The sequence below is a fragment of the Lampetra fluviatilis genome, chromosome 5 (genome assembly GCF_964198595.1).
Source record: "Lampetra fluviatilis chromosome 5, kcLamFluv1.1, whole genome shotgun sequence".
Taxonomy (NCBI): domain Eukaryota; kingdom Metazoa; phylum Chordata; class Hyperoartia; order Petromyzontiformes; family Petromyzontidae; genus Lampetra; species Lampetra fluviatilis.
This window is the reverse complement of record NC_136279.1, coordinates 20,821,383-21,321,653: the sequence shown is the minus strand read 5'-3', so window position 1 is coordinate 21,321,653 and position 500,271 is coordinate 20,821,383. Positions and strand designations below refer to the sequence as shown.

The 500,271-nt window shown below is 46.1% G+C and overlaps 3 protein-coding genes across 10 annotated transcripts; all 3 read right to left on the bottom strand.

Moving 5' to 3' along the window:
• Nucleotides 1-14,899: 14,899 nt before the first annotated feature.
• On the bottom strand, nt 14,900-319,367 carry LOC144932752 (RNA binding protein fox-1 homolog 3-like). Of its 7 annotated transcripts, none has more exons than XM_078857162.1 (14): nt 318,948-319,367; nt 237,452-237,502; nt 168,061-168,159; nt 47,484-47,753; nt 29,958-30,098; nt 28,944-28,997; nt 27,224-27,316; nt 25,075-25,135; nt 23,477-23,530; nt 22,693-22,825; nt 20,259-20,298; nt 18,133-18,203; nt 16,963-17,044; nt 14,900-16,508 (listed from the first exon to the last, which is right to left on the bottom strand). In XM_078857162.1, exons 1-14 carry the CDS (start codon nt 319,146-319,148, stop codon nt 16,464-16,466), a joined length of 1,395 nt encoding a protein of 464 aa, XP_078713288.1. In that variant the 5' UTR covers nt 319,149-319,367; the 3' UTR covers nt 14,900-16,463. The 7 variants fall into 7 exon arrangements, with proteins under 7 accessions (XP_078713288.1, XP_078713286.1, XP_078713287.1 ...); XM_078857160.1 differs by having other exon boundaries at nt 14,900-16,503; XM_078857161.1 differs by having other exon boundaries at nt 14,900-16,503; nt 29,958-30,095.
• Nucleotides 319,368-354,817: 35,450 nt separating this feature from the next.
• On the bottom strand, nt 354,818-368,808 carry LOC144932286 (somatotropin-like). The gene is made up of 5 exons (XM_078856228.1): nt 368,660-368,808; nt 366,922-367,079; nt 363,696-363,821; nt 358,435-358,566; nt 354,818-355,003 (listed from the first exon to the last, which is right to left on the bottom strand). The coding sequence occupies exons 1-5, from the start codon at nt 368,667-368,669 to the stop codon at nt 354,818-354,820; spliced, it is 612 nt and encodes a 203-aa protein (XP_078712354.1). The 5' UTR covers nt 368,670-368,808.
• Nucleotides 368,809-390,673: 21,865 nt separating this feature from the next.
• LOC144932751 (kin of IRRE-like protein 1) lies at nt 390,674-498,219 on the bottom strand. Of its 2 annotated transcripts, none has more exons than XM_078857158.1 (16): nt 497,585-498,219; nt 440,496-440,648; nt 430,100-430,249; nt 420,476-420,633; nt 408,343-408,493; nt 405,486-405,591; nt 404,639-404,787; nt 401,965-402,092; nt 400,342-400,468; nt 399,795-399,895; nt 397,943-398,141; nt 396,890-396,997; nt 395,065-395,237; nt 394,627-394,713; nt 393,118-393,844; nt 390,674-393,083 (listed from the first exon to the last, which is right to left on the bottom strand). In XM_078857158.1, the coding sequence occupies exons 1-15, from the start codon at nt 497,640-497,642 to the stop codon at nt 393,254-393,256; spliced, it is 2,439 nt and encodes an 812-aa protein (XP_078713284.1). In that variant the 5' UTR covers nt 497,643-498,219; the 3' UTR covers nt 390,674-393,083; nt 393,118-393,253. The 2 variants fall into 2 exon arrangements, with proteins under 2 accessions (XP_078713284.1, XP_078713285.1); XM_078857159.1 differs by having other exon boundaries at nt 395,065-395,207.
• Nucleotides 498,220-500,271: the final 2,052 nt, after the last annotated feature.

The window sequence follows — 500,271 nt, the reverse complement described above, 5'->3', positions numbered from 1 at the left end:
AGCGTGTCCATCATTATCGCTCCTCCCTGGAGGTGGGTTGGCGGGGGGTGGGGGTGGACAGAGGAGGAGACGGAGCAAGCCACTTGCTGGTGGCACAACGTATACAGAGCTCCCTTGCTCCTCGAAGCTGCGACTCTCAAGGGACAGACGGGGGTGGTGTGGGGGGGGCTTTCCAGCCGTCTCACCTACAACGCGGGGAATGACATTGAAGGCGCAGACACTATATATATTTATTCCCTTGCCGTCAAAAAGTGAAATGGGGAAATTTCATTTGTTGGGATCGCCGCGGTATTCGGTGATTAAACGGCGGTGGTTTGACACGTGGCGGTGATGGTGATGGATGTGTGGGCGGCAGTTTATTAAACGCGTTACACGAGGTGGACCGCACGCCTGTGGATGTGTTCGTATTTATGATATCTGCGTGACGGTTAATGCGTATTTAATTCTAGATTTGAAGTTTTCGTGACTGCAAGGATCTTTGGTTCTTTCGGTAAAGTCACGTAGGTGAAAATAAAAATAATGATAAAAATAATAATTTAAAAAATATTACCGAAAGAACCAAAGAGTATGATCATGCGTATTCCTGCGCTAAATTGCACGCCATGCATATTGGAGATCGATAACGATGTCGTTGCCACGACCTCTTATGTTTGTCACATTGTTGTGTTTTCTTTTTTCTTTTAAACGATTGAGGATGCGCTTGATTTAACCGGATAGCTACAAAGGACCAACAACATTTCTCGTGAGTTGTCCTGCATTGGGATGTTGTGCCAATACTTTTTTTTTGTATTGTGGAAGAAAACCCACGCCTATGTGTGGGCAGCAGGCAAAAGCTCCCTACAAATGGATTTAATAATTCATTAGCTTAACACCTTGCACGCCAAGCTAACAACACCCGATATTCTCAGGAAGCCTCCCATCCACGTACTCACCAAAGCTAAACTCTGCTTAGCTTTTGAGGTGATACAGCAAAAGGGCACAATGAGGCTGATTTGATACAATATGAGACGTAGTTGCACGTTTTATGTTCGGATGGGTGTTGTGTGTGGTGCATTTGGCTCGCTCTGCCTCACGTGCGTGAGGCGTTCACATTGTTGATTGATTTCCTATGGAAGGTCCATAATTAAGAAATGAGGGGAATGAACGTACACTGTCTTTATGCTGTTCGCCTTCTGGCGTTCTGTGGTCTAACACTGGCGACTAAAGGCCATAACAAAGGCTGTCTCTGGTGTAGGCCAGTTCGTTTCAAAGACAATGCAATTATTATCAAATAATTCTTGCATGCATGTTTTTGCCAAAAAGTACGTGTGGTTAATTTCAGACTTGACGCATTGCAAAAGGTATCTGTGTGTGTTTGAACATCTTAACAACCTCCTGTTTTATTGCCAGAAAGGGAACAAAAAAAACCCCCCCCACCTATTCTTATTGTTTCATCAAAATTAACAAGATCGCCACACCAGTGCTGCGCGCATGTCGAGGCCACGGCAACGGCGTGGATAACAGAGTTCACGGGGCTTCTGTAAATTGCCGTGCCTCGACAAACGTGGAGACATTACGGGAGGGAGGAAGGAAGCCTCCATCTAGAAGCACGGGGTGGGACTTGCAAGGAAGGAGGCGTGAAACGGAGCGTCGAAGTAGCGGGAAGCAAACGATGATCATGAGTTGCAGGACTCATCACGAGGATCTCCAGATAGGGCAGAACCGCTGCTGGCAGGCGACACGAAACGCGGAACCGCTGCCAATGCCGGGCGCCCATCGCCCCTGGCCAGAGATGACACGCAAAGCGCCACCGGTTGATGTCGCCAATCGCTTCGTCACACCTAGACTCCCTGCCCTTCGGGATGATTCTATCCGCTGAATCTCAAAGGTGTACACTTTAATTCTAGATTTGAAGCTTTCGTGACTGCAAGGATTCATACTCTTAGGTTTTTTCGGTAAAGTCACGTAGGTAAAAATAAAATAAATAATAAAAGTTATGGAAATTATAATATTATTTCTTTTGGTTTTTATTTTTTATATAATTAAAATTAATAATGAAAATAATAGAAATAATATTATTTCTATTTTTTATTTTATTTTTTTACCTACGTGACTTTACCGAAAAAACATAAGAGTGTGTACTCTTTACTCGACGTCTGTGTTTGTACTTTCAAAGCTTTTGACGAAAACCGACGTTGTTACGGGGGAGAAACGCTTTCATTTGCCGTTGGCCAATCTGTGGTCACGACTGGATCGACACTTGCTAAGACTTGCTGTTTCACAAGAACCCGTTGATTAGAATTAATCGTCACCACCCTGTGGCTTGAGACCCCCAAGTCTACCGATGTGGATTAGGACACCGGCTACTACTATTATTATTATTCGCTCACAGGGAAGCCCATCCGCCACACACTGTCGTTGGGTAATTGGGTGCCCATTTTTTAAAACTACGTTTGGTTTTTTTAAGCTACGTTTTTTTTTTTAAACTACGTTTGTTGGTGTAGACAGGGTGACAGCATCTCAAGGACTCAGAGGGCACACTGACCCATGTGGACACCTTGAAAAGTGCCTGCCGTGCAAAGTTATTTCTGGGCGGGGAAAGAAAAAAAAACACTTTAAAAAGAAAAAGTTTACACGTCACATCGCCGTATTCTCCGGATCATAAGACGCTCCGGAAAGTAAGACGCACTCCACAACTCGTCTCCGTGTCGATAATGTTTTCTACAAATACGGGCTCACACATGAACACATACCGGATTATTATTTGAACCCACCAATTTTGGCTTGAAGATACAGACGGGAATATGAACGCGGAAAAAAAATCCGCATTGTTATTTGGTTCTTTCGGTTAAGTCACGTCTAAAGATAAAATAATAAATTAAATTAAATAATAGAATACGACGTTTCGATTGCAACACAAGCAATCATCATCAGGTATAATGAAATAGCGACATAAAATCTAACCAGAAAACTATAAACAGACATATTAGCAGACATATATCACCAAGATACATAGAGAGAGCAACACAGGTAACAGAGAGAGGTGATCGTCTCTGTGGGGTGGCCTTAAATAGACAGAGGAGGGCGGACGCAGAGAGAGGGAGGGGGGTTAGAGAAAAAATTAGCATATCAATGAGTGGACAACAAAACGTGGTGCTGCAAGTGCGATGACACGGCAAGCAAGCCTGAAAATCAGGAGAAGGACACACTAAAATTAAATAACCTAGCAAAATATCGAAATGTAATGTAATACAACACAGAGGGTCGGTCAACACACAATTAACGCATAGCCTGGTTGATTACGTATTTCAAAGATTGCTAAGTTAGAATTTAAGTGTGAACATTCCAAAGAGAGGACACAGGCAGAGAAAACAAGTAGTCAGAGAGAGAGAAAAAAGAAGATAAGTTTAAAACTTCCCCGTAGAAGTGGTTCAATCTTAATTTTAGAACTTTCGTGACTGCAGGAATTATTATTTGGTTCTTTCGGTTAAGTCACGTCTAAAGATAAAATAATAAATTAAATTAAATAATAGAATACGACGTTTCGATTGCAACACAAGCAATCATCATCAGGTATAATGAAATAGCGACATAAAATCTAACCAGAAAACTATAAACAGACATATTAGCAGACAGATATCACCAAGATACATAGAGAGAGCAACACAGGTAACAGAGAGAGGTGATCGTCCTGTGTTGCTCTCTCTATGTATCTTGGTGATATCTGTCTGCTAATATGTCTGTTTATAGTTTTCTGGTTAGATTTTATGTCGCTATTTCATTATACCTGATGATGATTGCTTGTGTTGCAATCGAAACGTCGTATTCTATTATTTAATTTAATTTATTATTTTATCTTTAGACGTGACTTAACCGAAAGAACCAAATAATAATTCCTGCAGTCACGAAAGTTCTAAAATTAAGATTAAATCCGCATTGCTTTAATCTGAACGTTAATTCTAGATTTGAAGCTTTCGTGACTGCAAGGATTCATTCTTAGGTTTTTTCGGTAAAGTCACGTAGGTAAAAAAAATAATTAAATTAATAAAAGTAAAATAGAAAAAAAAAATCACGACGTTTCGGAAGCAACACAAGCTTCCGTCTTCAGGTGGAACCGTCACAGCACGATATCTGTATCAAGTAAATGAGAGATTGCAAGAGAAACTACCCCGTATATATACTGGTTAAGGGGGGGTGGGATGGGCCAGGAACGGCCCACTCTTTATTATTATGGTAAGGTGCGGCTTGAGACTACGGCTAGACTACATAACCTACGTGACTTTACCGAAAAAACCTAAGAATTAATCTGAACGGCTGAGGCCACGGTTTCAACCCATGCGAGCTGAAGGTGCATCTCTGGCGGGACTCGGTTCGGACTGCGTTACAACTCCGATTCACCCATCAGCCGCACGCCGACACGGTCACCAAAACCAGCCACGCAGGTCGTTTTTGGTCGCGCTCGACGGACCGGTGTGTGGCCATGGGTGTCTTGGCACCCCCCCCCCGTTGCCCCCCCCCCCCCCCAGAGAGGCTGGCGGGGCGCGGAGTTGGAAATGTCTCGAGCGGCATTGCCGTTAAACGATTTCGCTGGGGATAAAAAAAAAACCGGTCCCACCACATTTTCCCCGAGGGCGACAAATGTACAGAGCAACTCGAAAGCAGACGGCACAAAGCGCCAACAACCCAGCGGCTCGAATTGTTTCCAGGCTGCAGAGGTGAAGCCGCGCGCGCGTTTGCCGCACATCGTTTTCTTGCGGCTTGACTCAAACAAATGGAATGGCATCGTGATGATAAACTGAAGCGGTATCATCACCTCGTTTGTCATTCGTAGGTCGATTCGGCATCTCCGAATTTGTAATTTGGGAGTTAAAGGGTGGCAAGCTCCAGCAAGAGGTACGATAAGATGCCCCCGACGTAGGAGGCTGTTAAAAATGTACCCAATCATCCTGAGCATGAAGCGAGAAACACTCACAATTTCAACGGACGGAACATTTCCAACGACGCCACGACAGCCCTCTATCTTGCGAGATAAACGCACGAGATTATGTAATTTACAGTGGACCTCCCGTTTGACCTCAACGTCTGATTTATGGAAGGTTATTGGGAATGAAATAAAAGATCCCCCAAATTGCGCCTACGCTTGACGACATCTATAGCACGAATGGCTTGTGAATATTGCATTACGATGCTGTATAAATCAATGTGAAATACATAAGCCCGCTGAGTGAGAATTGTGCAGGTGGCCCAGTTGCAACGATTCATCATTATTTCATCGCCTACGCTTGAGGGTTTTAAGACATCCAAATCGCATTCAACAAGCAAACATTGTCTTAGTCCCATCTCATTGCACTTGTTAAAAGTTGTCAATAGCATAATCACATTTATAAGCTCGGTCGATCTGCTGCTAGATGACAGATTGGCTAGGCAGCCGTGGTCATGGGGGATATTTGACCAGATTTCACAATGGTGGTTGGTTGGTCGGTGAGCGTAAGAGGGAAGAGCTGCCAAGACCGGTCCAAAATATAACTCACCACTGATGTACAGGAATGCCAAAGCTGAGATTCACACTCAGGCTTCAGAGCACAGTGTGCAATCCAGTGCATTGCGGCTCCCCACTATTAATAGTTGATACACACGTAAAATAAAACACTCCTGCTGATTCTCATGGGAAATACAAAAAACAGCAACTTTCTTTTTTTTTACCACAGGATATTCATTTACGCAACGTGTAAGCAATATCTGAAATACATGGTATTTACTCTCGCGTGGCACTGGGGCTGCGATTGTACAATGCATACGTACCTCCTCCGCCCCAATTTAACATTTTAGACAATTGCAGCGAATATAAACGCTCAACGGTGAATACTGTCGAGAAACAGCACAGCAAAACGAAGCCGCGTTGCAGCTGCGGGAGCGGCCGCATCATTGACGGGCTCGGATGATATCGGAGTCCCTGGGGATGCGTTATGATAAACTAATGGCCTGGAGTGGGGAGCCCGGACAACCGTGCCCCCACCCTCCAACACCCCCCCCCCGTCACAAGGGAACAGGAGCCGCCAATCCGGGCCACGGCAGGTCGGACTGATGTAGAGGTCTGCAGCAATCACTGTCAGTCACATGATTTAAGTCCAGAATTAAGGAACCTCGCAAACTTAAGTGGCACGCGTAGGTAATAAACTTCGGCACATTTTTTTTTTGAAAGCAAATTGAGTAATGAGCGCGGACGTGAATTAGTATCGCAATTAATAAGGCACGCCGAGCACACGGGCGGGCGCTCCCCATCGCGGCCTGCCGTGTCCTCTCCGTCAACAAGCACTCGATTCGGCGTTCGAAGGCGGTGAGAGAGGCGGAGTCCTTCCCTCGATCACCCATTAAAAACCCAACCGGCTCCGTCCGCTCCCCTCCTCCGCCTACTCCTCCTCCTCATTCCTCCCCATCGGATCTGCAGTAGCTGACGGCTCAATTTTAACCGATAGGTGACGAACACGTTTTTTGTATTCTTGGTTCTTTCGGTAAAGTCACGTAGAAGGGAAGTAATAAAATAATAAAAATAAAACATAACAAAATAATTCTCACGACGTTTCGGCCACAACGCAAGCAGTCGTCTTCAGGTGGAGAACAGGTCTGTCGAGAATGCAGAGTCTGAATGGCACGCCCAGGCTTGGAGCGACTATTTATGCTGGGATGGAGGGGGGAGAGCGCCTTGACAAAATAATTTGCATATCAAGAGGAATTTAGCATATTTATGGAAAATGCAGATATGCGATTAGTACTACTTGTGAAATGCGTAGGAGGTTTGGGCGAGGGGTTTAAAGTCATTATGCCCGTGCATTATGCAGGATTAGCAGTATCAAAAGGAGGGAGTAAGGTTTTTTGTAGTTATTTAACGTGAACCTCTGCATCGTCGCCCAAGAAAAGTACCAGCGAGTCTCAACTGAGTCTCACGCCACCTGATTTTCAGTCGGCTCCTTGCATTGAGACGTTTGGCCAATGTTATCAGAATCTTTAGATAGACTGCAGTAATCCAATGAGCCATGAAGCTCATTTTTTTTTTAATAGATGTCCAGTAGTGTTCACAGATGTCCTGTAGAGGACAAAGACTGGTTCATGTTATGTCCTGTAGGGGACATCTGTATTTGGCTTCATGACAGAAGTAATCCAGAGTTCCCAGAGAGATGTTGTATACATAGTAGGCAAACCTCTGCACAGATTGATTCAAGAAACCATTACTGTATCAGCTGCCACATCCTGGCCACCTTGCACCGCAAGCCTACAACACCTGGTATTCCCAGACAGCCTCCCGTCCTCAACTCTGCCTATGAAAAATAAAACACCAAGAGATATGAGCGTCGATCTTTAGTCACTCAGGGAGCAGGGAGTACGGGCGATGGGTAACCAGAATTATTTTTAAACGTTGGCCTTAATTGTTGACACATTTTTCACTTTCCAGTATATTTACTGATCATTCACTACACCTGTGCCAGACAAAACACACGAGAGCAAAAGGGGGTTAAATCGTGTGTCACAAAGGGGAGTGATATCGATAGCTTTTCTTATTGAGAGCCGTGCAATGAGCCAGCTGAGATTAACATATCACCGTTGTAAGGAGAGTGTTGCATGTTTGAAATATTAAAGAAGATTTAATGCACACCCATAACAATACATGTAGCAAATCGCAGCAAATAAAACAAAGCAGCCACAGAGAGAGACAGTTTTCTGACAAAGACCGGTTCATGTTATAACTTTCTTTATTCAAGGGTTCACCTATTAAAGGACAACGCATTTTACACAAATCTGCCATGACTACAATTTGTTCCATTACTACAATTGTTTTCTATTGAAAAAAATCGTACGCAATGGTTAGGAAACAGATGAATATTGTCCAAGCAAAAGTTGTTTGTTAGCAGCTCACATTTTTTGAGAGAGAGAAAAAAAACCCGATGCGTGTGTTTATGTGTGTGTGTGAGCTCAAAAAATATTTTAATTGCATCCATATGATGAATTACCAGCCATGGTGTGTGAGTGGAAAGGTGGACATTTGAGATTTCATTTCTTCATGTAATACGAACCGTAGTAACAGAATCACAATGACGGCTGCAATTTTGTCTTTCTACAACTTGGCATGCGGTTTACTTGCTCTTAGATTAATACATACAGGTTTAATATAGCCCATGTTCTGATATGTTCGATATACTTTGCAGGTTAACAATTCTACGTACACTTGAACGTTTTTAATTGTTAGAAAAATGGTTGCAGTGTGCACGATACAGAATTTAAATATTATACATGCTCGTGGCTTGGTTTTGGTGGCAACGGTGGCACAATTTTAGTTGGCGCACCACACCAATGAACCCGGCCACTTTGAGTTTGATTCCCAGACACGGCCACCGTCAGTGGCGAGCGATGCTTGAACTCAGTCCTTGGGTGGCGTCTCCTTGAACAATCCGCACTGACGAACGTAGTGAAGTATGGTTAAACAACTCCATGGTCAACACTGTGTTGTGGGTGGATTCACTATATATATAATTATACATTTTTGTATACAAATCATTTGCTTTGTTTCCCTTGCTATATGTATAGATATATTTTCCCAGGTTTTTTTAAAAATTATTTTCCGGAGCATGTCTTCGTTTCAAACGATAATAGGTATCCGAATGTAAATTGTACCTGGGCTATGCATACTACCGCACGAATGGCTAAACGAATGCCTGTGACAGGAACAACTGCGGGATATGGCACAGATTGAAGACACGGGCAAAGCAACACAAAAGCAACTGAAACATTTTTCCCCAACTGTACGAAACTGTGCAGCTTCAGATGCTATACTGGGGAGGTGGGTGGGGGGGATACCCTAAACACGTCTTTCTCAGCCACAGCAGGAGGAGGAGCAGGAGACAGACGAGGTTGTTGAAGAAAGAAGAGACATTTGTAACTTATAAAACAGCACGTGGGGCACCTTAAAAAGCACCAGCAGTTTCTAAATGAAGGCGTGATCCGCTACACGTGTGGAAAGGCTTGGGGGAGGGGGGGCTATCAACGCACGTTGGGGGGGGGTGGGGGCGAAAATTCGTTTCGTGACTTCACTATTTTGTACGACAAAGCGGCCGCAACCATCACTGTCTTGCAATGCAGCTCGACGAAGATTAAATCATTACCGAAATAAACAACCCCCCCCCCAACAGCCCACATCTATACAAATAAATAACACCTTTCTTGTTGGCTGAACAAGGGAGGGAAAGAACCGGCTTCCGTGGCTTGGGCTGAAGATCAAAACGAACGCAAGCGCCGCAGAGCGATCATGCGCCGGAGTCCTCCGCTGTGTTTACAGCCCAAAGATCAAGCTGAGAGGCCAACCCTTTCATCACGCAACTCACGCGCGCTAGCGGTGGCGATTACCGCTTCCCACGTTCAACGCCGCGATTTGAAGGATAATTGGGGGGGGAGAGGGGGCGGGGGAGGTGCGATTCATTACTAGCGATTAACATAAAGTGGGTGAGTGAAATCGTAAGCAATCAACAATTTGACGCCATTTAGAGGGGGGGCAGGGGAGGGCGGAGAGGGAGAAGGGATTGCACATAGATTTTACATCAAAATAACACACCTGTCAGATGTTTAAATCGTTTGACGCGTGTTTCCGCGTCACGATGTGCGATAGGTGGAATTCCTACGGCGACGTCGCATTACATAGGCCATTAGCTGCCGAGAAAGATGACCGTTTCGTGTTCATTGCGCGCCGTCGCCGCATTCGGGACGGGACGGGATTATTTCTTTCCAGCGGGTGGATTGAAAGGGAAGGGGAGGCAAGGCGAGGAGAGCTAGGTTAGGTACGACGCTTGAGAACGTCGGGGAACCGTTGGGTAGGAGTTAAAGAGTCGCGGCGAGCGACGCAAATTACCCTAAACCACACTTTCGGGTGCTCTGCATGAACGACACGCGGATTTTTTATTCGCTCGCTCGATCTGAGCAGCAAGCCCCCCCCCGCCCCGATTAACGATCTCCACCTTCTAAACACCAAGCGCTACCCCCCGCATCCATCCAGTCGTGTCTGCTGCAGATGCCACGTCGCAGTGTGGTGATTGCTACCGGTGGAAAATGAAGACCGCGCGGGGTTTGTCCAAACCGTCAAATCGCCGCTTTCAACGCAGCTCTGTTTGGTTGATCATGGTCTCGCTCCGGCGTGGGAGGTTTGAGAGCAACGCGTTACTTTGGATTACGGTGCAGGTGTGTACGTTGAACTTCTTTCGCACCGTACGCAGCCACAGCCGTGCTAATCGGAGGTGCGGGGGGAAGGACTACGAAGAAGTTTGTGTTTCGAGTGCCGGAGGGTTTGACCCTCCACCCCCCACCCCCTCCCCCAACAAAGCATCGGGAATTGATCAATTGCGGGGAGCCATTCTCGAAAACCAGGACATCCTCCTTTCGGATCACATTAGTCGGTGTCCCGTATTTTAATTAGGAGTGCTCTTGCCAATGACATGCATGCTAATCCGGCAGTATGTTTTTTAACAGGCCTGACTGCTGACGAGACCCAGTAGGTTGAAGCTAGTCAAACACAGTTTGCTTGCTTAAAACAAAAGTGACGCTGCATGTATGTTGAACTGTATGTTGAACTTCTTTCGCACCGTACGTAGGCAACCGTGCTAATCGCGGGATAACACTGTGTCTAGGAGAGCGCCAATAGGCTGACGAGGTCAAACACATTTGCTGATTTATTTATACGTGGAGACACAAAAAGATGGTTCTGCATATTTCGTTTTCTACTCTCATTGGATCACTTTGGTCTGCCCTGAAAATTGACCACGCCTAGTTTACGGTACAAATCGCGAGCAATTCACACATTTGGGTACAGAGCATAACTCCCGTTTTTGGTGGGCGCAGGAATAAAATACAACAATCTGAATGGCTCCGAAAAGTCATCCACATCAACATGTAAGAGCCGCACATGTGAAAGAGACCGGTAAAAGACTCGAAACAGAGGGAGGGCAATGTAAGGATACGTGTGATTTGGGGAAAATAACAACATTGTTAGGTGGGTATCGATAACTGAGAGATATCCCACGCCAGTGGATGTGGTGCAGAAGTGGGCAGCTTGAGTCCAGAGATATTGATCTGAACATTCAACATCATCAGCATCAGCCATGACCAATCCACTGCTGGATTAAGATCTCCCCAAGCCGTCGCCATCTATCGCATTAGCGATTAAAATAGATTTTAAAACAAGCCGTAATGCACCGTAAGATAACTTTATTTTTCTTTTGTTTCCTTAAAACAATAATTCTTCTGATTTCAACTTGTGCCTGATCGTTTGCATTTCACACAACACAAGCCGCCGTAACGTATCGCATTGGACTTAAAGGAAGATTCAATCCAAAAAACAAATAGCCCTTATTTTGTAGATTTATTACGTAGCACACCCCCCCCCCCCCATGCGTCCGCGGGTTGTCAAAACGCGATTGTGGAAGCTTCGTTAATGAGAAAATAGACTCTAAAGTTACGGTCGAGCGTGTCGTTAAGTCACCGCTGTAACGTCACTCCCAGCACACTTTGACGCGCCGATAGACGAGCTGACATCGTTAGAATGCCGGAGTGGCGCACGACTGCAATTTCAGTCTCGGGGTTTTTTTTTTGTCACTAACGAAGATTCAAGCTTGTGTCAGGCAGCCCGGGAAGCAAAGGGCTTGGATATGTAACGACAAAAAGCCATTGGTTTGTTGGGTTGTGCATTCCTTTAAAAAAGTAAGTAGGCTGTAACCTCTCATAAAACATTCGTCAGCACAGACATCATCAACAACATACGAATGAAACATGTTTTTTTTGTACCTGTTATTTCACGTTCTGCCAAAAGCTTCGAACAAGACGAATTTATCAATCGGCTCAAAGTTCCGAGAATGCTCCGTCCGTCTCATCTCGCCGCAAGCTGCTGCACAGTTAGTTAAAGCTTTTCGTGTATAGCTGGGTGTGGATATCAACGTTGATGCGCAGAGAAGATAGATGGGCCAAAGCAAAACATTCATTGAGAAGGGGAGGTAAAGAGTGTGTGATGTGCAGCCGCCCCCAGATCGGTGCAAACACCGCTCAAGTCAGCAGAATGAGAGCCAGTCAAAAAGCGTTAACTTACGTTACGTGAGAATGCACGAGGTGAGCGTTTAAGCATTCCTGTTTGGCGGTGGGCAGAAATGTGTTGCCGCTCGCAGTGACTGTAACACAAACACGTAACTTTTGCACCAAAATTCGAAAAAAAAACCCCGCAAATTACTAAATTGGGACTATCAATAGAAATCACTGCCCACCTACTGGCAGACTAACGCCCCAGGCCACTTTTGCAAATGAGATTGTCCTGGTCTCGTGAGTTCTCAGCTGGTTCAGCAAAATAAACTTGAACGTTCAAAATGGTGGTTCTAGGTAAACCTGGATATTTTTTGTTCGTTTCAAGATAAACGCAAAATAATTAGTCAGATTGATGCTCAAAGTTTGTTCAGTGGTCGTGGCAATATCTGGCAACTCCTGTCGCGAAGGGACATCACAGCCAGGCAAAGCAGTCTGGGTAATTTCCATAATGGCAATTAACATTGGAGTCACGTGCTGTGGGACAGCAGCAATGGACTTTCTGGTGAAGGATAATTTGAAACCAGCTCAGATTTGCAGGTCACCTGTACAGTTTGGTGATTTGTGTCCCTCGTAGAGAAGTCCGTTGGAGCGGCCGCAGAGGTTTAAAAAACAAACGAGGGTAATTTCAAAAAAGTTACGAGAATGTGAAAGCAGATGTCCTGAAAGAGCTGCGTGCATGCGCCTAAATAATTATGCACATCTGGTGTTAAGGCGTCAACAACTCCAATTGGACAAATGCGTACGTGTGGCAGGAGGGCACATTAAAAAAATACTGTTTTGGTCAGTTTCCTTTAGTTTCAAATGATCTCAAAAGTGCAGGTTTAAACTTAGAACCACCCTCAGTATTTTTCGGTATAACGGTACCTACATGCGCAGCTTACATGGATCGACCTATAACTCTGGCCTGAGAGCCCAACTATGTCTACAGCTGAGGACCTGCTACACACACAGTTAAAAGCGTTTTCTTATACTGCCACCATTGATCTCTGTTCAAACTATTTTAAATCCTCTCAAAAAAGTAAAAGCTGAAAACCCATCTTCTGCTTATGAAAAGATGTCCATAGATCTCACAGTATATCACAAGTAAAAATGAAAGTCCACATTCTTTTCCCCATTCACAATAAAACATAAAATGGTTTAAATCAGTGGTTTGCATGTTTTACCTATGGGGATGTTCCCATTCAAGTGGAGAATGATGATGTCTATCAATCTAGAGCAGGCGTATAAACAAGGGATGACTTACATAGGAGTTGTGAGCAAAGTCTCCAAATGTGGGACCTTGACTGCAATGGTGTAATGCCGACGACATATTCTGTATACAGGATATGCAAAATGCCCATTATCTTTAGTAATCTCGCGAATTGAACAAAAAATATTAAAAACAATTCACAAAAAATACTCTTTCTCATAAGGGTGAAATAAATATAGTATGGACGTCTATTTATGAGAACGCACATCACGGCCGACGCATTTCCTCATTAGTGCCCCACGTATTAATTGGCTCACTACAGTTGCATGTCTTGCTCAACGCACAGCGCTCATGAAATAAATAATCTTGGGAATTGCAGCTTTCTCCTTGTGTGCAAACAAATCACATTTGGATCACCCCTCAGTCAAGGCCCCTTCCTTCTCCCCGTGGTATTGGCTCAACGCGCCTCCTCTCTTAGTGGTTTCCATTGTATGACAAGAAAGCATTCCCTCCAGTGACAGCCAATGATCAATTTCTGGAGCGGATGGATTTGCGGCAAGATCTGTTGCTTGGGACCCATTCAGCCGCCCACCACCACCACCCTTCTTCCCCACCCCAACCCCCTACCCCTCATCCCCATACATTAAATGATTGGCGGCCGAAAAAGAAGTGAGTGGTGTGTGTTTGTTAATCCACGAATCACCAGGATGCATGCAAGCTCATCCCCAGAGAAATACCTTTATTGATAATAAATTGGTTAATTGATCATAGTACATGCATACAGAATAACAAAATAAAAATAAAGGGAAGAAAGCAGAGACCCGGCTATATATTATATTTGTTATCATGGTTATTATTACTATTAACAATATTAACTTGACAAAAGCTCCTCTGGGTTTGGTGCAGCCTGTAAACAATGGCACGTTATTGTTACGGCACTGGGCGTGTGAGAACAATTACTATACACAGGAAAGGTAAACATAGAGGATATTACACTTCTCCCCGATTCCCCCCCCCCACCCCGCGACCTCCCTACCCTCCAAACCCAACCTCTCTCCCAGTAGAAACAAAATAAAACAACACCAACAAACCTAATCAAAAACAACAAAAAAAACCCCACAAGGCTGGCTGGGCTTTGCATGGGGCAGCCGCTGGCTAGGAGCCAACAGTTGCTCATTAGAGGCTAAAAAACGGACTTTTTTTTACACACCAGGCAGTTGGTGCGAGATCATGAAAAGAAAAAAAATCTATAAAGAGCAATAAGAAAGCAAAAACCCTTGTCCATATATATACCCACACTTAACCCCCCCCCCCCCCCCCACCACGACACTCAAAAAATTCTGGAAGAGGGAACGATAGCACAGCATATCGGAGGCAGCGATGAATTCGAGTGCGCGGCAACGTGGTCTGGGACACACCGCACCTCCGCACCTGGGAACGCCAGGAGTAATACTGAGGGCCTTTTTTTGTCTGGCCTGGCGTCACCTTCTCGTCTTCTCCCAACCCCCAACGCCTTAGTTCCAAACTCAGCCCCTCCCCCATACCGGCACCCCCCCCCCCAGCCCTTACCCCCCCCCCCCCTGTCCCAGCCCTGACACCCCACCCCAACCCAAAAATACGACACTCAACAAGTTGTAAAATACTATAGTGTAAAATTTTGCATACAATTGCATGGATCATATAATTAAAAAGGTACAGTACTTTTTATTTTTATAATCGTTATAGAGCTATTCTACAGAGACACTCTACGCCACGTCGTTCGCTCTTTAACTGATCGCGTATTTTCAGTTCCTCGACAAAGATCACGCTTTATATTTCCCAACCATTTTTTTTTAATTATTTACTATCGAGGTTTTGCAGAAGAAGGAATTCTCCGACAGGATAATTTCCCCCCTCTTTTCTCTCTTCATCCATGGCTCTGTTATTATATCATTTAAAAAATAAAATAAAAATAACAGCAGCGGCTTGAATAATTTACGACATAAGACAATTTTTTAAAAGCACTGTGTAGGAGTACGGCCTAGTATCTACTAGATTTGCGCAAATTCTAGGGATATTATTTTAGCTTTTGACCCCATTTAATCCTACGCCACTCGGATGTTTTGCTAGACATTACAGTTAGAGTACATATATAAACAAGTTAACTGCCTGCACAATATGTACAAGACAAATAAGCTTTGGTGTGTGAATAAACAATTGTGAACGATGTAAAAAATAAAATTAAAATGACGGGAGAAAAATGATTTCGAAGCTTTACACAGGCTTAAATACTTGAAACTGAATTGTTGTATGCATGATTGTTGCCAGCATTAGGACTTAAATATAATATGCTTTTAAAACGATTATCGTCGTTGTGGATTTATTTTCCTCGGCAGTTAGGCCATATCATGGATGGCTTCACCCCCGACAACACACTCTCCCCCTGACCACGCCAAAACTAAACTGTACAACATATAACGCTTAAGCTAGCCAAACTGCACAATTTCTTTGGAAAATCAAGTTGACGCGCACACGCGCACGCGCACACACAAAAAAAGAAAAATGAAAAAAAGATTACAAAAGAATGGAGCAAACATTCTTTAAGTTTGAGTAAACCTCCTGAGGTATAAACAAAAAAAAATCAATAATAATACAGGGTGTCCGTTGAAGGTATCGCTCATAGTTAAGGAATCATAATCAGACGGTAGTTTGATCGAGGCCAGTATAAATTAACACACGCGCACGCCTGGAAGAATTAAGATTATTATCGGACGAGTCTCGTCTCCCTGAAACCTTTGTGTGTCTGCCGTGTGGCGTTTGCGACGAGCGCGCACACACACACACATCGAGTCCAGAACTTGAGAAGAGTCTCGTCCATTTGCAAAAAAAAACATCTCGGCGGTGATTATTTAAAATCCGACTCATTATTATTATTCTGCACCGTTGAAGATCACTCGAGCTTTTACGGTAAAAAAAAGCCAACAACCCATGAGCTTATAATGAATGAATACATTGTTTCAACCGCGCAGTTCAAACTGCTGTCTGAATTATATTTATTTAATGATGCACGATACATTTTGAGGACACCCAGAATAAAAATAATAATAATAGTCAAAAGTACAACACATTACTGCTTGTCTTGAAAAAATACTCAGATGGCAGGGAGGCCTTTAACCATCTCCTCACTGGAAGGGCATCTCTCTTGCATTCAGTAAGGCGTGAAGCGGTTGTAGCCTCCCCTGTAAAGACTGGCCTGAAAAAATACAAGGTGCGTGGGCCGCAGGAGAAAAGCCAGTCAACGTTTTTAGAAAAGGACAACGGTGTTAAAAAGAAAATACAACATTCCCCACGAACATTCCTCATTTCCTTGAGCGAACATTAAAAAAAAAAAGCATGCGCTGGGAAAACCACTTGTGGTTGGATTTAATTATGAAAAGCTGGCAATTATCTTAATTAAGTAACACGTTTGGCTTCAGGAGGCTCGGGAGATTTGACATATAATAACATGCATAAAATCTGGCTCGCTGGGATGTGGACATTAATCAAGTGGCTGGGTAATTGTTTGGCGAGCATTGGCTGGCTGGTCGGCTGTCGCGTCGCCACGGCAAGATGTACGATGATCTAAGTGTGGCCCGAGCGGGGCGCCCCGAGTGTGCGGCAAAAAACAGGAGTCAGGTATTTCACGTTTAAGTGAAGGGGGAGCTGACCATAGTGCTGACTCCATAGGTGGCTGCAGGGCCAATGGCGTGGTGATACGGGTCTGCGGCGGCTGCATAGACTCGTCCGTAGCTGCGGGAGGTGACAAAAAGGGGGGCGAGATTGCACGCAGATGGAAGAATGGACGAGGCACGGTGAGCAAGGCAATGGGACCCTAATCCTATCTGACCCCGGGTCAACTCAGCATGGGGTGCACCAATCAATGCGCGCTGCCCGGACAAATGCTCGCGAGCAGACAAACAGTTTGACGCGAGTAGATAATGCTGCGTGCTATCTCTGGCTCCCCACCCCCTCTCCATTTTCCTCTTCCCTCTTATCTCTCTCTCCCCTCTTTTCTCTCCCTCTTTCTCAGATGCGCTCAGTGCATTTAATTGGGCAGAGGCTGGCGTTTCTGTATGAATCACTGTCAGCGGGCCAAGCCAGTGCCTCACGTTACTCGGCGCATTAACGACATACGCTGCTGCCGCCGCCGCCATGTGTAACGCGGACTACAAATTCACTCCACGCTGGAACCCTTCATCACTGTCCCCATGCATCCCGCCAGCAACAAAAATTACACACGAGGCTTGCTCATAACGTTATCCAGCTTGCAGTAGCGCGATTCGTAGCGTGCAGTCTGTGACCTGAAAATGCCTGTGGCGCGTTTAATGCCATCGTCGTAAAAAAAAATATCGTATCTCTGAAAGCATTCTTCAGTTGAAACTTCTGTTTCACACGCAGCGCTTCCAATTCACATATCCAGTGCAAGATTGCATGACATTTTTTGTGTTGCATTGTTATCTAAACCGTCACGCTCTTAATATCTTTCCTACTAAAATGAAGCAATGCCCGTATATTTTCCTTAAAGTAAAAAAAAAATGTTTTTTTATCTTTAAAACACTAATATGCATCTCAGCAAGAAACAGCCTAATGAGCAATTATTGTTCTTAATATTGCTCACAGAAGACATAATTTCCATTATCACACTCTGTAGTAAAAAATCACTCATTTGAGCATCAGAGTCTCGAACAAAGTGTCGCCTATTAGCACCGATTTTTGGCTGAGACCGAGGGGGGTTAACGCGGTAATTGCTAAGCGAGCGCCGTGAAAGTGGTTGGCTGCTGTGACGGCCGTCATCGCCGCCGCTATTGGGAATGGAACCGTGAGGAATGGCAACGTACCTGTCGCTGTAGGCGGCCGCGGCTGCGGCTGCGGCGGCCGGCTGGGCATACCGGTAAGCAGTGTAACCACCCTGCCGTCGCATGAAAAAAAACACAACGGTAGAATACGTCAACACGTTTCAGTCGCATCGAGACACGCGCCGTGCCTCTTTGTGAATCGTAGTGTGTGTGCGATGGGCAAATGCACGCTCGCTCTCTCGCAAAGTGCTTGGTTAGACGGACAAAACCGGCGTGCCAGCCCATTCCAGAATGGAGTGCATTTCCGCAAAAGTTGCGCCACCCATTCGGGTGCGATGATCGTGAAGCGATGGAGGGAATCGCCGGCCAAGGCCCGTGCATGCGTGCCGACGGTGTCGCGGCGTCATCGGCCGAGAGGCATTTGGACGCCGTGCCACGAGCATTCACCTTGATGTTGCTCATTGCCCACTCTTGCGCCACCCAGCAACGCGCGCACAGTCACGCTCGTACGGATGCGCTTTCCGACCACACATGTACTCTCGCGCGGATGCACGCAAACTGAAACCCGCCCTCCAAATTTTTGTGTGAGAAGACGTTCCAGCTGAAACTGTAGGGCAATCGTGGGCCATCACCCCAAGCTGGTCCAACCCCATTGCGAGTGCTGTCACTCGTGATAGCCACGGGGTCGTAATATCTGCGCACCGCTCGGATGGCTGGTGGACCCAGCTCTCGCTTGCACTGTTCAGAATCGGTGTCGCCGCTCGGCCATTGTCATGCGGAGGATTAATAACGCCGTCGATTTCATTCTGTTGGAAGTTTAAATATTTTTTTTACAATGTTAGCGAAATTTCACGTCGCCAATGTTTGCTGCGCGGCGTAGGAATTTAACATAATTTTAACATATTGCGAGGAAATCAAAGTTGTCGTTCGGCTTCGGCTGTTGTATAAATCAAATCGCGTTTTAATAACGCAAATGCTGGCAGGTGATTTATAATCAACAACAAAATAAAGGTATGATTTTTTTTCCCCTTGTCGCCATCGAAATCGTGGAAACAAGCGTGCTGTCCTAACCTTGGAAGAGTCAGCTTTATTTAATTAATGCCTAACGCATCCTGATCACGGGCATTATAATCATTCCCGCACACTAAAGTAAATGGACTGTCAAATGATCGTCTGCTTGTTTTCTAGCCCGCCTCGTACCCCCGCCTGCAGTTTTGCTGACGGGGGCATTTTTTGGGTGCGGGAGAAACGGCGAGACAAAGGACGCGAGTGCACGCATGGAGGTCTGATTAGAGGACCATCACAGGCCCACTCTTGACTCTGCCAAGGTTAATCACTTCCAATCTTGTTTCCCATTCCAGGTGCCAGGTAGTATTTACGCAGAGGACAGATGCAATTTGTAGCCTCCAGACTCAATTCCCACGTGAGGATCAATTAATAAACCCCAAAGTGTTATTAAGCACGACCAACTGACAGGAAGCCGCTCCGGCCATTTCAGATAACCGGAGGCCCTTTAAGCCGTATTTACAGCCACGCTGTCCAAACCCACTGATGGGCACCCCCGATTGGGAGGATTTGTGTCGGAACGTCATTGCAGAAAACACACCGGAACCGGCACGAATTCGCCGCACCCCGTTTTGCACAAATCAGAACAGCATCCTCGTCCAGTCGATCGCCCACAAAGCCGAAGAGGTTAGTACGTTGGTGCTGCGTGGTTTTGCTCACGAAGAAAATCACACCGAGAGGGTTTGAGAGGAAAGTCAAGTACGATGCAAGAAGACCATCATACTCTACCTGGGGCAATCTATTGCCAAACACAGGATCAGGGTACACTATTCTATAATGAAACAGAGAACACATTGAATGTAGTATGAACATTGTGGGAACATTCAAGCCAGAAGGCGATCGCGTCTCTTCCAGGCGTGTTGATGTGCGCAAAAGCTGTTGCCAACTTAAAAAAAAATGTCCCATACGTCTGAGCTGCAATCAAGTTTTTTTTTTCCTTCCTTCAGAAAACCGAAAGAGATAAACTGTATTTACGGCCATGGCATAACAGTCTCGAACATTAAATTAACAATTAGCGGTTTTCAGACACATCTGGAAGTGAACGATGCACCTCCCTCCAGCCACAGTGAAAAACAATAACAATTTTGTCTTCTAATACTTACATAAATATCAGCACCATAAAAGCCATCCTGGTAAACAACACTGCAAATGTTTCGCACAAAAGACACACACGTACCCATTAGCGTAACAAACCATATGCTCGCAGTGAAATCACGGACAGATGTTTGTTAATTAAACCTGTGTTTGTTCTTCATTGAATTTGTCTACGGCCTGCAGATGTTGGCTCGGCTGATCTTTGTAAGGCCATGGAAAGCTTTGTGTAAAGGGGGGGGGGGGGGGAGCTTGGAGGGGGGGGGGGGGTCACACAGAAACTATTTAAATATTTTTATTTTACCAGGTAAGGTCCACTGAGCTATATAACTGTTTTAATATGCGACCTGGCCACAAATGATAGCTCAACAAAGTGCCTTATCACGCAAATTCGAAATATACACGTGTCAGGATCAGGATCAAATCCACGACCTCCTGCATACCAGGCGAGGTAGTTAACATCTCACCACCACCGTGGAAATATAATTTGACTCAGAAGTTTTGGTCGGAGCTTTACCTGTCCCTCTGTATTCCGTACAAGATGTCTGCAGCCACCCCCACGTTGATTAAGATAAATTGTACGCTCGTTGCCCTGAGTTAGGGGGTTTTCTCTAACTGCATGCTTACACAAGCACATATTGGCGCGTGCAGGTAATGTGCGACCAGGACGGGAGTGGTTGAACAAACTTGTGCATTTTCCGCTATATTTGCTTAGCTAAGGTCCTGCTGTTACTTATTGGGATCTATTGCCGATGGTGCATCACTTTAAGTGGACAAATATTGTTCGAACAGTACAATTAATTACAGGGTAACGCACACAATTAGACAATATCCTGTCTTGGCTTCATAGTTATTGCACAGCTATCGCCGGTAATTAAGGATAAGGATTTGCATTTATTGTGGGCTTAAATGTCACGGCGTCTGAAAGCGCCCGAAAAAAAACAAGGAAGGGGATGCAACACATCGCCGGACAAAAAAAAACGTGGAAAAATCTGCTACATTTATAGCATGTATCAACACGCTAGTTGAAATGTAACTTTACTCCCTTAATTTGTTTTCTATCTGCTGGACAGTGGCATTCTTACTTATTAGTTTATTAACTCAAGCAAATAAAACGTGCACAAATTAAACGGCAACGCATGTCCCTTGATAGTGCTAATTAAGAGTTGCAAATATTTGCGCGTGTAGAAAAATGCAGTCGTGAACATTTATCATCTGATGTGATTATGGATGCTGTAAAATAACGGCGTTGAATACATTTAGTAATTCACATCGCAACGTATTAATTTATCCTTCAAAGGACACCAGGAAAAGTTGTCGTGATGGTGGGGTTATTACTAACATCTTATAAGGTTGTCAACAATTAATAATTTGGGATCTGGCTGCACCCTTGTTCTAGAATTCCCTTCCCCCAGCTGCCCGTGCCGTCAATTCCCTGCTGCCCATTTTGGTCCAGGCTCAAAACATTCCTCATCCTCTCTACCGATGACCGACAGTGTTCTAAAAATACACAGTATATATGTACAGCTTCTTTTTCCCCGTGACGCACATGTACCTGTTTCCGTAGAGTGTATTAAGGTGTGGTTGCGATTTAGACAGTATATAAATCCACATGACAATGCATTGGCATGTAATGACCCGTCCTTGAAAATGCTGGCATGAAGTCTGCCTATGTTGATGATGCAATTTGGTTGTTTTCTACAAAAAATAATGGTTGGCTGTGGATATCAAACTTAATAAGGAGTGCACTGACCACAGGCACATTCTGTGTAATTTCTAATGGTATTTTAAGTTTTTTTTAGCTCTCTCACAGTCAAAACCCTATGTTCAGAAAGTGATCTTCTGATGAATTTGTTTGTAGATCAAAGAAAACACCCAACAGGCATTAAAGCTACCGACGGCCATCGTTAGAAAATTGTATAAAAATGTATAAGAAAGAAAAAAATTCAAAGCCAGAACTGGGAATCAAAAAGAGGCGTTATATTCGGAGAATATGAAGAAGTTGCTGCTAAAATCCATTGGTTTAAAAGCACAGCAATTGGCGGCGACACCAATGCCGTCCTGCATGTAAGCGCGATTGTCCGTGCCACAGCAGCTGCGCGCGCACTCACGCACAGGCCCCGTTGAGTCAGATTCCCCCGTATCGGGTTTAACGAACGGCCCTGCCACCGCGGTCGACTTGGCGCCGCGTTGCTTTGTGCGACACCCCGACTGCACGCGCCCAACTGCCGAGCTGCCCGACAAAGGGGCGCCTACATCGCCTCTCGCGGCGACAGGAGCTCTCGCTGGATTAAACAAACAAAGCTTGGGACTTGTCTGGGAGGTGGACTTAGAAAAATGGACGACTGGAACCCCGGAAGAAGTGGCGATCAGGCTTTTTTGAGCGATCTGGACATCGATGGGCGACAGCAAACGCAAGCGGCAGCAGCAGCTTATAATTATTACCCTCCATATGCAGGGATGGTGGGGGGCGGGGGGGCTGGGCGTAGCGCGTTGTAGACGGCCCGGCCCCGGCCTCGCAGGTGGGCCCCCCGGTACGCGGCCACCGCCCCCACCGCAGGGTACGGAAAGCCCGCCACTGTCGCACGCAACGCAACAACGCACGTGCACACACACGCAACGCAACAACGCACGTACACGCACACAACGCAACAATGCACGTGCACGCACACGCACGCAACGCAACAACGCACGTGCACGCACACGCACGCAACGCGCGCAGCACAATGCACGTAACACACATGCCCAACGTACGCATGCAACACGCACACGCACGCAGCACACACACGTACGCGCAACACACACACGCAGGCAACGCACACATTAGAATAGTTGTCTATTGGTAAGATTGCACCAAATATCATCCGGAACTCAAATCCTAATTTATGTTTTCAATCGCATCATTCTAACACCACTACAGTATTACGAATAACTATAATTGGCTGAGTACCTTAACCATTTTGTGCAGCTGTCACAAGATTGAGCTAAGTAGCTTGCCCAGCATTATGATGTTTGTAGTCAAGTGATGGATACCAGAAAAATATTTTTTTTCAGGGGGGGGGGGGAGGGGTCCCTGGTGGGCTGGAATCACCACTATGCCACCTTATGCTTAGGGCTTCAGTATTCCTCTGGATGAAATCACCCAGAGTTTGGCGCAGTGTAATTATGAGCGGTGCGCCACTGGGATGAGCGGGGACAACCATTGACGTTTATTTTTGGGGAGACCCACCTGCATATATCTCAGGCCCGTAGACTGCTCCAACCACCGGATTCAGTTTCCAGCCTGTAGAGTAAAGAAATAATCATCCGAACGAATTAGAATCTCGATTTATCCCGGAGGAATCCGATGAGCTCCAACGCTCTTTTTCTTTACAGCATGTCCAGAAGGGGCGGGTCAGAAAGTTGCAACAACAAACGATACAAAAAAACGATAGGAATGAAAAGAATATAGAAAAGGTAAACAAATCACAAAAAATAAATACGTTAATTAAAACTAAATTTTTTATTTGAAAAGGTAAAGCCCACTGAGCTATTAGCTATTTTTCAGAAGTGACTTGGATACAAATGATAGCTCAACGAAGTGGCTTATCATGTTGAAATGTATAGCAGCCAAATAATCTAAAGGAAGTTAATGGAAATGTAGCTAATCTCTTGGACACATGCGAGAGTCATTCTATTAAGTCAACAGAGGCTTCTTTAGAATTGTTAAGACTGAGCAAGCATCCTTAATCCAAGAACAGGTTCGTGTTAACTCGTAACAAGCTTAAATTTCCCCACCAACTACCTCCAAAAGTGTATTTCCAGGTTAAAGCACCTCCTATACACAGAAGATAGCAATTCCAGTGCATTAAAAATCAGAACCATATTTATCAACCACCTGGCATTGGAAATGCAGCACTAACGGCCTCCGAGTGCCAAAACGCTGAAGGCTGAGTTCACGCAGTGTTGCCAAAAGCTGTTCTCTTTCAGTAAGGACCATCAAAGACCCAGTGATCGATATGTATGATAAGCGAAAAAGGGAACGTGGAGGTGGGAGACACCGGGACGATGGATTTGCCGAACTAGGTTCCCCTTTTGTGCCTGTGCATCACAGCTGGCAACGAGGGTGTGCGGCGCATTGAAGAAGACACACGTGGCAGACACTTGCACAAAGCCAGCAGGGATTTCTTACGGGAGGAAAGAGTGATCCGAATATTAAACATTGTCGTAAAGGTTTTGCCCGCAACCTGTGCCTGCACCCCGTGCCACCTCGCAATTGAGGACACCGCCGCTTTTTCTGCAGGCATAACGCAATTTAATTGTTGTGCTTTTCGGGAGGCTTATTTAGAGCGCCGACCCCCTGCAGCCAAGCTACTGCCGACAAACTCGGATGCAGTCATTGATCTACGCAGCGCAGGGCCCTAGCCTAGTTTCATGTTTTGTGTCTAACCCCCCCCCCCCCCACCACTTGCAACACGCAGCTTCCCCACCTGCCGCTAAAATGAATGCACCTATTCACTATTCGCGGGTCCCAATTCATCTCAGTCTTGTGCGCGGGCACCAATTAAAGCTCCCCGGACGCCTCGGGGTCCGTGTTGGGGGTGTTTTGTATAATGTTAACCCCCCACCACCACCCCTCGCGCCGTCAGCCATGCTCCTGACTGCTTTCGCTCGGATGCAACCCACAGCAATCCCAACCTTCTTTCGTAATGGTTTTATTTTTTTCGGGAAAATAAAAATAATAATAAAAAAGCACTCAGCAGGGCCTTCTCACGTCGCCAGCCACGCTCCGCCTGCACTCCGGCAGAACGCACGCTCATCCGCGGCCGAGCGGTGCCCATTGCTCACCGTTGGCGTACGGGTTGACCGCTTTCTTGTTTGTCATGACTCGTGCCGTTGCATTGTTAACCTGCGAGCCGGAGAGCGACAGGGAGGCGAGGTCAACCGAGGCCCAGGCGCCGTCGCAAGAGAGGCATGCAAATTGATTCGTTCGGCAATTACTTGCTTATTTTTTTTCATCTTTAACATTTTAGCGTTTTATAATAAAAATATGTATAGATAGGTATAAAAACGAAATAAGTGAAAGCGAGTGCATTGTGTGCATGCGTGACATTTTGCACTCTCCACGCAGAAGTGTACACACGAATGAAGCTGCGAGGTTATTCCTTTTTATTGAAGCGTAGACAAAATGTGCGGTGCGATTACTTTGGTTTGCCAATAAAATTCGACAAAGACACAGCACACAAAAGAGAGTTATGCAGCAAGACCAATTTCTGCTCATGCTTGTACTGCCACGAGAGTAAAGAGTGCACCCAATCGTACAAGTGAAACAAAATCAACGTGCATGATTTTTACTGAAAAAAACAAGGCAGCCTTTTTTTTTTTAAATTAACAACGGAAGGCATGGGATAAAAACAAAATCATGGTCGGGTTGGAAGAAATAACCAATGTGGCAAGGAATCCGTGTGTGAAAGAGCCGCACACATTTTGTCTGGTCCAGTGTCTAAGCCATGACTAGCGTTCAACGCATCACGGGAAACAGAACCAAATTCAGTAGTAACCAGTCCATTCAAGCCGCACCACAATTTCAAATTTGCTAAATTAAAAATTGACAAAATGATTTTAAAAAAAGGGAGCTGAAGGGGAAAAAAAGGGGTCGGTGGTTGGGTGGGTGGAGGGGGGAAGGAAATGGGTATGGATTCTGGGGGCGTGCGCATTGATCTGAAAAAGATGAAGTTAACCGTCTGAAGGTGTGCACAGAGAAGCCATCATTCCCATCATTCGCTACAAACAAAACAGGTGATGAGGAAAGAGTGCGTGGCGGGTGAATGGGTGGCGGGGGAGGGGGCAGGGTGGGAAGGAAGCATTGCTAAGCACATAGTACAGGCGGACCAGATCATAAAGTAGCATTCTATAGAGAGGAAAAAAAATGGGAAAAAAAAATTCACGTAGAATATTCAATTAAAATAATAATTAAGACACTGCCGTGTCTGAGCATTACACATGAGGGCTGAGGCGGTCATATCTACTTACCCCTCGGGGGCTGCGGGCGGCCAGCCTGATAGGCTTACGGTTACCACATGGTTACTGAGACATTGTTTGGAAGGGTTTCTAAAACGTGAGCGCACTCTGTCTCTATACCGCCAAAGAGGAGGGGAGAATGGAAAATGAAAAAAAACACGCAACATCTTACTCAGGGGAGCTACTCATGAAAACACCCACGCATTCCAGTCACATGACAGGGCTGAGTTTTCCATTGCACACATTTTAGATCGACTTTGCATTTACCGCAGCCAGTGTTACGTTAGGGCAGGTGCGCAGAACTAAAATAATCACGAACAAATTTCAGCAAAAAAAAATCCCAGCATCATACTTGGGGAGTTTTGATTTTTCATTCACCCTGCCAGTTGTCTGAACGCGTGTATCATATGTATGCCGTTGAAACGAACTTTTCAAGCTATGCTCAGCCCTGCATGTAAAAATGTTGTAAAAAAAGATGGACAATTTCTTGTTATTATCTTTGGCGTCTTTTGGCGGAATTTTCTACGCATATATATGTAGACCCTGTGTGCGTATAAAATAGTCGTATCGACATTCTATTCACAGTGACGCGATCCCTTTCGTAAGTCCTACGTACATGCGTCAGTTGCTTTAGTGAAACCCACCACGTAAATTCAGTGTCAGAAAGGAGTGCAAAGGGGTTAGAGAGTGAGAGGGGCGTGGGGGGGGGGAGTCCGTGGCTCGGTGTCACAGACAGTTGTATGAGCGTCGGGTGGCGTGAAATAACAAAAAAAGTAAAAATGTGAACAAAAAAAAAGACGACAACAAACAACGAAGAAACCAACCAAAGAGTTAAACAGCATCTCGTAAAGCTGTAGCGGCAGCAGCGGCAGCAGCAGCAGCAGCAGCAACAGCAGCATAAGCAGAACACTTTGTCCAGGGAAATCATAATAATAAATAATAAGAAGAAGAAGAATAATATAATGTGAACATGCACCTCTATTTTACGGCCCTCTACCATCGTGCCATGTAATTTCTCCCGCGCCCTGTCCGCATCAGCACTACTCTCGAAAGTTACGAAACCAAATCCCTGCATGCAGGCGGGAAAAGAAGGGGGGAAAACAACATGCGCAACCGTTACATACACAGAGAATCCATCACAGTTCCTTTGCTCCGTCATTCATTTGTTCTCGCATGCAAAATTTAGCGTGGCTCGTCAACGCCCAGGGTAAAATGAACGCACACGAAGAACAAAAGAAAAAAAAAAGATGAGAAATCGACGTGAGAAAAAATTAAAAGGGACACGAAAAAAAGGAGATTTTTCGATGTGTCGTGAAAAAAACAATCGGGGGCTTGAAAGTAAACGATACACGATGGGAAGCACATAAATGCGGTTAACGTGAGGCGGGGAGTGGACTGCGCTACCGCATTTAGGCGGAACAGAAGTGGGGGCGAGAGAAACAGAGATAGGTGATTTATTTTAAATTATTTATCAAGCATTTGATCCATAAATAATGAGTTGCATTGTAAGGGGACCTCAATTACAGATAAGGAACATTCATTATATCTGCATGACTTTAAATAATATAGCGTAAACAATAAAAAAACAAAAAAATATCCATATTATTTAGTTTTTTAGGGCATGTGGTAAAAAATAAAAATAGCGAGAGTAAAAAAGTAGAAGATGTGCGTTTACAAAATTTCATTTAAAAACGAAACAAAGTGTAATAATAAGTGTGCTCTATCATTGCTGTATTAGTCTCTTTAACATTGAATCGTAATCGCTGTCATTTACTGGGTTTTGTTTCCCAAAGAGATTGAAGGAGCCACACACTGACACTGGAAAAGTGGACTGGCTGAACATGCCACCGGGACCATTTCTAAGTACATGCAGCAGAGCATTATTCAATGGCGCCCACCAGCACCGTTACGAACACAGCCATAGCTCGCCAGTGTAGAGTGATCTACGGCAATTCTAGCCGGCGTTCTGGACAGAGAGACAATTTGGCATCGGTTCATTGCTGTGACATTCAGAAAGCAAACCTACCGCACACCCCACCCTGCCCCGCCCCGCCCAGCCCCCAGGCCCCAAGCCGTTAAATTCCAGTCTCACCCTGCATCGGATAAACTATGGCAAATGTGGTCCAAAACCCCCTCTATACACGACTCTGTGCAAAACGATTGCGCTTTTCGCGGAATTTTCTGCAATACACGAGCAAATTCTGTTAAAAAAATGTATTTTTTACACATTCATTTAAAATGTAGGATAAAAACACCCGCGCACGTAATGCAAAATTTAACGATTGCCTAACGACATTTATACAAAAGTACATTTCGCACACTATGACGTAGCTATGCACAATGTTCTGTAATATTACGTGGGCTAGACACATTATGAACGTACAAAATTAAACAGCGAGCAGGTAAAAATATCAACAGTACGCATTAACATTGTCTTTCTGCCTTTCAAAACATTAAAGGTAGACATTAGTAAGGCATTTGCTATACTACAAACATAAGTCATACATTCCTATGGATTAAGGGCTGCCATCAAGTAAATCAGCATAAGGTCAAATAATTTGCATCTCAGCTTCTTTAATCAAAATAAACTTTTTCCAATAAATGCTTAGAAATATTCAAAGAACCATTAGCAGCAATTCAATATTTATGCTTTGAATTATTTATAACGTGCATTAAAAAAAGGGGGGACATCATACCTTTGATCCTCTTTCGTTGAAAATGATTTCCACATCTAAAATTTTACCAAATTGCTGGGGAGGAAAAGGAAAAGACAATTTATAATGACAAACATCTCTGACCGGGTCAGATTCGAACAACACTCTTGAGGGATGTGTGCGAGTGCTATTGTGCATTTGCATACTGCTGGCGGCTGCTTTCAGGATGCTCTCGTCAGCGGGAGTAGGGGGGGGGGGGGACCTCAAGTTTGTATGTACCAAGCGTCGTCTTCATGACAAATAAGGCCCGTCGCTTGATATCGGGTCATCTACCGTGATGGTGGTTCACACTCGTGCACGTGTCCGTTACTGGCTGGCTGTTTGTATTTAAATGCCACCCCATCCCCCCCCCACCCCAAGGTCCCCAGCGTTGACAACGCGGCTCCCAATCCCCCATGACTTCACCACAACTCAGCTGTTGTGCAAATTGGGTAAAGGCAGTAAAAACGTTTCCAAATTTTTGTTTTATTTTAATTTTAGAACAGCTCCAGGTGTGGGTTGTGCACATCTATAACCCGACAGCTCAGGGCCTTGGGATCGGTGATTTATTGAGTTAACATACAGCATCAGAGGCCAGCGCAGCTAAATCCATTGTTGTTCTGTGCTGCCTTTTCCTCCCACGCACGTCTATGCTCCCCGCCTTCTCCCGCCAATCCGTGTTGACCGGCATGTTGAAGTATGGTCGGGTAATCCCAACAGCCCGCATGATGTGGCGATACCCTAAACCAGTGGTGGATTGACCATAGGACTGTACAGCACATGGGTGAAACAATTAATAAGATATCCAACCCAATCTCCAATCAATCAGAATCCTGTTCTTGATCATAGCATGGGCATGTATTGTCCATAACAGCAGCAAACCCAAACCGTTTGAAGTTCAACCAAAGACGACGCAAATAAAAACAAATTTTAATGAAGAAAAATCGTTTCAGCCATCGGCAAAGACGACCTCCGAGAACAGGTAGGGCAGGAGGGTTTGCGTTTTTGCCGCCTCACCCCAAATAGCTGCCGGAGGTCGGGGTCCCGAAAACGGAACGGGATGTTGGAGACGTGCAGACGCTTGGGCTGCTGCTTCCCATCCGGACTCTCGGCTGGGACCACCTGGGTGCAGTCTGTCTGGATGATGTCGTCAGTCTGCTGCGAACAATGAACATGGGGGGGGGGGGGGGATACGTCGATACAGAACACAGAATAAGAATCTTTATTTTTACTCGAGAAATCCGATGACTTATAAAGCTCTTTTTTTACAGATGTCCAGTAGGGGGTAGTTACAACAGGAAGTACAAAAACACCATAGGAAAGGTAAGAAAATCACGAAAAAGTAAGGATCACTGAGCTCTCAGCTTCTTTTACAGAAGAGACCTGGCCACAAATGACAACTCAACGAAGTGGCTTATCACGTGGAAATTTCACAGCAACCAAATACTCTGAACAATGCGAACGCACGTTTCTACGGACGAGGGGCGCACGCGGGCGCACGCAGACGCTCGCAAAGGCGGAAGACATGCGCAAGTATTGCACACGCGTGCGCACGCACGTACGCTGGGGTGGACGTGCTCTCGGCAGCAATCCCGGTGTTACCGCTAAAGCGCACTCCTCACCGTTCGGCGCGGTGGGTTTGCGTTGCGTTTTAGATTACAATTTTAGGGGCGTGCCAGATGAAATGATAACGGACGTCTGTTAATGCATTGAAACGTCGCGCTCCCATAATTCTGAAAACCACGAATAAAAGTTAATTTATTATGGAGGCAGATTATTGTGACAGTCTTGTGTGTTTTTTTCATATTTGTTCAGAAAACTGACAAGCCCTTCCCAGCCCATCCTAGGGTGGGATTATTGCAACTGATTTGCAAACGAAACTAAAATCCCACGCAAAAAAAAACCAGACCCGCCGAGGAACATTCTGTTGAAAAACTCACATCGTTGACAGCTGGCGTGCCTGAAATAAAAAAAACAACTGCAGCTTTCAGTGAGGTTTGCCCAACATAATTACTGCCATGACTCATCTCCGCGGCACTGGAGGAGCAGGACACGCGGTGTCGTGTGATTGAGAGAATTCCCACACAGGTGAACTGCAACTGGCAGCTTCAACGGCAGCCCAGGTGATGGTGCCAAATACATTTTTTCTCTCTCGCATTTCAGATCCGATTCAAATCAAACGATACGACAAACTCATTACCATTATTATAGCACGCACGTGTTTTAAATAATTTCACATTTACCCGTAATTTTTATTCGATTTCCCCCCCCCAACCCCGTCTCCCCCCCCCCGCCCAATAAAGCCCACGTGCCGTGTCTCAATAAGTGGCGCTATAATTACTGCGGGGACGCGCAGGCATCTGCGCGGCGCGTGATAAACGGTAAGGGTTTGCGATTTTTTTTTTGGCGAGACGGTGTCACGTCGGCGAGAGACCGTCAGGGACGCAGGCGGTGAAGACGACGGCGGCGGCGGAAGGAGACGCTCTGGGGGCTGGGGGCGCTGCCTGTCGAACATAAATCACTGTCCCTCCACCTGCGCCTGACCACGCCAGTCAGGGCAATCATCGTCTTGAGCCTCGGCACTCAACTCCCCCGACGCCAAAGAGAACAAGAAGAAGAAGATTTTTTTTTTAGATATGTAATAATAAAAAAATTCAAATCACTCTTCATCCATCTGGAAAGCGCTCAGTCTTCCTTCCTGTTCCACCCTCCCCACCCCAGACGCAATAATTTATTTATTTAAAGCCTGCGAGGATGACCGCCCCTCCCTTTGTCATGTTCGCGTTTGTCCTTCCTCCGGCTGAGTTCATTAATTAAGGCACCTGGCGGCCCCTTACGTATTTTGCCTCCCCCATCCATCTCACCCTTCCTTTTGGTCTTCCTCAAGTAATACGGAGTGAAACGGGAGAGCGTTTTGCCCAATGTGATACTTTTTTTGATTCACCACAAACGCATGAATCATGCGCTACATCCCAGAAGAGTATACTTGTAGCTATCCAGCGTAGCTATCTCAGACCCGTGGTGTGTTTTCTCCTGCTTTTGCGTGGCTTTTGGCATATGTTGATAGGCGGAGTTGTAGAGGCAATGGGCAATCGACGGGTGTGAGACAGAGAGAGAGAAGGCCCTACCTGGCAAAGTGTATCAGGCACGGTTGGCAGAGGAGGCGAGAGTTGGGGGTCTGTGCCTTCAGCAGGGCGCTGACAGGCATGCGATAATTATAGCAAGCCTCCCGCAATGGAGGTCGTGTGTTGTACTTGCCTCACGAGTTAACGGGAACGTGGTGTTTATTCTAATTTGCCTCAACTAAATTCTTGAGATTTTGTTTTAATTGGTTGCTCTCATAGACGAACGTCCGACGTCATATCTGTTTGGCAGACTGAGTGAGCTGCCTCCGTGCAGATCATTTCACTCCACCGATTTCACTTAATGCCTAAGACCAACACCAATTGTGATTGCAATATCTGGTCATGTTTAAATACGCGGTCATATTTAACACCTGCCTTTTTGCCGTTCGGGAACTTTCATTGGCATAGTCCAAAATACGTTACATATGGCTACAATCGTAAAGTGTAATCATTTTCGAGTTTAGGCCAATAGCATGAAAAAACCCATTGCCAACCTAAACGGAAATATATTACCATTGGCATAGAGCAAAATTTTCCAATTAACTAAATTTTGTTCTCATTGTTCAAATTAACATTTATCACAATTTTCAGAAACAGTAATAGTTTTTGGCTGGGATTACTCCCCCAATCAAAAGAGATCTGACAATGATATAATTATTCTAGCCCACACCAGCTGAATTCGTAATTAACGTGCAACTGTAGCAAGCCCGCTGACAATGAACACAAGGCAACAACAACAAAAAACACAAACACACAAAAATTCAACTTTTCATCTGCTAAAAATAACCCAACATCTGCCAAATAACTTTCCAAAAAATTAGAAATGCGTGAAAAATCCCAAGCATGCGAACAAACCAACACCCACGCACACATCAGTGCTTGTGGCATTTAGTTACGGCTCACAGTTGATCTGTTTTGAGGAAAACCCACGGCCGCAAACTTAAACGAGGACCCCCATTACCAAACGATCACACGCATCGTTTCAATAAACGGTGAAATGCATCCACACTCCGGCATTTTTTCTACCGAGTGGTAGATTAATTTTACTGCGGGTGCATTCAGCGTTTGCCCGGCTCTATGAGTAAAGTTCTCCGCGTGACATCTGGTGCATTGACCAATTTTATCACTTTCTGAAAACAGGCTGTTCAGGAGAATGGAAATCAATTAAACATGGGGAACATTGAATAAATGCCAGACAATAAACGTGCACTAATAATTCGAATATCCTCCACGGGCTTCCATTTCTGCTCTAATATGCCACTTCAACACAGTTAATGTGCAAATACTGCTGAGGGCTAAACCAGACTTCCCAAAGCCGCAACGCAATAACAATTCGCAAGGCGGCTTCGACAGGCCCGAATCGGACTGCACTTCAAAGCCATTAACGTAGCTGCCTCGGTCCATTCGACCACTGAGATTTTTTCCTGCGTTGGCTTGGCTCGTTGAGCAGCATCAAGGATTCTTCGACTTCTGCTCGTCCTCACGAACGTGGACGCCGATCTGTCGGTGCGTGGCACGTGAAAGACGAGCCAAGCCCTCCTCCTCCTCTCGCGCACACCCCGAGATCATTCCAGCAATCCCCAAGACTTCGCTTACAGAATTGGCCGCCCCTACATGGCCGGGAACTGGCCTCCGAACGCGTTCTCGAATTTCCCGTGCGCCGCCGTTTCGAGTCACACGACGTGGACAGGTGGGAGGGGTAAGTGTCTTTCGTAAAAAAAGAAAGAAAAAAGCTCAAGCTATCACGCGGCAGATGGGCCCAATGGTTCTTGCGCGCGCGAGCTCTCTCCTGTCCTCATCACTTTTATACGTAACTCGAGTGGCGCTATCTTGGCGCGGGGGTGGGTGAGTGGGGGGGGGGTGTTGCTATTTTCGTGTTGTCTCAGAAATGACACTCGGCAAATCCAAAAAGAGGTCCGTGCTGTCACAGCAACGGCGACTCTGTTTACCGCCGACGCATCTTCTGGACTGGCCGTTTAGCACAACGAGAATCCCGTCTCTGTGTTCACCGAGGGGCGGCGGGGGGGGGGGGGCTCCGTGGTCTGACATGGTGGCCCGTTTACCCGGCTTACTGCAAGTCATCGCCGGCAGCGTTTTATCTCTCGGCTGCTGGTTACCCACTAGAATGGGAATTCTCATAATTTAAAGAGAATGCTGCATCGCCTACACTTGACTATGTGTGGCCCCCATCCCACATGAGATGCGATAAGCATCTTATCTGGATAAAATGTAAAGTGTGAAAAAATGTTGTTGCTTGACACACACAAATAGTACAACTTGTTTATGCCTTCCTGTGATCTTTATCTTTACCCAACCACAGCAGCACTGTTTTTAGAAAACCTGGTAAAAACAAAATTTTTGCTTAAAATACCCGATTAATAATATCTCGCGAGACGTCCCCTGTTTGTTACGGGAGCTGTGCCACAGCTGGCGATTGAATCGCTGCTACTGACCACCGTGCGAGGGCCTACGCCCCCACATGGCCATCACGGACCTGACCAGGCTGCTATGATGTGAAACGGCATGATGATCAGCGAGAAGTTAAAAGTCTGTGTGGACGCATCCAGTAGGGGTGTAACTCCCGACGATTCAATGAATTGCCACGACTCAGAATCGCCAATTCGATTTCCGAATTATTATTTTTTAGGCTGTAGCGACTTCCAGCTGCTGCAGGGGTTATATGACACACGTGACGTTACATAGATACATTCAAACATACTTGAGTTGAAAATATATATTCCTATGCACATGATTCTGTACATGTATTATGAACTCAAAATGGGATTAAACCAAGTCCTCAAGCATAGAAAGTTGATGGTCTCAGCCTGGTCACAAATGACTGCACGCACACGCACCAAAAAAACCCATCACATTAAATTTGGTATTTCACTTAATTTGGACAAATTCCAGCTCTGAAAATTAATATGTCGGTTTGACTGTCATGCAAAAAAACCTCACTCTCATTTGCACAATGGGTGGGAAGTGCTGGCCTCTGCTGTGACCAGACCACATGTCACTTGAAGAGATCTCCAGAGGTAGCTCTGGGATATTCACTTCCTTGGGGCCGGGGTTGCACTCGTTGCATGACGCCAATAGCACAATCAAAGAGTCATTTTGCGAAACTTGACATAAAAAAATATCGAAATATATCAATGAATAGATGCATTGGAAATGCCTAATATCACGTGGCTGAACACGGAGGAGCCACTACAGCTCGTAAAAAAAGATAAACTATTATTATTTTTTACCTGGTAAGGCCCACTGAGTATATAGCTATTTTTCACAAGCGACCTGGCCACAGATGAAAGCTTAACGAAGTGGCTTATCACGTGGAAATTGATAGCAGCCAAATACTCTGAGCGCGTGTTGATTATACATGTGGAGTGAAAAACTGGAGGGCCTGGAGAAAAAATCCACACGACCACGGGGAGAACATGCAAATTCCAAATATACAGCAGCAGGCGTCAGGGTCTAGGCTTGAACCCACGACCTCCTGTATACCAGGCGAGGGAGTTAACATCTCACCACCACGGCGCCTCCTGCATTTGACACCAAAGTGCTAAACGTCCCTAGGCCAGGTGAGAATGCAGACTATGTTCAACCCCTCCTACAGTCAATACTTTCTGGCAGCAGATGATGTTCACCTCTCAGATTTACATCTATACCAACCTAAAATACGGGTGCCCTAAAAATTAATAACAAGCCGGCAATCCAATTCATTAAGTGAGAATCCACTTTGAATTTTGATGCTATAAAAAAACCAATTAAATTATACGGCATCATGTTATGCGTAAATCAAGGTCGGTGGGAGTGAAATGTTCCACTTCAGTGGCCATGTGCATGACCTACAGAGTATGTAAAACTCACACACTGCCTCACAGTAGGCCTCAGCCATGCTTTATGGCTTCAGATTCCTTATCATGAATGAGCGGCATGTCCTCCTCGGACCAATCAGGAGCGCTCATTCAGAATAAATGTTGTGCTCATGCATAACACATGCATGCATGATGGTAAGGCCAAACACAATTTATAAACGAAGGATTTTATCAGTTTTTTTCTCTTTTCTTCTTTTTCCACATTCAAGTCAAAGCATCTACCCGTTCAAGTGAGTAACCGGGCAGTGCTCATGTCCGACTGCGGCTCTGAGGCCATGAAGGAAATTATACATGACTATGACAGGGGAGGGAGGTCGGTCACGTAATCATAAAAATCGCCGTTGACTTCCCACAAAGTGGCACTAATTTTATTAAACCCGGCCGGATGGAAATAACAACACGCAATGGTGTGATGCTGCTCAGAAAGAGCAGGAAGGCATGACTCCCATCATCATCATCATCAAGCCTTGCTCTCAGCCTTATCTAAACCACCCACTTCACAGGGATGATAGGTGTGGTGACTCCTCAACCGAAATTTGAACTCACAACCTTCGAATTGCTAGGTGAAGCGCTCTAACCAGAGAACCAGCTACGTCAAATCATTGCGCAAACATTCCGTAAAGGAATCCTGGCCTTATAGAGTACACAAATATACATAGCCCAGTCGGGACATAGGCTCTATTGCATTTAATCAAATGGTTTTCATTTTACCGAGGAACAGATTGATAAAAATAAATATAAAACACAGTAAAAATTATCATAATGGAGACATAAAGGACACTTGCTGAAGAAAATCAAGCAGAATACTCTGTACTCAAAAGTAATTTCATTTGTGTCTTTAAATAAGGACACAGAATTAAATTTAATTTAGAGAACTTGCGATTAACGCACACGCACCACAATGCAGTATGCGCAACACCCAATGTGCATTGAGATCAAATTGCGCGCTCGCGTTTGCTGCGTTCGAGCAGAAATCAAGACAGGTGGAAGTAAATTGGCTAACACCAGAGGCGAACACCCGTGATTTCAGCACATGGCGAAAGACGCATAGAGGAAAGGTTGGACGATGCAGAATTGCAGGCCCTGTGCACTGTGCAGCAAGGAACATCTTCCATGAATCCACCTGGTCAGCCCTGAGTTAACCCTTTTCTCATTTCGATGATGTACGTGTTCGTGTAAGTCATCAGTTTTTCTTCAGATTCCGTTCCAATAACGTACAAGTAATAAAGTCATCGGTACGTCTTCCCAACTGAAGACGTACCGATGTCATCATCATATTTGAGAGGTTCCCACAAGGCAATGCGGGAGGGCGTGTGCCAGTTTGGCGCCAGCTATCATCGAGTGCGGTCGTGACGCTACAGTTCTCTGCGGTGAGTACAATGTCTTTAAAAACTACCAACGCTACGCCTCTCTAAATAAAGTGAACACCGAGCCAATTGTGTGTTTCGAGATTCAGCGGCGAACGGGACACCCACCCTGCAACTTGCAGACGTTTTGGAACGGGAAAGCGTTAAGAAGGAATTGATGATCTCAAAAAGGCCCTGACCTCAACCTCCCTCATTCACATTAGAAGGATGCTTATATCCGAGTGAATGGATTTCAAAGAGCCACGTTCAGCAATTTAGGATGTACGGGACATGTACGAGCTCTAATCGTCGTCTTCTTCTGCACGTTTGGCTCCGAGAGCAAAGAGATTTCATTTTGTTTTTCTTTAATTTATCAGCTGCCCCAGAATTAAAAATGTATGATGGTGCCAAAGAGGAGGGGAACAGTGTGTGACCAACATAACCTTCGGCATTCACTTACGCACACACAAGCGCACACAAGCGCGCACACGTGCGCACACACACATACACACAAAAAGACAAAGATTCTCCGTATAGCCTTAAAAGACTATTGGGGCAAGTGCTGTTTGCGAGCACCTATGAAGGCCGGCACAGTACAGGAGTGGGTGGGTGGTCAGCACCACGCCCGGCTGCATTTGTTTTCCCAGTGGCAGTGATTTTACACACCGCACCAGGTACTCATTTGAGGCTGAGTCGACTTGAGAGAGGCCGAGGACTGGTTCAGATAATCGTCACTGGTGTTGGCCGTGAGCGGGAATCGAACTCTGATCCCCGGGTTTGTAGCGCATTGCGCTAACCGCTACACTACCGCTCCCCACACACAAAGACCCCCCCTATAGCCTTAACAAACTGTCAGGGTAAGAGATGTTAGTGAGCACCTATAAAGGCTGGTACGGCACACGAGGGGGTGGGGGGCCAGCATCACACCCGGCCACCTTTGTCTCCCCAGTGGCGATGTTTACACACTGCAACAGGTACTTATTTGAGGCTGAGTCGACCAAGGGGAGGCCCAGGACCGGTTCAGATAATCGTCACTGGTGTTAGCCATGATTGGGAATCGAACCCAGGTCGCAAGGTTCGTAGCACAACATGCTGACTGCTACACTACTGCTCCCCAAATGCACACACACGCACAAACACACGCGCTTGCAGGTACATACGCACATGTGAAAAATAAATCTCTATAAAGGAAAATCAAATTGCGCAAAGTTTTGTGCACAATTTAGTACTTCAATGAAATATTACCAAGCCATAATTGCGTAGATTGCAATATGTATAAGTCAATTCCTGTGTTTGTGTATTTGCCATTTATACCGGTTAGCGTTTTGCAAGCCTCACATTAAGAGATTGGCTGTGTCGAAATAGAAAAGTAAAATTTATATATTTTTTGCTTCTGGTTACAGGCGTTGTCAGTCAACGTGGCGCACTGCTAACATGGCGTGGCGAAAAAAATAAAAAATGATATTGATTATTTTCTTGTTCTGCGTCAGGATTTATTGTGCGTGTCCTGGCGGACGCGGGTCGATACATCGCTGTGCTGACAAACAAAAATGATCCATAAGCTCCTGTTATCCCCTCGCATTGCTTGCAGGGTACAGGTGACATTGGTGAGAGTGAAACTCTGAGCTTCCTTCTAGACTTATTGAAACGCTTTGTGCATTTCAAACGCGAGGCAATGACTGCATGCAGGGCGTTCGTATCAATACGAAATAAAAACAATGTGCAATACTGTATGTTGAGCCGTGCCCGTTGTACAATGGCAAAACATGTTCACGTTACTTACTTTAGCAGTGGTGCAAAAGCACAAACAACAAAAACTGAACACATTGATTAATAACACTGAATGTTATCATTATATTATTATTCTGCAGAGGCTCTCCTTCGTAGCATACTTCCATTATGGAGGGCTAATGCGTTACCTGTTATATATAATTTATATAATACCCCTCGAAGGGCAGTGTTGGCGACGGTCGTGTTGAAGGACTTGGCAACAAAGAGCTTTTGGTGCAGGGATAAAGTAAACGCACCTCGTCTGGCTACGTACGGTGCGAGAGAAGTTCAATATACGTACACACATACAAACGAGAACCCATTGGTTGTGGGTGCCGAGATCGATGAGCGAAAACACTTGCATCCATTTCGCCGGCATTACGGTGGCCAGGGAGTTTCGTCCCAGGCCACCCGGCTGTGGACACACCTTGGTGATGAGAGCCGGCGGCCGCGCATCTCAAGAAGCTCACAGATTTCCTCCACTACGAACTCTCCCACACATGGCCCTTTACATCCGTACGTACAGCATTCCCTCATTATTCGCGAGGTTGCGATCCGCGATTTTTGGCTATCCCTGAACCGCGTCCGGAAACTCTACGCGGCCACATCGAGAGAGAAGGAAAGTGATGAGATAAAGTGATGACATGATAGCTACAGATACAGAGAGAGAGAGAGAGATGACTTCTCAAAGCTTTAGAAGCATCTGCAGATGTTGCGTGTACGATATTGGTAGGCCAATATCATCATCCGTAAAAATGTGCTATTCATGAGCTCCTCCGGAACGTATCCCTCGTCGCGAATAACGAGGCGATCATGTACATTCACTGATACACGACACCGCAGAGTAACGCGAGCTTCACAAGCGATCCGAACAAGGCAAGAGTTTCGCGGCGCCACTCCCCGAGTACTCGAGTGCGTGGCATCATCTGTAGGCGGTCCTCCTCCTCCGGAGAGAGAGAGAGAGATCAGAAACGAAGACGGAAATGGAACGTTTAAAACTCGCGCGCCTTTCTCTTTCTCGTGAGCTCACGCAATTCCTGGCAGGTTTGATAACGCGGTGAATAATAAACAAAAAAAATACGTGAGCAAAAAACACCTCGCGCGAAAAGGGGGAATCTTCCGGGCCAAGAAAGATCAATCAAATTCACAGACCTCCCCTTGTGGAACTCAAAACAGGGCTCCCAGTGGAGTGAGGAAGAATACCTAATGCAGCGATGTGAGGGGAGGGCCGTGCGTGGGGAGGATGTCCCAAAACGCCTCGCACATCCGCTAGCTGGCTTAATGCCACGTGACGTCAACACCAATAAATCATAGCAATTGTGCCTTTTTTAACCGCCCCCCCCGCCAACCCTCAAACATACGTGAAATATACAGTACAGATGATAGAGCTTGCTATATGCATAACACCACATGCCGTTTGGAAAATATCATTTCAGTTATATTCTTAAATAACAAGTGCAGAAAAAAGAGATAACCAATATCAGCAGCGGCAGCAGGGTTGATTGTGAGAATCGGAGGATTTTTTTTTTTAAATAATAACACATTCTAGGGGAGTAGGGAAGGCGTGGAAACATCGTTTTTGTGCGCCGCGCAATGAACCCGGAGGCCTCGGTTTGAATTCCGGCCACGGTTAATGTCAGTGGTGATACTCTTTGGTTCTTTCGGTAAAGTCACGTGGGTATAAAATACAATAAATTAAATCACGACGTTTCGGGCGCAGCACAAGCGTCCGTCAACAGGTGTGACAACCACAGTAAGAAACAATTGCTGAAGTGGGTAGTGGTGATGTTTGTGAGATCTAATTTTGGTCTCAGGCACACCTCCTTTATTGACCCACACCGACCAGCATCGTGATGTATGGTCAAACAATGGTAAGGTCTTCATCCAGCAATGAATTGAGAAAAAGCTGACAACTATTATTCTATTAGAGTCTCGAAAATAATTTTTTTATTAAGAAATATTCACCCTTATTTGTATTTTTCACATTTATTTTTAGTCCAACTTGGTAAAGTTTTTCTATAATATTCTATAGTTCATTTCCATTAGTTGCGATGATGACTTTGTCATCATCATATTTCAGATGGTTAATCCTTTCTCAATTTATCTCTATGCCTTTTAAATTCGCAATCCAATTTTCATAAACATCATAGAACGTCGTTGTGTGGGTGATTCTCGGTGCCTGACCCTACTTCTAATTTGTAATGTTATTTTCTTGACGCAAACTCAGTGTGGGTTGTACCATCTCTTGAAATAATAATTGGGTCAATAGTTTATTTTAAAAATAATGTTAAGCTGTGGTTTGTGCCAGAGTGGATGACTGTCCGGGATTACACTGAATAATCTGCCTTTCCATAGTCTATAAAAACCAGACAATAATGGCATTTGATAATCATTTGTTTCTTCCAGAATTCGATTGATGGTATGTAATATGGTCGATGGTATAAAAATCACTCCCATATTCAGCCTCCGTGAGCAACGTGTTTTTGCTTAACAAAATTTAGATATTTGTTGGAGGGACACACCTGGAAAACACAAGCGAGAGACAGAAGGTCTATCTATGGAAATTATTGAAGGTAAACCAGGATGAAATTTATGAAAATAAAATGTGAGTGAGAGCAGGGTGGGTGGGACGTGATTTCAGAAAACTGATTTAGAAATTTGAAAATCAACAGATTAACATACCTAATAAATAAAAGTGTTCAGTTCATATTCCCTGCTCTACCGTATGGATCGGAACCATGAAACATATAAACTAAATTATAAACTAAAACAATTTGTTTATTTTAGCAGGTAAGGCCCACTGAGCTATATAGCTCTTCTTCTTCTTAGGTTTTTTCGGTAAAGTCACGTAGAAAGTAAAATAAAATAAAAACAAAAATCACGACGTTTCGGAGGCAACACAAGTCTCCGTCATCAGGTGGGACCGTCACAGCCAGATTAGCTGTATCAAGTGAGGCAATGATTATCTGTTTGGAGTTCGGTGAGGACACAGCAGCGGATGTGAGTGTGAAAGCGATGGGTATTACCTTGTTATCTCGGCATCTCTTGAGGAAGGCCAGCGTCTCGAGAAGCTGTGACTTCTTGTCTCTTTGTCTGTTAAAAACTCTAACAGATAGGTGGAATTCCTCCTTGATACAGCTAATCTGGCTGTGACGGTCCCACCTGATGACGGAGACTTGTGTTGCCTCCGAAACGTCGTGATTTTTGTTTTTATTTTATTTTACTTTCTACGTGACTTTACCGAAAAAACCTAAGAAGATGATTCCTTGCAGTCACGAAAGCTTCAAATCTAGAATTAATGCCCTCTACGGGGAGGAATTCCACCTATCTGTTAGAGTTTTTAACAGACAAAGAGACAAGAAGTCACAGCTTCTCGAGACGCTGGCCTTCCTCAAGAGATGCCGAGATAACAAGGTAATACCCATCGCTTTCACACTCACATCCGCTGCTGTGTCCTCACCGAACTCCAAACAGATAATCATTGCCTCACTTGATACAGCTAATCTGGCTGTGACGGTCCCACCTGATGACGGAGACTTGTGTTGCCTCCGAAACGTCGTGATTTTTGTTTTTATTTTATTTTACTTTCTACGTGACTTTACCGAAAACACCTAAGAAGATGATTCCTTGCAGTCACGAAAGCTTCAAATCTAGAATATATAGCTCTTTTCAGAAGCAACCGGGCCACAAATGATAGCCCAACAAAGTAGCTTATCACGCGGAAATTGATAGCAGCCAAACATGTTTCTAAATGATGGAGGGAAAACCGGGAGGCCCCGGAGAAAAATCCATGCAGCCACGGCGAGCGAGCGAGAGAGAGAGAGAGACATGCAAACCCACGACCTTCTGTATACCTGGCGAGGTATTGAACATCATGCCACCGCGGTGCCGATACATGGGTTAGAGAACGAACACGATTAGGGAGAACATATCGACCGGTAAAATTAGCGAGTGGGCTTTGGGCAGGACACATTGCCAGCGGAGACGATGGTCAATGGAGGAGACTGGTGGTGAAATGGCAGCTAAAGGAATGCACGTGCCTGAGAGGGTGGAGTCGTTCTACCAATGAAGTGTCTTCTGCACCATGCAAGTTAACTCTGTTACACTCAAAACGAAAACAGAGTTGACAGGTAACTTACGTAACAAAGTTTGGCCTTAATTTCCCAAGTGGTAAAGAGCATGGGGGCACACGGTGTGCTTCTGTTGAAGGCTTTTTATGATGAAACTAATAATACGTTTTAGCAATTTCTTTTTTTTCCAATTTAACTTCATGCAACATAGTTGACATTTATGAAGTACGATATGTTCCCCAAGAACAAGATAGTTTTAAAAAGAAAGATGTGACAAACTGCTTAGATACACATCTGAAGTAGTTTACGTTATCGTCCTCGTTTATGGTAAGGTCACGTGCTGCTGAACATCACTTGACCTCTGTGAATAAACCAAAATTCTGCAGGGGGATTTCTTTCCGGTAGCAGGGTTGACAGTATATTTGGGGAATGGAGCAGATATTTTTTTTGATTTTTTTATTCATATTCATAAATGTACATTGATTGTAAGAAATGCATATGTGATAAAGAAGTTGTGTTTAATGATAATCGTGAGATTTCAAAGATACGTTCGGACTGAGCAAGTTATTTTGTAAATGGCCTCAGTAAAAAAGATGCGTAGGGATACATTTTCCTTAAAAAGTATGGTGAGTTTTTTTCCAACTTTAAATGGTATCGAGTGTATTTTTTACTCACACAGTATGTACGGCAATGACAAAATACTTTGTGATGCATTAATTCCGTTGAGTAGAATAAATTACTTCATCCAAAATTGTGGCATTCGGACGTAAAAGGAAAACTATTGGTAGCATGAGCCGACAGCCATGGGAGATATGGAGCAATGGGACCAGTTCGTGTGCAGGAGTGAAAAGGATTGTGATATGACAGGATCGTTCATGGATAGAGCACGGCAAATGATGATTATTATTAACATTGATAGGAAAATAATACGAAAATATGTTGCTTCACGAAGAACAATGATATTTCATGTACCGTACAAGAAAAAGGCAGACGCTGAAGATTACCATGTAATTACTATCATACTTCAGGCAGGATTATTATTGATATCGATGAATAAAATACTAATCATCATCACAATAACAATTTGCAGTAAAGGATTGCAGACTGCACTTTGGTAACATCAATTTGTTACCACCGGGAAGCTGTCCCTCCTTAGAAGTATACCGAGGCGGACCGATGTCTTGGAGAGAAATGGTCTGGTGATCTATCTTGCCGAGCGTTTACCTGATTTCTGCATTGGCGAGTGTAGGTCTCGGCTGTTTCACGGGGGACATTACGGAACAGAGCCTTGGCCGCAACCAGACAAACGCGGTCGTTTTTCTGCGCATGTTTAAGATGCACGCTCAGATTCCATCCCCCCCAAATTGTCCATTACGATCTTCCGTTATTAAATCGAGAGTGATCTATCCATTTTGTGGCCCTAACGTTAATAAATCAGGCTCCACAATTCGCCTGCAAGTACGAGAGCCAAACATGAGCAAAAAAACATCTCAAACAAAAAGGTTAATCAAAGAAAGTAACGGTGGAAAGAAAACTAAATATTTACTGAGTATTTCTTGAGAGGCAATACCAAAGTGGATTTCCTGCTCAAATGAGCATTGAGGTGGTGGTCACCTTCTGTTTGCAAACATGAGCCAGTGGTGGAAACTACACATTCTTATGGTTGGAGCGAGTACATCCACAGGACAACTACTGTTGACTTCCCCCACGAAGCGATACCTATTTTATCAGTGCCAGAAAGATGATGGGATGACTTTATCTTTTTAGCGAATGGAAACAAAATATATTTGTTGTTTTCTCTCTCTCCTTCCTCTTGTTGTTTTTACATCCTTCCAACAGCAAACAGTCACTGAGCTGTCCTCCTTAAATTCTACGCTCGCCTGTCGCCAAAAAAATCCCGTCGTAAGCAGCGCTAAATCGGGTGCCGCGGTGTGACGGGCGGCGCCAACTGCCGCGCTTTCTGAAATTACAAAGTCGGATTTCGCCAGGGAGGGGAACCGCTCCCGCACGCGGGCGCACGCCGAGGCTCCAAATAAACCACGGAGGAAAAAACGCACGCCCGGCACGGGGCTGCTGCCCTCACACGCTCCGCTCCGAAGCGCGGCCGTCAGAAGCGGCAAATCGTTTCCCCCTTCCCGCATTAAAAGCCCGATTACACGTTGGCCAGCTCCTGGCGGGTTGCCAGCTAATGGGGATGAGATACCCTTCGGAACACACCCAAGCGTACTTTTGTTTTTAATGTCGCCTCCCCCCCCACCCCCGCCGCACACTTTATCATCATCCTCCTGCTTCGTGCCTTTTTAAGGACGAACTCAGGGATTTTTCTTATTGGGGGGCGGCGGGGGGGGGGCAGGTGAAATAGAGGAGGGGGGGCGGACACCGCACACCTCGGACGGCCCCAGCCAACTCCGCTCCCACCTCCCTCCTCGTGCGCAGTGCATCGAGGTAGCTGCAAGCAATAAGTCGTGATCTCAGAACAACACGGATAATGCCAAGATATCTTTGAACAGGTTAATTGTATCCAAACAATACACTGATTGATAAGCTGGCGTAGTTTGCCAAGAGCTAACATCTTAAAAGATCAATCCTCGTGAATAGATGGAGGCATACAAGTCGCATAGATTCAGGGGAGGGCAACGAAGGAAAAAATGGCAATTCTGTTGCAGGGCCTCACCGAAAGCTGGCCTAACAAAACGCCGGCCCTCTGATAACATTTCAACTACAAAACGGTCTTACAAAAGAGCACAAACGAAGTAATTTCGGTCAATCGGCTGCAAGGGCCAAAGCTGTCAGCATTCCCCTGCTGCTTAATCTATTATTCATTTCGTTGCATTTTCCTAAAACATCAATCTTCCCAAGGGCACCAAAAAAACGCACACACAAAACAGCTCCGGCACACTCACTCTAATCCCAATATTTTCAAAGCTCATAACCTCTGCAGCAGACAATTTCAAAACACAATATAACATATTTGAGAAACTGGCAGTCGTGGCAAGTGCACTATATTTGAAAACTTGATATCATCTCCGGGTGCCGAAATGCGGTTTCATTGCGTTGAGGCCCTCGTCCAGTTTATAGCCGTAAAAGTGAGCCACACACGGAAGAACAAATAATTAATCAACTTAACATCCACACATTGCTGAGGGCTTTCTCCCAGCAGAGTGTTTAAACACCGAGGTCCAAGGAGAGAAGTATGGATGGTAATTTCAGTTCCCTGGGGATAATAAGTTACTGTGTGTGTACAGAGTGGTGGGGAGCGGTGGCGCGAGTGGTAAGTGCTACGCTAGGAAAGTGGCGACCGCTCTACTGCATGGACCAGAGGTCAGCTGAGGGAATCTCAGAGGTAGTTCTGTGATATCCGCTTCCGTGGAGCGTCCTCTCGCAGAACGGGTTGCACTGCTCTGCGAGAGATCCAAAGAGGCTACGCGGGAGAATCCTTGCCGTGTGTGTGTGTGTGTGCTTGTGGGTGCACACGAATAGGGGCAATAAAACAGAGCACTCCAGTGGCCGGCATTCACTTCACGGCCGCGGCCAACATGACTGACAGGTAGCATCCGAAAATGGCAATGGGCCATGCCGAGGTCAAATCAGTCTCGGCACGGTGCGGTAAAAATCAGCAATGAGAAGACAGAGGTGGCGTGCGCGGTGGCGGCCCTACCACGACCTCATACGCCACGGTCTTCGCCAACAGCACCTATGCCTGCTGGAATGTAAGACCCACAGCAAGTGACATCATCACTTGTTTCTGTATACCCGTATCCAGCACGTGTGCATGTGCTCAAGCACCGATGTTATTCACACTCATGGTCCCGACGATGGTGGGGTGGTGGCATGGTGGTTGGCGCCTGTTGTGCTATGGACCCAGCAACCCGAGTTAGATTCCCGACCGCAGCTAATCTCAGTAACGGGAGTGATATTTATAACGAAACAAAACTATTTTTTATTTTACCAGGAAAGGCTCACTGAGCTATATTGCCTTTTTTCAGAAGCGACCTGTCCACAAATGATAGCCCAACGAAGTGGCTTATCACGTGGACATTTATAGAAGGCAAATACTCTCAACGCACGTTTCTAAGTTGGAGGGGAAAACCGGAGGACCGGGAGAAAAATGCACACAACCATGGGGAGAGACAGGCAAACCCCAAATATACAGGCGTCAGGGTCAGCATCGAACCCACGACCTCTTGTATACCGGTTCTCCCACCTCCCGGGGGGCATTCCGGTATCACGAGACATCCTTCTTCTTCATCATCATCTTTTTCCCATGACATGCCCCCACACCCCCCCCCCCCCCCCCGGGTCGTATTTACCGCCCCTCGCTCAAGCAAGGCGACAACAACACCGGCCGTGGGCTCACCGTGGAGGTAGCTGACACGGGCTGACACGGCGGCTCGCCGGTGCCTCCCTGGTCGCCGTGCGGCTGCGCGGCCGGGTAGATGGACATGGCGTGCTCGGGCAGCGACGGCTGGGCGCCATAGTCCTGCACGGGGTGGGCGTGGGGGTGCGCGTGCGGCGGCGGCGGCGCGTACTCCGCGGGGAGGCCGTTCTGCGGCGGTGCGTACTGCCCTGCCGTGGCACCGTATGGCTGGGCCATGGCTTCCGGAGGGGCCGTGGGTTCCTGGTTGCCCTAGGCGAAGGGAGACAGATAAGCAAGCACACACGCACGCACAAACAAGCACCTTTATTCACGGTTCTTTTTTTTCCCAATTGCCAACAAATGTGCGAGGGGATTACAACAGTTTGCGAGCTTCTTGAGAGATAGAAAGAAAATGCAGAGCGGGCAATGTTTAGGCAAACTGGCCTCCGTTGGGATGAACGCTGTACATTTTTCCGTGCTTCATTGAGGTTTAAATAAGAAATAAAGGAGAAAATAACTTCTCCAAAGCAAAACAAACAAATAAAACAAACGAAAATTGTTTCCGAAATAAATTTCGGTCGATATGTTTCACTGAGAGAGGGAGATTTTTTTTTTTCAATTTGTCTGTGTGAAGTTGCCCGAGAGATCAAGGAGATGATATGAATCCCACCGATGCTTGCAACATGATTGGTGGAGCTTCTGCTATTTATTAAACGTTCTTGGGGACAACAAAGTGACAATTTAAGCAAACATCGGAGAGATTCTGCCGTCAACCTCAAAGGGAAATGACACCCGACATTCGGCAAATTGAGCGCGGGAGATGACTGTGGGGTTACTGAGCCCTCTGTGAACCCACGCTGGGGAATTTTTTTGTAGTTGTTCTTATATGTGGGGGGCGGGGGGGGGAGATGTGTTATTCATGCACAGGTAGCCCTCATCAACACAACGCGCCTTCCCGGGAAGATGAATGAATTCATAAGAAGGAGCCACCCCGAGCCGCACGGTGCGAGAGCCACGTGCCTCCGTTGTCAACACGACGTCGCGTGGCCAGAGCTGCGGGGATTCATTTTGTACGCTGTCCGGCATTCAATCATTTCCACCAGCTTGGGCTGTCCCTCCCACGAGAGTGCAAGAGGGGTCAAATTACCGCGGCGGTGCGCAACGCTGTGACTTGCAACGTTCATTTCCACGGGGCCTGAGCTATGATCGATACAATGCGGTTTAATAAATATCACAGCAATGGTAGCTTCCTCCTCTCACTTTGCAAGCTAGACCACACGCGCGCGCGCGGTGTTGACCCGTCTCCGGTCAATGCCACATTGCAGCGCTGTGACGTTGTGCAATGGCCAGGTCAATAAGCATGGACAATGTTCCTTTGAAGGAGTACTAATGCATTTTCGAAGAGCGGTCTAAAAGGATTTTTTTTTCTTTCTCACAAACAGATGAAAACCAATTGATCATTCGTTGCCAACAAAAAGTTTACGATGTACCATTGTGACCTGTCTTTTTTACGAAATTATGTAAATCGTAGAGTTAATTTTAGTATAGCAATAGCATGGTGGGGATTGCTCAATATCAAAGTTGCTCTCAATTAGACGTACCGATTTTTACAAAAGCTACGTGCCTTCATCAATAAACGTGGCACAAGAAACATTTGGAAAGACAAAAATTAATCGCTCACAACAAAGGAATTAATCAACACCTCTCGCTAAATTAGCTGTCCGGTGCAAGATTCTCACAGAGAAAAATAAAATATATATATCCAGGTGACCTACTTTGTCAGCATTGTGCTCGCTATGTACTTTTGTACAACTCCACACGTGTTAACCCGGGTCTTCGAGAGAAACCGGCGCACGGGTAGCGCAACGTACGCTGTTAGATTGAGCGAGTGGAGTGAGAGCGTGTTGGCAAAATGTATCATTCCTCTGGACAATTACGAGTCATCAGTCAATGCGGAAGAGTGATCGTGCCACTGGCTCATGATTAAACATGAGCATCATCATCACCCTCATCGTCGTCATCTCATTTCTATGCCTCGAGGCAGGGCAGGGCAAACAAGAGCCACCCATAGGTCGTGGTGTTCGTGTAGACACACACACACATTTAGAAACATATTCAAACAAATCAAAACGATTCGTTTTCTCTTTTTAATTGATGAAGGTTATTTTGAAGAAAAAAAGCACCACCAATGATGCACTTGCGGGAAGACCTTTGCCTTATAACAGTGAGTGCATTACTGGAACAAATAAAAAAAACTGTGCATTACTGTATATCCTTCCCTACCGCTGCTATGCGACTCACTAATGTTTCCAAATTAGTGCGCGATCACGCCATTAAACGGAATTAATACTCCATCGCTCAGTTTATTATCCATGTGTTTCTTAACCATAGCCATTCATCCTTGCGTGTGTTCATTTATTCACTGTTTTCATTTACATTTGCAGCATAGAACGCGCGAGGAAAAATATTGAATAACTCCAGTGACTCGTTACGATGTCGTATACACGACGTGCGCGCACGCACACGCGCGCACACACACACACACGAGTATACTTATCAACAAAGGCAAATAGCGACTGTGTCACCATGCTGGCTGTTTGGGGCGGCAAGAGTTGTTAGCGAGCAACCCGTTAAGGCAGGGGAATGGCACACGAGGGGCTTCGAGTTGCCAGCGGCACAACCCAGCTGCCTCTGTCTCCCAAGTGCTGATCTTAGCGCACCACGCGAGAGAATCATTGAGGCCGAGTGCGGCAAGGGGAAGCCGAGAACGCGGTTCAAGTAATTGCCACAGATATTTACCTACGGTGTCAACCGGGAATGGCTAACACACACTCTTTGTACACATGTGTAGGTGTCAACGATATGATCAACTACACATGCGTACAAACCATACGTGCATACAAATACAAAACAAGCCTTAACAGACTGTTGAGGCAAGTGCTGTTAGCGAGCACCTATGAAGGCCGGAATGGTACACGATGGGGTGGGTGGCCAGCACCACACCCGACCGCCTTTGTCTCCCCAGTGGCGATGTTTACACACCGCACCATGTATTCATTTGAGGGCTGAGTCGACCTAGGGGAGTCCCAAGACCAGTTCAGATAATCGTCACTGGTGTTGGCTGTGAGCGGGAATCGAACCCGGGTCGCCGGGTTCGTAGCGCTAATCGCTACACCACCGCTCCCCACTACACACAGTCACAAAGATAAAGACGAAGTTCCCCCGTATAGCTTTAACAGACTGTAGGGGCAAGTGCTGTTAGCGAGCACCTAAACACACCCACACGCACACACGCTCACTCACACACACTACATTTCACTCCTACCCCCCCTTATATTACCACCCCACAGCACTAGAGAGGCCGCCGCCGCCACACCACCACGCTTCTTCTGCTCGCCGAGTCTGGGCCCCGCCGTCGACAGCTGACAGACGCAGCTGCTGCCGCCGCGTCTCGGGCACAAACAAACCGGGGCCATCCCCTCTCCCACGCACGCCAACTTAATCACCGTCCGGCCCACACGCGCCACCGGCGTATGCTAATGCAGAACAAGCCGGCGCGTCAACTCCCATCTGCCGTGACACGGACACGCGCGCTCCCTTCCGAACGCTCTCACAGCGCTCGCGCTCTCACCCACCCACCAAAGACACACAAAAGACAAAGAACCCCCGTGTAGTCTGAACAGGCTGTTGGGGCAAGTGCTGTTAGCGAGCACCTATTAAGGCCGGCGCGGTACACGAGGGGGTGGGCCAGCACCACGCCCGGCCGCCTTTGTCTTCCCCCAGTGGCGATGTTTACACGGCGCACCAGGTAGTAATTTCAGGCTGAGTCAACCTAGGGTAGGCCAAAACTATAATCGTCTCTGGCGTTGGCCGTGAGCGGGAATGGAACCCGGGTCGCCGGGTTCGAAGCGCAGCGCGCTAACCGCTACACTACCGCTCCCCCACCACACATACACACTTATACACACGTGCGAAAAAAACATTATCTCCCTTCTGGCCGACACAGGCTTGTTGGGGACAAGTGTTGTCAGCGAGCACCTATGAAGGCCGGCACGGCACACGAGGGGGGGTGGTGGGGTGGCCAACGCAACGCCCGGCCGCCTTTGTCTCCCTTAGTGGCGATGATTACTGCACACCGCGCCAGGTGCTCACTTGAGGCAGAGTAGACCTAGGGGAGGCCCAGGACCGGTTCAGATAATAATCGTCACTTGGTGTTAACTGTGAGCACGATTCGAGCACGACTCGAACCCTGGGTTTGCCGGCGTTCGGAGCGCAGCGTAGCGCTAACCGCTGCACCACCGTGCCCCACAGACACGCGCATATACACACACACATACAAGAACACAACACACATGTACAAATAAACACGAGCATGAACAGTAAAAGATAAAGATCCCCCATTTCAGTTAACACGGTTGTCTGAACCACATGCGTTACGGATTGTAGCCTCCTGCCATAGGCGTGTTTGGGGGGGGGGGGCATCAGCGAGCCCCTATGAAGTAAGGCCCGGCAAGGCGCACAGCGATGTGGCGTGGCCAGAAAACCGATTCCCCGACCCACTTTGTCTCCCTGTTGCTGATGTTTATGCAACTGCACGATGGTACTCTTGATTTGAGGCTGAGATTCAGATATCACTTGCCCACGCTGACGTTAGTAACCATGAACCGGTAGAATCGAATGCACGTGGCGGGCTTTGTAGTGCAGTGCGCGAACCACTGCACCCCTAATCACAACACAAAAACGCCCCGTGTAGCCTTAACAGATTGTTGGGGCCAAGTGCTGTTAGCGAGCGCCTATGAAGGCCGGCGTGGCACACGAGGGGGTGGAGTGGCCAGCACCGCGCCCGGCCGCCTTTGTCTCCCCTAGTGGCGATGTTTACTACACACCGCACCAGGTAATCATTTGAGGCTGAGTTGACCTAGGGGAGGCACAGGACCGGTTCAGATATTTCCTGCTAGCACGGCGCGTTAACCGCTCCACCACCGCTCATACTTCCACAACAGCAATGCTTATAATTAGATGGGGGGGCGGGGGGTGTTTGAATATTGTATATATTACTCATTATCGCAGCTACCGCTTCAGAATTAACATCTTAAATAAATGTATTCCCAGTCACGTGCTTTTTGATGTATGTACACTATCGGTAATATTCCCTTCCTTTCAACCTAAGTGCTTTCGGGGGGGTGGGGGGGGCGTGTGCGCATTACATATGCTACGTGCGTATAAAGCCGACTGTTACGATTGCCTTTATTGAAAACATCAAACACAACTGAAATCTGCAAGCTCGTGAAAATTACTCGACGCTCACGAGCTTGGCAATCGTTCATAAATATGTGCTGTCACGATTCTTTGCTGCCCCCCCACCCCAACACACACACACACAACCAACCACCCAACCCTCTCTCTCAGGTGTCTCCGAAGCGCCGATTTTGTCCCGACGTTCGCGTTCGCCGCCTGCTCTCTTCCCGGAGTTGTCGAAGGTGTTCTGGCTACAGCCCCCGTCCGGTTCGCTCGCTCGCTCATCACCCGTCGTCGTCCGAACCACGTAATAACCTATCTACCTGACTTTACCGAAATACGCAAAGAATATAGTTTTAGTTTAGTTTGCATGTATGTTGACCTTCTTTCGCACCGTACGTAGCCAACCGTGTTAATCGGAGGTGCGGGGGAAATACAAACTAAACACAAAAAGCAGTTCTGAAAAAATTAGTGTTCAATCGATATTTAAAAGTGCAAAGCTCTCAGCGGCTTCCTAATATCGGAAGGAAGAGCGTTCCAGACAGCCGCAAAAGTGCATCTGAAAAGCGCGCAATGTGATGACCATCTTTGTCCGGTGGCTAAGCCAAAAGCCGCTGCTGCAAAGATGACCGGAGTTCGCGTGATGGTTTATGCTCTTTGACAGTTTAAATAATTGTGCAAGTTGTTTTTATTCCAACCCCCCCCCCACTCGCCTCCCATCTCCCATGACCTCCATTCAGCCAGAAGCATAAATGGATACGACCCCAGTAAATCGAGCTGCAGTCTCGCGGGGTGTGGCGGGGTTAAACCGTGGGCACTCACCCCTCTTCCAAGACGTTTTAAGTAGCATGGAAGAGTAGGCCAAAATACCCATCTGGTGGAAGCCCTCCCGCCAACAGTCCGCACCTTCATTTACCCTCGCGAGAAGTGTCCCAGCCCGAGCCTCAGGTTAAGGGCGCTACGCTTCCTCCTTCTCCTCCTCCCTTTAACATCTGCCACCAGCGTGCGGTGAGCCGCTCATCTGGAGAACTGCTCAAGTTACGGGGCAAACAAACACACACAAACAAACAAGCCAGCCCCCTATACGCACACGCACCTACGTACACTGATCTCCGTGGCAGGGATTAGCCTTGCGGTCAGCGTGCCCGCCCGCCCGCCAGCGAGGCACTGAGCCGATAGCGAGGATCCAGTGTTGTGCAGCCCATATTCTTCACAGGCATATTTATATGTATATAGATTGCGCATATGAAACCCAATAGGTAAGGTTGAATTGTCGTGTAATTATGATGATGATGATGATTTACAGAACTTTGTCAATCCACTGCTGGACGAAGGGCTCTTCTTGTTGCTATGTTGGTTAGTCATGGTTTTTTTGTAGTTTTGACCATACTTCACCGTGCTCGTCAGCACTGCCTCTTGGTTAAGGTCGTAGGAGGAGACAGGGGGTGTTGGGGATCCCAAGACCAGTTCAGTTATAACTTGCCGCTGATGTTAGTCGTGGCTGGGAATTGAACTCAAGAGAGCAAAGCCCTCACCACTGCGCGGCCATTCCCCCCAATATACAGTAAATATTTAATAGTTCTTGGGATTATCCTCGTGCAACCGTGGTCACCGGTATTTCTAATGGGAAATAAATAATGGATATCTATGGGATTTGGCCTGGTTAAGCTAAGTAAATAATTAATACACAAGGTAATTGTAAACAATAACTCATCTTAACTACCCACAGACCTCCTAGGTACAGAGTGATAAAAGATGGAGTGTTTCAATGGCTTCCCATCTGCCTGAATTATAAAAAAAAAACCTCCACAGTGAACACAAAGAATGAGCATGATGTGATACGGTCAAGAGCACACTTGTACATCGTATCATCTTGTGTCCATTCTCTAATCCATCTATATATGTTAACTACCCCGCCTGGTATACAGGGGGTCGTGGGTTCGATTCCGACCCTGATGCCTGTTGTATATTTGTAGTTTGTAAGTCTCTCCCCGTGGTCGTGTGGATTTTTATCCGGGTTCTCCAGTTTTTGCCTACACATTTAGAATCAGCATGCAATTAGAGTATTTGGCTGCTATACATTTCTACATGGGAAGCCATTTCGCTCAGTTATCATTTGTGATATCCAGGTCGCTTCTAAAAAAGAGCTACATCACTCAGTGGGCCTGTAAAATAAAACAGTTTAGTTTTAGTTTATCTTCATCTGGGATAAATCCAATGCTGGAATGAAGACCTCCACCGCCGCCCCGAATCCATCGCCGCCTCTCACGGTCACACGTGTTTACACGCACACATAGACAACGAGGCCCGCGTATAGCCGTAACAGACTGTTGGGGCAAGTGCTGTTGGCGAGCACCTATGAAGGCCAGCAGAGCACACAAGGAGGTGGGTGGCCAGCACGACGCCCGGCCGCCTTTGTCTCCCAGTGGCGATGTTTACACACCACACTGGGTACTCGTTTGAGGCTGAGTCGACCTCTGGGAGGCCCAGGACCGGTTTTGATCATCATGACCTGTGTACGCTGTGAGCGGGAATCGAACTCGGCTGGCCGGGATTGTAGTGCAGCGCGCGAACCGCTACACGACTGCTCCCACACACATACATACACCCGCGCGTAAACAGATAATTTTACACGCGTCTTTAAGAGCGACATTGCCAGATTTGTATTTTTATTTTAAGCGACTTGGTTCCGTACGGACCGGGGCACCGCAGCACAACTTCCCCCTTAAGCTCAGCTTGCTCAGCCCTCGCAGGGGATAGAAGAACCCCTTTTTTTCAACAAAATAATTGCTGCCAATTATGAAACTATTTTTTTTTTTAACAAAAATAACGGACTACGACACTCACGTACAACACAAGAGGCCTAGCCTTGCGCATGGTGTCAGCGGAGTAACACCGCCGGGGCAACAGAATCACCTGGCAAGCTGTGGGAATTGACCATTAAATATTTCCCATCTCAACTGAATCAGAACCCACGTTCGAATTTAAATGTACTCTGGTCGCACTACAAAGACCCCGTTTGTAATTCGCAACACATTATACGTGAGCTTGTAAACGCTGGGATAGCTGTCGGCCATCCCGGTGAGTGTCAAGCCGCACCCAGCAAGCCGCAACGCTTCACCGGGGAAGCGTTGCGGCTTGCTCACCGTGGCGGCGTTGCCGGGAATATTTCACATCTTGCGCGCGCAAACAGGAGCACAAGACCGCGGCGGACTCGAAAGGGTCGCGCATTCTGCACATCAGCGCTTCGCCGCGGCTGTCTTAACGCATACACGTGACGTACCCCCCCCCACCGCGCCGCAACCACCCGCGCCCTCCCCCCACTGCCACCCTCTGACACAGCTTGACACAACACCTCAAGCCGTCTGTGGCACGCGTTGACCCTGCGTTATCGTTAGTGGCTGCTTCTGTCACTCTCGGCTTCGGACGCACATGCAGGAGTCACTCAAAACTCCACGAAGCGGGGGGGGGGGGTAGGCGGACGAAACTGGCCTCCCTCCCATCTTTTATTTTCCTCCCGCGAAGGAGCCCGGGGCGAGCCCGGCGGTCCGGCGCGGTGGCGGCGCACGGCAACCGATGCGTGCGACGCGTGGAGCCTAAATTATGATTGCGCCCAAGAGCGGGGCCGCTTCGACGGTGGATGATGCTGCGAGGTCCGGTGCAGCAGCGGTGCACAACGGCGAGCAAAGCCGTTGTGAATTCTAAGCAGAAAAATACGTGGCACCAACACCCCACACGCCAACACTGCCCCCCCCACCACCTCATGCAGTCTTCCATGCAGTAGTAATCCACTTTCCTCCTATACACGAAGTCAGCACAGTCTGCTGAGATCTCGGTATAACCAGTGAGTCGTCTGGGCTATACAATATTTAGTTTTACTTTCTTCTAGACACCAGCCTGTGTTTTTTTTTTATAACTTCTTCCATCGCAAAAAAAATAATAAACGTTTAAATTTCCAGCAAAGGACCGTTAATTTATTTTCATTTCATAAATGAGGCAGAATAAGAGTCTGCAAAAGACTAATGAGCATAAAACATCATCGCGACGAGCTGTTTCTCGCGGGCTATGAAAATGAATTTGACTCATCGGAAATTGACGTCATTATCCAAGCTCTCGCAAAAACCGAAAAGGCTAAAATAAAGAAAACATTATTCGGACGGAAACCATTTCACAGGGATATAATCACTGCATGGACAACTGCACATAACAAAGTAACACAATGCATGTGGGGGAAGGCTAGTCAGCCAAGGAGAAACGCCATCGCCAAAGTTATTCATTCAAACATGTTTTCTGGAAATTGTTTTGGAGAAATTGAGGCATGAACATAACCGGAGGAAAATTTGAACCAAATCAGATTTGCTGTTGTCACGGTCAGCATCACGACCGATTTCAATTGATGAGAGAAAATGGGAGATCAACGTCATCACAAACTCTGTAAAGCTGAGCTCGTGGCAAATACCAGGATTGCGAAAGAAAGAAAGATATTCTTTTTGAAGGGCACAACAGGAATGCACGTTCGGGTATATATACACTTTGGGCAATTACTGAAGGTGGACCATGATCGAAATGTCTAAACAAAGAGGTGAACGCAAGTTTGGAAAACCGAATTATAGAAGCAACGCCTCAATGTGCCTTAGAACGGAATATTATCAATCAGTATGGAATGGAAACATGAATACTGGCAAACAAAAATCTGGAACAAAATCCGAAAAGTGCGCAAAGAAGCGTCGAGAGCGGTTGCGCACGTTTGGAATGACACCCAGGGACGGAAGGATCGCAAAGACACCATATCGACCATTGAGGAGAACAAGTGGGGTTTGGGAAGGACATGTAAGCGAAGCGAGATGATACGATGGTGACTATGGAGCGGCCGTAAAAAGAAAGAGAGGAGGGAACACTACCCAAGAGGTGGACTGCCGTGGAGATGGAGCGATGAGGTCAGCTCGTACGCATGAACAAGATGGATCGTTGCATCGCAGGACCATGAGGGATGGTGACAGTGCCGAGCTGGGGGATGGGGGCTGGGGGCAGGGGGGGGGTGCTCAGTGCTGACTATGGGAGACCTTCAGCGTCTGGCGATGATGAAGATGAAACAAGGTGGGAAACCGTGCACCTCAAATCGTGCCATCATTGCAGAGGATCCTCGACTCATTAAGTAATAAGGCTCTCTGTTCACAAGACACGTCACCTCAAACCAGACCTTACAATTAAATGCTGCTGCAGGATCAGCGTAACGATGGCCATATTTGGACGTCACTAAAAAGGAAACCTTAAGTGAATTCTATTCTTGCCTATGGCAGCAATATGTCCGGGAGATGAATGCCGATGCCGAGGTCTGGCTCGCCACGACCAAGAGGGGCGTCGGGAGAGAGGAGCTGGCATCGTTTTACTGCTGCCACTGCTCCTCCTCCTCCTACGTTAAAGGAACACAGCGCTGCAGTGGGTTTACTGCACGATACAAAGCTGACGTTGTCGCCTTACGGCGGCAGACTGACGTTGCGGACGGCACGCCGATGGGCAAGTCACAGGACACCCGAAGTCAAAAGCCACACACGCAAGACAACAAAACCTTTCGCGAGCAAACACCTCGGATAATACTCACAGTTACAGAGTTACAGGAGAACAACAGGTCTTTCTTCCGAGGCGCGGCCGCACGCCACCACCACGCCTGCACGAGGCGAACGCGCTAGCACTACCCAGAAAGCCACTCGGACTCTCTCGTTACACGACGCAAATACTAACCAGCCACCGCCGCCGCCACCACCGGCTGCAACTCGAGTCCATTTACAATGTATCTGTCAACAAGTGTTGCTCAAAACGGCGTTCACAAACGGGTATTAATTTTCCGACTGCACCACCGTCTGCGGCTCAAACCACGTCGAATTTGCAAAGCAAACACCGAGACCGACGAAACATTTTGCTCCGTAGAGAGCGATACGAGCATACACCCACACCTGAAATTATTACATTTACTGTACCAAGGCATTCCACAGGTCTGCTCGGCGCTTGCAACAAAAAAACCGCCCATACAGCGCACACACACACACGTGCCCGAAACGTGCACGTTTTGCTTTAACACACACACACAAAAAAAGGTTTTCTCAGGTTATAGACCACTCGAGGCTCTTTCAGACAGGCAAGACGAGTCTTGCTGGAACAGCCACAACCACCACACCCCGGCGGGCAGTCTAGTCGGTCCCACCTGCAGCATGGGTAGAGGCATCCCTATGCAGTGGATTCGATACATCCTGAAGGTGTGGAGCCAATCCTCATGGACTCGCGGCTACCGCCTGCGACGAAGAATATGGTCACTCGGTCACTCGCGGCTCCGCAGTTTCGGCGCTCCGAACCGTCGTGCCGTCTCTCCGTGGCCTCGACCGCCGATGTGTGCCAAGGCTCAGCCGTGCCGGGACGTCAACTGGAGACGTCAAGACGCCATATGGCCCGAGGGTTGTACCCAGCCTGCCGTGCATCCTGAGAAGGGCTTCGCTTGCCATGCCAGGGAGCGTGGAGGGGCGGGGCTGCCGATGGGGCACGCCAGCGGCTCATTCACTCACTCGGGTGACAGAGACCGCTTATTCAAAAAGCAGGAGGGGGTGAGAGGTGGTGGTGGCGGCGGCGGGGAGGGGGGTGTCGATAAGACTTCAGCTGTCAGAAACGGGAATCGCCACGTAATCCAAAGTAACGTGCTCTCGTGTTGTCGAACGGTGCCAGACGTCAAATTGCAAAGTTTGCGATTGGGGGAAAAAAAAGTATTATGAATGGGGCAGAGCGACGCTCGCTCCGTTACCACGAATGTTGTCATAATCACCGGGATTTTCACCCCTTCACCCATAACCCTGACCCTCCCCCACCCCCCAGAAGGCTCCACACAACCCTCCCACGCACACGAAGCCCTTTCACCGTAAATAAGCCCCCAAAGGCCCTGCCCCCTTCGCCATACCAGCCGCTTAAATGTCAGGCGGCAAAACAGGTGCATAGGGGCCCTTCTGAAACGTCAAAAGGAACGGCCTGCGTGTGTGTGTGTGCGGGTGGGCTGTAAGCAGGAGGGGGGTGCAGGGTTGGTGGGTGGGTGCACGAGCAGAGAGAGTGCTGTGCAAGTATTCCAGACGAGCTCTCCGTGTGAACGCATCCTTTAGGAAAACACCGCATCTTGGTAATTCCGCAACCTGACGCGTGGTCCCTTAGAGCGGACGCACGCGCACACGCGCGCGCACTCACACGCGCGTGCAACAAGCTCTTCCGTCATTACTTTGCCGCTCTGAAACGCCAAAGCGCCGGGCAATTCAGAGGAAGCACAATGCCGCAGTGGCAAACCTCGGGCCGCTCCGCTAAATACTGGTGCACCCCCCCACCCCCCACCCCCCCCATCTGTTTACGCTCGCATCCCCCGCATTTTCACTTTGCACAAGCGGCCCTTCGGACACGGACCACGCAATCAAATAAAAATGAAAAACCTCATCGCTCACGCGCGATTGTTGACGATTTTCGGTGTACAAAGTAATATTTTGTGTGCATATTGGTTTGCAGCCTTCGCAAGAGGTGATAGTTCCCAAAGGAGAGGCAATAGCGGCCGATATCAAGCGAAGAGCAACGCGAGCCACGGAACGCACTCAATCATCCCGCGTTATAATTGCTCACGCGTGTAGGAACGCAATTCCAAAATCTCAGGTGCATACGTGGGGGGCCAAGCGAGCACCCTGGCTCTCAACGTCCCTGGCATACGGAACGCGGGGAGGTTCGGATTCTATCTGGACTTCCTGCCATAAAGTCGAGCCGTTTGAATAATTTATTTTGCACTTAATTTATTATGCTGCAGTCTTCCTCTGGAATTAAAGAGTCTTTCAAAGTAATATACTCCATCATTTTGTTTTTATTTCTCGGCTGGTGCCAAGGGTTTATGTTATCTGTTTATTGTACGTCAATGCCTGGTCAATGTCGTTCTCTCTTTCATTATTCTTTCACATTAGCCATGCATTTGCTGCCGTGCAGTACTTACGAGCCAATTGCTTTGAGAAACGCAGCGATATAAATCCATTTACAGAAGAAGAAAAAGTGACAAATAAAAATATAGAAATCCCACAACTATTACTTTTTGAGCTCGCGAGTGGAATGTGACCACTGCGTCATTTTCAAATACAGCAAAAGTGAAGGAGAGTTGGACCTCACCAAACCTCCAAGAGGGCAATAACGGAGGGAACAAACCCCATCATCGGCACAAACACACAACTCACACTCGCCCGACGCCCAAACTGGCTTTGCAGAAACCATTTGCGGATAGACACTGCTCCATTTTGTGGGGTTGAGAAGCTGGATGTCACCTTCTTTATTTCTATAACTGCCAGTATTGGCCGGAGCAGAGGCAACCATGCGTGACTCTATTGGCTCCTCCCGTGCCTTGGGATCAACATCCTTTCCAACTCCACAAGCGCGTGGGGATAGTAAATGTCCGTCTCTTCCTGTGAAAGGTTAAACTTTCTGCATTGCCTCTCTTCTGCTGTAATTTGAGTAAGTGTCCATCTGACCTTTAGATTCCCAATGTCTCTCAACAGCATTGCTCTCAGCAGGTGAAGTGTTTTTTTTTTAAGTATGAACGTTTTTTTTCCATTCAGGCTGCCGAATTCCTCGGTGGGTTCCACTTATTAAGTAAAGCGAACCCAAACTTTTCTCTTGAAACAAAATACGTATATTGTAAATTAAATTTCTAACAGTTTTTATATTTGAAATGTCAAAATGTCAGCCAAGAGAAAACCCTAAAAATATTAAGGCTCCTTAATTGTATCTGTCCATCCTTTTTCCTGTCCACATCCGTTGAAATGCAATCACACATCCGCCTCCCCCATGCTCCCTCCCCTAGTGTCATACCCCCCCTCCCACCACCACACCCCCTCCCTCCGCCTCCTCCCCCCTCAAAAAAAGGTATCCTGAATGTGACTGCTTATAAATAATTCATTCCAAGGTTACCCTTGCATCTTCCCCAACACACTGCGCAGACGAGGCCTAACTTTGCGTGATTACACCTCGACGCTGGCGTCAAACACGCCACTGTTCACAAAAGGCTGTCGTGCAAACAGCTCGCGGGGCTCACCGCTTGCCCGTGCTCCAAAGCAAACGCAGGTAAACACCAAATAAATAGCGCCCGCCGCCGACACACACGACAACCACCTGCCCGGCCAACAAACAGTAGCTGGGGCATCATCGCATGCATCGCACGCGGAGGATGTGCGTTGCACGATGGTCAGTCGCGAGGGATGAGATGCGATTTTGTCGAATCCGGTTGTGTGATACTGGAGTGAGTGCGATTAGCCCTTTGTGAAACCCTGTTGTGATACAGGGCATAGACTATATATATAAATAAAAAGCAAAAACTTAATTATTACACTCATGTTAAGTTTGTTGTCCTTCCCCCGCATCTCCGATTCGCACGATTGGCTACGTACGGTGCGAAAGAAGTTCAACGTACATACATACATTGTACCAGCCATTACCACAATTATGCACATGGTTATTGGACCTCCACCTTCAGGATATCTGTACAGCATGGAAGATCAGGTTAACTCCCTCGCCTAGTATAACAGGAGGTCGTGGGTTCGATCCCGACCCTGACGCCTGTACATTTGGAGTTTACATGTTCTCCCCATGGTCGCGTGGATGTTTTCTCTGGGTCCTCCGGTTTTTCAATCCACATTCAGAATCAACATGCGTTTAAGAGTATTTGGCTATACATTTCCACATGATAAGCCACTTCATTGGGCTATCATTTGGTGACCAGGTCGCTTGTGACAAAGAACTATATAGCTCAAGAGGGCCTTACCTGGTCAAATAAAAAATAGTTTAGTTTTAAAATACACTCTAGAGAGACTCTCTAGAGCTCCGTATAGTGGAGGCCCTCATTCCGTACTTTACCCTACGGTTCTTTTTAACGGCATTTAACGTGGCCGCGTTACCGATTTCCTACCCTCGAAGGTCCTGTAAGGGCCAACACTTCCAACGGTCTGGGGCTGTGCTCGTCTTTTTGCAAAAGAGTTGCCGAGCTCAATGGGCCTCATCAGCTGAAATAAAGCCTTGGTCTGAGTTTTCATCGTATAGGGTGGTTCCAGATGTCCTGTGACCTCCGTTCAGTCCCCTAAAACTGAATATATTTTTCAAGAAAGGTTGATTTAAAACAGAAATGAATATGTAAAGTTAAAGCAAGTTAGGGGTCAATTAATTAGGTATCTGGACTACCCTGTACAGCACTTTGTAATAATATTGCATGCAAATGTCAGTTTCGGGAATGTATCGTTTTCTTATCTCAATTGTTTCTGTTCCACACTAACTACACCGTGAAAATTGTTTCCCCCTCCGTGAATGTGCAGCTGGTGCTCCTTCAAAGAGAAACTGGCTTTCTCAAATAGCTCGTAGCTGGTTACGAAGGAAAACGACACCAACATAATTATGGTAACGAGATTATGTTTGAGATGAGAACTGAATACGTTACACAATCCTGACAATATTGTGACGAGAAGCGGTAACGCTGTAGAATGTGTGCAGGAACTGTGAACGTCGTTTTCAAACAACACGTTTATTTTGATTAAGTAATTATATTACTGTTCACAAGCAGTTGTTGTGACTGATGACCGCATGCATTTTTCATGTTTTTTGCGCACGAAACAATTATATGCGTGGCTAAAGTGAATGCAGTCAAATGTATGCCTCTTGGTTATGGTTACATTGATCATTTGTATGTTTTTGGATACGATAAATGTTACATTTTAAATGATAAATGATCAAGGAGGCAAAATCATCGTACATTTTTTATATTTCCATATAAGTTGAAGGCCCCCTTATCTGATTTGATGCTGAAGGCACTATTGGCTGATCCCTGTTAATCTCACTTTAGGGGGCTCGGTATATATCCGTGCAGCTAAGCTATCTGCAGTTAAATGCAACGGAATATTGTGAATTTGGTTGGCTCCCCTTAACGGTGGAAAGGGAGCGAGTGAACATTTCGTGAATTTAGAACTTTGTCAAGGGCATTTCTGGGTGACATCTGCGGATGGTAGGGTGAAATCGGTGGCACTTCTGCCCACCTCCTCCTATCCACAAATAATACATAGGAAGAATCCATCTACGGATGAGAGGAGTTTCCGCAGACCATTTGAGCATGTGGATAAAATAAAATATAAAAGGTAAAGGTGCAGCCCTGCATTTGCTTGCTAATGCCACAATAGCTGGTGGGCGGGCCTCCATGAGAGAGAGGGTTCCAGAGAGGCCCCTCTAAAGGATATTTGGCCTACGTTTCCACGAAGGCCAGACATCTTCAAAGAGTTTCGATTTAAAGCTTTCGTGACTGCAGGGATTCATCTTCTTGGTTATTTCGGTAAAGTCACGTATTATATTATTTTATTTTATTATGTTTTATTTTTATTATTTTATTACTTCCCTTCTACGTGACTTTACCGAAAGAACCAAGAAGATCTTCAAAGAGGTGGGAGTAACATTCTACCCCACCACACACAACCTGCCGATCTACTAATGGTGGGTGCACCCATTTATACTGCTGAGAAATCGAACTGGCGACATCTGGATGAAAACTCCAGTGACATTACCGTTGACCGTAGCTACGCAGCGGATGATACAAGTGGGAAATTTGGCCACGATAAGAACTGTGTAATTAAATGTAAAACTAGCTTTGTGCAATGATTTTTATGTTACATTTCTGGCATTTCTATGCTTAATTTCCCACCACTGCCTTCTAATATGGAGACTTGGAAGGCCTAATATGAGTAGCAAATGCAGGCAGAAGTCTTTCTGAAATCGTGTAAGAAGCATATGCATACTCTTTGGTTCTTTCGGCATATGCATCTTCTCGCAAAGCCACGGGTGCACAGATATAGCATCCGTTCAATTATGGAGGTGCAGTGTAACATTTTCTTCTCCTAAAATTGTGTTTTATTAATAAGACACGGCTTCTAGCCTAGTTATGTTTTTTTTCCCCAGGCCTTGAGCACACATTCAGAGCGATAGACACATGAGAGGGCCCTATGCAGCAAGATTCACTAAGAGGATAAATAAATACGCATCCCACACTTTTTAAGTGCAGTGGAAACTGACAATTGTAATCATAGTATCGTACAGCCATGTGTCACTCCACTGCTGGACGAATACCTCTCCGCACCTGGTCAGCACCTACCGGACATCTGTGAAACCTATTGGACATCCGTGAAAAAGAGCTTTATAGTGCATCTGATTCCTCCAGTATAAATAAATATTCTGAATCTGAATCCTGGGTGGTGGTGTTGTTCAACAACATTTTGGCTACGCTCATCAGTGCGGGGTTGTTGTACTGGAGTGGGCGGAGGGGGCAGGACCGGCTCGAATATCACTCGTCGCTCAGTTTAGCTATGGCCAGGAATCAAACTCATGTTATCGGAATCAAGAGCACAGTTCGCCAACTAGGTGAGTGCACTTCAGGTATTGTTGATATGAACACGTGGATCAGTTCCGAGTACAAATACAATCCTAAACGGATCTGATCCACCTATCAGTTTTTTTATCTGATCCTGAGAAAATTGGATCAGATTTGCACAATTGCATAATAATGTATCACACTCGTCAAAGTGTTTAAAGCGTGAGGAAACAGCAGTGTCTGGAGAAACCCCACTCGTACAAGGGGATAACGCTGAAATATTGGCAAAGGTAAATACAAATTAAAATATATTTATTAGAATCATCTTATTTATAGCAAAAACAAGTTTTCATACAATTTACACACTTCATAAATCGATGTTTTGAGTGCATAATTAAATGTGCATATGTTGAACATTAAATGGATGCATTGCACATATACAATATAGGGCGTAGTGTACATGTTCAATAACAGTAATTATTACTGTCATTGGTAAATTAGCTCTACATTTAGGTGAAAACACAAAGGTTAGAACATGGACTGATCCAGGGCGATGCTTTCCCACAGCTTTAGCGGCACGATGCTCACTGCTCAAAAGTTAACTTGAACACTCGCAGAGTTTGTGTTATGGCTATTTCGTAGATATCATGGCCATTCATGTAAGTTCATTCGCATTGGTTTGCATGAGAACCAGTTTGACAAAAATTGGCGTGGCACAATCTTAATTCCGATCTCACACGCGATGACGCTATTTCCGTGCGTCCGATCATCCGCACCGATCCGCTCGCTGCGCAAACAATCGGAGTAGATTTCCGATTGGGAGCACAACTGGTGATAAACTCCCACCACTCCCTGCCGAGTCATCAACCCTGCACTTTTGAAACACTATAATATTTAGGTTAGGTGGAGCAACATTTTATAGATTTAAAAAAAATAATAATGCAGATCCACAAAAATTATACTAATTGTATTTACGTAGCATGTGAATGCGACCGTTTCTCAGGACGCTGTGCAGAAACAGTGGACATCTGTGACAAAGAGCTTCATCGCTCATCAGATCCCTCCGGTAAAAATACATATTCTCATTCTGTATTTATACTTAAGAGATAGGATGCAAAAGTAGAGTTGTCTTCAAAATGCTGCAAAGGTCAGGTTGCAGAGAGTCAATGAATTACCGGTAAATTTTGTAGGATTTTTCAAGAACGACAAATAAAATAAAACACAATCTCAAAATCATGGGACCTCCCTTGCCGGTATCAAAATATAAGAACAGGTTTTACCCTTTCTGGCAATAAAACATGTGTTAAGAATCATCAGGGAGAGATGCATGCTTGGAATTCCCCCGAGAGTTAAGCAGAGAAAGAACACGGGGAAAACAGGGAACAAATGCAAATGAAAGTCATCGTATCGACCGTTAAGGGAAGTAAGTGGGTTTGGGCAGGACGCGTCACGGCTCGAAGTGATGGTGGCGAGCGGATGAGACTGGTGCCAGAATCGTCGCTCAGCGACAGCGCGCCTGAGAGAGAGAGGATGATCACCGCGGATATGGAACAACGAGAAGAGCTTCTGTGTAGAACAGCGAGAAGGATCTTCGCTTCACAAGACTATAACACGCGGCGGTGGTGTGGGAAGGCCTTCAGTGGTGGATTGACCAAGGTCCGCTGATGATTTTCCAAATGATCCTTTGAGAGTAGGCAGTATTGTTCACTTTAAAGCGAACGTCCAAGAACGTTCATGTCCTGTAATATAATGTACCAGGGAAGATGTGTCTATGTCAATTATTTGAGCTCGTGGCGATTAATGCGCATCATTCATAGTCAATCCACGGCTGAAGGCTTCGCCAAACGGCCAACACCCTTCGTGATTCTGCGGTGCAATAATCCACCCAGCACCTGCAAAATAACTGATTTCATCGCTCCATATATTTGGTGGATCTGCTCTCAGATGCGTTCCATTCTTTGGTCGCCACTCCGTGATGATTATTGACCTTCGGTGCACTAACACCTTCAGTTACAGAGTTGACATCCTGGGCTGGCTGGAGAGTTTGTAACTTTTGATATGTTTACGGCAAATGCGTAGGTCAAGAGATGATGATGGATGAAGACGAAAATAAAAATTGCTTGGATTTTCAACTCATCACGTGGCTATACAGCCCCATCGAAAAAAAAGCCACGTAATCTTATAACAGCCCACTTAAATGTTTTATTGAAAGCCAGGAAACCAAAAATTAAATGTCTAAAGTGCAATAGTAAAGGTAATCTACTATAACATGTTTAAAGGAAACAAACAAATCAATATCAAGTTCTTGACAGAGGACAAATGGAGACTGTAGTTATGTTTACAAATGCATGTGCCACCATTTTGGCTTGGGCTCCCTCTGATCAGGTGACCGCGCGGAAGCCAATCGTGAGACCGCTGCCCTGCGGCACAGAGTCATTAGCAACCTATACTTTTATATTCCAGTACAGCAGTTTGGTTTTTATATACGTAACACCCTCTTCCCGTCTCCGTGCCAAATTTGCTGCCAGAAAAGCGGCGCTTCTGCTTCCAGGAAGCATTCGTGGACCGTTTGCTACTCAATGTCCCGAAGCTTTAACGAAGCTGGAACGCATGGGCTTGGTGGGGGGGGGGTGTGGGAGGAATGAGGTGGGCAGCGGGTGGTTGTGGGTGGAGGTGGTGGGGGGGGGGCGCGTATGACCCAACGTGCAACAAACGGCATGCTCTAATGACAGCGGTGGCCAGAAGAGGCCCATAAATAACATTCATCAGCCGTTCTAATGGACTCTTCCCAAGCAGCCTCATTAATCGCATGTCAGCATGCAGGCCTTCCACGGGCGGCTGCTGCCACATTTTCCGCATGCATTCGACAAGGTCCAGTAACCTTCCCCACACGTGAAAGATGAACTTTTTCACGGGTTTTTTTTGGTTTTGTGAGGAGGCTAAAATTGGTATAGTTAGGGGCTGCAGAATGTTTGCGGCGGGAGATGGCATGAGGGAAGGGGATCGGGGGTGGGGGGGAGAGGCCGGGAGTGGGGTTATATTTACATAAGATTTAGACGAAAATGCGGAAACGTGCCATCATTTAAAAAAGAAAACATATTGTTTGATTACATGCAAGAGGAAGCAGGCTCAATTTTAACTAGACAGCATGTCTTGTAAGACATCAGTCTTCTCATCGTTTTTTTTTATACACGTGTGTGTAAAACCCATGCCTCCGAGCTGTGTTCTCTCATCAGATATTGTTTATACACTGCAACTTTCAAGCGGACGCAAGAGAAAAAAAATCTCTCAAATCCTTCTCGCACGCTCGCCACGACTCAGCCGTCACGCGCGCGCGCACGCACGTGGAGGCGGGCGGGACGGGTGGGGATGCAATGAATAAAGCAACGCAAATGTAGAGTGCGTTTTAAAGAAGCTCCAATGAATTTCAAGAGCATCTCACCACGTAGCGGTGTGACCCCCCCCCCCACCACCACCAAAAAAAAAGGCTCCGACTGTGAACATTACCTTCTGACTAAATTATACAAAAAATAATGATGGTTATTACGCATCCATTGTTCCTGATGTGTTAATTTGGCAAAGAAATCATGCATCTCAATTAGCTCTCACCTGGCTAAGTAAAGGACGTTAAATTGAATTAGCGAGTATTTAACAACTTTTTTTAAGCAAAGCAAGCCCTTGAGCAAATCACGGGAACAACAATAATACAAATCCGTATGGCCAGGCTTACATTTGTATGAAACATCACACAAGAGGAGCTGCGCTTAATCACAAGCACCGTAATTACTGTTAAACGTGCATGTGTTTACACACTTTGCATATCGTAAATGCTCTTGCATGCTAATTTCGCATGCGTATAGGCACACCGCTCCACGCGAATGAGTGCAGGGGTACATTTGAACAAACGTACACGCACGCACTCTCCACATATCCTGAATGAAGCTGCTGCATAAGCAAATGCCGAGCTGATGACAATAAACGATCTATCTATCTATATATAAAATACCGTGGATAGCTTTACCGTGCAATTAACGTCGGGACCCGAGTGTGATTCCCCACCACAGCTGATGTCCGAACCGGTCGTGCTCTTGTCTCTCGCCCCACGTGTCCTTAAATCACAACTGTGTTGATACATTATGTGCTTATGCCTAGCTTCTCGCGCGTTACGGGAATATACGCGCACTACGATGACGACGACAGAAACAACTGCTGAGACCTCTTGCACTGACACTCCCGACTGACAAAGTGTGAAAAAAAAGCTTCCTCCAGTCGAAATAAAAATTCTGATTCTGATCAGAGAGAGTGGTGAGAATCACAAAATGTAAAATCCACACCTGAACAGAGCGCTTGCTAAACGACAGAGCAGCCCTGTTTCCACAATCGGTATCGTGAGCTTTGGCCGATGAGCATTTGACTGCCGAGGCAGGTTTAATCCCATAATAACCACCAAAGTGGCCCATTAGCAGAGAGACTTTAATTAGCAGAGCACCCGGGGTGAACGACAACAAAACAAGAGTCGGTGGCGTTTGAAAATTAAGGTCACGTCTCCTTTGTGCCTTGGGATCGGACCGCCGACTGCGATAAACCAGTCTTTTTTTTTTACATTTTTAAATAAAACTCTTTTAATGAATCCCCAGCGCTGCGAGGAGCATGCCCCTTTGGAAGCACGCCGTGATATTGGGAGAAGCCAAATGCGCCGTAGCGTTACGGACCCCGGCGAGAAGGGCCGTGAGCACGGAGGCATTACTCATTGGCGCTGCCGCGTCGGCAATGAGCACAGCGAAGAATGTTTAAGAATTAAAGCAAAGCAAAAAAAAAAAGATTCAATTACCGGGCAGCGTTAAAAGTAATTGATTGCGAACGGAGAATATTTTTTGGAGTGTTCAGTGCTGTGTGTCTCTACGAAATGAGGCATAGGATTGGTGCTTTAGCTGGTGTCGCAGTCCAGTAATGAACACAATTTTTGTGGGCGTTATCCACACCGCACTTTCATTTTCAGGGTGGTTGCACGTTTGATGGCTCGGGGAACATGCGCTTAAGCTCCCAACTTCCCAACCCGAGCCAGATATGCGCGTCGGCCAAGATTAAGCGCAGACGAAGTTAGCGCAGCCACTGCGTCACGCTGCTAATGGAGCATAAGCGTGCCTCAAATTGGCCTCTGCTCACGGATTGCTGTACCAACAGGACTTGAGAGTAGGTGCAGAGGACAAAACACCGAAAAACACACGGGTTAGCTTTTTTTTACACGCCGAAGAAACATCAAATCATCTTCTTTTTTGGCAGGCAGGCGGGGAAGGCGACCGCCATACGAGTGCCAGCGGAACTGGCAACGTCAGAAGTCGTGAAACTTTCGACGAATTTGAGGATTTTTATTTATTTAATTGATTTATCCTCGGGTTGGGGGGGGGGTTGCATTAAAGGGAACAAAAAATGAATTTGCCAAAGATAGCAGCAGCTGCTCGCAGGCACCAAAGGGGCGCATGCAATTGTGTACAAATCTGCTCAGTCAGCAAGTGGAACAACTTGAAACGAGCAGGTGGGCTGGGAGCGCTTGAAGGTGGCCGCCTGCCTATGGGCACGGCCATTTCTGTTTGCCGTCGGATTTCCGAGAGAAAGTGCGGTGGGCCGGCGAGCAGCGGTCGGTCGTGCCAACATCACAATCGCAATTAGTTGAACAAACAAAACGCGAGTTCGAGCGGGCGAACAAAATGAACGTCTGTGCAAATAAATAAAAATACCGCTATGCGAATAAAATACTACTACTACTGCTGGTATAAGTAGTAGTAATAATAAATAAATACACAGAGCTTTGTGGCGGCTTAGAAAAAAATCCCATCAAAACACGGTGGCATGGAGTAATAGCCACGCACGGCGCGTCATTCGCTGGCGGCCAAGTCAGTAATCAAAGTGACGATTTTGGCTTTACTGCGAGTAATGAGGTAGGACAGGCGCATGGGCCGCATGCAAATCGCAGTGTTTACGGGCGGGCCCTGTGGGTTTCTGGGGAACGGTGGCGGCCACGGACACACGATTCCTCCTTCTCTCTGACGAACGCGCTTCACGCCACGCCGTGCAAAGTGCACTCACACGCAGAAAGCGTCGGTGGGGAATCATTTTAAAGTGTTCAAACCGCTTAGCAAAAAAAAAGGACATTTTTTTTTTTGCAATGCCAGACAAATTTTTCGCGATTATAAAACAGCTTCATATTTCTGCATTAGGCGAAGGTGGCAACGTCAGTTAGGATTATATAAAAATGAATGGCCAGGTCCGAGTGGGCTTTTTTTCTAGTGAGCAATTTTGCAGCTTATGCATGAAATCTTATGCAAGAGTAAAAGGGCAGTCAGTCATGAACCAGCCAGGAGAAAAATAGCAGGATCTGCACTCTCTCTCTCAACGCAAATCTCGCCACACTCCTCCACCAATAAAAAACCACTGGCCACCAGTGCAGAACAGAGCTGCTGTAATGCCCACAGCAGATAATGCCACAGCTGGAGGACATGGTTTCTTTCCTAGCATAGCTGTACACTCCAAACATGCCTTTGGATACAATTTCTACGTAAAGCATTTGCGTAATGTATCAACATTGCTCAATTCTAGCGAATAATCTTGGCGGGTGCTGACCATAACTGCTGCGAGTGAATTATGTTTTGAGCTGCAGATTTTTTTTCCTGCCAAAAAATGTTCCATCTGGAACGTCATTAAGCGCATGTCCATTGATCACCTAAGCACAGGGACCAAGTGTTGACGTAAGGACATTAAGACGTGCTCCTCCCCGGTCGCTGTGCAGCTGTTTCACAAACCACAGTTGTGGCATCGTTGTGTGCATATTCACCTGTGACCGCTCTGGAGATAATAAAAAAAGAAATCGCAAGGAAAAAATATCACGAAAACATGAAGCGCAAATGCAAACGCTTGCATTCTTCTCACTGCTTCTTTCATTATTGCTCTTCATATGAATACTAATGCCATTTGTTTATTCGACAAAGTCTCACTGAGTCTCGACACTCTTTACCATGAGGGTTTTGGCATTGGGATTATTGGTCGGTTTTATTTGGTGCCGTGGTGACGAGATGTTAACTCCCTCGCCTGGTATACAGGAGGTCGTGGCTTCGATCCGGACCCTAACTCCTGCTGTTTATTTGGAGTTTGCATGTTCTCCCGCGTGGATTTTCCTCCAGGTCCATCGATTTTTTTCCTCCACATTTAGAATTGACATCACGCGTTCAGAGTATTTGGCTGCTATGCATGATGAGCCACTTCGTTGAGCTATCATCCGTGGCCCAGTTGCTTGTGAAAAAACAAAACTGCATATCTCAATGTGCCTTACCTAATATAATAATGAAAAAAAAGTTCCTAACGAGTGTTTGTTATGTAGGAAGAAATGGGAGTATGTGGGGAAATCCCTACCTTACGGCTGTACGAGGGGATCGCACTCAAAGCTCTGCACAGATGAATTCAACCCAAATTGTTGCACTACCATTACCTGGTCACCGAGCAGCTCAGCTTGTTTGGGAGTGTCGCAAGTTGCGTGCGATCGTTCCGCGACGACTCCGAATACAGGTTGTGCATCAGCATACCCCGGGTGGGGTGAACTTGGGCGTTGTCGGTGGCATTTGAAATGAAAGGGAGGACTGCGGTTGACGAGCAGGAGGCCGGAGATAAGTTTAACGGTGCACTCCCACTCATGTCGCTAAGGGAGCCACCGCATTACCGGATGCTGTGGGCCTACCCGGCGTTATGGCGCGTGAGTCAGGTCAGCCACACCACACGCTTGCTCAGGCCGGAGCTGGGCCCAATTAGGCGGGCAGTTGTGGAAAGTGTGGGGCAGTGGTGGGATCTAACGTGGCCACAAATTTGACGCTTTTTGAGTCTGCGGTCTAAAAACAAGGCTGTGCGCGTGATATACAACACGCGATATGGCGAGGTCAGGTGACATGCAAGGCATGAGGTGGAAGGGCCGATCTTGTGGCCACGATGGCATCTTATGGTGTCTACAGGTAACCTTTAGTCGGCATTATTACAGTTATTGGTGGAAGCTGGTTACTGACAAGGACACTTTCACTTTACTTTGAATTCCGATTTCTTTTGAACTTATTTGTTCTGTTTAGAGTTGTTGTGCCCCCCCCACCTCCGCTTAACACGGTCGGCTACATACGGCGCGAAAGAAGTTAAACGAACACGCGCACACACATGCTTGGACACGTATCCCTCATTAATATTGGTCGAGCGAAGCAGAATCGCACACGCCGGTGTCGAGGCATCGCGGGTCGAAGTGAACGAGAGATTTTTTTTGCGTGACCGCACAAGTCCCAGGAGATTCCCCCAGGAGATCGCCCATCGCTAAGCGGCGTCGCGTTTGATATGCTTCACCAACGCGTGCTGACACTGCAACCTGCACCCCCCCCCACCTTAAATTTTTTCGTGCTTTGACTTAAAAATAACGCTTTTTTTTAAACCCAGCGACACTTCATTTGACGACGAGTTCACGCGCGTGACACAAACCTCTCGCTTGTGGATGGAAAATAAAAACAATCCTCGTAATTTCATAAACGGTCATTCCGAAGCAAGGGAGCGTGTTTTACGCGTGGCGTTTCCAGCACGCTGGCCCGTGTATTAAGGTCGTTTCTCTCCGTTTTTTTGTTTGCAGGTGACAAGGCGAATCGAGTGTTTTGTGCCCCGGTAGACTGATCACCCAATTTGAGCGAATTTTATTTGCAATTTGGTAAAGCATAGCCCTGGGAAATTCACGGCAGAGCGGTGGCACAAGGGCTGTTGGTGTGGCTTTTGGCTGTCTGTCCTTGTTCCCTTACAAGCCTCGCTCTGAGCCAACGTGTGCTTACACGGACACACACGCACACTGCATATCAACCCACAAACAAGCGCGCATTATCTTGCCGCCCTTGTTGCAGACAAAGCAAAATTCGAGCACCGAAGCAAGAAACCAGCTTTTGGCTCAATTCGGGAAGTCAGCATTACTCGTGTGTGGCATGGAAGTGTTTTGGGAAGAGTAGCATTTGCCTACAGGAATTTGTTCAGCGCAGGCTGGTAAATAACATTTCGGGTTTGACGCTAAGCATGCAAGTACAGCAACAGGGGATTGTGGGAAGTAAACCCGATTTGTTCGCTGCCCTTACAGAGGAAGAGAGTGCATCACATTGGCATTTAAGACCGCTGAAATTCAATTTCTAGTGGCCTTATTGCAGATTAACTTTTTGCTTGTTGGCGTGTGTTGCTCAGCGTGGGCCAGACATGGTTCACAACTCAGGCCTAGGCTTGCACCACACGGCAACCAACTTTTGCTTTTGCACCCCGACAACACAAAATGTATAGTACAGAACGGACAAACAGGGAAATAAAGAAATTCCTGGACAGTGTGCTTGCAAGCCATGTTAAGAGCGATTTTCTAAAACCAACAAAAAAAACGAGCATGAATTGTTGGGTTTTTAAATAATATGCCCCTTTAGTATATCAATATATTAATTCATACAATCACCCGTCTCGTTCATTCAGTTGTTTACATGTTCATATGTAAATTAAATGATGAAACTGTATTTTCTGTGAATTGTCAATGAGCATAAGTCAGTGCCGAGTTCAAAGCATTGGTTCCATGAGACTCAGCACTGAAACAAACCCAATTATTGGCAGCATCCGTTTCCAGACTGAGGAGGTGGTGGGCTTAAAATAACGATGACATAAACGAATTTCTGCGGCTGAGTCAGGGACCTGTGATACTCTTCACTTGCTGCTAACATCTTTGGCAGGTCTAATAGAAGCGGTGAGGAAGAAAAATACACACACACACACGCGATCAAAACGCACCTGCTTCGTGTCTGAACGGAGAGGGCACAATTGCGGCGTGTCAAAAAAGTGATGCGCGTTGCAAGATTACCAGAACTGCGTTATTTTAGCAATACACGTCATTACATTTTACTCCCGTCATTTTGCAGAACAACACAAACGGTGCTTCGTTTGGCACTGAGCAGAGAGCAGCCTTCTGAAGAGTGCAGCGAAAAGCCGCCAACCCTGAAAGGGCCACGGGTAGATTTACCAGCGAGAATCCCATTATTGTCTTCGTCTCACTGCAGCGATTGGCCGCATTAATATTTCAGCAAGTTTTGTCAATACCCTTATCATGGGGGTCAGGGGTGCCTTGCTGGCTTGCAGGCCTTTCCACGTGGCCAGACAAATTGGTAATTTAGGGGGGGGGGGGGGTCCTCCACTGCAGCTGTCACTTCCGCACTGGAGCGACCAATAAAGAAATTTCCACGGGTCATCAATTTCCCAAGAAATGAACTGCATCAATCAATTTCTTTTTCATCAGCTGTTCCCCACTGCTTAGCGCAGCCGTATGCCCTACTTTGCGCATAAATCAGCTTGAGGGGCCATCCGTGCATGGAGGGTGGTGCGTGTGGTTATACAGTAGCGCAAACTATGTCTATGTGTGTTCTACGGTGAACATAAATCTCCAGAGGAGATGTCAGACATTTATCCAGCGCAAGATAGGGTGAGCTTCCCAACAGTGCTTGCACACTTGTACACAATTCGGAATTCAATTTTTTTTTGTCATCTACCAATCCCTCCTCAAAAATAAAACAACATTAAAAGACAACCACTTGCTTATTCCTTTGACCTCTCCATTCCTCACACACACACACACTGCTGACACAAGCGTAAAAAGGCTAGCGGCTGTGACAGAAAGAAAAGTTGCATCGAGCTTATAATGTAAAATAAAAAGGCCCCTTTAAACATTTATGTCGTTGACATAGCCTTCATTTCCAGAGAATGTCATGCATTTTGCATACACTATTCAGTGAGGCCAGCAACTTCCTTGTTTTCCAGTTTTTTTCAATGTCTGCATTCACTTTACCACGCCCAGACACTAAGAAAATTGCCATCTCCCTAATTGAATAAAAAGCTCTCCCGGTGCCAAAGCACACTGCGCCATCTCCCCAGGGCGCCCGTCTCAGACCGGCCCACCATTGAGATAAATGCACGTCGATGTTAAATAGTACGGGCTGCAATTCCAACGTGTGCGTATACATTCCGCAGACATGCCACCGCGTGCAATGGCTCGGCTCAGAAAATGGTATGCTCCAGAGATGTACGCTCCCTTAATTGTAGGTCCAAGGCAGACACTTGTGCAATAAAACACAGTGGTGGGGTTGTACACCCCTTGCCAATGCTCTCTCGCTCCAATGTACAAAGGGGTCAAGCGCGCAAGGGGCACTAATATGAAATGGTAAAGAAAAAAAATGCCACGGCAATGTCAACATGAGCACCTGAACGGCTTTCCGTGAGAGAGAGAGGAGAGAGAGGAGAGAGAGAGGAGTGCGGGCGGGCGTCGTGTGATGGAACGGTCTGGGGCACCGGAGAGTGATCGATGTGAAATTGAGTCACTGCCGGCAGACCGACAGACGGACAGCCATGCGGACGGAAAGCAACACCAGCCTACGAGCTTGGCCAGCGATCGGGCTGCGACAAAATCACTTAAGCACACTCCACGTCGGTGGTTCGCGGTGCCGGCCTAACATTTGCAGAAGCCAGCCACAAACAGACCTTCTTAAAACGAAAGCGCCGAGCCGCGTCCGAGGCAAAGGCTGTTAACGCGTATGCGTTTCTCCCCCCGCAAAGCAAAACAAATTAAGCGTTTACGAATATTTGGTGGAAAGTGCGACTTTCACCGATGGCAACTCATACGGAGCCGGATGCGCACATTTCGCCTCGCAAATGGATCATCGTGTTTTGATCTCGTTCCAAAAACGGTTAGCACATTTCAGAACCTTGGAGAGCTCCCAGCACCAGACGCATGGGGATAGAGAGAGAAATATGCGATCCTTTTTAAACACTGAGCTATATGGATGGCGCAAGCCCCAGTGTTTGCACGGGGCCTGAGCATGCGTGCATTTGTCCAGGCCAGTTATGTGAAGAAAGCCAATATATCCAAAGACGGCTCTGCTCCCCCCCCCCCTACTCACGAAACTGTGCTGACTTACATCTCAACAATATCGGTTCTCATGTGGCAATATTTACGGAGCAAATACGGTCCAGAATAAAGGCACTCTACGTTCGGGCCAGCATTTCTCTGCAGTTGTTGCGTAGCCGATCGATGGCGCTGTTGAAAGAAAGTTTGTTAAATTGCTGATTAAAATACTTTTTTCCCCTCCTAGTTGTGTTCAGACCTCACGTAGTGCACAATGCCTATAGCAGACAAAGCCATACTGTCCAATTAAGGAAATTGATCAAGCCAGCAACATTGCATTTGTTGTGATAGGGCTTTATACTATTTTTATCTTACAATGCCCCCCCCCCTCAACCCTCTCCCACCACTCGCTTGTCAGTACGAGGCACCTCCTGCTAATTGAAGTGATGTACATAATTATTTTCGACTCTCAAACACATTCTATGGCCACAAGGTGCAGATAAACATCGAGCAAAATATCTGATCTGTAATTACACAGGTGTCTTGCGTCTGACATTTCTATTTGTGTGCATCTGGCTGTGCGGCGGTTCTATTCAACCCGTATTTATTTAGCAGCAGTAGCCTGAAGGTAAGGTAACCGGCAACACGGGTTACACATAAACCAGAAATGACATACGGAAAAATATCAACCAGAAAAGAATGACATTAGCTAAGTAGATTTCTGGTTCTATAGAGTATTAACGATATATATCATCTCAAGCAAACATGTTATTGATCAAATATAGAAGGGGCACGGTCACAAGTAGTGTTTCGTTCTACATTATTTGCGCAGTATCTAAATATTTATTATTGTAAATTTGTATGTGTAGTCATTCCAAAACTTATATTAAGGCAGCAAGGTGCCTGGTACAAAGAATGAGCGAACACCATAAACCTTAGAAATTTCCATAAACACAAACACAGAAGCACCTTCAAAATGTCATGACACAAATGTGTATATGGGATCATAAATGTGTGCACCAATATACAGGGGAATCCAAAAGTTTTGAGAATGAAATTAAGCGGGAACTTTTCCCGCAAAAAATAAAAAACAGGACAAATCTGAAATTCATTTTGAAGCTACAAAATTAGATACTGATCGAAACCAGTAACGCATAGGGCAATGCATTACACATTGTTCAATGGCCCAATCTCAAATATGACTGAGCACCCTTCAGACACACAAACTCACACAATACACTGCGCAGCATGCGCCGTGACAATTAAGTCCCAACAACACGTGACACTTTGGACATCTAGCCGAGTTCAAGTCTGCCCACCTAATCCGCGGCTCCCATGGCGCACAGAAATAGCCAGTGTGCGTCGGCCACTCTCCCTCTGTGAGCGAAGCACACCAGCAGCAGCTGTCACGCACTGAAAGCTACACCAGGGCTGCATGATTGGCGGGGGGCGGAGGAGAGGGGGAGGAGGAGGAGGAGGTGGCGGTGGAAGAGAACCGGTCCGGGCAGGAGGGAATGAGTGAGTTAGGCGTCGGCGAACCGCTGCGGGGCAAAGCCTGCGTGGCCTACCCGAAGAGAAGGGGAGACGCAGGCTCGGGGTAAACAACGAGTCAGCGCTTCTGACAGAGGGACGCGCGGCAGTGACCACGCCGTGTCCCACGGTCACGCAGGCCTCGCGATGGGGGGGAGGGGGGCAGCTGGCGGGGGGGAACATCTCTGTATAAAATGTAGAAACATGCGTGTGGACTATTTAAATGATTTTGCTGATGCGATAAATGTGCAATTGATGGGCCACTTTGTTGAGCTATCGTTTGTGGCCAGGTCGCTTCTGGAAAAATAAGTTAATATCTCCGTGGCCTTTGCTTGGTAGGATAGGGATGGTTTAGTTTTATTTGGGTGATTTGTTTACCTTTCTTGTACTTTGAACGACTACCATGCTTTTGTACTGTTTGTTGTAACGTTCTTACCCGCCCTACTGGAAATTAATGAAAAAGAGCTTTATTGCTCATCGGATTCCTCTGGTATAAAGACAAATTCTGAAATCAACGATGCCGTTTCTTTTATCTCTCTGCGGGCACCCGAATCCAATGCCGCACAATGCTAATGGTTGGCGTTTGTCACACGTCGGGAATTTTACAACCGGGACGTAACATTAAAGTTAAGTTTTTTTTTCTTTCTCTCAGTGGCTGCGGTGAACTTTCGACAAAGCCTGTGAATGGCTATGAATAATCAAGCTTCAGACTGTAAATTGAATAGCCTCCGCTGGGGTTTAAATTTCATTTTTAACTAAGTTATGCTATTTTCTTAATTTACTTTTACTGCGGCACATTTCCTAGTGATTAGGCAACAGAATTTAAAAGGCACGGCCGGCCATAAAAATCAGTATGCACAATAAATATCATTATTTTATGTGCTTGTTAATGGAATTTAAATTTATAGGCTTAAATTTCCGACCCGGTGAAGGCATTTTTTTCGTGTCATGATTATTCATGTTAAAAACGGGACTGTTTCCACAGCTGTCAAGATTATTCTTATTACCAATGGCAACTGCAGTAGTTTCCTTTTTTTTTATTCTTCATCATTTACCTTCTCGCCAAACAAATAATGGCGGGTGGGGTGGGGAGGGGAGTGAACCGACCTTGCTGAAAACCAAAAGTCAACGTTTCAACATCGCAGCGGATGTGGCGGAGATGAGAGCGTTGAGGTTTTTCACGGTGCGGTCTTGCGGCCGTGGTAGCGGCTGTTAAGTGGGCATTAACAACAGCAAAAACCAAACCCCACCTGAGGTCAGCGAAGGAGCAGTTCTGTGGCTCTCGTTTTTTTTTGGAACATCCGGAGATAAAACATTCATTCTCTGCGGCTGTGCGCCATGCGCGGACGCCGCGTAGCCCGCTTTCCCAAATCCAACCGACCGTTCTCCCACTACGAAGGCGAGCGCGCTCCAGCAACGGACATACAATTTTATTCGCTGCTTTCCTCTCTCTCTGCCAGTCCTTCAGCTGCAAAGTTAGTAAGCATACTTATTTATTTGTTTTGTTTTTATACGAGTCCGTGTTTCAAATTAACCGATCTGACTAATTATTTTTTTCATTTACTTCCCCCTCCGCCACCCCCGCTCGAAGCAGCATAGAACTTTCGCGAAATGTAATTCCACCAAACTGTCAAGCCCACACACCTCCCCATTGCACTCATAAGGGGCGCGTTACGCGGCTACCGCGGAAACGAGACGCGATGGGGGGTTAAATGATCTTATTCTCGACCACCGTTTATATTTCTTTACGGTGTGCACGTGTGTGCTGTGTGTACGGGCGGGGAGCAGCGGTTAGGTGGTTCACACCACTGTGCCGTGAACGTGCCCGGACTCAGGTTTGATTCCCAGTAATGGACAACCTTGGTGGCATCTGAACCTGTTTTGAGCCTCCCCCTCATGCCACTTAAGAGTACAGCTGTGTGTGTGTGTAAGCACCAGCACGGAATCAGACAACAGTGTCCAGATGTAGCCCTGGCCACATCAATCCGCTGTGTGACGCACTCGCCTGAATAGGTTCTCTCTAACAGCACTTGTCCCAACAGTCTGTGTGTGAGATCTTTGTCTTTTGCATGTGTGTATCAATATATGTGTGTGTGTAATCTACATCGACTCAGCCTCAAATAAGTACCTGGTGTGGTGTGTAAACATCGCCACAAGGGAAACAAAGGTGGCCGGGCGTGGTGTTGGCCACCCACCCCCTCGTGTGCCGTGCCTGATTTCATAGGTGCTCGCTAACAGCACTTGCCCCAGCAGTCTGTTTAGACTATACGGGCGATCTGCGTGTGTGTGTGTGTGTGTGACGTTACGTTGAGAGTGGCGGTGTAGTGTTTAGCGTAACACGCGGCAAACTCGGTGGATCCGCGTGCGATTTCCGCTCACGGCCAACAACAGTGACGAATATCTGAACCGGTGCTGGGCCTCCCCTAAGTAGACTTGGCCTTAAATGAGTACCTGTGGTGATGTGCAAACATCAGAACTGGCCAACCACGCACTTCGTGTGCCATGCGCACGTTAATATGTGTCCGCTGCAGCACCTGCCCCGAAAAGTCTGTTAAATGCTATATGGGGAGCGTTATATGTGTGTGTGCATGATGCACACGCGCATTGGAACGATTCGTAGATAAATGTGCGTGTGCATCGTGTACGCACACATCTGTATGTGCGTGCACAGACACATGCGTGTGATTCCACACAAAAAACACGTGTGTGCTTGCGTCATGTAGATATGCACACCAATCCGCCCACTTCCACCGTGATTTACAGTGGAGTAAGATAACAGGAAAATTGGCACAGATTACATACAATATTAAGACTACATTTCACGGCTGTATTAAATTACGTCATTAACACTTCATACATTCTGCATGCAATTTTAAATATTTCCCCATCGTTAAAGGGATTGCACAGAAATTGTAGTCATTTCCAAAATGGTGCACAGGCAAACCTCTCGACTCTGGCCCTTTAACAAAAAAATGCGTGCCTTTTAAAACAATATTGCTTTGACCGGGACAGTGAGGAGCCCTCTCATTTGATGGCAGCTAGATGCAAGAAGTGTTTAAGCAATTGGGGAGAAAGGCAAAGCAAGACGCGACCACTGAAGAAGCTAGTGTTACACACCCTGGGCTCCGAACGTCTTGCATGGCAATAATACAATGAATGGGTGGCATCGGTCGGGCTTTGTAATGGATCAATTGGTGATAGCATTTGTCTCGCGAGAAACAACATCGCTGGTCTCACACAAACACACACGCGCGCGCGTGTCCTCACACGCGAGCTGTTGTGGATGGAATTCACGTAACCTCGTTTTAAATTTCAAACTATTCGTGGATGAGACTGCGTTCATTACGAATTAATATTCATGACGAGCATGGATTTATTGCCGTAACTTTGTTTAGTTATAAACCAACAGATCGATAGTCGTGAATTGCGCTTCAAATATTTGCGCTGCATCGTAAGTGAAATGACCCTTGACATTTGCTCCCCCCTCATTCCGCTGACCAATTAATGCTCTTTTCATTTATCACGCCGTAGGACCCACGGAGGCAAAGTGAGATGCACATCTCTGTAGACTGGAAAGGAAGACCATAATCAGCAAACTGACCCGTTTTCCCTGCTCCGAATCAATAACAAAGTATTCCGACTGTGTAGCAACATTCATCATACATGCGCTCATTTCCATACGGGCATCGTTGCTATTTGTCTTATTGATTTGCAACATCCCCAAACACAGACCCTTGTCCACAACAAACTCCGCCGCACGCACGCCCGCACGCCCGCCCCACCACGCACACTCTCCGGCACGCTGCGCCGTGTAGAATTTTACACAACGCGAAAGATACCGATGTACGCGCTGAAGACTAACACATTTTAATTGTCGGCGGCGACGAAAGGGGGATGATGCGTAGCGGTGTGCACGGAAAGGGAAAGCACTTTGCTGCGTACACAGAGACGGAGAACGGAAAGAGATGGGGCATGACGCAGACTCGGCACGAGATGAAAGAAAAAAACGTAGCAGAGAACAACAACGAGAGAGAGAGAGAAAGCTGTGTAAAAGACAGAGTTGGATATTAAGAGAGGGAGACGGACATCCAGAGCAAAAGAGCACAGAGACAGGCAAGCAGGCAAAGAAAATCCCATGGGTTGGGGGTGGTGTTGGGGGGGGGGAAGAAATAAATATTTCAATGAGAAAACCAAGGAAAGAGGATACATGTGAGTGGGTCACGGTACCTGAATCACCCCGGCTGCGGCATAGCACTGCGCGGACTGAGCGAACACGGGTATGCCGTAGTGATGGAGCACCACAGCCGGTGAGGATAACATGGCCCGTGGCTTGGGGGTCTCGTCAGGTCGGGGTCGGTTATGCTCTGAATAGAGGGGTTCGGCACAGCTGGTCTTCTTGGTGCACCGGCGGGCGACGAGCGCACGGCCGGAGTGGCGCTGGGCAGGGGGGGGGGGGGACGACGGCTGCGACAGTTCTCGAGAGGCGGGCGGGCGGGGGGTGTCGCGCTGGTGCGGTGAATTTGGGCGCTTTCTCGGAAGCCAACGAAAATGAAGGAGTTACTTTTTTGTTTTTGTTACGGAAGACGGGCCCAGCTCAAGCCGGCGTGAAACCAACGGCAGGTTTCGAGGTGATGGTGGAGAAAAATAAAAAAAACGGTCGGTAATAAAAAATAATATATATTAAAAACTACCCCGCTTATATCTGGGTGGGGCAAGCTTCTGGCGTTCCCAACACTCTCATGACACTATGCCGTGGGGGGGGGGGTAAGCACCGTTGTGCTCCGAGTCTCAGCTTGACGCGAAATCCTTTGCTCGGATGTTTTGCTTCTTCCACTGCTGCTGATGCTGGCTGCTGGCTGCTGCTGCTGCTGCTTCGAGCTTAGTGCACGCAAGCAGCCACCGGTAAAGGAAGTGCGTTAGAAATATTACAGCGGGGGGGGGGGATACCCCAAGTTGGGCTCAGAACGACGGTGGGGTGGGGGGGGTGGCAGAGCAGCAGCGTAGACGCACGCCACAATTGGCTTCCAGATTCGGCAGCTGGGATTGGGCGAAGGCCGTTAAGGAGGGAGGGAGGGAGGAAGGGAGTGGTGGTGGTGGTGGTGGGGGGGGGAGAGGAATAAAAACGAAGTGGTCGGCGGGGCTGATCCAATCACGTGTCCGCGGCCCGTAGCGATGTAATGTACATCTCAGCAGTTCAGCTTGGCGGTTGCGTTCGCTCGCTCCCCCTCTCTCTGTGTGACAGGGATCAGGGGGGGTGGGAGGGGAGAAGGGGAGGGGAGGGGGGTGCCATGTCATGGGTACCCACGCGGAGGAGCGCCGGGAAGGGGGGGGGGTGTAGGGGGGGATAGGGGGGGGGGGCTGTAGGGGTGGGGTGGGCGGTGGGGGAGCCGTCGTTGCACGACCACCCGCCCACAGTTCGTCGCGACGCAAAAGCGTTTGTTGTCAAAAAATTAATTAATATACGTGTAAAACTGGTGAGTAAAATGAATCGATACGAGTGCGCAAGGCATTGTAGGACGAACGCTCGCTCGCTCTATAGATTGTGTTAACCTTCTAAAACGTGTGTATTTGTTTAAGCGTATATCGAATGTATGAGGTGGTGGGCGGAGGGGGAGATGTACATTGTCGTCACACCGCAAGAGATCAGCGAGCCACGAGATGCCACATATTGCCCGTTCTCCTCCTTCCCTCTCCTAATTAGCGATGAAGACAGCCGTGCGGCTTGCACCACGTCACCCCCAACTCTGCTCCCGTCTCACCTCGGGGGAAACTAATGAGTCTGCTGTAGGGGGGGGGGGCTGACACCGGTGACATTCTTCATCCGGTTTAGAATTTTTACAATAATCGTTGCAAGGGGGGGAGGAAGTCATCGTGGAACGCTAAACACTTAACATATTAACAGCAGCAGCAACAACAAAACGAGCACGGCGAGCGGCGAAAGAGAATACTGTCGAGCGAAAGCAACACTTTCGCTGGGCGTCGACAAGAGCGCCGTAATGAAACTCAAAAGAAAAAAAATTGAAGCGGTTCACCAATTTTAGGCACGACGGCAGCTACCACCCCCCCCCCCCCCCCGTTATTGGCACAGGGAACATCGAACGCCACGTGGGTATTTTGGGCCGCGGCATGCACGAGGGGCCAGATCTAATTGCGCTGCACTATGTTAACACCGTGCGTGCGTGTCAGCCCCTCGACGTGAATGTCTCTTTGCAGGAATGGAGGAGCGCGGCGGCCCCTCGCTTCGTGGCCCGCGCGGCTCCAGAGGGCCCCCGTTGGTTGCGGGTGGCGCTGGCGGCGGAGGGGGCGGTGAAGCGGTAGCCGTAGACGGTTGGGGCCCAATTATCTACAGCTGCCTCTCGGCGTGGTGTAATTTGTAGGAGGCGTGGGGATAGTGGGGAGTGAACCGGGACGGACATTGTTGTTGTTGTACACTCGATAAAGCTACCCATTTGATGGCGGGCTTTTTTTGTCTTCCCGATCTCGGTCAATGTTTAAGCCGCAAGTTGTCAGAGGAGTGCGTAACGTGCGATAATGTGGTTCCATGTCATCTTCCTGGTGTGCTGATTTATAACAATCTACGAGCATTGGGGGTTTTGGGTAATTCCAATTGCGTTAACTGGAGTTCCGTTCCAAATACGTCAAATAAGAAATGCAGCACAGTAACATGCTCAATGATGTGGCCTTAAAAAAATTTCTCCCTTACAACTTGGAAATATTAAAAGACGTTTTAATAATGCACCCGTAATATCAAGCAACGCAGAGAAAAAAATCATAAATTCCACATGGAAATGTATGGCAATAAAAATTGCGAGCGATGATTAAGGAAAAACTATAATTTTGATGTGGAGCAAATGAAACATTTTACATTGAAGTGCTGACACTGGAAATTGTGTGTGGAATTAAGGAAAGAACAGAAACAAAAAACCCAAGTTGCTTCCATAAATTAACAATAATAGAACGCTTACTTTTTGACTCGGCGAGTTAATTATTTTTTTACATCTAGGGTAGGGGGGGAGGTTCAACAAAAAAGTTAATATTTTAGATCATACCCAATGATTTATTCAGGCACTGCTAATCCCGCATTGAAAGGAACCACGCCGCACTTGGCAATGCAGTGCTGACGACGACGAGGCACGCAACCGAGCCAATGTCGCCTTGCGCTAGCAACAAACCGCCGCTCCCTTCCATCTGAGACGTGGCCAAAGCGTCAGTAAAATGGCAAGCGGCTCCGTCAACCGAAGAGCAATTCGTGAAGGCAGGGGAGACACTCAGCGGGGGGGGGGGAGGGGGGATGGAAGAGCCTCGTCGGATAGCTCACGGTCCCCGCGCTCAGAGAAGTTGCGCGGAATCCAAGAAGTCTGATGGTAACGCGGAGAAAAATCGAGGCCGACTCCTACTGTAGCCGGCGCTTTGTCTTTACTTTAGTTTTTCTCTCTCGCGCTCGCTCTCTCGGGCTGAAGCCAATGAAGGTTTGAACAAAAATAAAAAAAAAAGAGGGCCGCTAGCGTGCTGCTGCGATCATGTCTATTTGTGTTCGGCAGCGTCCGTGCCTGCGTTCGTCGTGCAAGAGGCTGCCCTTCCCCGCCCCCCATCATCCGCGTCCCTTAATGCGATCCACTGCTCCGATCATTTTCGTTCGGTAGTAACACGTTGCACACGCGGCCACGGGCGACAAGAAAACCCAAAAAGATTGTGGCACGCTCTGGGCAAACACGCTACGGGGGAGAGAGAAATGCCACGAGAAAGATTTGTGAATGCAAGAGCCCATTGGCGGCTATTTGCGACGGTATCACCCCCAACCGCCCCCCCCCCACACACCACAGCCCGCACGGGTCTCACACCCTCTACGCCACCCAACCCCCAAGATCATTCCGTCTTCCCCTAGGCGTGCCTATATTAAATCCTAAAACATTATAACGGTGCCTTTCAGACTCACACACTGCTTGCAAATAAATACATTCATGCCAGTGTGTGAGGGCCTGCCTTCTGTACAATGACGCATACATCAGCGAAGCCCATGCATTTTTAAGCGGCGCGATCTTCTGAATAAAAACATCGCTACGTGTTCAACTTAACCCCTTTGCTTTCTTGTTTTGTTTTTTAACCACTGACCGAGAGACCCGCACTCACGTCGATCCGGACCTGCTGCCAGTGACCGTGACTCCTGACCCTACGCCCTCTGCCCTGAGCTCCCCCACCGCCACCCCCCTCCTCCCCGTGCCACCACCCCCCACCCGACACACTCCCCGAGCCAGGCCCCCCTCCCTCACCGCTCGCATCATTTCAATTCCCCCCTCTGATCGCGGTGCAGCTTTATCGAGGCAGCCAAGCGCACGCTGAAATATATGCTCCAATGTTGCAAGTGTAATCAAGGGAAGGCATAATCGCCTACGCCGCAATTTTTCCTTCAGGCCTCGACATAATTAACGGTTTTAATGTTCTTATGCACCCACAATTTGTTTTATTCCATTGCCCCCCCCCCCATCTCAACCCAACCCACCCCCTGCTCAATGTTTAGATAATGGTACTATTACACACGGTGGCGCAAACACGCATTGCACTCAGAAGAAAAAGAGCCAATTCGCACACACGACCTGAGCACACTGCATTCGTAGCGGAATGCATTTTGCGGAGTGCTCGAAGGATCCGCTGACACTTCTGTCGAAACATCGCGGACGGATTGAAGGGGGGGGGGGCGGCAGATGAAACTGCTTGCGGAGTGGCAGACTCCACGGGGCAAGCGCGCTCTGCCAGAGGTCATCGCAAATACAAAACCCGCAGGTGTAACTTTCTGCTTCGATTGAACTACAAAATGAGCAAACAAAAGAAATGACATGAAAACAAATGTTACAACCCTAAGCATGTCTAAACTTTAGATACCATAAATGATGAGCTAAAAAAAAAACACGAGGCCAGGAAATATTTCACCGAAGCTTTGTTAACAAATCATGGCCCGGTGCTTCCATAAACCCAAACTAATGACTGCAGCTGCTTTGGAGAGACGGTAAATAGGGAATTGAGAACATATATTTTTTTAAACCGCACATAATTCTGAGCAGGCCCACCTTTTATGATGCTTGGGGGCCTCAGGCACCGAGGCCTGGGCTGCAATCGATATATTCGCTGTGGCCATTTGATGAATTATTTTACACCTTTACAACAGGCTCACACCTTTTCGCATTCACACACCCACTAATTCCTACTCAAAGCAGTTTTCCCGAAAAGCCATTAAAGCCACGTTGCGTGAAAATAAAATGCGAGAAATTAAAAGAACAGAACTGAGTCTGCATTCAGATTAGTGGTCGTTTGTTTGTGTTTGTCGAAAAGGTGTGACGCGAGACTGGTTATTGTTTACTTGTTGTTTAGAAAAATATATTTCACACCCATGTGCGCTTTCCGCAATGGTCCGGGTGTATGAGCAGGCGGCGCTAATGGTTTGCCTTGGGCCTGCATACATATGTGGAAGAATGTCATCTGAGTTAGGGTACAAGTACTTACTTCTATTGCGGAGCTTACAACTGCATGGAAACAAACCAGCAGACAACGAACATAGAAACGGGCAAATTCATCTCTCCCTGGTAATTGTGCTTAAAGCTTGACAGTAGAAAACTGAAAGTCAATCGCTCGGCAAATGCATGATCACATACATATATTGCCGATCGCTTCCAGCTTTAAATTCGACACGAATCACAAACACACAATTGCGCACGATGAAACATTTATGCGTTATATTCCACATTTGTTTCATCACTTTCGGACACCACACTATTACATTACTTGGGTACAGGCCCTTTTTAACTGAACTGCAGCGATCCTCACACACAAAGGATTCTCGGGCCCATTTGATGTGCATTTAATTAATTTCCTTTGGCCCAAATTGCAGTGCAGGGCGATCGATCTAACCAATGTACAGAAAATTATTTCAATATTTTTTTTCGTGTTTCGTGCCGAAAGTCCTCACTGATAGGAGGCCATTAGCAATGAAACAGTGAAATAAAAAAGTGGTATTAATAAGATCCACAGCAAGCTAATAAATAGAGTTACTATGTCTACCTCATCTTTGACAATAACGCTAAACAGCGCGTTAACGCCTCGCTGTGATTTAACGCATGGCCCTGCCACACTGCATTTTACAGCAATGGTATGGCCCGGCATGTAAATTTTGGTCTCAGCTGTAATTCAGTCAGCATCGCAACGTTACGTAGGCAATGCATCTAATGCTGCTGAAGTCAAACTCCAATTTGATGAACGGCCACATTCAGTTTCTTTCTGTGCATCCTATTAACAAAAAGGGGGTAGCAATGAGAAATCAAGTCTCATGGCAAGGGTACATTTAAAAAAAATCGGTTTGGGTAACCTGCTATCCAAAGTTTGGTGCATCTGACCACGCATTGTTTAATAAACCAAGACGTGCACTTTTCTGATCATGCAGTTTTTATTTTGCACCCAGCAGAAGTCCTCTCCGTTTCATTACGTGATATATTTCGACGTGTCTTTTTCTGCGTTCTTGTTTTTTTGTTTTGTCTCCTCTTTCCTGGATTCAGCACATCTTGGAAGTGTGGAATTTTTTTTCTCTCATATATATACTGATGATCTGTCCACACAGAGACTGCAGGCTTCACATTTCTTTCAGATTTGGTTCGGTTACGAAGTTGGTGTAACAAGCGGCAGCAGCAGCCGTGGCACAAACACGACTGTGTACACCCATGACAACAAATGCAATAGAATAACAAGAGACAGGAGGAGTTTTCCTTTTTGAAAGTCTCATGTCTTCTATAAAACAGGTACATTACGTTCACTTTACTGCTCATAAAAAAAACACACACTTACGCATCCAAACTTTAATTACACTTTGAAGCAAGATATTTTTGGAGAAGTTAAAACGGAACACTAATGCTCATTAAAAATATATATGAAGTGAATACTCAACTGAGTAGCGCCCTCCCCCCCCCCCTAAAAAAACTATAAAGTGTGCATACAAAAGTAGGGCATTTGCATTACAGCAGCACTACGGACTAATAAAGAAAACAAATCAAAGCAAAATTACTCAACTGGGACTATTCAAAGCAATCATCGCCACCTCCTGGCTTGTGTCTCCTAAGTAATCACCTGGCTAGAACAAAACTAAAATAGTAAAACGAGATAATATGCTTACTATCCACAGGTCAGGGTCACCCACCAATTGGCACATAGGGCAAAGAATTTCTGGATGCTCGTAAAAATAAGAGTGCTGCACGCGAACTCAGCAACATTCCCATGTCCATTTCATAGTAGATAAAAACAATTAAACCTTTATGACTCAGCTGTAGTTGTGTGTGTGTGTGTGTATAGTTGGTGATGGTGTGTCACGATCAGGGAAAGGGTCACACACGTTAGATACGGTGAGCGAATCATGATTACAGATGGCACGGGAGAGGGTACACAAGTGCTGGTGACATTCCCACCAGCCTGTCAAAAGGGACATTCCGTGTTTGTGCAGGCGACGCAGTGTATGGCAATTACCCACCGCCACCCCTTTGCAATTTAAGAAAACAAAAGGCCCACACATCCCACGCCGATCCAGCCGTTTCCGTATGCCTACTGCCCTCGGTATACCCAGCAGTGCGTTTTTTTCCCAGCGACGAGAATTATTCAGTGAAGAATGCATCGTTGCTCATCGTTAGTAGGTGGACATTCTTGTTTCCAGAAGGCGTTTCCATCGCAGGTGCAGTCCAATGAATTTACCCAACAGGACGGGTGCTTGCGAGAGGTAATTGGCTGTGCTGAAGGCAGTGACAGGTTTGACGTTATTGCATTAAACTTTGGGTGCAGGGGCTAATATGGGCTCCCATACGCTCGCCTCCTCCGCGTCAAATCACCACCCCTTCAACTCCCACATCACCTGCCTTCCCCCATCCCAAGTGCCGCTCTGACCCTGGCCCCTTACTCGCCCACCCTATATTCACCAACGGTCCCCAGACTCAATCCCCCCAGGGCAGAGTTTGCTACACATTTGCCAGTAATGACAGGCCTGCCTTGCCGATTTTCCGAGGCGGACACACAGCCAATTATAACCGTCGGAAGTGCAGTGCACGGTCCACGCAGGGGCGCCCCCACTGCGCACTGGCCAACGTGATGCCGGAGGGAAGGAGGAGGGGGGGGGGTTGTGGGAGCGGCGGCGGCGGGGGATTGGCTAGGTGCTCGCAAATTCCATCGCACGCGCGCGTACGCGTGCACGTGCGTACGCGCACGCGCACGGAATGCGGGAGCGATCCCTCGTGCCGCGCGCGTGCGCCGGGGGAGGTTGGGCGGTGGGGGGGGTGTGCCGGGTCCGATGGTGAGATCCTCCGCAGCCTGGCAGGTGGCTGCTGTGCACGCTTCACCGTGACACGCCGACGCTACGGCCGCATCAGTATGCAGGCCGGCGCCGTTGCCACCGCCGCGGCATCAGCAGCAGCGGCGGCAGCAGCAGCAGGTCCCGGTGCGCGCGGCGAGGAGCGGAGCCCGCGCGCGGACGGACGGGCGGGCGGGCGTCGTAACGAGCGCGCCCCTGCGAGCCGACGGCGTCGCGTTGCCTCGCGGTCAATCGCAAACGAACGCACGCACGCGCCATCCCCGCCTGCCCGCTGCTGGGCGAGAGCTGGTGGGAATGTTTTTTTTCTCGTCGGGGCCGGGGGCGAGTCATCGAAATTGTTTTAATCCCGGTCGTCAGGGCACCTGTGCAAGAGCGAGGGCGTAAAAGAAAGGTTGGCGTTTTTTTGGCACGGCCGTTTGATCTAACGTGCATCAAATCCCATTGTGTTTGATGCAGATCCATACCTCGTTCTACAACAGCAGAGCTGCAATTTGCCGTGCGTTTAACTCAGACCAAAATCAATTGAATGTCCACAGTCAGCTTTTTTCCGCTAATGACATCAAACGGAGTGAATGTCCAACAGAGCCATTTAATATACGCTGTGAATACGACTCGGCCCACCTGCTGTGAGTGATTGCGAACATAATGCCAATAGAAACATTACAAGATGTGTGAGAGCCCAGAGCCAAACGAACGTGGAATTTGTGCTCCGATATGGCACGCGCACGCTCCCGCGCGAGCAGCCAGTGCCCCCGCATGCAGACGCACCGCAGCCGGAGCGGGCTTTCCATTTGTTCGCAATGGACGGCTTCGAGTGCATGCGCAAAGTGATGCGCGCATATGCATATGCGCGCGTGTAATTGAGCCTCGTTGTATCGCCGTTCTTTAATTGTCTTTTCCCCGGCATATTCCCTCCCCACCCCCCGCGTGTAATTTTATGCGTGCGTCCGCGCATGTGTCTTGTGCCTCGTTTCTCCGTCGCCTGCCGCGCGCGCCGCGTTGACTCTCAAAAGACGTGAAACCCTCTGCGACGGGACGCGCCTCAAGTTTGCCGCGCAGCCTCCGATGTCAATTAGCTTAACGAGCGGCATGCGCGCACAGTTAATGAGGACTTCTCCTCCGCGCGCGCGGGGAAGCGGCGGTGTAGCGGTTAGCGCACCACCGGAGACGATTATCTGAACCGGTGCCGGGCCTCGCCCAGGTCGACTCAGCCTCAAAAGAGTACCCTGTGCGGTGTGTAGTTAACATCGCCACTGGGGTAGACAGAGGCGGCCGGGCGTGGTGCTGGCCACCCCACACCCCCTCGTGTGCCGTCCCGGCATTCATAGGTGCTGCTCGCTAACGGCACTTGCCCCAACAGTCTGTTAAGGCTACACGAGGGCGGGAAGGGGGGTCTTAGTTTTGTCTTTGTAGTTTCTCGTCGGCGCCGTTGCGTCACCGGGCCCTTGTCAATTGCTTTTGTTTTTTTAAATTGAGCGGAAGAGCAAGCGAGAGAAGTCGGAGCGTGTCGCGATGGCCATCGTGGACTCTCCACGCGATGCCACTAATTGGCCCGAGTTTCGCTGAATCATTGTTATCAACAGCTCCCTGAGAAAATTGTGGGGTTGGGGGGGGGAAATCAGGTAAGAGCCGATCGCAGACGCCGCGCGACTTAAAGTGTACGATGACAAATGCACCCGAGTAACGCTTCCAATTAAGCATCGCACTTCCATGACGGAACAGAATTCCTCAGGCCTGCCGTGAGCTTTAACAACGCGAGGCATTTCTGAGCTAAAGTCGTTAGCTTTCATGTTTTGTTGTTGTTGTCGTCTCGATTGGTACATATTCATATTTTAAATATAATAAGCCACTCGGTGCGTTCAATACACTACAAACGCGGGCGAATTAAACAGTTATTCATTTGTAAAATCACGCATTCATGACACATTGCATCCATCATTATTATTGCCTGTTGTTGCGAACAACCGCAGTAACATCTGTGGGATTCCGCCCGCAGTAATGCGACTGCTCGCAATTTCGCGCGCCCCACCTCGGCACTCACAGGAGTGGCCTCTGCCATTGCCTTTTGCGGCGCTGCCCATTTCACCATACCCCCACAAAGCAACAGAGGTGCTTTGTGGGTGGTTGTGGATGGTGTGCCTCAAACAACACCGGGAGTGTGACCCACGCAACGCCACGACGTCTGAACCCACCGCCCCCGGGGGATGGGCAGCCGTGGTCGCCTCGTGCCACGCAGGTTTTTGCCTCCCTCTACGCGGTAGACGAAGTAGCAGCAGCAGCTTGTAGTAGTAGATGCGTTCCAAAAAAAACTAAAAAGGGCGCACAAAGCGAAACCGCGCGAGGACACAGCTGTCTGTCGAGTAGCGCGCGCAGCACACACAGCACACACGCAGCACACACAGCACACACAGCACACACGCAGCACACACAGCACACGCGCAGCACACACAGCACACGCGCAGCACACACAGCACGCGCGCAGCACACACAGCACGCGCGCAGCACACACAGCACACGCGCAGCACACACAGCACACGCGCAGCACACACAGCACACGCGCAGCACACACAGCACACGCGCAGCACACAGCACACGCGCAGCACACACAGCACGCGCGCAGCACACACAGCACACGCGCAGCACACACAGCACACGCGCAGTACACACAGCACACACGCAGTACACACAGCACACGCGCAGCACACACAGCACACGCGCAGCACACACAGCACATGCGCAGCACACACAGCACACGCGCATCACACACAGCACACGCGCAGCACACACAGCACACGCGCAGTACACACAGCACACACGCAGTACACACAGCACACGCGCAGCACACACAGCACACGCGCAGCACACACAGCACATGCGCAGCACACACAGCACACGCGCAGCACACACAGCACACGCGCAGCACACACAGCACACGCGCAGCACACACAGCACACACGCAGTACACACAGCACACACGCAGCACACACAGCACACACGCAGTACACACAGCACACACGCAGCACACACAGCACACACGCAGTACACACAGCACACACGCAGCACACACAGCACATGCGCAGCACACACAGCACATGCGCAGCACACACAGCACACACGCAGTACACACAGCACACGCGCAGCACACACAGTACACACGCAGTACACACAGCACACACGCAGCACACACAGCACACACGCAGTACACACAGCACACGCGCAGCACACACAATACACGCGCAGCGCACACAGCACACGTGCAGCACACACAACACACACGCAACACACACAGCACACACGCAGCACACACAACACACACGCAGCCCACACAGCACACACGCAGTACACACAGCACACACGCAGCCCACACAGCACACACGCAGCACACACAGCACACACGCAGCACACACAACACACACGCAGTGCACACAGCACACACGCAGTACACGCAGCACACACGCAGCGCACACAGCACACGCGCAGCGCACACAGCACACGTGCAGCACACACAGCACACACGCAGCACACACGCAGCACACACAGCACACGCGCAGCACACACAGCACACACGCAGCACACACAGCACATGCGCAGCACACACAGCACACACGCAGCGTACACAGCACACACACAGCACACACGCAGCACACACAGCACACGCGCAGCACACACAGCACACGCGCAGCACACACAGCACGCGCGCAGCACACACAGCACGCGCGCAGCACACACAGCACGCGCGCAGCACACACAGCACGTGCGCAGCACACACAGCACGCGCGCAGCACACACAGCACGCGCGCAGCACACACAGCACGCGCGCAGCACACACAGCACACGCGCAGCACACACAGCACACGCGCAGCACACACAGCACACGCGCAGCACACACAGCACACGCGCAGCACACACAGCACTCGCGCAGCACACACAGCACGCGCGCAGCACACACAGCACATGCGCAGCACACACAGCACACACGCAGCACACGCGCAGCACACACAGCACACACGCAGCACACACGCAGCACGCGCGCAGCACACACAGCACACGCGCAGCACACACAGCACACACGCAGCACACACAGCACATGCGCAGCACACACAGCACATGCGCAGCACACACAGCACACACGCAGCACACACAGCACACACGCAACACACACAGCACACACGCAGTACACACAGCACACACGCAGTACACACAGCACACACGCAGTACACACGCAGTACACACAGTACACACGCAGTACACACAGCACATACACAGCACACGCGCAGTACACACAGCACACACGCAGTACACACAGTACACACAGCACACACGCAGTACACACAGCACACACGCAGCACACACCGCACACACGCAACACACACAGCACACACGCAGTACACACGCAGTACACACAGCACACACGCAGTACACACAGTACACACAGCACACACGCAGTACACACAGCACACACGCAGTACACACGCAGTACACACAGCACACACGCAGTACACACAGCACACACGCAGTACACACGCAGTACACACAGTACACACAGCACACACGCAGTACACACGCAGTACACACAGTGCGCACTGTGCACAAAGTCGTCCCACCTCCGATCGCATAGCCCCATGCGGGGCCTTTCAAACCGTATAATATAGTGAATTTAGTGTAGAGAAAGGATAACTGCGTATGCAGTTAATCGCACAGACCGAACCCGCAGAAGACGAGGGGTACACAGTACTGTACTTGTATTCTGAAGGGACAGCTGTTTTAGGTCGCGAGCCGGTACTCGACTGGGTCTTCCCCCCCCCCCGTCCTAGCTGGAGCCGGCGTGTCCTCTCACGATGTAGCTCCGCCCGTTACGAGGGGAAATCGGGTTCTCCTGCAGGCCCTATAAACGTAGAGGGGCCCGGTCACACATTGGCAATGCCTTGGCGAGGGAGGCTGCCTCATCAGCCGAGCGCATGACTCTGGAGTTGTGATTCCTGGCCGGAGAAGGTAATTTTCTTTGGGGGGCACTGGTGAGGCCGCATTTAGAAGAGGTTGTGGCCTTTTGCTCTGCGTGTGTACATAGCGTTGGACTTCTTTCGCACCGTACGAAGCCAACTACGCTAATCGGCAGTGCTGGTGAAGGACAACAAATTAAACAACACAAAAGGCAGTTCGGTGCGCTGACCGTACCAGAGCAGTTAACTCTGGTGAATAGTACGTATCTTCTCCTTTCATCCAATACATAAAGAACAATGCTTTGTTGAAAAACAACGTTAATTACTCTACTGCGGCTAAGAGGAAGGTTCTGCCATTAATCATCGTTTTTTGTTTGGGTCTCATTTCTGCCACACCTGGACTACAGTATGAGCATCACTCCCATTCATCATCACCGTCAAACAACGAAACCCCATCTCCTCCCCTCGCAGACACTCACATCTCACCGTCGACCTCACACGCGTAATGTTCCAAGGCCACGGACATGTTTTTCCCCCCGCCCTTTATGGTTCAAAGGTGGAGTTTGCGTGTCCACCAGAGAAAGAGCCTCTGTGTCACCCCCGCCCTGATCCTGACAACTCTGGCACTCGTCTTGATCTTCAGCGGGTCTGCGGCTCTCTCTCTCTCTCTGCCTTCCTCCGCTAGAGTCAATTGGTGTGATTACCGCTCACACGGTGTTTAAAATCACTCCAAACCCTTCTCGAATATTACTCCTCCGACTGAACTTGTATATCAGCAACATCCGAGCGCTGAGATCATTCTCCTTCGTGACATAAATGTCCACGCTTCACATGAAGTGGCCCGTGAAGATTAATTCTTTGTAACTCAGAACAACATTGAACAATTGGCTAGTTGTGCTTATTGCAGGACCAGAGTCTGTCTCAGACCAGCCCCCGTACCTTAGATCAGTTTCTAACTTGTTACCCATCTCCTTCGAAGTGATTTGCTTCTAACAGTCAGGTCCTTTGAGTCCCAGAAACTCACTCGACTGGCAGTCAATCGCCTCCTGCTCGCCACACTGTGCTCAACCATCACACTCAGTTTAGCACGGAGGCATTCGGGCCCAATTTTATACATAACTAGCTGTACTACAGTACCCGGCTTCGCCCGATACTTGGATTCACCAAACCCGGCCGCCTTTGTCTCCCCAGTGGCGATGTTCACACACCACACCAGTTACTCGTTTGAGGCTGAGTCGACCTAGGGGAGGCTCAGGACTTTTTAAAGAATCGTCACCGGTGGTGGCCGTGAGCGGGAATCGAACTCGGGTCGCCGGGTTCGTAGCGCGGCGCGCGAACCACGACACGACAATGCGTTACGCTTCCACGTGCGTGGGTCACGTGACAGATTTGACGTCACAGCTCACTTGCCGTGCAAAAAATATGTGCATTATTGAGCTCCCCCCCCCAAAAAAAACACAAAAGTGTATTTTAATAATGTTTGCATGGTGTACAGTCTGGAAAGTACCCACATGGCAAATTTCAAGTTTGTTGTATGTCGGAAAGTACGCTAAACATTTTGAACAGACACACATAATAACGACTTTGCCTTTTATATAAATGGAGATAGAGGCTTATGTTTTACTAATTTGATGTATCGGGTGGTGGCGTGTTTAACGACACATTTATAACCATCACACTGCAGATCACAACACTGCTTCCTGTCATTGGGAATTCCCTCCCAATCGCTTCCTTTCCCAAGCCCGTATAGCAAGGTATCCTTATTCAAGAAAAGTGTTAACATTCGATCTATCACTACTTTGATGGCGCTGTTGGTTGCTGCCCGCCCAGACGGTTTGAAACCTTTGGGGCCTTACCGTGCTGAACCAACAGAAATTGAACACATCTTTTTTGTTTCAACAAAAGCAGGACCTCGGAGCGAGCGGAGCGGCGCCCTTTCTTGAGCATTTGCAGTCGCGAGCGCGGTACTCGTGTTTACCGTGACCGCGGAAATCAGCGGCACGGAGAGCGCGCACGGCGCTAAGACGGCTAAGTGCGCTACGAACGTGGCGCGCGCCAGCTAGCAAGTGATCGCCACTCAGAGACGGGATTGTTCTGACACGAGTCACGCCGCACGGCACACCTCTCCTTACACCCCTCCTCGCGACGGCTGCTTCCGCGCAAGCCGAGGGGAGACGGCGGGCCATGTGAGCATCCCCCACCGAACAAGCTCATTCGTACTCTTAGGTTTTTTTCGGTAAAGTCACGTAGGGAAAAAAATAAGTAAATAATAAAATAATGGGAATAATAATAGAAATAAAATAATAAATCACGACGTTTCGGAGGCAACACAAGTCTCCGTCATCAGGTGGGACCGTCACAGCTAGATTTACTGTATCAATTTAGCTGTGACGGTCCCACCTGATGACGGAGACTGTCCCACCTGATGACGAAGACTTGTGTTGCCTCCGAAACGTCGTGATTCATTATTTTATTTCTATAATTATTTCCAAAATTTTATTATTTAATTAGTTTTTACCTACGTGACTTTACCGAAAAAACCTTGCAGTCACGAAAGCTTCAAATCTAGAAGCTCATTTGTGTCCAGAGGAGGGCCATTGTTGTTGTTGTTGTTGCCCTTATTCAACGCTCGCCACTCGCCACCACGCGCTCGTTGACAAACGCCCAGCGCCGGGTGCGCGCGCACGCCCGCGCGTATGCGCCCGGAGATGGAGGGAAGGAGGGGGGTGGAAAAAAGTTAAAAACCATTGACCCGTAAACAGTGACAGTGACAGATACCTCTCCCTGCGCCCAGGCGCCAGGGTCTCCCTGCAGCCTCTTCCCTAACCCTGGGCTGTGCCATGCCGGGGGGGGTGGGGGGGTGCGGAGACTGAGAGCTCGATGGACCAGAAAATGCTGCGTTACAGTGAATGCCTCCAACACCCCACCCACCGCCCAGCCAACCTGGAAGCCAAAAAGTCGTTGACCCAAGCAGGTTGACTGTACAGGGTAGTGCGCGATGGATGTTTGTTCACATGTAACACTGCCCTGGGAAAATGTACTGCTTTAATCGGTGCTCATGTCTTTTCTCGCCCCCCTTTCTCAATAAACCCACTTCCAAATGTCTCGCGCACTCTCTTGCTCACTTCTCTCCTTCCCATTTTCCTCCATCCTGCTGGACTTCCACCCCCCCCCCCCTTGCTTCCTTCTTTTCCCTCTCTCTCCGTCTCTCTCTCTCTCTCTTCACTTTGTTATCTCCCTGGTTGTTACTGCAGCAACATTTCAGATCTTGCCCTATGGGCAAAGTGCACCCACTGTGTTTTGCCTTTCCTAATTCATAGTCCATAGCCGTCTCGTTCGCTAGCCGTGGGCGACAAGCTGGCATATGTGTAGCGGAAGCCTCGCAGCCAATTTCAACAAGCAAATCAAAAATATAAAAAGAAACATTAAGGAGAAAAAAAATTAAATGAATTAAAAAAAATATGTCTCCTTCATAAAACCCGATGGCGAGAGTAACAGCCGACGCAATGGGAGGTCCAATAAGCACCAATATACACTCTTATTTTCTTTTCTTTTTTAAAAGATACTCTTCAGCCTGGGGGCAAGCACCGTGGTGCAAATTATAGGCTCCATGAAGCGGTCTGTGGTGGGAACATTTCACCTTTAATATGGGCCGCGTCTTTCTCTCAGACCCTTAAATCAGGGCCCAAGCCAAAGCCCAGGCCGTTAACGGCGAGCGAGGAGAGAGAGAGGAGAGAGAGAGAGGAGAGAGAGAGGAGCGCGATCCTCCAGGGCTCGGGGCATTGCCTCCCTCACGGCGTCCTCCTTTACACAGCCCCCGTGCTCCGTCTTCAGAACCTCATGGCGCTGCTCACCTCTGATTTCCGCCCCCCTGATTCCACCCCCCGGCTCTCGCTCCCTGATTCCACCCCCCGGCTCTCGCTCCCTGATTCCACCCCCACCCCGTGATTCCACCCCTACCTCCTGATTCCACCCCCGCCCCCCCTGATGCCACCCCCGCCCCCCTGATGCCACCCCCGCACCCCTCCCCCTGATTCCACTCTCACCCCCCCAACCTCTGATTTCACCCCGCCCCCTCCCCCTGATTCCACCCCACCCACCCCCCCTCGTGTAAAGACGGAAGAGAAATCCATTTAGGAGAGGAGAGACAGTCTCTGAGCTGGCTTTGCGTGTGACCCTTTCACTTTTAATGAAGGTTGTAGGGGCCAAATACGAACTAAATGAATGTATGGAATACATGCATATTCATTGGAGAAATAAATGTAAGCATGTCACGCTTTTTTTTTTTAAATTGATGAGGATTGTGATGTTATGGTTTGAACGATACGCCAGTTAATTCATGTACGCTGCGTCGGTTATTCATCTCGCGATACGCGCATTGAGTCACGCGTGCAAGGTTCTGGATTCTGGGCTGGGCCGCACGATGCTAAGGCCAAGTGCTGCGAGCTTTTTAGGGCTGAGGCCAGGTAGGTGTCAATGACAGCCAAGACCGGATCGTGTGCGCTGCGGTCAGTGTCAAGACGAGGGGGCCTCAGTCAAGTCCTCGGACTAAGGCCACACACCTGAGGCCAAGGCCAAGGACTGGTCTCAAGGACCCAAGAATCATTTTATTTTCGTTCCTCGATTGATGTTGTACACGTAATGGGTTCACGCCACCCCTACAGCCACGAGGGATGCAACTCTTGATCCCGATTCTTGAAGGGGAATTGTGACGTTGAAATCGTGAGGCTTCATCGTCGAATCAGCGTGGGGATGAATCGCTCCACCTACGGATGATGTCGCTGATGATGGTAACGACGATGACGATGATGATTGACAACATGCTGAGGATGTCTAATGGCTAGTAGAGTCCGACAACGAATGCAACAATGACGGCGGTGTCACGGGTCACGCTCACACGACATCAATTTCAGGGTCACGGAGAAAGTGACCCTTGACAGCCCGGTTCAGTGGCAGCTGGAATAAGGTATACATATATATTTATTTGTGTGTGTGTGTGTAAAAAAAAAATCACCACCCCCTTTGTTAATACACATATTTTTAGTCCCCGGTTGAGAAAGCATGACAGAGAACACGATGGGATTCGGCAGGGAGCATCCCCATCGCACTGACACGTGCATCTATCAGCCGTCACGCAGCGCTCTCCTGCAGAGAGGGGGTGGCTGGGGAGAGGAGGGAGGGGGGGGAGCAGCCTGGTTATGGTGGCGGGGATGTTGGAAAGGGTTGCAAGCATGAGATTGTGGGGGAGGTGGGGGTGGGAGGAGTGAGGTGTCTGAGGGGCGCGGGAGACTGGGTAGCCGCTGACAAAAGGCCGTGTTTGTGGGGCGGGGGGAAGGCCACTTCAGGGTAATGGAATTATCGTGAGCAATCATCAGTTGCACGGGCCGTGCCCATGCCCCGAGCACTCACGAGGGGTGTGTGCGCCCGCGGGTAAAAAAAAAAGTCCTTGGAACGACGAGCCTCACCTGACGCTGATTGGGACGGATTTAGACTGCGTGCAAGTGTGTTGCGTGTGTGTGGGGGGGCTGGTGGATGGGAGGTGGTGGGGGTGGCGGGTATGAGGGGACGGTATTATCGCAGCACAGGTGCAGATAACATGTTACCGAACGTAAAAGACTCATTTGTAATAAACTGTTTAGCAGCTCCTGCTGAGTGCTTTTGAGCCGCCGTAATGCCACGCGTACACAAGGCAGTTAGAGTGGATGGGTGCCGTCTGTGCCTCACCGCTCGTCTAGAATCATTAAGGCTACGCTACTCACTGACATGTCTTGGATTGCCACGGCTTACACCGGGAGAGCAATGAGACGATTACTATTTTTTTTTACGATGACATCAACCATTTTAACTGTACATTTTAACTATGCATTATGACGGGCGAACATTTAACGCAAAGGAGTCCAATGTTACGGACGAGCCCCAAAGCGCGGCGTGGCCTCGTGTAACAAAACATGCGCGATGATGCACCGATTCCTGTCGGATCCCACTCTCATTCAAGCCCTGTGTGTGTGTGTGTGTGCGCGCGCAGTACGATTTTCGAGTTAATTGCGCCCGTCTCCGTTAAAATACACGGCTGACAATCAGAGGTCACCCTCCCAAAAAACATTCGTGACCTAATTGATGCGCATAACCCGGGAACAAACAGTCGGACGCGTACAAATCCATACGCTAAACAATACCCCAGAGAGAGAGAGAGTGAGAGCGGGTGGCGAAAGATTCTCGCGAAATCATTGTAAGGATGCTTCACGTTTCATCCGAGATGAACTCTGTCTAACCACGTCGTTTGCTCACGAGGCAGGAGGAGGAAGAGGAGGGGGGTGGGGGGAGGTTTCTTCCGCACGGCGCGTTATTTGCGATGTTCAATTCGTCCAACCGGGGTGTCCACGCGTTTCTCCGAGTCCAGAGACTGCAGCGTGCAAGCCAGGAATAAGCTCTACAATGGTGACTATTCATTTACCACAATAAGCCCCCCCCCCCCCCCGTGGTGTGCGGCGTCTCTCGGAGAACGAAATAAATAAATAACGGCGAGATGAGCCCGGCGTTATTTCCCATGGCTTGCAGCCGGAGCGCGCGCGAGATGAAGGCTCGAGGACACTGTCTGCCCCCCACCACCCCCACCACCCATTCCAGAGCTCGGAGCTCGCAAATAATTCAAGAGCCCCCCCCCTCCTCCTCCTCCTCTCTCTATCCTCCTTCTCCGCCATGACGGCACCCCGTAGCAGCACAACGAGATTCACCACCGCCGCCGCCACGTGTGTGTGTGTGTGTGGGCCACGTGCGTGCATTCGGAAATGGGCCGCTGCCAATCGGACGAGGAGGAGGAGGAGGGGGGCACACAGACGGCAGGGCGCCCTCAAGACGCCGGCCGGCGCTTGAAATCGCTACCCGGGGCCAGAGGCATAATGAGATAACGCCATCAATCGGCCGCCCCCCCCCATACACACCAACCACCACCCCCATTGCCCCTTTGGCCCTCCCCGTGCTCATCCTTACTCGATTACAGTCACCCTTATATATTTATTTACCCGCTTATTTATTCATGCCGAAGCCACCGGCGGTCGTAGTCAAAACAATTAATGTCCTGGGGGGGGGCGGGAGGGGGGGGCGTGGGGTCCCCTGCCAGCGGAACGGTGGCGATGGTGAGTGGCGTGCCCAGATGATACGTGGTCTTATCCTCGCGCGACTCATTAAAGCCACGAACAAGAAACTCGTGGTCCACATGAGGTCCAGGCCCCCGCACTGATTCTTTTGTAATGGAGGTCAAAGGCAGGGCAAGTGCAGTTGCGTAATGGCTTTGCATTACTTCAAGCGCGGCTATTTTCCCTTTCTTTTCCTTAATTATCCTTGCCTGCATTGTCAGCTCGTTGGGAGCCATCCCCGATCAATCCAACAGAGGTTTGTTTTCCAAAGCGCCACCCCCCCACCCCCCTCAACGATACCGTCAGCAGGTGCCGCTCTGCCCACGTCTGTCAAACTTATAAAGAGGAGTTGAATTGACACGACGTGAGTTAACAAGTCTTAACGGTGTTTTTTTTTGGTTGTTGTTTGCCTGCGGGTTAGTTATTCGTAATTTTCGTTGCCGTTGTCGAAGCACGTCGTGTCCTGGGCGCTCTCCCCACGGCAACCAGGTTGAGCCATCTGTCACTCGTGACGAGCATCACCTGGTCGCCCACGCTCATGGCGATAGCCAATGACACAAATATTACACGCGCAGCGTTCTTGAACTGTCTTCGAGGGTGACTTCATAAGGGGCGCCACAAGATGGAAATAGTTCCAGGCATATGAGCTGTTTCTTTTTAAATCCTATATCTTAAGTTCACTTGCTTGCTTGCTTGCGCGCTTAGGACCGTGCAAATCTTTCGGTCGTTTTTTAACCCACTTCCCGTGATCCAATCGAGCTGACATTTTGCACACAGACTCGTTGTGCGTGACAATTTATTTTCGTGAAAACATTTTTCCCAAATTTTCCACTTTTTAGGAATTTTTTTTTTCATATTTAATTTAAAATACCAATGTGATAAAAATGAAACTCTTACTCAAGAAAAACAGAAATGAATAATAAAATAAAACCGATGCCACGCATATCAAGGAATTATAGTGAAAAACTTTGTTTTTATGGGTTAATTTTTTAACATCATTAAAGCGGGGCCAATCGCGTTGGAGCGAGTCTACGCACGCCACGGACATTTGTGTACGGTATAAAGGTGTCAGTTTTGTACCAGTTTAAAAGGGTAAAAACCTACCACTATATTTTGCCACTGGTAAAAGAGATCTCATAGGGTATTTCCCAGTTTAACAAACGCCCTCTGAATATCATAGCCGGAATACTGTTTGGCGTTTGCAAGTCTCTTACGTGCTATGCCCGCGTATTGAAAGAGCATACTAATGAGCCACGGACATCTCGAGTTTGGGCGTTTTGAAAGTGAGCTTAAATCAATTGGAGAAAATTCACTAATGAGCTCTTCATTAGAGCCGTTTGATAAATAATGCGACGACGCAGATGATTTGTTGATCAGCGATTGGTAATGCCGTTGCAAATCTTCCCCTCATCACTTATGATCTAATGTTTGTGCCTTTGTGCGGATCAAGACGCACTTTTTAGGCGATCTCATATTCCCACGTTGCATCTTTGGGACGCTGTATCGCCTACAATGTTGCCCGTTCTCTATTTAAGGCCTCGACACAGAGGCATTGGGTCTCTGTGTGTCTATGTTGTGTCTCTCTCTGTGTGTCTATGTTGTGGGGAGCGGTGGTGTAGCGGTTAGCGCGCTGCGCTATGAACCTGGCGACCCGGGTTCGATTCCCGCTCACTGGCCAACACCGGTGACGATTATCTGAACCGGTCCTGGGCCTCCCCTAGGTCGACTCGGCCTTAAATGGGTACTTGGTGCGATGTGTAAACATCGCCACTGGGGAGACAAAGGCGGTCGGGCGTGGTGCTGGCCACCCACCCCCTCGTGTACCGTTGCGGCCTTCATAAGTGATCGCTAACAGCACTTGTCCCTACAGTCTGCTCAGGCTATATGGGGGATCTTTGTCTATGTTGTGTGCCTCTCTCTGTGGCTCTATATTGTCTCTCTCTGCTTGTGTGTCTGTCTGTGTGACGTCTCTCTCTCAAATTTAGTTCCACCTGATGGTTGCTTGTGTTGCAATCGAAACGGCGTATTCAATTATTTTATTAATTTTCTTTTTATGTGACTTTACCGAAAGAACCAAAGAGTAATTCCTGCAGTCACGAAAGCTTCAAATCAGAGTAATAAAGAAAAACTAAACCAATACGACAACGTGCGTCTGTGCGCGCACACACAATCACATTATGTAAATACAAAAAAAAACTTTGAGTGCACTACTACTCTACTCGTGAGCACACATCGAAGCCGTATTGCTCATCAGGTAAATATCGGGAATCCAACCTTCCCAAATCACCACAACAGAAAGTCATATCGAGGAAAACAGGAAATGCTTACATTCTTCCAATAACAAATACACCGTAATTATAACTTTTCGAGGTGTAAAATTTTGTAGTCTAACACATTAACGGAAGCAGTTGTTTTTTTACCATACGAGGGTTTCTCTAAATGCTCCGTTTTCCTCTCAACGTTCTCTCTCTCTCTGCCTCTCCGAGAGACAGCGAATGCTGTGCGTTGGCGGCGGTGGCGCATTGCAAGTTCAAATCACCATCGTTATTTTGAGTCCCTTACGAGAGGGTGTGTACCTCGGAGGGAGCCGCCATGCTGTGATGGTCAGCAGCACCAGACAGAGTCGCCGGTTTGACTCCATCTCCCTGCTCTGCAGCTGAAATTAACTAAACTAAACTATTTGTGTTTTACCAGCTAAGGCCCACTGAGCTATATAGCTCTTTTTCAGAAGCGACCTGGCCACAAATGATAGCTCAATGAAGTGGCTTATCGCGTGGAAATGTATTGCAGCCAAAGACTCGACAGGCATGTTTTCTAAACGTGGATGGGAAAAAACCGGAGGACCCGAATCAAAATCCACGCGACCACGGGGAGAACATGCAAAATCAAAATATACCGGTCTCAGGGTTGGGATGGGACACACGACCACCTATATAACCAGGTGAGAGGCAGTTAACATCTCGCCACCGTGGCAGTAACACGCGGGGGGGGGGACGAGTTCTTATAACCCACTGCCACTGATCACACAGCAGTGTCAAATGGACACAACTGCAGTCAGCTGATTGGCAGGACGCTTGCAGTGGGGTCAAACAGTGGGTACGCGCCTCTTCAGACGTCCGGCTCGGCATCGAAGAGTACGCCAAACAAACCGCTAAAATCTACGCTCTGGTGAAGGTCCTTCTCGACTGCAGTGGCACGAGTGAGAAAGCGAAGAGTTGCAGGGCTGCTCCATTTTACCTCGGGGAGAGAGACGGGACTTTGGGGGTAAATTCAAGTTGAACTAAATATTTCACGACACCCTCTGCGTTACCTCTCGCGTGCGGCAACAAAAGCACCGAGGCCTCCAAGCCTGCGACGCTCACTCCAAATATTCGCGCTCCGAATGCAGTAATAGGAATGTTTTAGTGCTTCCATCTTTAATTAATTATCGACTTCTGTGTTAATACACCGATAACTTAGTAAGGCTGTTAAATAAATTAATGGTAACTTTAAGGATCGAATCAATTTGGATGTGTCTTCAAGTATAAATAAGAAGAGAATTGGATTTTGTTGTTTGTTGTTGTTGTGCAAATAAGTGCCGTGCTTTACATTCCAAATGAGGCAGCTTATTTTTTTTAATAACTGCGCTTTGATTCGCCTGACGTGGAGCTCGTGTCAGCCTCACCTGAGGCAAACATGATGGGATGTTAAAGAGACCAATTTCTCGACACCCTGACATATTTATGTAAAGGGACGCGGTAAATTTCACCGTTTGCTTGCATACATGAATTAATACTAAGCACTTTGGGGAAGCATTCTGGACACAATAATCTGTAGCTGGAGGCTAGAGAGGCCCTGATGAAGTACAAATCCTTCCTTAGTTAAAACAGGCCATAGCGGAAGGCCCCCTGCTGTGCTCTGTAATTGTGAAGATCTGTCTAAGTGACAGATAATTAAAAAGGAAATAAGCAAACTCAATGAGGAAAAATAGATTTGCATGAATCACGTTTGATTACAAGCGAGGCAAAGTGGATTTTTATAAATTTTCTGTCTTACTCCGAGTGCCATGGGAATCCCGCTGCCATGTCAACACCATCATGGGTGCGCTTTAAAAAATAATATTTATTGCACACTGCCCCTTCGAAAGGCAACGTGGTCATTCTTTACCAAGTAATATTATTTATTGTGTACTGCCCTATCAATAAGCAACCAGGGTATGCTTAAAATACACGTTATTTATTGCTTGCTGCCCTATCTATAACCGACACAGGCACACCTTTAAAAGTAATGTTATGTATTGCTTGCTTTGCTGTCCATCACCAACTTGGGTATACTTGGGTATAATTTTTTTCCTTGTTATTTATTGAGAGCTGTAGGCTGCACTATCGAGAGCTAAGACCTTCGCAGAATGGATTAGTGGATGTCTCCAGCTAAATATCTAAATATTGAGCAGGATACGTAACTCACAAAGCTGATGCATTTAATGGTAAGGCTTTCAAAACAGATATTGGTGATTTCTTGTGTTCCCTTCGACTGTATTGCTCCAGAACAATCCAATGATTCCTTTTGAAGACTGAAAAAAGTACAAATTCTTCCCCCTTTTTTTGGTATCTGCTAGTATTTCTCCGTGTGATTTCAGATGCTCTCACCCAAAGTGACTGGGCGCATCTAATTTTGGAGGAAGCCGCCACTGCAAGCGGAGTGATGTCACCACCGATCTGCTCATCCAACTGCGAGAAGAGCCGTGGTGTGCGAGGTCGTCTACACGGTGCCGTGCTCACCGCCAGCCAGTACGCCACCACGCTCGGTTGCTATTCATCACCACGCTGGGTAAACCATTGGAAAAAAAATCGCATCTTAATTTTAAACTGCCTCAACGTTTGAATTCTAATGAACACCCCCCCCCCCCCTGCAATCGACGCTTCATTAAGCATCAGTTTGCAAACAATCCGTCCTTGAGGCGGTGACATGCCCAGGCCACAATCCACACTATGGCCATGCCTGCACTTGTAACCGCTCACCCACACGCCCGTCCACCCGTCCACGCGACCACCCGCTTCTCACATTATGGGATGCCACACACTTGAATGGACATTGTGTACCTCCGGACAGCACCGCATCATCGCGAGGATTTGTCTCCCGCGCACCCGGCCTCGTGATGTCGGGAATAATCACGTCTGCAAGATCACATTGTAATGTGTGAAGCGCAAAAGCCGCTACGCGAAAGTAACAAAAAGTTCACGAGTCCCCGTTCTGCGCCACTCGCATAGGTCCGACGAAAATGTGCGTGTGTCCGTGTCACAATTGCCAACGACTGCCGCACGAGCGTGCATAATGATTTACCGTCGGGTCAAAGCAGTGCACGTGTTTTTGTTCGTAGATTGGCTGGCGAGAAAGCGCGATTAAATATGACCACTTCACAGCGTAAGTGCTCCGGCAAGACAGCTTGCGACGCAGTGAACTGCCGTTGGCCGCAAGCTCAACATAGCGTGCGTGAACTTTGCATGCATAGCCCCCTCTTATCGATTGGATAGCAGACGAGGGCCTTCTCCACGCCCTCGCGCGCTGTGGAGGTTGTTTGATCATACTGCACCAGGCTGGTGAGTGCCGGTTTGGCGAGATCAGGGAGCACAGACGTGGGAGCATAGTACATCACAACAAGTGATTGTTTTTTTTTCCCGCACTGCCCTCTGCTGTCCACAATGTAGGCCTATGACAACCTGTTTGCGCATGGCGGTCACAAATCCAAACGCTACCCAGCGTCTGAGATGTGCAATAAGATCGGGCGTATTCGGGGGGGGGGGGGGGGTGTTTTTGTTAAAGGCAAAGACAAAAACACGTACACCACGCAGCAATATACACAGTATACACAGGACCACGGCTTGTGGGAAATCTTTTTGTATAACATTTGTTGTAGTAACACGTCTAATATCATACACCTTGAAGGCCGTGAATTTAATTAGGACAGGCTAACCTAATATTTGCTTTTCATAAAGCAACCTTTAACTTAGAGCTTTTAAAATAACTCGCTGTGTGCTTGGGAGACACGTGGCAGCCGAGGCACTCACCACATTTGACTCCACATTTTTTTAGTGACAGAATTTTGAAAAATAATTTATTTTCAGTCGACTACGACTGCGATAGTCAAATGAATAAATGAAAACTAATAGACACGACACGTTCACCGTCGAATTTAAGACGGGTTCACATCAACGTGCTTTCATGACACGGGTGGGGGGTGGGGGTAAAAACTATTGCAAACTAACTTTGGCGAAGAAACACATTTCGAATTTCACTTTCGAACGTAAATATCCGCATTTGCAACGGCGCACATGCACGTGGATTGTTGCTGTTGTAGAATAAAAACCACAGCGAACGGCCGACCCCGCTGCTCGTTATTAGGAAGCTGCAATTCTACAGGGCCCCTTAAAGCTCGGATTTCTTGATATTGGAAATGCAGTATCACGGTAAATAAAAGAGAGACTGCACAAGTTGTATCTGCAGCGACATTAAACATACGCGCGCAGTCGCACACACGTGTGTGTGCGACTCCCCACCCACAAGGCACTCGTAAAAAGCCAGGGAAACTGATATAAACAAATCAATGCGTCACTCGTCTGTGCGCATCCTACAGTCAAGGCGTCCAAATGTAGGTGTCCAAGTTTTGGGGTCACACGACCTACATAGGTGCATTACTGCCCCGGCGAGAAGAAAAATTGTATTAATAAAGTGTGCACGGCCAAGGAATGCCTAACGCCTACATTCTATTCTGTTAGATTACGACTGGAGTGCCGGACAAATTAGAATATAAGATTAAATTTACTTGCACTAAAATACAGTCGCTCTGCAGCTCCACGCGGCACTTGCAATGCCGCGCTCCCATCTTTATGCGACGCGGGAGTCAAATAAATCAGAAGTATCTTTGCATGGCAAAGTAAAATGTACAGTTATTAGGCTCTCATATAATCAGCTCTTTCAGCTCAAACATTTCACGGTGTCACCGGTGACTAAAGCACATGCGGACGGGTTGTAAAGTTTGTTCACGACTCTCTCGTTCGCTCGCTCGCTCGTTCGTTCGCGCACGCGAAGCGCGCCAGCGCGCCAGCGCGCCACCACGGACGAGGCGACGCGTGCACGATGGTGCGATATACACCGGGGGCCTCCACAGCCCCCCACTGCAGATTTAAGCATCGTACCTTCACGTGCATTTTTACGCCCCCCCCCCCGCGCCGCCGCCGCCGCCAGCCCGTCACCTTTACGAGCCTGGGCGTAAATTTGAGCGACGCAGTGTCCTTAACCCCTCGTCGTTTGCTACCGAACCAGCAGCGGAGCGTAAAACCTCCACGGCACCGCATTTGCTCGGGGATTCTCTGCGGCTGGCGATCCCCATGTCCCACGCGCACGCAACACGCCCCGGCACAATCGAGCGCACGCGCGCGCGCGCAGACGCGTCGCGTCGCCCGTCCGCACGGCCGTAAACCAAAGCAGGCAACAACGAAGTGAACGAGATCAGGTACCTACCCAAACATACATCATCATCCTGAAGACGCGTTTCACTCACGGGCGGGCAGAGGAATCTGAGTGCAGATGGGATATAATTACGGACAAATGAAAATAAAATAAAAACAGCTCTGGCTTCGAAGCTCTGTTGCTAAATTACTCCCGCTTCTCTGTTGCCTCAACTTGGCTCTGGTCTGAATGGACTTGCAAATTCTTGTCGCTGCAGTGCCTGCTTTGCCGGCTTGCCCAAACGGCGCGTGCACTGCCTTGCTGCAGGCTGTTACAACTCTGCCGAGCCTGTTTGTGCGGAATCCTTAGTCACACGCTCCCTCGCCAGCCTCCTGCGCATGCAAGGGGCTGCTGTACAGTGCAAGTCGTGTGGGCGCGCGTGTGCGCGCGCGTTGCCACGATGTCCGCGACGATTCTGAGCCATCCACGGAAAGAGTTGCGTACAATTAACTCAGAGGTCGTTCACACGGTGCCAAACGCGCTCCGGGACCCGAGTAAAATAACTCGCAGGCAAGGTGCATTTTTTTTTTAACCGCGCCGCCCGTCAAACGATACCCTTTCCAAAAAACAAAATGTTTTACTCGCATTTATTGTATTTTGTTATTTAATAGCGAAAGCAAGAATCGACTTGCATGATTGTGAGTGGAGCAAAATGATGCAGAGGTTGAACGGGGGGGAAGGGTGGCGGTGGCAGGCCGGGTGGCGGGGGTGATGGAACTTAATGACTCCAGAAAGGGTCCAAAATATTAGCAGAGCGGTTTGGCGCAGCAGCAGCAGCAATAAAACCCTGCGTTCGTTCGCTGGCTGGCTGGCTGGCCAGGGGGATGCAAGGAGCCCCTGGGGATGCGGACCGGGTGCACGGCGGCCAGGGAGGGGCCGCAGCGCGCTCTCCCTGCCCTGCTCAGGGATGCCGTGCGGGTGCCGTGGGGTCGGAGGGCCTGGCCGACGACAGTGGCAAGGGGCAGTTTTTTTTTTTGGCGACGTTTGGTTTTTTGGGGGGGCGAGATTCGATTGGGGAAGAGTGGATAGGCTGGGAGCGGAGTTGGTGTGTGTGGGGGGAGGGGTGATATCTGCATTTGTTGCAAACGAGCTGCAACGTGCAAACGCCAACCGCGTTGCCAAACAAATGAACGTTCGGAGAGCAGAGAAATGCGTAATGGAATTCGTGGAACTGACGTCAATGGGACACTTGAGGTAAACTCTAATTATCTGCATTCTCCGGGCTGATTTATGTCGCTGCGAACGATATATCGACGCGATACGATGCTTGTCTGGAGCTTCGGAGCAACGTGGGCCTCGTGAAGGTGCGATGACTTCAGCGATATATGCTCAGCGGGGTGTATTCTGTACTCAGATGTGTGAGCGCCACAGATATGGGAGAGTGTGTGCCTGATTCGAGGTGTTAAACCTGCACAGATAGGAACACAGTCGCCCACGGAGATGGGAGTCACACAGACGCGCGCAAGCTCGACTTGTGACAAAGTACCGAGTGCAATTCGTCAACACGCAAGCCCTGTGCACACGGAGAGCCCTGCAGCCTTGAGTCAGTTGGTCCGGGGGAGAGGAATTCCCAGTTGTATAATGGTAAAAAGCATGAGTGGGCTTCCACGGAACGCCCTATGTTGTGGCTTGCGGTATAGCGTTTACTAGACACGTGTGGGTGTTGTTGTTGCTGCTGCGATCGTTGTAGGTAGTGCCCAGAGCGAGCTAAGCGGTGCAACGCGGGGCCAAGCAGCCGTACACACACACACAGAGAGTCCGAGATTAGACTTAAGCAGCCCACATTGCACACAGCAAGAGGGGGAGGAGATGGGGGGGGGGGAGAACACCAACAATATAATTACATTTTCAGACTTTTGCTGAAATGCACATTCTTGCACAGAAGTAATGTCTTAACTTATATATATACAAACACACACACAGCAAGTTTGACATACAAAGCTTTTGGAAATAAAATAAAAAGTAGAATCTTGTTTCCTTTATATTTGAAATCTATAAGAAATGTTAAAACGTCCCTTTTTTCCAGTCTAGTCCACACGCTCCAGGCACAGTGCGAATACGAAGCTCACTCTATTGATTCAATATTATCGCGCATGGCGATAATTAACATGGGCGGCACGGAGCAAGCTGCTGCTCCACCTGAACTGACAAGGAACATTTATTTAATTGATTACACTCCGGATACTTAATGCCAGCAAGTTTGGCTTGGGGTGAGCGTGCGGGGGGTTACTGGCTATGCGCTGACGGGACAGGGACAGCTGATCGCACAAGGATGCTCAGTGGGCGATTGTACCCCGCCGTCACCACAAAGGGCATCAGCGTTACCCTAAACTCCTCTTCACTTTCGCTGCCGAAAACGAAATGAACACGGCCTGTCTTCCGAGCGCAGACACCAAGCAGAGGAGGGGCGGGGGGGGGAGGTTCGTTAACTCCTTCCCGGTTCCAGTAGCGAGCGTGCATATAGTACAGGGTGTCGCTGATTCGTCCACGGGCTAACACAATGGCAGTGCCACGCTTGTCCTGCTTCCGTCAAGGACCATTTGTTCCGCTGCGTTAGTATGCACGGCATTGTTTCGGCGAAAACAAGTAAAGCTTGCCACTTCTAAGAATCTACAACGACAAACAAACCCGCAAGGAATCCGAAACCGCTCTGCCCTTCCGCGGGCGCTCACCACCCAAAGCACTCGGCCGTTTGCAAGCGCTGTTTCCACATCTCGGGTGTGCGGTTTAAATCCGGCACCAAATAACATTAATTGTTTTGTTGGTCCGCTTCTTCTTTTCATTATTCTGCTTCTTCTGCCCGTGGCGAGACAGGGCGTTTTACAAAATATCTTCCCCAGTCTAGCCGTGGCTCAGAAGAAGAAATGTCCCATTCACAACCCAATCACTCCCTCGGCTGTGTCCTATTTCTCAATCAATAAAAGGCGTCCTTGATTTTACTACTCGTCTACAAGCAAATAAATAAAGAAAACGGTCCTTCAAGATAGTGGAAAATTAATCAGAAAGTGTATTTCCTTGGTTTCGGACCAGTTTCTAACTGCATCAGATCTATAAAAATGATCTTCCATATGCAGTATTTGAAAATTGCAATTCTACGTGATCTATGGCTCGACTTCAAGCTGCAGTATATAATTCTTTATTTGAGGAAAATACAACAGAGCGTTAGATGTCTGCATGGCACATGGGAATGATCTATAAGTACTTGGCTGCTTCGGGTAGAATATGGAATAAATTCTTCATCTGCAAGAAAGACATTTCAATATGGGTTTTTTTTTTTGCAAATATCTTTGGCCCATAATGTTCAATATATCAAAGTCACTGTGGATTTAACCGCACCTTGCCTTTGATGCTCTCTACTTCACAGGGTGCCAACGAAGCACCGGTGGTGGGTCGTCGTCTTCTTCTTCTTATCATAATTAACGCATAACCTCACGGACGCAATATCTTTCTTGTTGTTTTTTAATAAGGAAGACAAAAAATACACGCGGCGTTTTTTCATCCCTCCCAGAACGTCCTTTTTTTCGTCGGAGTGAGTGGCTGTGTGGAGGGGGGGGGTATAAGGTGTGGGGAAACAGCACCACTGTGTGACTAACGAAACGTCACCATCACCGTTGGACTAACGAAACGGTACCACAACGGGACTAATGGAACGGCGCCAGTGTGGGACTAACGAAACGCCGACGAGCCTGCTCTTCCAGGGAATACTAAATCATGCCTTTAACAAATATAACGCTGAAGATGTCAGCAAGCTATAAATGTACAGTTCCGTACATCATTACTTTATAGACTCAGCTGGACAATCGGGTCCCTCCCTCACCACCACCACCATCAACCACCCCCTGATACCCCACCCACGAGCCATCCTTCTCAGAGACAGCCACCCCTGCTCTCTCTCGCCCTCTCCCTCCCTGCACCTCTCCCATCTCTCCCTTTTTTTTGCTTCCCATGCAAAAAGATCACCCCCAAGCCTACCTTCTCATTTAGCAGCGGGCAGGTGCAGACATTTATCTGGGACTAAATTATCACAGCCGGCTGCTCTGCTCACTCCACGGGGCGAAAGCAGAAGCCAAGCAGTTAATCCTGTGCCATTGGGCCAGGAGGCGTCAAAATCCACCGTTCAGCACTTACGCATGCCACTCTCCCTCAGGGCAGTGCTATTGGTGAGGAGCAGGGGCTGGAGGTGGGGGCTAAGGGAGAGGAGGAGGAGGAGGGGGAGCGAGGGAACGGGGGGGAGCAGGCACCTCGTGTCGGCTCGAATGCCCAACTTTGCAAGGGCCGACAAGAATTTGGACTATAATTCACGTCAGCCACCGAGAGTAGTGCTGCGAGCTTGGGAAAATAATATCTCTATATGCAGTGGCAGCCTTAGGGTTTGTGGAGGCCCCCAGTAGGACACTACCATTGGGCTTCCTGGCCACGGCGTATATATTTATGCTACAAGTGCTGCTTCAGCAACTCTAGTAAATTAAAAATTGGTAAATGAATTGCCTATTGGTTAATGCATGTCTATAAATTACTTGCTGCGTTCCCAACCCCCATCTCAGCCATTGGGTCCCCTATGGGCACACGTTTTTTTCTCGTTGTTTAGACCGTCCCTGTTTATAATATAATCCAGCGTGGTGGTGTGCTGTAGAGGGAGCAGATTAACATTGTTTTACATAATACTACGAAGCGTGTTATTAAGTAAAACCTCAACGGGTGTCATTTTAACCATCAGTTGCAAAGACTATCACAGCTGCCAGATGAACCCCAGGTGATACTACCGATATATAATCTTCAGAGACCACAATCTCTGAGTCACATCAAAAGGAACGCTATTATTTAAACCAAAAATCGCATTGCATAGTCTCGCTGGAATTTCGAATTAAATGCTTTCCGTAGCAGTGGTGGGCAATGTTAAGGAAGAGCTCTGCTCTCACCGCATGAACATATAAAGGTTCATCCTGCTCCAATTAACACGGGTGTTGTGTTATTTGAATTACGTCGTGCGAGCCCACCCCCCCCCCCCCCCTGGAAAAAATATGTAATTTTTTCCCACAGAGCCGAACAGTGTTTCCCCTTGTAAACGTAGTTATTCCCAAATGAATACCACCACACTAATAGCGTCACTATCACGTGCGATGTACACTTTGTTGTTTTTTTTTTGCTGCGCTAAAATCGAGAGAGGAAAAGGTTTTACGCTCCACGCGTAAAAAAAAAAGAATCCTTTAAAGTGGCCCTGGGCTCACAGTGATTTCGCTGTCAGAAAAGCGAGCGCTGGGTGTTTGGAGAAGCTGCAGACCTAGCAGAGTTCATGACCCCAATATCGGAGTGTTCTATTTCCCCCCCCCCCTTTTTTCAGTGCCTGCCCCAGGATGCTCCACCAGTGGCACTTTCTCACCCGGCTGGCCCTTTACCTCGTGCGCGCATTCCTAATTTCTGCTGATCCCATCTCTTTGGGGGTCCCTGTCGCACCCCCTTAACGAAAACCTTGTCATGTACGTTTGTTCTGCCGCTAACCCCGCCGTGTCCCCCCCCCCTCATCCCCCAACACCGACCCCAGCATTTGCCTGGCGATGGCTTCCGATTCGCAAAAAACAGCATGGGGGAGGCCAATTTCAAAGTCATGAAACAAAATCAAATAACGCCAAATTAAATATATTAAAGGATTTGCGCCTCCGAGCACAGAAGCGCACCACGAAAGTGGAGGTCCCCACGGATGGCTGTTTTGCATTCACGTGCGGCGCCTCTACAGATGTGCAGCAACATGCTAATCAATGGTGCAGAAAATAAACATTAACCAAAAAGCCTTCTGGAGAAACCAGGCGTTAAAAGAGCGCTGTAACAAAGCTTCAATTACGAGTGATTTCCTTCACAGCTTGCCTCCTCGCCCAGACGCAGAAGAGAAGCATTAACCCTTCAACTTAATTATTCAGACATCGTTCGCAGACGGGGATTAAGGTCGCCGTGGGCCCTAAGCCAGGGACATTTCTTGGGCCCTCCCTCCCACGGCCTCGGTTTGTGCAGTCACCCACCCGTTCTGCGCCCCGTACAATCGTGAGCAACAACCTCGCTCTGACTGCTGAATTTTCTGGCCCTTGCGGTCACTGGGGTGTGTGTTCAAAGCCTGAACTCATAATTTGCGTCATCATCGTCGTCGTCATCATCGTCGTCGTCATCATCGACGTGAAGAGTGAAGGTGTTGCTGCGGAAGAACTAATAGTCCGGCGGTGATGGCTGTGCCGAACGTGGCCTGTGAGCCCGCACTGTGGAGGCAGCAGCCAGGATTGGCAGATGGCACAACAATATTGTGAAACTCCCTTCCCGTGAATGTCGATGAAGTGCCGTACCCTGACTTGCTAGGAGGAAACTTTTCCGTCTGTATGGGATAGTGTTTCCCCCTCACCACACATGTGGGTTTTATCCGAGTACTCCAGTTTCCTCCCACCTCTAAACACTCACGAATTGGCCGATAACACCTTAATATATAGAAAGGACTGCAGAGCTTGAGTTACTGTTGGCACGGGCTCATAGCGTGGCTGCTCTCCCGCTTGTCTGTGGTTCCTCGCACCTCTGAGTCGTTCTCTCTCTGTTCAATGGAGAGCGAATACTGTGCGGCCAATTACAAATTGAAATTATTATTATTATTACTACTACTACTACCTTAGCATGCCGGGTGAAAAATATATTCTAAGGACTCATACACCTCTCGTAGAAACACCAGCCAAGAACATGAGATCATAGCTTTGCCAGTGAGCTTCATCAGGATATGATCTCATCCGCTCTCACACGTTGTGGGTTACTAGTGGGGGATTTCATGCTGCATACATCCCAAAATGAAAACAGCTGATCTCGCTCGCTTGCACCACGTGTTGACATCTGACGTACTCAAAAGATTGCTTAAAATACTTTGCATAGCTCACTGGCAAACTGGTAACAAGCGGCAAAACAACTAAGTTTGGTGGTCTCGTAGTAGGAACCGGATGCAAGAGTTCATGAAGACATTCCGATTGAAACTGGCCTTGGAGGTGCGAAAGGTGATTTAATGGTGATCCCGGCACTGTGGGCTACACACACAAACAATCTTCTACGCGAAACAAGGCCAGGTAGAGTTTAACGCGAATGCAGCAGTGTAAATGAAATGCCATCATTTCCTATGTTTGATAATGTGAACTGCGATTCTTGCAAGGTTGGTTTTTTTTTGCATCCTTGATCATCTGCTTCTGAACTCTTTTTTTGTTACAGGTCATCATGCAAATATCACAGCTCATACTAAACTTAAGCATGACAATATTTAATTAAATTCCCATCATAATTCAAAAATAATACATCACCATCATCATCCTTGTACAACCAACACAGGGATGCATATCGCATCTGCAGGTCGAAAAAACTTAAAATCCCAACTCCGATGTAGGTTCCCATGCCGAACCCTAACCCCGTTGCAGGTTTCCATGCCGAACAGGAAGCTGCCATTTTGCAGAAGCTTTCGTTATTACAAGAGCTACCATCTTCTTGGTTATTTCGGTAAAGTCACGTAGAAGGGAAGTAATAAAATAATAAAAATAAATAAAAAAAATTATCACGACGTTTCGGCTACAACGCAAGGCTGCTTGCGTTGTAGCCGAAACGTCGTGAGAATTATTTTATTTTATTATGTTTTATTTTTATTATATTATTACTTCCCTTCTACGTGACTTTACCGAAAGAACCAAGAAGATGAATCCCTGCAGTCACGAAAGCTTTAAATCGAAAAGAGCTACCATCCTGGGCTGCACCTTACTGGGTATGCCATGCACCCTGGGAGCGTTATTTACAGCACTGCAATGCTGCAACGGATAAAACAACCAGCACCGCATTTCTCTTTCAATTAAAAACAAAAACAGTATCAAAATAGCGAGCACTTAAAAAAAAACACTCAAACCCCCCGTTGAGTGCGGTATTATGATTGGTGGCATTTAGCCAAATGCTCACCTTCCTCTTGACATTTATAAGCCGGTGGCGATCGCTAGACTCAGGAAGTGCACATTCTTGAAATTAAGAAATATCTGTTTTTTTAACTGCTGCGCCGGGTTTTAAAATTAAAACACTGCAAAATCTATAATACACTCAAGCTGTTTATTGCTCAAAATTAATACAGCGGGCGTAATTAATAAACCTAAAGTTTTTGATCTTACGAGTGCGTTCATGAACCCGCACACATGCGCTTGATATTTAATCTCCCATAATCTCCGAATGTTCAGTTGTCCAATTAACTGGGCCCTCAAGCGGAGCCAAGCACTCGCGGTTTTTTTACGATATTAAAAGAGTCGCGTGATTAATCGTTTTTTAACATGCTGGCGGGGAAGATTTCACACACTGAGATCCTATCAAAACAAAGAGCGAGTCAAGGAGCAGCGACGGAATCTGCGATCTGCGTGCATGAATTAATTAACTGCGGCATATTACACGGCAAATAGAGCTTTTTTTGACTTTGATGAAAATGATATATCGAAATAGAAATCAAACATTTATTATTAAAAATTCACAAATTTCACAGTTTGCGTATATGAACATGTTATTAACCTGTGAGGAATTAAACAATAAAGGATGATGGGTTTTTACTTGTATTATGAATACTTTATAGGATAGACTTAAATAGCAGTGCACTTCAATTCCCTCGGATGGATTGTCCTAATAGCAGGCACGCAACATGCAGATTCTACAATACCAATATCAGAGAGGTTGAATTTGCGATGTTTATCAATGTCAATTACTTAGTACTTAATTCAGCTGTTATAAACACTTTGCAGAACATACCGTAACGGAGCGTATTACACACATGATAATGCACGAGTTGGCAATATTGGAAAATAAATGTGAGATCAATGTTCTCAACAGTATACGGTAGGTCCAGAACAATTACGGCGATTACATTCCCTTCCAATTAGAGATGCATGAGAATGTGTCGACGCAACAGTCATGACTTGCAACAGTGACGTGACATTCGGTTTGACGAAACGTGTTTCTGTGGTGGCATCTAACGTCAAACTATGGGGCGGAGAGAAAAAAATAATGCAGAAAAAAAGTACGTGGTATGAGTTTTCTCCACAACAACTGGGATCAACGTGGTATTTTAAATCTAGTTATATAAAGTATGCTTCTCCTACCCGACATATAATAACGTTCTATTGAACAATCCAAGCCACACACATTCAACCGTAGCATTTATTTGTTTACATAGTGTGCTGCAGTTAGAGAAAAAAAAACACACAGAAATTGCCACATCCAAGTGGAGTGTTACATGATCGAGGATAAATGTTTAATTCACGTGGGATTCAGAGGTCCTTCGTGTGCACAGGCAGGCATTTCTGCATTGAGCGCTGACATCTCTCTGCATCGCGGTTGTGATTTACGGCGCGTCCTCGTGTTTTGTCGATACTCTGGGTGGCATGTAAACAACCCGGAAAACTACAGCTCCAATACCACGGCCGTTGCCATTCATTCATGGTAGGGCACTGTCGAGCGGAAGATTAACACAGTTTAATTCCAGCCACAGCAGAGGCAGCGGTTATTGCATACGTTCTGCAAACGCCAAATTCCGTCTTGGTCGACGGAACATTTATTGCTTTCCATGTTTCATCAGCACTCCTGCGAAACAAAGCAAATGCATCACCCCGTTTATTACCCAATTCAGTCTCGTTTGAGTTCTTGCTTATTGTCATTAATTAAGAGGTTTGCAAAATATGGAGGGCACTCAAAAGCTGGCAATGCGATTTCACCTTTTGTTTGTACGTAAAAAGTAAAAACGTTCGAGTAAACTGCAAAACGAATAATGAATAAATGTTAACAAACACATTCATAAACCCCACTGCAAAAGTGGAAAGTTAATTATAATCTTGCATTTTCCATTGTGCGTTAAACATCATCCAGTGTCTATTTTGCAGTGTGCACAAATTACCTTGGGGGGACACATCAGCTATGGACTCAATACTTTAAACCTAATTCTCCAGGTCATAAAAACACATTAATATGGATAAAGCCCATTCTGCCAAACAAGGTTAATGTGCTAAATTTCAGCACCACGGCCAGAGACATCAGCAAAGTACATCTCTTGAAGAGAAATTGTTTTAATATTTGCGCATGCGTTTTTTTTTCTTACTACTCAATGGACCCAGACTGCATGTAAAGCACTCCCCCGTGCATAATTGTCTTAACTCATATTGTATCTTATGATGGCTCGTAAAAAAAACTGCTAAAAAACAATCAAGGACACTGTCCCACTCTCTACGTAAAGGGCAGCCTTGGTGTGTATCTCGTCAGCTTTACGGAGAGGCTAGTCAATCGCCGAAGTTAGCCACTTATCACAAAGGCAGGCAGCGGGACAGGACACAACTACCATGCCTAAAGCAATTATCTCACCCACAGCGAGGCCCTGCTGTTTAAACAAAATATTCTGGGAGGCTGTCCATTGTCTGTTCTCTTAAACAGGGGTGTGTAAATAATTCACACACTAAGTGCACTTACAGGCATTCATCAAGTCATGGCTTCTTAGTCTTCCCCGTTGTGTGCTCTCTATCACCCCGCCAGCTTCACGCAGCCACTTGAAGGCTGCTGAAGCCCGAAGCAACGCCTCCCTCCAGCATCATTACATAATGCCTCTCGACTGATTCACTGAAACACGAGCGCACCTAGCCACGTGGAGTGAAAACGTGTTCCCGAGACCAACCGCGCTCGAAATGAACGTCGCCCATTCCACTCGCGGGCAAATCACATCGTCTCCTGCTTCTGATGTGCATTTTCTCAAGCGAGGCAAGCGCGAGGGTTCACGACTCGAGTGCCAGCCGGGTTTCACTACCTCCGGGTGATGATTCGTCCGGCAGTTTAACGTGTACGTGTGAGAGATGCCTTTCGCGTCAGTGAAACAGTCCCCCTCTGTGAAGTGTTGCTGACAATGAGGACTCCTCGTGCCCATTTTTGTTAAATTGGTTTGGTGCCAGGCGACAGTTGTCATCCGCTAGCCGGGCGGCAAAGAGGCAAGGGGATACGTGACGCATTAGCAGCTGTCGCTTTGTCGCATGCACTCCTCACTCACAGTCAACTCCTCTTCACGCGGAGCATCTTGCAGAAAGAGACAGGGAGGTTGAGGGTGTTTGGGGGGGGGGAGGCTAGGGGGGATGAGAACGGGTGGTAGTAGTGGGGGGTGGGGTGGGGGGCTGTTGGCGGGTGGGAGATGTCAGTTGTAGCGCCATGATTTTATCTCTTTTTATTCAGTCACGGGAAATAAAAGATGAAGGAGGGGGGTACGGGTGGGTGTAGAGAAAAGAAGCAAAATAGATCGCCCCCCCCCACCCTCCCCTTTGGCAGCTGCCACTCCGCATGTGTGTAAGCAAAGTGCGAGCGCTGTGCCAAAACAGACAGTTTGCAGAGGAGGCACTTCAGCAGGAGGCTCCATCATTGTGTCAGATGGCACTTTGGACAGCTGCCCTCAAGCAATCACGCCGCAAGCGATTAGTCCGGGAACACCGCTGTGCCTATTTGTAACAATGAAATATTCGCTGAGCGCTGAATTGTTTTAAATAAAAGGCGAAACGCGACACTGCATAATTTCGATTGTTACCTTTTCGCTGCGCGGCATTGTCTGATGTATGTTTTTTTTTTATCCATTCGAGTGTACACGCATTTGCGCACCAGGGCCAGTACTTTTTTATGTCGCGCTTTATGAGATCAGCGGCATATCTGTGCAAGATTCGGCACGCAATTGAATACAAATGGCTGCTTCAAAGCAAATTAATCTGCCCATGTACATCAATATCACACATTGCAAATTATATTTCGCTTTGCCTTTATAGCCAAGGAATAATCCAAATTACCAGAACCCTATAGTAAGGTATGCGATGGGCCTTTGATCATTTGTGTTGCTTTCAAATCACAGAACATGATATCATGTATTGCATAGGCTTATGGATGACTCCCAATGTCTTTACGGTGCCTTACGCCATTGTGTTATGCTAAACACAAGAAACCCTTCCATCTTGCACACATGTCCTCACACAAAGATATCTATTTTGCACTCGCTTGCCAAATGATCGCCTCCTGTTCTTTGGCGCTTTGGTACTCCGCGATGCAACGCGGAACCCTTGCTTGAGAAAATCGAGCCCTCCACTTCCCCGCCACTAATCAGCACTTATCTCCCAACCACCCGACTCTTCGCCTCCACCGCTACCGCCGTCTTAAGATTACCGTTCCGCCGCGATTCTACGGTGCCGCGGATTGTTTTGGGGGAGGGGGGAGGGCGAGGCGATGGCGGGCGTGCGAGCGTGGTTTAGGAGCGGTCCCGGCCAAAGCACCTCTCTGCTCGCGGCAGATAAGCAGGCTGCATCAGAGCTGACTCCGATAGAGCTGTAATTTAATGACACAAGACCGTGCCACCTCCCCTCATCTAAAAGCACTCCCGGTAACAGCCAGCCACAAGCCCAGCTTGCTGTGTGGTACGAGCAGTGCCACTTTTACAACAAAATAAATTAAGATCTGTGTGTGATGGGAGGGGGGGAAAAAAGAAGCGCTGCCAGCTTTTTGAGCCACGGGGGTGTTGGTACATAATACTCTTGCGCGCAATTTGTCATGCCAGGTTTTTGGGAGAGCCCTCGAAACCTGAAATGAGCACATCGCCTTGAAAGCCGAGCTCCCTGAAGCCGGTTCAGTCATTTGGAACCGTCCGCCTTTATTATAATTATGCTCGGTTTTGTTTCCTCCTTGTGTCTGTTTACTATGTCTTACCCCAAATTAACTGCAATGTTTTGTTTTTCTTGACGTTGTGTTACTGCAAACATCAACGTTCATATGAAAGGTGTTTCGAGCACACGTTGACGTATTAGAAACACAATCGATGGAACGAACAAAAAAAAAGTTTGCATGCTGCGACCGCCACGTTAGGAACAAACAAAAAAATCAACACAGAAAATCACAAATGCCAGCCTCCATCACGTACACACTGGCGCGGCGAGAAATGTAAATTGACTTTTTCACACGAGTTCAACAAAAAAAAAGTAACCCTTTGGATACGGCTTCTGCAGAGCAATAATTCATTTATTGTAAATGAAAGTATTTATTTCGCTCGTGCTCGCTACAAATGTACAACGTTACGGTAAAAATTCTGTTTGCATTTATATATTTCATTTATGATGACAACTATACAAGATTAATAAGCGCCACCTGCCTTCGGCTTCGTCATCTGTGTAGCAAAGCATCGCGAGTTTGGCTAATTTCTTTATGCAACACATTTTTACAGCGTTATTTTTCAGTGCCTAATTATTCATGTCTGCCTCTCATTTGTAAATAATGTAAGTAACACTGGAAATGGACTTCGGTGTAAATCAGCTAAGTGCTGCAACATTGGAGATATCATACACTGTATATTCTTTAAAAAAATGTTTTTACAAATCAGTAGGCTTTCGCGACCAATATCATCCATAATAGGGGTGTTTTGGGTTAGATCGCGTAAATATATAAATGTGTCGTTAAAACCCACCACCACCCGACACAGCCAACTAGGAAGAGCTGTCGCCTGATGAAGCGAGTTGTAATTACTGGCGAAACGTCGTACTCAGATTGTAAATGTTGTGGCTTGGCTCTCCAACACACCGGTGTGCTGTACTAGTACACTATACACTACACTACTACACTATACACTACACTATACACTACACACTAGTGCTGTACTTGTGACGAATTGGAATGTTCTGTTTACGGGACAACCCTTACTAGTTGGCTGTGTCGGGTGGTGGCGGGTTTTAACGACACAACATTTATATAATAACGCGATCTAACCCAAAAACCTCTATTATGAACGTTTACAAATGTGACCATGTCGTGTTGTTGGATATCGAGCGCCAAACTATTGACAATCCCAAAGTTGTTAGTTCAAAGACTGCGGCTAACTCAGACAATTACCCCACTGGGGTGGATAAGATGAATGCCGCCACGTGGAAAGTCAACACAGTCCTGCGGAGGGAGCTGGTAGGAACGTTGGGTTGCTCGGTCAATGGCCAGGGTCAACGGCGGCGTGGTGTATTCCGCAAATATGCCCGACCGTGAGGGCGGGCACAGGCCGGCGTGTGTAGGTTAAACGTTGAGTTTTATAAGGGCACCACGGGGTGACCAGCCCCTCCCCACCCAGTCCTACCCCTTCCACCCCCCACCCAGCCCCACTCTCACCACCCAGCCCCTCCACCACCCTCCCCACCCAGCCCCTCCCCACCCTCCCCACCCAGCCCCTCCCCACCCTCCCCTCCCCACCCAGCCCCTCCCTCCCCACCCAGCCCCTCCCCACCCTCCCCTCTCCACCCAGCCCCACCCCTCCCATTTTTGGATGCACGACGGACGGACACAATAATCCCCTGTGGGCTGGTGTAACCAGGAGGTTCCTACCAGTAAATTGTCATGTAGAGACTGGTCACACAAGGGAGCACCGTTCCAATGGACGGATGAGCAAATAGAAAAAAAATGTAACCATACGTGTAAATTCACACAGCTGCCCCTTAGTGAGCTTTGTGAAAGTCGGCGGTGTGACTTCGTTCATTATTTGGCAAAGCCCCCTGAAAAATGTGACATTAAAATCCAATATATTTGTCCGGCTTTGTGGGGGGAGGATGGTGGAGCTTGTGTAAGGTCCCAGGCATGGTCGAATCTGCATGCAAATGATGGGGTGAGAAGCACTTTGCTGTTATTCAAGGGTTATCTTCCGCGTTCAATTGCGGCGTGACAGTTTGGACTGATGCAAGGGAAAGCATTAAAACTGGGCAACTATTGTCACCAACACAATTACAGGGCAGTTTTTTTTCTCTCTCCCTCTCTCTTTTTTTTCTTTACTCGTTAAGCTTTCAATGAGCAGTGTTTATTATTATTATTTGTATTAGAATCGCATAAAACATTTGTGACACGCCGCTTCTGAAGGATAGGATGAAAAACACATCATGTACATTACGCGTGATATTAATAAGGGCCTCGTTCGTTTCATAACACGGTAATCGGTAATATCAGATTAAGCATTACGAATGGTCTTCATTTAAAATGATGGATGACGGACGCGTTCCTCGCATGGATTTTTGTTTTTGCATAGCGTGACGCATAAAAGGTGTAACGAGGGAAAGGAGGGTTTGTGAGCTGTTGCAGTTATATATTACGTAGTTGAAAGCATGACAGACACAACTGCTGAGCATCTGTGTTGCGTTTTTGGTGTAATGCTGAGGTATAGATCCAACCAACCCCTGCACCACCCCACCAACAAATACCACCCCGCCCCCACCCCTTCTCACCATCACGACTCGTAAATTCTCGGACAGGTTTATAGAGATGGGCTGAGAGTGCATTCTTTCCCAGCCTTTTGGAATTAGACCCATAAAATATTCAAAAACTCTTCCGCCACCCAATCGCCGCCCCGGAGCAGTGCCCCCCCCCCCCCCCCGAACCGGAGACCTGGTATCCAGGTCCAAGCGGGACGACGTACAAAACCGCGGCGCAAACCACGGTAAAACATCCGCACTTTGCACATGGTCAGCTCTTTGATTATTTATAAGGGAAGGTTCAACAGCAAAGCGGGGGGGGGGGGGCAAAGGGAGGGGTGAGCCTTAGGGGCGATAACGGGCAGATAAGGAGACAAAAATCACTCGCCCTGAGCACAGAAGCTGTAGGCCAGGTCATAAAAGGGCAATGTTATCACCTCCATTTTAAGGGCCTAAACAGCCATTTTGGACAGGCAGGCTAGCCATGATTAATGTGACCACGTGGTGCTCTCATTGAAATCTGGCCACCACCATTAAATCTGCTGACCTCCAAAACCTCCACGCACACACACACACACCAATGCACCGCACACCCGACACGCGTGCAGCCTCTTCAGCCTGAGATATTGAGAGGATGCAAATGTGTTGGTTTCCTATGGAAGCCAACGCGACTCCTTAACCTGCACTCTCTACCTGAGCCGAAAAAAAGTAGAAATCTGCCTTCACTTGAAAGTTGGGAGGGCACACAAATTCGAGTCAAGCATTCGAATTACAGCATTTCATCGTCACGTTCGCCCACGGCTTTTTTTGTTGTTGGTGCGGAATGCGACGGGAGAAGTCTGTTCCATCTGGCTAAAATCTACCGGGGGTCGGCGCTCGGTCTAGCCACAGCTTGGGAAACGCACGCGGCTATGGCGATAGAGCGCTGGGCGGCGACGATCAATCCACGCGCACGCGTGCACCTCTTAGCCTACAGCAAGAGCGTCGAGCTGGAACGGAGGCGAGTCCATCAGGTGCTGAGCCATTTTGGCGGAGTGCTACAAACACAACAGACCACCTCCCCTGGTATATATCGGATAATTCAATCGATGCTCCCTCTAAAATGCGGCAAGAGCCACACTGAGCTTCACAGTGATTAGGCTCCATGGATTGCTGGCTGTGGTTTAGACAGTTGGCTTAATTGCTTATAGACCGATGAACCTGAAAGTGATAGCTGGCATGCAGGATGACCCGGAGGTAAATTAAGTGCATCCATTTGTACTGAAAGTGGAGTTCAGACCACTGAGGATTAAGTTGAGCTTGAATTAATCAGTTCCAAGCTTTGGGTTTTGTCAAATAAACATCATCGCATGTGTACATGAAGTACTTTGCTTTGCCGTCAATTCCAGCTTGGGAGGAAGGTACATTAAGAACCAAACCCCATGCCAATTTGTGACTAATTGCAGTGTAATTGGTGTTTTTGAACACCACTCATTATTGGTTTGTCTGAAATCCAAATTATATGGAAAGTACACCGAGGAATTAGGGCACTCAAATTTTCATCAGCGGAGCTCCAAAAAAACCCCATGTGTTGAGCTAAAAACAAGCCCTGCTTTGGCGAGACGCTGGCTTTGACTTTGAACAGAGTCGGCCAAGCACTCAGGCCCTCCGGCGTCTCCCAGCTGTCAAACGCGGAGCCAGGCAGCTCCCATCCGAGGAATCCGTGGCAAAGCACCCAAACACACGCAGCCACGACACCCGAGACGCAGTGGCGAGACACGGAGGGCCGCGGCAACGGTGCACCGGGAAGCCACGGCTAAACGTCGGCGTGACTCCCGGTGGCAGCATTGGTGAAGGGAGCCGAAAAGAGGCTGCTTAGGCACCGCCCCGAGAGATCACGGTGGCAACCCCCGCAGAAGAAGAGCGATCGCGCGCCGAAGCGGCGAGTGATACCCGGACAGGGCAACGAGCGCGGCGCAGGCCCGGCGCCAAGAGATCTTGGCCGGGTGGAGTGATCGGAGAGCCCTCACTCCACCACTCACACCCCACCACCCCCACGAACGCGAAGAGGCAGCCTCGACCCAGGAGCACATCCTTGGTAATTTACCGGACCCTGAAATGAAGAAGTGTGTTGCGGTCGTTCACGAAAATTACTTTAATTTGGGTAATGATCTCATGCAGGAGAAATAAATATATATGTGCGTGTGTGGAGAGAGTAAAAAAAGAAAGGGAAGCGTTAGAGAGGAAAAAAAAGATAAGAAATAAGAGATGGTGTAAGTCATTTGAGTGGGTAGGTGTGGATAAATTGGCTGACAAGCCCACAGGCGGCAACGCTGCCGGCTTCAATTTGAACGGCTCGATGGAAGGTGCCTGGAACTCACGAAACAAAGAATATGTTAATCTATAAGCGTTTTTTTGTGCTTTACGATTTTTTTTATTTCATCATCTATAGCCAACAAAGCAAAGTTGCACATTATGGTGCATACTAAATTCCTGGCCTTCAGAAATTTAACATCCAACCTCCCTCTCTTCCTGCCTTTGGGCTGCCTGGTCTAGACACTTGCCATTCGCATTTACAGCAGAGGCTTTGAAAAAAAGCTATTGCATTACACGCACTGCTGCCTCGCTCGCGCATTTGAGTGGTCGCGGGCGCGGACTGCCGCATCAGCCAAGGCACGTTTTGGTGGCTACACATCATCCCAAGGCCATTCCACACAAATTTCAAAATGACCGCAATTGGTCCGCGCGATGATATTACAACATGAAACGCTCGGGACGAACGCACACATTACTATCCAAGAACAAAGTGACATGCGTGACTTTGTGCGCTTTTTTTTTTTACGGATACGACGTTCGTAAATGCAGCGATGGTCAACTATATATATGTATTACGTGTGCCGTACCATGCTGGAACGAGCGCCAACTTAAAACAGATTGCATTAAAACCGGCCAGCTTCGCTTAAGTGCGGGATTGATGTGCGGAGGGATTCTTTGAAAAGTTGGCAAAATACGGCTGTCAGACAAATTAGCGGCAAGTCTTTTGTGATTTCAAGAGACTTAAAAGTGAATGCGCGATGAGCTACGACAAGCGCCGGGAGCATTACGCTTTTCAAAGTGAAATAGAGAGAGAGTAAAAACACACATTTTAGACTTAAAACAGAACACAGCTGTAATTTACTCTTTATGGTCTCAGTACAGCTAGTGCTTAATGGAGCTCACACTCTGCACCGCATCTCGATGTACTTTATTTTGGACGTATTCTTTACGACGGTACTTGTACGCGGACTGCCCTTTCGGCAGCCCACTGCTAGAAGACTGTGGCGAGGGGTTTGTGGTGGTTATTTGACCGTACTTCACCATGCCGGTCAGTGGAGGTCGGCGAAGGTGGGAAGCGTAGCTGCGGTAACAAATTAATAGTTGCCGAGTGCAACCATCCCGTGAACTCCGGTCATCCACACAGCAGCAGCAGCGGCGGCTTTTGGCTTGCCATCGAACAAAGACGGTCACCACATTGCACACTTTCCGACACGCTTCTGGGGCCATATTAGGAAGCCGCTGGGAGCTATGCAATTTTAAATCCTCTAGATTGAAAACTCATTTGTTTAGAACTGCTTGTTATTGTGTTTAGTTATGATGTCCTTCCCCCCGCACCTCCGATTAGCACGGTTAGCTACATACGATGCAAAAGAAGTTCAACATACATACAATTATGGATTTTGCTGCACTGCCTTCAGATGACCACCACGTGGTCCGGAGTCCTCCGACAGACGACTGTGTGGCAGTCACCTAACGAGGACGACGATCAAGGCTCAAGCCTGCTTCCTAGCATCTGGGATCAGACAAGGTCTGGCACATTGTGGACGAGTTGGTCAGAGGCCTGTACAAAGGAATATCATAACGTATCGTTCGAAAAAGAATAACGGACAATATAGAGGTTAAGCAATCACATTAACAAGTCAGATTTTGGCAAGGTTTTTGTGTCATCAACCACATGGATACCGTCCATCAGATTCAGAGTATTAAATAACATTGTGCTTGGTCTTTCGTGACTAATCAATGGTATTTGTAGTCATCAAAGTTACACGAACCGAGGACTGAAGAAGAATAATTAGGAATGCTTAGAACAATCTGCAAGCCTGACACAGCTAAACTGAGCATGCGCGAATAATTTAACACCATTCACATTAAAGTGGAGTCATTCAAGGAGATACAATAAAAAAAACATTCAGAGCGACATGAAAACCGTGTTTTTCAGGTATTGTATTGGATAAACAAATGCAGACATAAATCATCCATCTCAATTATGCATATGATAATAATAACAACCAATGGAAATTAATTGCAGGAATTAATTGTGAAACTTAAATATTGAAGGCTCAAAAGTTAGAACATAATTAATGTGCAGCAAGATATGCAAGAGTGTGTTGGAGCATTGTTGAAAAACTTATGCCTCAAAAGTACAGAAAATGTATATTATTCCCCACAAACTTTGCTTTTGTGACCAGGACAGTGATATTTTGAAATGTACCAATTTTCCAGAACATTCCAGATAAAATCAGTGCTGAGTAAACTTGGAGTAACTTCTAGAATATTCTAGAAGTTTCCAGTAATATAAATAGTAGTATAAATACAGAGGCCTTAAGCCCACCAGTTCAGTTTAGTTCCAGCTGCCTAAGTGGATACATATCTGATTTTTTCTGAGATGGCTTCAAGAGGCTGCAAGCATCCGGTAGACGCATTTTGCTATGTCTGCGGCCAATTTATCAAGACAAGAGCGAAAAAGTACTCTGTGGAAGCATCTGCGAAGATGTGTGAGGCCTACATGGCATATTTCGGCATGCTTGTCGGGGATCCAGACAAACCCTGGGCACCTCATTTCACCTACGAGCAATGCAAACAAACTCTGGAAGGTAAGATGGACAATTGTTGCTCAGAATTTTACGTCATAAAATTTGTTAACATTTTAAAATTGTAAAAGTTTTTAAAAAAATTTATGTTTTACAATTTTCAATGTTATTGAAAAAATACATCATACATGGAAAATGTTGGGAGAATATCTTACACCATTAGTCATGGGTGAAATAAATGTATTTTTGTAGGATGGTACAGAGGGGAAAAGAGAGTCATGAAGTTCGCTATCCCAGGGATTTGTCAGGAACCCACTGACCACTCAAGCAACTGCAACTTTTGCATGGTGGACCCTTCCAAACGTCGGACTGGCAAGAATGCACCTGCTATCACGTATCCGGACCTTTCTCCATCCATCGCCCCGGTGCCACACTGCCATGAGCTCCCCGTACCTACTCCTCCGGAGAGAGAGCAGCCGTCTTTAGAAGAGATCAGCAAGTCAGAGAGCAAGGAAGACGTTGTAGATCCAGATGACAATTTCAGAGTTGTAGCTGAGGAGAGAAACCCATACTACCCCAACCAAAAATACCTCAACGACTTGATCAGAGATGTTGGTCTCACCAAGTTCAATGCCGAGCTTTTGACGTCTAGGGTCAAGCAGTGGAAATTGTTGAATGAAAGTGTGCAAGTCGCAGATCAGAGGAAGCATCACCAACCTTGTTGCAGCTTCTTCACCCGTCAAGATGGGCTCTGCTTCTGCCACAATGTGACCAGTCTGTTCGAGGCAATCGGAATCGCCTGTAACCAGAATGAGTGGCGCCTCTTCATTGACAGCTCATCCAGGAGCCTCAAAGCCGTGCTGCTCCATAATGGTAACAAGTACCCATCTCTTCCCCTGGCTCACTCGGTGCACCTCAAAGAGGATTACAACAGCATCAAGATCTTGCTGGACGCCTTGAAGTATGATGAGTACGGCTGGGAGGTCATTGGAGACTTCAAAATGGTGGCATTCCTGATGGGTCTCCAAGGCAGTTTTACTAAGTTTCCCTGCTATATTTGCCTTTGGGACAGCAGGGACACCAAGGCGCACTACCACAGGCGGGACTAGCCACAGCGGACTGATATCTCTGTGGGGGGGAACAGCGTCAAGTGCGTGCCATTGGTGGACCTCTGAAAGGTGCTGATGCCATCACTGCACATCAAATTGGGCCTTATGAAACAATTTGTCAGAGCTGTAGATAAGGAGTCGGCAGCCTTCAAGTACCTCCAATACTTCTTCCCTAAGCTGTATGAGGCAAAGGTCAAAGCCGGTGTCTTCGTCGGACCACAGATGAAGAAGATCCTGTAGTGCAATGAATTCCCCAAGAAGCTCACTGGTAAGGAGAAAGCGGCTTGGAACAGCTTTGTCGCAGTGGTTCGTGGCTTCCTGGGCAATCACAAGGCCGAAACCTATGTGGAGCTGGTTGAGACTCTGGTGGAGAACTACGGCACAATGGGCTGTAGGATGTTACTCAAAGTCCATATCCTTGATGCTCATCTTGATAAATTCAAGGAGAACATGGGAGCATACTCGGAGGAGCAAGGTGAGTGCTTCCACCAGGATATAGTGGAATTTGAACGTCGCTACCAAGGACAGTATAACGATAACATGATGGGAGACTACATTTGGGGGCTGATTCGTGAAAGTGATTTACAGTATAATCGTAAATCTCGAAAAACTACTCACTTCTAAATCTTTTATAGTACTTTTTGTATTACTTTAGTATGAATACATGTACATTTTGATTCATATGTTTTTTTTTCTTACTTTATGTGAACGAAAAGACACAAATTCGCCCGTTTTCTCATTGAAAATAAGTAAATTTAAAAATATCACTGTCCTGGTCACAAAAGCAAAGTTTGTGGGGACTAATAGCCATTTTCTATACTTTTTAGGAATAAGCAATTTCGAAATAACACTTACTACCCAGGAACAAAGATTGGGTTACAAAGTGTAATGAAATGCAACTTACAAATGTACCTAATTAACACATTTCACAGTCAGAGCATATATTAAGTTATAAGTTTCTTTTTTTTTATCAGGTGAGAACTGAAGAGACCAATGAGGTCTCATTTGCAAGCATAATCTGGGTCGCCAAAATTACAAAAATAACACCACGTAAAGTAAAATACAGCAATGAAGCAAATAGAAATCAAAACAATTGTGTCACATGAGAAATCGAAAATATGACCTGCTGTGACATTTTGATACAAGCAAACGAAATGGAACAAAGGCCACTAAAAAGTGCGCAAAGAAACGTGGAGAGGCGCGTGGTGGAATGATTACACAGCCAGACAGAAAAAGGAATGTATACATCTGAGAAGAAACGACAATTAGAGATTTCGTATTGGGCAGGACACATCAATGGGAGGACTAATGACCAACGATTCAGCTTCTCGCAGCGTAGTGGCAGCGAAAATGAAGAAATATCGTGGAGATGGAGAAATTTAATCAGCTCAAAGTACAGGAGCTCGACGGATTGCAGAGCGAGACGAATTGTCGGGTCACGAGACCGTGAAGAATGGCGATGAATTGGGGGAGGCCTTCATCCAGCAGTGGACAAAGCACGGCTGACGGTGATTATAATGATGACGGGTGCAACGTATGCACGGAAGGTACAAATATGTGAAGTGACAACTACTTCCCACATTTTCATCCACGCTAATTTACACTGTTTCTTGATGCGTGCACGCACGCAAACACCCAGCTGCTCACATCACGCGTGTGTGCATTCCGCGAAGGTTCTCACACGTGCACACGTACGGGTGCATCGGAGCCCTCATGCGCGAGCGCGCCTGCTTCTTTAAGAGCGCTCGACATTCCATCCCATAACTGCAGATGGCTATATCTTGGGTCAGCAAATTTGCAGCGTCCCGTGCTGGGTATCTGGGAGGGCGCTGATCAGCCTAGGAACCGCATGAGAGACCCCAGGACAGAACTAATCTACGGACCATCACTCCGCTCAGTCCCCCCCGAACGCTACTTCCAAAGTCTAACGTTCTTTCATTATTATTTTTCATTTTTTCACACACACTGCCCAACCCCCCCAAACACTGCCCCCCCCCGCTCCCTCACCCTATCTCTCCGATCTTTTTTTTGTGGAAACAGCACAATCCGAAAACTGCAGCCTCACATTGATGAAGGATGTTGTTATTGCTGCAAACTCTCTACTCCCGGTTTGCTTGCTGGCAGCCTGCAGTGTATTTCACCTCCTGCCCACACATTTCCTATGAGTGTTGTTTATTTCCACATTAAATAATGCAGCACACTTGCACAGTTCAATTTGCAGATGGCAAATATTGGATGTCTAATTGCCCGACGTGTAAAACATGAAGGTGACTGAACTTTTGCACTCATTTCCTGTCCGCTCGGTTTGAAAAGATAGAAAAATACACATTTTAATTATGCAGCGATAACAGGACAGTCCGGAATACAGTCAGATAAATTTCGCATTGGAGTTGAAAATGTTCATTTCGTAATTCGCTCACCGAGACCACACACACACAGAGACCGGATTATGGGGGTCGCTTTCCCCTTCGCTGTCAGCCACCTTATGAAAAAAAAAAGTGAATAAATAGCTAATGCGTATACGTTTCATAATTTACGCACGTATGTATAATGCAGTCTCAAATAGCTCTCTGCGCCGAGGTGACAGTCTCACTCTGCCGCACGAAACACAACATCGGGGCGCACTCCGGGGCTACGTGGCGGGCTAAGTGCTGTCACGCTTTATAGGCTGGCGCTGTCAGTAGGGAACCAGCAAAAAAAAAAGTTCGACCGGAGAGACAGAAAGAGAAGAAAAATAATTAGCAAAGTCCAATTTCGCCTCAAAGATGGGCACGCCATATGAACGCCCAGCCCAATCAATCTCGCGATCCCGCTTGCTCAAGCGTTAGAGCCGACCAGGCCGCTGTAATTCGCCCGAAATTCTTTCAGGCTCGGCAGTTTTCTGTGGCTCCAAAATGTAGTTCATCCCTAATGCGATTAAGGCGGGCCATAGGGGTGGGGGTATAAATTAATATTAATTGCATTACGCCGCGCTCCGCCGCCTGATAGGTATGCATTCTTTTAATTAGTTCAAGAATCACATTACGCACAAGCAGCTCAAAGACCCACCAACTGAGTTAAGGAAACCCCTGGGAGCAACGGGGAGTACATATTGCAAAGTCAAATACATATAATGATGATCGTTTCATTGTATAATTTATTTACCACGCCTGTTTTAATACAGCCTTGTAATTACAATGGCGAGATCACAAAATAAATCATCATTAACCCAATAAGTAGACACTTTGGAATAGCTTGCAATTTTTCTTCCCATTTTACAGAAGCTGCAGAAATTACAATAAAGATTATATATATATGTATGGTACATTACATCCACATGCATATGTAAAACTTAATCAAACATACTACCACTTAACAGTTTCGCTGTGTCACCCTATTCAAATGAGGGCAGTTTATTCGAACAAAAAGTAACTTGGAAAATCGATAGCACGGATTGAAATGTGTACGTCCTTTCATAAAACGTATCCTATTATGTGGACAGGAATAAACACTCATTACATTTGCATATGAACAACAAATGCATTTGAACCCCGTGAAGACATGAGACTGATGATGGTGACAAACTGAGTAATCATTGGAAAGATGTGATTAACCATGCAAAAAAGATTTAACTACACTTATTTGGACCATCTTATTTGACAGACAACTATTACAGGTTATTGATAGACAGCCAGGCTTGTTTTACCATGTTTAGTTGTTTCTTTTTTCACACTATTGTTATGTAGGCCAGGCTTAGTCACAAACCGTACCTCTCCATAACAAAGGCTCAGCCTCTTAAGCCTCACCTTACCATATTAATCAAAAAGTGTGCCGTACTTGGCCCTTCCCCCTCTCCAACCATTATATATACGGAGTGGTAGCTCTTGTAATCTCTCATTTACTTGATACAGCTGTCGTGGCTGTGACGGTTCCACCTGAAGACGGAAGCTTGTGTTGCCTCCGAAACGTCGTGATTTTTATTTTTATTTTATTTTACTTTTATTAATTTTAATGTTTTACCTACGTGACTTTACCGAAAAAACCTAAGAACATGAAACTGAAATAAGCAACTTGTAACAGGTTCTATCCATCATTGATACCTCATTTGCCAGTAAAAAATATGATAATTGTTTTTTTACCCTTTTATCTGGCAACAAAACTGACACCTTTTTCTATCCACTTGCAGAGAGTCAAAATCAAGAACCGAGAATTAAACAATGCAATGATCAAGACCACACGATGCCAATGTTTAGCTACTCCGTGAATTCGGAACCATTTGTAACTGAATACGTTGAGTTATTTATCCAACTTCAGAAGGCAAAAGCATTAAGGGGTAAAACACAAGAAAGGCTTTTCAAGGCACTGCATTCTTAAATTCATACCTAATAACACGTCACAATCTCTTGCGTTGCCTCTCCCTCTGCTCTCAAGAAGGACCACCGCTGACAGCGTCACCCGAGTGTTTATATGATTAACTTTCCCCTGTATTTGAAAGCAATCTGGTAGATATGTGTTTGTGTGTGTGGAACCAGATTTACGTAACTTTATTGACACCGTGCGTAAGTTTAGAGTGTGTCGTACTTTTCTGAGCATCTTATAATCGGGGAGAAATATGGTAATATGAATTCAGTAATGAGCGATGTCAGTTAACGATTGAAAATGAGAAGTATTTTCCATCGATGCATCAGTATGCATATTGTGAACAGAGTTCACGTCACTGAAATGTTTATGATGACTGAGCTCATATGCAACCTGTATGCCTCCCGGCATAAAAGCGCATTACAGTGGGGAGCTCATCTTCAGTGGCAGCTCTAAGCCAGTGGTGTAAATTCCACATTACAAAGGCCAGTTGATCCATATGGTGACCACTAGTGCTCATTTTATTATCCCGCACAGAATATTTAATTGACTGAGCAAGTCCCTGAGATGTTAATTCGTAAGCCACACACGACACACATTTACGACTAAAGCACCGCATGCTTTTTTTTGACAAAATGAATTGAGATTTACTTTAGTCAAATACAGATTCAGGGCAGGAATGATACCAGGTCAAGCCCACGGGTCGCTGCACGGATTTAAACACGAGGTAAGGAAAGAGGGGGAAATTGAGATGAAGGGTGAAGTGGTGTAACACGTGTTGTTTGCCTACACTCCAGAGCGGAGCAATCGCGTCTACTTACAAATTAAACTTCACTCTGTGATGTCAATTGTTATCATCATCATCATCATCAACAGCCATGAGCTAGCCACTGTTGGATTAACCAACTCCCGCCCCCCAAGCTGTCAACGTCCCCCGAGATCCCACGATGAAACAATCCACGTCGCTCCCACACACAACGCCGATTTCATCGTTTGACCATCACTCTGTCATTAGTCTCGAACCATCAACAACCGTCACCTCGTATAGCGACGTGTCGACTTACTTTTCGCAATATTCAGAAACGAAACAAACGATCAATGTGGGATGGAACGACAACGCCGAGACTGCACGAGGAAAAAAGTTCATTCTTCATGGGGGTGGGTGTTAAAATGTCCCGTGCATTTTGCCACTGTCATCTGCCCCCTGACCCCTTGTGGACTTTGCCAATTTAAATTCGTAAGTCATGGCCCGCGGACTCGTTTTAGCCTTCCACACGCACGATCTCAGGTCAGAACGCACAAATTAAAAGCGGGGGGCAATTTCACAAAACACAGCAGGGAGTTAATGGCAGTATACCCCCCCCCCCACCCCCACACAGTCATCCTCAAGGTCTATAGAGCTTCACCTGGCATATGGCGAAGGTAGAAAAATTCGGGACGGATCGAACCCGGCGGGGATTCAGGAATTTTGGTCGCCAGTCCTGTTCTGGCTTCGGCACTAAGAGGGCACCCGCACTGGTACCCGTGGGGGGGGGGGCGGGGGGGGGGTCAGCGCCGCTAGCGCGCGGCATTAATTACATCCCGGACTCAGGGCACGCAGTGGTGGCCTTCCGCCGCTTGCCTCCAAGATTGCGCACCGTTATTGCAAGTGACGGAAATTGTTAAATCTCACGAAACGCTTCGAAATTTAACAATGCCACCCCGCGCGCTCCCGCCCGCCACCCCTTTAATCGAAGATGGCATTTTTCGCCAAACGAGACGTAACCAAATCCGAGGTATGTAATTAGGTGCGTTTCCGAAGCTGTAATTAACAGTGTACATTAAAGGCCTTCGCTTAATTCCCTGTCGACTAATGTTCATCAAGCATGCAAGTGAATGATCAGGACAGCGATACCCACTGTCTGGTGGGAGGCACCCAATTGCATTAGATCATCCCGCTTGTCTTTGTCTCATTCTTGAGGCCAATTGCACGGGATTCTGTATATTATGAATTTATTGTGTGCACGTGTGAGTGAGCCAGAGGAATTGAGAGTATTTTATTTAACGTATTTGTGTTGCAGTTGTCGCAACGAACAATGTGCGTAGGCCACATATATATACGCAGAACTATATTTCATAATTGAAAAGGTGTGTAAGCATAAAAACACACACACACACACCGCCTTCCAAGATGACCTTTTATCTGTCATTTAATCAATTCAAAGTGAAAAGAGCACAGGGCGAGTGAATTGCGCTGCTGTGATGCGCAAGTTAAGGTGGACACTTTATTCCTCTTCCGCGCAATCCTATTACGGCGCTTATGAGTTTTCACGGCACGGCCAAATTTAATCACGCTCCATGCGCCGTGGGGTTGACGCTGCTCCTCTGCTGCGGTGAAGTGGAAATCTTTCAGGGCTTGCAGGGCTCTATCTGGAAGGGCGCTACAAGCCCCATTATGCAGCCGGGCCAGGAAGGCGGGATTAATCTGCATGCCAGCCCATTAAACAGGTCAGCGCTCGACTGCGCGGGCTGCTTACTTATGTAAACATGGCGGTACGTGTGCGCAGATGCTTCATTTTCAGATTAGGCCGACCCACGCTCCTCTGTCTCTGTGATGGATTGTCTCTTTGCATTTGCAGCCCACAGAAAAGGATAGGCACACTACCATAACAAATGCACATTATTCATCTCTGGTTCCATCCGCCCAAAGCACCCCCCTGAGTCCCAAACCTTATCCCTCGAGCAAACCCGGGACACATCCCCATAGGCTTACTCAAATGCATTAATTTCAACACACATACGTACACACAAAGATCCCCCGTATAGCCGCGAACAGGCCGTTGGGGCAAGTACAGTTGTGAGCACCTATGAATGGCGGCAGAGCACACAAGGGGGTGAGTGGCCAACACCACGTCCGGCTGCCTTTGTCTCCCCGGTACCGATGTTCTTACCCACCACACTAGGCTGAGTCGGCCAAGGGAAGTCAAAGGACCGGTTCAAATAATCGCCACCGGTGTTGGCCATGAGCGGGAATCGAACTCAGGTGGCAGGGTTCGTAGCGAAGCGCGCTGACGCCCACGCCACCGCCGCTATTTCAGTCAACGTATTTGGGCCACATCTCCGTGCCGCTTTAGTGCCGCTCCATATTGATTTATAGGCTACAAAGTTGTGCCGTTTGTTGTTGTGCTGGCTCGCATGCATAAGCAATGTGTGTCTTCACAACCCCTCCACCCCCAACCATCCCACGCTGCAAAGGTTCTCTCTCTCTCCCCACAGCAGCATGACACAAAACTTACACTGCCTTCAAACCCAGCCACAGAATGGCAGAGGAATTGGGAGCTGTGTGTGTGTGTGTGAGAGAGAAATGGGGGGGGGGGGAGGCAGAATCAATACCCCTTTGGCAGATATAGAGCCTTGAAAACACTTCACAGATCCAGGTGTAGCCTCCAACACTGCTGGCAATGCTATCTGCACACCTCTGGGAGCCCGTAGGCTGCTTTAGCTTTGTCTCACTATGTGTGTGTGTCTCTCTCTCTGCCTTCTTTTGTACTCTATTGGCAAGGAAAAGGAGGAAGCGATGAGAGTAGAGAGCAGGAGTTTGGGGAGGTTGGAAGGAGAGGAGACGTATGGGCATTGTTTTCATTTCCGCAAATGTTTTACTTTTACGTATCGTGGTATCCTTGGCTACACCTGGCACTAAGGTCAGGTTGTCTCAGTGGGGCCTCTCCCGGCTACACAGACAAAAAAAGATTACTGAATTACTGACTTTCCTGCCGCATCCCCGTGGCCACATTGAAAGCAAGCCAGCAACTTGGCTTGGCCTGGATTGCCACATGGGGGCAAAGTTACTTGGGCCACACTGGCTCCAAGTGGGTCAAACTGCACCCTCTTCTGATGTCCGGCCACTTGGCTCCCTTTGCTAAGGGGGCTTCCATATCCTCACCTGCCCTGCCCACTGAACCAGCGGTGAGTTCACGAGATCAATGTGTAAATGGCGTGAGTGGTCAACGGAATTCCCTTGCGTAGTTCAAGTTTAAGGGGCCGTGGCTCTATGTTACAAGAAACAAACAACACGGAAAATAATTACAAATGTAATTAATTTTCATCCGGGATGGTGTAAGCCAACTTAAGTACACGTCAAATTTAGCTAAAACAACAGTGATTGCTTCTCTCTGGCCACAGGGGCGACGCGGGGGGAGGGGGGGGGGAATGAGGGAGATGGAGTGATGGGTGACCGAGTCCATGGATCCACATAGCGAGTGAAGCAATGGGCGAGGAAAACGATGGAAGAGGAAAACGATGGAAGGGGAAAACGATGGAAGAGGAAAACGAACAGCGCTCTGCCATACCTGGAATGGCCCATCACGACTTGGGTCTGCTTATTTGTTGTGGGACGCGTAGCACGAGTAAAACAGTTAAGTTAATTAAATGCGATGTTAAGAAACCCAAGTAATATTTTGCAAAGTAAATAATAACCAGTAATTAACTCGCACATTTTTTAAAATCTGTAATGAAGGTGTTAAAGATGTACAATTAATAACGAGGGGAAAACAAATGTATACAGAGTACATTCATATATTTTCATGACAAACGCAAGTTGGCTTAAATGTTGTAATTGACTTTTTTACCCGCAGAGAGGGAAAAAAAAAAACTTCTGTTTTTTTATTCTTTTAACTTAATCAAAATGTGGGATGATCGCTGAGGCAGTGATAATTCAACTCAGGGCCATTGTAGAGCACGCCTCATTTTCAACAACAACAACAAACAGTCTGATCCATGAAACGTCGTTATTTGCCACTGAAATAAACCCAGAGCATCCTTCCCATTATCCCTGGGCTTGGCCACAGGAACCAGCAGAGGAACAATGAATAAGGGACAAGCGAACTAAGAGACCTCACTCAGTACATCTTAAAGAAAGCCTTGGGGAAGTCTTGTCAGCCATGACACTGGCTTGCTTCTCTCATCCGTTGAGCAATCGTTTACAACTTTACATATTTATAGGCGCACAAAAGACAAAGCTTCCCCGTATAGCCTTAACAAACTGTTGGGACAAGTGCTGTTAGCGAGCACCTATAAAGGCCGGCACGGCACACGAGGGGGTGGGTGGCCAACACCACGCCCGGCCGCCTTTGTCTCCCTGTGACGATGTTTACACATCGCACCAGGTACTCATTTGAGGCTGAGTCGACCTAGGAGTGGCCCAGGACCGGTTCAGATAATCGTCACTGGGTGTTTGCCGCGAGCGGGAATCGAACCCGGGTCGCCAGGTTCGTAGCGCAGCACGCTAACCGCTACACCACCGCTCCCCACGCACACACACACACATACAAGCCCACGTGCACAATACACCGGGTCGTATAATGCGTACAAGTAATTTCCATCTAGGATATTAACACAACAAACGAAATACTTTTGCTTCACGATAACTTCGTTGCAAAAATGCCCATGCGAACACAGCACGACGAGTTGTACTGCGATTCTGGACATTTTAAGGGCTTTGTCCCATTCATTCCAGTCGTTGTTCCTTCTAATAATAATAATTTACATTTATGAAGCGCCCTTAAACAATCGTTCCCGGGGCACGATGCTTGGAAAGGCGGAAAATAATTGAACATATCAACCGAGGAAAGAAGTGAGAAGGACGTTTGAAAATAACTAAAGAGAGAGAGACATCCATTTTAAACAGATAGGTGTTACTGTAGTCGCTCTCGACACAAGTGAACATTTACTACAGCTTTCCCGTAAACGTGCAACGTTGACACGTGGTTGGACCCATTGGCCCCAATGTTGGGCCCAATGTTCCATGTTTAGTGGGATTCTACCAAAATAGGTTCAACGGTGAAACGAAAATATGGCTTGTGAATTTAAAATAAAAAAAATCAGTACAGTAGACTTGCATCTTCAGTTACATGATTTAGGCAGTATCCAATAAAACACGTAGATGTTTTATTCGAATTATGTTATCAAATGTAATGGCACGAATATTCCTGACATTGAGCATTACTTAACATTTTTTTAAATTTAGGAACCAAAAAAAATTGGTCGGTGAATTGAAATCTTCGTAAGACGTGAGGGTGGAATTCAAGTAAGTGCTCAGATGAGACGGAGTGCTCAAGTGTTTCTGCATTACGTTAAGTGCTTTTGTTTAATGAATTTGCGGCGTCATTCAGTCATGAACCAATGAACCTGTTCGGAGCCATTCTGAAACACTCCGTGCAGAATTTTTGTAATTATTGTAAAAAATATATATTTTAGGTAACTGTTCATTTTAATGAGCACACCCAGTGCCCCTTTGCTCATGCTACCAAACTTAATTTCTGATCACTAATTATGACGCCGGTGGGAGCGGTGGCACAGCGGTTAGCACACTGCAACATGAACTCGACCTGAGTTCGATTCGTCGCCACGACTGACATCGATGGTGAGCGAATTTTTTCGTTTTTTTGTTTAACCAATTTAATCGCATTCGTTTTTTTTACGTCAAAGCACTGAATCGCTCCGAGCGTAAGAATGCGATGAAACGTGGCGGCAGCGGCGATTGTCAAATAGAAAGTGACCAGTGCGGGTTGGCATTTTGTCTCCTAACGCCGGTGGGTCTCCTGGATCTTTGCAAGACGGTATTGTTTTTTTTCAATCACAACAATCATCTCGGAATTTTCCACGGATTTAGTGTCGACCTGTTCTTAAATTCTGTCACCGGGCTTGTATTTTTTTTTTCCATTAAGGTGCCTTACTTTGGCTCTCTAAGCTCAAGCATTCCCATTTAACCCTAAGCACCAGCGGGAGCTGCCGCTCGCAGTGTTACGGGTTCGCACAGCGCACGCCCGCAATCCAGAGGTCGCCGGTTCCATTGCATCTTCCGGTCGGGGCAGTTGAAACAACGGGGGGTGGAAGTTTCGTGAGACGAAAAAAAAGTGGGTTCGCCCCCAGTTATAGCCGATTGCGGCAGGTCACGGTGAATTGGGGCAAAGTGTGGGTACTCTCACCTCTTCAAATGTGCCTCGTCAGGGTTAAATAGTAGGCTGAATACCCTTGGAACTTCCACTAAGTTGGGGCCTTTCCATGAGCAGTGATGTAAGCAAGCAATTGCAAGGCTGCACTTGTACCTAAGAACCCGAGCTTCTGCTCACAGTATTTGCCAACATTAAGAATATAAAAATAAGTATGAACAATAACGATTTCAACTTGCAATGCGCCACACAGACAGAGAGGCCCGATGAACCACAGACAAGCTGGAAGTCAGTCAGGCGGCGAGTCGGCAGCAACAATTGCCAAAGCTCTACGGTCCTTGATACATTAAGATGTTTTCAGCCAATTAATGAGTGTTCATAGCTGTGGGAGGAAACAGGAGCCTCCGGAGAAAACCCACGCATGTGAGGGGGTAACATTATCCCATGCAAATGGAACAGATGGAGGCCACATTTGCTGTACCGCCTCTCACTGGCGAGCCAGGGAATGGCACCTCGCCGTGCATTGGAACGGAATTTCACAAAATGTATTGTGATCTAGGAACCCTCGCTGCCTCCACAGCGCTGGCTTTACAGGCGTGCGCCACCACCGCCAGGCTAATATTCTCAAGCCCACATACAAAAACATTTCACAAAGTAATGAATTAAACATTGCACTAAGTAATAAAAATGCCAGCATCATCAATATTGGTTAGTGGTATCAACCTCAGGATGAATGCAGAAACACATTTGCTTGCCCAGTGCACACTTTGTATCAAATTCAAATGGTCATGCTAATACACATTTCCCATTATCAAATTCCCCATCATATCACATAAAGACATACACATCCACACACACAAAGACAAGTAAAGGCACCCCAGATTGCCTGAACAGACTGTTGGGACAATTGCTGCGAGCGAGCACCTATGAAGGCTGGCACAGCACACCAGAGGGTCGGTGACCACCAGCTCCCCGCCCGGCCACCTTTGTCTCCCTCGTGACAACGTTTACATAGTGTAGCAGGAACGCATTTGAGACTGAGTCGACCGAGCGGAGACCCAGGACCGGTTCAGATAATCGTCATTGATGTTGGTCGTGAGCAGAAATCGAACTCGGGTTGCCGGCTTAGTCGCGCGGCATGCTAACTGCTACACTACCGCTCCCCGCATCCACAGACACACACACAAACACGTGTATGTACACGCAAGAAATACAAACAACCCCTGTATAGCCTGAACAGACTGTTGGGGCAAGTGCTATTAGCGAGCGCCTATGAAGGGCGGCACGGCACACGAGGGGGTGGGTGGCCAGCACCTCGCACGGCCGCCTTTGTCTCCCCAGTGGCGATGTATACACACCACACCAGGTACACATTTGAGGCTGAGTCAACCTAGAGGAGGCCTATGACTGGTTGAGATAATCGTCACTGGCGTTGGCCGTGAGCAGGAATCAAACTCGGGTCGCCGGGTTCGTAGCGCGGCGCACTAACCGCGACACTACCGCTCCCCACATGTACACAAACACGTAACATACACGCACATCGAATGCACAAATGATGAATATTCCCTCTCTTTTCTACAACGCCGTACGACATTTTTCATGCCGCGCATGCCTGCACATATTTCATGAATCAGATTAAACACCCACAATGTTTTTCACTCCGTAAAGTTGCAGGCTGCTGCTCGGCGGGCCAGCCAGCTCAGACACTCCGGGCCCAGTAGATTGTCTCCGCTGTTCATGTTTAAAAAGTCCCAGCAATAAATGAATGATACACCGCAGCCAGAAGATTCTCTTCACGTTGCTTTGTAGTGACCTCATCATGGCAAGTGGCATGCTGACACGAGCGAGGAGAAAATCCACCACCAACTTTGTGCCCCAATACCACTATTTTGGGGAACGGTGCAGACTGTGCTATTTTTTCCCCACAATATGTCCAACTTTAAATGATGCTTAAAGAAAAGAAAAAAAAACCTGCTGACTTTGGGCAGCGTTCTTTAGGCACTGACGCACGGGTGAGATTTCTCGTTTGTCAAGAGTTGCCGCGTATAAGTTGCGCTGATGTCATTTCTTATTTACTTCAGGGGCTTCAAACGGTTGGCCGGGGGCTGTGCCGCATGCTTAGCGGTCCAGCGCCACGAACCCGGCGAGTTTTATTTGCGACCACCACGGCTAACGTCGGCGGTGGGCGATATCTGAACCGGTCCCCCGGCACCTCCCTCGACATTCGCCAACCCGGCGCTGACCGGCGTGGTGAAGTATCTGTCAAACGACCCCAATAATGATTGACACGGCACAGGGAGTCCTTCACCCAGGGGTGGATTGACAGAGGGCTGAAATGTATGTTAAATTCAGGATTTAGATGGGGATTGCATTAGATGATATGCAGGCAATAGATTGTTTTAATGTTTTTTTTTTCTTTTACTAAACATAACGAACGTTAACAAAACCCTTCAAACCTGTATAATAGCTGGATGACATTACGTTAATTTACTAATTTTTAGCCAAACGATTCACAACCCACGATCGTATTTCTCATTTGGGGGGGGGGGGGGAGAGGTGAGGAACACAATTTACAAGTAACATTCGTCTAAAAACTGCCGTACATCAGCGCTAATTTGCCAGAGCACTGTAAATAATGCATGTAGTAATAAAAATGTAAGAATGAGAAAAAAACACAATTGTAAATTGCAAAGAGCAAAATAAAAAAACTGTTAATGAGATAGGCGAAAACAAATATAGTTTTCTGATCGCACATTGCTTATAGCAAGCACCACCTGCTGTCGCATAAACAAGAGCGGGTTAGGGTGCTTTAATTAAATATATATGTGCAGGGATAAATACAGAAACCCTGAGACGCAGCTGTATCCAATGACTTTTATGATTACACGATTAAATACAATTGTTTTGTAGTAAGTGTTATTTCGTAATTGCTTATGCCTAAACAGTAGAGAAAATGGCTATTATTCCCCACAAACTTTGCTTTTGTGACCAGGACGGTGATATTTTGAAATTGACCTATTTTGAATGAGAAAACGGCCGAATGTGTGTCTTGTCGTTCACATAAAAGTCAGAAAAAAAACCACATGAATAAAAATTAACATGTATTTATACTAAAGTAATACAAAAATTACTACAAAATATTTAGAAATGAGTAGTTTTTCGAGATTAATCCTCCCCACAGAGAACTCGGTTCGCTGTGACCAGTCCCGCCTGTGGTAGTGCGCCTTGGTGTCTAAATATTTTTGTTGTAATTCTTGTGCTACTATAGTGTAAATACATGTTGATTCGATTCAGATGTTGTTGTTTTCTGACTTTGTGTGAAGGAAAAGACACAAATTCGCCCGTTTTCTCATTGAAAATAGGCACATTTCAAAATATCACTGTCCTGGTCACAAAAGCAAAGTTTGTGGGAAATAAAAGCCATTTTCTATACTTTTGAGGCATAAGCAATTGGGAAATAACACTTAGTAGCCAGGAACCAAAAAAAAAGTGTTACACAGTGTTATTTTTTTACTGAACATCCACGCGCTACCGTAATACATTAAAGCAATCGCCGGCAATAAATCGTGCATGCTACACATGGGTACAGGGGCCTTGCACAAGTGTGCGAACGTTACGGCGTGCCAGGTTATTAAAAGAGCGGGGTTCTTTTTACGTGTTAGAGCGTCAGCAGTTTTCACATTTAAAAATGTGGGGAGGCTGGATGGGGGGGGGGTATTTTAAATAACACTGACAAATGTAAGCAATAACTTAAACAGATTGCAAGCCATAAACTAAGAAGAGTGTTAATGATCTCAGAGTGCATGTGAAGTCACTGACTTTGGCTCGTGTAAAGCTATTTAATTGAGTAAAATGCCAGGGAGAAGAATAAGGCACTCTGCGGATATATGTGAAATACTTGCCTATCAAACACCTATGCTACAAACAGAAATATTATGCTTAACAAAAATACATAAATATTGCACACATGACATGCCAAGCAGTGCAATTTCTTTCATGCTATTTTGGTAGACGGAATCTCATATTATATTAAAATCGCATTTCACAATTGTGTTTTTTGTCAAAAATATCACGTAAAAAATCAATGCACGGAACAGCTTTGTGTTGGCAATATTGCATCAAAAATAATTTGCCCCCACGACATACAAGCATTTATAATAAGCTGGTCCGATCTGTATAACATCATTATCATACACCATTAGTAAAAACTGCCTTATTAAAATGCATTCGTCAATGAATCTATTTTCCACTAAAAACACATTGACTGTGAAAATAAAATGTAATACATGGAAATTCCTCAGAATCCTAAATGTACAAAGTCCCATCGGGTATAGTGTATGCATCACAACCCTTGCTGTCCAGCGGCTAGCCGAGGGCAAACTGCTTGATTTGGTGCTAAGGACACATCAGGTGGCCCTGCAGCTGAGCTCACGGACTCACACCGTGCCAAATATGTGGCCCAGGTCACAAGTATGAGTCCTCAACTTGCCCACCCAATGTGTGCAGTGACCAAGGATGAGAGAACACTTTTCAGTCCTTCTCTATTAAGATGTGGCATAATTAAAAGAAAAAAATCCTGGGATTCTGCAGATATTCCTCTGGGTGGAGAGATGCAAATTAACTCTGGTGCTCCTAAAGATTCTACATTAACTCGGATGCTGGAAAACAAGAAGCACAAGTTTTGGCCCCCTGGTAATTCGATTTATCTGTTGTTATTTTGGTCTTAATTGTGAGTGCAAGCCAATTAACGTACAGTACGTAGCAAAAAATGCTCAAGCAAATGTTTCGCTTTAAGACTGCAAAAGCTGGAGGCAAGTCTTACGTGTGATTTTTTTTACGGTTGTGAAACATTCAAACTCAACAAATGAATCAACGACATGGTCGTGAAAACTATCCTTACATCAAATAGAGTACCCATGTGGACAGCCACGTGACATGGTGCACTGTGCACTGTTACGAGTTGTTTATCTCAGTGACGGAATGACTGTGCTCTAATTGCTGAGCTAAATGCTCACGTTTCTTCCATATCAATTCAACGACTTGCTTGCTAAGTAATGGAAACTGCTCGAGATGACTTAATATGGATACACCCTCAAAATCGTATTCAAAGCCATTCAATACCGATTTCCAGATTTTCAGATGGATATTTTGTGGGGTTGAGAAGCACCTGAATATAGTAATGTTTATGCCACCATAAGAAGAGAAAATATGAAGGCACAGTTTAGAAGTGGGTATTTTGCTTGTCGTTAGATGCTACTATTCACGAGGAGTAAGAAGGTCATCTGCTATGCACTACACACTATCTTGAGCTACGTGCATCATTACATAACGAATACGGTTCTGATGTTGTAACACCAGAGGATGCATTAAATGTTGGTGAATATAGGAATGATAATAAACAAAAATAAATAATTGTTTACATCGACCTCCCCCCCGCTTTTCTCCCTGCAATTCACTGCTGGATTGAGGGCTTCCCACACGCACCGTCCCACCGTGTTGTTCGTGAAGTTACGTTTTGACCACACTTCGCACGTGAGCAATGATGATGAGGAGGGTTGCCTAGGTCTGATTCGGGTATCACAACGCCATCGTTTGCCAGGCATGCTTGGGAATCAAACTGAAGTCAATTAGGTTTGTAATAATAATAATAATAACAATAAGAAGAATGTAGTGTGATAACCACTGTGCTACCAATCTACCCCAAATGTACCACCACCAATACATTAAATGAAGCTACATAGCCCTCCCCCCCTCGACCCCATAAACAACTACATTAGTACTGTTTAACAAGGAGGCTTTCGCGACCAATATTATTCATAATAAAGGTGTGTGGGTTAGATCGCGTTATTTATAAATGCGTCGTAACCCATCGCCCCCCGACACAGCCAGTAAAGTTTTGTCACGTAAACAAAACGTGACAATTCGTTACTTTGCAAATGTTGTGGATTTACTCTCCAACACACCGGTGGGCTGAAGTAGTAATCCAATTGACACGTTTTTTCTACGTGACGAACCTTACCGGCTGTGTCGGGTGGTGGAGGGTTACGACACATTTATACTTAAACCATCTAACCCAAAAAACCTTTATTATGTACATTACTACTGGTGTATTTTAGTCGTTTGCCAGCCTGAGGTTTTTTTCAAACGCAAATGTATTGCACTCATTTAGCGTAGCCATGTGATTTACTTTATACGTGCCATGTAAAAGTGGCTCGCTCATCACTCTGCATGCACCTCAACTATCTGTTGAGCCATTATAACAAAACCCTGATTCCATTTTATAGGCTGTAGGCTTGAGCCTTATTTAAGTGGAAGAGGTTGAAAGTCAAAGTCACAGAGGTCTCAAGACCTGTCTTCCCTCTGCGTCTGCACCCTCTCGCCGAGCTATGAAATGAACAATGATACGGATGAAATAAAAAAACACAACCGAGGCTTGTTCATTTCTACAATATCCGGCGTAAGACTTACTTATATGTCAAAAGGTCAAAGGCGAAGGTATTCCTTGTATGTTTATCTGCACTCATTTTATTGCCCGCTTCCGATAAATTGCATTTTTAAAGCGCCACGCAACTTTGGCTTAAGATTGCTTTGCGGGTGAACAAAAATATTGGAGGTGAATGTCACAGTGCTCACAATAGCCCATCGCGTGGTCAAGATATTCCTGGAAAACATAACCGTGTACTGTACGCATGTATGTTGAACTTCTTTCGCACCATTCGTAGCCAACTGTGCTAATTGGAGTTGCCGGGGAAGGGACAACAAACTGAACAGAAAAAAGCAGTTCTAAAGAAGCGAGTTTTCAGTTTATATTTTAAAAGTGCATAGCTCCAGTGGCTTCCTAATATCAGAAGAACGTTCCAGACGGCCACATAAGCGCAACTGTACATAGCAAGTACCCACAGCTCGTCCGTTCAATCGTTTCTCTATCCGCATGTCCTAGTAAAGTGTGTCATTGTGTAAATGTATTAAAGAACGCAAACGACTAATGCAATTTAGCGGAGCATTTTGGGTATAAAATAATAATAATAATGAGTGACGTAGTTACTGTGAGGGGAGTGGTGGAGCAGTGGTTATAATGCACCGCAAACCCAATGAACCGAGTTTGATATCCAGTTACAGCTAACATTAGTGGTGGATTACATCTTAATACAGCCTTTGCCCTCCCCCCCGTCCAATTTCACAAATCCACTGACCTGGTGTGCGGAGGCCTGCATCAAAGGAGCGGGTTGAAAAACGGTTTGAAATGATCGAAATGATACATTTACTGCGATGGTAAAAACTACTTCCACAAGAGCACGTTTTCCGTATGCTCTAGAAAACAACCATGAGTATATGAGTGGATGAACTGGGAAAACTCAGTGTCAATGAAGCCATTGCATTGAGATGTCAGTTTCAGATTTGAGATCAACCAGCCCCTATCATCAACACAGCCACTTTGAAATGCATGAAGACTGCCTCTTTAAAAAAAATCTCTTCCTGCAGCTAACTGTCCTGTAGAATTTAGGGTCCATACACTATATGGCTTCATCCCTATATATATGAACATATATATCTCTATCTATCCGAAGATGCCACTGCACAGTGCTTGTGCCACACAACCAATCTCTGCTGCATATTTGTTGAACATCGGTATTTTGTACAAAGGAAAAGCATTTTGACCACAGTGTTTAAGGGTCATACAATTGTGAGCATGCGGTGCATAGACTACAGGTTCTTTACTGTTTATCGTGCAGCATTAGCACCATGGATTAGAAAGTCTCAAATGGTCTTACAAAAATAAAAAAATGTTTTGATGAGCCAGGTCGCTTCTGAAAAAGAAGCAAATAACCCTGTGGGCTTTACCTGGTAAAATATAAAAAAAATTCCATGCCATTTGCTTACCTTTCCTATACTTTGCACTCCTGTTGTTGTTATTTTGCATTGTTTGTTGTTGTAACTTTCTGACCCCCGTGCCCCTGACCGGATATCTGTGAGAAAGAGCTTCACAGCTCATCGGATTCCTTCAGGATGAACACAAAATTCAGATTTCTGATTCTGGCAGGGCAGAACGGCGGGGAGTGGCAGACGAGGCGCCGGGAACCCCTTCCCGCGAGTCCCCGGCCATGTGCTCCGCCGCATAACAGATTTCACATCAAATTCAGCACGGCTCTCCCATGGCCCACCATCCATTTACAAGTGAGCCGCGTTAGCGCGCGCGAGCTCCAGCGCTGCGCACCGGTACTTGTGCATAATTCCCTTTCTTACATTTCCTATTGGACACGATCACAGGGCCAAAGCGGGGACGCCGACCGAGATCACGCGGGGCACACCGCTCGGCGCGGCCTCGCGACGCGCGTCCCTCTGCCGGCTTACAGGCGCCCTGGCGCTCTCCAAAAAAAACCACAGCCGCCCCGCGGCACATTAGACGCGCGGGCGGCGGATTTCCAGAGAAGGCTCAATGCGATTAAACGTGCTAATCTTCCTGTGAATTACAACACTTCCTATCAAAGGTTCCGTTTCAGATTTAACAAAAAATATTTCTTTACAGGCATGCGACTGCAAACTACCTACTATGCCCAGGGTTCATTGGGTTGTCTGGAGGAGAAGTGGGGGGGGGGGGGGGGGGCGGGGGGCAATTTGCCATGGGCCTCACACTAGAGAGGGCCACACAACAGGCCCGTTTTCTTACCACTAATTGATAAGGGGATCCTCCCAGGTGGCATTTTGCCCCAAGTCAGTAGAAACCCCTGGGTGGCCCTTTTGGTTCATGGTCGAGACGTTCCGCTTCATAGCTCTATCAGATGTGTTTTCGGGTTGTGCTGCATTGCTGTTCGGCATGATGTCCGACGTTTTGCTCCCGCGTGCTCGGAGCTGCTTCATACTTCTTCAAGCCTCATTGTGTACCTGTACGGTGTACCTAGCATAATAAAAAAAACTACAATGTAATGAATTCTGCTTCACTTCGCAGTGTGAATCATGGGCTATGCCCAAATGCCTCCTTTAAGAAGAAGTGACTGGGCAGATGGAGGTGAGGGTTCGCGAGGTTTTTGGGTGAATGAGAATTTGCCGATCAATCAATGCACGAAGCATGGCATTGGTACAGATGTCACTGATCCACGATCTGCAACGTGATATTTATTTCGAAAAATACATGACTGCGTTCTGGGGAAAACGTAAAGGGCGCATGACGGTCAGTGGTGCCATGTGCATCCTCGTAGTTAAGGTGGTAGACCACGTGTGGTGCAAAGCCCTCTGACCCACCGCATTCCGAACATTTTCTCACATACGGATGCCAAAATTGCTCAATAATTCATGGCATAGTCAGACAACAAAGGGATAGCACCAGTGGCGGCTGCAGACAGCAAAACATTTTGATGCCGCATCAATGTGGGGGAAGTTTCTAACACACACACATCAACTGTCTGCACGCAATACCCCCTTATGAAGACTTCAACACTGCCGGCAGTCCTGGGCTGTCTGCCAATATGCACACGCAGCACAGCAATCTCAAATAGTGCCCACGAGGGGCCCAAACCTGTCAGTGCTTGCACCCGGTTGGCTACACACACAAAAATCCTATTGGCTTTAAATTAGAATGAATTTTTAACATAGACCAGGATAAAAAAAAAAGGGAGAGTTGTGGTGAGAGAGAATTGCTGTCGATACTGCAAGGACCTTGGACTTTTTCAAATGTCTCCGAAAATGCTTTCGTCCCGCCAGGCCTGCGATTCACCGGTGCAACAAAAAAAATGCCCCAAGAGAATAACTTAAAGCATTTCATACACCGTATTCCACACTCCTGAGCGATTCCTAAATACCCGAGGGACTTTGTGCACAGGTGTTTCAGATCCTAAAGGGCTGTTGTAAATTTTAATCTAAGAATAAATGCATAAAACATGCTTCCTGTGCACTTTAAAGCATCCTTTTATTTATTTTTCTACACACTTTTTTCCTCCAATTTATTTTTCGTCTTGAAAGAGCGGTAACCAGAACAGCAAGATGGATTGCTCCCCACTTGTCAGGATTTCCAGTTGGATTGCCAGTCTTTAGAGCAGGAAAATGCGTAGATGATAGGCTTAAAAAAAGGATGAAGAAATTAATCAAATAAATTGCGAGCGATATTGGTTGACGGGTACATGAAACGGGAATCATGCAATACAAGACTCGCTGCAACATTGCTCTCGTTGCATTTGAAAGCCAAAAAAAGTACCTCCGCATACTGCTAAGACAACAAGAAAAATATGCATGAATCCCCAAGTTTTTATTTAAAGCTTTCGTGACTGCAGAGATTAATATTCTTGGTTCTGTCGGTAAAGTCACGTAGAAGGGAAACAATAAAATAATAAAAATATAAAACAATACAATTCTCACGACGTTTCGACTGCAACACAAACAATCATCATCAGGTGTGAAAAATACACCTGTGTGAAAAACACACCTGATGACGATTGCTTGTGTTGCAGTCTAAACGTCGTGAGAATTGTATTGTTTTATATTTTTATTATTTTATTGTTTCCCTTCTAGGTGACTTTACCGAAATATCTAAGAATATAATCACTAAGTTGTTTTCATGGTTTGACCGAGAAAAGGTAAAAAAAAAGTGGGAGAGGTGGTTGGTTTAATGATTTAACGCGATATTCACAACTGCGAGCGCTAAAATTGGCCCACCGACGCACAATCATTGTTTTGTGTGCCTCTCGTGCAAAATGTCCCTCGCTTTACTAATTAATCTCCGGAGGAGGGGAAAAAAAACGCTAGCCCACATTATCAAATTACAAATGCCACAGAGATTTCCTATTATGACGGGAAGTTAAACTGTTGTCAGCCGACCGTTAATTGCCATACAAAACAGAGATGACTAATGTGCAGAGTTAATTTCTGTAATTACATAACCGTGGAAAGGAGGGGGGGGGGAGAAAATCTTATAATTTAATTTTGCCAGTTAAACAGGATGAAATTAATTATGGCTTGGCTTTATCGCGCACTGCATGCGGACACTTAATTTTTCGAATTAGACCTTGAAGGGAGCATTAAACGGCAAAGCATCAATTTTGGGGCATGCAAGCTCTTTGCCTAAAGGGGACGTAGAACGATCGTGTTGTGAGCAAAACTCCAAGTACGATTGCTGAGAGACGCACCAATTACATCTGCCCTGGCAGCGCCGAGCGTAGCACCGGCGACTCTTCTATCACGCTCCATTGTGGACACACGTGTAAAGCGTTGCATTTAATCCCAAGTCTGCGTACACAGAGCTGCAGTTAAGTTGAACTCCCGCTAATGAAAATGACAATGCAGGATAAATGCCTTGCTATGCACAATTGAGTCATATTCTTCCATTGTGTTCCACACCATACTTTCTCATTATAGATTTTACAAACAAAGAGCTGATTAGTGCTTGAGCTCGGAGTGCTATTAATGGACCTCATGATGGATGGCTGTAAACGTACGTTCATTGTTTTTATCCTTCATATTTTAATTATCACCACCCCCAAAGAGAAGAGCGCCAGTCGCCAACGAGTGCCCTTCATTAAACAAATTCGGACTCGCAATTGTTTCACGGTCCAAATAAGAATGACAATTACTTTATTCTGCGGCGTTTATTTTAAAGAATTTCGCAAGTCAGCAATGATATGCTCCTCGATGCTGATACCCTGGGTTACCCGCCACCCCCCCCCCCCAAATAACGCGCACCCTGCTGCCTTCCCTCCACACTACCCACGCGCGCTCATCCGAACGTATCCCGACCTTCTCCACGCCGTCCGACTGAAAGGGCTTCAAGGTACGCCGCCGTTCCATCACTTAATAATCATACAACAAGCGGGCTAATTTCTCAGGGCGCCGGGATGTACAAAAACAACGATGCATGCAGAGGCAAAATTACGACCCAGAGAGCAATGGAGAGGGTGACAACGGAATGAAAGGTCTTAAAAGGTCATCGTTCAAAACAAAAGGTGCGGGGTGGGGGGTTCTCACTCGCTTGCCACACACTTAACCCTGTTTATCGGGCGCGTTATCCACTCAACATCCACCCCCTCCTCCTCCTCAACGCCGGGGCATTGCGTCTGTCCTCCAGCAGACAGCCGCACTTGTGCCCGTGAGTACATCGGGTAATCTGCTGCTCAGCCGGGCGAGTGTTGGGCTGCACATTCACAGGAGTGACGACAAAGTGCTCGTTGTAAGCTCATTATCAGCTCGAGGGCTCCACACGGGGCCCCGTGGGGAAGAGGAGGAGGGAGGAGGATGGGGGGAGGCGGGCGGGGGGGGATGACGAGTACGTGGGGCGGTGTTCGAGAGGGGGGGGGCATGTCCAGTCACTTCCCCCACCCCCCCCCCACTACCACCTCAGTGAACGCACCGGCAATCCCGCTGGATCCGACGCTCGAGCGAGGGAGTGGAGAGGGCGGAGTGAGTGGGGGTGGGTGGGTGAGTTGGCAGGGTGGGTGGGGGAGGGAAGTGGGTACCGCTACTGCTTGCTGCAGGGCGCGGCAGGTGGTGGGGTGGGGGGATGCAGCGTGTGATCAGATCAACAGGGTCGCACGTGAAGAGGCGGCACGTGCCGCTCCGTGCGCATAGGAGGGCGCGCGGGAACGCAGTGTCCACCGGCCCCGGGTGTGCAGGAGGACCGGCGTGGGGAGGTGGGAAGATGACGACGATGGGAGCTCTGCCACAGCTGAGGCGCTTGAAGGGAAGAGATTGGCAAATTATGTGTGACCTGGGCAGGTAATAACACAGGATGTCCCGCGGTTGTATGAGAATACTTATACACGGTGTATGTGCACGAAGCGTGGGAGAGATGCACGCTTGGCATTGCAGTGGAGAATGCGTGCCGGTTACTCTGACCGGTGGACTTGGAACGGACGCGTCGCTGGGATGGGATGGATGATGAAAGATGGTCAAGGATTTACTACCGTAATGAGCCAAGAATGTTTGTTTGTGTGTAACGCGCGTGACGTCACTGCCGCACCCCCCGTCATGAATATTCATGAGCGGGTGGATTTTTACACACACGCAGAAGAAGGTCGAGCGGAAACATTTTTTTTACCGCAAATTCGCTTTAAGTTTGACGTTTCTTTATTGAAAGTGAATCTAATAAATAATTCTACGTAGCAAAAAAGTTGATTTGGTGTCTTTATTTATTTCTTCAGCACTTGAGACGAAAGGTAAGTCTAATTTATGCTTCTACATTATACTTAAATAGACATTTCTCGGTGATTTTCTAGATATTGTATCAAATTCCAGTTTATTTTAACCCCAGCGACTGAAAGCAGAAAAGAATAAAGTTTCAGAGCAGTGAATTGGAACAAATTGAAGGTCAGTTATATACAGTGCTACAGTGACATGAAGTGAGGTGTTTTATGACTTCGTTTTGTGCCATAATCAGTGCCATTAATACAGCGCTACAGTGAAATGCAGTGAAGTGTTTGACGACATGCTTTCGTGCAAGATTCGCTGCCATTAAATTGACACAAGATAGAATTATACTCTGCTCAATTTTTTCGTAAATATTACAGCTTCCGTCCTAGGACGGGCAAACAAGCTAGTAACAACATATTGGCAGTCAAGGAATGGAATGCATCCGAGTGGCCATCTCCCGATGAGACTGAGTGATGAAATAATTTCGCATGCAGGTGCTAGGTGAATTATTACGTATGTATGTTGGACTTCCTTCGCACCGAAAGTAACCAAGCGTGCTAATCGGAGGTGCGGGGGAAGGATCGTGGGAGAGAGAGGTGGTTTGGGGAGGCCTTCATCAAGCAGTGGATTGGCAATGGCTGAAGCGATCATGTTATACAATGAAACGTAGATATTTTGTTAAGAATGTTGCTGAATGGATGTCTCCGGAATAAAACAAGTCAATGCATCGTCATGGCCAGACGACGTAAAATGACAAGTCAAATATTTGTTTCCGTAAGTCAAATTACTTTTATTTTTTCTTCTTGGCTCTTTCGGTAAAGTCACGTAGAATGGAAATAATAAAATAATTACTTTATAATTTGTATTTTTATTACTTTCTTATTTCCATTCTACGTGACTTTACCGAAAGAACCAAGAAGATGAATCCCTGCAGTCACGAAAGCTTTAAATCGAAATTTACTTTTCTTTAACATTAATACGGGATCAATTTGAAAATCTCTAAAAAGAGTAGCGATTAATGCGTATCGCCATTAGTTTAAAAAAAATTATGATTATTTTACACCACGGGTCACCAAGGAAACGCCTCAACCGAATCCCAGGAGTCTATTTTCAGGAGGGTCCTGTCTGGTTTTCTCAGCAGGGGGCGATGGTGCCGTCGCCACCGCTGTATGCCAACCCCATTGAGTCATTCTGCAGGCAAACTTTCAACATTGGGATAACGCGGCCAATACCAGTTAGATTGCACGTTGTAAAGCTCACTCTTCACTTGCTGTGACAAAAATATATCATCGGTTTTCCATAATAGAGTTGTTTTTGGGTTAGATCGCGTAAATATATAAATGTGTCGTTAAAACCCGACAGCCAAGTCGTAACGGTTGTCACGTAAACAAAACATGCCAATTCGTCACTAGTACAGCACATCTACGACTCTATATAAGGAACGAAACAGGTGGACTTCTCCACAAATCTGGCTGTCGCCTGATGAAGCTGGTTGTAATTACTGGCAATACGTCGTACGTGGATTGTAAATCTTGTGGCTTGGCTCTCCAACACACCGGTGTGCTGTACTAGTGACGAATTGGCCACTTTATGTTTAAGTGACAACCCTTACTAGTTGGCTGTGTCGGGTGGTGGCGGGTTTTAACGACACTACATTTTTATACTTTGGTTCTTTCGGTAAATTCACGTATAAATTTATTATTTTATCTTTATACGTGACTTTACCGAAAGAACCAAAGAATAATTCCTGCAGTCACGAAAGCTCCAAATTAAGTTTACATTTTTATATTTACGCGATCTAACCCAAAAAAAAACTCTATTATGGAAGACATCGGTTTCCCAAGAAGCAAAAAAATGTTTCTCCAAGCAAAACAAAAAGACAAAGCGTGTTGATCGTGGTGAACTGGCATCAACATTATGACGCGATTAAGGCCATGCAGTTATGTTCATTATACCTTTACAGTGGTAAAGGTATTTTTTTCGCCTGTGATTCAACATCACTGCTCGTAATGTCCGTGAAATATAAATAAATATAGAGAGTGGACGCTCACACAATCCGGTATTTTAATTTCCACTGAAGATTATATGGGAAACGCCAATAAAAACCAGGCATTGCCAAGTGATGGCAGTGGACTTATTTTGACGTCATCTATATTATTTCATGTTATATATGAAATTATTTTGACGTCATCTATGTTATTGCAGTGCACTGTTGTGCAGCTCAGCATCATTGGACAGAGGAGGCAGAAAGGGCAGTTGCATTAACTGATAAGCTGCCGATTCAGCGCTATCCGCTAATGGCAGTAGCCAGGTTTTAACAGCGTATGGGTGTAAATTTTAAGGCCCCAGAGACTCGTTAATCAGATGGCAGAGTGGCGTGAGTACAGTTGCCATGATGTTCACTTTGCTTTCTCTCCTCCCGCGCAAACTCATACCTCCGTCTGCTCCCGCAAATATGAGCCTCCCGGCACAACGGTGGAATTAATTCGCTTGCTAACAGCAACGGAATTAAAAGTGTGTACATTTACACGGTCGTAACGATTTTTTTTCCCCCGAAAAAAGTTTTCCCCTTAAAACAAAGAGCAAAACTCGAGAGAGAGAGAGAGTAAAAAAGGCACTGCCACGTTGAAATTCCAGCCGGAGGCTCACATAAATCAGCGCCAAAATCTCGCCATAACTCGGGTATATGGCACCCATATGTAGTTCGCAGTCGGAATCAGCCATATCCCGAAGCCATAAAGGCAACACATGGAGCCAAGCGGGCCATTACGGTATGAGATTGCATGGAGAAGAAACCCACTGTCGCTCCGCCAGCGATATTTCACCGGAACAGCAGATACACGCTATTGACACCCTTCATGTGCATTCTTACATGATGCAATCCTGCACACGCCTCGTCGCAGGCTGTATTTTTTCTCTCCCCCCCCCTCCGCCGCTCTCTTTCTGACTCGCCTTGCCAATTCATTGCCGTCACGGTGCGATCAATCAGGCCAAACGTGGCAAGCCGTCCTCCGCCCCCGTAACTTTTCGACTCCTAAATCCAACGATTCAATGGCTGCCATTGCGAGGGCTGCCTTATGAAGGCAAAGAGGCTGCTCGACATACATGAGGATGCTGACATCTGCAGGTAGTGTGGTAGAACTGGCCAAAGGAATCTAATTCAAGGCCACACCGAGAAATTTCTTTACGTGAAGCCACACAGATGAGTATATGTTCACTTCGAGTTTTTACAAAAAAATACCCATTGAAATCCAATGTATGTATTAAAAAAATGCCTTTGCAATGAACAATTATGATACGTTCACATATTTGACAAGAGCTGCACAATTGTTGAAAATATAATAGTCCAATGGTTAACCAATGATTCGAAACATTACACCTGCTGTAAAGTGGACATTAATTACCCGGTGATATAAATTTTCAACAGAAATCCACTGTGTGCTTAGTGTCAGCCTGAACTCATTCATATTTTCAAAGACTTCGAACTACTTTGGAGGGGAAAAAATATGTGCAGTGTCTAAATATGAATATAGATAAACACACAACACTTAAGTCAACACAGACTCTCAGTTGGCTCTCAATAATAAAAAAAGTAAAAATAGACATGAAATACAATGAAAAGGGCTGCACAATGCCACACTATACATAAACACAATTGTGAACATTTATGTTTTCAGGGCATTCGTTGTCCCCTGCTAGACAGGCACATTAATTAAAAATAATGAATGTTTAGTATAGATACAACAGTTAAACTGCATTGGAATGAAAAAAACTGCTCTCTTCACCACAGTATTTGAAAATTATACGTTTCATCGTTTATTCTCTTTCAATGCAGTACGTTATGAAGCCGCATATACATCACGACACGCAACAAAAATACCCCGACTATTTTTGGGCAATGTGACCTTTAATAGCAAGCGGTTAATTTGACCATGACACAGTGCACACGAATATACATTTTTTTTTGTTGCACAGAATTATGGGGTCGTTAAGGCTGCATGCAAGCGGGACAGGCTTAGAGGGCTCTCCGAAGGATGCAGCTTAGCGGCACAATGATGATTACTTTTCAGAGCCCACTGCATGCATACGATATTGGTCACAAGGACACCGTGTCAGAGTAAATGAAAACAAGATACAGTCAATGGCTCCACATTTTTTAACTGTAGGACAGACATGGATTAGGTCCAATGGCTGAGAGTCATTTTTTTTCTGCCGTGCAATGCAATGAATTACATTTTATTATTCGTGATTTATTTATGTTACATTCATCATACCAAATCTGTGTTTAGGTAGTATATATATAATTAATTTGTCACAAACGTTTAACCAGACAGCCAATTAGCATATGTTATCTCTTTTGACCAAAGGAGTCACTGTTGGTATTCGTAACTGCATAGGGATATTTATCACTATTATTTTGCAATTTAATTGTAGGTCATTTTAAAATGTAGGATTTCAGGTTTCACCATTGGGAAACGATAGGCCTCCGAATGGGCTACTCCCCAACATCACACGTCAGGATCCTTAAACAATTTCTCTTTCTGGAATGCAAAACTGCCACTCGAGTAAATCTGTCGAGCACGTTAAATAAATAGGCTGCCGGCGATTCATATCCCATGTACCTGGAGCGCGCAGAGAGTGCAGTTACACAAGAGCTGAATGCCAAACACAGGTGCCAGCTCATTTTGAATGTAAGAGCGCTCGCACTCGCTTGTCTATGACAGCGAGGCCATCACCAACACTTGCACTCCAAAGCGAGCATCGCTTCCCAGTCTGCCACTGCAATGCTTTCCAGTCCGCGTTATTCGAAGCTCAAGTTGTTTTTTCCGTCGACAAAGGGGGGGGGGGGGGTGGGGGCGTGTTTGTCGGTTTCGACGCCAGGCGGCGCTGTTCCTCTACAGCGGCTAACTCGTCGGAACCGGAGCCATCCTCGTTCTGACACTGACGAATACTCCTTCTTGGTTCTTTCGGTAAAGTCACGTAGAAGGGAAGTAATAAAATAATAAAAATTAAACATAATAAAAAATAATTCTCACGACGTTTCGGCCACAACGCAAGCAGCCGGAGACAGCGTCTGAATGAAACACCACCATGGTGGTGTTTCATTCAGACGCTGTCTCCCCGACAGACCTGGTCTTCACCTGAGGACGGCTGCTTGCGTTGTGGCCGAAACGTCGTGAGAATTATTTTTATTATGTTTTATTTTTATTATTGTATTACTTCCCTTCTACGTGACTTTACCGAAAGAACCAAGAAGATGAATCCCTGCAGTCACGAAAGCTTTAAATCGAAAAAATATTGACGAATACTGTGAAGCCCTTCGAAGAAGAGACCTGCAGTATTCATAGTTATCGACTCACGCACGCACACGCGCGCGCCCGCCCGCGCGCATGACACATTGCGCAATGGCCGATTCTAAGTAGCAATCCTTCAGAGTGTTAATAAAGTCACCAACCAGAGGTGTCTCAACGAGCAACGAACGAACAAAGGACACTTTCCCAGGACCGAGTTGATGCAACAACAAAAAAAGAAATTTAGGAAGACTCCGTGCTAAATATACTTTTAGGAGAAGCAATCCCCCCCACCCCCCACGTGGATTTTCCGTCGGTAAGCAACGACGCCGAGTATTCTCACTTCGCGTGCCAAAGTAACAACGCAAGACTGTCGCAAACGCCCCCCCCCACCGGGGGGCACGTGATCAGCTGCTACTTGCCGGCGAAGACAAATGAGGGTCTACGAAGCAGACAGAATTTCCGAGCGGGAGGCTCTCACTTTAAACGAAAAAAGCCCCCAAAAAAAAGAATGTGAAGAAACACCTCCGTGAAAGCAAAGCTCGAAAATAAATAAATAAGACACCGGCAGACGCACCCTTTCTTGCTCTCGATCCCGGGCAGGTCCAGCGTTGTAATCGCGAGGAGCTTGAGACGGTGACTTTGAGCGGCACTTGGGAGTGCAGAGAAAGCGACCGATACCCCCACGCACCTCCTCAAAATCCTCCTTTGCTCGTGCTAAGTTTATTTTCCTTTCTTTTTTAGCTGGACTGAAAGATGTTTGGGAGGAAAGATGGGGGATAAGAGTTGGCAGCGGGTGGGTGTGGCAGAGGAGGTCTCGATGATGATGTGGATTTGTGGAGGAGGAGGCAGTGGTGGTGGTGGGGGGATGATGGGGGGAAGGGAATGAGCAGGACGAGCGGGGGGGGGGGGCGGCTTGGAATCGCAAAGACCTCATAAAGTACACTTCAAACGCCGTGGCCAGTGGTGGCAGTAATCCAATGCCAGGCGCTGGGCCGTGCAAATCTACAACAAATGTTACGCCGGGGTGCAGCTGTTGTGCAAATGTGGCACGGAGGAACGAGAGAGGAGGAGGAGGAGGAGAAAAACCGCAGAGGAAAATATATAAATAAATATAATTGGGCCTAATAAGCATCAGTGCCAGGCCAGTTCCCTTGCTCTAGAGGGCACATATGCCCCTCAAGGTCCAAAATGAATTTAATAAACAGTTCAATGGCTTTGGAAATAACATGCGGAGAAAGCAATGGCTCCCGGTGACCAGACAGTGAGGTCTGCTTCCCCTGCATCCTGACCAGTACCGTCGACAAATAAAACAAGAACAGCAACCATGTTTGCCCGTGAGATATCAGTTTTGTTGATTAACGTGGGTATTCTAGACATGACAGCTGCTTCCAGTGCTGGGAGCATCAATGTACAGCAGGTTAAGATGGGTTGAATCTCAGCACAGGGTAATCCAAATGGATTTTTTTCCCAATGTATAGTTGGCGTGAGGGAATGTATTATAGTATGGTGTTTACATGAAGTATTACAAACCCCACCCCATCAGTTTCTCACAGACAAGTGTAATTCCCTGGGAATTATGCAGAACAACTCCAAGACTGTTGATACAGCATTCCCACATCTGACTGTGCGGGACACTGCAAGGCGTTGCATTGTGAACGTAATCTGAAATTTCCTTGGCAGATTTTAAAATGACCTTGGATGTTCGCAACAATGAATATACATGACATCGCATGCATCAGTGCAGTCTTCCTCAGTAAACAAATATTACCAGCTTAACAAAAAAATCCAACAGAAGTGGCTGGGTGGCTCAGAGGTCAGAGCAAGGGAATGGAACCGCTGAGGTGCTGGGTTTGAATCCAGGCGGCCAATTATGATAACGACCACACGGAGTTGATGGTCTCAGCCCAGTCACCCAAGACTGCGCTGAATTTTGCTGAATTCCATCTCTGAGAATTAAACACCGGCTTTTACACAAGCCGCATATGCAGAACAACGTTGGAGGGAAGTGATGCCCTCTACCGTGTGGGCCAGAGCTCACTTGCGGGATCTTAGAATTAGCTCTGTGATGTCCGCGTCTTCCGCGGGATGTTGTCAAACGCGAAGGTGCTGCATTACTCTGCGAGAGATCCAAGTTTGTCTCACAACATGACGGCTGACAACAAAATTGAATGAAATTGTGTGGAAAAGGATAAAAAAAAATGTGAACAGTAGAAATAAAACTAATCCAGTACGAATCACTTCCATATATACACGGGCCAAGATGAATATGGACCAAGCTTCAATTTCACTATAAAACCCCACCAACTTAAGCAACGTGGCAACAGAGTGGAGGAATGTTATGGGGGGAAGGGGGGTATTAGATTAATCAGAGCGATGAGCTTCACACGCTAAAGCAACATGATTGGTCCCAATTTTAAATATATATTTTCGTTTCGAAGGTTAGCAAAAACATATAGCGCAGAAGGTTGGAATGGATCTGGAGACATTTACAGAGCTCAAACGGGCACACGAACCTTTACGTACACTACTCATCCTTTCGGCACAAAGCCAAAGATCCCCCATGTAGCCTTACACACACTATTGGGGCAAGTTCTGTTAGCGAGCATCTATGAAAGCCAGCATGGCACACAAGGGGGTGGGTAGCCAGTGGCGAGACAAAGGCGGCTGGGCATGGTGCCCAGGACAAAGACAAAGATCCCCCGCATATTCTTAACAGACTGTTGGAGCAAGTGCTGTTAGTGTGCACCTTTGAAGGCCAAAATGGTACAAGAGGAGGTGGGTGGCCAGCACCACGCCCGGCCGCCTTTGTCTCCCTTGCGGTGATGTTTATACACCGCACCACGTACTCATTTGTGGCTAAGTCGACCTGGGGGAGGCCCAGAACCAGTTCAAATAGTCGTCACTGGTGTTGACCGTGAGCGAGAATCAAACTCGGGTCGCCCGGGTTCCTAGCACAGCGCGCTAACCGCTGCACTACCGCTCCCCACAGGACACACACGCGCATACACACGTGCACACACACGCGCATACACACGTGCACACACACGCGCATACACACATACACCAAAGACAAAGATCACCATTTTGCCTTCGAGACACACACTCATTCACACGTGCGCACGCACATGCACAAACACCTTTTCAGACAACAGCTGGTGTGCACTTATTTACAAACTGCTGATCCTACAGTCAACAAAACCCACATCAGCAATTTTACAACTTTGCTGGGATCAAGGGGTGTCAGCAATAACCAATTTGTTGGCCGTTTTGCAAAAAAAAAATGTCTTCCTAAAACTGAATATACAAGCAGCGCCAAATCCAAATAAAACAACTTAACATCACCGAATCGTCAACAGATGTACCGCGAGTACATTGCCGAAACACAGATGCTTATCAAGCATGGCAGTGTTGAATAGAAAAATGTTCTAAATTATAATAGGATTCCATCTCCTTTCAGACGATCAATTGCGTGACACTTGGGATAAAATCTCTCCGTCGCTCGATAGGTTGAAGGATTTTGAAGTGGTACCGTAGTTAATCCCACGATTTAAGATGACATGTAGATGCTTGCAATGAAAATCGCATCACAACAGATTTGTTGTCTCCAGCAAACGTCTACGTAGCACATCAATTAAAGTAAAACGAAGCAACACTGTACACTGCACGGGACCAAACCGACCTTAAACATTGTGCAATCCTTACGCTTTTCATAGCGATGCTGGCACGCGGTTATGTGAAACACAACGTTTTAATTCCAAGCCAACACACAGGAAAAATGAGTGAATTGTGCCAATGGTCCTATGCCGATACGCCAGGAATCATACCTCTCCGGGATCGGCTCAATACCAAAACTATTTTTTTTTTATTTATACCAGTTAAGGCCCACTGAGCCATACAGCTTTTTTGGACAAAGCGACCTGGCCACGAATGGTAGTCCAACGAAGCGTCTTATCACGTGGGCATTAATAGCAGCCGAAGAAAAATCCATGCGACCACAGAAAAAAAAACATGCAAACTTCAAATATACAGGCATTAGGCTCGCGGTATCGAACCCACGTCCTCCTGTATACCAGGCGAGGTAGTTAACATCTCCTAGCCACCGGGGGAACCCGGAGCACCCAGAGAAGACCCACACATGCAAGGGGGGCAATACAGATGCTGCCACTGCCGCCGCCGCCGCCGCTACCTCCACAGCACCCAAGGTTCTCTCACCAGCCATCAACCATCTTCACAACTTCAGGAGTGCTGCACTATATTGTAAAGAGATCGACGTGATGACCTCATAGGTCATCCAGCAGGCAATATCGTGGCCAGGCGGAGAGAGAGACTCATGACATCCATTTTCACCGCGTTCGGCCGCCCGTATTTCAAGGGCCTATCTTACAGGGCAGATGACTATGGTATAAATTACAACACGAAGCTAAAGGTAAAACCACAGGTAAAAAGTTTTGTGCGATGTATTTCAGATTGGGCAGATGCACCGACGGATAGCGATGAAGGAAGGAGCAGTGAAATTTATGGGCCACTGACGTGGCTGCTTTTCACTGTCAACACCCACTGTTTATCAGCACTTTTGTTTTGGATTACTTTTCATCCTGTCTTCGCCGGCCATCCAAAATGATTTGGTTGTCTCTGCTTTTTTGTTTCTCTTTTAATCACTCGATGTTATCCACCAAGCACAACAAGCCGTACGCATCCACTTGCACCCGCGGCGCACAAAGGAAACGTATCACTGCAAACACCGGAGATGAAATGGCTCCAAACACAATTCAGCAACAACGCAATGACGTAATTTCCCACGGAATCAAAACAGAGCCAATCGTGTTGGGCATGCAAACAAGTGCTTTAAAAACACGACGCGGCAACCGTCTTCTTCAACACAACACCTGTAGGCGTTTACAAATGTTACACACTGTATATGTTTGCTTCCAAATATCAAAGTGGGGATGGCAGGGGTGGAGGGGATAATTAATTGTTAAAGTATGTGTTGAAAACATATCCATTTAAACCTCAACAATATAGGACGAGAGATTGAACTGAAAATCAACACACAATTACGCCGGGCTTGTATTTTTAGAAAACACACTCTTGCTGCAAAGTCCGGATAGAAACTGTCTTATTACAGTATTGTGGCCCCTAGCAACGGCGGTGCAGTGGTGAGATGTTAACTATCTCGCCTGGTATACAGGCTTTCATATTTTGAGTGTGCATGTTCTCCCCGTGGTTGCGTGGATTTGTCCCCAGTTCCCCCGGTTGTTTCCCTTCACGTTTAAAAAAGCATGCGTTTAGAGTATTTGGCTGCTATATATTCCCATGTGATAAGCCCCTTCCTTTTGGCTACCATATGTGACCAGGTCGCTTCTGAAAAAGAGCTACATAGCTCAGTGGGCCTTACCTGGTAAAATAATGAAAACATTTTAGTTAGTTTATCAATGATCAATTTGTGTTACTGGTTTATCACTCGAAAATATAATTAGAAAAAAAACGAAACCTAATATTAGGTAAGGGTTATCTCTATTTCATTTCAATTTCGTTCTCAAACGATTTCACATGCGCATTTTTGGATTGAGGACGATATTAAGCGATACACGAATTGAATAAAATGATTTATACTACAGGGATGTCAAATAAATACTTGCTTAATGTTTCCCATTCAGGTCATCGTGCAAATCACTCTCAAAATGAAGATAACATTCAATTCAATTAACTTATCCAGATGACGTATACGGAGCAAAACACGATGGTAAATCAAATAATATGTACGTCCATTTGACATATACTCATAACATTGGCGGTGTATCATCGTTGCATGGATGTTATGAGCTTCCTCCAGGTTCAGAGCCGTAGCATTATGTCATATCATCACACCAACAACATTCCCATAAAAAGCAGGCTGCTGTTGCTGCTGCTTAGAAAAATTAATAACACTCGATTGATTGGGACGTGACCTTGAGAGAAGGCTCCAAACGATCAGTACACACCTCTTCACCGATAAAGTAAACACTTCCGATTGTACAGCTGTCCTCATTATTTACGACACAATTACCAGTGTTCAAACACGTCGTTTATTTGCGTTACCCCCCCCCGCCACCCCCAATGTAGTTTAAAAACAAAACAATATTTAAAATGAAGTAACATTAAAACGGAAACAGAAATGTGCTTCAAATGTATTTTTGGCGATGAAGGAGATGAATGGAGTTGGGGCGGCGGTGCAGTAGCCAGTGCAGTGCAGAGTGCACCACTCAACCCAAGTTAGATTCCTGGCCCAGGATAATTAATGATCAGAACTGTAGCCGTTCCTGTTAGCTCCTCCCATACCCTTTCATCCTAAGCCGGCCGTCAACCCACAAGCAGCCCGAATTTTGAAGCACGCTCAATTAATCCCGACCACCGACGTGGTGTGCCGAGGACATTTATCTAGCAGTAGATAAACATAGGGCTATAACTTATTGTCTCGTAACAAAGGTAGTATTCCCAAGCACTCAACAGCTAACCTCCCCCCCCCCAAAAAAAAAAACTCTATTATGGATCATATTGGTCGCAAAAGCCTGCGCGTTAAACTGACTCAACAGCTGAAACGCTCCAAATTTGTTTTTATGTGTCTCAACAAACCCCTACGTAACGTCAAAGCAAACGTGCATAGCTCATTCAAAGAAAGAAAAAAATCTCATCATCTGCACCCAGCGATTGAAAATAAGTACATCCACAGACAGATATGCATCGATGTTCCGCGTGTGTCATTTCCCAACCTCGGTGCTCTTTGTTTGGACATCCGATGTGACGCGGTACTGTGCCCTCACCTCGCTGTCTTCTTTCCCCGTACAACTGCTGCAGTCAACCTTCGAGTTCTGCGAGAGTGACGAGAAAACGGGGGGGGGGGGGGCGGGAGCTTTTAAACGTTGCCTGCGGTTCACGTTGGAAGCGTCAAAATCAACAGCCGTTCCCACTCATACGCATTGCCATCGGATCAGCCGTGATCTACCCTCTGCTGGATGAAGGTGTTCCCCTACCACCCCCACCCCTCCCCCACGTCTGCCCTGCCACCCCCAGCCAAGCAGTCGCCATCTCTCACGCGTCTTGCTGAGCGACGGAATTCCATCCACTCCAGCTCCTGCGCACGAGATGATTTCACTGATCCATCTCCACGGGGCGCCGCTCTGTAGCTCGTCACGACCACAGTGCTAAACTTTAGTCTCCATTCAAGTGAAGTTTCGGTTTTACCCCCCCCCCCCCCCCAAAAAAAAAATAGGTCCTCAAACCTGCCCCTCTTGCAGATTTTCACTTTGGTCATGTCGACGCAACCTTCAAAGATTGTCGCAGGTATACATATTCTGATGGGGTTTTATTTTTCTTTCAGTTATGTTGATTCACAAAATTAACCTTATGGCGGTACCCCGGGGCGCCAAATAATAAAAAAAATGGCCGAGGCAATTAAATATTTTATTTCTGGGACACTATTTTTTCCAGGAGTTGGACTTAACTCCGCGGCTGGGGTACCAATCAATCCGAAATCGGTGCCACTCCGCGATGTCGAAATGCCAAATATTAGCATCGAAAAATGCGACGTTGAATCGTGCATCGTGTACAGCTCATCGAGATGAGTCGATTGCCGCATCGCCGACCATCAACAGACTAAAAATGACTGCATCACGGACATCATGCGAGAGCATGCGACTTTTGTTTCGCTCGTGTTGATGTTAAGTTCAACACCGCTTCCTTCTTTATTACGTTACTTAATCATCACCCATAGTTAATTTCCATTGATTATATAATATACAAAAAACTAAGACAAAGATCCCCCGTGCAGCCTGAAGAGACCGTTGGGGCAGTTACTGTCAGCAAGCGCCTATGAAGGCAGGCATGGCACACAGGAGGGTGGGTGGCTCGCACCACGCCTGACCGCCTTTGTCTCCCCCATGGTGATGTTTACACACCGCACCAGGTACTCAATTGAGGCCGAGTCGACCTAGGGGAGGCCCAGGACCGGTTCAGATAACCGTCACTGGTGTTGGCCGTGAGATAGAATCGAACTCAGAACGCCGGGTTCAAAGCGCAACGCGCTAACCGCGACACTACCGCTCCCCCTACTAGATAAATATATACACATAATGTATAATACATTAATATAAAGGGAGAAGGGATAGTGGAAGGTCCCACTATGTTATGTAACATTTCATTTTCTCAGCTTTTTACCAAAAATACAATTAATCAAATGTCTATGAAGAAAATGCTATATGCAAGTGTCACAAAAAAAAAACTTCGCGAATATAATTCCACAATAGCGCAAGTTGGTTGCGCTAGAAAAATATTTTAAAGATGCCAAAGTGTCCTCGTAAGATTAATGATTTGCCAATATTAAGTAACCCTGCCTGCCACGTGGTATACTGATGAGTCATGCACAGAGGGATTGTATTGACAATGGAGATGCCAATAATGAAGATGACAAGTCAGTGATGACGCACCCCACTATCAGCCCCTCGCGCATAAGTTGCCAAACTGTTCTCTGCACTCGCGCGAGAGGGCTCCATGTAGATGAGTCGAGACACTGTGAATGTCAAAACTGGTCCAGAGTTTTCTTTCATTGATAATCCCACTCCCCTAAAATTCCGATGTACGGCAGCACAATACATGCTCTCGAATGTTTTATGTGCAGAGACGTATACGGGAATGTCGCGAATTGCCTACTCATTTTGCTTTCTCCGCGAGCGCCTGCATTGTGGTTACAGTCTCCAGATATGGTAAAATACGTCCCAACCGGCCTCGCAAACCGAGGTTATAAAAAATCCCCCCTTTAACCTGCACTGCCACTGCTGTCTCTCAGAGCACAGATCCCATCACTTCGGCGCGGTAATAAGTCGACGCACCCAGAATATCAAGTGCAGAATCTAGGATTGCGGCGATGTGGCGACAGATACTGCGATGTTAAGGTTCACTATAATCGTGTGGTACATCATGGGACCTCCTTTGTCAGGACCAAAATATGAGAATAGGTTTTTCACCTTTTTTCTGGCAATAAAACAGGTGTGTTAAGATGTTAAAACACCAAACTGAAACCTTTTACTAGGAATCAAGTCTTGCATTAACCACAATACTTGTGGTCAGTATGCAAACCAAAAATATACTCTGATAATATATGCATTGTCTTTGAAACAAATTGGTCCACACCAGTGACAGCTTTCTTTCGAGCCTAGTTTCAAATGTTAGACCAGAGGACGCCTTTTGTTTCAGTTCTGACCACAAGTATTGTGGTTAATGCAGACATGATTCCTTGTAAAAGGTTTCAGTTTGGTGTTTTCACATCGTAACACCTGTTTTGTTGCCAGAAAACCTATTCTCATCGTGTGGTAGTTTAGAAAATATCACATTATACTGGACAACTAAAAAACACAACAATGCCTTTGTCAATCTGTCATTTCCCAGCATGACTGGAACCCATGCCACTCACCAACCACACCCATGCCACTCAGCAACCACACTCATGCCACTCACCAACCACACTCATGCCACTCACCAACCACACCCATGCCACTCACCAACCACACTCATGCCACTCACCAACCACACCCATGCCACTCACCAACCACACCCATGCCACCCACCAACCACACCCATGCCACTCACCAAACACACTCATGCCACTCACCAACCATACCTATGCCACCCACCAACCACACCCATGCCACCCACCAACCACACCCATGCCACTCACCAACCACACCCATGCCACTCACCAACCACACCCATGCCACTCACCAACCACACCCATGCCACTCACCAACCACACCAATGCCACTCACTAACCACCCATGCCACTCAGTAACCACCCATGCCACTCAGTAACCACCCATGCCACTCAGTAACCACCCATGCCACTCACCAACCACACCAATGCCACTCACCAACCACACCCATGCCACTCAGTAACCACCCATGCCACTCACTAACCACCCATGCCACTCAGTAACCACTCATGCCACTCACTAACCACCCATGCCACTCAGTAACCACCCATGCCACTCAGTAACCACCCATGCCACTCAGTAACCACTCATGCCACTCAGTAACCACCCATGCCACTCACCAACCACACTCATGCCACTCACCAACCACACCAATTCCACTCAATAACCACCCATGCCACTCACTAACCACACCCATGCCACCCACCAACCAGACCAATGCCACTCACTATCCACCCATGCCACTCACTAACCACACCCATGCCACTCATCAACCACACTCATGCCACCCACCAACCACACCTATGCCACTCACTAACCACCCATGCCACTCACTAACCACACCCATGCCACCCACCAACCACCCATGCCACCCACCAACCACACCCATGCCACTCACCAACCACACTCATGCCACTCACCAACCACACTCATGCCACTCACCAACCACACCTATGCCACTCACCAACCACACTCATGCCACTCACCAACCACACTCATGCCACTCACCAACCACACCTATGCCACTCACCAACCACACTCATGCCACTCACCAACCACACCTATGCCACTCACCAACCACACTCATGCCACTCACCAACCACACTCGTGCCACTCACCAACCACACCTATGCCACTCACCAACCACACTCATGCCACTCACCAAACACACCCATGCCACTCACCAACCACACCCATGCCACTCGCCAACCAGCGCGCATGCTGATTGGCTCCCTCCACAATGGCTGTACCGCCTTCTCCTGGCAAGCCCAGGGTATGTCAGTCACGGTATATTGTGATTAGTGTTGTACATTTTATTTTACATGGTTAGTTACGAAATAAGAACTGCACAATCATTAAAGTACCAAATAAAAAAGCAATTACCCATCACGGTGTTTCTTCGAAATATTTTCAAAATAATTGACTGCATGGCGATTATATGACCTCACAATTTTGTAGTGTAGTTACTGTGATTAAATATGTATTAGCTATGCAACTTAAAGTATGTTCCTTATCATCTTCACCGGTTGTAAAGTTGCAAAAAGTCCTATTCTTATGTCTGGCTGATGTTGCGTGAGGATATTTTGCAAGTACTCAACAACAATGTTTATTTGTACTCGAAGCATTCTACAGAAGATCACAAAAATGTACATACTTTAAAATTGTGAAATACAATTGCGGGCGGGGGGAGGGGGTTACTGATAGCGTGATGATCGTCATAGCATAAACATGTATATTATGCCGTGTAAGCATTTTGGCCAATGACCAAGGACTCCTCAAAACCTGAGATTTTCACGCACAAAACGGCGTCGGTTCCCGAGGTCTTGCGACGAATAACGCCCCAGCAGGGGGCACATTAACACCACTAATCACATCACTGTAAGCTCGCTTGACTGAGTATGCACTTGAAGCGCCGAAGTGGAATGAAATAACAACGCATTCTGTCTTTCGGATCCAGCGTGAGTGCAGCAAGGTGAAATTACATCCGTTCAACCAAACAGTCCTTTTGTAGAGGTTTAAATAAAATGCTATTTTGATTACGAGATAAAGGCATCACGATGGCGTTTACGATGTCTTGTAAAAAAACGCGTAATTGTTACAATTACACCAAATTCAATCACGATGATAAAAGGCGGAACGGTGCAAGAAATCCATCACGTACAACGATAGCAGAGCGATTTTTTTCATAATAAAAAAAACGTGATCAGCACAATGATTTATTTTCTCTGAAGCCTTTTTAGATTCATCAATTTCTAATTCATCGCATTTTGATCCGTCAAAGAAACGCTCGGCTTGCGCATTACAAATCACCGCCGAAAATTTGCGCCCTGAGCAAACAAGGGCCGAGGATCGTCGCGAACGTTAACGAGCCTTCACCGTGGTGGCTCGCTAGGGGTCAGGGGTCAACCTTCGAGGCATTCCTCCAGTTCGTTCCCCACGGCACGCCTGGGCCTCCAGTTGGCGATGGGGCATCGAAACCCCGCAGGAAAGCAACCTCCACCCGACCATCGGCGCGACCGGCGATGGTCACGGGCCCCCCCCCCAACCCACCACCACCCCGGGGCTGCTGCCCGTGAGTCTGTTATTACAAAGTACCCAAGAGGCCAATTGGGTGCCGGGGGGCCCCTCACGCATCTCGCCTCGCCGATAACGGCGCCCAGCACGCCGCGCAAGGCGGTGGGCGCTGGAGGATGTGGATTTAAGGCGTGGAAGCACGCAAACTTGAAGGAAAATCAATGCCGTGGCATTTAAAGACACAAATCCTTGACGTGTGCCATTAACGGGGGTGGAGGTGGGTGGGTTTTCTCCCCTGGGTCACCGTAAAAAAAAACTTTTCGACACGCACCGGCGATGAAATGAATATAAAACCAGTTGGTGTCATCTGAAGCATTGAATATTTGCACTATAGGGGAGGTGTAACATTTATCTCCTCAGGTGTGAAGCTGGCCATCCATCCGAAGGAATCAATGGCCCATTATCGACAACCCGCATCAGAACGTTGCTTGCGACAGAAAGTTGCTAAAGGCCAACGCTGTCAGCTTGCGTCATTGGTGGCAGAAGGCCGTCGAGGGAAGGGGAGGAGAGTTTTTGTTGTTGCACGGATGAGAACCTCTTCCAGTGTCACCTCTCCAGCTGAGCGGTCCTAATGTGTGACGAGCAAATACGGCTCCGCAATAAGGCGGTGGGAGGGGACTGGCGTGATTGTGCGAACCGTTTGGATGGGACGTCCTTGCGGAACACGGTTCACCTTCCATCACACAGCGGGGCCGTGTGGCTGCTTCACTCAGCAGTGGCAATTGAGTGGACCATACTCCATCTGACAACGGGGAGTCTGGAGCTACTTGGGTTTCCAAGGGCTTCGCAGTCAATACCACCTGAGCAGACGAGACCTTTGCAGCCAAGCCCTTAGTGGGAAAATACAGTGCCCAAGAGCATGGCAAACTTGATTTGAAACACGAGCCAGTGTCTGTTGAAATATGTGCTTGTTTGGGGTTTAATTGCTCATCGACAGCACGTTAATTTGTTGATGAATCCCTTATTACAATCATATGTGCGTACATGTTTTTTTTAGGAATTCTGTATGAATGTTTTATTTGAATAGAAATGATGAGGTTCGCGTATTTCGTGGCATTTAAAATAGTGATTATATTGTTTTAATCTAAGAACAAAGTATAGAAATAGCACAAACGAGTATCATGATCGTCAGCCATGATCAATTCGCTGCTGGTTGAAGCATCCCCCTCGCCCCCGCCAACAGCCGCAACCACTCTCGCTATCCTGCGAAGTATATCATTTTTACAATTATCAATACTGTCATTTTTTTTATTCTAGGAGAGCGGCCCACATGTATTGCAGCGTACGTTTTATTGCGTGTGCCATACCGCTGAGCAGCCACGCGGCTCCCAATCAATGTCGAAATAACATCATCCTGGGGAGGTTGCAGCACTAAAAAAATGAACTCGGTTACCAAAGCGTGAGGTTTTTTTTTTTTTGTGGGGGGGGGGGGGGGTCACAACAGGTTGTGGTTTAAGTCGTACGGATAATGGTTTCTACGATGTTTCCACCTCCAGGCAAGAGAATAGCAAAGAGACAATACTCCTTAGCTCGGTTGGAAATATAAGACTCTATAATACGTCCCTCCATCAGCAAAAAAGCTTAGGACGCGACCATTCGCATTAACGGTGCAATTTACGAGCAGCCAAATGTGTGCGGCATATCTTGCAGAAGACCAACAAATAAGTGCAGAAACAAAACGTATTTTCAATTATATTGCAGACTGCTGACAAAACAAATATATTGGTCAAACTCGCTAAGGAATACCCATTAACGGGGAGATGCATAAATTGCATTCGTATTGTCTTAAGTGCACAAACACTATCTATAAACCTTGGTACTTAAAGGCTTTTTCTAATGCAATTGTTCCAGTAAAACTGCATTTTAATAATAGATTTACACGTGGCTTACAAATGGCTTCTATGCATAATGCAACGTTCTAAAGTTCATAGTGTTACGAGCGTAAGTCATGCGGATGTGTATATAATGCATACGGTGTGTGTGTGTGAATATATGTATCCCTGCTCTACTTACGTGAGCGTGCGTATGACTGGAATTTACTGCACACCACGAAGGCCTATGATTTTATTAGGCGCCAAAGCGCAGAGAGTGCACATTTTCAGAAATAAGTGGCAAGGTTTCGCACACTTACGCGTGCCTACTCGGGAAGCGTTTGAGAAATACAAAGCAGCGAATGTAAGGTCCACCTGACAATGACCGGCGTAATGTCTGCACCTCTTCTCCTGTGATGTTTTGTTTCTCTGAAAATGAGTTGTTAAAATAATAGGCTTGCATTTTCTACTAAATTATTTTGTGAATGTATCCCATCCACAAAACCTGAGACTATCCTGTAAGGCTGCAAGGAAGGGCGCGTTGATTCAATAATCCCAAACGATTTATTTCGATCAGAATGCACGTATCGAACGATGCGTGTGACCAATCAATGACTCTAGATTACTGTGTACGCTGAATGACGTCAGCTCGGGTGCAGGGGCCAGACGGGACGTGGCATCGCGAGACCGCGGGAGATGGTGGCGGGCTTTGAGGAGACCTTCATCCAGCAGTAGATAGACCACGGCTGGTCGATGACGCCGATTTATCTCGTGCGCAATGAGCGCAGGTGACTCCTGCGGGCCACTCGAGACGTTATCATGAAAAACTATTTAAAAAAATGATTCTTGGAATAGAATCGTGATCTGAATCATGATAATTCAGGGATCCGCAAGGGGTTGGAGTGAGGGGAGCGATGGTTACAGATCTGGTATCCAGTGGCACTCGGGTACCCAGCCACAGCTTCTCCACGAGAGCCAGAGCACTCAAAGGAGCTCAAAGGCAGTGGACAAACGCTGCAGGGGTGAACATTAATATGTAAGTCTCATGGGCGATTGGTATAACATTCCATTTGCTCTCAATGATTAAAATATAATTCTCATACATTTGTAAATTACAAACAGTTAGTTTAGCAGTCATAATTGCACGTAGCAATTCAGATAGAGGGTTGCACAAGCATAATATTTATCTATATCCATGCAATAAAAACACCAATATAATTTGCACGGTATGGTCTGGTGTTTATTGTAATTTCTAAAATGTACTGCATTGCGAGCTACTAACATATGTGAGCTACACAACAAACTGTAAAAATGCACACATGCAAATAGAGTGGGAGATTAAACAACGTGGTCCAGATGTCACGTGACCCCCGTTTAATTCTCTCAAACTTAATATTGTTGCATACCAAGGGATGCGAAAACAGAAATGAATAAGCAAAGGAAAAATATGTGAGGGGTCAATTACTTCAGGGTTACAGGACATCTGTGGTATCAGAACTGCCCATTCACCAACCGACACTGCCCAGCAGTGGGCAAACAGCCCCCCTCACTGACACGGCATAGGGGGGCCTTCATCCAGCAGTGAAATGACAAAGGGGTGTGTTCTACTTAACATTAATTAATGTGTTGTAATATATAGAGGACAACTTTTATTAAACTTAATTTAGCTATCTTTTTTTTTGCAGGTAAGGCCCACTGAGCTATATAGCTCTTTTTAAGAAGCGACCTGGCCACAAATGATAGCTCAATGAAGTGGCTTATCATGTGGAAATGTATATCAGCCAAATACTCTAAACGTACGTTTCTAGATGTGGAGGGAAAAGACCGAGAAACTGGAGAAAAATCCACGCGACCACGGGGAGAAGATACAAACTCCATATATATACAGCGGGCGTCAGGGTCGGGAGTGAACCCACGACCTCCTGAATAGGAGGTGAGGGAGTGAACATCTCGCTACAACGAAAAACGCGTATATGTCATTACATTCATAATTTGCATAGGTCTTCATACATGACTCATGAACCCCATTTCACGGAACGTACAGAAACATCCACACGTGTGAATTACGCTGAACGATGGGAACACTGTACCGTTTTAAATTCAAACAAATACACAACACAATGGCCACAGTGCTTAGCATTAAATTACGTTTATTTTGTACACGTAGTAAGACACACACGACAATAAATCTTTGCAATGGGTATTTTTTGTATTTGTTCCCGCTGATGCATTTGTTTATCAGGTGCAAAAGGCTCATCATAGCCAAGGATTATTCTTTCCAGGATAGCTACTGAGCACCGACAGCACGATACGGCACACGCGTTCGTTCAGAGCCGCGTAGAAAAAACAAATATCCATTACATTATGATGCACGATGATAAGATAACCGATCTGGCGAATTCGGCCGCAGCTGGATATGCTTATCTACCCACGTACGTGCCAACGAGGCATGTACTTAAAATATCTGACCACGTTGCGGGGGAAGGAGAGGCGAAACGAAAGACAATCGTGCGGTGGCAGTGAGCAGACATAATCGGCTGTACAAAAAATATTAATATTGCGTATTAATTTTGGACCGGCCCGAAGCTTTGAAATCGCTAACGTTCATGACGCTTTGGGTGGGAAGAATAAAAAGCAATGTGCGGTGTAGAGGTGAGCGGGTGGGGGAGAGAGTGCTGTGAATAAGATGAATAAGACAATATGATTCATATTGAAGGCCAGAGTCGGCAGTGTGTTGAATGATTGCTATCGATACGTAATCCACGTGACTAACGGGATAACAAGACCGTGCCTGGTGCATTCGTGATGACAAAAGCAAGAGGTATGAGACCAACGCAAAAAAAAACAAGAGGGATTAGAACAATGCAAAAAAAATAAGAGGGATGAAGACAATGCAACAAGATGGATGAGAACAATGCAAACAAACAATAGAGATGAGCACAATGCAAAAAAACAATAGAGATGAACACAATGCAAAAGAAAACAATAGGGTTGAGCACAATGCAAAAAAAACAAGAGGGATGAGCACAATGCAAAAAAACAATAGAGATGAGCACAATGCAAAAAAAAACAATAGAGATGAGCGCAATGCAAAAAAACAATAGAGATGAGCACAATGCAAAAAATCAAGAGGGATGAGCACAATGCAAAAAAACAATAGAGATGAGAACAATGCAAAAAAACAATAGAGATGAGAACAATGCAAAAAAACAATAGGGATGAGAACAATGATACAGAAAAGACAACAACCAGCAGCATCGCTTACATTTCAATTTCAGTGTGAAATGCGTTCTGTTTGGAATGCATTTAGGGAGCCAAAAGCTGGCGATAGGCACAATGGAAGACTGCGTGTTTGCACGTGTATATGTTACGGTGAGTTTGCCAAACCACTGCCGGATGAGGGCCTTCTACCGTGTGGTTGCAGCATTTGGTGGGGGGGTTGCGGGGGGGAGGGTGATTTCAGCCATACTTCACTACGCCGGTCAGTGCGATTGGTGAAGGTGTGGAGTTATAGATGTTGGGGATAGTACAATATGACGGTGGCTTTTCGTTGCACTGCCCTTTGCTGACAACACAACCCTGCAGCGTACGATGGCAGGACTCTTCACACTGGTCACCCATCCAAGCAATATCCCGGCTCAACCCTCCTTATTGTTGTTTAAGATCAGAACGATTTGGTCTAGGCTCAGGTGCTTGTTGATCATATTCAGTTCAGTAACAGCCACGAGGCTAAATAATTGTGTTTAAAAATCAAAGGACTAATTACATGGATAGAGCACGAAATGCACCACGTGAACATGGGTGGCTTTGGCTGAAAAACACAGGCTATAAAGCACGGAGAGTCCACAATTCAACTCCCACACACACACACTGGCATGTTGGGGAAACATCAAATTAGCGAGCTGTCCAGAGAGACAAAGTGTTGTCGGCTTGCCTGCAAACGTAACTGATCCCACGACACCAAGCGGCAAGCGGTGTGGCCACTAAAGAACCAGTGCCATGGGTAAAACTCTCACTATTAACACAAAATATTCCCATGTTGACAGTCACAAGTGTGTGGTTTTATTTTTTCTAATATGTGGTCGCGCCAGTACAAACGATTATAGGAAAAGAAAAAAAAGATATTTTCACAATTCAAAAATAAATGCACGCAAATCGGAAGAAGATACTGTCAATCAGAGGTGGGACAAAGTCATTGTTATGCAAGTCCAAGTCGAGTCGCAAGTCATCAAATTCATGACTCGAGTCTGACTCGAGTCCAAGTCACATGACTCGAGTCCACATCTCATAGGTGAGACAAAGTCATTGTTATGCAAGTCCAAGTCGAGTCGCAAGTCATCAAATTCATGACTCGAGTCTGACTCGAGTCCAAGTCACATGACTCGAGTCCACACCTCTGCTGTCAATACTGAAATTATTTCAAGTTTATCACTGCACATGTTTCGTCCGATACCTGACAGGGGAAGGAAAAAAAGGAAGTGTGCATAAAAGCATGGAGAGATGCATTGTTGGAATTACAATGAGAGACAGAAGAAGGAGCACGTGGATTGGAGGACGTACAGATGTAAATGACACCATCCACACAGTTACAAACGCCACTGGAACGAAGGCCGATGGTCAAGAGCAGTGACAGAACAGCAGCCAAGGGAACGGAACGCGTCCCAGTGGAAGCCCACCATGGAGATGGAGCGATGAAATCAGCGTGGGTGCTCAGTGGCTTATTTGCACGGGCAAGATTGTGAGAGATGGGCGGAGGCTTGGAAGAGGCCTTTATCTCGCAGCGGATTGATGAGGATGAAGAGTCATCCCCTGCATGATGAAGTCCTCCCCACGCCTTGTGTATGTATGTTGAACTTCTTTAACACCGTACATAGCCAACCGCACCAATCGGAGGCGTGGGCGAAGGATAACAAACTAAAGACGAAATTATGTTTTAAAGAAATGAGTTTTCAGTCTAGCTTTAAAATAAACATACATCCCAATTCCTCGTTGGGCATGGGAAACACGTTGGCTTTAAGTGGTACATCAGGTGTCAGGACATGGGAGTTGACCGCACCTCACCATGATGGCAATGCGGGTTTGATTAAGGTGGGGGATAGGTGGAGGGGGGGGGAAGGGAGTCCGTCAACAGCAGCTCAGGGATCACTCGCCACTCATGACAGCCACGGTCCCATATCAAACTCAGGTGCCTGGAGCTATGGAGCGCAGTGCACAAATCTCTGTGCCACGACTGCAGCGTACATATTGGGACACCGTGGTTTGTATATTCAACCGTAAAAATCTTCCAAAAAGAGGTGCACAGAATCTATTGAAAGCCAAATCAATACGTGCAGGAAAATAAAAACTTTAGTAATAAACAGAGCTGGTGTCATAAATGAGGCAATGATCATTTTAAAGATCTCAAAAACAATGCAGTGCATGTCAGCATCTTCAGATGCAGTGGCATTTATAGATTATTTAAAACCATTATTGTTTACAGTCCTTTGTCAATCCACTGCTGGGTGAGGGCCTTCACGTGCCGTGTCAGTCGTGGGGATGTTTGACCATACTTCACCACGCTGGTCAATGTGAGATGAAGGTTGGGATTGGTGGGGTCAGGACCAGTTCAGTCAGCCATGGCCAGGAATCAAACTCAGGTTGTCGGGTTCATAGTGCAGTGAGTTAACAACCACTCCACACGTTAGATGGTTTACACATCAATATTCTATTTTAAAAAAATATACTGTAGAGGTACTGAACACGTAAACATTAAACAAATGTGCACTCATGTGCAGAAATAAGTATAAACATTGCAGTGAATAGGTCTCCAAGAGCAATGGCCTGAATGGCTTTAAGGTTGCTTAGATGTGCTTACGAATAGCAGTGGTTTGTTAAAAGCGATATCTAGGGGAAAGCATACAATGCACACATTTATTTGATCAAACCCAAAGAAGACAGACTGCTACCCTTATACAGCCACGAAACAATAATCGAGGCGACCGAACACAATGTACAACCAATAACACCCCCCTCAATCTGCCCACGTATAAATGTACGCGACACAGAAGCAAAAATCACGAGGTATTGCCTTTCTCCTTTGATGAAATAAACAGCTCACACGCCCAAGCTGTGGCAGTCTATTTCACCGTGCAGCGCCTGCGGACAGATGGTACAAGTGGAGATTTTGAATCGGCTTGGAAGCATATCCTCAAGTCCTGAAAAATGACAGTCGGCTCCACATTGGATTGTGCCTTCAACGGGCAATTGTCACTGACGTTTGAGTACGGACCTTGTTGTGACTGGGTAGGCAATTGATTTACTTAATTACAACTGCAACAAGAGAGTGGAGATGGAGCGGTAGCACAGTGATGCGCGCGCTGCGCTATGAACGTGGCGAGCTGAGTTTAATACCCGGCCGAGGCTAGTATCAGTGCTATCAATTTATATCTATTTCATATTTTTTTTTTGTAGGTAAGTCCCACTGAGCTATATAGCTTTTTCAGAAGCGACCTTGCCTAAAATTATAGCCCAACTAAGTGGCTTATCACGTGGAAATGTACAGCAGCCAAATACTCTAAGCACATGTTTCTAAATGTTGAGGGGAAACCCGAAGGACCCAATGGGAGAACATGCAAATGTAATTCTAGATTTGAAGCTTTCGTGACTGCAATGAATCATATTCTTAGGTTTTTTCGGTAAAGTCACGTAGGTAAAACATCAAAATTAATGAAAATAAAATAAAATAAAAACAAAAATCACGACGTTTCGGAGGCAACACAAGTCTCCGTCATCAGGTGGGACCGTCACAGCCGAATTAGCTGCATCAAGTGAGGCAATGATTCAAGAAGTAATCCCTTATAAGCAAGTTGAAGGGGGGAGGAGAGGGGGGGGCTCATCAGAATGTGGTAGCCAATGAATGGAACGTATCGGGAGGGAGGGGGCGGGGCTCAAAGACAGCACGGAGTGCTAAGCACACAGCAGCGGATGTGTACTTAGCACTCCGTGCTGTCTTTGAGCCCCGCCCCCCTCCCTCCCGATGCGTTCCATTCATTGGCTACCACATTCTGATGAGCTCCCCCCCCTCTCCTCCCCCCTTCAACTTGCTTATAAGGGATTACTTCTTGAATCGTTGCCTCACTTGATGCAGCTAATTCGGCTGTGACGGTCCCACCTGATGACGGAGACTTGTGTTGCCTCCGAAACGTCGTGATTTTTGTTTTTATTTTATTTTATTTTCATTAATTTTGATGTTTTACCTACGTGACTTTACCGAAAAAACCTAAGAATATGCAAATGTATACATATACAGCAGGTGTCAGGGTCTGGATCGCACCCACAACCTCCTGCATACCAAGCGAGGTAGTTAACATCTTGCCACCATTTTGTCTGGTCTTGTCCCCCCCCCCTCGCCCCCAAACAAAGCTCTCAACCCCACACTGGCCAGTTTGGTGAAATATGATGAAAAAAACCTCATGACTGACACGGCATGGAAATGCTTTAATCCAGCAGTGAATTGATGACTGGATGTAAATTTACTGTTCTTGTTTCGCAGAGAAATTCACAGCAGGGTGTTGGTTGTTGCTATGGTGATTATGGTGACAATGCCTAGATGTAACTTCGATACAAAGCCTGTGGTGATCTACCTTACGATTCAAAGAGCTGTCATAATTTGGGATTGAAATTCAAGAAACGAATATATCTTCATATATATTGTTGTGCGTTGCTGCACTTCTAGTGGCTGCAGGAGGTGATCTAATTAGCGTTGAAAATATCGCAATAAAATCTCTCGTGCGCGATCCAATGTGTGTCCCTACGTCCCGACCGAGTGTTTTTGTTCATCTTCTAGAACACACAGCAGTCGTGCAATGACATGAACAGTTGTAAATCGACGTAATCATAAAATGTCAAATTCATTGTGCCATACATTACAATTTGCATGTGTGTGAACGCATGCACGCCGCTAGTGCCTCCGTGAGTCCCACATACACACTGTCAAAAGAGCCAGTGTTTGGGTTACGGTTGCCTTGGAGGCTGCGTTGACCTATCAATATGACAAGGTCGTCAGGAAAAAAAGGTTAAATATCAAGGTCAACATTCAATCCCACGTTTCCGAGAAATTGTATGTCTCACATTTAACCGGCGTTGCAATCCGGTGGTTATCAGAAGAAACACAGTGACATTTTGAATCTAACTCACGGGAGAAATTTACAAAACCTTTTAGCAACAATCCTCCCGTGCATCGTTGGAGCAGCCACCCGTGGATATGGCATCAACATGAGTTTCCTGCAGGTGTTTTTTTTTATCTGTTCCATCAATGTAAATGTACATGTTAAAAGCTTAAAAGGTGCGATTGAAGGTATGCTGAATCCATATAAAAATTCAGGTGGCAAAGTCACGGAATTTGTTTTTCATATTTATTATTTTATGATATTCTGCTGTCGACAATGGCGCTAATGGCGGAAAATTGCCCAACGTGTGTGTGTGTGCGCGCGCGGTGGTTTCCGGACAATTCCGTCGCCAAATTATTTGCCGCAGTCCGCTCGTGATTAACATACGTTTAGTATTACTTAAAGGTGTAGTTCGTAAAAAAAAAAAAATTTTAAACCGTGGCACGCTGCGCCACATTAGCGGACACTCGCGGCGTGAGCTTGCTTCTTCTTTTTTCAATTTAAGTCCCTCTGCGTTCGGTGGTGGCACGTTGGTGAGGACCGTGGGAGAGTGCAATGACAAGCATGCGCGACATCGCACTATCCTATTGATAAGCGCCAATTAGCGGATCGACGCTCAGCAGGGTGCGATGCTACGGGGGGGGGGAGGGGGGTGGCGCCTTTGATGTTTTTTTGCGCAGGAGCTTCAACCGCCAGTTTTTGAGCGGCTGGCCGGCCGGCATTTTACATCGCAAATGTTTCGTGCCCCAATGAATGTAGTAGGCGGAGAGGGAGGGAAGGGTGGGACGCGTAAAAAAAGGCCAATGTATTATGAATTTGGGCATGGGATCAGTAAAGATCTCTGCTTGCTTTCCACTAAACTCAACTCAAACCTGGTGACCCTCTGCATAATTTGCGAATGTAAGGGCCATGACAAGAGTCTGCTTACATGGGCATTGTAATGGTGTTATGATGTCCTTGAACATGCCGCCACTGCAGTGACCTGACAAGCTATGTGCATGCAATCCTGCAGAAGAGTGGAAGAAATATTAAAAAAACAACTCCGTGTGTCTGTGTGGGGGGGTGGGGGGGGCAGGAAGAGAGGCGATGGGGAGACAAGCTGGGGCCCGGGAATGATGAAATTGGGTGAGATGCGCTGAGGGGTGGGGAGGAGGAGGAGGAGGAGGAAGGGGTGGAGATTTTACACCCCGCTCGCCCTTTGTGGGTAACAAGCGTGACCTCGTGCTCCCGCAGTCCTCAATCATCCTGGGTGCAAGCTCGCCACAGTGGTCACACAAACTGAATTAACGCCGCTATAAACACGTTACCCAATTGATTTTTCTCCCTTTATGTCTTTTGCAATCTCTTCTTATGCACTTTTGTATATTTTGTACATTATTTGAAATATTCGCTGCTACCCCCCACCAACCCATCCCCCCCCCCCCCAGAACACCACTCGTCTGAAGCCAGCCCTCAATCCCGCTTGCTGTGGCTGAAATGTGTTGTGCAATTTCCACACCTCCAGCCGGTGGGTCAGTCGGTCGGTGGGTGGGTGGGTGGGAAGGTGGAAGAGTGGGTGGGCTAGTTCACGGGGGGGGGGGGATGTGATGGGGTGAGAGAAAAAAAACACAAACACACGCGATGTGCCCATTGCGCAACTTCCAGAAACCGCGACCGTGTGCTCGTGCGTGCAAATGATCGGCGAGTAGGCGACGCGTTAAAGCCACGCGATCCGTGAAGGATTCCGAGCTCGTTTCTCCACGAACTGCATCGCCGCCCGTCGCCACTCGATCCGCGAGAGTCGCCGCTGCCCTCCCGACGCTGCGGCGGTGGCAACGAATCATGCACCAGAGGTCGCAAACGGGTTTTGATTCGATAATTGGTTCTTTACCCTTCTATCTGGCAACAAAACTGACACCTTTTTTACAAGGAGTCATGTTTGCATAGACCGCAATACCTGCAGTCATAATACAAACAAAAGAACATAACTCTGATCATGTGCACTGTCCTTAAAGTTGATTGATCCACACCCGAGACAGCTTTCCTTAGAGCCTAGTCTCATATGGGTTGGACCAGATGACGCCAAAAGGCGCACAACTCAAAGACAATGCACCATCAGAGTATGAGAGCTCGGGGCAAGCATCTACACTATGGGAACCTCATTTGCCAGTAAAAATATGATAATTGGTTCTTTACCCTTCTATCTGGCAACAAAACTGACACCTTTTTACAAGGAGTCATGTGTGCATAGACCGCAATACCTGCAGTCATAATACAAACAAAAGAACATAACTCTGATAATATGCACTGTCCTTAAAGTTGATTGATCCACACCCGAGACAGCTTTCCTTAGAGCCTAGTCTCATATGGGTTGGACCAGATGACGCCAAAAGGCGCACAACTCAAAGACAATGCACCATCACATTATCAGAGTTATGTTCTTTTGTTTGTATTATGACTGCAGGTATTGCTGTCTATGCAAACATGACTCCTTGTAAAAAGGTGTCAGTTTTGTTGCCAGATAGAAGGGTAAAGAACCAATTATCATATTTTTACTGGCAAATGAGGTTCCCATAGGGTTTTGATTCCTTACCCGTACCCGGCCGCACCAGGGTCGCAAATGGGTACGGGTACCCGTTCCCTACCCGTACCCGTACCGTACCCGAAATGAGTGACAAATGGTTACTCACCAGTGACTCACGGTCTACCCGTACCCGTACCCGGTCGCACCAGGGTTGCAAACAGCTACCCGTACCCGGCCGCACCAGGGTCGCAAATGGCTACCCGTACCCGGCCAGGTACGGGTAGCCGGGTATCGAGTAGGGTACGGGCATCGGGTACCCGGTTGTGACCTCTGTCCTACACCCCCCCCCCCGTCCCTCGCAGAGCGCGTGGCAAAAAATGTTTCTGCATAGAAATCTAATCGCGAATACGCAAAGCGTCGCATCCATTACGCCCGTATACATTTTTAATTACATTTGCTCCATTACGGTCTGTAAAACGCGATGTCACGCAGCGAGACATCGCAACGAGCAGCGCCCACTGATCCGAATCGCCGCCCCCCCCCACCGTCACCTCATTGAAGTCGCTCAGATTCAGCAATCGACATTTTCATTTGTTCAATATTCTTCTATGATCGTAACATTTACACAAAGTTAACAAACACGCGCGCGCGCGTAAATATAGATAGATAACTATACGGATGTTTTTTCAACGACCGAACAGCCACGCTTACGCGACGCAATGATTAATGAACGCGGAAGAGCTTTTTTTGCCTCGCCTATCTTCACAGCCGACTGGTACTCACCCTGCTCACCAGGTGTGGCTGAGTGGCCACCCTGCCTGGGGCACGTGGCCAGCAGAGAGGTCACAGACGGCGCGGCTCAGCGCGGCTGTTGGCACGTGGGACCCGGCACGGCGCGCCATCGATGCGTCGGCCACGAGTGATAAACACGCGCCTGCCCTCCGCTCCGCTCCGGTTCCCACTGCAATCAAGCTCCCCACCCACCCACCCCACCGCCACTTCCACCACCGTCACCTCAAACGCACATACGTGCACACACACGAGCAAACAAACGCGCCTCACGCAACACAGACGGCTGTCCCTTACCTGATGATACTGCCACCTCCTTGTCCTCTAGACCACCACCACCATCCCCCCCCCCAGAATTCCTTTATGACTATGAACGTTCTTCCATTGCAGCACCTCCTGCTGAACAGTTACTTGTCTACCCTTCGATAAATCATCACGGCCAACTTGTGTGTGAGTGTGCTGTGGGGAGCGGTAGTGTAGCGGTTAGCGTGCTGGGCTTCGATCAAGGCGACGCAAATTCGATTCCCGCTCATGGCCAACGCCAAGTGACGATTGACTGAACCGGTCTTGGGCCTCGCCCAGGTCAGCTCAGCCTCAAATAAGTACCTAGCGCAGTGTGTAAACATTGTCACTAGGGAGACAAAGGCGGCCGGGTGTGGTGCTGGCCACCCACCCCCTCGTGTGCCGTGCCGGCCTTAATAGGTGCTACTCGCTGACAGCACTTGCCCCAACAGTCTGTGAAGGCTATACGGGTGATCTTTGTCTTTGTTTCGTGTGCTGTGCTGGGCACCCGAGATCGCAGTGCACTGTGTAGACGTGGTCCTCCGAAACGAGCAGTGCAGCTCTTCCGAAAATGTAGCGCAGCACCGCCTTCAAATTTGATGCATTCTTCCTTTTGTTGATGTAATTAATCGCTCGTTTCCATGCAAAAAAAAAACACCGGCGCGTACGTATACCGTACCCACTAAATTGGAACGTAATAATTATATTACTGCTGAAGCTGGCATGGATCTAAAAAAAAATTGACAAGCAATTTTATCTAAATGAATATAACCCCGTGGTTCAAGAGGCATAATTTATCTTAATACACTTGTCTTATCCCTGACCGGGGATTTCAAGCAATTATTTTAAGCAATTTTGCACCTGCTCTCTGAACCTCCTGCCATTGGCACATAAAGAGACGGAGCTTTTTTGCTATTTTAAAACATTTTTTTTTTAAACCATCTAGCGACCAATTGCAACCACACGTTCAATGAAGAACCAAGCCCCCCCCCACCCTCTCCCCTGCCCCCTGGGAGCTACTCATACACCGCGTGGCACGAGCTCAAGCACACTCCACCTTCAGTCTCAACAAACGTGGTACTCGATACAGCAATCCACTCGGACAGCACTAGGCCCCATCCTTGGCTCCTCTTTGCTCTTCTCAACAGATCGTCCTCCCTCTTACTTTAACGGGCACCGCTAGCTTCATTAGCCAATGACGCGCTCGGCTTAAAATCACGATACCGACTCGGGGAACCCGATGTCGCTGTCCACTACCACAAGCTGCCCCGACGCAGTCTCATCACGGATTGGTTCTGCCTTCCTCCAGCTGAGTCCACTCTTAGCGACGTCTCCAGTTTGACTGTGCGACCTCCTACGCTGACGTTGCACTGGTGTGCATAAACCCGGGGCACAAGGACAGTGTTCATATGTACGAAGCCGGAGCGTGTCGGCGACTGCGGTATGAATAACCTTGCCATTGTCATTGAGCTCTTGTCCTCTACACACGTAAACCTACTTTGTAGAACCTCACACCTCCATCCATGCAACATCTCCTACATTCGCCATGTCCTCACCCCAGCTATAGCTGGGACACTCATCCATATATGTATGTATGTTGAACTTCTTTCCAACCGTACGTAGCCAACTGTGTGCGGGGAAGGACAACAAACTAAACAAAACATTAAATACATCATTGCCTTCATGACCTACCGACGAGTATATTGCAACTCTCTCCTCTGAGGTTTCTCCAAAGATCCAAAATGCCACTGGCAGACATTCAACCCCGCACCAGTAAAAGAGACCACGGGTCCCCAATACATTCAATCTCTCCACTAGCTACCAATCCAATCCTGGATACACTTGAAGATTGCTCTCAACATCTTCGAGATCCTCCCATGGCCTTGTCCCTCTCGTCTCACTTCAGTCCCCTCCACGCACTCTCAGCCTCAGCAACCGAGGCTTTCTGACGAAGCCCCCATTCAACCTTTGCTTCGTGGGCAGTCACTCATTCTCTTTTGCTGCCCTCACGGCCTGCAACTCCCTTCCACCAGCTATCCGTACTGTCGACTCCCTGCCCCTGTTCAAGTCCAAGGCCTTCCTCTCTTCCTCTGCCTGCCTCTCTGCACAGGTGGGGCTTATAAGCAGTGGCCATGATGCCGTTTCTGTACGGCGTCTTGGAGATCCACTCAGATGTAGACGCTATAATCCAAATTGTATCATACCATAGCGTCGTTATCTCCGGCAGACAAAAAGGTTAGCTGCGGCATATCAAATATTTCGATCGTGATCGGCATGGCCAGGGTTACACGACGGTACCTTCCAGGCGGAGGACACCTATTTGTAAATTCCCCATGAGCCTGGTCTTAATTACACAAGCGTGGTTATTGTTGTGGTATCCCCACGGTGGATCACATTAATTGCATGGCTGTGCTGAAAAAGCCAGCAGCAGCAGCAATGCGGCGGTGGCGAGGGCTGATTCCCACTCAACGTTTGCAGCACACCCTCGTTCCGACTCCCCTTGTCTTTGACAAGGTTAAACTTGCTCACATGGACCTCATGAAAAATTTACACCCCATTTACCGTGCAAAAACATCTGATTAGTCCAGCCGCAGATTGCAATACTTTTTTTTTTATTCTCGTGGCGCCTTATCGAATACATTTTAAAGAGGGTTTAAATATGTGCACGGAATACTAAGATGCGCTAATTAAATGGCTGCAATTTTCTTTATCCCAGAGGTACTCGTTGGAACAGAACACGCAGGGAAAATAGATAATGTTGAACTCCGTAAAAAGCGTGCAATTGAAATCGACGGACCTGCACCGTCGAGTAAAAAAGGCAAAAAGATCGTCGCAAACATTGCGCTGAGGAACAAAAAAAATTCATTTTAAATGGCAAAGGCGGAGAGAGAGAAAAAAAAACTGGCGTGAAAATAAAGCAATGCATCGGCACACGTGGCCAATGCAAACATTTGCAGTTTCATATTATGCTGGATATGAGCAAACGAAACACACGGTTGAAATTAACCTTGTCAGATGCAATAACATGCGTAAACCAGAGTCAAAACTGATTCACTGCCAAGTGTGCAAGCACATTCACGAAGGGTAATTCAGAGGAAGAAAAAAAAAGTGTGTGCGAGTGCTGCATCAACCCCTTTTTTTTACATTTCTAGAAATGTATTGCGAGCGAGAATTATGTCACGATCGTGGTTGGAGCCGACCGCATTGTGACAAATAAAAGAGCCGGCCCATACAACAGTAAAACGGAAACGGTCAAAATCAGAGGGGGTAGGAGCTTCAATACAGCTGAAAAACACGCTGGGGTTTTGATTTTGTTCCCCCCGACCTCACAATTTATTTCTAATGCCATCTTCTCGCCCGAGTCATTTGAAGACCACTTTTCATTGGTAATGGACAAAGACTCTAAAAAAATCTTGTGGTTCTGCCCACTGATGTTCCAACCTTTACCTCTCGATTCATCTCACGGTCCCACGGCATTTGTATGCAGCAATGAAGGCAACGATACGCCTTCAGAACGTATTTATTTCAATGTCTCCGAGATGTGGCATGCTGTTAAAAAGACAAATGCAAGTCCTATTTTAGGCTCTGAATTTGAAGAGGAATAAAAACAAAAAGGCGCTCGAGTTCCCCACGTTTGAAAGAGTAGAAACAATGTTCACTGCAACAAAAAAAATCTATGTAAAAGCTTCAATTTACACGCACTTTGTCAAGAGATCTAAAAATGAATAAAATTAACTAAAATAACTGTAATACTTGTACAATATAATGGCAATATTTCAACCGTGACAAACATCATATTAGCAAAAAATGATCGCAGGGAGAGAAAAAAAAGGTGCTAATTTTAGCGATCATTTTTGCAACAACGCAGGGGTTCCGTGGTAATTTGCACGACGAGGCGTAATTGGATTAGCAGACTCGATTCAGCAAATTAACGCATCCCCCCGGTAATTTGGGAGCCATGACGCTCGTAACGGTTCCACTTCAGCTGTCGCATCGCCCAGTTGCTGCTCTGCCGCAGCTCAAGTATCAACACAATTTTACGGGCGGCGAGGCAGTCGATAATCGCGCACGCGCTCACTCACGCCCAAGCCCCCCCCCCTCCCTCCCCTCCCCTCCCTCCTCTTCATCATCCACCCTCCACCGTCCACCCCAAACCCTCCACCATCCACCCTCAGCCTCCACTCCTCCCCGCACACTCACGTCGCACTCCCACAAAAGGTGCCTCTTCTGCTGATTTGGCTAATTCGGGCGCTCTTTGAGAGAGATAAGAAGAAGAAGCTCGTGGGAGCAAACGAAGGAAGCCTCTCCTAAGATCTCATCCGTTTATAATCTCGGCGGCGGCGGCGGCGAACGCTTCGCTTGGGGTGGTGGGGGTAGACGGGGGGGGGAGGGTCTTCGGGCGGACGAATCTTGCAGAGCTTGGTCTGCGGAATCTGAAGGTTTGGAAGCTTAACTTCCCAACGCATTTAAAAAAAAAAACTAATTTCACACAGTGGAAAGTCAAATTGTTTCTGATGAGTTTTTTTTTTAAGATCAACAATTCGGAACTAAAAATAAAACCCCCTAATTAAAATACTGTCATTTTAAATATTACATGGGAGAAGTTTTATACCTCATTATTATTTTTTCTTTCTCTCTTCATCATGATTCCTCCCCCCCATACAATGGCATTTCCATTTAGAACCTTTGATTCAACTTCACTCCCAGCAAAACAAGTCGGACAACGTGTGATGTGACGCTACGCGGAGTTACTATTCATAGCCGACACACACGAAAAACCCCCGTCGCCGAACTAACCCTATTTGCGGAGAGAGTTTGCAGTAATTACAATGGTTTGTCTTTGTATTTCGTAGCTGCCCGTCGGTCTGTGTGTAGCCCGAACGTAATTAACTAACCGGTAATTGATTAGTTGAGGCCAGGGAGCATCACGCACCCAGGGCTGGGAGAGTAGATTCGACCCGGCGAACCACGGCCATTCCAAATAAATTAATGCCAAATCGCGCTCAAGACTTTTACAAGCCATTACGGTGGCCAAGCCATTACGCCCTTGATGAATAGTAATACCGCCATTCCGTAGCAGCGTAAATTATCACGATTACCAGTTTGCCAGCGGCTAATTGAGGAGGCACTGCATTGTTTTTTTTGCACAGGAGTGATTAAGGTGGCCCAAGTGAAATGCGTTCACAACAGAGCTTCTATACAAGGGATCAATGGGCAGACACTGCCTACACGTGCAATGTCAGTGAATTTGATGGCGTGCTGAAAAGACGCAATTATTTTTTTCTACGGATGCTGCTGTGGTTGCAATGGTCAGCACCCTGGATTGTGCGGTCCAGAGGTCACCACTTCAATTTCCCCCGGTGCGATGGTTGAAAAAATGGTGCAAGTTGATTAACAGAAACGCTCGGCTACGTACGGTGTGAAAGAAGTCCACAAAGGAGATGGAGCGATACAACCGGATCACGTGTAGGTGCCAGGTGGATTGCTTTCTTATGGGATCGTGACAGATGGCGATGGATTGGAGAGGCCTTAATCTGGCAGTCGATTGGTTAGACTGATAATGATGGAATGTTTAATGTTTTTTTTCAAATGGAGAAAAAAAATATTGCGCAGATTTTACCTCACTTTAATTTCCAGTTTTAACCTATTGCAGACCTGTTCAGAAAATCACTTTCATCGTTACTAAATAGCATTTAGCTGGGCACTGTTGGTTTTAAAAGTTCCATATTTTAACTGCACATTCCAAACTTTAAGAGCCCAAGTAAAAAAAAACTAAATTTTTTAACCTTCATCATACGTAACCACATTACTCAAATAGTTCAGTTTAACGACCCACACGCTGCAGATGTGATCTGCATGCACAGTGCACAGGGTAGCCTGGCCTACCAAAAAAAAGCCAATAACAGAACCCCAAACTAAAAAGCCAACATCACCTAGTGCCTTATCAATCAAGCGTGCTTGTGGCCCCAAACTCATCCCAAACCCACCGTCCGCAGGGGAAGACAGGTCATACGCTGCTGCATACTGAGGGCCTGCATGCATGCCTTAGTCAATTCCATAACCCAAATGCCACCACCACCGACCACTATTTCCTCCATCCACGCCCCGTCCTGCCTCCCACCTCTTTCCCTCTCCCCCGCTCCTTTGCCTGCACAATAACCCACCGTCTACCTAAACCCCCCGCCGTTTCCACAAATAAAAGGGACTGCAACCTGCCACAGGCCATATTAATGTGTTCCACGAGCTGATCACAGGATACATTCTCTCGGTGTTTCCTTCCTTTGCAAGGCAGACTTTCATTAGAGCCAAGGCCCTGTAAACGATCATTCCGGGCCTTCTTCTGCAAGATATCTATTTATGCTGATTGAAATTCAGGGGGGGTGGGGGGTGGGTTACTTTGGTGTAAATAAACAACCCCACTGCTACAAGCATAATTAATCTGTGTCGGATGTCGCTAAATCCAGATTAACTGTCATTCACTCAATTTTGAACTGTCATGGCTTGTAGGGTTCTGATTAATCCATCCATTTATAGTAATCAATCAATGGCATGCCCTGCTACATCCACAATGCAATAACGGCTACGCTCATTTTCCTTTACCAGAGAGGTGAAAACACTTACGCGTGCTCGCACGCACATGCGCGCACATGCGTACACGCGCGCGCGCACATGCGTACACGCGCGCGTGCACATGCGCGCACGCGCAAGCGAGCGCCCACACACACACACGCACGCATGCACGCGAGCGAGTACAAACACCCACACATTCTACATTGTGTAAATTTCGTTAAATATTAGCTGCGAATCTCATTGCGCTCTATTACATATCATCCAAGCACTCTAACAAAGGGCTCGGCAGGTCCACAATTTCCCGATGACACTCACAAACTGGCTGCGCTGAGTGTTTTTGGCCTCCAGACATCTCTAGGCCAGCCCCTGGGGCCTCTGTAACCCCGACAGAACCACATTTTTGGTAACCTTGAGGCCACTTGGCTTGTGGGGAGAAGAAATAAATGACCTGAGGTTCCAAAGCAATGTCAGTGCTGCCTGTCTCTCCAGCCGTCAGGGAGATGCTGAAAGCTCTGGCTTGGTGAGATGTTGGTGTGGGTGGAGTGGTGTGGTCATGGGGGGAGGGGGGGGTGGAGGGGAGGGGCATGTGGATGGTGGTGGGGCCGGGTGGTAGATTGATGGGGTGTCCTCTTGGCATTATTACTTTCACTACTGGACCCGTCAGCCTGGGATGTATGGCATTTGACGGGCAGCCCTGAACTTGGCGATCACTACCCCTGCCATGCAAGAACACATGCACACTCGCTCTCACACACCGCTCTCAGAGCCCCTGCCAAGCTACAAATGCGCACACACGCGGGCGCTGCACCCTGCGAGTACGCAGACTTACTCTTTAACTCGCTCACCTGCGTTACGCGTGCTAAATCACTTACACATGCAGGTCATTATACATTGGCGGGCCTTATCATTATTCATTAACAAATGCACGCGTTCAAAATGCAGTAATTAGTAACTTTTAAACGTAAACAAAACCAACCGGGCCATCATTTAAGAAGGTCCCATTAAATGGAATTCGTTCAAATAAAAAAAGACGCAGACGTACATCAGCGAGACAGGACGCACGCAAGAAATAACGCAGCTGGCCCTCGCTGAACCTCAATTCCACCGAAGCAAAAAATAGAAATCTCTTTAATCATTGCCATTCAAAAGCAGCAGCGTTAAACATTGTCATCATATTGCAGCAGAAGCGATTCCCGTGCAGACGCCGCGACACAGCGGCGTTGATTGCCTTTCATAAATATTCAGTCGGTCCAGGATAAGGCAGTGTTGTTCTAGAGTCACTCATATCAGATTCCGCAGAGATGCAATAATAATAATAATATACCATTATTTGGCGAGTCCGTTAGGGAGCAGTGATGGACTATTTGAACATCGCCGACTTGACATCAAAATAGATGAGAGCCCTGTCAACGGCGAGCGGGAACCCTATATCTCCGTGAAAATCTCGGAAATAGCAAAAGAAGTACATTATTCAAAGGCCGCCAAACTTGCGCATAATCCCGCTTTAATCACGGCACCCGCCTCTCACTTTTGTGACCTTTTTACGTAGGCAATGCGCCATTAATTCCCCTGCGTGATATTTACAGTGGAGTGGTGAACGTGAACATTTGTCAAGAGCGAGCGCGCGCCCGGTCTCAGCATTCATCACGAGCGTGTAGTTTTCATAATTACGGCAAGTAAGTTGAGCAGCTCTTTCATTTCATTAAACGCTCAGCCATTCTTTCAAACTACTTTTATTACCTGTGGACAAAAAAAGGTGGTGAGTTGGGGTTCACTTTTTGTGTAATGTCACGACGAATAGTTTTAGTTTTTAATCGTCGAAAGCGTTAATGCGAAGTTATGCGAAAGGAAGGCCGGAATATCTAGAAATTAGCCACTCGAAAATATTAGCCTCGTCGAGAGCTGCTATATCACGTTTGTGTCACTAACCTGGAAAAAAAATTCGAGGTGAAATAAAAAAGAACCCATTCAATTTCTGAACTCTACAGAACAATATTTCTAGACTTTCCTAACCCACCTCGTGAAACCCCTCAAGGCCTCATCAATATTTTATGCTTTTGTCTCGGCAAAAGTTTGAAATCTTTCCTAGGTTAAACATCAACCTGGTTTTGGGTGATGAATCACCAAAGTGCGCTCAAATTTGCTTACACCTTCCAACATCAACTTGGACCGTGTAGGCAAGACCTCCATTACAAGCAGCCTTCAGCAGCAAGCAAAAGTCTCCGGATCTTAGATGCGCTCCTGGTATATGCATCGTTTAGATAAATTCAATCAGATCTCTTTGCCGTCTATCCGTGTGAGCCTCCGGGGAGATGGCTCTGAGCCTCAGTCCAATTTAAACACAATCTCCGACTTCATTTAACATTAGGCTCACACAAGAGGAGTTCTTTAAAATCAAATCTCCAATTGAGTTTTCTCTCCCTCTTGCGGTTCCCTTTCTTGCACTCTCTCTCTCTCTTTCCCTCAGCCCCCATTCTCGCTCTCTCTCCCCCTCTCTCTCTCTCGCTTTTCGGGTGTGCGCAATCGTCTGCCTTGGCCCTACCAATGGCATTATTAAGGGGACCCAGACAAATGTTATTTTCTGAAAAGGTCACCAATAAGGGGGTAGCAATTAAGGGCTGTCCAAGCAATTGTCGCAGTGCGGCTATCCCACAGCCGTGGCACGTGGCCCGTTCGCCTCTCGGCCCAGACTGCTCTCCATCCTCCCTTGTGTGGCCCATCTGCCCACCGGCCTGTGCTCTCTCAACCGCTCCGTCCTTCAGTTGGACTACATCTGGAGTCTACTGCATCAAGCTATTCATTTTCAAATCTTTATTATTATTATTGGGGGTTTCGCATGTAGGGCATTCATTGTGCTGCAGTGTCGGACTTCATTTGAACAGCGGCACATTTTATAGAGCGATCAGACTTGGCCTTGCCGAATAAGCCATTGCAAATACAAATAATACACGGGTGGAAATTGCCATTGGTTGGCAGTGTTTACAGAGCAGGCGCTTTTACATTTTGGCACTGCAACCGACATTATTGTTCCCACTTTCATCGGGCAAAGTGAAATGTCAGGACGGCACTTATCTGTCCACCTCACAGCCACAACAAGAAGCACCACCACCACCCGCAGACTCCCCTCCTCCCTCAACAATCCCACTACCTTGAAAATAAAATATCTTCACTCGAGTGTCACTTAGAGAATGCGCTTCTTTCTCCCAAAAAAGCCAGGTTAGCTTCAAAACCCAGCTCGACATTGAGTGGCTCTCCCTGAGCTGTGAATAAAACTATTCCCAGACTCAAAATCAAACCGTTTTACTTTCACCTCTTGATAAATGATTAAAGCCCTCAGGTAAAGAATGATTTTAATTTGCCAACTTCAAATGAAGCACAATGTGCCCTTTTAACCCCTCCCCCTTCCAGCAATTTCTAGGCTCTCCTATATCCATCATTAATCCCTCCAAAAAAGCCAATTTCCACTTACATAAAAAGCTGGAAAATTCAATTTCGCCCGCCGGTGTGCCGGCACAAAGTGCCTGCCATCCGTCGCAAGAGCAAGGCCTCATAAATAACGTCCCCGTTGTCACGATGTGCAGGCGCTCGCCGCCACAAATTGCGGACGTATCTGATCGCCGCGCGTCCATTGTCGGCCGAGTCACGAGCACGGCAGGCTGCAAATCCACGGTGCATGGGGGCATGGCAAAAAAACTTTCCTTTTTTTTGCCATATTCCTTTATACTCTTTTTTAAACGCCCTTGCAGTGTTTGATAATGAACTGGGCTTTAAATACCTGGCCGAGCCACGCAGAGGTTTAACTGGCGGACGACGCGTTTTGATATTCCACTAAAGAAGGCAAAAAAAAATCGCGGATACGTCAATCAGCAAAAAGTTTCCGCGCGCTTCCACGTAGATTTATTTTTTCCCTGTGCAAAAAAAGGGGTAAATAAAAACAGTAGGGGTGAGTAATACCTACTTGAAAATGAAACACGTGTCTCGTGTTACGTACAAATTTATGGCCATTTTTTTCTATCTTTACACTTTCCTTTTTATTTATTGTATGAAGAATGGCTTGCGAGATATGCAAGTCAAAAGTGCTGCAACCAAAAGTCACGATGTTGAGAAACGCTGACGCGTGTCAATAAATTGCAGCGCAACGGCATCAATTGTGGTCTTTGCGGTTAATGTACGGATCCTCACAATTGCCACAATTGACTACAACAAGGCACGACTGCACGGGAGCATCTAATGTTACAGACGCTGCTGATCTCCGTCCGTTTCGCAGCGGATTCCTTCTGCGCAGAAACATTCATCGACGCTCACGATGCTTTCCTCGCATCTGGAAAGCGAGCCGTGTCACCGAAGTGACACGGCTCGCACGTCAGATGTGAGCAAACACATTGCGCACACGCACGCGGAATCATAAAGAGCTCATCATAGCGGTGGGACCGATGGCACTGTTAGCGGTGGTAAAACGGCATCTGTGGATGTGGCGCGCGGAGAGAGAGAGAGAGAGAGCGATATGCAAACAGGAGCTGTGAAGCAGGGTCATCGCAGAGAGACGTGCAATATTGCTCCAGCAGCACATTATATCAGGGCGCAGATTAATTTGTTACAAGGCTGTGCCGAGAAGCCCATCCTGTAATGAAATAAATGAAGATGATTTGCTATCAGGAGAGCGGAACAGCGCAGATGGAGTCAGGTGGCTGCGGGGCATAAATCTCCGCTGCGTTGCAGGTTTTATTGATGGAGTTATAATCTGTCCGGTGAATCTGCCAGCACTTGATTCCTCGCTTGCTCCCCGGCGCGCTTTCAGGGGCTATAAAATTATAGAATACAGCGCCATTTGCCAAAATCACCTGGATACTGCATCTCGGCCGCATGCCCGGGCAGCCTGCCGAGCTGAGCCCGAAAAAAAATGTTGGTACATAAATACAGTAGTTTTCAAACAGAAACCTTTTTCTTTTATTTTTGTTGACACCAGAAAATGTGAAATTCTGATAAATATACCAACAACCCCGGGTTGGCACTCCCCCCCCCCCCCCCATTATCTCCACTAACTGTGCTCGTGGCTAGATTAATAACTCGTTGAAGCTGCTTGCTAACACCTCTATTAAAGTAAAGCCTCGATTTTTTTTGTCCCCACAAGATTAAATGAAGTACATTGGCTGCATCTAAATCAGTCATTTTCCACGCAGGTTTTACTACTCGCTATAAAGTTCCATGAGAGCGGTGAATGTTGAACACCGAAATTAATGGTCGAGATATGTGTAAAACTCTCCAGCAACGTGCGTGGTATTCTTTCTCAAGTTAAAAGATAAATGGCAAAAAAAAACCCCACCAGCCCTACCCTCTGCAGTCGTTTAAGCTCCGTCCTTTGAAAACATAATGAGCGAGCGATCTCGAATGGGAAGAAACACTTTGTGAACATTTAAAAAATTAACCCGTAATAACAAAGTTTTTCACTTTAAATCCTTTATATGCGTGGCGGCTAGAGTCCTCTCGTCCTCTGGCTTGAGATGGCTGCCACCTATGGGTCAGATGATTGTCTGCCAGCATTAAGCAATTGGTAATTAAATATTTAAAAACATTTCCCTAAACAGTGTAAAATTTTGGAGAAAAAATTTTCACGAAAATTAATTGTCACGCACAACGAGTCTGTGTGGAAAATGTCAGCTCGATTGGATCACGGGAAGTGGGTTAAAAAACGACCGAAAGATTTGCACGGTCGTAAGCAAGCAAGCAAGCACGCAAGCACGCAAGCAAGCAAGCAAGCGAACTTAATATAAAGGATTTAAAAAAAATGAAAACGATCAATTTCAGGGCATGCCACAGATGAACAAGTGGCAATAAAAAAAATGGTAAAAAAAATTGTTCTTACAAAAGTTGCAGCAGAGTAGAGAGGTGACAGAATTTTTTTGCGTAATGGAATTTACAGCTCGGCTGAAGAGAACAGAACAGCAACGTAGGGTGTGTCTCAGAGGGCTCACGCGCGTTCGTATCAGTGCAGCCAGCACAGATGGGATGGAGGTCTTGTCTTTTCCCCAAAGAGCCATCCAGCCATCTTGTAACCCTGACAGCTCACTGTGCTGAGCAATACATTACAGTAATTATTGCTTTCCCATGGCTTTCTTGTGCAATTCTGCACACTTTCGATGATAACTTGGGCTCTAACACGCGTGCATACGGATGTGCAGGGCATCTCCACAACATTAGACGGTAGACACCGTTTAAAGATTAAAAAATTAATTATTATGCCAAGAGCCTTTCAAAAATGCACGCTAATATCTGTCATTCGTTGCGCGAAATAGACAATCAGTTGACTCAGCGTAACCTTTATTACCAAATTGGTGGACAAAACTACGAGACAATTCACTTTTTTTTTCCAAATAAGACCTAGAAATAGCATTATGCCAATGCAGGGTTAATTTGACCAATTAAAACGCACAAAGAATGTGTTGTGTTACGCGCCGTGCGGTGCACCCTATCTACACGGCACAGAATGTGGCGTGCAAGCAGACACATCCATTAGCACGTGCGTGAGCATGTTGTAAAGAGAGCTGGGTTGAAATGGCCCGCGAATTGCGCTGCTGATGATCGTGGTTTGATTCCAGGCGACGCTTCAACATTAGCGGCAATTGTTATTTTAACCTGCCCTGGGGCTCCCCTAGGTGAGCTCAGAATAAAACGTAATTTGAGGTGTGGAAAGACAAAGGTGATCTAGAAGACAGAGCTCCCCCCCACCCTCCACGCCATGCTGACCTTAATATGTGCTCGCTAACAGCAATTTCCCCAATGACATAATTAGCTTAACAAGGGTATCCTTGTGTTACTGTGGCTGTATGGCTGTGTATTTTCGCCTCTAGGATTTTACAAGTACACATATAATTAAATATCTATCAACATATACGTGTTTTTAATGAACTGAATCCTAACGTCCAAGGCAAAACCATTAGTTTTGATCGTTATCACTAAAATGTGTACACATTCATAATGCACAAAACATTGAGCAACGAACAACTCAATTTGCCTTCGTAATCGAATACGGATGCACGTGGCCCTACCTCACCCGGAAGACAAAGGCGCGCGCATCGCAAAGCACATTTGTGACCTAATGCATTGGGGGTCCAGAGCTGTTAGTGCACCCTTATTACCAAACACACCCCCCCCCTCCAAACTCCAAGGCACACCACACACACTCGCACAATACCGCCAGCTCTGAGCCCCCCCCCTTCCTCCGCTGACCTCTATCTCCTCACCTCGCACACATCCCACCTCCTCCACCCCCCCCCCCTCTTCCGCCCCCCCCCCCTCCTCCACACCTCCTCCTCCTCCACCCCCCTCCTCCACCCCCCTCCTCCTCACTCCCCCCTCCTGCACCCCCCCCCCCCCACGACTCTTGTCCCAGCACCCCATGCCCGCTTTATGTGCCTCTCTTCTCCGTGAAGTGACCTTCAATTAGAGGCGACAGTGGGAAAGCGATAAATTTCGTCATGGCCCAAAAGCCCGAGCGTTGTTGCGCTAAAGCTTTCCACCCCCCCCTCTCTCTCTCTCATCCTCGAGTATAAATCACGTCCCCACCATTTGTCTTGCTCAGACAAGCGACAACCGAATTTCCACTCCTTACGCTAAATGATACATTCATCCTGATACGGGATTCAATTTCAACAGATTTAATGTCTAATGGAGCAGACTAAATCAAGTGGGATATGAAGAGCAGTTACAGGTTTAATAAAGAAAAAAATTGCTGGGGGGGGGGGGGTTGCGGGGAGGGGATAGGGGGTTTGTGGATGTGGAGGGGGAAAAAAAGATTGTTCTAAGAGTTTTTTTTTTAACTCTCGTAACGAGTCATGTAGCAACTTCTTTTCGTTAGCAACGACGTGTCGGGCTCAATGCACTCGCCTCCTCGCATTGCTGCCCCCCCCCCCCAACACACCACTCGCGAGGCACACGCACGAGAGGGGGAGGGCACCGGGTCGCGCCGGCTGCGTTCAAAGTGGTTTTGTTTCAAAACGAGCAGGTGCTATTTTTTAAAAGTCCTATTATGCCACGATCTGCAGATAATTGGCGACGGCGGTGATCAATCATTGCCACCTTCCGTGATAGCTACCTGTGCTCTCTGCAACGCAGACAACAACGACAACAAAAGCTATGGAATAGCAAAATATTATATTCATCAATGTTGTGGCTGTATCACCTTCAGGTTTGCTCGCTCGGGTGATTTTTGACCAGAGGAACAAGTTGAGAGCAAAACAATTTGAGATTTTTTTTTTGCAAAAGGTTAATACATAAGGGGCTGACGATATATAATCGGATGAAGGGACAAATAAAACACTTTTGTATCTGAGGTTGGGTGACTCATGGCCAGTTCCAATGAAGCAAGCCATCGAGAGGTGAGTATGGTGCTGAGCTGCGTTGTGTCTTATGGCTTTTCTCGAAAAGAATGACATTCACACACTCAGACATTTCCACTTATTATCGGGCCAATTTTGGACCGTCTGACGATATCGTTTTATTTGTTGAGATGTTCAGCATCAGAAATGTTACCGTGATGACTCAATGTCATAGCGGTAACAAAGAAATTCAAGAAAACCAAAGAGCCTGTTTCTCATCAAACCAAGCCACCACGACTGTGGCTACATCACAGCTACCTTGTTAGTTTAACTGAAGCTCCCCCAACTTGTACAAATCATAATACAATTGACAAAAATAGTAACGGTAATAACCACGGGAGCATTTTATTTGTATGCATATCAAATAAGTATGGTAAGATTACTGCAAGTGTTTGACGAGACGTGACGCGTTGCGTACGGTGAAACAAAACTTCAACGCACAGAAGCGAAGCCGGGATCGCCTGATGCGTTTCTCGTCATTTTTCGCTCGTTTTGTACGTGCAATGAAAGAAAATTATAAAGACAATATTAAGGGGTTTGGGAAGATAATGTTATCGAGGAAGAAATACTGCACTACAAGTGAGTAAAATGAGAGTTGTGGGGTGGGGGGGGTACCAGAGGTGGGACAAAGTCATTGTTATGCAAGTCCAAGTCGAGTCGCAAGTCATCAAATTCATGACTCGAGTCTGACTCGAGTCCAAGTCACATGACTCGAGTCCACACCTCTGGGAGGTACTCTGTAGCCTAGGCAGTGCGTGTGGGTACAAGAGGTGGTGGCTAGATTAAAGGAGGACGGATAGAAAGAGGGGGGGGGGGGCGTTATACGTTTGGGCAAATGGGCTGTGAATCACAGGGGGCTTCCAGCTGGCTTTTATATTGGGAGATAATTACACAGAATAAGTGGCCGCAGCCCGGCCACAAATGGTAATTGGTTGGCCTGTGATTTATGGTAACGCAGCACAGATTAGATCGTCCGATTGAGATTGGGGACACGAGGCAGGTGGAGGGAGAACAGCGGGGCAGTGTTAAAGGTACTGGCAGCTCTTAGATATGATTTCGATTCTTTATCCGGGGAGGCCAAGGTGCAAGAGGGTTTTCCATTCAAGACCGCCTTGGCTTCTTAAACACGTGTTTTCTCTATCTCTTCCATTACAATGCCCGCTCCGCGTGATGCTATTTTTTTTGCTCGTTCGACACAACGTCCTGCAGGCAGAACGAGGGCAAAACCACGCCAGGCCTTCCAAACGGCGCGTGTCTAAGCGTTACAAGCGCCGTGCAGCCGCGACTCTCATCTGCCACGGGTTTCGTGTTGTAACGGTACACCGCGTAGAGCATCCAAGGCGGCTCTGTGTGAAAGCCAGGCCGTCAGGGATATACGGGGGGTGGGGGGTGTGTAAAATGAAATAACAAATAAAGAAATAAAACAACACACCAAAAACACACGAATCCACGAGACTGCGAAACAAAAGAGTGCGTCATTAGCTTTCTAGTCGGACGGGTTATTTATTCTGACTCCTTTCTATGCGCGGCACATGGAGAAAGATGCAAGCCCCAGCAGAGCATGAGTGTCCTAATGAGGTCAAAGGTCAGAGGTTTGTGGTAGGAACGCTGTCAGCTGAAAGGGTACACGATGGTCCGTGACAGGCATTGCCGATGCACTGATTAGCCAGTGATTTTTATTCCCGTACCCTCAAACAATGCGGGAACTGCAAGGCTTGAATGTCAGTCCAAATGAGTCCACGTGTTTCTTTTGCCATGCATATTTTTACCCAGGTTTGTTTGCTTGCATTTCATTGCAAAATGATTATTGCCCCCCCTGCCCGCCTCACCCTCTATTAGGTCACATATTTCCTATAATTATTGTCCAATGGTCGATTGCAATTCACTAGCTCGATAAATTCATCATATGTGCCAGGACCTTAAAACGACGACGCCTGTTTTGCTTACAACAGCGGAAAAGGTGGATTCGAACGAGCCATTTACTTTCGCGGAATCTCTTTGAACAGTTCAATACAGTTTTTTTTTATAAATATAGAAAATAAAATAAAAATACTAGCACAACCCATCTGTGGTCTATTGTTTCATGTGCGCTTGTAATACGTTTCATTTGAGTGGGGGGGGGGGCGAGCGGGCGGGCAGGTGGGTGGGGTTGGTGTTGTAGCATTGACAACAAAATAATAACGTATAATGGCTCGTACTGGGTCAGAAACGTGATGAATTTTGACGTGTCGCCGTGAAGACGTTTAGGGGTGGGGTGGGGGGTGTCGGGGTGGGGGGGGAGGGAGAGAGTTAACCGCCGAAAGGTTCAATTCACTTTCAAAGAAGCCCAGAGGGGCAGCGGGATACGAGCTAAAAAACGAATCCTGCCTGAGCTCATGAAGTTTTTCCGTGGAAATTTACATTGTTATTCTGCCTCGCAGCGATGTCGTCCCGTCAATCAGCCTCCGACAGGAATCCTCCCACAGAATGGCTGCGCTCTTCTTCCGTGAATCGTACCGAGAACGACGACGGCGACAAAGGTAAAATGAAACCAAAACAGCGCCGCGTCATGGAACTATAACGCACCGCATGCAAGGGAGGAGATCTGGTGCGCACGTGAACTCGACGCTCTTGGTTAGACACCAATGGTATTTTTTCACACCCACTTAAACTTGAGAAGCAAAGTTTATTTTTCCCCGTATGGAACGATGCATTCAGCTCACGTCCGCGAACGAGCATTTGTTTTGCTCTTCATAATTGAACACGTAAACGCACGCAATTAAAATGCCCCCCCCCCTGCCAACCAAATGAGAACCCCTTTGGCAGAACGTGTGCAGCACACCACTCTTCCATACGTCTTTATGTATGTTGAACTTTTTTTGTACCGTGCATAGCCAACGGTGCTAATCAGAGGTGCAGTGGAAGGGACAACAAACTGAACACAAAAAGCAGTTCCAAAGAAATGAGTTTTAAATCGAGATGATTTCAAAGTGCACAGCTCTGTTGGCTTTTTAACACCGCAAGGAAGAACGTTCCAGACGGCCGCAGACGCACATCTGAAAGCGCCGCGCGATGCCGTGACCAGCTTCGCTCGAAGGTTAGCCAAAAGCCGCCGCCGCCACTGCTGCGAGGATGGCCAGAGTATATGTCAGCCACATCCATCGCCCTTGTACCCCTGCTCCATATGCACATGTATATATATAGAAACACACTAGCTTGTTTGCCCGTCCTAGGGCGAAAGCTGTAATATTTACGAAAAATTTTAGCAGAGTATAATTGTATCTCGTGTCAATTTAATGGCAGTGAATCTGGCACAAAACGAAGTCATCAAACACCTCACTTCATGTCACTGTAGCACTGTATATAACTGACCTTCAATTTGTTCCAATTCACTGCTCTGACACTTTATTCTCTTCTGCTTTCGGTCGCTGGGGTTTAAATAAATTGAAATTCGATAAAATATCTGGAAAATCACCGATAAATGTCTATTTTACCATAATGTAGAAGCATACATTAGACTTACCTTTTATCTCAAGTGCTGAAGAAATAAATAAAGACACCAAATCGAATTTGTTGCTGCATAGAATATTTTTTTTAGATTCACTTTCAATAAAAAAAAGTCAAACCTAAAGCGAATTTGCGAAAAAAAAAAATATTTCCGCTCGACCTTCTTCTGCGTGAGTGTAAAAATCCACCCGCTCATGAATATTAATGACTGGGGGGTGCGGCATGTGGAGTGACGTCATGCGCGTTACACACAAACAGAGATTCTTGGCTCATTATAGTAGTAATCAAATAAATTTGACCAAGCCTGTCAGAGTCTAATTATAGACACTGAAATCGGTGATGCGAATGGCGTGCGGCTTCGGGCTAAAATGTTTATCGTTGGAACATGGACCGTGGGTCGGCGAAAGTGAATAAAAAATCTTCCCAACAAAATGTGGAGTCCATATTATTGTCGATTGCAAAGTGTGCAACCAAAGCAATGTCAGACACAACACACGAATAATGCACACACACACACACATAAAAGTAAAAATCCCAGTCAAAAAAGTTTCCGTGAGCAAATTCGTATTTGTGGGGCGTTTATCCCCAGCGATGACCCCCAGCCACATCACACATTCCACAGAACAGCCACCGATGACCTCCCACAAAACGGTATTCGTTACATCAATCCCCGTCGGGCAGTTGACGCACGCAGCAAACACAAACACCAACAAAACGCTGCGAGACAGACACAGAGAGAGAGAGAGAAAGCGACAGCACAAAACGAGGACTCAAAGACTCGCACAACAGCAAGGACGGGTCCGCACGTGTACCACCCTCTAACTGCTCCGGGTCAGTGCCTTTGACCCCGTGACTCCGCACTAAGAGGCGAGCGTAGCAGGTCAAGGCTTCTCTTTAGCGCGTCGCACGCCACGGGATCGCTCGCCCCCCCCCCCCGCACCTTTGTGAAGCTCAATATCGACGTCTCCCCTGCCTTCCTATCTGCACTCGGCTAAATCGGATCACAGCATGCTGCAGGTCTCACTCCCCCTCCCACTGTGATGCCCCCCCCACCCACTCCATCCCACCCTCCCATTCCACCATCAACCACCACACCCACCTCTCCCACCTCTCCCACCCCGAACCCCACCCACCCATACCACCACGATCAACCTCTTTTTCTTGTCTCAGCCATCGGGCTTAAAATACTTCACCTTCAGACTTGTCTGCATTGTATCTCTCTTAGCAGGTGAACGCGGCGCGCGCGCGCTCACGCACGCGCACGCACGCGCACGCACGCGTACGCACGCGCACGCACGCGCACGCGCACGCACGCGCACGCACGCGCACGCACGCGCACGCACGCGCACGCACGCGCACGCACGCGCACGCACGCGCACGCACGCGTGTATGGCAGCAAAAGTTGCGACTGGTAAACTTCTTCAGTGAGTGAGTGTACCGCGCGCATGCACACGGGTGCCTCGTTAACGACGGTCAGACACCTCGCTTGTTAGTTGTGCGATATTCCATTAGGAGCCAGCTGTACTCGTTCTCTGCAATGTTGATGCTTTGTTGTTGTTAATGTTTGTGTTGTCGCGGCTGCAGCCAGGCGACTGGCTTAACGGGAACCACCACCATCATCATCCACGTAACAAATCGACTAAAAACTCAACACTCCCATTGACGAAACCTCCCACGTGTACATGCGCAGCTCCGTAATCGGATCCACTGCTGGACGAGGGCCTCCTGGCAGGGTGCAGGTCGTGCGGGTCACTTGACCGTAATTCCCCGCGCGAGTCAAGCTGTGGGCTGGCGAAGACGCCGGGCAAGCAGCTATAGACGTGGGAACATAGACGTAACATGCACCTGTTATTCGTGGTGCTTGCCCATCCCCAAATCACTATCCAGGCTCAACCCTGTCTAGCGTCTGGGATCTGATGAGATGGGACGCATTTCAGGCGATATTTGTCGAAGGCACGATTCGAATGCCCAAGCCCGGGACTTGTTGCAAAAAAAAAGAGAAAGGCGTCATGTAATTTGTGGAGTCAGCCTCTTTTGAAGTCGGTTATTTTAAATTAATATTTTTTTAACGATACAAATCGACAAGACATGCAATACAAATAGTAAATATACTAGTATACACACAATTGGCATATAAAATGAAATATATAAATAAAACACAAGAGAAGAGAGAAAAATCAGATAAACAGAAACGTAATAGATCAATGGAGTCGGGGGTTGGGTTGGAAAGAAAATCTGGCTTTGTGGCAATAAAAAAGCAAAGATCCCCTGCTTTGCCTTAACAGACTGTTGGGGCAAGTGCTGTTAGCAAGCACACACACACACACACCCGTTTACAACCTGTTTACAAAACGTGTAGATTGAGCACTGTGCTTGATCTAGTCATCATGTGGACGCGATTGGCCATTCTATACGGAAATAACGACCACCGGGGCAGCCGCATTACCGTCCTCTCGGAAAGCAACCAAAGCATTTCATTCCACCAGAAGAAACAGATCGAGAGCAACGGAGGGGCATCTAATGACCACCCTCTGGCAGGAGGAGCGGTTATCGGTGTCCTCCACCAAAATCGGACTACGTTCGTTCAAAGCGCACCGCAGGCAATCCGAGCAAATGCCTCGGACTAAACTATTCAGCGCCCTGCACGGCACACTGAGCTTTCTCCTCTTCCTCTCATATGTATTCGTTTTGTTGTTGTAGAGATCAATTGGGAAAATGGCATTATCACTCATTCGGCAACAACGCAAGCCGAGCTAGCCCCCAAAACAAAACACGTGGTGGGGTGGGGGACAAGGAACGATGAGAATCAATCACCCTGGCAGGGTGTGAGCGCGTCTGGCCCCTCGCGCGCTCGCTTGTATCCGACCACAGGCCCCAAATTGCTCTCCTGCACGTACAAGCTCGGGCGTACAATCTCCCCTCGCTCTATCTCTCCTTCCCCAGCCGGAGGGAGCAATTCGCGGCCACGCTGCCCCACGATTACCGGGGGGAAACTCCCACGAGTGGAGCGACTGCATGAAGAGAAGCGAGCGAGCGAGCGCGCTAAAAAGCGGCGGACTCTGACATGCGCTGGGGCACGCCGGGCTTGGCCACCTTGATAATAACCGACCCCAAGGCCATTTTTTTACAAGCAGCTCAAATGCGCCAGGCTTGGTAAGGGCTCCGGGTGAGGGGGTGGGGGTAGGGGGAGTGGAAGGGAGACTAATGAGGACAAAAGCAGTTGCATTGAGCACGTATGATAAGTTACATGTGACAAATACACTCTGATAAGATTTTTACAAAAATACCAGAAAATTGAAGGCTTTGTCTTGAAATCACATACCGATGAAAGTTTAGCATCCGTTGCGTCTTTTTTTTTCTGGAGTAAATGAAACTGAAAAGATAAATTGTTTTTCGCTCTCCATTATTAATATTTTGGAAAGTTTTCTGAAGCGGGAAAAAGTTAACGTGCTTATGTATTCATTGTGCAGAGCAAAAGCCCCAATGTGAGCCGAGGCTTGGGTGGTTAATACAAGTTTCCAGCAAAGTACAAAAAATACCAAAATCCACTGAAGTGAAACGTGTCACGAAACTTTTTATACACAAGGCCACATAATCAGAAAAACAGATGCTTTGGCCGTCTTGCTGAGAATTGGAAATGCGATCGGCAATCTTGACTGCTCTGGGTCCAAAGAGCATAATGGCTGCTGTAATGGGTCACTCGAGGCAGCCAGAGGCAGACAATTAAGTGTTGTGCACTTCCACGCGCAGTAAATACAAGGCCGCCGTACTGCAGAATGGAAGAAAGGGCAGGCACACACACACACGCACACATAAAAATTAGATAAAGATCCTCTATTTGGCCCGATAAGATTTTAGGGCAAGTGCTGTTGGTGAGCACCTATTAATTCGAGGCACGATGAACGCAAAGAAAACCGGGTGAGTTGGTGGTGTGGCCATCGCCAAACAAGCCCGGATTTCCTCCTCTGTGCCCGTGGACACATCGTGCCATTTTATCCTGAGCTGATTGAGGGGAGACCCAAGGCAGGCTCCACCAACCAATTCCCCCCACTGGTGTGCAATGATCAGCATTCAAACACAGGTCGCTGAGATCACAGCACAAAGCACGAACCACAACAAAGATAAGGATCCCCCCCCCACACACCTCCCCATAGCTTTCACAGACGGTTGCCGTGAGCACATACGAAGGCAAACACGGCCGACGAGGGGTTGGTGAGGCGAGGTCTCCACCTTGGGCTTCCTTGTCTCCCCGGAATGCGTCGTTGCACCCTGTACCAGGTGCTCATGTCAGGCCGAGCAGACTGAGGTGAGGACTTGGACCGATTCAAATCTTTTTTCGCCGCGGCGGTGAGCAGGGGTCGAGCTCGGAGTCACCGGGGGTCCGTAGTGCAGTGCGCTAATCACGACGCGTTCTAGCTCCATACTAAAAATGCAAGGCCACCATAATCTCACGAAAGACAAAGCTCCCCCTTATAGCCTTAACAGACTGTAGGGACAAGTGCTGTTAGCGAGCACCTATGAAGGCCGGCACGGCACACGAAGGGGTGGGTGGCCAATACCACGCCCGGCCGCCTTTGTCTCCCTAGTGGCGATGTTTACACATCGCACCAGGTACTCATTTGATGCTGAGTCGACCTAGGGGATGCCCAGGACCGGATCAGATAATCGTCACTTGTGTTGGCCGTGAGCAGGAATCGAACCCGGGTCGCCAGGTTTGTAGCGCAGCGCACTAACCGCTACACACACACACGCGCACACAGTCATGAGCACACGCAGCAATAATCGTTGGTATTATTTGAAACGACAATTACAATTAAATATTGGTCGTAAAAATAGGGATGGAGCGGCAGTTTTACACGACTGCACGACGAACCCAGCATCCTGATGGCGATTCCCGGCCACGGCGAGCATCAGCGCCTCATGGTGTCTGAAACCTGACCTGGTCACGCACCTGCTTCAAACATCTCAAATTGACCGCCATGGCGACGTATGGAAAAATAACCGCCGATGAAGGGATGACCATTACACATCGCTTGTTTTTAGCGACAAGAAGAAGAAGTCGGCAGAATAACAAAACAAACCGTGAACAAACTGTCTTCTTGGTTCTTTCGGTAAAGTCACGTAGAAGGGAAGTAATTAAATAATAAAAATAAAACATAATTAAATAATTCTCACGACGTTTCGGCCACAACGCAAGCAGCCGTCCTCACCCTTCTACGCGACTTTACCGAAAGAACCACGAAGATGAATCTCTGCAGTCACGAAAGCTTTCAATCGAAACGTGAACAAACTGATACCATCCGCGGCTATTTTTTCCCCTCTTACAAACTGTTGCGGCTTGTTATCGGTGGCTAACGAGTGAAGTCTGGGGCTCGTCGGGAAATCGGGACCGGGGGCACGTGCGCATGCGGAGAGCGAGGCAAGGAGGAGATCAAAGCGCTCGAGTGTAGTCGGAGCTCGGATTAACACGAGGTGCCGCCGCACGTGTTTGGACGGCACGGCCTTTGAAGCTAGTGGGGGAAGCAATGCTCAATGCATCCAATTTTATCTCCAACCAATTTTTTTTTAACAAGGGAACAAGGTTATTGCTCTTCAAGGGAGGGCCTATGGCCTGGGAAGTGTTTGGAAATACTGGCAAACTGATATGAGAGAGAGAGAGAGAACGAATAAGGGAACAAAAGGACAATCGGCGCCTAAATTGCTTGGATCTTGTTTTGTTACGAAGCAAATTTGGTGTTCTAATTGTGGCTGAGGTGAAATAGTCACCGAGCACCGCACGAAGGAAACACGTGCTTATCCTGTTACTAAACAGTCAAGGGACAGACCCAAACGACATAATCAAATGCAGCGTTTCAGCTTGAAGAAGAGTGGAGAATTATAAAAAATGTACTTTCTCATGAGGCGTTCGGTACAATTGTATGATGCTTCAACATGAACATGAAATACGAAAATCGGAACACATACACTCCTCTCCCTCCCTTTAACTAAAGCACGATGCTTTTTTTTTACCTTTAATTCAATTATTAATGGCAATCACCTGTTGTATGACCTGCTCTTCCTTTATTTAACCAAGGTGGCATTCCATGAAATCGGTGTCTTGGCCTTGAGAGCTTTTCAAATCACGTGCTGCTGGGGGATGAAAATTGGTCGCCTGTAATGGTAAAGAATCGGAACAATTGGCAGGATTGGTGTGTGCCAACTTCAATTTTGCAGCCAGATCAATCGAACCCTACGCCCCGCTTCCACAACGAGAAGGGACGGGAAATTAATTTGCCCCTCTGAGATGCACATCCCAGCAGAGCTTTACACTGGAAAATAAAAAGGCACATTAGTGAGAATGAGCCCAGTTAATTACTAAAAGTTTTTTCTTCTCTCCCTCGTGTAAACGCACACATCCTTGGAGGGCCTTCATGGCGAAGGGTATCGCCTAATTGTGTTGACAACGGGGTGAAAAGCCTCGGAGTTCAGAAGCCAAGAATTTACATTCTCATTGAATTGATCACATTTTTCATGCTTTGTAGTTGGTAATTAATTATCTCCACCTTGTAGGTAATAAAGGAAAATTGGAAATCAATTCAGACTTTTTATTATTATTATTTCAGGTGCGGCGTTAGATTTCACCCCCTGTTGCGAGTTGTTGCTCTCGTCGTTTGTTCTTTTAAACAAACCGACATAATGAATACACCGCAGCGATTTTGTATTCTAGGGGGGCCAGTTGAGCGTATTTAAATAAAGAATACGGTCATTAAGTTGTCGCCTTTAATATATTCGTCTCTACAACGGATGACATTTCATCTGCGTTTTTCATATCTGGCAAGGCAGGACACAGCTCATCGATTGGGCCCAACAGAAAGCGGGGAGAGGGGATCGGAGGCAAAATTTGGAGCGCACGTTCCGGCTTCCAATCGCCCCTCAAAGGAGACAGGTGGCAGAGCTGCGAGCGCTCACCCATTCATTTTCTCTCTCCAACTCTCTCTCTCGCTCATGCTCACACAGAGACAACACTCACCCATGTAGCCCCTTTTTGGGGACAAGTGCTGTTCGTGAGCACCTGTGTGGCACACAAGGCGGGTGTGATGTGGCCCAGCATCGTGTCTGGATACCCCCAGTGCTTATGCTTACAAACTGCAGCAGATACCTTCATTCAAAGGTCAAGGAGAGGCCCAGGGGAGGTTGCGACGCAACTTGCAATTGACGTTCTCCACCTGAGGACGGCTGCTTGCGTTGTGGCCGAAACGTCGTGAGAATTGTTTTATTGTTTTATTTTTATTATTTTATTATTTCCATTCTACGTGACTTTACCGAAAGAACCAAGAAGATGAATCCCTGCAGTCACGAAAGCTTCAAATCGAAACATGGCCGGGAAGTTTAACTCGGGTGAGCATGGTTCAGAGCGCAGTGCGCAAACCACTGCACCACCACTCCACAACAACAACAACAACCGCCATTCGCCACTAAGTGGTGGTGACGTCACCACGACGCTTGTGACAGGCCATGTGCAGCTTGAGGCCACCACTCCACATACACACATACACCTCCACAATCAGTGTACATGTATAATCTCTCCAATTTACATGCACATACAATACAGACGTGCACGTATGCAACATAGACACTTAAAGTACTTTGCGAACTCACACGTGCACGCAAACATTCCCCTTATAGCTCACGTAGATGCGTTGGGGAAAGTGCCGTTAGCGAGCGCCTAAATGGGTGCGCAAATCGCATGAGCGTGTGGGGTGGCCAGCACCTCGCCCTCATACCTTTGTCTCCGCAGTGCTGATGTTTACACAATGCAACCAGGTACTCATTTCAAGCTGCGTCGACCTCGGGGAGACTCAGGATCGGCTCAGAGACCACTCGTCACTGACATTAGCCTTGGCCGGAAATCAAACTCAACATTGCCGGCTTCGTAGCGCAGGACGCTAACCTCTAAGTACACAAAGACAAAGATCTCCCATATAGACTTTTGGTTAAAGTGCTGTTAGCAAGCACCTATTAAGGCCGGTACGACACATAAGGGGCGGGTATATAGCACCATGTCCGGCCGTGTTTGTCTCCCTAGTGCTGATATTTATACACCGCACCAGGTACTAATTTGAGGCTGAGTCGACCTAGGAGAGACGGAGGACCAGTTCAGATATTCGTGACTGATTTTGACCGTGAGGAGAACTCGAACCACAGGGGGATCGTAGCGCAAAGTGTCAACTACTGCGCCACCGCTCCCCGGACAGGCACGCAGGCACGCACTCATACATGCACTCGGCAGAACCGAATATTGATCACACGGGCTTCACTCTATCGCCGTAAGTAGAAGTTAATAATACACCCCTCACTCCCCTCTGTCAGTACGGTGAAAAAGTTTAAGGCAAAAGTATCGGAGAGGGGATGATGAAACGCTGGACGAGCCACCCGGAGCGTTGCATAAAGAACGGCGTCGAGACAAAAAAGGGAAACAAGCACACACACAGAGAGAGAGAGAAGTTCCTATTCATCGCAGTTGGACCAGAGGTCAGTAAACGAGCAGCGCTGTGAGCGACTGATACACTGCGCTCGACTGCGGCTGGCCTTTACCGGAGCAGCAGCAGCAGCAGCCCCCACACTGTGATTTTTTTTTTATTACTGAGATGAAATGCAGAGGCGCATATTTAATGCCGAACCCGGACGGAATGGAAATTTTTTGGGAGAAGGTGTGGGTCTGGAGCTGGGGGGGGGGGGGATGCCTCGGCATTCTAAATCCAGCAAGGGATCCGGGCGTCAATCAAAGCATTAATTTGAAAACAGATCCTCCACCTGGCCAAAGTGAGGTGCAAGTAATGAGTTTGTATTGGCCACGGGATGTGGGTAGAATTTATTTTGGAGGTTGTTTGCCGTCGTTGTTGTTGTGTTTTGTTTTCTCTCTCTTCTCTCCGCTGGAATTAAGCAGCCGTCTCGAGGGATGACAGCGCAACACACCGGTGCCCTCGCTGGGCTGGGAGTCGGTCAGTCAAGCGGCCGCATGCCACTGGCAGCTCAAGAGGTGACGAGCGATGGGTGATCATGCATTAGCATGCGCGTGCACACGCACATGCGCACACGCGCGCACGTGAATTACGGCCCCGTGTACGCACGCCAAAGAGTGGCCGTGCACAAACGTGGCAGGGTAGCGGGCTAGCGCTACGGACCCGGCAACCCGAGTTCGATTTGCGCTCACGGCCAACACCAGTGACGATTATGTGAACCGGTTCTGGGCCTCGCCCTAGGTCGACTGAGTGAGTACCCGATGCAGTGTGTAGACATCGTAACTGGGGAGACAAAGGCGGTTTGGGCGTGGTGCTGGCCACACCTCCCCCTGGTGTGCCGCTCCGGCCTTCGCAGGTGCGAGTTAATAGTGCTTGCCCCAAAAGTGTCTTGAGGCCATGAGTGGGATCTTTTGTCTTTGTGCGCAAGCGCATGCATGCACACCTGAGCCGTTGATGAGCGCCTTGCATAGAAGATGCAGAGCGGCCCACCTGCGCCGGGGAAGGCTTGCTATTTATTTATTTTGCTGCGAGAGAACAAAATCACAATTGTCAACCCTGCGCAAACACGTGGACCCCTTTGGCTTCGTATTTATCACGTCGAGATGATAATGAAATCCACGACACCCACGATTCAGTGTGCTCTTAATATTGTTAAGTGCATTGAAGATAAGACTGAAATGAAGGAAGACAAACCACCCCTGTGAATTACGTAACTAATAAAAATGGCAGTGATTTATCCTCCGCGGAACGTGGACAAATTATAGCCATTTTCATTTTCGGTACCTCTGAGGTCTTTGAATATTTTGTTTTGCTGAAAATATGTTTTACGGCGAAACTTGCCATTACGCTTTACGAGTGTTTTATGGCCTTGTAATAAGGGAAACAAAACTATAATAATTTTACGTGCCAACAACATTCACGTAAAAAATAACTATTCACAGCAGAGAGAGTACAATCCAACGGTAAAAGAAAACGAGTAGTGCTTGAATCTATTACAGAATGTGATTTTGTTGAACTGAACAGTGTAAAGTGGGGGCAATCTGAGCGGAGAACACCCATTTGTGAGATGCCATAAATCTGGTGAGCCGGCGCCGCAATTCCAATTAAAATGAGGGGCAGTTTCCTTAAGATTCCCCCTCCTATGCAATATGCTTTTCTCAGTAGATATCGCTTAGTGCGTCTGTGGCTGGGTTGGTTCTCCGTGACCGGGTGACAGTGGCCCATCGGGCTGCCACACACAGCTCAGAAGAGGGCCTTCTGCCACGCCGCTCGGCACAGTCATCAAAGCACAAGGGCCATAATAATTGGAATCCCATTTGCATCATAATCAGGCAAGAGGCTGCCCGACACCGGTCTGCCTCAACGAGTGTGTGTGTGTGTCTTTGGGGAGCGGCGGCGCAGCAGTTAGCACGCTCCGCTACGAACACAGCCGACCCGAGTTGCATTCCTGCTTACGGCCAACACCAGGTCGACTGAGCCGCAAATGAGCACCTGCTGTGCGATGTGTAAATATAGCCTCTTGGGAGACAAAGGCGGCCGAGCGTCGTGCTGGCCACCCACCCCCCTCGTGTGCTGTGCTGGCCTTCATAGGTGCTCGTTAAAACAACATTTGTCCCAACAGTGTGTTAAGGCTACACGATGGATATTTGTTTGAGGCACCTGAGATGCATCGATGATGCTAACCTGGTCTCGCTCGTTCTGTATCACCCCCTCCCACCACAGCCTCTCTCTCTCTCTCTGCTATGTTCCCGGAACCTCCACCTTATAGCGTCATCCCCCCCCCCCCAATGCCCGCCAACTCATCCTTCATCATCTCCATGGCGCCAACCCCCCATGTTCAACCAAAACTCCCTTTAACTGCCACTTTTCTTTGGCACTTTTGAGCTTTCCGGAACCATGGGGGAGTGGTACATGGGGTGGTGGTGATGGTGGTGGTGTGCCTCGCACACAAAAATGCCAGGTCCTGAAATAGTGCACGGAATTGCTCATCATCCCAACATTACGTTAAAGGGCTGAAAGCCGGAATGTACAAAATACTGCAGGAGAAGAAAAACTACTAAATGATGTCAGGGTTACCTTGACATGTGCTTTTTTGATTGCTGACTTTTTTTTTACAGTTTCATTAGTATACATTTGTTTGTGATAGCAATTATAAACAGTCATTGCTCCCCATTATAAAATATAACAAGGCAGAAGAGTAAAATATTAAGCAACAAATAAATAGGATATTATATACCAATTACTCCGGATACCTGGCACAGGAATACGCTCATCAGAAATTTTGCTAAATGCAATTAGAATTTGTGAAGTGTATAAATACGTAATTGGCGTAATTAAAATGTTATTTGGTAAGAATTAATTCACGTCTTATTCATGAAAATGCCAGTTGTAATTGGACATTTTAATTGTTGGCTTTTCCAACGACTCTAGATGGCTGCGAGCTAAAATGACACATTCAATGTCGGCCCACAGCACATCTGTCTACCTTCACAAAAATTACCCCTTTTTTCTGCCGGGGCTTAAAACACCATCAGCCTCGAGAGAGAGGTGGAAAGGGGGGAGAAAAAAAAAGATAAGTCATATGCGAACTGTGATAGTGCTAGAGACAGCCACTTAAAACACTATTCTGAAAGCCTTCCCTGGCAGAGTTACACCACACCATGATTGTAATTCCCAAGAACTCACTTAAAACTGTCTATTAGTGAAAGCACTAAATGCAAATGAATGGCCTACAGAGACCAGAGTTGGCGGACCTGCTTCTGGGATAACGTTGGTACCTGCAAATGCGTTGCTTGTTTTTTTATATTTTCTGTAATTTTTTTTCCCCTTTTCTACCTCCAAACGTGTTGAGGAGGGCAGAAGTGATCATAACGAGGTATAGGTCTGAGCAAATTATTATTCTTGTTGACTTTGGAGTATTTATGCTTTACTCCCTTCAAAAACACAACCAAGTAGAAACATTGCGAATTATTATATTTGTAAACTAATTTGACTATGCAGGGCTTGACACACGTTCAATAATCGGGTGACCTGAAATGAAACCGCTGTGCATTGTAAATCCTTTTCTATTTGTAAAGACAATTAACGTCAGAATACATTTAAACAGCTACAACTTAGCTTTGATCCATATGTAGCCAACACATCTGTACATTAAAGTGCTCGTTTTTAGCAGAATTGTAAGAACGTGAAAATAGAAATAGGAACCTCTGAATTAAGCGATAACTAAGATATACATGGGACAGATCCCATTGGATTTGCTCGAATGTGATGACCTTCAAATGCGAGCGCCAATAAAGATCTCGCCAGTTAATCTTCCCCACAATCTCCTCCCAAACACATAAAGCCGAGGCACTAAATAACACTTAAAGGAACAATATAAACATTTCAAACTTTTTTTTTAATAGACATTGTCTGCTCCTTGCAAAAGAACCACCGTAAACCAGTCAGTCACTTTGGGCAATAGAAAACCCTTCACTGGGTTAACTGTAATACAATGCCACCTCTAAAATCGATATCGCTTCCCGCTTGCAAAGCCAAAGGGCAATTATTTTAGGATACATTTTGCAAATCATGTAGCGTGTCAAGATCCCCCCCCCCCAATCCACCGTACTATATTACTGGCTCACCATAATTTATTTGTAAAAAAATCCACTGGGAATGCACGTATTAAAATGCTAAGCCATGAGAGGGGGAGACAGAAATGGGAGGGAAAGAAGATAAGGAGGCAGGTTCGGAGGAAAATTTAGAGGAGACCTGCAAGAAAGAGCATGCGCCAGATACACGCACACACACACACAAACCGCAGGGTGAGGATTGGCGACTACTTAGTAACACGCTCCGCCCTAAATTACGCTGACAATAAAAGACTCCAAAAAACTATGGCGGGATTAGCTCGGATCAATAACACCAAGCTCCCATGGTGATATTTTCCGTGGGCTTGTATTGTCTATGATTGCTTGTCTATGGACACCGCCTTAATCAACAGTGAGAAGACCGCAATCACACACATTGCCAGAGCCTTTAATCATCCGCAACGGTTTGGGCGAATGCTCAACTTTTGGCCAGGTAAAAAAAAAACTTCACGGATCCAGAGTTATTTTAGCGAATTTAAGATGATAATAATTTTCTGAGCGAACGGCTTATACGCGACAACCCATCACAGCTCTCGCTAAGAGCACCGACATAGATTTCAACAGAGCATTAGCACAGACACTGACGGCGATAGAAAACGGCACGCTCTGTACAATAACGAACAGAATTGACGTCAGTTGCGCTGCTACGAAAATAACATCAATTTTGGCTACAGGTACTTTTTTTTGAAACGGTGATTTATAAACGCGCTACTTAATAGGGCAATGCGCGGAAGGAGGCTTCAATAGTCGCTGGGATTTATGATTTCAACATTGAGTCAATATCACCTGCAAGCCATTGCAGCAAGGACGAGAGAATGAGCAATTAAACGCACAGCTGAACACTCACCGGCAGTAGAAGAAGCCTCACCATTGCTGCCGCCAGGAAAGCTCTCGGTTTACTGCAATACCCCCCCTAACCCACCCTTGCATTACAATGTGGGCAGAGACACAGCAAGAGAGAGACAAAAGCAACCGAGAGTCATGCGCGCACGCATGCATGTGCGCTCTCACCCGATTGCACGCGGAGCGGCGGGAAGGACGTCTTCCCGCGCGAGCACCGGCCCACGCTCACACCACGCCCCCCCCACTCTCCTATTCCTCCCCAACTCTACCCACCCCACACTGCACATCCATCCACCGACATCCCAGCCACACACCCACCCACCCTGACAACGCACCACCACCCCCCCACCACCACCACCGCCGCCGCCTCCCGACCGCAAGCCGCAACCACCACCACCACCACCCCCCCCATCAACGCACCATCCAGTTCGTCGCATAATTACCCACCTCTGAGATCCCCCGCGGTAAGCCATGCTGTGACCACTACTGATGGGGACTTTCAAGCCCGGCCTTGGTAATGCGACGGATGTGGATTGAGGCTCACTTGTGCATAGGATGCGGGGAAGGTCCTTTTTATTATTATTAAAGCAACACAAACGCAATTAAGGTTGGAGAAACCGCGCGCGTACCCCAAAAATAGGTTAATTCTCATGATTGTTTCGGCTAAATAAATAGAGTGTGTCAAATGACACTGCCGTCTACAATGCTCGGGAATCGGAATTAACCACAACGCTGAAAATATTCCAATTCTGGAAATAATGACTACAATTGCGAATAATCTCCACGGTGTCCTTGTGATTCATCCTTGGTGCCGTTTCGCTTTGAATCTCAATTCACAATAAAGTATGTACCTTTGCTGCATTCAGTAATTTAAATTAGGAAGGCTTTTGCTCTCACTTCATTGAAGTGACCTCAGAGTAGATGTCATCTCTCTACCGAATCCTTCCCCTACCCCCCCTTTGCCACATCCCACACCGCTCAGTCTCCCTCCACCCCCCCACCCATTCCTGAACACTCACTTGTCTCTTGAGAAATCAGATATTAAGCACCAGTCAAACGGGGTCATGTCCCCCAGGGGGGTCTTTACCTGTGTCCTTCCACAAGGGAAGGCAGTCAATAAAATTTACTGCAGCCTGCTCTGCTTAAAGTTATAATAATAATAGAAAACCACAATGCAGCCACAAACATTATCTCGGGCGTGAATTGCAAGACGGTGCATACACATTGCACCTTTGCTGCTGATGGAATGGAAGGATGTGTGTGCTTTCTAGATTTTTTTAATTATTTAAACCGGACTCACGTCTGAAGATTGAAATCAGTCAATGGCCCGTCACCTTTGAAGTACATCCATTACGGGTTACAGCACCTTCACACCTTCAATCCGAGCTCAAATGCCAATACCTCTCTTTCTCTGTTTTTCGACCAATCTTTCGCCGCTCGTGCGCAAATCTCAGCGGTGGAAATCCAGGCGAGCCTTGAGCGTCACTCTCCGAATGCGGTGGCAGTTTGAGTGCCACTGACTCCAACCGTCAGACAAAGAAAAAGTAGATTTTCCTCCACCCCACCTCCCAGTTGTGCCTCCACTAGAAGGTAATTGTGCTTTGTCCATCGATCACAAGAGTTTGTGCACCCCCCGCCCCCCATAACAGCAAAATTAGCGAGCCTCCTCCGTAGCTTCTCTGGCCGAACGGAATTCGTCGGGCATGCGCAGCAGTCCGAGCATGCGAACTCATGAAAACAAAAATGGAATAAATGAGAACGCAGCGCGAATTCCTGCAAAATAAATAAGCAGAATAACTAAAATAAAACATTCACGACGCAAATAAAAAAAATGAGTAAAATAAAAAGAAAAGAAAATCAGAATATGTATTAATTCTGGAGGAATCCGATGACCTACAAAGCTCTGTTTCACAGATATCCAGTCGGGGCACAGGGGTTAGAACGTTACAAGAAGAGCAATGACACGACCTGGCTCATCGCTGGCTCATCGCTGGCTGCGTGCAATGGGACCGCCCCCCCCCTCGCCCCCCAATTGCTGAGCGAGTGCATGCAGCTACCCTCCACTCCGAAAAAAATGTCGCACCGTGGCATTGCCTGCCGTCTCAGGGGCCGAGCAAGCGGCCTGCTCAGACGCTCGTTACCGAGACACAGCAGCACAAAAAACATCAACCTTGGCTCTGCAAATCGGAGCCCCTAATGCACCGCAATTCACACCTCACCCCCCCACCTCCACCGCCCCCAGCCAATATTCCTGAGTTGCTATTGTTTTCGTTTTCTACCGCTTCCCATTCCTCTGCCAAATAATATAAATTATACGAGTTGCACGCGCGTGTGCACGGAAGCATTGCATGTGACTGCATTCCCAAATATATTTCGCGAAAAAAATACATTCTGACCGCAAATCTCGCATACACACACGGGCACAAATGTCTTAATTCAAAAATCAGATTTTTTTTTTTTTCCCTGTGAATCTTACAGCTACGTACAAAAATCCAATGCATGTGGTTTTCCAAACGAATGACTTACCAATGCAGGTTCCTATTCTTGTAACTCTGTAAATATTGTGACTGCTTATCCCGTCCAACACAAACCCGTACAAATAGTCTCCACCGGTCACAGTGAATGGAGCAAACAATTTCTTCGCAGTTTGATTGACACCGCCTCATTCAGGATCCAGCGGCGAGTGGCAAAAAATGCATGCCGCACGTAAACCGGCAAAACGTAAAATATTCAATTTCACCGCCCCCGTGTAGTGTTTGTAGAAATGAAATCACCTATAAACGTGCAAGTAACCCTGCAGTGTGAGCTTCGAGCAAAACAAAAAAACGATTGATGTAATCGCAAAGCAAAGAAATACATCTTTGATTCCACCCCCCCCGCCGCCGCCCACCACCCGACCCCCACACCCCCGAGTGAAAAATTATAAGTGGCGAACAAGGATTCAGAAGGTTAAGTGAGTAATCATGACACAAGAAAATCAGGCCATTCCAACACGTGAAGCAATCTCATTCGATATTTTTAAGAGAATTTGTTTATTTTTTTCCCAAGAAATCCTGTTTAGGTGTATTTGGGTCGTTACTTACTCTCATGTCATATTGTCATCTAATGTAAAAACCTAAAAAAAATCGAGAAACTCGTCAACAGCACCTGCCTTAAAAAAAAAAATATGAATATAAAATTTGCGACGTTTCGAGCAATGGTCCTTCTTCATAGCGCATAAAAAAGTCGCACAAACAATAACGAGGTTTTGCAAAGTGCAACACAGAAGTGGTTTCGTTGATCACATTCAAATGAAAGGCATCATTACCCAAACGGATAATTTAACGAGGAATGTACACTTAACAGGCGGAATAATTTGTCATTGTATTTGCCACGTTATCCCGGGTATGCTGTTGGTCCTACGTCGCGTGAACAGCACTCTGTGGAAGGAGATATCACAGAACTAATTCTGAAATTCTCTTTGAGTTGACCTCCTTTTCTACACTAGGGGGCAGAACTTTGCCACCCCACCTTACTACAGAGAGGAATGGGTTTTAATGTAGGTAGTCAACGAATATTTTGGATTCTTAGAGATAATATGATTTTTTATTATGAATAATATGATTTAGCCAAAACCAAATTTAATATGATGCTTTTTGCGTGTGTGTGTGTTCAGTAATTGTTGACGAAGCTGAAACATTCAACACTCAAACACATGATCTCAGCAAATGCCAAAATCAGCAGTCTGACACCCAACATGAAATGTTTTATACTCATCATTGCCATCGGCCATGTTCTGTCCACTGTTGGATGAAGCCCTCCCCATGTTTTCACCACATCCCACTGTCCCATGATGCTACAATCCATCTCAATCCTGAATACGATGCGCTGATTTCTCCCCTGGCTGTCATTCTGTCACCAGTCTCATCCATCTACTTTCCTAGCGAGTTGTCTTGCCCGAGCCCAATTACTTTTCTTAACTGTCACGATGGGGCCTCTAATTTTGTGCTTGTTCTGTGATCCGTACGTTCCACTCTCCTTCCCTCAATATAACTCCCAACACGCATCTCAATTATTATTCGAATGCTTTAAAGCTTTTGTTCCATTTTCTTTGTCAGTATCCACGTTTCCAATCTGTACGTCACAGCCGATAAGGCGCACTGATTGAAAACACACCTCTTGAGGCACATCGATGTGTCGCTCCTTCACTATCAATTGTGATTTTTCCAGAGAGCACGCATCCTAAAAAGTCTTCCTCGGCCCCCTTAATTTAATCGTTTTGATCCCGGTCCTCTTTCAATCATTGCCCTACATATACACAGACGTACGTTGCATTCTCCAGCTGAATCCCTCCAACAATTATTTCCTTTTGTTCGGCGAACTCGAATCACACTTGTATGAAAAGAGAGATATGAAAATACCATTTAATGGAGTTCAATTTTTTCTGTTCTTTTGAAAAGAGCAAAAGTAAGCATGTTAATTTTGGAGAATTAAAATGTCAGGGCCTCTCCAATTCCAGAACTTGATAACGCTCCGCTATTATTTCTGCCACAGCGGCGCTGCTGCTTCAGCCTGGATAACCTTTAGCACAGGCAGAAAGTGAGTTAGCCCCCTCTTAAGCAGAAGGGCTCACCATCTGCCATCTCGGGTGTAATGGTTCGCTCTGCCTCCCCACTGGCACGGCACCAATGTCCCCCGGGGTTTCAACGGATATCTGTGATACGAATGATATTAAAACTGTTACTTGAGTAGATCGGGCCCATAGTGTTTACGAGTCACCTGGAGAGGGAAAAATAACTGGACGTGGACATAACAGACATCACGCTTTCGTACAATTAAAATAACAAAACTAAACCCAACAACAACAAAAGCTACAAAACCCAACGGTGGCATCTTGGTACAATATGCATGGCGGGGTCATGAATACAACGGCCCTCCGTACATCAGAGCTTGCAATTTAACGGCCAGGCCGCACCTTTGAAATAACTTAAAATGAAGAAGAAAAAACATAGAAAATAAAACAGTTTCGTAAGAATGCCTGCGTTTGATTAAATATGTCAAAGTGTGCCCCCACAAAATGCGGAGAACAGCATGCCCGCCTGGGTGCCTGCACGCCTAATAGCAAAATATAATGAAAGCCACCTGGCTTTCATGCCAAACAAATGCAAGTGCCACGCAAACCAGCTTCAAAGCAAGACGTCTGTGGATGTGGGCTGAAGCTACGGCACACAAATGGCTGCCGCCGAGTTACGCAATTTGTCGAGATGTAACACGCGTGAAACGGTAAAAGGTTCCATCCCTGCAAATCCCTGCAAATCCCTGCTTGTGCCGATGCCCGTCGGGAAGGAACTCCACCAGAGCAAAGGTGCCCGACAGTCCCTCTCGAGCCCATTGTTTGGCCTTCGCTTCCACGCTGACCAGACGTCTTGGAAGAAGTGCCAGTACCCCACGCTTCACCGCACCACACCGCCACCTGCCTATGGACTAACCGTGGTCTACCAATCTGAACTGCTGGATGCACAGAGGCAGAGATGAAGGGGGGAGAGAGAATGCGGGGGGGGGTGACTTCAAGAAATTTGCGCCATTGTTTCAAGCGCCGGGATGGACACACAGGTAGCCTGGCTCAAAATGTGTAGTGGTAATAAAAAAGCCCAGCAGCGCACAAGCACGGTCCGTAGAGTGGGGGGGGGGCTACGAAGTCACCGTGATCGTATTACTCTGAGGCTCGGTGGAAACCAGAGTGAAATTACTTCACTGAGCGTGCACTGAGTGAACCGGTGGCCCGCACGCAGCGAGACAAAACAAGAATTGACACAATGCCGAATTAATCCATCACGGTCCGGGCTTTTGTTTTTCAATTAGTTTGAAGGTGTATCCTCTTTTTTTTTAATCAGCATACATAATCAAAAGCAATCTATCCCATTGTCAAGGTGCTCAAAACAGCAAAGAGCAGGAAGTGGATTAAAGCGGCCGTGTTATTTATTAGCCAGTGTCCGGCTGCCCCGATGATTTACCGTGGATGTCACTGCGGTACTGCGTCGGAAGACAACGGCGGCGGCGGCGAAAAATCCATTGGCGAGGTTTTGGCGCACCGCGCGAGCCCTCCCACCCTCGCCAGGCCACGGAGAGGCCGTCAGGTGTGGGCAGACCCACAGGAGCGTTGGGCCGGAGCCTGCGGTAGGACAAACGCCGGGCCCCCTCCAAAGAGGCTCAGAATAATTGCGAAGGATGTTGCCCTCCGATTCACTGCAACTCCAACCCTGTACCGCCCGCCCGCCCCCCCCCAGACAATCGACGATTGCCACGACCTCCCCCACACCGCTCCGTTCGCTTCCCCTCTTCCCACTCAGAATAATAACACTTGTTCCAGCGCGAGTGTCAAACAAATCTCATTAGGCGGTCCGTAACGGAATTGTCTGCGCGTGTTTACGGTGGAGAAAATCACTCTTTCACTCCATCCCCTGCAGTTCTTACAGATGTTATCGAGGGGGGCTGGATGCATTGGAAATTATCGGGGTGATTAAAGCTGCCCCTTGCTTGACAAAAGCAGAGTCGGCAAGCAGTGATGTTGAGGACCTGGATTCCTTTTGACATTGCAATATCACCGCTGAGCGGAATGATGTCCTCTCTTTCCTACACGCTCGAGTGGACGTATGTACGTTGAACTTCTATCGCACCGTACGTAGCCGACCACACTAATCGGAGGCGCGGGGAGTGGAGGAGGGCACGCACATTGCATTTACCCACATTCTCTCCTCCTCTACCACGCGTCGAGCACTTCTCATTGCACAAGGAACCACGGGCTAGGACCCAACATGCGATTCATTCGTTTCATCCTGGACAAGGCCTCTCTGCGTACTTACTGGCGAGAGGGGGTGGGGAAAGGGCTTTAATGAGTTTCCACAATCTGCCGCCTCACGGGGCGTCCTTTCGTATAAAACTTTGGGCAGATAAGGAGGAGGAGGGCAAGGCCACGTCTGTTATTTCATGAAATATTCATGATCCTACAATGCCTCATGTGCCCGTCTTTGGTCAACATCTATCCCTTAATGCCACTCCCTCACTCCTCTGTTCTCTCAGTCCCACACTTTAAATCGACAATACATTTCAACATTTTCTTTCCATCATCTCCATCTCCTTCTCACGCCACGTATCTTTGTCATATATTTGCTCTGTCTTCTTTCAATCTTTCCACCACTAACCTCTCTCTCAGTCATCAATATAATTTATTCCAGTGGTCTGTGTGTCAATTTTTTTAAAAACTTGTATTATCAAGTGGGACAAAATATCTGAAAAATTATTTTCTTTTTAACGAGCAATTACATTTCTAAACATTTTTTGAGAATATCACTACGCTCCTGACGAACACTATATGCCATTACCATGTAATTACCTTTGAATAAGAAGCCTGTATTTGCCTGTCCGCGGTCCTCGCTGCCATGCTCTGTCGTCACATTGCAATATGAGAAAGCCTCTGCTAGGCAAAGACTGGTGACACACTGTTGTCTTGCTCGGATAAATCTGTCGCATCGCCGCACCGGAATGCCCCAAATCCGCCGGCCGTTCTGATGAATCGCCGACGCTTTGTTTAACATGCTGGTATTAATCACTCGTCCGAGAGGACGTCCGCTGCCAAGGAGATGGGGACGGTGAAAATCGACTCGCGTCTGCAGGTGCCGGGACGGGATTGTTGCATCGCGGGACAATGGGAGGTGGCGGAAATCTTGGGGAGGCAATCGTAGAGCAACGGATTGACCACGGTTGATGGTGATGATTAACATCAGAAGTTTTTAAAAATAGTGATGCCAACTTCCAACGAAAGACGAGTACCCTTAATCACTCTATTTATCCAGAAATTGTTAACGTGAACGTTTTGAAAAAAATATATATGTAAAAATATCCCCCAGTCATACACAATGATATGTTCTTGTTGGTATTAGTATTGTTATTAAATAATTATTAACGCCCAATAAAATCCTACGTTCATTTTAGTTTAAGGGGTGGGGGGGATGGGGAGGAAATAATGATAATTAAATTAAGCTAATTGTTGTTAGCGTCGCCATCATTAATCAAATTATGATGAATGTCCAATCTCATATTGACGCTAAAGGGGGGAATTGTTAAAAAAAAAGATGTCTTGTAATTACAGGCAGAGATAGGGAGCAAAGAAACACCAGTGACCACGGGCCAAGTGACAGGTACTTACCGCCTGACGCCAGGCACTTACGTAAATGTGTGGGATGACACGTCTTGTAAAGTGCGGGGTGACAGATACATTACGCGCGGCTCGCGCACTAATTTTAAGAGGACTTTAGCTGTTGCGCACGGAGCATTCTTGTCTCGCTTATAACTTTAAGAAAGGGAAGAAAAAAAGCACTTTTTTTTTCACATGAGCGATTACCACTGTTGTGATGACATGGCAATTTTTAATTCGCATTGTAAATCTTCGAAAAACGCGTGGGAATTTGCGCGCGCGCAACCGCAAACGTCTGAGAACATGGCGGCCTAAAAAGAATTACCATTTCTATTCTGGGTTTCCAATCAAGGGCTAGCGTTGGCCCTTCCATTTAAGCAGCACGGATGGTTGGCCCCACACCATTTAAGGAAGCAATTTGATGGGATAATAATGATTGGTTATTCCGCGCTTCAGTCCCATACCCAGGACACCAATAGCTTAAAACACTGCCCCGGCAGCTGCGGTCAGCCAACTTTAGCAGAATTTTAAAAGGATTTAACCCAAGCCACCAGACGCGGAGCGTGTGCAATGAATGAACGCGTGCACTTGCATCTGTCGATAAGACAAGGCGGCGTGAATGGAAAACGCTGGAATATTTTACTGCGTAAATAGAAACCAATTATAACTCCGTTGAGGTGGGAGGGGAGGGTGGGAGTTGGTCTCCCGGAAGAAAGTCCATCGATTGCCAATAAATCTCATCACACTTTGACAGATTTCACGCCAGGACTAACCCGCCGTAGTAAAGACACATTGCCTGCTCGCATATAATGAAAAATCACACGGAGGGATGTGAAAACACAACACGGGGGCCAAGCAACGGAGATTCCTTCGGGGAAATCGGCGCCCCCGTTTTGAAACGGTGCCATTTCAAGGCACCAAGCGCCAATGTTCAAAGCGGCATGGCAGCCAGCACTTTCACGAGGATTATTCTTTTGTTGCAAAGGGTCCTTAAAGAGAGAATGATGTTTGTGGGAAAAAATATCGAAAAATATTTGTTGGGCATGTTACGTGTTGGATCGGGAAATTTAAGTGCAAACTGTATTTTTGAACTTAAGATCTCGAAAGGACACAGCTCAGGAAATTTAAAACGTTCCTTACATTTCTCTCCTAATTGGATTCCTCAGCCATCACGGTTGAACATAGATAATGCACAATATTAAATCATCCTTCCGACTTTGACATCCCATTTCTGCTAATGCACATCCCAGACTGCTTGACCGCTCCTTTGCTGTTTAAAAATCTAGGCACTCCCAACTCCCCCGTGTCGCCTCCCCCCCACCCCCACCATTGCTTGTGTGACCACATGAAGTCTGGTGCTCTGTGAATGGTTTTGCCAGACCATGGGACTGACCTGGACAGCATCAGGTCATCAAAGCTGTGGCACATTTTTTTACAAGTAAGGTGGGCTCCTCTAGACTAGACGAAGGATAAAATAAAATAAAAACTCGGTTCGCCATAAAATAAAAAAACAGACGTAATCAAAAAAAAAAACAGAATACGCAAAAAGTAGTTTGCATGAATGTAACAATAAATTAAAATAGGAAATCATCAATAAATAAGTTCCAATGTTAAAACTAAAAACTTACTCCATTACTGAGGAATATGTCATTCATAGATATGTGCTGATAAATATTATTCTTTGTCCAGTTTTTTCACGAATACGTTAATTTTTTTTTTTGTTCTTCAGTGTGCACTGAAAAAATCTGACCGATTTTTTCTTTTTATATAAGTGACCCAACTAACGACATCTGCATGATTATTCATCGCTGCACTCAGAGGGCAAACTGATCATCGTTGGCCAATCGCATTGCCGATGTAGCGCAGCAGTACCCTCACTTCAGTTTAATGAGACCTTTTCTACACGTGTCACTGAATGACACTAATTAACAACAAACTTTTGCATTCACTATGCTAGTTTCAAATTTAATTATCTCAACCGGACGACGCAGTCCTGGTGAATTAATGATTTAAAACCCAGACAATGGCGTACAACATTAGGACAGCAATAAATCCATCATTTACCTTCAGGGCTAAACTTCAAATGCAAATATCCGATTATTATTATTATTATTTATATTTCCACCAAAAGCAAATGAGCGTGCAAGTCTAAGTCCGGAATTCAGAGAATCTTATTGTTTATTCCACAACCGAACCATTAAAAAAAAGAACACCAATCAATGGCGACGCAGATGCTAACGCTATTTAAATTCACATGGGACTTCGCTTCTGTTAGACCGTAATAAAATTAACTTTGCAACATGCGTCTGGGTGATGCATATCAGCCCTTAATGCACATGATAGCAGAGTAATTGGGATAAATTTATACGCAAGGTTTTACACGGAAGGAAATCAAATTAGCGTGGGAATAAAGACACCAACCTTGTTGCGAAATTATAACTATTCCGAAGAACTACCGGAGAAACCCTGTAAAGAGTTTGCAACAAAGACGGATGAGTTTACTTTTCTTTTCCCCTCCGTAAAAGCAGCCAAATTATGGCCAAGTTCATTAGTGCAGGAACAACAACAACAACAATCGAGCGAACGTTTGAGCAGCAGCAGCAGCAGCGGCATCCACAGACGTACCCCACTGGGGCCAAGCATTAAACACCATTCACTGCTGATTGATAGAGGCAGTTACCGCCTAATGATGGCATTTATCAAAAAGTGATTAAGCGGACAGGAGATACCTATTGATCTTCAGATTTGATGGAATGAATTAAAGATTATCCTCCACACTAGCAGGTAGGATTAATCGGAAATGTTTTAGTTTCAATTTAAAATCAGTACACGGTATTTAATATTTACTGGCTGCGGCAAACCGAAAAAAATTCTGTCAAGTTTGCAATTCGTAATCTGTAATGAACAGAAGAGCATAGGCTATTCGTACCCCCGATTAGCGCGGTTGGCTACGTACGGTGTGAAAGAAGTTCAATGCACGTGCGTACATCAGCGACGTAGCCCAGGTCTTCTGTCATTGATGAAACAATACCAGAGGTCACTTTGGGGTTTAACTTCACGGCTCACTTGACTTGAGGTCAATTTCCTACTGGAGACGTATGTGGCATCAGCAATGAGCTGAAATTATTCAATCGAATTAAACAACAGCTGTGTGGATAGAATGTCAGTACTTTAATAGTCTTGACATTTCAAATGACATGTAGAATGTTAAGCGTTTAATGTCTCTCTCAGTTCACACGACCAATGAGAAGGCCCTTGTCTCATATGACGGCAGTGAGCCAGTACTGGAAACTCCACATTATCATGACGAGGGCCAGTATATATGTCATATGATCAATGTTGGCTTCCCAAAAAACAACTATTCGACTGCGTGAATTCTTGGCCAGAAATCGGAATCGCAAAAACACCCCTAAGCAAATCTATGCAAACTTCCAAAGCACCATAACCGCGGTGTCTCCAGGCTGGATTTATCCATTCTATATTTTATTGCATTGCCCATAACACAATTGCCTCTATGTGTATTCAAAACAAGAGAGCGTGTTTTTTTTGTTTGTTTGTTGTATATTTCACTCGTACTAATAAACCCCCTGCTCGGGAACACGGTCACGCCGCTTGGGTCGCATGCGCTGGCCAGGGGAGTGCTGCCCATGTAGAGTCACATGAGGTGCTGCCAATGTAGACTCACATAAAAACAAAATCGCCGCACAACAATTAAGCAAAACCATGGCAAATGCGCCACGGCAACGGTTCGCGCGGCAACGAACGCGCGTGACAACATCGGCGTTTCGAAAGAGACCAGCAGAGGGACCCAAAGCACACTCGTGCCCTTGCGCAGCGGTGGAAGCCTTGAGCAGACGCAGACACACACACACGGGGTATTTACAACCGCGATAGCGAGAGGCCAGAGCAGAACATTGTCTCGTCGCCCCGTTTCCACGGCGCAGATTTACCAACACGCACGCGCGCGCGCGCGTGCGCCTTCCAATCACGCACCTGCCCACCTCCTCCCTCGCAATCCCTCCGTACAACAAGCCTCCTTGTCCTGACGCTCACAAACGGGCGCAATTAGCACCCTCGGCGGCAGCGTGTTGCCAGGCGAAGAAACATGCTTGCCGATTAATGCCGCGGCAGCTTGGGAGTCGTGCCAGCGCCGATGCTACATCGGCCTGGGTGGGTGGGTGCTGCTGGGATCGGCGGTGAACAATGCGCATTGGAGGGGAGCGGCGCGCTTGCAAAATGACACTCGGGCCAAAGGGATTGCAAATCAATGGTACAAGGAGAAATGTCGCCAATCCTTCCTTGTTGTATCGATCAGGCTCTCGGTCGCGGCAATGCACTTAACTCGTTTGCCTTTGATGAAGCGCATTAAAATTGCCGGCGCGACACGGCGGGGGCAAAGGACGGTTTATAAATCACCAACGCCGCCAGCGCCGACGTTGCCCAGGGGTGAGGGGAGGCCCTCTGGAGGTGGCAATTGGGTCAATTCCGTGCCATTGAGGCGCGTGCCCCAACCACGTGGGGGTTGGGGGGCGCCTAGCAGCCAGCCACCCACCTCGTGTCAAAGTCAATGACCCCCCCCCACAATCATGATCGGAATAAGAAGCTGCCCACCCCCTCTCCCTCCCCATAACCCACACCCCTCCCCCTCCCCCCTCAACAACCCCCACTTGCTCTCTGCCTCATTCGCTCGGTGAATTGTCGGTGTGTGCTAATTATAAAATGTAGGAGGAATTGCATCGTACTAGTGTGGCTTTTCGGGAGTCCCACCATGGGTCTCAAGTGAAATACAGGGAGTCACGGTACATTGGGTGAGCAACATCCTGATTGTTTTCTGTGCTGGGTTGTGGCATGAGCGAATCGCCGATGATGAGTGAATGATTGGTGAGGTGCAAACCTTCAGGCGTATATCACTAATGGCTGCCCCAATAGAACGCGTGCACTTTGGTGGAGCAAGCGGACTGCTCCACTCAGCTACCCCAATACAACCACCTGTACTCTGGTGGAGCAAGTGGACTGCTCCACTCAGCTACCCCAATACAACCACGTGTACTCTGGTGGAGCGAGCAGACTGCTCCACTCAGCTACCCCAATACAACCACGTGTACTCTGGTGGTGCAAGTGGACTGCTCCACTCAGCTACCCCAACACAACCACGTGGTACTCTGGTGGAGCAAGCGGACTGCTCCACTCAGCTACCCCAATACAACCACGTGTACTCTGGTGGTGCAAGCGGACTGCTCCACTCAGCTACCCCAATACAACCACGTGCACTGTGGTGGAGCAAGCGGACTACATAATAAATACAATAATAGCCTTGTGCTTTTATCAAATGCCGTACAAAAGAAGAAGTGAATGGATTGAGCTGTTGACTTCATCTCTTGTTGCTCATGGCCCAAGTAGCATTTTCTAAATATCTACTGGATTATTCATTTACGAACAAAGTCGTTCGTAATAATTCATGTATCAGTCAAGGGCCCAGGGGCGAGCCACCCCAACTGCTGGGTCATGTCTATATTTATAAAGAAGTTTGTGAAAAATGTTTTTGACGAAATAAAACACCTAAGAACAAAGAGTATTTCGTTTTCGCTGCGTCCTTTCATCACAGAGGAGTGGAAACGATGTGAAGGGAAACATTGTGAGCGTTTCCATTCAGCCCATGCCACCACCCCCGCAAGCACAATTTGTTGTTGACCAATAAAAAGCAATCAAGTCCAAATTAAACAAAATTAAATGAAGAAAATTTTAAAAGGAGCCAATTTGTGTTCAGTCTACCCAAGCTTGGCCCTCGAGGTATAATGATAGCAACATCCAGGGAGCCCTGGATGGTGTGATTTTATTCTCCTATAATTGAAATGCATTAGCAGGGGCGACTAATTGGGGGGGGGGGGGAGAGAAACGCCGCTGTACAAACGGAGCTTTGTGCTGCGATATGAAGTCGGGCTCCTCCTGCGTGAGCCAACAGACGCAATCACGTGAGCCGGAAGGTCACACAAAAATTATTTTCTGTTTTTAATTGTGTTAACATTCGCTCTTGATATGTAACCTATACAGTGAGGGAAACAAGTATTTGATCCCCTGCTGATTTTGTACGTTTGCCCACTGACAAAGAAATGATCAGTCTATAATTTTAATGGTAGGTTTATTTGAACAGTGAGAGACAGAATAACAACAACAAAATCCAGAAAAACGCATGTCAAAAATGGTATAAATTGATTTGCATTTTAATGAGGGAAATAAGTATTTGACCCCCTCTCACTCAGAGAGATTTTATATACAGATTTTTATACAGGTAACGAGCTGAGATTAGGAGCACACTCTTAAAGGGAGTGCTCCTAATCTCAGCTTGTTACCTGTATAAAAGATACCTGTTCACAGAAGCAATCAATCAGATTCCAAACTCTCCACCATGGCCAAGACCAAAGACCTCTCCAAGGATGTCAGGGACAAGATTGTAGACCTACACAAGGCTGGAATGGGCTACAAGACCATCGCCAAGCAGCTTGGTGAGAAAGTGACAACAGTTGGTGCGATTATTCGCAAATGGAAGAAACACAAAAGAACTGTCAATCTCCCTCGGCCTGGGGCTCCATGCAAGATCTCACCTCATGGAGTTGCAATGATCATGAGAACGGTGAGGAATCAGCCCAGAACTACACGGGAGGATCTTGTCAATGATCTCAAGGCAGATGGGACCATAGTCACCAAGAAAACAGTTGGTAACACACTAAGCCGTGAAGGACTGAAATCCCGCAGCGCACACAAGGTCCCCCTGCTCAAGAAAGCACATATACATGCCCGTCTGAAGTTTGCCAATGAACATCTGAATGATTCAGAGGACAACTGGGTGAAAGTGGTGTGGTCAGATGAGACCAAAATGGAGCTCTTTGGCATCAACTCAACTCGTCGTGTTTGGAGGAGGAGGAATGCTGCCTATGACCCCAAGAACACCATCCCCACCGTCAAACATGGAGGTGGAAACATTATGCTTTGGGGGTGTTTTTCTGCTAACGGGACAGGACAACTTCACCACATAAAAGGGACAATGGACGGGGCCATGTACCGTCAAATCTTGGGTGAGAGCCTCCTTCCCTCAGCCAGGGCATTGAAAATGGGTCGTGGATGGGTATTCCAGCATGACAATGATCCAAAACACACGGCCAAGGCAACAAAGGAGTGGCTCAAGAAAAAGCACATTAAGGTCCTGGAGTGGCCTAGCCAGTCTCCAGACCTTAATCCCATAGAAAATCTGTGGAGGGAGCTGAAGGTTTGAGTTGCTAAACGTCAGCCTCGAAACCTTAATGACTTGGAGAAGATCTGCAAAGAGGAGTGGTGGGACAAAATCCCTCCTGAGATGTGTGCAAACCTGGTGGCCAACTACAAGAAACGTCTGACCTCTGTGCTTGCCAACAAGGGTTTTGCCACCAAGTACTAAGTCATGTTTTGCAGAGGGGTAAAATACTTATTTCCCTCATTAAAATGCAAATCAATTTATAACATTTTGACATGCTTTTTTCTGGATGTTGTTGTTGTTATTCTGTCTCTCACTGTTCAAATAAACCTACCGTTAAAATGATAGACTGATCATTTCTTTGTCAGTGGGCAAACGTACAAAATCAGCAGGGGATCAAATACTTTTTTTCCCTCACTGTATATATGAGATGGAGCGATTATATCAGTTTGTGTGTCGATGCTTGATGGATTATAGGTGGTGGTGGCTTTGGGAAACCTTCAAACAGCAGTGGATTGACCATGGTTGAAGGTGATGATGATATAACCGACATCAGTCAATAAAGCAGTAATGAATATGCCTTTCATATGTTCGTCAACATCCTGAAGCGAACTAATCACCTTTACCTATTAAAAACTCTTCACCAGCCGAGCTGCCGAAGCATACAATCAGAAAAGGCGTCCCACGTACACGTGAAGCAATGTCTAACCCTCCTCACGGCAACAGCAACCGATGTAGAACGTGGAAGAAAATGTTCCATGGTCAGCACAGTTTGTGAAATGATCGTTTGCCTTGTTTACCGGGAAGAGAAGTGGGGGATGTCGCAGCAGTGCCAACAGAGCATCTCTTTTTCACCCGTGCGGGTCAAGGGAATGACAGGATGATTGAACGCGTGATTGAACGTGGCCAGCTTTTTTTTTTGCCTGGACCGCGGTCAGAGAATCTGGCCCCAAAAATTAAATCCAGTCTCGGGACCCGGTTTGACAAATCCACAAACAAATTGCGACAGATGCCAAGGCTGTTTAATGTCCGAAAAGTCACGTCCAATCTTTTTTTCCATGGGGCGAAAAACGTGCAAGGCGGAACGGGAGAAAGTGGGGTCAGTGGCTATGGGAGTGGTGGGGTGGGGGGGAGGTAGGAGTTGAAGGGGAAGCAGAGAGGATAGAAGCAGGATTGAAATGGAACGGGCGTGATCGATGCCAATCTAATTACTGACGCGGGCAATCGCTTCGCAACCACTCTGTTTCCATCTCACTCGCCGCGGGAATGCTCCCTCGGGCATCATGCTTGCTCAGCCAGTGTCCACCCGTGGGCGCTAACGGTCCATCCCTGCGTTCCGCCCTGTCACCCACGGTTACAGGCAAAACCAGTAACCATTAAGAAAATGCCTGTACAATATCTGATTCGGAAATTGCTGCCCAAACAGTATTTAAAAGCATCATGGGAATTTAGCGCCGCTACTCTTTCTTCAATTGCTGCAGTGTCCATCACGGTTTCAAAGGGAATCGCGCCGGTGTTTTATTTCAAGGCTTAAAAAGTTTCCAGGTGGCAGCCGGAGCGGTTTATTTGACATTAAAACGGCGGTTAATGCTGCTGATGACCTCCTGTAGCATGATGGTGATTCGATAAAACTATTCTGTACACAAACAGAAATGCCAGTGTTGTTTTTGCCATTTCTGGTTATATATATATTTTTTTTTTAATGTTATTTTTTAATCCTTTACCGTTGAGCTAAATATATATGGGTATGCTACATTGACTAAAATTGTGTTGTTTTTTTTGGCTGTAGATCACCTGCATAAGAGCATTTATAGACAGCCCTTTGTAAATCCACTGCTGAATTAAGGCATTGCCATGGAATTGTTCGACATTGGGGAATTTTTACCATACTTCACCCATGCTAGTTAGGTGAAGCAGGGGGCCCAGGGATGGCTCAGATGTCACTTTTCACCGATGTTAGCCAAAGCCGGGAATTGAACTAACGGCTGTCGGTCGTCGGGTTCACGGTGCAGTGCGGTTGACCACCGCGCCACCACTCCACCCAACTTATTATTTGTGGTGGAATAACTTGTGAGTGACGCGTCTCATTCAATGCATCGAGTCAGCACAAACAATTTGGCTCAGTGCTTATTTTAGCATATATCACTTCGAGCATTATGTCCCCGATTGAACATCGCTTTTAGTCTCATTATTTAATGTTTGTACCCAAAGTACAATGATTACATTAGTGTATGGCGGTAGCAATCTCACAGCACTTGGCTCGCTTACCTTTGATTTGTTTTTCGTGCAGCAGCAAAACTACATTAGCACAATGAAAAATAAGCAAATATTGGACCCCCCACCCCCCACGGCTCCCCCTCCCCCCACGCGTTTCGACACGCTGCCAATCTACCTTCCTCAGCTGTTTCAACATTCAGAGAGGATAAACGTATTGCTCTACGTGCTTGCATGGAGGAGGGAGAGGGAAATAGGAAAAAAAAGCGAGCCAGTGTCAAGAACGGAAATGAATGGTGGCAGGAGATTCATGAGGCAAGCGCAGTCAAGGAAGATCGTCAGGAGAGGTTGTGACAGAACGAAACCTCGGCATGTCGTGGGACGCGCATGTCGTCCCACTGTTGTTATTTTTATTTTTTGCTTTATTCAAGAAGAAAAAATGCGCACCGCAAACTATCAAAGTATCAAAGAAGCCGGAGCGACACGCCACCCCCAAAAAGGGGATCGCACTGGAGGCCCCATGGACTCACTGCCTTGCTACCGTTGGGGCAACGATCGTGAGCGGCAGATTTTCAATGGGGAATGGAAGAAGAGGGGGGGGGGGGACATTCCACTATTTTTAAATCCTTTATATTAAGTTCACTTGCTTGTGCGCTTACGACCATGCAAATCTTTCGGTCGTTTTTTAACCCACTTCCCGTGATCCAATCGAGCTGAAATTTTGCACACAGACTCGTTGTGCGTGACAATTTATTTTCGTGAAAATTTTTTTCCAAAATGTTCCACTTTTTAAGGATTTTTTTTTTTACATATTTAATTTAAAATACCAATGTGATTAAAATGAAACTCTTACTCAAGAAAAACAGAAATGAATAATAAAATAAAACCGATGCCACGCATATAAAGGATTTATAGTGAAAAACTTTGTTTTTACGGGTTAATTTTTTAGTTGCCGTGTTTGAGATAAGTGCGAGCCAGAATCGTCGTCTCCCGAGGTTAAATGTTGCTGTCGGAGTCCGTCCGCACGTATAGACGAGCGACAATGCTTACCTCCGCTTGTTGGCTGTCCAGGGCCATGGGTGTTCCCGTTTGCCCTCCGCCCTGTTGACAGAAAACACAGGCAAAGGGTAACCATTAGAGCCGAATGCAGATGCGGGGTGTCACATCGAGCTCTCCTTTCTCCTCATCTCGGCTGTGAAAGGTGCATCACTCGCCTCGGGGCAACATCCAAAGCATGTCCGTGCCAGAGACCTCCTGTGGGCATCAGCGGCTTTTTGGGCTACACCACGTCTGTTGTCAGCCATAAATCACCTGCCTCCCAAGATTCAGATTAGCTTCACCCACGCTTGCGTGTGTCTGTGTGCTCTCTACATTTGAACTCTGTGTCCGCGTGAGCCAGTGCAAGCGCTGCGGAGACATGAAATGAGCCCTGGGCACGAATCTTTCATCTGCGCCACTAACAACACCGTCCGGCCACTCCCACACAATCACTCGGTGTTCGTAACGCTTTCCAAGACGCGTTTTAAATCCCCGAGCTAAGTTAAACCATCAATTTGCATAATTCATGCGAGTGCTGCTCAGTTTTTTTGCTCTCATTTCAAACAATTATGATGAATTCGTGAGGATCTTTAATTAGTTTTAAGTGCATCTCACAAAAGCAGAAAAGCAGTGACCTAGAAAGTGCTGCAGTTATGGGAAAACGTGTAATATAAATACGTAAAAAAATATATATTGTATTAAACACAGGGAAGGCAGACTGTCATGACTGTTTCTATTATGAAATAGCACCTAAACTTAGAAAATGTAACGTAACTCGATTACACGTAACATTATGTTATCACACGTAACATTATTTTACATGTAACTAACGTTTTGGTTATTACGCACATCAAATAATACTATTGTCTTGTATCCAGCAGCAACTTACTGAGTCTCAGCAATAATTTTCAGCAAGGTCCCAGATTGCGATGCTTGGGTTATGTCATCAACGGGAGGAAACTGAAGTGTCCCAAGAAAACCCGCACACTTTAACAGGTCGGCTGTCACGACCAATATTATTCCTAATGAAAGCGTTTTGGGTTAGAGCGCGTAAATATGAATGTGTCGTCAACCCACCACCACCCGACACGGCCAATTTAAGACCGGAAGCAGGGAGACTTCTTCACAATTCGGGAAAATGGCCTGAGGAAGCTGGTTGTAATCACCAGCAAAACGCCGTGCTCAATTGTAAGTGTCGTGGGTTTTCTCTCCAACACACCGAAGTGCTGAAGTCATAGCTAATTGGCACGTTTAGTTCACGTGACAAGCCTTACTAATTGGCTGTGTCGGGTAGTGGTGAGTTCACGATACATTTATATTTCCGAGATCTAACCCAAAAACATGTATTATGAAAGCCCCACACGTACGAGGGAACAACACTCCGCACGAATACAGAAGATTCAACAGTATTTCGCGAATTCTAGATTTGAAGCTTTCGTGACTGCAAGGATTCATACTCTTAGGTGTTTTTCGGTAAAGTCACGTGGGTAAAAATAAATAAATAAAATACAAAAATAGAAAAAAATAATAGAAATAAAAATAATAAATCACGACGTTTCGGAGGCAACACAAGTCTCCGTCATCAGGTGGGACCGTCACGGCTAGATTTACTGTAACCAGTAGTATTTCGCGAACTCCTGTAATGCCGATGATATATAAGGTCCATGCTAAATATCACATCTCTACTTCGTGACAGCCTAACCACCGCAAGCGCTTGAAAACATCACTTGCACACGACCTTGTTTTTACATCATCCGCAGATGATAACAGGTTTAACCAGAAGCCCTGTAAAGCTGCACAAGATTGTCTCTTCACAGTAACACCACAGGTAGTAGTAGCATTGATGGTCAAGCGAGAACCTGACAAATAGGCATTCTGTCGAGATTGAATGGCCAGACACAACAGTCAGCGTGAAGTGTCAGTGTCCCCTTATCATAGGGCTTCTGTAGCAGATCATTAACACAAATCCTCCCTTGTCTGCGTTTCCGGAGGACACTCCCGTGATCTGTGTCCTGCTAAATTTGCTCAAGTGTATTGTTGTCCTCCAACGTTGCCTATTATTTCGATATCCTCCGTATGATGATCTCGGTACAATTGTCCTCAAATTTCTCTGTGCATTCCGTCCAACAAGCACAGATTGTACAATGAAAAAAATATGTATTTTCAAGGTGGAGCTGTCGTTTCTGCTCATGGATGCCACGCTCGCTTGCCTTTGGAGCGGCCGTCCCAATAAGGTGATTTAGAAATATAACAAAATAGAGGCCCGCTGCCTTTTCTCTTAACTTTATTTTTTCGTTTGTTAAATCCAAGTACTTAAACTCGACGTCTTCTCACCAGCATTATTTTGGCGCATTCGATGCAGTTCCCTTCATTTCCAGGGGAATTAAGTAGTCGCCTGATTGTGCGTGAGCTGAAGTGCCATCCATCACTCACATCGGTGAAGATCATTTGCCCCTTACACGCCTTTCCATGAGGCACAAAAGGTAGTCCATATGGCGATCCCGAGACACTATTAAATTACTTTTTTTCATACTTCTCTCCTATGGCGCATTGCAGAGAAAAACAATAGATTTTTTTTTTGGGCCAGTAAATAGATGTTATATAAATCGACGCCCGGTTTCCTTAGCCATATGACGTCGCTGGCTGCGAGCTCTTGCATTGCTTTGGTGATGGCTCCATTGGTCGTGTTCTACTCCGCTGTGGCAGTTGCCGACCATCTGCCGTCTTCCACTTGTGTGTGAGATGAGCCCAAAACTCAACACACAGTGAGTTCAATTTTGATTTGAAGCTTTTGTGACTGCAGGAATCCATACTCTTTGGTTCTTTCGGTAAAGTCACGTAGGTATAAAATAAAATAAATCACGACGTTTCGATCGCAACACAAGCGGTCGTCCTCAGGCGGAAAAAAATATATAATCCAGCAGTGGAACTGCTGAACCAGCGAAACAGAAATTAAGCAATTAACAAAAAAACTCCGGCAAAAAAAAGTCATCTTCTGCACGTGTTGCGAAGGTGACTCTGTTGTGCTGTTGCGACGGTAAACACGCGCATACGCGCAGCGGGCACACCCGGGGGGTCAGCTCTGCTCTGCCCTCCGGCTGATCGCTCGGGTATTGCATGCGGCGCCACGTCAATCCACGGCACCTGCAGACGTCCCTCCCACTGCCCCCAACCGCTCCTCCTTGTAAATCACCATCTCCGAAAGGCAATGGCGGGGGGTGGGGAGGGTGGTGGAGGGAGGCGATGCTATCTATGCTGCTCGAACAGCCTGCTTTGTGTGCCCAGACTGCAGACTCTGCACACTTGCTCCCAGTTTGAAGCCACTTCTGGCTGGGTCTCTGACCCCCCCTCGCCCCGCACGGCAGCTTTGTGCCACCGCCTTAGGACTCAATTAATAGTGCCTCACTCGGGGACGCAACGATGCGTTGGTTCATCGATCGATGTCGATTCGTTCGTCCAAAATTGCGCGCGTGTGTGAGGATTGTATATTGACTCGTTTGCGTGTGTATGTACGCAGTTGTGTCGTGAGCTCGTGCGATCGCCACGACGTTACATTCGCCGCGGCATTAAACCGTCCACTCCTGAATTGAATTTCGACCCCAAATTTCAAGACGATGCATTTGAATTGTCAGCAGCGGCTCGCCAACCCCCCCCCCCCCCCCCGATTCGCGAGCGGCCTGGCCGCGTTCTCTTTCGCGCATTTCAGAACAACATAGCAGCAGCAGCATGCCGGTAGGCATGCACCGACGGGCCGACTCACTTTGGCCACGTCTTCATCCCTGAATTAGAATCGTGTATGCAGTATAATTGACCTCGCTTTTGGCAGATTTCGGCTCCACCCGCCCACCAGCCCACCCAGTAACCCAGCCACCCACCTTCCCACCCAGCCACCCACCCACCCAGCCACCCACCCATCTAGCCACCCACCCAGCCACCCAGCCAGCCACCCACCCAGCCACCCACCTGCCCACCCAGCCACCCACCCAGCAACCCAGCCACTCAGCCACCCACCCACCCAGCCACCCACCCAGCCACTCGTCTTTGCCTCCTCTCCACCGTCAGCGGCCCGTTTCCCCGTACGCCGGTGTAGCTTGTGACCTGACGGTGCACTTACTCGATAGCACGCGCGCACGCCATTCCTCCGCCCCCGGGGCTCACTATCGTCACTGTGGCAAGCAGCACGGACGCGTCCAGAAGCGGAGCCGCCGTGAACCTCGACAAAAGCAGGGGGGGGTGAGGGGGTGAGGGGGGGGTTCGTTGCCGCGAAGCGGCGGGCACGTTGGATGACACCGACGCACGTGCTGTGGTTTAGCTTTTTTTTCGCACTCAGTGTCATTTCACTCCGGAGCCGCTTGCGTGCGGCCCTCATCGCAGCCGCGACCGACAGAAGCCATCACCGGGGGCCGGAGCGCCAAGGCAGATGCAGCCGGGCACAGCTGAAGCGGCAGATTTTTTTTTGGCCGCTTTATCTATTTGCGCGTTAATGTCAACCGCGACGCCGATGTTCCAAGCATCAAAGCCAGCAGAGGGTGGCACTGGGGTGCCGCTCGCGGAGCGTGCGACAGCAGGGCGCTTGCCCCTCTTTAACCCCCCCTCCCCAACTCCCCCCAGACGCGTGTGGACATCTATGGCCCTGGCACACTTTCACAAACGCCGCTTGTGAGTTGGGGAAGCTGCCTTTGGCTTTGCGGCACGCTGGGTCGCTGCCAAGATGGAAGTCTCCAAAAAGGCTCTGGGTCAGCTTCTCAACACAGCGGTAACAAGTGTCCTCCATCTCCCCCCCTCCCCCGCCATTTCTTTGCTATAAATTATTTTCAGTGCACGGGTGACACCTGAGAAACCATGAGCTCCCCGTTCCTCCCGAGGTGACCAATCTCCCTATCTTTCTCGTTACGAAGGTGCCACAATGTGCAACATAAGTCCATTGGTATGTAATACGTCTGTTCAACGAGTTGACCGGAGTATCCCTAGTTTAATCAGAAAGGGCATTATTTTTTTACAAATCCAGATCATTTTCAAATGTCGGATTTGAATGCTGACACTGAGCACAGAATAACCTGCCCCTCGTCGCCAGAAATTTGAGAACCACTGGACACAAACGGAAAGGGCACATTCTGATAACGCTCCCGAGTGTTGCCAGGTGGACGTGTCAATTCATCCGTCGGCTGAGAAAAGCCCGACTCGGTAGTGGGTCGTTCTGGCCGAGGCTGTAAACCCCACTCAGCGATCACCCACTGAGACATTTCAATTTGAAGTAAAAGAAGTTGACTTCATCGTTAAATTTACTGTGGCCAGGGGTAAAGTATTTACACGTCGCCTAGCTGGTGCTAGCAACGTCCAAACGGGATACAGCCCTCACAGGAATTATCTTAATCAAGTACATTCGTAGTTATGCCTATTTTTTTTCTATTCTGACACAATAACTCAAGATCATTTCATGATATTGCTATTGTTTGGCATCTCTTTGTGTATCTGGCCTTCTCTCTGCGATCTGTAAATCAATTCACCTGCATGTTAATCCACTTTGTTAACCGTTTCTCAAAGATTGTATCATCTGTAATGCATGCCATGACTCGAAATTGGGAAATGGTTTAACAACTACAACAAAGAATGCCGCCAAAATTATGAACATAACGAGAAGAGCTGATTGAATTCTGAGAAACACCATGAGAATTTTAGGAAAATAAATACAATCAATGTAATGCCCGATTCTAGATTTGAAGTTTTCGTGACCGCAATGATCCATACTCTTGGGTTCTTTCGGTAAAGTCACGTAGGTAAAAAACAGAGGTGGGACAAAGTCATTGTTATGCAAGTCCAAGTCGAGTCGCAAGTCATCAAATTCATGACTCGAGTCTGACTCGAGTCCAAGTCACATGACTCGAGTCCACATCTCATAGGTGGGACAAAGTCATTGTTATGCAAGTCCAAGTCGAGTCGCAAGTCATCAAATTCATGACTCGAGTCTGACTCGAGTCCAAGTCACATGACTCGAGTCCACACCTCTGGTAAAAAATAATAAAAGTAAAAAAATACAAATTTTTTACATCACAACGTTTTGGGCGCAACACAAGCGCTCGTCATCAAGTGGGACCACCACAGCCAGAAGCAACTGCTGGAATGGGTAAGAGAGCTGCAGTGAAACAAGACGCTATATAAATAAATATATAAATAAACATTTTGCTTGTGTTGCGCCCGAAACGTCGTGATTTAATTTATTTTATTTTTTATTATTTTTTTACTTTTATCATTTTTTACCTACGTGACTTTACCGAAAGAACCAAAGAGTATAATGCCCCATTCTTCAATACCTATTTGTTTGGTGATGCTGAGTTGGCAGTGGTGCACAATTACAACAACAACATCATACACTCACCAACATGTTCTATGAAGTAGGGACATTGTCCATAACATCACCGATTAAATGTATTTATTTTAAGGAAATATTGTTGATAGGAGAGTTTAGTTTTTTAATCTTAAATATCACCTTGGTTTATGATTTCAGGAAAGTGTGAATTAACTAATTTACAGTATATCTCTGCTAAGTGTGTGCTGCATAGAGTAAATTATACATGAATTGCCTGCAATTTGGGAATTCCGTCTAAAAAACTGCATGAAAATGTTTAGGACAATTAACCACCTTTAGTATGATGATATAATCCGACAAGATCGGTAAGAGACACAGGAAGGTAAATTTGAATTGTGAATTTAAAAACGATGGGCTCTCCTTCAGAAAGAGTAGCAATACTAATAACAACAGTCCTGTACAATACAGTACAGGGTATACAAATAACAAACGTGAAGTAGAGTATTGAACGGTGAACATTTGATTTCTATAAAAGTGAAATATTTAAAAAGATGCTAATATTGGTTACTCCCGCCACGTCCAAGACGTCTGTCCAACATGGAAGATGAGGCCAAACATTCCCTCTAGAGGGACTCTTTGAGGGATCTCCCTAGCAGAGGGCATTCTGCCAGCAGTGGCACGAACAATCTCTGCGCTGCACTTCTCCCTTTTAGACTGAATCATGAAAAATGCTCGCGTCCCGGCAAACTGACATTCACAGGGCTAATGTTCAGTTTGATCTATTCCTCTGGAAGGGGCCTCCACTCCAGCAACCCAGGTCTTCTGTCAAAGCCCCCACTCAATCGACACTCAATCGTGAGGAGGGGGCGGGGGGTTACTTCTTTTCCGCTGCTGTCCCAGTGGTCTGGAATTCCCTCCCGCTGTCCGCCAACACCGCTGATTCCCTCTCCCGGTGTAAGTCCAGGCTCTCGGCCTTCCTCCCTTCCTCCACCTATATCCGACCATATCACTCCACCAAGTGGCTTCGTTTGAACTCATCTCATTTAGCTTTGGCCTTCTGAAAAACATTACCTCACCATTTAATTTTAAGCATCCTCTTTAAATCATTTTTAAGTGCCTGTCCATCCCACCTTCCTCGAATCTTTAGAAATACTTGTACTTAAGACATTGTTATTGTTTACAAACTTCAAACTGTACTGCATTGCGTACGCTGTTGCAACCGCTCGTCATCCAAAATGTTGTTTTTCTGCGTTGAGCATTTGCCCTCTCAAACTTTTGCCACGTGCTACCGCTGCGGGCATCAACCCCTGAACAACCTCCACCACAGGAGCAGTGCGTGACAAAAGCTTAAGACGGGCGAACACAGCATTTGTATCAGTAATGATGGGGGCGGGGGGGGGTTTTGTGTGACACGTGTACGCAAGCCGGCAAGCCGGCAAGTTCACCCTCACATCGACGACGCAGAGTGCGCGGACAGGGCCCGGTAATCAATAGTCAGATCCCATCTCATGAATTTAAATCTGTGGGTAAACAGCGCTTGATGGACACGTGAGCACATTAACATGCTGCTTGCTGCAAGACGGCCCATGCACAGCGTATTAAAACACGATCACGTTTTAACAGCCTTTGTTTGCACATCACGTATCTTGTGTGCCTATACGTAAATATATATATATAACTACACAATTGCAGCCCTGAATCAATCGACTGTTAGACGAAGGCCTCCACAAGCAGTGTCGGACATGAGGGTGTTGTTTGGCCCGTCCTTCACCGCACCGTTTTCAAGTGCGGGTTGGCGAAAGGCCGGACCGGCTCCGATACCGCTCGCCACTCACGTTGGCCAAGAATCAAACCCGGGTTTGATTCGAGTGTGTGAACCACTGAACCACCGCGCCCGCCTCGGTTGCCTTATGCAGTGTATCACAAAACCCCCGGTGTGTATGAAAACTGCTTAGGACACATTTGGTTCCGTGTCCTCTCCTCCCAACGATCCTTGCTCAGCCTCACGCTCTCATCTACAGGGCCGGAGGAGGCGGTGAGGCTTGGGGGGGGGGGGTGGAAACCCCAACTGTGTCCCATCTGTTCTCCTGACATTACGACAACGTTTACTTGCTGAGAGTGGCAACAAACGAATGCATTTGGGGCGACGAGAGAGAGAGAGCGCGAGGCGTGTCCGGCAATGCTGTCAGATGCACAAATAAGCCAGCCCCTTGCAGACAAAACGGAGCGCATTACCAATCCTTCCGGCAGGCACGTGCCTCACCGGGATGACTGTCAGAGCCGGAGTGCGCGAATCGGATTAAGGCGACGCCTGCATGCAGCAGCAGCAGCGGCAGTGGGAGTCGGTAATGAGCGGCCGTCTGATGGGAGGGAAAGAAAAACGCTTAAATTGCCCACTAAGGGAATGACACTCAATACACTCTTCTGAACACAGTGTTTTAGAATGCCCTCAGTATATATATGTATACACAACGACAAATAATCCCCCCGCCCGCCCGCGCGCTATACCCTTAGCAGACTTTTGGGGCAAGTGCTGTTTTCGGTAAGCTATGAAAGCCAAAACGGCACATGAGGGGTGAGTGGCCAGCACCACGCCCGACCGCCTTTGTCTCTTCAGCGGCGATGTTTTACACACAGCGCTTGGTCATAATTTGAGGCTGAGTCGACCTAGGGGAGGCCCAGGACTGGTTCAGGTAATCGTCACTGGTGTTGGCCGTGGACGGGAGTCGAACTCGGGCCTCTGGTTTCATAGCGCAGAGCGCTGACCGCTACTCTATCCGTCCCCACGTGCACACACAAGACGCTCGCGAACATATGGCAGCTGAAAATAATTATGTTATTGCCACGGTTAGCGGCTTTATGTTCTGATTTCGCAAACTCTGACCCAGAGCAATCATGAAAGCAACCGCGGCTTAATAGCAATGACCTCAAGTGCCATCTATCAGGATGGCTGTAGACCAGACAATGTGTGAATATTTCATTAATTTTAGAACCACCGGAATGGAATTGCCCATCATTTATGTATACGACAATGTAGCAACAAATGATATATGTCCGTGTATATAGATATAAGAAATGAGAGGCATTGGATACATTTTTATTGAAAATAAGATATTTTAATTATGAATATGTTTACTGTTATTTTTGCCCGTTATTGTCACCAATACTATATTAAGACTGCATAGTATGATATAAAGAATGCATTATTGAATGAAAACCATGACAAGCGAACCAAGGGAAAATGAATATGGTCTGAATAAAAAAAAAGTGTGAATTCAATCTCCTTTATATTCTTGGTTCTTTCGGTAAAGTCACGTAGAAGGGAAACAATAAAATAATATAAATAATATAAATATAAAACAATATTATTTCCCTTCTACGTGACTTTACTGAAAGAACCAAGAAAATGAATCCCTGCAGTCACGAAAGCTTTAAATCAAAATTCAATCTCCTTTATTCAATCAGGTGAGATCCCACTGGGATTGAATGTTCGTGAAAATGAATGCTGAGTGCGTGGTAGCTATTCGAGCTGGGATAATTCTCACATAATTCTATTTCGTATGGCAATTAAAAAAATTGGCAAAATATTACAGCTGTTTGTTGAGTCTGACAAGCCATTCGATGGCATCAGGAGTTCATTCCTAGCCTGGTGGGGGGAGGGGGAAGAGGTGGGGGGATCACCTTCCTGCCCCCCCCCCCATCCTGCACCTCGTCCTCCCTCCACCATCCGTTGCGCAAGTCCTCTAGGATCACCTTCACCTTTCTGGCTCCACCCACACCCCCCCAAACCCCCCCCCCCCACCCTGCACCCGTCCTCCTTGGCTCCTCCCCCTCCTCTTACCCTATATAATAATGTCCCATCACAAGTCACTGTCACTACAGTTATTTTGCTGTGCCTTTTTACACCTGACGAAGGAAGCTTGTGTTGCCTCCGAAACGTCGTGATTTAATTGATTTATTTTCATTTATTATTATTTTATTTTATTTTTTACCTACGTGACTTTACCGAAAGAACCAAAGAGTATGATTCCTTGCAGTCACGAAAGCTTCAAATCTAGAAAAAAGGTGTGGGGGGGCGGGGGGGTTGTGTGGAACACGGTGTCACATTCAGGCAGGATGGCAAGGCACGTGGGGCCAAGCCAGCTCGATCATTTGAATAAGATGCTCAGAAAATGTCATGATCCATCAATAAAGATGAGAAAATATTTTGGGGACAAAACAGATCCTTGCGGAATGCCCGAGTATCAGCTACAAATGAACCACGGTGCCTCACTGATCTCGTTAAGGAGCATAAAACCATCACGCGAAATCCGGTCATCATCCCAGCGGCTTACGGCTCGCCATCCAACAAAGATGGTTAAAGCATCGCTCGCATTCAGATGTGCTTCTGTGGCCGTCTGGAACGCTCTTTATTTCTGATATTAGGAAACCACTGGAGCTATGCACTTGTAAATCTAGTATGAAAGCTCATTCATTTACAACTGCCTTTTGTGTTTAGTGTAGTCCTTCCCTCGTACCTCTGATCATCACGGTTGGCTACGTACGGTGCGAAAGAAGTTCAACATACATAGATGGTTATCAATTATAAAGCTATAAATTGTCCTGTTGCAGGGTTTTCATGAGGTTGTGCACTTTGATAACCCCCCTAAAGAAATTTCCAAGCCAGTTGCAAGGAATTAAACCAGAGGTTCCATGCAAATTGGCCCAGTGGCAAGCACGTTTTTTTATATTGAGTGCCAGGTACTCAATGTGGAGATCAAGGAGTGATAATGGTTAATGTCGCTGACACCAATAATTAAGCCGTTCATTGAAAAAAAAGCACTTACATTGAAGTGCTATTATGTTATTTGTTCCATCAGCGATGACTGCTTACAAATTACATCATAATCACAAGTATTTTTATATTAGCTACATGCATAATATGCGTATTGTTGTAATACTGTAGCCATATAATAGAGATATTTACTGTGAATTGTCCTGAATCTGTATTTCTGGTTTTAATCAGAGAGAAATAAATTTGGGACGTCTCAAATTTAGTCACAAATGGAAATTAATACTTTAATGCAGATATTTAAAGGCAAATATTAAAGGAAATGTTTTATTATGATAAATTACGACCTAAAATGTCACTAAAATGAAATGGCACAGCAAGGTATTTAGGACAAAACTCTCCTGCAGATGGCAAGGGAAGCACACACTGGTCACGGATTGTGCAATAACCTCCAGAGTTTAAATGAAGCATATTTCAACTGAAAAATATAAATGAAAATTTTAGAAGAAAAATAAGAATCAATTAAACTAAATTCTGGACGAACATTTTCACCAAAAATGTTGTGTAATAAAAATGTTTTTGCAGAAATAGGAAATCCTACTCTGATGGACTCACATTAGCAGAAAAAATTGCTATCATTCGGAATATTTGTCTGTGTGTGTATGCATGTGAAGTATTGGAATGACGGCAGGAAACCACTTGACGGGTAGCACACTTTTTATTAAACCTTGACTTGTCACGATACAACGTGTGGTCACTATTCCTCTGACTACACACACTTCACTTGACACGTGTGGTCACTATTCCTCTGACTACACACACTTCACTTGACACGTGTAGTTACTATGCCTCTGACTACACACACTTCACTTGACACGTGTAGTTACTATGCCTCTGACTACACACACTTCACTTGACACGTGTAGTTACTATGGCTCACACTGCCTGCTCACACTGCACTCCGCCCCGTAACGTCCGTGGAGCCTACAGGCCCACCCCAGCTTGGGCGTGGGCCACAACCTCTGAGTCCCAAGGGCCGGCCCTCTCACGGACGCTCGGCCCCGGGTCCCAGGGTTCCGCCTCTGGGTCACACAGAGCCCCGGCCCCTACAGGACAGCGGGAATAGGTACCGCAGGGCCCTATCTCTTCCTCCTCCGTCTTCAGTCTTCGCTGGTCACTCCCTCCCCGTGCGCCTGTGCGCACCACCTTATATAGCCCCCGCTCACGGGAGACGGAGCGTATGCGGACCTTGACGTGAGCATCCCCCTTTGTTGACCAATCCCCGCGCGCTTGCCCCAGGATCCCATCGCTGTCAGCGCGCGTCACTGATACCCAACCAATCACTGCCTCATAACCCCCGACCCCGCGCTGACCCCTGATCCTTCACCGTCAGCGCGCGTCACCAACACACACAGCCAATCACTACGCGCTGGCACACGATCCCTACCCCAGCGCGTATCACCACTACACTTGTATATGGATGCATGTGAATGTATGGAGAGCCGGTATTGCAGCGGTTAGTGCGTTGCGCTATGAACACAGCGACCCGAGTTCGATTCGCATTCACGGTCAACACCAGTGACGATTATCTGAATCGGTCTTGGGCCTCCCCTAGATCAAATCAGCCTCAAATTGGTACCTAATGCTGTGTGTCAATGTCACAACGATGGAGACAAATGGCGTGGTGGTGACCACCCATCCGCTGGTGCGCCGTGCCGGCCTTCATCGGTGCTACTCGCGAACAGCGCTTGCCGCAAAAGTCTGTTACGGCTACATGGGAGATGTTTGTTAAGCTTGTCTGCCTGTTCACTGGCGACCGCATACCACACATCCCTCCTCCTTCCGTCCCCCCCCCCCTCCTGTATAGAGCCTCTGTGCTGGAAAGAGACACTAAGATTACTGGACAAGAGTTATGGGATCTGTGTAGCCAGCCCACTGCAAAGCAAAATCTAGAGGTTGAAGAAAGAAAGAAAATAGCAAAATCGAAAATAATGGAAGCTTCGTTCGGTACTTTGAGCATCGGTAAATGGACGTCAGCTGTCGTGCCGTCAGCTGTTCATATTTTGCCAATTCCAATTGGCAGTGTCTGTTCCATTAAACATTTCAACTTGGGCAGCATCAAATAACGCGCGGGCCCATGTCCCGGCATCAATTGTATTTGCGGCCGCAGCGTGTTCAGTCGATGAGGATGTGGTTGGTGGCCCTTTCCAACAGGAGTAGTGCTATTGCGCCCCATTGTCTGGAACGTCATAAAACACTGTGGCAGTTCCCCTGATGTGCATTTTTAAGTCCCTGACAGAGCAACAATAAGCGGATTATTGTTTGCTTCCGTATAAAAAATACAACTCCCTACAGATCAAGCCAAAGGGAACATATGTATATACAAATGGAATTTACTCAATTATGGCTCTGTAAACCATTCAAAAAATTATGGATAGGGCTTTTTTTTTGTTGCGGTTGAGAAAATCAGTTTCATGTTCCTGTAAGTATAACATACGGTTTGCTCTCTGTTTATGATAGATATCTCAATGCAGCCTGCAAATAACCAGTGTTGTAAATACAGAATATAAATAACTTGTGACTTGCTTAAGGACAAAACATACTCTTTGAATATAGGGTTAGATTTGTATTACTCTGTGCATACTGCTTACGCGGGAGAGTGTTTATATTCCACAGCTGTTGTGATATGACTTATTACCCTCACCAGTAACCACTGAGCATAATTGACATCACATGGACTCAGGCGTTTGCACGAAATTATTAATTAATGTGAAACTGTTGAGAAATGTCAGCAAATAAATATTAGAATTGCAGCGAATCACCGGGCCTAAAATATAGCACGCTATTAGCAATCAAGCCCATTCATTACACCATTTTTTTCAGCACTGTTACCCTAATTATATGACAGCGCCGAACATAATATACTTATTTGCGGAAACATGTTTGTTACTGGAGCTGCATCAAAGCCATTTAATTTGATTCGCCAGTTTGCCGATGCAATTCTTGCTCGTTAGTTGCACAGGTATGCATTGCAGTGCACAGTCAAACAACACTAAATGGGCCTTAGAACAAAGTGGCCCAATCATTGCTTTGTACTGAACTGTTTCAAAACCCTCTCTTTACTACTACTTAAGCTCCCGACTAAGTCAAAGTAATTTCTTGTTAAAATGAGCATTGAGTGTGTCGCGGATCTCCCAATCACAGGACCTAGGCCAGTGGTTGAAATTCCACATTGCTCTGGTGGGGCAAGTTTCTGCACGAGACAAACCATTGATGAATTCCCCCATAAAATAGACTGAAGAGGAATGACAGGATGAATTAGTTCCCGACCAGGATTTTGAACTCATGACCCCTTCCGATTGCGAGCCGCTGTAGCTCTACCGCTGAGCCACCTGGCCGGTTATTTTTGAACAATGTGCAGGCCGCGATCGATCACACAATTGATAGGGAAACACAATCGGCGAGCCAACCATGGCGAGGAGCCTTCATTCATCGGTTCATTTGTGACGTTTAAGTGAAGATGCCATGACAGTTGCTTCTGGGCGTTGTTAGCATATGCATAGTAAATTTATGACATTTGAGTCACAACGCCTTTTTTTCTTTATCCTAGATGAAGGTCTTTCAACGAAAACATCGGATATGTTCCTACGTCTTTGACATTTTTTCCCCGCTCTTACATTTGTTTTCGCTTGATCAATGTCGTGGCTGGTTGAAAATGGAAAATTATGCGCCCACGCACATACACGCTCGCACACGAGTATATATGCCATTCTTAGCATCTTTAAAAAAAAACAACAATACGTGGCTTTACCGAAAGACCCAAAGAACATGAATTCCTGCAGTCACGAAAGCTTAAAGTCAAGAAATAATGATAATAATAATAAAAACTATTTGTGCAAAAGCAAAACATAAATGCTTTCGCATTTGAAATGCAGGACGCTCTGTAATAATGTACACGCATCAAATTAGGTGGCGCTTATGTTAAAAAAAACAAGACTCTTGTGCCTGCAGTCATGACCTTCAATCATATTAAAGCATCTCGAAGATAAACTCCAAAGACCACAAAAGCCAACGAACGACCAAGCCCCAGTGTGCCGAGCCTCATTTGTGGCTTTTAAAAATGTGTATCCTCTTTTTTCAAATATACATTTTTATTATAACAAGAACGTGCAGGCCCCTTACAGTACGTCGGCTAGCGTACGCAACCAGATGATATAATTCACGAGAAGAAAACAATCCCCAAGGGGGGGGGGGAGGAGGGGGTAAAGGATGGGGATAGGGGCCCGCTGACCTGTATCCTCTTCATATTAATACAACAGCTGGCAGGAAAGGCTCAGCATTCTTAACACTGAATGGAATATGTACCGTGTATATTTACCTATTTGAACACGGGAAGATCTTATCTTGCTGGAAAGGAAGTTAAAGACCACGCAATGCAGCTTTCTGCCTCTCACAAGAAAAATAATCCGGGATGAGCCGTTAAATATTCTTAGATTTCCTTACTCGCGTGAAGAAAAGCATATTACCTTCAAAGGCGTATTCCCATTAAGTGACAAGTAGGGTTGGTAAGCAACACAGATTGATGCTGCTCTCCTTGTAGTGTGTGTGCGTAAGTGTAAATATGCACCTGTTAGGGGGAGCGGTAGTCTAGCGGTTAGCGCGCTGCGCTTTCAACCCGAAGACACGGGTTCGATTCCCGCTCACGGCCAACACCAGTGACGATTATCTGAACCGGTCCTGGGCCTCCCCTAGGTCGACTCAGCCTGAAATGAGTACCTGGTGCGGTGTGTAAACATCGCCACTGGGGAGACAAAGGCGGTCGGGCGTGGTGCTGGCCCACCCACCCCCTCGTGTACAGTTCTGGCCTTCATAGGTGCTCGCTAACAGCACTTGCCCCTACAGTCTGTTAAGGCTATACGGGGGATCTTTTTCATCTTTTAAATGCACCTGTGGGAAGCGGTAGTTTAGCGGTTAGCGCGTTGCTCTACAAACCGATCCATGGGCCTCCGCTAGGTCGCCACTAGGGAGACAAAGGCGGCCGGCCGTAGTCCTGGCCATCCACCCCCTCTTGTGCCGTTACGGCCTTCATAGGTGCTCACTAATAGCACTTGTCCCAACAGACTGTTAATACTATATGGGAGCCGTAGTGTAGTGGTTAGCGTTTTAGAATCTGGCGTCCTGAGTTATATTCTCGCTCACGGCCAACACCAGTGACGATTATCTGAACCGGTCGTGGGTCTCCCCTAGATCGACTCAGCTTTAATGAGTACTCGGTGCGGTGTGTAAGCATCAGCACTGGGGAGACAAAGGCAGTCGGGCGTGGTGCTGTCCACCCACCCCCTCGTGTGCCATGCCAGCCTTCATGGGCGCTAGCTAGCAGCACTTGCCCCAAAAGTGTGATATGGCTACACGGGGTATCTTTGTGTGCGTATGCACACACACATTATTATAATCAGCAATCCTGGCACAGGGCATTCACTCACGCCACACGGTCTCCTTTAGGCCAGAACCTTGCTGTTCCCCATCTCATTCCCAATCTCACGCTTGCGCAGGCAATCTTCAATCTGCTAACCTATAAACTTGCACAATTCCTCCCCCACCCCCCCCCTCCCACCGTCAGCTCATCCGCCCTGTCCTTCTCCAAGTTCACGTCCGGCACAAAAAGGCTGCAGCAAAATGAAGGAATGCATCAAACGGAGTGTCATCTTGGTCACAGTTTGTCATTAGCAATGTCACGCCGGCACCCCCGTAGTTGCCAGGGGATAGGAATAGTAATTTTAATTATCTAAATGAGCCGTTCCCCAGTGGTGTCTCATCCCTGGACAAACGATGCGCATCACGTAGGTCAAATTAACCACCATTCCATATATACTGCCACCCCGCTACACAGCCCACTCAAATCATATTCCACCCACCATTACAGAAGCATCAAATATTTTGGTCGACAGCTCCATATCTCCTCTCCAGCACGTTAACCCTTTAACTGGCGATTCCCCTCGACGCAGCAGCGGTTGTATGCAAATGATGACCTCGTGCTTTTAAAAAAGAAAAAAACACGCATATACACACACACAGAATGCCTAGGAAATATAATAATGTTCAATTTGAGCGAGGTTCACAGACAGTGTGATCACTGGTTGAATGCATGAGCTCGGATGAATTTGTGCAACTGGCAGTCGATTGATGAGTGGAAGAAGGGTGCCAACTGTAAGGCGCCTTGAGGGTTTTATCTTTAAATAAAAAAGTTTGCCTTAAACGTGGTTATTGTTATTGTAATGTAAGGCCCAGAAACTATACAAAAAAGTCTGCAAGGTATAAGGTTGTGTTGCTGGAACCGTGTTCAAATAACAATACGCAGCAGCAGCAGCAATTGCAGTTTTGTTAGAAAAAAAAAACTCTTAATTATTAATTTCAGTTCCGAATCTGTGCTTCCAAAATAAATGTTGACGATGTGTCTTAAAAAAAGAACGGCGCATTTCGGGTGGAGGTGTACAAATTTACGAGCCCTTACGTTTGCCAGTTTGAATGTTTTTACGATGCAAATTAATGTTGATGGTTTGTTTCGTGTTTGTCTCACGTTGCTCAAGTGGGGAAGAGTTAATGGATGAGAAGAGCGAGCAACGTCGCGCCATGGGCCGCGTGCCACGAAGTGGTTTTGCACGCGCGAGTCGGATCGGCACTCTCCCACATGAGAGGGTTGCAAATCTCATTAACATCAAATTTCGGTGGCATTATGCATTAGGTGTGGGGCCATCATCACAAGAGCCACTTTGATAATTGCAAAAATGTTAACGAATGCAGCTTAACCAAAAGGGAGTGTTTAAATGCACAACAGCCTTCTTTCTTCTAGATTTGAAGCTTTCTTTCTGCCACTTTGTCAAAAGGGATGATGGAGAAAAAAAGACACTGATGTAAAAAAGAAAGTCCGTGCGGTAAGAAGCATCTGTAATTTAAATGGAAAATGCTTACTGCGAGCTGAAAAGGCGAAATGGTTCAGTGTCAATAATGTAAAATTCTCTTACAAAATCAATTCTTCATGTTTTTCTTGTTTATGCTAATAATTACAATCACGACAAGTTAAAACAATGCTGTAGATATTTTGTCATCATCATTTTCCATGGTCAATCCACTGCTGGATGAAGGCCTCTCCAAGCCGCCGGCAGCTCTCACGATCCTGCGATGTAACGATCCATTGAGCACCTCCAAACGAACTGATTGCATCGCTCCGTCTCCTTGGTGACGGTTCGGGTGCCCCTTTAAATAGTTATACATTTCGTATTCTACCAAACAGAGGTGGGTGGCTTTTTTATTATTGGCTCCACGCAACAATTATGGCACGGACAAAACGTGGTCCTGCAGCGACTCACTTAAGCTTGTGCAGACAAGCGTGAACAGTGAGTTTCAGGCCAAAGTGGCAAGCTACATTGCCAACAAACACCGAGCGGGAGCAACAGCGGGTGAGAAGAAGAAAAATCAATACTAAAAGCAGTGCAGGGCAGGCCCTCTTGTGATTCGACTCGATGATAGCAAACCATCCTTAATCTTAGGGGACAAACTTTGGCACAGTGTCTTGGACAACATCGGTATGAGTGACCGTGTTTGTTTAAGACAGCCCCTGGCTGCTACTGGACAACATTCGTTTATTTGTTCTCTGCTGATCTGGGGGGGGGGGGGGGTGCGATCCCGTGTCGTGCGCGCGCTACGCGAGGCGACTGTCAAAGCCGGGCGGTTTAGTACCATCGACACTAAGCCGGTTTGTGGGGAGTCAAAACAGCTTGATTCCGATAGCTTCCACGCAGGCTGACGGGGGGGGGGGGGTATTAGCAAAGCACACTTACTGCTGTAAAGTAACTGCCAGGGGACTGCTTGTGATGTCATCAACATTAATCATTAGCAGCCATGGTCAATCCACTGCTCGACCCTGCGATGTAAAAACCCACCAGGCACCTGTACACGATCCCATTCCATGGCTCCATCTCCCAGCCGGATGGACTCCGCTCGGACGAATTCCATCCCTTGGCTGACACTCCGTTATTGTTCTTGACCGTCGCCCACCATCCCTTGTAGAGCAGTGCTCTGCTCAAGCCTGCCTACTTTTCTTCACAGATTGGATGATTTTATCATCGACCGGTGTATATTGTCTAATCAATGTATCTAACCTCTTGCTGTCTTTCAATTTAGCTCCAAGCATGCATCTCTCCGAGTGCCAGATTAAGCTAGTGCGGGGCCTGTAGCATATGTTATAAAGGGGCCCTACATTAAAAAAACGCGTCAATATTAAAGCACAATTTTTTTTGCTTGCACAGTAAAGTAATTGGATTTTTTCATTGGCTATACAACCAGATAATGCGACAAATCGCTAACCTTAAACACCAAGTCGTTTATAAAAGTGTAAGGCAGTATAGTACTATATTAATAGAGCAAGTGTCGAATCACTGAACCGGAATTGATAGCTTGAAATAATTTCGCGCGGGGCCCTTGAAAGTGCAGGGCTCGTAGCTACATATGTAGCTACTTGTGCTACTCGGATAATCCGGCACTGATCTCTCCATACGTTTTCGTGCACTCTTAATTTTTCGTACTATTTTGTTCCCGTGAATTATCTGATACTTAATGCGATTATTAGAAGCATTGCTATCTAATACCCATCGTGTAGTAAGCATATCGGCAGGCGTGCTCCTGCTTGCATGCACTTGGGCTCGAGAGCGAAATAAACCGAGGGTTTCAGTTTTGTTTGTTTTGCTTGCACAGTGAGATTAATTGGATTAAGGAGGCATTGATGGGACCATCGATTAAAGTAGTGTGAAAATGCATTTTTAATACATATTTCAAGAGGTTTTAATTGTATGTTTTCGGGCACGAGGAGCGTGGCAGGATCCCGCGCCGTTCCACTACGGCTTGTCCAGGGCAGCCGTGAGTGACGATTTTCGGTGTCCACATCATACATCTTCCTCCGCTAAAATGTCCAATTACTATAAGGTTGCTGTCGCAGCAATAAACCATGCTAATAACACAGTGTTGTATGATAACCGCACGTTAATGGCGTACCTCCTGCGATCGGCACGGTGCGGTGAGGCTTTTGTCCAGCGGGTGGATGGAGAAGTATTATTAACTATTATCACCAACAGCGTGATGGACAATTTGGTGGGTGGTGTGGTGGCTGCAGGACGTCTGGGTTTATACACCCCGCCGCACGGCACATACGCAGGGATGCATTATTATATTTATTGACCATCATTGAGCTGCATGGCCCAAAGGCATTGGGTAGAAAATAATTGGCATTGAAAGCTTCCATACGCTGCACAAATAACAAAAAACATTGCTTTATAATGCAGATCCAATAATATTTATGTACGTTGTGCCAGCCCATGGATTATTGTTTTGTTTTTTAAAACAGGATTATTAATTTTTTGCTTTTACGGATTTGAAATTCTCCAATAAAAGAAACTTCTGAAAACATGAAGAAAACTTTGCTACCAAAACACAGAGGATTTCTCATAATAATGTATAAGTAGCACCTGGTAACTGTTTTTTATTCTTTTTTATTATTATGAAATGGACATGAGAAAAATGTCTTTCAGTAGCATGCAATTAATCAAAGTGGACATAAAGAGACAGAGCACGTGGAAGCGTCGTGTTCCACCTTCCACAGTGCCCGGGAACACGTGGCTAACAGCAGCAGGCTAATTTACACGTAAACTAATATCCTAACCGGATCATTTGTACAGCGCCGCATGGTAAAAGCATGAAAAGCCATTCGCCATTTAGCCAGCACCAGATAATACGGTGGCAGGGAAATCAGGACACGGCCGTTCAAATGACCGCCAATAGGACCACATTTCATGTTCAGCTGAGCACTTAGCGGCTTTGCTGTCAGAGTGGCCCATTTGATTAATTACAGGGCAAGCCACCTGATGCTGCCACTGATTTTGCTGCCACTTTAACGCTTGTGCTGCTGTTTACGAGGTGCAAGTGGCAATAGCACGGAGAGAGATGCACATTACACTTCAGTTAAAAGAATGTACACCTTTGTGAATATGCACAATCATTTAAACATGCCAACATTCACGTGCTGTTAATCCATCACTTCCCTTTTTCGTTTGGTACACGCACAGTCCCTTTTATAAATCCACTAATGGATGAGGGCCTCCTCATATTTCTGGGCCATTGGGGGGCTATTTGACCATACTTCACCACAATTGTTGGCACAGGTTGTTGAAGGTAGAGGAGCATAGTAGTCCAGTACAACGATGAATTTCACTGCACTGCTCTCTGTTTAGCAGCGAAGGGCCCCACAACCCCCTTTGACCACCTGATGTGGATCGCGGTCACTCATCCAATCACTACCCCCTTCATCTAGTCGTAGATTGACCATGGCTGATGCTCATTATGGCCAGATAACCAATGACAAAGGGATTTTAAAATATATAAATGTATATTTTTACTATTTAACTGCAGGTCCATTTTTTTACTCAGGCTGTGGGTGACAGCAAATCACCTCATGGCTGCTCTTACAAATTAAACATCAACGATCTTTAACATTCATTTTACAATTATTCTGTGCAAATAATGATTAAAGTGAATGGCTACGTACGGTGCGAAATACGTTCAACGTACATACAACTGAACTGATTTCCGAGCAATGGCAACAATTATTATTTTTCTTCTTCTACTCTCAGCCCACAAAATTCTGTCCATACCCAGACATTTACAGCCCTCCCATTGTTTATCTCTGCACTGCAGGGCAAACAATGCCAGCCACCATATTTGGCTGTAAAAGTGACCGTCGAGGCTTGTGTAGCCATATTTCACCGTGGCATTGTTGGGAAGCCACGCAAGCCAGTGCAACTACCTCATCCTGGCGACCACCATTCAAGGGAGGCTCAACGTTACTCTAAACTTTTCTGTAAATCCACTGCTAAAGTGAAGGCCTCCACATGCAGTGTCAGTCATGGGAGTTGTTTACTCATACCTCACTTCGCAGGTCGGCGTGGGTTGGTCAAGGGGGTGGTGTGCCCAGGACCATTTCAGAGATCAATCACCCACTAATGTTCGCCGTGTTCATGGCACAGTAGACTGACCACCGCTCAACTGTTTTTCACCCGGTTCAATGTTGAACAGGAATAAATGTAGATCATCCCAGATGTTTGCACTCTTCAAAATGCCTCTTGTTTTACCATCACAAAAATAGGGTTTTGCAATTATACTGTCAGTTGCTCTCTAGGACCAAATCACTCTGGCTTAACTCATTTTCAGCAGCTAAGCAGCTTTGACTATGATAGGTCAGCACCAGAAGTGATGAGCATGGTTGGCTACGTACTGTGCGAAAGAAGTTCAACATACATACGTGCACGACCAGCTGTTGTGAGCGTGGGGCTGTGAGTTGTCCAGGAGATGGCAGCATAGCATCATATGGATTCAATAGGCTGGGTCTCTCTGTGGATTGAATCTATCTGTGTGGAGTTTTGAGCATGGTTACCTCATATATATGGGGGGGGGGGGGGGGAAGTGGGGTTGTCCCCTCCCACATACTTCAGTTTCATTCCACGCCATGCTCGTGGATGAAAATTGGCCAAACTATGACAATGTAGGATCTGACCTGAAAATGAGTCTTGGAACTCAGTGATTATATTTGATCATGTTTTTGTACATTTAAATAGGAGTCCATACTTTTTTTATGGCCATATTGTCGTACCAAAAGGTAAGCGTGTGCCTGTTGTCAACAAAGATACAGTAGAACCTCGGAGATCGAACGCACCAGAACTCGAACAAATCGGTGTTCGAACGATGTTTCCGAACATTTTTTGCCCCGGAAACCGAACGAAATTCGGAGATCGAACGGCCAATCGCGACTTGAAAGAACCTGTACGGCTGAGACGCGCATAGCCGAGCGTGCAGGACGCTTGCCCAGACACAGGTTTTGCCACCTCCTCCTCCTCCTCTTCATCACCTTCCACTCAAGCCATCAACTCTCCTTACTACAGGTAAAGTGAAGTTCAATGTTCATTTATTTCATTTGTTCCATATATTTTTTCATTTATTCCATTTATTTATTGTGTTTATTGTTTTTTAGTATGATTTTATGCATGTAATTACTGTAAACTTCGTGTAAAAATGCTTTATAATGAGAGATCTCTTGTGTATGGAACCAATTAATGTCATTTACATTCATTCTTATGGGGAAAATTAATTCGCTGTTCAAACAAATAGGTGTTCGAATGGCCTTCTGGAACGAATTAAGTTCGTTCTCCGGGGTACCACTGTATACAAATCTGGTTTCACACACGCACGCACACGCACCTATCGGATTATAACACGTGCTGCAAAATTTTGCTTTAAAATTCAGAGGGGAAAAAAATATGTCTCATTATCGAGAGAATATTGTATTAGCACAAGTAGAATTTGTAATCTTAATTTTAGAACTTTCGTGACTGCAGGAATTATTATTTGTTTCTTTCGGTTAAGTCACGTCTAAAGATAAAATAATAAATTAAATAATAGAATACGACGTTTCGATTGCAACACAAGCAATCATCATCAGGTATAATGAAATAGCGACATAAAATCTAACCAGAAAACTATAGACAGACATATTAGCAGACAGATATCACCAAGATACATAGCGAGAGCAACACAGGTAACAGAGAGGGGGTGATCGTCTCTGTGTGGTGGCCTTAAATAGACAGAGGGGGGGGGCGGAGGCAGAGAGAGGGAGGAGGGTTAGAGAAAAAATTAGCATATCAATGAGTGGTCAACAGACGTGGTGCTGCGAATGCGATGGCACGGCAAGCAAGCCTGAAAATCAGGAGAAGGACACACTAAAATTAAATAACCTAGTAAAATATCGAAATGTAATGTAATACAACACAGAGGGTCGGTCAACACACAATTAACGCATAGCCTGGTTGATTACGTATTTCAAAGATTGCTAAGTTAGAATTTAAGTGTGAACAATCTCAAGAGAGGACACAGGCAGAGAAAACAAGTCGCCAGAGAGAGAGAAAAAAGATAAGCTTAGAACTTCCCCGTAGAAGTGGTTCAATCTTAATTTTAGAACTTTCGTGACTGCAGGAATTATTATTTGTTTCTTTCGGTTAAGTCACGTCTAAAGATAAAATAATGAATTAAATTAAATAATAGAATACGACGTTTCGATTGCAACACAAGCAATCATCATCAGGTATAATGAAATAGCGACATAAAATCTAACCAGAAAACTATAGACAGACATATTAGCAGACAGATATCACCAAGATACATAGCGAGAGCAACACAGGTAACAGAGAGGGGGTGATCGTCTCTGTGTGGTGGCCTTAAATAGACAGAGGGGGGGGGCGGAGGCAGAGAGAGGGAGGAGGGTTAGAGAAAAAATTAGCATATCAATGAGTGGTCAACAGACGTGGTGCTGCGAATGCGATGGCACGGCAAGCAAGCCTGAAAATCAGGAGAAGGACACACTAAAATTAAATAACCTAGTAAAATATCGAAATGTAATGTAATACAACACAGAGGGTCGGTCAACACACAATTAACGCATAGCCTGGTTGATTACGTATTTCAAAGATTGCTAAGTTAGAATTTAAGTGTGAACAATCTCAAGAGAGGACACAGGCAGAGAAAACAAGTCGCCAGAGAGAGAGAAAAAAGATAAGCTTAGAACTTCCCCGTAGAAGTGGTTCAATCTTAATTTTAGAACTTTCGTGACTGCAGGAATTATTATTTGTTTCTTTCGGTTAAGTCACGTCTAAAGATAAAATAATAAATTAAATTAAATAATAGAATACGACGTTTCGATTGCAACACAAGCAATCATCATCAGGTATAATGAAATAGCGACATAAAATCTAACCAGAAAACTATAGACAGACATATTAGCAGACAGATATCACCAAGATACATAGCGAGAGCAACACAGGTAACAGAGAGGGGGTGATCGTCTCTGTGTGGTGGCCTTAAATAGACAGAGGGGGGGGGGGCGGAGGCAGAGAGAGGGAGGAGGGTTAGAGAAAAAATTAGCATATCAATGAGTGGTCAACAGACGTGGTGCTGCGAATGCGATGGCACGGCAAGCAAGCCTGAAAATCAGGAGAAGGACACACTAAAATTAAATAACCTAGTAAAATATCGAAATGTAATGTAATACAACACAGAGGGTCGGTCAACACACAATTAACGCATAGCCTGGTTGATTACGTATTTCAAAGATTGCTAAGTTAGAATTTAAGTGTGAACAATCTCAAGAGAGGACACAGGCAGAGAAAACAAGTCGCCAGAGAGAGAGAAAAAAGATAAGCTTAGAACTTCCCCGTAGAAGTGGTTCAATCTTAATTTTAGAACTTTCGTGACTGCAGGAATTATTATTTGTTTCTTTCGGTTAAGTCACGTCTAAAGATAAAATAATAAATTAAATTAAATAATAGAATACGACGTTTCGATTGCAACACAAGCAATCATCATCAGGTATAATGAAATAGCGACATAAAATCTAACCAGAAAACTATAGACAGACATATTAGCAGACAGATATCACCAAGATACATAGCGAGAGCAACACAGGTAACAGAGAGGGGGTGATCGTCTCTGTGTGGTGGCCTTAAATAGACAGAGGGGGGGGGCGGAGGCAGAGAGAGGGAGGAGGGTTAGAGAAAAAATTAGCATATCAATGAGTGGTCAACAGACGTGGTGCTGCGAATGCGATGGCACGGCAAGCAAGCCTGAAAATCAGGAGAAGGACACACTAAAATTAAATAACCTAGTAAAATATCGAAATGTAATGTAATACAACACAGAGGGTCGGTCAACACACAATTAACGCATAGCCTGGTTGATTACGTATTTCAAAGATTGCTAAGTTAGTCACGAAAGTTCTAAAATTAAGATTGAACCACTTCTACGGGGAAGTTCTAAGCTTATCTTTTTTCTCTCTCTCTGGCGACTTGTTTTCTCTGCCTGTGTCCTCTCTTGAGATTGTTCACACTTAAATTCTAACTTAGCAATCTTTGAAATACGTAATCAACCAGGCTATGCGTTAATTGTGTGTTGACCGACCCTCTGTGTTGTATTACATTACATTTCGATATTTTACTAGGTTATTTAATTTTAGTGTGTCCTTCTCCTGATTTTCAGGCTTGCTTGCCGTGCCATCGCATTCGCAGCACCACGTCTGTTGACCACTCATTGATATGCTAATTTTTTCTCTAACCCTCCTCCCTCTCTCTGCCTCCGCCCCCCCCCTCTGTCTATTTAAGGCCACCACACAGAGACGATCACCCCCTCTCTGTTACCTGTGTTGCTCTCGCTATGTATCTTGGTGATATCTGTCTGCTAATATGTCTGTCTATAGTTTTCTGGTTAGATTTTATGTCGCTATTTCATTATACCTGATGATGATTGCTTGTGTTGCAATCGAAACGTCGTATTCTATTATTTAATTTAATTTATTATTTTATCTTTAGACGTGACTTAACCGAAAGAAACAAATAATAATTCCTGCAGTCACGAAAGTTCTAAAATTAAGATTGAACCACTTCTACGGGGAAGTTCTAAGCTTATCTTTTTTCTCTCTCTCTGGCGACTTGTTTTCTCTGCCTGTGTCCTCTCTTGAGATTGTTCACACTTAAATTCTAACTTAGCAATCTTTGAAATACGTAATCAACCAGGCTATGCGTTAATTGTGTGTTGACCGACCCTCTGTGTTGTATTACATTACATTTCGATATTTTACTAGGTTATTTAATTTTAGTGTGTCCTTCTCCTGATTTTCAGGCTTGCTTGCCGTGCCATCGCATTCGCAGCACCACGTCTGTTGACCACTCATTGATATGCTAATTTTTTCTCTAACCCTCCTCCCTCTCTCTGCCTCCGCCCCCCCCCTCTGTCTATTTAAGGCCACCACACAGAGACGATCACCCCCTCTCTGTTACCTGTGTTGCTCTCGCTATGTATCTTGGTGATATCTGTCTGCTAATATGTCTGTCTATAGTTTTCTGGTTAGATTTTATGTCGCTATTTCATTATACCTGATGATGATTGCTTGTGTTGCAATCGAAACGTCGTATTCTATTATTTAATTTAATTTATTATTTTATCTTTAGACGTGACTTAACCGAAAGAAACAAATAATAGAATTTGTAATTCAATGTTGAAAAAAATATACATTTCGTGTGAGATTTAGCAAGACTAGAACTGCCATAAAGACATCCACACTTTAGGAAAGATTTGTATTGAAACTATTTCATGAAATTAATTAGTTAAACCTCATCGTTCTATGTCAATGGAATGCTAGTTTTTTTTTATACGGTCAAAAAGTCAAAGTGATTTTATGCTGAAACGAGCGTGCCTCCACCTCTGAACCAGTGTGGGTGAATAGTCCAGATTCTTATGACAGGGGGGTGAGTCTATCGATATTAAAAACAATGTTGACTTCCCCACAGTGTGATTCTAATTTGATCGACCCCGGGAGGGGTGTTTGGTTGGTGGAGCCGTTCGCATCTACCACTGGAGTCCCTTGGCAAGGATGAGGAACAATAATTAGCAGTCTACTTTAATAAACATTCACAAACACATCTGCCAAAATAGAATGTTTCTTCGATAAAAAAAACACATTTTATTTTTCGTAAAACATTTTCTTTCTACACAGTTTATTTCCTTGTTGTGACTGGGAGTGCAAAAAAAGTTTTTTGCCAATTTTTTTTTGTTCTCAAAAACTGGGAAAATCCCTACCTCATTAATTTCCCATGCAGCGCAAAAAGAAAAATAGATTGTTCACATTGACACGCTGTGTTTGCATGTCGAGAGAGGAGAGAGGAGAGGGGAGAGTGAGGTGTGCGCAGCGCACCTAAACTATTTACAGCCTCTCCTGTCATTGCCACAAAACATCTGTTTCTCCCAGAGCCATCTAGTTATACCAAACAAATAGCGAACGCCAAACAATGGAACTACAGTCCAATCCAGCTCATAAAATCACACGTGAAATGGTCAAGTGCGTGCAGGGTAGAGTCAAAACGTCTTGCATCATTAGCCGCATGGAAAAAAAAATCATGGGAGGTCCCTTTACGGGGGAGTTGGTGGGGGATGGTCACATGGGCAGGCGGTAGCACGTTCCCTGCTGCTTGTTTGCAAGAGGTTCGGTTCGCGGTTCGAATTCGGCGGCCGCCCTGGTTATCACTTAGGCTTTGTTGATCGTATGAAAACAAATTACACACACCCTCTGCTTCACAGTGGATGTTAAAGATGAGCCGTGATGCATTTCGCAAGAGTAGGCCACTTTTGTGCTCGCGTTCCGAATTTCAAAACATTCCGCAAATATCTCTATTTGGGTTTGTACCCGCAAATCGTAGCACCCTGCTGCAATAACTTCGACCCTCCCGCAAAAGAGTCATGCAACTCAGTGTGGCTTTCCCAAGTCAACGAGCGTAAAAAAAAAACATTACAAATAACGGGGATGACCGTCATGTAAAGGAAACCTCGAGCATAATGTATCGTCCTCCCTCCCCCCCACACCTCCGATAAGCACGGTTGGCTACGTACGATAGAAAAGAAGTTCAACATTCATATGTAGTATAGTAAACTACGGCGGGAGACCACTTGACGGGTAGCACACTTTATTCACACTTGGGTTGTCACAATAACACGTTGTCACTACAGCTCGCGCTACACGTTCCACCTGACACGTGTGGTATCTACAGCTCACGCTACACGTTCCACCTGACACGGGTGGTTACTACAGCTCACGCTACACGTTCCACCTGACACGGGTGGTTACTACAGCTCACGCTACCCGTTCCACTCGGCTACACACACACGGGCATTCCAGCCCCGTAGCATCCGGGGGAACCTCTAGACCCACCCCAGCTTGGGTACGGATCACGACCACTGGGTCCCGCGGCCCGGTCCTCACACGGACGTCCGGCCCCCGGGTCCCAAGGTCCCGCCTCTGAGCCACACAGGGCCCCGGTCCTTACAAGGACAGCGGGACTAGGTGTCTCAGGGCCCTATCTCTTCCTCCTCCGTCTTCCGTCTTCACTGGTCACCAACTTCTCCCCGAGCGCCCGCGCGCACCGCATTATATAGCCCTCCGCTCCAAGGAGACGGAGCCTATGCGGACCGCGATGTGAGCACCCACCCTAGCCGACCAATCATCACGCGCTGCCACACGATCCCTTCTTGTGTCAGCGCACATAACCAATCACCACGCGCTGCCACACGATCCATCACTGTCAGCGCGCGTCACCAACACACAGCCAATCACCATCACATAACCCATGACCCCGCGCTGACCTACGATCCCTCACCGTCAGCGCGCGTCACCAACACACAGCCAATCACCACGCGCTACCCCACGATCCGTACTACCAGCGCGTATCACCACTACACATACATTAAATTGTCACATCAGTGTAGCAGTTTTTTAGTATATGAAATATCACACTTGTTGAGCAGATGTCCAAAGGCTTAAAACGCCAAGCGGCCAGCAACAAACAGCGCGATTAAAGCTAAGAGTTAACAATGATATTTGACGGTGCACCTAGCAAGGCGCAGTGTAACCATGATTTGTACGTTAATGTACGAAGGCAGCCTGCAGACGTCTTGGTGCGCTCGATGCTGTAAAAGTTCAACGGGCCACGCGCTCTCCATGATTTCCAAGCCGCGGTTTGATGTTGGAAAACGTCGGTCCAAGAATGCTACTTAGCTCAAAATGCCTCACTGTCCCATTGCATCGCAAAGGCACTGGTGGGCTTGCGACCTAAATTCCGCCGATATCAACTCTCTCTTCCGGCTCAAACTGGTTCGGTGAAATGTGCACGTGCCGTTTATTTTATTTCAACTTCTCCTGCAATGTATTCGTTCAAAACTGCCAAAATCGCCCGATGATGTTGGATGTAATTGCCAGCGAAACGTCACAGTGCTCAAATTGTAAACGTTGTAGATTTACTCTCCAACACACCGGTGGGCTGAAGTAGTAACTAATTGGCCACGTGTTGTTCACGTGACAAACCTTACTGGTTGGCTGTGTCGGGTGGTGGCGGGTAAACGACACATTTATACTTACACGATCTAACCCAAAAAACGTTATTATGAATAATATTGGTCGCGAAAGCCGACGTGTTAAACTGATGTAACTCTCCTTTGCAAATCGGCTAAAAAACTGCCACTCACCACGATCACGAAACCACGAGCCCCGCTTGCCAATTGGAGTCTGATTGATTATTCACGCAATGCTGAGCATTCAGGAGGCCTCGTGCAGAAAGTAAGGTTTGTTTACAAGCTCCTGTGAGGCCTGCAGCGTATGCTGCTGCAGTTCTCCTCACATGAACACTCCAAAGACAAAGATTCCCCATGTAGCCTGAACAGACTCTTGGGGCAAGTGCTGTTAGCGAACACCTATGAAAGCAGGCACGGCACACGAAGGGGTGGGCGGCCAGTGCCACGCCCGGCCGCCTTTGTCTCCCCAGTGGCGATGTTTACACACCGTACCAGGTACTCATTCGAGGCTGAGTCGACTTAGGGGAGGCCCAGGACCGGTATAAATAATCGTAACTGGCGTTAACCGTGAGCGGGAATGGAACTCGGGTCGCCGTGTTCGTAGCGCAGCGCGCTAACCACTACACTAACTGCTCCCCACAAGCACACACATGAACACCAACATACACGCACGGCGAAAGGCCAGCTTCAGAGGCATCCAATGGGGCTCCGGCAGTACCTCCAGAGGACTTTCGTGCCTACGCTGGGGAGCCAATGCCATTGAAAGGGGCTGGCAGAAAGGCGAGCACAGTCTAAATTACACTCTGCTTGGTAGAACACAATTACATGATAGGGAAAAAAAAAACTCATTCCGATTTTTACTTTTCACTCATGCCCATCTACGGGCAATGGACGGAGCAAACAAAAACTAGCCGATGCGAAGAGGGCGTCTGTCACCATTGCATGAAAGATGAATGTTTTCATACATGTATTTGATACACATTAGTATTCATGCGTGTATACATGCGTGGTTGTGAAAATGTCTAGAGAAAGTCGGTCAACACGGTGAAGGTGTTCACACTCACACTGCACAACAGAAATGCAATCTTCGGGCAGCATAATAAATTCACATTGAATAAAAGAAATGCTTTATTGTTATATTACGGTGTCATCTTCAGCAGCCGTAGTTGGTCCACTGCTCGATGAAGGTCTCCCAAAGTCACTGCCACTCTTCGCAATCGTGCTATCTTTGATGGTTTGCTCAATAAAGATATGGGTTGGTGCATTCTTTGACTATTTTTCGCGTACATTTTTCAAATCAATAAAAAGTACGTGTGGAGACAGACGAGTGTGTGGCACGAGTGGGATGCCGGGGAGGTTGAGAGAAAAGGGAGAGATTGATCGAGGGAAAGAGAGACATGATCGGACACAAACACACAGCGAGTCGCTTAACATCGGATTTTGCTCAACGTGTAGATTAGGCAAATTATATCGGCCCTGATTTCCGAGAGTTCCCAAATCAAGGTGGTAGGAAAATTACGGTAATCAAAAGTGAAAGTTTTTTGTTAACGTAATTCACGTAAAAAAATATTAAATTGCCTGCACCTGGCGTGCCTAGCTTCGTACGGTATAAAAAAACCTGGGCTAACTAATTTTGCGTAATCAACGTGAAGCGTAATTAATCCCACCCCTCTCTACCCCGCCACCACCACGAGCAGGTCACAACCCATGTGACCAGAACGCACGGAAGCCCAGCACAGCCAGCTGGCTGATAGAGCGGGAGGTTTAGCTGGCAGCGGGCACGCGCAACTGCTTGCGTCCTCACATTAGATATTTTTTTTACCAATTAATTTTTACATTTCCAGCAGCAGGGCCGGATTACAGCCCGCTCCCTGCCATAACCCGCCACTCATCCTGTATCCCGTGGTGCCAAATTCTCCGCTCGCTTGCCGGCGGAGAGATTTCGCAAGAAAGTTCAGAGCAGTGGAAACCCAATCTTGTGATTTCGCAAAGCACGTCTACTCGTTGACACTTTAACCGAATCAATTATTGAATTAACAATAACAAAAAGTATTAGCCGCTTCATTAACGTGTTCTTCTTTTAAGTAGTTTCGTTCATTATTAATTAACCCGTTGAATTATTCACCGAGGTGTTTTAAACCAAAATTGGTGAAGGAGAGAGAGAGAGTGAAAAGAAAACCGAGTGAATAAAATATGAATCGGTCCACGGCACCCAACATCGCCCGCACTGGATGATTTATCGGGTAACAAAACCCCACTCGTTGGCCAGCGCTGCACTCTGGGAGAGCAGAGCCACCCCACTAGGGGGCCGTGTGCCCTCATTGTAAACAAAGGGGGAACGAGCGCCTCTTTGCCCTCGCTCACCGACACTGCGACTCATCCCCACCCACCCTCTCTTCCACCGCCACTCCTTCTGCGAGAGGGCACCGAGGGGGGGTGGATGGGTGTATGGGGAGGGGAGGGGGTCGACGTGACCGCAATCGCGCGCTTCTAAAACGAGACGCACCTGATCTACCATGACAGGTGTCAAGCGCGGCGGTTAAGATGGAACGCGCGCGTGGCAGGGAACAATCGGAAGATTTTGTGCGCGCGCGCCTGCGTGCGTGCGTGCCATGCGTTCATCCGTGTCACCGCCCGCGCTACCACCACCACCAGCAGCAGCAACAGCAGCAGCAGCAACTAATTGTTTATACCGCTTTGAGATTTGCCTGGCCATTAACACGTGTGCAACAACAACCACAACACAAAACCACCTGGGACAGCACTTTGCGCCGCGCGTGCAATCCCCGCACGCCGTGCTCGCCGCTGCCATTTGGCGGCCGTCCGGAGCGCGCACGCGGAATAAGCAATTACGCGTCGGCCCCTCCCCCCTCCTTCCCCGTCACCCATCTCTCCGGAGAAGGGCCCTTTAATGGCTAAACGCAATCGGCTGCCGGCGATCCAGGTGAAAACCTACCCAACCCACGCGCTGCAACGGGATCCCTCAACCCCCGCTCCCGACAGATGCAAGCGGGCGGAACTGATTGGCGAGCACAACAACAACAACAACAAAAAACAAATTAACGGGATCAGCAAGACCCCCCACCCCACCGCGCCTCGCAGAAGCCCCAAATTAATTGCGTAATGGACGCCGCGGCCCCAAAGGGCAGGGCCCTTCTACCAGCTGCCGAGTGTCAGGTCGCCGTGTGATTATGATGCGCCAGCTATTTAGGGGTGCCAAACAAGCTACACAAAGACAAAGATCCCCCGTGTAGCCTTAAAGGGCTGTTCGGGCAAGTGCTGTTAGCGAGTAACACCTATGAAGGCCGGCATACGAGGGGGGTGGGTGGCCACCACCACGCCCGGTCGCCTTTGTCCCCCCAGTGGCATCGCACCGGGTACTAATTTGAGGCTGAGTCAACCTAGGGGAGGCCCAGGACGGGTTCAGATAATCGTCGCTGGCGTTGGCCGTGAGCGAGAATCGAACTCGAGTCAACGGGTTCATAGCGCAGCGCGCTAACCGCTCCTCCACCGCTCTCCACACACGCGCGTAACATCTCATGCGTGCACACGATGCTAAGCGTCCAACACAAAGCAAGCAGATTCCAGGTGTGCCATTCGCACGACGTCAGTGCGAAATGATAACGAGTACAGACCCTTGAAATCGTCACATTTTGTGGCGAGAGTTGTATGGGAGGATACAATAAGCGTCACAACAGGCGCGTCTTCCCTCCCTGAGAGGCAATGCTCCCCCAATCGTCACTGACACGGTTGTAAATTTTGAAATTCTGTAAGCGCCACTAAAGCCTTCGTGCATCGTGAACTTGGTGAACCCCCTCTCCCCACCCACCCCCCACGACGCTGCTTGGTATCGACGTTTTACTTCATCCCCCACGACGTTTCGAAGGCACGCGATGCTCCGGACATTGCATACCGGGGCTTTGCCTGCAGATTTACGTGGTGGAGAGGGTGTGGGGTGTGGGGGGGGAGGTGTGGAAAGCATTAGGCCTCTGGTTCCCCTTCCCAGGGGGGGCGCCCTTGTGAAGCGGCCCGGGAGTGTTTGTCCCAGGTAATGGGAACGTGAATGTCACCACTAGTGGCCAGCGCTGAGCTTAATAAAGCTAGCCCGAGGCGGGGGGTGGGGGGGGAGGCGCGTGGGCGGGGGGGGGGGCCCTCGGCAGAGCCTGTGGGCAACGGGGAAGAAGAACCCGGCGGTGGCGTTGTGATTACAGGCCGTGTAATTAGCTTTTAATGGGTCTACGAGTGATGGACCGGACTAATGGCAAATTTCAGATGCCAGGATACATTTGGGATGTGGGGATGGGGGGTTATTTTTTTGTTTGAAAGACCGAATGGGTGTGAGACGAGGTTAGAAGGTGCTCAGTTCCCGCAGTGAAACGGCACCGATGCCACACCGCTATTACCTCGCCGTTCCGAATCAAAGGAGACGAAGTGTCCTTGCTGCGCCTCCGCGTTTGTTTACGTTTTGAAGAAGCAGCAGCCACACAACAACAGGGGGGCTTTCTCGGAAGAATGCAGAACGCGTGGACAAAATGGGGTTTGCGTAGCTCTTCTCTGAGAGCTTCCATTGTGTGTGTGTGTGGGGTTGGGTGGGGGGACATTTGGCAGACTTCGAAATATAAACGCGGCGCATTCCGCCTGTCATATTTGTTGCCGAGCTCACGGCAGGCGATTGTTAAATAACCTTGCCATTACACTCTGAGACATCTCCTTTACCAGTGGCAAAATATAGTAATAGGTTTTTACCCTTTCAACTGGTACAAAAACTGACACCTTTATACAAGGGATCATGTTTGCAATAATCACAACACAAGCAGTCAAAATGCAAACAAAAAGAAACAACTCTGAAAATGATAATGATATGCACTGTCCTTGAAGTTGATTGGTCCACACCCGAGACAGCTTTTCTTAGAGCCTAGTCTCCATTGGTGATGGACCAGATGACGCCAAAAGGCGTACAACTCAAAAACAGCGCACTATCAGAGTATTGAGAGCTCGGGGTAAGCATTTAAACTATGAGACCTCCTTTTCCAGTGGCAAAATATAGTAATAGGTTTTAACCTTTCAACTGGTACAAAAACTGACACCTTTATACAAGGGATCATGTTTGCAATAACCACAACAAGGACAGTGCATATCATTATCATTATCAGAGTTGTTTCTTTTTGTTTGCATTTTGACTGCTTGTGTTGTGATTATTGCAAACATGATCTCTTGTATAAAGGTGTCAATTATTGTACCAGTTGAAAGGGTAAAAACCTTGCCGTAGTAAGTCGTCGCCGTTCTGGGTTTTCTTTTCTCGACACTCGCCGCTGTTTGTTAAAGAGCGCGTGCCGTACAGTGAGCGCAGGTGCACTTTACATAACACGAATCGACATCCCTCCATTTTCGACCCTAATCTTTGCGTTTTTAATTTCCGTGTCGAACGCGCGCCACCGCCCGTGGGAAACAATGAAACCGGCGCATTTGTCGACTTGACCCGTTTGTGAAGAAGAATAATAAAAACACAACGTTACGCTCTATCGACTGAAAATGCGACCTCTCCAGAATGCATCATATCGCGTCAATGCATTGTCCCCTAAAGCAGCGGTCCACAACCTTTTTGGCACCAGGGACCGGTTGCGTTGATGACAATTTTTTCACGGACCGGGGGGCGGGGGGGGGGTTCATCATTGGGTCTTTCCCCACTTTTCAAAGAAGCTCTCCAGCGACGATTGTTTTTTTTTTACTCATTGTGGCTACTAGGGGTTAGCAGCTTGTGGGCTCACCAACACTGTGACTGAGACAAGTGCGCAGTGCGGGAAAGAGGCGCGGACGGAAGTGGTGAATAAAATAATGGGGGGGGGGGGGGCACGTGCGGACTCACCGCTCACCTTCTGCTGTGTGGCCCGGTTCCTAACAGGCCACGAACCGGTAGCGGTCCGCGGCCTGGGGGTTGGGGACCCCTGCCCTAAATATTCAATTGCCCATGCCCCCCCCCCCCCACCGTGTCACTGGTAACCGTGCAAGGTTCAGAGAGGGGACAGGGTGGGGGGGCACGCGCAATAACTCGCGCGCCCCCCGCAAATTGATCAAATGAATGGAAGCGGATTACGGACGCGCAAACCATGTTGCTACCACGTCATTTGAATGGACTGTGCACACCTCGCTCCATCCTTGGATGCTCATAACGCCCCCATTAATTTCGCCGCAGCGCACGATGGTCGCAATCGATAGAGACGGAGGGCCTTTGAAGCAGGCCCGTTGCCTTTAATGAACCCAAGTGAAGGTATAAAGGCGGTGGGGGGTGGAGGTGGGGTGCTGAGGTTTAACTCCTGACAGCTCATGTCAATGTCCGGTCATCTGCAACATCAATTGGGGAATTGCGAAGCGATCGAGCGCTGCTTAACCCGCCGACCGCTAAATGGAGCAACTCTGGCACTGTCATCCCATCCTCGAGCCAGGGAAAAATAAAAGCATCAGGGAGAAGCGAACAACAATCCCCGATTATGTTTTACCCACTTGTGTCACTACGCGGTGCAGGCAATTGCAAGTCTCGTTTTAATTTCCACCAGCGAGGAGAATCACGGCCTCACTGGCTGAAGCCTGAAGCAATGTTTGCAATGCATCGCAGGGGCACGGTGACAGTTTTAAAAATGGATCCTTCCGCGGGCTTGCTTGCTTGCTTGCTCTATAGGTGACCTGATGTCACCCCGAGAAGAAGCGCAATGTCTGGGGATCGCCGCGTCTGAATTGAAACACGCCGGCACAACGATGTTCACCCGCTGGCCACCTCGTGCATGGGACAATGCATCGGTCGCCATCGTCATTAGCCATGGTCAATCCACTGCTGGACGCAGGCCTCCCCAAGCCACCTTTTACGATCCTGCAGTTTTGTGATCCACCTATATCACATTACGCACCCACGTATCTGCAAACACAATTTACAGAAATGTAGGGTTTACCGTGTCGGTCATTTGATGAATTGTGAGAATTTGTGGGTCGCGATTTGATTCGAGAATCGATTATCTTGATAAAATGTTCTGTATTTTTTTGTTATTCTCTTCGCACTTGTTCATACAGTTTGGTTTGCCTCATTAACCTAAATATAATATGAGCACATAATTTGCATACACGAGTCCGTAAACAGTCTATTCTTTCACTCGCAAATTTGGCGCGTGAGTCACGATCGAAAAAATATATTTTAATCGACGATATTATCGTTACATGTGCGTAATCGACTATGCACACTCAGATCTATAAATATCGCACGTCCACATACGCCGACACACGCGCGCGCACGCCCATACAGTTGTAAATCGGTTCTCCATTTCAGCGTGTGCACTGCCAACCAGCGACTGAACCTGTTGCCGTCTGGAGCATTCCTCCAACGGCGATTGCACTTAGCTTGCCCCCAAGTGGGAGCTGCAGTCCAAGGGCGACCTCGCGGCATACGATGCAGAGACATTTGAAGCTGAAGAGGAAAGGGCTAAATAATTAAGTGACCCACGTCACCCCCGGGTGGATGCCGCGGCGCGTGGCTCTGATGATGACGATGACACGAAGCGACTGTCGCGGAGCTCCATCTACGCGAACATTTCGGGGACTAGAAACACGACGGGGTCAAGGTGGATGAGGGATGGGGGGCTCTTCCTGCCGTACGCGTCCTCACTGCCGCCCCGTGGCAAGGTACCACTTTGCCTACACTCCAATGGGTCGGTGTCTCGCCATCGGCAGTGGGAGGTCAGGCTTTGCGTCAGGTCGATTCCTCGCAAGAAGCAAACAAAAACACAGAGCGCGAAGAAGCTCGCAAACTATGGCCGCGACATTTAACGGGGGGGGGGGGTGGTGGGGAGGCGCGCACGTTCAAGTCGATAGCCAGAAACGGCGGTCTTCGTTAAAACCCCCCAAAGTCAATGAAAGCCGACAGAGGAGTACTTTTAAGAGAAGACAGCAAGCCAGTTGCAAGTGTAGGCCATCCGGCTTGGGCGCTTAATTATGGCAGGGTGTTGGTAAACAGTTTGAAATGCGAGCAACGCGAACCTAAGCTCGCACACATCCATCACCACTGCCAGTGGAAGGCGGCGCGGTGGAGTTACCAGTGGCGCTTCAGGAACGGACCCTGGAGGGGCCTCTAAGGTAATTAACGGGAAGTCAATAGCTAAACGCAACACGACGATGAACGCACGTCTGTTAGTGATCACGGAACATGCAATTGACACAATTTGCCTAAGCCAAAGTCACCGTGAGCAGCGCAGTCAAATCCAGCGTCCTGCGTCTTTTTTTTCTAACACGGTTACGCAATCTAGCTAGAAACCAAATATATTGGGCTTCATCTAAATGGCGCCATTGTTTGCTGTGGCTGCCAATGGCGGCAGAGAAGCACAAACCGAGAAAAATGTGCAGCGGCGAGAAAGGGCCACGACATTTAATCATTTGCACATGTGTTAAAGACATCCATTTTATGTTGGTACGGGAGTCCTTCCAAGGTAATGCCACTACATTTTCAACTGGCCTCGAGGCAATATTTCCATGACGCAGACAATTGCTATAAGGTGTGCCGTCATCAGGCGTATAATATTACCGGCAATCGCTGGAACGGGATTCATTTGTGGCCATTGCTAAACTGGACGAACTCTATCCGTTGTTTTTTTTTGTATGGTTTTCTTTTTCCCATACACACAATCCCCTGTGCAATGCCCCCCTTCCAAGAGCCACCAATATGCTCTCTTAATAGAATTGCTACTGGGAATGATCAGATAATGATAATGCTAGCCAACCAAGCTTCAAATGGAAGAGGTCCCTACTTCATGCCAAAAGAGAAACAATTTTGAAATGCATTTATAATTGCATACAGCGGCAGAGACCTTTTAGAAAAACAAACAAAAATTCGGAATGACTGCAAAGAAACTGTAGCGAATGTTTCTCCTCATAGCTAGTACTTCTGTTCAACCTAAGAGGCCATAGTAAGCCGTTTATTTAGAAACATGTTAATCATATATATTTAAGAACTATGTCATGTTTATGCTGTATGTTTATTTCCAAGCTTAGAGGTCATATTTATCAACTACGTATATTAATCGCCTATCTTTCACGAAAAATGAAATGATGAATCACTTCACGAAAAACCTTTATTCCATCACCTGAAGAGGGTAAAGCCCTTCATCGTCACAGCCTCTCGATGTTGCTTTCATTCATGGGGGGTTATTTCACCACAAGTAGTTGAGTGTCGGGGAAGGAAGATACCGGGCACTGTGCAGATATCACTCGTAAAATATTGTCACTTTTGGCCGGGAATTTAATTCAGGTCGCCAGGTTCATAGTGCAATGCATGAGGCATTCACTACTGCTCCTAGTCTCACAGTATCACGATGTACGATTCTGTAACGCAGTGTATAATATGGCACCATATGGATACCATAGATAATACCGCGCCAAAGATGTCCAAAATAAAGTCGTGTTCGTGACACTTTTTTGCTGATTTCAGCAAAATAAACACTATCAATCTTAAGTTCCTGAGATGGGCAATATATGAAGTACAATTACAGCAGGGTAATTAGTAAATGCATTATGCAGGGAGTGACTTTGTATTACGCAACGCAATGGTATCACGAGGACCCATTCGTGAAAAATAAATGACGTTGCTCTAAAATGACTCGCATCCAATGGCCATCTGTGTGGGAGTATTTATTATACATGTGTATTCTTTATATATTTGCTCAAAATTACGTGAGGTCTTGTGCAATGTAAGTGAGCCTCATTTTTGCCGCACATTTCAAGTCTGTGCCATCTCAGCAGGGCGGAAGAGGGGCTTTCTAATCACTTGATTTTCATGCGCCCAATTTCCTTTGTTTAAACACCAACAACTGCGCGAATGCTTTGGAACAATTTAGGCGAATCTTCTTGGTTCTTTCGGTAAAGTCACGTAGAAGGGAAATAATAAAATAATAATAAAACATAATGAAAGAATTCTCACGACGTTTCGGCCACAACGCAAGCAGCCGTCCTCAGGTGATGAGCAGGTCCGTCGGGAAGACAGCGTCTGAATGAAACACCACCAGGCTTGGAGCGTATATTTAAGCTGGGGTTTCTACGTGACTTTACCGAACGAACCAAGAAGATGAATCCCTGCAGTCACGAAAGCTTTACATCGAAATGTAGGCGAACTTGTGCAGAATTAATGTAACATAAAACACTAAAAAGAGCGTACGGTGAGATGGCATCTCCCTTATCCGGTGTGCAAGGGCGCGTGGGTTAGATCCCGGACCCTGACAATGTCTGTTGGTGGTCCCCGTGGGAATTTCTCCGAGTCCCTCGAGGTTTTGTCCTTCACATTTAGGAAACGTGAATTTAGGTTATTCGGGCTGCAACTATAAATTCCCACGTGTGAAGACGAAGCCACCTTCGATGAGTTTTCACGTGTGGCCAGGTCGCCTCGGGGTGGGGTGGGGGGGTGGACAAAGGTCCGTAGCTCGTTGGGGTTTATCTGGGAAATAAAACAGCTTAAGTTTATTTTCGTGGCGCCAATCTCAATGCGCCCCAGTCTTCGCTTAGAAGCCAGGAAAAAAAAGCACTGTTACATTGTTTTCTTTGCTATAGCTGCTGAGGCTTTGAAATAAATGACTCAGCCACTCCATGAGAACATTGCATTGTGTTAATTGGCTGTATTGAATAGTGTCTGCAGAGAACGATTAAACACATGCTATTGCACAGTGATGAGTCCTCAATTAGGCGTCTCTTATATGCTACAAGAATTACCCTGCATATTCATGCCGGTTCTTAACTATTGTACACTGATGGCGTGCGTGTCTAAACGGGAAATGTATGCGCAACTCGTATTCAAGAAAATGGGTTTTTCATTAACTTAGCTGAGGTCGGCAGTTACCAAGTCTGCTCCATTGTTTTTTCGTCCATTTCTGCTGATGTGTATTTAAATAAACCGAATTGACTTTTGTGCTGTAATCGGAAGTTTTGTTTTTTAGATAACGAGTCAACATCCCGGAACAATGCGGCACAATGATGTGCCCATTCAGTCTGCTCCATTGAATACCATTGAGTGAACAAACGACACAAGCAGCACCGCAATGCAATGCGGCGAGCAACGGCGCAATGACTTCGCTGGCTTCTAAAACTTTGGTCAAGAAAAACTCAGCCACGGCCAGCCTAAAGTCAAACGTCCAAAATGCTCGATCGTGGGCATTCTTGGAAAATAATTGCGAGCAATAGGTCGACCCTGATTGACTGCGTGCGCATTCATTTTCTCTCTGTGTGTGTGTCCACAGCGAAAGGGGACGCAAAGGCGCTTGCCAAAACTTGAGCTGGTTTTGGGTGCGGTAGCTCTCATTATTTGGTATGGAGCCCCCTGGCAATCCCCCAGTGTGCATTGTTGTGCGTTATCAGTGAACTCATCCATGGAACGTAACACTAATATGACGCGTGTGACCCGATGCTTTGCCACGCCAAAATAACAATACATCATCGCAATGTGTTACTCTCATCGCGCGACCAAATCGAATGCCACCCAATTACTTTTAATAAGCATTACGGTAATAATTACACCGCCGTACGACACTTTACGGCTCAGCCGAGCACGAAATTGAGCATTAAATGTGTAACAATTTTTGCCAGTAATGGTACGCACGGAGGCACGAGCCGGAGTGATACACTAACACCGCGCCGGTCACGTCACGTGTGCCCGCGTTGACGCTATCCTGTGGCTCAGTTGCAGGTGAGTGCGTCGGATCCATTAACACCGTGGCGTTGGGAAGACGGCCCAACGAGAATTCGTTTGACGGAGCCGTCCGGCTTGGTTGCCGTGCGTAAATAGCAGAGGCATTCCGAGCGAGTGACGTTACTTCCGCGCCAAAGTAAAAAAAAATGCCACTTTTTTTTACAAGCACGCAGAGGCCACACACCGAGCCTCACAGCATCGCTGGAATATACGGCACCTTTCGCGCTGACATTTCCTAAAGCCGGTGGGTAGTGCCTTGTTATTTTTTTATCAATATTTGTTTCACAAAATGTTTTGGTCGGGCGGGGGAGGGACGACGCCAGGTTGCGTGGGCACGTGCACAAAAGGGACATTGTTGTGTGGACGGCTGTTGTTACGCATTATATATTAATGCACTACACTAAAGGGGCCTCTATTCATGTGCTCACTGCATAATTTATTTAAGGTCAGAGAATGAGTGTCTCCATGTTAAACATTTCTACCAATGGCTAAATGATTATTAAAGGCGTCGTATACAAATATACTCAAGTAGAAAGGCACAATTAATACTGGCGGTATGTCTTTTAGTGTTTCGATTAACAAACAACAACAAAAAATAAAAAAAATAGGCTCAAGCCAGTAGCACGGTCCCAAAAAAAACATCTCATAAACACACCCCCAAGCAGCCCCCTCCCTTTTTTTTCCAACGGTGTCTTCAAAGAGGGCCGCACAACGTGTGCGAAGAACTTGCCAAGCTATGCCACAAGGTCACGATGCCAGAATACGAGCTTGCCAGCCACCTAAGGCAGCCTCTTTTCTCTGCAAGCCTTTATTTAACCCTTCCCCCATCTCCCAACTTGCCTACAACCTCCCAGCGTTGTGCCACTAATGCGTTCAAACACCAGTTCGCTATCATCATCTTCAGCCCTGGTTGATCCGCTGCTGGATGAAGGCATCCCCAAGTCTATGTCATCTCTCACGATCCTCCTATATTATACACTTTTCTATGAATGCATTTTAATTTTAAATGCACATTTACTATTTTATTCATATATATAACTATATTTCTAGCTGGGTGATACTGTGGCAGTGTCCGATTCACATCTGGAGGTCAACTCAGTCTATCATCTCAATGGGGTTGAAAAATTTAGTAACACTTTTAGCAACGTCCCCTGTGATTGTCTATACAAAGATTGGTTCCTCCCATGGGCATGGGATAATTCCCACCAATGGCTCAGCATCTGCAATCCAGACGAGTGCTGCTGAACGCTCGTTTGAATTTAGGGATAGACCTTGGCTTTTATTTTAGAAAGCCAAGCAAGTGAAATCACTTCTTCAATCTGCTGAGAGATTGTAAAACACAAGCCGAGTGGCATCACAGTCTCTCCACCTCCAACCCACGCTCTCTTCCAACCCCACCAACACCCCCCACCCCAACTAAGAAAACTCGGTTTGTGTGGTGTGTGTATTAATGAGCGACGTCTCTATATAATCCACGTCACGTGTGCATACCAACTCAACCTGAATGCGTTTCTTTTAACCTCCCACAGCACGTGGATGAAAATGTAAAAAATGTTAAAATTACCAATTCCAGCAGACCTTGGATCATGGTGTTAAGACAGCGACGGTAATTGCCAGGAGGTAAATTAGGCGGGCGATATAATTGGGGCTGTGGTTTTAATATTCATGTCGGGTAATTTCCTTCTACTGAATATTTATTAGTGGATTTCAAACAAAAATATCAACATCCCCACAACTGCGGGCCAGGCAAAAAAAAAAAGCTAAAGCAACCAGGAAGTGAATGCAAATTATTCTCTATCCTGTGACTCAAAATTAACGCGTGTCTGCCTTGAAATGTAAAACTTTAATCTCAATATTCCAGTGGCTGGGAAGCACAACGTACCCATCAATTTATCAAGATAAATATTTGCAACTTAAATACTTCTTCCTTATTAACGTTGATGCTTGCTTTTTTTGCACCACAGCGGTTCCTCGTTAAGACAACAGTGTGCACGTAGCGGTTGTGGGGACAGGAACGGATTGCGTTCACTCTCTTGCAATCACGCAAAAACACACATAAACGAAATTGGACACAGTGTTTACCATAAGAATGGCGCTGGTAACAGTGGGCCAGAAAGCACTCCTGTTAACAACAACCCCACCCCAAACCCTTTCACCCCAACACACATACACAGCCCTTAAATAACGTTGCCTTTTCACACCTCAACCCCCCCACCCCCTCACCACCATCCCTTCCCACCCATCTCGCACGATTCTATCTCACCCTCGAAAAATGCCTGGATCCAACGCTGACACGTGTAGCTTAGCATTTAAGCTATCAAGTGTGGCATGGAAGGGTGCTCGGTGAAGGTGGAGGAGAGAGAGAGAGAGAAGGGGGGGGATGGAGACGTCCTCAACTGGCAGGCCGATCTGAGAGGCTGCCACAGAGCGGACCGTGTGCCGTGTGCCGTTAAAAATAGAGAGGGGAGCAGCGACGGAGATTCCCGCAGCGCCGCCTTTCAATGTCACCTTTTTTATTTTGGTCTGACAGACAGAAATGGTTGTCTCCCCCAATACACCACCACCCCCATCCCCTTCCCACATCTCCCTCCTCTCCCCCCCCCCCCAATCAAACCGTTTGCGGGAGTTAAGGAGGTTTGCAATTTAGAAGATGAAGAAGAGAAGCCCCCGTGCTCGCAACGCGGCCGTGACGTGCCACTCCTCCCGTCCCCGATATTCATCACTCGGCCTGCAAGCTTCCACGGAACACGGTACACATTCTGATCACTATTTAGATCAACGCTCTGAAGACTCTTTCTGGATGTGTAAATGATAGCCGAGCTACACTGATACACGTGTGTTTCTTGCAATGTTTGCAAACTAATTATGTTATTTTCTCAAATTGCCATATATTGTCCATAATAGACGTGTTTGGGTTCGATATAAATGTGTCGTTAAAACCCGACACCACCCGACACAGCCAACTAGGAAGGGTTGTCACGTAAACAGAACGTGGCCAATTCGTTACTAGTACAGCACCTACCGGTGTGTTGGAGAGCCAAGCAACAACATTGACAAACTGAGTACGACGTTTCGCCAGTAATTACAACTAGCTTCATGAAGGGTGACAACCCTTACGAGGGTTGTCACATTTATATATTTACGAGATCTAACCCAAAAACCTCTATTATGGATGATATTGGTCGCGTAAGTCTACGTGTTAAACTGACAGAGATTGATTGAAATCATGAGAGCAAATATCTGTTTTGTAACAATTTTGAAAAGCAATGAAAATCACAAGGTCATGCATGCGGTAACACGGTACAGCTCGCGCGTTACGTAATCCCCATATTTTAAAATTGTTCTGGGTTATTCATTTGGATTGGGAACGAAAAAATCCGTTCGAATTAAAAATAAACTGTCGAAAGTAGCAATTTAGTTAAAATATGCTTTTGCTCGGCGCACAGCGGTTCCCCTGATGAAATCTAGCACCGCGCCGTATGCGGGAATGTACCATTGACTCGAAAAAATAAAAAATAAATCCTTTCCAATTCAAATGGCAACAAAGAGAGAAATAAAATGAGTGGAATTGTATATCGAAGCGGAGAGACAGGCCCGTGGCCTAGGGGGGGATAACCCGAATTTATAATATTTTAAAATACTCCGTACTTCAGTACTGTATTCTAACTTGTACTTCTTTCTGTAAAAATAACATCAACATATTCAGACGGGGCTTTGTTGACTTATCAACCATTGTAGCAATGTGCAGACGGCAGAAAAATGTGCATTTGCACACCTGATGAAGATTGATAGATAGTTTATCGGGAAGCCAATAGTGTTTGCGCAGAAATATAGTGAGGAGGCAATGTCTGCGTGTTTGCTGATGAGACCCAGAGGAAACTCCTCTCCCACATCGGCCTCAATAAGCATGAAGCGTCGAGCACGCTACCCAAAAAAGGCCTCGCGTTACGCAACACGCCCGCCCAGCGTGCACACACACACCGCGCAAAATTATTCGACAGTGTGGACTGGAACGGCTCGACTAACATCGATGCGGTCGTAACAAATTTCAGCCCCTTTTTGAAAACAAACATAAACTGCGTTTTACACAACCGTGGACAAAAATCGTAATGTTCCAAATTGCTCGCTGTGGGCGGATTCACAGCTACGCACACATTAGCATTTTATTAATATTTACGGAAGATACTTTTACGCGTAAACAGTGCTTATGCTGTAACGGTCGGTAGAGCACTCCGAAGTATTATTCCTTCGCCAGAGAGGCCAGGAAATTCCATATTTGTGGTTTTGGCGGGGGTGGAAAAAGGCATCTGAAAATTATTGCACAGGCGCACGCTCAAGTCCATTGGTTGAATGCTGTGGCATTGAACCAATGGACTTGAGCTCGAAATGCATAGCTTCCAGCTAGAACCGGGGATAGAAATGGCAGTGGGCACAACGCCATTTGCTCTGCTGTTTGAGGTCTAGCCAGCCGCACAATAAAACAAGAACACCTGGCTAATGTCATGGCTGGCAGATGAGCAATACCGTCGATGATAAGACCGCGGCAACAGTTATCGCCGATGAAAAATTACACTCTTCGTCTGCTCGGCAATGGACAAAGACGAACGATTGCAACTCCCAGCCGCTGCAGCCACCGTATATTATCTCTGTCGCCATACATAAACATCATCCGCTCCTCCTAATGCACAAACGTTGTGCTTATTGAAGGCAGTTGGACGGTCTGGCACGAAAGTAGCGCTGGTGACTTCTCAACTTTTGAATCCATGTGGCAATGGTCCGGGGCAGGGCGCGTGTTTCTAAATTATGTTTATGTGTAACTGACCCTGAATAATAATCATTGCAGCTTATATATCGCCATTCATAAAATCTCAAGGTGCTTTTACAGCAATGACAGTGGCGGACAGGAGGGGGGGGGGGATAGAAGTAGCTGAGTTAAATTACAAAATGCCTTCTAAAAGACAAATGTTTATTTGGCGGAATAATATATTTATCAGCATGGTTGGCTACTTAAAGAAGTTCAACATACATATTATATATCAACTTTCGATTTGCAAATCAACCAAACACGCAAGGCTGGTAGCGTCTCCGGGCAGAAATCAATCTCCAAAGTGACGCTGCGGTTGCAATCCAGAGTTTATAATCTCGGCACGGAAATGTGAATGTTGAGCAAGTGTCTTCATTCCCGTTGCCTCCGTTCACCCAGCAGTATACATGAGCACAGTTGTTCGATGGGCAGGTCACGTGTGGTGGGGTAAAGTCTCCCAGCTCTCTAGTTTGCTTTAGTTAGGCACGATCAAGCAATTGCAAAACTGCACTCCAAAGTTTACCATCTGTGTTTACCATCTGTGGGACATACCTTGGTGAACATCTTTTGGCAGTACCCTGTGGTCTACATTCTCCACGTCTCTGGATGTGTCCGTGGCAGCCTCTGCTTCGATTATCCATGGCACATCTGTGATCTATGGTCACATCACAGCTGTTCTCGTTCACATATTATACAATGTATTTTTTTTATGATATTATACAATCTGGTTTTTTTAGCAGCTGCCTATTTGGCCACAAGATTTCTGAAATCAACATGTGCTTCCGCAGATGCACTTCTCAGACATACTTCAACGAGGGGGTCATTTCACAATTGGGGTACACATCTCTATCTGTTGTTGTTGTTCTTGTATTTTTTTTATTTACTTAACTCGCAACCACTGTCATCGATTTCCAGCATATTCTGGAATTGATCACGATTGGATAAGAATGCAGGGTGGTTTGTCTCCTGCTCATTTCCCCGAGCATATAAGCTTCAAACGTTTTGTTAAAGCTCACATTTATGCAATATTTCATGATTATTGGTTCTTTCGGTAAAGTCACGGAGAAGGGAAATAATAAAATAATAAAAATAAAACATTATAAAATACAATTATCACGACGTTTCAGTCACAACACAAGCAGCCGTCCTCAGGTGAAGAAAAACAGCGTCCTAACGTCAGCTCAGTTTCTTCACCTGAGGACGGCTGCTTGCGTTGTGGCCGAAACGTCGTGAGAATTGTATTTTATTATGTTTTATTTTTATTATTTTATCATTTCCATTCTACATGAAATTACCGAAAAAACCAAGAATATGAATCCCTGCAGTCACGAAAGCTTTAAATCGAAATTTAATATTTCATGACTTTGTATTACTCCTGCAGATGATAAGCAATGTGTAATTTGATAACCTAGTGATGACTTCTGATGCTCAGCCATGAGCACAACAATAATAATAGTTGAATTTGCAATTATGGCTCAGTGTGGGACCAAATTGCCTGCAAGGTGTAGAAATAAAACAATATTTCTTGAGCACCATCATTAGATTAACTACGAGTAATTCTTAATCGTTAGTGACTCATGAATACTTCCTGATTGACTGGGATGGCTCAATTTATATAACAGCATTATCCCAGACAGGGAATGACTCCACACACCACAACTGGCCTTCCTGGAGCAGTCAGTGAGAGAGGAGGAGGAGGCTGTGTGCTCTGTGATTGTGGCTCTTAAAATGAGACTGAGTGGCCCCGACTTCACGCCCATCCCAAACCCTAACGCTCATATTAACTCTATCCGCAACCCGACCATAACGATTACCCCAACCCAACCCTAACTCTCATCCGAACTCTAACCCTATCCCTACCCTATCTCTATCCGTAATGCTAACTCTATCCCTAACCCAACGCCAACTCTATTCCTGGACAACGTAGACCCATGCTGTAAACATTGTATATGTAGTAATATATGATATTGATAACAGACAAATAATGGTATCAGAGTTTGGATATGTCATGGTGCAGAATAGTAGCAGCAATAACAATTATAATTATATATAATCGCTGATTTTGTGAGCGAACCAAAGTAAAAAAAACAGAAAAGACCTTTCATCCGATAGGTTTTAACAAAAATTGGATTGCTCAATTAGAATGGTGAACACAGAACCACGTGCAACACACGAAACCGAACACTGAAACTCAATCCGTGCATAATAAATGAAGGCTGTAGTATTCGTCTGTACGAGAAACCTTTACCATCACCTCGCGGCATTGCTCTTTGAGAACATCTCCCGTATATAATAACCCTGCAATTTCTGAATGAGGCCAGCCAGTTAAAATATTGAACTTCTTTCTTCATTTTCTCGTGTGTATACGAATGACGAATTGAAGAAACTGTATTGTATTACTTTCACGAGTACTATATTTGTAGGCAATAATGTTACGAATGACGCTCATACAAATGCATGCGACGAGGGCGTACACAACAGCACTCACAACGTAACATCTCAAACCAGAGAAGCTGTGCAATTCCAGCTGCTGCCAACTTGAATCTTGTGCGGTGGCATCTGCGTTCCTATAACAATGCTTCGGCGTGGGTTTCTTTATGAAATGTTACATTGCATGAACCCCATGTAAAAACTAAAAAAAAAATAAAAGCCTATCTTTCTTAATTAGCTCTTCGCAATTAAATTACTGTAATGATCTATAGCTTCATAAGATCCCAGTAAACATGCAACGTTGGGGTAACGTTGGAATGTTGGAACCGTTGGACCAACATTGGCCCAACATTCCATGTTTACGAGGATGCTCGCAATAAATGCATTTAATGGTGCACGTGAGATCTGATAGATTCATCTTCTTGGTTCTTTCGGTAAAGTCACGTAGAAGGGAAGTAATAAAATAATAAAAATAAAACATAATACAAAAAAATCTGATAGATTGTTTTAATTATATTTGTTGTTCAATATCATCTGCCGCCACTGCAGATGGCACGTGGTTCTGTTGGAAAAAAAAATACTCCGTATCGTGACAATTCGGAAGTTCAGAAGTTTATTTCGAGGGTAAGGCTGAGGTGGCGGGCAGGGGGGGTATGGGGGCAGGGGGGAGGGGGCAGGGGGGAAGGGGGGGGCAGAGGGGGAGGGGGCATGAGGGGAGGGGGCAGGCGGGTAGGGGGGCAGGGAGGGCAGTGGGGAGGGCACATTCGATGGGCAGGGTTAACATTGTTACATGTCAAGTAATGAAGACGACTTCAGTACCACATTGCAACTGAGGCTGATAATATTAGAGTGTGGCTGGTCTCCACAATATTGCGACGGTTGAAAATTGTCAGCAAGATGATATAGGAGCGTAATTTGCAGCGGTAATTTAATGGTGCTTTTTTGTGAAAAATGAAAAGAATAAGCGCTTGCCAGATGGGTACCGAAACCATGTTTGCACACATTATTCATTATTAGTATTACAACGCTGTAATAATGCGGCGTATGACAACACTTTATCAATTGCACGATATTAAGACAAACTACACATAAGAGATGCATTTGAATTACAGTTGATTACATCATTGGGTGATATGCAAAGTGACGTGTTACGTATTTATAACATACCACGGATAGACAAATAGCATCGAGGAAGCAGAACATTCTATTTTATTTGAGCCAAAGGAATTAATCTTTGCCGACACATCGTTTTACAATTTAAATACAGTTTATAAATATATATATAGTTTCGTGTACTAGGGGTGTGCCTATGATTTAATGCTGTAATGACACATTCAATAAATCAATTTGCTGAAGAATAAACCCCAATAGTACAAGACCTAGGATGGTTTATGACACATAAAGGCTGGCTGCTTCAAATGTGTCCTTCATGCAAGGTGCAAGTGGGGGTGCATGAGGCAAAATGGTGGGGGGGGGGGGGATTATTAAAGCACATGAGTGCCTGAATATCAGTGCATGGGACTCTGTGTTGGCCGGTAAGGTGTGTTGAAGTATTATTGTTCAATAAATGCAGAACAGTTTACTTCAATCATCCATATGACACGGCCTAATTAAAGTGCCCCGTTGCTGTTCTCACCTTGCCACAGGTGCGGTAACTTAATTAGACGACAATTGTTGCATTCGGTAACAGAGTTACGTCGATGTGCATATAAACTCTCCTCTTATCTCCACAGATGTGGGGCGCGTGACATGGATACGACTCTCTGTGCCCTATCTGAAAAAGTATTCGTGGAAGACATGAAGAATTAACCGCGCGACTCTTCTTGTCAGCAAGAAATGTGTGCTTAAGGGGATTAATGTTTTGCTTCCCAGAGGCCATTTCTACCGAAATCTTCAACATTATCATCATCATCTATACACTTCAGGACAAAGGCCTCCCCATCGTGGCGTAATGTTAACTACCTCGCCTGGTATACAGGAGGTCGTGGGTTCGATCCCGACCCTGATGCCTGAATGTTTGGAGTTTGCATGTCTCTCTGTCTCTCTCTCTGTGGTCACGTGGATTTTTCTCTGGGCCCTCCATCTTTTTACCTCCACAGTTAGAAATATGCCTTTGGAGTATTTGGCTGCTTAAAATTTCAGGTGTGGGTAGGTCCTCATCCAGAAGTGGATCGACACCATATATGAGCATGTGTGCAGTATTGAATGGTAAGGTGAAAAGGTGAAAATAAAAAAAGAGTTTATACTTCTGGACGAAGGCGTCCAGAAGTATGTCGTCTGCTATGCCATAATTAATATCTTGCTTCTGTGTGTGAGCAGAACTCATGGCTCCGTCTCCGTGGAGGTGGTCCTCTTGGGTGTGTTACATCATATTGACCGGTCATGGCCCACATGGCTGCCCACGTGTGTATGATAGACTACATAATCATGTAGCTACCCCATGCATATGCTAGGTTATACACTTTAGTTGTTCCATGTATAGCCCAGGCCTCCGGTAGACGAGCAATGCCCACATGTGCCCTCCCATCCTAGCCGAACAACACATCGGTATAAAGAAGGAATCAGGACAATTCTGTCCACTGGACCATCAGGCCATGATCCAAATGGTAATCTCGGTGGTCTGTATGGTCCCAATGGCAGCTCCAGTGATTCCAAGTGCATCGTTTGGTGGTAATGGTTGTTAGCCTCAATACCAGCCGGTTTGAAGCAGAATCACCACTGAAATTTTTTACATCACCACTGGCCTCGCATTTCAATGGAGAGTGCATTAGGCCAGCCAGACCCCATGGGATCCTCCGTCTTGCCTGAATGCCATGCAGGAATTGGGGAGAAATTGGGTCAATTCTGTCACGCGTATAACATTGGCCGGACATATCCACCGCGATTCCAGCTCACCGGTTTATCAACCAGCATCGCCACTGCAACATATGGCCGGTTTCCTGAGCAATACATTTCAATTTCAATTCTGCTCATTACCAGCCAGCTGTTATTGGGGTTCCGATAACCTCGCGATACGTCTCAATAGAGATTCTGCTTGATACCGTCAGCTGGTGTATCGACCCGAATAGCCATTGAAATGTATCGCATTGGCATCGGTGATACATTTCAATTAAGATTACACGAGGCCGGCCAGGCCCTCCGTAATGAATGCAGCGCCAGGCTCCACGCAGCTCGGCACCCCCACGGTTCCAAAATTCTGCTAAAACCACGATACCACTCGGAATCACATTTGATTCCAACAGTGAAATAATAATCATAATACAAGGCTAGCGATTTGGGAGGCAACCCCTGCTCTAGTGCATGCCTAATTCGTTTTTTGCTCACAGCAATGTAGCCAGAATTACTGCTAATATGTTGCCATGGAAGATCCGACTCAGGACTCGCCAACAAAATGTCACCTACAGCCCCAAAGCAACACAATAAGATGTTTTTTTTAAAATCAAGGCAGTAGAATGGGCTGTTTACAATATTGTGTGTGCACCTCAAACAAAAGGGCTACACATGATACACAAGAGTTTCACGTGCACGCACGTCGGAGAAAATGGCGCCCGAAACAATAGAAATCCCGATTCCCCCCAAACTCGTGCTGTTTGGTTTAATAACAACAAAGCAGAAGTGTGTGGGCACGAACTATCACACGCACGCACACCGTCTACGTCGCGTCACGTGCACGTGGAGGACACGGGGGGGTGGGCCCGTGCGAGAGCTGCCGAGGCCACCAAGCGCGCCGCTCAGTGACTGACCAAGTCGGCCAGACGGCTAAAAGTTTTACACGCAAAAGAAAAAACACACACACGCAAGGCAATGGCGCGATTACGTTGCAAACTCACACTCTCGAAAACGAGCTACCGCATTCATGCATCGACGCCCTCCGCCTCACCCCACTGGCTCTTTTTCGTGCACACTTCTACTTCGTCGCAAATCAGTGGGGCGGGGGCGGCACGCATTTACAACTCACCAAATGCTCACCCGCTTTCTGCGACCACCTCTCGGGCCCCCGTTCGGTGGACACATTCATATCAGCATCGGGCTTAGCAGGAAAGCACGTTGGGCGGACACTACGCCCCCTAGATGCCCCCCCCCCGCCCGCAATTTGCACCGAGTGACACGTGAAATGGTCCGCTATTGACTCAGGTTGGAGTCACAAAGGCAAGTCACCGGCAGCTGTTCATAAACGAGATGAGACCCAAAGCATGTGGGCCAGAATAGAGAACGCCCATTAAAAAAACAATACACGCACAGACGCGTGCCAATTTAATCTGTTATTTCCGACTGAATTGCCAGTTGGATGTTAAAATTGGACCCGTAATAAATTTCTGGAAGATAACATCGATTGATAAAATTGTGCACAGCAGTTGTGTCAATTACGTACCTTTGCTTTCTCGGTTGTTCATTTTGTTTTCCTATTCACATTGGGTGAACGAATTGTGTATGTATTAACAAATACAAGACAGGGTGGTATTTAAATTCATTGGCTCACAATCGAATTGCGCAAATGAAAGGCAATTCAGGAGGGCAACTGTCTACTTGAGTCGGAATGAATCCATAATGGAAGACTCACACGGTGGTTTTAATTTGCCAAAAATGCCACGTACCAAAGTGATTCCGTGTTTAAAATGCATTCATTGTAGCAGTGTTCATATCAGTTTGGCAGTGAAGTTGGTGGTGAATATATCATATTTTTTCGACAAAGACCAATCTTTTCAAAGGATATACTCGGTTTACTTTGCAAACGAATCTACTGGCGTGGAGCATAACGATGCATGCATTCATTGATCAATATAGATTCTTACTCTTAGGATGGATGTACTGTATTGCTAATTCAAGAGTAATAATTCGTTAGTTTATATATATTAATATATATTACGTGCAATAGGTTCACATGACAAACTTCAAAGACTACGTGTGCTGCCAATGTATTGTTGCTGTTGTTACATCCTTTATTTAACCAGGAGATTAATTAAGCCCATTGATGCACAGAATCAGCATTGCCTCTTGGCGACGGGGGTTACATCATACCAATCACCACATTGATAAAAAAAAAACAGAATTGATTCTCTAATTGCATTCCGACCGTGAATTGCGGCATTTCATCGAATTGCCACGAAGGTGAACTCTTTGACCTCTGGAACTCACGTCATGGTACTCAGTTTATTGACGACCTTGGAGGAATATGTATGTTGAACTTCTTTCGCAGCATACGTAGCCAACCGTGGCAACGGTTTAAGCTCGTGGTTAGAAGCTTGCTGCTATCTTCATAGAGTTGAGTCGTGTCCTGCGGTTCCTGGTAAAACATTTATTTCAGGTTTTTTTCTAGGGGAGGTGGACGTTGAATGCTCACAATGGCACGAAACCCCCAAGTGCACTCCATGCAATCCACACGACTTTGTGCGTTTTTGCATAAGCGACTGCGGAAGCTGGTAATTGAAGGGGGTTCAGAGGTCACGTCGCCCCCAGCAGATGGGGGGGGGGGGATGCACGTCCCACAGCGTGCAGACACCAAAACCCTCGCTCACCCTCACCGTAATCACTGTGAGTAGAGGGCCATTTCTCAAGGGATCACTCGAGAATGGCGAGATGCAGTCGCACCATTTTTTTCGCTTTTAACTTAAAATTATTATTTTTGTTCAAGGGCTTATTTTTTTTACCTATAATCATGGAGGGGGGGGGGGATTTTTTGTTTGGTCCCCTTTATAGTAATTTTTTAAAAACATTGAAACGCAAATAACGTACTCGAAGTAAATAAGCAAATGAAACAAAAAACAATTTCATATCGCCCGCTTTTATTTTTGTCACGCAGGGATTATTCATTGCGAAGCAGTAAAGCTTTGTTTGATCACGCTCGCGAAACATCACTAAGCTAAAATACAAGCAGCACGCGAAATGAAGTGGACATGCGCACATTCATCACCCAACCTCATTTATAAGTCAAAGAATAAATGGCGTTAGGTAATTTGAATTTGAACCACCAACGTTATTGGAAAGTGCAATTCCATGTCATTTCCCTGATAAAAAAAAAGCGTACAATAATGCCATCATCATTTGCTTTGAAACCCATTGCGTGCATGCCTCGCCCTCAGGGTCGCGATTCCCTTCCACGTTGCGCTGTCTGCAGTCAGCCACCCCCACGCCCAAAGGAGGAATGAACTCATCGCGCAAAGAAAGGCCACCCAATGTCAATCTGCGAAGTAAATTTGAAGGCCCTGCAGCTACTGCTCTCGTTCAATGCACGCGAAAAGCAGTCCCGACACTTGCCAGCGTGATGTCCGGGAGCAGGGTCAGTGCCCTTCCTGTTTGTGGGTCACAGGATACTCAGCACAATCTGAGGTGCATCTTTTTAGCATTTTTCTCGTGACACCAAACACGCTACCAGCCCCGGGGGTCGTTTGTGTGCGTGTACACGTAGACAAAATAACGGGGAGACCATGATACTCTCATCGTCATCGTCGTCATCATCAGCCGTGGCCGATCCACTGTCCAATAATAATAATAATCGGTTACGCAAGTCAGAAACTGTAGCCCTTTTCTCAATGTACTGCCGGATGAAGGTCTCCACACACCACGTTGCTCATAGGGGTTGTGTGACCGTACTTCACCATGCTGGTCAATGGAGGTTGGTGAAGGAGGAAGGCCACTGTTTTTAGCCTTGGTTGGAAATCGAACTCAAGTAGCGATATTCACATTGTACATAGTTCATTAACCGCAGTGTCATGGCTCGCATGTATGTATATGTATTTTGAACTTCTTTCGCACCGTACGTAAACAACAGTGCTCATCAAAGTCTATTTTCATCGTAACTTAGAAACATTTGTAAACGTATACATTTTAAATAAGGGTACAAACTTTTTGATCACGAAATATCCAAATATGAACCCGTAAAAATATAATTTTAAAATCTCAATTAAAAGTGTATATTTTAAACCGCCTCCGTTATTTGCACACGCAGTCGATCTTTACCAACACGCACAGCCGAGATGTAAAAATGTCGATCGTATCTTTCGTCAGCTGATGCTTAAGTTACTGCATCGTCGACGGGGAGAGGGAAGGAAGGGGTCCAATGGTGCCCCGCTTCATGTGTGGTCTCATCGCATGCATGCGATGTGGCCTGGCGCCATGCCTTCGTGAATTGTATCGGCTAAAACGGGCTACAGCAATCGGCCACAACTATTCTCACGAACGCAATGGTCTCCTCGTTAGGTGGCGACTGAAATCAGAAACGAGTAAAGCTTGCTGTACGAATTGTACATTTACGTTGTGAGCTTAAATGTTTCCTGAAAAAAATCACCAAGAAACGAATTCGAATTTGCCGAAGCTACGCTGTGCAAATAAGTCACTTTCATGATACTTTGAATGGCACAAATGCAGCACCCTAGAAGGGTTATTACCAAATGAGACACATATCTGACAAGACAAATATTCTACCCACAAAATATTAAAGAGTAGTGTGCAGGAATTAGCGGACAGTTTCGTAAACCACACTCACAGGCACACATGACCAGACACACGTGTGGCTCAGCGGACAACACGTGAACATGTGTTTGTACACGTACCTGCAATAATGCAACTCGCATTCACAAAGCTCCAGATATTTATTAAACTCGCGCCTGCACACACAAATGCACGCGTACAAAACAAAGATCCCCCGTATAGCCATAACAGACTTTTGGGGCAAGTGCTGTGAGACAGCACCTATGCAGGCCAGTACAGCTCACCAAGGGGTGGGTGGTCAGCACCACACCCGGCCTCCTTTGCCTTCCCAGTGGCGATGCTTACACACTGCATCAGGTACTCATATGAGGCTGAGTCGACCTAGGGGAGGCCCAGGACCGGTTCAGATAATCGTCATTGGGGTTTGGCCATTAGCAGGAATCGAACTCGGGTTGCCGGATTTCATAGAGCAGCGCGCTAACCGCTGCACCACCGCTCCCCACACACACGCGCACACACACACACGCGCACACACACGCGCGCACACACACACGCGCACACACAAGCACGCATGGGATTTCTCAACTGCCACATCTGGCACACAGAGTTACCGAGGGTCAAAATGGGAGTGGAGAGGGGGGTGAGAAAGTGAATAAGCGAAGAGAAATATAATGAAACCGGACATAAAATCAGATCTTTGTGCCCTGTGTTGCAGTGAAAACTACTGCCCTGCTTTTTAATATATAATCCACCCCAGGGAGGGGCTTTTCCTTCGCAACCACAACCACTTCAGGCGCAGCAGCCACTGTAGCCAAAACCTAACCAACTGGGGCTTTGATAACCACTCTCTGGGCCAAGTTCAACCGTTTATGGAAAAAAAATAAAAGAGCTACCAAAAGTTCACATTTTTCTATATAAAAAAACCTAGAATCATGAAAAGACTTGGACATATGACAACTGAAAAAAAGGACTGCTTTTGAAAAGTAAAAAAAAAATCCCTTCTCAATTCTGAGAGATGAAACCCAACCTATTATCCCGCGCGTGCCCACACTTCGCAACTTGCTTGAGTGTGAGCATCGACGGAATGAATAAGTGCGGCGAGTTTCAATACAGTTCCCAGTTCTACACCGGTCAGACAAGCCAGGACAAACATAGCCATGGCAATAACATCAGTTCTCTTCGTGCGCGCGGCGGCAATGTGCTCAGGAGCTGAATGCAAATGTCGAGGTCTGCTGGCCATGACGAGAGAGGGCTTCTGGAAAGTTCGTTCGTCTAGGTTTTTGCTCCCCGTCTGTGGACGGAACACAGACTGCAGCGGTTTAAATTTTGACTTAAAACGTTCGTGATTGCAGTAATTCATATTCTTTGTTTTTTTTATGAAGTGACTTAGATAGAAAATTTTAAAATTACTAAAAAAATAAAAAAAATAAAAAATGATGACGAAACATCGTGAGGTTTTTTTTGTACATTTTTTTTTATCTACGTGACTTTACCGAAAAAAACAAAAAATACAGTGGTTTAGTCTATTGTCCAAAGTTTGAGTTGCATGGCCACAATGGATGTTGCAGATTTCCTCTATAAATGGAAAAATCAAAGGCAATGTCAGTTTAATAGCCGTAAGATTGACATAAAATAATAGTAATCTCAAACACACTTGGACTGCAGAGTGTTGCTTTTTTCTCATAAAGGTTGTGATGCAGCGCACACGCGGAGTCTCTGCCTCCACACCCAGCACTGGAGGCTTTCTCGCACAAGAATGATAACAAAATGCCTCATCGCTCATGTATACTTCACCCCCACGGACGCAAATCGTCAGGCCCAATCGAGCACATGGAAATAGTAGATTCTGCTTGCGGTAGTTAATATAAAGTGTAACAATGTCCGGTGACATGTTCTTCTTCGTTGTATGGCTTATGTAGATGAAAGAGCAACAACTACGATTTCACACATGATCAAGCCAGATAACCGCGTGAGGAGCAGCAGAGTTTAAGGCTGTGATGTCTCCTTCATATATGTGGATCGGGGCATTTCGTCGTTATATGTTGTATGCGAGTGACGCAGCCTCAGCCAACAACATGCGGACAAAGTTGAAAGGGCTTAGTCTCGATAGATGTCCGCCTGAGTTCCTGTCCCGGGCTTTTTTATCCAAACTCTGATCGTTGTCGACGATCTTTCCTCATCGGCTTCACCACTCCAGCCAATCACCCTCTTCAATCCGCTCAAACGGGAGTCCAGCGGACTGGCGATTTGCGCTTTGAATTTGGCAGGCTCTCACCCTTCGAATGCCCTCAGCCAAAACAGATCGCCCCGTGGTTCACCAATCAGGAGTACGCTCAGCGGCCAGTCAATGAAGATGAGCGGGGGAGGGGGCTCATACTCTCAGCTAGTACGTACCTCAGCATGTGACTGCTAGCCAATGGGAATCGAGCGCTCCGTATTCAAACAGCAAGGTCATGAAACTTGCTGTGTATTTTATATTATTAATCGGCTACACCTTCCGTCATCCCTACATGAGTAACATGTGCGCTATTTAAGTGGAACGCTTCCTAAATAACAATAATGAGCAAACTAAAATGTCCTTTTAAGTGACCGTTAGGTTTCAGTGTCGATATGGGTGCGTACGAGACGCATGACTGTGGCTCTGTTTTAACCCAGCATTCCAAAGATCCTGGAGTCAAGCCTCCTCTGGAGTGAGCGTCAATTGGCATGAAGCCCCTTTGAGGTGGAATGAAATTGGTTTTCATTTTCGGCGGGCGTGGTGTTCTTGGATCAGTCACTTAAATGACAGCCAAAAAAAAGTGGCAAAAAATACTTAAATGTACCCCATGTGTTCACTTGCTTCAGCCATAACCGTTTTTAAGGTGCAGGGTTTGAGGCGATTACTGAACACATTTTCTACAGCAGGTGAAGCATACCCTGTAAAGGTCATGGGGTCAATTAAGTGAGTCCCTTGTGAGAGGTTTGTAGTCTGCCTGTCATGGGCTCTTCCCAAACCTGCTTATCAGTAGGACTGCTTCTGACGGCTAAAAACAAAACTAAACGAAACTATGTTTTATTTTAGCAGGTACGGTCCACTGAGCTATTTAGCTCTTTTTCATGAGGACGTGGCCACAAATTATAACTCAACGAAGTGGCTTATCATCATGTGGAAATTTATAGCAGCCAAATACTCTAAACGCATGTTTCTAAACATGTGAAAGGAGAAAACGGAGGACTCGGAGAAGAATCCACGCGACCACGGGGATAACATACAAACTCCAGATATGGAGGTGTCAGGGTTGGGATCGAACCTATGGCCTCCTGTATACCAGCTGAGGTAGTTAACATCTCGCTACCGTAGCACTCAACTCGGAACTTCTGCCAAAAAAAAATTGTCAGGAGAATGGGAGAATCCGTTTTTTCGGGATGTCCATTGTTTATTTTCTCCGCCATTCATAGGCGCCTTTTAACTCAATGTGGTCGATAAAGAATGGTGGAAGATGATCAAAATTCGGAAAATAATTAAGCGATGTACACCTCATCATAATTTACTTATTTATCTGGCAAAGCCACGCTGAGTCGTATGACTTCCAAGCGGGTCAACACAGACACAACCTCTCCCTTTACTGAGATTGAAGTGCCGAAGATGAGCTTATTTTGAGATATAATACAGTTCCCAATCAAGGGTGCACCGCATCCTATGCCGTGGCAATGTTTGAGTCCATTCAGCCACGTGAATCACGTTGGGCTGCCTTGGTATGTAGAAATATAATAATAATCTCCAGCCCCTGTCAATCTTGCCACGTTGGCAAGATGTTTGCTATCTCACCTGGTACAGTGAGGGGAAAAAGTATTTGATCCCCTGCTGATTTTGTACGTTTGCCCACTGACAAAGAAATAAGCATTCTATAATTTTAATGGTAGGTTTATTTGAACAGTGAGAGACAGAATAACAACAACAAAATCCAGAAAAACGCATTTCAAAAATGTTATAAATTGATTTGTATTTTAATGAGGGAAATAAGTATTTGACCCCTCAGCAAAACATAACCTAGTACTTGGTGGCAAAACCCTTGTTGGCAATCACAGATGTCTGACGTTTCTTGTAGTTGGCCACCAGGTTTGCACACATCTCAGGAGGGATTTTGCCCCACTCCTCTTTGCAGATCTTCTCCAAGTCATTAAGGTTTCGAGGCTGACGTTTGGCAACTCGAACCTTCAGCTCCCTCCACAGATTTTCTATGGGATTAAGGTCTGGAGACTGGCTAGGCCACTCCAAGACCTTAATGTGCTTCTTCTTGAGCCACTCCTTTGTTGCCTTGGCCGCGTGTTTTGGGTCATTGTCATGCTGGAATACCCATCCAGATCATGGGTTCGATCCTGACCCTGACGCCTGTATATTTGGAGTTTTTATGTTCTCTCCGTAGTCGCGTGGATTTTTCTCTGGGTCCTTCGGTTTTTCCCTCTACATTTATGAACGTGCATTTGGAGTATTTGGCTGCTTTAAATATCCACATGATCAGCCACTTCATTGAGCAGCTATGTAGCTCAATCGGTCTTACCTGGTAAAATAAAAATAGTAAATATAGTATATTAAGGCCTCTCCAACACCATGTCGGTCATGAAAGTTGTTTGGCCATACTTCACCAACGTGGTGAGTGTCGGTTGCTAAAGAGAAGAGAATAGGGCTGGTTCAGACATCACAGACAACTGATGTGTGTTAGCCATGGCCAAGAATCAAAACATCATTGTTAAATTCATAGTGCAGTGTGCTGACCACCGTTTCACCACTCCAGCCATGTGTGCTGTGCATGTGGCTACTATATATTCTACTGGTCACTGGTTAATCGGGCCCAGGTGGACCTGGCCCACAAGGGACGTGGTCCTGTCCCCTGCACAATGAGCTAAGCAATGGGTAAGACCTGAAGCCATGTAGCAGTGGGTCTCTGGAGAGCAAAATCATATGCCGTGGCACAGCTGATAATGACCATTACAGGTCTGTGTGCAATTACTGCCATCACACCGAAATAGATTTTTCAACTTAAAAATAATATGCCGGAATAATTATATTACAAAAAAATGAGTAAGTACAGCACAGCAGATGCTTTTGTGGTATAATCGTTAGCACACTGGACTTGCAATCCAGAGGTCGCTGGTTGCATTTGATCTTCAGTTTCAATTATCGAGCAAGTTTCTTAAAGCCTGCAACCTCTGTCCAGCCGGTCGTACGATTGGAAACTCCAGTCAGTCGATCGGCAGGTTGGTGGGGTCACGTGTGGGTACTCCCACGTCTTCCGAGATGTCTGTCTGGCGTAGATGAGTAGGCTAAAATACCCTATAGAGCAGGGGTCCCCAACCCCCGGGCCGCAGACCAGTACCAGTCCGTGGCCTGTTAGGAACCGGGCCGCACAGCAGCAGGAAGTGAGAGCGGTGAGTCCACGCGTGGCCCGCCCCATTACTTTATTTACCACTTCCATCCGTGCCTCTTTCCGCACTGCCCACTTGTCTCAGTCACAGTGTTGGTAAGCCCACAAGCTGCTAACCCCTAGTAGCCAAAATGAGTAAAAAAACAAACGTCGCTGGAGAGCTTCTTTGAAAAGGGAGAAAAACCCAATGATGACCCCCTCCCCCATCCGTGAAAAAATTGTCTTCCACGAAACCGGGACCTGGTGCCAAAAACTTTGGGGACCAGTATAGAGCTCCCTCTCATGAAGGCCCTTCTGCCAGAAGTGATATGAGCAAGTAATTGCAGGGCAGCCCATTCAAGATCTACAGGCAGAATTGTTTTAACGAAAAGTCATTAAGTTAATGACACACATACACACTGCAGAAGTAGAAAAACACCAGAGTTCCACTTGGTGCTTCGGAACATGTAAGCCATAGGCTGCTGGAGAGATGGAGCTACCTGGATGATTCGTGCCACCAATCCCACCGTCTCTTAACCACCCATCTCAACAACAACGAACTCTTCACGTTTTACACACCCCGATGTCTTCCATCCCTTGACAAATCCTGGCTCTGCCCCAACCCATTGACAATCCATCAGGCTGTGCAGTGCTCGTCCTTACATTTCAACTCGAAAAGGCACCGCGGTACCTTCCTCAGTGAGGAGTAACCAAACCAGTTCCACCTGGCCCAGAGAGACAATACAGCAGAAGGAGTTTCCCCACAGTGGCACGGATGAAATGCGTGACACCCAGACGAACCGTAACATACGTTACAATATATCATAACCAAGTCAATTATTCGACGGTCAGTAATAGTCACACAACACGTGTTCGCGAAGCCTGAAATAAACCATGTGTTGCGCGCTGACACACCATCCTTCTTGCTAAGACTTGTATTTATATTATATGAATTAGAGATGAGTATATGTCTACAATTTTCCACAGCTGGCAGAAAGCGAACAGCGAGACAAACCCAAACAACGCACAACACGCTACTGCGGGTGGGGGAGGGTGAATCATACAGCAACCTGGGTTCCATTCCCATCCATGGCTATCATTGTCGGGTGATATCCTAGCCAGTCCTGGGTTTAGCCCCTTCTGACTTCCATCAACCCGTACTGACCAGCATGGTGTGGTATGGTTAAAGAACCCCCCATGGTAGACTCAGCATGGGGAGGCTTTCATACAGCGATGGATTGACGAACGCGATGGAAATTAGCATCATGCACAGACTGGGCAGAGAAGAAAAAGCAAACAAATCAGAACCTTTCCAAAGTTTGTTCTGCTAATATGGCAACAGGACATTTAACGTTGACACTGACCGAAAAAAACGTTCAATTCCACAATGACAGATGCGACTATTGGCCAGTGAACTTGGCAAGTGGTGGCCACAAATTCAGGGTCCCCTCGCACCGACAGAGCCAGCTCCCAAATCTCGCAAAGCACCCGCGTGCTCACAAATGTGGCACGCACAGACGCACGCACACACACACGGACGCACGCACGGACGGACGGACGCAGGAATGCACACAGGCACACCCAGACGGGCATAATACAGCAGCATAACAGGCATCCTGAGAAATGTGGGAAATGCTTCATTCGAGGAGGCAAGCACACGCGTGTAAAATTATACGAGCGCGCACATAGGATGCACTGGCACACGCAGGCATCTCCGACCGCGCAAACACCAATGGGGCACAGGGCACGTGCGAGTATTTAGTCACGTGCGCACACGACCGCACGCAGCCACAATTTTCGCACGCGGGCTTGCACGGAAGGCTACACGAAGGCCACGGATGCACAAACATGCGAGTAAACATCATGCACATAAGCCAGCGAGCGCATGAGCACTTACGCAGCACAGCACTCGTACTCACGCACACACGCACGCGCGCGCGCGTGCATGCAAACGCATAAACACACTTTGCTGCTTTGACTGCCACTTTCCCATCTCAGGGGAGCTGCACCGGCCTAAACCGGCGAGCTGTAAGGAGATGACTGGACCGCGTAGGCACGCGGTGTTTCCTGGCCAAGGCCCCCTTTGTGCACACACGCGTGCACTCGTACAGCTGCTGCAGAGTTCCCAGCTATTGAAACGGTGCCTACTACACATCAAGGGGCACCGCAGGGCAACACGCCACATTAATTGGCAAGCATTGTTTATGATTGCCTTGTTGCTTTTAAAATCCATCAAGGTGATATAATTTAATGCCTCCGCCGGCATGGGGAATTATTCACGGAAACTGATGATTAATTTTGAAACGTGTTTGCACATTAAAGGAGAACACTCGTGACATATTGTAAGTGTACACATGGTTTTCACCACCGCACATTGAGGGCCTCTCTCAAAGCAGTGGTAATTGTCAAGGTGTGGGAGAGTGAGTTTAATGCAGGATTTGCAATGCGCTTTGTTGAAGGTCTGATTAATGTAGCTGCAACCTTACGTTCCTCTGACCTTTTTAGAAATCGTACAGGCAGTGACAACGTGCTTCTGCGCACACTGCTTTGTGGGCGGCCTCAACACGGATTTAAAATACATTTTCTTCGAGCCGGCGCAAAAAAATAAAGTTGGCGTTCATGTGAAAATTAAAAAAGTACGCTCCATATTTTATAACGACTGAAAGTTTGAAAGCCTTTTCTTTGATGTGATATCCTTGTTCAACACGTGCATTTCCAATGTGACAGCTGCAGCATAACATTTCAGTCAACCGTCTGGGTCTTGTAACCAACTCAAATCTGGATATTTCCGACACTTGGTGCGTGTAGCATTATTATTATCGTCGTTTTTTCCGCAAAAACCTCGGTGAGTCTCAATACTTTATCAGGAGGGTCCTGCGCCAAGTGTTCGCAGTGCGTAGTGAGTGCCCCGTGTGATCCCAACCGAGTAATTCGCAGGAAATTTGTTTTTGTTTTGCAGCACTGGGAAGTTTGACCAAGAAGCAGTTACCATATATTGTTTTTTTTTTGTTAGCTATGGGAGGAAGCAAGGGAAACCCAGAGGACCCCCATGTAGAACAGGGGGAGAACATACTACATCCATTCCGGAATGGGGCCCCGAGCTCAGGAATCGAACCCAGGTCTCTTCATGGCATGTGGCACGCGCGTTACGACTGCGCCACCCTGCCGCCCCTGTAATGAACGCAGATCATTTGTATAAGCCTCGTGCATTTGTCTCATCGACTTCTCAAGGGTATGAGCCACCCAAGTACATTCTGTAAGTGGCGTTCCGTAAATGGAAATTGGTACGTATGGAGTCCCCCCCCCTCCCCCCTACGTCATGAAAATCAATGCACCTCACTTTACGCAGTAATTAACTTTCCATTTCCTGATTCTCTTCGACGTTTGCATCCCACTGCCAGCCAAAAAGGGAACGGACGGGAGGAAGGCGGATCATAACCCTGACCAGAAATCATCTAATCACGCACCACCCCAGTGCTAACCCCTGCCAATAGTCTGTAACCTCCAATATGGCTACACTTTACTGCAGCAATGCCAGGCCGAGCGAATTGTTCTTTAGGAAATCTCGAGCTAAAATAAAGGCCACGTGTTCATATATATACGTACCCCGAGGATACGCACTTATAACCTCTGTGGCTGAGCCGATATGAACCGCTACAGGCCGATTTTCTACAAGCCAATAGTTGGCACATTGTGTTTAAATACATGGAGCCGCTATGCACAACACATCCTTTGTACTGACCGTACACCCGGCAGTCAATAACTCAACAGTGGACAATGCTGCAGATGGCGAACTCGGGGGGGGGGGCGGGGTGTGCTGTGGAAAAAGAGCCTGCGTTTATTGGGCCAGTGCCTAAGGCACCCCGGTCTAATCAAGTTACGCTCCGGCTTCACAGATAATAACGGGCCCGCGCGTAGATCAATGTCCAGTTTTCCCCTGACATTCGGCGATCGGGACACGCGGGTGGGGAGGGAGGGAGGGAGGGGGAGGAGAAAATGAAGGCCCCTAGCAGCGTGTCGTGGAAACAAATTCACGGCGCACTCAAGCGGGCCCGGGCACACGCGCCACGAGCTCGCAAAGCGCCGCCTTCCTTGGACACCGGCGACGAAGCTTCGAGACGGAAGCCAGCAGAGGAAAAAGGCGACGATGTTATGATTTAAAAGAAAACAAACAAACAAAAAATCCGTGCCAAGGAAGGCGGCGGTGGACTGCGACGACGCGGGTGTTTTTTTATTTAAGCGGTCGCTCGATCAGCTTGCGGGTTTGGCAACGAGCTGGCGAGAATGTAACCACACGCAAAAAAAAAATCAAAATCGCGCTATTTTGTCTTCAAACGCAGACCGCGAAGACGGGAAGACGCATGAAGCGGCTCTCCGCCGCACATCCATTCTTCACCCCCGAACTCAAGGGATGCTCCCTGACACATGCTCCAGATTCACCCGTCCCAATTGCAAGATGATAAAAAGGGAAGCTCAACTTAATCACGCGATGTGTGGTATCCGCGCGTTGAAGTTGAGTCCTCTCTGCTAGGGCACGGTGTCGCCAATTTATCTTGGCATTCGAAAAAATCGCGAGACTTTTTCCCCTTTGATACAGGGCTCTTTAAAGTGGGTAGTCGTCCCCCGCCTCCTCTCAAGCCAACCCCCTCCTTCCCAACCCTCTCCTGGCACCCCCTATTCACCACCCCCCCCCACTACCAGATCCACTTCCCTCCCTTTCTTTCCTCCCCCCCAACACCCAGCCACCCCCCACAAAGCCTCCACTCGCCCCTCCCCAGCAAGCTAAACAGCTCACAAAGGCCGCCCTCACTGTTGCTCTCCCCTCGGGATCTGTTATCTGCGTTATTTTTGGGGCCTCGACTGCAGTGCAGGCGCGATGCGGTGCGCTTCGATGGCCGGCTTGTTATTACTCTCACTGTATACGCAGCCCCCGCAACGAGTCTGAGATCCGCGAGGGTTTTTTTCTTTCCTGTTGCCCTCTTGCCCGGCATCCCATCCCTTTTGTGCTCTCTCCGAAAAAGCCACCCCCCCCCTCCCCCCCCAGCGGTTTTTGAAACCCACAGCGCGCGCGCCAACGATAAGGTAATGACGGTGAACAAATGCGGCTGACGATCGCTCGGCCTCACACCGTTAACTCTCCGTTGTGTTCAAACTTGCGATTGAAACCCCGAAAGGAAACACACACACACACAAAAATCGCACGGGGCGGAGCGGGCGCGTGCGTCGGATGCTCCGTGAACAGAAGGCGTGAGAGCGCGGCACGCAAAGGCGTGGGGAGGGGGGTGGCGGTGGTGTGACCTCAGTTGGGAGGGAAATAGAAGGTAACAAGTAACGCAATCTCTCGGGCTAAATCAGGAATCCGGAGAGCAGCGTTTCCATGGAGGGAAGACAAATATACGTGGCGGGCACACCCTTCCCCAGCCCCGTGGAGCCCCCCCCAACCACCCACCACCGCCCTATCAGCCACGACACCCAAGTTGGTAGTCAATTGACCGCTTCTCCCTGCCACACACTCACTGTCTGCTCACTCACCCAAGTTGGCCATGCCAAACGAACGCCCAGTAACTCCTGCCCCCCCCCCCCGGCCAGAAACGACCTATTAATCGCTGCAAAGTAGCCGCCTGTCACATGCTGCTGTAGCGATGCCTCGCGACGTTTCCCACCGAGTGAGAGAGAGAGCCTTCAAAAGCGCCCACCCCCTCCGCCCCACCTTGCTCCAGAAAGAATGAGACCGTGGTGGATCTCACACCTGGAGGGATGCGAGTGGCCGGTCACACCCTAGGTGAAGTGGAAAAAAAAGAGAGGGAATAAATGGTGGCAATAAAAGCGCTTGTTGAAATATATATGTACTGCACGAATCAGGATACAAGTGAAAATCACCCGGCGTGAAACTAAGGAGGAGGCGTGAGACTTTGATGAATGCATTGTGTGTTATTTGTCCCGCTGCTAAAGCACCGCGTGGCCACGGCGACGGTGGAAAAGGTGACATTGATCCTCCGTTGGCATCAATTGGCTCGGCCGTGGCATGATTCACGGTCCCGGTGCACTTGGCATTAAGTGGCCGGAGGTGATATTACGGACGGGACAAAAGAAAAAGCTGTGAAATGCAATGTTCTTCACGAGAACTTGTGAGCGACCCTTCAGGTTTTGTGTGACAGCAAAAAAAATAAGTAACCCGCTGCCAATTCACTGCAGGGGATATCTTGGGCTGGTGCAATGGAGCATTACATTATTATCTAAATGCAAACCGCCCTACATTAGCAAAACAATAGGGTATCAGTAGATTACACCGCATATTGTGGGTACACTGAACAAATAATTCAACACAACACGAGGAATAGAATATCAAGTCCATTAAAACAGTGAATCTTCACTTAAGTTGCTGATATTCAAAATATATACATACATGGCTTTTCGCGACCGACATTATTAATCACAATTGATTTTCGGGTCAGAACCCGTGCATAAACAAATTGTGTTGTACAGCCTCCTCCACCCGACACAACCAGCCGATAAAGTTGTCACGTGAGCAAACGTGCCAGTGTACGACTGCTTCAGCAGCACCCACGTGTTATAGGGAGACGATCCACAACGTGGGTCTGGTGAACGAGGGTGCGCGGCACACATTTTACTCAAAAAAGCAAATCATTATTTTTTATTGAAAATATAAATTACAGTTCAATTGTGAATCTCGCGTAGATGAAAACAGCCACAGAAATGCTGCACATTTAAACCCCCGTTTGCTATTGCGTGATAAGAAAGGCACATTTAACGCTGGATATTATTGTGTGTGAGCTGTTTGCCATGCACTCGTAAAACCGGGACTTGTTTTTTGACAGTTCCTCCCAAATGGAATCATTGGGATATTAATGGCAGTGTCAAAAACCTTCCCTGACCTTGAGGTTAGAAAAAAAGCCTTGAAAAAAAATGTGGGCCCTTCATACGGAAGAAGCCCATATCAACAGGATACTCATACAAATGAAATACTTCTCCCTCTCAAAAAGCCAACGATTCACAGAACGTACACTTCCCCGAGGTGGCAGTTGTCAACATTACGCTGTTATTCAAGTCAGGGCTAGATAATGTAATGGAAAACAAAGTTTGGGAAATTGTGTCCACTAGGAACATTTCTTTGCGTCTGTGTAAGTACTTGTGTACCAGGATGTCCTCAAGGGAAGCGTCTGATGAATGTAAAAGTACAAAGCACAAATGCCACTAAGATCTTCAGACACGTTATAAGCAAAAGCACAGCTGGGGACATATCATTTATCTTCATGTACATTAACTAGTTTGGGAAAAAGTGCATTGCGCCGGATGCATTTCTAATAAATTGCACGTCCTGTGTTGTGTGACACGCTCTTCATTTACTGCAGTAGTTTCCGTTTATCGCACATTCGTGTGCACGCACATTCACTCTATACTCGGGCACATGCATTTAATTGTGCCGGTACATGTGTATGTGTGCGTGCGTGTATGTGAGCGCGTGCGTATGTGTATGCATGCCACTGTGGGGGGGACGGTATTGAAGTGGTGAATGCACTGCACTATGAGCCCCGGCGACCAAAGTTATATTTCCGGTCACGAACAACAACAGTGGCGAATGTTTTAACCGGTCCTGGGTCCTCCCCCTAAGTCGACTCGGCCTCAAATTAGAACCTGGTGCGGTGCGTAAACATCAGCAATTAGGGGACACAGAGGGAGCCAGGCGTGGTGGTTGTTTGTGCTTGTCCTCCCCATGACAGCGCGTGTCCTAACGGAGTGTTAAAAGGCTTACATGGCGGGGGGCGGGGGAATCTTCGTCTTTGTTGCGCGTGTGACTCCTGTGATGTTCTCATTAGCCACGAGGCGATTAATACCTCACGGGAGATGGGAGATGCGCCGCAGAGTGGGCGATAAATCACACGCTACTCCCGGCAGGGGAGCCCGATTTGAAAACTAAAACAACGGCATCCCTTAAAACACTGCTTGGGCGCCAATGGAGGGCGACTCCCCGTTTTATCTTCATCATCATCATCATCAGACCCTCGTCAGATGAGTACAAAGTAGCTTTCCATTTGAACACATTCCAGCAAGAGCATCCTGTGCCTACAGTTTAATGTTGACAACAAAAATAAAAGACCCGAGTGAACTTCGCAAAAAGCAATCTCGAATACCTACATCTGTGGGTGCCAATGAGAGACTTGTTCAGCTTTGTTTTTGGTTTTAAAAATCCATTTTGCTTGTCTTTCCTTTTTTGCGAAATGCCCAGATTCTCCCAAGAAGCCACTGCATTGGCAACGGCTCCAATTTATGTGGGCAATGTGATGACAGTGTGGCTGGCAGGTCTTGTGAAAATCACGTAAGAAACACAACACATTTTTTTGAGAAACCCAAAAAAACGCCCGGTGTCGTAAAACACAGCCGTACTTCACTGCGTAAAACGGGCATTTTTGCTTTCCCAAAAAAAGATTAATCGGTTCATTTCATGTATTTGCACTTAATTTTAACAATATTTTCAATCATACCATAAGGCATCACCCGAGACTGACCTGCTGCCCGCTAACCAGGTTTGAGCCAAAGATGGACTTTTCATCTCTAATGGACCAATCATTTCCACATTGATTGCTTCTTTCAATTAATCACTACAGTGCCCGCTGCCCATTGATCATCATATACCACTGTGTGTATTTGGCAGATTAATGCACCGACATCCATTAAATGTGTCAGTCGGAAACTCTTTGAGCAATGAGTGTACGCAAATAGCTATTTGTGATGCACCCTGCGGACATTACCACCACGAGTCTGTGACATCCTGGAGTCTCTTCCACTTTGAGGATAAAGAGGCTAAATGGCAGACATCGTACAGCCCATCGCATTTGCCGTTCTAGTTTTATATACCGGGCGTCTCCCACAGAGCATCACGATTAATTCTAAAGTCAACACACATCTACCCATGCTGAAATGGCCCTAGACATCAGCATTCCCACACACACACACTCAAAGGGTTGGAGTTTTGTTTTACTGAGACACGTTAATTAAAAAGTGAAATATAGCATTGCAGTACTTTCATGGGCCATGACATCTAGAACTGCCATTGCAGAGTTTAATAAACTAGGACCAATGCATTATGAGCTATGTATCGTAACATTTGTAACTGGTGTATTCAACATTGCGGTGTCCTTAACAGCAGTGTGGCTTCTGCAGTGGCACGCCACCATTGCTGTAGAGAGCTGGGTTATCCGGTTATTTCAGTAACGATTACTACACAGATTATCCGTTTGATTACACTAGTTAATCGGATAACTCGATTATATTGTGGGGGGGGGGGGGGAGAAACAAAAACAAATCTCACCACTTCAGACTCTGCCTTCTCGACAGACCTGTTCTCCACCTGAAGACGGCTGCTTGCGTTGTGGCCGAAACGTCGTGAGAATTATTTTATTATGTTTTATTTGTATTATTTTATTATTTTCCTTCTACGTGACTTTACCGAAAGAACCAAGAAGATAAATCTCACCACTGTTTCTACATGTGCCGCTGGACGGGAGGTGATGGGCAGGACTAAGTGACATCATTGGCGTCGTGAAGCACATCACGCTGGGCATGGCTTGGAGGGGGGCTTTCTAGCCTTTTGGGAAGGCAGGATGTGGGGATGGTCCTAGATCATAATTCTTGGCCTATGAAAAGTCTTAATCAACGAACTGTACCAGCTGTACATGACAGTCACATGCCTTGTCGTGTGTCGGTCACGGCGGTTGTTTGACCACTGAGGTCAGTGAGGGTTAGCGAAGATGCTGTCTGTATCACAGTGAAATATCAAAGAATGCTGCATTTAACACAGTTGTATTAAGCTTGCAAGCAATGTAAGATCAAATATCACATTTTTGGCCGACTATTGGTGAACATTCTCAACAATGTATCAGTGTATCTTGATTTGGCCCAAAATGTCAGAACTCTGTGTGGCAATGCAAATGTTACATGTCAATTATTTTCACAAAAATACACCTTACAGCGATCATAGATTATACATCTCCCATGTTCGTTTCATGTTTACAGTTATATATCTAGAATGTTTAATTTTCAGTTTTTACTCTGCTCTTTCAGACTCAGGACTCCATTGACAAAGAGATTATTGATCTAAATTTGACTTACCAGTTTACAAATGAATGTTTACTGCCACTAAATAAACGAACAAATACAGTTACAATCAACATTAAAGGTCTCTGCCCAAACAAGCAATGGGGTGGTGCTTAATCTGTGTAGGTGGCCTTGAATTTCAACATTCTCACGGTACGGGGTCAGTTTCCCTCTATAAATACCACCTTTGATTTCCCACAAAGCGATATTTACCCTAGAGGGATGATATTGTAAGTGGACCCCTGGCCAGGATTTGAACTCATATCACTCCGAATATAAGCCACGAGCCGAAACCACGGCCTCACCCGAACCCTGCCCATATGGCCATGCTTGGGACTCATAAGCTCATGGGGTAAGGTCCTCCAGCAGCCGAGCAATTCTCCTGGCAGGGTGTGAAATTTATTTTCCTTTTAAACAGCGCCCAAATGAAAAACAACAGAGCTGCATCTTTTGCTGATACCATAAAACATAGGTTTCATAAATTCCACTGTGAGGTGGATTGTCTCTTCGACCATGTGCACATGTTATATACAGCCATAGTATATGCATGCTGACAGTATCCATATGTTGATGAAAAATGCACTTGCCCTCTATTAAAATATTCAGACGGAGACTTCCTGCACTTCAATTGTCCTTGTTATTTATTCAAACTAAAACTATTGCACTGGTGCGGAAGAAGAAAAAACATGATCAAGGCTGAAAACTAAAACATCTTGCTGAACGAGTGCAAATGCAAACATTGCACATTTTTCAACTGAGGTAAGAAAAAAATCCAAGCGTATATTGATGAAGGCATGCGGATTTGAAACATTTTAAAATTGATTTGTGTGAAATTTCTCATGCTTTTGCAGAGCTTACAGAGTTGTACTCGTATGGACTATTTGTGCATTTATTGTGTGAGCCATAATAATGGATACTCATTATTTAAGTCTACAGTAATAATAGCACGCAATTAACAATTTTAAGATTAACAAAATGTGCGTACATTTTGTTTAAATTTCCCGGCGTGCAGTAAAATAATTACGATGCGATCGTCAGGTAATGGAAACCTTTGTCTATTTTATAATTCACTCACGAAAGAAAATGCGTCATACAAAAAGTGCGGAAAATAATAATAATAATTCCAACAATAATTCCTTCTGGTCACATTCACAGTGCTTTCCCATGGTGGTTGGAGGTCAGAGGCTTTGACACGCACATTGTGAAATGGAGCACGTGCATCTGAGATCTTGGGTTCAGGCCCTCAGGCGATGCTGTTAGTGTTGCCTCCTTTTATCAAAATTATAGGAAAGCATTCTCACGGGTATGGGGTTCTTGTTCCAGTTACAAACCACTGCACAAAAAATAACCCCGTGAAATGTAGTTTTGGCCATGCAAAAGTCTACAGTAATTACATAGACTTGTATAAGTTTACATCTTTTTTTTCACCACTCATGCCAATGTTTTGCAGACGACGGGACATGCATATTCATATCGTCACCCACTCACGATGCGTCACCCAGTGCATCACTGCCCCTCCACGAAAGTGCTGAGCACCTCACTCTGAGCGATCTGAACATTTGCATGCATCCTTCGTGCTCGCACAGGTGAGAGACGAGAGGCGGGCGTCAATTATGATTCTCAACAACAAAACCAGCAAAGACGTGAAAACACTTGATACCTTCAAACACAAAAAAAAGCAATGTAGGAAATGGACGTGGCAGAAGAGATTGATTCGATTCTCGTGGCAAACCCCCCATATTGTACGTCCCTGTCCTCTAAAATGTCATCAGAGAACTGCTGCGATGCAAGTTGCACTTCAAATGATCCAAAGGTCGCTCAACTCTCAGCTATTACCGACGCTTCACGTGCTCAGAAATGTCAATTTCCGTAAGGAAATAACCGTGAGGAAATGGGCTCACGGAGAGGATAACTCGCTTGTTTGGTCGAAAGTGCTCTTTGGTTTGCATGCAGGGTTTAAATGGGCAGGCAACAACATGTTTCGCTTTATTGTTCCTGTTCACCCGAGTTCGTGCGCATGTGCTATGCCGATTGTTATATCGGGAGAGGTGGTGGAGGCTTTACGAAGCCTTCATCCAGCAGTGGATTGATAATGGCTGATGATGATGATGATTGTTCCTGTGATATAACCTGTCTCAGATTTGTGCCTGGTACCATCTCACAAAGCAGTGTGTTTGGAAAGAGTCCAATTCTGCAGCTGATGATCATTGATTAGCATCAATAATAATACTAATAATCACACTGGATTTTTTTTATATACAGTTCTAAGAATTGTATTCGCCGCATCATTAATCAACACGTAAGACGTACGAATCATAACAATTAATCTACGTATGTACATGTGCTGATAAATGTTTTAAAGAAGCCCCTTTATTTCCAAACAGGGAAGGTGGATGTCAGTGTTATTAATGTTATACGCCACAACAAATGGATGGTAATATATAATCGTTTATATGACAAGGATTACTCGGCATGAAGTGCATTTGCCGAAAAAAAAATAATCATTCACCTTTATGTCTTCAAGGTCAATATTTTCCTTTTGGCAATTTGCAACGCAGCACATTTGGGACCAGATTTGTGTTCTTTACACTCGTCAACAATCCATAGCTCTTACACGGACATATTCGAAATGTACAATGCAGAAGATATACCACATATACAAACACTATTCCTGTATGGCATCCTTACACTCTGGCTTGCTAGAACGCAGTACGGCAAACATGTAGACTCCACTTGTTCCGTCTGTATGGGATAGAGTGTGTTTCCCCCTCGCAGGGCTTCCTCCAATAAGTAAACACTGATTAGTCAGCCGATAACATCTTAATATGTAGAGGACCGCAGAGTTTGGACAATTGTTGGTGCTGGCTCATTACGTGGCTGTGGTTCATCACGCCTCTGAGTTGTTCTTTCTAGAATCTGGTGAGCAAATACTGTGCGCTACATGTAAACATTCTTTCGTACTATTATCATAGGCAGGATCAAGATCTCCCCCATGAGCTGTCGCCGATCCGTCATGATCTCGCGATGGAATGATTCGCTGTAGCTGCCGCACTTGATCTGATCGTATTTCTCCATTGCCACGGCTGACCTCCTCTCGGCAGTGTTATCCCCTCCCTTGGCTGCCACTCTGTCGCTAGTCTCGACCACCGGCTATTTTCCCTTCATTCAATGTGTCTTGCCCAAGCCCACTTACTTTTATAAACAACCAATATGATCTCTCTGACTTGAGAGTGTTCCCTGACCCAAGTGCCCCTCTCCGTCTGTCTCTCGGTGCAATTCCAGGCATGTACCTCTCCATGCTTCTCAATCGACTTTCACGTTCTTTTTGTCAAAGTCGTCCATGCTTCTGATATATTTGCTCCGGCAGGTGATATCATTCTTGAGGCACGTTGGTAGGTGGCTTTTCATTCAGTTCAGTTCTCTAAATGGACTCGTAACAACTCTGGTTAACCTCTGATCATGGTTGGTCTTGTATGGATGTCGAACTTCGTTTGCACCATACGTAGCCAACCGTGCTAATCGGAGGTGTGGGGAAAAGATAACAAACTATCGTAATTATACTTGCTGTGATGGTATCGTCAACAGTTTAACAATGCTGTTGTACACAAATCGTGGTTTTCCTCTTTGGTTCTTTTGGTAAAGTCAAGTATAAATAAATTTAAGAAAATAATAATATAATACGACGTTTCGATTGCAACACAAGCAACCATCATCAGGTACAAATGAATGAGAAAACAAAGATAGTAAACTTGGAAATATAATTAAATACAACACAGAGAGTCAGCCAACACAACAGTCAACACCCCACTTGGTTGATTACGTTCTTCCAAAGATTGCTAAATTATTTAAGTTAAGTATGAAACAAACAAGCACGGCAAACCCTCCCCGTAGAGGTGGTTCAAACTGGATTCGAAGTTTTCGTGACTGCAGGAATTACTATTTGATTATTTCGGTAAAGTCACGTAGAAAGAAATTTAATTAAATGACTTTACCGAAAGAACCAAAGAGTAATTCATGCAGTCACGAAAGCTTCGAATCTAGTTTTTCTCTCTCTCTAATATGTATCTTGAGGCCACCCGTGCAACCTTCATATCCATCAGTTGTTAAAATCAATGTCATCCTGTTCACTCATTTACCAACTTACTACACGTTTACAGAGATATGAAATACCTCAATCATACAGTGATGCCTCAATAATTATTCTCTTCAAAAAGGGTAATAAAACTGGCTTGAACTACAGCCTCGTATCGCATGCAAACATTCCAGCACCTGTGGAATGGTTTGCTATGTTACGGAGCTATAAATATAGCCCTTATTATTATTAATAATAATAAATTGTTCATGAGGATTACTGGGAACAGTATAACGTTACATTTTCATAGGCAAGCCAACCACATGAGCAAGCCAGGTTTAGAAAAGATTTCTCTACCATCGAATGCATACATGCCATAAATCAGACTGGTGACGACTAATGCATATCAAATCTCACTGTGCCTAGCCTTTGTAGACAATGAAGAGGCATTTCACCAATGGAAATCGATGCGGTCATCAAAGCTTTCACGAAATAAAAAAATGTTTTTTGGAATAATTAAAGCAATTCACAAAAATGGAATTACTCCACTGAGAACGTGTGAAATTGTACAAGCTAAAAATCAGAAGCAGAAACGATTTGGCCAAAGTTAGAAAAAATTAGATTTTTAAAAATTAAAATTTCAATAGAGAAATTAAGGGGTAGACATGAATGGAGAAAATATTCCGCAAGGACACGTTCAACAGCAGTTGAACAAAAACATTTTTAACATTAAAGTTACCTCAATACTGTTAAGTAGGAAACAGAAAATTCTCATTTTCAAGATGAATTCATGTGTAAATTTGCAAGTCAAAAATATTCAAAGTGATACCTTGCTCAAAACGAGCACTGAGGCAGTATTCATCATCTATTGGCAGCCCATGAAACAGTGCTGAAAATTCCACATTCATATGTCGAGGACGACTTTATCCTTAGGGAAACCACTGTCGACTTGCCCACAAAGTGGCACTCATTTTAGCAACCCCAAACGGATGATTGTCCGAGTCAACCCCCCCAAACCTGGATTTGAATTCACAATCTTGCAATTGGGAGCTGTTCGCTCCTAGCCGGATAAATTGGTAGCTATGTGGGATGAACTCCAGCAGTCAGTCTTATGAACCCTCTCCATCACATCTACTCGCACCGAATATCCAAGTGCAGATCCCTGGATGAGAAGTAACCAGAGGCACATTCGTCAATGCGGGGGTGTTAGTGGTGGTGCAGTGGTTAGTGGACTTGCGCTGTGAACCCAGCACCGCCGGTTCAATCCCCGGTCGCCTATCAGTCGTGGTGAGTGATATCCGAATCGGTCTTTGGCGCGCCCTTGACCACACCTGCACTGATCAGAGTGGTGAACTATGATCAAAATAACCACTCAACTGACACCGCGTGACGTTGGCCTTCATTCATCAGTGGGCTGACAAAATGGCCGTTTAAAATGTTTTATCAATGCATTTTCCAAAACTGCAAAGGTATTTAAAGATATTAATGCGAGTGATCACATAAGTATTCATACAATACCTTATTGCATAAAATGTTTCCATCATCATAAGCCTGGTGGGAAAATGTGATTTTTTGTTGTTGTTGTTTAGAAGGTCCCTGCTTGGGGTGTTTGGCCATTGCTTTGAGCATGTTGGATGCATCAGAAAAATGGAGCATTCAGAGAAAACGCCCACGTACAAGGAAGATAAGGCTCAATCTCCACACAGATACAAGCTGGGATGTGCTAAGGGCATAGCAAGACAGATAGTAGGTACTTGTAGTGTGTGAGTGCCCACTGTGAATTGCCCCCCCCCCCACGCTCCTCCTCACATCCACAGACAAAAACTCACTTGCATCTTTTCACGCAGTGATATGAGAGAGAAACCACCTCTCCAACTCTGACTGGCCCGTAGTGCACAGTCTTTGGCATCCATACAACGGAAACAACGCAATAGTGTGTATTTAATCGCAAGGTCGCCCATGTGTAAATTATTCAGGTAAACCCCATTAGTCTTGCGAATTGCCGCAGCGTTAATCGGCAGTCTAGTTTTTGGCTTTAACCTGCAAGTAGGATAAACAAAAAGTGAGAGCTAAAAGCGTTTTAACACGCTGACAAGCTCTACATTTTTTTTGCTGTATTATTGGATTACGTGATGAGATTTGTGTATCTGCTCAAAGCTATCCGCTATTTCATCAGAACGAGGTTAGGTTTAAATCCGCTTAAATTCCCAGTCAAATCCAGTTAGCAGAACCATACTGGCACTTTCAAGATGCTTACTGAAAGGAGCCGGGCTGTATCTTGCCCTACAAAATGCGCTGCTTCCAACAGTGTTGTGCAAGACAAAGAGTGAAAAAGCTATCGAAATTCCCCAGATGTATATTTTTTTTTATGGAGCGATGTTCCTGCACCAGGCTTGCAAAGCAGGTGTCATAGGTCAAAGATAGCACCGAATGCACTCTGGTGGTGATCCCAACTTACAGGATTCAATTGATAAACAAGTGTGCGCACACTGCCGTGTTCATGCGGTGACACGGGGTTGTACCACCCACAGAGATCACAAACGCGCAAATAATTCTCACTTCACCCCCCCCCCCGCGAAGAAGATGAGTTCATAAAATTAAAACACCAAAGGCCAAAGCACATTCATACAATTATAGCATTGTTCGTACATTGATTTCAACCGATGCTTTCCAAAAGGCGCTGCTAAGTCACCATCGCATGCCTTGCAAAGTGCGTGCCACGTGGTTTTTTGTGCATGTGTTTCTTATTTGATGAAGAAAAATAGTGCCCATTTTCACATGGCTATCAATGTTAAATTCGTCGTAGAGTGATTTCCGAACACAGTGCATGCACTCGAGTAGAGGTGACAGTGGTGGAGCGGTGGGCACAGTGGTGAGAGCGTGCTGCACGATACATCTGGTGAACCCAGAGTTTTATTCTCAGCCGCAGCCAGCATCAGTAACGAGTTATATCTGAACCAATCCTTTGGCCACTTCCCCTTTCGCCAACCCCCACCAAGCAGTGTGGTGAAGTATGGTCAAGTAACTTCAATTGATGACATGGCATGGGAAAGAATTCATCCAGCAGTGACTTTTACAGGGAATTATTTTCTTTATTGCCAGACCCACAATGTAGACTACACGTGTAACTACGCTTTTCGGCTATATGCCTCAAATCAGTCATATATATATGAGAAGATTTCCCTGGGTGGCTGGAGAGGTCATTTTTGTTACAAGCGAGGCTCTTTCGATGAGTCAATGGATGATTCCCCAATGTCTGTTAAATTCTGCGTGGAATTATAAAAAGTGCACCATCTGGTTGATACGTGTCCATGAAAAACCACGTAACATTTTTTAGCAAAGAATAGACTGCCGCATAGCCTAAATCCCCCCCCCCCCAAAAAAACTGCTCACATGAGCAAAATAATCCTAACTGACCCTACATGACAACAGCAACTTGCGCATCTGACTTGTGTAACAAACAATTAACCTCAATGGGCTTTAAAGGGGGGAAGGTATAATTTATAGTGCGGGCTCTCCTCGACTTACGAACGAGTCCAATTCCCGAGACACGATCGTAAGTCCGGTGTTCGTAAGTCGAGTGCTCGTAAGTAAAGGACTGCCTGTACACTGCTTGTGCACACACGCGCACATATGCGGCACATTACACCCCCCACACTACACTCTTGCTAGTACATAAAAACATTTCGCAATATAAAACAATCATAACAAACTCCAATAACATTTCGCAATAACACCATAACTGCGTCAATACTCGAAATGAATCACCACAAAATACAATACAATTTCATTGTGAACATATTACAATGATAATAGTTAAACAACAATACTTTAAATGCACAGTGATGGTATGCACTAAACTGTATCTATCTAATATATAGATGATCATGAGTGACTGGTGTTCAAGAATTGTTAGAAAGTCTAGCATGATAACTACAAAAATAAAACATTTTTTTTTAAATTACAATTAGGTTAGCTGATGTCACTTATAGGACCGAGACCATAACGCCCCGTAATTAAATATTACAAATATATCATCCTACATACATCAGTGAACCAAGCAATTTGCCTCCAGTAAAATGTACGCACGTATGTTGAACTTCTTTCGCACGGTACCTCGCCAACCGCGTTAATCGGAGGTGGTGCTTGGGACACGGGAAGCCCGCGGACAGCCGAGCTCAGCACACTTCCAGTGACAAGCACACAACCAACGCGCTCGCCCACACTCTCCTATCGCCCCGTTTATGAAGTGGCCGATGGCGGAAAACAAGTGACAAAGTGAACGCGTGAATGCACGTAACTCTACCGGGTTGACGTTTCGAACACAAATGACAATGGGTCACTTACACGAGGCTCACACCGGCTGTTGAATAGCGCAGCAGGGGGGGAGGGGGGGTTCACCATCATTCTCATGACAAAAGGAAGATCCCGACCACTCGTCGTTTGACACTTTACTCGTACGGTATATGAAATAATAATGACGCATTGTTGCTTATCCACGACACCCGCACTGAGTCACGAGACTTGACTTGTTGTTGTTCTGGAAGGTCCTGTTGGGAATTGGGGTGGGTGGGCCAATTCCATTAATGGGGTCTATGCCACTCCAATAACAAACCAAACACGTCGGAGGTAACAAGACATCACAAACAAACTGCACAAACATTATATAAAGGTTCCACCCCCACCTACCCCCGCCCTTGTATAGGCTTTACAAGGTTGTTGGCGCGAGTGCTGTTATCAACAAGCAGATTTTAGAGCCGGAAAACGGCGCTCAGGGGAGTGGTGGGGCCAGACATCCAGTCCTGGATGTTTAACAACACCGCACCAGACACTCATTTGAGGTTAAGTCGACCTAGGTGGAGGAGGGCTCTAACCGGTTTATATCCCACTGATGTTACACACAGGCACAGTAACACAACGACTCAAGGGGGGCTCCTCGTGTAGCCTCAGACGCCTGTCAGCCACAAAAGACAAAGATTCCACGTGGAGCCTTAACAGACTGTTGGGCCAAGTGCTGTTAGCGAGTAGCACCTGTGAAGGCCGCCACGGCACACGAGGAGTTGGGGGTAGCCAACAACCCGAGTGGGATACTCATTTTGAGGCTGAGTCGATCTAGGGGAAGCCCAGGACCGGTTCAGATAATCGTCACTGGTGTTGCGCCGTGAGCGAGAATCGAACTCGGGTGGCCACTCCGACACTAGCGCTCCCGCTACACAACACCCGGTCACACACACAACACACAAAGACCCCCCGTATAGCCTTCAATAGACTGTTGGTGCAAGTGCTGTTCGCGAGCACATACCGCACATTCATCACGCACACAGTCACACTCAAAGTCACACACACAATACTGTCACGCCGCAACGCCAGCTGACGGATGTCGGTGTGTGGGGGGGTGGGTAACACACGGGCCCCCCCCTCTGCTTCCACTTCTCTTGGACCCCTCCCCCCACCACGCCCGCCCGCCTTCCCCGGGGACAGCTCCCCGACCGCCTCTCTCACCTGCGCCCAAGGGGTCCCCCCGCACTGCTCCCCGTTAGCCCGCGGCTGGAGGAGCTGGAGGGGCTCCGAGCCGGTCACTTCGTCCGCTCGTGCCCGCTTGCTCTCCGGCTGCGAGTCCTGAAAGTCTTCCCTCCTAAGCTTCACGTCTCTGCTCCTCGCCCTGCCGCCCTCATCTCTCTCCACGGCTCTCGGATCCGCCATCCAGACTTGTTGTGCCTTTGCTTGTTGCTGGTTGTTGTTGGTGGCTGTGGTGGTGATGATGATGATGACGGTTGTTGGTGCTGCTGCTGCTCGTGTGGAGCGGTGCTGTATCCCGGGCTCGCACCCTCCCGCGCTGCGCTCCTCTGAGATGATGAATCTCAGCTGTGCGCGCCTTGGCGATTGCCTGTCTCTATTATTCCCCCCACCCCCACCCCGTTCCTGCTCCTCCTCCTGACTACTCCTCCTGCTGTTCCTCCTCCTCCTCCCGTGCACACACGCTGCTGAGACGTGCAGCAACACGGTGATACTGCCGTGGCTCCTCCGGGCGGCCGGGCTGACGTGGTTGTCTGTTCCCGACTCTTCTCGGGCGCGGGGAGAGTGACAGTGCACAGATGTGCCGTGCGTTTATTATCACTCCCCCCCCCCCGCACCTCCAACACTTGGGTTCTAGCGCAGCAGTGCAATTCCGGAGAACGCGAATCGGGAAGAGGAGGAGAGATGGTGATGTGTGGGTGGTGTGTTGTGCGGTTGTGTGCCCCTGTGCGCGAGTGCTGTGTGCGCGGGGTAAAAGGGTGAAGTGGGAGGGGAGGGTAGCTGGAGGCGGAGGGGGCTGGTGGTGGTGGTGCTGCTGCTGATGATGAGCGGGGGTTAGGCTGAGACACTCACGGTCCTTCCACGCTGCATCTTAGTCGTTGAGGACTCGCGGTTCTCGGATCGGCATCGTCGCGCGGCAACAGCGAGAGCCACGACGCCTTTAGCGCACGCCGAGAGACGCGTATACAGTGGGGGTGTTGTGCCGAAAGGCTGCGAAAGGAAGATGTGTCACATCCGGGCTACCCTCTCTGCTCGTGTGCAACGGCGAGCTCGACGCGGGCTCTCTTTCTCTGCGTACGCGCCGTGCCGTTCGCGGGGCCGTGCGCTTGCATGCGCGCGTCTATGTGGGAGAATCACAGTGTCAGTTCCAAATCTCTTCCTTTAGCAGGAGTTGCGCGGCGGATCCGCGCGCCCCCCCCCCACCCCACCCCATTAATGGGCCACGCGCTGTACAGCCACGCGCCACAGCAATTGCACGCGACGTTCACAGAACGTGGCGGAGGCGCTGTGCATGCATGCATTGCTGTGTAACGGGTGCGTTATGTTTCCATGTTACGGACGGCACCCCCTGTGCGCATGTTCTTGAAGGCGGCCAGGCGCGTCTGACTTTGGAGGGGGGGGGGGGAAATGACAAAGCCAACGCGTGCGGCGTTCGCTTTTACGCATTAACCCATTGGGCGCTTTCATACATTGGCACGGGGATGTTGCTGCTGCTGTTGTATTGTTAGTGCGTTGTCAGTCGTAGTCGTGAACAAATTTGACATTCAAAATCACAAATTCATTGGACACCTGAAAAAGAAAACCGCTCTTTTGCAGTAACCTCTCGTTCTGTTCATCAACTCACGCGCGCATCTCCTCCCCTACACTATCACCCTCGTAATTAAAAATTCCAACCGTTGTTAAACAACAAGGAGTAACGCCCAATGTTCGCTCGTCACCGCTCTGCTATCTCGGACAATTAGAGCTGCTTCTGCCACGAGTAATTATAATAACTGTACGCATTGTACGAGATATGTACCAGTGTGACCGAGCATAAAATGATGACATCATTAGACAATTTATTTTCACCCGTCATTAGTAATTCCAAACTGTGCTTTGGGGTTAGACAAATTGTGCCATTACAATGCAGTGGCAGGCAGTTTTTTTTGGACAAGTAAATTGTTATGCTCTCATGCGTAGACGAGTATGTATGTAATGATACAACAATGGGCCAAACTCATGGCAAGTTAGAATCCTTGTGCTGCTATTATGAAATACAATCAGACGTGGGGTTAGTGACTCCTCCAAAGCCTCCAGAAACGAATTACTGAAGCTGATATTAACACTGCAATGTGGATCCTTTTTTTTTGTAGAAACAAAGACATGGTGATAGTTTGTAAACTCATTTATATCTGACGTCCAATTTAAAAAAAATAGCTAACTTTGATAGCAAGTTATTTTAAAAAAGTACGAGGCAACTTAAACTTACTAAGCTAGAATATAAATAATTTCATTATTAGACAGTGCATTAATTGGCTTCTAGATTATCTGAACATTTGGTACGTGTTACTTCGTATATTTAATTGAAGGCAAACTTTGGCCATCATACATTACAAGTGGTGTATGTAACGCCTTTTCTTACGTAATTTATAAGTAGAATTGCGTGTAATAACTCATGATAAAACTAACCAAGACTGCACCGGACCTAATCGGATCTCAAGCGAAGCATTGCAAACCGCTGGATAATGCTTAGTTGGGCAACCACTGTTCACAACGACACTTCATTATCAGCAGAGGGTAGCGCAGCAAACTCCATCGTTGTTGTGTACCATACTGCAACGTCTATGCTCCCCCACCTTCACCAAGCCGCACACTGACCAATATAGGGAAGTATAGTCAAATAACCCCGACGAACCTACACGCAGTGGGGGGGGGGCCCTCAGCCACCCATCGTTTGAGTAAACATCCGTACATGCATGCAATTATTTCACTAGGCTTCACGGATTACCTGAAACAAGCAACCTGAATTGCGTTAATGGCATTAACAACAGCTGCAGAAATCGCAAATGCTCAGAAATCCTGACCGTGCCCTTTGATAAATAAATGACAAGTGGAATTGTGATGGGCGGAATCAAATTTCTGACAGTGCCCATCTCTCGTGTCAAGGCCGGCTCATCGACGCTCTAATATAACCACGGGCTACGCGCTATTTTCCTGACCAGAGATAACGTTTTCATATGCAAGTCATAGGGCCTTCCCAAGGAAGATATGCACTATAAATCTGAATAATGGAGCACTGTGGGTTACGTACGCTATGCGTGTGCAATTGCGTGCACGCTATTTCGTGTGCATTGCTTGAGCGCGTGCGTGCACAGTGTGCACATCATTTACGCAGTGTTCACGGAGGTACCATCCGTTTTTGGAAAAATGTCAATCCACTGAATGGAAGGCCTCCTTCCAATGCCACCTCACCCATGACGATCTTTGACCATGCATTACCATGCCAGTCCTGGTGTGGGTTGGCGAAGGGGATAAGAGACCCAGGTACCGATTAAGATGTCACCGACCGATGATGTTAGCCGTGGCTGGGATTTGAAGTCAGGTCACCGGGTTTAAAGCACCGTGTGCAAGCCACTGCACCGCTGCTGCACCCATCATCCATTACTAAAGAATTATAATTAGAAGCTATAATTAACATGAATTATTTATTGAAAAAAAATCTTACATATATATGTTACAGCTACACTGAGATTGCATGAAGGTAGTCGTAAAATATACATCTTAGGAAGAGTGGGTAAAGGAAATACAACTGTAATCAAGAACATTCACAGTTGGCACTCAAACGGAATTTCCGAAAATTGGATTGGGGAAATGAAGGGGTGAAAAGATGAACGGTAAAAGTTGTAACTACTTTAGATTTTTCCCACAACACGGTCATTATAACAGCCATTGGTAATGAAATACTGTACAGGAAATTATTGAAGGACTTTAAGGAGACGGCTGAAATTTGGGGCTAAAATTAATTAAATTTCGATTTAAATCTTTCGTGACTGCAGGGATTCATATTCTTGGTTCTTTCGGTAAAGTCACGTAGAACGAAAAAAATAAAATAAAAAAATAAAACATTATATAATAAAATTATCACGACGTTTCGGCTACTTGCGTTGTGGCCGAAACGTCGTGAGAATTTTATTTTATTATGTTTTATTTTGTATTATTTTATTATTTTCGTTCTACGTGACTTTACCGAAAGAACCAAGAATATAAAATTAATAACTTACATGCAAAACAAATATCACCTGCAGCAAGTTTGCTGAACAAATTAAACAATTTGCTTGAGGAACATAACGGACCCTGATTAAGCACACGGAACGAAAGCTACAAAGTATGCTAATAAGAATGAAGAAATACATTCTGGGAACATTGCTTAGAGACAGAAAGCGGAACACACGGTTCGGAGAACAAATGCAAATTATAAACATCGTGTTCAGGATTATAAAAAAATAAAAAATATATAAATATTAAAGGGTGTGTTTCAGGGCATGTCGCTGGAAATGACGATGACCACTGGGTAAAGCTGGTGATGGAATTGCAACCAAAGGTGAGAATACGCTTGAGAGGATGACTATTGTGGAGATGGAATGACAAGAGGAGCTCATGACGAGGAGTCACAATACCGTGAGGGATGGCGGTATCATGGGGAGAGCTTCATCCAGCAGTGGACATACGTATTGTTGGTGAATATGAAGGTACAGTGAGCACGTGTGGGGGTGCAGAGAAAATGACGAGCTGTGAAGCAAGACTCGGCGTGTCTGTAATTGCTAATCGCGTTATGTAATGATCAATAGAGCATAACGCGTAATTTGTTTCGATGGAATATTCATCGCCCTTTATTTACCCTTTCGGGATCCCATTTAAATTGATTATCTTTTGCAAGTGAGACCTTAACTCGGTGTTTAAGCGTTCGGTATGAAAGCTGCATTTGGATGATTTTTTTTTTCAAATATAAGATTAGAGCTACTATCCAGGTACACCAAGTCCTGTACTATTTCAAATTATTTCCCAGGGTACTCTAAAAGAACACTTTACATGATCATTGGTGAATATGGTAACGGATGCATTATCAATTGCCGTACTCCATAGTAGAGATGTCACAGTGCATTAATTCATTGCTTAACATAATTTCTTGGAGCTCACAATGAAATACATCGAATTACTCTCTGTAACAAAAAAAAGTTTTTGCAATTCCTATAAAAGGCAGAGGTGCAGCCCTGAAATGTCTTGCTCACGCTACTGATGGTAGAAGGGACTCCACGAGAGAGTCCCTTAAGGGTGTATTCTGGCCTACTCTGCTATGCTGGTCTTCGAAGACATGGGAGTACCCACGTTATGCCCCACCGCACGAGCCCTGCCGACCGTATGGGTGGACAGAGCTGGAGGTGATGATTGTTTTTTTACCCTTCTATCTGGCAACAAAACTGACACCTTTTTTACGAGGAGCCTTTTGGCGTCATCTGGTCCAACCCATGTGAGACTAGGCTCTAAGGAAAGCTGTCTCGGGTGTGGACCAATCAACTTCAAGGACAGTGCATACATTATCAGAGTTACCAGAGTTATGTTTTTTGTTTGCATTATGACTGCAGGTAGTGTGGTCTATGCAAACATGACTCCTCGTAAAAAAGGTGTCAGTTTAGTTGCCAGATAGAAGGGTAAAAAAACAATTATCATATGTTTTACTGCCAAATGAGGTTCCAATGGTGTAAGAGCTGGAGGGATTTAAGAACATTTCCCCATCGTTCCAACTGCCACGACGGGTGACCGAACCGGCAAAATCTGGATTTCGAGTCGACTGTGCTCACTATTATACGTGGCAGTTTCCCATCAATTTGTAGACTGTGTTGCATTTAATGGGTTATTGTGACCCCCGCCAGCCACTAGTGGCTGCTACATTCTCCAAATTGTAAAAATATACATAGATATTATTATTGAATGCAATCACAACCCTAAAACTGAGTCAAAACAGTTAATGGAATCACAGGAGGGCAAATCGTTACACCCCTAACATACAGTCGATATACTGTGTACATATTGTTCATCATAAACCAATGTGTGGGGTGAAGTTGCAGTAAATAGTGCAAGTGCACTGTGCTATGAACCCAGCAAGCTGAGTTAGATTCCCTGCAAGTGAGAAATTAACCACCCTTTCGCCAACCCCTCACTGACTATTATGATGAAGTATGTCTCAACAATACCCATTGCCAACACGGCACTGCAGGGAGGCATTCATGCAGTTGCAGTTTAACACAGGGATATGAATTGTGATCATTCTTTATAAACGCAATGTATATCTAAGGCTTTGATTTGCTCCACTTTCGTCGTGATTGAGGAATGGATACCTCCTTAAATAGCACCAGGGCATCTAGCTCCCGAAAGCATGAGCAAAGGGAATACTTTAGTCATCTTTGCACATACAGTACACATGAGGGTGATATTCAGGGTGTTTGAAAAGGACAGACCCAATTTCAAAGCAGTACATTTCAAGCTGGCAACATGTTACAATTATAAAAAAAAGTTACAAACGGTTTAATGAGTTATCAAGTGTTACTAACCATTTTATAGATGCTCTATGTGCCCTCCACCTGCTGTAACGGACAAAATCGAGACGATACATTTCGATTTAAAGCTTTCGTGACTGCAGGGATTCATCTTCTTGGTTCTTTCGGTGAAGTCACGTAGAAGGGAAGTAATAAAATAATTAAAATAAAACATAATAAAATGAAATAATTCTCACGACGTTTCGGCTACAACGCAAGCAGCCGTCTTCAGGTGAAGAATGAGACACTACCAAGCTAGGAGCTTATATATAAGCCGGGTTGGAGGTGGAAGAGCGCCTTAACAAAAAGAATGTGCATATGAAGAGGAATTTAGCATATTCATGGGAAATGCGTAGGAGGTGGGCGGGGGCGTTTCAAAGGCATATTATGCCCATGCATTATGCAGGATCAGCAGCACCAAGGGGGGGTGCAGGGAGTAGCATTAACAAAGGAAAGGAATGTTAATGATATGTAGCTGCAGTTACTAAACAACCACGTAGAAAACTAAAGTATAAACTACATAAAAAACTAAAGTATAAACTGCATAGCACCATCAGTATACTTTCTATACTCTACAATAAGCTGAGTTACTAACAGCAAGTAATACATTACAATTCTACGTCGTAAAAATTATATAATATGCTTCCATCTAAACTTTATTCTCTTACATCACACGAGCATATACCGTACTATATACTGCCATAGATAAACCCAACATTAAATTATATATCTAGACCAATTTCTCGACCACATCAATTCCATACACCCAGCCATCAGATTCACCATGAAAGTCGAAAAAGATGGCAAGCTACCCTTTTTGGATGTCCTAATCAAAAGGAGACCTGATGGTTCAATGAACCACTCTGTCTACAGGAAAGCCACCCATACGGATGCCTACCTAAAACCGGATTCCCACCACCATCCATCCCAGAAGAATTCCCTCATCAAGACTCTATACCATAGAGCCCAATGCATCTCCGACCATGAACACATTTCCAGTGAACTCAAACACGTACGCCAAGCTCTTAAGGCTAATGGTTACTCCGACTACACAATCTGCAAGGCCATCACTCCAACCATCAAGAAGGATCCTGTTGAGGAGCCTTTCAAGATCATCACCTTACCCTACATTGCTGGGGTCACAAAAAAGATCTCCAAAATCCTGATTAAACACAAGATCCAGGTCCGATTCAACACAGTACATCAAATCCGTGATCTGGTACCTTCTGTAAAAGATGTGGTTCCAGACATACAGTACCCTGGCGTCTACAAACTAAGTTGCCTCTGTGGTAGCAGTTACATTGGGGAAACCAAACGACATGTCTCGGACCGCATCCGTGAACATAAAGCTGACCTGAAACACGGTAGGACAAACACCTCAGCCGTGGCAGATCACTGTTACAACTCAGTGGGCTCACATGACATTGACTTCTCCAAGACAGAGGTTCTCTGCAAGCCATCTGGCTATCATGAGAGATTCGTTCATGAGGCGATCCACATATACAAACACAGAGACAATTTTAACCGAGAAGATGGATTCTGGCTTAGCAATCATTGGAAGGACGTAATAAACAATTTCGATACACATTAGGGAGGGTAGAATAATACATAGTGTTATATTAAAATGTATAAGGTATAGGGTGGATTATAGCAATACAGTATATAATTTAATGTTGGGTTTATCTATGGCAGTATATAGTACGGTATATGCTCGTGTGATGTAAGAGAATAAAGTTTAGATGGAAGCATATTATATAATTTTTACGACGTAGAATTGTAATGTATTACTTGCTGTTAGTAACTCAGCTTATTGTAGAGTATAGTAAGTATACTGATGGTGCTATGCAGTTTATACTTTAGTTTTTTACGTAGTTTATACTTTAGTTTTCTACGTGGTTGTTTAGTAACTGCAGCTACATATCATTAACATTCCTTTCCTTTGTTAATGCTACTCCATGCACCCCCCCTTGGTGCTGCTGATCCTGCATAATGCATGGGCATAATATGACTTTGAACCCCCCCCCGCCCACCTCCTACGCATTTCCCATGAATATGCTAAATTCCTCTTCATATGCACATTCTTTTTGTTAAGGCGCTCTTCCACCTCCAACCCAGCTTATATATAAGCTCCTAGCTTGGTAGTGTCTCATTCTTCACCTGAAGACGGCTGCTTGCGTTGTAGCCGAAACGTCGTGAGAATGATTTTATTTTATTATGTTTTATTTTAATTATTTTATTACTTCCCTTCTACGTGGCTTTACCGAAAGAACCAAGAAGATCGAGACGATAGTTGAATTCGTCCCACACGCCTCTCTTCTCACGTTTTCCTTTGAGGTGCGTGGTCGCCCTGTGCCCTTCCCCTTACATAAACAGCCTGCTTCCTCAAAACGTCGGTGCCCACGACGAATGCTCTTTGACATTGGCGGATCAATGCCAAAACGCCGTTGAAACGCACGCTGCACCGCAATTACGGATTCAGTCTTGCTGAACTGCAGAACGCAAAACGCCCCTTGTGTGTTGCGGGGTCACATCTTGCGAACGACTGAGGCGAGGGGCTGTTTGTGCGCTGGGAGAGGCATCGAGCGGTAATCAGTTGAAACTCTATGCCCCGCCCTCTCTATGCCCCGCCCTCTCTATGCCCCGCCCTCTCTATGCCCCGCCCTCTCTATGCCCCGCCCTTTCAAGTGGTAAGAGTTTCATTCATGGGCGGTTCGTGGTTGCAGAGATATAGCGACTTCAAATCGGGTCCATCTTTTTTAAACACCCAGTATATGTGTCGCTGGGAGTGATGACAATTTATGGCCAAAACTAGCTTCGAGATGGAACGTGAACAGCGGGGACATTACAATACAGTTTATGTAGGAATGAGTCAGAGATCTCGTAAAGATCAGCAGCACACAAACACGGAATGTATTTAAACCGCTAAGGTCACAAGACAGCAACCGACCGAGGTGAAAAACGGACAAAATTACACACCGCACACATAATTAGAAATCATTACCCCGGGTACGCCTCGCAATGTCTTGAACAGTTTTTTTTTTCAAGAGTTCCGTGTGCTCCTTCTCGGCGGTAATACAATTTACGTGAGGACATTTAGTCCTACATGCAATCGGTTGATAACACGTTTATGAAAAACGGCACGCGTATTGGGAGTGGGAGGATTTACCGCACATTGAGTGTCCGCGTTTGTGCCGTGCGGGTTTTTTTGTTGTTGTTGTTGTTGTTGCAAATTCCTCGCGACGGATATTGGATTTCGCTGAAGGGGGTGGCGATGGAGGGAGGGGGGGGGGTGCTCTCTGCCCGGCTCTCCCAGGCAAGGGGGGGGGGCCCTGTAATTGCGAGGCGCCGATGCCGCTGATGGGGGGGGCGGGAGATGTTTGGCGGCAGGGGCTTCGAGCCACTTTCTCGCACGGCGGTTTTGTTCAGTGCACCCCGGTGCCAGCCAATAGGTGCCCCCCCCTCCCAACACCCCCACATCGACCAACCCCATCGCCACCCAGAACGCGGCCAGCAAGGGAAGAGACGGGAGGGGAGTAGCGGTCGCCACTCCACGTCTCCTCCTCGTCTTCCTTGTCCCTCCTCCCCCTCCATCCTCGGTCGCATCGCGTGATTCATGGCGCAAATTATGTGCGCGCCATCTCGCGGTGCAGCACACACACTGTTTGACGGATGTCCGTCGTCACGTTTCCAAAGTCTTTATTGTGCCCTTGATGTAACCTTTTTAATGATAGAGATATATATATACACACATTATATAGTACAGGGCAAGATTGTGCTTGTGCTTGACTGTGGTCTTGATGAATTATTGGCCGCTTCTTTTTTTTGCTAAATGCGTGATTAAATTTGAATGTTGTATTTCACCGCGTTTAATTGCCCTAATATATGAGGTTATTATCGAGTGAATAGGCGGAGCTGATATTATATTAAATTATTTTTGGAATGGGGACGTCAGGCAACCCGTGTTCATTACCACCAACTTTGGCACTTACACACACACACACGATTTGCTCACTTTTAACAACTCAACGCCTGAAACTTTCGTCTTTATTGGAGTTGTAAATTCCACACTGGTGCAGCATTTGGCAATTGCAACATGTACGGTCACAGAGAGAGTCTACAAAATACAGCAGGCAAGTATTTGTTGTCCAGGTATGCACTTAGAGTGGTCTAACGTTTCCACTTTAAACCAGTAAATTGCCTAATTAACTATTTGAGAAATTAGATATTGCCTATATTTTACTCCCAAATAATTGCCTATTTCACAGTGTAACCATTGTCATCCTATACGTATCTAATAATAATTTAAAAGCCATTTGTCTACCCACTGCTGGGTGATGACCTGCTCTATGCGATGTTAGTCATGGGGGTTGTTTGACCATACTTCACCACGCTGGTCAATACGGGTTTGGTGAAGGGGTTGGGGGCAGGACCGGTGCCATTGATGTTATCCGTGGCCAGGAATCAACTCAAATCCAGGTTACCGGGTCCATAGCTACGTGCGCTAACGACTACACCACTGATCCTCGTATATCCATAGCTGCAGTGCTCTCTCTAAATGTAGGATATTAAAGTGTAAATCTTTTGCAAATGTATTTCATGCTTTCATTATTATTACGATTAACATCGTTGGGAATGTTAATAAGCCACAGCATTGCGATTAGTGAAATATTCCATGATCTATCGTATGGAACTTCAAACCACTTCATAGATAATTTGTGTCCGTGTTGTGTTCTCTCTACAGAGCTCGTATAGCACAAACGCACTCACGCCGGCTTCCTCCCATCGCTGCCGAGAATGCGCGTGACCTCACACAGCACTGGGAAGCGCTTGGTAAAACACAGCCAACTCTGCTCCGCAATTATTACAATTAGCTCATTTGATGCGATGAAAGAAGAGGAATCAAACGCGAGCGATTCTCCAATAATTGATGCGGTGAACGCGGTTGCTCTTGCAACTCTCAGCTGTGGTAGATTAACCACACGCGCTCACCGCTTGCTTGTTTCTCTGCCACGTGTGATGTGTTTGCTGGGACAATGTTCCTTCTGCTTGTTGGTTTGCTTCGCTGGTGGTGCGTGTAATTCTGCCAACATGACTGTACACCTCAGCAGGCTGTCCTCCCTGCCGATGCCCTGTGCTGGTGTTCGCTGCGACATCTCATTTATATATAACTGCAAAGGACTTTTCTTTTTTGCATTTGTGCTATACAGCCCTCCGATGGCTTTTCGCGTTTGTACCGGATCAAATCGAATCGGGGAGCTCAAATGTATCAATGCAGTTCTTGAAAGAGAAGCTCCTGGGCACGTGGGAGCGAATCGTCGGACATCGTGCCGAACAACGCGGTACAAACGAGGAAACGCAGCGGGGATATACTTTCATAGACGTGGCTGATTGTCCTGAGTGAAATAAACATTTGTGAAGAGCACAAGATACGGCAGAAATTGTAGTTTTGTTGTTCTGTAATTAATTACATTCTCAGGAGATTTTTTTGTTGTTAAATTGCTAATTCGCTAGTTGGTGTCATAGTTACACATATTCAATATTTACTAAATGTATTGAAAACCTAAGGAAGAATATATAGCGGTCATTTTTATTCCATTTTGGTTGTCTGCAGTGATGAAGCCATTGGTGCAATTATGGTTACATTTCATAATTGACAATCATAAAATTGGAAGACTGCAGCAAGGCCAAAATTACCATCTGGTCACTCTCAATGCATTTTTATTGGCAGCGCTATATCCTGAATGCGAGTGTGCCTTGCTGTAAATAATGTAACAAAACACATGGCAGCCTCTTGCAAATCCACTGCTAGATGAATGCCCACTCCCACACTGTGTGTCAGTTATGGGGGTCATTTGTCTGTAATGTACAGCCCTTTGTAAATCCATTACTGGATGAAAACTCCCCCCCCCCCACCCCCATGCTTTCCCACCATACTTACCCACAATGGCCACTGTGGGTTGGTGAACTGGGAGGCTCAGGGCTAATGCAGATATCACTCAACGCTGAGGGGATGAATTGGTGGTACGCCTATCTCTGAGCCTATCATATAAATCGACCTCATTACACGCAGAGGTGCAACGCTTGCGATTTTACGCCCGAGATCGCAGAAAAGATGGGAAGACGCACGGATCGGAGAAGAACCACAAATTCGCGACTTCACGTTGACCGCGGCCAGCCTCGGGCGGGGGCAACATCGATGGAAGGGGACACGTTGCCGATGGACGAAACCGTGTGACGGGAATGGCAACCCAAGGGGGGAGCCCTCCGTGGAGATGGAGCGAAGCGATCGGCTTCTGTCCAGGAGCAACGCGGTGGTTGTGGCATCGCGGGATCAGGCGTGCACTTGCCGGGGATGATGGACGTTACGGGAAGGCCATCGTCCAACAGTGGAACCATCACCGGCTGACGGTGATGGCTCGAGTCGAGGGGTAGCCCGAGCATTTTTGGGGGACTCACAACCACTGCTTTGATAAAAATGAACAAACATACATTTAGAATGTAAATAGCATCTAAATGCATTCACACGTCAATGTGTGCTTGTACGGTACAATGTGTGCATATGGCTAATGTTCAGCAGCTGCTACAGCGGTTGAATTTCGTGAAGCAAAAATATGCAAGCGGATGGAGCCTCAATAGCAGGTTGTGGACCTCGAGTGACATACAACGTTACCTTATAGGCAGTTCTTTTACCCGGTATTTATTTCGTTGTGTGTGCAGTTGCTGAAGACGCAGCAACTTAGCAGACGCTGGTGGCCCTATTACTAGACCCATGGGGGGGGGGCACATCAACCAAAGACCACCCTTGGTTTTTAATAGTCACGACACGAAGTCTCATAATGGTTGTGTGCGTAATTATACAAATTAGCGGGTTTTTTTCTCCTCCAATTCATTTATCCGCGAGTGTCTTTTGAGATTGTAAATGGTGAACAAATAACGTGTGGAGAAGAAAAAAACACCACGCAAGAATTTCTTCGCGAAATATTGAAAAGTGCGGGCGATATTTCCGCGCTAAAATAGCAAGAGTGCTCTGGGGTGAGTGTATTACTAATAGAAGACGGAGAGAGAAAGAGTGAGACGGCCTTTCTAAATATATTATTTGTGCTTCATTATGCATTATTTAATGCTTTTTTATTTTCACTTCCACTCCAGGGAATGAAGCCCATTAATAAAGCCTATATTATCTACTGTACGCACGTGATCATGCGTTATTCACTGCTGGAGGAGCGACTTTGAAGGCTGACTGCCAACCAAACCACCTTCAATTGCACGCGCACCTATTCCACATTCCTCTCACATGCACGCACACGTGGCTGCCCGATCGTCAATCCGCTGCTAGACGAGCGCCTCCCCACCCTGTGCAGGTCGTGGAGATCACTAGACCACATTTCAGACCATGCGGGTTATTTGACAATTCCACTTGATTCTGGCGAATTGCCCGATGATGCTGGATGTAATTACCAGCGAAACGTCGTACTCAAAAACTGTAAATGTTGTGGATTCACTCTTGAACACACCGGTGGGCTAAAGTAGTGAACTATTTGTCTTTTGTCAACGTGACGCTTTTTTTGCTGATTGGCCGTGTCGGGTGGTGGAGGGTTACGACACATTTAAAAATAACGCGATCTAACCCAAACACGTTTATTATGAATAATATTGGTCGCGAAAGCCTGCCACGTGTTAAACATACGTCGCCACACTGTTCGGTGTGGGTTTGTGAAGGTGGAGGAGCAACGGCGTGGGAGCATAGTACAGTCTAATAATTTATATTTCTGCACTCTCCTCTTCTGCTGGCAACACCGCACCACTTCTGATATCACCACTTCGTTTAAAACTAGGGACATGCCCTCTGTTATATTGGGGAGAATGAGTAATGAACCCACAACTGCCATGAATACTGGTGATTACGAATTATTATTATTACGCATTAAGAAAATGTATTGCTCACACCCACCCAATTATTAATTGTATGGTTTAAAACAACGCAAGTGATTGATTGCATTGATTTTTAATTACCATAGACTATGATTACATTTTATGAGATAATCAGCATTCTCTTTAATCCAACAATGATGTTCCTTGAAGTACATTGAGCCAATGCTGAATGTATAAAGTGACTTGGGCAACAGCCGATAATCTAACTTCAGCTCATCTAAGGGTTTGGCAGAATGTAAACCCAATTTATGCTCAAGAAACATAATTGCTCGTGAGATGTGCTCCGGCTGTATCTCATGAAATGTCCGTGTGAAATGAAAAGATCGTAAAGATTGCTTTTTCAAATGTGCATTGGACTAACAAAAAAAGTGATTATTTGAATGGCCACGGTCATCGTCTTATCCCAGTAAATATACATTCTATGCTAAAGGTAAAAAAAAAATCCAACCATCTTCTTCATCTGGCAAACGAACATTGAGATTGATAGATAATGTAATCCTGTGTGCTGTGGAAATTGCGTACTGACGAGGGATGTGTTTTTTGAATGCGCTGCATGCCCGTCCCTTACATAGCGTAAAAGATCATCACGCACAATGAGTCGCATGCATGGAAAAATACTACGCAGCGGGAGTTGACGGCAACCTGCACACGTGCCCCAGCAGGAGTATTGTGGGGGGGGGGGGTGGGGGGTCCAATTAAAACTATAAACTAACTAAAGATATTTTTATTTGACCAAGAAAAGACGAACTGAGCCATACAGTATAGCTCTTGTTTTCAGAAGCGACCTGGCCACAAACGATAACTCAACGGAGTGGCTTTATCGCGTGGACATTTATTGCAGCCCTATGCTCTAAAAGGCATGTTTCTAAACTCACAAGACAGTTCTTCCAACAGTCGTTTGATAAGGCACAGAATAACGCAGAATCAACAGAGAGATTTATTTTTGAACACTCCTTTTTCAATCCACTGCTGGATGAAGGCATATATATTTATACCGTGTCAACCATTGGGGTTGTTTGTTGACCACAGTTTTACGTGGGGGGGGGGGGGGTCGAGAACAGTTTAGATATCGATTTAAAGCTTTCGTGACTGCATGGATTAATCTTCTTGGTTCTTTCGGTAAAGTCACGTAGAAAGAAATTAATAAAATAATAAAAATACAATTATTCTCACGACGTTTGTCAAGGAGACAGAATCTGAATTCAGATTCTGTCTCCTGTTCTTCACCTGAAGACGGCTACTTGCGTTGTGGCCGAAACGTCGTGAGAATTATTTAATTTTTATTATTTTATTAATTTCTTTCTACGTGACTTTACCGAAAGAACCAAGAAGATGAGTTTAGATATCGCTTGACATTGATGTTAGCCGAGGCCTTACATAATATGGTCCAAATATTACGCAGGCAGACGCACACTACAGCTGCTTGAATAACAAGACACGATAAGAGCGATTAACAATCTTGCTGGGTGACGAATTCAGTCGTGCGTTGTGCTGCAAACATGTATGTTTACATATTAGTACAATCGTCACCCTCTATCAGTTTATAATTATTTAACTTACATGGAACGTTAAATGGATCCGTCTGCAAATAATCTGCCCGAACTTACTCACAATGCCGGGAATGTATTATTTAGCGTTGATTTACGACCGTGCAATTTTTTCGATTTCTCATGTGAGACAGTTGTTAATAAAAAAATAAAATAAACCTGTCAGATTTACTGGCTTGCACTGACCCATGTGCTGAAGTATGATCCAGTAACCTCCGTGAACCAACGCAGCATGGGAAGACCTTCCTTTAACAGTGGATTGACACAAAGGGCTGTGATTGACAAATGGTCTTTTAAGGGCACATCAAGTGCTGCCTGCTACTTGTTTCTGGAACGTTTGCATGCCTTTCTAACTGCGATTTGTGTCGTCGTTGACAATACACAATGACTGCACTGCAGAACCTTGGCTCCTGTGGTGCTTGCAACATCCCTTCATCCAGATCATTGCACATTGGACATCAAAGGACTGCAATTGCTCTGTTCCTTGGTATTTAACACGTAGGCTTTCGCGACCAATATCATCCATAATAGAGGTTTTTGGGTTAGATCGCGTACTAACCCAAAAACCTATATTATGGATTCCTTGGTATTGTTTAAACAATACGTGTTTCGCATTGCCTGAGTATTTCAAAACTCCACATGCCACGGCAAATCTGTCATCAGCAACTTGTAAGCCAAATGGCAATGCTCTTTCGCTACAACCATGCCGGCATCATCATCACCACCAGCCACTTTCGATCCACTGTTGGATGAAAGCCTCCCCGAGCCAGGGGTCACGCATCATGATCCCGCGATACATAAAATCCACCGTTGCATTCGCACATACACTTATTTACACCAATGTGAGTTTGTAATATATGTCTAAATAAATATGAATTTGCATCACAGAGTGAATGCAAGCAGATGCAGTATATCCTAAATATCGTAGCGCTGAATTTCCAGCATATTTGTAAATATGTTTCAATAGACAATTTCACTATTGCAAGGACAATGGCTACCAATTTTTTGCCAGCTACAGTCAAAAATCTCTAAATTTTGTGAAAGAATTGGGCATCTCAAGGGAATCCCAAAGCCACTATTCACTCTGGCGGTTGCTCCAGCCAATCAAACAATTTCAGACAATTTAATGAGCAGTTTTAGAGCAAGCTGAGACAGTTCCAGACATGTTTAGACTAGTAAAACATACAGCAAATTGAAATTAAGACTGTTGCCATTGAATTCATACCGTCTTCAATTTACTATCTTCAAGCCAATTACCTATGCCAAATGTTAAATAATGCACAGCTACAATAAATTGAAAATATGGCAAGCAAAGGGTCGTTTTAAAGTTTAAATAATATCGAAATGAATAAATAGAGTATAATGATGACGATGTTCTCATACATTTGGAATATCACAAACCTTGACATTACGTGAAGCTGTCGAATCACCATTGCGAATCTCAAGACAACAACTTTATTAGTAAATCCCGGCTCCTTTATTGCATCTCTGGTATGCACTTAATTAGGTTTTTTTTATGCCGCTTTATTCAAAGGCCTGTCAGAGGTCATTGACTTAACAAGCAAGTCCCTTTACAGCGGCGACTTTCGTGTGACTCTGTGGCCTAATATTTAGCAAGCTAGCGCAATTGTGCCACTGTGAACATTTTCCACTGGTGGTCTATTTTCAACAGTTGCAAGCTCTGCAGGTAAGTTTCAAAACTACTTTGTGTACCGCAAAGGGGACATTTAAAGACCCTGGAAGAATTCACAGGAATAGACTATATTGTGTGTCATCATCAAATGAAATGTGAAAATTATCCACAAGTAGATGTATTGAAAACTTCCATGTAACTACAGTTGTGCTTTCCAAGTAATGGTAATAAGTAAATGAACTAATAATTCCAAAATAATGAAATTCAACAAACTAATTTGCCTAAAACAATACGTCTTATTCAGTGTATATTGCCTGCTATTTCCATGGGTAAAAAACATGGACATAGTGTGCAGGCAATCGACAGATACATACCTGGGAATACACTGAAACAGAAAGAGAAGCACGTGGAGTGTAAAACGCATACAAGCTAAACACATCACATCTTGATGTGTCTCGTTTATATTTTGATGACGTGCGACTTTTGATGAAGTTTGATTCTCTGGTTCTCTTCGAACCGTAATTATTTGGCTGCTTTGCTATTTTTCGATGCTTCGTTTTATCTTACAGGGTGTGAGGTGAGTTATTTGTTTAGCAGTTGAGTTCTTTTGATGCATCCTGGTGTTGAATCTCTACTCTTTAGAACGATGATTACTAGGCACTTATTTCTGGTGTCCAAGATGTCTATCTCTGTTGTCCAGGTTTTGTGCCTGACAGGCCATTTATCTAACCATACTTAAAAATACATCAACGGAATGTTAAAGACACTTTGGGAATCGGGCGGTGTTTACACATCGCCTTCAAGAAATAAAATCTTTGCAAAAATACATTCGGATACGTTGTACCATAACATCGGTGGGCAGCCTCGTCTGCGGTCGCAGCAAGGCACAAGCAACCCAAGCAAAAGTCTACAGACTCTCGGCAAATTAAAACAGTCAGGGGGCTCCGGATTCATGGGAAAGTCGCGATGATCCAAATGTCAGCTCAGATTTCACGTCGAAAGAAACTTTCTATAAGAACTGTAATGTAAAACGCCAATTAAAATCTGGCATGTTCATCTTGTCTCTGCGTCTTGCATCTCTCTACATGTATCTATCGTTATCTAGATTTATCTTACATCCCTATACTGTATATCTGTTTTGTCTATACCTCTTTTGGAACCTCACTGGAAAATTGGAAAATTTAAGTTGGAGGGCTGCCAAGATGATTTTCTACATTGGGTCCCTAATGGGATAGCACCACCACTGTGTATCTGGCTGTCTCTGAAGTGTAAAGCAGCATCTATTCAATAGCTCCATCATGTCGTGATGTTCTTGTTTGACTATCCACGCGTCTCAATCACGCTCTTTGTCCGATAGCGTTAATTGAGGATAAATGATCCGTCGTGAAAGGCAACAAAAAAATTAAGCACAAACTACTTTGTTTTTCGTGCAACGAAATTACATTGGAGCCGTTATTTGTATTGCGGTGCCGTCGTGTTTACACTCAATCACTGTTATTTAATGCCCCGTTCTCCTTCAAATTTCCGTTATGTAATCATACGAGTGCTCACACAGCAGGGTTCGTTCTTTCGTGTTACAGTACTATACAGGATATTCAATGTAATTCCAGTGATTGCCAAACTGCAGCCAGAGTGTTGTTTTACGACTGCGATATTATTACACTGGCTGCCAACACATTGCTATTACAACAAGGTAATTACTGCAATTGAGCTCAGAAAAGTCATCATCAACATCGGCGGTCAATCCACTCCTGCTGGATGAAGGCCTCCCCAAATCACCCAACACCTCTTACGATGCTGTGATATTATAATAAGAATAATATACCCAGCACGCACACACAAACTGGTTCCATCGCTCCATCTCCCTGGAGGACGTGAACCTCTGGGACGCAAACCATTCCTTGGCTACCATGCAAATCATTATTCTTGTCTCTCCTAGGGACGTGTCATGCCGAAGTCAACTTACTTTCCTTGACAGTTTGAAATGGCGTCATCAACCATCGTACGGTATGTTTTGCAAGAAATGCACATTTCTCAATGTTAAATTCCAAGCGTTAATCTTTGCACGCTTCCATTTGTCGCACACCTGCGTTGCTCGTGGTATATTTTTCGCTCGCGTTCGTGTTTCTCAATCGTAGGCTGTGGCGGGTAAGCACGCTCGTGTTCGCGAGAAGGCAATGCACATTGGAGCTGTCAAAAATCTGCAGCTGCGCACCATTTTGTGTGTTAGGGCAGACGTAAAGCATTAAAAGGATAACGTGATTTTGTTTGAAGCATGTTAACCTTAATTAATTTAAAATGCTCTCTGATTAATAAAGAATGTCTGATAAAAAAAAAATTAGCATGAGGCTAATGAAACAGCTGGAAAACAGATTTTCAGTCTGACAGATACATCAGTTTGCCACTAATGGAGTGTGACTGGAAAAAAGATGTAACATTAGCATTTACTTTTCGTAATTATTACTGTCATTTTTTAATGCAAACCAACAGCTCGAACTTGACGGTAAATGGATCGCGCACAATATATGACATTAGTAAAAAAAAACTGCCGTCAAAAATGCACTGTGCCGTAATGCGGTTTTTTTTACAGACGTGTAATTAATAATGTATCTTCTGTTGTTGTTGTTGCTGTTGTTGTTCCCTCCTACCGCACGAACTGTCATGGGCAACGCTCCTGATGAAACGGCTCCGATAATAACGAGGAACAACAAACGGGCCGTTGTGAAGCCATCGCCAGTTTCTCAATTGTTAGAGACGCGGCGAGCGGCAGATGTGTTTGTGTTTCGGAGGAGGAGGAGGGTGGTGGGAGTGGTCTCTCCGTGGCATTCTTAGGAAATTCCATTTGGGCTGGCAGCTTTGGGAGAAGGACTAACAGAAGAAAGAGGGAGGGAGGGCAAAGGCAAACACTGAACTTAATGATTTCCAGGGGGAACGCGCAAGCCTCGGGGTGAGCGAAGGCGGGCTGGCGGGCGCTGTTTTCATTGCTGGCACTTTACTCCTTGGCTCTTTCGGGTAAAGTCACGTAGGTAGAAAAATAAAACAAAATAAAACAAATGACGACGTTTCGATCGCAACACAAGCGGTCGTCCTCATCAGGAACGTGGCGACGATTCTGCGATTCATTGGTGGAAAAAAAATCGATCCTTGCGGTTACCTTACAGCACTAGCACCGTGATCGTCGTGCTTGAGAGTAGAAACGGCATGGTCCTCGAATTGTCAAAGTTGTGGGTTTTGTCAAAGTTGTGGGTCCAACACAGCGGTGCGCTGAACTCGTAACGATTTTGCACCGTTTGTTTTGGTGACAAACCTTACTCATTGGCTGCCGTCGGGCGTTGACGGCTTTAACGACGCATTTATATTTACGCGATCTAACCCCAAACACCTCTGTTATGGAGAATGGATGGTGTTGCGGCATGCAGCGTGCGAAGTATACGCAAGTGATGGAGGGAGACAAAGCTGTAGGAAACAAGAGAGGAACGACCAGGTTCTCAAGTGGCATGAGTTGATTGATCGTCTCAAACCGGTCACCACCCCCTCCCACCCCCCCCCAAAAAATAAAATAACGGGGAAGGAAAAACAAGATGAAAAAAAAGGTGAAGCAATAAAATAAACGACGACTGAAAATAAATTAAACAAAAATTAATCAATTCATGATCATGATTCACTGTAACCAATGCATCGCATCGCTAGGGGGGGGGGGGTTAATCGTTTACATGCATCCCCCAAGTGTTGATGTCCCCCTTATCAAGAAAAAATGCGGTCTGACGGAGGTCAGCAATTTGGCACCGTCAAAAAAAAGTGCATTTCAAAAAAAGTGCATTTAACAAAGAGCGCACTTACCGCTCCCGAACTGCGGAAGCCAAACAAAATATATATATACACATTAGCCTCATTACATTATTTAAACAAAAAATCATTTTCCAGCCTACTGGGCGAGTATGCAATGGAATAATTTAGTGAGGCTACGTCTATGGCGAAACATGCTTTTATGTAACGTAAACAACGTCGGCACAAGCCACAGTCTTAACCACGGGGTTTGCGATAATAAGTGTGCACAGCGGGCAGAGGAAGGGAAACAATGCACACTAAAGTATATTTCAGCAACGACAAATATACAGCAGCCAACATAAGAATGCATCTGGTTGTCCTAACTGCTTGCTAAGTAGGTAAGAGTGTAAGAACCGTCGACTGTATACCAAAGTTTAGAATCACAAATATAAGTGCATGTTGCTCTGGCTCTACTTGGAAAAGTGTCCTTATATTTTGTCTGTTTCGTAAACCCCCTCATCATCATCATGACCATCAACCGTGATCAATCCACTGCTAGATGAAAACCTCCCTATACGTCACCACCATCTCAATACCCTACAATGGAACGATAAATATAATGCACCAAGCACCTGCGCACATAGATACAGCTATATTTTTGATCAGGGATCCTATATATATGCGTATGTATCCCTATCCACGTAAAAAAATATCTAATTATTAAGCTTGTGCCGGAGGCCCCGGGGGGACAGGTGTCTATGACGTCTCCTGGCCGAACCCCATTTGGCGGAGCTAGGAGACTGAATCTTCACCCTCGGGGCTCCTCCAGAAACAACAAAAAGCCACTACGGATGGCCACGTGGAATGTTCGAACGCTCACTGCGGAGGAGAGGCTGCCACTCCTCTGTCGGGAGCTGGACCGGTACTGGCTGGATCTCTGTGACATTCAGTAGGTCCGGTGGACCGGCTCTGGCTCCTGCCACCATGAGGGGGGGGGCTAAATGGGTGTGTTGGAGAGCACAACGTTTCACCAGTAATTACGTCGTAAATTGTAAATGTTGTGGCTTGGCTCTCCAACACACCGGTGTGCTGTACGAGTGACGAATTGGCCACGTTCTGTTTACGTGACAACCCTTACTAGTTGGCTGTGTCGGGTGGTGGCGGGCTTTATCGACACATTTATATATTTACGCGATCTAACCAAAAAACCTCTATTATGGATGATATTGGTCACCAAAGCCTACGTGTAAAACTAACAAGTGTGCAGTTTTTACAGAATCCAGATTAAAATATACCCAGTTTTAGTCCTATTTGCCAGACCAGATATTGTTACCACTTTAGGGAACACAACTTGAGCAGTACCGATGCATTTGCGTGGCTAATAAGGGTGAATTATGTTGTAACCCACTCGCTTGAAGTGGTCCATAGACTGTTTACTGCCATACTCTTTGGTTCTTTCGGTAAAGTCACGATGGTAGAAAAATATTATATTTACTGCCAGTTGCATAATCAGCGCCTCCTTGGCTCAATGTGGACGTGCATCTCAGCAACAACCTCCCCGCCGCTAACCTCATGGCCTAACAGCCGACGATCCTTGCAACAGGAGATTGCGATTCAATATCAAGAGTCAAATATTTTATTGTGCCTCATTGCAGCCGTCCAATTTGTTCCGTACCAGTCGTACAACCGTGTGCACCTTCACTTACTACAGCGATTTCGATTTAAAGCTTTCGTGACTGCAGGGATTCATCTTCTTGGTTCTTTCGGTAAAGTCACGTAGAAGGGAAGTAATAAAATAATAAAAATAAAACATAATAAAATGAAATAATTCATTTATGAAATAATTCATTTTATTATGTTTTATTTTTATTATTTTATTACTTCCCTTCTACGTGACTTTACCGAAAGAACCAAGAAGATTACTACAGCGACTTTGGCTGTAACGGTTCCACCTGAAGACGGAAGCTTGTGTTGCCTCCGAAACGTCGTGATTTAATTTAGTTGTTTTCATTTATTTTATGTTTTACCTACGTGACTTTGCCGAAAAAACCTAAGAGTATGAATCCTTGCAGTCACGAAAGCTTCAAATCTAGAACGTGTGCACTTTATTAGCCGGCCACCGACGAGGATAGTTTAAGAACAAAGGGAAATAAAGGAATAGCGTCTATGAGCAGTGGTATTTAAGAAGTTCTGGTCACTACACGTTGCACGATGCCATGTTAACGATCCGTACACCTCAGCGTAAGTGCCAAAAAAAATCACACAACAGTCAAACTAAAGCAACTGATTGGAGATTCTAACAGTAGCTGTAGAAACTTCCCAATGACGTTCTCCACGGCTGCCTTGTTTGATAAATCATGGTAAATCATGAAACTATTAAATAATTCAAGGATAATACATGTACAATACACCCTACCGGTATGCAGCTCTTTAAATTAAGATAGTTCATCGGAGCTGCAGCTTCAACTGCGCGGTTCTCCTCACAAATGAGTTATACAATCGACAGATATCCATAATTTCAAACCACTTGGCTGGCTATAATCTTTATACACACATGGACTCCTTTATTGCAAACTTAATTTGGAGCTTTCGTGACTGCAGGAATTACTCTTTGGTTCTTTCGGTAAAGTCACGTATAAAGATAAAATAATGAATTAAATACTAGCATACGACGTTTCGATTGCAACACAAGCAATCATCATCAGGTATAAATTAAATAGAAACACAAATCTAGTATACTTAGAAATGTAATGTAATACAACAGAGAGTCGGATAACATGACAGTCAACACCCTACCTGGTTGATTACGTTCTTCCTGAGAATGCTAAATTTGAGCGAGAGATAAAACACAGAACCAGAGACATATAGACAGACATATAAGCAGACAGATATCACAGAGATACATAGAGAGAGACACACATAGGCAGTGGTTTCAGTGTTCCACGTGGCCGTGGAAAGTCATCCTCGCCGCAGCTTTTGGCTAACCACTAAACAAAGACGATCGCTGCTTCGCGCGCTTTCAGATGCACTTTTACTTCAGGAAGCCACCGCAGCTATGCACCTTTCAATCAACCGAATTTCTTTAGAGCTGCTTTTTGTGGTTAGTTTGTTGTCCTTCGCTCGCACCTCCAAATGATCACGGTTGGCTACGTGCGGTGCGAAAGAAGTTCAACACATTGTCCAATCCATCTTCTTGGTTCTTTCGGTAAAGTCACGTAGAATGGAAATAATAAAATAATAAAAATAAAATATAATAAAATAATTCTCACGACGTTTCGGCCACAACGCAAGCAGTCGTCCTCAGGTGAAGAACAGGTCTGTCACAACGCAAGCAGCCGTCCTCAGGTGAGAATAATTTTATTATGTTTATTTTTATTATTTTATTATTTCCATTCTACGTGACTTTACCGAAAGAACCAAGAAGATGAATCCCTGCAGTCACGAAAGCTTTAAATCGAAATTGTCCAATCCGTTTACATACATACGTACGTGGACATGAGCAGTCACTGCACATATATACAGAGACAAAGATCTCTCTTGTAATCGATGTGATTTGTTAGGTGAGTGCTGTTAGTGAGCATCCATTAGTGCCGGGACTCTGTACCATTCCCGTTCTGCTGTAATGTGCACTGATGCCAACTTTATCGAGGGGGATTTTGGCACCTCAAATGAGGATTGATTGATTTTTGACAAGTGGGTCGTGCGGCCAACATGCACAACACACACACACACCGATGTATGCAATAACCCACAGAGAGTGCTCGGCAAGGGCACATTTTGGATTCTCAAGCTCCATTGTCAATGTCCAAGCCTCGAAAAGCTAAATATCAAGAGTGGCAGCGTCGCGCGAAAGCACACCGTAGCCTATAATCAAGAAAAGTACTCGACGCTAAAGGGCGATATATTAAATAGTAGTGATTTAGTGCACATCGTCTGTTACATTGCAGTGGCCGAAGCGGTGTGGGTTGGATAAATGTACAAAATGTGGGGGAGGGGGGGAAAAACCCAACAAATGTCTGTTGAAAGATTTTAAAGTGCCATTGTTTCCAAGATTTTGCTGCCCGAACGAAAATTCCCCCCTCCCCCCCCACCACATCATCCTCTGTCAATCCACCATTTCAGGACATGAATATAATTATTTCCAGCAGAATTACGGTATTATTTTATATTATCTTAGCCTGTCTGGGTTTCTTTGTGAAAAAATAATAATAAACCCTCACAACTGACATTTGATTGTAGGCTTGCATTTTGTCGGATTGTTTAACCTGTCAAGCAATGGGTTACAATTTGTGCAACTGTGTAATGTGGGATTTGATTTAGAATGACCAGTTCCAGCTTGCTTGATGTGCCAGTAGTTTAACAGTCAAAGTAAAGAAACGCTCTGACCTAGATGTATTAGGCATTAGGTACGTAGCGATGCATCGATTCGTTATTTGACATCGATTCTTACCCTCATGGAACATGCACCAGTGGGTGACATTCACTACTCGTCTCATCGTTTCGAGATGTGATCTCCCACGCCTGGTATACAGGAGGTAGGTAGGTTCAATCCCGAACCTGATGCCTGCTGTATATTTCGAGTTTGCATGTTCTCCCTGTGGTCGCGTGGATTTTTATCCAGGTCCTCCGTTTTTTTTCCCTCCACATTTAGAATCAACATCAAGCGTTTAGAGTATTTGGCTGCTATACATTTCCACATGATAAGCCACTTCGTTGAGCTATCATTTGTGGCCAGGTCGCTTCGAAAAAAGAGCTATACAGCTCAGTGGGCTTTACCTGGTAAAATAAAAAAATTAGTTTAGTTTTATTTGCCATGCCTACAACACATGACAAGCCCTAGTCAGGAACGCATCCAAATAATATCCGGGCTACCCTTTCTTAGCTTCCAAGATAACATGCCCTGGACATCCTTGCAAACGAGATGTTCAATATCAAAGGATTATCCAGGTGAAACAATGCAATACAAAAAGAAATTCATAATCAAAACATCTAAAAAGATCAGGCACATTTACGGGGATTTGGTCATAGCTTGTGGCTGTTGTTTGTGTTGGATTTTAAAGTCCCAGAATGTATACAAATTAAATCATATCCTTGCATTCATGTAATAATGAAATTGCACAGCTATTTAACCACGGTGGGAGGGGGGGGGGGGAACCCACGTACGAATGAATGTAGGGTGACCTTGAAGAAATAAATTGGATGTTTTCGCTTTGCTCAGGCCTCTCTCTCTCTCCAATCGGCAAAAGAACGACTGTAGTTAAGTACATTATTAAACCAAGTGCTCACATTGCCTCCACACTTCCACCTTTCTAAAACAAATCAATTAGCATTCGTCTGACTTGCACGCCCTGGAACTAGCGCTAACCTTTGCACACTTGAGTTGTCCTCTCCCCTCTTTTTTTTTGGTGAGAGTAGCATTTTATCGGAACATTGGTTTGACATCGCCTGACAGCCATCGTCTTCCTAGCGTAGACTCGTGGCATTCAAATGAATCCAGCTTGAAAGCCAAATGAAGAGGGTGGGTGAAAGATCTCATCCTCTGATCCCTGGATGATTAAGGATAGGGCAGGGTGCTGGTGGGGGGGTGAAAATTTGATGCCACAGTCAATAAGCGATTACAGACGTTAATGGGAACACATTGGCTCAAGCCTGAAGCCATCTGCGAAAAAATGCATACGTGCGTGTAGTCTGCATAGAAATACTGATTTTAACAATTCGCAAGGGTTGATATCACGGGCTCGTCTGCCCATGAAGCGCGATTGTGCTTTCCTCGAACTAAAATCAATTCCGCCTAAAACGCTCCCTCGGTGTGACCAATTGAAGGTGCGGTAATAAATAACGAGCTGCCGTCAAGCCAACGTAAAGATTGCCAATTCCAATCTGCTAAACACAGTTATGTATGGCTATTAGAGGAGACACGTTGAGACTCCAAAGCTACAGCTGATGAGCTTTGTGTGCACTCGTGATTTACACGCATTCCACAAAAGCGTTTAATGCAACACATCTTGCAATTCCTTCAAATCGATAGAGTGCACAACAAAGCGCGAAAGACTGGAGCAGTCAACGGCGATTGATTCGGATTTGCAGATACGACACTGCCAGTGCCGCTGATGCTACTGCTGCTGCTTTTGCGCAGCTGTTGCTTGCACGATTTGTATTCATTGTGCACATTGATGGAGGGCGGGGGGGTGGGTGGTGGGATCTCGTCTTTATTTCAATATTTCTATATGCCGCTGTAATTTGTGTCCAAGGGGGGAAACTCTTGGTCAGTCGCTACACGCCAGTGAATGTCACGGGCACGCTCCGGCGGTCTGGCTTTCGATCGCCAAGGGCGATATCCCTCCGCAAGCCATGCGTACGAGCAGACCTTGTGGACACATTAGCATGCAATTACTATTCGTCAAATTGTTAAGAGCAGTGTTCGCTATCTTCTTTTTTAAAACAATTTACAGAGCGTGCACAACTTGACAAGCTTTGCATTTCTAACATGCACGCCTGACATTTCTCCCGCCCCTTGTTTACTCGGGAGGAACGGAGGGGGGGGAGGGATGTGTATTCGAATCTCAGAAATTTTTGTTGCTGTACATATATCGGTGAAAAATAAAAGAGCGATTGAATTAATATTCATGAGAAGTTGCACGGTCTCATTAAGGAGATGTAATTTTGTTTGCTTTCTTTTTTTCATTTCCTTTGTAAGCTCGAGTAAACATCGGGCTAATGAGCGGCATATGCAACACGCCCGTTCGTGGGAATATCCTTCGGATGAACATCCTGCCTGTAATTTGCTCCGCTTTGAATCGGGGACCTTGATGTTTGATGGCTAATTTCGTCGTCCTCGTTGCCTTGTGTGCATGGCGGATTATCCTGGGGCAAATGCATCGCCGGCTAACCAATGCCCTCTCTAGGATGTCTGCTGTTAGTACATGCATGCACACAGGCACACACACTCCTCCTGACATCGGCGCTATCCATTGTTGACGTGATGGTGCTCATGTTAAGAAAATAAAAAAAATCCAAAGCTTGTGAGTCAAGTGACTTGCAATGCGAATGCATTAATCGTGGGATATTTGCTCTGCAAATATTAAACGATAATAATATTATATGCTGTGCAGTCCTTTGTCAATCCACAGGATTCCCGTGGATGGTCTCAGCCATTGAAGTCGGTTTTTTTTCTTGATTTGAGGCTTTCGTGACTGTTTTAAAACAGTCTGCATCAGCATCAGACCATGCTTTCCCACCTAATGACGGACGCTTGTGTTGCGCCCGAAACGTCGTGGTTAATTTTATTTTATACCTACGTGACTTTACCGAAAGAACCAAAGAGTATAGTTTTTTTTCTTTTATCACATTTCACCATGCCGCGTTGAAGAAGGGTGATGGGTGTCCAGGTGCCATCACTCGCCACCGATAGCTGGGAATCGATCCCAGGCCCACTGGGTTGTGAGCGCAGTGCTTTGAGCGGTGATTGAGCATCCGTTCGCCATGAATTCCTTACACGCGGAGCGTTCTCTCAATCGCCTCTCGTCTGGAAACACGGTAACATGCTCTTATACTGGTAGGAACCTCCAGGTTACACCAGCCCACAGGGGATTATTATGTCCGTCGTGCAGGGAGGGGCTGGGTGGGGAGGGAGGGGCTGGGTGGGGACGGGAGGGTGGGGAGGGGCTGGGTGGGGAGGGTGGGGCTGGGTGGGGAGGAGAGAGTGGGGAGGGGCTGGGTGGGGAGGGTGGGGCTGGGTGGGGAGGAGAGGGTGGGGAGGGGCTGGTTGGGGTTAGGGGCTGGTCACCCCGTGGTGCCCTTATAAAACTCAACGTTTAACCTACTCACGCCGGCTTGTGCCCGCCCTCACAGTCGGGCATATTTGCGGAATACACCACGCCGCCGTTGACCCTGGCCATTGACCGAGCAACCCCACGTTCCTACCAGCTCCCTCCGCAGGAATGTGTTTATCAGAGGCGTCGTCGCACTGAGTGGTGGCCTCTACAGACGAGGAAATCGTATCCAGGATCATTGGGCCGATGATAATTCTTCACTTGTGAGGCATAACACAACGCGGCCCAAATACGTTTGCGAGACGCATGCATGAAAAGATGGGGCTCTTGACGTCATATATAAATATTGCACATGGATGGAAATGACACCGCTCATTACACCGTAGTTATTATTGATTGTAAATATATCGAGGTTAACTCACATTTAATGTTGTCAACGCGGTATTTAGATTCGAGTCGTTTATGATGTTTCCCGGCCCGACCACGTGAGGACACTTTGAAGACGTCAAAGTCACACGCGCTACGGCACGTGTGGACATCAATAGCTGTTTTATGATGGTAATCACCCACTGAAATCTGGATAGACTAGGACGTATATTTTTTTTTTTGGCACTAAAACTGTCAAACTGACGTTTGGCTTTATTTATATTCTACTTAGTAGGCCACTGTGTGTGAAGTGTCTTTGTGCATTACTGTACACAGCAGTGGCTTAGATTAAAGATGCAATTATAGATCCATACAAAGCGACATTTTCCCCGACTTGTATCTCGTTGAGACGTTAATAAGCAAGCGTTCCATTTGTTTGTGTTCATATGAAAGACTGACAGTATCCTCTTTAAAGAGGGCAGCACGATTTAAAAATCGAATTTCTAGTTGAGGCATCCGAGTGCAGTATTGCTGTGAATGTGGGTCATTGTCGAATTAGCGATAGTTAATTTTCTCCTACAATAAATGGATATTGCAAGCGTCATTCATAGCAGTGTTTGTCCTCGTAGGGACAGGAATAATTGTGTTTCTGATTATCATTGTCATTTAGTTGGTGATATTGAAGGAGTTGGAAACCGAGAAAAAATACAATTTGTAACTTGTAAAAAATCAAAGTTGCTTCTCATCATGTCGAATGTGATTGGTCGATATGCTTATAAAGATGTATTCGTTTTCAAAGTTTAGTTTTTTACACCTATTCTAAGTGACCAAATGTCTCAGCAGTTGGTTGCGAGTTCACAATCTGGTTTGGGGTAGAGGCTAAATCAGCCCATTATTCCTCCGGGGTTCACAAAATAAGTACCACTTTGTGGGGAAGTCAACAGCGGTTATCCCCATGATATACTCACCTCGGCCATAGGAATGTGGAACATTCGCCACTGTACACAGGACATAGACACCGACTCATTGCTCACTTGAGCAGGAAATCACTTTGACTTTGATTTACTTAAGCATAACCACGAGATGTGGTTACGTTTTCGAACTCGAGGTCGCAATACCGGCTCTTTATTTTCGGTCAGCGCTGCGCCACACTGCAGACAGCGGAGTTCATTGAACTGACAGCTACGTCGAGATCGTCTCCGCTCGCAAACCGTCGGCTCGCACACCAAGGCGCCCTCTTGCCTTGGCCACGGAACAGGGAGCAAGCTGTCACATCGTAACCCGAAGCGAGCTTTGATGTTGAGAGAAAAAGAATGAGCGCCACGTTCCAAAAAAAAAACCAACCGCGAATCATTCCTCGCGCTGGTCCCAGGGCTCATTAGGAGCAGGCCGAGCCACGACGCGGGGCGACACGCAGCGAAGACCTTGCGAGACAACCTTTACAGACGGTGCCACACGAGGTCCTGACGGGGAGTCATCTTTGTTTCACAAGAGAGGGCCGCGCGCCCCGCAGGCTATTGGTAGCCGCGCGGCGCAGGGCAGTTTGAGTGAACGCGGGCTCTTTAGAGAGCCAACCTTCGTCGAGGAGTCATTAAATCGGAGCGGTGACGACGTTGAATCGGAATAGCCAAGTTCCTGCAGGTATTGTACTTTCCACTGACATCAGCTTACACTCGCTGGCTTTGAACTTCGAAGTGGCTTTGTGTGTTTTCCCCTCTGCCCATCATGAAAGATGCCATATGATGGACATAACCTTTCCACGGTTGTGGCAAATGATGACCTATACCAGCGGTGCGACACCTTCGGTGTATTTCAGACGAAATCTCATTAAATGTGCATGCACGTTTCATTTAATATTCACGTCCCAGGAGGCCGACGCTGTTGTTCTTGCTTACTTTGGACTTTTGCTGTGTAACACTATGCGTCTCGATTCGGCATCTATTTTTGAGACTCGCAAAGCGACCACGATATCCGTTTCATTGCAGTATATATTTAGTACGTTTGCTCAGCATCATCAATCATCATCAGCCATGATCTATCCCCTGCTGGATGATATATGTATCTCTAGGGCAAGTGCGTGAATTGCTGAAGGCAGAGATCGAAGTGATGGAGGCGAGTAACGGGCAGTTTGGGAGTGTTTTTTTTATGGAATACCAAACTTATGAAAAGCAATGTCCCAATGTGTGGAAAGAAGAGGGTTTTTTAGTCAGAAAACATGACGTTATGTATGAAATACATTGACTCTGACATTGTGAACGGAAGGAACGCTGAAGGGTGCACAAAGACGTGTGGAGAGATGCGAGCTTTGGTATAGCAGAGCCATAAAGAGGAGCACGTGGAATTGGTAACTCACAACGTTGAGACCAAATTCCTAACATGACGGATGTGTGCATTGTAGTTGCTTTTTGGCTCATCTATTGTAATTCCTAAAAGCCAAACCTTTGTTGAATGGTGTGAAGCATTTGTGTTTGCTGTGCAAAAAGGCATGTGAATACAAAATATAAATTGTAGCTTTTAGTTTTTATAATTATTTCAGCAAAATACCGCTCTTTTTCAAAGTCCGCATTACGCAAAAATGTCAAAAGATTCGCAATTTTATGCTGTGATAATTCTATTATCAGATTGAGATATGTCGAAAGGTTCAGAGGTTAACGTTTCCCTATTTTTTAAACAGAAAAAAATACTCGAATGCACAATCACTATCCACGAATATTGCCTCACCAATCACGACCGCAAAGTCACTGCATTCTTCTGAAAGTAGAAACCACAGCGATGGCATTGAAGCCCGCATTTTTGCAGACACGTAAAAAAAGTAAGAATTACGATGTATCTGCTGACACAAAACACCGTGATAATTGTGCCATTTACTACACTGAATTTGGTGCAGAGAAGAATGTTTTGCACGAGGCAACCTGAGCAGACTTTCGCAGTTCGAGAACAGCTGTCTCTTTTCAAAAGTTGTGCCCCCTACACAGAAAGATTTGCAGAAAATGCGAAGAATTTGGCTGGCCCAGTCAACGAGGCATTTCTGGCATCGGCAGTGCATCCTGTCATGTGATAATGACACTTGGTGACATTTTAGTGCTGTGGCTACTCATTCGTTGACAAAAGACGACTTTAACTCACCATAAGTTGGGGGGGGGGGGGTGATGTTGCAGCAGTTTGGACACTTGAACCCACTAACCAGAGTTCACTAACCAAACCACGTGATGAGCGACATCTGAGCCTGATCTTGGGTGCCTTCCCCTGGCCTCGCGACCCTTCCCCAACCCACACTGACCAGTGTGGAGAAGTATGGTCAAACGACCCCCCCCCCCCACACACCCATGAGGAAGCTTTCATCCAGCATCAGTGACTTTACAAGAAAACCCACACCCACGCATTGCAGGGGGGGGGGGGTGGGGTGACACTAAAAACTCCGCACAGACGGATTCAAGAATCCATCGCTGTTACTTCCGTCTCTTAACCACCTCGCAGTTCGCCCCCAATCAGTCTCCACTGCGTGTAGTAATCTGAGGCTGCCCTGGCACGGTCGATTCAACATATTTTATCTGGGCGAGACACTGCACGTGTATCCTCCTTGAGGATGACAACTGAAATTGCAGTCCCAGGGATACAAAATATATACCGAAGCAGAGCCAGGGAAATATCCCCCCCCCCCCCATCAATTTTCACCATGTATGAAGCGGATTTTAGTGTGGTAGAATGATGTAAAAAAAAAACTTCCCTTTACACGAAGCAGCTGTCTTATACGTAGGCTTTCGCCACCAATAGCATCATTCATAATATAACCCCTCCAACGCCATCACCCGACAGAACCAATCAAATCAAGTTGTCACGTGGGCAAATATGCCAATTGATTTGGCTTTCAAGCGAACCACAGAATGTTGAACAGCCCAACGTGCTCTTCTCACGGGATTTGCCCCAACAGTCCGTACGGCTGAATGATCCTCGTATTGGTCCTCAAATGGGCCTCTTAAAGTTGTGGGCAGCATCACGTAGGACCACCGAAGGCAAGGATAGATCAGTCATTCATTGGCAATATTTCCGCATACCGCCCAAGCAGACCTATTGCCACATCTACGGGCAGTAGGAAGGCGGTGGGCAATGACACTCGTGCTCCACAGCAGCAGGAGCCTGGGTTCGATTCCTGACTCGGTCACCTTCATGTGTGCAGTGTGTAACGTTTCTCCCCGGTTCTGCATGGGTTTTCTCTGGGTTCTCCAATTAGCACGGTTGGCTACGTACTTTGCGAAAGAGGTTCAGCATACATACAACTCAGGAAAACTGTGTAACTGGTGTTGGCCAAACATCCGAATGATGGGGTGAAAATACCTACAAAATGACTCAATTCGGATTACGCATAGCAGCATCGCCCTCTAACTGCAGAACACTTGTGAGGCCTACCTGGCTAAAAAAAAAGTGAAAATTTATTTTTTTATTAAATCCAGTCGGATCAGATCATAATCAGTCATACTGTATCCACTACTGGGTGAAGGCCTTCTTCAGTCTCATAAAAGTCGGAATCCATCTAGCTGCTGCACGTGGGCTGATCCGATTGCTTCATCTCCACGGTGTTACAGCTCTCAGGGGTGTTCCCTCCTTCGGCTGCCAGTCCATCATCAGTCTCGGACCGTTGGCGATAGCCTCTTCTCGTGACGTGTCCTGGCCAATCCTAACTTTTTTTGACAGTTAGAAACGATTGTTTGGTATTAAAAGACTATAAAATTACCACCGTTTCAAGTAAAATAAAAACTGTAACTCACTACCAGTAGCAATTGACGTTCTTTGAATAGTTGATCGCTCGTGTTGCCATCTTTAAACATTTCCACCAATAATCTCATCGCCTTGTACTGCCAAATTGCCCCGTGGTGAAGCCTCCCCGGAAATTATTTGTGTGTTCAGTAAAATAATTCGGAGATACAAACACATTGATTGACACGTCAATAAAATGCAACGTATAAATGATTGAAATAAAACAGTATATTTTTATAACAATGTTTTTTTTTTTAATATAGTTCGGTACATTATATACATCTACTGAGAAGAGCTGGGCTCGTGTTCACATGAAGCTTTGGATAAGGAGAGGATAAGCACAGGCAAAGTTTGCGATAGCCACGATAAGCACATTCTAATCACTCGCGAGCCTCCATCGGTCACGCAGTGTTCACTCGATCCCAAAGCACAGGTTTGCCAATGAGTCGTTTACCAAAAGTGAAGCTTGGCTTTAAAGACCGAGAGAACGAAAACACTGCTCAGTTACCAAACCACCACAGAGCGCAAATGTTGGAAACGTGAGCTATCTGTCCAGATTAGCGATGAGATCAACACTCCAACAAAGTTGGTGTTTGCATCATTTATGACCAAAGTATGTGTTCAATACTCTTTGGTTCTTTCGGTAAGGTCACGTAGGTATAAAATAAAATAAATTAAATTAAATCAGTACAACTGCTGTATCGGTTACGCCTGATGACGGTCGCTCGTGTTGCGATCGAAACGTCGTGATTTTATTTAATTTATTTTATTTTATGCCAACGTGACTTTACCGAAAAAGTCAAAGGGTATGGATCCCTGCAGTCACGAAAACTTCAAATCTATTTGTTTAATGTGATTTAGTTTAACATAATTTCAGCTCAATAAAAAAATACTTTCGATCTTCTTATGATTGTTATTATTATTATTGATGAGTTATGTAAAGCCGAATGTGGTTTTGTCGGGTTGGCGTTGGGCGTCGAAACATGTGTTTTTTCTCTCAACTCTTTCTCAGCAAACTCTCTCCCGTAGGCATCTTCGAACGCAATCCCTGCCGATGGCCAGCCGCAGTAGTGCGTGGCGAAAGCTTCAGAGAAGCAACGCTCAACGCGTGGCCCAACCCGGAAAGGCGCGCTTGGATTTTCAACCGGCAGATTAAAATTTGCGTGTTGAATAGAGTTACGTAAGTAAAACAACAACCAAAAAAGACGTACTTTCGTCGATAAAATAACAATATTTTTTCGCCTAAAATGTTTCCTTCAACTTAAACTTGTTTTACTCAATGGTGACCAATGTCCTTGTACCTTTGTGACCACTCAATGCAGAGAAGACCCCCACTCACTTTATGCAATTAACATCAGCGAAAGTGTGTCGAGTTGCATACATAGACCCCTCCCCACCCACTCCGTTTCCCTGTAAAGAAAGTAAAGCGATAGTGCAAATGGTGCGATGATGGCTTGGTTATAGAATAGACTAAACGTGGCTTCTGAGTCGCCCCAGATTATTATTTTAAATGCAACGAGCGTAGAGCACCTTCCCAAATCAAAGAACGGGGATGAGCCGGATTAACATCGGCGGCCACCCTCAGGCAATTGACGAAACGGATCTAGCTCACATCCCCATCCCCTCCAAAACAAACAAACAAAAAAACACAACAATCTGGTACAAGTCCGAAGCCACGTTTCCACCCCGTTCCTCGTATAACATCGCTCAGCTGCCCTTTGCGACAGCTTCAGGGCTTGCTGCAGTCGTGGAAGCGTCGGCACTTGATGACCTTGAGGTAGGTGACCACTCGGTGGGCATCGTTCTTGAAGCAGCTGAGCAGGTCCTGCCGGTGGTTGCGCAGGAGGCTCTCGTCGACCGGGGGAAGTGCCCCGACCGAGGTGAACTCCAGGGCGGGCTTCCTGCCCTCGCTCATCTGCAGGGGGAGGGCAACGAACACAAAGTTACGTGTTTAACATGTAGGGCTTTCGCGACCGATATTGTCCATAATAGAGGTGGGGGGTTTTTTTTAATCGATTGTGTGTCGGGTGAGTAAACCCACTCAAATTGTAAATGATTGGTGGTTTACTCTCCAAAACAACAGTGTTGCCGAACTAGTAACGAATTGGCACGTTTTGTTTACGTGAAAAAGCTTCATGAGTGGCTGTGTCGGGTGGCGGCGGATTTAACGACACATTTAAATGTACGCGATCTAATCCAAAAAAAACTCTTTTCTGGACACAAAGTTTGAACTTCTTTTCACACCGTACGTAGCCAACCGTGCTAATCGGACGTGCGGGGGAAGGACAACAAACTAAACAAAAAGCAATTCTAAACAAATGAGTTTTCAATCTAGATTATTTAAAAGTTGCAGAGCTCCGGTGGCTTCCTAATATCGGAAAGGAGAGCGTTCCAGACGGCTGCAGAAGCACGTCTGAACGCGCGCGATGCAGTGACCGTTTTGTTCAATGCCTAGCCAAGTGTCTAAATACATTCCTGCGGAGGGAGCTGGTAGGAACGTTGGGTTGCTCGGTCAATGGCCAGGGTCAACGGCGGCGTGGTGTATTCCGCAAATATGGCCGACTGTGAGGGTGGGCACAATCCGGCGTGAGTAGGTTAAACGTTGAGTTTTATAAAGGCACCACCGGGTGACCAGTTCCTCCCCACCCAGCCCCACCCCTCCCACACCCCACCCAGCCCTACCCTCCCCACCCGGCCCCTCCCCACCCTCGCCACCCAGCCCATCCCGACCCTCCCCTCTCCACCCAGCCCCACCCCTCCCATTTTTGGATGCACGACGGACGGACGGACACAATAATCCCCTGTGGGCTGGTGTAACCAGGAGGTTCCTACCAGTAAAACATGTGTTTAGAGTCTTCGGCTGCTCTACATTTCCACCTGCTCAGCCACGTTGCTGAGCTATTGTTTGTGGCCAGGTGGCTTCTGAAAAAGAGCTACACAGATCAATGGGCCTTACCTGGTAAAATACAAATTAGGTTAGAGTTTAAGTTTTATAGTTTGTTTCCTCTATTGTCACTTCATATCATCATCATCGTCATCATCATCCTCGCTTATGTATGTTGCAGTGATATGAAAATTGAACAGAGATCAATCGCATCAATTCTCATAATGTAAAATAAAATGTTACGTCCATATGTGGTTCGAATTGACCCACAAAAGGGGTACATCTATATTTTGGATGTTGTACAAAAGTATATATTTATATTTCGATTTAAAGCTTTCGTTACTGCAGGGATTCATCTTCTTGGTTCTTTCGGTAAAGTCACGTAGAAGGGAAGTAATAAAATAATAAATAAATAACATAATAAAATCATTCTCACGACGTTTCGGCTGCTTGCGTTGTGGCCGAAACGTTGTGAGAATTATTTTATTATGTTTATTTTCTTTTCTTATTTTATTACTTCCCTTCTACGTGACTTTACCGAAAGAACCAAGAAGATATATATTTATAATTATACATTTTAGACCATTTAAATGCATAGCTTCAGTGTACCTATCAGGGAACCAATAATAATAAGCACTGAAAAGTTGCCTTTCACAACACATCTCAAGGCGCCAGAATAATTTGTACAGTGCTCGCCACCAATGACAGTGTCGATATAGATCCTGAGGTTCGTTGTTGATTTGAGAATACAATTTCTCCTGCCACAGCTGCAACAACACTCAATATCTTTCCCCAGTGACATCTCATGTTTTTATTTTATCATTACTCTTTCGGAAAGAGCGTGTCACTATAATGGAGAAGTTACTCTAAGTGTGTACCGCGACATGCTGAATGCTGGAAGGTCAATTCCATTTTTAAAATAACACCTTAAAAGTCTACCCATCTCAGAAAAGGCTCATTAGGTTATTATGCTTTTTGTCACGTAATTTTTTTTGTAATCCAATAGAGAATTATGTTTTAGTTTGAAGTAACAAACATTTTTTGTGCCCTGGAATTGGAGGCGTGTAAATGCATCGCATTTCGTAAGGATGTTGCCTGCTCTTAAAATGTAATGTTGCATTGCAGTCGCACCAGAGTTGGCAAAGATCACGCGTTTCTTTCCCCACCCGCATACAAATTGCACCATAAACGAACGGCGTTGTCCCTCCGCTGATCCTCAGCCCTAAGGGGAGGGTTCGGGTTATTTTCCTAAACAAAATGTAAAACATCTCCTCGTGTCCAGCATGGAAATTGGTCGGGTTTCAATTTGCAATTTGCAAGGAAATGTTTGCCATTATTTTTAACACATCTAAAAGCCGCCACTTTTTTCCAAACATTTCTTGTTGTGGTTTTCACACCTGATGATGATTGCTTGTGTTGCAGTCGAAACTTCGTTAGAATTGTATTGTTTTATTTTTATTATTATTTCCCTTCTACGTGACTTTACCGAAAGAACCACGAATATGAATCCCTGCAGTCACGAAAGCTTGAAATCGAAATTTTATATCTAAAATGATAAAGCCCCCCCCCCTATCCACCACTCCCCACCACATTGCCATGTACATTAGGAGCGACCCGATGACCACGACCACACTTCCGATGTCTAAGTAACGCATAGTCGTGGAATGTCCACGACTTCTTCTTCACTTCAACAACAAAAAATAACGACAACGCTGGAGTGGCAGCCAAGGAACGGAGCGCATCCGAAAGGTACAACCAGCAAGGAGATGGAGCGACGACATTGACTTGAGTGCAGCCGCTAAAGAGTGGCGCCACGGTGGCGAGATGTTAACTACCTCTCCTGGTATGCAGGAGGTCGTGGTTTCGATCTCACGACCTCCATGGAGTTTGCATGTTCTCTCGTGGTTGTGTGGATTTCCCTCTGGTTTTTCCTCCCACATTTAGGTGTCCCCGTGTAAAGCTATAAACTTCGTTGAGCTATCATTTGTGGTCAGGTCGCTTCTGAAGAAAGAGCTGTACAGCATAGCTCAGTGGGCCTTACCTAATAACAATAATAATTATTAATATAATCTTTACATCGCAATACCCTAAGAGATGACAGTGGTTTGGGGAGACATTCACGCAGCAGTGACTTGACCAAGCTGATAATGACGATGATGCCTGTTGGTGCGCAAAGAAGAATGAACGGATGGATGGATCGATGGTCCCCCCTCTCCTTTCCCTCACCTTTTCCTACTATAAAAAAACACCACGATCCCGACCGTTGTCCCTACATATGTCGGGCAGAGAGCCCAACCACCCTCCCTTTCTCCTGCCCCGTGAGCACCTGGCCTCGGGCGTTTCGTCCGCGTAACATCTGTACCACCCACCCTCCCCTTAGCCCCCCTGTCCCGGGCTCTTGTTCAATAAAAAGGAAATCAAGAGGAATGAACGGAGGGATGAACGGAGGGATGAACGCGCACCGTGGCCACGCCGTCCTGTAGCAGGCGCTGCATCGCGGCGAGCTGCTTCGCCAGCGGGATGGCGTGGGTCCGCAGGAACACGCCGCTCCACGAATCCAGCACCTCCAGAGATATGCGCAGCAGCTCGTCGTCCTGTGGCGGCGCGCGCACACACACACACACACCAAAGACAAAGATCCCCCGTGTAGCCTTCACAGACTGTTTGCGCAAGTGCAGTTAACGAGCACCTGTGAAGGCTGACACGGTTGCACGAGGGGGTGGGTGGCCAGTACGGCGCCCGACTACCGCGATGTTTGTTTTCACACACCGCATCAGCTGCTCATTTGAGGCTGAGTCGACCTAGGGGAGGCCCACGACCGACTCAAATAACCGCCACTGGTGTTGGCCGTGAGCAGGTATCGAACTCGGGTCACCAGGTTCGTAGCGCAGCGTGCTAACTGCTCCACCCCGCTCCCCACACACACACTTCCCATCGTTCGGCTACGTGAAAATCGCTTGGATATATTGAGAAGTAGATGAAATGAAAATGTTCTTCGGCTCCAATTCTATTTTTTTTAATCAAATATATTTGCGAGATCCTCATCGGTGTTGTCGTTGGTGGTGGTGGCTTGGGGGGAGCCTTCATTCAGCCGTGGATTGACGATGACGGCGACTGGTTTCACAGGTGCGGTGCGTGAAATCCCAGAAATCGCCACGCCCGCTAACCGACACTCGGCACACTCGTCGACGACGCTGCCTTCAAACGAGTCGTGATCGGCGACGTTTCGTGCAATGGCCCTTCTTCGGAGCACATACACCGAGACGATGGGCCATAGCACCCGAAACATGACGAGTAGACAGAGTTTTTGTTGTCGTTAATTGTGCTTGTGCACTACTGCCGACGCAGCCCATAATGTGTTTTTTTCCCCATGACTTGGATTCGCATTATGGCTGGTGATGGTAACGCGTTCAGCCTGAGTGCTGTCAAAACTGCTCTCAAAGTTAATTAACAATTGGTCGTATTAATGTACTCAGATGATGATTGATTACATTGCTTAAGAATGTATTATTTAAAGTGTATTACTTGGCTCCTGTGATCTGCCGTCAGTCTCATGAAATCTCAACACATCGATTGGTCAATAACACTATAGCCTTAAAAGTAAAATATATATACAATAGGCAAAGTGTTATTGATGAATGTGTTGAGATTCTACACTATGGGAACCTCATTTGCCAGTAAAAATATGATAATTGTTTTTTTTACCCTTCTATCTGGCAACAAAACTGACACCTTTTTACAAGGAGTCATGTTTGCATAGCCCGCAATACCTGCAGTCATAATACAAACAAAAGAACATAACTCTGCACATTTTCAGAGTTATGTTCTTTTGTTTGTATTATGACTGCAGGTTTTGCGGTCTATGCAAACAGGACTCCTTGTAAAAAGGTGTCAGTTTTGTTGCCAGATAGAAGGGTAAAAAAACAATTATCATGTGTTGAGATTGTTGTTGTTACGTGTGCTTGTGTACCACAGCCAACGCAGCAGAGTAACCAACACCAACTCATTGTTTAAACCCATTTACCGGATATGACTCTGCAAAACGTTTCAGTGCGTACAAGCCCATACATATTTATTCAAACGCCTGTTGCGAAGTTTCCCTTTTTTTTCCCAGCCGTCTAATCAAGCGCGCTACGTGCAAACTTGAACATTGAACGCGCGACTATTTATTTCGCCGCGACTTGCAAGAGGAAGAGAGCCGATCGCGGTGGCTCAGATTTGCTTTTGCATTCCGCACGTTCAGCGCCAGTGCCCTTGTGACACCGAGCGTGGCTCCGCCCGCCCACCAATAGGGGCCCACTGTCTGTGATGTTATCTCCCTCGCCTGGCATGCAGGGGTTCGACCCCCGACCCTAACGTCTGCTGTATATTTCGAGTTTGTATGTTCTCCCCGTGTAAGCGTGCATTATTTAGATTATATTTGGCTGCTATAAACTTCCAACTGATAATTCACTTTGTTGAGATATCATTTGTGGCCAGGTCGCTTTTAAAAAAAAAATCTAATAGCTTAGTGGGCGTTACCTAGTAAGAAAAAAACATTACGTTTTATGTATCTATATTTCTAAGTGATTTGCTTACCTTTCCTAAACTTTGCACTCAAATCGTGTTTTTGTATCGTCGGTTGTAACGTTCTGACCCGGCCTCTTACTGGACATCTGTGAAAAAATTACGTTATAGCTCATCGGAATCCTCCAGTAATAAATAAATATTCAGATTTCGAACCAAGGGCGGCTTTGTCCGTTCCTCGTGAATCATCAACGATTTTGCTCGGGCTCCGTGTCACGTGCCTGCGGAATGCAGTGCATCTGCACCACCCCAAGGTCCTGTGTCAGATGCCTGCCACTCCCACCCGCGGCACGGTGATTGCAAATAACGCCCGTGCGAGCGAAATTTACGCTCCGCCACCACGAATTCGCACGGCAAAAAAGCAAGACAGCCTCGAGAAGGGCTTCCCAAACTCCAGATCACGCGATCACCCTCCCCTCCCACCACCCTGGCAACCACGCTACGTCCTTCCACATTCACCAATTAAACTTGCTTACACCACATTCAAATACAAATGGCCTCGTTTCCACGCTGCACGCGCCCGATGATTGCCAAACACGTGTCGCGTGACGCGCGAAGCAACTAACGCTGTCCGCGTTAATAGAGCCCATTCACATTAACATTGAGATCTAAGCGTGCGCGTGTGCGCGCGCGAGTTCTAAGTGAAGCAGAAGATTAGTCCCTGGACAGAGCCACATTTGCAAATGTGATGTGTTACTTAAATCCTTAACTGTGTATCGATATTCTTTGGGTCTTTCGGTAAAGTCACGTAGATAGAAAAAATAATAACGATTAAATAAAACAATAAAATAATTCATTTTCATTGTTATTATTTTTTTTCCTATCTACGTGACTTCTATATGAATTCCTGCAGTCACGAAAGCTTTAAGTCAATGTGTATCGATAGTTCAATGTGAAGGCCCTATTTTATTGAGGCACCGTGTGTAATCTTGGTGTGGTCTGGGACTGTTTTGTTGTTCTTTTTACTGCCTTGCCGAAGCCTGCTAAAATTGTACTTATATCATTATTTATTATATATTCATATTTAGTGACTTGCTTACCATTTTTCTCTATATTTCACTTCTATCGTTTTGTTTGTATCGGTTGTTGTTGTTGTAACTTGCTGACCGCCCATGCTGGATATGTGAAAAAGAGCTGCATAAGCTCATGGGAATTCCTCCTCCTGCAGCCTCAATAAATATTCTGCTTCAATACGTGGAGTCAAAGTACACAACAAGTTAATATCCACCCCCCACCCCCTGAAATTTGGTTGCGTTTTATGGAACGTGGAGCTGCGATTGGCGCTCATTCGAGAACGATGAAATCTTTTAACTGTACGTGACTTCACCGAAAAAACCTAAGAATATGTAAATGACCGTCGTGATCTCTCTCCAATGCAGTCAGAGGTCACGGTCAGGCTTCTCTTCATTCCATCGCTCTTTGAGCTTTAGGTACCACGATCATCTGTGTGATAATTGGACGGTATGAGTTTTTTGTTTTTCGTCAACGAATCTATCAAAACCAGCTGTATAGGCCGCATTAGGCGAAGGAGACGTATGATGTGTTTACATATGCTTTGAGAGCTTGGCTTTCAATATGAAATGGCTTTTCATTACGTTAATTAGACTAAGAGGGATGTTTATTTTTTCCATCCGAATTGGAGTTTTGGTCTGTCTCGGATTTCTTCTCCGAATTGGATAAACTTCATGCCTATTGATTTCCTTCTCAATTAGATTTAATTGAAAGAAGAAAAACCTTACCTCGTTAGCCATTGCCATCCAGGGGATACACTTAATTACGTCTTTTTTAGAGGTGGCTCATGATGGATGAAACATCACAAATAAAGCCATATTAAATTAAAGCGCGCAGTCCGCGCCACGAACGGACTCCTCGGAATGCGCCCAACATTCATCATCTCCGAAAGGTTGCGCAAAAGCGCAGCTTGGAAGGTCAGCCGTGGCAGCCAAAAAGGGGGGCCGTTCAGCTCATAAGGTCATTGTCTTCCGCGCCCTCAACGCGCACGACCTTACAAGATGAATGAACTACGCCCATTATCATCTCATCCTCATCTGTGAGTGTCCAGACACTCTGCAGTACAACTATTTGCGCTGCGTCAGCTGCGTTAACCGGTCACGTGGCTCGGCGAGGTAGAGCAAGGGGCTCGCAATCGTGAAGGTAGCGAGTTGAAATCCATGGCTTGTTCTTCTTGGCTCTTTCGGTAAAGTCAGGTAGAAGGGAAGTAATACAATAATAATACAACGCAAGCAGCCGGCTGCTTGCGTTGTAGCCGAAACGTCGTGAGAATTATTTTATTTTAATTATGTTTTATTTTTATTATTTTATTACTTCCCTTCTACGTGACTTTACCGAAAGAACCAAGAAGATGAATCCCTGCAGTCACGAAAGCTTTAAATCGAAAAATCCCTGGCTTGGTTTGAGAGGGGGTGATAGACCATCATTAATCCGATGTCGCTAACACATTCTTGCGGAGGGAGCTGGTAGGAACGTTGGGTTGCTCGGTCAATGGCCAGGGTCAACGGCGGCGTGGTGTATTCCGCAAATATGGCCTACTGTGAGGGCGGGCACAAGCCGGCGTGAGTAGGTTAAACGTTGAGTTTTATAAGGGCACCATGGGGTAACCAGCCCCTCCCCACCCCGCCCCACCCTTCCCACCCCCCACTCAGCCCCACCCTCCCCACCCTCCCCTCCCCACCCAGCCCCACCCCTCCCACCCCCACCCAGCCCCTCTCCACCCTCCCCTCTCCACCCAGCCCCACCCCTCCCATTTTAGAATGCATGACGGATGGACGGACACAATAATCCCCTGTGGGCTGGTGTAACCAGGAGGTTCCTACCGGTATAACGCACTACTTTGTGGGGAAGTCAACAACAGTCGTCCTATGGACCGACTCGCCTCCGTTGTATGAGCGTGGAATTTCCAACATTGGCTCAGGGCAGTAAATATGACATGAGCACCTGTTTTAACGCTCATTTGAGAAGGAAATCACCTTGCCCGCGGTTGTCTTTAAACAACACACACGAACTGTAATCACGTGTTTTTTGACTGTACAATATATCGCAAAAGCGGCGCTGCGTCAGAACCTCAGCGCTGGTGGTTGCGTGCGTGCGTGCGTGCTAGAACTCGTCCAGAAATGATCGGTGTAACTCGCTCACACACCGTCTTATGTAGGACCTCGTCCTTCTTGCTGGGCGCCTGCCAGCTGGCTGGGTGACACGACATCACCACGTTGGGGGGGCTCCAAGGTGCCACGCGCGGGGGCTCTCCGTTGTAGGGCTTCTCCTGCTGACGTGAGGAAATACAACGGAGTCAATCGAAATGTCCCATCGGCATTGCAATCATCATCAGCAGCATCGTCACCTTCATCGTCGTCCGACTTCAGATGCAGTCGCATTCAATTGTGGCCACCATCGTTAAAGTAATGTTTAAGAAGAAGACGAATCTTCTTGGTTCTTTCGGTAAAGTCACGTAGAAGGGAAGTAATAAAATAATAAAAATAAAACATAATAAAATAATTATCACGACGTTTCGGCCACAACGCAAGCAGCCGTCCTCAGGTGAAGACCAGGTCTGTCGGGGAGACAGCGTCAGACGCTGTTTCCCCGACAGACCTGGTCTTCACCTGAGGACAGACCTGTTCTTCACCTGAGGACGGCTGCTTGCGTTGTGGCCGAAACGTCGTGAAAGTTATTTTATTATGTTTTATTTTTATTATTTTATTACTTCCCTTCTACGTGACCTTACCGAAAGAACCAAGAAGATGAATCCCTGCAGTCACGAAAGCTTTAAATCGAAAAGAAGACGAATGTACAACCCTTTTATCAATTTACTGTCGGATGAAGAGCTCCCCACACCGTGTCGATCGTGGAAGATGTTTGACCATACTTGACCACACACTGGCCAACGCAGCTTGGAGAAGCGGGAGTCCTGGACCAGTTCATACATCACTCGCCACTAATTTTAAACTTAGCTGGGAATTTAACTCAACAAGTTCGTACAGCGGTGAGCCAAACAGTTTTGTCTCAGCCTCCACCCACAAAAAAAACATATTATATAATTCTGAAAAATAGTATTCTTACTCGAGCTCTACCCTAACCTTCGCCGAGCTGACCTCGCTAAGATCAGCTGCTATCAATGTGCCCACTGACCAAGTACACAGGCAGATTTGTACTGGCACGAGGCAAACTGCATGGCTGTCAGAGTTAGTGTATCCTTCCCCTTTCGCCTAACCCTGACTTACAATATCTAAGGAAACCCACACGGCCCTTTGTTCAGCCACGAGGTATGGACTCTGTGAAATGCGACTGTTGTGAAGGATTATACACACACATCATTCTATTCCTTGGATAATGTACTTCTAAACGTTGAAGGACAAAAATGTTATGTTGCATGCGGTCGGTATTACAACAATGCGTACAATGCGCACTGATGTCGTGAAATCATTTGTCTCCAGACTCTTTGATAACGGCCCTGCATCGGTACATATGATTAATTTCATCATGAATAAGGAGTGGATCTGCATTATATAATGATGCTAATCATACAAATTTACAGCCATTTGTCATTTCACGTTCCCATGCTGGTTAGTAGGGGTTATTCAAATGGGACGGGGGAGGAGGAGCAGAACAAAATGATACATAACGCGACACTGATTTTAGCTCGGAATCAACATACGGTGCACGTATGTATGTTAACTTCCTTCGCACCGTACGTATCCCACCGTGCTAATCGGAGGTGCGTGGCGATAACCACTGCGCCACCACTCCACTTCTATTACTCTGTGATATAAAAGCAAGTTTTGCTGGCTGGCTGGCTGCCTGGCTACGCGCCGTCCAGCCGCACGCTCTTCTCGCTTGCTGGAGGACAAAAACCGTCCAGCGCGCAGATGGGAGGGGGCGCGCGGGTAGCAGCACGTGGGTGGGTAGGGGGGTATCGAGGGAAGTGCGGGTGGGGGGGTCTTGAGGGGTAAGGGGGTAGAGACTTTGGGGATGGGTTAGGATCGTCGTTCAACGACGGGTAATTTCATACACCGGTATATTTTATATACAACGACAGCAAAAAATTGCTGGCTCAGTGAACGGACGGACGAACGGTCACTTCAAAAGCAGGTGCGGGCTGCTAGTTATTTTCCACGCCGGTGCGTTATTTCAAAATGCTAATTGTTAAGTCCGCACATGCAGCGGTGGATCTCAGAGATTCCCTGTTAAATTGGAGCTACGCACCGAGTTCGACGCGTTCAGAAAATGGCATCGCACCCTCAGGGGCAATTAGCCGACATTTTAATGGACATTCCAGCGCCCGCATGACTGCGTATATAAATGCAAAGCAGCAATGCTCAAGAGCTGCCTCTTTTCATCGCCGACACTGATTGGGTTGCATTGGGACCAATCGCAGAATCCCCCCCCCCCCTCACGCTTATCATATCTTCCAGGGGCAGCGCCTTTCCTAATTATCTTGGTTCCCCAAGGTGGGAAGGAATGGTAAAGCCCCCCCCCCCCTCTCGAAATCTGAAAGATACAGCAAGCGCATCGATTGCGTTCTTTGCAAGCAGGTGCGCGCGTGCCAGAGCTAACGGTATAATAAATAAATAAACTAAAGCAGCAACCACAAGCCGGCATTAACCGAGCCTCACTTATTTCAGGGTATTCCGACTATGCAATGAAATAGTACCGGTAATGACGCGTATTATTTATTAAATAGCAAGTACTTTATTCTATTGCAACTATTGCTTAAACGATATATATATTAGGTATTCTTTGGGTCTTTCGGTAAAGCCACGTAGATGGAAAAAATAATAAAAATATCACGAAGTTTCGATCGCAACGCAAGCAATCGTCATCAGGTGATTGTTTGCGTTGCGATCGAAACGTCGTGATATTTTTATTATTTTTTCTATCTACGTGGCTTTACCGAAAGACCCGAAGAATATTAATTCCTGCATTCACGAAAGCTTTAAGGCAAGATATATATAGGCCTGCGTATTTGGTATTTGTTTAGCTGTGTAAAATATTTAACAGCAATAGGTTTTAAGGATTGTTGAGGTTTTGACCTTGGACACAATGAACGGAGCTATTATTTTCCCGGCACAGCAATACGCAATCTATCCGCTCACTTTGGAAACCCAAAAAAAAAACTCCGTTAATGTGACTTGCCAATCACAGAGAATGGTTCGGGGTGGGGGGGGGGGTTGGCATAATACATATCGTGTCAACAAGCCCACTGCTGGAAATGTGTCACATTCAAGTTCGGTTGTGGGTGGGTCTGCCGAAAAGTTAAGTACTCCGGACAGCGCCCGCCCAATTCCCGGATCTCCAAACGAAACGTCTCGGTCTCTCGGCGGCGATGGGTGAAGAGCAGTGGTGGTGTTTCGTCGAGGTTCGCCTACCAGCTCGGCGTACGCTTGGCTGGACAGGTGGTAGACGAACTCGGCTATGGGGATGGCCAGGTTGAGGTCACGGAGAGGGTCATTGTCCCGCGCGGCAGGACGACCCCACGCGTCTCTGGCCAGCACCGACATGACGAGTAGCAGCTGCGCGAGAGAGCCTGGGCGTGCACGGGAAAGAAGACGCGACAAACGAGGGCGCACTGTGATGAAACGCGCTCGGCAATTCGAACGCAGTCTTCTTCAAAAACACTCTCCAGCCTCAATCGTCGGCTCCCCCCGCCCCCGCTCCCAAAGGCCCAGATGTTGATGCCATCTGGTGCAGAGTTAATTGTGGGCGACTGCCGCGTAAAGACCAATGAAGCACACGTGCAGAGACAATGTCCCAACTAATTTCGCAGATTGAATCTGGCAATAAACGGGTATTGTGTGCCGCCACGAACGGTGAAGACGCACAAAAAGACAAAGATCCCCCGTATAGCCAGAACAAACCGTTGTGGCAAATGCTGTTAGCGAGGAGCACCTATGGAGGCCGAAACGGCACACGAGAGGATAGGTGGCCACCACCACGCCAGGCCGCCTTTGTCTCCCACGTACACGCACACACGTTCGTGTGTAAACCCTCACCGAGTCTCCGTTAGGAAGTATGAGATAAATAACTCGGCTTCCTCGAATCGAAATGTATCCGAATTAATTTAGTCCAGTCTATCTTACCGAATTACACACTATTATTTTACGCTTACGTCCTGATTAGAACTGCCTGTGATTTGATGCACATGCCACGTGTACATTCTTTTTGATAGCTTCCGAGATTTATGAACTCGATACAATACAAATACGTGTACTTTTTACAAATCCTACTGGCGACTACAATAGGATTTTGGAAGACGGGATGGATACGTTTGTATCGGTTGAACTGATATTTCTAAAACAACATGTTTTTTTAATAGGATTAAATGGCAAAGCAATAAAGTTAATTGGGAACCCCAATATATTTCGCTGTTGCTTCGTCCTCATTGTAAAACGGCAATTGTGTTAGAACTCCAGAGAAAATTGCAGACTTTGTTTGCCACGACCTGACAGTTTGTTCATCCGTCAACGATTAATGAACGGAAAATACGCTAATTGCGAATTCGCTATCAACGGACACGTCCACGTGCGATAACACGTGGGTATGTAACCGTTTATTTAATAGACACGTTGAAATGTAACGTCCTTACATCGTATGGGTAATGATAGCCACGTCATATATATATCTGAGGTATCTGTGGCGGCTACTGCAATTTAATCACGGCAAATGTAAACATTTACAAGCGTCACGCTGTTTCTATTACATTCACAAAATAAAGACACGTACATACACATAGAGGCACATGTACACACACACACAAGACAAATATCCCTCTCATAGCTTGAATATACTTTTGGGGCAAGCGCTGTTGGTGAGCACCTATGAAGGTGGGCAAGGCACATGACGGGGTGGGTGGCCAGCACCACGCCCGCTCGCCTTTGTCTCCCAAGTGGCAATGATTACACACCACAACAAGTACTCATTTGAGGCTGAGTAAACCTAGGGGAGGCCCAGGACCGGTTCGGGACCGGGTTAGTAAGCACCTATAAAGCTTGGCGCACAAAGACAAAGATACATACACAGACGCACACAACGTATATGTCCTATAGCCCACGCAGACTATTACTGTCGAACAATATCCGCAGAGAGGGGGACGGGGGCATTCAGTACCTCCTTTCATTGTAGAAGTAAAAAATGTAGTCTTGTAACAAAAAGTTGGCTTTTGGCTCAGAGTGTCTGAGCTTCTGACAAAACAGGCAAAGCAATATCCCAAGTCCAAACACTGGCTGCTCCACACTTTGAGGAAACCACGGTGCCTTCTAAAGCCAAGAGGGCCAACGTCGGCTTGTTATAAAGGATGCGAGGGCTGTTGAATATTCGCAGGGTCGCAGGCGCAATCGTTACGGTGCCTCCACCGTTTCGTGGAAACATTGTGAAGGGCGATGCCTTTATTCAAGCAAACGTGTTTTTGTTTTCACGGGCACCGCGGCTCATGCATGGTTGATATCTGAGAGCGTCTTCTATGCTCGTCGTATGTCCGGGTGTGAAAGTTGCTCTGCTGTGGAGGTTTTGCATTGCACTAAAAGTATTTTTTAGAGTATGTGGTGGGGTTTTTTATTTCTATTCCGCAGTGTTCCCTTGTGCAAAATAGACGCGGTTTGTCTTGTTGGGTTTTTCACCGCGATATAAATTCGGGCAGGCGTTCCATTTAATCCATTCATTCATACAGAAATACGAATTCTAAGCGTAATAAGGTGTAATTGCAAGGCATTTTACCTTAACCCAGTACATGCGTGTTATTGTTGGCCATGCGTAAAATTGCTTTTGGACATTTACAATGACATCCTTATCTTACGTAATTGTGCGCGTGTGGTGTATAAAAAAAAATGTTGTCCATTTTTTCCCTTCTGTTTTTCCAGATGACCCTTGCCGAGTTCGGAATAATGACGTCACGGTCGAGATTCGGTGTCAATCAGTTGGCCGGGTGCACGCATTTCGTTAACCAAGACGACGCGTGGCTCACTGCGACAGAGCGGCAATCGGGCTCTTCCCCTGTTACATTCACAAATACGCAGAGCGCGTGTAAATAAGCCGCCTCATGTATGCGGCACCTACGTGCGTAGCTACCCAATGACGTGACGTGCCTTTTAAAGCCATACTTTAAACATCAGCAAGGTGAGTGAATGTGATTCCAATTTATTTTTTTGTTGGGCCCTATACGAAGCAACCGACAATGGCTCGGAGGTAAGCACGCATCCTCTGGGCAAGCAAGCAGCGTTGAGGCAAGACACTTCCGAGCGAGGAAGGGCATTTCGCCGTGAGTTTATCATTCATTGTGTCCTTCCTCATCCCGAGTGACAAAAAAAAAGCCTCTCAACTAAGCTCTGGTGACGGCGCAGCAAAAAAAAACATCCACCGCATCGCCCCGCAGAAAGTCGTAAATTACCACCACTACTGGCGCCTTGCGTATTGCTGGAGCAATTTACATAGCGCGATAATAGAGTTTAGATTTATACATCATCATCAGCATCAACAACACACACACACACAATGAATGGGTTATTAAGGAGCCCACATAGCCAATGCGTCCTCCTTTAGCGCTCAGCCGGGTTTTTTAAAATCCTTAATATTAAGTTCACTTGCTTGCTTGCTTGCGCGCTTACGACCGTGCAAATCTTTCGGTCGTTTTTTAACCCACTTCCCGTGATCCAATCGAGCTGACATTTTGCACACAGACTCGTTGTGCGTGAAATTTATTTTCGTGAAAAAAAATTCCAAAATGTTACACTTTTTAGGAATTTTTGTTTTATATTTAATTACCAATTGCTTAATAGTGGCAGGCAATCATCTGACCCATAGGTGGCAGCCATCTCAAGCCAGAGGACGAGAGGACTCTAGCCGCCACGCAAATAAAGGATTTATAGTGAAAAACTTTGTTTTTACGGGTTAATTTTATTTCCCGCTCGGACTCGCTGTCGCGCGGCCCTCGGCACTGTTGGGAAGGGGGCTGGCTCGCCGCGGGACGTCAGAGCCCATTTAGCGAGCAATGTTCTTATTCTATACACGGCCGAGACTGCCAAACCGATAGCCACGAGTTACACACTGTTTCGCCTTCCAGTTATCAGGGCTGGAAGTAGAGGTATGGAATGGGAGAGACGTAACTAAAGCCACCTCTCCATCTCTACGCTTTCGGCCTTTCACAAATAGGGCCTTTTCTTTTTTTTTTACCAAATCGCCCGTAATTCGTCCAAAGGTGTCAGCTCGCGTCAGCCAAGCGGGGTCGAGCCTGCAGATTGCTGGATGGGTGACCGCAACTGTGCTCGAAAGACAGATGCAATGTGCGCAGCGGGCACGGTGAAGCGAAGACTAATGTTCTTCTTTCGTACGGCTGCCGATGTAAATGCGAAGCCAACAACTACAATTTCACATTCAGGTGGTCAAGCCAGACAGGCGTCAGGTGTAGCGGAGCGTATCATCGCTGTGATGTCTCCCACGTATTTGTGGGTCGTGCATTGTTAGATGTTGTCCGGTCTGTTATGGTTTGACCGCAGACGCAAACTGCTGGAGAATGTGTACGTTTCCAATCGTGCATCAGATATATCCGCGTCTGCGGCGATGGTTTTGTGCGGATGCGGTTTAGGGTTGACCGTGAGCTTCGTGGATGGTCAAACCCAGGACATCCTCTGTCAATGTCAACAGGCATTGACCCGGTGCGCTAGAGTTTGGTCAAATGTACGCCCCGCCACGGTTAGCAATGACAAATCCGGGCTGCGACGTAACAAATATGCCGCTGTGTACCACGGGGACATCGCCGCGACAAAGTAAATCAGAGTCTTGTTGTTCCGCCAGCCGCTGCCCGTCGCCTTTGAGCGTGCGGGGGTATTCATTCGCTAATTGTCGTGCGATCTTTCGCGGGCCCAATCGACCGCTCCTCGGGTCGTTAACTAGTAATTAGCCAGCTCGTTTAAAATTCTGTGCGAGTCATTTCGCTGAATGTGCTATTTACGCCCCAAAAATTCGGATGCAATCTCATTAATTGGCTAAACGGCCGTGCGTTTGTGATATTTCCGCTTTGTCTCAGATCGAGATACTTAAAATAAGGCAGTGGCAAATTGAAGCGACACACATTGTATGAGTGTGCAACACATTGGCTAATTCCCATGGCATCGCGGACAAAACAGTAATGGAGCAACCGTGCGATTGCGTGCTCAGGCTACTGCTGGTGGAAGAGCATCGGCTCGAGGGTATTTGGCCTACTCTTCCACGACGGCCAAGCTGTCTAGGAAGATGTGGAATTAGCCACACTTTACCTCACCAGGAGGGGGGGGGGGTGGGGTGCGAGGGACTGATTTAAGAAACGTTCCGATAGATTCCACTGCCGTACCCCGGGAGATCGAATACAAGCGGCGGTCTCTGCGTTGCAACTCCATTGTGTTCTGTGGGTTTGGGCTTGGGGAGTGGGGGTGGTCAATCAAATATTAAGCCTCGATGCGAATGTAAATTCAGGTTAGGTATGGCTTAATGCGGACCGGATTAAAATACATATTAAAATATAAATTGCTTGATTCCCTCACCACCCCCCCCCCTCCTCCGGGACGATGTGTAAACATTTATTCAATCGCTCTGTATGACTACTATGACTTCTGAATAAGCAGTAAGAGCAACTGGGTGTTTGTCGGTGTGTAAGCTATTAACGTATTAGCCACACGGGCAGCGCTCCCGGCGAACTCTCTGCTCGGGATTTAAAACTCCTAAACCGAATTGACGAATGAAATATCCTTCACGCTCCCAAGATTGTTATGAACTTCGAGCTGTATGGCCATTGTAGATTGTTGGGTAAAACGATGTAAGAAAATACGGATATCCCTTTGATATACGAGACAGATTAGTTCCGCGATAGTTGTCCGTAAAGTGGAATTCCATATATCGAACCCTATTTTGCCATTGACTTCCATCCTATGAAAGGAGATGCGTTTCGCGCCGAAAAATAAAATAAAAGCACACTTAAAAAATGCAGCAAATCTAGCACATACTTAATGGCAAACGATAAATTGTTAATAATAAGCAATACTTGATTTGAAGCTTTCGTCACTGCAGGGATTGGTTCTTTCGGTAAAGTCACGTAAGTATAAAGTCACAGTTATTTTGTACCTACGTGACTTTACCGAAAGAACAAAAGAGTATAATAATCAGTACGTCGTGAAATAAATAAAAAAATCCCGCTCAGTAAAATGGCAGAGCGCGATTTTCCCTCAAAATCTTGTAATTTAGAGATTTAAAAAAAATCCAGTAGAATTTAACCTAACGTATGTGGACTCCGTTCCCTAATTTATTATTGACCTTCGAGCACAATTCCGTATATTTAGTTGTCGTTCAACGAGGGATGAGTGTACATCTGAATGGAGTATAAGCGCCACGTGATGACGGTACATCTGGAACCACACCAAGACGCGTTACACCAAGTTCAGTAATCACATGAGTCGACCAGGGGAAGTCCCGGGACATTTTCATTAATAATTGTATTCGCGATCGTGAATCAAACTTTGTCGCCGGGTACAAAGCACAGTGCGCAAACCACCGTGATTGCACCATACGCGTCACACGTGCGTGTGTGTGGAGAAGGTTCTGGGGCAGCGGTGGCGTTGTGGTTAGCGCGCTACGCTACAAACCTGAGATCGAATGCCGCTCACGGCCAACACCCGTGTCGATTATCTGAACCGGTCCTGGGTGGACTCAGCCTCAAATGTGTACCCGGTGCGGTGTGCAAATATCGCCACTAGGGGAGACAAAGGCGGCCGGGCGTGGTTCTGGTCACCCACCCCCTCGTGTGCCATGCCAGCCTTCGTAGGTGCTCGCAAACAGCACTTGCCTCAATCGTCTGTTAAGGCTACACGGGGGGATCTTTGTCTTTGCAGCGAAGGTTGAAAACAATGCAGTTAGGGATCACTTTATTATCCGACGCGGCCCACGAGAAGACGGAAGAGTCGGCACGTCACATCAGCTGCTCATGTCAGGGCCGAATCAACTTGGGATGGGCACGGATTAGTTTAGTTGGGGCATCGCTTGAACACTGCGCGACCAGGAATCACATCTGGTTTAAATTTTGGTCTCGTACAGTGGAACTCCACTGCTGGATGAAGGCCTCCCCAAACCGTGACCGTCTCTCATGGCCTCGTGTCGTCATGGCTGACGATAGCAAGACTTCCACGTTTACCCCGCGACTCCTCTTAAGGGGCCGTCCATAAATGACGTCACGCGATTTTGGACGATTTTTGACCCCCCCCCCCCCCTCGTCACACGGCGTCGCAAAAAGTCAGACCCCCCCTCAAATATGACGTCACAAAGCTCTGCGCCCCCCCCCCCCCAAAACCATATTTCCATTTTGAAAATAAAACATGCTTCAAATCGCTTTAAACTATTGTAATTGTAGTGCGTATTTAATGTGGCGCTGCACTGATGGCGTAGGAGTGTTGTTATAACATAACAAATGCAGTTCGGGATAACAATTAGTGTTGTTATAACAATTCTATATTTATTTTAAGTTGCGCATTTTGATGTGACGTCACATTTCTCGGCATACATCCTCAAAAAAATCTGCCCCCCCCCCCTAGGTGCGTGACGTCATTTATGGACGGCCCCTAAGCACAATAACGCATAAAAAGACTCAACACGTGTCAATAACACTGCGGCCTTAAAAATATAAATATACTACAAAAAACGTTTTGGGTACATATGCCAGAGAGGTATGGCTTGTGAGACGACGTATATATATAATTGCGATGTTTTTTGACGAACACGTGTGCTTTTTAAATCCTTTATATTAAGTTCACTTGCTTGCTTGTTTGCGCGCTTACGACCGTGAAAATCTTTCGGTCGTTTTTTAACCCACTTCCCGTGATCCAATCGAGCTGACATTTTGCACACAGACTCGTTGTGCGTGACAATTAATTTTCGTGAATTTTTTTCCCCAAAATTTTCCACTTTTTAGGGGGAAAAAAATTGCATATTTAATTTAAAATACCAATGTGATAAAAATGAAACTCTTACTCAAGAAAAACAGAAATGAATAATAAAATAAAACCGATGCCACGCATATAAAGGATTTATAGTGAACAACTTTGTTTTTACGTGTGAATTTTTTTTATTGTTGTTATTATTTATGCACCGCTGCCAACGCATTCACATCTCCAACTAATGTTGAACAGCACCGACGTGTCGAGGCCACTGTGCACTTCGCGAGAGTTGTCGCTAAACGGCGCTACAGATCTCTCTGTGACACACGTACTGCAGCTGCTGCTGCCTTGCTATGTATGCATGGATTCTGGAACCTAAGCTATTAACATTTTTTCTCAAATAATTTAAATCGTGGAGTTGTATGTTATGTGTGCGTGCGTGTGTGTGTGGGGGGGGTTATGCCTTTTAATATATACAATTTTTCCTCCAACGAATACATTAATTGTTAATGGATTCCTACTCCCTGCAATTAGAGCAGTTTAAATATTGTATAGGGCAAGGCAAGTTGGGCTGGATGTTCGTGTCATTCGGCATTTATTATGACCCTCCTTCACGTTCATTATTCAAAGTCGCAGATCGAGGCTATGACGCGCAATTCCTTTTCACTTTCACGGTTCCAACACTCACCCACTCACCACCGCTGCAACACGAATGCCTTATTGCCAACGATCGCATACAGACCACAGGACGGGTTTTCAAACATCTCCGTTTGGTAACGCGAGCAAGGTGGACTCGTTTGATAATTGTGGTACACAAATTCAAAAGCAGCGTGCTGCGGTAATGATGACGCTGCACCAATTCTGGGCTCCCGGCAGAGCCGGGCTCTCAGGGAGGTATAGAAGCTACGTGTGCTGCCTGTGTCCGTCTGTCGAAGAAGGCGCTGATAACGAGGGAACTACTGTAGTTGTATCACAGTACGTCTCCGTGTGCGTCTATGTGGCTGTCTCTGTGTGAGTAATATGGGTATCCGTCTGCGTATATGGGTCTGCGTGTGAGTCGGTGGGTTTCTGTGTCAGTCTTCGGGTCTCGGTGTGAGTCTATGGGCCCTCTGTGCTACTTCATGGGTCTCTGTGTGAGTATGTGGGTCTAACATGTGCGTCTATGGGTCTCTGCGTGAGTCTATGGGCCTTTGCGTGAGTCTATGGACCTTTGCGTGAGTCTATGGACCTTTGCGTGAGTCTCTGGGTCTCGGCGTGAGTCTCTGGGTCTCTGCGTGAGTCTCTGGGTCTCTGCGTGAGTCTCTGGGTCTCTGCGTGAGTCTATGGACCTTTGCGTGAGTCTCTGGGTCTCGGCGTGAGTCTCTGGGTCTCTGCGTGAGTCTCTGGGTCTCTGCGTGAGTCTCTGGGTCTCTGCGTGAGTCTATGGCCAGATGGTGGCAGGCTGACAGAGCATACCTTGGAGGCAGCGACGCTATTTGAGAAAACGCTGAGATTGAAGCAAAGCCACTGCAAAATAATTTCACGTTCTAAATGAATCCACGGACAGCGCGAGACTGGAAAATCCGAGGTGGGCTTTCTTGCTTCTTCAACTTGGAGCCACGAATGGCCACTTGGAAGGTTCCTGTATATTTTGCAACTAATTCAGAGGCGTTTTCGAGAATTATGTTGTTAATTAAATGAATGTATCTGTCTTTCGAATATATATATTTAAAGTCCATCAGCCTATGGGCTTTTCAGACCAACATTATCCTGCAGTGCCAAGTACACGGATTTCTCTCGCCAATTTCATCTGGCAACTGAGCAGTATTGGCTCAACAAGCCTGACTGCTGATGAGATCCAGAATATCGGAGCTGGTCTAAGAGAGTGCTTGTTTGGATGATAAGCTCATGGACTGATGAGATTAACATATATTCGAAAATATATTTCACGTGGAGAAACGGCAGCTCTATTAATTTATTTTCTTTGTAGATTTCGTGGTCAATTGTCGTCCATGCAAAGCGACCTGCTTTATCACCGACTATAGCTTGACTATCGCGTGCCAAGCGAGGATCACTAACATGCCTTAAACGTTATCGCGCCGATTTAATGCCACGTGAAATTATGGATCCTGAAGACCTGGCGGACATAATATTGATTGCTTTTTTGTTTTCTCAGAAAAAAAATTTCTATGGATTTTCTTTTTTCTTCCTGAAGACACGATATTTTATATTTTTTTAATAGGGCCCACTGACAGGGACTGGTCGTTGTGTACGATATATGTCATTATTGTGCGTGTGCACGCACACGCATATGCAGCTGTACAGTGTAGTTACGGGGAAGCTTGAAAAACGGCAGGCGTGAATTATAATCAGTTGTCACGTCGTCAATCGGCGTAACGTCACACGAATACTTTAGCGGCAATTTTCCTCCATTGGGATGACAGAATGGTTTTTTTTGCTCTTTGTACGTTTCAGGGACATGTTCCGCACGCCTTGGTTTCGAAAACTGCTCATTATAGGACCACCATTCCCTTGTCTTCTTCCACATTTGTGTTGCCCTACACGTCTCTTGCAATTAACTTTGCATTCCAAAAAAAAAGAATCCGCCTGGTTTTGAATACGTGTGATTTAAATACGCGGAGCACAATGCAAACCCGAAGCTGTAATGGTTAAGTGTCCTCATAACCGGCTGATTTATTTAACAACCGACGTGTGTGTGTGTATATATATATTGCTCGTTGGACGTCCAGCCTTCGAGCCAGAGTTGCAAATTAGCACAATTCGTTACAAGATAAATGGGAGGCGGGCAGAGTCTCCAATATTGTTTATATGTCAATTTTAATCCGAGGGCTGGGCTGGGCGGGGAGGGGAGGAGATGCCAGGGGGAGCAGCAGGAGGATGAGGAGGAGGAGGATGGGGAGGGTTGATTTGATCGGAGTGGCGGTGTGAGTTGCACGCGTAATTATCGGCACGTGCAAACAGAGAGAGCGCGCGCGCGCGGCCGCCGTGCTCAGACACGCAGGGCCAAGGTTGGTAACGCAATATACGCGACGACTATGGTCGTTCGTTCGTTATCGTATTACCATTGTTGTCATTGGTACGAATATTATCATGATTAAAGATATATACACAATTCGTCGGCAGTGGCGGCGCTGTGCATAAGCAACTCGGACGAATACCGAGAGCTTCCACCACCACCGCGGTTCAACGGGGGTTTAATTGGAAAATAAAATATGGGGCGAATTTATATCCCGATTTAAAAAAAAAACGCGAATATATTTCATCTCTAATCGCTGTCGCTTGTTTCCTACATCTCTCCCTCTACCCTTTTCTTTCACGACGCAGCCTTGATTTTTCGCTGCACGCGTCATCTCGTTTCACTCGTTCGCCTGCAACTTCTCCCTCGCTCATCTCGCGAGGAGTTTCTAAATCTAACGTGATAGGGGGGAGGAGACGCTGCTGGTAAATAAAAATCATCTCTGCTCGGCGCTCTTTCTATGAAATGAAGCACCACCGCTGTTCTTAGGCGTCCCTACAATGTACGCTGTAGTCCAGTTGAATCTGTATTTTTTTTTATCTACACATCATTATTATTCTTCGCGATGCATGACTGCTTCATTTGTCGGCTAAACCCGAGAACTGGGTAGGTGCTGTGGGGGTTAAGGCCAGGACCATAACCCGAACCGTGGTCCTAATACGGTTTAACTTGTTATTGCCGTGATAAGGTTACCCTGCTCATTGAATAAGACGCTTGGGTGAGAACGAGGTAAAAAGGCAATTATCCTTCACATCCCGCGTCGCGAAATACAAATATATATTTAAAAACGCTGCAGTTATAAGTAAGACATGCTTGCAACATATTATGAAGGAAAACACAAAACTCAAGTATGTTCCAGCAGTTCTCAGATGCAAATACATTTACGGCGAGTTTATTTATTTATCTTTACACCAGCAGTTCGTGTCATTTGACCAGCAAACAATCCATTCGCCACGTCTCGAAGATTCCCAGACTTCTTTTGTAAATCCTTTATATTAAGTTCACTTGCTTGCGCGCTTACGACCGTGCAAATCTTTCGGTCGTTTTTTAACCCACTTCCCGTGATCCAATCGAGCTGACATTTTGTACACAGACTCGTTGTGTGTGACAATTTATTTTCGTGAACATTTTTTTCCAAAATGTTCCACTTTTTAGGAAAAAAAAATTCATATTTAATTTAAAATACCAATGTGATACAAATGAAACTCTTACTCAAGAAAAACAAAAATGAATAATAAAACCGATGCCACGCATATAAAGGATTTATAGTGAAAAACTTTGTTTTTACGGGTTAATTTTTTTCTCCTGCCACAAGTCTGCTTTCAGACAATGGGCCGCGTCGTCAGTAATGTCAGTCTTTTCACGCGTTAGCGGCCAGGTCGCCTGCTTCCAAAGGCGAAGGCAGTTGGAGTTTTTTTTCTATATTGTAGCCTTATAGAGTTCCTTGGCACTCTCGAAGTCAAAGCCACAAACATTTCACACCGGAGCAATCTCTCTCGCTCGCTCGCTCTCGCCCGTAACAGTGGCAGTGTGGATATTTATCGGAGACGTGATCGCTTACAAAACCCGAGGATGAAGAATCGTGAACGTGCATGGAAGGATTCTGCAACGCGCTCCGACATCGCTGGTTTTGTCCTCTCGAAAAATGTGCTTATGAATGGGTATTAACTGAATGCGTATTATACCCGTGGATGAGACGCATGCACATGAACTAAAGAAATGGAGAGCGTGCAAAGAAGCATTTTCTTTGAGTCACATTGAGAGAGAGAGAGAAGAAAGATAAATCGATACAAGGATGAAACGCAGGAATTGGAGAACATGCGTACGTTCATGACAATTCAAACTAATGAGATATGCGTGGGTTAGAGCGGGACACGTAGAAAAAGGGGGGGGGGGGGGGCGGGAGGATGACTGATGAGTCCTAAATGACGACCGAGTGGGCTGAAAATAAATGAAAGGGGACCAAGGAGATGGGAGCTATGAAATCTGTTCGCGTGCGAGTGCTACGCGGGCGATCACATCGCAGGATCGCGGGAGATGTCGGCGGTTTTGAGAGGCCTTCACATCCAGCAGCGGATTGACCGCGGCTGCCGATGTTTTATTTGAGATGCAATTTCTCACTAAGCTCAGGCTTTTGCCGTGTAATTGCAATTAAATGCAAGGCAACACGTGGGCGAGCGGCGTTTATAGACACGTTTCTCAATTATACACAGCCGTATAACTCCCACCCCAATAATGTTAATTAGCGGAGGGAGGCTCAATTTACAGCAATGAATCGAATTGCAACTCCCTTCGGCGAATTGCCCGTGACTGTGTGAGATAGATTGAGTGGGTACGCTCTCAACACTTAAGCCGTGTGTGCTGTGCAATCCTAGCCAGCTGGGTCATTGAGCCAGTGGGCCGAAAATAGTATTTTATCGGGACCATCTCGGGTGGCAACTGCTAACAATTATTTTACTGAAGCATTATATATCTCCAGATCACAAATATATACATGACAGCAAGGTCACTGTAATAGCTGTTTATGAGAACGAACTTAATTGAATGGAATGGGTACGGAAGTATGCTCGTCGTTTTGGGAAATAAAGCGAATGCGATTTGAGACATCAAAGAGTTGTGAAAATATGACCGACAGTATGTACGCTAAGCTCTCCATGCGGGAGTGGATACCGCTACGATGAGAATGTCGCCCCGGGTAGTAAGCGCTCAACCCTCTTGGCTCGTGGACTAAGTGCTTAATTTCAGCCGGATCAGTCCGGAACATCGAACCGGGAATTGCTTTGGTGGCCAGCCACATCCATCTCACCTTATCTCGTCCTCGTTGCAGTGCGGGTTTTCACGAGCTAAAACTCACACTGACCAACAACAACAACAACTGTGAGTTCATGCATTTAATTCGAAATATATTAAGTCTATTTATACGATTATAGGATAATACCGTAATTATCGTAGAGTGTACACTGATATGGAATTATTATGGCTCGGAGTATCATTGTACTCGAGTGGAAGTGCCTTGCACCGAAATATTCCCAGGCCAAGCCAAGCCTAACAGCGTTCCGGAAAATATCAAGCAAGTCCCCGTACTGTATTGACGCCTATCAAGGGTGTACCTTTGTTTACGTGACAACACAGACTGCACGTCGGGACTAATCGGTGACGCGCGCACGTTGCATGTGTCACAGCGGTTGCCGTTGCACCGCGAGTAACCGGTTGCACACGAGTGGCCGAGTAGGAATGCAATACATGTGGAAGAGCACGGCAATCGATGGTGGAACCCATAACAGGAGAAGGCTGTTTCTCTGGATTCCACGAGGTCGAGATGGACACGAGAGGAGTAAGGCACGGTTCCGCCCGCCCCTCCTGTAATGTGGAATCAGAGGAAGAATGGGGTTATTCCAAATTTCAGGGACATTTAGAAGCGTTTATCTTGAACTTAAATTCACCACCACGGGCGTGCACGTTTCCAGCGTGTTACAATCTCGTTTTCAAATACACCAGTCTTTACACGCGCCTGATGATTGCTCCACAAGTGACACGTGACGCGGAGAAGAGTGCTTCTTAAAGAAAAAAAAAGAAACGTTTGTCCATGCCTGTATTATGCTGTCTGTCGCGTGGCCTTTGACATACTGTTTGAGGTCAATTATCGTTTGCAAACACCTATGAAGGCCTACACGGCACACAAGGGGGTGGGCGGCCAGCACTAACTACACCCGACATTTGTCTCCCGAGTGGCGATGCTTACACATTGCACCATTTGAAGCGGAGTCGACCAACCAACAAAAAAAGAAAAATTTCTGGCCTGGACTTTTGCAGCTGTTTTAGACTAATTTCAGGGTGCTGATTCCAAATCTGATCTCAGATTTGCTCTATCACATCTCATTTTATGCTATCGGCGTACCCCATTTTCATTTATTTTTCCCGAAATTAACTCTGTCGCTTATGATTGCAAGTTGTTGCGAGTCAGTGACTGCTTTAGTGTTAAAATATGGTGCTGTATCTTTTAGGATAGTGTGTTTATAATATAATTTTATGTAGATATCCACATTTATTTAATATTTTTCTTCTGCAGTTTTTATTGAAAATGCAATATTTGATATCTCAAAAGCCTGATGTGATAGACAAAAACTGATGCCGGATTTGGAATCAGCACCCCAAAATTACCTTAAAACCGTTGGGATACCTTATGCCAGAAAAAGTGTGTTGACCAGTGTTATTATTGTACCGGGTAAGGCCCACTGAGCTAAAATATCCCTTTTTCAGAAGCGACCTGGCCAACGCATGTGATGGCTCAACGAAGTGGCGTATCATTTGGACATTTATAGTATATATAAATTTGGCTATTATAAATGTATATATTATACATATTATACATTTATAGTAGCCAAATACTTTGAACAGCATGTTTCTAAATGTGGAGGACCCGTAAGATAAATTCCACGCGACCACGGGGAGAACACGCAAACTCCAAATACACAGGCGTCAGGGTCGGGATCGGGATCGAACCCACGACCTCCTGTATACCAGGCGAGGCAGTTACCATTCTGCCACCGAGGCAGGAGAGGCTCGGCACTGTGTTTGGTCGTGAGCAGGAATCAAACTCAGGAACCGTCGTATTCATAATGCGGCGCGCTAACCAATGCGCTACCGCTCCCCACGTACACACGAAAGGGGTCGTCCATAAATGACGTCACGCGATTTTGGACGGTTTTTTTACCCCCCTCCCCTCGTCACACGGCGTCACAAAAGTCAGACCCCCCCCCCTCAAATATTACGTCACAAAGCTCTGCCTGGCCTCCACAAATAAAACATGCTTCAAATCGCTTTAAACTATTGTCATTGTAGTGCGTATTTAATGTGGCGCTGCACTCTGATGTTGTAGGAGAAAACATGTATCAAAAAGTATATTTAATTAAGTAGAATGTGTTATCTATATTCATTTAAAGTTGCGCATTTTGATGTGACGTCACATTTCTCAAACCCCCCCCCCCTCGTCACACATCGTCACAAATGTCTGACCCCCCCCCCCCAGGTGCGTGACGTCATTTGTGGACGGTCCCTAACTGAATGTCAATGGGTGAGCTAAGTCACGTGGGGAACGCACACACACACGCGTGCAAGGTCTCTATCTCGGTGTTAATCAATGTCACGTGGAGAGGGTTGAGCAATCATTGGGCGCGTGAAGCGGAACGACCTAATTTGCATTTGAAAGGAGATTGGTAAAAACAAATCGAAGCATGCTCTGGGGATGCTTGTGAGAGGACTGGCGTTTGGGTGGGGACATCATCGGCAGTAGCAGCAGCCGCGTTCAATCCACTACTGATTGAGTGATCCCCAAAGCCGCCGCTAGCTCTAATAACCCTCTCTCGCGCAGGATACGTCACTGATGTAATGAGTATTTGGCAACAATATACACGGCCAGTGTTTGGTCGACGTATGCATGCCAGATTTTTCCAATGCGTCTCTTTCTCCGTCACGACTTTACCTGCTTGCGTCTCTTCCCGTTGATGATGTTAACGAGAGGTCGAGATGACCTCAAAGCCAAAATGAACTCCGTGGCTTCTTCCAACTTCTTACAGAGAACACACGAACGGACACACGACTGAGACAGCACACCAGCACATTAACAATGGACTATATTCTGCATCTATTTCTCGATACAATGGTATAAATAACAACCCCACTTGACCGTGAGCCTTACTCTCGAGTTGATGGAAGGCATCCTGTTCGCGTAATGGGATGGCGAGCATCAGAAAATTGTGCGACAAAATATTTTCATAACGGTCTCCCTTGGAAAGAATAAGGGTCGTACTCTTTGGTTCTTAAGTCACGTAGGTATAAAATAAAATAAATGAAATCACGACGTTTCGGACGCAACACAAGCGTCCGTCGTCAGGTGGGACAACCACAGCAAGAAACAATTGCTGCAGTGGGCTTGTGTTGCGCCGGAAACGTCGTGATATAATATATTTTACTGGTAGGAACCTCCTGGTTACACCAGCCCACAGGGGATTATTGTGTGCGTCCGTCCGTCCGTCCGTCGTCCATCCAAAAATGGGAGGGGTGGGGCTGGGTGGAGAGGGGAGGGTAGGGAGGGGCTGGGTGGGGAGGGTGGGGAGGGGCTGGGTGGGGAGGTTGGGGCTGGGTGGGAGGTGGGAGGGGTGGAGCTGGGTGGGGAGGGGCTGGTCACCCCGTGGTGCCCTTATAAAACTCAACGTTTAACCTACTCACGCCGGCTTGTGCCCGCCCTCACAGTCGGGCATATTTGCGGAATACACCACGCCGCCGTTGACCCTGGCCATTGACCGAGCAACCCAACGTTCCTACCAGCTCCCTCCGCAGGAATGTGTTGTTTTATACCCACGTGACTTTACCGAAAGAACCAAAGAGTATGGATCCCTGCAGTTACGAAAACTCCAAATCTAGATTTTAAAAGGTCGTCTTACATATCTCTGTGTGCTCTTGCGTAGGGTATGTAAATGGTGATTCGCTTATAGATACCCCGCCAAAAATAATGGAGATACGTTATTGTTGCAGAGACGGTGACATGGATGGCGTGAGTACAGTCTCAACACTTGAGCGCTGTGTGCTGTGCAATCCTCGCCAGCTTGGCCATTGCACGAAACATTTGCTTAATCGGTACCACCTATGGTGGCAAATGCTCACAATGATTGCATTGAAGGCTTTTGTCTGGGAATCACAAACATATATGATAGCAAGGTCAACGTGATTGCTGTTTATGAGATAGAAAAATAAATATACCATTACATGGGGTCGTGGTATGCTTGATCGAGTACGTAGAATGTAGTCTAGGAAAGAATAAAAGAAACAATCGAATGTGATATGACGTGTCAATGGATCATGAAAGTACGACAGTATGTATATGCATGTTAAGCTTTCTGCACATAGTGGATACTGCTACGATGTGCATGTCACCCCAGGTGGTCCTGAATCAACCCCCCTTGGCTTAGAAACTGCTTAATTTCATCCGGAGCACGTTCTCCCCTCCAATCTCAATACACTTATTAAACATCTAACGCTCCCCTGATACACTTTTTCCCCCAGCATAGCCAGTCTGATTTGCTGACAACATTCTCGGTATTCAATCACCGGATCAGAAGAGGACAAGAACTGCTCATTACAGGCATTGGTTCTCTAAGCACACCCCCCACCGTACGCGTCTCATTGTCAGAATGAAATCATGCACCATAAGAGGGCAACGAGCAGAAAATTGTCATGAGTTTTGTGCGACCATAATAACGGGGGAAGGGGGGGGGTGCGTTGAAGGTTACAATGAACCCTTTATCATCGCTTGATTATAAAAAAAAAACAATTAAAACAATTCAGAGACTACATCATCATCATCGACAGCGGTGTGCAGGCACGACATCAAAACTCCTGCACGTTTGTCATGAACCTACAAAACGTAAAATATATATATAGAGAGTCGGTGAATGTGTTTGGCGATGGGATGATCCTTCTTCGGAGCAGCCATTGCCGTTGTCGAAAGAAGAGCGAGCGAGCGGTCGGGCGAAAGCGAGAGCCGACGCCTGCCAAAAACGAGGGCCTCGTGATGCACGAGCTTGGTGGCAGCCAAGCCCGAGGAGTGGAATGCATCCCGAGATGTCGACCTCGCGAGGATGGAGCGTGGTGCGGAGCAGTCCTCGAGTGCAGGTGCCGGACGGATCTCCGTCGCATTTGGGGACATCGTGAGAGAGTGATGACGGCTCGGACGCGGGGCTCTCCATCCAGCAGTGGATCGATCGTGGCTTGTGCCGTTGATGAAAGGAAGGGGGAGTGCGTGTCCGAGTTGGTGGCTTTCTATTCAGCAAAACTGCCATCCGCTGTCCTTCCCCTGGCGTGTCTGGTAGCTCGTGTTCTATTTTTTTTATATTTAATTTTTTTATGTCGGCCTCTCGTGGCTTTGCATCCGCTGACTTGTGTTTCTCGAGCAGATGTTGAGGGGGGCCCGGCGCCTATAAATAGATCGCGGGCGCGTTTGCATTTGCTGCCGGCTCGGTCTGCGCGCTCTGGCGACGTGAATGTACCTCGGATTTGTTCGGAGCCGCTTTGATGACACACCCAAAACGAAAATAAGAGGCTCGCTTGCGGGTGCGGCGTTTTAAGCTCATTATCCGTAATGGCTCGCGTGAATGTAAGGCCATCGATTGAGCGAACGGCACCTTGAGACAAATCATTGTGTCTCTGGCCGTGTGCGCTGGATTAGACGACAGAAATGACGCCTCAAAATCGGCTTCACACGTTTTTGTTGTTGTTGTTGTTGTTGCGTTATTATTGCAAGCCCACGTGTGCTTGAACGGAGGGGGGGGGGGACAACGCCTTTGCATGGTTAAGTGGCGCGATTGTTCACGCGAACGTAATCGGTGCGAGAGGCGTAGTGTCTCTTTCGAAAAATAGTTTTAAGCATAAGATGAAGGACCGATCTACACGAGAAGGCCAGAGTTTCCATCGTGACACAATGCTTGAAATGTCACCTTTTGCCCGATTCGTGTTATTGTTCGGTTAATAAGAATCATAAGCGCGACCTGCCCGAACAAATTTTGGACAAAAGTTGGCGTTCGCCAGCACCGAGCCGTGAAACGTTAGAAGTCCGTAACAGACACGTATTGCCGCTTGCCCGTTCTTAATGTAAAGGGTCGGATTACCTCTCGTTTCCACTGAATGTGGAGTGGTGCTCGTCTTCGTTGTGATCCCTGACAATGTGGAATAACATCCACATCTCTACAAATGACATTCATTCTCTCACTAAGACTGCGGGGTTAATTGTTTTAAAATTGTTGCCAGAAAAAATAAGGAAACCTATTATCATATTTTGGTACTTGACGTAGCTGATCACCCCGAGCTCTTATTACTCTGATAGTGCTTGTCTTTGTGCTGTACGCCTTTTGGCGTCTTCTGATCTAACACCTTTTGAGACGAGGCTCCAAAGAAAGCTGTCTCTGGTGTGCACCAATCAGTTTCAAAGACAATGCATATATTATCAGAGTATGTTTTTTTTTTGCATTCTGACCACAAGTATTGTGGTTAATGCAGACATGATTCCTTGTCAAAGGTTTCAGTTTGGTGTATTACCATCTTAACACTTGTTTTGTTGCCCAAAAAAAGGGGAAAACCCATTCTCATATTTTCGTACTGGCAAAGGAGGTCCCATGGTGTATAGAGTTTCCCCCCGGAACGCCGGCAAAACGGGTCACCCAACGATCAATGAATGTCGCGGTAGGTATTTAACATTCAGCAAAACGAAAGACTCCCCGTGCCTGCTTCGGTTGTTACAATTTGTATTAATTTTTTTCTCCCAGAAATGACGGCCCGTTTGTTAAGGGAATCGAAAACATTGACCGAGTGGGGTAACGCGTTAATCACCAACGTTGCCCACGAGTTGTATTTACAAACTATACGAAAATTTTAAAATACAGGAAGCGGAGCGTGATAATTATTTAAGGCCCCTTGATGGCTTACATCACAAACGACGAAGACCACCCCCCGTATCGCCTTCACGGCCTTAAGTGACCAGCACCGCGCCCGGCCGCCTTTGTCTCCCAAGTGGCGATGTTTACGCACCGCACCAGGTACTCATTTGAGGCTGAGTCGACCTAGAGGAGGCCCAGGACGGGTTCAGATAATCGTCACTATGGTGTTGGTGAGCGGAAATCGCTCGAACCACTGTCCCACTGCTCCCCTTGGAAACAGACACACACACACGGCACACTACCACTCGGTTACAGTTCCATCGATTGATAATGCTCGATTTAAATCAGGCGAGATCCCATTGACACTCACGTTTATTTTTTTAAGTTGGAGACCTGGGGTAAAACATGCAATGACGAACGTGCAGAGCACATACAATAGATTGCGTAAGATATATATTAAGCATACACACACACGATACACACGGAGCAGGCTAGACAACAATACGTGTGTGCAATGTAGTTTCTTCCTCGAACATTCGGTGTGAAGAAATCAACCAAATTACTGGGTTTTTACTTTTCGGGAAAATCGTTTGGTTGATTTTTTTTATCGAGAAACTGTAGTGGGCGGCCATCGCTCCACACACAAAGACAAAACCAAAGATCCCCATATAGCCTTAACAGACTGTTGGGGCAAGTGTTGTTAGCGATCACCTATGAAGACACACGTGGGGGTCGGTGGCCAGCACCACGCCCGACCGCCTTTGTCTCCCTAGCGGCGATGTTTACACCGCACCAGGTACTCATTTGAGACTGAGTCGATCTAGGGGAGTCCCAGGACCGGTTCAGATAATCGTCACCACTGGGTGTTGGCCGTGAGTGGGAATCGAACTGTGGTAGCCGGGTTCGTAGCGCAGCGTAGCGCTAACCGCTACACCACCACTCCCACACGCACACACATATGCACACACTCTCACACGTGCGTGTGTGTGTCTGGAGCCCATGTTCGAAAACCGACAACGCGCACGCGGCGACTCGAGCAAACGACTCAATGATGACCGCGTGGGCGTAAATTTACACGATGTAACACCTTTTTTTGTTCCTGGGTACGAAGTGTTATTTTTTAATTGCTTATGCCTAAAAAGTATAGAAAATGGCTATTATTCCCCACAAACTTTGATTTTGTGACCTGGACTTTATGTGAAGGAATGACACAAATTCACACGTTTTCTTATTGAAAATAAGTACAATTCAAAATATCACTGTCCTGGTCACAAAAGCAAAGTGTTGGGGGAATAATAGCCATTCTCTGTACTTTTGAGGCATAATCGATTAGGAAATAACACTTACTACCCAGGAACAATTTTAGTTTGTTTGTTTTGTTACACAGTGTTACATATCAAAAGGGGCCGTCCATAAATGACGTCACGTACCTAGGGGGGGGGGGGGTCAGACATTTGTGACGATGTGTGACGACGGGGGGGAGGTTTGAGAAATGTGACGTCATATCAAAATGCGCAACTTGAAATAAATATAGACAACACGTTCTACTTAATAAAATATACTTTTTAATAAATGTGTTCTCATACAACATCAGAGTGCAGCGCCACATAAAAATACGCACTACAATGACAAGTTTAAAGCGATTTGAAGCATTTTTTTTTGGGGGGGAGCAGAGCTTTGTGACGTCATATTTGAGGGGGGGGGTCTGACTTTTTGTGACGCCGTGTGACTAGTGGGGGGGGGGGGGTAAAAAATCCTCCAAAATCGCGTGACGTCATTTATGGACAGCCCCAAAGACTGATCTGCTTTTTTTACGCAGCAGCAGCAGTCGCGGCGAAATAAGGCACAGAACACGCAGAACGAATTCGATGTACTGCTCTAATTTGTAGCCGCTTGTGCGCCCCACCGTGGGGGGGATGATTGATTTTGGTTTGGTGGACTTCCCATAGCGTGTAAACCGCGTTGGAAGGAATGCCTCGGAATTGGCAACCACTGTCAATGCACCTTTTTAATTCAGTCCCTCTTGCTCGATGGGATGAACCAAGGGGGGGGGGGGACGATACGTGACCTCTAATTGCCGCCGCTCGCCATTTCACTCCCAACTGTTGTGGGGGGGGGTGCACGCTGATCGATATGTTGGTATTTGAGCACATTTCACCCCTTTTAACGGCCCGTCGCGCTTGCAATGTAGCCGTTTGTCATACATTATACGGCGGAAACCGCGGGGGACGGTTGACTTTCATGCGTCTGTGATTGGAAAATCGATACAAATTGCCACCGTGCGAGACGCATATTGCATTGCCAACGTTCGCTGATGTACAGAGTTAATTATCAACTGGGAGCGGTAGGAGAAAAAAAAAGGTCGTTGGACGCGTTTCTAATTTGGAGGCTCTACGAGCGGTCGTATTTTTTCCTTCCCACATCTTTCTGCCCCTCTTGTGTGTTTGCTGAGGATACATTCTCGTATACACACACGTCTGTATATATGCATGATCTTAACGCTGGCTTGTCCACCGTGCACGCTAACGAAGTCTTGCGTTTTTCCCTGCTCACGTTTTCCAGGCCAAAGTCACCTTCTGCTTATCATTTGTTTTTGGCCCGCACGTGTTGTTTGTTTGTCCACCCCCCCGGCTGTTGAATGACCATCTTCAGCTGGAGAAAGTGCTTGAGTTTATTTTGTGTTGTTGCTGCTGCCCTTAGGCTGTGCGAATATCCCCCAAGTGTAGAGAGAGGGAGATCGGGCACAACACACATTGCCCGAAAGGGCGCAATTGGCAGCAAGTAGAACAAGTATGGTTATACTCCGCTGATAAGTCCCAAGGCAAATGATGAAATCTGTATGCTGTTCAATGTCTTTGGTTCTTCCCAAATGAAAAATAAGCCACGATCATCACCTCTGTGAAGCAGGTTGTCATCGCAATCAAGGATGCGTGGCAGAATACGTGATTGAAAGCTTTCGTGACTGCAGGAATTCATATTCTTTGGGTCTTTCGGTTAAGTCACGTTGATATCTTCAAATACTTTACCGAATGCGTGATACCGACCACCCTGACGTGCACAGCAAGGCTGGGGGATTCCTGTTATCTTTTTACCCCCCGATATGCGCTCTCGCATGCGCTGGCGCATTTGAGAAAGAAACGCTGATAATAATGATTCGACACGCAGTGAACCCACGCACACCTGTCTCTGTGCATGAGCGGTCGTGGGGAGCAGTCGTGTAGCGGTTAGCGCGCAGCACCACGAACCTGGCGAACAGGTTCGAGTCCCGCTCGCGGCCAACACAGGGTGACGATTATTTGAACGGGTCCTGGGCCTCGCCTAGGTTGACTCAGCCTCGAATGAATATCTGGTGCGATGTGTGAACATCGCCACTTGGGAGACAAAGGCAGCCGGGCGTGTTGCTGGCCACCCACTACCTCGTGTGCTGTGCCCGCCTTCATAGGTGCTTGCTAACAGCACTTGCTCCAGCAGTCTGTCAATGCTATACGGGGGATCTTTGTCTTTGTGTGCACAAACGGGGAAGAAGGCGTGTGCGTGCGCTGTGCTGTGTGTGCGCATGTGCGTGCGTGCGTGCGTGAACGAGCGGAGAAGAAGAGGCGAGCCACCGTTAATTCTCAACAGTTAATTGCAGGGAGTGTATTCGACATCCGAGAGATTTTTTTTCTTTCTCTTTGACCTTTCCGTCGGCAGCGCTGAATATACAGTAATTGCACGCAGCCCCGCTCGCTCACGGGCGGCTTAGCAGAGGAACAAAAAAACACGACCTCACCACCGCACGGGTCTCTCGACACTGATTTGATTTATTTATTTAAGAGACAAAGATTCAGCGGAACTTACAAGAACCACCAGTCCCAACGAAAATGCAGCCAGCATGATTGATCGCTCGGCACAAACAACGGGGAGCTAACGCGCAATTAATAATAACAATCGTACGTGTAAAAAAAACGAAGCTCAAAAAAGGTACCGTAAAAAAAATGACAACTCAAATATAGAAGAAGCATTCTCGTGTGTTTTTTTTTGTTCTGTTTACCACCGACACATGCACAGTCACGCACACGAGCACACACGTGCACACGCACACGAGCAACGCACGCACGGTGATCTCCTTGGCCAAGGTGACACCACGGGCGATTATTCCCAGCGCACCTTACACACCCTTGCGTGAGACCCTCACGTGTGCAAATGCGTGTATATTTACACGGGCGAATGTAAAACTGTATTTACATGAAAGTGAACTGATAGCTATAACGCCTCGGGCTGACAACGAATCCATAAATGATGCATAGAGACTTTAATTACTGGAGTTTGATATTCAGCCCGAATGAAATAATTCCCCCATTCCCTGCAACCATATGATATAATACTATGCAGTTAATGTAATATCAGATGTGCCTGTGAGATGCTGCTACTGCAGCCTAAAATGCTAAAGTGAGCTTTATTGACATACAAATAAATAACACTGATCCATTCAATGAAATTGCTGCCATTCGTCAACAACTTGCGTACCGGTCTGCACAACAGATATATTAACAGCAACCAAAACTGTTTCTGTTCGATTCACCTTATTTGTATGGGGGGGAAAACAAAAGTACGATACAAAAAATATATATACGTCGAAATCAAGTACGCGCGTTACTATACAATATAGTGGTGACGTAGTGTGTACACAGAGTGATAGGAAAATTAATATAGTATCGGGGTGTGTGGATTGACTATACAGATTTCCGTGCCTGCAAAACATCGTTGTTGCACAAAACGCTTTTGTGGTCGTAAGTACGTATGTATGTATGTACATCCGAGCGAAGCTTAATTGGGCCTACGGCTCTGGACCGTCTGGCTGGTTCAGCCCAACCCGAGGTCAAAGCACAGACGAAAGTGAGAGGAGCGGTCCCATTCGGAGCAACAGTGAAAAATATCTGTAATTGCTCGTTCCCCCTAAAGGGCTTGGCACTACTTTCCGATACAATCCCGTGCAGCAAATCTGCAATAATACACCTTGACATTTGTGGGGGCGGGGGAGGGGTGTTTTTATATTTTTTTGTGCTGAAAGGAATAAAGACGTAGGCAATGGAAACCTCAATCATTTTATCGTTACGAGGTTTTCCGAAATATATATGTTTTAAAACAACTCCCAATTCAAAGTTTCCGCCTCTGTGCGGAGTGTGTTTGGGGAGCACGTTGGAAAGTGGCTGAATTCTACGCCAGAACGGTATTTACAACGGCGTTTAAGTCTTCACAAAAAAAAAACACAATATGAAAAGCCATTTCAAGTACAACAGGGATTCCTTTTTTTCATTTATATAATAATAATCATAATGAAAAAATAGTTGGTCAGCAACCAGGCTCTGCAGGAGGGAGGGGGTGGGGGGGAGCCTCCAGGCATTGGGAGTAAAAAAAAAACGTGTCCAACCAATGCCCCCCACCGCCCTACAGCTGCATGCAAGTGTAGGATTGTTCATGAGAGTAAATAGGTACTCCATGTGAGCACTGTGCGAAGATCCGCACAAAATATACACCCCCTTCTTTGTTTAATTTAAAGCTTTCTTTTTGAAATGGTCATTGTCACGTGCTAACCGGTGGGAGAGATGTGTATGTTGCGCGCTGCACACGGCACGTGTGCGCTGTACGATTGAATGAAGGCACTGTCATGGTTTTACACATCAACATCCGAGTGGGTTAGGTAGGGGGGGGGGAGCTTCTGAAAGTTCCCAAAAACGTTGGGTTGGCTACGGCCATAAAACTGCAGGCTTAACATAGCAGCAGGCTTTTATTTATTGAGAGATATAGGGCCTCGTTTGGAATGTTTGCTTACTTATCCAGCAAGCAGTGCTTGTTTGTTTTCTGTACTGGTAAATAGTACCAGGTTCATGGCCATTGCCGCTTTCATGCCTTCTAGCAATAATCGTGCAGCGTGGTATATTTTTTTGGAACCATCATTTCCAAGCCAGTACCTTTTTTTTCTCGGGGGGGGGGTGGGGGTGGGGGGAGAGGGGAAAATCAACGGCGGCCGGACTACGGACAGACTGGCGGTCTCCGTCGCAGGAATGTAAAATTTCTACCACGAGCACGAAAGTTCCACTCCTCGTTCGGAGCTGGGTGGCGCTTAGATTCCGCCTCGAGGCTTTTCGCGACTCTCGCCCAATAACAACCCTATTGCCCCTCTCGCCACCCTGCTCAATTTGCAGCAGCAACCCCCCCTGCCCCCCCCTGCCGCCCCCCCCCCCTCCCCACCGTGTGGACGCCGTTTTCTGAACTTCCTTCCGTCCCACGGCCGCCACCCCCTCCAAACGAACAAAAAAAACCCAACCCAACAACCCCTCTGCAAGGACGTTGGGTTTACCGTTGCACCGCGCGGCCACCGCCTCCGTCATACGTGCGTCTGCATGCGCTGCTGCAGCGGGCGCGCCGTGAAGTCGGAGTGCTGCGACGCGTACGAGAAGCGGGAGGACAGCGAGTGCTTGCTCGCCTGGTCCAGCGTGTCGCCGGCGCCCTCGAACGCCGGCACGCGCCCGTAGGCGTACACGCCGACCCCGCTCCCAGCGACGCCGCCGGCGCTTCCTCCCACGCCGAACGGGCCGGCCATGCCGACCGCGGCCGCCGCGGCCGTGGAGGAGGAGGAGGAGGCCGGGGCGTAGACGGAGCCGCCGTAGACGCCCGTCTGGGCGTGAGCGCCGAAAGGCGGCCGCGCCGCCACTCCCCCGGAGCCGAGGCCCGCGGCGGCGGACGCGGCGACGGCGCCGTCCGGCTGCTGCGGCGGCTCGAAGCCGCCCGCCTGCTCGTAGTCGTAGGGGCGCGCGGGGTACGCGCCCAGGTGGGCGTACCCGCTGGCGTGCGAGAGACGCGAGGGGGGACGCGGCTCGTAGAGGGGCCGCGCCAGCGGGCGGAACTCGGAGAAGGCGTTGCGAGTGGTCGACTGCTCCTCGTGCGCCCGCACGTTGTAGTAGCCGTTTGTCGGGTCCTGGTGAAAGTGGGGGGGGGGGGGGTAATTTTTTTAAGGGGATGAGAATAAAAAAACTAAAATTGTTGGAGGGAATGGGGGATATTGCGATGAAATCGTTAAATGAATTTAAAAGCCATTATATCTTAATTTACATCATTCAAGCTTCATTAGGTCAATGGTAAATTTTAATTATTGGTTTTAGGATGTAGTTTGATAGTCTTGGGAAAAAATTGTGGCAGTATAATACCCCTCCGAGAGACGCTTCATGCAACAAATTAGAGCATTAGAAAGCGTTTAGTGGTTTAAAAATAAATATATGCATTTGAAAGAAGCATTTTAACTGCCAAGTTGTGTGTTAGAAAAAAGATTGAAAATAGGACCAAAGGAAATCAAGAAGTAATTTATGACGATGAAGTAATGCCATGACAACAAGTGTACCTATGCAGTTAATTGGAATATCTTTACTTAAGTAAGTTTTTTTTTCATGCCTTTGACTAAAACTATTCATTGAAATTTAAAGGAACAGAAGCCGGGCCCTGCACTGAATGTGAAAAGCGATCGGGAATACATTAAAATGTTTTTGGCTCGTAATGCGTGGCAGCTTAGGCATCGTAAAGTGCCCCTACAGAAGGTTGGGTCCAGCAATTAATTACCCGCATCAAAATTGTCCATGTCGGCCTCTTTGCAAAGGGGAGGCTGATAGCTAGCAAATATAAAAATATATTTGTAGCACGGCCAAATTGCACGAATCCCTCATTTGCCAGTTCAGTGGTGTCCTTCCTCAACGTTCTGGCATGCACCTTGAGGTCCTTGTAGTCGGCTTCATCCTGGCTCACGCTGGGTTCTGTCGTTTGCTCGGTTTTCGTGTCGGTCTCATCGGAGTACGCCTGGCATGCACGGATATCAGCACCATTATAAACACACACACACACACGAGTGCACGAGCGGGGCGTGCGAGCATGTAGACATACCCACGATTGTGCATGCCTGCATCGTCCTGCAGGCTAATTATCTGTTTAATGCTTTGGACCATATAAACTAAGAAGTTGCCCACCTTGTTAATTTCCTGCACCAACAATGCTCTGCCTCACTTTATATGCTGCATGCATGGGTTATTAAGCATACTCTGAACAACAGCAAAAAAAAAAATCACAAACTAATTTCTTTTTAATAGGAGGTTGTACAAATCTTTCCACGGCTTAGAAGCAATTAAATCCATGGGTGTTGTTCGTCTTTACCGGGTAGTAGTTGAACTTCTGGTCGCCGTTCATGACGGGCAGCTTTATGTCTTCCTCGGACATCTCCTTGCGAATTTGGTCAAAATCCTTGTGGACGATCTCCACCTTGGGGTCGTGCTTGCAGATCTTGATGTCCTTCTTGGCTGTGACGCACATCATGCAGGCAGTGCAAACTACTTTGGGGTTTAAATGGAATATTACGGGACGTATTTGAACAAGAACATTTTCACGTTCAAATAGCTCACCAGTGACCATGCCACTTTGCACATGTGACCGACACCTACACAAACTGCGAGTCTCTATGTAAGTTGCGATCGCTTGGTCAAATGTAATATGACACCGTGGACGCTTATAACATTGGTAACTATTTGATTTTCAAGCTGGCTGATGAGCTCTTCAATAACTATACAGCTATGAGACGTCAATACGCACCGATGGGAACATGTATGGACGCCACGGTGGAGAGATGGAACTGCCTCGCCTGGTATACATAGGTTCGATCCCGACCTTGACGCCACTGTATATTTGGAGTTTGGATGTTCTCCCTGTGGTCGCATTTTTTTTTCTCCGGGCCATCCAGTTTTAATCTCAACAATTATGAACATGCATTTAGAGTATTTGGTTGCAATACATTTCCACATAAGCCACTTCGTTGAGCTATCATTTGTGGCCCGGTTGCTTCTGAAAAAGAGCAATACAGCTCAGTCGGTCTTACCTCGTAAAAAAAAAGTTTAGTTTAGTATAGAGACAACTGGTCTTACTGATCATTTTAATTCTTAATTATTTGAGTACGCAAAGATATGAACCAATTGCTCCTCTTTGCTAATTCACACCAAGCAAAAAAAATCTCTCTGATTTGCCCTGGTCAGCTTCGTATTAAATTTTTACAATTTTAAAAAACGTTAACGTCTTTAAGCTGGGCAGGAATAGTTTATAGAATGCTGCCTTTGGTGTTGTGAGTTCAAAGCAGATAGACGTGTGAGGACATTAATAAAATGTAAGTTAGGCCGACCTCCCCTTTCATAGTCTTGCAAGCTCACTCCCAGAAGAGGCTTTTCACTGTAGCATTTAATATATTACATTCACGACCGATTTAAGTGATCTGGCCTCACTGTTATTATTGAGCCCGCTCAATCGGGCCGAGTCAGCATCTCAAGAGCGCCGATTCCCCCCTCTTGGCAACTGTCCCCGTGCAGCAAAAGATGGCAGTGGGAATTAGTCTGCCGGTCGAAGAGCAATGATCGCTATTATGCGAGTACATTTTGTGGGTAAGTTTTATAACCGTTAAACATTTTAACCAGATTAACAATGTATGGGTTTTTTAGTTAAGGCGGGGGGGCGAGGGTTGGCAAACTGGGAGAACATGGGGACAAGAACATACACACTCCACACAACAGAAAGGACACCCTTCTTGGTCGGCCATAATCAGACATGTGACAACCACAACCTTGGCATGGGAAATAACGTAAGCATGGGCAGACAATATAATTCGGACGAGAAGGCATACTTCTAGGATACCACAACAGACCATGTCTAGAGCAGTTATCTAGATGCGTGGCGGGGGGGGGTTTGCAGCCGCTCGTGGTCACTTGGCTTGGGTTTGCATGTTGAGCATCACTTTTCTCAACAATTTATTCAACTCCTCATGAAGATACCGCACAGCAGTGCGTGGCAAAAGCTTGCCCTTTTCTCCCCTTTGTGGCGGTGCTGAGAAGCACACGGCGAGTAAAAAGGTGTTTGTTTGGTTAACATGGGCCACTGGCCGTGGTGCAGCAGAGATGCTCCAGTTGGGGACCGGGTTGCAACTGCGCTGGGCAAAACTTACTTCTCCGTCGCTGGCGGCAGCAGAAGATGATGACTGCGACAGCCGCGATGATTAGCACGACAGCAGCGCTCACGCCGGCGCCAATCACGATGCCCTGCGACAGCACCTCTGACGAGCGCGACATGGAAGGGGCAGCAGCACTGTCATCGAGCGAAGTGTTGTAAGTAAAATAAAAAAGAAACGACGGCGTGCTGCTCGTTTTCTTCTGGAGTTTTATCATCGGGCAAACTTTTTTTTCTTTGAAAAAAATATAGAAATTGTGATGTTTTGTGATCGCTGGGCCTCCCTTTGGACGATTTCACGCGCACAACGCTCAAACGCATTATCGAGGCAAGACTCCCCACGGCAGCTCAGGTTAGATTGCCAGGGCAACGGTGGGCCTGCGAGTGCCAATTAGGCATGTGAAAAGCCTACAAGTGGGTGGCGGAGCCGACGCCGTAACTTTGTCTTTCTTCCCATTGGTGATTGTAACATTTCACCGTGTTTTTTTGTTGTTGTTGTTGTTGTTCAGATTTTTGATTGATCAAGGTTGAAAGCCTTGATGCATTAGCTCTGTCCGTCTGGCTGAGGTGGGACCGATAACTCTCGTAAAGATGACCTTATGTAGATAGTTAAGAGGTTACCATACAGTTGTGTTGCTACTTCGAACCTACCTTCGGGACGAGCAGCCATATTTATCAAACGGTTGGCCAATTCCGCTCATCACTAATTACACGGGCCTCTTGGACCATTGCACGAGGCCAACCCAGCCGTGGCCCATGAGGTCACATGCCAACATACGTCCGAGCGCAAATTCACATTCCAAAGTGTTACAGAATCCACGGATAGGCGTCATTTTGTCCTTCCCCATTGGGATGACTCCGCCCAGGGGTGCAAGTTGAGGCGTGGCCTATCATGGTTTCACAGCTGTGAATTGACGCTGGGTCGCTTGGAATCATCGTGCCGTCCTCACACGCGGGGAACCACCGCAGCGTCCAAAACTGACACGCGACATACGAAGGTTTTCGCGACGCAACAAAAAAAACAAAACGAACAAGTAAAAAACGCCCGTGCCTTTCTCGCGCAGCGTGAATATCTCTGTGTCGGAGCCGAAGCCGTTCCAGGCCGTGCAGTTGTAGGCGGTCTGGAAGTCCCCCTCCATGACGTTGGTGATGGTGAGCGTGGAGAGAACCCCGTCCACGCGGCTCACCGTCTCCACCGTGTAGCGCTCGTACGTGCCGACCTCCAGCACGTTCTCCTTCCACGCCCACGCCTGCCGCGTCCCACGTGGCAAAGTGGTGGGGGTGTAAAAGAGAGTTTCATTAGGAGCAGGAATCGGACTTTGTTAACTCGCCTGTGATCCATTGGTGTCTTTGCGAAACGCCTTTAGAGAATGACTATGCCTCTTGCTTTGCTCTTGCTTTGCTGTAAAGTTCTCTTTCATTTCCACATCATGACTGGGGATTACAGAGAAATATGCCCTACACGTGTCCCTTCTATCATTTTAATGTACTCCACTGGCCATTTTGTTCGTTGATTTGGCTGCATGAAAATCTTTAAAAATATTTTTTTTTATTTTAAAGGACCCCGTTTTCCTCTTGCAAGATGTCATCTCCAAGGAATATCTAGAGTGTTCTCTAATTAGAGGTTCTTCTGCCAGCAGTGGTGTGGGAAAGTAATTGCAGGGCTGGGCCATTATCTAAAAGCCTTTTATAGGGCCCGTTCGCTGTGACGTGACATGACGGTTCTCATCTCTTCTCTGAGCTCAGTGGCATCAGCTTTGTCACCACCTACTGCACAACAACTTAGCTACGTCTGATGGATGAAATATATTTATGTAAATGTACGTAGAATTACTGACATGTGAAAATGGACAGATAACACACCATGAAAGAGCCTTTTCTAGTGTTGGGTTAATTTATAGCGCTTAGTCAAGACACGACTAAACACATTTTTTATTTTACCAGGTAAGGCCCACTGTGCTATATTGCTCTTTTTCAGAAGTGACCTGGCCACAAATGAAAGCTCAAAAAAAGTGGCTTATCATGTGGAAATTTCTAGCGGGCAAAAACTCTAAACGCACACGTTTAAATGTTTGGGGAAAAACTGAAGGACCCGAATACAAATCTATGTGACCATGGGGATAGCATGCAAACTCCAAATATACAAACAGGACCGGGATTGAACCCACGACCTCCTGTATACCAGGCGTGGTAGTTAACATCTCGCCACTGCCGTGCCACTGACAGATCATAACATCCCGCCACTGGTGGATGAAGGTTTTCCCTCCGTGTAGGTCATCAGGGGTTGTATAGCCATTCCTCACCACACTGGTGTTGGCTGGTGATGGTGAGGCCCAGGACCAGTTAAGATAGCACGTGCCACCGACATTAGCCTTGGACGGGAATCTAACTTGGTTCCCTGGGTTCAGAGGTCGAGTGAATGTGACTCCAGAAGACGCGATGTGCATTGTGCCAGACTGGTAGTTAGCGAGTACACTTGACGCATGATCGCACGCAAACCGTCGATTGGCCTCACCGCCGTTACAAACAAAAATGCAATCTGCTCCGAGTCTTAAATTATGATATTTTTATTGTCCGAATGACAAGAAAAAATCTTTTGGTTTTTACATTTAAATGACGGCCGTGTTGGTGGCGCGAACGTGAGCCAACAATTGAGGTTCGTTAACGACGGCACGAACGCCGACATCGTTTGTCACCGCGGAAACTTGCCCACATTTTGTTAAGGTGTTCGCGAATGTAGCTGTTGCCTGTGGCGAGTCGGTCAAGGAGGACGCTTTTCTCGGCGAAGCTCCTCAGGTCAAAGTAATCTCCCGCCACTCGGTAGGCCGCTATGTTTTATAAGATGTGAGGCCAAGAAGACAAGGCATCATTTTTCGCGAGACGACTGCTCCCGATGCACTCACGATGCGGTCCGGAGGTGGTGTGCTGCCGATGAAGCACTCCACCCGGCCTTTCTCTCCGCGCAGCGCGTGCTGCAGAAGGTCACTAGATATGATGGGTGGTCCTGGCATAGGGAGACAAAACAAATGTTTGAACAGGGGTTACGGTTGTCGCCAGTTGTGGAGTCATTGTCTTGTGCATTTGCCCTTCATGAATGCCGTTTGTGCGTGTGTATGCATGCGTGCGGGGAGCGGTGGCGCAGATGCGCTACGCTGCAAACACGGCGACCCTCAGGGTCAGATTCCCGCTCACGGTGTAACATCGGTGCCGAATATCTGAACCGGTCCTGTGCCCTCCCTTAGGTCGACTCGGCATTCAATTGAGTGCCTTGTGCAGGTATCTAAACATCAGCACTAGGGAGACAGAGACAATCAGGCGTGTTGTTGGCCAACTACCCCCTCGTGTGTCGTGATGGCCTTAATAAGTGCTCGCTAACAGGGCCTTTGCCAACCAGTCTGTTAAGGCTATACTTTATTGTGCGCGTGCGTTTTAATGTTGCGTGTAACGTACCATTAACGTTCAGCATGACTTCTTTCTCGCCGACGCCAATTCGTGGAACAATGGCCTTGCACACATAGCGCCCAGTGTCGTCTTGAGTCACGCCTTTCAGGAGCAGCATGTTGCTGTTACTCAACACCTGCAGGGTACACACAAAGACCCACCCCCCCACCCCGCCATAACCTTAACAGACTGTTGGGGCAAGTGCTGTTCACAAGTAGCGCACACATATTCACAAGCAGAGAAATGCACTTGCCAACAGCTGTTGATGCACTCCCAGAAAAACAGGGACTTCTAAATGTTTTGTGCATGCGGACTTTTCTGGATCATGTCTTTACAAAACCGTTGGGTGTATACTCGTGAGGAAAGGCGCGCGATCATCCAAATTAGGTTTATTGCAAGGAAGTCACACTTAAATGGGCTGAATATTAAAACTAAAATAACTCGAAAGGATCCTGTTAATAATAATATATGATACATTTAAATTGGATATTATAAAAAAAAAAACTTTAAATAATACTGGTCGAATTATTAATAGTTTAAATTACACTTTTCTACAGCCAGTGGCTGTTCCCTCTACAGAACGACCACTTTAGGCCTGTCACAAAGTGATACTCATTGTATTATCCGCTGAATGATGGATCATGGACTGAGCCAAAGTACAATTGTGATCTGCTCTAACCACAGCAGCACCACACGTGCCCTCATTCGTGACGCGTTTGACTGCACTTGTGATGTTCATGCGCACTGCATTGCCTTCCTTGTTTATGCCTTTGACTCGCATGTATTTGATATTGTACGAAAGTATTTTGTATAAATACTCTTTGGTTCTGTCGCTAAAGTCATGTAGGTAGAACAAATAATAGATCGCGACGTTTCGATCGCAACGCAAGCAATCGTCATCAAGCAATTTGTTAATGTTTGCGCACGAGTCCATTATGCGTTTACTCTGCACGTGTCACTTGACACCCTGGTCACGTGACGTTCCATCGACAAGAGATTACCCATGAGAAATATTACAATCAATAAATTAGTAAAACATTATAGAAATAATAATAAACGTGGTCAATACTTAATGCAGAAAAAAAAGTAAACGTAACGAACGAATACATTTATAATGGGCCAATAAAATGATGATTGGCGTGGCTGGAAGAAAGCCAACACAAAGTGTGACGTTGCCGCCGTGTGGATTGCCGCAGCGCGCTGGCCAAATCGCGCGAACACAAGCGGAGGAGCTCACGGAAGAACGCGCGGATGAATGTGCTCCGTGTGCCACGGTCCCGGCTGCATTGCGCGCACATTTTTATCCTCCGCAGTGGTGGTAGCTTTTTGGGTGGCCATCGACCAAAGATGGTCACTGCATCGCACGCTTTTGGATGCACTCCAGCAGCAGTCCGGAAGGCTCTTCCATTCCGATATTAGGAAGCCGCTGGAGCTGTGCACTTAAAAATCTAGATTGAAACTCATACCTTTTAAAACAGTTTTTTACGTGTTAAGTTTGTTGTCCTTCCCCCCACACCTCCGATTAGCACGTATGGTGCGAAAGACGTTCAGCGTACATACATTGCTCCCCGGCCTTGTCTAGAACATCAACTCGGAAAAGGGCACGGGGGCCTCGCCGCCGTTGACGCGTACCACGTTGGAGCCCTTGCGTGTCCAGGCGAGGGTCAGCGGAGGGTTCCCCGACCAGGCGCACGTGAAGGTGGCGTCGGAGCCCCGGTCCACGGTCTGCGGCTGCGGCTCCGTCACGATCCGTGGCCCGACTGGCGGCGACGTCGCAACAGAGCCAGGCGTTAATAATGCAAAGTGTAGTTTGGCGGTGGGCAGGTGTAGCAAGCGGAGCGTGTTGGCGAGATGTAGTAACACATTTAAAAACAAATTATAAACTGTCCTCCTGTGCAGACGACTTTCGGACCTCTCGCGGAGTACACGTGATGAGTGCAAACGTAGTTTTTTTTTAAGAATGATGTGATTTACTTTCTATCCGAGATCTCCCTCCATTGCCCCCACTTTTCGGTTTGTATACAATTTGCAATTACTGTCATTAGAGGTCGTGGGCATTTCGTTGGAGTTGGCCGAGCACCGATGGTAGCCCGTTAAAGGCTTATGCAATTTTTGCTGCACGTTCATGCGGCTTTCTGAGGGAGGTGGGGCTGGCTTGGGGGGGGGGGGGTAGGAGGGCAGAAACGGTGGGGGGGGGGGGGGGTAAGCTGGCAGCAGGTGCCGGCCTGCCTGTGAGCGACGCCTGTGCGGGGACAAGAAGCAGCCTGATAACGCGATGATTGCCAAAGTGAAATGACACGCATTGAGCGCTGCGCCGCGAATGTCCCCGCGGGCGCGCGAGACAAGTCGGCGGGAAGGAGTCACAGATTTTGTAAAGTGGCTTTACACCTGTGCTCGCGCTTCGGTGTAGTAAAAAAATAATATAATAAAATCCAACACCGCGCGAGCGAGCGAGCGAGCGAACGGGCAGCATCCAACTGAGATGCATCATCTTGAGATGTGAGTGGAGAGAGCCTGGAAGCAATCATTGCAAAACGGTGCTCACAGCACAACCTTATAATACCAGGAGGCAGAGCTGTGTGAAATTAGCTTTTATACACACTCATGAATAAAGGCAGCAAAGCGAGCCATCGCTACCTGACAGCCAACCTCGATGCTTTATTCGGCTCACCGCGCTACCCAGGTCACATGGACGCATGCCACGACAGTGGCATTCAGGCCTTATTTGTCACCTCATCTGATAATAAGTGACAGTCGAAGCAATTACAATATTCTCGTCTCCTGGAAATACATCTTGCCGCGTGACTTTCCCCCCCCTCAACTCATGCCCCACTTATCCCCACCCCATCCCCTCGCCTCTCCATTCTTGCTCAGCGGTAGAATGTAAATTCCCCACCAAGGTTAAAGCTATTTTCTGGTCTTATCGCCTTGAATGTTATTTTGTAGCCCCCCCCACCCCACTCTCTTTCATATTTTGAAATGTCTGTGCCTCAATTTACACGCCTGCCACGGCCTATTATTTCAGGCTGTGTAAATAGCACATATCTACAACGGTGCACTTTGCCGGAACACAATGCCGATGTGCCAACTGCCCTCCTCGGCATTCCGAAGACCCAGAACGTGAAGTGTGAATGCATCTTTGATTCAAATCGAGGCAATTATTCAATTTAAATGCTCGATTTTTCTGAACAAATAATGATTTTTAGTATTCCTTTCACCTAAACCGGCAGCTGAGCTACGATCCCTGAAGCAACACGTTACTCAGCAACGTTGGTAGTGCTCGTTCACACAGGTGATGGTGGTGGTGTGACAGTGGTGTGTGCTCAACACGAAAGCTGCCAGAACCGCTTCAAGTCAAAGCTCGGGTATTGATGAATAATTTCTTCGAACTTTGGTATCAAAGTGGAGAGTAAAAAAAAACAACAAACCCAGATTTCACCTGCACTCATATGCTATTTTATACACTGGTCATCAGTCCAACCGTATATACGGTACATTAGCATACTCATACCCAGTATACATAAAGTGCTGGGTTCTACTTTTACTCTTCTCCCAGGTGTAAAACTTTCCGAATCTATACTGACAAATGCGAAGCAACTGCAACATTCACTACCTGACCGTTAACGTTGCCATGCAACGGCAAAAAATATATAGTCGGCAATTGCACCTCACTGCTAAGAAGAAAGGCCATTGCCAAGAAACATTAGCCTTCTCTATATATCAAGAGTGTCGCATCAAAGTATTGTTCATCATCAAATAATTCTAGTTAGACAGCTGTGTGCGAGCTTGACCAATCTGAACATAAACGCACACTTCATAATGCGGGGATCTTCTCGCACGAGTCTCCACGTGCCCGCCCCTGGCGTTGGTGGAAGCATTTCATGCCGAGGTTCGCAAAGTCCCAGCTATTTGCCCGCGTCTCAAGTGTGATCGCTGAAGAATCGCCATTGAAGACCACGCTCGTAGTTCTATCGGCCCGCGCTCTATCCCTCACCTAACCAAAAACAGCCCTACGTTTTCATTGAATCGTGGACGCCTTGCATCATTTTTTTGTACTGAGACTGCGTTAATTGCAAAAAGGAAGTGGTGAGTTACATCGAGCCATGGAAGCTTTCCACCTGCAGTTGGGGAAGAGAAAACAAATCAAACTTATTGATCGCACGTAGGACCCTTTCCTTTAAACTTTACTGCCACTGTCCGCCCAGCTCCCCCATGCCTCATGATGGAAGCTCCTGGATCCCGTCCAAACGCTCGCAACACTGGGGCCACAGGGGGGGGGGGGGGGGTGGCGCGTGCGTTTGCTCACAGTAAACGTCGACCAGCGTGGTGACGTTGGTGCTCCCCACGGCGTTGTGCACCTCGCACGACACCGGCTCGGTGAAGTAGGAGTGGTCCACGGTCGTCTCGTACGTGTTCTCCGTCGCGCCTTCGATCAGTGCTCCCCCCTTGGCCCAGCTGCCCCAGGGATGGGGGAGAGGATAGGGACAGCGGGACGCAGGGAGGTTTTGTTGTTGTTGTTGTTGTTGTGTGCGGCGGAGATTGCACGGCAGTGTAACCGACCGAGCAGATCGAACGTGACTAGGGTTTTGGGAAAAGGTCCTGCAAAGAATGCGCAACATTGCGCGCGGGGGTTGTGTCTCGTCCTTTTTGTTTTGGCCTGTCCTTTATTTCCAATGTGAACTTTGAAGGCTGGAACAGTTCCAGGTGGGGAAATGACAGCCGAGCGCGGTGTCCTTAGCGGAGCTTGCGACTCTCTCTGTGTGGGGGGGGCAGCACGCATGCGCACAGCGAGGTCTGCATTGTGCGGCTCGTGTCTTGCCGTGAAGCGGAGGGCTCTGGCCCCATTGATTGTGAACTTTAAACGTCGTCCTCGGGGCTGGACTGATGCACACGTGTGATCCAACTGCCCTTGCAGTGGGAGGGAGAAACTAAACCCCCTCTCCTCAGATGTGACGTTGCCAACGCAGTTGAAACAAACCAACAACAAGCTTCTTCACAAGTCACTCGCGTATGCAGGAGCGGTGTGCAAAGCAAAAAAGAAAAACCGTGTAATAAGCTGGCCCATTTTTCTGTTGAATGGGTGCTTGATTGTCTCTGCATGTGTGGACACCCATAGCGGCGTGCGGCGGGCGCACCTGTGTGCATTTGCGTACCGGTATCCGGTGATGTCAGGGTTGGCGGTGGCGGAACACGTGAATTTCACGGTCTCTCCCTCCTGCACGGGCTGCGGGTGCACTGATAGCCTTACAGTTGGCGGGTCTGCGAGAAGAGCAGAAAGTGGTGTTAAACTCGGCTCTTTCATTTGTTAACCTCGAAGCAAAAAAAATGAATGAACTTGCAGCCCGGGGTTGAAATAATTACCCACCGAGCCCTTCTCCAATTTCAGTTCAATTCGGTAGCCTTAATTTATCGTGACTACCTCGACAGTTGACTTAATGAAGGCAGACCTGGGGACGTGTACCTTGTGTAGTGACTATTTTTTCACCCCAAAAAAAATCCTCCTTTTTGTGAATTGGGATCCAACACAGGGATACAAACAGGCCCACTTCTCACAAATTATAACATATGGTATTTAAGAGCCACTTTCTCTAATCATCTTCCCATCTGGAAAGATGAGCCATGAATTCCCACATTATCCTAAGAAGGAAGGAAAAAAAGGGCCTGCCACGCAGTACCTGCCTTTGTCGAAATGTAATCAGATGTAATTAGGGCTGCATCAGAGCAAGGCCGGCAAGTGCATATTTTATTGCAACGAACGAGTTAGCGGCAGAAGAAAGATTCAGATTTTACGAGGAGCGTACGCTGGCTGCTTCGCAGTGAAGAACCACGGAGGTAATGGAGGAATTCACAGCAACGCCATTCAAACGAAATTATCAGAAGAAAGCATAGCAGTGGCAGGCGTGCGCATCGGTCAAAATGTCCTCGCAAGCCATTTAATCACGCGGCCGTGAGGATATGTCTAATGGCTCTTGTTTCTTTAAGGGGATTTTTGTTCACAGTCAATTACAAGTTAAGCTGAGCCATGTGGAGATCTTTTTTATTTCTTCATATATACACACACGATGTGGAGTCGTAAGTCGCGCGGAGACTTACGATCTTAACGATGAAAGAGTTTTTGGAGAGAGAGAGCGAGAGAGAGGGGGGAGGAAAAAAACATTCGCCTGTTGAACAAAAGAGTCAGGAAGGGTTGAATGAAGAACGTGCGACTACCCCGGAGCCAGCCAACATGTAGCATACTCCAGTCGCTTACACACCATAGCATCGCTTCACAGGAGAACATGCAGGATATGCAAGCGGAGGCGCAGTGGTGCAATGGTGAGCGAAACGCGCAATGAACCCGGTGACTCACATTCAAGCCGTAGACTAACATCAGTGCTCAGTGATATCTGAATGCCCCCCCCCCACCAACCCACACTGGTGAGGTATGGTTCAACACCTATCACGTCTGATGTCGCGTGGTGAGGTCTGCACTGAGCAGTGGTATCACAAAGGTTCGATCCTCATTTTTTCCTCAGTTATTCCAGGCACGTAGTGCACCGAAGCCCCCCGTGTGCTTTTAATCGAGATCACGTGTTGCCTCCCGTGATGCAAAGGGTCCGCACAACTGGACTTGTGACCCAGAGGTGGCCGGTTCGCTTCCATCTCCCGGCGTGGCAGTTGAAACAGGTGGGGCAAGTTCCTTACATCTCCCCCCCCCCCCCGCCGCCACCACTGTCCACCCAGCACTACAAAGGGGGTATACACTCGGCCGGTCGCGTGTGGTTGGGTAAAGTGTGGGTCCTCCCACCTCTTTCAACATGTCTCGTCAGTGTGGAAGAGTAGGCCAAATTTCCCCGGAGAAGAGAGACAGAGTTTCCTGGAGCGGAGATCCTTTCGTCAGCAGTGGCGTGAGCGAGCTGATTGTGGCGTTGCACGTTGATTTCACCTCTTCCCACTTGTTATTCTCCCTCCGCCCCGTCGCCTGCCCTGACACCCCCACCCCGTCCTTACCACCTCTTCCTATCTGGACCCAAACAGCTTTTGTTTATTTGTCTGCATTGCGATCCCTCCATTTGCACCACGAACGCCGCTTCCGATCGCTAAAAACGGTGACCTTTTTTAAATTGATTCCGCGGCGTGAGCGCCATGTCTTGAGACACGGCACGCTCAACCGCCGCACACATTTTTAATGAGTCTCCCGGCTGCTCTAGCAAAGAAAGCGTTTAATATTAAGAAGCATCTTCATTAGCCTTTCAAGCCCTGTTAGCACACATGGAGTGTTAATTTATAACCGATGGATGGGCCCCTCGAATGATGGCTTTGAATGTTCAAGCGTTGCGGTGTAGCAGGGAAGGACCGTGCATCTGTCACAGGCAGTCTGTGCAGAATGTGGACAGACTGTCCAAATGGTGTTTTTTTCCCTCTGTTAATGAACAAGGCAATTAAGTGCACCTTTATTTGGAAAGGACTGCCCACCACACTTTTTCGATTCCCCACTTTTAAACGCGTTCATTTAAGGAATCGGCCCCAAAAAAAACTACGAATGCTGAATAGGTGGACACTATTTTTTGGTTATGTTTGCGTTTCTCGTTTTATGTGGAATGTATAATTTCAAACGCAATAAAGTGGCATAATTACGGGCAGTGTATGATTTTAATTAATGGCTGTTGTATGCATAGCAGTTGTTCACGTTGCAAATTTTGCACACTGCCACTTGGCGTTAATGAAGCCAACAGAACGCCTGTTCACATGCAGATGCTTTGACTCCAACACATGGTACCGGAGATAATTTTGCCGCGCCCACGTGGGAGTACTCGTAGACTCGGTGACACGCTCGCCCAGCAGCGTTGAAACAGGGGTTCCTACACTCCTAATTGATGTAGTAATAATGATAATAATGCGTGCTCGTCTGGTGCACGGTCGCTAAATGCTCGACTTGTGAGAGGGGGGGGGGGGGGAGCTGGAGGGGGGGCGGAGGGGGTTAATGCACGGGGGGTAATACGCGTGCGTGCGTGCGTGTCGTGTACGTACGCTGCACGTTGAGCCTCACGGAAGTCTGCTTCCCGTCGGGCGCTGCGGCGTTGGAAGCGCGGCAGGAAAATGTGCGGCCGATGTCGCCGTCGCTGGGCGTGATGAGCAGCTTGCTCGTGGCGCTCTCCCGCTTGCCGTCATCCAGGATCATCTGTGGAAGAGCGAGCGCACGCACGCACGTACGCGCGCATTCGAAGACAGGCCTCCATCCCAATGGGTCCACTGAAGCGTGGCGATGGTGTGGGAGGCACCAGTAATGCTCTGCTCTCTCCTTCGAGAGTGCCTACAATTGTGCTGTGACTGACAGCCCATATAGATGAAAAAGAGAGCGCTGAAGTGAGACTGATCCCACGGCTGCGATAAGTATTTTCACCCTGTGGTCTAACTCTGAATGGTAGAAAATGATCCATGGTCCAGAAACGTATTATTTTCCAAACATTCTTTGACCTACAGTATTGGGCCCACCAGTGTATACTGGCAGGCAGCTGCATCACGTTTAAAGGCTGCAGCTGATCAATGCTGCTGATCCTCCCTCCAAAGGTGTGAGAATAATATTTGGCTCATTGTGAAACCAGTGCGTCATAACTTATCTGTCATACAGTGCTGTAGTATTAACAAATGAACCTCGATTCGTATCGGCGCGGACAAAGTGCACGCTAAATGGTACATTCAGTCAAGCGTTTATCGACTAAGAATGCACTCACATGGGGTGTGCAAGTTTTTATGATGAAATTATACACAGCCCCGATTACACCAGCAAAGATTATCAGAAGGAACAAATATCCAGATGTCACCAAATCTCTTGCACCCACTCTTCCCACGACCCCTCGCATCGGCCACCAGCCCTGCCCATCAAGTCCGTTATGCTGGGACATTAAAGGTGGATCATGCCGCAGTCAGCCACACTGAAAATTGCAAATGTGCTTCAGTGCGATTTCCCGGGTCGTGTTTAAATCTGCGCACGCCTCAATGCCCGCAAGTCGCATTGGCAATCTCGCCCACGTCTCTCGGTGGCACGGAAGATACGCACTGACGGGGGAGACGCTTAAATAATTGATGCGGGAGATTATTACCGCATATATTTTACCCACCCCTCCTCCCCTTCCCCCCATAACTTCCAGCCCCCCGCCCCCAACCGTCCCCCACCCCCGTCTTCGGGGATGAGCATAATGTTGAAATCGCTAAATAACGATTTGGATTTAGAGGCAACGATCTGCATCGCCCAGCATGTTTCCAAATTGACAATATTTCCGACGCCACCGCTGTGGGAGGGAGATACAATGCGATAATTGCGTGTTGCGAGTAATAAACACAACCCGGCGTAACACGCCATAATTGCAAGGGGGAGAATATGGGAGCGAACACATATAGGTCATACATATGTATAAAGGGCATTGGAAATAAAAAGAAGAACGGTTTTCCTCCTGCCTTTTCTACCCCCAAGAGTAGTTTGCCTTTAACAGAGAGAAGAAAAGCAATTAAAAACATCGCATCAGTGCACACGCAAAAAACACGAGGAATGTCGAACAAATGGTGGCTATATTTACATATATTTTTTTATGCCAATGTCAAAGCACAACTGTACTGCCATGGCGTACCATCGGCAAGGACATGAATAAACCCACCCCACGTTCATCAAAGGTCGCGCACTTACACTTCTGTGCGAGCCGAGTACACACGCGATTTTCAAAATGGATGTTAAAATTCACTAATTAGCATTCCCCCGTTTTGTACACATGAAGAGTCGCATTTCCCCGCTTCAGGCAATTAGCAAGAACCGATTTCCCTTCCTCCGTTGGGATTTTGCACAACAGGGGAATAAAGGACCTGCGGTTGCCGGAAGGGCAAGTGTCGGAAATGAAGGAAGGCTGCGAGCCTGGGCGAGGTTTGTCAACTATTGCATTGTTTGTATTTGCAGCTGCGTTGAGAGCCCCGCGCGAATCCTGCAATGAGCTGCTCTCGTATGCCCTGCAGTGGAGAAGGCTCTAACAAACGAGCGGGCGCCGTACCGCGGGTTACCCACCCCCCCCCAACCCCGGTTGTGGAGGGGAGAGCACACGTCTGCATGATCCGCATCACTCGGCGTGAGCAACTGTCGTCAGCCCCCACGCCAAAAAAAATATCCTCCACGCGACCACTTTGGCGCTCCGCGGTTTCGCTTTACACGCCGGCGGCGAAGCGTCGCGTGGCGCGGTCGTGTAGCGCAGCGTCGTGCGGCACCCGTGGCTGGATGACGGGCACTCACCCACCCCCTACCACCGCCCCATCCTTTTGCTCCCCCCCCCCTCACCACTTCCCGACCCACGGCTCGGGAAAATAGCTCCTCGTTAAATATGCAAGCGTTCCTTCAAAGTAACCAAGTTGAATCGGTATGAAACAAGCTATTTAAAATAAAACAGGGTTTACTATCAACTTTTTATATACGATGTTTACCGTGTGAAACCAATTTATTATTATTAGACTAATATTACTGCCTATTAATAAAAAAAACCAATTGAGTCACTATTAATTCTGCACAGTACAACATAATTATTTGTCAGCTCTGAATGTATGTGTAGTGACATACACCATAATGGGTCACTACAGCGCTTAGTGCCAGTTCCTGATAGAGAGAGGAACTGGGAGTGTAGTAGCCCTCGCTGCCAGCAGGGCTATGTAATGGAAAAGGGTCCCTCGGGGGCATAGTTCTGGTGGCTGGCAGAGAAGGGGCATCTGAGGACGTAGCAGCCCGCTTGGCTGGCAAGGGCACGTAACAGGACAGGGTAAAGATGTGGGCCAAAGGTGATAGAAGGGACACGTGGTGTATGGCCCAGAATCTTCTGGTAAGTTCCAGAAGGGGGCGTGGCCGAGGGCGGAGCCAGGCCGCGCTGGGGGGCATAAAAGGAAGGTCCAGGGGTCCCATCGGGGCTGTCTGCTGGAATGGAACCCGCCGTGCTACGTTTTCTCCTCGGTCTCCGGTCTTCGTGCTCGGCATCGTGGGTCAGGCAGTGTGCCGACTGACCTGACCCATTTATATAGTTACCCCGTGGTGGTTACCGGTTATGTAGTTATCCCGTGGTGGTTACTGGTTATGTAGTTACCCCGTTGTGGTCATAGAATTAACGTGTTGCCTCCTGAATTCGTGTGTCTCTCAAGTGAACCCACTACATATGTATCAAAACACAAATCTTTCTGCATTGTGTGTGTGTGTGGCGTCATTAAATCTTGACTTAAAGCTTTGGTGACTGCAGGAATTCATGTTGCTATCGAAACGTCATAGTTTTTTGTAATTTTTTTAGAACCTATCTACGTGACTTTACCGAAAGACCCAAGAATGTGTGGCGTCATTACCACAGGCAACACTTGTATTGTACCGGGCGATGTCACACGGGATGAAAGGTTAGGGGCCGGATTCATCGACCGTCCCATGGAGAAGAGGGTGCCGTTGAACCAGCCTCTCGCTGCTTAAAATATCACGATTGGGCATGCCCGAAAAAGAAATTACGTTTTTATCCAAGACGACACGTTACTGGCCCGTCCATTGTTTATTTTTGTTGTCACAAGTGTGAAAGGTGTTTGGTCGTCATAATTGAGACATTAAGAGACAGGAGAGCACTTGCTGCTGCCCCTGTCTCCCAAGCCAAATTAACTCCTAACACCGTTGGTGGTGTGGTGTGACTTGCATAAGGCAATGTTGCTGGGACTGCCGAGTCAATGTCTTTATACAATGTAAAGGCGTTTTTTTAAGAGAATGCGTATTGATGCAAAGAAATACCATTCTAGATGTAGGCCAATTTCACACGTACTAAAACATACATTATGAAGCGAAATCCAACTCGGCGATTGAATAGCAGCACGTACATTACACCAAAATGTGCACCACTTATGAGGTTAAATGGGAAATGTCTGTTTATTGATGAACACATCAATAAACAGCTCAAGTACCACATTACATTATAATGTGCGATTTAATGTCAACATTTGCTGGCGAACAGCACGATTTTTAAAGCAGCCGAGCTGAACTCTACAATAATTACACATGTTTGATTGGTTTCGAGCACTAATACATACGAAGTAAAAAAAAAATCCCGTTGGCTCCTACTAAGTCGAAAGATCACCAATGCAGGAAACACCGCGGAAACGGCGCATGATGAATTGCAGTCGCAGTGACTAATGTTCCGCTGGCTGGAGGCAGCTCGAGTGTTTCATAGTCTGGAATGAGAAGAGTCGTGTGTGCACCGGCTGGTACGCACGCGACACTCCCATGACGGCCGTTACACTTTTCCGCTTTGCACAAGGAGTTGTTCCATAAATCAACCGTTTGTCCAACGGTCTCCGCGATTGTGCTCTGCCGTCGGCAAGCCTTCACAAAAGACTGCCCCCCCCCCTGCCGCCGCCCCCACCGGTGCGTGACACATCGCATAGCAAGAGGCGCGATTGCACTCGTGAATGAATAGATTAAATGTCACACAGGTAGGGGTATATAATTTCAGACATTTACAAAAGGCCGTAAGTAATAAAAAAAAACTTACATTTGTTTTCATAATTAACCGTTGCCTCGAAACCAACCAAATCTAATGTTGCAGACAATGTTAGCCGCTAATTATTTCTTAGCGTTTACAAGATTGTGAGTATAATAGCAGCGGTCCTTTTTTATGTATGTATTAATGTTGAACTTCTTTCGCGTGGTACTTAGCCAACAGTGCTAATTGCAGGTGCGGGGGAAGGACAACAAACTAAACGCAAAAAGCAGTTCTGAAAAAATGAGTTTTAAATCTAGATTTAAAAGTGCATAGCTCCTGATATTAGAAGAGCATTCCAGATGGCTGCAGAAGTGCATCTGAAAACACGCAATACGGTCGCCGTCTTTGTTCGATGGTTGGCCAAAAGCCGCTGCACATGCTATAATAAATCATAATCTAAAAATCTCCAACAACGAGACTAAAATGTTTTGTGTGCAGAACCAGACGATGCGCTTCACAAGTCCCAAAGAAGCCACCCACTCTCAAATCCTCAAACGAGCACTGCACAGCCAGTACCGTGCCGACAGATTTATCTTCAAAGACTGTCCTCCAAGAGGTGTCACGTTAGTCGGCCTGAATATCATCAAGTCAATTGCATTTATTTTTGGGTTAACATGTGGAGCCTGTCTGACTCAAAATCTGCCATGCAAAGCATCATTAGATCATTAGATGTAAAAATAAACAATTATATACCGTTTAAACAAAAAAGAAAAGCAAGCTGTGGCCGTGAGTTTGTCGTTGTATGCATTTTGCCAAGCGCAAAGGCGACATTTTCTGCGAATGGAGACAATGAAGTTTGCTTCTCTGGTAAGCTGGAGGATAGAGCTGCATACCGAGGCCGACCTGCTGAGACATGCTGAGAATGAGTGTGCGCGTGTGTGGGTAGTGATTAGCCCACTGCGCTACGAACCCGACGACTGGAGTTCGGTACCCGCCACATGACCAATAACAGTGGTGAATATATGAACCGGTCCTGGGCGTCCCCTAGGTCGACTCAGCCCCAAATGAGTACCTGAGAGGGTGTGTCAATGTCGATGCCGAGGAAACGAAAGTTGCCGGAGGTAGTGCCGACCAACCCACCCCACCTTGTGTGCCGTGCTCGCCTTAACAGGTGTTCATGAACAACACTTTCCCCAAGAGCCTGTGCAGACTATACGGGGGACCTTTGTGTGTGCAAACAGTGGAAACTGCTGCACCGCATTCTGTCTCCCGCCTCATGTCCGTCCTGCATGCTGAAAGCTGCATTTGCATGACGCCGTCTTTCATTACCAACTGCCGTTGCTCCCCACTAAAGACAGAGTTCGGGGCTCAATTGATGCAATACATTTCGTCTGGCACAATCAAATTTACTTATGGGCTGTGCCATTCAATTAATTTGAAGCACGCGCAGTTAGTAAAATATTTCCGACCCTTTATGCAATTAGCACTTTCACAATTGGAAAGAATATTTCCACGACCGCTATTATTTTCCTTTTGGCTCTTTTTTTTTTAAAGCTGTTTAAAACGAATGCCATTTCATTAGTCGGGACATGCTTATACGTAGCAGCGTTGCATTTCCCAAACACAGCCGAGACAATTTAATTTCAGATTAATGGAACACAAATGTAGGAGATTAATTTCGCTCTCCGAGAGCTGCACACATGTGATTTAGTTGTAAAAGTCACCGATGTGCAAAATCATTGTCTATCCCATTAAGGTATAAACAGCACATTGGTCTGTCTGTGTGCAGTGCCAAGGCACTCTGTTTTGTTTACCATCAGAAACAAAAAACACTTAATTATATTACTGCTAAAAGTTCGCAACAGATTACGTATATTTTGGTTCCTTTCCATTTTTTTTCGTGATGCAAACATTTATGTGAGCCGGGAACTGTCCGTAGCTGTCAATGAAACGCTCGCGATGAGAGTATTTGTAATCATGTTTTTGCCATAGAGTGCAAATGTAGGATGTTCGCTCCCTCGTCATACGGTCACGTTTCATTCGGGGGCGGGGGGCGGGCACTGCGTGGCTTTACTGATCAAAACCACCGCTGAATACAACTTTTTTTTTATCAGAAACCCAAGGTGTTTTTTTCACTTCTGAAAATAATAAAACGCACAACAAAATGTCACGAGCAATTAATTGCAGCACGGGCGACTGTGGGGCACTCCTTGTAAAGTGGGGCCTTTTAAAGCATAAATCCACTGTCACGTGTGTGCCCACCTCCGCTATTTTGCAAATGTTGTATACGTTAATACAAAAGCAAGGTGCGACCATACTCTGGTCGTGGTTCGTTTTGTTTATCTTATAAGCCGTGGATAAAACTAAAACACCTACCAATAATCATCTGAAAAATTGCCCAGCATTATCAGACGATGACTAAGATTACAAATAAAGATGACATGAGGCATATTGTTGTCCGTTTGATTATGATTATTTGAAAAGGATAACATATTCTCGGGAGTGTATAACAAAACAAATTGATTTAATAAATTAAATTGCCAAGTAAGATGCATTTTTTTCCTCCGACATCTGCAATTTATGCGGGGTTTCAACAAGTCATTTGGATGTTGATTGTGACGTTAATATGACTATAAATGGATCTGTAATGATTAACTAATTAATGTTTGGAGAAAGTGGTGTGGAATTCGTAAAAAAGCAATCTCATTACAGACGGCGGTGGCGAATTGCTTTGCAAATGCAATTCTTCCACCTTCAAGCCACTCTGCTTCAGTCATACGCGCTACAATCACCCTGAATACATTTTCAGTGGACAATGACGTGACCGCATAGAGCGTCACTGGTACGTGTCACGCTTAAAGCTTCGAACTGTAACATTCTGATAAACGTTTGGTGTTTTTTTTTTATTAGTTGCAGTCTATCTGAAGCAAAATGTATAATGGAAATCCGGTGACTGTGTTGCCCATTAAAGATAGCGTTCTGCAGATTGTCCTGGAAATAAATCAGTTCTCTGCCAGTAAAATATAGCATTTTTACCGCCGGCACGGGACCAGAGCGATAAGCATTGTCCAGGAGCTCAATTGAAACACGGGCATTGTTTTATACTACGATCGCATGCCCACTCGTGAATGGGTGATGTCGACCCAGGAAAGACCCGGCACGGGTCGGATCTCGTCCCGTGTCACGAGTTCACGAGCTCTGCGCCACTATCCAGGCCCAGCTCTTCCAAGCGCTCACACTCTATCCCATTTCATCTCCCCTCACCTTGCCCAGCCGTCTCAGTCTTCCCCTCCCCACCCTCCTACAACAGAAGCGAATGGAAGATGTGACATCTCGCGGTGGTGAGATGTTATCCACTTCGCCTGGTATGCAGGAGACATAGGTTCGATTCCGACCATGACGCCACCGTATATTTGGAGTTTGCATGTTCTCCCTGTGGTCGCGTAGATTTTCATCCGGGTCATCCAATTATTCCCTCCACATTTTAGAAACGTGCTTTTAAGAGAATTCGGCTGCCATACATTTCCATGTGATAAGCCACTTCGTTGAGCTATCATCTGTGGCCAGGTCACGTCTGAAGAAGAGATATACTGGTAGGAACCACCTGGTTCCACCAGCCCACAGGGGATTATTGTGTCCGTCCGTCCGTCGTGCATCCAAAAATGGGAGGGGTGGGGCTGGGTGGGGAGGGTGGAGCTGGGTGGGGGGTGGGAGGGGTGGGGCTGGGTGGGGAGGGGCTGGTCACCCCGTGGTGCCCTTATAAAACTCAACGTTTAACCTACTCACGCCGGCTTGTGCCCGCCCTCACAGTCGGGCATATTTGCGGAATACACCACGCCGCTGTTGACCCTGGCCATTGACCGAGCAACCCAACGTTCCTACCAGCTCCCTCCGCAGGAATATGTTATAGCTCAGTGGGCCTCACCTGGTAAAATTAAAATAGGTAAACAGTGAATAGTTAGTTAATAGCTTTTTTACAGAAAGGGTCCGTGTGTTAAAACACCAAGCAGTTCTTCGCCATCTCGAATGTCAAAACCAGTCCACAAGTTTGCTTGTTGTCTAACCATTGCTGCTGAAAAGATGCTCTCCCAGAAGGCCGTGCAGCTGATAAGGTGCGAGGAAAAACTTGTCAATGTTAATGCAGACAGACAAACACTAGAAAGAGGTGTTCCTGTCTGCCTATTTATGTTGAAACCACTATCCTCCACAATGACACTTGAATATTCAGTGTTTTATATATTGTTTAACAGGGTTTAAAATGTCGAATGGTTGTGTTAGGTTAGGTTAATACAAGCTAATATCGTTTAAATTTGTCTTTTTCCATTGTTTTTATTTTACTCTGACATTGGGCCTGAGGTTCGACCTTAGCGACGGACTCCACTGACTCACTTTCTGACCCCCGTAACGTTTTACGACCCGGTCCAGACGGTTGCTTGGGTAAAGACGCGACAGCTCGCTTCCAAACAGCGAGCCAAGTGCCACCATAAGGGAGAGGGGTGGGGGAGGTCTTGGTGTTGTGTCAGCCCAGTGAATCTACCGCGGCCGTTAATCCAGGCCGCGCGCACTTTCCCGTTTTACAAACGGGGCTCAACTCGCTTCCTCTGTGGTCATGGAAACGTGTGTACGCTTACCCGACCATCGCCCGTGAATAAGAACGCTTTGTTGATTATATACATGTGTTTTTCACCTTGTTTCGGTTTCCCCAATGAAGTGAACAAACACGGCAAACGTGTCGGATGCCACAGGGAACTCTGTGCATTTCAAAATACGGGTTGGGTGGGTGGGCCCTCCTGCAAAATGACTTGTCGAGATTTTGGCAACAAGAAATAGTATTGTAACTGACGCATCATAACATGCACCTGGAACTACTCTAATAATCCACTGATTTGCGTGTGAGTGTGTTTGTGTGCATACAAAAGGCCAGTGCCCGTACTTCGGTTTGTTGATAACGTCTGTCACAGGTGTCCTGCTCGCAACGATTTAAATATTATCCACATTTTCTGCAATTGAGCGAGCTCAATTATCAAGCTACGTACAATTGTTTTGGAAATGTCACAAATACGCTCGTGTGATGTAATATGTAAAAACAATATATTCTATACAAAGCTTAACTTCCCACCACCACCATATTGTTGTTGGCCATGCATACAGAACTGAGCTATGATATCTGGTTAATCCCATCAGCTAAACACATACCCTGTTGTCTGCAAGATGCCCCCCCCCCCCCCGCTGATGTTCAGAGATGGATTAAGTAATATAGAGTCCATTCATCAAGTGATGAAGTAACACATTGTATGTGTGTGCACATTTACCGATTGCTTTGTGAAATGAGGAGCTGGTGTGGGTGTGTCTGCATCAGCACTGAAGAGACAGAAGTGGCCAAGAATGGTGCTGACTTGGAGACACCCTCACGCGCTGCGCCGACTTATCATTAGTGTGGTGCAATAGTGGACATCCAGCCCCTGGAACCGGTAGTGGACATCCAGCCCCTTGGATGTCCACCACCGGTTCAGTAAGGGCCAGGGTTTCAGCAGCGTAGCTATGGAGTGCAACTGCACCAGGGCCCGTGGGCCGGATGGGAGTCAAGCGGAGGGCTACGAAGAGGCGGGGGCCGAGAGCAGGGGGGGCATGGGGGGGTTCTAAAACTAAACTAAACTATTTTTTATTTTACCAGCTAAGGCCCACTGAGCTTATTAGCTCTTTTTCAGCAGCGGCCTGGTCACAAATGATAGCTCAACGAAGTGGCTAATCATGTGGAAATTTATAGCAGCCAAATACTCTAAACGCATGTTTATTTATTATTTATGTATTTTTATTTAGGCAATCTGCGGGCACATTTACATCACGTTGTGACACACGTATAAACGCATGTTGCTGAATGTGGAGGGAAAAACCGGAGGACCCGAACAAAAATCCACGCGACCACGGGAAGAGAGCATGCAAACTCCAAATATACAGCAGCAGCCGTCAGGGTCGGGATCGAACCGATGACCTCCTGTATACCAGGCGAGGTAGTTAACATCTCGCCACCATGATGGCCTGGACAGGACTCCCCCGATTCATTGTTTGCACCGAGGCCCATACCTACTATGCTACGTCACTGGCAATGTGGAACTATGGTGCAGCGTTCTCAGGCGGGGCATTCTGATATCTCCTCAGAGGTCAAATCGATCCATCATCCTTTCAAAGCGAAATAACATAAGTACCACTTTGTGGAAAGTCAGCAGTTTGTTGAATTATGAATGAACAGACTCACTCCCACCAGAGGGATGTGGAATTCCCACCAATGACCAATGACTGCCAACAGTTATCAGGATTGGCTCATGTTCATACGAGCAGGGAATCTCTTTGGCTTTTCCATGGAAGAACAAAAAAAAAAGGTAGCTTTAGGCACCGTAATTTGTTCCCTGGGGGAGCGGTGACACAGTGGTTCACGCACTTGCACTATAAACCCAGTGGCCAGAGGTTGATCATTAGCCATGGTTAACATCAGTGGAGATTGATGTCTGAGACCACCATCCTCCGTCACCAACCCACACCGTGATCAGCTTGGTGTAGCATGGTATAGGTAGGCCTTCATCCAGCAGTAGATAAAAAATGGTTGATGATGTATATCAGGCTGTATATCAAAAGCACTCAGCACAAGCCATTTTTTTGCAATAACCAGAGATTTTGTTATGCAAGGCAGACGTGCAGGGTTGCGAATGCTGCCTGTGCAACTCTCAATTCCCACGGCCTAAACCCAATTAGGCGATAGAATGGTGGTGCAGTGGTGAGTCCATTGCTCTATGAACTCGGTGAGTATCATGGTGTCATGGTTAGGGCATAATCAGAATTGCAATCCAGAGGTCGCTGATTCGATTCCATTCGATCTCTCGATATTTTGAATTCGCAGAAGTGAGGGTTGAGCCGAATTCACTGAAATTCAGTGGGCAGTTTTTTCCAAGCCACCCTATCCGTGTACGTATGATGACAATTAGCAATTGGCAGGGCAGCGGTTGAAACAATTGAGTAAGTTTCTTTAAACTAACTCCACCCCCACCGCCGCCTCTGTCCACCCAGCAGTAAAAATGGTGTGCGCCACGGACGGCTGATCGACAGGTTGTGCCTGCTGGGATAAAAAAAGTTTGTGGGTAGTCCCACCTCTTCCCGAGACGTCTGGCCAGCGGGGAAGAGTAGGCCAAAATTCCCTCTAAGAGGCTGTCTCTCTCGAGCTCCCTGGAGCGCAGCGCCTTCTGCCAGCAGTTGGGGCACAGGCAAAGCAATTGCACGGTGGCACCTTTACCTTTCTCTTTGATAAAATTACAACTATTTTTATTTTACCAGGTAAGGCCCACTGATCTATGTAGCTCTTTTTCAGAAGCCACCTGGCCACAAATGACAGCCCAACGAAGTGGCTTATCGAGTCAAAATGTATTGCCCCAAAATATACCAAACGCGCGTTTCTTCCAAATGCGGAGGGGAAAACCGGAGCACCCCGAAGAAAAATACGCATGACCAGCACGGGGAGAGAGACACGCAAACTCCAAATGTACAGCAAGCGTCAGGGTCGGCATCGAACCTCCGACCTTCTGTATACCAGGCGAGATAGTTAACGTCTTGCCACCGCGTTACCCATGACCGTCCCGACCAAACGCGGCATTCAAGACGGGGCGGTGATGGCCGCGCGTGTGCGGGCAGCCGGACCCCACCTTGCTGTAGTGAGCGCCGTCCTGCAGGGTGCCGTCACGGTACCAGGTAATCATGGCCGCGGGTTTGGCGCGCTCGGCGCGACACGTCAGGTTGTACGGCGTTCCCGCCTTGAGTTGCACCATCGGCCCGTTCTCGATCGTCGGCTCGTCGGGGGGGACTGTGGATGGACACGGTGGGGGGGGGGGGGAGGAGGGTCATGTAATTCTTGGTTATTTTCCGTGGTGTTCGTCTCGACGTTTCTCCCGTCCGTCCATCTGTGAGATCCATTCGTGCTTCCGAGGTGGTTCAGCCTCTGGTGACACACTGTGCCGGATGACACGAGTGCTTTATTACCGCAAAACTTTATCGGAAGGTAAGCGAGCAATGTGTTCCCTGGTGATATTAAGATTGATTGAGGTGTGCCCTGCCCCTGCAGCCTCTGCTCGTACGACTCGCAGCTTAAGGAAGAATGCTTGGCTTACGCCAACAGTCTAACCAGCTAACATTAATTCAAAATTTATTCTGCCGATGCTCCGAATGGGAACACTTACTCGAGATGCATTACACTGGTTACGTGAGGATGATACGGAGCAGTACATAATGCATTACGCATGTTGCTAAAATTATTTAAAAGCCTACCTCAGACAAAGAACAAAATATATCCTTTAAAATGTTATTACATTGCTACATTTACTTTCTTTTACGTCAGAGTAGATGAGAGAGTATATTAGTACGCGATGCGGTTGCAGGTTGGACCATGTCAAGTGGTTTTCTTTGAACTGAATTTTGTATATTTCTGAGCTGATTATCTGCCACAAAACTCCGTTTGCCACTGAGAACAAAACTTTTTCTAAGTGGCCTTGGTGTAATATTGTGAAACAAAAGAAAAGCAGTGTCACAGAAGTAGTTGTAACTGCAAAGAACAAGAGCTGATGTTAAAGTGTGTGTTATCCATGCTGATTAAAAAACCAATAGGACGTGTTTTATTTTGTCGGTGGGAACATGTGGAAGTAAGTTACCATGGAAAACTCAATATGGTTTTCCGAGAAGTGCAACATTACATCGAGCAATCGGTAATCAAGCATCGACAACGCTTGAGCGATCTGAAGCATCAAGAGTAGATTTTACACCCGTATGTGTTTATGTACGTATGTTGATCTTCTTTCACACCGAATGTAGCCGACTGTGCTAATCGGAGGTGTTGGTGAAGGACAACAAACTAAACATCAAAAAGCTGTTCTAAAAAAATGAGTTTTCAGTCTAGATTTAAAAGTGCATAGCTCCAGTGGCTTCCTAATATCGGAAGGAAGAACCATTCCAGATTGACCGCAGAAGCGTGTCTGAAAGCGCAGGACGCAGCGACAGTCTTTGTACACCCAGAGTAGTTATACACCGTGCACTCTGCTGACATTTCCCACGTCATCAGTAGCATACCGACAACGCACAGATGAAGGTCTCACCGTTCCGTGTCGCCATACTTCACCACGCTTAGTCAATGTGTGTTAGTGAAGGCACGATGGGGCCCAGGACCAGTTCAGGTATCGTTCGCCACTGATCTTAGCCCTGGTTGTAAATCCAGCTCAGGTCTCCAGATCGATAGCATCGTATAATAATTGCATACATTTAGGTTGTATTTAGAGATTTTATTTTGGCATTGGTGCAATAAATGCTCAATGGGGACCTGGTCACACAGCAGAAACCTGGTTACTTCATGAAGTTCAATTGCAGTTTGTCTTTATATAACGTGCACACTTTGTTGAGCGATATAGACAGTTACACACGTTTAATAATGATAATTATAGGCCAAAAAGAACAACTTATTTCTATGCAATACATTAAAAAACCTTTCCCAATGTTCATATGAGTGTTGAGCACCACTCTGGTAGTCAATCCTAGGGAATTGTTGAAAATTGCATTGTGACAGTGAGGACCTGCATTTGCTTATCAGTTGTAGCAATCACTTCACACCAGCTGATGGTCACATGCTGATACGCAAACAACCCAACCCAATCTTAGAATGTGTGCCGAACAAAAAAGTTGGCATTGGGAAATCTACATCTAAGTGCATTTAATTTGACATATATTGGAATGGTTCAGTATTTATGAAGATACTCTTTTGCCTTTTCAGAAGACAGGTTTGCACTGGCTGCACAAAAGACAAATATCCCCACAATAGCCTTTACAGATTACTCAGCGCAAGTGTTGTTAGCGAGCATCAATTTAAAGGACAGCATGCAAGATGAGGGGGTGTTGTAGCCAGCAACATGCCTGGCCGCCTTTGTCACCCCAGTACTGATGTATGTACATTGCACACACTTGTACACAAAAAAATAAGAGTATTTCGGATAGCTGGAGGACCGCTGGCATTATTCCAATCATTTTCAATTCAGCATATTGCTTTTTTGCTTGGGAAGAAACAAGCTCTGTTTTTGTTAAATGGCCCCTATTTAGCTATCTCCGCCTCGGGGCAATTCCACCAGATTCTCGAGACGCAAGCAGTTGCCAGGCAGGATCGCAAGGGTGGGGAAAGCACACTATGCAAGCTGCAGATATCTATTTAACCCTTTCCCATTCCGATGACGTACGTGTACGTTTTTCTTCCAGCCCCATTCCAATGACGCACGCAGTGAAAGAAAACAACTTTCCCGTTACCGAGGCTCCCATGAGGCCATGCGGGAGGGCGAGTGGCACAGTTTGGCGCCAGTTATCGCAGAGTGCGGTGGTCGTGTCGCGACAGTTCTCTGCGGCGTGTGCAATGTCTTTAAAACAACGGCGCTATGCCTCTTGCACGTTCTGAGATCCAGCGTGGAACGGAACCCCCACACAGCAACTTGCAGTCGTCTCGGAATGGTAGAGGGTTAAGCTGTTTCCATGGGATCGACAATCAATTTAACAAATATCGATATCCACTGGCTTAAGTCTGTCATCCAGCAGCTCGCATCTGTCACGTCTGTATGCACACAGACTCCTCTGTCAGACCGTGACATTTTTGGTGTGAAAATCACATCGACATGCATTAAAACTAAATTATTTCTCCCCCTTATCAAGAAAGCGCAGCCAGCAGTGTTTTAGTGAACTCTTAATGGTGTCAAGTAGCTTACGCCCCCAGCACTTTACACCCCAACGAAATAGCTACCGGTGTTGTAGAGGTAGAATGAGACTCGTGTGTACGTTTGTGTGTTATAGGTCTCTATAAGTGTGTGTTTGTGCGCCTTTGTGGGGAGCGGTAGCTACAAACCCGGTAAACCAAGTTAGATTCCTGCCCATGACCAACACCAGTGAAGGTTATCTCAACTGATCCTGGGCCTCTCCTAGGTCGACTCAGCCTTAAATACGTACCTGATACGGTGTGTAAACATCGCCACTGGTGGATTAAAAGGCAGTCGGGCATGGTTCTGGCCACCCATCCCGCTCGTGTTCTGTGCTGGGCTTCATAGGTGCTCGCTAACAGCACTTTCCCCACAGACTGTTAAAAGGCTTTAGGGGGGTCTTTGTGTGTGCACGTGTTTACGTGGCAGACAGCAGAGTGGTTCGTGCAATTGACCTTGCTCCCATCTCCATGGTGCTGAAGATTCAACTCTCACAGCTGTCTGGTTATTTTCTCCAGGGAGTTTACCAAAGGCGTGCTTCCTGTTGTTGACAAGAAATTCCCCATTTCATTATTGTTCAGCCCGTGTTATAGCCCAACTGCACAATTTGATAATGGCCTGCAATGAAAGTGTGATAATAAAACACATATTTGAACCATCTGTGTCGCTGCAGATTAGTAAGCCCTGGTGAAACGGAGATAATCTAACTCGATGAACTCACCAGATAAAGTACAACGCGGGCGTGTGTGTACACACACAATAATTATGTGTTGCGTTGCATCATCACATTGTTGTTACTGCTCGTGCATCACTATTCGCACCTGTTAATGAACATACATTGCATGTGATACAAGCTAGCTCACGTGTTGCGTACTCATTCCACAGCTCGCATCAAAGTGACCGCACACTAACCACATACTTCCTGTTGGGTCTTGATGAAGGACACGGATTAGAAGAGCGAACGCAGGTTAAATGTGTTATTTTAACCGTCAAGACAAGTACGTGGGCTTGGGCAGGACATATCCCTAGACGGGTGCTGGCTGATAAGTCAAGAATAATGACGGAGTGGCTGCCAAATGGATGGAATGTACCCAAGTGGACGTCCACTTGGGTACATCTATTTTATTGAGCAAACGGTGTATATACATATATTTTGCGTGTGTTTTTTTTCAGGACCCGACGAATAAGAACGTATTACAGCGTGCGACGGTATTAACACTTGCAAAAAGATTGGTGCTCCTTGTCGTTACGCAAACATCGTGTCGGGAGAACCTTGATGAACGATTTCCAAATCGCTGGATTGGATGCAGCGGCGACAGACCCTGGACGGCTCCATCTCCGAATTGAATGCCTTTCGGGTTTCTTTGCATGGGGCTTAATCAAGTCAGAGGTGTATTCAACAAGAGTTACAGATCTGCAATATTTACTAAATCGTGTAGTTTTTTTACTAAATCATGCAGTTACGAGAATAACTCCACAGATGCTGCAGAATGTGTTCCGCAATGCAGCTGACAGATTTGAGCTGTGCAGAGATACTGACGGTGCTCACGTAGAATCCAATGATTAAGTGCAATTAATAAATACGACTCTGATTATATTATTGCATACTTTACCATGCATTTCTTTGATTTCCATTAAATAGATTGTTGAACTTTATGGACACCCTGTATGAACTGACTGTGGGGCCCCTCCCCTAAATATGACTCATTCTTACATGTAGACCTCGGCAAGGTAAGGTAATTTACACTTTTTACCGGGTAAAAGGGTAAAGGTTAAAGGTGTCGACATGCCAAGGGGTAAGGTAAAGGGTAGGGTAAAGGTAGCTCGGAAGAATGACCCGGTAGAGTAAAGGTAGCGCGAAGTATTACCCGGTAAATACAGTACCTTGTTTACCGATAAAAGCTCCGTGGCGCAGTCCGTGGCCTCCATTTAATAAGTAATATTAAAAACACTTTTTTAAAAACACGCTTTTATGAAATGTACTAGTAATGGAATAACTCCACTACTCCAGGAAGTGGCTACTAAGCTTGCCATAATGTAAGGGACCGTGGTAATTTACAGCCAACGTCAGTTGACCATGGACAATTATAGCCAAGCCGAAACATAACATATAAAAATGTTTACATTTTTTTTTTATGATAAAATATAGTACATTATTGTCATCAGTATGACATAAGTATACCAAGTTTAAATAGTCAATACCACGTTAGGAAGTGGGTAAAAATTTAGTTACAAGATTTGAGGACACAACAACGACAACAACAATGACAACAACGAGCGTGTAAAATAGGAATCATCGAGAGTATTTATATGAGTAAAGCGCTCTACCCAGCATTTACCATTATATACCTTGTTCATGTGTAGTTCCCTAGTCATTACCCTGTAATCGGGTAATTTGTATAGGGTAAAAGGTAGGCTCGTTGCTTTTTACCTTACCTGCTGAAAGGTAAAAGGTAGGGTAGAGTGATTGTATTGTAGTAAGGTAAAAGGTAAGGTAAAGGTAGGCTCGTTGTTTTTACCTTTTAACTTTTATCTTACCTTGCCGAGGCCTACTTACATGAGTGCCAAAAAGACAGAAGTGGCTGGGCATGATCTGGCCAAACCACCTCTTTAGTACCATGCCGTCTTCACATGTGTTGGCTAACAACATTTGCTCTCGAGTAAAGTAGATATGTTCATGAAGGGCTGTGAGGTGGTCAGGTGATGGCGATACAACAATGGGTTCTTTAATATATCTGTGTGGGGCTTTCAGTGTTACCCGCTTGTATGTGCGTGCGGTTTTTCCCCCCGTGTATTCTGATTTCCAACACGAAAAAAATCCAAACGTTAATAAATGACCAAAACATTTAAATGCAGGATCCTGAAAAAAAAAAGTCTCCAAATTCACCGAAGTTACACTGGCTTCGTATTCTATGGTTCTTTCGGTACAAAAAAACAATAAAATAATAAAATTAACAATGAAAATAAAGTGAATAATTTTTTTTCAAAATATCACGACGTTTCGATCCCAATACAAGCAATCGTCATCAGAAGAAAAAAGAGCGGGAAAGCTGCTGAGGCAAGGCTGTTTATAAAGGTTTAGAAATTGTCGGGGTAGCTAATGTTAATGTACGAGAGGTCTCTGACATCGACAGTAGGTCTACACCAATCAAAGAGCTGTTTATAAAGGTGTAGAGATGGGCGGGGCAGCTAATGTTAATGTACGAGAGGTCTCTGACACCGGCAGTAGGTCTACACCAATCAAAGAGCTGTTTATAAAGGTGTAGAGATGGGCGGGCAGCTAATGTTAATGTCGGTGAAGGCTCTGACACTGGAAGTAGGTCTACACCAATCAAAGCATTGCACCTATATCCACACACCCACACTGCTGACCGTGGAGGTGGACAAGAAAACACAAATAACCCTTTAGCTAAAACCGACTTTAGACCATCGGAAATAGGGCTATTACTCAGATTAATAACGACCTTGTCAACGTCTATCTTTTTTAATGTGTGGATCTGGTTTCTTCTTGGAAAGGAGGTTGAACTTGGAAATCAGGTTATCTTTACACTTAGCTGACATTGTAGCGGCTGATGAAGCAGTCATGTTATCTACATGTTCCCAATCAGATGTAGACACATTTTTTCCGTCAACGTTAAGTGTTATTTCAAGAGTGTCTTGTCTATATGATCTAGTTCAGTAAGGAGCAGTCTAATTCTCTCTGAGATTAGGGCCAAGCGAGCCCTCAACAAGATTAGTTTGCCATTGGAAGATGTGATGGCAGCATAAGTCAGTGTAAATTATATTTTTCATTCACTTTATTTTCAATGTTATTTTTATTATTTTATTGTTATTTTTTTTTCTTTGTCTATCTACATGACTTTACCGAAAGAACCATAAAATATGAATTCCTGCAGTCACGAAAGTTTTAAGTAAAAATTTAACCGCCTCTACGGGGAGAGTTTCCACATAACCATAAGATCTTTTAACAAACTCCGAGACAAGAAAGCTCATCTGATCGAGTCACTCACATTTCTGAAGAGATGCCGCGACTCTAAGGTAATACCGTCACATCTTCCAATGCCAACGAATCTTGTTTAGGGCCAGCAATCAAATTCACCATGGAGGTAGAAAAGGATGGCATGCTACCCTTCTTGGATATCTTAATCAAAAAGAGACCAGATGGTTCAATGAGCCACTCTGTCTACAGTGAAGTAACCCATTCTGACGCCTACCTAAAACCTGATTCCCACCACCATCCAACCCAGAAGAATTCCCTCATCAAAACGCTACACCAATGTATCTCCGACCATGACCACCTGACCAGTGAACTCAAACACGTACACCAGGCTCTCAAGGCGAATGGATATTCTGACTACATAATTCGCAAAGCCATCACCCCAACCACGAGGAAGGAGCCATCTAAATATCCAATCAAAGCCATCACCTTACCGTACATCGCAGGGATAACCAAAAAGATTTCCAAAATCTTGAACAAACACAAGATCCGGGTCCGATTTAATACAATGCATAAAATTCGGTACATGATCCCATCTCTGAAAGACAAGATTCCTGACATGCAATATCCCGGCATCTACAAACTAAGCTGTATCTGCGGCAGCAGTTACATTGGGGAAACCAAACGACATGTCTCGGACCGTGTTCGTGAACACAAGGCAGATCTGAAACGCAGCAGGACCAATACTTCTGCCATGGCTGATCATTACTTTAATGCGGCTGGCTCACATGAAATTGATTTCTCTAAGACGATGATACTTTGCAAGCCGACTGACTATCAACAAAGATTTGTTCACGAAGCCATCCATATATACTCATACTCTTAGTTCTTTCGGTAAAGTCACGTAGGTAAAAAAATGAAATTAAAATTAATAAAAAATAAAACAATAAAAATCACGACGCTTCGGAAGCAACACAAGTCTCCGTCATCAGGTGGGACCGTCACAGCCAGATTTGCTGCATCAAGTGAGGGAGGGATTCAAGATGTAAACTCTTAAGTACACAATTTCAACCGAGACGACGGTTTTAAACTCAGCAATCATTGGAAAGATGTCATCAACCACTTTGGGTCATGACTTGATTTGTGTTTTCTTGTCCACCTCTACCGTCAGCAGTGTGGGTGTGTGGAGCGAGGTGCAATGCTTTGATTGGTGTAGACCTACTGCCAGTGTCGGAGACCTCTCCTAAATTAACATTAGCTGCCCTGCCCATCTCTAAACCTTCATAAACAGCCTGCCTCAGCAGCTTTCCCCCTCTATTTTCTCCTGATGACGATTCCTTGTGTTGCGATCGAAACGTCAGGATATTTTTATTATTTTTTATTCACTTTATTTTCATTGTTATTCTTATCATTTTATTGTTTTTTTTTTATCTATGTGACTTTACCGAAAGAACCATAGAATATAAATTCCTACAGTCACGAAAGATTTAAGTAAAAAATTTACACTGGCTTTCTAATGTTCATCATAAGGTGGCCTTCTTTAGAATATATTCAGGTCTTGAGAGACAGCTCCTGCAATAGTCTTGTTTAGTCAAGGTCAGGCAGTGGGTGTTATCAGATCAATATTGCGTGAAAAGAAGTTTATATTTGGATTATCTGACTGAAGTTGAAAAAGTGTCATGAATGTGTGGACATTCCATTGAGCGGGTTATTATTACCAAACGCTTTGGATTATAAGATGCTCCTAAAAGTAAGACACACCCCAAAAACGTGTGCCTGGTGTCAAAACAGTAAAACAAATAGGGACGACAAAGACGACAAATATTCCCCATATAGTTTTAACAGACTGTTGGGGCAAGTGTGGGGTGCTGGCATTTGTTAAGGCCGGCCCAGCACACGATGGAATAGGTCAGGGGTCGGCAACCTACGGCTCCGGAGCCGCATGCGGCTCTTTACGGGCTGCTTCTTGACGATATGTACGTATGTACAGTATGTACTCAGATGCATTGCGGCTCTTGAAATACTGAATTTTGTACCGAATTGGAAAGAAATGGCTCTTCTTGTTATTTTGGTTGCCGACCCCTGGAATAGGTGGACATCACCACACCCGGTCGCCATTGTCCCCCGAGTGGCGACGTTTATACACCGCACCAGGTACCCCTTTTAGGTTAAGTTTACCTAGGGGAGGCTCAAGACCGGTTCAAATAATCGTCACTGGCGTTGGCCGTGAGCAAAAATCGAACTCGGGTCGCTGTGTTTGTAGCTCTCCAAAATAAAAACCCAAATATCCCCTTCATAGCCTGAACAGACTGTTGGGGCAAGTGCTGTTAGCAAGCACCCGTTAAGGCCGGCCCAGCACACGATTGAGTGGGTGGCCAGCACCACGCTCAGCTGCTAATAGGGACACACACACATGCACCTAACGGATTATAAGATGCACCCTTAACTTTCGCTTCGGGGGGGGGGGGGGGGGAAGTCCATCTTATAATTGAGAGAATATGGTCTCAACACCACGCAAGCGTGGACATCCCATTCGGCGGTTGCACCGTTTGTCCATACGCAACTGCTTATGACTCTGCTCCCTGTTACGAGCACGGCGAGCAGTGCGACCGACTCACTCAGCACGGTGAGGTGGGCCGGCCGGGACCGCAACGCGGCCTGCGTGGCCTGGCACTCGTAGACGGCGTCGTCGGCGAGCTCGGCGCGTGACACCTGCAGGTTGTGCTCGCCGCCCTGCGTGCTGCCCACAATGGAGTAGCGCGGCCAACCTGCGGGCGCGACCACCGCCGACACACGCAGAGCGTTAGGGCAGCGACAGCGACGACGATGCGGATAATAATGACGATGATGATGCCGCAACAATAACAATGCCACAACGATGACAATGTCAGAATAATAATATCAACATCATAATAACAGCAATGCCACAACAACTGCTCCACCACAACACTAACAACACCACCACCACCAAACTACAACAACAATGCCGTAACAACAATAATCACACTGCATTGGGATGCCACCTTCTATTCTATTTTCGTGTAGGACAATGTATTCAGCAGCTGAATGCCGATGTTGAAGTCTCATAACCACGACGAGAGGGCTTCTGGAGAGATATTGTGTGTATCTGCTAATCCTACGTTGAAGGAGAGCAGACTACATTGGTTTGCTCTATAGTCCACAGTTTGGGTAGCAGGGCCACAATCGCACTGCCGTGGTTTATTTTAGAATTCTCCATTGGTGGAGATGTGCACATCGGCCTGTTGATGTTCTGACCCGCCTAATGGTTCAACCAGTGCCTTCGCGGAGGAATGTCAAACCCAGGAGGTACAACTTTTGGATGCCAGATCAAATGCTTGCTCAAGCCATTTCCATTGTGGCACAAGGGGCACCGCGGTGGCCTGGTATACAGGAGGACGTGGGTTCGATCCCAGTCCTGACGCCTGTATATTTGTAGTTTGCATGTGTCTCTCTCCCCGTGGTGCCGTAAAATTTTATCCGGGTCCTCCGGTTTTCCCCTCCACATTTAAAACCAACATGCATTTAGAGTATTTGGCTGCTCTAAATGTCCACGTGATAAGCCACTTCGGTGAGCTATCATTTGTGATAGCCAGGTCGCTTATGAAAAAGAGCTACATAGCTCAGTGGGCCTTGCCTGGTAAAAAATAAATGCTCTAGTTGTATAGTTTTATATGTTTGTGCCAACATGTAAACGCATTGCTCTCCGATATCTTTTCGGGTTGTAACTCCCGCGTGTTGTCCGCAGTGTGCAACTCCACGGGCTGGTTGGAGGCTGAATTAGGTGATATAACTCTAACGCATCAGAGAGCTACCAGAGAGCACAAACCGCGGGAAGCCTTGTGCAGAAGCATGTAAATCTTTTCACTGCGTTGCGTTGGTCAAATTCTTGCCAATTGCATTAAAAAGTCGTGCTGAAAGAATTATATTGGGTGTTTTACGAGATTATGGCATGTGCTTCAGTTGAGAACAAAATATTTTTGGACATTATCTCTTTTTATTTCTTATTCCAGTGCGTATTTGTGGTCACGTCCAGGAAGCACGAGGGTGATTTCGCAATGAGCCTCTGTTTGCAACGGGCACACAAACAATTAAAATGAATAACTGGTGCATTTCAACACACGTAAGCTCCAGAGTTTGCATGCATAACCAATGCTGCCGAGTAATATTTACTTGGGAAAGCTGATGCAATAAAAACATAAATACATAAATTTTCATGCTGAGAGATGAGCGTAGCTCTCTATTTATTTTAATGGAGTGGTTGAGAAAGACAACGGCCGAGGAATGGAAAGCCACCGAGAGAACGTATGCGCAGGTGCTGGGTGGATTGTTTCATTCTAGGATGGTGTGTGGGGTCGTGGTGGTCGTGGCAGCTTTGAGGAGGCCTTCAACCAGTGGTACACCAATCAGTGTGTACATACAGTGAGGGAAAACAGTATTTGATCCCCTGCTGATTTTGTACGTTTGCCCACTGACAAAGAAATGATCAGTCTATAATTTTAATGGTAGGTTTATTTGAACAGTGAGAGACAGAATAACAACAAAAAATTCCAGAAAACGCATGTCAAAAATGTTATGAATTGATTTGCATTTTAATGAGGGAAATAAGTATTTGACCTCTCTACAAGACATGACTTAGTACTTGGTGGCAAAACCCTTGTTAGCAATCACAGAGGTCAGACGTTTCTTGTTGTTGGCCACCAGGTTTGCACACATTTCAGGAGAGATTTTGTCCCACTCCTCTTTGCAGATCTTCTCCAAGTCATTAGGGTTTCGAGGCTGACGTTTGGCAACTCGAACCTTCAGCTCCCTCCACAGATTTTCTATGGGATTAAGGTCTGGAGACTGGTTAGGCCACTCCAGGACCTTAATGTGCTTCTTCTTGAGACACTCCTTTGTTGCCTTGGCCGTGTGTTTCGGGTCATTGTCATGCTGGAATACCCATCCACGACCATTTTCAATGCCCTGCCTGAGGGAAGGAGGTTCTCACCCAAGATTTGACGGTACATGGCCCCCTCCATCGTCCCTTTGATGCGGTGAAGTTGTCCTGTCCCCTTGGCAGAAAAACACCCCCAAAGCATAATGTTTCCACCTCCATGTTTGACGGTGGGGATGGTTTATTGGGGTCATGGGCAGCATTCCTCCTCCTCCAAACACGGCGAGTTGAGTTGATGCCAAAGAACTCCATTTTGGTCTCATCTGACCACAACACTTTCACCCAGTTGTCCTCTGAATCATTCAGATGTTCATTGGCAACTTCAAACGTGCATGTATATGTGCTTTCTTGAGCAGGGGGACCTTGCGGGTGCTGCAGGATTTCAGTCCTTCACGGCGTAGTGTGTTACCAACTGTTTTCTTGGTGACTATGGTCCCAGCTGCCTTGAGATCATTGACAAGATCCTCCCGTGTAGTTCTGGGCTGATTCCTCACCGTTCTCATGATCATTGCAACTCCACGAGGTGAGATCTTGCATGGAGCCCCAGGCCGAGGGAGATTGACAGTTCTTTTGTGTTTCTTCCATTTGCGAATAATCGCACCAACTGTTGTTACCTTCTCACCAAGCTGCTTGGCGATGGTCTTGTAGCCCATTCCAGCCTTGTGTAGGTCTACAATCTTGTCCCTGACATCCTTGGAGAGCTCTTTGGTCATGGCCATGGTGGAGAGTTTGAAATCTGATTGATTGATTGCTTCTGTGAACAGGTGTCTTTTATACAGGTAACACGCTGAGATTAGGAGCACTCCCTTTAAGAGTGTGCTCCTAATCTCAGCTCGTTACCTGTATAAAAGACACCTAGGAGCCAGAAATCTTTCTGATTGAGAGGGGTCAAATACTTATTTCCCTCATTTAAATGCAAATCAATTTATAACATTTTTGACATGCGTTTTTCTGCATTTTTTTGTTGTTATTCTGTCTCTCGCTGTTCAAATAAACCTACTATTAAAATTATAGACATCATTTTTTTTGTCAGTGGGCAAACGTACAAAATCAGCAGGGGATCAAATACTTTTTTCCCTCACTGTATGTGAGGCTGACAACGTTTTAAACAGTTTCTGAGGACAGGCCCAAAGGACCAGCAAAATCAAACGGACAACAACCAGGTTATAACAACAACAACCAGGTTATAACAGCATGGAAAAAATGGACCATGGCATCGAATTTTCGAAGATGACCACTGGAAACGGAAGAAGCAGACAGAAAATAGTTTTGACCTGCAGTGTGGTGGTTGAACACAGTGGATGAGACAAAACAGTCAGTCTGGTAGACCGGATCTTCAACATTGGTGGGGGGAATCACTGAGTGAACCATGGTAGCAGCGAGAGATGGGTGATAAAGAGGTGACTGACCGCCAATGAGCCAGTGACCGGAGTGATTCAGCGAATGCCTAACCATCGATGGATGTAACTGCTGTTCGTTGAACTCTATCCGGTGCAGTGAATTGGGAGCTGGATGCTCCACCCCAGCAAGAGTATGTCCAACTTTGGACATATTTGTGCTTCGTAGAGTCCAGGTGGTAAAAATTGTTTGTTGATAAAGAAAGTTATCTCCCGAAATCAGAAACATAGCCATTCCATGACAGGTCAGATAAGACTGTTGCACCAATCAGATGAATTATTTTTCTATGAATAAGAATATCATCGTTCAATATATTGGGAGGAACTTTGGTGATTGTATTGTATTGGAGTCAGTGGTGATTTATAATGAAGTATCTAGACAGGGTTGGGCAGCTCGAGGTATTTTCAGATTTTTATTTAAATAAGTATCATGCTTAAAGTGTCCTACCATCGGCAAAGCAGTGGCCCATATTGTGAGTGACAGGAAGCCATTAATAGATGGAATAAATAAAAGTTTGAGGCAAAACAGATCCTCGTGTTCATGCCAGAATTGATGGGGAAGGTATCAGATTGGCCACCATCAACCACCGTATGTATTGACCCATCCATTAGAAAGCTTGAACTCCAGGCTTGGCGATTGGGGTGGATGCCAAATGAGGGCACCTTGACAATTTAGCGTGGGATGTGTATCCCGCATGTGTCAAAAACTCATGCGCACATTATTAACATGGTCTAAATATATGCGCAGTTGCTGCAATGCATTTCTTTCCAGCGTTTGCAAACGTAACTTGTCAGATTCGAATTTGTATGTCCACGATCAATTTGGGCAGGTGGGAAGGTGTTTGTGCGGTGGCATAGTTGTTAGCGCACTGCACTACGAACCCAGTGACCTGAGTTTGATTCCTGGCCATGGCAAACATGGGCTAATGCTATCAGGCCTCATGCAGGGCCCTGCTACTCTTCACCAACCTGCAGTCACCAGCATGGTGAAGTATGGTTAAATAATCCCCATAAGTGGCACATTGTGAGGAAGCGTTCATCCAGCAGTGGATACAAAAGAGGCTAAGCGCTATGTTTATTATTTATCCAGAAAGATGCTGATTGAGATTCATTATTTAGTAATGAATATTTCCAAGCAACCCGATGTACGATTAACGCTTGACATCACAGGGCAGCCACTGTTCTCTTTGCAAGAGGCATGTTTATTTCATTTCATTCATTTATTAGGTAAAGCCCTGTGAGTCATGTGGCTCTTGAATCGGGTGCAACCGCAATCAAACAAAAACATAAACAAGAAACATCTTAAAGTGACTAGTGAATACCTCCTGCCTAATGCCTGAGCAGCAATTGTGCTGATACACAGCAAGGAAAATAATGTCATTCGCATATCGCTTAATTTTCCACTTAATTTCAGAATATTCTTGTAATTGTTCCACGTATCAAGTGGTGCTCTTAATTGCGTGCTTCAAGCAACGGAAGCCATCCCACCCATGTCGATATTTCACCCCATAGCAGTGAAATATTGTAATAGCGTATAACTCTTAGCTTTCAAAATTGGCTCACAAATTATCCATTTAAAAGGAAATAGCGGGTGGTAATTTTGTACACAATGCGGGTGCCACTGTAAAAATGGCGCGTGAACAGGGAACACCGTGTGAAATCAATCTGCCGTAAAAGTTCATTAGCACAGAATGATCACTGATGGAATCGGTAAATGCACTCTGCAGGTATCATCACATCCAAGGTCCCCTTTCTTTTGCAAAAAAAAAATGGCCAGCAGATAAAATAGGATTTCTGATGAGTAGCAATCGGCTAATTTAATCAATTTCACATTGTTCTGCCGCCAGAGAGCCCGTTCCCCTCATCGCATCTCAAAAAATATATAAAAGCATTCAATTGGCCCGCCAAGGATTAACCGGTGGGGGGGTTTGTCAGTTATGATCAGATGCTTGGATACCGATTTCAAATTTGATTCCTCTGCGCACCAGTGATCGCTCGTCAGGAAACATTCGGATACTTTGCTCATCGTTATTAATGCAGCGGTTAACATCTCGCTATGTTTATCTGTGTGTCTCTAATTACCAAAACGGATTATGTCACCAGTCTTTTTTTTAGTGCTGCGTGTTCCATCCATATTAATCTTTTAATGAGTTTAACACCTGCACGTACAGAATCAATTAACTCCGTAAGGGCTTTTTCTTCTTCTTTGTAACTCCATAGACGTCAGTGAAAAGTGACCGATGCGCTTTTTGTAAGAAGACAGTGGCTTTTTCACAACCTTGCAGTTGACTATGTGCACATGAAATGCCAATCAAGGCAATTAGAGACGTGGCACATCTGATTTATGCAGTAACCCTTAAGGGTATTGACGTAAGTTGTCATCATGCATCAATCCCATGTGACATGACATTGAACTCCAACGTCATTGGTTTGTCATCTGCTCAACTTTCTGCCTTGTGCATGATAAATATTGTATTTCTTTTTCTCTTCCTCTGAGCCCAACACAGCATGCTAAAAAGTCACAACTGTGCCCGGTGTGCAAAGTGGCGATCATTCTTTTTAAAAAGGCATTTGGTTATGGCGTTGCATCGTATAAACACGATGAAAGAGTGTTTTTTTGCATTGGAGCATGACAGAGATTGTTGCAATGGGTCCCACAAACTGACTCAGGTGTTCTATGTGAAGGTGGCCCCAGTTGCACAATGGATCGGTGACTTCACGCAGAAGCCAGTCATTGTTTAAACACCGGCGTACATCCCTCTTCCACTGGATACCTGAGCTGGTCAAAATATATACATATTTACTTTTGTATTCCTCTATGTGCAGCATTTTCATCTGGCTAACTAGGGGCTCACTTTTCCTATGTAGCAAAAATATAATCAATAAATAAGAGTGCAGTACATGTGTGAAAAGTTACAAGAAAATCTACAAGGAATTTGTAGACTCAAAGAAGTAGACTAAAACATCCATCCGAGGCATCGACCCAATGCAACTCAAATCTGCAGAATCACTCTCATTCAATTTCCCCAAATGTTTTATACAAGAGCACGATCTGCTACAGACTCTTTGTGTTTTGTAAACGTAGGCAACTTTCTTTTGCTTCTGGTGTTTCACTTCAGCTATCAGTTATTGGCAAGGATATGCCAGGTTCCACACAATGGAACTCCCTGCAATGAATGCCCTCTTCACAATTCCCTCATTCATGGATGTGCCACAGGCACAGTCACAAACTGACTTAACCGCCTTCAAAAATCAAACATACCAATTAAATGTCTGGGCTATAGAAGCAACCGACCACGCAGACTCTTTGCCATATTTTGTAAGGGATTCTCCATCAAATGCCACGCTTCGTAGACAGGCGAAGGGGAAAGGTCGCTTTTTTATTATTTAATCAGGTAAGACCCACTTAGCTAAATAACTCTTTTTCAGAAAAGCAACCTGGCCACAAATGATAGCTCATCGAAGTGGTTTAGCGTGTTGAAATGTATAACAGCCAAATGCTCTTGAACGCGTGATGTTGATTCTAAATGTGGAGGGAAAAACCGGAAGATCCAGAGAAAAATCCACGCGACCATAGGGAGAGACAAGCAAACTCCAAATCTCCAGGCGTCAGGGAGTTAACATCTTGTCACCGTGACGGCCTATACCTGTTTCCTCCGGCCATTGGAAATAAATAATATCCTCCTAGTCCATCCACCTGATTCTAGGAAATTATAATCTATTTTTATTTTACCAGGTGCGGCCCACTGAATTATATATATCTTTTTCAGAAGCGACCTGGCCACAAACGATGGCTCAACGAAGTGGCTTTCCAGGTGGAAATTTACAGCAGCCGAATATCCTACACGCACGTTTCGAAATGTGGAGGGAGAAACCCGGAGAATCTCGGAGAAAAATCCACTAAATCACAGGGAGTACATGCAAACGCCAAATATACAGCAGGCGTCAGGGTCGGAATCAAACCCACGACCTCCTGCATACCAGGCGAAGGAGTGAGCAATTCACACGCACGCCAGCACTCAGTCACATCCTTATCACTCCTCTATCACTGCAACCGTGGTACGTTCTCCCCATAAACTTTACTCATTGATTCCTCCTCGCATGTCGGGTACTCAGTCTTCCAGTTTGACTCTTGAGGCTAATCCATACTATGGCCAACAGCCACACACTTCTTTCCCCTTTCTGCTTTTTTTTTGTCGCAATGCTCAAACCTTGGAAGGCCCTTCCATCGTCTCCTTTTCCAAGATTAAAATATCCGAGAATGATTCAAGGGATGTGTTGATGTTCAACTATTTCAAGGCCACTTGGCGAGTAACAAACGGCACTATTTGCAATTTCAGGCCTTCAGGGCCTGTGCTAAGCAACTCTGGTAAAAATATAATTTAGCTTCTGCATTCTCCTCCGTCCCACCCGAAAATATGAGTGAAACGACTAGGTATGAAATTTGCAGTACACGGTTAAAAAAAACCGTAGCGCAAGTAGTTGGTCCTTTGAGTCTCAGCCACTATTCATGAATCACAATTTACGTGTAAAGGTTGGTAAGTTTCCAGGACAGAAAAAGATTAGTATTATTAATTGGGGTTTTCCGACATTTTTCTCCAATTGTAGGACTATGAGTGTAACGTTATGAGATGAAAAATCAATCTAGAGCTCCCACATCAGCGTTAGAGCATGGCCTATTGAACCAGATATCACAGCACAACTTCTGAGATCCCTTCATGTGACCTCTTATCTACATTCAGGGGTATAATGTTCCCACCCACCGTTCTACAAAGTAATGTACATCAAATCACTGTCAAACTGATCTTTTTTTATTTTCCGTAGCTGGAATTTAGTCATAGAGTGTAAAAAAAAACCACACATTTTGTGTGATGCTTTTTTGTGTAGTCATTTGTGACAAGGGCAACAGTCTAGATTTGTGACATGGGCAACAGTGCCATATTTTGTGCAACAGAGGGCAGTGCTGTGCTAACCAACTGTTGCGCTGCACTCCTATGCTCTGACGCATCTGCCCCGGACCTTCAACATGCACTAACTCGCATGGTTACGTATGGTCAAGTTGCACCCAGGACCTGCACAGCATCGGGCTGGCACTCATCTAGCAGTTGATTGACAATATGGCCGTATACCTGTATATATATATGTATCTATCGGTGACCAGGCCAAGACCATTATCTCACAATCCTTGACAACCTGGTTTAATCATGGACAGCCATCCAGACTTTCCGGTATTTCAGTAAAAAAAGATACATACAATTACGGGGGAGTGATGATGTCAATATGACCGTGTTGCAGAAATCGAACGTAATCTATGATGCAGTTGCACGGCTGCGGTGTTGCCAAAGCCTTATTACTGGCTTTGCTTTGTTCAAAACAGGGACAAGGGTCGTAGTTGCTCTCCAAAGCCTTCGGCCTTGTGTACAAATGGGCCAGCCAACTTTTCATCTGCCACAGTTGTGAGATTGAATGAATAACTGCCGCCGAGGCTCCCCCAATGGTGCGAAAGCTCGCGAGTCATGTTTGGCACTGCCACCACAAATATCGATGTAAGGCTTTGGAGCAAACCAATGTGCGATGGGAACGGTGGGTTGGTTCCCTTCTTATTTGAATTGTTTAAAACAAAAAGAAAAACTTTATGGAAAACGAAATAATTTACGTGGTGCAAACCTGGTTACATTCTTGGAAAATGCCGTGTTGGGCAAAACCGCGTTCGACAGGTGACAGACCTTATGGAAAATATAGGGTTGCGTTCCTGGGTCTGAAATTATCGCCTTCTCCCTCTTTGTTTAACTAATTCTAGAATATTTCCACCCTTGTTATTCTTATTAAGGATTCTGAGTCGTTATTCGTTTCTTGCATGTGTGTGTACACTATTTTAAAATTTCACCTCAATACAAAACCCCCGTGTTCATTTTTCTTCCCACACCACAGGACTCAGGGCCAACGCTCGCCCCTGACATTGAATTTTCTAACCTCATTCCCCATTCGTCCATATCTAGATGAACCAATCAACGTCTGATTTTTGCTTCTGTCTGGATACGTCAGTCACTCGAACGTTAACGTGTCGCCGTTCTAGGCGCCCGTACGACTGACATGCTCAAGGAGTGAACGGTTAGAGGCATGCGGCACTGTGTGAACATTTGCGTTGGCCCATTGTGTGTGTGGAGTGTGTTACATTATCAAGCAAAAACATATTAAAAAAAACACATAAACATACATGGTAACTAATCGCTCTCACAGTCGATTCATTCACACCTTCCAATGGATGCAGCACTCTCATGGAACAATTTTCTGGCGCAGATGAGAATCTTAGCAGCGTCAAACCACGTAGAGCCAAAACATCATCCCCCGTGTTCCCGAAAACAGACTTCATTACTTAAACCGTGTACAGGTATAGCCAAAACGTGCAATCAACGAAGCTGCATTGGGCAAGGTTTTCCCGCATTCATTGAATTTTCACTTTTTGCTAAATCAATTTTGGTGCACTCGCATAACTGGCGCTTCTTTTTCAATGGTGCTATTGTGTCTTCAACAAGCCTCCGCCTCGCTTCGAAAACCGAGGGATGGTGGCCGCACGCCATCCTGAGTGACTGAAGTGGCCTTGACACAGGTTCGCACCGCGGAGGGAGTGTGCTGTGCGAGGGGGGGGGGGTAGTTGCGTACCTGGCAGATGATGCTCGGCACCCAGCGCCAGCCCGTCCTTGGTCCACTGCACAATGCCCGAGTAGTTAGCTACCACGCACATGAGCGTGACTGGCTGGCCGGCCACCACCGAGCAATCGGATGGCTCCTGTGCGAAGGACGCCTTTGCGCTCACTGCAGAGGTGGGGGACGGGGGAGACAACAAGAGAGCAAGAGGAGTGAAGCAGTTTTGCATGGCAAGGTAGCAAGGTTGCATTCTTCTGTTCGGATATTTTTTTTCTTTCATGACATATGGGTGGCTCCTTAAACCATTGTGCAGGAGGCGTGTGCAGTGGGCGGTTAATGTAATGAACGTAACCTCTAGTCAACTGTGTGTGTGCGGGAGAGGCGGCATCATAATTAATAAAAAAAATAGGGGAAGCTATCCTTTGAATGTGGAGGCACGCGCCTGAACTTCACACAGTCGAGGGCCACACAATTGCCGCGCTCGCCCAGCATTGCATCGCCGCTCGCACGCGGCATTGCCACCGTCTTCCCGGTGCGCCCGCGGGGAATAAAAAAAATACGTGCTCGGCGCAATGACGAAGCCGGCACCATTTGCTGGAAACCGTTCACTGGCAAGCGGCTCAACTGCTGCAAGGCCCCCCGCCCACCCCTCCACCCACGCATACACCCGCAATCACGAAGGAATCAACGTAAGCATGCATTGCAACCAGCGGCTTCCAGGAATGTGCCTGTGGCCTGCTGCCATTCGTGATGTTATCGGGAACAAATAGTCAGCCTGAGCCCCAGTGCAAAGAGGCCTATGGCATACATGTATTAAACGCCACCATTTGTCAGGGTTTAGGACAAGCAGTAAAAATGTCCGACTTCATATAATAACTGACATTTATATTTAATTTTAAATTACAAGTATTGATTCTCGACAAAACGCTGGCACGCGCAAGAGAGGCGTTGTGAGTGGCAGAATTTCAGTGCACGGCCACCACACACCCCCCCCCGCCAGCAACCATGAGTAGACTATTTGGGGGGAGGGGGGGGCAGCAAGTCTCTGGACTCTTGTTTGCTGGAGCTACTCTTGCAAGCAGTGCCGAGGACATGCCGATGTGCACCGTTGTGGTCTGACTCGGCCTCGAAACGTACAACTTCATTCGTTAAACCTGTTCGGTGCAGCGCATTCAAAGTGCCAAGCCGTAACAATGCCAGTCCTCGTTTGTGTTGCACGGACACATGAATTTCACATTTGAGTTTTCTTTTTTGTCTCTACCACCCTTCTACGTAAATTGTTGCGCGTTAAAAAAGGGCAATTGATATACAAAGTAAGTCATAAACGCATTCAAGGACACAGGTTCTGTTCAGAAACGTACATGGAACTCGGTTTGTGTAGTTATCCATCGTGAGGCCAGTTAGAATGGCACCTTATTTGAATCGGATTTATAGAGCGACCATAATATGATGGTAGTCGGTGAAATGTATTGCAGTGAAGAGTCTCTTCAAAGTAAAAGTGGGGATTTGGGCTTCAAGCAGCGTTTACCCTTGGCACGCCATGCAGCAAAAAGCAGCGACGTCAAGAGCAGACACCAGGCCACTCCTCGGTGACCTTGTCTGGCTGGTGGCTGTGGCTCGGCATTGCCCGATGAAGCGACGATTTATTTCATTACTCATTAGCGCTGCCCGTTAGTGGGCAGTTCATTAAGAGTGGCAGTCCATTAAGCATCCTTTTTTCCCCTCTCTGACCATCGCCTGTGACTGCTAATGCTTTTAATTATACCACAAGCCGGTGGTGCTGATTGAGGGAACAGCGCGTGGTATCGATCTGGAGCCTTTATTTGGCTGTAGTTCCCTATCAATTGGACACATGGGTGCTCAATCACTGGTGGCATATTTGCCGTTTAATGCAATAAATTGCTGCTTTATTACGTGGCGGCGCAACTTAGAAATATTCTTGTCATTAGCGAGTCCATCTCCAGTGCCTGTTCTCCGTGCGTTTTATGGCATTTGTGCGAATCTCTTGCCAACTGCGTGGATGGCAGAGCTCCAGCATGGTGCCACAAATGGGACAGGTCTTATTTTCACTCACAAAGCTATAAAAAGAACAACGACCATGGAATAAACATTGGAGATAAGACTTGCATCGGACGTAGTTCCAGGAAGGTACAGAGTTTATTGGATAATGGTTTAAAATACTGAAATACTATGTGGTGTATCTTTTAAAGATCTAAAATCTAAAGCCAGTTCATCCGACGGCAAAATCCGAGCGATCACAAAGTGTTTGATCCTTTACCATGCGTTAATCTTACATTCTCCACATATAAAAAAAAATCCGTAGATCATAAGACAAGCAGAGGTCACAGCGACTGCCTTGGACTGGAAAACGGGACCACAAAGAGTCTAAAGAACCCTTTCCTTGCATTCCAGAGGGCCGGGCGGGCCATCGGTGAATACTCACACACACACAGGCCATTGTGAACTAACCACACACACACAGGCCATCGGCGACTAACCACACACACACAGTCGGTGACGATAGCAGCATTTGTTATGATCACATAACTGATCGTAAAACATATTGCTTTCAGTGTTGTTTACCAATTAGTGTCTTGGGAATGCAACACGGTTAGGTGCAATGTCCCATTAATTTGCTTCGTGTGCTTTGTTGAAATGTGCGAGATGCGGCATCCCAATTACCACCATCATTGCTGCCACTGTTCCTTTGTGTGGCTTTCATCCTCACTTTGATTCCAACATATTCCTTTTGCACAAGATAAATGTCTCGTGATAGCAGGTATGAGTTTTTTTTTTCAAAGTGAAATGCACGTTAGTTTTCCTGTTTTGATCTCTAAACTGTTTAATTTTTTTTCACGAAAAGAACAACACAATTACCTCTAATGATGGCAACTTAAATAAGCACCGCGATTTGTAATTATACCAAAACCTTGGCCATGCGCAGTGACAACTATCATACAGGGGAGGTGAAACTCAAAATCACAATCAATGCAAGGCAACACACAAACGTATCGAACAAATCAAAGCTACGATTTAACAAGTGTCGATTTACACAGTACGTTCCACCAACGTTAAATTACAGGACTATGCTGGATCAAAATAGCATTCATAGGGGACATCGGAAACCCAGTATAGTTTCTTGAAAGTAAAACTGTTTCATTTATTATTCCACAAAACCAAAACAAAATAATGCTGTGCAGATATTTCCCACAATATTGTGAGTTACATTTACATGGTCTGAAATAAACAGGCAAAAGTACATATATATACACAGTATATGAATGACAATACCACATCACCTACACTGACCTTTGGTTGGTAACTCAAAACATTTTCAGATCCCTCACTACAAGGACATGTGTTTGCTTTAAGAAAAACATACAAATGGTCCACACGTGCTCGTGCCCACGCATGCCCATGTATGAGTCAATGTTTGCCGTTTGCGCCAACGACACGAGCAATTTCCTTTAAATTATCCTCCACAGCCAGAATGAGGACAAGGCCGTCATCTCATCATCGTTTGCCATTCTCTACCCACTGCTAGATGTGTGTGTGTGTGTGTGTATATATATATCGCTGCAAGTCATCACCTTCTCTCACGGTCTCACTCGTGAAAACGATCCATCTTGCTTCCACACAAACGAGCTGATTTGTGCAGCTCTGATCTCTGGTAGGCGCACACGGTGGTAGCGAGTAGAATTTATATAACCTCGAGATGGAATATAGGCTGATTTGAGGCACACTGCCTCTTTTTCAAGGGGTGATCTGAGTGGATGTACTTCCCGGTTCATGTTTTACTCATTTGGCTGCCATTCTGTCGTTAGTCTCGACCACGATGCCTCCTGTCCCAAGCACGTGTACTTTTTCCTAGCAGCCAAGGTGATGTCTCTAACTCTCGTGTGTTCTCGAAGTTTTTTTTTGTTCATCATCATCTACTAACTACCGGCTATGACGAATGGATCTGAAATATGGACACTGACAACAATATGGACATTTCGAACAAAGACGGTGACTGCATTGCACACTTTCAGATGCACTTCTGCGGCCATCTGGAACGCCCTTCCTTCTGATATTTGGAAGCAACTGGGAGCTGTGCATGCTTACATCTAGATTGAAAACTAATTTCTTTAGAACGGATTTTTGTGTTGATTTTGTTGTCATTCCCCCGTACCTACGATTAGCAGGGTTGGCTATGTACGGTGCGAAAGAAGTTCAACATACATATATACATACAATGAAAAAAATGAACAATTTCACTGAGCGACAAAAAGAGGAGACACGTGCATCAGCGTGATGATGCACATTAGAGGAGACATCACATTCACTATGCGGAAAAGTGCGTGGGCTTGGGCAGGGCCATCACTGGTATGAACGATGGCCGGTGGTCAAGGCTAGTGACGGGAGTGGCGGCCAAACGAGGATGACGCGATAGCACTTCCACTGTGGAGACGGAGTGACGAGATCGACCCGTGTCCAGGAGCAAGACGGATTGCTGCATCACATGCATCATCTCCCTGATCCATATGTTTGCTTTATTTTTTGGCTCCACCTCCAATTTGCACGGTTGGCTACTTACGGTGCGAAATAAGATCAACATACCAGATGTACATACGTGCGACAGGCGCACGAGGAGACAGGAAGAAGATCAGAGAAGGGCAGGGCGCACGTTCCGTAATGCACGATTAGATAGCAAATCACACGCGTGTCCGCACAGATTGCGCGCGCATCTGCGAACGAATAGCACGACACCGATTGGCTGAATGTCGTTCCACACCCCCCCCCACCAACCACCCATCCCCATCCCACACCCGTCAAATAGAAAAAATCCCCACTAACTCAACTGAAGTTAACCTGAAACAGATGGCCGTGCGCTTCCAACCACGTCGTGCCTCGTCAGCCAGATAACATTTTACCCAGCATGCCGTGCATCTGCTAAAATACGCGCCCCAAACCAACAACCCTACCCTGTCCCTCAGGAGGGTCGCCACCTCTGAGGCAAGAATATCACACGATGCCGGAAAATTTTAAACTACGTGTAAACGCATTGTCAGTGGGGGGAATTTTTTTTAATTTAAATGTCCATGGAATAAAAACATTTTCCCAGGACAGCTACCTCAAAAAAATTCTACGATCCGAATAATACCAGGATAGGTGGTAACCGGAGTCCTCCATTACAGTGGATAATAATAAAACAAAATAGCAGGCAATCAAAAAATAATCTGACAAGAATTGTCAACCATTCCTACTCATCAATTTCGAACCTAGCATTGAATCTGGCGTCACAAAAATGGCAAGTTGTCCTGAACTCACTTTAAAATGCTGCATATTATTTGAATGGACACGCATTAAAACATGTAACTCTTCTGTGATATTTAAATAAATAATTGTTTATTTAAATATTTGATTTCATTAAATGCTGCCTAGATTTTTCAGTCGATGATGCTGGTGGTTGGTAAAAATTGTTGTGCTCTAACACCACCAGGAGTGAGTTCTAGCTCATGATACAATTGGCACAACGAATTGCTTTGGAGAGAGCCTAATACATGTGTAATGACAGGTTGACACCTGCCGGCCTGTAAGGGTAATTACAGTTATAGCTGCATTACATAATGCCTCATTATGAAGGGGCGTATCTGGGGTAAAGGTCAAGGGCGGAGTCAGTCGCGAAGCTCCGGGAACCATTCCGAAGGGTCTAGAAGGTTCTAGAAAGGGGGCGTGGCCAGAGGTGGAGCTTGGCCACTCCAGGCAGATAGAAGGGGCAACGAACCAGAGCTTTGGGACTGTTAGCATGGGGTCTGGGTTCTGGTTGCGTCGCTGCCTCCGTCATCTCTTCGTCTTCGACCACGTGGCTTTTCTTCTGCAAGACCAGCTCCGTCGCCGCCGCTACGCTCGTCAGCCAGCCAGCGTAGCGCAGGAACGGAGATGGGCTGCGTGATTGGACAGCGTAGGTGTAGCCGCGTCACGAAGTGTCTCGCCCTGCGTGCTCTTAATAAGTAAGAAGCCTTCTACTAGACGTGTGTCGGAAGTCACTCACTACACATGTGTAGTACTCTGCCAAAGCATGGTGCAGTTCTCTCAAAACAAGTGCACAAAGCGTGTGTCATTGCCACGTCAATAAATGACAACATATATGTTTCATTATTTACAGTTCTTTGTCAATCCTCCTGCTGGATGAAGTCCACCCCACACCATGTCAGTCACGGGGATTTGTTTGACCACACTTCACCACGCTGATCTGTGTGGGTTTGTGATGAGGGTTGCTAAATGACCAGTTCATATATCTCTCACCACTGAATTCAAACTCAGAGCACTAGGTGCGCTTACCACTGCACCGCCACCCTACCGCCCAATAGCCCAAGATCCCGTATAATCATTGCATCTAAATGAGCCAAAGGTGGATTGTGTCACATACAGCTCAATCTGCCAGAGCCAATGGAATGATTTAAATAAATAAGTAAACCCCTCTGCATTCGCTTTTTGCAAATGGTTCTGTAGTTGGAACCCTGAGAAACAAACACTAAAGCAATGCCCATTGCACTATTTTATCACTGACTGTTTAGGTGGTCTCAAAGGGAGGCGCATGTAAGTGTCATTGGCTTATTTATTTGTCTGAGCGTCCCACTAACACATTTGCACTTCGGTCCGACATGTCTGGTCTTTAGTGCACAGCATAAATTGAGGCTCACATAATACAATACACAAAGCAGCACAGTTCAGATTTATCAAGGACGTAAAAATGCAGTTGTATCTCAAGATACTGTGCAACACAGAGATTGGCGTCTGGCGTCAGAGAGAAAGGGCGATGTCAAAATTGAGGTTATCTACAGACCTATACAGGCAATCCAATTGTAAGGACATGAGTTCAAATCCTAGCCAAGAGCCGAGTTGACAAAATAACGAGTGCCGCTTTGTCAGACATCAGCAGTGGTCGTCCTGTGGAGGAGAGACCGTTCGTGGCCTCTTCTCTGTCAACTAACGGGTGGACAAATGCCCATGTTGTTTTCATCAGGGCCACCACGTACCCAGTACTGTAATGATAATGGCATCAACTTTCCTCGAAAATACACCTCAAAAGCAGTATGCATCAAATTACCATATTGTGCTGTAGAAGATTTACAGCATGGACCGAACCTAAATGAAATAAAGTAATAACTAAAAGTCATTAAATATTAATTGAAATGCAATGCACGTGTACCCACAATGCTGGTGCATAGAAGATATGCGCACACATGCACAATGTATTCTATTGTATAATGCACATGTGCAAAAGCAGTAGACTAAGCATCGTATTTATAGTCAATTAAATAAATATGAACAGAGCAATTTTTTGTCTCGATTCAGGCACTTTATATATACTGTAAAAAAATAATAATGGCCCTTTTAGAACATAAAATGAACCGAAAATACAATGAATGCGATGGTTTATGAGTAATGATGTGGGGGGGGGGGGATTTTTTTTATAATAAATAAAATTACAAGAATCAAAGTATTAACAGCTGTGACGAACACGGTTATCCCTGGCTCTCTTTCCGATCCGTGACGCTTCTTAAGCTCGCAGCAGAAATATGTACAGTCAGCAAAGAAAACCCCAAGCTTGTTGATCCCTCATATCCGAGCCAAGAAGATCTTCCAGTAATCTACCATTGTGGTCGTACGACCGAACGTAAAGAAATTCATCCCAAAGTGCAAAAAACTAAAACAAGACTGCGAGCCAGGAGAATCTTGACTGCGAGAGCCACAAGCGTACAGCGAGCGCCGGTGACAGTTGAGCAGTTTGTGGAGTGAGCCCTCCTTGTGGCCCTCCCTCTGCCCTGCCAGTAGCCGAAGAGCCAATGAAGGAGAAAATTGGGGGGAAGTCGGGCCCTCTGTGGGCAGGTCCATTAAAAAGCTGAATAAGTCCTTGCCATCCCTCTCTTGGCTCCTCAAAAGCGATTTGTTCACCCATAAAGGACCCTTCACAGCCAACCCCCTCTCCTATCTGCTGCTCTGCCATGCATTGGCCGTGATGGCAGCTTAAGAGGGAGAATAGCCTCGCGGATCTTTTTTTCTTTTCCACCGGGTGGCGAGGGTAAGGGTAAAGGGATGGGTGGCGTGAAAGCTAGCTTTGTCTGGAGCCGCAACTCGCTGCCTCACCCCCTGTGGCCTCACAAATGCAAATTCTATGTGGCCGCACGCTCCTCTGGGCTTTCAGCTCCAGTGATTTGTAATTTGGTTAGGCTGGTGCATGGAAATGTAGGGAGAAAGAGAGGACCCGGCCATTGTCTTGTCGAGACGGAAGCCAGCTGCGGAGGATTCTGGCCTGGAATTTTTGGGGAGTTTTTTTTTTCTCTTTTTGTGGATGAAATATTTCCCCACGTGAACTTGGGGTATTAAAGAGTGAAAGCCGAAGACAGTGATGGATTAAAACATTGTTGGAATGACGCTACCAACACCGTGACGAAAAGGCCCAAACTGTGCACTCCCAGGATCCTTTGCAGAATCTCCAGCTACTATGGGATATAATGCTTGTACATAAACATTTGCATACTACACGTAGCTGCATGCCACTAAAATGAGCGGGCTCAATAAGAGAAGATATTTTATCTTTGTCAAAACCAAAACAGTCACGCTTCGATCTGCTGAATTTCACTGCAGAGCAGCCACAATAGCTACACATTCTGGGTGACTTGTGGGGATGACAAAGCTTGAGTGACGGAAGAAATTCGACGACCATACAGAGAAATATTGTTCCGACCATACTTCAGTGGGAGTGCCATTACAAGAGGCCTCCTCTTAATTGTGACCGTAGGAACCACAAACTCATATTTTATGTGGGAGCTGAAAGGATCTGCAAAGACATTCTCATATTATCCACGGACATATTCTTGGCATTATCTGCGATAACTGTGGGTTTTTTCCCATCTTGGATTGAGAATGGATTCGTATTATCTGAATTTTTTTGCAGATAAGAGGAGTCATATTGTCGATAACCATGTGGATAGCAGGACCCACAATGTTCATCTTCCACATCACCACAGATAAGAGGAGTTGTACGATATTTCTGATTACCTTTCTTATAAGCCCTTTGTAGCTGCCAGTGCATGCTTTGTATCATTATTTCTACAATATCTTTAAATAAAAATCCGTTTGCTGCTGTTTGCCACGTATACACGTCAAAGATGCTAAAAAGAGGCACAAACAAGAACGCTTTTTTCACATTTTTCCGTGAAAAGGGTGCATCGTGAAATTATTCATGGGCTCCTGTGTCCATCCAATCCATGTTTGTTGCTTGCCTAAGAATCTCGAATCTTTTCCAAGAAAGAGTGTTGACCTTTAATACCAAGTAGCTGCACCCTTTGCAATTACTCTCTGAATGTCCTGGCATTTCCATGCACATCAACGCAGGAGGATTTGACAGATATTGGACATTCCACATAAATACATACATACAAATGCATGCATGTACATTCACAAACATGAATAACAAAGATCCCCCGTGTAGCCTGAACAGATTTTGGGGCAAGTGAGCACCTATGAAGGCCAGCATGGCACATGAGGGGGTAGATGGCTAGCACCACGCCCGGCCGACTTTATCTCCCTAGTGACGATGCTTACACACCGTACAAGGTACTCATCTGAGGCTGAGTCGACCTAGGGGAGGCTCAGGGCTGGTTCAGATAATCGCCACTGGTGTTGGCCATGAGCGGGAATCGAACTCTTGTTGCCGGGTTTGTAGCGCAGCGCGCTAACCGCTGCACTACCGCTCTAACACAATGCATACATATACACATGCATGCACACAAACACACCAGCCAAAACACATGGACCAGTCTAATAAATACAGTCTAAGCATATTCAAACAACATTTTAATTGTACGGAACCCTTTTTATTTACAGAACGTATTTACTGTGGAATTATTACTTGGGTTTACCTAATCAGACACTAAGTTATAGTCAAACATATATAGACATACGTATAAAAACATTTTTATTCACAGAGCGTTCAGTAAAATTTGATTAGTTCAACAACTCACATTCGATCGGCTGACCATTAATATGCGCGTGCATGCACAAAGTGAAACGTGCTCTCGCACGCACATCACGAACAAATGCACCGTCACACCGCTGTACATTAACTATTGCTACGTGACTGCAGATAGGAAGAGGGGGGGTAACCCTATAAAAATAAAATGAACCCGAGGAAGGGAAAAAGTGCAAAGTGAGATGGACATGGTGCAAATGGATTGATATGTGAGCACAGATTGCGGGATGCCCTTCTGCACCTGTGTCTCTGATCGCTGCAACAGGCATCGCGGGATTTTAAAAAGGCCAGACCGCACGTCTGTCCGACAAAAGGCAGGCGACATTAGCAAAAGCACGCCACGCTTCGGCAAGCATTAACTGTGCTTTGGTTGGCTCTGGCTTGCTTTGTTTTTTTTGGTTGCATCAAATTATATTGGAAAGTCCCAAAAGGCAATGTCTGTGTAGATTTTTTATGGCTAAAGTTTTGTTGACAACAGGTACACCTAATTACATTTTGAAAGATGTTAGCATAATCATAACACATTCTGAGCTGCTCATCGCCGGAGATTGAGATGTCATTAGCCTCCATGTCCAGTTTCTGAATGACGGTTGTGATCATTGTATTCGCTCCTATTATTTTAGTTAAGAAACAAATAAATGCGTGTGGAAAACTATCAACGTACAATGTTTACCGCGTAGGCTTCCGCGACCAATATTATTCATCGTTCATAGTTCTGGCAAATCGCCTAATTCAGCTGGTTGTGATCGCCAGCAAATGGTCGTATTGAATTGTCAATGTTGTGCCTTTACTCTCCAACACACTGGTGTGCTGAAGTAGCAACTTCTTGACACTTTTTGTTTACATGACCAACCTTACTAATTGGCTGTGTCGGGTGGTGGTGGGTGAACGACACATTTATATTTAAGCGATCTACCCCCCCCCCCCCCCCCAAAAATAAAATACGTTATTATGTACATTGTTTACGTTCTCAAAACCTGCAACACACTCGCAGCATAAGGCGGAGGGCAAAAACCGTGTAAACTACAATCGGCAACGTCTTGCCCTGGGAAAGTGGGAAAAAATAATCGAGATAAAGAATCCGTGCTCCCCAGGGTTTTTTTTTGAAAATTAAGTCGTTCGCGATGCCCTATTAACCTTCTCACGCATCTGCATGCAGGCCGCATCAACGGTGCTGAGAGTACGGAGCGCCAGCATGCCTCCGTGATACATCGCGACGCGGCGCAAGGGAAGGCCGCTTGCCGTAGTTTTTTTTTGTTAAGGGTAGTGGACTGGAGGAAGGGTGGGGTGGTGTTCGTTTAGTTTCATCCATCATCGTTATAAGCTGTCATTTTGTCACGTTCTGTGAACGCTCCTGGCATGGATCCAGGGTGCATAAAATAAAATGGGAGAAAAATGCAAGAATGAATCGAGAAGGGTCTTGGACGTTATTTCACGGAATAAAAATGTACTGCACGCGTTGTGTTCCTTTAATGCTTAGCAACACTGGCAGCTAAGGATTAAATACATTGAATGCCCAATCAATAAATAATTAGGTAATATTTGGTTTTGAGTTCTTGTGGTAGGAGTAAAAATATCAGCTCCAATACACGTCAAAAATTGATTCCTCTTTGCTTTGTGAATGTACTTTTTTGGATATGGTGTGTGCATTTTCTAAAGGAAAGCCACATAGACAAACCCTACAAATCTCCTATGCACGCTTGCAAATACAGTATCTGGTGTACGCTGGACTCGTGGGTGAATCCAATGGACAGACACAGACACAGAAACACACGCATTTACAATCAAGAAAACAAATATCAGCCATCATTTACATGACCTCAATTCCACTGCCAATGCTTAAAACGGACATATTTACCGTCATAAACCCTTTCTTTCCTTCAGCCACCATCCACAGCGTGTGAAGCATTTGTTTAGCAATGCTCCAGCGGGTAAATGGGGGGTTAAGTCAAGCCATTTTCCCGCTAGCTCTGTCTTGCTGCGGCGATGAATGGCTCACGGTTGGAGAGGTGGTGGGATCGAGTTTGAGGGGTGTGTGTGTGTGTGCGGTGGGGAGGGCTGGCATTTCAGCACGAAGCAAAGAAAATTACATTGGCTGCAGGGGAAAGGCAGTCTGCAGGAGTCGGAAGCTGGAAGCCAGATTATTCATCGTGCAAGGACCCATTCGTTATCATCATCCCCGGCTATTCTGCCCGAGTTTGGCTCTTGCACTGGCTCTTGCTTCCACGAAGGCTCCCTCTCATTAGTGACACAGAGGAGCCAGCCCATTTAGATGCGCGGTGGACCACGTCATGTTATTTTCATCCAGTTCTGCAACGTGGTAACTCCATTATTCCCAAGGCACGTTCCCAGATGCAGGTGCTGCTAATGAGGCAAACATGGGGCAGCTATCAATTACAGATTTCCACCCACATCTAAGAAGGATCTCCCTTAAATTGTCAACTGCCTCATTAATAATGGCAATAAGGTGATATGAACCAGACTGGGTTTACTTCGTTTGAACCACTGACTTTCATGGCATGTAATTTATTAACTTTAGTTCTTCTTGGTTGACTTGTAATTGTAAAAAATATTTAGACCGCAATCCCTTGCCACTTGCACACACAAAAAAAAGCACGAGCAATGGCAGATAATGAACCTAAGACGTTTTTTAAAAAGCCATCGGCAATCCACTTCTAGATGGAGACCTCCCCACGCTGTGTTGGCCATGAGTGTTGTTTGGCCGTACACTTCACCACGCCCAGTCAATGTGGGATGGAGAAGCGGAGAGCACCATTTTAGTGCATCGCTCGCCACTGACGTTATCCAGCCATGGCTGGGAATCAAACTCCAGTCATGCCACGTCCATTGTGCAGCGCACACACTACTGTACACACCCGCTTAGCCAGATCCAAAGTATAATACACAGCGTGATGATGAATATGCTTTGTCGTCATTTTGTATTTCTATGTCCAGTTTTGGAAAATATTTTATTAAAGATTGCTGTGAAAATAAAACTGTGGCAAAACCATGCCTCTCCTTTTTTCACTCCCTTTTCTAATATTATCTTGTTGCTTTATTCAAGCAAGGCATAACACATAATTGTAGGAAATGTGGTTTTAAAAAAGAAATGCAGGAAACATGAACCATCATCCAATGGGAATGGACTAAAGGAAATGATTGAAGAACTTAATAAGGAGGAGAGCAAAGCTGTGTTCCAGACAAATATGACCACAATAAGTCACGTACAATGGGTGTGCACTGGACAATTTGAAACATCTGTCTCAGGGACACAATTGGAACACACGTCAGAATATGTATACATAGAGCAAGTAATTTAAGGAAGTGTGGGAAAAAAGTGTAATAAATAAGTAGACCAGAGCAGGATAGGGTGATTTTGTAAATCCGATCACGATAATGAAAAGCAACATACCAATCTGCTTAAACAATGACATTTACAATCAGCACAAGTTATCTACTGCCGCGCGTGGATCAGAAGCGTGAACAATGGTAAGGGAATGTTTTTTAACAACCTTCAAAAAAATGCTCAAAGGAAACATGGAGAAGTGTTTGCGTGGAATTCCACTGAGAGACGGAAAGCGGAACACATGGGATGGAGAACAAATGAAAGTTAGAGACGTTGCATTGAATATGCAGAAAAGTAAGTGGGCTTGGGCTGGATATGTCAATATCAGGGATTGTACAAAATTGAGACTAATGATGGAGTGACAGTCTTGGCAGTACGACCACCAAGGAGGTGATATCAAATTTCGATTTAAAGCTTTCGTGACTGCAGGGATTCATCTTCTTGGTTCTTTCGATAAAGTCACCTAGAAGGGGAAATAATAAAATAATAAAAATAAAACATAATAAAATACAATTCTCACGACGTTTCGGCCACAATGCAAGCACATCATTGAGCTATCATTTGTGGGTCAGGTCGCCTCTGAAAAAAATAGCTCTTTAGCTCAGTGGGCTTTACCTGGTAAAATGAAATACATACTTTAAAATAGTTTCATGGGCAGGAACTTGATGGAATGTTGAATCAGGTAACCATGAGGAATGGCAATGGCTTGGGGGGGGGGCTTCATCTAGCAGTAGATTGATCATGGCTCATGATGATGACACTTTAAATATTCCATTATCAATATTTCGTGTCATCACGTGCACGAGTGATAAGCGATGAGAATGAAAGAGGAGAGATGAAGCAGGTTATGAAACGAACAGATGGTGCGCACTCTGGCTGAACTAATGTAATAAATGTCAAGTGCCTTGACACAACCCATTTAAGCGGGCATGAAACCAAAAGTTCAAGTTTAAAACTTATTATTGTTACATATGTAAATTCCCACTGCTCAAAGCTAACACGAAGAATATGCTTCAGTGTGTCACTTAAAATAGTGGGGGAAAAGCCAGTGTTTAAAAAAACAGTTCTTACTAAAATATATATGCTAATGAGCACATTAAAGATATCTCATCCTTTCAGCGCAAAATCTTTTTCTTACATATAAAAAAAAACTTTTAAAACATTCCAAGTGTAGCGAAGAAGACTTTATTATTTGCTTCTCGGTACTGCCCAAAGATTTGATCCCACTGGTGCCAGGTAACACTTGTGGGACACATTCACTACCTTGGAGAAATGAGAATCATTTGTCTTGATTCCAGGCCCCTGCATGGTCACCCTGAAAGCTTAACTTGTGAAAAAGTGGGCTGTGATTTTTCTCTTCACTGAAACATTGTGATTGCATCCTTGCACCCAAGAAAAAAAGAAACAAAACCGAGCCCAGCTTCATCCAAAAGCCACCTGTTACCAAGACAAAATAGTTGGTGACGCTACTGTGTTGGCAGTGGCGTCAACAGCACAATTAACAAATCAAATCCTCAACACGATTGTGAATAGCACTCTGTGTTTTTTGCGGCCTAAAGAGGAAACATTATAGCCAACATTTTGAGCAATTGCCTTCCTTCATAGCACTTAAAGAGCTAATGATGCGCTATGAAGAAGGGCCATTGTCAAATACATCGCCGATTAAGGTAAGGCAGTGTTATTGATGCATGTGTTTGGATTTAGTTTGTCTATTAGTTATGCTTTGTCCACCACAGCCAACACAGCATCACCAAATAATTTGTCTCACGAAATAGCTATGTATGTGCCACGAAGAAGGACCATTGCCGGAAACATCGCCTATTATATATTTTTTCATTTTAAGGCCAGCACATGGTGTTATTGACGGGTGTGTTAAGTTGTTTTTTTGTTGTTGTTGTCACCGAGACCCCTTTGCTCATATCCACTTATTCGAGTATCCCGCGATGCCCAGCGATGTGTCAGGTAATGGGGCTGGCTGTTGCCCAGCGCTCACCCGGACTATGCTTGCACTTGGATAAATGACGAACACCGCCTTTTAAGACAGGGTTTTTGGGTCAAGACAGCGGAGGTGTGTGGTCTGTGTAACCCATTCACTGGTTTGTACAAGCCAGCCGTGCACGCTTGGTAACCCACAATGGCCAATTTGATCAATCTGTTTGCACTGCTCTTGGCCACAGAAAACCTCAGTGTGTCTGGCTGATGGGAGGAGAAATTTATATCGCGCGGACTAGGCGAGCGTTGTTGACTTTCATTGGATTTCGACGTAAAATTTTACCGACACCCTTTGGGAGAAGATTTGTTTTGCTTGAACTTTACCTTTACGTGCACTGCAAAGACATTCCTTAAAAGTTGAAAATTACCATTTTGTAATTTGTTTAATTTCCCTTTTATCATTTGAGTGCCACCAAAAAAAAAGAACGTGAATGTTTTTCGTCAAGCGATTTTAGCTCGTACAAATGGACGAGCATGGAGCCATCCAAACTGTCTTCGGCGTGCCCTCCGCGCCAACATCAGGCTTGTGCTGCAACGACGGTGGGGCTGACAAAGCCTAGTTGTCGAACGCCAAAGTGATGTCCAGCTCACATGTGCTCGTCCGCAAAGGACGCCTTCCCGAAGAGACGGAGCGATGAAATAAGTTTGCTCGCAAGTGCTCGGAGGATTATCGCAGCAGCAGCAGCAGGATTATGATAAGTGGTGGTTGGTCTCGGGGAGGTCTCCGTCAAGCAGTGGATTTACCATGGCTGATCACAATGGGGGTGGGGGGGGGGGGAAGTGCATTCAAACAAGCTCTGACTGTTTTTTCGAATAAAAAAATAATATTTGCAAAAGAAAGAGCGAGAGAAAACAAGAAGCAATATTTCGTGGCTAAAAAATATAAATAAACAATATACCACTTGTCTTTTGTAAAATAAACATTATTCGAACTTTTCACCTTTCTGCTCATTGAAATATACCGCACCATCGCCGAGCTGGGCCGGGGGAAGGGGTGGGGGGGGGGATCACGACGTGGGACCCGACACGGCAAGTTTGACCCATAGAGGTCACGGGGCGAGCCGGTTGCAGCAGCCGAGCCGAAGGATGCGGGGGCTACTTCTTTCCCCCCCTGGTTTGACCGTGAACTACAACCAACACTCAACTCACTGTTAACGGAGCAGTCGGGGTCTTGACACGGGCTCCATGCCACTACTAAATAGTGTGAAGCCCGCACATGTTTTCACGCGCATTAAATGCACTTCACACACCGCCGCACGCTTTTCAGAATTCTTCAAGATTTTAATTAGTCCCTCTGGTGACACTCTGGATAACAGGGCCAAGCTAAATGGAAATGTCTACGTGTAGTTTATTTATTTCCACGTGTGAACCTTATACTGCATTTAGCATGCAGGCCTGTGTATATGCAGTCAGGGTTTGTGCATTTTTGAAAGGAAAAAATAAAGAAATATAGGAACACTTACATATTTGCAGCTCCTCCAGAGTTTCAAAAGGTTAATTTGTGGTTTTGCCGATTCCGTTGTGAACTTTATGGCACAAGTACCGATTTACAAAATTTGCATTTCCTTTCTAAGGCCACGCTGTGAGACTCGCGTAAAAATATATGGGTAATAAAAATCAATCTCTTCATTTGAATCCCTCCAGCGGAATGACAAAGGGGTAATTGTTCTCACTCGGCTACTGCACGTGTGTTGTGTGTGTATATATATAGACGTGTGTGTGTGTGTGCACGCGTGATTATATGTGAAGCCAGCCATTCATGCATCTGCCTGCCCATGGGTCGCACAAATTATAATCACAATCACTTGGAATCAACATGAAACTATTAATATGTATTACCTAAAGCAAGCTGTGAAGCTCCCCATATTTCCAGTTTAGATTGATAATAGACCTAACGCTGCCTCATTGTAGCCTGAAACACAATTATTTTGACGTCGCAGCTTTTGACAGTTGCTAAGCAACTATTATTATGTTGCAGGACTGCCATTGAGTGCAGTACCACAAGCTATGGGCATCAACCCCCCCCCCCTCAAAACCCCGTTCAAAGAAAATTATATAAATACGCAGCAATTCTGATGTGGCTCACATCTCCCCCCATAAAGAGCCCAAACTAATGTGTTGTTTTTCTTTTTTTACAGTCAGGTTACGACGGGCGATCATATAGTTTTGAGACGGAGATATTAAATATTTACACTCTAATCCGAAGGAATAAACTAACCGCACTGATGCAATGGTTTAATATTTTAAAAGTGACAAGTAAGCCTTTGGGTATCATTAAAATGCTCTTCTCCAAACTCTCAGGCCACCCCCAAGAGTTTTAATAATCTCCCGACAAGTGCAGCAGGGCTAGGATGAATGCATACATTTTCAAAGGGCTTTCACATCTGAACTCCCAATTAACCAGAGTTTAGCCGGAATGAGTTGATATAGTACGACACCGTAATTTTCAGTGTTGCGGTGACTTTCGTTTGGGCAGCGACAGTGGTAGCAGCATTCTTGTCAGACATGAGTTCATAGTGGGGCGACTTAATTGGGTGTATTTCACAGGCGACATTCATCCGTGCCAATGATGTTGTAAGGTGAAAAAAAACGCTTTCGAAATGCACGCAGGAAACCACAAAGACAGTGAAGGTTGGACAGTAACGGCATACTTTGATCGATTTTCATGCCAAGGGCCAGGTTGCTCAGCGATAGAGCAAGCGGCATGCAATTAGACTGTTACGGGTTCAAATCCTGGTTGAGGGTTGATACAGCCACCCTTCTGGGGGTTGACAAGCACCATTTCGTGGGGAGATCAACGGTGATTGCAATTTTGATGATTTCGATGTTTTTTGCTGCCTTAAATTTCCACGTGACAAGCCACTTTGTTTAGCTATCATTTGTGGTCAGGTCGCTTCTGAAAAATAAGCTAACATCTGAATGGGCTATACCTGGTAAGATAACATTTTTTTAGTTTATTTGTATATATTTTTTTTAAGTTAATTGCTTACCTTTCCTATATTTTGCACTCCTATCGTGTTTTCATTGTTTGTTGTTGTAAACTTTCTGACATGCCCCTACTGGGAATCTGTGAAAAACAGCTTTATAACTCGTCGGATTCCTCTAGTATAAATACATATTCTGATGCTGGTTGTCCTATGGAATGACATGCCCGAGCATAGGAATGTGGAATTTCAAACACTGGCTTCAGGACTAAATAAAATGGAAATAAGTACTGCCTGAAATGCTCATTTGAGCAGAAATCACTTTTGATTCTCTTTTTTTCTTTGTACTAAAAAACCCTCAGGATTCTATGGTGCCTGGATAGATTTGTGGTTAAGTGTGTTGTTGTTGTTGCTGCTCCACACGGAGCTGCCTGCAAAGGGTTCAAGTGCGCATCCTGTTGGACATAGCAGCCTTTATTAAATTAGATTAGAGATTACAGAATAATCAAATTACATTAAGGGACTACAACAACACCCAGCCGGACATGTGCCCATGTTTAGATCACTCAAATTACAATCATCGTGTGTCAGGTTCAATTCCACGCCACGTGTTGACTTGGATTGACTCTGTAAGTCAACCTGTCGCACAACTCAAAGTGCTTTGCTGCTCAAATTAGCATTGAGGCGGTGCTCACCTGCTCTTTACAGTCCAGCAGCCAGTGGTGGAAATTCCACATTCCTACGGTGGGGACAAGTTAGTCCATAGGACAACCACTGTTGACGTCCCCACAAAGCGGTCCTTATTATATGACCCCAGCGAGGTGATGGTCTCAACTCACCGCAACCATCCGATTTAGGGCCACTCGCTGCCTGCATCTACAGCACGACTACTGCCGTTATTTATTCACACTGTGGTTGTTAATATTACTCATGTTATCATTATTATTACTGCTCTGTTATTTGTGGGACATAAACAGTTGTGCCTGTGGACAGACAGAGACACACCATAGCAATGTAAAATTTCTGCCACTGGTGAAAGGGGTACTCAAGGAGTGCGGCCTCATTGCTCGTTTGAACATCAAGGCACGTTTACTTCTGTGGCTTTGAATCTATGAAAAATAACAAGGACTGAACTTCTTATTATGCTGTTTTTGAAGTCTCACGACAGACATATTACATCTCCTCTGGTGCTTAACAAGTGAAATGAAGGGAAATTGTCGTTTTTGTGTAGCAGCGCTTAAAGCTGCGCCAAGTGAAACGCTGCTTGCATAAGATTATATACCGAGAGGAGCGGAGAAATCACTCTATCGTGGCGTGGTCAATATCCACAAGAAGGGAAAAAAAGTAAAAGGATCAAACACCTATAAAAATGTATTGCATAATTAATAAGTCTTGCCAATAATCGTAAAAGGGTCAGCAAGACACATCAACAGCCTGGAGGTGGGTTGCATAATTGTATATGTACACAAACAAAGAATACAAAGATCCCTGGTATAGTCTTAATAGACTGTTGGGGCAAATGCTGTCAGCGAGCACATAGTAAGGCCAGCATGGTACACGAGGGGGTGGGTGGCCAGCACCATGCTCGGCCGTCTTTGTCTTCCCAGTGGTAATGTTTTTACACACCGCACCAGGTACCCATTTGAGGCTGAGTCGACCTAGGTGAGGCCCAGAACCGGTTGAGTTAATCATCACTGGTGTTGGTGGCCGTCAGTGGGAATCAAACTCAGGTCGCTGGCTTTGGAGCGCAGCGCGCTAACCGCTACACAAGCGCTCCCCATATATCTATGCTGTGCCGGGTGGGTGGCCAGCACCATGCTCGGCCGTCTTTGTCTTCCCAGTGGTAATGTTTTTACACACCGCACCAGGTACCCATTTGAGGCTGAGTCGACCTAGGTGAGGCCCAGAACCGGTTGAGTTAATCATCACTGGTGTTGGTGGCCGTCAGTGGGAATCAAACTCAGGTCGCTGGCTTTGGAGCGCAGCGCGCTAACCGCTACACAAGCGCTCCCCATATATCTATGCATACGACACACACACACCCTGTTCATACTGGTGTTGGTTGCCGTCAGTGGCAATCAAACTCAGGTCGCTGGCTTTGGAGCGCAGCGTGCTAACCGCTCCCCATATATCTATGCATACTACACACACACACCCTGGTCATATTTTATGCTGCAAAGGTCAAATGGCAAAACAATGTATCCATTGATGAGCTCTGTAATAAGCCCGAGCAGACACCACTTAAATGTAATAATTCACTGAGAGTGACTTTGCGGGGGAGGTCATGTCTCCGGAGTGACAGGTAAGTGGACCTAAGGTTACGGGACTCAGCAAATCAAAGCACAATGTGATGCGGCGGAGACCATGATGCAAAAAGAGCTCATTAAGGTAGAATTGGACAAAAAAAAAGAAAATCGAGCGTTGTGCCGAGAGCGACACATTGGCAGTGTATTTAGGTTCCGATAGCGACTCCCATTGTGGGCTTCCTAGAGGACGATCTGACGAGACCTGCGATGGCGAAGCTGATGACCTATAGGCTACAACGAGCTGATTATTGCTTCTTTTGTTTTATCATCTATTGACGTCAGCCACTGCGCCAGCACTAATCGCACCTTAACAGGCTGACAGCAATTCCACATATTACAGCACTCGAGGCAGCTGAACATGTAAATAAAAAAATCCTTCCATAAAAAAAACAACCTGGCAATGAAGCAAAATAATATTTGCAATTCACGGTGTGTGTCTTTTGATTTCTTACACGTAATTATAAATAAACGCGGATGTAAATAGGTGTATTTACATCTATTTGGCCTAACAGTGATAACAATTCATGCACATGTAATTACTGTGTGAGCTGAATGGAGGAACAGTGGCACGGCGCTCATAATAACGTGGCTGGTAGGAATATTTTTTTCCCGAGATGCCTGTTTGACGGTGCATGCTTAAATACGGCCCGTGCATTATTCTGTCAACACTTTTCACGAAAATCATTGTTAAATTACCACCCGAACGGGCAGAGTGACAGTGATAGTTCTCCTTTCAACACACGGCTGCATTCAACCGCAGCTTGATGTAGCACAGTGTGTGTGTGAACATAAATTGTACCACTGAAACAAATCTAAAGCTTTTAACCGATATATATATAAATTATACTTTAACGTGTATTGTCCACTGGCAAATATATTATTGGAATTGTGCCTTGCTGATGAGAAATAACGAGTATAAAATGAGGCTGAAAGAGGTGGATGTCCAATAGGAAAACACGTCTTGTTTTTTTTAGTAAAACAAGGTGTCAGTGCCTGGTAAAATTTGCAGATACAAAAATGCTTATCCCTTTCAAGCCCCCATTATTTTGATATTTTTTATCAAATTAAGTGCAGGGCACTTGAATAACAATCATCCGTATGCATGCAAGCTTTTATCGCCTATGTATATTTCAAATATTTTGGATTTCATCATTAGAATTTACATACGAAGTGATGTAAAATTAATCAGAATATTGATACAAATCCATTCTCTTGGAAATACTTCATTCCCAAACATACATGGGTGCGGTAGTTCACGAGAAAAATATTCGGTCAAGAGTGAACACTTACCATAAGCAAACAGATACTGCGAACGCATTGTATAGAATAGAATAGCAGGTGCCGATCGCAAAAAATTATTGGTCCCGTTTTGTTTTGCTTATCCCATGCGTACACCTTTAGCGGTAAATTGACTTTCCTTTTACCAAACGTCCCAGCAGCTACCCACCATACTTATCCCACAGCGAGAGAAGAATCTTGAACTGTGGCAGGGCCCAAGCTCTTAAGCACCCGATTGGTCTTGGTGGCGTAGACAAAGAGAGCTGATTGGTTACGGTGTGTGAGTTTGGGAGAGGCCACGACGATGATGGGAAGGTGGCGGGTGAATGAGGAGGCATGAGCTCCATGTTCTGCTCCACTAAAGGAGACAGCGAAAGAGCGAGGGGGAAGGAGGGAGGCGGAGAGTGGAAGAAAGGGAGGGAGGACACGAGAACTGGTAGAAGAGAAAAGGGCAGGCAGCTGCGAGGTTTATACCAAGAGGTCAGCAACCAAGAAGAGCCATTTTTTCCGAATTTTGAAAACGAAAAACTCAATATTTCAAGAACTGCAATGCATGTGAATATGAGATGGTGGTCCTTATTAAATAATGCCACCAAACAGTCCTTAAAGAGACGCATTCTGCTCCGGACACGCAGGCTGCCGACTCCTGCCCAAGGAAAACTGGACTCCCATGGTAAACTTGACTCCCATGGTAAACTTGACTCCCATGGTAAACTTGACTTCCATGGTAAACTGCACTCCCATGGTCAACTTGACTCCCATGGTAAACTGGACTTCCATGGTAAACTGTACTTCCATGGCCAACTTGACTCCGATGGTCAACTTGACTTCCATGATAAACTTGACTTCCATGGTAAACTGGACTCCCATGGACAACTTGACTTCCATGGTAAACTGGACTTCCATGGTCAACTTGACTTCCATGGTAAACTGGACTTCCATGGTAAACTGGACTCCCATGGTCAACTTGACTTCCATGGTTAACTGGACTCCCATGGTCAACTTGACTTCCATGGTAAACTGGACTTCCATGGTCAACTTGACTCCGATGGTCAACTTGACTTCCATGGTAAACTTGACTTCCATGGTAAACTGAACTCCCATGGTCAACTTGACTTCCATGGTAAACTGAACTCCCATGGTCAACTTGACTCCCATGGTAAACTGGACTTCCATGGTAAACTGTACTTCCATGGCCAACTTGACTCCGATGGTCAACTTGACTTCCATGATAAACTTGACTTCCATGGTAAACTGGACTCCCATGGTCAACTTGACTTCCATGGTTAACTGGACTCCCATGGTCAACTTGACTTCCATGGTAAACTGGACTTCCATGGTAAACTGGACTTCCATGGTCAACTTGACTCCGATGGTCAACTTGACTTCCATGGTAAACTTGACTTCCATGGTAAACTGAACTCCCATGGTCAACTTGACTTCCATGGTAAACTGAACTCCCATGGTCAACTTGACTCCCATGGTAAACTGGACTTCCATGGTAAACTGTACTTCCATGGCCAACTTGACTCCGATGGTCAACTTGACTTCCATGATAAACTTGACTTCCATGGTAAACTGGACTCCCATGGTCAACTTGACTTCCATGGTTAACTGGACTCCCATGGTCAACTTGACTTCCATGGTAAACTGGACTTCCATGGTAAACTGGACTTCCATGGTCAACTTGACTCCGATGGTCAACTTGACTTCCATGGTAAACTTGACTTCCATGGTAAACTGAACTCCCATGGTCAACTTGACTTCCATGGTAAACTGAACTCCCATGGTCAACTTGACTTCCATGGTAAACTGGACTTCCATAGTAAACTGGACTTCCATGGTCAACTTGACTCCGATGGTCAACTTGACTTCCATGGTAAACTTGACTTCCATGGTAAACTGAACTCCCATGGTCAACTTGACTTCCATGGTAAACTGAACTCCCATGGTCAACTTGACTTCCATGGTAAACATGACTCCCATGGTCAGGGGTCGGCAACCAACATAACAAGAAGAACCATTGTTTTTTCGAATTCGGTAAAAAAAAACTCTCAACATTTCAAGAGCCGCAATGCATGTGAATACGAGACGGTGGCTCTTAATAAATAACATCACAAAGCAGTCCTTACAAGAGCCGCACGCTGCTCCCGAGCTGCAGGTTGCCGACCCCTGGCTTATAAGAAACGTCTGCAGTGAGAAGAGACCAGAGAAAATGAAAACTGGCAGAGACTGACATGAATAAGGGAATAAGAAAGAGGGGATGGAGTTGGAAGTATTACGATATGTGGAATGAAACCTAATTTGCAGAAGGTTTAATCAAAGACTTTGGGGTCAGCAGGGAGAGGTGGAGCAGTGGCACAGTGGCTCGTGCACTATGACTCGAGTGACCTGAGTTTTATTCAAGGTCATGGCAGACATCAGAGTAAAAATAATATCTGAACCAGTCCCAGACCGAGCTGATCAGCATTGGTAAAGTTTGGTCCGAAAAGAATGGGGAGGCCTTCCTCCACCAACAGATAGACACGGGGCTGCAATGTATATTTTTATGATAATTATTAATTTGAACATGTAATTACATTGCAGGAATATGAGAAGTGGTGGTCGCTTGAGGAGGCATTACTCCAGCAGTGGATGAACTACGGCTGATGATGATGAAAATCAAAGAACAGTGTACATCTGCCATATGCTGCAATACCAATATTCTTGTATCCAGTATCACGTCAATGTTTAAGTGAACAATACTGTACACAGTGAATTATACAGCTGTATCTTTCAGTTATCCAGTAATTGAAAATATGATGGAACCCTTTAGAGTAATCATCATTTTTTGGAGATGTGCAATACACGCAATGGAGTATTACTAAATGCCAATCAATGCTGCTGTTTGTGAGCTGGTTTCACAAACAATAACTCAAACTCTTCATTGCTTTTAAATAATTGTGTGTGTGGTCATTAGTGGGTATTGGTAGTACGGTTGTTAGCACGGTGTGCTACGAACCCGGCGACCTGAGCTCCATACTTGCCCACCGCTAACATCGGCGAGGAACATCTGAACCAATCATTGGCCTCTCCTAGATCGACTCAGCTTTAAACGAGTACTTGGCGAGGTGTGTAGAACTCAGCACTGGAGAAACAAAGGCCGTGCCGGCCTTCATAGGTGCTCGCTAATAGTACATGCCCCAGCACTCTGCTAAAGGGTATGCGGGTGTTCTTTGCATTCATTTTCCAAGATGCAGCGGTTTATATTCTTGAGAAATGTAAAAATATCCTCCTGTTGTTTTCTCCCTCCACTCTAATCCCTGTCCATTTTCAGATGGTCTGAGTGGTAGTTGTACCTCCTGTTGTTTTTCCCCTCCACTCTAATTCCCGTCCACTTTCAGATGGTCTGAGTGGTAGGTGTACACCCATTGTACACGTAAGTGGCTAAATATCAAAACCCAGCGATACAGGGAAGCTCAGAACAATAGCCTTGCTGGATTTTTTTCACTGCTTTTATCTGCACTCAAGCAGAGCAGATTTTCAATATGGCTGTCCAACTTAGTTTATATAAATCTGAGCCCGGTTCAGCCACCTGAATTTAAATTCATAGTCCCGGCCAATTACCCTTCTTCTTTATGCTCCTGAATTTATTCAAGAGATTGAGAATGCTGCCACAGTATATGCGCTCTCGTTTTTTTTGCCCGCCTCAAATCAGTCCGCCCCGACCATAACATTCGTGCAACCATCTTGGCGGTTGGTTTAAAAAAAGAAAGCGAAATGCATTTCAGTGGTCACAAAAGATGCGACAAAGCAAGTAAAAAGGAGGAGCCTGCCTGACCGACGTTACGCAGAATGCACGCTTGCTCGGCCGTGTGTGTGTTTTTTTGCAATGGTTAAATTCAGTAAATGGCAAAGAGAGAAGGAGGAGAGGGGGGGGCGAGCTAAGCGTTAGAGGGTGATGTAGTAGGATCGCGGGTGGTATACATATGATGTACAAAAAAGGCTATATAAAAAACACAGACAGAAAAAGAAAGGTAAAAAAATAACAGACAAAAGATCTTATTTACACAGCTGAGCTCCGGGGCGCCTTCAATGGCCATATTGTTTCTATGGCGGCACGGCGTTGTGCTAAAGAGCACAACGCATCTAAATGGGTTTTTTTTTATCCGCCACCCTCACAAAACCGATGAAAAGGCACGTTCAATAAACAACACAAAAAAAGAACCTGTACCGCCAGCTGCTAAAACGCGAGATGGTTATGACAGTTGATTCTAAGCTGGCAGAGAAAACCCCTCTGTTGCTGCTGCTGTTGGGTGGCAAACGAATGGGGAGGGAAGGGCGAGTGGACACAACCCTTCGATGAAAAACTTGGCGCCGCTCATCATCATCATCATGTCCTGCTGCATACAACCGTCAACTGAGAGGATGCTAATTGTGAAAAATGCTCGGATAATTATTCAAGCATTTTTTTTTACAGTCCAAGCATTTCATCGTCGCCCGATTGAACTGAAACGTGAGAACAACCGCGACACCAAGGACGAGCAAAATGGTCCTTTGTGCGTAATTGCAGCAATCTTGTTATCGCCACTCGGGCAGCCGCAGATGATTCAAATTCCTTGTGCATGCGTTTCGTGGTAAGTTATTAAAAGGTGTTAAAGAGTAGGTATGATTTGAATTGTGCTAGACTCGGAGGTTGTGGTGGGTGGGGGGGGAATTGGTGGGCGGGCATTAGAGAGGGCTACCAAGTGACCTTTAACTAATCCCCAATAAAAACCTATTAATGAGAAGCATTTTCAGTTAATTAATCACAAACATGCAGATTGTGACACAATGGAGGCTTTTTTTTTCCTTCTCCTGAAGTTAAAAATTTGCCGGTCAGTGTTTGCTTGGAGTGGTTGCTGTGCTTAAGCTGAGCTGCTAAGAGATAGCGAAAGGGGGTTTGTTGTCGAAAACCAAACCTGCTCTGGCAGCTTCTCTGCTGAGTTGTAGTCTAGGAAAACACCTGCTCAAACAGTGGACAATGAGAGTATCGCTCTCGCAAGAGATTATCTCTGCTCTTACGCTGGATTAAAAGTGGATACAATTTGGTTAATCATCACCCGGCTTAAACAACTTCCCTTTTGTGCAGAGACCCATTTGCTATCCTAGAAAAACTGCTGATTCCTCACAGGTTCGTGTATTCGGGTCCCAGATATGTGCAGCACTATGTCCAGTGGTGTTTATTTTTGGCAAATTTACACGCGCGGGCCGGGCCGTCATTCGCATAAGGCGCGTTTCATGCGTTTCATGCGTTCTTGAAAAATGGCGCGTAAGACGAATCAGGCTGCACGAAGCCTATTTTCCCATAGACATACACGTTATAAGGTGGGGTTGCGTTACCGAAGGAAAATAAAGTATTGTTTTAATTTAATGGTTTTAGCCCTGGATTTACTAAATACGTATTAATGTAATACTTTATAATCATATTTTTAGCATAAAAAAAATACTTAATAAGGAGTTTCATAACAAACGATAATAATTCAGATTCAAAAGATTGCTACTTACATAGACTACTTAATAAGGAGTAACTCCAGGGCGTGTACAATGAGTGTATGGATCTACGATGAAACTGGGCGCTTGCCATGACGTGGTGACACCCATCAGATTGAAATTTTAGTTTGTTAACCTGCGAAATATTTTCCGTTTGACTTGTAATTTTTCTCATTGAAAATAAGTTTTCGTGTTTTCTTGAGCGCATAACTGTGAAACGCATTGTGTGTGTCCCTAAAAGACGAATCTCGTAACTACGAATTTGCTCTAAGCATTAAGCGAGGGACGCTTGTACTCTGCGTGTGGTTTGGGGCCAGCAATTGTTGAGCTAGAATCCTTTATTTGACGAGAAATGACATATATAACCATTGAGACGCAAGAAAATGTGTCTCTATTGCAAGGGTGTAAATTTAAAATACCATTTTAATTTTAAAAAAATCTCCACTAAATTAACAATGAATGAAAAAGTTAATGTCGACAGCTAATTCAATGGCACTTCTATTAGATGTGTCAATATACCATAATTTCTGTAAAATAGATTTGACAGAATGATAATTATTTTTAAAAATGTATGGCCACTGATTGAATTCAAATGTGAAAGCATGCCAAACAAAGATGGCAACGTCTTTCTTATCATCACCCAGGCTGATTCTCTTTCCAGAACCTTTATCTTTAATGAGACTGGAAGAATGCAATGAGCAACGAAGCTTTTTTTACACGCTTTTATTTAACTCACTCTGTCTGTTGTCGTATCCTGAAATCTTGTAACTAAATTTTTACCCACATCCCAATGTGGTATCGACTGAAAACTTGGTTTACTTATGTCATACTGATGACAATACTATATTATATCATTAAAAATTAAAAATATTTTAAAACATTCTTTTTTTTAACGTTATGTTTCGGCTTGGGTCTAATTGTCCTCGCTCAACTGACGTTGGCTGTAAATCCCCACGGTCCCTTACGTTGTGGCAAGCCTCGGGGCCACTTCATGGAGTCGTGGAGTTCTGCCATTACTCGTACGGTACATTTCATTAAAGCGTGTTTTAATTTTTTTTTTATATTACTTATTTTCACAGATGTCCATTAGGACTTAAACATCTCGTGTGAAAATAGTCTGAACCACCACATGCCTCATTTAAAGCATTCAGTCTATTGAATCAATGTGAATGATTAAAGATCAATTCACTGGATATGTAAAATCCATTTTCAAACGAGGGACCGGTCAGATGCTTCGGCAATAGGGAGAGCGGCTCGCATTGGGAATGTTGAGAGTTCAATCCTGTTTGGGGGTTGACTTGGCCGATCATCTCTTCGGGGCCAATAAAATGTGTTGGGGAAGTTAACAGTGGGTGTCCTATGGATAGACTCGCACCCCGCCATATGAATGTGGAATATCCACCGCTGGCTCAAGGCTGTTGTTGACAAGAGATGACTCTTAGGCTTTTTCGGTAAAGTCACGTAGGTAAAAAATTAAAATAAAATTAATAGACGTAATAATACAAATAAAATAATAAATAAATGTTTTTGTGTGCTTTATTATTTTATTTCTATTATTACTTCTATTATTTACTTATTTTTACCTACGTGCCTTTACCGAAAAAGCCTAAGAGTACGAATCCTTGCAGTCACGAAGGCTTCAAATCTAGAAGAGATGAGCAACCGCTGCAATGCTCGTTCCAGCAAGAACTTTGACAATGACTTTTCAAGAGGACCTTGGGAGTTATATGTTGTATATAAGTTATTTTATGCTTGTGCACCACTGCCAATGCTGTATTACAAAGACATATTGTGAATCATTGTTAGGTGTGTGTGTGTTCGGACATTTTTTTTAGCCGCAAATGGAGCATACATTTTACATTATCCACAACTTTATTGTTTCCAAATAGTATAGGGTGACGATCGCTTCTATGCAAGACTAACAGTAAAGTTTGATCGGCTAAACTTGGTTCCACAAATTGCATAAATGGCCTGAGTTTTCACATTGGATCTGGAGACAAGATATTTTTTTTATAAAAGCGTTTCAGTTCACGTGCATAAGATCGTCAGTTGTTCGCGCGCGTGTTGAAATGCGCAGTACAATTCGCAGTGGAAAATAACCTACTTCACGGTTTCAAATCATCCAAACAAATTCCATGCTGTCTGAAGAGGGGTTATAATTTGCAAAAGTGAACGTGCAAATGTACGCACTGTGGAATAGCCACTGAGGATGTTCTTCTCAGCCTGCACTCGCAGCCGTTGTACGTCTACGGAGCTACTTTAACTCTTCTGCGCCGTCGATTGACGGACGTTAATGATTTGTGCGGGAAGGAAAAGTTGGCCGAGGGGATGGATGCGTCTACGTTCAGCCGGGCCACTGCCACCAACATTGTCAAGCAGTAGCAGCTGCGACTGACAACCAGGCTCCGCATTTTTTTTTTAAGTTTCCCAAATGGATTTCCACCCAATTGCAAAGCTTTTCCATCAACGGTTAACCAAAGTAACAGACATTTGAAGTCGCGGGGTTGGTAAGACGTATTGTGAAAAGACAGAACGTACACTGTGATGGCTGAAATCATCTTGAAAGCTTAGACTTGATGGTTTCCTGGGCAACAGCCCTGTAATGCCAGTACACTATGCTATGGCTTTGGCAGGCTGCGCTCAGATGTTCGAAGTAGTAGTATTTAATAATTACAACGATGTTCACTAAATACAATATATTTTATTCTTGCTAATGATCTGCTGTGGATAATTGGTCTGGTTGTTAAATTGATTGATGAGTTGGTGAGGTAACTATTGATGAGATTTAGGCCTCTTGAGCTGGAATGTACAAGTGCATTGTCTTCAATTGCATCCTCCACTGCATCACCCTAGGATTCCGATTTTTTTTATAGCTGTGAAATTATGCAGGAACATTTCGCCTCTCATGAAGCAGTCTGGCAGGCCATTTAGGCGAGTTTTTGGAATTTCACTTTTTTTTTTAAACACTCTACATATTTATATAAATATTTCACAACCATTCACCATGAAATGCAGTCACCAGCCAAAGTGAAACATTCTTTTTATTTTAATGGACGGAAAATGCATTGCCGACGTGAAGTTTTTTTTATTATTAAGTAGAAAAAAATTCCATTGAGAATTTGAATGTGGCAGACTGAACTAATCCTAAGCCTCTTTTGTGCAATGGCCACAGGTTACTCAGCATGTTATGGTTGCTGAGCTTTTCATGTATGATGTTTTACAAGGCAATTGCCAGTTCAGGCAATGGCTATAGTTTTGATTGTAGTTTGCAAAGGCAACCCGGTGTGTATATCTGAATGCCACTGAAATTCATTGGCCCGCAGCAAGGCTATATTGGATTTCGCAGAAATGTCCTTTGGAATTACTGCCTAGCAGTCAAACCTTAACCGTGGGATGTGATTTAAAACTTTGAGGGCATCTGCAAATATTGTCAGCATACAGTATGTGGGCTCAACACCAGCCGAAATAAAACCTATTCAGACATTATTGTGGTGCCAAGAAAAATTATGGAAAAATCAACCGGCCCTGTACGCAAAAGCTCGGGAACAATTTGCCGCAAGTAATCACAGATTCTACAGCTGCTGGGTGACGGTATCGCTCGGGCTCAGCACACAATTTATCATGTAACACCTTCCCACACGTGTACCGATGCTCACAAGCTTTAATAAGTCCTCGAGTGCCTCTTAGTTTGATAGATTAGGCAGGCATTTAGCAAAATGCAGGAAGGGTGGGTGGATGGTAGGGTCACAGCAGTTCCTCATTTGCTAAATTGTTTTAATCTTGACTGAGTGAGCCACCCCATAGATCAAGTCCACGCGAGGTTATTGACAGACCACATCTATCGGGAGAGCTCCTTGGGAAATGCCTTCTGTGCGTGGAATTCAAGGTGTCAAGGTCCATCGCAAAGCCCACAGCTAAATCATAGATGATACCAGTTACAGCATTTTTCTTCTCACCTTATGTTTTTAAAAGGTATTTGCCAACATTCTGGTGTTGAACTGTAATGTATACGGTGATCCGTTGATAGATACTCGAATAAAACAATCGGGGTAAAATTACAGAGAAAACATCTTGTTTCGTAACCTACTGCGTGTATCCCACCAATCTCAGTTGCACACATCAATGCTCTCCTCCGTGAGATGTGAAGGCGTCGCTTTCACAATATTCAGCCAGCGGTTGAGAAGGTAAGAGGGTCACCAGAAATCAGTGGAGGTATCTATGAATGGACCAGCCTGTAAAATGTATGTCCATTTACGAAATGCGAATAAATTAATTGAAGCCTTCTCTCATTTTTCACTCTGTCACCAAAACTACGGATCATCTCCGCACCATTTATCTACCTTTGCACTGGAATCACCCATTATGTTGCATGTGTTTTGCCCCTAATTTAGAAGCTGGTTCATTTATTCAAACATTTCGTCCGCTTCTAAATCTGCATGGCCTGTTGTGCAAGCACATAACGAAATTATCGTTAACTTATAGTAGTTGAGAGCTTTAATGTCAGCTGAGCAATTCTACCTGAAGCACTTTTTGAATAAAAATAATTCTACGCTTGATTCCCACAGAGACTCCGGATCCCACTCCATTAAAATCACAGTACTGTCAATTTTTCCCTCTGCGATGGAAAAGGTTTGCCGCTATTTAAATATACGGCGATTTTCTCATTTTATCCCCACCCCCACTGAGCCCAACTGTGCCCCAATTTATTTCTCTCCAAATTTCGCCTCTAGTTTTGGTGAACGTTTAATTGTCCAGACAAGAGTCCACGTTCTTTTTTCTCGTGGCGACAGTCAACATCAGAAGGTGTCCCGTTTGTGTCCGTTGATTCGGAACAACTCTCTCTGTGCTTTTTCCACCGACTCCGCTGATTGCTGCCATCACTGGTGGAATCGGAGCTGTTGAGGACGAGGGTGTTTTTGACCATACTTCACCACATTGGGCAGTGTGGGTTGGTGAAAAATAGAGCACAGCTGGAAAAAGGGAACTCAACTAGGTCCAGCTGGCAGCCCCCAATTACAATTCACTCCAATAATAGCAATTGCAATAACGCCTATTATATCAATGGACATTATTAATTATAATATAAATACAAGAATAGTCATCTGTCTTATTTCAATTAGTGATCCTGGGCCAGAAGGAATAACCGTGGGCATCATCAAATAAGAGTGACCAGATATTGGGACGTAAAATAATCCCTTAATTATTCCTATATTCAAAAAAGGAGACAACACGATCTTGAAGTGCTACACAGACCCATCAACATATTCACGTAAACCAAACTGTGGTCAGTTTAGAGACTAACCAACTATCGGAGCAAACTGGTTTTCAAAAGGTTCTTCTATAGGATTGACCAAACGCATACTATCAATCAGATGTTGTTTAAGGCTTTTGTAGAATATGAAAGGTCGTTTTATCACGTGGAAAATCATTCATTCTATTTAGTCATCCAAGCATTCACAACCCAAGGTCTTAATCGCATATAGATTGGGTGGCCCTTATGTTTCAAAGAATTTTCTTGATTGGGATTATTTGTTTTTGTTGAATGTTGCATATACCATGACATTTTAGCCTTTTTAAATGAAGTTAAGGGGTTGCTGTCATTCGATGTATTGTATATATACATATCATCATCACAATCATTTATAAAGTTATTTTCTAAAAGATGTATTGGAGAAATGGAGGCTACCATATTGACCATCTCATTGAAAACAGTCAATTGTAAATACTGGAAATTATTGAAGAAATTTAAGTAAGAAGGATTCAAAGTGCAGCTAAAGATACAATGATTCCGAGCAAAACAAAAAATGTGCTCCACAGTGGAGAGATTTTAACTACCTCGCCTGGTATACAGGAAGTCGTGGGTTTGATCCCAACCCTGACGCCTGTATATTTGGAGTTTGCATGTCTCTCTCCCCGTGGTCGCATGGATTTTTCACAATTAGAAACATGCGTTTAAGAGTATTTGCTGCTATCAATTTCCACGTCAAAAAACACTTCGTTGACCTATCATTTGCGGCCATGTTGCTTCTGAAGAAGAACTATATAGCTCAGTGGGCCTTATCTGATAAAATAAAAAATAAATGTTTAAATAGTTTAGTTTAAATAATTGTTACAGCAACAGAACTGAAAAACACAACAGAATACAGTATACACATTTGATGTAGACCATGATCAAAACGATCAAATACAGAGACGAGTGCTAGCAGCTCCCAGAAAACGAAATTTGATTATGAAAAACAGTGCCTGGTAAAATATCCATACAGCACATGCTGTGCTGTATAGATCATGACTATGTCATAGCCTCTGACAAGTATTACGGGGGTCAAATAAAATTAAAATTACACGAAGAAGCGTGCAGAGATGTATGCTGGGAATTACACTGAGAGTCAGCAAGAGGAACACATTACGGATCACAGAACAAATTTAAACGAGACGTTATTGACTGTTAAGGAACATATGCAGGCTCGGGTGGGACAATATCATCACTGAAAGAGATGATACATCAATGGATGAGACTGGTGATGGAATAGCAGCTAACAGCGTGAACAGGCCCGAGAGGATGACCACTGCGGAGATGGAGCAATGGGATTATCTCATGTGCTAAAGCGAGATGGATTGAGCATCGCAGAACCCTGAGTGATAGTATAGACAATAGCTGATTATTAAAATATACTGTAAACCAATGCACTAAGCCTAACTCATTTTTGTGCAATGCCGATATATGTTTTTATTCAAATAATAAATAGAAAGCTGTAAGTCACGTATGAGCAACTGTCAATTCCCACAAGCAGAACTTAATTAGGCAGTGGAAAGCTGTCCCAGTTGTTAGCGCAATGCTGGATGAACCTTAACACAAATCCCGGCCATTGTTAACATCGGTGGTAAGTGACATCTGAAACATTCCTGGCCCCCCATCACCATCCCTTATTGACCAGCATGGTGAAGTAGAGTTAAACAACCACAATGATAAACATGACATGGGGAGGGCCTTCATCAATTACTGGATTAGCAAGAAACTGTACATTCGTTATAGCGTAACGTATTAAGATGTGTTGTGTTTCATTTGGTGTGTGTGCGCTCTTAATCTAAGGCTTGTTATGCTCCAGGAGGTATAGCTACACACACAGACATAACTGTTCATTAAGAGTGTTCAGCGTTGTCCCTACAAAAACAGCAATCACCTGGATCTTTTGATTTCCATTTTCCTTTGGGCTCCCACAAATGTATATAGAACTTACATAAAAGTATGAAAAGCTTTCTAACAAGTCCTAATGCTTTTTTCCATTAATGAAAGCGGTTTGCACCACTGTGCAGCTTGAATCACTTCATACTTCAGAGGAAAACATGCAAATGTGCAAAAAAATATTTTCAACAAAATGAATAATCTTGTTCTCATGTAGTTCGAAATGTACACCGCAGAATGTTCATTTGAACCAAGTCGTATGAATAACCTCGGCATTCTAAAAGTACTAGACTATGGTTAGAGTTCCATGATCGTTGATCTACCTCAGAATATATATGGAAATATCTGGTCGTTTTCCAAAAAAAACCTAAATGACAGTGACTGCTAAATGTTCAGAGTCCCGAACTAAGGCAGGGTAGATAAATGAACACTGTAATACAGAGTTGAGATATTGGATTATCCAAGTCATTCGTTACCCTCGAAGTTACCAGTTCGATTACTTGATTAATTGGGTCATGTGAAAGTACAAATCGCGGTAGTTGGAAACAATAATGATCACCTCTGTTGTCACGTGTGCCGCTGGAGGGGAGGTGATGGGCGGAGCTTGGTGAGATAATTGGCATCAAAAACCGACGTCAAACTGGGCGTGGATAGTTGGGGTTTGCCGCCTTTTAAGTCAATTAATCAAATTGCTTGGCAAAAGACTGTAATCCTAGCTCCACGATTTGAGTCTTGTCCTCCGCTGTGTTGCTAAGTGACATCCCAGACAGGAACATCACTATGCATACGTGGCCATTTCAGGTAACCTTTGTTTTAGAAGTAATTTTCATTCCAAAAGCATTTCGTGAGACTGTCTGAAACATCACGTAAAAGGTTACCGGACATTTTAATGGAAATGTAGCCACTGTTTACAACTGACAAACATGCAGGCAAGGTACGGAATAGGGTTACACAATGATGTATGAATGCCATTTTTTTAAAGCATTGTATAGTACAGGGGTCGGCAACCAAAATAACAAGAAGAGCCATTTCTTTCCAATTCGGTACAAAATTCAGTATTTCAAGAGCCGCAATGCATCTGAGTGCATACTGTTCATACGTACATATTGTCAAGAAGCAGCCCGTAAAGAGCCGCATGCGGCTCCGGAGCCATAGGTTGCCGACCCCTGGTATAGTATCATATAAATACTCAAATCTCAGAGAACACTGTGAGAAAATGTAACGTAAAATTTATATATTTTTTTCTCAGCACTAGTTTATTAGTGAAAACGGAAAAAGAAATATATAATTGTGCAGATTTTTTTTGTCTGATCTCCAGAATAAAGTGAATAATAAAACAAATTCTAAGAGACGTTCGTTTTTTTTACTTTTCGTTCCCAAGAGAAGGAAAAGTATTGTCACAGAGAGTGTGTGTGTGTGCGCATATATTACACTGCATTTACATTTTTCAGAACAAAAAACCCGCTCCCAATATCTTGGAACATCCGCGTATGGTTGCCTTGTAGTTTCTGTTCACCTTATTTTAATATCGGTAAAAGTAATATTATGCAAGTGTGCATATACATAAACATTATTCCGTATCCATCATTACAAAACATACATTGTAGTGTCAATTGAGTGACTACAAATAACCAAAAAACTCCCATCAAATAGAATCGCTATGTGTGTAGAACATTACAATGAAACTGCCCTGGACAGAGCTTTAAAAATGGAACTGAAATTTACCTCATACAATGGAGTGCTTTTATACACTGTATTTGTGCACGATTTAGGTATGGTACAGTAACTAGTATTGTGCTGTACAGTAGATGAAAATTGTCACATGCATCTTCGCAAAAAAAAACTAGTTGGCCTATGGCCTGAAACTGCAGCATGAAAAGTATGCTGCTGTCTGCTGCACAGATTTAATTATTCTATCCTTTTGTTACATTAAATCAACAGGCAAGTTCAACCTCTTTAGGCCCCATGGCCTTCCCCTTCAGGCCTCTACCCCCTTACTTCTTAGACCTCACCCTTTACTGATTAGGCTCCATTGTCTCCACCTCCTTTGGCTCTGCACCTTTCCTTTTTAGGACCCGCCCCTTATTTAGGCCACGCCTCTTTCTGTTTAGGTCCCGCCTCCTCCCGCAGACACAGGGTTGGGCTGTTTTGCTTAGTGGTGGGGGTTGTGAAATAGGGGGGGAGAAAGAGAATGTGCTCCAGCAAACAGTGGTACTTAGTAGTGGAAAGAGACATGACCAAAATTGCTTCTAGAGCAATATAATCGATATAAATAAAGACTTTAATCTGTATGTCTCAAAAACCTCGAGTAATTCCTGACAAGGTAGAAAGCTGAAATGTGGTACATATGTTGCTTTTAGGATAGAAAACAACAGAAACATATGAAAATCCGGGATTTTTGTTAATTCAAGGCCCCCAATCTCGATGTTTAAGTGCCCCATTATCATGTTTGTGTGCGTGGTGTCATTCAGAAACCGTTCACAATATAATATTTCAGGTTTTTCGTTTGATAGAGTGTTAAAAAGCAAATGAAATGAAAGCAAGAAGCATTGTTCTATCTTTTATTGTTTTTGAGATATTTCGGATTCAAGCGATTGTTGACCAAAAATACATATTTTATGGTGTTCAAATCTGAATAATTCGAAAACGGTAAAAGATAGGAGCTTCCCTTCAAGCTTACGTTTTAAACTCCCCTCATAGAGCACGAAGTTCATATATATTTGTTCTTTCTAATAAGAAAAGAACGGAATCCTTAATTTTAGCAGTTTCTAATGGGTGCGTCTTTAAATATTAGAAGTTGAATCAAGTCGTCAACAATTTTTGTGTTTTTTTTTTAGTAAAAATGCAGATTTTTGCAGTAGTTGTTAGTGTCTGATTGTAGATAAAATTGTAAAAAATCATATCAGTTTTATTATTATATTTATTGAAAACATTTGCCTGCCAAAAACAGGCTTCATAAACTAGTAACAAATCAAAGTTTAGAAGCCAAACGTTTTTCTTTATGCTCTACGAGGAATATAAAATACAGCAAGTAGCATGAAAACTGGAGATTTTTTTTCATACAAAAAGGACAGTTTTGAAAACTAAATCAAGTACTTCATAAGTGAAATATATAACAAATACAGAGGGAATTGCAGGACGGCAGTTTGCAGCTTGCAAATTAGACATCCATGACAGCTTCTTTACAATGAGGCCCAAGAACTTCACAAAATATGACCACGGCAGTGCCTAATAGAATCGAAAATATTTCCATTCATGGTCATTCTATTGTTAAAAAAAATCTCCACACAAATACTGCATTTTAATATGTAGTGTATAAATGTTCCATTGAAACTTGGATTGAATAGACAAGTATTTCCATTGCATAAACCGTTGCGAAACACAAATACAGTACAAATACATCGGGAGCTTCTTTTTGTAAAGCATAAAAAAAATCATAAAAATAATAGTGCCAAATAAGCATTGACATGGTGACCATTTCCATTTACAGCCCTGAACTAGAGGTGGACATTCCACATTCCTATGATATGGCAAGGGTGAGTGTCTATATCGGATCAATGCTGTTGACTTCCCCACATCGTAGTATACTGTATAATTTTTATCAACCCCAGAAGAATGATGGGCTGAGTCAACCCCCAAGCAGGATCCGAACTCGTGACCATCCAATTTGCGTGCAGCTCGTTCTACCGTTGAATCACCTGGTCCATTGTAAACCAGAGTTAATCTGGTTATGATGAAGTTAATGATCATAAGATTGACATTTGTTTGGAGCGACAAGAGACATTCGGATTTAATGTAAATATATACATGAAAAAAACATGGCACAGCATTTAACACAACACAACTTGATACATTTTTATAACCAGAAAGTGACCAGATGGTGATCTTGGCTTTTCCTTTTTCTGGGGCCCAATTATCCAGACCTTTGCAGTTACTTTGCAGTCACTATGCACACGTTTCTCCTGCGAGAAAATATATAAATCTGGGCACAATGATGCAAACCGATGACCCCTGGAAGTAACATATTGACCAGGAGCTCATAAATCTGGGAGATTAGTGTACCCTTTGATTTTTGATGAGGGTCTAAACCTTTCTCAAAGTCAAAATCCTGCTATTTCTCTAGTGGTGCATCAAAGCTCCGAAAGCAGGCATTGCGCTGTTCCTGTTTCACGACAAGAATGCTCAAAATGGGCTCATAAAACAGTGATGTCACTGAAAGTGATATACACGCAGACGATACAAACAAGACTTTTGAAAATCTGACAACTTAAATTTCATTAACGTAAATACATTCATCAGTAAACAACCCTATCCTTTCAGTTGCATTCACTTAGTATTGACAAGCTGTACGTATCTAATACAGCAATTATAATCCCGTGACTATGTTTTTAATAATTGCCAGCCGTTTGTGTAAACCACTGCTCGATGAAGGATCTCACAAAGCTTTATCGGTCATGGGGGTTGTGATCCCATACTACAGCCACGACATTCAGTACAGGTTTATCAAGGGGATGGGGCCTCAAGACCGGTTCAAATATCACTTGCCGCTGATGTGAGCCACAATCGTTCACAGCGTGGTGCGCCAACCACTATGCCACAGCCCCCCCCACCCTCATATATACAGTTCCATACATCAAAGTCAATTTACAAAAACCCATCGGTATGTTTGCTACACAGCTGCATTGGAACATACTCCGTGAATTACATCATTATTTCCGTCTTCCTGCGCGTGTTTTTGTTTTGTCTTTTCTCTATAGCTGTTGCTATTACCCTTGGTATTGGTCCCTTTATTGCGGCAGAGTGCAATGAAAATTAGTTGTGTGCATGTACCTGGTAATAATGTATGGCCCACAATGTGAGCTCTTTATTCGAAATTCTCATTGAGCATAACTCTGCATAAAGGGCTATGAATGTCCCCTTTATGACAGTCGTTTGAAATGGCGGTTCGAAACGTTTTACATGGATATTTTCTGCTTGAGAGGAAAGTCACACACATTTCACAAAGTTGTCATTAAACATGGCTTCCAATCATGTAAATAATAAATAAATCGAATTGGCTGCGGCCCGCGATAGTTAACAGAAATTACACCAGGACCGCCTTTTGCCCCACCTCCCACATCGTTTAATTTTTATAACTATACCCATTCCAGATGGTTCTTTGTCCCATTTATTGAGCCCTAGAGGCATGTCACATCCAAGGCACACTATGTTCACTGGCGCTGCACAATGCATAAAGGTTTGGGAGTGGTAGCTGCTAGCAGAAGGGGGCCATCTATTAACGCTCGTGGTGGCACCAGCCAGCCAACATTGGCTAATTAATCGCTGCCTGATTTCTGATGCCGTTTTTTTTATGGAGTAGCTGCTGCCTCGTGCATTTCCAGCAACAATTGAAACACAATTGATTGAGATTCTATAGGAATGCAATATCCCCCCTACCCCCACTCCTTGTGTCGGTATTGAAGGAAACGAGACCCTCATGGCTATTTGAGGCCACGTGCGCTGATAATGCGAGGACGATCAACTTCTGCTCTCTCCGTCACCCGACGAGCTTACGAGAGCTAAGATGCCCAGGTGGGGCACTAAAAATATCATCAAACAGAAAGTGTTTATCATCGTCAGTGCCCATGTATTAAAGCGATTCCTGATGCATTTACTGCAAATTTTTTTGCAATTTAGTGGCAGAGAGCACGCGTGATGCTTGATCTGTACAATTGCTCCAATTAATAGACGCTTAGAATCCTCTGCGGAAATGTCTCTGATGTGGTGGATGTTTAACGGTATTTAATAACGCCGGCTGATGCGCGAGTTCACAAGGAAAGCCGGGGTGAATGACATTCCGCATTGCACGGTTTTATGCGATCACAAGATTGCCTCAAAGAGGCCATCGTCTGCAGAAGGCGGGGGATGCCAGGAGAGACAGACAAAATTATCCGATGTGGTTGGACTATGATTTCGGTGACAAAAAATGCAGTATTCAATAGGAGCAGATGCAAAAAATCCATAACCCTTGCATAACTTAATTGAGGGTGCTTTATATTGCATTGTAAGAACACTTTAAACTGTCAAGGCGCTAAAATTTAACGTGGACGAGTTTGGAGGATTCCCATACAAAATGTGCAGATCATTCATTTTCATTTGTCTGCTTTGTTGAATTCGTGCCTGGCTTGTTATTAATCACAATGCAAGTACGCACAGGGGCTTGTTGGTTTGAATCAAACCATTCATCCGCGCGCTCGGATATCCAAGTAAGTTTGATTGCTCTGTGATGATGTGGGCTGGTATGATGGTGAGATTGCGTACTGCAGAAGCCATGTTTTCGATCCAGGCCACACGACTGTTTGCAAACGGGGGCATCTGAATCAGTCCCGATCCATTGCCGACGTTGTCTCAGCCTAAAATGAGTAACTGATAAAGGGTGTGTGAATGTCGATACTGGAGGAAATAAGCAGCCGGCTAAGGTGTTTATCACACTACCCCTATAATGTGCTGCGCCAGCCTCAGGAAGTGTTCGCAAATAAAAGTTTGTTCCAATAGTCCGTACGCTAAATGGTAAAAAAATGCCTTAGTTATTATGCAATGCGTGTGCGTGCGTGCCAGTGGAGAACAACAGTGCAGTGGTATGATGGGTTGGCTCACTTGTGCTCTGAAACCGACATCGTGACTATAATTCCACAGTTAGCATCAGTGGCAAGTAGTGTCTAACGACCTGACCTCGGCCTCCCCGAGGTCAACTTGGCGCAGTTGCGTGTGTTCTCACGTCGGTACTGGGGAGATAAAGGTGGGCTGGTAAGGGTGGTTGCCACACCCCCAATCCCTTCCCACTTGTGTGTTGCGCTGCCATTAAATCGTTGCTCCATTTGCAGCCCTCGCCCCGTCCCGTACGACTGAACGAGGAATCTTTTGTCTCTCTGCCCTGCTTGCCTCACGTCTATTCACATCTATCAAAATGATCTTGGGGAAGTCTTCACGGATTTCCCTTCCGTCAAACCTTCGCCACTCCACGAGGCCTCGCGGCCCACCGAACATGACACGATGCACCTCCAGGATCTGGGACACAACCACCAACCACAATTAACGGCGAATTAAGAGCCCCGCGTTATATATATACCCGCCGATAACATTTCTACATTCGTCTATTTATTTCCCTTCATGCCCTGGCACGCGGTGATACAACGGGCACTTCATTCGTGGAGTAAAACATCAATGAGAAGAAAAAAAAAAGAATCCCCCTCTTCTTTAATTAATCTGCTATGTATAATTTATCACGAGCGGTTATTTCTCTGCCGCAGCTCCGGCACACAATGGTCCACTCTCGCCTACGTTGTCGTGGGAGCGTTCGAGGCATCTGCAAGCAGATGGGAACCGCCGGGCATTTAATGTCCTCATCCCCCCCGGGGGGGGGGGGCTGGGGGGGGCTCCCCTCCCCATGGAAGTACAACTCAGCTTTGTTGCACCACACCTGCCACATGGCGAGCCAAGGCCCCCTTGTCCGGAGGGACTGAATCTGCCGCCCAACCAAGCTTTGTAGTGGGAGGTGAAAGCGTTACCCTTAACCCTGAGACCTGTCGCACTTTAAAATATGAATATGCGCACATACTGCCTGGGGAGGCTGACGTCAGTCAATCAATCAGTGTCGTTTTAACGAGGTGAAGGGCCACCTGAGATGCACTCTCTCCGCTTTACCACAGAGATAATGACGGCGGCGTTGTTAAAGGATAGCTATTCGGGTTCCGTAACGACGCATCGATTCGCATTTCATTATTACGCTCGGGACACGCGCATCTTGTGCGTGAGGGTCACTTATTTTCAGAGTCATTACTTATATGTACGTGATGACCGTGGAAATAACCGACGCACATGTGCGTTAATGGCTGCAACGTGTTGTATAAACTGTCACAGGATATAAAATATGAGATACATTCTTCACATAGTGACAAGGCAAACGGTATGTGGCCTGGCTAATGCATTAAGTGCTCAGCGTTTTGCCTGAAAATGAGAATCATTTGGATGAATTGCAGCTGCATGCAATATGTTGCTTTTGCAATATATGATTAGGACGGTTGGCTACGTTCGGTGCGAAAAAAAGTTCAACGCACCTATATACAAGGCATCTTGGGAGCAGCGTCACTTGCAAGAGCCTAGTTGTCCAGTTTAAAGGTCATGATGGAGAACACTTGCGGTATCGAGCGATCTCTTCTCGCTGACGTAATTTCTGCGCTCATATACGGGTACCTTCCTGCGACCCAACATGTGGTCCAACTCTGACTTCCATTAAGGAGGTAAGCACCTCCCCGCAGAGGCCTCCATGCTCCCATTAAAAAGGCAAGTGAGCTTACCTGTGGGTCCATACTGCGACCTACAAAATACGTTGTGTAGATGCCAGTGAATTCAAAGAAAGCAGCCGAACCTCGCATGTCACATTCACAAAAGCAAATCCACGCGGGAATCTCGTTTCAAGCGAGACACTGCCGCACAGCAAATCCACGGCGATGATTCAATCGTGGCGTGTGTTTATTATGTCTGTGAAAAAGAGCTTTATAGCTCATCGGATTCCTCCAGTATAAATATTCTGATTCTGATATAAACCCACCCAGCCTGTATGTATCTAAATATCACCGCTGCACAATATTTACTTTTTTCATGCAACAATTTGCCAAATATTGCACCGATGAAGCATATCCACATTTTGTATTCTATTGTTCGCAGACATAAATAAATAACGGTGCCGGGCCGTCGAGGTGGCAGGAGACTGACAACGTTTCAGTTACGTCGTCGCGCTTGGCGCGCGCCGGCGGGAATTTCGCACGTTCTCCCACCGTTTACCGATTAAGCCATTTTTTAAAATATTATATATTTAAAATGAGCGATACATATATAGAGCATTGTTTCTTCTCTTTCACCACCCATAGCCAGCACACGATGACTGGCAGCACTAAGCAGAATCGCAAGCATCCTCCAAACCCAGCACACAATGCCCTCTACTCCGGCGAGCAATGACATGGAATTATTACCGCCTGCGTGCATGTGCACAAGCGCCCGGGCAGGTTGTGCGCATGCACACGAGTCTGCGATGGTATTAACGTTGACGGTTTTTTGGGTCCAAACTTTCAAGTAACATTCTGGAAATACGGATGACTTTCAGGGTGAAAAAACATAAATTAGACCCAAGCTACAGATTCTAGATTTGAAGCTTTCGTGACTGCAAGGATTCATACTCTTAGGTTTTTTCGGTAAAGTCACGTAGGTAAAAAATAATAATAAAATAATAAAAATAAATGAAAATAACTAAATTTAGTTATTTTAATTTATTATTATTCATAACTAAATTGAGTTATTTTCATGTATTATTATTTTAGCTATTTTCATGTATTAATATTTTATTTTATTTATTAATTTTTACCTACGTGACTTTAATAAAATAATAAAAAATGAAAATAACTACATTTAGTGATTTTCATTTATTTTTATTCTTTTATTATTATTTTTTACCTACGTGACTTTACCAAGCTGCAGAAACATTGTTCCGAGTCTTCCCTATGAAGCCGCAAGGCTAGTGGTGGAAGCTTAACGCAATTAGTGCAGGAAGTCTGATCTCATCACAGATCCACCACCCATTGTGTTTAATATTCATCTTGTGTTCACAAGAATAAAAAAAATCTGAGGTAAGGCAAGGGGCCTGACTTCATATTAACAAAAACGACAGCAAAGTAACCCGAGTTTCCTAATAGGCAAAGATAAGGGGGGACATAGTATGTGTTCTCAATTTTGTAAAAAAAAAATCTTTTTTGTATTACTTGGAAATGAAAAAGTTATGTGAAATATGAAACACGTGAAACTGTTTACATTTATTACGTGTGAGGAAGAGGCGGTGTGTACGTGAGAACGTTTTCAACCCTTTGTGATAAATTGCCCGTATTTTCCGGTAATTCCAATAAACTTTGGCCACATTCCACCACCCCCCCACCCCGTGTCCCTCCATCAAATATTTTAGTGAATCCAGAACGCTCTCGTTCCGTATGCTAACCGCACCGTGGCAATCTCGACAATGTCACACTGACGTCTGCGCACAACGGTGGTTTAATATTTTGGCCACCACGCGAGCACAAAATTGCCCACACTTAACGGTTTGCTGACATTACCGAATCATTTGTGAGAGATGTCTCCTGCATGTATTGAAAGCACGAGAGCAGACTTATTTGGTTGGGTGACGCTGTGGTGAAGGGGGCTTTGGCTTCCAATCATACGTTTGCAAGTTAAACTCCCTCCAGGGTGCATCAAAAGTCAACGATGGTTTTATCGATGAATACACCGTCCCTTGTCATTGGGATTTGGCCACCAGGTGGTTTAGTAGTCGATAGAGGTGGCTTACAATCAAGTTCACGTTCCAAGTCGCACTCATTGCACACAAAGTGCTTGGCACAAGTGAACCACAGAACCTCGCTGATCTCGTCAAGGAACAAAAACCATCACGCGAACTCCGGTCATCCTCACAGCGGATTTTGGGAAGCCATGGAACAAAGACGGTCACCGCATCGCACACTTTCAGGTGCGCTTCTGCGGCCGTCTGGAACTCTCTTTCATCCGATAATAGGAAGCCACTGGAGCTATGCATGTTTAAATCCAGATTGAAAACGAATTTCTTTAGAACTGCTTTTTTCGTTTAGTTTGTCCCCCCCCCCCCTCCGCATCTCCACTTTGCACGGTTGGCTATGTATGGTGCAAAAGAAGTTGAACATACATGCATACAATAGTGACCTGGAGCATTATTTGACCAGTAGTGAGCAATAATTCCGATGTAAACATCTCTTTTTGAGTAATTTGGTGCCAGCGTACAATTACATACTCATGCGAATGTCAGAGTATCCTTAATGCCACTGTGAAGCAGACGGCATTATCATGATTTTCATGACACCCAGAGTTACAATCAAAGTGGCCACTGGATTCTAACTGTGAACCTCTGCAATAAGTGGCGAACGTGCCACTGCTAGGCCATGCCATGGCAGAAGATTTGGAATTGAAATCCTGGTTATTGGGGTTGACCAAGATATTCATCCATCAGCTGTGATAAAATGACTACCACCACTCTTTGTGGTGAAGTCAAGAGTGGTTGTCCTATGGAGATACCCCGCTATAGAAATGTTGAATTTCCACCATTGGCTCGGGACTATTCCGTTCTTGCCTACGGCAGAAATATTTTCAGGAGCTAAATGCTAATGTCAAGCTAGCTTACGGCAAGAGGATATCAGGAGAGAGGTCATGTTGTGTTGCTATTCCTCTGTTGAAGGAGTGCAGATGACGGTGGTTTACGATATGATGCATAGTTTGGAGTTGCCTGGGATCAGGGTTGTAAACAGGACATGAGCACCACTTCGGTGCTCATTTGAGCAGGAAATCAATTTGACTTTTGATCATACCCATTTGCACGGTAACATGTTTTCGTACCAACACCGCTTGATATTGGAGGCTGCAAACCCACCTCAATCTCACCATGATGTTTGCTATCAACCGGGGTGCATCAGTTGTACATGTTGTCAAAGTGCATCCTTTGGGCTAAGTTTACAATAATAAGCCACGTGAATTGAACAAAGCCCTTAAGACTCCGATTTAAGCCCGCTTTCTCTCAGTACCACTGCTGCCCTGAGCCATACTTTAAAGCGCACCCTCCACTTATTTTGTAGGCCACAGAAGACGACAACATTCACACCAAAATGCTCACAATAAATATCTCCGCAGGAGGTAAATTGGGGGTGTGTTAGTGACAAAAATAGCATTAAGGACACAATATGTGTAGATGAGCAAAGGGCATACAGATGGGTTGAGAGTGGAGACTGGGAGGAAATTGAGCTCGGAACACGTTATTCGGACCAATATTGGATATCCGTGTTATAATCCCCTCTCACTCTGCCAGCCCCCAATGGATTGGCTCAACAGCAGGGGTGGTAAGAACAGTCGCGGGCATATGTGTATTCACAGCAGCTACAGCAGCAAAGGAAATCTACATATCGTAAGCCTCCCTTCAGCATGCATACTCTCACACACACACAGATACACCCTCATAACGGGTTTTCCGATACTTCAAAGCTTCATATCCATGGGTGGTTAATTTATTTTTCTCTTCGTCAGTTTGCATCATTCTTCATTCATTTTTTTTAACCACGTGTAATTCTTATCCTTTGAAATTGGCTCTTACAGAACCGCAGCATTAAGATGTCTTTAATGTAGCACACATACTTTCCAGAGGCATAATTATTCGACAAATTGATTCTGGATAACATTTCGGGGATTTTTTTTTGTTTCATTTTAGCAGAAGATGCCATTCATGTTGTCTTTGAAGCTCAGTAGGTGTTCGATTGACAATGGTAATGCAATAAAAACAACTGGTGTGCTCACAGAAATAATGATATTTTGTGTTGCCAGAATGAATGCGATTTGGTTTCTATCCAGGCATGGATGTTTTTAATAGCACGGAACATGTATATGTGGTGGCACAGCCAAAAGAAAGTAAGGATGCATTCTCATGTCTTCCCTGTAACCCCTCCTGTTAACCATTAATGGTAAGGAGGCTACCCATCACCTGAATGATAACCTAGGCCCCAACACACGCCTAAAGGTGTTAATTACTCCATCTAAACTCTCATAGCATTTTCATTTTCGCTATTGCAACTTCCGTAATCATCTGCATAAAGTCTTTGATCCCAGCGGTCGCTTTTAATCACCCCTCACAGTGGCATTTGCAACAAATGGTAACACTTGCATCAACTTCAAAAACATAAAGCTTCAGTACAACTAGAGGGGGTAATGACGAAACTTTGATTCAAAAAAAGGATATTTGTGCAGATAGCTCTGACAAAAATCAAGCAATGCAAATCTTACTAATTTCTCTTACAGTCACATTCCTCAACAAGGTGCAATGTCCGAAAGATAATGTTAAGGGGGACACAGGGAGCCCATAATTACCCCAGACATCCCTAGAGATTCGATCATAATGTCGCATGCGGGTCCCTTTCAAGCTGTGTAATTGCGATGTAAGAATCTGGCTAATGATTGGAACTCGTCCCATTTCACTGTCCCTCTGGGGACAACGCACACCACTCAGTCGAGTGTGCACGGTGCCTTTTGATCTTCAGGAGTCGTCGCAATAGCCAAGTCCACTCGAGGACCAGAGGTTAGACTGCCCAGCTTGGCTTGGCATGAATTGACATGGCCGAGTCAAAAGCCTCCAGCCATGCATCTCCATATTAAAGAAGCAGATGGCTACCGGAGATGAATATTCCAAGATAATGCAAACCTGCTTCTTCATTATGTTTATTTCTCTCTCATTGTTTCACGTTCTTCCCCCCCCCCCCTTCGCATTTTCTCCTTTAACCCTTCACAACACATATCTTCTCTTGTACCCTCTCACGTCCCACGTCTAGTTCGCAACGGTCCCCCAACCTTCCCACTACCGCTCCCCGCTGCTTCGACTCTCTCACATCCTTCAAAAATCACGTTCCCCCTCCCCCCCCCATAGACCGCCCCTCCCCCCGCCTTTGCTTGCTGCCAGAAGCTGCAGGAGAGAGACTTGCTCGGAAGCAGCAAATGGCATATGAAAAACATAAAGCAAGTCAGAAAAGCAGGCGGCCTACGGAACTGCAGGCAAGTGCCAATGTTATTCCCACTGATTCGGTCAGCTCTTCCTGTCCATTACAGCATTATAAATTACGGCGTTTTTGTTTAACATAATGAATGCGAACTCATGAATGTGCAAGCTAGATTAAGGAAAAAAATGCTCAGATAAACTGTCCACGCGCAAGGCAAGCAACGTAAATAAAAAAAATAATTTTGTTCGATAGCATGATTCTTGGGACTTCCGCTTAACATTTATTTTGAAAGTGATTCGATATCACAGCCACGTTTCCTGGATGGCGGTGGTGTAAAAGAGAAGGGGCGTTTAAAATGTCGTTTAGACATTTCTGCGTGGCGAGTGACACACACACACGCCTTCTCTCAAAAAAAAATGTTCGAACATTTCTCGAAAGAGTTGCTCTCAAAAAAAATATGATGAGTGCAATGTGAAGTCTCCCAGTTTCCCCCCCCACCACTCCAACACCGCCCGCCGCACACAGTCCAACTTTTGGCAGTCACCCAGCCTGGAACGACGAAGCTCCACACACACACTGGGCCAGAGGTGCATGGAGGGAAGGGATTTTTCACTGCGTGTCTCTGGTTACCGTTAAAACAAACACGGCAACCTTCAACGATGTTTGGATTTAGTGTTTGGTGGAGGGAACGGGAAGGAACGGGGGGGGGGGCATGTTTAATTTGTGTCCAGTTGTAGCCATTGAACATTTTAAAATAATAAATCTACTTTTTTGTGGTTGCCTTTGACTGTAAGGGTTTTTTTTTTACCCCCCCCCTCCCCATTAGGTATGGGTATTGTATCTCCTATGCATTGTTAGAAAATTACATATTCATCATAACTAGGTCACATCAGATATTCCCCACTGCATTACGGCTACTGCTGTGTATAATGATTTGCGGGCGTCATTATTATGATAGAAATGTCAATAGGTTGATATTGAAATATGAATTATTCACCAACGGGCTCGCTAGTGGTGGTTCCAGTTAATTAGTCAACTTCAATTAACATGTTGGAGAACGCACCTTTCTTCGGTGACACGTGGCAGCCCAGAAAGTCATGTCCTCCCCCCCACCACCACCACCATCTAACGTTGACGCACGCTCGTGTACAGTAGTGCGTTCTCTCTCTCCACCCTCTCCAATTTTTACTTTCTCCCCCCTCCCAACCACCACCACCTCCTCCTCCGCTTCACTATTACCCCCAAGTCCTCTGTTGTTTTTAACAGTCCTCTTTGTTCACCCACCCTCCCAACCCACCAAATCCCAGCCCTTCCCCCCACCACCACCACCAGCCACCCACACCCCCTCACTCTGTTCCCAGTGTGCTGAGGAATTCAACCTCCCCGCTCAGACATTTCCTCCGCGCGGCATTCCACCGCAAAAATGACTTACAGATGGAGCGCGCAGAAGGGGACGAAAGCCGTGCACAACAGGGCCAGCTTGCTTGCCGCGCCGCTTTTACAGTGCGCATACAAAACTGGTGACTTGACTTCGAAGAGGTGACGGGATTGATAACCACCACCACCACCACCACACCCAACCCCACAAGCCCAACGTTCACGATGATTGCGCTTTGCGCACAGATTGCAACTGTGCCACAAGTGATTTTTGGGGGGGGGTGGTGGGGAACTATATATATTTTTTTAAATAATGTTTTATGTCACCCGTCCTTGTTGCTGTTGCGTGCGCGCGGCATTACCGAGGAACGCTGCGAGCAAATTGAAAATTCCTCCATAATAGAGGTTCTTCTTGTTGCTCTTTCTGCCCCGACGATGTGGCATACATGCACAAAGAAATTATATTTGTGTGTTACGACACGCGGGGCAACAACAACAAAAGACCCCCCCCCCCCTCAGCTAATGCGTGCGGCACCCATCACTTTACCGAATTCGATTGATAACCAGACAACAAGCACTTAGTGTGTGTGCCCTGCCCTATCACCACTGTCTCAGCTATTTTCTATCGGTAAGGCGTGCTGCTGCTGCCGCGCGTTATTGTTATTTTACAATACGTTCAGCGGTATGAACACCAATTTACAAGAGACTGAGAGCTCGTTAATACGCCGATGGTTTGTCACTCGTTAGGGTGGGAAGGAAGAGGAGGGGAGTGGGTCACAAGGACTGTTCCTCCAGTTGATTGTCATCACCACCACCACCTCGTCCCCCCCACTCCTCCTCTCAATTGACGATGATATATGAATGTACAATCACGGGGGGAGAGAAAAAAAACACACATTGAGTTGCTCTAGCATTTTGTACGTGATCGTGGACAGTCTTGCGCATGCAAGGGAGTGTATAGCAAGTAGGTCGGTGACCTAGATTGTGGAAACAAAACGTGATCATTATTGAAATCGCATATGGAAAGAACTATTGAGTTTGTCTTTTTTTCAAGATAATCGACGTTTCAAATAGGAGCCTTGCCAAACACCATCCGACGCAGGGCCTTTCTGAACTTTTTGGAGACTCGGTGTGTGGCTTTTCCGGGTAAAGTAAAGATCGTCACTCAACGGTTGCTACTGAACTGCGCGTGATTTTATTTCGTAAGTTGTACCGCTCGAGATGTCTCTTTCACGCGTGTACACGAACCAACGTCTTGGTTTGGGCGGTGGGAGGGAGGGAGAGGGGGAGGGTTTCTCTCTGCAAGGAAACGACATTCCCTTTCGGCTTGCTGTACAAAAAACCACGAAGAACAAGAGAAAAAAACAACAACGAGCCGGCCAGACTCGGTCCTGTTGTTAAGACAGCCAAGCCAACACGCAGCTGCAGATGCCTCATCCACGCTTGCCCGGTGCTGCATTGCAAGTTCCATCTATTGCAGGTTGCCCTCCACCCACCGTCCGGGGCCACGAGGCCAAGCTGCGGGGAGTGTGATGGAGAGGGCCTCTCTGTTCATCTGCAACACGCAGTCGCTTACGGTCGTTCCGCCCATAATTTGGACTCTCTCTCTCTCTCGCCGTTTTTTTTACATTTACTGTTATTGATTTGGCATTTTGTTGTCATTAACGATCTTGCCGGCCACTGAGCCCTGAGCAGAAAGCATTAAAACATTCCTGCACCGCTTTTACAATTCAATAGAAAGTGGTCTATTATTGCCGCAGCATTTTTTTTTTACGACAAATGAGGGTATGGTCTGACTTTCGTTTTTACTCTAATAAGAAGTTAAATCGGGATATGGCATAGGTTCATTCTATCCCGGGTCCTAATCCCTAACAATGAGGTGAGGCGAGAGCTGACCTCTCGCCTGACCTCCCCTGTCCCTATCTACCTTCTTACCAGAGCCAGAGTCCTTTGAGATGTGTTTTGTCGAGGTAAGTGCTGTGAAATAATTTGATGATGGCCCGCGATGAGGGGAAGCCTCTTATTCCTGAATGCAGCAAAACCGAAACCATCGAATGAGCGGCATAACTGAGTCGGTTTGAGAAGAGATCCATCGCTTGCCTCCAACGATGACTGACTTTGGTGTCATAATGGGGCTACATATGGAGTGGTTTAACCTCTGAGACGACGACAACAAACCTGGGGTTATAAATGGGTGAGGCGGCATCGGCCTCTTGCTCCCCGCAGTCACGCGGCAGTCCTGCTGCTCAGTTGACGCGAGGGAGACAAGCCCAGCTTGCAGCGATCGTTGTGAAATGAGAAGCCGGAACGAAAGGGTTGGCCCACTTTGGTGGCACAGGTGTCCTTGATCCCCGACCCCTGAATCCACATCTGCTCGTTGCCCAAGAACACCTGCCCTCCCGCCCGGGCTCGAAGCAATTAGTTTAGGAAGAGGGAGAGAGAGAGAGAGTTTAGGGCGAGCGCGTTTCGGACACAGCCTGTTTGCCGTGGCTTAAGTGCGACTGATTTGTTGCATTCGATTCGCGCGGACCCTATTGCAAGCACCATCAACACCTGCCAGTGGCAGTAAACGGGATGTTGTGAAAATCCCACTACAACTGCGACCCCCACCAAAACACACAAACTGTGTGTTTTGGGGGGGAGGGGAAGCGGTTTCTGGCATCGCTAAATTTCAATTTGTGGTGGGGGTTGAGGAGAGAGGACAAAAAGGATCATGGCTCACGTGAATGCCATTACGTGGCTTTAATCACCAAACCCATATCTCTATCGGCTCCTAATAACATTTCATTTCTCGGCGGCGCATTTGGGGGTCCACAGCTAATTAGGTTGTCAAAGCAATTGTCGTGCCTGTCCAGTGATGAAAAGGCTCTGACGGCACCGCCCCATCATTGCAAACTGTATCTGTGATTGCCGAGCTATCATACCAAACAAAAAGAAATCCAGAAACCTCTAGGACTATAATTACGACGCAACTATCCCGCCGACCAAATGCCATTAGCGCTTCAAAAGGGTGACATTTTGTTGTATACGCTGGACGGAGAGGCTTTAAGAGCAATGTGTGTATATCAAGCCCGTCAAAAGGGCACAAATATGCAGCTGCCAGCTACAAGTGATTATCCCGGCGCACTATCTTCAGCAAAACAGCGGCCATATATAATGCGGTTTTGTCACCCAGAATTCACCCTTGAAAAGAGAAGAGATATTTTTTTCAAGTCTCGAGGCGCTGCTAACGACAACGGCGGTAAATTATTCCGTGGGCCTGGATCTAAGCATGCTGTTAAAGATGTGGCGTGCAAGATATATGTGTGTATACAGTATACATCCAACACGTTGTTTAAAGCTGGCTCTTGAAAAAGAAAAAAAATCATAACAAAATCGATCGGAGTGAGTGATTCACCATGAAATAAAGTACTTTAAGAATCCCTTAAATCCCCTTGTGATGCCGCTGATTATGTGTATGTATAGCACGCAGTCCCAACAGATCATATTATGGGTTGAAGAGCATTATACATTGACAAATGTTACATAAATTCCCAAAGTGACTACAATACATTGCTTAGAATGGAGAGGGCTGAGCTGGCACTGCAGGAATATGTAAGCAATATTATTTCACAACTGATAACCGATGTGAAATGGTCAATCCTTGGTTTAAATGTCCACTTTTAAAACGGTGATCTTTACCTACCTACTTGTCCAAGGAATTGATTTCGAAGATGCCCCTCCTACCGGGGGATATAACTATGAAACGTAGGTTGGTTGCTGATGGGAGAAACAATGACAATTGGAGCCGCAGCGGTGAGCATGTGGTCGCATGTTGATGGATGTTACCTTGAAGCATAGAAATGTTTGCTGCTCGCTTTCCCAATAAACATCCAGAAGGGTTCCTTCTCTCCCTTGCCTCATCTCCTGGCGCCCAGCACCGCGGGCTGTATATTCCCAAAATCCTGGTGTGTATTCCCAGAGCTGCGAACTTAATGTATAAAACATCTGCCTCTCGGTTGCAATATATTATTAAAATGATACGGCACGCGTCTGTATCTCATTAAACTTGAAGTGTGCATTTGGGCATTGAGTGTAACGCGAGTTGAAAGTATTATTTCTGTCTGTCACCGGAAGAAAAAAAATCACAAACAAAAAATGTGATTGTTTATTAACGGGATAATTTCACGCACGCTCGGTAGACTTTAGTGTACACTGCCTACGAGTGTGGTGTGTGTGTGTGCTTCAGACAAATCTTACACAAGTAGATTAAATGTATAGTATGCGTGATCAATTAACGTATGCGGAGTCTCTCTCGTGCGCATACGTGACTCTGTGGCAGAATACGCTAAATCACGAACAACGCCTGTGGGATGTGAACCGGACCTCGCCTAGATAAACTCAGCCTAAAATATCATCGGGCACGGCGTGCCGACACGAGCGGGAGAAGGCTTCGCACACATCCACCGTGAACTGTGACAACCTCGTTATTTGGTTATTTCGCCTTTTGGCGTCATCTGGTCCAACACCATGTGAGACTAGGCTCTAAGAAAAGCTGTCTCGGGTGTGGACCAATCAATTTCAAGGACAGTGCAAACATTAGCAGAGTTGTGTTTTTTTGTTTGCATTCTGACCGCAAGGTATTGTGGTCAATGCAAACATGACTCCTTGTAAAAAAAGGTGTCAGTTTTGTTGCCAGATAAAAGGGTAAAAAAACAATGATCATATTTTGCTACTGGCAAAGGTTCCAATGGTGCAAATGCTTACCCCGATCTTTCGGTATAGTCAGGCAGATAGAAAAATAATACAAAATTAAGTGAATAAAAATAATTAAACTAAATAAATAAATACTAAACCACGACGTTTCGATCGCAACAGAAGCGATCGTCATCAGGAAAAAGTGGGTGTTCGTCAACTTAATGTCCCCCTCCACTCTCACAGTGCGACACAGTGACTGAATGAGAAATCTCTGTCGGCCAAATGACTGCCACTTGTTCGCCGAAGAAATTATCGATTCCAAAGATTTCTAAATGTCTCTGGAATGGACTTCATCACCTCCCACGCACCACCACCCACGGCGCACCTCGACAAAGAGTGGACGTGGGCTCGGAAGCGCCCACAAGGGGGTCAAATACCCAAAAAAAAACCCAGAGACTCCCTCTCTCTCTCCCTTATCCATTAGCACATCACGCCGTGACTTTAACGTGCGCCCCAAAGTGTCAATACACACAGCCTAAATATAGCGACTTGCTCGCCCGCTCAATAAACAAAAGCGTAAAGTTTTGTGCGCGCGGGGCTTTTGGCTGGGTTGAATGCGTCTTTTCTTTGTGCTTAAATGAAGAATGGCGGTACAAGGCACGGCGCGCATATGCACAACTGATTTAATTACGCGCCGCGAGTCATTTGTTTGCAAGCGTGGTCTATCTGTCTGTCTGCCTGCCTGCGTTGTTGCCGATTTAATTTATATACAAATGATGAGTTGGTGGCGCAGTGATTAGCACACTGCACTATGAACCAGACGAAACCTGAGTTCGATTCCTGACCACGGCTCAACATTCAGTAACTGGGTTTGATGTCTAAACGAGTATCTGGGTTTTCACCACTTCCCCAGCCCTCCCTAACCATCGTGAAGTACTGTACAATCAAACACCTCCACCACCCCGCAATGACCGGCTGTGATTGAGTAGGCTTTCATCCAGCTGTGGATTGACAAAGGGCTGTAATTTTCTCATCCATTTAAATTATGTCCTTCGTGTTGAAGGAACTGTGTGCTGGCGAGCTCCTCGGATGATATTCGTACATCCCCCCCTACCCCCACCCCCCGTTTTTATTTTATAATTAATGCATACTTCAAACTTAATCGAGCGGAGTCTTCAAGTCATAAATTTAAAATCACGGCTGTAAAATAGAGTTTTTCCAAGGCGGCTGTGTGAGAGAGAATAAAAAAAAATCACTCGCAGAATAACCCCAAAAGAGGCTGCGAGATTCGGATTATAGATCGGCTACTACAAGGCAGAACTCATCATCACCGGCATCAGCCATGGGCAATCCACTGCTGGATGGAGGCCTCATCGCGCCCAATTTCACAGCACAAAACCATAATCGCATTGAGTTGAAAAATACAGGACGCGTCATGTCCGTTTCTCTACAGACAAATGTTGCTGCGTACGGAGAAAATAAAAAAAACACCAAGGCAACGACCCAATGTATACTGTGTGCATTCTCTGCTACGGGATCCGAGCCGCACTGATCAGCGTGGTGACGTGATGGTCAAACAATTCCCATGAGCCAACAAAGCAGCATGTCTGCGCGTATGTTGAACTTCTTTCGCGCCGTACGTAGCCAAACGTGCTAATCGAAGCGTGGGTGGAGGAGTGAGGCCTTCATCCAGAGTATGGATTAACAAAATCATATTTATCAGATGCGAACTCAAAATGTGACGAACAAAAATTGGCCTGGAGCTTTAGTAGTCGGACTCGTTTAAGAGTTAAGGGGGGGGGGGGATCCAGGCTTCACAGTCGTACTTTATTCTAGAGTTGATCCCAACTAATATATTATCATTATGACATAAAATCACAGTCGTGACCAAGTCAATCTACGGAGCATCCTCCCGGCTTCCAAACCCCATCGTTATCTTGTACGCGCGATACACATTGCCCGTGGTGGATCCCGAGTTCCAATTGTGTGCTTCTTGAGCAAATATTCATTCCCTTCGCTGAGAAATGCACGGGGTGAGTAACGGGCTCCCGACGATTCTGGGCACCAGAACAAGCCCACATGTGGTTTGGTTATAGCGCCGTCCGCCACTCGCCAGCATTCCTAGGCTGATAAACAGTCACGAAACCCACCAGCCCCAAGCTTCCCTTTCCGTCTGCCTCTGCTCTGTGTGTAATGTGGACATCGAGCCGTTTGCGGAGACGGGAGAGACACAACGCAGCAGCACACACAAACAGTCGACAGTACATATGACACACGCATATGCGACGTCCGTTGGATGTACCGTATGTACTCTCTGCTCACTGCCGTACGGCATTATGTATTCATTTTGTTTGTTAAGACAACCCCTTTGTCAAGCCACTGCTGGATGCAAGACCTCGACACGACCACGTTCGTGTCGCTGGTGGAGATTGCTTGGCCACACGTCACGTTGGGCTGGTCAGATATCGACTCGCCACTGCGTATCCGCTGGCCAGGAATCGAACTCAGGTGGCAGGGTTTTCAGAGCGTGGCACGCTACCCACTGCACCACCGCTCCCCACCAATGTGGAAATAGCCTGTATACGACATCGCAATACCTCGTTTGTGACACTTGTAGGGGTATTGCTCCGGTGTGTGTGTGTGCGCGCTTTGTGTTAAATCTGGTCCAGTTTGCGTAATCTGTAACCAACGTGCAGCGATCGTATTTCATAGTTTGTCTCATCTCTTCAATACGCAAGTGTCAAGATAAACACGGGCGCTAGCAAGCAGAGAAACCCCCCACAAGTACGCCGGACTGCAGGAGCAAACGAAAGCGCATCTCCAATGAAAGGAATCAAACGAACGGACGAAAAAAAGTTGAACGTTGCTTAAATCCACGGGCGTCTCTCTCTCTCTCGCTCTCCCCTTACCGTGCGAAGCGATCCATGAAGCCGCGATGGTCCACAGGAGGAGACGACTCGACACCATGACGCTGGACTCTGGGCAGGTGACGGAGTTCCGACGTGGGTGCTAGTCCCTCAAAGACGATTCGTCCCAAGTCGAAATCTTCTCGCTTTCGCTCTTCCTCTCTCGCCCTCTCTTCTCTCTTACCCCACCCACCCCACCTACACTCCCTCCACAACCCAACACTCCACCGGGCACCTCCAACGCCCTGTAGTTTTCTTCTCTGTTACTCCCTTCACCCTCACTAAATCTTTCACTTCAGTATCTATACACACAACACACGCGCGCGCGCCCGCCCGTCCGCCCTGGCGCGCGCGCCACAAAACCCCGTGGGTTATCTCTCGATTTCTTGTTTGCAGCACGTCTCCGTCTCTTCCCTTCGTCTTTCCCAATCACGCACACGAACCACTCTCTCTTCTCAACCTCGCTGGCTTTCCCCCCCACCACCCCCTTCTTCTTTCGCTCCCTCCTCTTTTTCTCTGTCCCTCCTCCGCGTATTACCAAACATAAAACATGGGGGGGGGGGCGACCCGCGTGCGCTCTTTGGAGTTTTTGGGCTGCCTCTGACCGTTAGCGGCTCATGCGCTTAGCGGTGACTGTGCGGCCGTGATTGGCAGCGCCGTTGGACCCGCCTCCTCGTGCTGTGTGGGTGGTGCACAAGGGGCGACGGCGCGGGGGGGGGCAGAGAGAAGAAGAGCCGCGTGGTTATTGTTGGGAGCCCCCCCCCTGCCCCCCCCCCCCCCCATGCGTGCGTGCCGCTTCCAACGATCAACACGCTGGACTCTTGTTTTCTATCTCCCGGCGCGGCATTTTTAACAAGGCCGTAATTATAATATATATGGGGGGGGGGCACACCCCCCCCCCAATATTCAAATATGCTCAAAATGTCCCCCCCCCAAATATATTTCTATACATTTTTTTAAAAAAATTGCTATGCTATTTAAATAAAAACAACAATTTGCTAAACCTTGGCCACAATATCTGGACTTGTCTTCATATGACAATGCATAGATTTTTGTTTATATGATTGTGGTTATGGTTGTACTTTATTAATCCCTAATCTCTGCCGTTATATACAATGAAACAAGAAAAGGTAAATAAATAAATACAATCTGAGCTATGTAATACAATACACTATGAGACATTATTGTAAAACATACATTAAAAGTCCATCCCATGTGTTAGAGAATTTTTTTATATTTTAGGCAGGAAATGGCAGGAAATGAGTTTTCAAATTTAGATTTTTTTTTTCATGGGAGGGACCCCGAGAGCCCCGAGAAGATTTGCCCCCCCCCCCCCCAATGTTGACTCAATGGCTTCGGCCTTGATTTTGAAACGGGCGTTTTTTTCACGACCCCCACCTCACGCCATCTCTGGCCGTCTCACCCAAGCAGTTTCTACATTATTGTTGCGCATGGCGGCAATACGTTCAGGGGTTAAATGGCAATGTCGAGGTCTACTAGCCACGACGAGAGACGGCTTCGGGAGAGAGCGCGCGAGAGAGAGTTTTGCTGTGCCTCCATTCAGAATAAGAAATTTACACGAGAGGAATCCGATGATCTATAAAGCTCTTTATCACAGATGTCCAGGAGGATTAAAGCGGCGCGCGTACTGCAGTGGCACCCAAGCAGTCGAATGGCAGGTTGATCGAGTGTGATGGTGGGGTAAAGTGTGGGTCCTCTCCAACCTCTTGCGAGACGCCTGGGGCCAGCTGGCAGAGAGTAGGACGAATACCCGCTCGAGGCGGCCCTCTGCAGAGCACACCGCCAGTTATGTGGAGTCCCCTTTGGCTCGAAGCAGTGGCACGAGCAAGCCATTACCGGGCGGCATCTCTATAATTTTACCCTGCGTCAATGACCACTGTGGAATAAGCGCAGCACCCTTCCCCGCTATAGTACGAGCGGGCGAGTTAGGGGGTGGAGTGTGGGTGGCGTGTGGAGGTTCGCTCCAAGTCGCAGGCTTGCTGCTCTGGATCCGGGCACGGCACGTGTTTTCACTTCCCCCTCTGCGATGTCTGGCCGACGAAGCAGTCCACGGGGGATGTTTTCACGTGGACGGAGGAATTAAGCCACGTGAAGTCGAGCAAAGGGCCGCGGGAGAGGAACAACACACACACACATACGTAATTCATACATTATACACAAGTAAATAAGTGGATAATAAAATAATAAATACGCGGTTAAATTAATAGGGTTCGGATCCGCGATGAATAAATGATGATGATGATGTGTCGACTGCGCTACATTTTATATATAGAGGAATGCTCGGAAGTTGTGAGCCGTTTAGATTTCCATTACTGCCCCTTTTAAAATATTGGCTGTAGTTGTGAGCGGAGTTCGGAAGCTGCGTGGCAACCTGAGCTCGATCCCTGGACCACGGCGAGTCTCAATCGGTCTTCTCTGATTTCCCCTCACCAAGCCGCACCGACAAAGCGTGGTGAAGTATGGTCAAACAACCAACATGACCAGCACGGTGCCGGGAGGCTTTAATCAGGCCGTGGGCTGTACATTTGTATGGTTTCACCGCAACATGAATGAGATGTTATGCGAAACGCATACGTTACATTTTGGATGTGAATATAATTAGTTACGATATTAACAGAGCATGTGTGATGAAATATTTAGCGCACGTGTCGGATGGTCTCTCCGGTGTG

Coding starts and splice junctions, on each gene's coding strand:
- LOC144932751 (XM_078857158.1), bottom strand. CDS start 497,642: ATGGTGTCGAGTCGTCTCCTCCTGTGGACCATCGCGGCTTCATGGATC. Junction 420,634..430,099: donor GGCCCACCTCACCGTGCTGA/GTGAGTCGGTCG, acceptor GTCCATCCACAG/TCCCCCCCGACGAGCCGACG. Junction 405,592..408,342: donor CGTGAGGCTCAACGTGCAGC/GTACGTACACGA, acceptor CTCTTCTCGCAG/ACCCGCCAACTGTAAGGCTA.
- LOC144932286 (XM_078856228.1), bottom strand. Junction 363,822..366,921: donor GCCAAGCGTACGCCGAGCTG/GTAGGCGAACCT, acceptor TCCTCACGTCAG/CAGGAGAAGCCCTACAACGG. Junction 355,004..358,434: donor TACAGGACGGCGTGGCCACG/GTGCGCGTTCAT, acceptor CTCCCCCTGCAG/ATGAGCGAGGGCAGGAAGCC.
- LOC144932752 (XM_078857160.1), bottom strand. CDS start 319,148: ATGGCGGATCCGAGAGCCGTGGAGAGAGATGAGGGCGGCAGGGCGAGG. Junction 28,998..29,957: donor ACCTCCGGCAGCTATTTGGG/GTGAGGCGGCAA, acceptor TTTCCTCCCCAG/CAATTTGGTAAAATTTTAGA. Junction 27,317..28,943: donor TCAACGAAAGAGGATCAAAG/GTATGATGTCCC, acceptor GCCTGCATGCAG/GGATTTGGTTTCGTAACTTT.